Source organism: Tursiops truncatus, chromosome 9 (assembly GCF_011762595.2).
Source record: "Tursiops truncatus isolate mTurTru1 chromosome 9, mTurTru1.mat.Y, whole genome shotgun sequence".
Taxonomy (NCBI): Eukaryota; Metazoa; Chordata; class Mammalia; order Artiodactyla; family Delphinidae; genus Tursiops; species Tursiops truncatus.
In genome coordinates, this window is record NC_047042.1 from 65684236 (window position 1) to 66260951 (window position 576716).

Consider the following 576716-nt stretch of genomic DNA (forward strand, 5'->3'; position numbering starts at 1 on the left):
CACTAAGATTGTTATGCAATGGAGCCTAATGAAAAATATAGCGTATTTGTATTAAGAAAAACTGTAATCTGTAGCAAAAAAAATAAGAACTTTAAAAAAAACTTGACTAGAATTTAGTAATCTTTGTGGATTCGTATTCACATTAATTTCAGCCTCTTTATAGTTTGTAAATTTTCTACAGATTTCATCTTTGAGCTAAACATACGGTTTATGAAATGGACAAAGAAAAGAAATAACAATTATCAGTGAAGGGAAATACTTCACATTTCATCTTAAATGATAGCATGTATATTCTCAAGTATTTTGGGGTGATTATCAATTTTTTTTAAGATAGCTGGGTGGGAAGTGTATATTTTTGAGGCTGCAACATCAGTGGAAAATATTCAATAGATCCGCCAAAGTAGTTGCATGATAAGGTTTAGCATTTAAACAGAGCCTAAACTTCTTTGAAAAGGTAAATATTTAATCTGTTTTTCTGGTCTTGCTTGTAGTTCAGGCAAACCTTCTAATTCTTGTCAAGTCTGATTAAATGTTCTTTTCCTTCAAGAAACATTCCTGATCTCATTGGACCTGAAGCGGATGACTTTTCTTTCGTGTGCATCAGAATCCCCTGGAAAAGTTCTGCCAACAGATTGTAGGCTTCTTCCCCCAGAGTTCCTGGTTTGGTAAGTCTGGGAAGGGGCCTGAGAATATGTACTTCTAACAAGTGCCAGGTAGTGCTGATGTTGTGGGTCTGGGACCACACTTTGAGAACCATTGTTTTAGCATGTATTCACTCAGTTTATGCTATCACATACTATTGCAGCAAAGTAAAGAATGTTACCTATTTGTTTGTTATGCTGGAATTTGGTTTGGCTCAGTATTGTTTGATACCAGGTGGCTGTTGACTGTGGCTCAGTAAGTTTTCTCAGCCCTGCAGTTGGATATATTTATTAGGGTTTGACATGAATATTGCCCCACATCTTTGGGTATATTGGTTTCTCACGACATTTTGTGTTTGTATGTTGTGTCTTTCTGGGCACACTTGAAGTGGGCTGGGCCTTTTGTCCTGTGCTTGCCCTTAGAGCCCCCTAGAGCTACAGGGTTTGTTCTATACCATGTGTGTACCCAAACCTTCATGACTGAAGACAAGTTAAAATATCAGTACATATGCTATTTAATGAGTAATTCTTGCCAGAAATGCTAGTACTGATATAAAATGAGAATTAGGGAAGTGTTTGGTCTGAATCATTCAGCCTATATATCTATAGTCATCAGTTAAATGGAAATTGTTAATTGTCTATATTTCTTTACCTTTTGCCTCAGTGAAAGAAAAAATGAGCCTAACATTGTGTTGGGTATCAGCAGACTTCTATTGTTTTGGTCTCCGGTTTAGTGGGTAGATTGTAGCAACGTGATCTTTAGCCTTCCAGAGTAAGACGAAAATAGCCACACTTACCTAAATAGATCCATTGAAAATGCAACCAGCAGCAGCAACAACAAAATCCTTTGTAAATATAAAGTGCCATAAATATATTTAGTAAAGAGAATCAATTCCATATTGTGGGTTTTACTGCTCAGATCTATTTCTTTACAGACCACACTTGTAGAAATAGAAGAATTATAAGCAGAAATGCATGGATCCACTGAGGACAATATAATACAATGGCAACAATTTAAATATACTGAAGATTAAAGCTGGCTATTTACCAGCATGGCGTAATGGGTATAGGACTTCATAAGGCACATGTTCTAGTTGCTTAACAAATCAATGCAGGCAATGCGATTAATCTGCTAGGCCCCATACACTCTGCCACTGATTCCTTGATCCACAGTAAGCAACACATCCTTCGGAGGTTCTAGAAGTATGTGTAATCCCTGCAAAACAAGCTGTGGGATTCCAATTTCGAAATCATCACTGTCTTCTCTCTAGCCTAGGTGAAAGTACAAGATACCCTGAAGGGTCGTAGGAAGATACTGGATTCTTCTCTAATATTCCAACCCTAGCTTCAGGGCACTGAATAAAAAGGATTCTTCTGTGAGGGCCACTGTAAGAGTGTTTATGAAATGTTTTGAGACCTCCGATGAAGGCATGATATTCCCCATGTTGGTACGCTCTTGTCAAAGCAAGATTTTCGATAATTTTTTTTTTTAATGAGGAGAAATGAGAGTTCTATTTGACCTGCAGAATGTGTTCTTGAATGATCCACGCTTACCAAGATGCCTATTTCTAGTCATCCCTGTCTGATGGTGGTTTGTAATTACAAGTGATTAAAGAGGGACAGGTCACAGCTGCTGGATGAGGCTGAGCACAGGCTTCCAAAGCAGCGTCACACACCTACCTGCTGGTCCTGGCTGTGGGGCTCAACCTCTTAAACATTTGTCCGCTGACTCCTTTTGCCCCTCTCTTGATGTTTGGCTGATTCATTTCGGTTTCCCTGCTCATGTTTGCCATTTCCTCACTTCAGCCAGTGCTCCCGAGGGCTTCTGGCAAAAGCATGGGCCGTGAAGTTATATTGCCTGGATTTGTTTCCGATTCCACCACTGGCTTTCTGAGTCTCAGTTTCCCTCTCCCTAACAGGGAGATAGAAACTATCAAAACCTGCTGTCAAGATTTGCTGAGATAAACACAATTCCTGGCAAATATTTGTGCTCAACATATGGCAGTTGTAGTTATGACTAATTAGGTGTTAGCGCTTTTAGCTCGACCCTGTGTTACTTTGGCCACATGACCTGTGCTGCTTTCTCCTGCCCAATTCTGTGGCACTGATGTCCTGTCCCAGCTTTTCTTGAGCTGGATGTATCCTCTGCTTCTCTTATAGTCCCCTTGCTTCCTCTCTTGGGGTTAGGGCTCCTGGGGTTAGGAGAGCTTCTGCTTTTCTGTTAGCACCAATATCATTATGCTTCAACCTCAGACAACAGCAAGCACTCTTCAGATTTTACCACATAAGGGGCCAGATAGGCAGTGGAACTGACCCATTGGTTTTGTCATCTGAGTAAACAGATGATCAACTCCTGAAAGATTTGATTTTAGAAATCAGTATTCATTATCAATGTGGTTAAAGTGACTGAATGAGTTGGCTATTGTCCCACTGATTACTCATTGATTAATTGGTTGTATGACCTCAGCATTCCTATTTTGTGAACAATTATTCCAACCCCAGCAAAGAAGACATTAAACTTCTTTTGTCTCCAGCCAAGTTTTAGGTGTAACCATTATGTGTTTTAATTTTATGCCTTCTTTTAGAGAAACCTCATTCAGTTGATTAGCTTGAAATATTTTCTGTACCCTAAAGCCAACTCATTTTGCTATTCTGTAGGTTAGAGAGGTCAGGCTTCTGGCGTCTGGAAGAGGCAGGCAACAAAGCTCAGAGAATTTATTTTCTGCTCATACAGAACTAGTGGATGGAGGATTTCCTCCTTGTGAAGATTTGTAGGACACATTTTGGCACTCTAGAGAATTGGCACGGAAAAAAGTAGGGTTAAATAATGAAGAACATTGCACACTGTGAGAAAAAAAGCTTAAAGAAAGATTTTTACCTAAGGAATAAGGTATAGCAATGTGGCTCTGTTTTCAGATGAATCGATTTTAGCTTGTCCTTTAACAATAAGTAAATGAGGAACTTCAATCTCCATTAATTTGAATACCTGTACTACATCACTGTAACCAATGGTTTGTTCTTTTGTCCCACGAATGAGCTGAACACAGGGCCTTACTTTAATATAAAGTGTACTGATTTTGTTGGATTCTATTGCATTCTCATGCTGCTAAAAAGTCTCTTTCATGCTCAAATTCCACTGTGTTTTCAATGTCAGATTTTCTTCTTTCAAAAGGAAAAGGGTCCCCTGTGGAAGTTTATGAAAGCTGACACATTTTCTTGTAAAATATCCTTCTGAGACCATATGGTTTATTGGTAAGCACATATTTTTGGACCTTTTAAAGTGAGTATTATGAAATTAATGTGAGATGTTTTTAGAAAAGTGAATGCTGTTGACTCAGTAGGGCAGAATGCCTGTCTCCTTTGTGGTTTTTATTCTTTATAATTCCCTGCAAAGGCATTTTCAGGTAATTAAAAAAGGTATTTGGAGCAAAAATACTTATCAAAAGAGGTTATATAACACATGCACAGCAGCCACTTGTCAAAGTTAAATATACCCGTTTCTTTCCCCCAAAGCCATTAGATCTATTACCACCTAATTGCTTGGAAAATTCATTTTCTTTTTCTCAAATCACAGCCTTAATTGAGGTCTGAAAGCTCACCAAGTGCCTCTTAAATCAGTAAACCTAACTTTTTTTTTTTTTTTTTTTTTTTTAGTTCTTCTATAATTTATCTTTGTGGCTGAGGGCATATTGTTTTCTTTGAGACAGTTATGGCAGTCAGTACTGGGAATAAAACCTCTTACTTTGAGAAATAAGAAAACTGAGGAGCATGTCTCATGTTTCTGATAATGTACACTGAGGCCAAGAATTCACAACAAAGTGAATAAATGTTGATGCAAGCATATTATTTAGTCACACTGAAACCAAAAGATTTTTAACCAGTTTATGTATTTTATCCTTAATGTCAAGATGTGAAACTCATATCTGTTCTTCATTCTGACTATGGAAATCTGCCCTTTATGTAACCATCATCAAGAGTATCATATGTGTAATATATACAACCTTATTCCTTGTTATATAAACCCTGAAGAATGTACATAACAAGAAATGACTTTTTTTTTTGTAGATTTTTTTAAAATTTATTTTTTATTGAAGTATAATTGAATTACAATGTTGTGTTAATTACTGCTGTACAGCAGAGTGACTCAGTTATGCATGTATATACACACTTTGCCATTTTCTTTTCCATTATGGTTTATCACAGGTATTGAACATAGTTCCCTGTGCTATAAGTAGCACCTTGTTGTTTATCCATTCTATGTATACCAGTTTGCATCTGCTAAATAAACCAAAGCTGAAAATTATTTCTTGGGATTAGCAGATACAAGCAATAATTTTCAGCTTTGGTTTATTACATATCAAGCATCAATGGTGATTCGAATATCTAAATTGGTATCCGAAACTAGAATTAATTTTAATTATATAAAACAGATGAGAATAAATGTGATTTTTTTTTTAATGAATATAGAAGCAGTCATTCAGTTTAGGGTTGCTATTTTAAGGAATTACCTTGGGAAGCTATAAACAAATTTGAAAAAATATTTTTCAAAATGTTTTTAAAACCCCTCTATCAGAATTGCTTCAAGGTTAGTTTATGACCTTATGACCTGTTTTGCCTTATTACTTTATTTATTTTTCAAAATTTTAAGAGTTTATTTGAGCAAAAAAGTCAATTGGAATTGGGCAGTGCCAAACCGAAAGCGGTTAGGAGCTCAGGGAGATACTTTTCTAGGGAAGAGGGAGAAATGGCCTCCGTATTGAATTAATTTAACAATTCCCCCATTTTGGTCATCCTCTGATACATGAGATATTGACCAAAAATTTAGTATTAGCGCTACTCTCAGTCACCATCAGAGTTAAGTTGTTCTTGTCTCATTGTGAAACTCATAGATTACGATGTCAGATCTGTGGAAGAGATTGTTTCTGCTGTTCATCTTGTTTCTGTTTCTCCAAGCATTGTGAGACCATCTAGTGTACTACTGGTGGCTGTGGACATGCATTTAAGACTTTTGAGAGAGCATAGTGCACCAGGGAGACTACAATGATAGCTACTAGGAAGATAATACCAAGAGAATGATGTATACTCCTTAGCCAGGGCCCCTGTGAACCAAACCAGTTGGTATCAAATAAATCAAAGAATATACCTGAAGGGGCAACAGTCTGTTTTAGCCAAGCGGTTTATTTGTTTATTTCCTCTCTTTGCTACAATACCACAGGTGTTGATCCAGGTAGAGCAGAAAGTATTTGCTATGGCACAGACTCCTCTTTGTTCAGCCAAGAAGTAATCTAAAGCAATCCTATTATCTAAAACCACCTTAGCAAGAAAATATAGGCACTTTCGTTCAGCTATGGGCTTAGCAGTAAATTAAGCAACATTTGCCAAAGCTAAGGAGCTCTGTCTTCCCGTGCACTAACAGAGAGAAAAACCAAGTAGTGAAAAAGCAAAGGAATAAAGTTTTATATTGGAGATGAAGATCTTGATCTCTGAGTTTGGGAGAGCTGTCTACCTGAGAATGCCATCTGCTTCTGGGGAGGAACCTCCCTAGATGATTTTAATTTTAGATCTCCAGCTAGTGTGCAGTTCCAGGAGTCTAGAGGAGCCCATTTTAATTGGGGGATGTGGACCCAAGGTTCAAGTCCCTGAAGTTTGGCTGCCTTCTGGACAGTGAGGGGTACCTGGTATGGTCCCTGCCAGGGAGGTTAAAGGGCAGTCTTTGTTCTTAGTGATTCCAATTCAAAAAGGGTGGGAGAAAATTGGAAATGTTAGTCTGGAGAGTTGTAGCCAGATAATTGAGGATACTAGAAGAATTCAGGATCTAGTTTGGTTTATAGATATATAACAAAACCTCAAAGACAATAAATGGAACTAGAATCTGATATCCACAAGGCTGTGTTATAATTTTCTACTGAAACATAATTTTTTTTTTTTTACGAACACCCTCATTTCTATCAAAGATAATCACAGCAAGACTAATTTGTCTGCAAAATAAGTCTAGTCTCATTAAATTTGGCCTGCTTATTTATGTAAATGTAGCAAGGATAGTGATTGACCATATATACTCATTTTAAATCTGCTTTGCTGGAATTTTTCGTAAGTTCTATTGGCTCCTTAAAGTCAACCTTAGTTCCTTAAAACTGTTTGGTCATATCTGATTTTATGGAATTCTCAAATATGATATTCCAGTCAAAGCCTTGGTAATATAACCAATGTTTCCAATCATGTCTTGTTACAAGGAGACCAGATCCTTATTGAAGTTATGCAAACAACTATATTGCTATGAAAAGAAAAATACTCAATAAATTTCTGTATTCTGGAGGGATTAGGTAGGGAGAAAAATTAAATATTTCAGTTCTGTTTACAGAGGTGTACTTTATAAAATTACTGTAAGTCATAGATATCTTAAGAGAAAAAAGAAAAAGTTTTCCTTAAATCTGGAAAAACAAAACATTAAGGAACCAGTAATGTTTCAAAGCAAAAGTTGTAAAAAATTCATAATCATCCTCATCAGTTTATTCAGTCCCATATTATTAATATTATTCTGCTTGAAGCCAGTTTTTCCTAATGGAAATTCTTACCCAGTTCAGTTTTACCCAATTCTTACCCAGTTCTAGAATATTTGTCAAAGTCCGTTCTATGAATCTCTCTGAAGATTAGGTACCACAAAATACATCAGAGTAAAACAGTAACTATATGTAAATGAAAAAAGGCTAAAAAATGGCCATGGTTGAAGATCTGATGAGAGTTCATTTGACAAGGAAATTTAGTTATTTTTGTGGCATATAATAATTTTAGATAATAATTGGACAATGACAGTATTGACAAATTTCTAAAGACTTTAGACAATTTCTGAAATAACTATGTCAACAACATATATCCCTATACAGATAACATAAGGAGGATTATCATCACTTCTTACTTGACAGTGCTCCCATGTAATTTAACATACAAAATCAATCTCATTAGCTTAACATCTCTCTTTTACAAGGTGAGAGACAAATTCTTTGAGGTTTTTCAGAGGTCTTCTGGAAAATCTCAAAGTTGCTCTGAGGTAAAAAAGACTCCATTTAGAATTTGATATTGGGAAGTTGTCAAATGTCAAAAGGTTTGGACATTTGACTATGTTGGATGTAAGATTATAAAATAATACTAAATTATTTATTTAACCAAAGTGGTAATAAAAGACTTTGAAGGCAAATACAGAAGGTTACATATTTGTGAACAAAACTTAATTCTTTTAATATTCAGAAGACTGGGCTGATAAAGACAACATGAAGCACAATAAATTATTTTGGTAAGACACAAAACCTTTGCTTTCCAAGTAGATTACGTGGAAAAAAAAACAACTTTCACAATCTCTTATCAAGATCAGACCAATAGTCCAATAAAACTTTGTCCTTTTGACAGAGAAAACCAAATTCAAATTTTACACCAGTGTACTTTTGCTATTAAAACTTATTCTTTAAAAACTTAAATAAATCCATTCCAATTTTAGTTCGTTTGATCACTCATAAAATTCCTTTTCCAATACTCCTTTTCCATACTCCTACAATAAATTGTTTTAAATACATTTATTTATTTTATTTATTTATTTTTGGCTGCGTTGAGTCTTCGTTGCTGCGTGTGGGCTCTCTCTAGTTTGTGGTGAGTTGAGGCTACTCTTTGTTGTGGTGTGCGGCCTTCTCACTGTGATATCCATTCAGGTTTTGTCCTATGGTTCTTCTCTTTGTCATTTTGGAACAACCAGTCATGTTACTTTCCTTACCTACTTTTCATACATAGTTGTTTCCTTTCACCATTATTATTTCTAAGTAGTTTTAATTAAACACATTGATTAGATTTCTTAAATCTTAGAATCCTTTATTTCTAGTGGAAACTAAGAAGTAAGTAATATTAACTGTTTGTTACACTAGCATTCTGTAGATTGGCAAGTTTATAAATATATTTTACAACTTCTAGAAGTATATTCTTCCTCATAGTAAATTTTTCAATGTGGCGCAAAACATGTTTACTAATAGACCAATATATCTTTACTTCATCTGTAAAAGGAAGCCAAAAGTAGATAAACCTATGTTCAGCAATTAACATTTCAGTATTTTATCTTACTTGGAAATAATCTAGATAGTCAATGAATATATATCATTCAACTTATCTCAGTATAACTTTAAGGTTTCAAATTACCAAAAAGATTTTGGAAATTATTTTTAAGTAGACATAAAGCATAATTATTGTTGAAAAGTTTATTTATAAACTTACTTACATCTATTTAATTTACTTGTTCTTAATAATAATGTTTAGACCATTCATGAAAATTTCATGAGACATTAGACAGCTAACCATCATCTAAGTCATCTTTCTTGGGTGCAAATTCTGTAACAGAAAAAACGTGAGCTTATCTGACTTTTAGTACACCTAGGTAGAATAAAAGAATTATATTTAATGCTTATAACTCTAAAGACAAGCCCGTTGTAATTAAACCAATAAACTTTAGCTTTTATCCTAGATCATGTGAACTTGAAAAACATTTGGGTTAGTTTCTATATTTCTGAGAGTATACTTGATTTATGTAAGTTTTTGTTTGTCTTTAAGTAAATTAAATAGAGCTCTTGACAAATTAATTTTGGCAATATCATCCAGAGGTAGAAAAATTTCACACAACTATAACATACATACAAAGATATACAGATGCATTGATTTTATAGTTTTTGTTTTAAAATCTTACCCATGAGACAGGTGCAACAATGCAAAACTCTCTAGTTTATAAAAGAATGGTTGGTTGTATTTCTGGCAGATAGAATAAGTTAAGGTTACCTGCTCAGATGGCTAAAGTTTTTACTACCAATATTTGTGAAAAAAACTTGAGACTTTTTATTCACTTCATTTCCAAATAGCTTAATTTTTTTTCTCTGATAAGAATTATCTCTCCTATTGCATTTCAAGAGCTGGCTCTGGGTTCCTAAGGACCAGGAAGAACATTTACATCTCAAAGGCACAGGGAAAGGCTGTAAGTTTCTCCAAAAAAGGGCTTTTGTTTCCTAAATTCAGATCTTTTACAACATCTGCAAGCCTTTTGAGATAAATAGGAAAGTTTGGGTGTTTGGTAAAAAGATAGGTAGGTTTTGAATTGTTGCTACAACTGCATTTCTGTTCTTGTAAAGACTCAGTTGTAAGACAAGTACAATTTTTTAAAATTCCTGAAAGAATTGGGTTGCAACCTAAATAATTTCAAGATGCTGACCCCGCCGTCCAGCCACATTACCCTCAATTTCCTCTTTTATATTGGGGAGAAGATTTTCCAACTAAGATGGAAATCAAAAGATTCCTATGTTCTAGATTTAGAGCTGTGATTCTTTGGAATGTTTTAGTAATCCTTCCACAGTGGCTTCAGAATGTTTTTCTTTCCCTCTGGGTACATAGTTTCATTTTAGATTAGGCGAGAAGGTCTACAAAACAGTTCCTATCAGGCTCTGAATGTCAGCTTCCAATTAGATCAACTTCTGACCATAGAGCTACTTAAAAAAAAAACAAAAAAACAAAAAAACAAAACACCTCTTGAATAGCAGTAAATATTCCGAAGTATTGAACAACCCCATGGACACAAGAGGGGTCCCCAACGAGGGTGCAAAAGATACTACCCTTCCAAGATCTACAGCCACTCCCAGAGATAACCAAAAGAATGAAAGACAATTCCCCTGAGAGCTGGGAACGTCGGTAGGACCCTAGCTGCAAATGGAGTGCAACTCACATTTCTGTCTGTCCATATTTTGGGGTCCTGCAACCTGATGGTTGCCAAGCCAACCTCTCAGGACACAAAATGAGACAGGAAGACAATAGCTGCCCCTGGGAGAGAAAGGATCAATAATCAATGATTTCCCCTGCCAATCTAAATTTGGAAAAGAAGGAACTACGTAAAATTTTAGCTTCCTCTTTTGACCAGGCACCACAGAGAGATCTGGGGGAGCTGACTTTGGTGAGGATTCTCACCCTTTGCCAGCTTCTGCAATTTTCCCAGGATCCCATCTGCAGGTCGCATCCTGGTCACCAGAAACTGTAAAGTAGGAAAAATAATTTCCCCTCTATTCTTTTTAGCAAGTGCCTGAGCGAAACTCCTTTGTCTCGAGGGCATCTGTGTAAATGGAAAAGCCTACCTAAGATGGTTAAACGTTCTCTACTGTAGACACTGTAATTCAAGATTATCTTTGGTAAAGTTAACCTACTTGTTTAGCCTCAAAATAATTTTATTCACCTGAGGCCGCACACTGCACCCAGTCCAGGTTTAAGCTGGATCCAGTCCAGATCATGTCCAGTTTCTAAGTTGAACTTAGTCCAACCCCAGACCCAGTCTAACTCTGGCCAGGTTCTGGACCCAGTCCAGAAAAAGAAATGCTCAAACAAAGTCTGAGCATAATGCAAAAGCTGTGGAGCTCAGATCCAGGATCCTGGAGGGACTTACCTATCATCTCCAGAGACAGTGAGATCAAGGGGCTCATGAGGTCCTACACCTGGCTGCTCATTGCTCTTGGGGGCCATTGGGGGTCTCCTTTGGTTCCCTCTTTGGACACCAGGGTGTTAAAAGGTAAACCGAGGCATATTAAAAAATGTAAGAGATTGTGCAAAAATTGATTCCAGTTGAGTAGCACCAAACCGGAAGTGGTTAGGGGTACTCCATATTACTGTAGTTACATTTTTATTACTTAAAGAGCAGGACCCTGTAGGGGCTCCTGGGCATGGGGAGCCTTTCTGTTCAGCCTCCATGACCTTTCCTGAGTTCCAAAGGGCAGATTCAAACAGTTGCTAATTCTGGAAGGGAAGGGATACAGAATCAAGGGAAGAACAGCCAAGAAACAATAGTACAGCCTTGGGGCAGCATCCTGGTTCCACCTCAAGGGACACACAGAACAATATCTTTAAGCCGTTTTATAGAACTAAAACCCAACAAATGGAAGATTCAGCATTCTCCATGCCAGAGAAGACCACCTGAGGCCAGATAAAGGAACCAGAGAAGTTCATCAAGAATATTGCCTGAGAGACTTCCCTGATGGTGCAATGATTAAGAGTCTGCCTGCCAATGCAGGGGACATGGGTTCGATCCCTGGTCCGGGAAGATCCCACATGCCACAGAGCAACTAAGCCCATGAGCCATAACTACTGAAGCTCGCACTCCTAGAGCTCGTTCTCCGCAACAAGAGAAGCCACCGCAATGAGAAGCCCATGCACCGCAACGAAGACTAGCCCCTGATCGTCGCAACTAGAGAAAGCCCGCGTGCAGTCAACGACCCAATGCGACCAAAAATATATATATAAATTAAAAAAAAAAAAGATTACCTGAGGCCAGATTAAAGGAGGACAGGCCCTACACACACCCTAATCTCATCAGCAACCCCACTCTTGAATTATTGCTATAAAACTTTTCATCAGATCATCCTGGGTTGGGATGTAGTTTTCTAAGGCCGGAGCCCTCTGTGTCCCCCTTTGCCTGGCAAAGCAATAAAGCTATTCTTTTCTACTTCACCCAAAACTCTGTCTCCTGTCTCTGAGATTCAATTCAGCACCAGTGTACAGAGAGGCTGAGCTTTTGGCATCACTACTGATGGTGTTGCCCTGCTTGGCTCACTCACTTTATTCATCAAACTTGACTCAGAGTGAATTTTTGTTAGTTGAGAAATTTACAGAGATGTGGCGTAAGCAATTCCAAAGTATTCTGTGTAGCAGCATCCTCTGTGGGATGGCTGTGTGCCTCCACTTCCACCCCAGGATAACTTAGATTTAGAAACGGGAAGAAGCAAGCTCAGTTTTTAACATAAATCACTTTTATTTAATCTTCACCAAAGTCCTATGAAGCATGTAATATCCCTGTCATCCAGATGAGGAAGCAGAATCAAAATGTTTAAGTGATTTAAATCCCGGGCTTCCCTGGTGGCGCAGTGGTTGGGAGTCCGTCTGCCGATGCAGGGGACGCGGGTTCGTGCCCCGGTCTGGAAGGGTCCGGGAGGATCTCACATGCCGCGGAGCGGCTGGGCACGTGAGCCATGGTCGCTGAGACTGCGCGTCCGGAGCCTGTGCTCCGCAACGGGAGAGGCCAGAACAGTGAGAGGCCCGCGTACCGCAAAAAAAAAAAAAAAAAATCCCTTCGAACTAGTGTAGAATTGGGATTTATCTGGCACTACAGTTCTACTCTTTCTTATACTCCCTATTATCTCCTTCAATGGTGACAACCTCACTGTGGAATGATAAGTTCTGTTGTATTTGTGAAAGTTCACATTACTTTTTAATTGTGTCACACGTGCGTTATCTATATAAGCTTGGGCCAGTGCATAAGAGATATTTTTAATATTCTGTTTGTGATTATGTAGCTTTGAGCGATGAGGAAAGGGGAAGAAATGCTTTATGTTTATGCACAGCAAGCACTGTGAGGGGAAGCCAAATAATGTTGGGCACTCTTGACAGCAGTGATGTTTTATCTCCTAGTGTTACAAAAATTTGCCTCATTAAACAAGATGAAACAATGCGCCAATAAGAAGGGAGCCCCATTTGGAACAAGCAGGCTTTAAGAGAAAGTAAACTGATGAGAAGTGAGTTTGTGATGGTAATGTGAAAACCCTGGGGAAGATGATACAGACATGATTCAGGCCTCTATTTCAAATGATAGTTTGAAGACAAAAGAATCCATAGTAAGTCCTGGTTCCAGGCTGAGCAGTTTCAGTGGTATGCATCCTGCTTGCTTAAATGACTTGACTTTTGAAAAGACAGAAATGGGAGATATGTAACAATCCAGTTATAAGTCCAAATGAACCAGTGTCACCAACTATATCAACCAAAAAAATCTAACATGTTTACACTACTTACTGTGTGCCAGGTAGGGTAACCAAATCATCCTGGTTTGCCTGGGACTTTCTCAGTTTTAGCATTGAAAATTCTGCATGCTAGGACCCGCTCAATCTCAGAAAAACCAGGATGACTGGTCATTGATGCCGGGTTCTGTTCTAAACATTTTATATTTAGTAACACATTTAATCTTCACAACAGCTCTCTGAGGGAGGTACTATTATTATCCCTAATTAATTAATTAAAAATTATTTATTTGGCTGCTCCAGGTCTTTAGTTGTGGCATGCAGGATCTAGTTTCCTGACCAGGGATCAAACCCGGGCTCCCTGCTTTGGGAGTTTGGAGTCTTAACTGCTAGACCAACAGGGAAGTCCCTATTCCATTTTACAGGTGAGGAAATGCTTGCATAGAGAGGCTAAGAAATTTGCCTAGGGTTCTACAGCCAATAAGTGACAGAATCAGGATTTGAAATCAGGCAGTCTGGTTCAGTGTCAGTCTGCCTCTAAGTGGACTGCCTCTAAGAGTGTCCTGCTTTGTAATATATGGAGAAAGAGAGATGTTTGGGGAGAGAATAATGGAGAAAAGCCTAGTCCCACTCTCCTGCTGCATATGTGGGATATATAGGCAAGCAAACAGGCTGTCACAGGTCTGGAAAAGAAGAGAAACCCTTTTCAGAAAGTAGGTAGAGTGAGCCCTTTGAGTATGTTGGAAAATTAATTAACCCAAACTTCTTGGTCAGGGAAGGCATGAGATACTATGTGAAGGGTCTAGCTTTCTGCTTGACGTATGCTGGTTGGTTAATGAGCAGAAGTTTGTCATTAGCCTTCAATAATGGCAACTGTAGGAGAATTGACAACAACGACAATGGCTGCAGAAAACTGGAAACTGTGGCTAAGAAGGGATATGAACCACTCAGGGCTTCCAGGACAGCAGAGGTCAGGATAGGGAGGTTAGGGTAGAATCAATCACTTTGTGATTGTCCCCAAGGTTGTGGTAGCATTTGTCTGTAGGTCTAGGTGGTCCATGGAAGCCTGGGTTAAATGAGTACATACAATTGAAGGTTTCTTGGCATGGAGATTCATAGGTTTATCCATGATGGGATGCCAATATGTTAATACAACCACAACCCAAAAAACAAAAATTAAAAACAAATTTGGAATCATTTTTCTAAAAGGTAGGAACTGTTCTGTGTTGTGCTATGTTACCCAGGGATTAGCAGGTTTCAGAGTTTTTCCCTGATTTGGAAAATAGTAAGCTTTGTCATTTATTATAAGCCTGATCAATAAGAGGGTAATGTAACTGCTACTAGTAGGTTTGTCCACGACTCTCTTTAATTTAGCATTGAAAGTCCCACATCCCAGAAAACCACTTAGTCCTGAGCAAACTGGACAGTTGGCTACTCTACAAGTAGGCTGGCTCTGGAGCCACTCAATTCTAACTCAACAGCTCATTCCAAGCTCTGTGACCTTGGGAAAATTACTTCACTGCTTTTAGCCTCAGTTTACTTACTTGTAAGATGGTAATGGTAAGAGTACCTATCTGTATGGTTACTATTAATATTCATACACAATGTACCTGTCTTATCCTTATTGCAGCCTCTTACACATAAGTGCTCAATAACTTTTAGCTATTATAAAGAAATAGAAAAATTCCGCAAAGGACAGAGGTTTGTCTAAACCTCCCTAGTGCATTAAGCCAACTCTAGCAATGTGCTGTAGTTAGTTTTGTTGCTCACCAAATATTTCTAGTTTTTTGTTTAGGCATGTGGTAGGATTGATGTCAGGTGTGGGTGGCCATATGACTTGCTTTGGTCAAAGAAATAGGAGAAGTGATCTGTGTAACATCCCAGTGGAAGCTTTAAAACTGTCACATGGAACACGATGCTCTCTCTCCCAGGAAGGTTCCAAACAGTGGCTACTCTGTCACTCAGGGTCCTGAACTAAGGACCAAGAAGAGCAAAGCTCCCATTGACCTGTGACAGACATGAAGCAGGAGTAAGAAATAAACTTCATTGCTTTAAGCCGCTGAGGAGTTTTGGGTGTGTTAGCACAGCGCTAACTAGCCTGTACACTAATGAAGGGACTGATAATTCCTGAACTCTGTCAATCGTGGAGAACTGCAGTCAGGCCCAAACTGACTGACTTAATACAGTTACAGTTATATTGTAAACTTAAGTTCATTTTTGGCTTCAGTTAGGTTTTCAGTTTTGCTAAACAAAGAATGAGTTGACTTAGCATGCTTTTTCATGGTTTGACTTGCATTGGCAATGTTATATGTAGCACGCTGTGCTTTTACTCTATTTTGCCTGTATTTCTTTGCTGTTTGTGTGTAATGCTTCAGTTGGACAAGCATTCATAACCCTGGCTGCACGGCAGATTCTTCTGGGAGCTCTAAAAAATATCCATATCCAGACCCTAGCTAGACTCTGGTTGTTTTTCAAAAATTCCCCAGGTGATTCAAATGTGAAGCCAGCGGTTTGGCCCTGAACCAGATCTTTAACTTCTTAATGAGAGACTATGACCTGAAATTGCTGAATACCCTCTTTGTTGTAAGTAGGAGCCCAGAACACAGAGGGCCATGCAGCACCATGACCAAGAATGGCTGACATGGCTTAGAGGAGACTATTGTGCCATACTTCTTTTAAAAAAAAAATTATTTTATTTATTTATTTTTATACAGCAGGTTCTTATTAGTTATCTATTTTATACATATTAGTGTATATATGTCAATCCCAATCTCCCAGTTCATCCCACCACCACCACCCCACCCCGTGCCATACTTCTAAGTGGTATTAACCAACCTAGAACAAGCACTCAGTGGGGTCTGACATCATCTTTCTGGAAGGGAATTCAGGGCTGTAGGTGCCAGTTGAATGTCTGCAGAATTAAGCTTGTTACAAGTGTCCACGTCGTCAAGAGGTTGTAGTCTCTTTAAGAAAGGAAGGGATCATCTCATAGTAGGTGTACTAAAGGAAGTTCACCACTTTTGCAAAAGGGTGATACCAGTCTACAAGCACTTCGGGAAGTGACATCTTGTCTCCTACTGTTACTTTGGCTTCACTTGTAACAGATCTCAGCTCTCTTACTATTGGATCAATTATTCATTATCTGTTTGATACTGCCTACCTCCAGCTGAAATGTATACACTTGTACAGGCTCTAGGATTTTATTTTTGCTTCTGTCCTCATTCGTGCTAATGAATGACCTCTATGGTATCATTAGCACCATATCCCGGTGGTCGCGTGGAACCAGCGCTTGCTGAGCCATGGAGGTCTGGCCAGGCTCTTCTCTTTGTTGCTTTGCCCACCTGGAATGTTTCTATTTTTCAGCTCAATTTACCAGCTCGTGCCCACCTAGGCTCAACATAGGTGGAGTGAAGGCAAAATCCCCTGCTTTCTGCAGCTTTTGTTGGCCTCCTTGTCCTTTGATACCTGTAAGTTGATTGAGAGCTGCCTTATTCCAAGAGGAGCCCTTTGCCTTCCTCTGACTTCCTACCTCTCTCACCTTATCTGAAGATTTAAATAGATCATAGGCAGAAGTTAATTGGAGATAAAAGTTTACAGTTAAGCAGGCAGGTCGTAACACAGTATCTGTATAATCTAAAGTAACTGGGGCTCCCTCAGGGTCATTGAAATGAACAAAGGTATTCTTCCAATGCATTTTTAAAACCTAGACAAATTGTGTTATAAAACCTAGACAAAATGCATTATAAAAGGTTCCAATTGAGTCATTGGATTAAATGAACATTTCAACACCTTTCAGAGGAAAAGAGATTGTATTTGGTGTGATAAAATAGTCAATGCTTGGCTTCACACTTAGGTGATGCAATGGTCATCAGGGAACACTTTACTTAAAACAAAAAAATAAAAAGAAATAAATCAATCAACCCCTGACTTTGTATCAGATATAAAATATTATTATTTTTAAATCATAGCTTCCAGGATATTCTCAGAAAGAAAAATGATACTTAAAGCTTCTTCTGTCTTCTGACCCACTATTAAAAAGGTATCTAATCCTCCCCACACCCAATATCAACTACAACCTATTAAGTAATTGATCACTCATATGCTAAAAGCTGTCTGATTTCTCTCATTCCTTCAGTAGCAAGTGTTACATAAATTCTGCTAAGGTCATAATTAACAGGAAGCCAGAAGCCAGTCTCTGACAGTGAACTAATACAGAAGAATGAGAACAGATGTGATTAATATGTTAGAAAGGGTTTCCTCATTCTTTAGTTTTCTTTATTCTGAACCTATTTTTTAGAAAACTATTTAAGAGATTCAGTTTGGAATCCATTTATATAGTCTCATATTTGGAGAAGAGTTTAAGGTCACTCTAAGAGATGCTTCATTTCATTTGAAAAACATTGTACTATCACCTTTATGGAGAATATCTAATGAGAGACAGTTGGAAGGTAGAGATGTTGAATAATATCCTCCGAACTGAGAAGGAACTTTAAGGCTGAAAAACAATGAAGCAGGCAACTCCATGAAGTGCAATTATGAAGTTTATTGTGGGTGACTTACATACAGGCAGGATTGGGCCAAGGGTGATCCAGAGACATACACTAAAAGGGGTACAGAGGGATTTAAAGGGGCCAAAGCTAAAAATAGAATCTGACAACTGAGGGAGAAGCACATCTGCACAAAAGGAATCAGGGGTTTTTCCTCCCACTGTGGGTCTCATGACCATTAACCTTCCAGTTTTCATATCAGATGAAGGCAAGGGTAAAAGTTGACAGGGAACTTAATTGGATTGGGTGTATTCCTTATGAGTACGCTAAAGCTCAGCCACGCAGAAAGGGGAGGGGCAGCAGGACTAAGATGGAGCCAACAAAATGGAGTCAGTGTGGTTCAGCTACACAGAGACATTCCCGAATCCTACATTGCCTAAATTCCAAAGTCCACTTCTCTCATGCCTTGGCTTCCCTCCTCTCACTTTCAGACTCTTTCTGTGTCTTGACCTTCCCACTGATTAGTCTGTGGCATCCTCAGTTTTCTTTTCAATTTAAAGGTAATATTTTGTTCAGTGTTTCTTGTTCCTTATTTGTATATCTATACCATGATTATTTTTCTTAAAATTTAAAGTATCTATGGGTAGGAGCCTTGCTCCTGCTAAAGTGATGCTCTCAGATGGTGATGATGATAAACTAAAATAAGAAATCAAATTTCTATATGCTAAAATGGTTATAAGAAACATTGAAATCTTTGGATAAAACTTACATTATGATGTTGAGCAGAGTGTCTTGAAAACATTTAAAGATGCTGATAAAGTCAACATTTATAAACATTGTTTTTTCTTCTTGGAACCTTCTATTCAAATTTTTATTGAGCAGCTACTTTATACTTCATACTGACCTAGCAACCCCAAGCAGTCTTTTTATTCCAATCCTACTTGGATGGAATCCCAGATTTTCTTGCAGGACCCAGAGGGGACTGGGGAGAAGAGTAAATTAGCTGAGATTCTGGCATGCCAAGGGTGCTGTGGCAGAGTGGAGGTGACCTTGCAGCTGAGTGTCATAAGATAAACCACTGGGCCAGGACCAGATGTTCAAGGAGAGATAAGAGGGGCTTAAAGAGGATGAGGCTTTAAGGAAAGCAAAAGAGGTTAGGCCATAAATCCCACTGGCTGCCAAATTTAACAGCAGATGCCAGCAGAACATCCCAGGACAGGCTCAGTGGTACTTCTATGATTGCTAGTCCAGAGAAAAAGCATAAGGACAGAGAATATAAATGCCAGACCTCTTCCTCCTACTGTCAGGAGGACACAGGAAACGCCTCATATAACCAGATGTTTCCGTGGAGAAGAGAAGGGAGAGAAAGCGTATCTGAAAGACTAGACATTTATCCCCAAAATACTGAGTTATCTAGAAAGAATTAGATTAATTTATAAGAGAGGAATAAACTCAGTTTTATCACCACTCAGCAGGTGGGTGCTAATGAGGAAGATTAGATTGGTTACAGATGAAATAAAGAAGTTAAATTTTCTCTACACATTTGTGTGAATTGAGGGGAATTTTGGAACCCTCTGCTGTGTGTGTGTGTGTGTGTGTGTGTGTATTAGTCAGGGAAGGTCCCATCTCAAAACCCAGAGAGGAAGTACTGATATAGCAGGAAAAATTTAGAACTGGTTCTTGGGTGGTTCTGGCAAGGAGTGACCGGCATGCCCCACCGTTATACATGACCATTCCCAAAAGAAAATAGAATAAGGGCTAACAGAAATAAAAGCAAAGAGAGCATTACTAATATTATTAGTCTTTAGTAGTATTAGTAATTTAGTATTTAGTATTATTAGTAATACTAATACTCAGCCAAAGAGAGTATTATCGACACAACTTGGGGAATCATGAATGACTTTATTGAAGAAGTGTATCCTGAAAGATGAGTAGAATTTCAGAAGGAACCTAAAGACTGTCATACAGAGTGAAGTAAGTCGGAAAGAGAAAAAGAAATATCGTATATTAACGCATATATGTGGAATCTAGAAAAATGGTACAGATGAACCAGCTTGCAAGGCAGAAATAGACACAGATGTAAAGAACAAACGTATGGACACCAAGGGGGGAAAACGGGGGGCAGGGTGGTGATGGTGGTGGGATGAATTGGGAGATTGGGATTGACATACATACACTAATATGTATAAAATAGATAACTAATAAGAACCTCTTGTATAATAAAAATAAATAAAATTAAATTGAAAAAAAAAAAAGACTTTCAGAAGGAGACTGTTCAAGAGCTCCAAAGCAAGGGGGTATGAAGCATGCTTAGTGAAAAATGAAATGTCCAGTTTGTCCAGGGTGTAGAGAACATGGGCAGAAGGAGTTGACAAGGTGGCTGAAAAGGTAGGGGTGGGGCCAGGCTGTGAGGGTGGGGCGTTGGGATCTGCAGATGGATTTTGTTCACCTCACTCTCCTGCTGAAACTCCTTCTTAGACAACAACTTCATATCCTAGAATGGGTTTAATAACATGTCCTGCCAGGTGTTCTATGGAAAAAGAGTTTCCAGGTCAAATAAGTTTGGAAAATGTCTTAGATCAAATTCTCCTCTTGGAGAGTCATAATACACATTTGCATATTAAAAGCTCTGAGAAATCCTAAGGTAAAGAAATCTGTTGGTTATTGTTTACTCTTTTAACCCAGCATTTCCTGGACCTGTTTGATTCTGGAATGCTTTTTTTTTTAAACATCACTCCTCCCCCCTTTTTTTTTAACATCCTCTAAGAGTAGTGTTTTTTCTCTTTGACTTATTCTCTAATTCCTCATATGAAAACTGCAAACTTTTCATGATCTGGTCCTCTTTGTGCAATGAACTTCTTTTCCTTCAGCACTTTTTGAGATACTATATTTCTCAAGACTCACCTATTTCCTCTTTAGAAACTTCTTTGTTTGCTGACCAGGGAAGAATTGATTGTTTTTTTTGAGGGGGCTCCACTGCACCTTTTATGGTATATATTTACCATTATTTGTTTTCTCTACTGTTCTTTGAGTCCCTTGAGAATGGAATACATACCTTATTAATTTCTATCATCTAGGATAGTGTCTGGCACATAGCAAAGACTCAGTTTATGTTAAATAAATGAATAATTCCACCTGGTCTCTACAAATTGTTCTGGCAGAGGTGTGGGAGATGAATCTGAAGAGAAAAGAACATGGAGACAAAGAGCCTTGTGGGAACCCACTGCAGTTGTGAGAGAGAACTTAGGCCTGAACTAGAGTCATAGCAGGGGGATGAAAGAGTGGGGCTAAGATTTACTGAGCGTCTGTTATATTCCAGTCACTAGACAAGCTGTTTGCACATCTTATCTGAGCCTCACCAACACCTGTTCTGTGCAGGTCATTCAAAAGAGCGCTCAATTACACTACTCTCTCCTGAGAAACCTCCGAGGGCAAGCCTGTCAACAGTTCTCTCTGCATATGTACCCATGCTTTGTCCATGTGACACATGTTAGCCACACTCGAGTGTATCAAGATGAGCATCAGTCTCCAAGGCAGCCACCCACAGGCTGAACAGAAGTCTATAAGGGATAGGCATCAAATTCTGTGCCAAAGCAGAGTTTTATTCCGATTAGTAAGTTGATCAGACCTTGTCTCTTAGGCAGCTTAAAAATGAAACGCACAAAAAAGGATGCAGTGAGTCGTGGAAGCAGCAGAAGAGAAATACACAAAGAAATGGCCTTAAAAAGAAGGCAATAGTAGAAGTAGGAAGTTAATGGGAGTGGTAACATGGGGAGTAGAGAGAAATTCGTTAGTAGTAGAATAGAAGGAAGCAGGTGGGGAAAAGAAGGAGAGAGAAAGAGAGAGAGAGAGATAGTTACCATTTTGGCAGAGGTTGCTAGTGTTAGGAGAAATGAACTCTCATCTTCAGGTGAATTTGAGTCTTGATGGGCCGTCAGAGCAGCACCTGCCCTGTTCTGAGTAACGATGAACAACGTGCTGATGATCAGGATGGTGACTGAGGCAGTTTCCTTTTTGTCTTTATAATATCTTGAGGTAACTGGAACATATCTCTTTTCCTTAAACCTGAGAAAGCCCAGCACAGCATTATTATTCTGATTTTTACAGTAAGGAAACTGAGGCAAAAAGAGACTAGGTATTTTGCTCAAGTTCATAAAACTAGGAAGCACTGGTGTCAGAAGCAGAAGCCAGATTTGTCTGACTCAGAGCAGATATTATATCTAATTCAATACAAAGCTTCTGCCAGCTGGGAAGCAGAGAATGGATTCAAAAAACACTGCAGAATTAGCATCCGTGGTGCTTGGCGACCTAGTAACTGTTTCATTTGCATATCATTAAACAAAAGGTCTTAGAATGTTTCCTTTCCTCTTCGCCCACATTTTTTCTTAACCTCCATTTGTGCTGTGGGAAGGTGACACAGAATCACAGAATCAAAGGGCTGTGATGCTGTGGAGTCCGGTTCTTTTTATAAAGTTTCTGAAACACTTGTGAATTTGCTTCAGCTTAACAGCAGAGACTTCTTAAATATAATAACTCTTGATTTTTGGTAGTGATGAAAAGAGAAAGCTTTCCTGCTGCTCACCAGTCTAAATGGAAGATGGAAGCACAGCACTCACCCACACAGAATTCACAAAAACATTCCTTGCCCTCCACCACTGCAATAAGCATTTTTGTTGACAAATCCTGGTCTAACCCTTGTTCTGCTTTCAGGAAGGACCCCACTAAACTTCATCTGAGGGGACTTCCAAGCAAATTTTATAAATTCTGTCTCCACAAATTTAAAGACAAGTGAATAAGACACAAAGCAGTCTGAAGTTTATCCTGTATACATACATAAAAATAATTTTCTTGGGAAATCATATGAAGAAGATTGGGGTAAACAGTATGCCTTCTGTAAGTAGTGTTGTGGGGGGGAAAATGTGGACCTATTCAGTGTCTGTTCTTAAGTTCTGAGTTTAATACATCATAAGTTCCACAAAGTCAGGGACCAAGTCTTTTTTGTCCATCACTGTATTTCCATCTCTGGTATAATGTCTGCTACCTTTTATGGAATGAATTATGTCCTCCCGAAATTCATATGTTGGAACCTAACCCTCAATGTGACAATATTTGGAGATAGGGCCTTTACAGAAGTAATTAAGATAAAATGAGGTCATAAGGGTAGAGCCATAATCTTACAGGACTGTGGCCTTACGGAAGAGGAAGAGAGACCAGAGGTCTGTCTCTCTCTAGCACAGAGGAAAGGCCATGTGAAGACACAATGAGAAAGCAGTCATCTGCAAGCCAGGAAAAGAGGTCTCACTAGAAACCCACCCTTGAAGGCACCTTAATCTTGGACTTATTCGAACCTCCAGAACTGTGAGAAAATGCAGTTCTGTGGTTTCAGCCATCCCGTCTGTGGTTCTTGTTATGGCAGCCTGAGTGGACAAATTCACTGCCCAAAAAGTATTTTTGGAAAGGAGAGGAAGGAAAAAAGGCAGGTAGCAGAAGAAATCTGACTTTTCTGTTGACTAGATTGTATGGTCTTTGGTGAATCATTGCAAATGTCTCTATTTGAGCTTCTATTTCCTAATAGATAAACTATAGATGAAAACAAGGTCCATATTTTAGGGTTGTGTGGAGGAGTAAGTAAGAGAGTATATGTAAACTACATGATATTATTCAAGTACTAGTTGCTCTTGTTTAAGAAAATATTTTACCCCAAATATTAGTCACTTCGGCAAAAGGACTAACTCAATGATTTTTTTTTTTTTTTAAATATTTACTTATTTGGTTGTGCCAGGTCTTAGTTGCAACGGGCGGGCTCCTTAGTTGCGGCTCGCCACCTCCTTAGTCGTGCCATGCGAACTCCTAGTTGCAGCATGCATGTGGGGTCTCTTTCCCTGACCAGGGATCGAACCTGGGTCCCCCGCATTGGGAGCATGGAGTCTTATCCATTGCGCCACTAGAGAAGTCCCTCAATGACTTTTTTTTTTTTTTTACAAAAGTTTTTTATTTTGATGATGTCCAATTTAGTGTCTGGGCTTACATTTAGGTCTTGAATCGATTTTGAGTTTATTTTTGTGTATGGTGTTAGGGAGTGTTCTAATTTCGTTCTTTTACATGTAGCTGTCCAGTTTTCCCAGCACCACTTATTGAAGAGACTGTCTTTTCTCCATTGTATATCCTTGCCTCCTTTGTCATAGATTAGTTGACCATAGGTGCCTGGGTTTATCTCTGGGCTTTCTATCTTATTCCATTGATCTATGTTTCTGTTTTTGTGCCAGTACCATATTGTCTTGATTACTGTAGCTTTATAGTATAGTCTGAAGTCAGGGAGTCTGATTCCTCCAACTCCGTTTTTTCCCCTCAAGACTGCTTCGGCTTTTCAGGGGTCTTTTGTGTCTCCGTACAAATTTTAAGATTTTTTGTTCTAGCTCCGTAAAAAATGCCATTGGTAATTTGATAGGGATTGCTTGAATCTGTAGATTGCTTTGGGTAGTATAGTCATTTTCACAATATTGTTTCTTCCAATCCAAGAACATGGTATATCTCTCCATCTGTTGGTATCATCTTTAATTTCTTTCTTCAGTGTCTTAGAGTTTTCTGCATACAGGTCTTTTGTCTCCGTAGGTAGGTTTATTCCTAGGTATTTTGTTCTTTTTGTTGCAATGGTAAATGGGAGTGTTTCCTTAATTTCTCTTTCAGATTTTTCATCAATAGTGTATAGGAATGCAAGAGATTTCTGTGCACTAATTTTATATCCTGCAACTTTACCAAATTCATTGATTAGCTCTAGTAGTTTTCTGGTGGCATCTCTAGGATTCTCCGTGTATAGTATTATGTCATCTGCAAACAGTGACAGTTTTACTTCTTCTTTTCCAGTTTGTATTCCTTTTATTTCTTTTTATTCTCTGATTGCCGTGGCTAGGACTTCCAAAACTATGTTGAATAATAGTGGCAAGAGTGGACATCCTTGTCTTGCTCCTGATCTTAGAGGAAATGCTTTCAGTTTTTCACCATTGAGAATGATGTTTGCTGTGGGTTTGTCATATATGGCCTTTATTATGTTGAGGTAGGTTCCCTCTGTGCCCACTTTCTGGAGAGTTTTTATCATAAATGGATGTTGAAATTTGTCAAAAGCTTTTTCTACATCTATTGAGGTGATCATATGCTTTTTATTCTTCAATTTGTTAATATGCTGTATCACATTGATTGATTTGCATATATTGAAGAATCCTTGCATCCCTGGGATAAATCCCACTTGGTCATGGTGTATGATTCTCTTAATGTGTTGTTGGATTCTGTTTGCTAGTATTTTGTTGAGGATTTTTGCGTCTATATTCATGAGTGATGTTGGTCTGTAATTTTCTTTTTTTTGGAGTACTTTGTCTGGTTTTTGTAGCAGGGTGATGGTGCCCTCATAGAATGAGTTGGGGAGTGTTCCTTCCTCTGCAATGTTTTAGAACAGTTTGAGAAGGATGGGTTTTAGCTCTTCTATAAATGTTGGATAGAACTCACCTGTGAAACCATCTGGTCCTGGACTTTTGTTTGTTGGAAGATTTTAAATCACAGTTTCAATTTCATTGCTTGTGATTGGTCTGTTTATATTTTCTATTTCTTCCTGGTTCAGTCTTGGAAGGTTATATCTTTCTAAGAATTTGTTCATTTCTTCCAGGTTGTCCATTTTATTGGCATAGAGTTGCTTGTAGTAGCCTCTTAGGATGCTTTGTATTTCTGCGGTGTCTGTTGTAACTTCTCCTTTTTCATTTCTAATTTTATTGCTTTGAGTCCTCTCCCTCTTTTTCTTGATGAGTCTGGCTAATGGTTTATCAATTTCGTTTATCTTCTCAAAGAACCACCTTTCAGTTTTATTGATCTTTGCTATTTTTTTTTTTTTTGTTTCTATTTCATTTATTTCTGCTCTGATCTTTATGAGTTCTTTCCTTCTGCTAACTTTGGGTTTTGTTTGCTCTTCTTTCTCTAGTTCCTTTAGGTGTAAGGTTAGATTGTTTACTTGAGATTTTTCTTGTTTCTTGAGGTAGGCTTGTATAGCTATAAACTTCCCTCTTAGAACTGCTTTTGCTGCATCCCAGAGGTTTTGGATTGTGGTATTTTCATTCTCATTTTCTCTAGGTATTTTTGGATTTCCTCTTTGGTTTCTTCAGTGATCTCTTGGTTATTTAGTAATGTATTGTTTAGCCTCCATGTGTTTGTGTTTTTTTACGTTTTTTTCCCTGTAATTAATTTCTAATCTCATAGCAGTGTGGTCAGAAAAGGTACTTGATATGAATTCAATTTTCTTAACTTTACTGAGGCTTGATTTGTGACCCAAGATGTGATCTATCTTGGAGAATGTTCTGTGTGCACTTGAGAAGAAAGTATAATCTGCTGTTTTTGGATGGAATGTCCCATAAATATCAATTAAATCTATCTGGTCTATTGTGTCATTTAAAGCTTCTGTTTCCTTATTCATTTTCATTTTGGATGATCTGTCCATTGGTGTAAGTGAGGTGTTAAAGTCCCCCACTGTTATTGTGTTACTGTCAATTTCCTCTTTTAGAGCTGTTAGCAGTTGCCTTATGTATTGAGGTGCTCCTATGTTGGGTGCATATATATTTATAATTGTTATATCTTCTTCTTGGATTGATCCCTTGATCATTATGTAGTGTCCTTCCTTGTCTCTTGTAACATTCTTTATTTTAAAGTCTATTTTTTCTGATATGAGTATTGCTACTCCAGCTTTCTTTTGATTTCCATTTGCATGGAATATCTTTTTCCATCCCATCACTTTCAGTCTGAATGTGTCCCTAGGTCTGAAGTGGGTCTCTTGTAGACAGCATATATTTGGCTCTTGTTTTTGTATCCATTCAGTAAGTCTGTGTCTTTTGTTTGGAGCATTCAATCCATTCACATTTAGGGTAATTATTGATACATATGTCCCTATGTCCCTATGACCCTTTTCTTAATTGTTTTGGGTTTGTTTTTGTAGGTCCTTTTTTCTCTTGTGTTTCCCACTTAGAGAAGTTTCTTTAGCATTTGTTGTAGAGCTGATTTGGTGGTGCTGAATTCTCTTAGCTTTTGGTTGTCTGTAAAGCTTTTGATTTCTCCATCGAATCTGAATGAGATCCTTGCCGGGTAGAGTAATCTTGGTTGTAGGTTCTTTCCTTTCATCACTTTAAGTATATCGTGCCACTTCTTTCTGGCTTGTAGAGTTTCTGATGAGAAATCAGCTCTTAACCTTATGGGAGTTCCTTTGTATTTTATTTGTCGTTTTTCCCTTGCTGCTTTCAATAATTTTTCTTTGTCTTTAATTTTTCCAATTTGATTACTATGTGCCTCAGTGTGTTTCTCCTTGTGTTTATCCTGTATGGGACTCTCTGTGCTTCCTGGATTTGGGTGGCTATTTCCTTTCCCATGTTAGGGAAGTTTTCGACTATAACCTCTTCAAATATTTTCTCTTGTCGTTTCTCTCTCTCTTCTCCTTCTGGGACCCCTATAATGCGAATGTTTTTGTGTTTAATGTTGTTCCAGAGGTCTCTTAGGCTGTCTTCATTTCTTTTCATTCTTTTTTCTTTATTCTGTTCCACAGCAGTGAATTCCACCATTCTGTCTTGCAGGTCACTTATTCATTCTTCTGCCTCAGTTATTCTGCTATGGATTCCTTCTAGTGTAGTTTTCATTTCAGTTATTGTATCGTTCAGCTCTGTTTGTTTGTTCTTTAAATATTCTACGTCTTTGTTAAACCTTTCTTGCATCTTTTTGATCTTTGCCTCCATTCTTTTTCTGAGGTCCTGTATCATCTTCACTATCATTATTCTGAATTGTTTTTCTGGAAGGTTGCCTATCTCCACTTCATTTAGTTGTTTCTCTGGGGTTTTATCTTGTTCCTTCATCTGGTACATAGCCCTCTGCCTTTTCATCTTGTCTGTCTTTCTGTGAATGTGGTTTTTGTTTTACAGGCTGCAGGATTGTAGTTCTTCTTGATTCTGCTGTCTGCCCTCTCCCATTATTATATTTTCAACAATTTCTTTCCAACTCTGAATTCAGAGATGTCACATTGGTAGCTTGAAATTGGCTATGTAGGCGTACTTATACTATGGACATTGGCAAATGCTAGGAACCTCAGCTTTCCCACCCCCTCCCCTGAAGACCCGGTGGTTAAATGGCAGACAATTGGGGACAGACAACAAGCAGAAGTGACTGCAAGTGACCCTCAGGCTCACTCAGGGTGGCCTGGAAAATGAACCAGCTGGGATCTGGAGAAGCGCTTCTCTCAAGGGGAATGGGGAGTGAGGAGTGTACCAGACTCAACTTCCATGGGACCTTGGGCTTCCTCTCTCCAGCAGGTGGAAGACAACAAGTCATATGCACCAAAGTCTCTAGAGCTGGGCAGCTTGGTGTTTGCAGATATATACTATACAGGTCTGATATCCCAAAATAGACAGCGTGGGGCCAGCAGCCTGTGTGCTCCCCCACGGCTTTCTCTTATTGGTCCTATGGAAATGGCAGAATAACACAGTCCAAGGCCCTGCACTGAAACACAACTGCACAACTCCCCACCCAGCAGAGCCCTGGCCTCAGTATGTATTCCTGCGAAATAATGGGAGCCATGCCATGTAACACTGTGCAATTTGTCCTGAATTCTGGTGCTTGTAAGATGGGACACAAGGTCAGCAACAAAAAGAAAGGAAAATAAGACATTAACCCAACAATTTTGAAAGTTATGGTAATGGGACCTAGCCATACACATAGCACCCACTTCATTTTTGGATCAGGTTCTAAAAGTTGCTTGCTGACTAAATTTTTAAAATTTGTTTTTACTACGTATTGTTACAAGAAGATGGTTTACAAAGATCTATATCTATATAGATATATACAAATATATATATCATGTTAGAATAAATTAAAAATAAATGAAAGTATTTAGACAAAGGGAATATGAGTAATATTGGGGGAGGAATAATAACAATAAAAGGGGAGGAAACTGTGAGTATACCAATGCTAGTCATAGTATCCTATATCCTTTCTAGAGGCAGGTAGTCCACGTTTTCTCTAGCAGCCAACATGAAGACAAAAATGCAGACATTTTATTTGAAGGATTCTTAAAGCACACACAAACAGGTTGTTTAGGAAAAGTATTAACTATTCCTGGTACTGTGACAATAGGACACTATTTGATGTAGTGAGTGATGTCCTCAACAACACCCTGCAGTTAATAAAGTATTCAGTTTCACTGTGCTCTTTCATATCATGGCTCAATGTAAGCTGATATTAATTTCCATTGTTTCATCATTAATCAATTGTCAAACCCTTTAGTTAGACTTGGTTATAGGTGTTACCTCTGTCAAGTTTTTCTTTCATCATCTTGATTCTGCTTAATCCTCTCTTTGTATTCAGTTATTTGTGTCCTACTTTGGTATTTGTTGTAACAATCATTTTCTTATATTAAGACCTTTATTATTAACTGCAAAAAACTCTGTCTCTGGATCTGCAATTTTGTTAAAGTTTAGCCTCAGTATAATAAAGTTTATATAAATTGTTTTAATAAAAAGTTTGATGTGGCCAATATGCTTTGCAAAAGTTTTAACCCTAACAAATTATTACCTGGGAATGCTTTTTCCTCCAGGGGACTGATCCTGCAACCTGCCATCTCTTGCTCTTATTTCTGTGTGTCTTAGGCTCCCTGAGTAGTTAGAGAAAAATTTATACTTTTTGGCGTAAAGAATAGTTTCTAGGGCTTCCCTGGTGGCGCAGTGGTTGAGAGTCTGCCTGCCGATGCAGGGGACACGGGTTCGTGCCCCGGTCCGGGAAGATCCCACATGCCGCGGAGCGGCTGGGCCCGTGAGCCATGGCCACTGAGCCTGCGCGTCCGGAGCCTGTGCTCTGCAACGGGAGAGGCCACAGCAGTGAGAGGTCCGCGTGCCGCAAAAAAAAAAAAAAAAAAAAAAAAAAAAAAAGAATAGCTTCTAAATCAGGTCCAACCTTATAGGATTACTTTGGGTGGAGTATGGAAATTATGAAATCACACTATGTTCCAGGCACTGTCCTACATGCTTTTCATGTATTATTTCATTTAACTCTCATAACACCAAAGCTGCATATGTATTATCTTCATTTTACAGAAAAAGAAGCTGAAGCTCAGAGAGGTTAAATGTCACCCAGTCGGGGCAGTGTCAGGATTTTAACTCAGGTCTTTTTGACTCCATGGGTTATTTTTAACTCCTTCTGGTTCCATGCATTACATTTCCCCCCTCCCTCCCTCCCACCCTCCTTCCTTTCTTTCTTTCTCTCTTTCTTTCTTTTTTTCTCCCTTTCTTTCTCTTTCTTTCTTCTTTCTTTCTTTTCTTCCTTCCTTCCTTTTTTTCTTTCTTTGTTTCTTTCTTCCTTCCTTCTTTCCTTCCTTCTTTCCTTTCTTCCTTTCTCTCTCTCTCTTTCTTTCTTTCTTTCTTGACTATTTTTTTGAGCAGTTTTATGTTCATAGCAAAACTGAATGGAAAGTGTAGGCACTTGCCATATATCCCCTGCCCCCACAAGCGCATCTTCCCTGCCATTGACATCCTGCATTAGAGTGGTACATTTGTTGCAATCAATGAATCTATATTGACACTTCATTACCACCCAAAGTACAAAGTTTGCATTAGGGTTCACTCTTGGTGTTGTTCACTTTATGGGTTTTGACACATATATAATGACATGCTTCATTACTTTTTGGTTTTGCTTTTGAACCATTTCACACATTTGCTCAGGCAGGGTTCTTTCGCAAACTGATGAAGTCCCTGTGGGTCTAGCATTCAGCTTCAAGAAATGATACTATCAGTTCACTGAGGAATGATGAGCTTCTGTGGGGACTGACTTCAGGCTATCAGGTCTCATGGATTTATTTATAAACAAGTGCTAACTTATTAACATTCAGTGGGGATGTACCTTCCTTGTCACTAGAAAACCCTTATCTAAAATAGCCCTTTTTATTATCAGACTTCCCTGGAATGCAAGTTGCTAATCAAGAAATTGTGAGGCAGATATATGTATGAGATAATGGTAAAATAAACTGAGTAATCTTGAAGGATATGTCTTTTGGATTGTGGCAAAAACTAGAGAAATCACTCCTGCTTTACTGCTGACTACATATTTCTAATGACTTGTATTCCACGTCTCTCTGAATAAACCCCAACAGATTATTATTTGTCAACTCTCTGTTTTCTAAACATCATGCAGAGTGCCACATCATTTTGTTTGCATTTATTACGTGCATGTGGTTATCCAGGTTATCTAAAGTCAAAGCTCAGGCTACAGTAAGTAATATTTGGACTGGGGACCTTAAGGGGATTTAGAGGCACAACTCATTGCAAAGTGCCTCTCAAAGGTCACTCCTGCAGAAGGCTAATCATATCCATTCCATATTAATTAATATAAACTTCAATTGCAGAGGATGACTTTTCTGATTTTATTCCTATTTTTTGTGAGTGACTTTCACTTAGGCCTTGGAGTTTATTATGCACTGATTATTAAAAAATGCAAGGGGACCAAAAATACCATCTTGTCTTCCGTTTAGCAGGGTTCATCTGAGACTGGGAATATAGTGATAATCTGGCATGTATGTATGATGATTAGTATGTCTTTAAGGTTTTTAAATTTTTACCTAGAATCTGAAATGAAGGCGTCAGTGTATTAAAGTAATACAAAAAGTCATTTGGTGAATTGAAAGTCTAAGAAAAATTAAAATTGAAAAAAATAAAAGCATCCATCCCATAATTTCCCTCAAAATTCTCCTTGCAGCAACTCTACCCTGGCTCCCAGCTTAGGCTGCTAACACTTTTAAGAAATGAATTCTACCCCGATTCAACCACAGTTGTGTATCTTATGGTACCAGGAAATTTTACTCTCTTGGATTCCTAAAACCAGGATCTGTCAAATTAATTGTCACTTTCTATTGAGTATGGTATGTGAACCGCTACCTTCAAAGGAACACTGTTAGAAGAACTCATTTTCCCAGGCTTCTGGGTGATAAGGCTTTTGTTTGTCAGTTTTAAATTTGCACATGCATGGTCTGAAAATAAAGAAAAGAATGTAAGTCTGTCACCAATGACTGTGGATTTGAGACCAAACATTAATGTTTTTTTTTCTTTGTCTATTCTTTGATTATGATAAGTAGCAATTGAAACTTTTTTGAAAGAGACATCAAAACTCACCTTCACCTCCTGATTAAACTCCTTCAGTTTGATACTATAAAATTTGTGCTTGATTCATGTTAAGACTAAATCATCTTGAGAGCACTTAATTTTTTAAAAATACATTGCTATTTTAATGGGGCAAAAAATTCCAAGTTGGAAGTCTATTTCCTAATGAAAATGATTTTGATTTTGAGCAGTGAAACAGTCATGTCAGTTGGAAGATCAATCTACCATATATTCCAAGCAGAAAAGTACAGTTTTTCTTAAATATATCCCTTTTGGAATCAGTGGCAAAATTGATGTCTCCCTTTCTTGATCGCTAAGCCAGACTGGTATAGGCAAAAGGGCTCCTGCACTGTATGCCTCTTCTCTTTTCCTTTAAATGCTGGTTCAAATTAAAACTTAAAAATTATAGTCAAGAAAATAATTACACGCTGCTTATTGTTCTTGCCAGAGGGGGGATTGTAAGCAAACAAAGGAGAGCCCAGTGCTTTGAAGCTATAATAGGATTTCCCTTGTGTGTTTTTTCCTCTTTGTATAGTCATTAGTTGAGGTAAATCCCATTTCACTTAATAACTGCCTGGATTAAGGAAGTTTTTGAAGAGACTAATTTACATAAAGTAAGCTGATTTGAATAACTGGTGCTAGTTTTGATACTGAAAACAAAACACAGACCTGCAATTTTATAAAAGATTTTGGCTTGATTGGCATTGCCTCAGGTGTTTCTTCTTGTAACAATGAGGTTAAAGTTTCCTTACTATGTTTATGCATCAGTGGAGAAGGCTGAAGAAAAATTTCCATACAAATAAATTCTTTGGCAACTAATTGCTAGGCACTTTGCCTAAAAGTCGGTACTGCCTAAAATTACAGAAATATGAAACCAAAGGACAAATTAATTCTTCTGAAACTGAGGATTTAATGTTTACCTTTTTTAAATCCTAAAGAAGTGCTAACAATATTTAATGATAAAAATGGATACAAATTAAGAATTTCTTTATGTTCAAAAGTTACTTTTTGTGATAATCAAATAAAATTCTACCGAAAGTGTTTCACTCAATTTTGTGAAAACACCAAGATGTAATAATAATGTATAGTTTATGTCTAGAGTTTCATATCATTTAAGCAGAGGTTTCTGAACTTCTCCTGTAAACAGCGCTTTTAGTGTCTGGTAACTTTTTCACTGCATCTTTAGGCCAGAAGACTAACTTAATAGACCTATTTTTGAGTATTTAGGCTCAAATAACTTAAGTATTTATATTGTAGCATTATAGAAGACAGTTGGAAAAATAATACACATAGAATGGAAAGAAAAATAATATTTTCATTCTTAAACACCCATAGTTATATACTATTATGTGTATGATTATGCCACTGCACAAATTCTCAAACCATGGAGTAAAATGGACCTACTGCTCTCATTTCTTGTTCTGCATTGATTTTTGTTTAGTTCTCGATTTTTATCACAACAACTGATGAAAATGTTTCACAAAGATATGACATCATTGCAATATATACATATACCAAATCATTATGTTGTACACCTAAAAATAATACAGTTATATGTTAATTATATCTCAATAAAACTGGGGAAAAAATGACATCAAAAGGAATGTACATGTTGAAACTGAACTATCTCAGAGCTGTTTTTTGTGTGGTGTCTGACAGATGTTGCTGTGCTTCCTTTGAAAATTAAAATATCCCGTGGCACCCTTGTGAATTTGCTGCAGCTCCCTGGGTGGTTCTGTGAGTTTGAGAAGTACAGCATTTAGAACAGTATAGTTTAGAAAATTTTATAATACATCTTAATAATTTAACTACCTAAAGCTAAATTTCTTGTTAGTGTTCTCAGTTCTGGAACTGACCATTAGTCATTAACTGCTAAAGAAGGTATTGGCTGTATTCATATACTCAATAAGTATCGATCTGTAATAATGACTTCTATCTATTTCAGGAATGACACAACGTTTTGCATGATAAGTATCTGTTGGAAATATTGACGTATTTTAACTTTCCAGAAAAGCAGTATATAAGCAGCCTTCCGTGGATCAGAGACCAGGATGAACCCAGTTGTAGAATGGAATAAATGACCGGATGAAAGAGGGATACCAGCACTCCCCATTTCCTAGACTATTTACCTGACTCAGTTGCCATAGCATTTCTGTCTTCTGCTTTGTTTGGAATTCCCATCCTTGTAATTGCTCCTTCACGAACACAAGAAACACAGGGCATGGGTTCAAGAGATTAGTGCTAAAATAAACATATCATCTTGCGGAATAGTGGAGAAGCATACAGTGGTTTTGGTGTTCTCCCTGTATCGTTACCTGCACTCGAGTATCAGATTAACTGTCTATTACCTAGAGAAGAAGAGAGTTGTGAGGACTGAATGGAGGACAGGTAAAATTTAGAGTGCAGATTTAGAGTCAGAGTGGATCAAACATGAAACAGACGTAAGGCAACATGAGGGCAAGAACAGGATCTAGGTTAGGGGAGGATGGAAGAGACTAGGATCTGCAGATCAAGTATGCCCATTCGAGTGGGGGAAACTGGACTAGTAGGGGATTCCATTGGATAGTCCTTAGATTCTTGACTCTTAGAACTAATAGTGTGCTAGATAGTCTCATACATAAATCTTTGTGCACATTTGTGATAGTTTCCTTAGGGCAAATTTATAGAAATGCTAGACCATAGAATATAAGTATGTTGAGACTTTTGGTACACTCTGTCAGAGTATTCCTCAGAAAGGTAATAACAATGAAAAGTCCACCATCAGTGTATGAGACTAGATACCAGAAATGGAAAGTTCCATTTCTTTTGGCAAGCTCCACATAGGACAGTTATACCTGTTATACTTCTACATAGTCATGAAGGGATTCTGCTTAAAAGGCCAGAAGTTGATTCACTGAGAAATACTAGATTTACAGTAAAAATGTAAAAATAAGCAAGGTAGACTAAGAATGTTGATTAATGAATATTGCCAAGCATCTGTGAACACTCTACAGTGAGATTCTGCCTATAAATTCTCCTTCCTCCTCAAGAATGGGAATACCAAGCCAGAGTGGTACTAAAGGAGTGGTGTCTCTTTGTTTTGGTCTGGATACTTTTACTTTGCTTAACATAACCTTTAAAAATGACCTCATTATTTTTACTCAAAAATCTCCCCTTCTTTCTGAATTTTCCTGTGTTTCCTAGAACTACCATCCCCACATTTCACCAAGCCAGACCTGGGAATAATATAAAAAATACCATTTTAAACCCCACCCAGATCCAGCAGGCAATTGGTTACCAATTGCTATCATTCTATTCTCTGAATATCTTCCAAACATACCCCTCTTCTAGTGCCCTCATTTACACCTTTGTCATTTCTTGTTTCCTAATGTTCTTGCTACCTTCAGCCTTATATTTCTCCAGTCTATCACACTGACACTAGAGTGGAACTTTTAAACTACATGTCAGATCATGTCAGGTTCCTGCTCAGGATTTTAGATAGATTCCTATTGCCTACAGAATAGAAACTAAAACTTCTGTTCAGTCTTACAGGGTCCTATTCACCATAAAGCCCATTGTTATGTCACATAGCTGGTGTCACCCATGTACTAGTCATGGTTTTCATCCTGAACCTCTTGCCTTCATCCATTTGAGGTGCCATATCCTGACTTGGGCCTTATCCTTCACGCTTTTGGTGTATGACTTATCTTCCTAGGCACAGATTCTCATTCACCTCCCCACCTCGTGCTCAGCACTGTCTCTCTGGTTTTGACCTCTTGTATCCTGCCCTGCCTGTTATTGAGAATCTCCCTTTCTCCTGGTTGCTACTGTGGAAAAAATATATCCAGAGTTCTATTAGGATCAGTGCATCAGTTCAGAGCAAAACTCTGTCCAGAGGTGGCCCACAGCCTGGGGAGGGGCAAAACTTGCCAGAAGGGGTTCATCTGCTTGAGTTTCAGGATTGAGGATCTCTAGCACCAAAACTAAGGCCTGCCTTGGTTCTTAGAGGCAAAATTCCATCTCAAAGTTCTGTCTTATTTGTGGTTTTTCCAAGAAAGCTATCATAGGAGTGCTGTAGACAGAATGAAGCTTTTAACAGAATTCCTTCTACAGGTATAGAAAGAATGGTTTCTATTTGCTAAACTATTTGCAAATGAGAAATGGTTTACGATTTGAAAAAGCAGAAAAGCACTTTATCCTGGCTGAATCTTCGTATACCAATAAATAATAAGGTGACAGCTGAATTGAGCTGGTTATCCTAATTTTAATGTTTTCCCTGCTGAAATGTAATCCATTAATGAAAGGAAAGAAAACCTTGCTCATATAAATAACATAGACACATATTTATCTTATTAAAATACTTCTTATTGTTTTTGGTTAAAGAAAATACACAGAATAAATTTATTTTAAGAAAATAAAAATTGAGGGCTTCCCTGGTGGCGCAGTGGTTGAGAGTCCGCCTGCCGATGCAGAGGACACGGGTTCGTGCCCTGGTCCGGGAAAATCCCACATGCCGCGGAGCGGCTAGGCCCGTGAGCCATGGCCGCTGAGCCTGCACGTCCGGAGCCTGTGCTCCGCAACGGGAGAGGCCACAACAGTGAGAGGCCCGCGTAAAAAAAAAAAGAAAAGAAAAGTTGACATTACTGTTATTTACCTAAATAATATGACTAAAATATTTATAATTTACCTATTGAGTCTAAAGTGCTTTGCTGACAATTACTTTATTTTTGATTACCTTTTGCATGGAAATAATGACTATTAAATTTTATGTGCATGGAAGATGAATATATATATTAAAATAAAGCAGTGCTGTAAAATCTATAAATAAGCCTTACAAGAATCAAACTTGTATTTATATCTTTGTTACAGTGTTTTAGAATTATGGTATGTAACGTTTTTAGGTTGGAAAGGCTTTTATTGGCCTTCAGTCATACAGTGTATGAATAGATGAGGATGAATTAATTGGGAAAGTGTCTGAACCCCAGACAGAATCATAGTGCCCATTTTGTCAGGGAGACATGGAGATCAGAAGGGGGTCTCAGAATGGAAAGAGAAGGCAATAGTCATGCAGATCCAAATCTTAGACAGGCCATAAAGAGATGTTCTCAAATATTTGTTTTAAATGTATGATTTACATTTTCATTGAGTATTGAATAAATATTCACCAGATTAACAGTTAATAAAACATCAAAGAGTAAGAGATTCCATTTTTTCATGGAAAAAGAGAGAAAATATTTTAGGCAAATTGCCAAATGTTTAGGCAAATGTTGATTATGAAATACGTTGTAAACTTTTTCCATATCGAAATAATTGCCTCTCACTAAGAAAAGCTTTCACTGACACACCATCTTGAGACGTAACAAACATATTGTAAAACCCATCCAACTGATTAATAGTTTTTGGCTTTTAGGAGCGTTTTCAATAAGATAAAGGTTGGAGTTAAGTGGAAGGGAGGCCGTCTGTTTCAGTGTTGAATTTTAATTTTCCGTTATTAATATAAGAATTAGCAATTGATAATTAATCCAGATAAAAGCTGTGTTCGTAAATATTTAAAACAAGACAAGTGGTTGGGTTGGTTGGATAACTTGGAGGGGATTTGGATCAATGAAACCAGAATTTAGTGGTTATATGGTTTGTGTTTCTTGTTAAATTCTGGAATGGTACTGGCATATGGAGCGGCATTAGATTAATTTCTTTTTTCACTCTCGTTTTCATGCAATTTCCCACATTATACCCTTTGCTATAAAACGTGCCATGTTCAATTAAGGTATGCTAGTATGTTGAAGTATTTTTCAACAACTCTGTTGAAATCTCATGAATGAGGTCAGTTCACAGGGTCAAACTAATACATGCTAAATGCTTGTATGTAATTTTTTAGCTTGAGACAGGCTCAGAGGCATTTATTTGACGAACTCCTGAGAATAATTGGTTCTCCAACAACCTAGACAGAATAGGCTTTTTGAGAATAAAATAGGTCCTCATTCATTCCTTTCCTGTAGCTCATTTAAAGTAGCATCTTATAACAATCCTAATTTTAAAGTTACTTCTATTCACCCAATGAAAGTAACTTGTTTCTTTTGATCCTTTTGGTTCCTGGGTCTTTAAATTGCTTAGCGCTATTCTCTCAAACTGTCACTGTTAATCACGCACATTTGTTTTGCCTTATGCTATTAGTAGGATCGAATTTACTAACTTCTTTGCATGATCCTGTTATACTGATACACTTAACATCTGCCATAAATGATTTATTAAGATTTGGTGAAAATTATATTTCAACATATTTAAGGAGCAAACTTCACTGAAAACACAAATGGTATACTCACATGTCAGTACTCTTCAAGTCTTTCTAATTATAATTAAGATATAATTTTATTTCCTTATTTTTGGAGACCCAAGCTCTCACAATTTATCTTTTCTTTTATGCAGCATTTCCCCCCTAAACACATTCAGAAAACTTTCATTTTGTCCAGATAAGCACAGGCTTTCGGTTGCAATTTCTTTTTCAGATCAAATACATGTTTCAGAGTATGGAAGATTTTATGATTTTCAAACTAATACAAAGGCCAAGGTTAGGAATTTAACCCAATAGATGGAGCACACACACACACACACACACACGGCATTTGATGCTCGTTTGTTTTTTTGTTTGTTTGTTTTTATATTGCTCACACCAAAATTTATTTTATTCAAATGCGTAAAATCACTTGGGTCACTGAAGCTGATGTGTAAGTCCAGGCTTTTATGTTAAAGCATTAGCCTAATAGATTAATATGTCTCCTCTGAATAAACAGCCCTCTTGAGACTGTTTCAGCCTGTGAGTTCAATAAATTTACCAACCCCACAAAAGCATTAGGCTTAAATAGAGTTCTCCTCTCTTGGGACATCAGCCTCACCAACACAAAATTAAACTTTGTAAGGGTCACCCATCGCATTTCCTTTCCCATGCTTCCCTTCCTTCCTTGTCCACGCTCTTACTTGTTTTGGGAGACTTTGTGACTAAGGAGACAAGTGTAACCTCATTCTGAGTGACCTCATTCTTACAATAAGGGTAGACTTTATATATTTTTGTGGGTAAAATGGTTAAAAGGAACATCTTCAGAACCACTATGGGGAGGTGGGTAATGGGGAAATGCCTTTTCAGCTGAAATTGGGTCAGTTGACCTGAATCCATTAAGTACTCAGTAAATATTAACTAATAATATTATTATTATTAAAATAAATTTGCAACAATTTTCCATTGCTAGGATATGGAGAGCACAAAACTGCCATAGCAAGGCAGAACACAGACAACACAAGACAGAGGCAGATAAGTAGAAAGCAACCCTATTTCAGTGTTAATAAATGAAATATCACAGGTTTAGTCTGAATATTTCTTTTTAAAGAGCACACTAAATCAATCATTCATTAAAAAATCCTTCAAGGAACTTCCCTGGTGGCGCCAGTGGTAGAGAGTCCGCCTGCCGATGCAGAGGACACGGGTTCGTGCCCCGGTCCGGGAAGATCCCACATGCCGCGCAGCAGCTGGGCCCATGAGCCATGGCCGCTGAGCCTGTGCGTCCGGAGCCTGTGCTCCGCAACGGGAGAGGCCACAACAGTGAGAGGCCCGCGTACCGAAAAAAAAAAAAAAAAAAAAAAAAAAAATCCTTCAATAAATGTTTGCTGCCCAAAGCATACTTTGAAAAATCATTAAAGAGAGACTGAGAATAATCTAGAATAGTTTTTTTTTTCTTTTGTTTTTTTTTAAGCAGTGTTTCAGTCTGGAGGTCCATGAGTGAAATTTTCCCCTCAATTTATTTTGCTTGACTGTCAGGATGGTTTTAAAAATGAGTTTGAAATGAAAATGAACTTATCAAAACATGTGGGATGCTGTGAAAGCAATGCTTAGAGCAAAATTTATAGCAGTGAATACTTATATTAGAAAAGAAGAAAAATTTAAAATCATTAATCTAAGTTTTCACCTCAGGAAACTGGAAAAGAAGACCAAATTAAACCTGAAATAAGCAGAAAAAAAAAAAAAGAGTTAAAGCATAAATAAATTTGAAAATGAGAAATCAATAGAGAAAATCAAACCAAAAGCTGGTTCTTAGAAAAGATGAATAAAATTGATAAGCCTCTAGCCAGTCTGTGAAAAAAAAGGACATGCATTACTAATACCAGAAATGAAAGAGGGGACATGACTACAGATCCCATGGAAATTAAAATGATAATAAAAAAGATAATAAAAATTACTATGAACAACTCTTCGCTCACAAATTTGATAATCTAGATTAAATGGACCAATTCCTTCCTTAAAAGACACAATCTGCTAAAACTTACACAAGAAGAAATAGATGATCTAAATAGGCCTACATCTATTAAAGAAATAAATCAATAATTAATAACCTTCCAAAACAGAAAGCACCAGGCCCAGATGGGTTAACTGGCAAATTCTACCAGACATTTAAGGAAGAAATTATACCAATTCTCTATAATCTCTTTCAGAAGACAGAAGCAGAGGGACTACTTCCTAGCTCATTATATGAAAGCAGAATAAGCAAACAAACAAACTGCAGAGCAGTATGTCTCGTGAACATAGATGCAATAATCCTTAACAAAATATTAGCAACTGAATCTAACAATGTACGCAAATAATTATACATGATGACAAATTGGGATTTATCCCATGTATGCAAGCCTGGTTCAATATTCAAAAATCAATGTAATCCATCACCTCAACAGACTAAAAACAAAAAATCACATGATCATATTAATAGATGCAAGAAAAGCATTTGACAAAATCCAACACCCATTCATGACAAAAAACACTCAGTAAACTACGAGTAAGGAGGAACTTTCTCCACTTGGTAAAGACTATCTACAAAAACCTTCAGCCAACATCATATTTAGTGGTGAGAAACTCATAGTTTTCCCACTAAGGTCAGGTACAAGGTAAGGAGGTCCCCTCTCACCACTCCTTTTCAACAGCATACTGGAAGTCCTGGCTACAACAATAAAGCAAGAAAGGTATACAGACTGGGAAGGAAGACGTTGTTCACAAATGGTATGACTGTCTAAGTAAAAAATCCAAAATAATTTGATATAAACCTAAAACTGATCTAAAAGAAAAAGTTTTCAAAAAGTAAGTACCTCCGTAATAGAAATATAATCTATCTTCCATGATAAAAAAATGAATTTGAACTACTTTACTCCAGTTTCTTACACACTCCACTACTCCCCAGTGTTTAGAAATTGGCAAGGTTTCTATCTTTATATACCTGTATGGGATTTGTAGCTGATTGAGTTATGCTCTCTGAGAATCAAGGGTACTTTAAGGGTACTTGTATCCTGTCATAGAGATGTATGAGAAAAGAATGATGCTAAGTACTAACAGAATGCTCTGCTAAATCAGGAAGAACTTTCCAGACCAAACCAAAGAGAGACCACTCCTTTAGCTATGGCTCAGTATTTCTGTTTTTGAGGAGGAACTAGAACTTGCTGCTCATTTTTCTCTGTGAAGCATACACAGATGCTTAGAAGTATTCATAAATTAACATTATTAGTAAACTTACTTAATTCTTACTTTTTCGTGTGAATCTAGTAGTTCTCAGTGAATCAATTTCTGGCCTTAAATAGGTGGCAGAATCCCACTTGTCATTACTATGAACGCATGTAACTGTCCTGAGTGGATCTTGCCTGAGGATTCCAGTGCCATTTCTGGTGTCCATTCTCACACTGATGGTAGACTTTCAATTATTCAGTTATTACCTTTCTGAGGAATCCTTTGGAAAGTGTATCAAAAATCTTAATACACTTATATTCTAGAATCTAGCAATTGTCCTTCTAGGAATTTGTCATGTGGAAATTATATATCTTGTACATTAAAACATTTTTTTCAGGGTGTCTAGTACCCTATTAGTGAAGACTGAAAAATCAGAAACAATCTAAGTGTCCCCAAATGAGTATTTGTTAAGTAAATTCTAGTTTGGTAATTTGGAATTCATTGCAGCCATTCAAAATCACTATTAGACTAGTTAGTAATATGGAGACAATATTTACAACTAAGTATTCTGTGAAAAAAGTACATCATAAAATAATGTGTATGTTATGGTCCCATTAGAGTCTTTATAAAAGGAAAAATAAAGCCACAGAATAAGTTTAGAAAAATGTCCCAAAATGTTAGCAGTCGTTCTCTGGAGGGTAGGAGTATGGTTGATTTTTGTTTCTTCTATGTTTTCTAAATTTTATTGTTTTGTAATGAGAGCAATGCTAAAAATATCTATTTGAAGAGGTATTCTAGTGCTCTGATGGTTAATTCTAGGCAGGTAGCACCCTTTGAAGACTACTCAACTAGTCTAGTTTCTGGCTATGCTCCCTGCCTGAGCCAGAGGTCTTGGGCATCAGATCTCTGGAGGGCCCTTTCAGTAACATGGCCTAATTCTCTGATTTTAAGACAATCATGATTTGTAGATCTCTTGTCATCTCAAGCAACTTTTCAATTGGAGAGGAATTGGGAGCTTTTCACTGTCAGAGCTAATGGTCCATACCGGTACTGCCACCCTGTAGAATAATTATGCTTTTAAGAGGAACATTCTCTGTTACCCTGTGATGGTTAAGCATGGGATTGTTCTCTTCATTTCAAGAGGAGTGGCTCTAATTTAATTCTTCTGAATGCAATTGCAGGGAATGGATATTTGTTCTCAGAAGGATCTTTTTAATAGAATCATTGCCTTGAAGAAGTGTTCCCTTGGAAACTGCTTGATGTCTGTCTGTGTAGCAGGAGTATTAGATTTTTAGAAGTTGGGTACATGTGTGTGTATGTGAATTCATATTGAAATGGCTAAAGATAAAATGAATAAAAGAAATGCATTAATATCCTAAAAATTCAAATTAAATTAAAACATATAACCATATTTTTCAGAATAGAGAGATAATGAAAAGAGGGAACATCCAATTATTGGATGTATTATTTCAAATGTTTACATGGTGGGAAAAATTCATATCTAAAATACACAACTCCCAAACTCACACTAGTTTTTAAATTCTTTCTTAGCCTCTATGCTCCGGGTTATATGAAGAAATTAATATATGTCACTACAAAGTTGCTTTCTTGGCCCATAATTCCTTGCATATATGGTGTTTTGGGGGTGTGGGAAGGTAAATTAATATAAAAACTATTAACATCTAGCCCTTTTATGGGTATTGTGAAAGAAGAAAAAGAAAGCTTACATTCATTAGATGGCATAGACAGATTGCATCAGACACACAAAACATCATTTCAATTAATGTGTTCAGACCACAATCTATAGGCGATGAATATTTGAGGGGATGTTGGGGAACATATTTGAGGGGATGTTGGGGAACATCTGCCTCATGGTCTTGAATGATCAGTGTGCACGCATGTCAAGGGATGGGCAACGTGGCTTGAGAAGATAAGAAATCAATTCTAGAGTATTTTCAGGCTGCCCAAATCCTACTCTACTCTAAAGCGTTGTATCAAAATTGAATGGAAGAGTAGGGGGTCCATTGGTTATGTGAATTTTGAAAAATTGCCAGATTCCTGCTTAAAAACCATGCTGCTTAGCTTTCTAAATTTATGAGTGAAAATGTCACAGAAGTTAAGTGGCATTACAAAAAATTGCCAAACTAGTTTTTTTTTTTAATGCTTTTTTTTTTTTTTTTTTTTTTTTTTTTTTGCGGGACACGGGCCTCTCACTGTTGTGGCCTCTCCCGTTGCGGAGCACAGGCTCCGGACGCACAGGCTCCTCGGCCATGGCTCACGTGCCCAGCCGCTACGCGGCATGTGGGATCTTCCCGGACCGGGGCACGAACCCGTGTCCCCTGCATCGGCAGGCAGACTCTCAACCACTGCGCCACCAGGGAAGCCCCCAAACTAGTTTTTGAGAAAACTGAGATTGATTACTCATCCAGTGGATGAAGTATCTTGACTTTTTAAATAAAAATTAAAAGGGAAGGGTTTTATTTTTAAAAAATAAAAGCCTCAATAGATTGAACAAATAGCTTTTCAAATTGCTTTACATTCTCTGCCCCATAACAACCCAATTCTTTACTTGTCACTTACCGATGGATTCAGTCCTCATGACTGCTGCTGACCCAACTCTGCATCGTATCTGCCCCTTTGGTAAAGAAATGAGCGACACTTGAGAAAATGATCTCTATAATATCAAGATGTAAACCTAATTGCAGGGGTTACAGCATGTGGGAATGAACAAAAGGAGACAAATACAGATAGGCTGTTGCTTCAAGAAGTTATAACTAAAGATGAAAGAGTGATAGTGTTAGTTGGATACTAAAGAAAGGATAAAACCCTTTATGAGATATGGCAAAATAAATCATGGATAAAGGGTTGTAGAAATCTTTCTACATGATATTGGTGCTGTATATGAAATTACCTTCAGGTTTTTGCCACAATAATTCTGCATAACAAAACCCCAAAATCTAGTGGCTTTCAACAACAAGCATATATTTCTTTCTAATGGGCTTGTAGGTCAGATTTGACTTGTGGGCTCTGCTGGGCTTGGCTGAGCTTGGGTACTATAGTGGAGCTGGCTCTAGATGAAGGCATGGAAAATTCACCTATGGTAACAGAAAGGAAGGTGGAATAAGTGTAGCTGCATGGGTGAAGGTGGTGGCAGTAGTTTCTAGAGCTGTTCTTCTCTCAGAGATATAGGAAGCAAAGCTGAGAGTGAAGGTGAGGAGGTGCTAGAGTTTTGAGGTGAAAGTAGAGGTAACTGAGTGGAGTAGAGATATGTAGTCCATTCACTGGAGTCCATTCACTGGACGGCACTAACGGTCTCTTTGAGATCAGTGATCATGACTTAAGGATACAGCAGATTGTTTTTCTCCAGCCACATTCAGCTTCATGGGTGCCAGGACAGAGCAGGTGGTGAGTTGGCTTTAAGTATGATTAGAGTTTTGCCATGCGAGACCTATGAGGTAAGAAGACGACAAGAGAGTTGAGGTTTTATGCAAGAGAGAAATAATGAACTGTGGATTCTAAACTATCAGTACATAAGGAGAATATTAAATATATGAATAGGATGTGGGGAAAAAGTGATAGGTCCTTGTTGGGAATGGGATATTAGAGGAAAGATCTGGAAGGACAAGAGATGGTTGTGGGAGAGTGGGATGCTTGATGTTGAACTTATGGGGGAATTGCTGTTACTGGTAATGAGAAGGTGACTGGGTTAGGTGGGAGACAAGATCATTGAAGATGAGCTCAAATGGATTAGAAGGATCATCAGGGGAATATTGAAATCACCAAGAATAATGACAAGTAGAGTGCTGGAATTGACAGTGAGTTAGAAGCTTAATTCTTCAAGGAGTGGGGAAGGACCCAGGTCTGTCTATAATTGCAACAAGGAGGGGTAGTGGGTTGATATTCTGAGGAGTTGAAGAGTAGCCATAGCTTGGGGGGAGAGCCAGGTCAAGTTCAGGATATTAGTCATACAAGGGATTTTGCTGGTGATTGATTTTTGGATACAAGGGATTTTGCTGGTGATTGATTTTGGGTTCCAGGGGGATTTGGGGATGGGTTGGAGATAAGTTCATAAAAGGGTAAGTACACAGCTATCTAATAAGAAGAGCCCAGGGATGAAGGCATTTCTAGGTAAGGAGAAGGGCTAGGCTTTATGAGGTGATCAACAAATCAGGAATAAAGGGATGTCTGAGTCACAAGGCAGATAGATGATGAGAGTTGGTGTAATGAAGGATGAGAGTTGATTTTTACTCATAGCACATTAATTTGCAGATCTTCCTCTTCATGTCAAGGATAGTATAGAATTGGAGGAAGAGTGGTTTTATCTGATGCTTGTAGGGCTCCAGGGCATGGAATTAGGGTGAAGTGGTGTGTGTGGCTGAGGTAGTATCTAATGTTAGAATCACCTGGCATAATCAGTTGACTAGGGCTTGGTTTTCAGGGTCTTTAGGTTTAGAACATGGGACTCTTTTTCTCTCATCATAATGAATTTTTTCCTGATTATGTCATAAAACCCATGGCTCAGTAGCCAGGTGTTTGATAGCTGAGTTTTTTTAAAAAAAACAACAAAAAGCAGGTATTGAGAACATGCATACAAGACAGAGTTATAGGACTAGTTTATCTAATTTAACTATCAGTCTATCCATTTCTTTATTTACTGTGTGGGAAGATGGTTGGGTGTGACACTGTTTGAACTCAAATTTCATAGAGGATAGAAAATGTGCCCAAACTATTTAATATGAAAAGAACAAATTCAGGCCATCTATCCCCTTCCTTCTGTTTCTGTAATCTGGTGAGTTGTCCAACTTTATTTTTAAGATTCTCTTCATAGGGTTTTTCATAAGATCCTGCAGAATAATAGGCTTGAAGAAGATTAATTTTACATACCTCATGGTGCAAAATCCTCTTTCCCCCAGTGGAAAGCTAGAAAAGATTGATGAGGTCATTTTGGCTGTTTCACAATAAAAATTCCCTTTATTTTTTTTAGCAATCGGGGCATAAATATACCTTATTTTTATAAGGTATGCTTTTACAGCTACTTTACTTTCACTGGGTAATTTTATGATAGAATTTAAACTTTTCACCAACTTTTATTTATGGTGTTAAAGTTTTACATTTTAGTACTTTGCTTAATTGGCTTCCAGAGAATGACGGACGGGCATGGCTTATATTAATCAGCTCTGAATCTCTGTGGCATATTTTCTTTTACCTTCTTTATTAATTTTATGCTTAGGGGCTGTCGGGAAATAGTATAAATCTTTTCAGGAATCCCACATTTTAGACAAACAAAGTGTGGAAAGATAATAAACCATAGCTCCTTGGCACTTGTGCCCCTCTACGTTGAGATTCTCGAATAATTATACCTCCACATGTTGAGAGCACCACTCTACTGTATTTAAAAATGAAATACATTTCAGTTCATCAACAGCATCCTTTAGTTTGGAGTCTTGGGGTAGAGGTTGTAAATACCTCATTCATTTGTTCCTTTGCTTTTCCTGAGGGAAACCACATCACATTTTGATTTCTTCTGGATATCAAATGGAGACAAAATGACCACTAGCAAGAGAATAGAACATAATTGTCTTAGTCCCTTTACGCTGCTATAACAAAATCCTGCAGACTGGGTAGATTATAAACAACAAAAATTTATTGCTTACAGTTCTGGAAACTGGAAGTTCAGTGTTAAGGTGCCAGTATCATCAGGCAAGCGCCCTCTTTTCAGTTGCAGACTTCTCATTGTACCTTCATGTGGTGGAAGGGGAGAGGTACCCCCTTCAAGGGTATACAGTTGACCCTTGAACAACATAGAGGTTGGTGGCACTGACCCTCTGCCCAGTTGAAACTCCAAGTATAACTTATAGTTGGTCCTTCTGTATCCATGATTCTTCATCCATGGATTCAATCAACTTTGGATCGTGTAGTACTGTGGTATTTACTATTGAGAAAAAATCCTTGTATAAGTGCACCCTAGCAGTTCAAACCTGTGATGTTCAAGGGTCAATTGTATATCCAAAGGAAACAAAATCATTTTCTTGAAGAGATATCTATACTCCCATGTTCACTGTAGCATTATTCACAATGGCCAAGGTGCAGAAACAACGTGTCTGTCGATGAAAGAATGAATAAAGGATATGTAGTATAAATATAGAATGGAGTATTATTCAGCCTTAAAAGAAGGAAATCTTGCCAGTTGCAACAACATGGATGAATCTGGAGGGAATTATGGTAAATGAAATAGCCAGATAGAGGAAGACATTATTTATATGTGGAATTTTTTAAAAAAAGAAAGTTGAACTCAGAGAAACAAAGAGTAGAATGGCAGCTGTCAGGAGACAGAGGTGAGGGAAAGAGAAAGAGGTTAGTAAAAGGGTATAAACTTTCAGTTAGAAGAGAAATAAGATCTGAGGATCTAATATATAATGGCGACTATAGTTGACAATACTGTATTGTATGATTGAAATTTGATAAGAGTGGAACTTAAGTGTTCTCACGAGAAAAAAAAGATAAATATGTGAGGTGATAGATTTAACTCATTGGTGGGGATCATTTTACAAGGTATATGTATCAAAGCATCATCTTTAAATGTATTACAGTTTTGTCAATTATACCTCAATAAAGTAGAAAAAAAAGTGAGAAATGTATTGATAGTGGTGATGATTGTACCACTATCATTCAACTCTGAATATACTAAAAGCCTCATTGTGCACTTTAAAAGGGTGAATTTTATGGCATGCAAAGTATATTTCAAGTAAAAAATTTACATACAAAAATGAAAAAAATGTTGATGTTTCCTTTATACGAGGCGTTGTTGGTGCTGGTGATTCATTAGTGAATGGAGAAATAGAGGGTGGTACTTAATTCTAATGTGAACAATTCTGGTGGACTTCATAGTTCAAAGAAGGATCACCAGGGGGTGGGGGTGGGGCTGGGGGAGATGAAAGAGACCTGAGCATGGAGCTGAGAAGAATGGTAAAAGGGTTTCTCTTGGGAGGAAATGATACTTTCTCTTCTGATACAGGAAAGAAAGGAAAGAAAAAAAGAAAGAGAGAGAGAGAGAGAGAGAGAGAAAGGAAGGAAAGAAGGAAGGAAGGAAGAAAGAGGAAGGAAGGAAGGAAGGAAGAAAGGAAGGAAGGAAGAAAGAGAAAGAAGAAAGAGAAAGAAGGAAAGAAAGGGAAAGAAAGGAAGGAAGAAAGAAAGAAAGGAAGAAAAGAAAGAAAGGGAAAAGAGAGAGGGAAGGAGGGAGGAAGGAAAGAAGGGAAAGGAAGGAAGGAAGAAAGAGAGAAAGGAAGGAAGGTTAGAAAAAGTAGGCTTAGATACTGCAAAATTTTGAGAAAGAACTCTGTGGTGTTTCTGTGTGGTGGTGTTATATCTGTAAAGAGAGATGAAATTTAATTCTTATATTGACTTTTTGTGCATATAGGAGAAAATATCAGTTTTATAGTCACAGTACTTCAGCACACTTCACCCAGGACAATAGTTTTCTAGAATCTAGGCATTTGGCAGTCCTGGTCGCAGGTGGGAATTTCTACCTCAGTAGCTGTCCTAGGACAAGTCTATCAGAGCAACTGACACACAATTTCCAGCCAGCTCTTTGGTCTTATTTTTAGGTTGTAAATTTTTCCAGAAACAAGCTCTGCATTTTCAAGTGCCCTGTGTCCATGCTTTTGATAATAGCTTAATAAATATTTGATTCATGATGTTTGTTAACAGCTACTTCATTTCCAGAAGAAGAATGAATGTGAGTTGCCAGGGTATGTATTCTACTTAGTACTTCAGTTAGTAGGGGGATATGGCAGAGTATCCTATCTTTTATTTATGCTTATAGGTATACAATGCAACTTAGTGATTAAGTGAGGGTTGCAAGTTGGAAGGGACTCTGCTGGGTGGAAATATCTTAAAAATCCACAAGAGGGAGATATATTGCTATTGAAGTAGAATGGTGCTAATGAAATACCAATTCCTAACTTTTCAGAGCAGAATATTTTACTGCATTTCCCCAGCTGAAAATAAGAAAAGGATAGGCTTTCTCAAGTTTGACTTTTCAGTTTTCTTTTGGGATGGGAGATTAGATTTAGGAATGCTCAGTTATTTGCAGAGTCTTGGAATGTGCATGATATGTCAAGGTTTATGATGCATCAACAGCTTCAATGAGCACATCTAAAGGCTTTAAGGATTTTTGTTTTTGATCTGATTGTGACTCTTTCAAGGACGGATTGCAAAGCTGTCTTTTCTCTGCTTCCTCTTTTCATTTCTTTGGCAGTGGGGAGTCCGTGCTGGCCAGATTGGGTCTTGTATTCTTACTGGGAAGTGCCCTCGCTAATCTCACTGTCTCCTTTGGGCAAGATGTCTCAGCAGGACGAATCATCTTGGTTTTCAGTGGCCTTTACCTACGAAGAGGCAGAGCTGAACTCTAAGCAACTATAGAAAAGGAACCTTTATTTTTTATTTTATTTTATTTTATTTTTGCGGTACGCGGGCCTCTCACTGTTGTGGCCTCTCCCGTTGCGGAGCACAGGCTCCGGACGCGCAGGCTCAGCGGCCATGGCTCACGGGCCCAGCCGCTCGGCGGCATGTGGGATCCTCCCGGACGGGGTACAAAGCCGTGTCCCCTGCATCGGCAGGCGGACTCTCAACCACTGCGCCACCAGGGAAGCCCCAGGAACCTTTATTTTAAATAGCATATATTTGTACTTTGAAATTCATACTCCTTGCCTGACCTCCTCATGTTTATGTGGTCAGCAGGGCAGAAACCCTTTATAATTTCAGAAGAAATGTTTGCAACATTATTACTAGATTACTTACAAGCTTTATTTGCTTTCTTTTCAGAAAAAAATATTTTTTTCTCTTCCGATACGAAGAAATGATATGTACTAATGATACCTTTAGTGTTTGCCTTTCCTGAAGGCTTCCTAATTCGTTTTTTTAGCAGCCATGGCTCAAGGGCCCAGCCGCTCCGCAGCATGTGGGATCCTCCCAGACCGGGGCATGAACCTGTGTCCCCTGCATCGGCAGGTGGACTCTCAACCACTGGGACACCAGGGAGGCCCAAGACTTCCTAATTCTTAAAACTATTTCTTCCTTGGTCTTCCCATTCCCTTTTATAGTGTCCTATTCTCAGTATTCTTTGAGTGATCAGTTCCTTCTTCCCACATCATTGCAGTCCAGGGTGACCTCTGTGGTCAGCCTCTCTTAGGAAGGCTGTGTTGTGTAAAGGCTAAGAGCACAGGCTGGAGACAGTCTGTTTTGGGTTCATATCCCAGCTCCAGCACTGACTAGCTGTGTGTGACTTTGTGCAAGTTGCTTCAGTTATCTAAGCCTTAGTCTTACAAACCACAAAATGGGGATAATGATTGGATTTATGTGAGGATGAGATCAGTTAATATATGTAAAGGGCTTAGAACAGGGTCCGGCAAATAGGAAGCACACTTTAAAGGTTGGCCATTACTATTGTTTTCATTATTAATCTCTTCCACCAGAGACTCTCCTTGCAGGAGCTCAGCTACACCATAAGTCTCATGTATTCCCTTTATATCTTTTCTGAGCTCTAGACACATTTCCTAGAGCTTTCTAGACATTTTCACATGGGCTGCCAACAGGGTACCTCAGACTCAACATATTTAGAACTGAACACATTATCTGTCAGTCTCCACTCCTGGTAACCTGCTTCTTTTTCTATTCCCTCTTTTAGCCAATGGCATCATTTCTTGTCTAGGAGCTGAAGCCAGGAAACAAAGAGTTATCCTTGCCTTCAATCCTTTACCTCAAACTCATTTGATTACCAAATTATGTCAATGCACCTATTCAAACTTCATTCACACTCAAGCCCTTTATTACTACAGGGACCTTGAACCCTCTTCTTGCCCTTACTTGTACCTCGTTCTTTCCACTTTGTCCAGAACAATATTTTACAAATGAAAATCTGATCCCATACCTCCTCAGATTAAAAAGTTCTGTATTTTTCATAGCTTTCAATTTTATATATAGTATGACACACAAGATCCTTCATGACCTGGCCCTTGCTTGCCTCACTGTGCTGACCTATTGCTTCTCTTTGCCACATAGAAAATGTTGTTCTCTTTCCCATTTATTTGCTGCTATAATCTTTCAGTGATACGAGCAGTTATACACATGGGATAAAATGATGTTGGGCCACTGTGAATTGAGCTGAAGTAACCATTTCATCTCTTCTCCATGGTCTAGACATTGCTTCCGTGTCTAAATGTCCTGTGTAAGCAGGATTTAATCGAGGCACTTAGAGTGAATTTCTACGTGGACTTATTAAAGCACTGATTTAAGAATTTCAGTATTTTTTAAGTAGCACTAAGGCTCATACCTCTGCCTCAGTCATCTTACGTGGGGCGAATGATTTCATGTGTGACCAGATGGCGTACTCTTTACATGATGCTCTTCGTGTGGTGAAGAGTTTTGGAGTCAAAATCTGTGATTCCGGGTGGAGGCACTGTAGAAGCAGCCCTTTCCATATACCTTGAAAACTACGCAACCAGCGTGGGCTCCTGGGAACAGCTTGCTATTGTGGAATTTACAAGATCTCTTCCTGTTATTCCTAATACTCTGGCAGTTAATGCTGCCCAAGACTCCACAGATCTGGTTGCAAAATTAAGAACTTTTCATCATGAGGCTCAGGTTAACCCAGAACACAAAAATCTAAAAAGGATTGGTCTTGACCTGGTCAATGGTAAACCCCGAGACAACAAACAGGCAGGGATGTTTGAACCAACCATAGTTAAAGTTAAGAGTTTGAAATTTGCAACTGAAGCTGCAATTACCTTTCTTCGAATTGATGATCTTATTAAATTACACTCAGAATGCAAAGACGATAAGCATGGAGGTTATGAAGATGCTGTTCACTCTGGAGCCCTTGATGACCTGATTTCTTTTATTTACAACAATCTTAGATGCAATTTTCTTGTACCTCGAGTATTACACATTAAAGTGCAAATTAAGCGGTCAAAAAACAAAAAGAAAAGAAAATGTTCTTATTTTGAGTTGGGGACACAAAGGAGGAAACCTCATTATACGTGCAGCAGAGAGGGATTAGTATCTAAATACCTGTTTTAGTAGAGATCCTAGCATATAGTAGGTACTAAATACATGTTAATATTTGTATGAATAAAATCTGGGCTCTATATGAATGGGAGTGCTTTGTTGCTCACGGACTGTAAAACTGTCCTCAATGTGTTGATTGGAATCAGTATGTTCCACAGTATAATTAAAATGTGAGAAATGTTTCTTGCACATCAGTAATATAAACACTTTCAAATAATGTCTGAGGAAATGCAAGCTCAAATTTACAAATAGCCTTTTACATAAACAACACTCAGAGGTGCACTTTCCCCTTAATTCATGTATATAACTTCCATTAATGTTCCTTGCCTCGGTATTTAGCTTTTATTTTTATGTCTGTAGTATAAATCTGAGTCTTGACACTTTAATGGAAAGATCTTGGTTTGTGATGACATCATATCAAATGTAAAATAGAGATGGTTGCATTGTTTGGAAAACTTTCATCTGAGAATGTTTGTCTGTAATCCTGAAGAAAAATTATTTTAAGCCAGTGACACTCTGATTCTCAAGAGAGCCTCTTCCAGTTCATAGGTTTTACATGCTACCTTCACCCCTCCAAACTATATTTCCGCATGATTTATTGTGGGCAGCTATAGAGAAAATGGCTTGATATGGCCCAGTCCCAGTTAAAAGGCAAAGGGCTCAGGCTGGAGAGAAATGCAATAACTCATTATGGCTTCTATAGGAAGGGGCTGATATGTTGCTGGGATGGGGATGAGAAGGAACGGGTCGTGGGAAGGGACCAGATGTAGCTCATTCTGTTGTTGTTATTATTATTACTATTATTATTATTAGTGTAGTGTTTGGCATATAGTCAGTATTCGAGAAACCACTCTGGTGAGACTTTGTTCCACATCCTATAATGTAAACTTTTTTTTTTTTTTTTCGGTACGCGGGCCTCTCACTGCTGTGGCCTCTCCCGTTGCGGAGCACAGGCTCTGGACGCGCAGGCTCAGCGCCATGGCTCACGGGCCCACCGGCTCCTAGGCATGTGGGATCTTCCCGGACTGGGGCACGAACCCGTGTCCCCTGCATCGGCAGGCGGACTCTCAACCACTGCGCCACCAGGGAAGCCCTAATGTAAACTTTTTCATACCAACGTCGGGGCAAGTTAGAGGTTTGAATGTACCAGAGTTTCCTGGGTTTTCTTATGTTGTTCTGAGATCCTGAAAAATTGGAGGTAGGCATAAATCTTTGATTCTCCTCACAATTCTCTTTTAGGCATTCCTGACAGAAGGCGTGGCCATTGGGTCCTGCTTGTTATAAATGGAAGTCTGAAACCCAGTGGTCTCCCTGAGTTATCTTCACTCACTTCCCACCCCACCCACCCATAGTAGAGCAACTGCCCCGATGAATGATGTGAGGCTTTGACCTTCATGCTGAATTGTGACCATGACTTTTTTTTTTTTTTTTTTTTTGCTGTACGCGGGCCTCTCACTGTTGTGGCCTCTCCCGTTGCGGAGCACAGGCTCTGGACACGCAGGCTCAGTGGCCATGGCTCACGGGCCTAGCCGCTCCGCGGCATGTGGGATCTTCCCAGACCGGGGTACGAACCCGTGTACCCTGCATCGGCAGGCGGACTCTCAACCACTGCGCCACCAGGGAAGCCCGATGACCATGACTTTTTAATCTAGGACTTTGTTCACTGCATCAGACATAGGCTGAGAGTTTTTATCCCAGGGCAATACCACTTCTCCAAACGTGAATCTCAATGGCTACTTCAAGGATCATAGAATACTGAGCTGGAATCTAGGTCATTGTCCTTTTATTAGGGAGGAAGAAACAGGCTCACAGACATGAAGTTCCTTGCTCAAGATGGGTTTAGTGACAGAGCAAAGCTGAGAGCTCAGTTACCTGATTTCCAGCACAGACATTTCCTCCCTCACTCCATTCCCTGTTTTTCTCATTCTCTCTCTTTCTTGCATTCCTTCTTCCCTTCTCCCTTCTATTTTATTTCTGTTATATGAGAACACTTTCACAGCAGAGAAGACATAATTTGATATGTTACACAATTATTTGGTATAATTTTATATCATAAAAGTCCTAACAAACAATTCTTAAATGACCACAAGGTATTATTCAAAGGCATAAAAAGATGGAGTTTACTTTTTGGGGGTTTTATTCACTGTTAACTTTCTCTAAATCAGAGAATTGAGTCCTGTTTTGCTATCAGACTGCTCAGCCACTGATGTTGTTTTGTCCTCCTTTGTGGCTCATTTTTTATAGCTGATGCTCTTGTAAGGGCAACTCATTGTCTTGTTCTTAGTTCAGCCCGCTCTCTCGTGTCATTTAATATCACCGTGACACTTCTCTCGGTTGAAAATTATACATTAGCTGCATAATTATTTTTTCTTTTTATTTTAAAAATATTTCAAGCATACAAGAGTTAATAACAGAAACCCGTATTTTCCACTATCCAGATTTAGTACATATTAACATTTTGCCATAACTTTTTCAGATAGTTTTAATGAAATATAACATTGCAGATCCATTGGAAACCCCCTTAACCCCCAAATCTCCCCAGGGATAAGCATTGTTAATGTGTGCCCCCTTCTTTATATTATGTCTCCAAAAACAATGTGTTTTAAATAATTTACATAAATGGAATCATTGTGTATGTTCTTTTTTGCAACTTTCCTTATTTACTCAAAACTACTTTCTTTAGATATATTCATACTGATACAGTAATTCATTTTCATTGATCCTAGTATGTATGATATTATTTTATGAAAAACATCATAATTTATCTATCTCTTCCACTATTGATAGACATTACAGTTGCATTTAATTTTTTCTGTTATAAACAGTGCTGCAGTGAACATCTTTGTCTATATTTTTTAGTGGATTTATGTGAGAGATGCTGTAGGGTCCCCACCTAAGAGTGAAATTTGAGGTTTGTAACTTATATTTAATTTTGCTAAATGTGCTAATTATTCCCCAGAGTGGCTTTCCAGCTGACCCTCTTCCCAGCAGTGCATGAGAGTTCACATTTCCCTATGTCCTCTGTTGCAGCAACTTGAGTACTGTTCACCAGTGACTTCCAGCTCTCTGCCTTCTAGGCATGTGGAGGCCTTGCACTCTCCCATTCCCTTTGAAGTTAGGCATAGCCATGAGATCATTTTAGACAATGAAATGTGAGCAGAGTCTTAAGGGCGAGTGAGGCATTCATCACATTGTCTGGACTTTGCCTCAGTGAACTTTCATGATCCCTATGGTGAATTCTTCATTGTATTGGGTTACAGTGAGGATAACATGGAGTATAAAGCCTCCAGCTGACTGGACAGTAAACATTAACTATGAGTTATAAATAAATCATTGATGTTTTATATTAGAGCTTGGAAAACTATCCTGTTGGCCAAATCTGACCCACTGCCTGTTTCCATAAAGCTTTATTGGAACACAGCCATGCCAGTTTTTGTATGTCTTGTCTAGGCAGAGTTGAGTAGTTGAGACAGAAACCAGGTGGTGTACAAAGTTGAAGATATTTATTATTTGGCCATTTGTAGAAAGAGTTTGCTGACCCCCGTTTTAAGCCACTGATCTTTTGGGATTGTTTGTTACTGTCGTAGATCATAGCACATTTTGACTGATATGCTCACCACCATGTGGTATTATCTGACTGTAAGCTTCTTACCAATCTAATGGGTGTCTTGAAATATTTTTTATCAGGTAAGTAAATAATTCCTTTTTTAAAAAAAATAAATTTATTTTATTTATTTATTTTTGGCTGCATTGGGTCTTCTTGCTGCACACGGGCTTTCTCTAGTTGTGGCGAGCGGGGGTTACTCTTTGTTGCGGTGTGCGGGCTTCTCCTTGCAGTGGCTTCTCTTGTTGCAGAGCACGGGCTCTAGGCGCGCGGGCTTCAGTAGTTGTGGCATGAGGGCTCAGTAGTTGTGGCTTGTGGGCTCTAGAACGCAGGCTCAGTAGTTGTGGTGAGCTTAGTTGTTCCGCAGCATGTGGGATCTTCCCAGACCAGGGCTCGAACCCGTGTCCCCTGTGTTGGCAGGAGGACTCCCAACCACTGAACCACCAGAGAAGTCCCAATAATTCCTTTTTGAAAGCCACAGACATATCTTGATGACCCTAATGGCTCTTTATTTTTAAAGTTTTTAAAAATCAACTTTATTGAGGTATAATTACATACAATGAAATTCACCCATAAAATTCCATAATTTTTATTAAATATACAGAGTGTGCAATCATCACTATAACCCAGTTTTAGAGCAATTTCGTTATCCCAAAAAGTTCCCTTGGGCCCTTTCGCAGTCAATCCTCACTCCCATCCCTAGCCCCAGACAACCACTAATCTGCCTCCTGTCTGTATGAATTTTTCATTTCTGGACATTTCATACTTTTGGAATCATGTAAGTCTAAATGGAATCATGTAATCTTTTGCATTTGTCTTCCTTCCCTTAGCATAATATTTTTGAGATTCATCCTTGTTTTAGCACAGATCAATAGTTTGTTCCTCTTTATTGCTGAATAGTATTCTACAGTACACGGAAATCCCATTTTATTTATCCATCCACAAACTGATGGAAATTTGTTTTGTTTCTACTTTGGCTATTATCAATGCTGCTATAAACACTTGCATACAAGTCTTTATATAGACATATGTTTTAAATGGGTAAATTTCTGGGAGTGGTCCTGTTGCATAAGATGGTTAGGTTTATGTTTCACTCTTAAAAGAAACTGCCAAACTGTTTTCCATTTTACCATTTTACCTTTCCACCAGCAATGTAGGAGAGAGTTCCAGTTTTTCCACACCCTCACCAACATTTGATGTTGTGTCTTTTTGATTATTGCCATCTCGCGGGTACACAGTAGTATTTCATTGTGATTTTAATTTTCATTTCACTAGATACTAATGATGTTGAGCAGTTTTTCATGTGATTATTAAACATTCACGTATCTTGTTTTTTGTTTTTTGTTTTTTTTTTTGCGGTACGCGGGCCTCTCACTGTCGCGGCCTCTCCCGCCGCGGAGCACAGGCTCCGGACGCGCAGGCTCAGCGGCCATGGCCCACGGGCCCAGCCGCTCCGCGGCACGTGGGATCCTCCCGGACTGGGGCACGAACCCACGTCCCCTGCATCGGCAGGCAGACTCTCAACCACTGCGCCACCAGGGAAGCCCTCACGTATCTTGTTTATGAATTTATTCAAATATTTTGGCCATTTTAAAATTGGGTTGTGTTTTCTTATTATTATTTAATTGAAAGAGTTCTTTATATGTATTCTGGATATAAGTCATTTGTTAGATATATGATTTCAAATAATTTCTCCCAGCCTGTGGTATGTCTCTTCATTTTCTTAACAATGTCTTTTGAAATGCGAAAGACTAATTTTGATTAAGTCCAGTTTATCATTTTTCTCTTTTATAGATTATGTTTTTGGCGTTGCTTCTCAGAACTCTTGGTCAACTGAAGATCATGACAAATATCGTCTATGTTTTCTTTTAGAAATTGTAAAGTTTTAGCTTTTCCATTTAGATCTATGATCCATTTTGAGTTGATTTCTGTGTATGGTAACCCTAGTGGCTCTTACTTCATACCTTTTGGGGTGACTCGTGGAGGGGAAGGGAGTATCAGGGCTGAAAAACTGGTGCCTTAGAGTTTGGTTAAAAAAAAAAAAAGGGAGACACAGTCAGAAGCCAGAGAACCTATTTTCCAACTTTCCAAATATGAAAATATGAAACTTTTAAAGTATAAAAATATGTTACTTCTGTGAAAAATACATTTGAAAATGTTATCAATGTTTATATTGCAAGCAAGTAATGAGAGCTTACTCCGCTTATGTGCATAAAGTTGTGGATGTTTGAAAAGAAACTAACTGAAGCTTATGCAAGCTTATCTATATTTTCCTTCCGGTTTTATAGACTTCAAGAGAGTTGGGCAAGTCCAGAGAGACTTAAGTTTTCTTCAAAAGTTTCAAGACATAACTCAACTCAGCAAGGAACACTTTCATAATTCTTTCATAAAATGAGGGGAACACAGACGTCTTTGAGTAGGACCAACACGGCTCTCTGTAGAGATTTAGTTGTACACGTGGAGGGAGATAAGCTTGTTTTTCTTTCTAGCTGCTGCAACTTGGGAGCAGAGTGGGAAGTTACACTGTGCTTACTTAGCTGCAGAATTATGCAGCTATGAATCAGTATTTCCCCCGAGGTCCCCCAACCTAAAGGGGCAGTCATCAGAGTAACAGTAACAGTAGCAACATCAAAAAAGATCCTCCTAATCTCCACCCACCAGGAAAATGCTCTATCCCCCGCTCCCCCCATGTTGCTTCCCTTTTGGGCAGAGTCCCAGGTGCTGGCCCCATCCTCCATGTTATGGCTCTTGACTGTGTTCGATGTTCCTCTGCTAGCCAGGGCTAGTGGATTTCATGGTCAAGTACTGTCTTGCAGGCTCTTACACCCTCTCTCCACAGACCTCTCTCCCAATCACCATATACCCACAGGCCTTGGAGTCAAACAGACTTGGTTTGAATCCTGGCTTTGCTAATGGCTCCATGACCATGGACAAATCATTTGCCCTCTTTGAGTTTCAGTTTCCTTTTCTGTAAATATGAGACAGTAACACCCAACTTTCAGGATTTCTATGTGGATTAGAGACAATAGGAAGCACCTAGCACGGTGCCTAGCTTGGTATAACACTTCTCAGCATCACTCATCTTATTGAGTGTATACCATAAATGGTAGCTCCCAAAAATCCAAAAGAAAACAAAAAGACTAGTGGCAGTAGTACAAGTAGGTTTTCTCTTTCTTCCCCTTTTCCCTCTCCTCTTCTTTCTTCCTCCCCCTCCCCCTTACCTGTGACAGATGAGATCAATGTTGCAGACGTTTTGATGAGCTATGTGCTCTGAGCCTGAGCCAGAGCCACAGTCATTGTCACAAAAAACCTCTCCTTGCTGGCTAGTCATTATTGTCACCATTTCTACCATCTCCCTGTGACCCTAGACAGGGGCTTTACCCATTGGAACTAGCAATGCCTTTCATTTTAGGGTAGCATGGGCTGAAATGTTGCTAGCGTTGTAAGGGATAAGCCTTTCAGAGCATAATTTGGGAGCATCTGATGCATCAGCCTCTCAGCGCCTCATTCAAAATATACTCTGACTCCCTTAACATAGCCTCTTTGCTACTGCTGCAAACCCCAATTCAAGCCACCATCATGTCTCTCCTGGACAGGAGTCTCCTTATTGCTGTTTCTGCTACCGCTTTTGAACTCTATAATGTATACTACATTTTGCAGCCAGAGAGATCTTTTGTTAAAATTTATTTTATTTTTTATTTTTGGCTGCATTGAGTCTTCATTGCTGCACACCGGATTTCTCTAGTTGTGGCAAACAGGGGCTACTCTTCGTTGTGGTGTGTGGTCTTCTCATTGCGGTGGCTTGTCTTGTTGCAGAGTACAGGCTCTAGGCATGCAAGCTTCAGTAGTTGTGGCATGTGGGCTCAGTAGTTGTGGCTCGTGGGCTCTAGAGAGCAGGCTCAGTAGTTGTGGTGCATGGGCTTAGTTGCTCCGCGGCACATGGGATCTTCCCGGGCCGGGGCTCGAACCTGTGTCCCCTGCATTGGCAGGCGGATTCCCAACCACTGTGCCACCAGGGAAGCCCAGCCAGAGAGATCTTAAAACATAAATCACTCCATGCATTATACTACATAAAACCCTCTAATTGCTTCCCATTGCTCTTAGCATAAAATCCAAATACTGCATCATGCTTTTACAAAGTCCTATATATATGGGCCCCACTAATGTTTCTGCCATCATCCACTACTTACATTTGCTGTGCTGTAGCCACACTGAATGTCTTTTTGTTCTTTAACCTAACCAAGTTAATACATTCCTCAGGATCTTTACACGTGCCATTTCCTTTGCCTAGAATCCTCTTACTCCATATCCTCTCATGACGATCTTTTCTTCCTTCATTTAGATTAAGCTCAAATGCCATGTCTACAGGGAGGCCTTTCCTGAATACCTGACCTAAAGTGGTGTCTCCACTCCCCTAGTCTTTTGCTATTGCACTATCAGTGTTTTAGTTATGCATTTATGTGTGTATTTATTTTTTATTTGTTTGGTGTCTGTCTCCCCCAACTAGTATGCTAGTTCCAAGAGAAAGAGACATTCCCTGTCTTGTTCACCCCTTTATCCTCAGTATATAGAGCACTGCCTAGCACACAGAAGACTCAATAAATATCTGTTTGTTAAGCCGAATAAACAGATATCCATCCAGAAACTACTTCTCCCCTTCAGAAAGCACTTCTGGCCACTTCCACCTGCTCAGATGTTTTGCTCCATAATTTCTCACACTTGCCTCTGAGGAACATCCCATCACCATCCCCTGGAGAGGAGTTCCTGGTGGCAAGTGTGTCTGGCCTCTTGTTCTTTCAGGATTTGAGGTAGGATTTGAGCCTGGGTGCCTCCTGTCCATAGTCTGAGCTCTTGTAAATGGTGACAGTCTGGTGTTTGAAGAGTGTTGGTGTCAAAGACAGGTTTGAAGAGCTGTGGAAATCAGTTGGGTTAGTCAAGAACACATATCTAAAACATGGAGCAAAACTGGGCGTTGGGATTTTGGCTGGTGGGAAGCAAAGCTCAAGAAACCAATAGAGTGGGGTGGCCCAGGGAGAGTGGTCTAGATGAATTCTAGATTTGGAGTATGGATTCCTGAGACCATTTCCTATGGAGGCAGAGCCTGTATTTAATGTGGCTGATCTAGGTTTGTTTAAGGAATTGTAATGCTGTTTATAGAGTTCAAGACTCCCTTGGGACCTGCCTCAGCCATGTTTTTCATGCTCCCTCTGCATCTTCCTCTCTGAGGAAGACTGCTATACTCCTTTCCATAGTTATACCTTTACATTTCTTTAAAGTATTCTCCAAATTTTCTGTCCCTACATTTCTCTAAAGTATTCTCCAAATTTTCTGTCCCTGGAACAATGGAGAAATGTGACATTTTGTAATCAGATTTTCAAGAGTGAGCCTTGGACTCAGTTTTCAGGCACACAGTCTTTTGGACTAAACATTGCTTGCTTGTGAGATATCTTTGCCTGCCATCTATAGGACATAATTGTTTGTGGCAATACACAGAGATGTCCCTTAAGGAAATCCAGTACATATAAAGCTGAACTCTAGAGGTGATTATGTTACAGAACAATAAATAGTGGATACCATTAATGATTCAAAATAATATTTAACTTAAAGCAATAGATCATCATACAAATTTATGGCATAAAATAAAGAACATGTATACAAAAAAGCCATCACCCCTCCTGAAGTAGGGTATTCATAGGCTTTTTTCAACCTCGCCATATATAGAGAGTGTAAATTTTGGTTGGAGTCATTGTTTGGCAAAGCCGTTGTTTGCTCAAGGCAGCAGTAGAGACATAAGTTTCCCTCAATTCTCACATAGAAAAGTATCACCCAGAAGTCACAACTCTCAAAAACTACCTTCTGTGCACCAGGCATTATCATTTGTGCTCGCAATAACCACAGTAGGTGCTATTCTTGCCTGTGTTTTACTGATGGGGAAATGGACAGAACAGCTGACTTCTTACAAATGTGGCTGAAGCTTCATAAATCAAGTCTTGCTTTTTGAATAATGGTCACACCTCTTATTTCAAATCAACAGCCCAGCAGGTTTTTAACTTCACCAACTTTCTCGATGAGAAGGAAGCTGAACAATAAATTGTCTGTAAAAGTATGAGCAAGAAATGTTACCCTAGAGTTGTGCAGAAGTGGAAAGATGCAAGAACATTGATTTTTTTGTTGTTTTGTTTTTGACATGTTGGGAAAGGCTATAGACAATTTTGGGTGTGAAAGAAGTTGACTAAGATGTATAAATTTGCTCTGATGTTCTGGCCTCAGAAACATGTTGTACTTCATTTTAACGTCTCTCTCTCTCTCTCCTATTTTATAATGACTTTGTTTTCTTGACTATAACATGGCTGGAATTCTCCAGGCATGACTATATTAGAATTGGATTAGTAAAAAAAAAAAAAAAAAAAAAAAAAAAACCCACGAAGAAAAAAGTCTAAAACAGAATATCATTAGTTATTGTTAATATTCTAATAGTTATTTATATCCATTCAGATGAAAATTCATATAGGATTTGAAAATAACTATGGATGAGAAAGATGGCTTTATAATGAAGGAAATATCCACTTAAACCTCCCAAACTTCCTAAATAATTGATAGAAATTTAACCATCTACTTTCCCTGAAGTAATAGCTTGAGAAAGTGTTTCAATAGATACATCTGATTTTGTCTTACACAATTCTTTAAAAAATGTTGAAGAATTCTGGAAACCTTCTGGAACCACTAGTGTTTATTATACTGATATGTAGTTAAAAATTTAGAGAAAAAATTGATCTCTTCTTTGGGGAATCCATATATTCTGAGGAGATAGAAATAGCAGGTGTTGGAAAAAGAGGGGGTAGTTTTAAGATTACTTATTTTTTATCTACTGCCCATTAGAATTACCTGGGAAGTTAAAAAATCTCCATGTCAAGCCCACACCTCAGACCAGTTAAATCAGAACCTAAATTGATGGAAACCAAGGTCATTCCAATGTGCAGCCAAAGCTGAGAACCACTGCTTAGAGAGTCTCTGTTAAACAGCCCACTGGAATTCTCCCTTCCTTGAATTCCTTCTGCATTTAACCTATTTTCACATGCCTTTGTACATTTTGTTTTTCTAATCTGAAAAATATACTGCCTGTAGTCATTAGGTGTGTCTTAAATGAATTTTATGTATAATTAGTTAAACCACCTCTGATATACATAAATACTTTGGATAATTACTGGGCTTGTAGTCTATCATACTTAATAATGAGCCACACTTCTTCTAGATTGCTTAAACATATTTCAAAGTTGTTAGGATACAATCCACATTCCTTATAATTTGGTAACCCTAATCTGTCATCTTTGGCACAGAGTGTATGGGAGAATGTGAATCTGTGTGTGTGTGTGTGTGTGTGTGTGTGTGTGTGTGTGTGTGTGTAAACAAATATACAATAAATAGAATTCTGCTGAAATTCCAAAGCAGCATATTAAATAGTAGAGGGAAAGTTGGTTTAATTATCTTGTATTACTGACAGCCACTTTTCACGATCTTATTTTTTTCCCACTCAGTACAATCAGAAGCTTATGTTTTTATTAAAATTTATTAATATGCATCATCAGTATATCATTTAGTTCCTAGGATAATCTTAGACGAGCTAAGCTGGTGATTTAACTATATGATAATATGCTATTATATCCCACATTTGAAAACGAAGATTATGACATTCATAGTTCATATGTGGACCAAACAAAACTGTAGGCTTTTTTTTTTTTTTTTTTGCGGTACGCGGGCCTCTCGCTGTTGTGGCCCCTCCCGCTGCGGAGCGCAGGCTCCGGACGCGCAAGCTCAGCGGCCATGGCTCACGGGCCCAGCCGCTCCGCGGCATGTGGGATCCTCCCGGATTGGGGCACGAACCTGCGTCTCCTGCATCAGCAGGCGGACTCTCAACCACTACGCCACCAGGAAAGCCCAAAACTGTAGACTTTTAATGAAAATATCTGTCTCTAGATTTCAGCTGAGCTAAAATGAGTTTAAATGGTGATGTGACCTACCTGTGTCTTGATTAGTGTAAAAGGAAAAGTTTGACAAACCTTTTTGGAAGAATTTCCCACTTTCACGTTTTGCTCTGAATACAAAATCAAGCTTTTAAGGTATGACTACAAGGACATTTAAAAATCTTAACAATTAACCAGGGCATTGAGTGAGTACATGCAGCTCAACCTAGTGGGTTTTTCTCCCCCTTTGTTTTATTTTTTAAAAAATAAATTTATTTATTTATTTTTGGCTGCGTTGGGTCTTCGTTGCTGCACGCGGGTTTTCTCTAGTTGCAGCGAGCAGGGGTTACTCTTTGTTGCGGTGGCTTCTCTTGTTGAGGAGCATGGGCTGTACGCGCACGGGCTTCAGTAGTTGTGGCTTGCGGGCTCTAGAGCACAGGCTCAGTAGTTGTGGCGCACAGGCTTAGTTGCTCCGTGGCGTGTGGGATCTTCCCGGACCAGGGCTCGAACCCGTGTCTCCTGCATTGGCAGGCGGATTCTTAACCACTGCGCCACCAGGGAAGCCCTCCCCCCCCCTTTGTTTTCTCTTCTTTTCTTTTTTCCTTCTTTACCATGATTCATGGTGAATCATAGTTGTTTAAAAAACTATAGGATTAACTATTTATGATTTGTATTAATTATACAATATTAATTGTTATTAATTGAGATATCAATCATTTTTCTGAGATGGGAACCCTAACAAAATATCCAATTAAGACTTTTCAAAATTAATTAACTGGAAGATTCTACTGTATTTTCCTTGTAAAGTTTTGTCTGGGAAGCTGGCACTGATTCTCATTCTTCTATCTACTGTGAGCTACTTAGTAGCTGTAAAATAATGTCAGAGCCTGCTTTTAAGGAAAACATCCTTTCAGAATGAAGGGGTTAAAGAAGTTTGAATTGCTCACATGTGACTGTGACAAATCGCTTTAACCTTTAGCTGCTCTGTGTTACTTCTGACTCACTAAAGAATAGCCAAACCCAGGTTGCTTTCAGAAAGGACTCCATTTTATTCCTGAAGGAAGTGATTATGTGTGAAATGCTTTTAAACTTAACAATTATGAATATTATCATCTGATGTCAGGCAGTACCTACTGCATCTGGATTCCCTTTGTGATAAAGTTTGACATTTCGTGCTAGAACTGAATACATACCTTTTCTTAAAATCAAGTCTTCTCGGGAATCACTTCCCTGGCTCATTCCAAGAGGAGGCACCTTGAGGAATAGTGTGTTCTTTCCCATTTGTATACCTCATGCAACAGCACTCTTGTTGATCAGAGGTAATTTGACAAATGGAATTTAAAAGAGGATTATTAAAACAGCTAGCAAAAATGCAGCACCAGAAGTTCTGGAAACCTACAGACATGACTTCTTAAATGCATTATTTAGTAATTTATATTTGATATTTTAGATTCTGAGCAGCTCCTGAGTGAGAAGAGAATTGGAATAGAGATAGTATGTTGCCTAAGGTTTCGCTTAGCTAGATGCATCTAGATAGCCACGTTAGAGTCAATTCTAGGGGTTTCATGGCAATGAGGAACTCTGAGCAGTAGAGACACTGTATGCTAATAGTGATTGCATCATCATCCTTTCCATGTGTTGAGGTCAGTTTGATTTAAAGATATAAGTGGGGTTTTTTTGTTTATTTTTGTTGTTGTTGTTGTTATTTGTCTGGATTATTCTGGTTGCAGTAAAGAAAGACCCTTCTCAAGTGTGCTGAAGAAAGGAGACCCTCCTCTAAGAAGAGGAGTAACAAGCGGTCTGAGTTTCACTGGTGTGGTTGTTCTGGATTCAAGGCTGCCCATGAACCTTAGTGGCAGGAGCTCATGCATTTTTCCTTTGTGCTAAACCATTTCTGGGACTCAGCTGCACTCTGAATGACTGCATCTTTCTGTCCCCTTGTCCAATCAGCTGTGGAGAAGGGGGAATCAATGGCCTACTGTCCACTCAGCAGGGTCAATGGGTAAGAAATGGTTCCTTTATAATATGGATGAGATATTATCCCAAAATACATTGTTACCAAAAATGTTATTGGGAGCAAAGGAGGAAAGAATCCAGAGAAGAAGTGTTGTCGGGAGAAGATGTCAAATTCAGGTTTGCCTGTGTTGAACAAGAGGTGACTGTAGATACCCAAGTGCATATATGTAGAAGTGATTTGGTTGGTTGAATCTGAAGCTCAGGGCAGAGGGCAGAGCTCTAGAACTAGCCTTGGTTGTCATTAGCACATAGGTGAGAGTTTAAATCATTAGCTCAAATGAGGTTACCTGAAAAGAGCATATGGAGAGAAAGGCAGTGTGCAGAAAAAATGAGGAGAGGAAAAAACCCTGTGGAACACTGACATTTAAGGAACAAGCAGAGGAGAAGCAAATATACTCATATGGGAGATAGTAACAGAATAGGGTTAAACCTAGGAGAGAATAATATCATGGAAACCGAGGATATACAATTTTAGAAAGGACTGAGTCTCTACTATTCTCAAATAGGACAGAAAGTACCAAAAAATAAGAATAGAGAATTGACAGATTTGACATGATGGAGATCATTGGTTGCCATTTCCAGAGCAGTTTTTGCAGAGTTGAGGCAAGTGTGTGGTACATAGGAGGTGAAAATCAGCTTTTCATGGTTGAGAGAAAACAGGAATAGGAAGCGAAGATGTAGAGGTCGTTGGAATAGAGTATTCTTCAGAAGCAGCCAAACAGGGAAGAATAAAGCGAGCACATAGTTAGAGGTAAGGCCTGGGCCAAGAAGACATACTTTTTCAGGATAGAAAAAATTTGAACATGTTTATTAGCTAGGAGTAAGAGACTGGAGGTTGCAATAGGAGTAAAAGGTTGAAAAAAAATTATGGTGCTAATGAAGCTAGGGGAAAGTAATATGGAAGAAGATTTCACCATGATAGGTAGTTGCCAGTAATAGACAGGCAGTTCTGTGAGTTAGATACCAGTAAGTAACTATGAAAATATTTGTATATAAGGTATAGTGTCCAGTTAACTCTTAAATTGGTTTATTAAACCGCTGATATCTATGCCAAGACTTTCTGTCTCAGCTCTCTCATTATAGGTGAGAGATCATTTCTTTTTCTTTGCTTTTTTCTTGTTTGTAATGGAGTTTGAACAACATCCTTGCTCTTGGTACAATGATGGCAGGAACAGTTAAAGTCCCCCGATAATTCATTATGAACTATTTTAGAGCTACTTTCAACCATTTGGCTCTGCCTAATATTTTAGTAAAATTCAAAATATAGTGTCATTGACTGACATGTTTTTTCTCCATTTCCTTTTCAACTTACCCCCAGGAAAAAACATTAATTAAAAAAAAAATTCTAACATTTCCCTCAGCAAAAATATTTAATAAAATACTGTCCAACTCTTCCCAACTCCAACCAGATGGTTGAAGTGGCCTATGCAACTGGAAAATTCAAGAAAAAGTTTTTGTGATCAAGAGCTTTCTGCCATTTAAAGCGTTGTAACCATTTCCTCATGGTATTGGTGATTCCAGACTTGCCTTTCTGCTGCCAGTGGAGCTCAGTCACTCATGTCAGCAGGGAAAGAAAACAGAGACAGGGACTCAGACAGACATAGCATGGGACATTTATACAGAATGAATTAAGGAAGTGTAACTATGTGCCATCTGCCACAAAGTAATTTACAGTCTCAACACAAATTCCTGATATTGCACCTTGAATTCCTTGATATGTGAAGTCAGATATAACAGTTAATTATTTTTTGAAGTGTTTGTCATTAACAGCCCCACTCAGCTATTCATGTTGTGATCAAAGCTCTAAGGATTTCTGTAGACTTGTAGCAGCCAACATCCCTTTCTGTTCAAGCAGAGAAAAAGAACTCTGTAGCTCAACCTGACACCCTGGTAAGACCCGGAGTGTTTCTCATCTACTTCATTTGGTGCCAGTGACTTGAAAAATTGATGACAAATAACATATGCATTGCTACCACCGGGAAACTTTATAGAGTTCCTCTTTTTTAATACATGGACTACTGAGAATTAAAATTTTAAACTGGGGAAAGATAAAAACCTAAAGTAATATTTGAGAGGGAGCAAAAACTGCTGAGAGTAGGAGAGGCAAATGATAAAGCCATGAAATTATTCTGCAATGTTCTGAAGAGGGAGAGGGATTAAAAATAGGTTCCTGAATCAAACAAACAGATTGGAATCAGGCAGTGAGGTTTGAATCTCGGTTTGGGCACTTACTAGCCCTATGATGCTGGACAAATTATACGAGTGTATAAGCCCCAGTTTACCCAGCTGTAAATGGGTTGCTGTGAGTTTTAAATGAAATGTGAAGTGATAAGCATGATGCCTGGCACATGGGAGATGCTTAATAAATGTCAGCATCATAATTTTAAAGGGATACCTAAGGGATGTATGAAATGGAAAATGGGTCTGATGAATATACCCAGAGTGGTTTGTTAGAAACAGGTGGAGAACTGTGGATAGACTGAAGGAGCAGCAGGTGCACTCTGAGTGGGGGAAGCTAATCTCTGGCAACATTAGTGAGGAGTGCGCGTTCTCACTTCTCTTTAACCTGTTTAGTTCAAGGACTAAGGACAGTGACTACATGGAAAATTAAAAAATATACATATTCCTAGGTGCCTAACATCCTTCTCCCTCCCCAACTTAAATGTAATTGAATAGGGCTGGGGTAGGATCCTGAAATCTGTACATTCAAAGTGATCCTCAGTGGGTCTGATTACTTAGTCCAGGAAACACTGGGTTAGGAAATGAGGCTTAGAAGGATAAGACAGTTTAGAAAATCTCTATATGGCAATGATTTTTTAAAATATTTGGGAGGCTTTGAAGCCCTCTGAAAATCTGACATAAAGATGCTTTAAAAATGCAGCCCATACCGACTCATAAAATTCTGCATACATTTCAAAGTGTTAACTTACCTCTGAAGCTCAGCCACACCAGGCTAAAGAAAACCCACTGTAAGTAATTAGTTATAGAAACAGAACTCTGTGGCACAGATAACAACTAGTCAAATAAAAGAATCCCTTCCACTGGTTCCTAGCGGGCTGTGATAGAGAGAGCTGGCTTTTCATCAAAAACTTGTGTCCTTCCTATTATAGTGTAAAACTGTTGCTGGGAAACGACTACATCTCTCCCAGCCTCCCTCACATCTAGGTGTGGCCATGCCGGTGGCCTTGCCAATGAAATATGAGCAGAGGTGACGTGTGTCACTTGCAGGAAAAGAGGGTCAAGAATGAGGCACACCCTTTCCATCTCTTCTTTTTCTCACCTGCTGGCTGGAAGAACACCCCTGGGGTAACCTTGGAAACCACATGTTGACAATAGAAGAGCAGTAAATTGGATGGAGGCTGGGTCTTGAAACACTGCTCAGAGGAGAGCTGGCAGCTGATCAGGAACCTCCATTTTTCTCCTACATGCAGAAGAGATACATTTATGTGTTCAACCACTGAGATTTCAGGCTTTCTTGTTTTTAGAGGTGCTAGTGTTATTTTAACTAACCACTGTCAGTTTTTGGAACTGTGTATAGGGTTGAGCCCCAGAGCACTACTTGGGAAATAAGCAGCAAGTGTATAGTCTTCTGGCACTGGTCAAGAGGTTCGATTTCCCCTGAATTTCACAGATGATGTACTTAGGAAGCAAAGCAATGAATGAAGCTGAATTTGCTCTCGAAAGCAATGGTAGAACTAGTCAGTTACTTTTTTCCCCGACTCCTCTCTCCTCTAGTACAAGCCATGTTTTCAGCTCAGTGTGTTTCATCCTGGCAGGATGATTAATACCAACCTCAGGCCTAATGTGTGTGTGTGGGGGGCAGCATACTCTCTGCACTTTAGCTTTCCCATTTAGAAAATGATGATTCTCTTTCTTCCTATTTCCTAGGTATATGTTTTGAGGGTTGAAAGAAAGGTTCAGTGCCACTGTAGCAGAGACTGCGAGATGTTCCCCAAGTCCCTCTTCTCCTTTTCTTTATGAACAAACAGCTGGACTCAATTCCTAGCCTCTTTCGCATTCGGCGTAGCTATGTGACTGTGTTCTAGCTCGAAGTGATATATGCCACATTTTTCTGGCTTTGAAAAATCATCTAAGTGTGATCTTCCTTCCTATTTTCCCTTTTTGGCTGGCTGGGAGGGAGCTGACCATGATGGCCTTGGAAGCTACAATTGAAGATGGCAAAGCTTCTGTCACTTTGTTGCCCTAAATGACTGTGAGGGCAACCCCATTGATCTGATCAGCTGCCCAGCACGAAATAAAGTCCTATTGAATTTGAAGCAAAGTACGTTTTGGCAACTAGTATTACTCTAACCAATATAGCTATTAACTAAACTTTGGACCATACGCTCCTCCTAAACTAAACATCCTTATGAAGTTTATAAATAAGTAAACATAAATATTTATGTATATATATTTGCAGTATATATCATACACATAAGATCTTTACACACATATAATACACACACACATACACATCTATATGTAAAAGGAAATTACTGATGATGTTTTAATTGGAATGATGAATATAATGGTAAGAACAATGGATAAATACTCCAGAGATCTGATTTGAGGTGCAAGATATTTGACACTGGGGAGAGCCCTTACTTAACTTGGATAGGACTCCATTAATTAATGGAAAGTAAAGGGATGGCTTTGAATCAGAAGTGGCTTTCATATTTTCCTTTTCTTTTTTTAGCGGTGACTTGTTTGCTCAAATTAAAATTTGGCGGAAATTAACTTCAGAATTGCTTTTTTTGTAATGAGGGTGGTGGGTGAAGGGCTGAATCCCATCAGATTAAGGAATTCTCTGCAGAAGCTTCCTAGTGGCCCTGGGACCACTCAGAGCAGAATCTGAACATCTTCAATTAGATGAACTTTTAAAGTTTCTTTTGGATATAACGTCCTCTTGGGAAAACACAAGTTTTTCCATTTTTTGTTTCTGTGTTTAGTTGACAAATAACACTAAATTCTGCTTCCACTTTCTGTTTTGGTTAATAGTAACCTAACTAGACTAAACTGATGGGAATCCAATGATATTTTATCTTCTTTTCCAAGAGATCTGCATTTGAAAACATCAAGTTCCCAGGAGTCTGACCAAATTGCAGTCTAGGATCTGTGTCAAACACACTTGTAATTACTTTTGTGGAAGAATCTTTGCTATCTATCTGCTTTTAATGATAGAACTATTGTTACTGTCCCTTAGAGGTTTGAGTTGAATTTTATTCTTAACTCTGCATGTGTGCATTTGTGCTCTGTAAGTACATGTGTATGTGTGTGTGTAAAATGACTAATATCTATAGAAATGGTCAATAACACATTTGATGAGGGTCTTCTTTCAGCTCTATGGTGAAATCTATTTATTTGTTAGCTAATGGTTTTAAGCCTATCTTAAAGTATTATTAAACAAAAATGTTGACTGTTTTTTATCAGTGAGCATCCCAGCAGGAAATAGATGGGTTATTTAAAGGGAGTAATAAATAAAGGCAGGTATGTGGAGCAAGGCATAGCCCAATAACTACCTGAGAGCCAGTAACAGTGGGGTGTCATCACTATCTGTAGGCCTGAGGAACCAAAAGGTGGAAGTAGTTACCAGAGCCTAGAGATAGAAAGGCATCTGGAGAAGGCTGTCTGAAAGGAGCTGTGACCTGTGATTGAGGGATATTGCTAACCCACAGCTACCCCGCAGGAAGGGAATAGGGAGAGAATTAACCCAATTTCTCTCTGCTCCCTCTGTTCCATCTTCAGGGAATTCTGAGTAACCAACCTCAAATGAAAGCCAGAGGGCAAAGGAGTCTATTTACATAATCCATGCCCGTCAGGCTATGGGGTCTAGAATATGAAGAGAAAGGTAGAGACTTGATTTGGAAGGGTAAATACAGTATCCAGCCCACTGACCATGGGTCTTTGTTGTGAAATTCAAGAGTATTTGTAAATATTAGAGTAATTAGTGCTCATGGTTAAAGAACTAATCATTTATTTAGGGTGTTCTATCTTATAGAAGAGTATTCTTATAAAAAATAAAAATATAAAGGCTATAAAAATATAAAGACTCTGGTTCTCTGCCCAATATGATAGCAAGCAGCCCACGTGGCTATTTAAATTAAGTTCAGTTGAAATTAAATAAAGTTATAAATTCGGTTCCTCAGTTACACTAGCTTCATTTCATGTGGCTGGCGGCTACTGTACTGGACAGTACAGACAGAGGGCATTTCCGCCATTGCTGAAAGTTTGGTTGGATAGCACTGCTGTAGTTAATTCATTCCTCATTGCCCAATTTCTTTCCTTTGTTCCAACTAAAAATGAAAGTGAAATGACTTTTGGAATTATTCATTTTTCCTAAACTCCTAGACCCCCATAGTAGTATTACTGTCAGATATTAAAATATCTTATTCTGAGTGAGTTAGAGTTATTTGGGTGCATGCAAAAAAAAAAAAAAAAAAAATCAGCTCTGGCCAGCTCAAGGGAAAAAAGAATATATTGAAAGGATCTAGTGGAGTTCTAGAAGGGGAATAGAAGGTGAAGGGAGACTGAAGAACCAAGAACGCAGAAAATCCAGGAGTTAAGGAAACATGAACTTCTAGACTCTCATTAGATGCTGAATGAAAGCTGAGCCTCTTCTTTTCTTGTTGCTCACAGAGAGGGTCCAATGTATTACCAGATGCCTGTACCTTGACTAGGGGAAAGTATGGTACCTTGATATATGGGTCCATTAAGGCTACACACAGTGAAAAGTGTCATTCTCCAAAGGAAATCTGGTTTTCTAGTACCAAGAAAAGGTGGCATGGATGGAAATACTCTCAACCCCCAAAGTTGTTCAATACAGTCCAACCTTTGGCTACTTAATATCTACATATGTCTTTCCTATACATAATGCATACATTCTCAACAGGGATGATATTCCTCCCAAAGGGGTAAAATTTGTTTTTTGGCGGAAGAAATGTTAGATATTTATGGTAGGCTGAATAACAGTTCCGTAAAGATGTGCACGTCCTGGTCCCCAGAACATGTGACTGTTACCTTACATGGTAAAAGAGACTTTGAGAATATGACTGAGTTAAGGATTTTGAGGTGGGGAGATTATCTTGCGTTATCTGAGTGGGCCCGGTGTAATCACAGAGTCCTTATAAGAGGGAAGCAAGAGGATCAGAGTCAGCAGTAGGAGATGTGATAACAGAAGCAAGAGATTTGAAGATGTGATGCTGCTGGTTTTGAAGATGGAGGAAGGAGGCCATGAGCCAAGGAATGCAGGCAGCCTTTAGAATCTGGAAAAGACAAGGAAATGGCTTCTCCCCTTAGAGTCTTCAGAACAAACGCAGGCCCGCTAACATCTTGACTTTAGTCCAGTGAAACTGATTTCAGTTGACGTCCAGAACTGTAAGAGAAAAAAGTTGTAAAAGCTGTTAAGAAAGAAAAAAGCTGTTAAGTTGTGGTAGTTTATGCATGAGTAGGAAACAAATACAGTACTTCAATAGTTTGTGGTTCTCCATAGCTCAACCCCACGTAACAAAGTCTTATTCCTTACTATTTAATTTTTGTCATTAAGGAGAATTTAAATTTAATTTTTCTCTTTGGGAGAGGTAATAATAAAAGGTTGAGAAACTCTGATAATAGAGTTTCAAGAATCCTCCTTTTACATTATTTGCAGCCTAAACTCTATTCATCCCTTTCCCAAAGGAACATAGCCTATAGTTGTGGTCAGCTCCTGTGTCTCACTCCATGTATGAGACATCTGGATGATGTTTTATTCCTCATGGTTTTCCTATGATCAATCCATGCTGATATTACACACTATGGACAAAATGGCAAGGCTAATCATCATCACTAAACTCCATTTACAATATTGTAAGTGTAGGAAGCCACTAGGAAAGCGAAAGGAAATGATTAAAAGAAAAATGACTCAGCAATTAAAGGGATATGAGTGAGGGTTAAAATTTCTATTTCTTACATTTATTATTTCTTCTGTACTACCCATTCTAGTTCCTTTTGCCATTGGTTGTTTGCCCAGCGATATGCTCCAAACATTCATTCTTTAAATATCTGAAACCCTGGTGATCCTTCATTAATTTTTTTTTGTTTTTTTGGGTTTTTTTTTTGCGGTACGTGGGCCTCTCACTGTTGTGGCCTCTCCCGTTGCGGAGCACAGGCTCCGGATGCGCAGGCTCAGCAGCCATGGCTCACGGGCCCAGCCGCTCCGCAGCATGTGGGATCTTCCCGGACCGGGGCACGAACCCGTGTCCCCTGCATCGGCAGGTGGACTCTCAACCACTGCGCCACCAGGGAAGCCCCTTCATTAATTTTTTAAAACAGCTTTATCAAGGTATAATTGAAATATAAAAAATAACTACACGTTTAATGCATATGAGTTTGGACATATGCACACACCCTTGAAACTATCACCACAATCAAGGTAATAAACATATCCAGCATGACTCCAAAAGTTTCCTTCTGTCTCTATTTTATGTGGGTGGTAAGAGCGTGTAACGTGAGATCTACTCTGAATAAATTTTTAAGTGCACAATACCCTGTTGTCAACCATAGTCATTAGGTTGTACAGTAGATCTCTAGAAACTTATTCATCTCACATAACTGAAACTTTATGCCCATTGAACAACTTCCCATTTCTTCTTTGCCTCATCCCCTGGCAACCACCATTCTATTCTCTGCTGCCACAAGTCTGACTACTTTAAATACCTCTTATAAGTGGAATCATACAGTATTTGGCTTATTTCACTTAACATAATGTTCTCTAAGTTCATCTATACTGTTGCAAATGATAGGATTTCCTTCTTTTGAAAGGTTGAATAATATTCCACTGTATGTATACATTATCTTTTTTTTATCCATTCATTTGTCTATGGACATTTGGTTTGTTTCTGTATTTTGGTTATTGTGAATAATGCTGCATTGAACATGGGGGTGAAGATACCTCTTCAAAATACTAATTTTAATTTACCCAGAAGTGGGATTGCTGGATCATATAGTAGTTCAATCTTTAATTTTTTGAGGAACATCCACATTGTTTTCCATAGTGGCTACACCATGTTACTTTCCCCGCAACAGAGTACAGGTGTCCCGATTTCTCCACATCCCCTGTGACATTTATCTTTTTTTTTTTTTTGATAATTGCCATCCTAACAGGTATGAGGTTTTATTGTGATTTTTGACTTGCATTTCCCTGATCATTAGTGATGTTGAGCACCTTTTCTATACTTTGTGACCATTTAAGTGTCTTCTTCGGAAAAATGTCTGTTCAGGTCCTTTGCCCATCCATTAAATCAAGTTCCTAGTTTTTATCACTAACCATGGTTATAAAAGAACGTGTCCCAGGGAATTACCTGGGTTCCAGGTGTTAGCCTTGAATGCATTTAATAGTAGTAGACACTTCAGGATCTTGGTTAACACTGTAACACCTGCTTTTGCCTATTTTCCCAGTGGCATGAGGATCCCTGCATGGTCAAGTAGCAGTCTTAATTTCCGTTGCAGTGAATTGTTGTTGGATGCCTGTTGTAGAAATTCCTCTCTTGTATAGCAATTTGCTCTTTTATGTGGTGAAAGCCTCTAAACTACTCAGATATGTGGGGCTAGGAACAAAACACATTGTGGGTGGGTCATTATGTGTGATTGGGAGAAAACTTTTCGAAGAGTTTGACTTTTAAAAGGCAATGACATTTTTAGGAACTGGGGTGAGATGATCAGCTTTGCATTTAGAACGTAGGACTGTATTTAATTTGCTATATGAATTATTCTCTGTTTAGTTAGTTGATGATCAGTATACCTCAAAATAAGATTTGCATTTACTCTGCCAGTCCCCTGGAGCTGATACCAATCTGGAACCACCATAAGTTCAATTTTTCTCCTGAGGACTTTTTTCAGATCACTGAGATAGAGTGAACTCAGATTGCAAACGTGGTTTAGGAATGGCTTATGTTTGTGAATTACTAGGGTAAATACATAGTTTTTCCCTTCCGAGAGAGCTTAGTTGGCACAGATGAATTTCTTTTCTGCTCCATTCTGTGCAGTGGGGTTTATGTCTCACTCACCCTTACATGGTGGGTGCAGCAGGGACCACTTATCAAATAACCCACCTTGAGGGGCCCTGGGCTTTATGTTACATCCCCTATTTCCTGATCTGGTGCCAAGTAGAAGCTCAAGGTTTCACAACTTCAATAAAAATCTTCAGGTCAAAAGTCAGCCTTGGCTCTCTTTTATTTCCTAGAGCTCCTGGTTACTGTTGAGGCTTGACATCTTTATACCTTTTTGTTCTCTCAGTGATGCATTTAAAAAATAATTAAAACATTTTATATGATATTTTATCTTATTCAAACAGTTTGTTCAGGGTATCTAGTCTGCCATACTGTCAAATGTAGAAGTCCTTCTACCTTTATTTCAAAGGTAAAGAAACATAGATTCAGAGTTGCCATGACTTTCCTAAGATCATACAGCTCTTTTGAACAACCACATATGCACTGTTAGATACTAATTTTAAAACAAGACCGGGGCTTCCCTGGTGGCGCAGTGGTTGAGAGTCCGCCTGCTGGTGTAGGGGATGCGGGTTCGTGCTCCGGTCCGCGAAGATCCCACATGCCGCGGAGCGGCTGGGCCCGTGAGCCATGGCCGTTGAGCCTGCGCGTTCGGAGCCTGTGCTCCACAACGGTAGAGGCCACAACAGTGAGAGGCCCGCGTACCGGCAGGGGCGGGGGGGGGAAGATAAGACCAAAATCTGACTTTCTGAGAATTCCTGGAACCTTGTTTTTACCTCTGTACTTAAAAGATCAATGTCTTAATCAAAGCTGATTTTTTTTTTTTTTTTTGCGGTATGCGGGCCTCTCACTGTTGTGGCCTCTCCCATTGCGGAGCACAGGCTCTGGACGCGCAGGTTCAGCGGCCATGGCCCACGGGCCCAGCTGCTCCGCGGCACGTGGGATCTTCCCAGACTGGGGCACGAATGCGTGTCCCCTGCATCAGCAGGCAGACTCTCAACCACTGCGCCACCAGGGAAGCCCCTCAAAGCCGATTTGACTGTACAACGTAGAACCTATTAAAAATATGCTAAACCAGGGACTTCCCTGGTGGTGCAGTGGTTAAGACTCTGTGCTCCCAATGTAGGGGGCCCGGGTTTGATCCCTGGGCCGGGAACTTGAGCCCACATGCATGCTGCAAGTAAGAGTTTGCATGCCACAACTAAGGAACTGGTGAGCTGCAACTAAGGAGCCCGTGAGCTGCAACTAAGGAGCTCACCTGCCGCAACTAAGGAGCACATGTGCCACAACTAAGAAGCCGACAAGCCACAACTAAGGAGTACTCCTGCCACAACTAAGACCCGACACAAGCAAATAAATAGATAAATTAATTTTAAAAAATATGCTAAACCAAAAGGAACATTTGGGTGGTCTTAGAGAGCCCAAAGTTAGGATGTACAGTGTGACCTCAGGAGAGGTTGTCATTGGATGTGAAAAATGATCCAAATTCAAGGCAGTCATTCTCTCTGTCTCTCCCACCTACAGGGTCTCCTGTCTCTACAATTCTCTTGCACCCACTTCATTCTCTCATTTTTTCTGTTGACTGACTTTTTGTACTTCATTTAGCATAAGGTGAAAAATAACCATTCTCATCCCTTTTAGGTTATCTCACAACTAAAATATTCATCAGAGACTGACTGGGTTCTCCCAGTTCTAACTTCAAAATGATGATCAGAATGAGATGATGTAACTCATTCAGCTTGGATGTTTTCTTCCAATTAGCTTTGGCCAGAGTGTCATCTTGGGGTATGACAGCAGACTTTATGAGACTGGGGTATGGACATATTATTTAAAGAGAGAGAATAAGGAGGAAATGATTAGAAAGAATATATATCCATCTCTAGTACCACTAGGAAAACAAAGAAACAAATAAATTTTTTACTGTGGAATTTTGGGGCATGCCAATAACTTGGGCGCCTAAAATAATGGGACGGATTGTTTCCCCTTTTGTCAAATAAAAATAAGACAAAAAATCTTTGTCTTCATACTTACGCTTTGTTCATGTAATATGCTTGTTAGAGTGACATTTATTTCCTTTCCAAGGTCAGTCCGAAAGTCATTAAACATGGTTTAATGCATTATTCCAGCCAGTGCGTGCCAAATATAGGATGCAAAAGAATGACCTTTTTGAGCTTGACTCCTTGTAGAGATGGTTGCCAAGAAGTAGTCAGCTTACAGGTAGATTTAATGAATGGAACAATCCATCATGAATAGGACAAGATCTACTTGAAATTGCTACTGATTGTGAGCCTATTTCAGATGCTTTATTTACCTAAGAATTCATAGAATCAGTTCTTTTCTTGGTTTATTTAATTTCTTGCAGTCATTCCCAGATGTGAAATACAGACTCTTTTGAATACTGGGTAGAGAAAAGAAGATAATTGCAAATTGTTCGTGTGTGTGTGTATGTGTTTGTGTAGGACGGAGAATTATTTTAAACAATTAAGGGAAATATCTTCTAAGCATTAGAAAACTAGATCGTCAGGAGATGTTTTGAGAATATACATTAAAAAACTTTTTTAAATTTAATTGTATTAATTTTTTTATACAGCAGGTTCTTATTAGTCATCAGTTTTATACACATCAGTGTATACATGTCAATCCCAATCGCCCAGATCATCACACCACCCCCCGCCACTTACCCGTCTTGGTGTCCATACGTTTGTTCTCTACATTTGTGTCTCAATTTCTGCCTTGCAAACCAGTTCATCTGTACCATTTTTCTAGGTTCCACATATATTCGTAAATATACGATATTTGTTTTTCTCTTTTGGACTTACTTCACTCTGTATGACAGTCTCTAGATCCATCCACCTCACTACAAATAACTCAGTTTCATTCCTTTTTATGGCGGAGAAATATTCCATTGTATATATGTACCACATCTTCTTTATCCATTCATCTATCGATGGGCATTTAGGTTGCTTCCATGACCTGGCTATTGTAAATAGTGCTGCAATGAACATTGCGGTGCATGTGTCTTTTTGAATTATGGTTTTCTCTTGGTATATGCCCAGTAGTGGGATTGCTGGATGATATGGTAATTCTATTTTTAGTTATTTAAGGAACCTCCGTACTGTTCTCCATAGTGGCTGTATCCATTTACATTCCCACCAACAGTGCAAGAGGGCTCCCTTTTCTCCACACCCTCTCCAGCATTTCTTGTTTGTAGATTTTCTGATGATGCCCATTCTAACTGGTGTGAGGTGATGCCTCATTGTAGTTTTGATTTGCATTTCTCTAATAATTAGTGATGTTGAGCATCTTTTCATGTGCTTCTTGGTCATCTGTATGTCTTCTTTGGTGAAATGTCTGTTTAGGTCTTCTGCCCGTTTTTGTATTGGGTTGTTTTTTTTTTTTTTAATATTGACATGCATGACCTGTTTATATATTTTGGAGATTAATCCTTTGTCCGTTGATTCATTTGAAAATATTTTCTCGCATTCTGAGGGTTGCCTTTTCGTCTTGTTTATGGTTTCCTTTGCTGTGCAAAAGCTTTGAAGTTTCATTAGGTCCCAATTGTTTTATTTTAGTTTTTATTTCCATTACTGTAGGAGGAGGTACAAAAAAGATCTTGCTGTGATTTATGTCAAAGAGTGTTCTTCCTATGTTTTCCTCTAAGAGTTTTATAGTGTCCAGTCTTACATTTAGGTCTCGAATCCATTTTGACTTTATTTTTGTGTATGGTGCTAGGGGGTGTTCTAATTTCATTCTTTTACATGTAGCTGTCCAGTTTCCCCAGCACCACTTATTGAAGAGACTGTCTTTTCTCCATTGTATATCCTTGCCTCCTTTGTCATAGAATAGTTGACCATAGGTGCGTGGGTTTATCTCTGGGCTTTCTATCTTATTCCATTGATCTATGTTTCTGTTTTTGTGCCAGTACCATATTGTCTTGATTACTGTAGCTTTATAGTATAGTCTGAAGTCAGGGAGTCTGATTCCTCCAGCTCCGTTTTTTTCCCTCAAGACCGCTTTGGCTATTTGGAGTCTTTTGTGTCTCCATATAAATTTTAAGATTTTTTGTTCTAGTTCTGTAAAAAATGCCATTGGTAATTTGATAGGGATTGCTTGAATCTGTAGATTGCTTTGGGTAGTATTGTCATTTTCACAGTATTGATTCTTCCAATCCAAGAACATGGTATATCTCTCCATCTGTTGGTATCATCTTTAATTTCTTTCATCAGTGTCTTAGAGTTTTCTGCATACAGGTCCTTTGTCTCCCTAGGTAGGTTTATTCCAAGGTATTTTATTCTTTTGGTTTCAATGGTAAATGAGAGTGTTTCTTTAATTTTTCTTTCAGATTTTTTATCATTAGTGTATAGGAATGCAAGAGATTTCTGTGCATTAATTAATTTCCTCCAGCTTTACCAAATTCATTGATTAGCTCTAGTAGTTTTCTGGTGGCATCTTTAGGATTCTCTGTGTATAGTATCATATCATCTGCAAACAATGACACTTTTATTTCTTCTTTTCCAATTTGTATTCGTTTTATGTCTTTTTCTTCTCTGATTGCCGTGGCTAGGACTTCCAAAACTATGTTAAATAATAGTTGTGAGAGTGGACATCCTTGTCTTGCTCCTGATCTTAGAGGAAATGCTTTCAGTTTTTCACCATTGAGAATGATGTTTGCTGTGGGTTTGTCATATATGGCCTTTATTATGTTGAGGTAGGTTCCCTCTGTGCCCACTTTCTGGAGAGTTTTTATCATAAATCAGTGTTGAATTTTGTCAAAAGCTTTTTCTACATCTATTGAGATGATCATATGGTTTTTATTCTTCAATTTGTTAATATGCTGTATCACATTGATTGATTTGTGTATATTGAAGAATCCTTGCATCCCTGGGATAAATCCCACTTGATCATGGTGTATGATCCTTTTAATGTGTTGTTGGATTCTGTTTGCTAGTATTTTGTTGAGGATTTTTGCATCTATATTCATCAGTGATATTGGTCTGTAATTTTCTTTTTTTGTAGTATCTTTGGCAGGTCTTTGTATCAGGGTGATGGTGGCCTCATAGAATGAGTTTGGGAGTGTTCCTTCCTCTGCAATTTTTTGGAAGAGTTTGAGATGGATGGGTGTTAGCTCTTCTCTAAATGTTTGATAGAATTCACCTGTGAAGTCATCTGGTCCTGGACTTTTGTTTTTTGGAAGATTTTTCTCACAGTTTCATTTCATTACTTATTATTGGTCTGTTCATATTTTCTATTTCTTCCTGGTTCAGTCTTGGAAGGTTATACCTTTCTAAGAATTTGTCCATTTCTTCCAGGTTGTCCATTTTATTGGCATAGCGTTGCTTGTAGTAGTCTCTTAGGATGCTTTGTATTTCTGCGGTGTTTGTTGTAACTTCTCCTTTTTCATTTCTAATTTTATTGATTTGAGTCCTAACCCTCTTTTTTTGATGATTCTGGCTAATGGCTTTTCAATTTTGTTTATCTTCTCAAAGAAACAGCTTTTAGTTTTATTCATCTTTGCTATTGTTTTTTGGTTTCTATTTCATTTATTTCTTCTCTAAGCTTTATGATTTCTTTCCTTCTGCTAACTTTGGGTTTTCTTTATTCTTCTTTCTCTAGTTCCTTTAGGTGTAAGGTTAGATTGTTTGGTTGAGATTTTTCTTGTTTCTTGAGGTAGGCTTGTATAGCTATAAACTTCCCTCTTAGAACTGCTTTTGCTGCATCCCATAGGTTTTGGATCGTCATGTTTTCATTGTCATTTGTCTCTAGGTATTTTTTGATTTACTCTTTGATTTCTTCAGTGATCTCTTGGTTATTTAGTAATGCATTGTTTAGCCTCCATGTGTTTGAGTTTTTTATGTTTTTTTCCCTTGTAATTCATTTCTAATCTCCTATCGTTGTGGTCAGAAGAGATGCTTGATATGATTTCAAATTTCTTAACTTTACTGAGGCTTGATTTGTGACCCAAGATCTGCTCTATCCTCAAGAATGTTCCGTACGCACTTGAGAAGAAAGTGTAATCTGCTGTTTTTGGATGGAATGTCCTATAAATATCAATTAAATCCATCTGGTCTATTATGTCATTTAAAGCTTCTGTTTCCTTATTTATTTTCATTTTAGATCATCTGTCCATTGGTGTAACTGAGGTGTTAAAATCCCCCACTATTATTGTGTTACTGTCGATTTCCTCTTTTTATTTATTTATTTATTTATTGCGGTACGGGGGCCTCTCACTGTTGTGGCCTCTCCCGTTGTGGAGCACAGGCTCCGGACGTGCAGGCTCAGCAGCCATGGATCACGGGCCCAGCTGCTCCGTGGCATGTGGGATCTTCCCAGACCAGGCACGAACCCGTTTCCCCTGCATCAGCAGGCGGACTCTCAACCCCTGTGCTACCAGGTTATCCCCGATTTCCTCTTTTATAGCTGTTAGCAGTTGCCTTACGTATTGAGGTGCTCCTATGTTGGGTGCATATACATTTATAATTGTTATATCTTCTTCTTGGATTGATCCCTTGATCATTATGTAGTGTCCTTCCTTGTCATTGTAACATTCTTTATTTTGCAGTCTATTTTATCTGATATGAGTATTGGTACTCCAGCTTTCTTTTGATTTCCATTTGCATGGAATTTCCTTTTCCATCCCCTCACTTTCAGTCTGAATGTGTCTGTAGGTCTGAAGTAGGTCTCTTGTAGACAGCATATATATGGGTCTTGTTTTTGTATCCATTCAGCAAGCCTGTGTGTTTTGGTTGGAGCACTTAATCTATTCATGTTTAAGGTAATTATCAATATGTATGTTCTTATGACCATTTTCTTAATTGTTGTGGGGTTTTTTTTTTGTAGGTCCTTTTCTTCTCTTGTGTTTCCCACTTAGAGAAGTTCCTTTAGCATTTGTTGTAGAGCTGGTTTGGTGGTGCTGAATTCTCTTAGCTTTTGCTTGTCTATAAATCTGTTGATTTCTCCAACGAATCTGAATGAGATCCTTGCTGGGTAGAGTAATGTTGGTTGTAGGTTCTTCCCTTTCATCACTTTAAGTATATCATACCACTCTCTTCTGGCTGGTAGAGTTTCTGATGAGAAATCAGCTCTTAACCTTATGGGAGTTCCCTTGTATGTTATTTGTCATTTTTCTCTTGCTGCTTTCAATAATTTTTCTTTGTCTTTAATTTTTGCCAATTTGATTACTATGTGTCTCAGCGTGTTTCTCCTTGGGTTTATCCTGTATGGGACTCTGTGCGATTCCTGGACTTGGGTAGCTATTTCATTTCCCACGTTAGGGAAATTTTCGAGTATAATCTCTTCAAATATTTTGTCGCGTCCTTTCTCTCTCTCTTCTCCTTCTGGGACCCCTATAATGCAAATGTTGTTGTGTTTAATGTTGTCCTAGACGTCTCTCAGGCTGTCTTCATTTCTTTTCATTCTTTTTTCTTTATTCTGTTCCACAGCAGTGAATTCCACCATTCTGTCTTCCAGGTCACTTATCTGTTCTTCTGCCTCAGTTATTCTGCTATTGATTACTTCTAGTTTATTTTTCATTTCAGTTATTGTATTGTTCATCTGTTTGTTTGTTCTTTAATTCTTCTAGGTCTTTGTTAAACATTTCTTGCATCTTCTCGATCTTTGCCTCCATTCTTTTTCTGAGGTCCTGCATCATCGTCACTATCATTATTCTGAATTCTGTTTCTGGAAGGTTGCCTAACTCCACTTCATTTAGTTGTTTTTCTGGGGTTTTATCTTGTTCCTTCATCTGGCACATAGCCTTCTGTCTTTTCATCTTGTCTATCTTTCTGTGAATGTGCTTTTTGTTCCAAAGGCTACAGGATTGTAGTTCTTGCTTCTGCTGTCTGCCTTCTGGAGAGAATATACATTTTTAATGTAAATGCAATGTAATGTAAAGAACACAAAAATAAGTTGTAAATTTAGAAGCTATTTTGAAAGTCTAAGATCAATAATACATCTAAACAAGGTTGGAGAAGGGAGAAGAAAACCTGGGATGGATCTCTCTCTTTTTGTTTCTGATGGGAATGGTAAGAGCATTGTAGAGAATTGGAAAAGAAATAAATGAAACAGTTTAAATTTGATGCAGTTTTTGTTGCAGAGATACTCTATCTACCCACTAATAGTGTCCAAGCTCCCAGTAGTTTCTGATTTTGTATTTGTCAATCAAATCAATTGATTGATCAATTCTCTAGTCCTTGAACCACATTGTGATGACCATCAAAATATACAATAAACCCATTTTGAATTGCTACAGATGGGGTTTTTCTGTATAACTTTTTTCGGTTGTTTATGTGATGTTATATAATATAACTCTGGTAAAATAAGCTTAGGATAGTTTACATCCTGGGAAATGGTTGTGATTTTCAGGATTTTCCCCCCAGATATCATTTCTGGAGATAATCAACAAGTGTCTTTTTGAGAGCTTACGCACTCTCATAAAGAAAAGTGATAGGAATGTACTACGTTTCTAAGAAGTCAGGGACTGTATTATTCACCAATGTAGGTACCACTCTTAACTAATGTAGTTCCTGGCACAATATATGTGCTTAATTACTATTTGTTGGATGAGTGGACAAGGTACATGTTCTATTGGTTCCAAAGAGAATAAAGGACATGATATACTGTCTTAGACTTTTCATTTTATTTTGCAGGGTCTAATCAGGTGAATAAAATAAAAATAAATGTGATATCAAATTGATTTGTAATTCAGGCTTGGAAATCTAGGAGTTTCTGGGTCATAAAATGATGGTTAAGGTTGAATCTACATAATCTACATTAACTGCTAGTTCGTCCCTGAAAACTTATCCCGCTCATTGACATTAAAGGGAGAAAGAATTATGAACTGCAGCCTTCCTGGACACATAATTTATCTCTTTTCATATGGCATTTGCCTTGAATAGTGATGAGTATATTAAAAATATCATAAATAATGTCACAGAAGCCTGTTTTATTTTGGAATTTTAAAATCGAAAACTTAGGGAAGAAAGGATGCAATAGTGTAATGAATTCGGCTATGTAACAACATTTTTTAGTAAAATGAAAATAAAATTTTAATTATGAGGGAGACCTCTACATATTTTCTCATATAACTAGAACTGGAGAAAATGTCAGTTGATAATTTGGGATATCTTGCTCTTGATAGTCTGCTAGGTTGAATTGCTAAAGTGTAGGAATAATGTCCTATTCTTTTTTGAATTCCTAAGGCCTAACATAAAGTCTGGCCTCTCTCCCTCAAAAAGGGAAGTGGAGCTGATAATAGTAAATGCTACGCTAATCAGATAATCATGTGAACTTGGCTGAGAACCCACCCATTAAGGCCTTTGTGGACAGCTTATGAGTGAAAGCATCAGACTTCTTCAGAAATCACCTCAGACTTCCTCCTTTTCACTAATGAGATGTTACAGTGCATTGTTGCTTTAATAACTATTTGGACCATTTGAATAGCAAGAATGTCACCAAAATTATCATATAAAAATTCTATTTTCTACAGGGGCAAAAGGACAAAGCATTAAAGACTGAGGCTTAAATTTCAGTTTTGAATTGAATGTATCTTGAAACATGAGGCAATATCTCTTTGTCTGACTAAGGTAATATGTAAGCTGAAATACCTTTCATAGAATCTGGCTTGAAAAGTATAAGCCAATGACAGGCAATCAGTTCTTTTTCAACAAGAGATAAGAACATAGTTAAAAGTCTTAATGTTGATGAGAAATGGGCTTGCTGGTGCTTTAGGGGACAAAATGGGCTGTTTGTAGGAAAAGAGCTTTCAGTTTTCAGGGAAATTTTAAGTAAAATAAGATGTCACCGAAACAAAGTATTATGGAACGTTAAATCTCTGGTTAGATCAATAGGCTCAAATATTGTTTCTCCCTGGCTCCTCTTTACTGTCCCTACAGATTAAGTGATACTCAGTTTTATAATTACTCACTTCTCTCTTGTACATGTGCCATTGACCTCTGTATCCAGCATTGACATTTCCAACCACCTTGTGATTCATAGATACACATTCCTGGTGGACATCTTCACTTGGATGTCACACGTAGCCTGAAATTAATATCACAGTCTTCTTCCTTTTCCCCAGTGCTACCCAGCAATGGCACCTCTTCAAGTGTTAATGATATCACCATTCATCCCGTTGCTGAAGACAGAAAACTGGGAGTTACCCTGGACAGGGCTGCTGTTTGAGGTGCTTTTGTGAAAATCAGAAAGTGTTGACATTCCTCTGTGCATATATAGACTCTACTTGATAAGCAAAGCTCAGGTGGGATTCCATTTCCCATTTCCCCCCTCAGTTCAGAACATGGCATGCATAAATATATGAGACAATCTTCATTCTAGATTCTTCTACTTTTTAAATTAAAAATTTTTTTTATTATTTTATTTTTGGCTGCATTGGGCCTTTGTTGCTGCACATGGGCCCTCTCTAGTTTGCCGCGAGCAGGGGCCACTCCTCGTCGTGGTGCGCACGCTTCTCACTGTGGTGGCTTCTCTTGTTGCGGAGCACGAGCTCTAGGCGCGTGGGCCTCAACAGCTGTGGCACGCGGGCTCAGTAGTTGTGGCTCTTGGGCTGTAGAGCACAGGCTCAGTAGTTGTGGCACACAGGCCTATTTGCTCTGCAGCATGTGGGATCTTCCAGGACAAGGGATTGAACCCATGTCCCCTGCACTGGCAGGCAGACCCCCAACCACTGCACCACCAGGGAAGTCCCTCTTTTACCTCTTAATCTACATATCTGATTAATTTTCAACACCTAAATATCCTGTGATCTACAACTCCTTTTTCTTTTCTGCTTCATTGTCTATTAAACTTAATATTTAATACAGAAAACTGTATGTTATGCATGTATGTGTACTATAATAATATAGGTAACACCAGTGAACCTACCACCTTCCCAAGAACCAGAACATTATTGGTATTTTGCCCTGTGCTTTTTGTTTCTTACTTATCACTTAAACTTCTTTTTTTTTTTTTTATTGGAGTATAGTTGCTTACAATGTTGTGTTAGTTTCTGCTTTACAGCAAAGTAAATTAGTTATACATATACATATATCCACTCTTTTTTAGATTTCCTTCCCATTTAGGTCACCACAGATCACTGAGTAGAGTTCCCTGTGCTATATAGTAGGTTCTCATTAGTTATCTATTTTTCAATACATAGTAGTGTATATGTGTCAACCCCAATCTCCCAGTCCATCCCACACCCCCTCTTCCCACCTTGGTAACCATAAGTTTGTTCTCTACATCTGTGGCTCTATTTCTGCTTTGCAAATAAGGTCACCTCTACCAATTTTCTACATTCCACATATAAGCGTTATTATATATTTGTTTTTCTCTTTCTGACTTACTTTACTCTGTATGACAATCTCTAGGTCCATCTATGTCTCTGCAAATGGCATTATTTCGTTCCCTTTTATGGCTGAGTAATATTCCATTGTATATATGCACCACACCTTTTTTATCCATTCCTCTGTTGATGGACATTTAGGTTGTTTCCATGTACTGGCTATTGTAAATAGGGCTGCAAGGAACATCAGGGTGCATGCATCCTTTCAAATTATAGTTTTCTCTGGATATGTGCCTAGAAGTGGGATTGCTGGGTCATATGGTAGCTGTATTTTCAGTTTTGTAAGGAACCTCCATACTGTTCTCCATAGTGGCTGTACCAATTTACATTCCCACCAACAGTGTAGGAGGGTCCCCTTTACTCCACACCCTCTCCAGCATTTATTATTTGTAGATTTTTTGATGATGGTCATTCTGACTGGTATGAGGTGATACCTTATTGTAGTTTTGATTTGCATTTCTCTAATGATTAGTGATGTTGAGCATCTTTTCATGTGTTTGCAAGATCTTTTTCAATCCACCACCCAGATTAATGAAAATAAAAACAAAAATAATCAAATGGGACCTAATTAAACTTAAAACCTTTTGCATAGCAAAGGAAACCATAAACAAAACGAAAAGACAACCCTCAGAATGGAAGAAAATATTTGCAAATGAAGCAACTGACAAGGGATTAATCTGCAAAATATACAAACAGCTCATGTAGCTCAATATCAAAAAAACAAACAACCCAATCAAAAAATGGGCAGAAGACCTAAATAGACATTTCACCAAAGAAGACATACGGATGGCCAACAAACACTTAAACTATTGCTAAAGCCGCCTAGTTAGATTTCAACTCCCCAGTATGCCCAGATCCATCCATGTACCACACCACCACACATTTAACTTTTTCACTCTCCTGCTTAAAACTCTTCTATAGATTTCCATTCCTTAGAGAAGAACCTCTAAGTTGCTCAGCATGGCAGAGAAAGATGTTCAAGTTCTATCCCCTATGGGGCAAAAGCCCCATCTTTTGCCATTTCATAGTTTAGGCAGAACTAAGGTGGTTCCTCAAATAGCTCATTCCACTGTTTGCTCTGCATGAAGCACTGCTTCCTTCTGCTTTGTCCAGTCAGTCCTTTCCAATTTTATTGAAGTTATCTCTCTGAGTCTGTCTCCATTCCTAGACACTTATTTGAAGACAACATATATATCTCATTTATTTTTTATTTCTCATCCAGTTTTTGGGTCATTGCAGGTTTTCAAATATTTGAATCAAAATGATTAAGAAGGAAGTTTATCTTAATATTTTTTGGGGTGACACCAAACCTTTATTCTAAATTTTTGTTTTCAGTTCAACTGGTCATCTAGACATTTGTTATGGATGCCTTTCAATGTACATTTTATAATTCTTTGCCATCGTATAAACATGGCCTCTGAATTACCTTAAGGAAATTTCTTAATGTGAAACGGGGACTCTGACAGTTAAGAGTCAGACAGTAGTGTTGATTTTTCCCTCCACTCCAACATAGTTAAATGAGTGAACCCAGAGGATTTGCTTGGTATCATGTAAACATAGCTTACATGACTGTTGTCCCAGGGCAATCTTGGGTGAGGTTTTAGAAGTTTCCTTAGCACCCATGTATCTTCCCTTTTGTTTCCTTCTTTGATCTCTGGCACGCCCCTCTTCCCCTTCCTGATTCCTACCTGCTGTTCAGGATCAGCTGAGGCTCCCATCAGCTCTGTGCTCCCAGAGCAATTTCATTTGTTGCAGTTTTCTCTCCATATTCTCTGTCTTCAAACCTGCTCTTCTTCCAGGGCCACCATTTATTTATTTATTTATTTTAAATTTTTTCAAATATTTATTTATTTAGGCTGCACCAGGTCTTAGTTGTGGCACGTGGGATCTTCATTACGGCGTGTGGGCTATTTAGCTGCGGCATGCAGGCTTCTTAGTTGCAGCATGTGGGCTTCTTAGTTGCAGCATGCATGCAGGATCTAATTCCACGATCAGGGATCAAACCCGGGCCGCCTGCATTGGGAGGGCAGAGTCTTACCCACTGGACCACCAGGGAAGTCCCAAAACATTAGAGATATTTTTGATAACTGAGTTTTGCCTGCATGATATTTTCCAGTGTTTCATTGGGAAGGGGCTGCTCTCCTCATCATTTTCTCCCCTGTTGGGATAGACCAATCCACAAATACATACCTTTGCATTCGTTGGGCCATGGATATGCCTTTCTAGGGATAATTGCTGTTCATCATCACTGTGTGCTGGGGAAGGTGAGTGAGGGGGAAGGAAGATCTTCCATGTAGGCAGCAGCAAACCACCATCACAAGTAAGGTAAAGGCTGCAAGGAGTCCTATAGGCAGGATTCACTCTGAGGTTTCCCAGTTCACACAGCTAGTCCTAGGGTTATCTATCCTGCATATCCACACAGTTCTCCAAGAATACTTCACGGTGGGTGTCTCTTAGTGAGTTATGGATGTCTCTTCTCTTTCCAGGTGAAAGCCACTACAGAGCAGTGAAAACTTAGGAGTTCCCTTTCGGGCTATCGTAGTCCTAAATGGTACCTGTGATTTGGAGAGGAGTCAGTAGTACTTAGTTTTTAGTGCTTTTTGGTGTGGCTGTGGCTTCTTAGCTTTTAGTACTTTTGATGTGGCTGTGACTTGTCTCCAATCTCCAGGAAGGCTTGCGATGAAATATGCGTATCCACATGGGTGGTCTGGTACAAAGTACAGCAGCGGGAGCAGGGCCACCATTTTTAACTGGCTGTCAGGAGGGAGGCAGTCTCATTAAATTAATTCATTTAGTATATGAATAACTGTTACTTAACTTCATCTGTGGACTTTCTCAAGTATCTTTACCTTAAGGTAAAGAAGCTTGAATGATGCATTGTATTTAGTGGGTAGTGAGTGCATCTTTATAGTTTTCTGATCATACTAAATAATGCACGTGCCTATTCCTTTCCCCACAAATCAGCCTTGCTTGGATGTAAAAATCCTCAAATTGATCCTTTCATAAAAGAAAGCTTTATACATATTATTTAGCGGCAAAGTCAAACAGATGTACAGAGCATTTCAAAATCAACTTGGGTGATTATTATCTGTGGATGTCAGCCATAAGAGCAAAATTTTAGCCTCTTTAGGCATTGTTAAACTTACAAGAAACAGGCTTAGTTTTTGACCTCCCTTTCCATTTCTACAACAATCTCATACTATGAGAAAGCTTGGATAGTAATGTAGTTTCTCTTTTCTTCAGTCCTAATGCATACCATGGTGGTAAGGGATGTTTGAACACTTTAGTACATTTTCCAAAGTGACAAAAATTTGTCAAGAATATACTATTTTCAGGGCAGTGTGCAATGAGTAAGACGTGATTCCTGTTCTCACAGAGCTTATTAGAGGTCCTCATGCCCGGAGAGAAGGCAGGATGTGATAAAAGTTGTACAGGAGGTACAAATAGCCTTCCTAAGTTTACAGGAGAAGATTAATTCTGTTTGGCAAAGATGGAAAATATTTTGCAAGCGGATGGCATCTGGAGAATAGCTGTAATCTCAAAATGTAGAGATACTGGACAAGGGTGTTCCAGATAAAGGGAGGAGTATGAGCCAAAATACAAAGGCAGGAAGTCGGGAGGAGGTGGAAGGGTTTGAGTGGCAGAGAGTTAGAGACCTTGTGTACTACTTTAGGTTTTTTTTTTTTTTTTGGTGGTACGCGGGCCTCTCACTGTTGTGGCCTCTCCCGTTGCAGAGCACAGGCTCCAGACGCGCAGGCTCAGCGGCCATGGCTCACGGACCCAGCCGCTCCGTGGTACGCGGGACCCTCCCGGACCGGGGCACGAACCCACGCCCCCGCATCGGCAGGCGGACTCTCAACCACTGCACCACCAGGGAAGCCCTACTTTAGGTTTTGACTGAGAAGCACTCGGCACAGGGCAACTTCTTTGTTACCCTTGGAAAAATAATTCAAGGTTGCTCTTTTTGCTACAGAACATATTTACAATTCAGTTGTTCATCTTCAACTGGTTTGATTTTAGGGGAAATAAAAACTCCTTTCATATCGACTAATAGGAAAATTTAGGAAATTGTTTCACATTTTGATATTTAAATACTATGTTTTAAAACCTCATGTTGTCCAATGAGTTTTAAATTTTCTATAGTCCTAGATTGTATCAGACCCTGCTAATGAGTTTTAACAAGTAATTATTGAGTATCAACTATATTCCAGATGGCATTTTTGGTGCTGTAAATGAGACAAAGTCTTTGCTTTAATGGAGCTTACATTCTACTCAGGGAGACAGACATTAAACAAGTAAAAAAATAGGACTTCCCTGGTGGTCCAGTTGTTAAGACTCCACAGCTTCCACTGCAGGGGGTGTGGGTTCAGTCCCTGGTCCGGGAAAGTTCCCACATGCTGTGAGGCGGAAAAACAAAACAAAACAAAACAAACCCCCCACCCCCAAAATAAGTTAAAAAAAACAAACAAGAAACCTCATAGAGGGATCCATTCTCAGAGCTTTTGCTGTGACAACAAAGCAAAGAGCAGTAAATTCTCAGTGGCTTAAAAAAAAACATTTATTTCTCAGATCAGGGGTCAACTACAGTGACTCTGTTTCCTGCTGTGAGTGGGTTCTGGTCTGTCCATGTGTCTTTCATCCTAGGACCAAAGTTGAAGGGGCAGTGGCTGCCTCAAACAAGCTCTGCTCATCATGGGAAAAGGGTCTTAGGAGCATAAGCAGGCTGGTGAGACTTACCGTACCTCCTAATGCTCACTGTCACTCCCAACCACATTTCAGTGGCCAAAGCAAGTCTCAGGTCAATGGACTGGGGAAGTACACATCTCTCATGGAGGGTACTGTGGGAAAGAGTGACTATTTGATGAAAATAATCCAATCTACCTCAACAGATAAAGTGAACATGAGTAAGATCTTAGAAAGTAATGTGTATCATAAAGAAAATAAAATCAGGTAATGGGCTATGTTATCTGTGGAACAGCAAGATACTCTTAGATAAAGTGGCCAGAGAAGAGATGACTTTAGATGAAATCTAAATGATGAGCAAGAGCACGTCATGGAAAGAGTTGGAGAAAAGGGAATCCAGGCATAGGCAATAATAGGTGCAAAGGCTCTGGGGTGTAAATGAGCTTGGCTTGCTCAACGGTGAAAAGATGGGCAATATAGCTGAGGCGTGGTGACTAATGGTGAGTAGACAGGAGTTCGGCATGGTAGACAGGAGTCAGATCAGACAGGAACTTGTAGCTCAGTTGAGAGTTTGGGGTTCATGCTTAGTGCAATAGGAGAACATTAGACTTTCAAGGCGGAATAGTGACAATCTAATCTATATTTAAAACAATCTTTCTTGCTGCTGTGTGGATTAAGGATTATGGGAGTGAGGGTGGGCAAGGGTGGAAGCAGGCAAATGAATTAGGGAACTTTTGGAGAAGCCCAGGAGAGAGACAGCGGTAATTGGCAATAGGGCAATGGAAAAGAAACGGGGAGAAATCTAAAACGGAACATATTTTGGAAGTATAATTGAAGTAGGGTTCATTAACCTTTCTGTTAAAAGAGACCGTGTGCTTTGAATAGTCCAAGCAAACACACATTGTGGTGGAGGGGAAAGAGCTTGGGACTTGGGGTCAGGAGATCATTCTTTATCCAGGCTTTGCTTCTTAAGTTGCCCTTGACTGAGGGCAACTTCTTAACTATTCTGAACCTTAATGTCCATAATTCCAATAAACAAATAAACAGATTAATGGCTGAATGATTGAATAACTAAATAGATAGGGAATGACACCAAAGTTGTAATTTTTCAGAAGATTAAATGTGAAAGAAATTCATGTAAAATATAAATAGTTTGCATGGGTAAGGCTTAAATTTCTTAAGTATGGTCATTTGTTGGCATTCTCAAAAAAATGTTCAAAATATAGGCAGCCCCATAAGTTGTGTATTCTGGAAGACGATATAGTGGTGGTGGTACTAATTCACCTGCACTCTTACATAAAATGTTAATGTTGTTTCTCCCAATCTCCAAGTGAGTGTGATCACCGGGAAATGCAGGAACTGCTGATGCTAGAAGTTTTTCTAAGCATGGACTTATGATATACATTCCTGGGAGTCACTCTCTCATGGGCTGACCTATATGCTGCTGCCAGGGGTAAGGGATAGTGCACCATAAGCCTTATCAGTTAATATAGCAGTTTTGCTTGTAATGGAGTGATTAAGCCATTTTTTGGCAAAAACACCTTAACATCAAATTGAGCTGTCAGGGATTTGCTGGTAATGTAGCAATTTTTCAGACAAGGTCCTTGTATTTTCTGACAACATCACTGTGTTATATCTAATTAATACTACTGTTATTTGAGTGGTATTTCTGAGATGTGAACTTCGACTACTTCAGAAGTCCAGGATTGGAGAGAGAGGTGATATTTTCTCAAGTATCTGCGTTTGTTTTTCTCTGTTTTTTCCTCCTTTCCTAAACTGGTTTTCATAGCCCTACTACTGCTGCTCTTTATGATAAAAAGCACAAGCAATACCACAATGTAAACTTAAAATTATTTCCAGTTGGTGCTTTTAATAAAGAATCAGCTAATTATAGTTATCTATACACCTTTGCAGCTTAGAGGGTGTACAGTTAACTGAGTAACCTTAACATAAATATATGTATGTGTTAGTCAAGCTCCAGAACAACAAAAAAAATGTAGGGCAGTTGGTTCACAGGCCCACTCACAGAGGATGAGCAGTTTTAAGGCAATAAATGAGGGATGTTGAAGCACCCAGAAAATAGCGACGAGGGATGCCATTCGAGGCCCTAGGCTTCAAGAGAAATAGTATTATTTGAGCCTAGTGAGAGTTGGAGTTTTGGAGAAGGGATCAATTAATATTAATTGTAGTCCTGGAGGAATGTAACTTGAAGAAATATAGTCCAAAGCATAGAGTATAAGGGGAAAAAAATTGTGACATCTCTCTCCTCCCAACCTCTGGTTTCCTTCTGATGATGCCCACTGGCCAAGCCCTACCTAAGCTCGGCCACAAAGAAGTTCAGGTGCCCTGGACCATTGGACCAGTGACAGAGCAGGGAGAAGAAGAGCTAAGAACAAATTTGTGGGACTAAATGAACAATAACCACATCATTTCTAATTCTCAGCTATACTACTGTATCCTGAAATGTGCTCCAGTTATCGGAGGGGGTTTAAAGATTTTTCTAAACAATGATTAAGGTCATCTTGTAGGTTCACGTCAAAAAGGCTAACAATAGCATTGCAACTCTAAGTCTGGAAATCGCTGGGTCATGAAGAATAGTCCATGCATGCACTTTTGGCTGTGCTGCTGAGCATGATGAAGAGGGGGCTGGGACTTGGGGGTTCTGGCTACACCACCAAATAAGCAACTCTCCGTGACTCTTCCTCATGTAATATTAGGAAGATTCTTTATTGTTCTAACCTGTGAAGATCATTGTAATCACTACTGAATCAAAGATAACTTCTGTAATATATACTTAGGAAAGGCAAATGCACAGCCAAAAATTTATGTAATAATGAAAGGTATGTATATGTGATTTTAGTTTTATCCCTGCTTGCGATTATCCATACTATCACAGCAAGGTTAGTTGGAAGTTGACATAAACACAGATGTCTTTTGTACAAACAGTCTACTATAGCTTTGTAATATGAAATTAAATGCAAATATTTGGAACAAATGAAAATCTGAAGCATGAGAGAGTGCTGGAATTCCAATACTGCAGAGACGGCTGTGTTTTTATGCTTCGCTTATAACACATCCTTGCAAATAAGCTCCACGGAAGGTCAAAGATACCAACGGTAAAGCCATTGACTGTTTTCCATGTGGTCTATACTCTCAAACCAGATTTGAGTCTTGTCTCTTGCTTTTCATGGGGAAAGGATTTATTTTCCTCCTAGATAGCACTTCTCTTTGTTTGTTTCTTTCCATATTCAGCTTTCTTCTTCCTCTTTCAAATTCTATATTTTTGTCTTATTCTCATGCTTTTTTCCTAAAAGCAGCCATAGTTTGGCATATAGTAGAGGTTGAGAGGTTCTTAGGAGCTGTCAAAGTACAGTGGAAGAAAGCAAGGGGAATCAAAGTGTTTGCTGATACCGAAAGTTATGGGAGTTGCCTATTAAGAGAGAAGTTGGCTTTAAGGTATAAAGAGGCATGTCTGGTGTGTCTCTTTGTTCTCAGAATTATAGGGAATAAAGTATATATTTATTAATCACTAAGAGTCAGGCTTAGATGACCTTCCTTCTACTCCCTCCAAACCACTTCTCCTCCTGTAGCATCTCAATAGGTGGCACCCAAATGCATAATATAGAATTGTAGGAGCCATTCTTCCTAAATCATCACACCCAATCGACCATGACATCTGGCAGAATTCTGTTGATTGCATTTCCCAAATATCTCCTGATGTATTGTTCATTCATAGTGTTGTTCATTCACTCGACAAGTATTTAAGCGTCAAGCACTGTGCTAGATTCTGGATCCGAAGATGAATAAGTCATCATGGTCTTGACCTCACAGTGTTGATAATGTAGTACGAAAGAAAGATAAATACATACACAAATGCACATTTATAATTTGCTATATCATAAGGTGTTATGTTAGAGAATAAGGGAGGAAGGATCTAATTTAAAAAGGGTAGTTAGTTGAGACCTCCCTGAGAAGGTGATATTCAAGAGGAGGCATGGAAAGTGAGAAAGATCCAGTCATTCAAGAATTGGTGTATAGGAGGGTGGCTAAGGTGGTGGTAGAGAGCTGTGTGAAGGTTATGAAGAGAGAAAAAACATAATTTGAAGAGTTGACTGGAAATCAGTGGTTAAAGATGAAGTGCTATAGGTTGAATGTTTGTGTTCCACAGAATTCATATGTTGAAATCCTAACCCCCAATGTGCTGGTATTTGGAAGTGAGGTTTGGGGAAGATGATTAGTTCTCATGAATGGAATTAGTGCCCTTATAGAAGAAACCTCAGAGAGCTCCCTTGCTGCTTCTGCCCTGTGAGGACACAGTGAAAAGATGACAATCTGTGAACCAGTAAGTGGGCTCTCACTAGACTGAAGTCTGCCAGCACCTTGACTTTTAAACTTCCCATCCTCCAGAACTGTGAGAAATAAATTTCTGTTGTTTATAAGCCATCCAGTCTAGGAGTTCTGTTATAGCAGCCTGAATGGATTACAACAGAAAGGCTTAGGGAGTAGTAGACCCAGGCAGGATTAGGAGTTAGCATTTTATTTTCATTGCAGTGGGAAGTCATTGAAAATTGGGGAGTGACATGATCAGCTTCACATTTCAAAAAGATACTTCTGGTTATTTGGTAGAGAGTGGATTTGAAGGCATCAAGAGTGAGGGCAGAGAAATCCAGTTCAGAGCTAACACACTGTCAAGGTGATAGTTGACAGTAACATAATAATTTTGGAAGCAGTAAAGAAGGAACTAAGTAGCTTTGAAATGGTAGACTCTGTGCTGTGCCACCTAGATGCCCCCTTCAGGACTGAGACACTCATTCTCCCAGTGCTAGGAGTGTTGGCCACTAACAGCTTAGAGCTTAGTCCATCTCCAGGACTTGTCCTTTGCCTAACAGAAGTGCCTTATTCAAGATCATGCCTCTGGGTTAGCCCACACATCCTGTAACTGGTCAGTGAAGGGGGCGGGGGGAGGCAGAATAAGGTCCTTGCTTTAAATTGGGACAACTCTGAAAGGCCATTCTAGCTTCAGAGTTTTCTGTGGAATTATCTGAGGCCTCTGATGTGGCTGCATTTCAGTTCAACCTCTCCTTTTGCCCATTCTGCTTCCCTATTCTACAAATTTGTCCTGAGTCATCCCCAGTTGACTTCTTGCATACAAATCCTCTCTAAGTCTATTTCCAACCTGAACCAAGAAAATCAGAGATAAATTTTGAAGGCAGAATTAGTGAGATTTATGAACAGAGCAGAGAGGAGTGAATATGGGGGGGCAAAATAAGAAAAAAATAGAAGAATCTGTTATATCTCCAAGGTGTCTGACCTCCATGTCTAGGAGAATGTGCCTCTTATTGAGCTTGGAAAGACCAAAGATCATTAGCAGGGTTTTGAATATGTTTTGCTTTAGAAGATTCCATGACTTGCCTGCTCAGGCAGGAAATGTCAAGTATGTCGTTAATACAGGAGTTGTTTCCTTCCTTAGATCACCACTGCAACCTCCCTTATCCTGGCCATCCTCTCTCATCTGGAGTTCTGTAATAGCTCCTAACTTGGCTTCCCAGTTGTAATCATGTTCCTCTTAAATCCTTTTTACATTCCTTGTTTCAAGAAATATTATAAAACTTAATAATTTAAGTTTCATACTTAAAATGCTTTCATGATTTCCCATTGTCCTGATATAAAGTCAAGATCTCTTAATCCAGTTTGTAAGATCTGCCACCTGGACCTGTTCCAGATTGTTGGCCTCATCTCTTTTCCCTACCTTCTTTCATATGTATCACTATGAATTTTTTTTTTGCCTTAATACACCATGTTTTGTCTTATCTCAGGCCCTTTGCACATGTGCCCAAACAGTGCACACTGGTAGAATGTCCTCTGACTGAGACATTTGTATCACTCCACACTCTCCTTTCAAAGGGCTAACTCCTAATCATTTTTTGGCTTAAATGTTAGCTCCTCAAGGAGGACTCCGTCCTAGAAGACCCCCTGTGACATATTTCAGGGATCACTGTACTGTGCTAATCATAATCCTCATTCTACATTTGTAGAAAGTAATTTATTTCTACATTCAGGGAAAGAAAAGTCTGGCTAAACACATACAATTCTATTTAAATTTTTCCATAGAGCCCTGTCCCTTCTCTTGCTCTCCTTTTATCATGAAATAAAAAAGGACTCAAAACTACTGACAACCCTCTAACCTTGGGGTGTAGGTTTCTATTAAAATTGGCTTCCAGGTCAGATAAAACTTAATGAACTTGTCTCTTTACAACTCACTGATCTCTCCTCCAGTATCCCGCCCTGGCCACAGACATGGTAGAACCAGGAATCCAAATAACAGATTCCCCTTCTTGCCCAACTAAGGCAGCCTAGGAGGAAGGGGAGTTTCCAGCATGTGCTTTCTTTGATCTTCTTTGCTCAACTTTGCATGAATACCTCATCCTGCCTACAAGTTTCTCAAAGCTGTCCCTACTTATGTTTTTAAGGCACACCACCTCTTCTGTATAAGACTCTCTAAGTTATAATGCACTACATCAATTTATTCTTTACCATTAATTAGAAGCTTCTTCATCAGAGGCAACCCTGATCTGACATTTAATCTCTGAAATGCTGAGAGGGTGAGGATGAGGGCAGAGGATCAGTGATTCTGGCTATTGTGGTTTGCACTTGAGCCTAGATTTCAACCTCAGTTCCTTTATGGATTTATTAAAGGTCTCCAGGGCTCTCTCTAGAGGAAACAGATGAGTGACTAAGGGCTTAACATTCACAGTGTTGACTTCAAGCATTGAAAATGCCATGGCTGCATATTGCAGTATTGAAACTTGCTCTTGATATCCACCTCCTGGATGGCTGCATTCATTAGAGACGTAGTGGACAGAGATCATATCTAGACCCTGTTTCCCAAACACTAGGGTCCAATCAGAATGGGTTTTGTAGATGCTAGACAGCAAGATAGCCTTTTATATATTCATTTAATGGTGATTTCTGGCTGGCAGTCACCAAATACTCCACTTCACCGGTGATTTTCTGAAGGCTCTCCTTTTGAGATCTGGAGGACAATATCATCTTGGACTTCTTTGGCTAAGAGGTCGACAGATTAGCCATCCATTCTTGAGTTAAACACACTGATTGCCTGGTCATGAGCAAAGTGGCCAGCCTGGTTAGCCAGATCCACACACAAAGAATTTTTTCATGACCTCAGATCTCATCCACAGTGATGGATTCTTATAGACTGTGGCCTAGTTAGTGCCTCTTCCTCAACGGTGACATTGTCAGGAAGCTTGTAGCAAAAGTCTATAAAACTATCAGAAGTGCTTGTCATTAGTGTGCAAAGCATGGAAGGAAAATGGACAGAGACATTATATGGCCAATCTGTAGAATTCACTGGGTTCTCAGGGAACACTCAGGTCAACGGCAACCTGCCCAGATTATCTTCCCCTGTCCAGCCAATTTTCTGTGGGCAGGGACAACGTCTCAGTTATCACTGCTGTATTAGCAGGGTGTCTGCCTAAAGAAGTCAATAAAAGTTCATGCCACCAATGGATGTCTAATCTGAAGACTTCAACTGGAGGCATTGTCATTAGTGCTTCATTTGGGTCTGCTTTTGAGACTGGGCAATTTGTCTTATCTGTTCTTTCTTGCTCCCTTGAAGTCCTGCCCTTTCTACTCAGCTCTCTGCACCATCAGGGAGACCCTTGGTCTGGATTCCTGTGGCCATGGTGCTTGCTCCCTTTGGGGTCTAGACTGAAGCCTTTGGGAGTGCTGTCCACTCTCTCTCACTACACATTGTTATAGCTGTTGTGTTTGTCAGCTTGGGCTGCCACAACAAAATTCCATAGACTAGGTAGCTTAAACAACAGCATTTTTTCCCCCCTCAGAGTTCTGGAGGCTGGGAAGTCCAAGATCAAGGTTCTGGCAGGATTCAATTTCTGGCAAACCCTCTCTTTCAGGCTTGCATACTTCTTGCTGTATTCTCACACAGCAGAAAGAGAGAGAGAGTGAGAAAGCAAGAGAGAGAGAGAGGTATCCGTCTTCTTTTCCTGAGGTCCCACCCTTATGACCTCATTTAACCTTAATTGCCCCCTGAAGATGTTATGTCCAGATACATTACATTGGGAGTTAGGGCCTCAACATATGAAATTTGAAGGGACACAATTCAGTCCATAGTAGCTATTTTAAATATTCTACCTTCTGCAAAGATTATCAGCCACATGAAGGCAAGGATACTACCTTTGTATTTGGCAGTATCTTGCAGGGTCCTGACAGACAGTGAGAGCAAAGGAAACCTTGAATCCTTGAAAAGACTGGACATTTCTAGTTGACTAGCTGAATTTTCCTTGGGGCAAAACCCTTTACCACTTTAGGCCTAAATTTTTCCATCAGAAAAATGAGAGGTTGAATTCTGATCACTAAGATTTGACCTGAACCTTAGAATCTATAATTTTCCTTGCCTGAGGGAAATCATTTTAGCTTGCTTGGTAGAGCTTTTAATGCCCTTCTAAGGACTTTATCATTAGTCAGCAAGGATCTACTAAATGATGTTTAAGGGGCTGTTTGGGATGCCAAAGAAGAGTTCAGTAAAAGGCATTTAATATCTCACTTCCTACATCTTCCTCGTTTTTGTCTAAGAAGTTCATAGAGAATGCCAGCTCTCTTTGTTTTAGATACTGCTACTAAAGTAATATAATACTATTTCATAGTACTATTTTCATCTATTACTGAGTAATGTGAAATTTCTAACCCAGCTATGCTGATAACCCTATTTGAAAAGTCACTTTTATTCTTCACATATGTAGAATGTCAGATATGTTTCTCTCCAATAGTTTTTTTTTTTTTTTTTTTTTTTTGCGGTACGCGGGCCTCTCACTGTTGTGGCCTCTCCCCCTACGGAGCACAGGCTCCGGACGCGCAGGCTCAGCGGCCATGGCTCACGGGCCCAGCCTCTCCGCGGCATGTGGGATCTTCCCGGACCGGGGCACGAACCCGTGTCCCCTGCATCGGCAGGCGGACTCTCAACCACTGTGCCACCGGGGAAGCCCGCAATAGTTTTTTTTTTTTTTTTTTTTAAATGGATATTTTCAATATAAATTTCCACTGTGTGTCTTATCATGAGTTTCGTGCTTTTAGGCATTCCTGACTGTTGTAGTTACTTTATTTGGGTGATGGTTTTACATGTCGGTATAACTTCTACTCTGAATGGCCTCTGAGTAGGTGAGTCCAAGACACACAGATTCACTATGACCTTCTCTCTCCACCTTTGGATTTAGCGTGATCCTATACCTGACAATCTGAAAGTGAAATCCTCTTCCAAATTTGATTAGCTGGCTATTGTTTTTGGAGAAGTAGAACTTGTTCTGTTTATTTCCCCCCCACCCATTAATGACATGATTTTGATAATGAGGACATAACTTCCAACTTCCCAAAGCTTGTGCAGTAGACTGGAAACATATAGTAAACCCTAGTACTAGTAATAGAATCTCATTACCCTCATCTGCTATCTTATATAGAGAGACACTGGGATGAATAGGATGACTTCTAAAATGACCTGTGAAATCTCTGCTAGTCTATGGCTCAAGATAAAGTAAAAAAGGTATAATACAGATTTATTACACTTTTTCTCTTCAAGGTACTACCCTATATTTATGCATTTATTATGGATCCCTTCATGCATCTCTGTTTTTTTTTTTCAGTGACTGCGCAATACTTGCTTTTGAAATTATTCTCCTTTCCTTTCCCTACTTCAAAAAATCTCCATTTTGTACATGGAAGTTTTTTTTAAAAGGCTATTTCTTTGGTTATCTTAATGATTATATCTATATATAAACTGTCGCAAGATGAACATTCTGGATCATGTCCTAATAGGAACAGGTTCTTTTCTTCTTGCGAATAGGAACTATACAAGTTTATGTACTTTTGGATTTATAAAGCAAATTTTCTGACACACTATTACAGTTCAACAGCAGTTATATAGGTATGGAATATGAGGACTATGCTGGGAAGAAGCCAGATGCTATTTAAGAACAGATAGGAAGGATGTAAATAAAACAATTAGCAGTGGGATGAGTTTTCCGTGTACACCATGAGTGAGCAACAGTGGAACCCAAGAATATTCCTATCACTCAGGTCGTGGTGCTTCTTTGGGTTAAAAAATGCATTCTGTTGTACGGGCTTCATTAGCATCACAGTCTTGAGCTCCTGTCATAACACCTACATGAGGCTGAGTACTGCTGTGGGCCTCAGCATCCGCCGTGCATGCATCACTGATCAGAGCCAAGCTTTCATTGCCTTTGAATTCCTACTCATCAGTTCAGCTTGGTAAGGGAGGCATTGTGCACAGAGGCAAAGAGAGAAAACAGTGTTTGGAAGAAATGCTGGATCAAAAGTCCTGTCATCTTTTGTCTTCACGGAGCGTGAATGACAATGGCAGGCTCACCGTGGGGTTACCTGATTTTCCCCATCCATGAGTAAGCTGGCATGCTCTCCTAGATATAAATTGTGCTTCTTCTGCAGAGCCTGACCTATCACTCTGTGCCGTCGGCGATGACACCAATTAGTGTCAATTTTAATGATGGCTCTTGAGACCCAAAGGGGACCTGTATTTTGGCTACTGAAATATGAGTTTGGTTTTCTATTCAAATGATAAGAGAAATGAACATTCTTCTTGAGTCTGCAGATGTGGGTGGAGAATGAGTGAGTTAGCCATTTGACTACCATAAACAATATTTTTGTCCAAGCATGGTTAATACTTATTCCTTGGGGTAGTGTTACGGGCTTGTAGACTTCTGTGGTCTGTATGTGCATATGAGATAAGAATGACCCCCAAGTGCATTCCCTAGCTTTTTGGTGCGAACGATGGCATACACCTTGAATACGTTTCCAGGAGTGGTACTGGATTGTGCTGAGCAGTTAACTCCTTTTAGACAGATCATTTGCATTTCCAAATTATCTAGACAGAGTCTACATGCAGTCTGTAGCTATTTGAAAGAGGCTTTGCACTTGTGTGCCTCCTTTAAAACGTGATTCTAAATTACATTTAGCTGATGTGTTCTTAATATGGTCTAATCTCTTTGATGAGGAGGTCCTTGCCCTGGACACGTTTCTTTCATGTCTTCCTTCCTTTAATTATCCTTCTGCTTAGGGAAGGAACCGAACTGCCCATGTGGAAAAAAAATGCAGAGCATTATCTCTATCGAGCACAAATTTCATGTCAAGGCTGATAATCCAGGAGCACAGAAATGGTTACAATTATAGCCTAACACAGAAAAACACTTTTTAGAGCAGAGATTCAATACTGGGGATGAGAACTAGTTCAAGCAATGAAGTAAGTTTACCCTTGCAAGTCAAGTTGACATAGAAAACTGACTAGGCATTAAACCCCCCCACCAAAAAAAAACAACCCATGAGTTTTTCTTCTAGCATAAAAAAGAATTTAAGGTTGTTATTTTCTGGGGGAAGGGGAGCTACCACTTTTTTATCTGCCAAATTCAGGGTGATCATTACCACACATTTCTCTCTCTTTATGGTAATATCATATAGTACTGACAGCATGGTCCGCTCTTTCATTGTAGAAACAGAATAGATGGTTGTTTAAAGATTGAGTCCGTTCAGACTTAAAAAGGAGTTGGGTAACATTTTCGTTTTATCATATGATGTATTAGTCTCCCTTTCTGAACATTATGGCAGATTCTAGAAGGGCTTGTTGGGCTGTCTTGGCATGACAGGCTTCCTCTGTTTTACTGCTGTCATTGGTGAGTGTGACATGCTTCTCAGGAATTCTGAGGTCTGCTGAGGAGTGTAATTTGGGTCTTAGGATGGAATTTTAAGTCTCAAACTAAGAAACTTTAAGAAATCTACCCTACCAAAGTTTTCTTTCAATATAAAAATGAAGTTACGTATTTATCAGCAATTTGAAGCAAATACCAAAAGCTATGTTGAGGAACCACATACCATTACAGGGAAAAACGGAAAGAACATAATGAATGCTCATTTTCAAGTTAACTTAAAAATAATCTGAGATGATCTCATATATTTGTTTTATATGTATACTTTTATATTTATATATATAAAACATATAGATATATTATTCACCGTTGTGTTTTAAATAATATCTATATTAACTCTGGTAATAGTACCATTTAGTTCTCATAGGAGTTAGGAGTTAACTCACATAAGAAGATGGAAGAAGATGGAAGAAGTGAACTCGTGCAAGAAGATGGCCGTGGCAGGCAGACTGCTGTTGGGGGCAGCTGAGACCTCCTCTTTGGGTTCTCCCAGGAATGAGCAGAGCAGTCAAACCACTGTGTGGGGTGAAAATCATACCATCCAAACTTTGCACACACAAAGGAAATGTGACCTTGTTTTGCGGTCAGAAGCTGATGATAAGCAAGTCCTTATTTTGTGGTTAGAGGCTGCATTCGGACTAAATGAAATAATGTATGTGAAATGCTTGTTTTGGCTTCACATTCAAGATGGCTAATTGAGCACATATATTCATCTCCTTTTCCTTTCAAGTCTCAAATAAAATGTTAAAGACTAAGAAATGGAGTTAACTTAGTGGTGAAGAGGGGAGCAACAGCTGAGAGGATATTTCACTCCTTCTTCTGGAGGATGAAGTAGATAGGAGCATGCTGGTGCATCCAGCAGAGTTGGGGTAGAGGCCAGAATAAGTCAGGCGGAACCCCTCAAAAGACCCCAGACCTTAGTGGGCTAGTATAGAGGGTGGGAATGGGAAAGTATGCAAATAATAAGCATAAGGGAAGGAAAGGTGTGCCCACTGGAACAAAAATACTTTGGTTTCCCACTTCCCTTTCTTTTGCCCTTTCCTGTTCTCTGGCAGGCAGACTGTGGACGACTCAATATTTAACCCTTGACAAGAAAATCCAGAAGATTCTTTTCCACAGAAATTAAACAAACTGCCTGGGAAGAATTTGGGCTGCTATTCTGGCATTTGGGTTCTCTTCCTATTACAGCCTGGTTCCTTGCCCTTTACCCTAAAGTGAAGTCTATCGGATGACAAGCCCTCTCTACTACAGGGCTCCTGGTCAAATTTCCTATTCAGTAGAGACCTAGTAAGGGAAAAAAGACATATATATATATCAGCAGGAAAACATCAGAGAAGAAAAAGATCTAATTCAGAGGATAAAATATAGCTTAAAACAAATACAAACAATAAATTCCAAACTTCCAATTTGTATATTCAGAAAGAATAATATATAAGGACTGATAAAACCAGGTCAACATCTCATGAAAACAAAACCAAGAACAAGAAAGAACTCTTGAAATTAATGCAAAACTAACAAGAACATAGTAAATAAGTCAGAAATTAAAGTCAGCGTCAAGTAGAAAATTTCCCAGAGTAGAAAGAGACAGATGTAGAATGTATGAGAGAGACAGAGAGAGACTGTAGAAAGGTCAGCATAACATCCACTTAATAAGAATTTCAGATAGAGAAAAGATAAAATGAGGAACCTGTCAAACCATTAATAGGAAAAATAAATGCCCAGTCTTTAAAAAAAAAAACTTACCTTATTTTATTTTTTTAAGTGTTTTTCTCAAAGTTTTTTTTTAATTGAAGTATAGTTGATTTACGTTTCAGATATACAGCAAAGTGATTCCGTTTTATGTATATATATTTCTATACATATACTTTTATTATTACAAGATATTGAATATAGTTCCCTGTGCTATACAGTAGGTCCTTGTTATATACCTATTTATTGTACAGTAGTGTGTATCTGTTAATCCCAAACTCCTAATTTAGCCCTCCCCTGCCTTTTCCCTCTGGTAACCATATATTTGTTTTCTATGTCTGTGAGTCTATTTCTGTTTGTAAACAAGTTCATTTGTATCAAATTTTTTTAGACTCCACATATAATAATACCATATATTTGTCTTTCTCTGTCTGACTTACTTCACTTAGTATGATAATCTCTAGGTCCATCCATGTTGCTGCAAATGGCATTATTTCATTCTTTTTTACAGCTGAGTAATATTCCTTTATATATATATACTACATCTTCTTTATCCATTCATCTGTTGAGGGACATTTAGGTTGCTTCCATGTCTTAGCAATTGTAGACAGTGCTGCTATGAACATTGGAGTGCATGTATCTTTTCAAATTAGAGTCTTCTCCAGATATATGCCCAGGTGTGAAATTGCTGGAACATATGGTAACTCTATTTTTAGTTTTTGAAGGATTCTCCATACTGTTCTGCATAGTGAAATACCCAGTCTTTAGATTGAAAGGACCCACCATGTATAAATATAATGAATGAAAACACACACACACACACACACACACACACACACACACACCCTTATAGTCATTATCATATCATTTTATCAATAGAACACCAAAGATAAAAATATGTATCCTACAAACAGAAAAGGAAAAAAATCACCCTGAAAGGAATGAGAATCAGGCTGACATTAAACTTCTCTTTGATAATCCTTAATACTAGAAAACCATGGAATGATGCCTTTAAAGCTCTGATGGAAATTATTCAACATTTTGAATCTAGTCCATACCCACTCAGTTATCATGGTAAATACCTTTCAACATGCAAAGATGAAGAAAATCAACCCCCCATACATATTTTTTAAAGGAAGTTACTTGAGAATTTTCTCAAGTGCTACAAATTTGAAAACCAATAGAAGGAAAGATGAGATACTCAAAAAGTGTAGAATTAATTCCAAAGTCCACTGGAAACAAATTCAGGAAATCAGCTATACAGCATGCCTAGAAATGAAGTACCATAAGGAATCTGCTGAGAAGAATGGAGTAGAATCCAAGCAGTAGATAAGAATTTCAAGAGTAGAATAAGTAGTAGAGAAAATTACATGAGAAAATAAAGGCAAATTTGAACTCAAGAAAAAACAACAGCAACCACACACATGCACACACGAACCTCTGTAAGAAAGCCATAGTTCAAATATGAAGCAAATGAACAAATTGGCAGGTTCTGAGAAATCAGTGGGGTATAAAAAACCATTTGACTTGGGTACTAGGACAACAAATACTGAATTCTGGCACATTTCTTGGCTTTCAGTAAATGATGCGTAGTCATAATAACGTTAAGTTCTGCTGTGGATTTTCAATTTCAATAATCAATTTATAGACAAAGCAAACAGAATAAAATGTAAATATTATCGACCTTAACAATATAAAGGTAAAGATATAGCTAACAGATGAGAAAAGGTGCCAATATCTTTATCCCATAGAGTCCAGAAATATTAACAACAACTTTGTGAAAAAAAGACACGCACCGACCCTCCGCTGCAGAAACCAGCAGACTGCTGCTTCCTCCCAGGCTGCTAAGCCTGGCAGCCCCTAAGCACCCCTCTCCAGCCGCCAGGCCCACCGAGGAGTCCATGCCCACACCCACCCACCCCCCCCCCCCCCAGTCACCTCCTCCTTTGACCCTCGCGTGCTGGCAGCCGCGTGCTGGGCCAGAAGCAGCGTGCTGAGCCGCATCAGCCTCTAGGACCCCAGAACTCCCAACGTGGGTGGCAAAGCCACGGAGCCGACTGCCGATGCCAACGCCAACCCAAGGGCCTCGAGGGCGACAGCAAGAGCTCAGCCGCCAAGGCCAAGGAGCCCCCATGTGCCTGCAAGTCGGGCCTGGAACAGCCTGAACTCCGGAGGTCCAGTGCGAAAGGGGGCGGGGCCAAGTTCACAGACAGAGGGACCAATTACAATCGGAACTACCCGAGGCCGCTGCGGTCCCCGCCACCGCCACGGGCGACCCACCACCAGAGGGCGCCCCGTCCCAGCCAGGGGTGCACAAGCTCCTCATGCCAACTCTCTTTTCCTGAAACAGGCGCCCAAGACCCGCGCCGGAAGCACGTTTGCTGGAGATACACCGGCCCGCGACGGAGAGCAGGACGCTGGGACCCTGAACGATGCTTTTAAAGGCTTTGACTCCACTGTCTACCCCTTTTGCCAGTAGCGTTAAGCCGGAGTCGAGAGCTCCCTGCACCCCACCCTTCCCAGGGCAATATTTAAGGGAAGCACCCAGAGTTGGAAACTTGGGGGGAGGGGCATTGGGTAGTTTTTCTTTTCTGTTTTCTTATTCTTTTCTTTTCTCTCTCTCTCTCTTTTTGTTTTTTCAAGTAGTACTTTTTTCGAAACATATAAATTGTATATAACCATCTTCACTTCTGTTCTGCTGCGGGGCTCCTAGGCTCCTGCCTGAGAAAACCTACTTGTGCATGTGAACAGCTGTGAGTCCCCTGGCCTCAGCTCCAGCTGGCACTCCGCCTGAACGGGCCTGATTTTCAGAGACTCCCTAAAGCCTGGGGTCGCAGTCTGGTGGCTGGGGGTCTGGTGGGTTTTCTGGGCAAAGCATATGCCCTCCTTCTCCTCCTCGTCTGCTGCATCCTTCCCCAGGAAAAAGGGAACAGCAAGCTTCTAGAAGGCACCGAACGCTGCTCACCCCGTGTTGCATGAGCAAGATGAAATGGAGCCAAGATGGCAGGCAAGACCTGCATGGAAGCAGGTCCAGGCATTTCTGGAACCCTGTCTCCTCTGCAGTGCGTGGGCCATGAGGACCCCGCTTCGGGGGCCAGTGGAAGTGAAAAAATATCAAAGAAAGAAAGAAAAGGAAAAGAGCCTGGGATGGGAGAAATGGAGTCCTTTGCCACTGCTTGTCTTGTCTGCATTCACACATGGGCCTTCCTGCCATCCTCCTTCCAGAGTTCATCCTTAAACCTGCACCCTCCAGCCTGCATCAGAAGACTCCAGGGTGAGAGATGGACCTGGAGGTGGCAGGGCTGGTGTGGGACAGCGTCCCCCCAAGAGCTGCCTCCAGGAAACAGTATTAACCCCTGTCCTGTCCTGGCCTGACCAACCGTACCTTTCTCGCCTCATGCCGGTGTCTATCCTGGTCCTCAGAAGCCAGAGCGCCCTGTGTGCCAGCCCCGGCCCCTCTGGGGGCAACTAAGGATGGGTGGTGTGGCCGCTTCGCCGGGCTCCCGACGGTGGGAACCCTGGGTGTGGTTCTAGGCAGAGTGTTTCTGCTTTATCTGCACCTCTTTGCACCATATCTTTAGGGCCTGTGGTTTTGGTGTGTTTGGTGTTCTGTCAGGCTGACAGGTGCATGGGTTCAAAGGTGTGTACGGTGTTGAATTTGTGGATATTTCTGGAAAAGAGGCCTGAGGAAAGGGTGGGAGACTAGTGGGGGCTGCTGGGCCCTCTCCAGGAGAGGGACTGCTGTTCCTGGTGTGAGTGGTGAGCTTGGAACTGGGAAGGGAGCAGAGATGCCTGCAGTGGACTCCCCCAGGACCTGGCCGAGGTCCAGTGCTGTCCACAGAGCCCCAGAGGAAGCCCACCCCGTGGCTGTGGCCTGGGGAGACAGGCCCAAGGGGAGTGGGCGAGGCCTGTGTGGCCGGGGGTCCCTCCCGCCCGTGTGTCGGTACTTGCCGGTGGTCTCCTGACTTTTCCTCCTCATCCCACCTCCTCAGCCACCTTACTAAGGCCCCTGACTCTTCCTTGCTAATTATGAGGAAACCTGGTGTGCCAGCCACAGGGTTCCCCCTGCCAACTCCTTGGGGTGGCAGGTGAACGAGGCTCCTATACCAAACCCCCTTCCCCCAGAAAAGAAATAGTCATCGAGTTTGCAGCCAGAAGCAAGGGCGGGAGGGGCAGCCCCCCAAGGTCAGTGTGCCATGATCAGGTTGGTTTGGTTTGTCTTTGTGTCTTTTTTTTTTTTAAACAATGATTAGTGAGATTTTTCTTCAGCCACGAGTGTTGGCCTTGAAGCAGAGGGTTGTAGCCCTTGGTGTTTGTAAGATAAGAAAGAATACATGCTGTGGCTATGGTTGGTTTTTTTTCCCCTCCTTTGGGAATTTTGTTTTGTAAAAGCAAAACTCAATACCTTTTAAAAACAGAAATCTGTGGATGAAGCTGGAACCAGCCTCTTGGAATCTTCAGCCTAAGCACCTCACAGGACTATGAATTAACCTGAGATTTTCATTTGCTGTCAGGTTGAGATTTTAAAGAAACATTGTTCTCTAACCCGGATTGTAACAAAAGTGTAAATACTATTTCACAGTTGAAAGTTGATGGTGCAGGTATCTATAGAATGTACTGTATTTTTACAGTGACTGTCACATGACCCTATTCCCCCCCTTTCTGTATTCCATATCTGTCTTCCAGAAGTGTCACCTGTCCTTTCTGCTGTGGTCTCTTAATCCAATAATTGTATTACTGCCATCAAAGGATGCAGTGTTTTTTAAGAAAAAAAGAAATATTATACATACTAATTATTTAAAATTATATAGGTGTCCAGTAGAAATGTATAGTAAAGTTATAGTAAAAATTGATAATAACTATCACAAATTAGGAGAGGCTAGAGAGAAGAAATAGAATTAATAAGCTGTCTTTATATTTCATACCAGAGAGTCAGATTTGACAGATCAAGAGATTTTAATGTAAGCATATTTTTAAATATTAAAGAACTAAACTACTAGAAGAGCTACAACAAAAAAGTCAAAAGTGATCACTTCTTGGGCTTCCCTCGTGGCGCAGTGGTTGAGAGTCCGCCTGCCGATGCAGGGGACATGGGTTCGTGCCCAGGTCCGGGAAGATCCTACATGCCGCGGAGCGGCTAGGCCCGTGGGCCATGGCCGCTGAGCCTGCGCGTCCAGAGCCTGTGCTCCGCAACGGGAGAGGCCACAGCAGTGAGAGGCCTGTGTACCACAAAAAAAAAAAAAAAAAAAAAAAGTGTTCACTTCTTGAAAGCTAGAGTTCAAATTGGAAAAGGTGGGTCGGGGGACATTACTTTTCATTTAAAACACCTATTATAGAATTTTATTTTTTTAACAAGTGCATATATTACTTTATTATATTTTTAGGAAATAAAATATCCAGAATCTAGGATATGCTTAATAACTATTTCTTTCCACATACATATTCTTCATAGAAGTCTCTGAGAAAGCATTTTTTCTAAGTTACTCCTTAGAGTGACTCACCTGACTTCTGAGTTTTAGTTCTGTGACTATTAATGTGAATTTAATCTCCTAAGGGATCCTATTAAAATGCAGATTCTGATTCTGTAGAGCTGAGGTGGTGACTAAGATTTTCGGCATTTCTAACAAGCTCCCAGGTGACACAGACGCTGCTGGTCTGTGACCCACAGTTTGAATAGGAAGAATATCCCTGGATTTCTCCCCACCCCCCATTTATGAGTTATATTTTCCTGCTTCTTTGCATGTATGGTGACTTTTTTTTGGGGGGGTCAGATTTCCTTTAATTTCCAATTAAGTAAATACTGATTGATATCGAGGCTCATAGGTCTGGATGTTTAACTCAAATTCCTTAGGAAATCCCAGTGGATGCTGATTTAGGTCAGGAAATTCCTTAGCCAAGGCTCTAAGTTCTGCTCAGGTCCAGGGTGTGTAAAGTAAGCACCGAGGACGGTTCACCTCTCCCTGTAATAGGTTCTTCTTAAAGGGAGCTATAATACTTCTGATTTCTTTTTATCTGCCTTTGCTGAGGAAGAGGGAGCAGCAGGAGGCAGAAGAGTTGGAAGAGAAAAAGAACGTCTGGGCGTATGGTGACTTCTGATTGGATGCCAGACATGGTGAATGCTACCTTGTTGCATGCTGGATATTTTCATGTTCTTATAAATATTCTTGAACTTTGTTCTGGGATGCAGCTAAGATACTTGGAAATAGTTTGATCCTTTTGAGGTGTTGGTGGATCCAGAGAAGTCTTTAGTCTGGGGATAATTTTACCCCACTACTGAGGCAGTACTCTTCTGAGTTCTCCGTCACTTTTTCACTCTGGCTATTGGGAACACAAATGATTCCTTGCCCTGTGTGAGCTCCGGGGGGTTCTTTTCTCTGCCTTTGGTAGTTTCTTCATACACGTGCACTTATCAGTACTCAGTTGATGACAGGAAGAGAATTCTCTCCACATCTCTGGAGTTCTTTCTCTGTCCAACTCCCTCCTATCTTGTCCTCTGCCTTGCAAATTCTAATTGCCTAGGTTTCTCAACTCTATCTCTTTAACTTAGAGAGACCGATGGGCTCTTCCTGTGTTCTTCTCTTGCAGACTGGAAATTCATGCAGGCACTTTGTTTCCCCTCTCTCAGAGATCACTGTTGCACACTGACTGATGTCCAAATGTCTTAACAGCATTGTTTTCGGATATTTTTCTTAGCTTATAGTTATTTTGGTCTGATGATAAATTTGGCTATCTTGGCCACATGCAGAAGTCCCTGGATGTTAGTTTCTATCCCAATTGGCTTTGCTTATTTAGCTTAGTGTCAAGAACTATGAAGAGTCTGAGATTTTACCCTGCTTGCAAAATAACAAGTTAGTCGGCCACAGTTTTAAAATGCTAGCAGAAGACACGAGACTCCGGGATCAGAGACAAAGGATTTATTATTCAAGGCACAGCAAAAAGCTTGAGCTTCCTGTTCTTATTGGTTCCCCTTGTCCCCTAAATCCTGTGGAGTGATGTGGAAGGATCTAGATAAACAGTGTGCACAGAGTGGGTCTGTGTCATAGCTGAGGAATGCTGAGTCTCAGTATTATAAAGAAGATGCTAGCCAATTTGCCAAAATTTGTTCCAGAGGGAGAGATTTTAAAACTTATTCTCGTCACTAAAGACATGTTCTCTGCCGAGTGGGAGACACTATCTTTTTCTTCCAAGATTGTTTGCTATACAGTCATTCTTAGAAATATAGTCAGATAAAAGTTGTCACAACACATGTTGAAACTGTGGAGAGTAGCTCCTCAACATTGAAATTTGCTAAGTGACCTGGCTGAGTGCTTTTGGTACTGTGTGCTTTTGGTATCTCAGTTATTTTTTATTAGGTATTGAACGATGCAGAATACCTATGACGGATGACTTAAATAGGGCCAGACTAGTTTGGCAATGAATAGCTCTTAGGACACACGCATTGATTATTTAGCACGTACTTAATTTCAACAAATTGGATTCTTTCTAAGCATTAGCACAAAAGTTACTCACTTTTTCAAGGAAAATTACCAAGCAAGGTAGGTTTCGGCATTTTTAGAGTTGATATCTGATCTCAACTTTAAGGTGGGCACATATTCACAATGTACATTCAATGCCAACTTGTTGAACTTCTTCAACAAGGTATAATAATATTGTTGAGCATGTAAAAGGATCATTTCCAATTTAAATTTTATATGTCTCATCATCAAGCTGGTTATTTGCCAAACTGGAAAGGTGAAGCTGTGAGAGATAAGTCTTCTAGGTGCAGTGAGGATCTTTTTCTTTCTTTGGAGAATTTCTTGGTCTTTGATAATACTTTTCATGTGATACTGTCTGAAAGATTCTAATTATGAGAAACAGAGAGTAGATATGGCACAATTAGACTTGATTAAAGAAACAGAGCTGATAATACTGACTTTTTTAAAAAAAATTATCTAATTTATTTATTTATAAAATTTATTAAAAAAATATCTATTTAATTTATTTATTTTTGGCTGCATTGGCTCTTCGTTGCTGCGTGGGCTTTCTCTAGTTGTGGTGAGAGGGGGCTACTCTTCACTGTGGTGTGCAGACTTCTCATTGTGGTGGCTTCTCTTGTTGTGGAGCACGGGCTCTAGGTGCGCGGGCTTCAGTAGTTGTGGCACGTGGGCTCAGTAGTTATGGCTCACGGGCTCTAGAGTGCAGGCTCAGTAGTTGGGGCACATGGGCTTAGTTGCTCCGCGGCATGTGAGATCTTCCCGGACCAGGGATAGAACCAGTGTCACCTGCATTGGCGGGCAGATTCTTAACCACTGCGCCACCAGGGACGTCCCTACATTGACTTTATTATTTGGTAAAATCCCATAGGAAGCTAGAACTATTAGGCAAAACTATCTTGACAATGTCATAAGCAAGTCAATAGAAGCCACTCAAAAGCTTAGTTGGCTTATTTAACAATTTAAACACATTGCATTCTCTAAGGAGGCAGGTCTTATCACATATTCAGGACAAGTGCATGACAGAGGAGACATTGTGCTCATTGTACGGCTTCATGTTAGAGCAGAATGAGAAAGGCTAATATTTATAAACGATTTCAAGGTTAAGTTTGTGTCTGTCTGACTTGTAAATGGATCTAAAGCTTTTTGTAGGTAGCATGAGAGAAGTCTATAACTCCAAATCAGCAGGAGCTCTTACCTTAGTTTATGTGGACACAAGGAGATGCTTCAGGAAGCCTATGAATCTGTGTAAAATTTTATGTGAATGGATGTGTTGCATTTTAGGGGGCGGGGATTCAATAACTTTCATCAGATTCTTGAAGGATCAGTGAAGATTAGGAACAGTCTTTCAATGCCCAGATTAACCAAGGAATAACTCAGAGACATTTAGCTCGGTATTTTTATATTCTCAAAGTTATATGGAATGAAAATTGTACACTCAGATGTTAGGAAGAGTTGGTAGAATGAGTCAAGAGACGAAGGAAAAATGAGGATTAAAAGAGAGAGAAAAAAAAAGAGAGAGGGGTGAGGTAATTTAAAACAACAACAACAACTATGGTTAATCTGAGAACAAAAAATCTTGATTATACATTTTTTTGGTAAAATAATTATCTGACAAGTAGTACAGAAGTCAGGCTGGAGGGTTTTTGTTGTTGCTGTTTTGGTTTTGTTTTTGAGATGGCCAACTAGGGTATCGAAGAAAACAATTTTAGTTGCTGATAAATTCTCTGAATTGAGAGTTCTTGTAAGGTATACACATGACATGTTTCTTTCTTCACATGCCATCCATCAGTGCCTTCACCATAGTTAAGCTAGTTCAGCCTTATTTCCCTCAGAATTTCTCACAACTCCAGTTGAAAATAACCCCAAGAGAAGATCACATGGCAGAAAAACCACACAAAATATTTCCTGAGTGATGAGCCCTGATCTCCAATAGTCAAACTCTTAAATTAGTTCTTTTTATGCTTCTTTCAGGACGCAGTCACTTTATTACTTCAAAATTATGGACAAAGTTTTTGACACACATTTCAAACTCTGTTAGCTTAGAAACAACTGAATTATCATTTCCTCAAACTGTATTTTTTATGAGAAGCATAATTCAAGAGCACATGTTTTATTATTAGTCACTATGCAAAGCAATTTCATATTACTAGGAAAATTGCCAAGGATGATTGAAGTCTATTTAATAATTAATTGACCTATCAGAATCCTTTTTTCTCAGCATTCAGGGGCTATATATTGGCCTAATTATGGCCAGGAAATTGATCTCAGACTATCATTATTTTATTCAGTTTTAAAACATTGCTGTCAAAACCCAATTAGAGAGAGGAGAGATGTAAAACTATATGGGATTCTATTTTTAATTAGTGTTATCCTGGCTTATACCTTAGGACTCCTTTCTAATATCCTGCTTCAGGATTTTAGGACATATTGTTCTGCCCGCTAGAATGTTCTTTCCCTAGATATTCACATTCAGGGGTTTGCTCCAAAATTTTCTCCTTAAAGATGCTTTCTCTAATTACACTGAAAAGTATTAATCTATATTACCTAAAATTTAGTTATCTAAAATGTTACCAACATTTTTCTCTTCTTCATGCTGCTTTATTTTTCTTCAGAGCACTTGCCCATTGTATTCCAGATATATTTTTATTTATATCCTTTACTAGAATGAAAGGAAGCTTAGCGAAGGCAGCTTCACTATTGAATCTCTTGCTTCTAGAATGGTGCCCAGAACACCAAAGTTCCTGTTTGTTGAAAGCATGAACATGTGGACTTTTATCTAAGTATTTTGAAATAGTTTCTTTAGATGGATTGTATAGTTGTCCTTCAGCTATACCAAAAATAATGGTAACTTCTTTGACTATGTTAAATACAGAGTATATTGCCTTGTTCTAGAAGAAATTTCTAAGAAGTTCGATTTTATGCTTAGCAATTATTAGAAAGAACAGCTGAACATCAATAGCATAATCTTAGTTGTCATATTTACCACAAATGTATAAAATATAATCGGTCACTTTTTAACTTATTCAGTAGTTTAAAATTTCATCTTTTGGTGTTTAAATGGTCTTTTTTTTTTTTTTTTTCTATTATCTTGTATGGACATGTGGTATCCTGACCTATCACTAGTATGGAAGATTAAAGATCAAAGATCTAACTTATCCATTTATCATTTTACCCCACATAATTCCAAAATCAAGGTAAGATCCATACAAAGAATAGCTGAAATAATAAAGAAGAAATTAGGATTCGTACAAAATGTGAGGGAAAGGATGGTGTGAGTGGCTAAAAGTCAAAGTTGCTGCAATTGTCCATTATTCATATTCTTTGATTCCAGAAACTCAACAGCTAAATTTAGGATTCAAGAATTTTAATCAACTCAATTCAGGTGCTAAGAAGTAATATTCCACTTGCATCTTTCAGGTAGTCTGTTTCACTTTTATTCTTAAATATTACATTTTACATTCCATGATAATCTTTAAATTACTTCAGAACTTATTTGAAATGCATAGGGCACAGAGTCAATTTAAAAAAAAGCCGTGATCTTCATTTTCAGAAGAGCTGTATATGTAACTCTATCGCATCTTTTAGTATTCATGGTGATAAAGTGTAGACTAATTTATGATCATCTCAATGTAGAAAATGAACCAATATGCATACAATATAGAGTCAAAATCATTTTACAGCTATTTTTAATCTAAAAATCTCAATTTTGAACAGAGATTTTTTTTATCATCAACCTTTATCCTTCTTTTTGATGAAATGGGGTAAAAGCTGAAAAAAGATAATTGAAAAAACAGTTAAAAAAAATGACTTAGTTATACTGATCCAAATAGTCTTCGCCTGCTATCAAGGTTTGCTGCTGAATTTTTTTCCATTACCTGTCATCAAGAAGTGGAGAAGTATGGTCCCTATAAATTATGTTGCAGAGCTATTGCAGTAGAAAAATGGCAGCCATTATTTTATCAAATTACTTTTTATCCACAAGACTGCTCTCCTTGCTGCCATGGTATTGTAAATTAAGTGGCAGTGTTTGAAAAAGAGAGTTGTTACTTAGTTTCTAATCTCTACTGCTATCGGTTTCTAATCTCTACTGCTATCGGTGACAGAATAACTTTGTCTTTTAAGTAAATCCTGTAAGACCCCACTGAGTACTTTGTGGTCTGGGCTACTGTACTTGTTTGGTGCTAATACATTCTCATGATAAAAATAAATTTAAAGGAATATTTTATTTCATTAGTATTACGGGGCTATGAGTTAGCCAAGAGGTATTATGAACTTGAAGAATGGTTAATTTAACATATAGTACTTAAATCTCTTGATATTCCAAGTTCCAACTGCAATTTCTTCATTGAGCTAAAATTGTAACCTCCGGCATAGGCTTCTATATGTTGCAGTGTTTTTCATAAATGTTCTTCAGATATGGATGGGGTTGTGGTTTGGCAGAAAAAAAAAAAAAGCAAACCCTAATACATGTTTAGGGTCTATGACATATTAGGTGTTTTATCTTGACCAATGCTTATGATTCTGTACCTTATGGATATCTGGTAACTATAGGTATTATTACATTTATTTTATTTTTATTTATTTATTTTTAATTAATTTATTTATTTATTTTTGGCTGCGTTGGGTCTTCGTTGCTATGCCCAGGCTTTCTCCAGTTGCGGTGCGTGGGGGCTACTCTTCGTTGCGGTGCATGGGCTTCTCATTGCGGTGGCTTCTATTGTTGCAGAGCACAGGCTCTAGGCATGCGGGCTTCAGTAGTTGTGGCATGTGGACTCAGTAGTTGTGGCTCGTGGGCTCTATAGCACAGGCTCGGTAGTTGTGGTGATGGACTTAGTTGCTCTGCAGCATGTGGGATCTTCCTGGACCAGGGCTTGAACCCGTGTCCCCTGCATGGACAGGTGGATTCTTAACTGCTGCGCCACCAGGGAAGCCCTACATTTATTTTATAGATAAACGTTCACCAAATCATATAACTTCAAGAAAGAAGAGTCAAGACTGGTCAGAATCTAAAGCTATGTTTTTGTACTACGTCATATTATTCGCACACATTTTTTATATTGGGAACTATGAGAAAGGCAAGGATAATTATATCTATTTAGTATGAGGAGAAGAGGATTGAACATGTCTTTAAGAAGATGTAATGTTTAGGAGGCAAGATGATGTGTGGAAATAGTCCTGAAACTGAAGTTTTGGAACTCATCCTTGACTTAGGCACTAAATAACTATATGGGTGAACGAATAATTTAACTAAAAAAAGATCCCATTTCCTTCTATGTAAAATGAAGGAGTTGGTTTCAATATTTTAAGTTCTCTTCTATGCCTTACTTACTTTGATTCTGTGATGTTGAAAGATTACTGCCTTAACTATCTCGATTTTAGGTGAAGAGAGAAGTTGCCTTAGAATGAATTTATGAAAGGTACAAAGGGAATTCTTGTTTACTTAAAGGAAAGTTTATAATCAGAGGCCATGGAAACACCATCTTTAGGATTTTTAAGAATTTGAAGGACCACTTTATTGGAGTGCCTTGAGAATGAAAAAAAATCACTCATCAACAAATACACTTTTGAGTCCTTTCTGTGTGCGAAACACTATGGAAATGTATAAGATATAACTACTACCTTCAAGGAGACTTTGATCTAGTGGGGGAGATAGCTGTGTAAACACTAGCAGAATATAGTATTTGAACACTACTGTACAATAGGATCTAATCTTACTGAAGTAGTCAAAGAAATGATTTAGAAACCCAACAGTAATTCAGAAGAGCTCTCTTTACTTAATATTTGCTTCAACCACATGAAAAGCATTACATAACCTAAAGCAATACTTTAAATACTTCTTTTGTCACTCATCCATTTTCCTCACACAATCCCAACTCTGTGCCTCTTTCTTCTCAAAGTTTTGCCACATTACACCCCCACACATCTTGTGTTTTTCTCTCTTCTTTCTCCTCATTCTCTCTTATGTACTGATTTTGAAAGACAAAATCCAGAGGAACCAATCTGGCAGGAGAAAATCCATCTCTGAAAGCAGAGAAGGAAAAGACCAAGGCAGCAAATGGAGAACATGCCTACAAGGGTCTCTGATAGTCACAGCCTGGCTTTTCTAGCTTGCTTTCCTCCCCTTCCCTTCCCTTTCTCTTTGGTACAGAATTTCTTCCTGTGGAAAACGTGTATTGGGTAGTTTGTGGGGCTAACACCATCACAAACTAGCCACAGAGATAGACGGGCTCCAGAATTGGCCATCAGCCTCCCTCGTTCCCCTGACCAAAATGAATGGTTCAAGGACATACACATGTCCAAAACTGTGTCAGTCAGATGCCCTCCAGGGGATTGGTTGTAGACTCTTTTCTTCCTTTGTGTATCACAAGCTGTAAAGATCATAGTGTGGAATTGCCAGCATTTGTTTCCCCTTCTTCCCTTGGTTGGATTCAATAGGCTGCCCGAAGAATGAAGCCGACTAAGGAGGAGGGCAGAACTGGAAAATGGGAAGAAAAATAAACCACTGGCAGCCTGAGCCTCTAGGTCTAACAGTGTCTGAGGCTGATGCACCCCTGAATTTTCCACTTACATGAACTAATAAGTCCCATCTTTTTTTCTTTTCACTTAATTTAAGTTGATTTTTTCCCTCTTGAAATGAAAAGAGCTCTGTCTAATGTACATCTATAGCAGTATTTGTGGAAATAGTCACATATTAGTAATCGTTGTCCAGTCATACTTCCTGTGGGTTAGTCCTTATAGGGGGTAACAAAATATTAGTCCAGAGCACCTAAATATTTTCATATCTCAAGTTCCCATCCTACTTGCTTAGTTAGTAGGGCTCTGTTTACAGTTCAGTGTCTCCTCTCCCTTTTCCTATGTTGAGATTGTATATAATACCTCTCAGGTTCCTCTGTAGGTGCTATGAAGTAAACCCCACCTTAGTTCATTGCAGTACCTTCTTCAAGACCTTGGGACTAGGGGATGGTTAACTTCTCAAAGAGCAAACTGGCATTCTTGGTATTTAATCCCCTCTCCTCATGACCAGTATTTTAACTCTGGAGATGAAAAAGGAACATGGGAAAGCCCTCTTTGACACAATAAAGCAAGAAACAAAGGCTTCCTTTGGAATATATTCCAATCACACTGGCTCTGCAATCCTCTGGGAGAGGATGATGGGGTAACTATATCCTTCCCACTTATGACCTGCTCTAATTTATTAGAACCAAATTCAGAAGCTGCATCTTAACCAAGGTCCCCAGGCTTACTTTAGAGGGCTCCCTGACCATGATTAGAGGAACCAGCTTATCTCTACCTGCTGAGAGCTCATCTGTTAGGATTCGTCTTCAAGGGAAGGAGATACACCTTCTTTACTTCCAGCTTCCAAGACCACTCAAAGGGTGACTTGGCTGAGCTTCATCGGTCTGGCTATCCAAAAATGAGCTAGCTGTCTCCTCAGTTCTCATTAGATTCAGTATTCAGAGCTAATGAATGTTTTTAGCTTGAGTTTCCGGAAGATTTGTGATGTCATTTGTGTGAAATAGAAAATGTAAGAGATAGTGTAACTTGTTTTGGGGGCTGAGACAGGGATAATTTTATCTTGGGGCAAGTGGAGTGTGAGTTATCAGATAGGTGTGCATGTGGGAATGCCTTCCCAGGGGCTGGGAATGCTGGTCTGAAATTCAGTAGAGAGGCTGTAAGTTGCAGTGAAGAGAGGGAGGGAGACACTGCTGAGGGAGGAAATGATTATAAGAGAAGGAGAGCATCAGATGAGCATCATTGTGACGCCAGCCAGTGATCCTCAGACCAGGGTACAAAGAGACTTTCCACGGGGTATACTGGTGGTTCATTTTACAGGAACCATCTTCCAGAGAATTGCCTTCATGTGTGCTGTTTTCTAAAGCTGATTTACCTGAGCAGTTATCTGAGGTAGATACTCCCTTTGCCACCTGCCCTTCCACAAAACCTTTTTGCCCATGTTGCAAAAGAAAAGCCTACCTTCACCCATTAGGAATCTTATTTTGAGACTTGACCTTGGGACTTCAAAGCCTGCAGAGCAGCAGGCAGAGGGACTGTTCAATGATTCCTCTAATCGAGACATGATAAATTTCTTCTTCTCATTAAGATGTATAGACCCAATAAAGTTTTCCTTTTTGTATTTATTTTACTTTCTCTCTATATACTTTCTATATTTGTATTCACCTTTTAAATTTATATATGTTATTATATAGATTATTTTTGTTAATTTTATATCAGTACTAATTTAGTGAATTATTAATTCAAAGAAAATGTATAGTCTTGTGTTAATAGAATATTAAAAATAAATTCCTATATTTTGTTGCAGAGGGCTATAATAAGGAGATAATGAACAACTTTCAAGTATAAAAATATATATAAAGATCACATGCTGTGGAGACACAGGAAGAGAAATACAGATTTGAGGAGAAAAAGAAACACAGAATTCTCAGGACCTACAAAGAAAAATATTTGTACTACTTGAACGTTATTGATGCAAGCTATTGGTATGTCTTTTTTTTTTTTTTTTTTTTTTTGCGTTACGTAGGCCTCTCACTGCTGTGGCCTCTCCCGTTGCAGAGCACAGGCTCCAGATGCGCAGGCCCAGCAGCCATGGCGCATGGGACCAGCCGCTCCGCGGCATGTGGGATCCTCCCGGACCGGGGCACGAACCCGTGTCCCCTGCATCGGCAGGCGGACTCCCAACCACTGCGCCACCAGGGAAGCCCTATTTGTATGTCTTTGACATTAATGTGAGCAGTGTCCCAGTGACAAATGTCTTACAGGAAGCTAAGTGTTTAGATTCTTAGACTCCAACTGGCTTCTTAGAATCTAATATAGAGCCTTAATTTATAAATTTATTCTTTTGTAGCTCCTTTAGGGCTCCCCTTGGGAAAAACTCAGGGGCCTCAATGGTCATCTTGTTCAATCACTTTAGATCGTGAATAATCTTTTCAGTCATCTGAAAAAGCTATTTCATCTTTCCTTCTGTCTCTTCATCTGTCCTTTCCTTCACCCCCTTCCTTCTTTGCATGAACACAGTTATAAAATGAAAATTTTTATACTAAGGATTTATGATAAGTGATGGGGATATATGACTGGTGAAGAAAATGACAAGTTCCTGACCTCTCTGAGCCAGTGGGAAATACAGCCAATGGAATAAGCATTTTTGTAAAGTTCAAGGGCTGTAACCAAGGAAGCACAGGATATTATGGTGAGAACAGATAAGAAACATGTTACTTTATCAGTGAATGTTTCTAAGAATGTGTCATTTAAGTTCACTCACTATTTTGTCATTTTGTTCTTTCTTGCCCAGTCCTGTTCTATTGAGGATCAAGACAGATAAACTTGCAGGGCTCATAGAACCTACATTCTATTGAAAAGGTAGAGACAGAGAAAACAGACAACAGAGGAAATGAATAGGATATGTTTCAGATAATGATGAATGCTATGTAGAAAAGCAGGGTGATTCATTCATTCGTTATATTAAAATTTAATGAGTGCCTAGTATTTTCTTGGCACTGCTCTAAGTGCTGAGCATACAGTCTCTTCTCATGGAGTTTACATTTATTTTTATTAGGGGAGAGAAATAATACGCAGGCAAAAATGTGTAGTAGGAGGTCAGATAGTGATAAGGATTATAAACTGAAATGATAAAAGAGAAAGAGAAAGAGAAAGTGTGTGGAGAGGTCTGGTTTTTTTTTTAACATCTTTATTGGAGTATAATTGCTTTACAATGGTGTGTTAGTTTCTGCTGTATAACAAAGTGATTCAGCTATACATATACATATCTCCCCATATCTCCCTCCCACCCTCCCTATCCCACCCCTCTAGGTGGTCACAAAGCACCGAGCTGATCTCCCTGTGCTATGGTGGCTGCTTCCCACTAGCTATCTATTTTACATTTGGTAGTGTATATAAGTCCATGCCACTCTCTCACTTCATCCCAGCTTACCCTTCCCCCTCCCCATGTCCTCAAGTCCATTCTCTACATCTGCGTCTTTATTCCTGTCCTGCCCCTAGGTTCTTCAGAACCATTTTTTTTTCAGATTCCGTATATATGTGTTAGCATACAGTATTTATTTTTCTGTTTCTGACTTACTTCACTCTGTATGACAGTCTCTAGGTCCATCCACCTCACTACAAATAACTCAGTTTCGTTTTTTTTTTATGGCTGAGTGAGAGGTCTATTTTTGATAGATGCTGCTGAGGGAAATATCCCAAGGCAGTGAGAATTGAGCAGAATTTTGAATGAAGTGAGGCACCAACTCATGTAAATATCTGGGAAAATTTTGTTCCAGGTAGAGGAAGCTGCAAGTGAAAAGATTGTGAGGCCAAGAACATGCAAAATATGTTCAAGGAACAGCAAGAAATCTGGCATGGCTGGAGCAGAGAGAAGCACTGATAGAGAGCAGCTGAGGATGGAGGGAGCCAGAGGTCAGACCACGAAGCTTTGTAGATCATGGTGAGGAGGATTTTGTTCTAAATGTGATCAGAAGCCACTGGAGGATTTGAGCAGGGAGTGAGGTGGTCTGGTTTATGTTTTAAAAAGATCACTGTGATTTTGTTCCTTTTGTTAGTTTATATGAGCTTGAGGGTGACTTTAGCTTGGTTCATCTGAGAAGGATATTTGAGCTGGATACCAAAGCTGTGATCTGAAGGACAAGAAGAACTTACCCAGACATTGAGGAGAAGTCATCGTGCTGTATGTAAAGACACTAATGAGAGCTGAAGTCTGAAGGTGAGTGAAGCATGTCCTGTTCAAGGATCTGGGAAATGTTCATTTGGGCTGAAGTCCAGAGTACAAAGGCAGGACTGTGAAAGAGGAGATTGAAAATATATAGTGGTGAGGGAGGAGTTTTGATTTTATCCTAAAGATAATGGACTGTTTTGAAGACTTTTAGGTAGGGGAATATCAGAGCAGTTCTGTATTTTGAATGGTTTTCTTTGGCTGTTGGAGAGGAACTGGAGATGGGAGATCAGGTAGGAGGAAGGTGCAGAAGTAGCTCAGGTGAAGGGATGGATTATGGTCAGACTTTGTGTGAACATTTCTTGGAGCCGCTATTAATTTTGGAAAACTGTGATTGTTGAATAGGTCTTGCCTATACAGAGTCAATCCAGCATCTTGGAACATCCACCAATTTATCTTAGATTTTTCTCTTGTCACACAGGACAAATTTAATTCTGTTTCTATATGACAGTCCTTCATATTTTTGAAGGCAGCCATTAGTGTCTCCTTTTTCCATATTTCTTTCCATCATGTGGGAGTTTTTTCTTGTGCGTGAATGTCGCAAATTTCTTCAACTCGTGAGAGTTGAGTGTGCCCCACGTGACACAGCTTTTTGTTCCTTCTCAATATTCTGTTCAGTTTTATCTTCATCGATTCTTGTCGGTTAGTGACCCTCTCAGGGTGTGCTACCCTACTTTTACCAGCATAGTAAAGGGGGCAATTATTTCTTCCCTTTTTATGATCATTATATTTTACAAATAATAACTATTCTCAAAAATAATAAAATAATAAGTTCTCAGAGACTTTTCTAGTGCTTGTACAATATTACTGAGCTTCTCAGTCAACTAAAATCCTCATTTTCTTTTCAATTATGTTACCATTAAACTTGAGTCTGGCTGTGTGATAAATAGATGCAGGGCACCAGGGTAGACATGGTGTCCAAAAGGTGGCTTTTATACAATATAATCAGATGAGAGAAGGTAGAAGCTTTATCTAGGGTATTAACAATAGAAATGGAGAAAAAGTGGTTGAATTCTATATACATTTTGAAGGAAAATCCAGTCCATATTTTGTGTCCCCTGGAAAATGGAAGTAATCAATGGTATGAAGTGTCTGTCTTTGCTGTATTGTCTCAGGTGACTGGCTCATATTCAGTCCCTATCACATGGTTCAAGTCGAAACCTTTAATTTTGTGCATATTTTTCATGTACTATTATACATGACTACAGTTTTCAGAATAATTGACTCCTGTGATAGGCTGCAAGTATGTAACTTTAAAATACCAGGTATATGGTTAGATTTTATTTCATTTCACCTTTGTTTTATTGATCTAAAATATGTCATATTATGAGACTATTACTGTCAACTTCAAATTTCATTAAATCACTCATATTATAATAGAAGACACTGAGGGGCTGGCTGTGCTTTGTGTCTTTTATAGGATTCATAGGAAATGTCATTACGATTATGTCTTTTTGCTAAATGGGATTTGTAAGAACTGCTTCACATTTATAGAGAAGATGACAGCCCCCTCCCATCTGAGACTTAACCTCTCAGCTCCATTCAAAGTGCCTATGAATCCTGGCACTTTTGCTCCACAGATACTCATTTCTTTAATGCACTGTGATCTCAGAATTTGGTGTTCTATCTGCAAGTCCTGGTGAGACAATGTCAGCTTGTCTTGTGCCAATTCATCTACACATTGAATGACAGCTTTGCTGTCTCTGAATGGTAGCAGGATGAGAGGTCATTCTACCTGGCTGTGCTGCCAACTGAAATGCTTAGTGTGTTTTCAAATTTGTGGTTATTAGAGCGAAAGAAACTTTATAAATTACCTTGTCTGTTCTCTTACCTCATAAATGTGGAAAATGAGAGTAGAATAGCTAAGAAGAAAATGCTCTTTCTTTTTCTCTCTTTTCAACCATTATTACAGACAAGGAGATGTACCTTAAAAAAGCCATTATCTGGAGTTGAATACTTTAACAAGAAATCTTGTCAAAATATGATAGCAGTCATTCTGGGGTCAAAGTCATGGTGTCCGAAATATGGCATGTGAAATTATCTTCAGAGCAACAGCCTGAGGAACAGCTAAGGGATGTGTCCCTTGTAGGTGGATATGTCTCCATCTTAACCTGAACAACACTCATATTAAAGAGAGAAGAAAGTAGTTCCTTGTTTCTTCTTGGAGGGCAAATCATTTTAGCTACTCAGAATTATTTTTAAAGGGCTATCCTATTAATAACAGTCAATAAAAGTCTGGGGGATAAAAGCAAGATTAGTAACCAGTTAATGCAAGGGGAAGATAGTGTGTAATAACATCTTTCTCCAGTGGGATACTGACACTTAAACTCATATCATGCCTTAAAGCAGTTCATACATGCCTTCTTTTTAGTCACCAGCTGAGCACTGGTTTTATTTTCTCAGATATTTCTAAGCTGTGAGAAGTTGCTGCCTAAAAGGAAATCTAGGGGCTGTTCTTAGGATGAGGTGAAAATTGATTCTGAGAGGGAAAACAGTGGATATTCTCTATAATAGGGTGAGTGGTTTGGGCAGAGAGATTCTCTGAGGGCTCCTTTATGATTGAACCAAAGCTTATCTACAGACCAAGTTTGCTTTCGAAACCAAGATATTATAGAAAGAGAGGTGGAGCGAAACAACAAACGTTTTTCAGTATCTGGGACTTCAATTCCTGGTTTTTTATATCTTAAAACCCACATTTCTTGGTCAAGGTTTAAATCTCTTTCTAGGGACTTCCCTGGTGGTCCAGTGGTAAAGAAGCTGCCTTCCAATGCAGGGGACGTGGGTTCAATCCCTGTTTGGGGAACTAAGATCTCACATGCCGTTGGGCAACTAAGCCCACATGCCACATCTACCGAGCTCGCGCTCCTCAAGTAGAGAGCCCGCATGCCGCAAACTACAGAGCCCACGCGCCACAATTACAGAGCCCACCCACCCTGGAGGCTGCGCACCACAACTAGAGAGAGAAAACCCACATGCCACAACTAGAGAGAAGCCTGCACACCACAATGAAGAGCCCGCACTACAACGAAAGATCCCGCATGCCGCAACTAAGACCCAACGCAGCCAAAAAAAAAAAAAGAAAGAAAGAAAGAAAATAAATAAATCTCTTTCTGGAATAGTCCTTTTCACATTTCTACCTGCATGCTGTCCCTGCAGTGTGGACCTCTTGCTGCATGCTTCGTGGTGTATGTACAGACTTGCTTCACTTCTAGACAAAGAGAGGCTCAGAGAGAGACACTGAAGCAGACGTCTGAGACAGTTTTCACCATTTGTCCTTGAACCTCGTGGACAGTGTTGTATATTCCCACGGGAGTGTGTGTTTATGGGGAATATTGCCTACAAGATGGTGTATCAGTATACCGTGTACATGGGAGAACATCTTAGAAGAAAATAAAATTCTCTGCTCTTCATGATGATCAGGCTTAAGGGAGAGTGTGAGGGTGTGAGTAGGAGAGAGGTGGAATGAAGAGGGATAATAAGAAACAGGGAGACCAAATAATTAATTGCTTCCCAAAGTGTGATTAAATGGGTCACCAGTATTTGAAGCATCTGCAAAGGATGAAGTAATTTGTTAATAATGAAGATTCTAGGGCTTCCCTGGTGGTGCAGTGGTTAAGAATCTGCTCGCCAACGCAGGGGACACAGGTTCGAGCCCTGGTCCGGGAAGATCCTACATGCCACAGAGCAACTAAGCCCGTTGGCCACAGCTACTAAGCCCGTTGGCCACAGCTGCTGAGCCCGCATGCCACAACTACTGAGCACATGCACCTAGAGCCTGTGCTTCGCAACAAGAGAAGCTACCGCAATGAGAAGCCTGCACAGCACAACTAAGAGTAGCCCCCGTGCAGCAACAAAGACCCAGCACAGCCAAAAATAAATAAATAAAATAAATAAATTTATATAAAAAAAAAGATTCCAGGCAACCAAACAGTATTTCTGAGTAAGGGGCATAAAAATCTGCATTTTTTTTAACATGCACATCAAGTGGTCCTTATATAAAAAAGTTTTAGAATCATTGAGTTTTGAAGTTAATATAATTGTGAAGGTGAGAGTTGAGGCCATAGATCAAGAGAGGATAAAAGAAATATTTGGTTGGTAAAATATACAGAACTTGATAATTGTGTGGCAGCGTGAAGAGAATTGAATCTAGGATGATTCTCACAGGTGTTTGGTTACCTGGTAGATGATTGTATCATTACTCTGATTAACTGGAACCTAGAAAAAAGGACTAGGTTTGAGAAGGTGGATGAGAAACTTTGGGCTTTGATTATGAGTTTAAAGTGTTTATGAGGCAACTTAAATTTTTTTTTGCAGTAGAGATAACCATATAGACTTGTAGTTTGGTGGAGCAATCTGGGTTAGAAAGATAGATTTAGTGGTTACCAGAATACAAGAGGAAGTTGAATCTATTGGCATGACTGAGATTTCCCAAAGAGAAAATGTATCAGGAGAGAAAGCCTGGGGTGGAGTCAAGACCCAGGGACCATTGCTAACAGGATCATGTGATCAGGAAGCTGGCTGTTGAATTCCTTTCTTCAGAGATAGAAGACTTCTGACAGGTTGATAAGGCTCATTACATGATCTTAAAAGAGGAATATCAAAGAGGAGTGAAGGTAAAGGCAACAACAGTTGCCCAGGTCAAGAGATTAAGAGGCTGTCCATTTATATTAGTGTCCCTCTGGATAAAAGCTGGATGTAATTTAAATGATCTAGATGGTAACATCTGCAACGTATGTGCAGTGAATTGAAGTGGCACCACTAGATAGGGGAGAAGTTAGAGTTGTTTGACGGTATGAAAATAAAAGGAGGAATGTTTTCTTTTCACACTTGAGTGGAGTGAATTAATATGGAAGTGCCAGTGGGATGCCAAAAAAATGTGTATGCCATCTCCTTCTCCTGGTGTATGTGGGTCATCAGCATGTGGGCATCTTCCATCCAGAAGAGTTGGAAGAAAAGCCCTATCCTAAGAGAAGACTTCTGTTTTTATTTAAGCACAAGAATGGGAAGAACATCCAGTAAAGCCACTGAGGATGCAGAAGAGTGTGATGGAATTGGGAGCTCCAGTATTGGAAAGAATTGAGAGGGAGGTTAGCTGTGAGGTAATGAGAGATAGAGAAATGGTGAAGGGAAGGGGGTGGGGGCGGTTCTGGGGTATGGACACAGGTGATGAGCATGCAGGAGAGGAAAGATTACCAGAGGGGTGCTAGAAAATATCTCTACCTGTGGAGTTAGAGAGACAACACCTTTGTACACCAAGATATTTACATGTTTTTCAAGACCGTATATGGAATTGTGCCAAAGTATTTTGTGTATAAAATAAGTAGAGTTCAAAGGAGGACCAGAATGTGCTGAGAAGTGGCAGTGGAAAGATCATTGAATGGAGTGGGGCATGAATCAATTAGGTTAATTTATATGAAGCACCCTGAAAACTGCAAAGTGTAATATAAAACTGAGGTGGGGAGACGCAAGAGGGAAGAGATATGGGAACATATGTATATGTATAACTGATTCACTTTGTTATAAAGCAGAAACTAACACACCATTGTAAAGCAATTATACCCCAACAAAGATGTTAAAAAAAAAAACCCAAAAAACTATGAGGTGGTATAGCCAGGGCAATGATCTAGAAGTTTCCAAAGTCTTTTAATAAACTTGCTGCATCAGGATCTTCTGAGGTACTTTTGAAATTTTGGATGCCTGGGCCCTACACTCAGTTTACTAGATCAGGCTCCCTGATACTGAGCCCAGGGGATCTCTTTTGTCTTTTTTTACAGCTCTCATTTCTGATATATACTTTAGTATTATACACCTACTTGAGTATTGATATTATAGTTCAACTTAGATGACAATAAACGTGTATGTGAATGGTAAAAAAATTAAAAGATCACAATGAATGAATAAATCTCATGAATGAAATTAACAAATAGTGAACAGTTGGTTGGAAAATCATAAAAGTTGTTTAATTTCAGAATTTTAATTTGAAGGCAATGAAATACCACTAAATTATTTTGAGCAAGTAGTGATACTGTGAATTTTAAGAGAATTATTGTGGTTTCTGTAAATAACATTTACTAATAAACTTCCAGTGGCTCAGAATTATTCTATTCATGTATTTGAAAATATATTTAGAATAACAAGGGAATTCCCTGGTGGTCCAGTGGTTAGGACTTTGTGCTTCCACTGCAGGGGGCACAGGTTCAATTCCTGGTTGGGGAACTAAGGTCCAGCATGCCTTGTGGCACAGCCAAAAAAAAATAAAAATAAACAGAATAACAAGATTTTAAATGAAGTTTAGCCCAAGTTTTGTTAAAAATGAAACATCTAATCTATAATCCTCTGAGCATTATGTTTGTCTGATATTGAGAAATCAGACATTCTTATTTTAATGTACATGGCTATATTTATATGAATAAGAAATTTAAGTGGAAAATCATTAGGCTTTGCTGTATTATTGATTTCTAGTTTCTCTAGTGAATTAAAAGTTACTGATTTTTTTTTAAACTCAGAAATAAAACCTCATATATCAGTGTTTTTTCTACTAAAAAATGATTATCTTTAGTTTTGCCTTTCAGACTAATGAATTCCTTGTAGTTTGGTAAAAGAATTAAAAATCATAATTTGGTGAATTAAAAATAGTGTATTTTTTCATTTCCCTTGGGCATATAGAGTGACTTATTTTATGATTTGCTAAAGTTGTAGACGTTTTCTGATCTTTTCTAAAGCAAAAATTGTGTGCCACCTTTGCAAACTTTTCCTTATATTTGGATCTGTCTAAAGCTACTTTTAAGAAATATATAATTCTGATCAAGAATTCTGTTTCTCCCTGAAAAACTTCCTTCTATATCTGATTTGGATGACACGATGGTGATTATCTTTGTTCCTACTTAGATATGTTGAAATTGCCTCAAGGCTTTGAAGTTCTGAGATTTAAAGAAAAGATGAAATACAAATATGTATGTGCTATTTTCATATGGAAATAATATTCTGAATGAGAAGTAACTTCTTTGTTGGCATACACTGGGTCTTACAGAATAAATTAAAAAGCACTTGGAGGACAGGCTCCATGCTTTTTCTTATAACTTCACTAAGATACATTATTAAATTAGTAGACACCAAAACTTCTAGGATTTTAAAGAGTAATTGATATTTTCATTAAATTTTAGCACTTAAAAATTTGAGGATTTTGTTTATTTCTGTGTTTGAAGTGTGTCTATTTCATTCTTGAGTTCCACTGTTCTTTTTTATAAGTAGCTTTATATTTTATTATTTTTGATTATTATTTCTGATTATTAAAGTTATACATTTTCATAGTAAAAAAAATCAAGTAATATAGAAAGGTAGAGTGAAAATTACTTATAACCTCCCCACTCAGACTGAACCACTATTTAACCTTTTAGTATATATCCTTTCATACTTTTTCCTGTCTGTATGAATCTCTTTGGGTGTAACTCAATCTGTATATCTCAGACCATTCTGTGGGTGTCTGCTTTTCTCCACTCTGTCTGTAAGGGGTTCCCTACCTGTCTTATTTTAGCTTCTGGCCCCTCATCTTTTCTCTGTCACACACATTCTCATTGTCTTTCACATTCTCTGTATGTGGATTCATAGATATGAAGTGTGTGAGTGAGTCTCTATATATGGGTAAATGTATGTGTATATGTATGTCAAAATAGCACCGTTAGATACATGCTGCCTTGTAATTAAAAAAAAAAACTTTTCTATAACAATAAATATAGATACAAAGCTCCATTTTTGATGACTGAATGGTATCCTAGAGTGTAGTGTGGGCTAGATTTAATTTATTTATCCAATCCTTTCGAACAATTTCTTTTGGACATTTAGGTTGTTTCCAAATTTTTTTGTTACCATATTTAGTCCTTTTAAGTGCACATTTTTACATATTTGTACAATCATTTCTTAGTAACTGAAATGTTACTATTAACTGTTACTAATAACCCAATTGTAAATATCTTTAATTAGATGTTCTAAATTATGTAAACTTAGAAATTCACTATTAGGCTAAGCTCAATACAGTTTTTATTTCTTGGGAAAGGTCAGTTTTCTTTAAATAATAAAATATTACAAGATATTGCTAGCAACTATTGGTGGGATGTGGCTTTATATTGTTAGACATTTCTAACTGTATTTTCTGATGGGTATGTCCTGAGCTCTCTTCTCCATGACTGACAGAAGGAGTGTTTTGAGAAAAGCAGTTAAGGTTATAGCTGTTGTTTGTGATCCAAAGAGCAGAATCAAGCTACACATTCACAGACTAGGAATGAAAATCACCACCCTGCCCTAACCACTTGGATCAATTGTATTCTTTTCTCAACAACAGCAGGCCTCCTTTTGAGTTTTGCCTCCCTTTTCTTTTTTTTTTTTTTTTTTTTTGCGGTACGCGGGCCTCTCACTGTTGTGGCCTCTCCCATTGCAGAGCACAGGCTCCAGACGCGCAGGCTCAGCGGCCATGGCTCACGGGCCCAGTTGCTCCGCGGCATGTGGGATCTTCCCGGACCGGGGCACGAACCCGCATCCCCTGCGTTGGCAGGCGGACTCTCAACCACTGCGCCACCAGGGAAGCCCTTGCCTCCCTTTTCTTTAGTTCCTTGTCTAAATAAGCTCTAAGCTGCTTGAGACATGAGCTTTGTTTTCATTGTGTTGTTTTGTAAAATGCCATATGCACATATGACATTTTGTAGATAATAAAACAGCAACGATTATAGGCTGTTGGTAGTCCTCTGCTGATATCCCAGCTGGTAACAATACACTAAGATATCACTTGACATTCTATTGAGTTAACAGAAACTGTTGTGTTGATTTTTACTGCTGTTAAGAGCAGGGTGAATATTGATTTTAATCAGAAAGAGCAGGGAGAAATTGCTTTGACATGTGTCTTTTACTTGATCTTTGAGAATGTCATGAAAAAATGAAAAGAGTAAATAGTAATCTATGTGAGGTTCTTTCAAAAGAGCTGAAAGGTTGTTTGAAAATAGTGACCCAAGGATAGAGATTTAGTTTCAGAAATGAAATGTTTAATCAGCCATCTCAGAGTAATCTCTTACATGACAAAATGAAGCCTTTCTTTGGAATATTAAATAATTGCAGTTTTAGTCACACTGCGATTGAAATATAAAGAAACATGGCTTAATTTGTTAACCATTTTAATATTTATGGAACTATTCATTCAACAAATATACAGTGATCACCTACATTAAGGCTGTTGTTGTCCTAGGTCCTGGGGTCACACTAGAGAGCAAAGCAAAGTCCTTGCTTTAATGGAGTTTGTTTTCTAGAGGAGGAATAGATAACAATTAAAAATGATGTAGTATGTCAAGTGGCAATAAGTACTGTGCAGAAAAAAACAGAGCAGGTTGGGGAGTGTGGATGGTAGTAGCCATTTTCGTATTGCAGTTGGGGAAGCCAACCTGGAGACCTAAAGAAGGGGTGAATGAGCCATATCCGCATTTGTTGAAAGAATATTTCAGGCAGAAGGAAGAGCAAGGGCAAGTGTCCTGTGGCAGGAGCATGCTCCAGAGACAGCAGGGAGGCCTCTGTGTCCAGGAGATTAGCAGATATGAGCAAGGAAGTGGGAAGATGTAGGTCTTACAGGGCCTTGGGGGCCATTATATGCCTTTGGCTTTTACTCTTGAGTGGGATGGAAGTCAATAGAAAGTCATAAAAACAAAAGTGACCTGATCTTATTTTCTTGTGAAGGGATTAGTCTGGATGCTATAAGAATAACTGTCAAGGTGCCGAAATGGAGAAGCACTGTAGTAATAAGCTAGGTCATATCCAGGCAATGGGCGATGATGGTTTGGATCAGCGTAGTAGCAATAGAGGATGTGGAAAGTGATTCGATTTTTGCCATGTTTTAGAGACAGGGGTGACAGAATATACTGATGTATTGGATGTTGGGTATGAAATAAAGCAAGTAAAGATGTTTTCAAGGTTTTTGGCCTGAGCAACTCAGAAGGGTAAGGCTGCAGAAAAGAGAGTTTGGTAGGGAACTTGGCAGTTTGTTTTGGGATAAATCCAGTTTGGACATTAGAGATTAGTATTTAGTTCCAAGAAAAAAGGTCATAGCTGGACATGTAGATTTGGGAGTTGTCAACATGAAATTGGTATTTAATACCATTACAGACAGGAAGCTGGAAGAGATCATTTAGGGAGTAATTTAGATAGAGAAGTTCTGAGAGCTGAGGCCTTGGGTGTTTCCAGAGTTAGAGGTTGGAGGAATCTGCGGTGAATGCTGAGGAGGAGTGAGATAGTGAGGTACAAGGGAACCTAAAGAGTGGTCTTTCAGGGGCCAAGTGAAGTAACTGCTTCAGGGAGGAGGGAGGGGTGAGTGGAATCAAAAGCCATTGATAGGTCTATTAAATAAGGACAGAAGTTGGCAACTGGGCGTCATTGTTGACCATCTTGTGAGTTGTTCAGAAGAATAGAAAAGGCTTTCTGGAGAGGGTCCAAAAGAGAACAAGAAGATAAAAAACAGAAGCAACAGTATGGGTAACTATTGAGGAATTTGCTCTAAACAGGAGAATGGTAGTGTTGTCCCAGCCATGTTGAACAGATGGCCAGACAGCATACGTGCCAGGCTTGCTGGAGCAATGTTTATTGGGGGAGAACTCCTAGGGGCAGGACCAGTATCAGGACATGAACCCACACTGCCCATTGCATTTAGGGAAGTACACACATATCTAGCAGGGCTGAGTGTCAGACTCCAGGAGAGGAACTTTGACATTAGGCTGTAGGGCTTTAAAGCTGTACCAGCTCCTCTCTTGATGTAAGTAGGGCTGCTGTGATATTTTCATTTCAGCCCAGTTCCTTCAACCCCTGCCTCAACTGCTCACAGGACTGAGGTTCAAGTTTCTGGTTGATCAGGATTGAATATAATAAGTATTAGCTCCCCAGTTTCCATAGGAGGGCTATAGGACACCGAATTCTTTTCTGGGAGCCCAGCCTAAAGGAGATTTAGTCCTGATAAGGTAAGCCTGATCTCTCAGTAACAAGAGAAGTATGAGAGGGGAATGCGAGGGTTTTTCTTTACTGCTCTCTTGTTCCCTTCCCTCGCTTCCCCTCTCCTCCTTCCTTCCCTCATTCCCTTTCTTCCTTCTTTACTTCCTTTTCTTTGATGTGCAATATTATAGATTTTTATTATCTAGTAGAGAGGAAAAACCATTGAGAATGTAAGGGAAATAGTCATTGGAGTGATTGCTGTTGAGAAGATAAGAGGATGATAAGAGTGGAGGGCTTGACCCTGTGAGAGGAATGGATACACATCCATATTAGAGAGAAGCCAGGATTGATAAGCACAGATGTGCTTGTGCTGTGGTCAGAGCTTGTGGGCATTCTTTTAGGATTGTTTCTAATTGCTCAGTGAAAGGTGAATTTGCACTGAGAGCAAGGAGAGAGATGCAAGTGTTGGAGTGATTATAACAGTGTGTGATTAACAACCTTATTTTCCCAATGAAAACAAATTTTATTAGCTATGTGCTCTAAAAAAAGAAACTACTTTCCCTCTCTTACTGAGGATTGAATTTTGTGTATTTTTGGTGGACAGTCTTGGTTAAATCTGTTTAGCTTTTGGTCAAATGTTTACTTCTACGGGCCACCTTTCATACAAAAAAAATCTCATTTTTTATGGTGTTCTGTGATTTGAGTCATGTTAGATGATTTTGTAAACATAACACAGAAATAAGCAAAATGTACTTGGGCTTCTATGGGATGTGTGCAGAAGAATCTGTATTTATTAAGCATACAAATATGTTTAAAATTCACTAACCTTTGTGTGGCTCATTGCAAGCAAAAGCATGACATTTGAAATTGTGTCTTCATCACCTTCTCAGGGCATGGGATGATTGACACATCCTAACCTGCTTAATAACTGTGAGACAGAGCCAGTTATTCACGTGAGTTTCCCCCCCCCACACACACACATTTAAAACTTTAGATAATTGGATTAAATTACAGCAAAATAAGTCAGGCCAGCTATACTTACACTCTCAACTGGCAGGAGACTGACTATTCTGGCAAGATGAATACATTTTATATATGTCTTCTCTGGTTGTTTCCTCTGATACAGCATTTCCTTAGTTCCTTTTGAGATGATCCTGCCATTTTACTTCAAGTTGTTGAGGTAGCTCCAAGTGAATTGGGGGACTTATTTCAAACCTCATATGTTTCTAAATGGTAGGAGTCTGGAGGCAAAATTATCCTTAAACTTGTTAAAAATGCAGATTTCCAGGACTTTGAAACTGGGCTTGGAAATCTGCACTTTAGTAAGCACTCAAGTAGTTCTGAGGTGGGTAGCTAATGAAACACGCTTTGGAACACAGCCCTGGTTAATATGTAGAATTGAAAATATGGTCCTTGAATCTGTAACAAAATGTAACATATATAGTTCTATACATCCATCCTTGAAATCTGTCTTGAATCCAGAAAACTGTCATGTTGGAAATTAAGAACCCCATTGAATTATACTGTTAAATTTCGTTTCTTTCTCCCTCCCTCCTTCCCTTTATTCCTTCCCTCCTTTTTTTTTCTCTCTCTCTCTCTCTCTCTTTCCTTTTTTTTTTTTTTTCCTGGCAGTTTTTTAAAATATCTGAATCTTATGTATGTATTGTATAGTCAGGGGAAAGCCTTGTCCATTATTTTGTCTTTAAAAAATAAATATTTTATCATTTTTAAAAAATTATAAGCTCCACAAAGGTAAAGAATTATGACAAATGCTTATTTTAGAAACCCTTAATATTTTCTACTGTAATTGGTAATATTAGAATTGCAACCAGTATTTTATTTATTTATTTATTTATTTTTGGCTCCGTTGGGTCTTTTGTTGCTGCGCGCAGGCTTCCTCTAGCTGCAGGGGCCACTCTTTGCTGCGGTGTGAGGGCCTCTCACTGCGGTGGCCTCTCCTGTCACAGAGCACAGGCTCCAGGCGTGCGGGCTTCAGCAGCCATGGCACACGGGCTCAGTAGTTGTGGCTCGAAGGCTCTAGAGCGCAGGCTCAGTAGTTGTGGAGCACGGGCCTAGTTGCTCCGCGGCATGTGGGATCTTCCCGGACCAGGGATCGAACCCGTGTCCCCTGCATTGGCAGGCGGGCTCTTAACCACTGCGCCACCAGGGAAGTCCCTGCAACCAGTATTTTAATGAGCTTTCTGCTGTTCCTTTGCTTGAAGTGTATTTCTCATTTTCTTCCTGGGGTGAAATCCTAGTAGTTCTTTGAGATTTAATTAAAACCTTACTTTCTTTGGAAGTGTCCCCTGATCACCATCCTTTAGCCTCCCCATCCCCCAAATTAATTGCTTTTTCATTTGAGTTTTCATAACAGTTTGATCATGCTACTTACCAATTTGTGATCTCCTTAAGCAGGGTGAGTATGTGTCTTAAATTTCTTGGGTCAATTTTCCTGACATAAGTATTGAAAGAGCCCCCTTTCACTCTCTGAAGTGTCCCTGTTTGGGTAATAGATGAGATGTCCATCCTATAGTGAAGAACTTTTCATCTCTAGTACTTCGCCTGTTATCTGGTACATGGAGGTTATTCAATCAGAGTTTGTCAATGAGTTTGAATTGAATTAATCATTTAATGGCTGGAAGGACTGTTAGAGGCTTGGCAGAAGCCTTTGTGTATTTTATAGGTATTATTATTTGTATCTATTATTTATAGGTATTAATGTTCAAAGACAGCCGAAGTAGGATCCCCTGAAGCCATTAGTTACTCGGAAGAAGGTGGAGGTAACCTGGACCAAGCTTTTGAGGAATCGGCTGAACCCTAGTCCAGTGGTTTCTAAATGCTGATCCAGAGGAATGTCCACAGGACAGTAAATACCCTTGAAGATACTTTTATTGTTTCATGGCAAAAAAGAGACAAAATGAGGTCCAGGTAGTGAGTTAAAACTAAATGTATTTATTGGATTGATCTTTCTTTTTAAATTGTTATTGGTGTATAGTTGATTTACAATGTTGTGTTAGTTTCATGTGTACAGCAAAGTGAATCAGTTATACATATATATAAACCACTTTTTAAAGATTCTTTTCCCATAGAGGCCATTACAGTGTATTGAGTAGAGTTCCTTGTGCTATACAGTAGGTCTTTATTAGTTATCTATTTTATATATAGTAGTGTGTATGTGTCAATCCCAATCTCCCAATTTATCTCTCTCCCCCACCCCCCTTACCCCCTGGTAACCATATGTTTGTTTTCTACATCTGTGACTCTGCTTCTGTTTTGTAAGTTCATTTGTACCCTTTTTTTAGATTCCACATGTAAGCAGTATCATATGATATTTGTCTTTCTGTGTCTGACTTACTTCACTCAGTATGACAATCTCCAGGTCCATCCATATTGTTGCAAATGGCATTATTTTGTTCTTTTTTGTGGCTAAGTAATATTCCATTGTATATATGTACCACCTCTTCTTTATCCATTCCTCTGTTGATGAACATTTAGGTTGCTTCCATGTCCTGGTTATTGTAAATAGAGCTGCAGTGAACATTGGGGTGCGTGTATCTTTTCGAATTATGGTTTTCTCCAGGTATATGCCTAGGAGTGGGATTGCTGCGTCATATGATAGTTCCATTATCAGTTTTTTAAGGAACCTCCATACTGTTCTCCATAGTGGCTGTATCAATTTACATTCCCACCAACAGTGTAGGAGGGTTCCCTTTCTTCCACACCCTCTCCAGCATTTATTGATTGATCTTTATTTTAAGATTATATCTAGTGTTAGGCTATTGTTTGTATCTTAGAATTTTCTTTCTTTTCTGAATTGACAGTAATTGAAAAGAACTTTCCTTATCAAAATAAGAAGTTGGCATGCCCCAAGTCTGGCAAACATTGACTAAGAAAACAGGCTGTGAATGGAAGGTGCTATCTGGACTCACAAGGTAAGAATGATCAAAGGGCTCAAACCTATGAGTTGTAGAAAGACCCATCACCTTTCCCTATCCATTCTGGAAAATGAGATGAACAGTGTCTTTTTTGTTCACTACTTTGTCCCTAGGATGTATACAGCCTAGTACACAGTTAGTATTCAATAATTTGTTATTTAAATGAATTCAGAAGTTCCATGAATAAATCATGTGCTGAAAACATGTGAAGTGACCCAACCTGGTGAATGGTTGAGTTAGTTGTGCTCTGCTGATTATCCAGCCCTTTCCATGACTAAGAATCAGTAACTCCATCAGTTATTGCTTCTTGCCCTTTACTTGGCTAAAGTTTTAGCTAAGGATTCAGTGTTTTTTGTGTGTGGATTATTATAATGGTTTCTTTTTTTTCATTGTTAAAATACACATAAGATTTACCATCTTAACCGTTTTTAAGTGTACAGTTCAATGGCATCCAATATATTCACACTGTTGTGCTACCATCACTACCATCCATCCACAGAACACTTTTCATCTTGCAAGACTGAAACTCTGTACCCACTAGACAATAACTTCTCCATTTCCTCCTTTCCCAGCCCTGGTGATCATCATTCTACTTTCTGTCTCTGTGAATTTGACTACTCTATGTACTTGATAAAAGTGGAATCATACAGTATTTGTTCTTTGTGTCTGATGTATTTCACTTAGTATAATATTCTCAAGGTTCATCCATATTGTAGCATGTTTCAGAAGTTCCTTTCTTTTTAAGGCTGAATAATATATATATATATATAAATATATATATCACATTTTGTTTATCCATTCATCTGTTGATAGATACTTTAATTGCTTCCACCTTTTGGTTATCACAAGTAATGCTGTTATGAACATGACTTTACAAATATCTCATTGAGTACCTACTTTCTCTTCTTTTGGGTCTATATCCCAAAGTAGAATTACTGGATTATATGGTAATTTTATTTGTAAAATTTTGAGGAATCACCACACAGTTTTCCATAGGAGCTGCACCATTTTACATTCCTACCAATAGTGCCAAAGGGTTACAATTTCTCCACATACTTGCTAATAATTATTATTTTCTGGATTTTTGGTAGTAGCCATCATATGGGTATGCTATCATGGCCTCTGTCTCCAGGATTTTTCTCTAGTGTTTTTTATTTACCTGTAAATCTGACCATGTCAAATCTATTGATGACTCTCAATTTCTTTTTTTTAAATTCTAAGGTTCTTAACATGCTAACCTCTCAGGTCTAATTTCTATCCACCCTATAATCTAGTCATAATGACATATTTGCTCTTCTCTATACTTACTGTTTGCTTTCAAGTCCCTATGACTTTGTGTTAGTGATTTCTTCAGCATGGAGTGCTTTAATTCCATGGTTCCCAAATTTCATTTCTTCTGTTTGTGCCTTTTCCTTCATTAACTTCCCATCTTTACTATTAGTTTCCTATGATTTTTTTCTTTGCATACATATTAAACAGTTCACTGTTTAAAATATAGCCTCATTCTAAACAACAACAAAAAAATCCATGAAATAATGGGTTTAATAAGTTGATCTTATTAATTCTCCACACATCTTAATAAATACATTACCATTAAATTTTTAAAGGCCTATCTACATATCACCAAAAATTCATCTTGAACACCACCAATGATGTATATGCCACACTTTGTGGAAGACTTTGGTAACCCACCTTCCCAAGTCTATCTGCTCAGCTCCAGCTCATCCTTAGGATAAGTTTATGCATTAGTGTAAGTCATGTAGGGAGTCGTGGTGCTGGCTCTGGAGTTAGATGAGTGGGTCCAGATCCTGACCTGCCACTCACTAATTGCGTGACCTTGGCCATGTTATTTAACCTCTTTTGTAAAAAGGGGATAATAATAGTTCCTACCTGAAAACTTGTGAGGTGTTTTTAGGATAATGCATGCAGGATTCAATGTTTTCTAACTAGTCTAGCTCTCCTTTTGTGCTCCATATCATGAAAAGATGATCAACATTTGCTTCATTCAAAGTTATCCCATTATGAAATTGATGAAAACAAAGGTAAAGTGGAATCCATGCAGGGTATGCTTTCATGATTATTCTAATACAAGTTAAGTAATTACAATCATTTGACCTTAACTTTTCTGGGTCCCTAAATTACAATATTTTAGAGCCAAATGGGATGTCAAATTGACCCTGAGGGTGTTTTTTCTGCCGGTTTCAGTCAACATCTGCGGGATTAGTTAATGTAACTCAAAGTGGAATAGAGGCAGAGGGGTGTGAAGCCAGTTTTTAACAGCTGCCTCTTCCTCTGCAGTCCCAGTGGTGTCAAAGAAAACCACATAAGACCCACCATTTATTTCAGTTTCCAGTATTAGAGAACACAGTAACAGTTGTAGAAATTGGTTCCTTCTCTCAGCTGTGTTCCTTTCTAAGTCTCTTATGTCGTGGTGAGATTTTTCTCTTATATTCTCCAGTTCCTGAAGCAGCCCTATGCACTTGAAACTGGCCATTTCTTTACTCCTTTGTCCTCAAAATGCACGTTTTTCATTTACCCTTTCCATGAAAATACCTAGCGAACAGAAACCCAAGGAAGAGGAGAAAAAAAGAGGAAGGTATAGGAGGAAAAAAGGGGAAAAAAACCTAAAAGATTCTTGAAAGCCTGTACCTCTGAAACTGACATTTAACCAAAGACCTGGCTTTCTTGTTATATGCAAATGGCTCTGTCTGTATTTCTTAAGATAGTAAGTCCCTGGTATTGTACCAAGTACAGTGTGAGCATTCTATAAGGAGTGATACCATATTTTCATCTTCAAATCTAAGGATTCTCTTTGCAATGTAAGAGATACTCAATAAGAATAATGCCAATTTTTTTTTCTACCGGATCTATTTCAGTCACAATCATGGAATAAAAAAAGAGATTTACTAAGTAATTATTATTTCCATATTAATAAAAGAAAGGTGGGCATAGTTTTCTTTTGAGATCATTCTTTTTTTGTCTTAAGTTATTAAAAATATAAAGATTTTCTTTACTAGTTGCTTAACATATTTATGTATCCAAGACCTTTATCTTACAACTTTATGGACTTCTAGCATTTAACCCATGTGAACCTGACATTTAAGATGGAGCAGGTGGTATGGCAGTGATACTTGAAACTTCAGGGATGGTTACTATTTTTCAGATATCTACTTTCAAGTTCTTATGATTCCTTCAGAGATATTAGACCTTTTAACCTTAATAAAATATTTTATATTTAAAAAAATAATTAAGCTGTTTGTCAATAATGCTCATTAAGTGGAAGGTCATATCATTTGGCAGAAAACATGAATAATGGATTATACAAGCATGTTTACTGAAGAATTTAAATTATATTTCTAAAGAAGTTTACAAGTTTAGTTTGGTAAATGAATTCTTAGTGCTCTTAGCTAAAATTAATTAAATCTAGCAGAAAGAAAAAGATTTCTTAAATACAAAAAGAGTCAGATCACAGTCCTTTTTGTACTGACTGATTTCTCCACAATTTCTACCAAAAGTTGTGGTGTGTCAAAAGAAACTTTGTTTTTAAATTGTCATTGCAAAATGTAGTAACAATTTTTATTTAAACAATGAACCTCTCTTGAGCAGCAGCAGAGATTTAATTACATGTTTCCATGAGAACCATAATCCAATTTTATAAAATAAAATTAAATAAAACCAATAAGTTGGGACTTCCCTGGTGGTCCAGTGGTTAGGACTCGGCATTTTTCACTGCCATTGCCCCGGGTTCAATCCCTGGTCAGGGAAGTAACTAAGATCCCGCGAGCCATGCAGTGATGTGGCCAAGAAAAAAAAAAAAGCTAATAAGTTGACTTTTAGAGTAGCTGCAAAAGAACACATCTTCAGCAAAGAATATGTGAATGATGTGATGGGATGTGGGGTACCTTGGGGAATGCAGACTGCCAAAGATTTCTGATTATTGACTTGAATTAAAAAGATTAAAGTATAATATATATAGGGCTTCCCTGGTGGCTCAGTGGTTGAGAGTCCGCCTGCCGATGCAGGGAACACGGGTTTGTGCCCTGGTTCGGGAAGATGCCACGTGCGGCGGAGCAGCTAGGCCTGTGAGCCATGGCTGCTGAGCCTGCACGTCCGGAGCCTGTGCTCTGCAACGGGAGAGGCCACAACAGTGAGAGGCCCGTGTACCGCAAAAAAAAAAGAAAAAATATATATATATAATTTTTATGGGGAGAAAGGAGTTGCTTTAAAATATGATTTTATTCCTTGCTGGCATGTTTCTTCCTCTTTTAAATAATAAATGTACTGATCTGAATCCCTTATTTTAACACTGGCTTACTGTACAGAGAACTGCAAACTTAGGTTGGGAGGAGTTTGGTTATTACGAGACACACTCAGGGTCCAGGTCAGTTTTTAAGCCAACTCTGGATAAGATCAGGATGTGGGCTGCATGGCAGCTCAGGTTGTTCTAATAGCAGATATAGGCTGTAGCTGAAATTTGGCTGTGGCAGAGCTATAAAAACTTTCTGAGTGTGTATCTGTAAGATTGACAGAGGTTATAGATTAGTAGCTACTAACAGTGGCTGAGGAAGAAAGAAATAATCAAACCCGTGGTTAGTGACACAAGGAGTCCTGGGTTAGTGGGCCAGGGAATGGCTCAATTCAGAAGCATTTCATGGTCTTGGATGACCCAGAGTAATTGATTGCGGTCTCCAACTTAATGCAGAACATTGCTGTACTTAGCAGGTATTTCCTCACAAACATGCAAACAAACCTCAATATTCCAGGACTATAGAGTTTATTTCAAGTGGATGTCAAAACCAAGTTATACTCTCTTGGGAGGAAAGGCAGGAGAGCAGCTACAAAAGAAATGTTAAGTAACAGCTCTTCATAGAACAGAGTGCTAAAGAAACCTTGGACAGTTCACTGTTTCAGTCCTGAGAATTGGTTTGGCCCAAACTTTTTAAATATCATAGATCGTTGCAAATATTAATTGTTCAATGTGAAAAATTATTTTCACATTATGCAATGTTTATAAAAGCTAGTGGCTTTAAAATCAGCTATAAATCTAATCTTCCTACCCCTCCAGATACACAGTGGGGAGAAGAAAGTATCAGCTCCATGATATTTTCTGGTGTGATGAGTGATCTGACTGGTGATGATGAGTTATTTTAGATTATCAACTGATTGGTCTTTCCACAAGGAAGCCATAAGGGCCACCAATTATATTTCAGCTTTTTCTTCTAAATCATTTTGTAAGATTAGATTTCTCACAGCTGAAATGACAGAATTAATGAGACTGTATAATAATGTTTTGATATAATAAATGATGCCAAATGGAATTTCTGTCATCCAGTCCAGTAGATCTGAGGCTGAACATTATTCTCTAGTGAAAACTTGGAAAGTACAAATAAAGTCATAATGAAGTACCTTGCTCAGAAGTAATAAAACCTTGGCTAAAATTTACCTTCCACCCCAGAGTCAATAATATATTAACTGAGTTGGACTGTGAAGCAAAACAAAACTGAGTTCTCTCCTGGCTTGGTTACCTGTTTCAGAAGAGCAGCAGGGAGATTAATTGTATTGAATAATATCCATAGAACTACTACTGCATGGAATGTACAACAGCGGACACAAAGAGGAATAAGGCATAGTACCTTTGTCAAATGATTTACCATCTTTTGGGAAAGAAAAAACCTAAATACAAATGACTGTTAATAAGGAGGAACTTGATAGATCAAATATTTTAGAAAAAGACTGGGAGACCTAGAGGTCATTACAATGGTAGAAAGAAGGACATGAAAGAAAATACACTGTTTTCTAAAGATTTAGTGGTTGCTGTTCCTTATACATTATTTACTAAATATATAATGTTGGTGTGGAAACTCTGTAGGTTCCTTGCATCTACCCTTTCTCTTAAATCCACCCCAAAGTATAGGGATGATCATTTAATTGGTTAAGTTTCAGAGATTAATTGGGCAATATTTGCTAGTAGGCAGGGGTGTTACACGTTAATAAAATACATACATAGACCTGTCCTGCATTTTCTCCTTCGTGCCTAATACAATTAAAGTGATGAACTCATCCAGGCTATACTGTCAGAGAAATCCTCACCACATTTCATCAAATATTCCCTTTTTTCCTTCTCTTTTTGCCAAAGAGTTTTGTTCAGATCTGTAGAGGTAACTCTGCATTCCCATTACTTCTCTGCTCTGATTTTCCAGCCAGGTATGGGCTTAAAGATTTGCATAATCTGTCCAGGTGAACTTGGAATTAAGCTTGGGATCAAATTCCTTTTGTTCTGTCTATTCCAGTGTTTTGGAATGTGTGTTGGATATGGCTTTCTGTATACTGCAGTGATAAGATCCTATAGTTGGGTCTGGGGATGGTGGGTAAACAGATAGTGTATCTTTTTTAATAGCTGGTATGGTTTTCTCTGGTTGAGTGGGCATATAGGTATGGAGACTTATGTTTGGAAATAATGTACGTCATAGCAACATAGAGTTTCTGTGTTGGGAGATGGGAGATACATCTCATGTGGGTACCTCAAAATGTAAATAGAGAGCTGTGCTGAGCTAGATGCACTTTGCTAGGCTGTGCAATTTCAAGGGCTGTTTTGAAGTTTTTAAAGTAAAAAAATATTATACAATTGTATGTTATTAAGTTATTAATATTACTTAAGAACTTCAAATGGCTTAACAAAGCAATGTGGTATAGTAAGAAAATCAGGCCTTTAGTTGCAAATAAAATTTACTGATTGAGTAACTCTAACCTCAGTTCCCTAACCATCAGTTCATTCTGTGAAATGGGAGTAATCAAGTTTACTCCATAGAGCTATTGTGAAATTTAAATTCAATACAGCACATTAAGCACCTACTGTAGTCCTTGATACACTGTGGGACATCAGCAGATTGTTGTTATTGGTAGATATTTCTTGGCACTTTGTAGGTTTCTTATAAATATTAGTTCTCTTAAAACTTTTAATCATTTTGTGGATAGTTATATGCCTAGATCTGGTAACAAATATGCTATATCAGCAGTAAAAACATTTCATCTTAATTTTATTATGATACTTATTGGAAATATTAGTGAGGTTTTGATTGTATAAAGGTGATTATATGGCATTATTATGCCATACGTACTCAGGAATAATCAAATTCTGTGCTAAATTAGAGCTGACCCTCCCTGTGGTGCTGAGAAAGATATACACACAAGGAACATAACCATGGAAGCAAAGAAACACTTTATTGCTGGCTGAAATTGTGCCTGAAATTCCAACAGAGTTCTTATGACCTGGACCTTTTCCTTGCCTCCTAGTCCAGACTTGAGGGCTTACTATGCTCCTACAGGGAAAGGTAAAACATGGAAAAAAGAATGTACTAGAATGAAGAAATGACCACATTTATGGGCCACTTCATTTATTCGTTCATTTAAATACCATGACCCTGTTCACTAGTAAATATGGCTAACCTATGTCCTGGAATCAGATTAACATTCTTCTTCTTTAAGGGAGTTTATTACTCTTTGGAATTCAGTTCATTTAGTTGCCTGGAGGCTTTGTTCTCTGATGGCTCACAAAATGTTACAATTTTGTATATTGTCCAGCTTTTTCTTCTGTGGAAACAGAATTCAATGACTGAAATTTTTGGTATTTAGATAAGTAAATAAGTAGAAACATATGGAAACTTTGGGTGTTGAACTCCAAAACCCACTTTCCCTCCGTTATAGCACATTGAGTTATTAAGCTCTTTAAAGACCTGGGATAGTGTTAGTAAGTTATATTTATATAGGGTTTTTCCAGCTAAGAACACTTCAGTTTTTACACTTAGTAGCTAATTGGATCTTTGTAGTCTTGTTATTTACACATTAAGGTCCTTAGTTTATAGGTGAGAAAAATCACAATTTAATAACTTAAACCAGTAAGTAATAAGACTCAAACCTGCTTCTAAGCACACAGAGCTTTCCACAATTCCATATCAGCATGGATATTTAATATGGATATAGCCATATGGATTCTTTATATGTTGAGTTTACTCCCTAAATGCTAAAAAATGAATTAGAAGTTTAGTACCTGAAAAGGGAAACTGATTAGTGACAAATGGCACTTAATCCAAAGTTCATTAACTCTTGAGCCTCTTTCAGCCATTGATATCATTCCTTTCTTTAGGTGAAAGTCAAACGGATGATGAGCTTTGAAACTGTGCTCTTATTTTAGAAAAAAAAGGATAGAAGATTTTGCTGTTCTTGTAATGAGCTAAAACTGCTTCAGAAATAATGTCAACATATCTTTCCCAGTATTTTTCTATCAGTGGGAGACCATTATTACAGTACAAATTAGTATTTTATTAATATTATCATTTACACATGCCATTTTTAATAACCCATGTACAGTTATACTAGAAAACAAAAAAAAAGGCATACAAAATTCAGCCTAAAGACAAGGCAGACATTACTTGTGAAAATATAGATATTTCAGACACTAAGATTTATAGGATTTAAAGTTGTGGCAAGTGGATGGTTCCCTCATATCAAACATATGGAATGGCACAAATGTGAATGAATAGGATGTTCTTCCTAGTATATCTTTTAAGTGAAATACATTCTGTTTCTAAAAATTGGTCCAAAGTCACATGAAAAGAAATGGTAAAGTACTGAATTTATAACATGGGAAAATTCTACCCCAAATACCTTTATATTTTAATAGGTTTCAGGTCCAGATCCTAGAAATAATTAAGAACTAGAAACATGTAGTAAGATTTGAAGAAAATCACAAACCCCACAAACCCTATTTGTCTCAAAATATATTCTAGAGTGCCTAAATTCTTGCCATTGAAATAGGTTTATAGGTTTAGTGTATTTCTTCTAGATGGAACCTGGAAGTTTCACCTTTTATCTGGTGGAGGAAAAGAAAAAGTCAGGTTAGCTAGTACTCAGCTTGCAGAAAGGATTGCAATGAGAGAATGGATTGTGGTCAGATGAGTTTGTGTAGGAGACACATCAGAAAGGGTGTAGAGCTCATGACATTCCTCAGAGAGAGTAATGACAATAAACATGAAGACACTGGGCATATGAGAGAAGAGAATGGTAGTGGAGTAAAGATTTCAACTCTGATAGTTTCACTCAGAGCCTTGATAGAGAATGTACTTGCTCATATGGACAGTGTCTAGTCCTTGTCAACACCAAATCAGAGAGTGCACACTACCAAATGTCCACCATGTATGAGGCACTGCTTTGGGAACAATGGGATATAAAAATAAGAACACTTTCTCCTTTATGGAGTCTCTGATCTATTTGGAGATACAGACATGGAGATACAGAAAAGCAGAGAGGCAATAGAAAAGATAAATATCCACAAAAAGAACTGAGCATGCCCATTGAGTTTTATAGCAAAGTGCGATTTACAATTCCTAGAAAGAGATAATTGGGACCAAATTCCAATGAGGAAGTAGGATTTGAAATGGTTCCTGAAGACTGAGAAAGGTTTGGATGAGTGGAATGCAGGGGCCATCTTTCAAAGGGAGTTAATCAGAAGAAGCACAATACAAGAGAAGGAGATAAATTTGTCTGGAGCAGATGATTCTCAGTGGGGAAAGATGGAAGATTAGTGAGGAGTTTGGGGACACGAATGCATTGTGGGGTCTACTGCTTACGCCCCTCTTACTCTATTCCTTAAATGTTAATGCTGCCTTGGTCTCCAACCAGAAACCCACTTTCACTTTGCATAATCTCCCTAGGGACTCACATCCTGTCCTAAGACTTCAGTTATGAAGAATATGTGTTGAAAATTTTCAAGCTTATATCTCTAGCCATTGTGTTTCTATGTTGCTGGACTCCAAGCTAGTATATCCAATTGCTTATCAGACTTCTCTACTTAAATATCTCCAACTTTTAGAGAGACTAATGGATTCCAACCTGATTTTCCTAATCTCACTCAACCCTCTCTCCAAACTCCTTCTCCTCCTATAATCTTATCTTCTCTACTTTTTACTTGAATGACTTTGCACAGGTTGCTTAAGCTTTTTGTAGCTTGCTAGCTACATGTGAAAAAATAGGGATAAAGTTATTGTTATTTTCAGGAGTTTCTGGGAGGACAAAAGCAGCCAAAATATGTAAAACTGTAAGAACAGTGTCTAGCACATAATAAAGCCCCTACAAACATATACATATATTCAGTTATCTAAGCCAGTATGTTTCACTACTCTTCTCCCAGTATTTAATTGGTCACAAAGTGCCATCAAATATATGCTTCTCCATTTCCTTCTCTCAATCCCCTCTGGCATGGCCTTAGTCCAGATGTGCATTACTTCTCAACCGTATTGTTGAGATAATTGTACTAAACTGATAAATGCTCCTCCTATCTCCAATTTCAATTCTCTCCCCTCTACTTTCCAAAATGCCACTATTGTCACCTTTTGAAACTGCACTGAACAAAGATGCTTCAAGAAAAGTGAATTGAATTCATAATGAGACCCCAATTCCTTTGAATCACACCAGGCTCTACATGATCTGGCCCCTGATTGCCTCTTTGGCTGTCTATTCCACCGTTTTCTGAACAACTCCAGATGCTTCAGACATATCATATATTCCTTGTTCTTTACATTTTTACAGATGAAATTTTTTTTCCGCTTTTAAAGTCCATTCTTTAATCCCTTTTCTTCTCTTATCCAGTCTTCCCTTCTTTTTCATGACCAGGTGATATACTTTGTCTTCCTAAATATGGTTCTTCCCAACCCAGTCTGGGTTGGGTGATGTATCAAGAAAACAAACAGACAGCATATGCAAAGTAGGTAATTTGAGGAGGGTTTAATATAGGGATTATTTACAAAAGTGTAGATATGATTAAGGGAAACCCACAAAAGATAGTGCAGGATCCCAGGACTAGCAACAGCTGGGGGTCATTATAACTGCTAGGCCTGACAGGGCAAGAGGAGGTAGTGGTTTACCCCAGAACGGACCACCTAACAGGAGATGTAGTCTGTTGTACAACCTGCAGCTACCTCTCAAGGAGGAATTGGGAGATAAACACCTGTCCTTAGTATTCTTGTGCCCTCTGTCCTGCTTTCAATGTCTCTTATTACCTGAACCCAACTTGAAGCCAGAAGGTAAGGCTGTTGAAAGAGCCATAAGGTCTGCCTCCTGGCAGCATCACAGAGGAAGGGTGGAAAGGAGATCTGCAAGGACGATTGAAAACCATTAAACAGAGGTGCTCCCTTCTGCAGCACCTAGTCTCCAGAACATACCTTTATTATAAAACTTAACACATTGTATTGAATACATATCCACTTTTGTCATAAATTGAGAAGTTTTTGGTCATACAGACTACCTTTATATTTTCTTAGCATTTAGCCAGGGACCCAGGTACTTTAACATGTGCTTGGATGAATGAATGAATGAGTGAATGTCAATGTCACGGTAAGGTCTGTGCCCTATAAAACGGGAATCATAACTGTTTGAAGCTGTTTATCTACTTCACTTTGTAGAACTCTAGATTTGGGCTGTAATTCAGGCTTTTCTGTTAAGACATGATGCCTATTTTTCTTTTGTGTGGTATGTAAATGAATGCAAGTGTGCACGTGTGCTGTTTACCTCATAATTTTTGAAAATGATGGTGGGTCAGACAAATACCAGACAATTCACAAGCTTGAGCCAAATTTGAGAAAACAATTTCTGTAAGAAAATGATCTCCATTTAGTCATTTATTCACTTGATTTAACCCCATGCTGCTATTAGTTATGCAGGGAAATAGCGTTTTAATGACTCTTCAGAAAAGGTTCACCACAGGAAGAAATACTGTATGACTGGAATAGGCTAAGAGGATATTTATCTCTCTGTGCATTTTGTGGATCTTAATACTATCACACCTATGTGCTCCAAGAAAGATATTATAGTAGAACAGCTGCTAACAAAAGTATTTATAATTCAAATGGAAATTAGGACTTCAGAAAGAGCAAAGTCCTTTTGATCTGCTAAATATAAAATAGAAATTACATGATCTACTCCTTATGTTAATCACCATGACTATGATTGTAATTAAAGATAATTTAGAAAATAGTATAAGGAGTTAATGTAATTCTGTCTCTTGGCCTTTTTAAATGAAGCACTCTCATTGAAAAAGTAGTGTTAGCTTGTTGTGATAATTATGATCACCCCAACTTCTTTTGTAACAAGAAAATCGTTTTTGAGAGTTTGAAGAAGGGGCTTCCCTGGTGGCGCAGTGGTTAAGAATCCGCCTGCCAATGAGGGGACACGGGTTCGAGCCCTGGACCGGGAAAATACCACTATGCCACGGAGCGACGAAGCCCGTGTGCCGCAACTACTGAGCCTGCGCTGTAGAGCCTGTGCTCTAGAGCCCACGCGCCTAGAGCAGAAGTCCGCACACCGCAATGAAGAGTAGCCCCCGCTCGCCCCAACTAGAGAAAGCCCTTGCACAGCAACGAAGACCCGACGCAGCCAAAAATAAATAAACAACAAAAAAAAAGGGTTTGAAGGAGACATAATCTTCCCCTCCCCCCCTTTTTTTAACAGATGAGGAAACTGATCTTCAAAGAGGTTATAACTTATGGAAATCACTTTGTATTTAGATGCAGAGATAGAACCCTTGTTTGTGGATTTCCAAACCTAAATTTCTTATACCACATCATGCTGTCTCCCTAATGCTAGGCACTAATGGAATAAGACATCATCTAAAATTAGGCAGTCAACCCCCCATGGCATTTGATGTGGGGGGGCTGCGATTCCTGGAGAGTCAAGGACCTTATTACAGAGCACAGGGATTCATTTAACATGAGCTTTCATACAGAATATGGAAGCCCAGATCCATTTATAAACTACAGAACTAGAAAATCTCTCTGCTAAGGAGGTTTTGTGGGTGAATGGTTGTAAGGTGCCATCACTAATTATTTTCTTTCATTAATGGCTTATCAAAGGAAAGCCGAAGTGGTGTCTGTGTTGTTCTGGGGAAAATAGTTTTGCTTATTTTCTATTTTCATAAACAAGGAGAGCCATTTTTTTTTTCTAAAGTATTTTTTATAATAGTAACTTTTAATGGGAATTCCACTTCTTCTCTTTTGCTGATCACACCAAATCTTACCTCTCTATGTTTACATGGCTCAGATTTACTGTTAATTTTTTTGCCCTGTTCCTAGCTTCCTCCGTTATCATTTGTATTAGCTTGAAAGCTGAATAAAAGGAAAAATGAACTAAGAAACAACTGTTCACTTGATTAAATGGAACCCATTTATTCTCATATCATGGATGAGAACTTATCACCTAAAATCTCATCACCATTTGTTTCCATCTCCTCTATGTTTCTGGCTGCGAGTGAGAATCTTTAAGGCTTGGAGCTATTTTTTGATGTTAATCCTTAAAAAACCAGTACTAATCTTTGTCATTTATGACAGGTCCTGACATTAGGACTGCTGAGTGCCAATTTGGAGAAAACAGATATAGTGTTATCTGAGCCATTTCCCCCATCTGGCAAGCATCAGGGATCTCTGCTGAAATAAGAAAGGGGTTCACTTCCAGCATAGGAAGTGTTACCTCTAACCCTAAATTTTACCGTAAGTTTCAGAGTAAGATTATCTGACTCCATCCTGAACCTCACTTGGCCCTTCCTCCCCAAACTTGCTCTTCCAGCAGTTTCCCCCACTTCAGTAGCATTGAAAATATGGCCCCAGTTTGGGTGATGGGAGTGACTAAAGATGAAATACAGAGACCTGAACTAAACACCTAGAAGCTCATCTCAAGGTCTCTCAAGAGTACAGTTAGTTATGCAAGATGGGAAAAGAATTTACAAGTCAGCCAGGCCATCCATCTACCTTGAGGTGGTGGCTACACCTAAAATCTCATTGATGTGAGAACTAATCTGCTTAAGGCATTTAGAAAACATATTCTAGAGTAGATATCATGACTTGCTTGTAAACAGACGCATCGAAGGTTGAACATGAATTTGAGATATGTATATATTAAAAGAAAGACAAAACAGTTGAAGCCTATTCCAAGAGTGGGGTAGTGTTAAGTGTCTATTAGAGGGAAGCTTTTGCTCTGTGTGAAGGGAACCTTCAACTGCCTTCAAAACTTTCTTCTCTCTAAGGTATTCTGTGGAATAACTGGGAACAGAGAGGGGCTCAGCTTCAGTAACATTTGAATCAGTGTTTGGAGAGTTTTCAGAGTTAGCCTTAGATGCCTGTAATGGGTGAAAGTAAGCCACTTGTCATAAATCACACCAGTTTATTAGTAGTAGGTGGGATAAATCCTGCAGTAAGTGAAGAGAGACTTAATGAGAGAGTGCTTTATTCCTAAAGCATTTGAGAGAGAGACAGAGCTGTAAATAAAAGGCTTGGTGAGAAATAGAGGAGGGAGGGCACTGGGGAGGTGCCCTGCTCTGAAACAGCAAGTATCTGCCACTAAACACCTTGCTTTGGGGACCTAGATCGCTGGACATTGCAAAAATAGTAGGTTGTGTGTCCGAAGAGATTATAAAAAAATGACTGCCTGAGAAAGGCCAACTATTATGTTTTTAAAAGTATTTATCCTGGGCTCCTAACATCAGCAGGCTGAGCTTGTTCCTCTGAAAATATTGGGAGACTGGCGAGAGACTAAGCAGAAAACCAGGATATAAAGTGAGAGTTCTGTTACCCTTAATAGGGTAAGGGTAACAGAGTCGACCCATATCAACTCTTCTTAGGAGCTAGTGTTATTTCCCAGCTCTCTCATATCTTCAGAATTTTCCTCTTCACGGGCATTAACCAGCTTGTCCATGTCTAAAAATGTCCACATACTGAGAATTATTACAGCTTTCCTGGATCTTGAGTCCCTTTGTTGCTCAATATTGTCCCTATTCTTTGTCCCCAAATTTGAAAGAAAACTCAATACTCACTTCTTCAGTCTTCCTCAACTTGCCGGGGATTCTTATTCCCATCCATCACTCTCCAGAAGCTAGCTTCTCAAAGGTTACTGACAACCTCCTACCTGCCCTATCTAATGGCTTCTTTTCAGCTGTTATCCTCTAGGACTTCTGTGGCATTTACCATGAGAAAGCATCCTTTGGCTTCTGAATCACTACATTTTCCCATTTTCCTCTTGATTTTTTTTTTTTTTTTTACTATTTTTTTTTTTTAATCAGTCTCCTTTTAGATTTCCTTTCCTTTCACGAGCTTGTAAATATTGTTGTTTTTTTTTTACAAGAACAGGATAAGTTCTTGGTTTTTTACTTTTCTCATCCTCTTATTTATTGCCATGGCCTCAACTATGCTGATTTCCACAAACCTATATCTCCAGCCCAGACCTTGTCTGAGCTGCCAATTATTGCCTTCATCTAGTTGGCCCTAATGCCTCTCAAAGGTCACATAACTAACTACTATTCTCTGGTAAACTTTCTCCCCTCTTCTGCACTTTCACCCTCTTAATAGAATTACTTTGAAGTCATCCTCCTGGAAACTTTGCCATCTTTGACTCTTATTTCTCACAGCCCCAGGAGCCAATCAATAAGTCTAGCTTATAGTATGTCAAAACTAACTTTGAGATTTCTTTCTTCTTCCTCCATTTACTCTGCCATTCCCCTCATTTGACTTTCCTCATTTCTCAGCTAGTTTTAGTTAGATAGCCTCCTAATATTACCTTGTCTTCAGCCATCTCAGTACCTCTCCACACTTCTCCCAAATTTTCTCTTTCTCTTATCATGTCTATTTTCTTCTTAAAACAACAAATGACTCCTCATTGCCAAGAACATTAAATTAATTAGCATGGTTTTAAGGCCCTTCCTCATTTTTTGCCATCTGTTTCATGGCAATCCAAGTGTGTTAAGAAGGGTTTGGATGCGCTCCTTGGACCATAAATGGAAGGAATGTTGATTGCGCCTGATTCTGTTTCTCAGATTGTTTTATGCAAACCCCAGGCCACAGTAGAACAAAACAGCTCCTTTGAATGGCATTCCAGAGAGGAGCTGTGTGCATGCATGAGTGAATGTGTATAGTCCAGTGCTAAGGAGATGCCATCCTGAAAAGTTAAGTCCCCATTAAGAGGTAAGTATGAAGTATAGAAAATAAATTTGAAAAGAGGGAATAACGTAGGGGCGTAAGTAGGGTAGTTTGTTTATTATTAAAAAAGTCTTTTTTTGACAAGAAAAGCAAAGGCAGCAAAAGCAAAAATCAACAAATGGGACTATATCAAACCAAAAATTTTTGCACAGTAAGGGAAACCATCAACATAATTAAAAAGCAGCCTACAGAATGAGAGAAAATATTTTCAAATCATGTATCTGATAAGGCATTAATAAAAAAATATATGAAGACAACTCAATAGCAGAAAACAAACAAACAAACAATAGCCTGATGGGCAGTTCACTGATGTTCCACAGAAAATGTAGCCTTACTTGAATAAAACTTAATTCCCTCGCTTTCTCACTCCCTCCACCTATCTTCGCTCCTCCTATATTTTCAAGCTTGATGGATGGCATCGCGACTTAGCCTTCTAAGCCAGAAATGTGGGGATTATCCCAGATTTTTCCATTCCCCTGTATTCTGCATCCAACCGGTTGGCAAGTCTTATTCAGTTTCCTTAGTATTTCTAAACTGATCACATTTTCCTACTCTATTCCCACTACCTTTGTTCAGACCCACATCATTTCTTGTCTTGAAAACTGTAGCAGCCTCAGTCATCAGTCATCCTGGTATCTATTTCCTTGCCTACATATTATGTAGTGGTCCCTCCTTCCCTCCTTTCCTCCCTTGTATACAAAACATATAAGGAATGAAATCATAATTCTCCTTCTGCAAACCTTTCAGTGGTTGAATCAGCTCTGTACTCATTGCTTTGATTTTGCTCTGTGAGGCTGTTTGGACTGTGCTTCAAGGGAAGGTTAGGGCATCCCAACTCTGAATGGAGTCTGGAAGAGAGTAAGGGTTCCAAGAGCTTGTTCTGCCATTTTCCTAAAGCGACAAAACCCATCAGCCCACCCATGGAGAGATTAGACTGCATGTTAGTTTTAAAAACGCTCCCCAAGCTGTGTACTTCCTCTCTCGATCTGCATTTTACTGCTCTGCTTGTACTCCTTAGAGAAGCTAGTTCTAGTAGGACTGATAGCCAACCTGTTTGTGAGCAGGTGAAGCATCAGGAAAACTTTCAGAAGAACTCTTGCCACTGTCAGTTTTATTATTTTCTTGTTTTCCTTCTTAAATTTTCTTGTTGTTAGGTAGGAGGAAGTAAGCTTAATAGTTTTCAACATTCGCAAAATGACTGACTTGCTTGATTGATAAAAATGGCTACTCTGCTAATTTGTGAGATTCTCCGTCCAAGCTGTATAGATCCTGAGTCTGATTAGCCAACTTTGATTAAATTAGGTGGAATTGAGTTTCCCCACAGAATCCAGTGAACTTTGCTTCCCACACAGTTTTCCACGACTTTAGCAGGTCTCATAGAGCCCCTGAGTCATTCTCTACGGGGAGTGATATTTCTAAAATTCCAATGAAATATTACCACTTTCTTTCTTAAAATCCTTCAAAGGTAACTGATTACCTTTAGTGTAAAATTTATGTTGAATGATTTGCTTTTTAGGTAATGTGCCATGATCTCCCCTGCTTATTTTCTACCTTCCATTCCTTCCACCTAAGTTCTGCTCTCTCTCCACCACCCTGCATTTCTTCATCTCTTTCTGCACTATTTAAAAACCTACAGTTACCAGGGGATAAGAAGGGCAGGGATATGGGCTTCCCTGGTGGCGCAGTGGTTGAGAGTCCACCTGCCGATGCAGGGGACACGGGTTCGTGCCCCGGTCCGGGAGGATCCCACATGCCGTGGAGTGGCTGGGCGTGTGAGCCATGGCCGCTGAGCCTGCGCGTCCCGAGCCTGTGCTCTGCAACGGGAGAGGCCACAGCAGTGAGAGGCCCGCGTACCGCAAAAAAAAAAAAAAAGAGGGGCAGGGATAAATTGGGAGATTGGGATTGATATATACACACTACTAAAGTAGATAATAAGGACCTACTGTATAGCACAGGGAACTCTGCTCAGTACTCTGTAATGACCGATATAGGAATAGGATCTAAAAAAGAGTGGATATATGTATATGTATAACTGATTCACTTTGCTGTACACCTGAAACCAACACAACATTGTAAATCAACTATACTCCAATAAAAATTTTAAAAAAGTCGGCGCTAATGCTATCTGGTCAGGGAAGACTTTTCTCATTATTGTTACTTCCTGCCCCCTTCCTGCCCAATCTGGGTTAGGTAACATCTCCCCTTCTCACAGGCCACTCTCATAAAAAGAACCCAGTGCTTACCTTTGCCCTAGCATTGATGTGCTCTCTGATCTCAGGATCCACCAGACTGGAGAAGTCCCAAGGTCAAAAGTTCTGACTTATTTGACTTTGCTCACCTAGGTCTAATACAGTGCCTGGGGCTTAGCAGGTATTTAATGTATCTTTGTTGACTAAAATTAATAACAAAGTACAGCTCAATGGGAATGTTGTTTTTAATGAAATCGCTAACTTTCTCAACCATTCTTCCGCGAATAGCCCAGAACTTTTTAGTTTGTGACACACCCTGTGGAGAAGTCCTTGCGAGTTTAAGTTGGCCTAAATATTTCATGTATTATACTTTTGAGGAGAGAAATTGTGCATTTAAGCCATAGTGTCTAAAAGGCACCTATGAAGAAAGGATCCTTAACCTGACTGTAAGTTCTCAATAAATGTTTTCAGAGACTCTGATCTGGATTAGCTTCTTAGAGAAGAGAGGAACAATTTATAGGGAACTTGGAGCTGAAGCTCCTTGGTTCACTAGGGTAGGGCTGGATCAAGACCAAACTTTTGCCCATCATTTTGTATAAGCAGACATTTTTGTATGTTACCAGAATAGACACTAAACAAGATTTGATTCATTAAATTGTCCTCTTTGAAATGATGGAATTGACTCTAAAACATTTCTGTTCGGGTCCATGTGGAGTATCAACACAGGAATATGAAGGGCAGAGAGCAGTACCCTCCGTCTCTCAAAATGCTGTCTTATTCTCATTTTGTCAACCTTGACTATTAAATGAAAGCTCGTCCTTTTAGTTGCAGTAAACTATCTTTCCATCTTTCATGTTGACCCCGAATGCCAGATTTATTTTCCTATTTTGAGAATGTCTTAAAATGGCAGTGGGCCCAAAGTTCTCTTGGTGAGTACAGAGTAGTGATGAGCTGAATCTGCCACTAGGTGTCATTGCATTTTCAAACAAATGGCTTTAAAGATCTTTTCAGTAAAAGGTAGCTTCAAATCTCAGATTTTTGTTCTTTTACGTGGTATCTGTGGAGTAAGTAATAAAGCTATCATTCATTTTAACACATTTGCCCTGTTTAGATTTTGGAATTTATTTTGCCTTTTCCCAGCCTGTTGCATTGTGAACTGGTGCTTACAGTGTGTGAATGGTACTTTTCATAATGCAATACTGATCTTGTCTTCACTTAAGAAGATGTGAAAACTATTCAGAAGCACAAAACAATATATATTTAATAGCCTTTCCATTACAGAAAGCTAATAAAAATTCCAACATGAATAGATTTTGCTTGGGAAATTGCATTTCCATTTCTCTTGGGGAAAATGGGTACTTTATTTTTTATGTTCCTTCGTAAATGACTACTAAATTGCATAACTTCTGTGCATTCTAGAGTTGTACAGCAGTTTTATCAATTTTTTTGTAAAAGTGCTACCAAATTATTGTTATCGATTATACTTTCCAGTATGAACTCTTGATATTGTGCTAGTCATACTTCACCAAAGAGCTGTACGTGCATCTGTGTAAAAAAACAAACAGCAACAACAAAAAAACAAAAACAAAGTAAGATTGACTATAAGACAAGGTAATTAGTGAAGCATAGCAGTCTCACACTTGCATATTTTATAATCTCTGATCACAGCAGGAAAAGTAGTTATTCCAGTTGGATATCTAAATAATAGGCTTTCAAAATCTCAAGCCAAATTTGGTGCTATTATGAATTGATGTATGTTCTTTGTTTATGTTTTCTGAAAAGATTATTAATAATTGGAACTTATTCTGAAGGACTGATGCCTAGAACTAGAAATCTCATTTTCTATCCAGTGCATATATTCCATCTTTCTGCCCATTTCTCTAGTAGAAACTAGAAAATTTCAGATTTAAATATGGAAAAGATCTTCCTTCCTACCATTGACCTATCAGATCTGTCCCATTTATACGCCATTGTCAGAGTAGAGGATTTTTTTTATTTTATTTTTTCTGGAACAGCCAATTCATCCTGCTGGTGAAACCTCTATAATACATGGACCAAAGCAAGATGAGGATTATTATGTGTGGATATGGCTCAATAATTCTTCACAACCACTAGTGAAGTTGATTAAACTTCCACTGGGTAAACCCTGCCTAAGCCTATCCTGGGAACGCGTTGCCCTCTGAGGCTGCTTCTGTGATGCTGAAATGAGTAGTACTTCCTCCCTACTGTTGCCAGGTCAGGAGAGGCACTGGAGTTGTTCGCTGCTGAGGGAAACATATTTAAGGATGATAAGATAAGATAATAAGAGATGAACGGTTGATGGATAAAGGTTTACAAATGAGCAAAGATGATTAAGATTATACTGACATGGTGATACCATGTCACTGTCATCTTACCATCACTGGTGCTAAGAACAGAGAGGGGGCTGGATTAACATTTACTGAGTTGAATTATAAAAAGGAATTTTAAAAGCACATGGAAGTTTCTTTACTACTGTATGAGGTCTGTGTTCCTGTAGATACAAAATTATGCTGTCTTTTGAATAAAAAATATACAACGATATACATACCCTGATGTATAGTCAGGGTGATATGCTTGGGTGTGTGTCTCCCAGGGTAGTTGAATTTTGGTGATAAGTTTGTTGGTCATACTCTCGTCTTGTCTATCTTGGTCACTTGCATTTATCGCAAAACTGTGATTGGGGGATACATCTACTTTGTGTGACAGAGAAAGGACCTCAGAAAGAGAAAAGGACCTTGCACTTGCAAGGAAGTTCACTCTGATTAAAGAGGCAAGTACTGGCCTAGAAACAGATTAAAGTTGAGTTACCTACCACATAGAAATGAAAACCATAGCTTTTGCTTCTTTAACACATTTCTCTAACCACCATGGCTGTTGGTCACCTCTTGGGTATATAAAGGCTAGAGTTCTGTGAGGTCATTACAAGCATATGACACCTATTGTAGTTACATGTAGTTGCCCTGAACATTTATTGTCATTATGGGGAATCTACTGTCTACTTCTTTATCTCTGCTCTAGATTGGAGACTTCAAAAAATTGATTGTTGTCTCATTCACACATGACTGTATCTTAGATCTGACTCTGGAAAATCAAATACAAAGGGTTCAAATGTATTTAAAAATATTAAGTTATAAAGGGAGACACTTCTGTCTAGTAAATCCAAGGACAGCATCACAGGTACTTTTCCAGATATCCATATATGAGATGTTCTGAAGGTAGGTTTCATTTAGACCAGTAGGCAGCCCTTGGGGAGTGGTCCATCATACCCATTCACTTCTAACCAGAACAGCTCTGATACATTTGTTTTTTTTACATACAAAAGCAAAGAGTGTAACTGGGCTCAGGGGCAGACTTATTCATAGAAACCTGGCTTCTTCCATTACAACTCGGGAGATCTTCACAATTTACTTAACCTCCCTATTACAAACTTTCTTCATCTGGTGCCAACTGGGGGTAATATTACCAATATCTGGGTGCTGCTGTGAGGTTTAAATAAATTAACACATATATTTAAATCAGCACCTGCCACATGGTAATATTCAGTATTAGTTATTGCTGGTTTTACTGTTCTTATATTGGATTTCTGCCTACTAATCCCTTTGAAAAATGGGACAATTTTCTTCCACCAAGAAATTTTGAAACCTACTAATCTAGACTCCTACTATATGAAAATTCTCTTTTTTCCACTCGAAGCATTTTGCCTAGTATATTGAAATGGGCTCCACAGATCAGAGCAATGAAACGCTCAGGTCAGTGCTGGGTAAACCCTGATGAATTGTTCTTTGATGAGTTGTCATTTTCTATTCTTAAAAGGGGCATTAAGAATTTATAACAATGTTCTAGTTGCATTACCATTTGGACAGTATGTTTATGCTAATTTCTACTGCCAATCCTAATTACCAGTGGTTAAATTCATTAAAAAATATTTTTTTTCCAGACCCTTTTCTGATTCACCTTGCTTCTTAGAATATCTCAATTTCCTTTTGGTTCACTTGCCACAAGTATCAAATGATTTATTCACCAAGCAGTGTAAGTCAGAGGTGCTTTTCCTTATTTACCAGTCAGTCACTGAGTGCTTCTGGATGCCTCAGGGGTATCCCAACATTTTCCCATAAAACCTTAGAGGTCATCTAGTCCAACAGGTCACCTATTATAGAGTTATTTTTGTATGCTCAGTGACAGGTGGTTCTCTGTCTGTTGCATGGAGGCTAGATTCTTGCCTGGGAATAGCTTATACTGTAGTTGCTGACACATAACATAGAACTAAGAGTAAAGTTGCAAAGTTTTCACATTTTTCAATCTGGTAAGTCAAGCACACGAATATTACTTACTTTTCCAAGTCACAAACTAAGTAATAGTAGGGTTGAAAACAGAATTCAGATGCCCAGCTCCTAAAATAAAACTTTATCAAGAACACTCAGAGCCATTTCTTCTTGTGAAAAGTACTGTGAATAGTGATTCAATATTTAGTTACGTAATAAAACTAAACTTGGTTTAATGAAAAGATTGCTTGTTTTTGTGGTCAGAAGTCATGGATAAGAGACCAGGTTTTGTCATTGAACAGTTGTGTGAACACAGAAACTTCAATCAGCTTCAATTTTCTTCATGTATAAACTCAGGATTATAATCTTGCCCTGTCCAATTTATAAGCTAGCTAATCAAATGAAATTATTCTTGGGTAACTCTTACTTTGCTCAGACTCTTTTGTAGGAGGCAAGATGTCTAAATTTAGGAATATCTTCTTCCTTAGCTTATCTTCTCCCAACCATGTGGGACTACTTACGTCCTGGAGAAGAATAACATTCTTCACCTCACACATCTTGCAAGACCTCAATATAGGCTGTTGAAAGAGAGAAAATAACCTTATGTGGCAGGTATGAATCTCCATCCACAGATTCAGTCTTTTAATAGATGCCTCTGGTAGAAAGTGCTAATATTTCCAAATATTTCTCCAATATTTATTCTCCTTTTCTCTCAGAGATGGAACCCTGCACATTTTAGTTCATGGATTCTCAGAGTAAAGATCATATTTCCTTGACTACAGAATGTGTCCCTGTGACTACATTCTGGCGAATGGAACATAAACACAAGTGGTGTGCGAAACTTCTGGGAAGGAGTGTCCTGTCCTCTCAATTTCCCCTTTCTCGCTGTCTGTCGTATGGATGTCTATACATTTTAACTTAATCATCCCAACAACACTCGAAACATATAACTATTAGTATCCTCACTCTGCTGGTGAGGAATCTGAGGCACAGAGGGGTCAGGAACCTTATTCAAAGTCATATAATCCTGAGAGCCAGGTTTCCCACTCAAAAAGTGTGGCTCTTGAGGAGATTACGTGTGTAACTGCTGCCTCTCCTCTGAGGGAAACGGAATTAATACTGTTTCAGCTCTTTTCCTGCTGGGCTGGAGGTAAATGTGACTGTAGCCATCTTTGAGTGTCCCCTCCCCAAACTTCATATACACTACCAAAGTTTCAGATAGGACTTGGTGGTCACTCATCATCTTTCTACCATGGATATAACTGAAACGGCCATTATTAAGAGAGTAAATCTTTAAAAATGTTAGCTAGAACACAGGTGGCTCTGCATATTTTCAGCCCAAAAAAGGAGAGAAGCCTCGAATACAGTTGTCAGACCCCAAAGAATTAACATTTAAGGAGTGATGAAACTGTACCTATCTGGCTCCCAGTTGCCCTGACATTGAGCCTTTATCTTATGATAATTTTATAATGAAAAATAAGCCCCCCTCCTTTTTTTTCTCCATTCAAGAAAATAGCAAGAGCTCCTTCTCTTTTGTCTAGAGAAGTTTGTGGGAGGACTTTATGGGTTCTGTTTTCAAAGCTGAAGTCCATTGGGATTTGAGGTGAGAGAAACTTCTTCCAAGTTAAAGGAGATTGTTAGACTGTTGAAGAGTAGAGTTGGATCAGTGAACAAAACTAGAGGTTGGATCCAAAACTAGAGGTTGATCACTGTTGAGTCAGTGAACGAAGCTAGAGGTTTATATTGTTTTACAATTTCATTTTGGGGGGAAGGTCAGGTCTGATAGTTTCATGCTGCAAATAATATATACAATGATGAGGGAAATACTTTTTGAACTATAGAAGGACTAAATTTATCTTTGAAGTCTAAAAGCTGTTGGCCAAAGAACATAGGTGATGTTCAGTGATAATCAACCAAGCAACTGAGAATTCACATGGTCCTGCCTGAACTTCTCATCCACCTGCACTGAAAACCCAGTTGTACTTCCTCACCTGTCAACTTGGCTGGGGACAGTAATAGTCTGTTGTATGGATACTCTTTCTGTCCCTTACTGTTGGCCTGAAGATTTGGACTGCTTGGAGAATGAAAGAAAGTGGAACCAGAGAAGTACCTCTCCTGCCAACATGCCTTACTCTTTCAGTTAGGTGGCTCTGCCTTCCCCATGCCATTCTTGGATTATGGGGCTCTGGTCAATCCAGAAGACCCACGTGGCACCCAGTTTCCTTGACGTTTTGTGTGACCATGGATTATAGTACCACTCCCAGTCCAAAGGCTCATAATTCAGCCTGGGGCCATCTTTTCCTTTTCAAACCTCATTCCTCCCACAGTCCAAAGCTTATGAAAAGAAAGAACAGATTGCCCTGCCGTGAACTTCTCCTGAAGCAACCAAACATGGAGCCTTTAAAAGCAAAGGAAGGGAAAGGGAATGTAAGGCAAACCATAAATTATATCCTGAAATTATCCTGCTCCACACATATCACACATACACATATTTTATCTGAAGACTAAGAATAAACAACTGAGAATCCAGCAAAACAGTCAGTCTTCCAAATGTTCATCTGCCTCATGACCGTTGAAGGCTTGGCTGGTGAGTCTTTCTGTCCTCAGTTGCCCATCAGAAGCCTTTGCCATGGGGGTCACTTCCAGTCTGTCAGCATTCATAGTCTCAGCTTCTCCTTCTTGCCAAGAAATCTGCATTTAGTTTCTTCTGGGATCCCTGAGCTTAGCCCACCTTCATTGTATTCTTTGTTGCCTGAATTCCAGGAGGCCCACTGCTGGCAGATAACTCACCTTTCTCATCTCGGACCACGGGACAGAGGTGTCCTTTCAGTTGTTTTCCTCAGGCATTACTATTTCTCTTTCTTTTCTCTCTATGATGTCTGGCATCACTTGCCAACCTGCATTCCAAAATTCCCTGACATAAAACTCGACTCACAAAGCATTTTATGAAGCATGTAGTGCTCTATAAGTAGGCAATTTTTTTTCCTGTATTAAAACAGTTATATTCACTAAAATTTTATTTTCTTAAATAGTTGTACTCAAGAAAATCAGTTTTAAATGGAGGAAGTTAAAACAAGCAAATGATTTTGGATCTTTTCAAAACCTTTAGAAATTGATGTCCCTTGTTCTTTTTCTATTTTTTATGTTGGAGCTACCGGTAACAAATAGGGTCCAGGGTATGTTGTGTGAATGTATTCTTGGCTCTAGTTCCATCAAAAGACTCAGAAAAATCTTTCCATGAGATATTCCAGAAAACTGCCACAACTGGCCGTCCAACCGACAGTTGCCAACTGGTTGTCCAGCTGGCACCAGCTCATACGAGATTGAGCGTGAAATGCTTAAACACTAATACCTCTGAGCTGCTGAAACAATGGTCTGTACTGTGGGGAGACCTGCTTTTAGCTGTAATTCCAATCACCAATTTATGTTTTCCTCCAAAAAGAATGAGTAGGATCAAATCCTCCCATTATCACAAGGTAACTGGAAAATGCAGAGCAGACTCAAGTGGCCAAGCTGTGTGGCAGAGGTGGATCCTGCAGATGTAAGAATACCCTCATGGGGCAATGAGGATGGCAGGAATCTTAAGAACTGTCACGTACGTGACATTTCCTAACAGAGAGCCTGACATAGTAGATGCTCAAAATATCTTAGCTGAATATGAAAATGAAGGATATCAGAGGGAGTGCATGTACTCTGGTTGACAGTTATAAGACTCAGACCTTGAGGTGAATTCTAAGTAATTATTGATTAGAGACTGAGATTTCCCATTAGTGATAATCTGGATTTTGGTGTCTGATTATCCCTACCCCTTAAAACTCCTTAAGGTAAAATCCAAGTCCTATTGCCCTTAAGGTAAAGTCCAAACTCCTCAGTAAGCCACGTGTCGTGATTTTGGTCCTGTCTTTCTTTTCAGGTTTATTTTGAGATGTACTCTCCATTTCTCAACCATCCCCACATAAATTCTGTACATTAGCCACATCCAACAACTTGCTTCTTGAATAGATACATTATACGACATCCATACGGTGGAATACTACTCAGCAACAAAAAAGAATATTACTGATGCACACAGCTCAAAAATTTTATGTTGCTACCCAGACATAAGAATACATATTGATAATTCCATTAATAAGAAATTCAAGAACAGGTGAAACCAATCCATGGTGATAAAAATTAGAACAGAGATTGACTATGGTTGCGTTCTGCCTGCTGACCTAGTCAGATCATTGCTTTTTACTGGGGTGGGTACCTTGGCTTGTTGGGCTTGCTGCCCACCCTGTGGTTTTGTTTGTGCTGTCTTTCCTGGTCAGATAGATATCTTCACCAAGGGCAATCACAGCATTTCCTATGTCTCCTGGCTATTGAGGCAGGTAAAATATGGAGAGCCTGGGAGTTCTCCATATGTAATTTTGCCTATAATAAAAACATATGTCCATGGCTTTTATAATAAGGTATTGGAATTTTCCTCTTGAGTTGTATCCTGTTTACAGAGTAAACATGTTTGCTTCCTAGATACTAACCTGGAATTGTGCCTCTGTTACTTCTTTTCTGATAAACATTTCCTTGACCACTGAAGGTCATGAAACTTTGATACTGTGCTCAGATATGGTAGTTGACAGCCCTGACCAGCCTCAGGAAAGGAAAAATCTCTTTCCTAGGGACTAATGTCTCATCATGCTTATTGTCATCAGACAAGAATAGTCAAATTTCCAGGGGTATTGTTGGCAAGTTACATCATCACTATCCTTTCTTAAGTCAGTTGGAGGGATGAGTGTGTTGAGGATAGACTTTCCTAGTATCAGCTCAGAATACTTGCTGTAAAGAAGCAAAGATAAAAATAAGAATATTATACCCTACAACTGACAAAAATAGAGGTTTGTCATTTAATTAACACATGTATGTTGTCAGCACTATTGTTAAATCATCAAGATTATGCTAAGTTTTTAAGTCAGAAATAGAATGAAGAGAGGGAACACGTTTTTCTTTCTTTCTTTTTTCTTTTTGGCCACGCCACTCAACTTGTGGGATTTCAGTTCCCTGACCAGGGATCAAACCTGGGCCCTCGGCAGTGAGAGCTCAGAGTCCTAACCGCTGGACCGCCAGGGGATTCTTGTGAACACATTTTTCTTGAGGTTAATAACTGACACTAGTGATCTGGCACAGAGCTTGTTAAAAATAAAGGGAGCAACGATATAGAAAGGAAATTAATGTGCAAAAAGGTTAGAGAATGGAAGTTACAGAGAATTACTGTGTAATGGGTAGGGGAAACAGAAGGCAAGGGGTCACATGATATGTTGACTAGATGAAAGAAAGGCAGCACTTGGGAAGAAGACATAGTATTAGTTCACTAGGAGGAGAGACGCATGAGGAGCAGCCTTGGGGAAGAACAAGGGAAAGAGGCAAGAAGAAGCTGGCTGTCTCCATATACTGGAGATGTACATATACAGGAGTCTGGAAAGGAGGGAGGTGAGGACTATGTGAAGTGACTGAACCCATTCCTTTAAGGTAAGCCTTCAGATGCCTCTGTAATAATTAACAGGACACTTCAGACGAACTGCATACTTGAATTTGCAGCACAGCAAGGAATAGGCCTCCTTAAGGTACCTTTGTGGAAGAAGAGCTTCTTGCCTGGCCTGTCCATCCCCTGATCCAGCATCGCAGCTGCTCCAGACACTTGGATCACGAGGTACAAATATCTACTTAGGTATTCTTATGCTGTTCTATAAAAACAACATTAAATATAACTAGGGGAGGAGCTGAACCCACATAGATGACCTGTATTTAATGAATATAAAACTACTTAATAAACTTAACCATTATATTTTATATGTACATGTGGAAAACTCCACTATGACGCACAGTATTGCTCCAGTATTAATGGCAGCTAAAGAATTGGATGCTAAGGGAATGTTCTCTTCTGGATCTATTCTGGGCCTTCTTTCTTTGAAATCTTTGTGTATGCGATGATTCTTGTCTGTGTTCTACAAGGTTCTTCATAATGTGTTTTCCCTGCTCCAAACAGGATTGCTTGACTGATGGCTGAAAATTCTCAGTGGTTTTATTTGCAGTTTGTAAAACTCACACTTTGAGTGCAGGTTTCGTTACCAGCTCTTCCTGTTCTTAATTTGCTGCTTTACATGTTTAACTGAGGGACCTCTTAACAATAGCAACAATCATTGGAAAGACTAATCTATTCTATACACTTTATATATGTGTGAACAATTTAATCTTCACAAAAACTCCATGAGGTAGGGGCTAGTGCTATCTCTATTGTATTGTTGGGAGATGTGGGCACAGAGATTGGGAGTAATTTGTTCAGGGTCTTCGTACTGGTAATTGGCAGAGGGGTTTGAGCTTGGGCAGCATGAATCCAGAACTGGTGCCCTTAACTACTACCATTTATTGTCTCTCAAAAAGCTTCCTTCTTCTTCCTGTGCAACTTGGCTATTAGCATTATCTGGAATGGTTTCTCTGTCTTCTATCTAGCAATCAGAAGAATTATATAGATCATTCTCTATTTTGATGGAAGGCTTAACCTCCGGTCAGACTGATATATGATAAAGTTAACTCTAGTATGCAGAAGTCTATTTTTTTTCCTTTTTTCATGTTATCAAATGTTTCCATAACGTGGGTTAACTTTGGAATTTAATAAATATATTTTTATTCCCATCTATATATGCTGGCATTTAATCATCAATATTTTTTGCTTTAGTATATTGGTAATCCAGAAGAACAGGCCAAGATATAGCTGAAATTTGGTGTAGAATATTAGGGTGGAGGATGAAAAGTTGCAGTGGGCACATCTCGATGTGCTTCCTGAGCAGCTAGGAGAGCAAAGATGATGGTACCTTGATGTAGATGTTTAAAGTGGGAGAGAGAGTTCATAAATGGGTAGGGAGTAAAGTGAAGCTAAGCCTGGCCCCTATCTCGTGAGGAATAAAGGTATGATAGGAGGGAAGGGCTAGTGAGGTAAATTTTGAGTCTGACCTTGAAAGAACTAATGGATTTGGACTGATAGCACGGTACAGGGTGGGTGAGAGTATGAGCAAAGTTTGGAGGTAAAAATGACCAAGAAGCAGGAAATCTGCATCAGGTCCCTTCATTTTTCGCCAGATGCAGCGCAGCAATCTCTATTATGGTTATTGCTTTTTGGCTTCTCAGATAATTTTAACTTATTTTTAGAAATATTATCACAGCTTTATCTTTATTGTGACCAGATGTGAGCATATTCAAAGCAATTGTAATTGTTTGGAAATAGTAGAGTTTGTGTAAAACAGACACAGCAGTCAGCGGTGGACTGCTTTAGATTATAAGCAAAAGCCAAAACACTTTTTGCACAAATGACAAAAAGAAGAAACAAATAAAAATCCCTATAAGAATAAATGTAATTTATGTATCTGTTAAATACAGCATCATTTAGCTTATTAGATTGCTTCAAATGCCTATTTTCTATAAAATTATGAACTTGTAAGCTAATGCTATTTATTTTTAGTCATTAGTTCACCCTTCTCTATGAGAGGTAAGAGCCTCATAAAGCATTAGAGTTACAAGGACCTAAGAGGTAATTGAATTCAAGCCTTGCATTTGCAAAGGACAAAGCAGAGACTTAAAGAAATAGAATGATCTTCCCAAGGTCATGTAATTAGTTAGCATTGAAGCTGAAGCTAGAATTCTGATCTCCTGACACTTAGGTCATGAAGTGCTTGTTTTCCTAATATTCTCCAAGGTGGCCTTTATAGCAACACTTGGAAGTCAACCCCTTAAGTGTCTGGTACTAATTATATGATACATTACACACAGACAGAATGTTGCATTATAAATCATAAGAAGACCTTATTAAACTAAATAAAATATAAACAGAATTGAATTTTTGTTATATGACACACTAGGGAGATTGACATTAGAGGCAAGGATAAAGAATTATGGGATTATTTTAGGGAGACTTGAGTTTAAATAAAAAAAAAAAGGAACTTGATATCATAGTAAACCATGGTAGATTTTTCACCCGGGAGTAATGTGATCAATGTGGTGTTCTAGGAAGATTATTCTGTCAGTTATATGGATATTGGCAAAAAGTCAGATTGAAACCAAGAGAAGGAGAATGATAGCAGAGGCTTCTGAGGTGATCCAGAACTGACATGAATGTGTACCTTTCAGTGACAGTGGCAGCTCTGACCACTCTTCATTTAGTATCTGCGTCCTTTCAGGCTGCTATAACATGGTACCATAGACTGAGTGGCTTAGACAGTAAACGTTTATTTCTCACAGTTCTGGAGGCTAGGAAGTCCAAGATTAAGGCATTAGCAGATACTGTGTCTGCTGAGAGCCCGCTTCCTGGTTCATAAACAGTCATCTTCTTGCTGTCTTCACATGGCAGAAGGGGAAAGGGAGCTCTCTGGGGTCTCTCTTATAAGGGCACTAATCCCTGTCATGAGGGCTCTGACCTCATAACCTCATCATCTACCATAGGCTCCACCTCCAAATACCATCACATGGGAGGTTAGGTTTCAACATATGAATTTTGAAGGGACACAAACATTGTCTATGGCAATTAGTGACTGAATAACATCAATAATGAGGAAAGACAAAAAATTATTTATCATGGTTGCTAACCAAGACTTTGAAATCGATGGAAATTTAAAAAATGCAACTACCCAAGCCTCAAACTTTGTGATTCTGATTCTGTCCTCAAACTATGGATCCTTGCTCTATAGGTGATAGTGTATATGAGAGGATAAATGAGAGTGTTTTAGGGGGCAATAGACAAAACTGACTCTTTAAAAAGCAGATGTAGAGATTCTTAGATTTATAAAAGCATGTTTATTCTTCTTCCTTGAAAAGTTATTTAATTAGTTAAATAAGTAAAGACCACTACTAATTAATGATGAGGGTATGTATTCCCTATAGATAACTAAGGTTAGACTCAACACCCCCCCGACTTCCTAATATATAAGCATTTAGAAATAAGTAAATGTTACAGATGCAAGGATTATTCACTTTCAAGTGTGCTTGTATTTTTATTTTACCTTTTTTTCTTCTCCTCATTTTTCATTCTCTTTCCCAAGTCCTTTTGTACTGTCTGGTTTCTCTTTTAATACATACGACTCTGTCCTTACTCAGGCTCATCTCTACAGATGGAGTCCTTTGGGAGGAAGGATGGAAAGGGATATTAATGGTGCCAAACCTCCTACCTGAGTGAGAAGACAAAGTAATCATGATTGTTTGTCTTTAGAGAAACAGTGTGGTAGGATTTATTTGAAAGCACAGAATCCTGCCTCTATCTGCCTTGTTCTGCTCTACTTCAGATATTCTGATCTGAAAGTCCTGCTATAAAAAATGAAAAATTGATTTAGATTTTTTAGATTTAAAAAAAATCTTCAATCTTTTAAAGAGTGCCACTCACTGTTTTTCATTCCAATGTTGTATGTATCTTAACCTCGACCCTGTAAACTCCAAAAGCACAGGCTGAAGATTCACAAATTCATGTCTCCATCTTGGACTCCTCTGAACTCTAGATTTGTATAGCCAACTGCCTGCTCAGCATCACCACTTGTATGTGTAGCAGGCATCCCATTTTTAATGTATTCATAACTGAGCTTATTGTTTTTCCCTCCAAACCTGTCTCCCCCACCCAGCCTTTCCCATTTTAATTACTTACAACTCCATTCTTACGGTTTCTTGGGAACAACAACAACAAAAACAAGACCCTTGGAGTCATTCTCAACTGGTTTCTTTCACTCAATTCTCACATCTAATTTTGTCAGCAAATCCCATTCACTGTGTCTTCAAAATATATCTTGGCTTCCAACTATGATGGACTGGATTGGCCCTAACCAATCCTCTCCCTGAGAGCAACTAGAAAATCTGGATGAAATACAGAAAAACATCTGCTCGAAGGCTTTGTATGGTTTCCAAGGCAGCCAGGATTTGAAGAGTCATAATCCTAGAATAAAGAGAATGGCAGAGAAGTGATATTTACCTTCTAAGCCACGTTTTCCCATGAGGCAGTGCTGGCCAGGGATTAGAGAAGCTGAGCAGAGAGCAGTTATCAGAAATCTGGTGGTGCTGGGAGATAAAAACTGGAGTACAAGGTCTGCCAGGTGAATGGGCCCAGACTCTCAGCTGAGAGTTCTAAACGACAACATGCAAGAAATAAGGGGAAACCAGAAATAGATCAGCTTGAGGAAGATTGAAACCTTTATCCCAATCAGCTTAAGCTCTGATTGGGTCAGTGTTTCTGCTCCTATTCAAAACTGCCTTCTAGAAACTTGAGAAAAGCCCTTTGGAGGAAGAATCACCCTTTCAGTCCCTCTACAATTTTTCTGTCCAATGTCCTGATTTATTACTAGACAGGACTTTGGGAAAGAGTAGAGAATAAAAATACTCACAGGTGATTCAGATATTGGAATTTTAAATAACTCTGAAAAATTGATGACAAAATGGGGAGTTTCACTGGAAAGCTGACATCTATAATAAAGAATAAGTGGAAATTCAAGAACTGAAAATCATCCTTTCCTGATGGTGATAATTTTTTAATGTCTTCTTTATTTTTCTTGATAAATCAGAAGTTTTTCAATTTTACTGGTTATCTCAAAGAACAAATTTTAGGTTTTATTCGTTCTTTCTAGAGAAATGGATTTGTTTCCACTGGGCAGCTATAGGTAATCTAGTAAACCACTCTAGGATTCAGTTTTCACATCTTGAAAATGCAGGTTTTAGCTTAAATGAGTATTTATTGAACTTGAATACATCGAACTTCAGTAAAATGTTGATTTTTGAGTTGTGAAGAGAACACTTATGTGGAGTTGTGCCATACACAGGTGGAATTTCAAAGCTGAGCTAAGGAGAGAAGTCCAAGCTAGACGGTGGGTCATCAGCCACGAGGGGGCAGTTGTAGCTAAGAGGGTGCATAGGATCACCAGAAAAGAAAGGGAAGAGACAGAAGAGGGAACACGAAAAGGATAGGAATGCAGATCCCCGAACCTGTGCATTTTGAATCGGCTTTCTTGATCAATTCCAGAGCTTGCTCACCAGCCAAGCTACTAACAAGACAAAACAAACAGCCCCCCTCCCCCTGCAAAACAAAACAACTTATGTTTTACTAAACAATTTTCTCCTTTTAAAATCTTTTCCAACAGAAGGTATATGTAGGAGGTATATGTATGTATGAATGAATGACATACTTCAAAAATGTGGGGTTCTTGAAGGATGTTAAAGAAAAACAGAATGGTTTCTAAAGATACAGTGAAAAGCTAGGATTATGCAGTCTGATTCTCTGGGATCAATTAATATAAAAACAAAGGTACTGGAATGGCCTGAATTGTAGATGACTCTAAGGGGCGTGGTGACACCAGGGCATTGGAAGATTTCCATGGAGCTGTGATTTTAAAGCAGGTATTGGGTTCCTTGGAAAATAAATCAAAACATCTATTAAAGGTATATATTACAACTGTAATATTTTCAGATCTTCTGTTTTAGTCATTCACATCTATGTCTTGCCTAAGATTGAGTGCTTTTAATTTCTTGAGCATATCGACCATAAATACTATGTGAACCTGATGACATGTTAGTCAATGGCCTATAATTTCAAATTGAAAACTGGGCTGATCTGGCATGCTGTGTAAGAAATTTTCATCTCCCTGGTATTATCAAAATCCTGACATGCTTTTAATAAATCGTTAAAATTAACTATGACACTTGCTTTAGTATACACATTGCCTTATAATTTACAATGTATTTGCCATGCTGAAAGATTGATTTTAGATAGGTCTAGCCTGTCTGACTGGGGAAAAAAAAATGTCATTCTGTTTTATGGAATAAAACAAGATTCCTCAAGACACATTCAGTTAAAATGAAGCAAAAACTGCAGTGTCTGAGAATGGTAATGCCTTGTGTTATCTGGATTTATTGATCAAAATAAAATCAGTGTTCCATTTCAAATCTGCCTGCAGCAGCGTGCTCTTTTCAACAGCCCCAGTTTTTTGAAAAGCTTCCCACTCTACTCCCTGTGATCCCTACCTACCTCTTTTGAGCATAAAAAAAATATTGCAGAATTGCATGCTAACTGGAAGACTATTGAGTTGCTTTCTGTAAAGTTAAGACAGAAAGCGAGCCAGTGAATTAAAAACTCATAGGTAGAGGAGCTTTTGAAAGGTGCTTTCTTAGCATCTGAAATTACAAGAATTTTCTATTGAACTCAACTGGTTAGATTTGAATAAAACCTAATCTTACATCAAAAATTATAGCCTGAGAGACTATGGAAAAATACTCTCTCATATAGACTCTTAAAACGTTTTCTTTTGTGAGGAATTATGTACATAGGTTATTGATTTTAAACTCAACTAAATAAGAAAGAGCAATCTATTGCTGCAAACTACCCCAAAACTTAACGGCTAAAACAGAAGCTATTTTATTTCATCTCAAAACTGTATGGGTCTAGAATTCAGGCAGAGTTTGGCGGGTGATTTTTCTGCTGCTCATGATGTTGTTGGAGATAACTTAGTGGTACTCAGCTGGCAGATGAACTGGCCTGCAGGTTCCCAGATGTCTTCTCTTGGCATCCTGGTATGGATGGTTGGAAAACTGGACTCCCTGGGTCTCCATCTTTTAATGGGAGTAGCTGCAAAGAGTTTGCAACAGTCTTTAATACAGCCAGCACTGTGTCAGTTTGGGTCCTTTAAAAAGACAACATGGGATTAGATATGCAAGAGATTTATTGAGAGGAAGCATCTGTGAAGTAAGGTACCTCCATGGCCACCATATTTACCTAGGTTGGCAATGCATAAATAAAACTGGGAAGATGAAGTATGGTTACTAAGGTGAGTAATTAGGCTTATATGAATAAGTAAACACCAATATCTGATTCATTTCATAAAGAGTGAATGATCAGAGAGGAACCATTGTCTACTGGCTTTGAGGATGTCTGAGGAGTCATGCTTGCTCCCTCCCTGAACAAAGAGAGTGCAGCTGTAGTCTGGTTGCAAGCACTCAGGTCTTTGTTCAGGTTCATCTTCTGTGCCGTTTCTGATTTATTGTATAAATAAAAATTAAAAAATATTTTTTTCTTTCAGTGGCTGATTGGTCTGGGCAGGGGCTGGGTGTTGGCTGGGGGCTCTGTTGGGATGCTTAGGGAATAGGGTGGTCAGTCTTCTATGGAAATGTAAGACAAATATTACTGAATGTGAGCCTGAATATCATGCTGTGAGTCATTATGCAAAATCACTATGTCCAGAACAATTCTATTTGACTTACAAATTATTTATACCCAGAAGAAAGATGGAAATAAAGTTTCTGGGAGCTGGAATATTAATTCTCTGCTTTGGCTCTTCAGCTGGAACTGTCCAAATGACTTACAGGATTGAAGTCCCTTTTACATTTCTTCTTGAACTTCAATGAAAGGAGGTTGGCAGTGATTAAAATGGATTATCCTCTGATGTCACAGGTAGTGACAGACCCTTCTGCCTAAGGTCACACTGCAGAGAGATTGAGAATATTTCTTTGGTCCCTGTCCTGGAGTGGAAAGTGGTTTCTGTCAGTTCTTGAGAGCAGGAGTTAGGTTTTGATGTGTGTGATGATCATCTGGGCAGCTTATTGTTAAAACAGATGTCAGAGCTGTAGCCCTGGAGATTCTGGCTCAGTACGTCTGGGATAGGGCCCAAGGCTTCCCTGTGTATTTTTAAGAAGCTTCAGTGGTAAGTTTGGTGCACATTAAAGTTAGAGAACAATTGCTGTTAAACCTAGGTAAGAGAAAGGAAGCAGTTGTCAGGTTAATACCCAATATCTGGTTAATCCACAATTCCATGATTATATACTAACTATGAGCATATATATTTTCAAGTTGTTCCTTTCAATAAATACCTCGTGAACATCTACTTTGTATTGGGATTTATTCTAGGAGATGGGGACACACAAAAAGGATACGACACCATCATTTCCTCAGACAGCTCAGTTTGGTGGACAAAATATACATTACAGTGACAAATGTGTTATAAATAGAAAAATATCTGTACAGTGAAGGTACATAGAAGGAAATGATATATTCTGGGGCCATAAATGAAGGCTTTACTGAGGAAGTGATATAGTGACATCTCAGTGATTTGCTTAGGAAGTGGCTGGTGATTCAGTTCTGGTTTAGAAATATAAGGGTGTCTCCTGGGCCCTGCTGGGAGAGTTCCTTAATGCTTATAAGGCAAGATGTGTGAGAATATGAAGCGTGGAGCAGGTGCAACCATTTTGAAGCCATGTAGTGAGCTAGCCAAGGTGCTATTTGTAACCAAAATTATCCTAAATTTGGGATTTGGAACCTCTCTCCCTCTGTCTTTCTCATCTGTCTAACATCTATCATGGTAAAAAACATTTTTAAGTGTACAGTTTAGCGGTGTTAAGTATATTCACAATGTTGTGAAAAATCTCACAACAGAAATTGCCATCTTGCAAATCTGAGACTTTATACTCATTAAATAATTACTCCCTCTTCCTCCTTCCCCTAGCTCCTGGCATCCACTGTGGATTTTTTTTTAATAAGTTGTAAGAGAGAACACAACCCTACCCAGAGAGGATATAATACTATAGGAATAATGGTATTTTAGAAGGAGGCAGAGAAAGAGAGTTCCACAAAGGAGATGGAGAAAGATCAACAGGTGGTAGAACGCGAGAACTGGTGGCATACACGTCCGTGAGACTCAAGAGGAAAGGGGATTTAGGGGATGGAATAGTTACCAAGCCAAGTGTTGCAGAAAGATGTATTAAAGTAAAGCCTAAAAATGTCAACACTGTTTTGTAATTAGGAAGTCATGGGTAATGTCGGTAAGAGCCATTTGGATAGAGTAAGGAGATTAGAAGCCAGAGCTGAAGAGTGAATAGTAACTGAAGAAATAGAAGAGGTTTCCCAGCAAGGGAGAGAGCCACACAGTGAAATCCCCACTTTCCTCATCTGGTACAGTTCAAACTCACCCCTTTAACACTCAGCTGATATTCGCCCTGATTTCAGCTGGATGGTGTCCAGAGACTGGTGCCATAGAGACTGGTACAAAGCTGGACCTTGAGTCCTGTTTATCCTCCTGCTGCCTAAATGAGTACCTATACTCTAGAGGAACTTTGTCGATTTGCCAGCTTTTGTTTATCTTCGTGGGCCCTGTGGCTATATATTGTTTTATTCTTACATGGGGGTCTGGGAAGAGGTATTGTTTCTTTGAAAGGTTTGAATTTGCCCAGCAGAGGGATCTAATTTAAACACTCTTAGTTTTAGAGCTACATGCCTTAAGAGAAGTATTTGGTCCTCTGTCTAGCAGTGCTTACAGCACAGTCTGGTCTGCTTTAAATTCAAAGCAGCTTCATTATTATTATTTATTTATTTCCCTGTATTAGTTTTGGTGAAAAACATATTGTGCAGTAACCAAGGTCATTTTGCTCTCCACAATTTTCCTTCTGTGTCTACAAAAACAGACATTTCAATGAAAGGTTGCGATGTGTTTAATTTATAACTCCAAGTGGTTGAACTGCCAGGTTAGTGGGCTAATGCCATTCAGCCTCTGAAATGCTATAAATTGAAAGCATTTATAGCAGATTCTTGGTTATCCTCAGGACTAACTTGTAACATGACTAGGTTGCAGATTCCCCAGGCTTGACCAAAATGAATTGTTTTTATCTTCTCTTAAAAAGATTAGTGAGTGAAGATGATCTTAAACCCACAGAATAAGTGTATTCAAATAATAAAAAAATACATATATTTCTAAGAAATTGTGTTGAAAATAAAACTTGGATGTTGATAAACATCTCATTTAGTCATTTAATTCATATTCAGTGACTGAATCAAGCATCTACTATGTGCAAGACACTAAGGTGATGTGTGTTTAAAGGGGCACTGTGTAGCAACTCAAAATGTTTTATGAGGTAAAAAGTCTCATTTTTTGAAAGTCAAGTTTTCATGTGTTGAGGTGTTTTACGTGGGTATGGGAATAATACATATGGTTTAGTGGCTCTACCCTGCTAGAAAATATTTGTCTTCCCTCCTTCTATTTCAAATGATTGCTTCTAACATTGCATATGGATATGAGCGATTCTCCTGATTATCAGTGAAAATTCGGAAGGTGCATCTAGACACTAAAGTGTTAAGATATTAAAATACGCTGCTGTACTCTTCAGGAGTTAGAGTGTGAGTAGAACAATCTTTGAAATATTTCATGAAAAAAATCTTTGGATATACAGATTGGTTCAGAGAATATTTGGTGTTTTCAATGAATAAAATAAGTCTTGCAAGCAACTTGAAGAAGTAAATGTCAATTAAATCCTATAAGGATAGACATACGTTTATATGATAAAGAAAAGTTTTTGGAGAACAAACCATCCTGGGCTTCTGAATATTTAAATTAGAGCATTTCAATGTTCTACCAATATAATGGCGTTAAATAAAAGGACAGTGACTATGTGCAAAGCTTTTTCATTTTTATTTTGCTTCTTTGCAGTCAGGGTATATGCTGGAATCAAATCTAAGATATCTGTTTATCCATTGGCCTGATTCTCAAAATGTCTTAAATGTAAAATTGCTTGTTGGCGTTTAGACCCTGTGGATTCCTACAGATTTGAGGATTTAATTACCTGCTTGTTCACTTTGTGAAGTGGTCAGCCCGTGAAGCCAGCTCTAAGCTGATAATCACCTAGGAGGAGGAACCGCTGGTTTTTACCCTGATGATTTTAATTATTGCTGGTAGCTCAAGAAATAGTAAGTCTCTTTAAGGTTGTTGTTAACAAGAATTTTTGACAGCAGGAAAGACAGGGAATATATTTCAATGTTAGAAATGCCCAGATAGAAGAGAGAAGCTATTCACAAATGAATGAACTAATGGAGAGTAGGACTATAATTGGATTTCTCTCTTGTTCCTCTTCCTTTAAAATCCCAGGATAACCAATTTAGTCTGGAAAGGCCTTCCCTGTACCATAGGCGTTATTCTCCACAATTTTCATGTTGGCAACTTACTAAAAAAAGCCACAAAAGCAAAACAGAACAACACTAAAAGTTTCAAATTATATAGGCCTGCAGCTTGATTTCAATGCACAGGCCACCAATTTCCACCAATTTCTGCTTCAAACTTTCCTCAGTATGTAAACGGAAGTGATCGCTCTCTCTTTTAAAATCATTTAAAAATTATTGTCTGCGCAATTCATTTTGAAATTAATCATGAACTACCTCATGACATCTTTCCTATTATGTCTGAGCTGTTGTTTAATTTTTAATGGCTCTGAAACTTTTCACTTGCCTTGAACCATTAATCAATTAACTTCTTTAGTGCAGAAGACGTGTGTCTTATATTTCTTTGCATTTCCTCTACTGCCAAATACAATGAACCCTCAAGAAATTAGTGTTAGTTTTGTTTTATTTCATAAAGATGCATAATATTCCAAATCTACATTCACCTTTTTTGTAAGAGTACTGAAATGACAGAAAATGAGATATAATCAGTTCATATTCATGGAGTGATATTTATTTCTCCCTGGAAATGGCTGCAGAATTTGTAAAAAGACACAAATACTTGTGAGGAAAATCAGAAAACAACTCACAGATGCCTCAGATGTGCTACCGGGGAAAATGCCTCCCCCTTTCCTTTTTCCTGCGCTGCAGGTTGATCAGATGGAGGAGAACAGATGAGCAGACGAAGAGAAGAAGCACCATATCAGGAACTTTACATACCCATCTCTTTATTTCTCAAAGGTCCATGAATAGGAATTATTATCCCCTTTTACAGATGGGGAACTGAGAGGTACAGAGGTAATGTACAAGATCACACAGCTGCTGTTAGAGCTTGGATTTTAATTCTGGTCTGTTCTTGCACAGGTGGGGCTACGTAGCTCTCTTAAGCCAAGCACCTTCTACCTTGCCTACTAGAAGAAGGCAGGTCTTTATATATATTCAGGAAGAAAGGGCTCCGGGACAAGGTCAGCAGAGTGTCAAAATTGTGAAGTTGTTTTAGTTGATCTTTAGCAGGTCCTTCCTCTCTTCTCTTCATTTCTCTTCCTTGCACCCACTGGCTTCAGTTCCCTCATGCTTCTCTTGGCTTTAAGAATCCACACTCTGCTGTTTTAGACCTCCCCACGCCAGAGCACCTGACCTAGAATCTATCTAAATCTTTACTTGGTTGCATTCTTATTAAGACTAGGGTCAGGACAGGAATAAAGACACAGACGTAGAGAATGGACTTGAGGGCACGGGGAGGGGGAAGGGTAAGCTGGGACGAAGTGAGAGAGTGGCGTGGACTTATATATACTACCAAATGTAGAATAGATAGCTAGTGGGAAGCAGCCGCATAGCACAGGGAGATCAGCTCGGTGCTTTGTGTCCACCTAGAGGGGTGGGATAGGGAGGGCGGGAGGGAGACTCAAGAGGGAGGAGATATGGGGAAAAGATGTTAAAAAAAAAAAGACATCAGTTCTTTGTTTCATTACTGTTTTATAAGTCAATCTGTATTTACACATTAATGGTCATTGATGGATTAATGGCATTCTTCTAGATTACATTTAGAAGCTGACAGGTATTGTTAGGAATTTTGGATATGGTAGGAGGCATAAAGGGGGGGATTCTTGATTAGGAGTTCTTCATTTCCATCTCAAGACCAGTACTGTGATAGACTTATCTGAAGGGTAAAATGCTTTCGTTATTACATGCTCATTTATGTTATTTATTATTTAACAAATGGGGACTACCTGAAACCAAACAAAAAAGTGTTTCAAAATATAGATTTAGTTAGGGAAGTCCTAAAGTAGTCTATTTCAAGTTATGTATTATAACTTCTTTGATCTTTGAAAACATTCTTCTTTGTAACAGGTAGTATGTGATTCCACATTGTCAAACTGAGAAATTCATTTAAATAAGCATATCATCTGCCTACACAATATCAAGCAGTTATTGCACTGAACACATCGTGGGAACATTCTGCTTGCCCCATTCTAAGGGAATTGTCTAAAATAAGCGCTTGGAAAGGTTCTTACAAAGCAGTATTTTTGAAAGTATGGTCCTACATCAGAATCACAGAGGTACTTCCTAAAAATGCTAGTTCCCAGACCCAATGAATCAGAACCTCTAAGATACTATATATTTTTTTAAAAAGAGTCTTACCTTAGATTGGTGAGGAGCTCTTGGGAGATCTTTTGTAATTAAGGCAAATCGCTTTCTGAAAACAATGCAGTGTTTTCAGTTAATTCAGCTGTTCACAAGTGCCAAATGCATTTGAAGACAAAACTATTCACACTAGAGAAAGATATAATACCAAAAAAAGGTCACTGGGTCACTGCATCACCAAAGTCAAAGAGAATCTGCACAATTTTCTGGAGTTTGTTAAATACAAGTGGAGTACACTACACTCTTTATGCTAGTTAAAACGATCATAAATGTGCTTATCTTCTAACATTTCCATAGAATAACAGAGATTCTATACAAAGAATGAAAATGTGCTCCTAGTTGTCAAAATAGTTGTGCAACCACTTTAAAACCTCATTTCAAGGCCGTTTTATATCCTAAAGTTATTATTTTTCTTCTTTTTTATGCTCTTTCTCTCCTTTCCTATTTTTTATTTCTATGGAAGGTAGTCCTTTTAGGAAAAGCAATTGTACATGAATTAACTTTTTGAGCAAACTCCTTTCTAAGAATACCACAATGTTTATGCTTTAGTCTCCTTTCATTGGAGAGTAATTGGTCCATGAGCCAGGAAGAGTTTGGTCCTGGCTTTGTAGGCTAATGAACTGTGTAGTCTTGCTGACGTAGCTACATCTTGCCACGCCCCAATTTTGCCATCTGTATAATGAGGAGGCTGCAGTGGCTGATTTCTGATGCCCCTTCCAGCTGTGCAATGGGAAAGGAGCAGAGGCAGTCTTTGCAGGTGGTTTCCCTGGTAAATGTTAATTTCTAAGGAATCTTTTCTACTTTCACTGTGAAATAATATGCACATTTCTCAGTAAGGGAGAAGGCACAGAAAGAAAACATAAAATGGATCATTTGCATTTAAGTTGCTTAAGTAAGATGGAAATTACTCACTTATTTAGGTGAATCAACATATTCTCTTGGAATCCATTGTGTCATCATGCATTTCTTAAGTTAATCACTTCAGGAAAATGGCTCTGGAGGAGGGTGGGCCAAAGTTAGCAAAACAAGGTACTTTAAAAAAAACAATCCCTGGTGGTGGGATGAACTGGGAGATTGGGATTGACATATATACACTAATATGTATAAAATGGATAACTAATAAGAACCCGCTGTATAAAAAATAAATAAAATAAAATTCAAAAATTAAAAAAAAAATCCCTTTAATGTGTACGTGCTTAAGTTAGTGGTTCCTTATGAAATGAGTTTAGTCAGCATTTCAGAAAAAAATCAATGAGAAATTAAGAATTGACATGCCCTTTATTCTCTACTGATCTCTTCTTGCCCCTTGTTCTGTTTTTTTGAAGACTGGCCTCAATATTTTTGAATATACACATCTATCAGAAAAACTGAGCATGTACTCCCCAGATATATACTTATATATGTATTTATAAGCTATATCTGTACATACACACATACATATATATATATATATAAACCATCTCTAGTTACTATATCAAGAAACGATGTGCAATTAAAAGAAATTCATCATTAGAGAAAATAGATGGAAGCCTTTAGATAATTTAAAATTGGAGGGGGGGCTGACATAGGTCCACATACGATTGAATCATTGTCATTTTTGATTTATAACGTGGCAGAGAATTCATGTTAAGAATAGATGTGTTAACTCTGCCACTGCCACTTTATTTTTTATCTGCTCTAACTTGCATCATTAGTTTTATCTTCAATCTGGGTTTCTTGGCAGAGATTTTTTAAAAAGCCCTTTGACCATGTTGAGAAGATTTAGTTTAGTTGAAAACCTTATACATATAGCCTGTAGATCTATCTAATTAGGCATACACAATCTGTAATTCACTGCAATATGTTGAAATCTAGGGAACCAGTGAAAATGTCAAATTAGGGGGAAGTCCCGCCCTTCCCTCCGTCTCCTGTGTGGAGCATATGTCACATGTGACTCTCTGACATATGGACTGAGGGTGGAAACCCAGGATCATTCAACAGTAAATATTAGTAAAGCTTAATTTCCTGTTCTGTTTCTAGAACAGGATAAGTGGAATTTCAATATTTTCTTCCCACATCCCACTTCAAAAAAGTACTGCTTTGCGGCAGAGTAATGGGGACAAGCTGCATAGCAAATGAGAGGTGACTTTCTGAGTCAAAATTAGTAGCAAGGATATAACTACTGTAGGGTAGATAAAGTATGTTTCCCCTTCCCTCCCTCATGCTCCCAGTACTTAGGCATGCACCTTCTTAGTAATGATGAAGTCGATATTAAATTAGGTGGGAAGAACCAAAAGAAAGCATGTGTTTGTCATGACTAGCTTTCCCTAACCATAAGCTGCTTTATGAGTCTACATTTGTGGCTTCTTCTATGTTTTGTGGTCTTCTTAACCAGGAATTATTTATCCACTGACACAGAAACATTATGATATCTGTCCTTAGCCAGGGCTTTAAAGTTAGCTCAAGTACAAATTGCCCATTTTCCTTTCCACGGGGTTGGGAAAGAAATATAATACCTTTGAAATAGAATATGTTACAGGCTTTTAAATCATGATGAGTATAGTTGCCCAACTGCCTGCTTTGACAGTTGGGAGCCATGCATATTTTCCTTCTGTCTTTTTCAAGTCTCGGTTATTCTCTGGGGCACGTTGTGAGCTATATAAAGCTGATGGTGGTTTTGCCCTGAATAAATACATACAGTCTGCCCACATATTTTCTCTGTAGGTTCTCATGGTGATCTCATGGCTGCTTTTTAGTGCTGTACTTAACTTTCTCTAGTGTGAAACATTCTGTCTTCAAATGCATTTGGCACTTGCTGGTAGCAGAGTTAACTGAAAATAGTGCATTTTTCCAGGCCATGATTTGCTTTGATCATGAAAGAACATTTCCTGGGATTGCTCTGAGATAGCTTGAAAAGAAAAATGATTATTGCAAACACAGTTTTGTTGTCCACCTTTAGATACACACTTTATAAATGACTACTATATACTTAAAACATGTCCAAGGTACATAAACGCAGGAGAGAAGTTTATCTTATTTTTAGAACCTGGAAATCTTAAGCGCTAAATAATAAAAAAAAAAAGTGGAAGGGTCTGACATTTTATAACCATTCCATGTTGAAAATGAATACTTACAACCCACTACCTAGTACTGTCATTTTCAAAAAGAGAGTAGAGGAAAACCTGCCAGGAAAAAACTCTGCCATGTTATCTGTGAGAAAACCAAGAAGTGAAGTTATAAACCCGATGCTTCTAATTAGACTCATTTATTTAAAATTGATTTTAAATTTAAATTATGTAAGCAATGCAGTCTTGTAAAAAAAAAGAAATTACAAAGTAAAGTCTCCTCACTCATCCCACAGACCATCTGCTTCCCCAAATCCTGTCCCTAGACTCTCCAAAAGGAACAGTTATTAACCATTATTACGAATTTCTAATACATACATGTAGGCATTTTTGATTCATATAGAAGTGCATGTGAGGAAACACACACACAAACACACACACACACACACACACACACACACACACACACACACACACACACACACACACACACACTAAGTGCTCTCAGAACCATGCACCGTTTGATAGTGGGGTAGGGTTCCTGGAAAGAATCAACACAAACACAGTGTAGGGCACCTTCCACGTGGAGGCACACTTTATGCACCATGCAGAGGCAATGACTTTTCCATGTTCATTTAATTTCCTAGACTCAGGTCATGCCTTTGGCCAAGGTTTCTTTCAGCTTTCCAATGATTTCATGCGGCTCTTGCCCAGTCGTTTCCAGATTACAGTGATGTTTAACATGTCCTTCATGATGTCAGAGCATTTCCATTAGTTCTCAATTACTGTGTGAAATTTCCCTTGATTTCTTTTACTATTCTCTCAAAAGCCCTATGTGCATCCCCAAAACTTGCATTTTAAGCAGCAGTGAGAACTTTTCCCTTTGCGGCAGGTCTAGTGCTGTCACTAACAAACCTTCAGTGAAGGTGGATTTAATTTATTTGCTAATCCATAGACAAATGGCAGCAAGATAGACCATCACACAGCAAATAGTGGAAGATACAGACGTCACCCAATTTATGCCATAGACCTCACTGACTCCATTTGTACTCTGGGTACTCACTAGTTGGAAGTATATGGTGTAGTTGGCTAAGAAGATACTGTCACTGGCTGAGAGCATACGAAATAGATCATGAGAAAAAAATATAAACACATTATTCTAGTTACCTATTGCCTGTTTTCTGTCTATAGTGTAACAATCAGCACAGATCTTAATGTCATCAAAGAGCCAGTTTCTAATGTTCAAAACCTCTGGGGACAGGAATTTGGACAGAGCAAAGTATTGGTGGCTTATGTTTGCTCCATGAGGTCTAGGACCTCAGCCGAACAGACTGGAAGGCTGGGGCTGATATCAACAAGAGGCATATTAGCTCACACGTTAAGTAGTTGATGCTGGTTGTTGTGTGGGCCTCAGCTGGACTATCAGCCAGAACACCTGTAGATGGACTCTTCATGTGGCCTCGGCTTCCTCAGAGCAGAAGCTGGGTTCAAGAATGAGTATCCCAACACCAGAAAGTAGAAACTGCCAGTTTCTCATAACTTGAGTCTGGAAACTGGGTAGTGTCACTCTCATCCTGTTCTATTGATGAAACAGAGACAGAGCCCAGATTCAAAGATGAGGAAATAGACCTCATTTCTCTATGGGAAGAAGGTCAAAAAATTGTGGGACTGTTTGCTTTTAAACTTCCATGAGTATGAACAGTGTACTGTAATGAATTGTTTACATAGTTTTCCTCAGTTAAACACAAATAATATCTCTAAATAGTATGATACTGAACTACCCTGCCTATAAGTAGTGTAAAGGCAAGCCTCACTTTCTCTCCCCACATCCTTGATGTCACATTGAATTTTGTTGTTTCACAATTTCCCTTTTTTATGCAACAGCTTTCAATATCATTATTTAATTTTAATATAAATTTATCTTTACTTTTCTGTATAGCATTCTATTGTATAGATGTATGGACTTATTGGTTTTTCTTTTATCTTTTTTTTTTTTTTTTTTTTTTTTTTGCGGTACGTGGGCCTCTCACTATTGTGGCCTCTCCCGTTGCGGAGCACAGGCTCCGGACGCGCAGGCTCAGCGGCCATGGCTCACGGGCCCAGCCGCTCCACGGCATGTGCGATCCTCCCGGACCAGGGCACAAACCCGTGTCCCCTGCATCAGCAGGCAGACTCTCAACCACTGCACCACCAGGGAAGCCCTGGACTTATTTAATTAGTTTTCAAGTAGATTTATATTTATTTCATATTTAAATAGCACTTACCATGTGCCAAGCACTGTTCCAAGCACTTTATAAATATCAATTCATTGACTTTCCATAATAACATAGAGACTCTTGTTATCCCTGTTTTACAGATAATGAAACATAAGAATAGAGAGGTTAAGTAACTTACCTAAGGTCAAACAACAATGAGTAGTGGAGCCTTGATTTAACCTGAGTCCCTCTGACTTCAGAATTCACTCTTTTAGCCATCATGCTTTGCTTCCTACTGGTAGACATTAATTTTTTCTTTGTATGCTAGTATAAGCTATGCTGTAGTAAACAACTTTTTATTTGTATCTATACTTCTACAAAATTTAAAGCATGTATAAACATATATGCCTTTAAGTAGTACAACTTTTAATGATAACCTTATACACACATGAGCATTTTTCTTGGCAGAGGTGGATTTCCTGTGAATATAATGAAGCAGAAGCTTCAGGACACCTCACTTGCATGGCTCTTTGAATGCTGAGAGTTGTGGAGGATTTTTGGTGCAAGGGGACATCAGGATGCAAACAGAAAGCATTTCTATATGAGCATTTCTGGTAATTTGCCTAAGGAAGGTTTTTAAAAAAAAGAAGGGACCTGATTTCTAAGACACCTATAATTTGGTTTAATTTCTTTTCTCATTATAGATATTCACTTTTGTAACTAATTTTTAATTCATACTGCTGTGCTTTTTCATAAAGAGGGCTTTCCAAATTGCATAAGCTTCTGGCCTTACAAAGAGGCCAGAATCTGCCTCTTTCTGGGATAAATTCCTTAAGTGAAGTTGCTCAGTCATAGGTCTGCTTATTTTAAATATTGATAATAATAATAATGATGGCTAACACTTGTGTAGAGTTTTTTTGTGTCAGACAGTTCTAATTACTTTGTATATGCTTATGCATATGCTTGTATACATATATTTGTCTAATGCTAAGTATACAATATACTTACATTATAAATAAGTGTTATTATTTCCATTTTTAGTTGAAGAAACTGACAGCATTGTCACAATTTACAGAGACATATATTTCCACATTGCCTTCTTAAAAATTTTCACCAATTCTTCTAACAAGTATAAATGAAAGTGACTGAATATTGTTGAATATTTTAATTTTTAAAGAAATCTGAGAGTTAAAGCATTTTAATTTACGTTTCTTTTTATAAGAGACGTTGGGCCTATGTTTATTGGCTAGCTATACTTTGTGAATTGTAACTGGCCTTATCTTTAACTCTTTCAGAATCTTAGACGCTTGGAGATGTTCGGTACATGTGAGTCCAGATAGACTCCAGTGGTATTAAACAGGCCACTGGATCAGTTCTCCCACAGCTGGTACACAGACTTCAGGGAATGGCAGGCAATGCAGAGATGCCATGTAGAGATACAATGGCAATCTTCAAAGCTGTGGCAAATGAAACCACTGGGTTAGGCATATTGTTCATCATCATCTAGACTCATTCTGAGAGCAAAACCATATAAAAGAAGAGCAGGTTGAAAACACCGAGAAGAGTTCTGGAACAATATGGCAGCTGTTTGCATGTGAATAGCAGTTTTTGTATATTAGGCACTTATAGGCTCCAAATTTCAAAATGTGTCTCTCATTGGGAGAAGTAAGAAGCTAAAGGGACCCTAATGAGACCTGAGGATCATAAGAGACCACAAGGTGGGTACAGAGTGTTTAGTGTGGAAATTTTCTCCAGAGCCAGAGTGGCCATCAAGAAAGGGTGACAGCTGAAATCACGAATGATAAAGCTAGAGTCCTTTGGAGAAGGGTAGAAGTGACTAGTGAAAACAATGATATTCATTTATAAAGTGTGATTGGTGAGGACCCTTAGAGGACATACCTATCAGTCTGAGGGGACTGAGAAGAGGCCTTGACCTTGAAAAGAGTAACGTAAGAGATCAGTGTAGCCTCACCACGTGGGCACCATGAAGTCCCCTGCTCTTAGAGGCAAATCACTCTGCACCAAATATAGCAGATGAAATAATCCTAGAATGTCCCAAGTAGACACAGGCATTTCTAAACCCCTTGTACAATTCAATGCAATCTGTGTAATTATAAAGAAGCAACATGGAAAACAGTGGTAGCAGAGTTGTAGACACAAAAGTAGCAACAGTAGCAATTAAGGCAGATACTTTTATATATTACAAGTTGGAATTAAATGAATTCAAATAAAAAACTACAGCCCTGACAAAGCTGGAGACAGTTGCTTCAAATACCATTAAAAAAAAAAATGAGATAGACTATATAACTAAACATAAATAGACAAACTGCTAAAATCTACACTGTAAGCCAATTGAAATAATGTAATCAGCAAAAGAAGTGTTTTGGAACTCAAAAGTTGATTATGTCAAAGATAACTTACTTTAAGACTGACCCTCTGTTTTACTTGTGGTTAGAAGATAGCAGAAATTTGGCAATAAATGAGACTATACCCTTGTCATTCATAGCCCACTAAGCATCTAGTAAAACGGGTTTCTTTTCCCATATCATTCATTATATTAGTTCTTAATTCATTTATTTCTTTACAAAAATTTCTCTGCAAAAAATCATTCAAGTTAGGAAGTAAGAACATTTTGTGGAACCCTTAAAATTTCTATTTTTTATTTCCTTCCATCGTGTGAGGAGATACAATTGTCTTCTAGGCCTTAAGTCACAAAAGCAGGAGTTATAAACTGACCTTTGAAAGGGTACTGCTTTTCAGATATGAATACTGAGTGTAACCTGAACTTTACATGGGCATTATGAAACATTTCATCTCACCATGTTCACAGCATTCTGGACATCTCCTAATAATGCATCATCTGCTATATGTGTGGCCTGAAAATTCGTGTTAGAATTAAAAATAGTCAGTGTCTTAACTTTCTGGCTACCCTATGCTTGTTGCCAAAGAGGTAAGTAAAATACATAAAATGGAAGAAACTCAATTTTTAAAATAATCATCTTAAAATTATTATCATTACAACTATTTCCCACCGTAATATATTTCAACTCTTCCACAATATTACTGAAGAATATTAATATTCTCTACTTAATATCTTACTAGTGGCCTGTACACTCTTAACCATTTTTGCAAATTATCTTCTACACTGAATATTTCATTCTGTATTCTTTCAAAAGTAGCCGTTTACTTATCCCTAATACAATGGTGGATTTCATATAATTAAAAGATAATTTATTAGAAATCGATTTGGACTTTAAATCGCTTACTATAATTTGACCCATGAAAATGATCTCCACATTTTATTTATTTTTTATTTCTTCATTGAATCTATTCCAATATGGTAAGCAGACAATTCTTTCAGCTGTATTAATATGTATGGCCTTCTCTGGGTAGGTTTAGTTTCTTCAAGCTTATGGCAGTAGCTGGCATTAGGAATGGAATAAACAGGTCTGCTTAGCTCTGCAGAAAATAAAATAAAGTGTAATTTTATCAACTTTCTTTTTTAGTTGTCAGCTCTAAATGCAACTCTCATGTTACAAGGTTAGTGCTAGGCTGACATTAAATCATCATCTAGGGCCACACAGAAATATGTTGAATTATGTATTTAAATGTACTCACACATTATCTCCATATAGAATGAAACAAAGTAATCAGATTTCCATATTATTTCTCTGCCAGAACCTACAGTATTATTTTGCACTCGCTGGAGGGAATTTGGCAATGTGTTATTCTCCTCAGGCCTGTTTTCACACGATAGCAATTCGACTGAAGTGCAGTGTAAAAGTATTTATTAAAAGACTATTCCCCTCTGGCACTTAGAAAAGAAAGACAATAGGAGTATGCTGTTTTGCTCTCTGGGAAAGGTTCACATTTTGTGAGTTGATGAAAAAGTTCTGTGTATCACACCCTTAAATAAATATCTGTGCTTGCCCCTGGAGAGAAAAGTAGCAGGAGTTTTCAAAAGTTCTTAAGACGCTTAAAAATACAATGCCCAGCACCTTAGAACAAGGATGAAGACAGTTTAGTTGTCCAGTCTTGCCCATTCCTTTCATATGCTAACCTCTGTTCTCTCCACCTGAAGGCTTAGTCCATTTCTTTGACCAGTCATCATTTCCCATCACTACTTCCCCACATCTAAGACCATCGTGATTTTTAGATGTGTTTACAGTCTCTGCTCAGTAACCTTTGGAATGCAGAATTAGTCTTGTTGACAGAATCAAATACCAAGGATGCCTGCTGCAAGCCATGGGTACATATATGTCCAGTGAGTTGCAGTTTTTCCCCCATGGAATTGTTCAGGTCACCTGATTGGTCTTTGGCTTCTGTTTCTCTGGCTAGGTCTTCCCTGAGTCCTTGCCATGTCCTTCTGACAGGAAGAATCCACTCAGCTCTCTGTCCCCTGACTACTGAAGGTACTCTTGGAATCTGCTCAACTTCAACCAACATGTGCTCTGAATTTCTGCTGCAATACTCCATTTGTTGGCTTGGACTGCAGTGCCTGCGTGCATCAAGTGTGAGTCTACCTAGCACTGGCATGTTGAACATCAGACCAAGAGTCATCTTCAGTAGCCAGTGCTACACCTGGGTTGGTGGCTTTCAAATCCACTACCTATTCTTTTCTGTCCTGGTTTCTTCCTCCTCACAACCAGCTAGCACCTCTTTGGTCCTCAAATGCCTCTTAGCTGAGCCTACCCTGTGGCTGCCTGAGTTCTTGATAAATGATTCATGCTTGGAGATGCATCCATTTTGCGGTGGTTTAACATCCTTGATGGGTTAGTGTTTCAGTATCTACTGAAACTGAAAAAACTCTCATTTGTCATGTTTTAAAACGAATAATTATTGATCTCTCTTCTGTCAAGAGATTTTGCTTTCTTTCCATTTTTTAAAAAGTGGCAAATTTAAACAGGGAAGGAAGACTTTATTCAAGGCTGTTGCAATAGGGGAGAGAGACCAGAACTCAGTTTTAGCTCAGCTCCACTAAAAGCAAAGGGTGTGAGGGTTTTTAAACACTGAGGTGAGTGGAAGAACACAGGCCATCTGTGTTTGTTAATTGGGCTTTACCCAAAGGAAAAGTAAACTTTCTGTGTCTTTGTGACAGGAGGCAGTTTTAAAACTTGGAGCAAGTTTGGCACACTACGGTTAGTCTCCTACTTTCCCACAGAAACAGGAAGATGGGGCACTGTTTCCCCTGATGTTTACACTTCAAAGAGATGGCTCCCAGGCCCTTGAGAAAGAGATCCCTGCATTTAAAACCATTAAGAGCCTTTTCAAAATATTTACATACATTTCAGTGGGGCAGGGAAAGAATTTACAATGAAAAGTTTTCTAAAGTAAATGCTGTAAGAAAAGGAGGTCAGGAAGAAACCTATCTAAAGTTTAGTTGAGCTGAGGAGACCACTAAGGTAGTCTAGTTGGCTTCCTTCCCTCCCCTCTCCCACCCCCCCCTCCTCTCCTCCCCTCTGCTCCCTTTCCTTCTTTCCTTCCTCTTTCTGTTCTTAGCCCTTGTCTATTACCTCCTTCCCCCCCCCGCCCCCCACCAAGGGGGTATTTATTTAACATTTAATGATAAGTTTATTTTATTTTAACTTTCTCCTATCTTTACCTTGTGACTTTTCAAAGTTGTTTGTGTATTACATTAACAGTGCAAAAGAAGTGTGAAAAATATTTTACACATCCTCAGCTTGCTTGTTCATCACAATAATAATTTTCATGTCATGTTTTAGGAAAATAGTTATTTCTTATCATGGACAAACTTTATAGATGTGGATGTATCACAAAACTATCTTCTCAGAGAAAATCACCCAGACTTGTGGATTTCTTGGACCTTACACTTCTTATACTATCTCACTTTGAGAACCATTTCTGTAGAGCAAAACATATTTTTTGTTAAATATATAGTTATTTAAAACAGCTAAAACATACATGTGTTCAGTTACTTATTTGTCCCTCATTTGTCCGCTCATCGGACAGGAACTGATCATCCACTACTCTTCATTAGGCTTCTTCTATAACTTGACCTTTATCCCACATTCTTTGTTGTTGTTGTTGTTTTCTTTTGAAACATCTCTTGTCCTAAGGGAGCTTTGCATGTCCTGGTTGTTTCACAGCCCTGCAGCTTTACTGCCTTCCTTTGTGTAACTGGAACTCCATTTTCAGGTAGTCCTTTCATTTTTATGCAGGTTTCCTAGATCTAGGAATGCTTTCAAATTATGCCCAATTAAATACTGTATATTAGATTTACTTTGTTAAAGTTGTCTTTTTCATTTTTATTTTGTAGAACATCAGTTCACTTATTGTAATTTTTTGTCTGATTCTGTAAAATTTTTTCATTGCTTATTAGGTAGAAAACTCCCTGCATTTCTCCATGTTTTCAAGCTGTGAACTCTATAATATGAGCTACGAATTGGCAAATTTGCCACATTTTAAAATTTCTAATCTATAACCTGTCAAATTAATTTTTGTCACTAATTCTCAGTTTTCAGAGAAATTGTTTTCTCCATGTTAATATATGTTATGTGAATATACTTGAATATAATATTCCCTATATGAATTTACTATTCATTTTATGACTATGCTATTCCTTAAATACTGATTAATGAGTGCTAGGAAATATGAAAAATGTTGCTAAAGACATACCTAATTAGTGAACCAGTTTTATGAATATCTTTGTGAAGGCATCCAACTTTAAATTGCATGCTTTCAACGCCGGTGTACCAAGCACTGTTTCTGGTAATAGGAATACAGGAGTGAATCAAAGAAGAAAGTTTTTGCCTTGTAGAGCTTACTCTGTGTACCTTTTGGAGTGAAGTAGACAATACACCAATAACAAATTGTGTAGTATCTTTCTCATTCTTTCTGAAAACATTTTGTGTATGACTTACTTTTTTAGATCTTGCCTGAAATCTTAAGTGATGAAAAATATGAAATAATTGAAACCTGTAATGGGAAGGAAACTAGAACTTTATGAAATCCTCATGGAGTGCATCATCTATTGGGGTCATCAAAGAATGACATTTTCTAGAAGTCAGTTGCATTCTTTGACCACTAAGGATGTTTTATTTCTGATGAATGACCGCATGAATAACTAGTTATTAAGTTCATTCACATTAGAACTACTTCATGCATTTAATTGAAAAAGTGAAGCTGGAAGGAATTACTTTTTAAACAAAAGAACATATTATTAGATAATGTTAATTCTGTGTGAGTATAGATACCAGTTGCCTCATACTGTAGCATTTATTACTCTTGTCATACTTATTTCTTTTATTTCCTTCTGGATATTCTGACTTTTCTCCTTGAACCCCTTTCAGCCTTCTGATGTTTCATCTAATTTCTAAGTTCTGTTATATTATTATTTTTTTCCCTTCATATTTGCTTCTGAGGCTTAGTTCCTGTGTTTTCTTTTGATATAAAGAATAATAATAGGCTGTCGGTTGAATATTTTTCAGGCTTATTAATATTTATTATGCCTTTTGTTACCACTTTTTTTAGTTGTTCCTTAGAATTTACTTTTGTAGCTGCCTTCTAGCAGGCATAGAAAGAGATGGCATAGTTACCCAGGCTTTAAAGTGAGGACAAGTGGATGGGAGAAAAACAGCAATAAAAATATTACTAGATAGGATCATTACATTTTTTCATAATTTATTCCTATTACTCTACAATATCAAGACTATTAAAAACCATGTTAAAGTGAAAAAAAGATTTAAAGATAATCCTAAATTATCAGAAATAACATTAAGAGAAACAGATCTTTATAGTGAGGATTGACTCAGAACATGGCATTGTTATTTGAAGGAGATTGTCAAGGAAGAGAGCAACATCCTTTGAGAACAAGGGGAGATTAAAGAGCAAGCTTGGCCCAGAGGAGGGAAATATTAGGGACTAATGTCACTCATCAGTTGATGTAGGACACTACAAGTGTGCTTCAGGTTTCTTGAAAATAGTTACTGTAAAAAATTAGATAATAAATGATAAATGTGAGGAAGGCATACATCCAAGATGACATTACTGAGAAAAATCATTCTGACATCACTCTATAGATATTTGTTTAGATAGAACAAATAATATCGATAGATGGAGCAGATGTTACTGCTTCTGAAGGAAAATTTCCAAGATACTTTAGTTGGACTTAATGCCTGACTTTGTTTTGAGAAACAGTGATGAAAACTTAGGTTTAACTTAATGTATATTTAAACAAAATTGTCTCATGTTTTCAGATAAAGAAGAAATATCTGAGAAATGTTATATATTTTGCATTTTCTCTCAATATTCTTTGATTTAGTCACTCATCCATTCATTCAGTCATTTGTTGTGTCCCTATTATGTGCCAGACACTGAAAGAAATGACTCAAGACTAAGACATTGACAAAACAGTAGTAAGCCTAAAGAACTTACTCTAGAATGAATTGGGATTTTCTAAATGGCAAAGTATTTAGTAATATTCTAGAGCTAAGTTATTTTAAGAAAACCTCGTCTAAATGTTTAGTAAAGGAAATGATATTAGTGTCGACATTTAATCATATGCTGCTTTGATGATTATCTTTATAATCCCTATATGCTCTGTTCAGTTAAGCTGTAGACTCCTTAACAATAAGAATCATGTTATACACTTTGTAAAAAAAATACATGGTACACTTTCTGGGACGCAGTAAAGGTCAACATCTGTTTTAAGTAAACAAGTCCAAGCTCTGGACATATATCTGGTTAGCAAACAAGTTGTCACTTAGTCCTTTTCAACAGGTATAGCAATTGTTGATTTGCCTTTTTCCCAGAAACATCACTGAAATTTTATAGAACGTAAATGTATCCTTAATTCTGTAGAAGCCTTCTGTACTCTAACCCACAAACAGGGTGAAAGCACTGCAATTTAAAAAGAAAACACACTATAAGAATTATCTTAATAGTTAAATCAAAGTCTTGATCTTACGTCTTTAAATCACTGTAGGCAAGAGTATAATAAAGTTAAAGGGGACTAGATTGAAGAGTTTAAAACTATAAACTTTAACCCAAAGACTTATGGAGAATAAAATACTAAAAACAAGTATGTATTTTTAAGTATATTTAAGGATACAAATATTTTCCGTATTATCTCCAGATTTCACAACTCCTCACTGATTTTCTCCTAATGTTAATTTATGGAGACAAAATGTAAATGGCTTTAAAAATAACAAGATTTTAAAGATGATAATAAAATATTCTCATGTTTGCTCCAGTACAGAGATATTTTTGCTGATAAAAGGGGTGATTTACCGTGAGATGATTTTCAGTCTTTGTTAATTTATAGAATAAATGATATGACTTTTACAGTCTTTCAGACTTTCATTTATCCGCCCAAGAAGCTAATGAAAGTTTGCCTAAACTCTCCCATATTAAATGGACAGATTTAAACTTTTCTCATGTTAATATAAATTAGATGACTTTTGTCCTTGCCTGAAGTGACAGTGTCAATGTCTGAAGCTTACATCTTTCCTGACTATCAGCTAATTAGAATGCAGGACAGCTTTAAAGGTCTCATCTCTAGTCTGTCATTCCAGATTACATCCACTGTTAGCACTCCTGTCAGTCACCACAGGGCCCCCAAACCTATGATAAGCATGATTTCCATGAGAATCAACAGTAGGAGGTAAAAAAGCCACCTTTTTATATTTCAGAATTTAAAGTAAATCTGATAATCTTACTCCTGTAAAGTCCTCAATCCATGGCTGCTGAACAGATACTATCTTCCTTAGAACCGAAAGATTGTCAGAGAAGCACTCTTACTGTTTCTTGTTTACGTAAAGTGCAGAACTAGGGATTGTGTGTTTTGGAGAGAAGTAGTTTTTTTATTAGGGATTTCTCCTGAGTCCTGAGAATATATTGACTTTATTTATGGCCCTCCTATCTAGCTCTTGACTCTACCTCTCTCATCCTGACTTTTCCAAGTCCTCATCAGAAGGGCAAGTGACACAAGACAAGGTTTCTTCTCTTTCTCTCCATCTCACCCCTACCTTCCCCCATTGACCTCCCTCCAAATTTTATACACTGCACCCTCAGTTTTCCTGATAACCTTGAGCCTTTTCATTGATTTTGTCTACCATCTTCTTATTTAACTGGAATTTATTAGTAAGTCTCGGTCGTTAGTGAAGCTTATTTGAAAAGCTTCCCTCCAAAACTTTGATTGGGACTGCTCATTCTTTCACTTCCCTGTGTCTCAGAAACTAGGGTCAGTATTTTCCAGAGTTTTACTTCCAAAACGTGAACAGAAGCCTATCTGCCCTTCACATTCCCTGGGTTATATCACCTTTCAGTAGTCTCTAGGTCTTTCCTCTTCAGAGGCATTAAAGAATTAATACTTGGCTGTCAGTGTTCCTCTGGACTCAAACTGTCCTCATTCTATGTGATTTAAATGTCTATAGGGAGGACCCACCAAACTCTCCAAACACTCTTCAAACAACATTTACTGCCACTTGATTTCCACCACTCATGACCAGGACAACTCCCTGGGCCCCGTCATCCTCTAACACTGATCTATTTCAGAAAACCAAAATCCTTGAATTCCCACAGCTTTGTTTCTTGCCACGGTTCTGTGCCTTTTGTATCTGCGTTTTGACATCCTCAAGATCTCTAGGTTCTCTGGCTACTCATAATGAGTTTGGTAGAACAGCAGTGGCATTGGCTTCACTTGGGAGCCCCTCCCCAAATTTACTCCACAATTTAACAAGGTCCCCAGGTGCTTCATATGCACATACCAGTTTAAAAAGACCTGCTCTACCACTTACAGATTTTCCTCAGAACAGTATGGTACTGGCATAAAAACAGGCACATAGATCAGTCGAACAGAATCGAAAGCCTAGATAGAAACCCTCACATACATAGTCAACTAATTTTTGAAAGGGTTCCCAAAACACACAATGGGTACATTACTATGAACTAAACTGTAGTCTTTATTTGGATTTCCCTAGTTTTTACACTACCACCCTTTTTTGTTCCAGGATCCCATCTAGGATATGACATTGCATTTAGTTATATGGTGTTTCCTTAGTTATCCCTGAGATGTGACAGTTTCTCAGTCTTTTTGTTTTGTTTTGGACAGTTTTGAGGGGTACTGCTCAATTATTTTGTGTAGACTATCCCTCAGTTTGGGTTTGTCTGATGTTTTTTCATGATTAGACTAAAGTCTTGGGCTTGAGGGAAGAATACCAATGTTTTATTTATCTTTATATGCTCATTGCTAACCACATACTAGCTAGTTTTCAATACCCATTTACTCAAAGAAAGAAGGCATACAAAGCTGCCAGCACCTTATTTCTTTCCTTGCCAGCTAGGTGCTAGTTATAGGATGCTATTTTCTATTTTATACAAAAATAGACATTTTAACTTCAATTGATTTCCTTTGTTGACTGAAAAGAGAGCGTTGTCCAAGGCTTAGACTATAGAAAAGGGCCTTTGAGTTTCAGAGAATGTTTTAGCAGCTGCTTGTTGAGATGGTCATGTTAACTATACCATCACTAGATAGTTTAGTTCATGACAAGCAGCTATGCAAAGGGAAGGACATATTGTAAGCTCTCCCATGATGGCTCTTTCTGGTGCTCCCACTTCCCTTGCCATGCTATGCTCCAGATTCCTAGTGTTTTCTGTCCTTTACTGACATGCTCCTTAACTACTCTTCTAAACATTTCTCCCTGTGTCCCCACTTTCATCTCCTTCACGAACTCTCTTAACTCCCCAAACTGGAATTTCTTTAACACACTCTATTAGGAGGAAAGTCATTTGCTTTTCTCGCTAATGATTGTATGATACCTTAGAGTTTTAGCAGCAGCACTTTCCTCTACACTCTCATTTGATCCTACTTCAAAGGGCTATTATTATTCCCTTTTTTTTTTTTTATTTTCCGGTACGCTGGCCTCTCACTGTTGCGGCCTCTCCCGTTGCGGAGCACGGGCTCCGGACACACAGGCTCAGCGGCCATGGCTCGCGGGCCCAGCCCCTCCGCGGCATGTGGGATCTTCCCGGACCGGGGCACGAACCCGTGTCCCTTGCATCGGCAGGTGGACTCTCAACCACTGCGCCACCAGGGAAGCCCCTTATTCCCTTTTTTAAATAAGCAAATTGAAATTCACAGAACTTATGATTTCCCTAATATTTCCACGATACAGTAGAGTTGGGCATAGAATGCTGGCTTGATTTAAAATCTTGTATACTTCTCAACTCAGAGAAACCAGATCCTGATGACATCATCTGAATCCTGGAAAAGTAGTATCTAAATTAAAATTAACTAGGAATACCTCAGTTATAATAGCCAATATTTTTTCAGGAGGTACTTTAAGTCACATTTCTGTTTGCTGAGGAGAAAATTGCAACAAAAATATTCTGATCAGATGTAGCCTTTATAGGTTTTGATTTTGTGGTTGGTCAGTATTCACAAGTGTGGTTTATAAAGTGTCTGAATGGATATGTCGGTGTGCTTAGTGTAGAAGAGGAAAAGACAGAAGCATTATCATGTATTTCATTGTCTTTGCAACAGAAAAGAATCAACCATGAAATGAAAGTGTTCTTTTTAAAGTGTTGCTGTGTTCATATTTTTCTTGAGTGCTTTGTTTTGTTTTTAAAACCAGCTTAAGAAGTTGAATATAAATATAATGCTTTAGGCATATTAAAAAATACTTTTTTTTAAAACACATACTGATCACCACCGAAATTAAGGCTTTCAGGAACAAGCAATACAAGCCAGTTCCTGACTTTTTCTCCCTCATTGTAACTGACAATATTCCTAGTGGCCCATTTGTGTCTCCCTGAACAGCTGGAGAGGATATGGGTAAGAGTTCCAGCAAAATGGTAGTAAGATTCATAAGGAAAGCCTTTTGATTCCTAAACAGCTTAGCTCACATACAGAATTTCTCACTCTACTCATTACAGCAGAAAGGCTGAATCAATACAGTGGTAGCCTGGTAGATAACCCTAGGGTTTTGGCTAAAAATTGCCCTCAGCATGAGGTCTATATGGCTTGATTAATCTAAGTAATTCAGAAGTAAACCAGCCTCTCTGAAGTTTATTGAGTTTGTTTTGCTTTATTTGTTTTCAGAGGGAGGGGAATTTGCAGCCTAATCTTCAAAGAGAAATATTTTGTTTGATAGAGGTTTTACTCTATACAACAAGAAGTTAACATGTGTTTTTGGATTTTAAATCAATTCTGATATTTTCATAAGCTTAAATTGACTCTAGGAATGTCCATAGGTAACAGGAGGAGGTCAGATTTTGAGTAGCACTGTTGTCCTCCATGACCTCCCTTGTGTAAGTGATCTTCCTGCTTTGGCTACCCAAGCAGTCTTCTCTAAAAGCCTGGCAAGTCATGGTTTTTTGTTGGAACTGATGTTCTTAATTCTCATTCTTTCAAGTCTCACTGCAAAACAAACCCTATGTTCATTTATTTTGTAGAATAGAATTCACAACCGATACAGCCCTTATACTCAAATTCGAACAGGTTTTAAAATAGTATTTGTAGTGAAATACCATAGATGTGAAAGTTCCAAAGTATCATTTTAAAATGCTGCCCATACACATTGATTTTGTAAGAATAAATTAAAATAGGCAATAAAACAAACTAAAATTTCAGTTTTTAATATTCTTAAATGTCATCAACTAAACAAAAATGATTTAAGCACAAATTTAACAAGCAAACTGAATAAATGCTACTAAAAACATGATGTGGTATAGTAGAAAGCCCAGCAGTTTTGAACTCAAATCGATGTCCTTTCAAATACCAGCATTTTTACTTCCTGGCCCTGTTTCCTTCCAGAAATTAAATTTATGTGAATAAGATTTCCTATATGAAAAAATGAAGATGATGATACATATCAGCGAGGTTGTCATGAGATTCAGAATATGTGTAAAATGTGTGACACATCTAAGGACTGAAAAAATGTGATTGTTATTATTACAGTGATTTTTAATACTTTCATTTCATGGTTTTACCTTGTGACTGAAATTGTGTTAATTAACCCTGTTACATATACCATCAAGTGAATTCCTAACACCCTTGCCCATAAATATATTTATAACAATACAAAGAATAGAAACATATCAATAGAATGAAGATTTTTACACTAAAGAATAAGAGCATATGAGCATACTAACAGCAAAATACTTAGTAGGAGTTAAGAAGCCGACAAAATATAATTACACACATTTTCGTGATCTGTCGCAGTCTTTGTCACAAGTGAATTTTTATAGAGAAACTCAGTCTATTTCCATGATAGGTCCCGTGGCAGGCATGGCCTTCCCTGTAGGATACTCCTTCATTCATGTTAATATAAATAGACATTCAAGACAAATCAGTATTTTTTGGTAGTTTGAGTTGATTGCTTTTAATAACTATTTTTAGCCAAATTTTTTCCACTTTTGAAGATAATTTTTTTTTAATAAGAATTGTTTCTGTTTTTGTTTTTTTTTTCTGGCTGCGTGGTGTGGAATGCAGGATCTTAGTTCCCCAGCCAGAGATTGAACCCGTGCCCCTGCAGTGGAAGTGCAGTCTTTACCACTGGACTGCCAAGGAAGTCCCCTTTAATAAGAATTTTGATTGGCTGTCAGTGCATTCCCTTCCAGATGAGTTCATAGAACACCACACCCACCACACCTGATACAGAGAGCAGTTCTGTATCAGAAGTCAGTGGGATAGCCACCATGAGGGTACCATCATAATGACTACATGAATTTGCCCATAACTATTTATATTTCCTGCAGAGACTTTTGGAATTATTACTCTGGGACACAGAGTGTTAAACTCAGTTAAACTCAGGCAAGGTGATGCCAGCTTTGCTTGGGTTGTAACTTTTGTCTGATGAGTTCTCAGTGGACATGGTGTTAGTAGTGAATCCAAATTTTGGTATGTTTATTTAAAAAGCCCATTCCTATCAAATATTTTTTACCTTTTCTTCAGGTTAATTTTTTTCAGTATTCTTACAATATTTTAAAACTCAATTTCTAAGCCTTTAATTAGCTTTGTGTTTCTCTGAGCCTTTCATGATTTTTGACCCAGAGAACGTCTACTCTGAGGAAATTTAAAAGTCCCTGAACCTAGTCTTTGCTCTCTGCCTATCTGTCTTCTCAAGGCTTGTTTTGGGTTCTTCTGGCCCTTTTGCCTTTCACTTCTAAATCAATTTCCTGTACAGGTTTGTGTTTTTTTTGGTTCTTGGAGAGCATTATGTTTGAGTCAAGGTATTACCAGATAAGGCTAAATTCATAGATAACTCAGGTTTCTTGAACATTCAAGGGGATGCAGCAGGCATGAGGAGAGTGGTGGTTGTTCACCTGTGGGGTTTCTCAGGAAGCACACCTGGTCTGCTGATTTACAGTACTGATCCAGAGCTGGGTACTCCATTCTACAAAGAATTTCACCTTTGCTAAGGGAAAAGGGACCATTTTACTTTTATAAATACAGCTTAAGATAGTACACATAAACTAGTATTTTGTTCTCACAGGGTACTCAAAGGTATGCAGTATTTTTCAGGCTTAATTTGAGAATAGTCAAGGTGGATGATGTATTTAACAGTAAATTCTACACTTTTTCTTATCTACTCTTTTCATTTTACCTCCTCAGAAACCTACAATGTCTTCCTCTTTCTCCATATCATTTTCTGTCTTTCTAATCTCTCTTCCATTACCCCAGAGGCAGCTTCTCAACTCCCTACCTTTGAACATCATTGTTGATTCAAAATTTAAATTTTTTAAAGAAAGTTCTAATACATTTCCATTTGTTTGGGTTACTCCTCTGATGGGCATGCTTAGATTTTTGGAAGGCACAAACCATGTTCTTTTGTACCTTCAAAATATATCCAGAATCCAACCAGCTCTCACTACCTTCATTGCTATCGTCCTAGCCGCCATCATCTCTCTCCTGGATAATTGCAATTACCGTTAATAGGTCCCCTGACTTTTATGATACCTGCCCCATCACTGTCATTCTCTATACAGCAGGCAATATGAACCTTCTAAAAGATAAACCAGATCCCGTTATTCCTCTGCTCACAATCCTCCAATGGTGTTCCATTTCAGTTGAGTAAATGCAAAAGTCCATATAATTGCTTACAATGCCCTTCATCATCTTGCTTCTCTCTGACACCATTTACTACCCCCTCCCATGTTCTCTCCACCTCAGCCACACTGGTCTGTTTATCTTAACCAAGCACATCAGGTGCTGTCCTGCCTTGAAGTCTTTGCATTGCTGTCCCTTCTGCCTAGGTATCTGTAGAACTCATTCCATTACCTCTCCCGGGTTTCTGTACAAATATCAGTGAGGTCTTCCCAGACAACTCTAACTAAAAAGGACAGCACTCACTGCACTTCCTAGCCCCATCCTTGCTTAATTTTTTCCCCACAAAATTTTCACCAAATGACATACTATATGTTTTCCTTTTTTTCCCCCTTTCTCCCATAGAATGTAAGCTCCATGAGAGCAGGGTTATTTGTTTTGTTCACTGCTATAGCAAAGCACCTCACACGTAGAGGCAGTTGATGAATACCTATTAAATAGATGGATCAATTTGTAGATAAATGCCTATCATGTTAATATTCTAACTAAAAGGCATTGGATGAGATAGTGTTGGGCAATGAGGAAGAGTCAGACATTTCTTACAAAATTTTTGATTAGTAATGACAGTGAGAGTCACAATTTTTTAAGAATGGACATGTTATGATCTTCTATGTTTAGATGTTTAAAATGTAATGGGTTACATATTTTGATCTTTAGACAATTTCTAAGGACAAGCTTTTTCATCCAAACAACTAGTTACCAAAATAAATGTAGAATCACAAGAACTCTAAGCTGTTTCTCTATTTGTGGTTATTTAGGTCAATTAAAAAATCGTCTCAAATGTATAGACACCAAGGGGGAAAGTGGCGGGGGTGGTGGTGGTGGGATGAATTGGGAGATTGGGATTGACATATATACACTAATATGTATAAAATAGATAACTGATAAGAACCTGCTGTAAAAAAAATAAATAAAATTCAAAAATTCAAAAAAAAAAAAAAAAGGTCTCAATAGCATGAATGCTTTAAAAATTTCCAGAGAATGGAAATCAGTTTACTGAAGTATAACTTAACTATTTTCCCAGCTCCTAATGAGAATAAAACATGGGCGTTTGGGGGTCTTTCTAGTCCTAAGTCAGAGGGATTACTTGGGGAAGTAATTGTTGGTCCTGTGAGGTCACTGAGTTTTAAGAACATATCGGGATTGGATACAGTGATGATGATGATAATAAAATAACAATATCTAATAGCTAATACTTATTGAAGCTCACCATGTACAGGCACTGTTCTAAGTGATTGCTTGTATGAATGTACTTGATCTTTACAATAACCCTGTAAATCAGGTATTATTATTTCCATATTACGAATGAAAAAACTCAAGTTTGAAGAGGTTAGATAACTAGCCAAAGTCACACAGAAAACATATATGGCAAAGATGGAATCTGAATGCGTGGATTCAGAGTCCTCTCTTTCTTGACCCCCATGCTATATTGTGCCAATCTCCTACCTGGAGCATAAGTAGAACTCCAAAAAAGTGTGTGTGCATGCTCATGTGTGTGTGTGCGTGCAAGGGAGGGCGTATGCACACTTGCTTGTGCATGTGTGCACGTGTGTATATGAGTTGATAATGGTGATAGTACTCTGTTAATGTTGAAAGTGAAGGTGATACAGCTCTGAAGAGAGTGAAGGTGAGAAAATAAGCACCATTGTTAAGCTTTATGCATGTTACATTATCAGCATAGCAACTTGTACAAGGGAACATTTTCACTTCTTTTTTAATAGATGAGCTATCAGAGGATCAGAGAAACAAGAGCCTCACCCTTGGATAAGGCCTTGTCCAGGCAGTGGCAGCGAGACTGGGAGGAAAAATCTCACCCTGCTCCTCAGGGGTAAAGCTGACAGCTCTCCTGGAGGTATACAGGAAGGCATTCTGGCTTCCGTGCGGAGATCCTCTGTACAAGGTATGTGTGTGTTCCCTTTGTGGTTGGGAAGGGACATCAGCCAAGGGAAGACATTGGGTCAGTCTAGGGCTATGTAGTCTAAGGCTAGAGTTGCCAAGTATTGCATGGGAAATACTTATACTGAAAATTATTTGTTGTTTTTTGAAACTCAGATTTAACTGGGTGGGTGTTCTGTTTTTTGCTCAATCTCCCAACTCTACCTGTGGCATCTAAACCCCTGTCAGAAGTGCTGAGCCAAAAAAAAAAAAGTGCTGAGCAGATCACAAGAGCAGAGAGGGGCACTGCCTTAGACTTCGTGAATCCCCATACAGATTCATCAACTGTTCATTTATTCATACATCATTGACAGAACCATGACTACCTACCAGGGTCAGGCAGCATGCTAGGTTCTGAATGAGACTTGTGAATGTTCACTCCCAGGGTTTACAGTGTCTAGTACAGAGGTTCTCAAATTTTAGCATATATTAAGATCACTTGGGAAGCTTGTTTAAAAAATTCCCTAGAGATTATAACTCTAAGAGTAAAACCCTGGAATTTGTGTTCTTAATGAACACTCCAGGTGATCTTGAGGTAGGTGGTTCCAGGAGCAAACTTTGATAAGTACTGGTCTAGTAGATGGAAGGAGACTTCATCCAGAAATTACAAGTATTAATAAGAAATACTCCTCAGTCAGACTTATATACTGGTACATTGTGTGATTTGAGTTTCTCTAAGGTATTAATGCAGATTATAGAGTGTTGTATTCTCCACATTACTTTTTTTAAATGAAAGTGTCTTCTGGTAAGATATAACTAAGTGTGCTAGCAAGTGGGAATTGGCTCTTGAAAAGAGAGATTGTCCCCAGATTTCTGATCAGAGCCTCAAGTCAAGTGAAGTATGACATTCTTATAAAGTAGCTTAGACCTCTTGAGCCACAGTCAGTTCTACACCATGGTTATACGTGAAAGCCTTGTTTCTGGAAGGAAAAGTTTCACTGTTTCATCATGTTAAAGCATGTTAAAGCAAGGACCTGTACCTACACTTTTTCAAACCAGTTTTTTATTTCAACATAGTGTTTGTGGTACTGATAGGGTATGTGCAGGCATTTCTGTATTTGTTGTTGAACACCCTGACTGCCGAATCCTCTATACAAAGTCAAGTCAAAGCAGTGAGCATTCTGGGAGGAATACCAACAACACCAAAGCCTTGTTGTTATAAAAACATGAATCAAAAGCTCAGCATCTTGCTGAGACAGCAATTGTCTTAACCTTGCTATACTCTTGAGATGGTAATACGAGGTCTTATCAGTATGGTTGATATGGCTCTCAAAGGAAGGATGAGGGTCAAAAATGGCTGGAATTTATCATGGAGAATATTGCTTTGTGGGATATCCAGCTATAGAATTGTGACTACCTATTAAATCCTCTATGAAGTAAGAAATATATGGTCCACTGCCTGCAGGATAAGAGAAGGGGAAGGAGGTGGAATCAAAAGTGAAATAAAACTGGTCAAATGAGATGAAAGTCTGCTTTCTTAATTTTCAGCCATAAGCATCAGTGTTTGAGATTACCCCTTAGGCAGCTTCTGATTGAGTGGGGATAGTTCCATGACATGGAAGATTAAAGGTTTTCTGGGTGACTGTATTTTAAATGATGAAATCTTTTCAAAGAGATTTTATTTTTGTAATCAAGTCTAGGCTGTGTTCATGTGAAAGCAAGTTATAAGTGACCCAGATGATTAATAGCATTTAAATAAGTATATAGAATAAAGCTACTGTGATCTATAGTTTCTATTTTTTTTTTCAATTTGGGCTTTTTTTTAATGAAGTTCTTTTTTTTTTTAAGACTTATTATTTATTTATTTATTTGTTTTATTTATTTTTTTGGCTGCGTCGGGTCTCAGTTGCGGCACACGGGATCTTCGTTGAGGCATGCAGGATCTTCTGTTGCGGCACTCAGGCTCTTCATTGTGGTGCATGGGCTTCTCTCTAGTTGTGGCGTGTGGGTTTTCTCTTCTCTAGTTGTGGCACGCGGGCTCCAGAGCGCGTGGGCTCTGTAGTTTGCGGCACGCAGGCTCTCAAGTTGAGGCATGTGAGCTCAGTAGTTGTGGCGCACAGGCTTAGTTGCCCTGCAGCATGTGAGATCTTAGTTCCCTGACCAGAGATCGAACTTGGGTCGTCTGCATTGTAAGGTGGATTCTTTACCACTGGACCACCAGCGAAGTCCCTCAATTTAAGCTTTATATCTAGAAAGAAGTTTCTTAGAAAATTGTTAGAAAGAAATCAAACCAAGACTGATACCAAGAAGACAGCTTTCTTTAGGAATTGTCATTAGTGTTCAGTTCCAACCTCATGTCCTCCAGGAGGAAGGGCAATATGCAGAGTGTGCAAAAGCCTGGGCTTTGAAGTGAGAAAGACCTGGACATGAATCACAACATTGTCACTTCGAAGTTGTGAGACCTTGAGCGAGTTACTTACCTCTCTGTGCCTTGTTTTTTTTTTTGTTTTTTTTTTTTGCGGTACACGGGCCTCTCACTGTTGTGGCCTCTCCCGTTGTGGAGCACAGGCTCCGGACGCTCAGGCTCAGCGGCCATGGCTCACGGGCCCAGCCACTCTGCGGCATGTGGGATCTTCCCGGACTGGGGCAAGAACCCGTGTCCCATGCATTGGCAGGCGGACTCTCAACCACTGCGCCACCAGGGAAGCCCTGTGCCTTGGTTTTATTAGCTATAAAATGCAGCTAAGATCAGTACTTGCTTCATAAAGTCTTTGTGAGGATGAAATGAGATATGTAAAATGCTCTCTACAGTGCCTGGCACATGGTATGTACTCTGTAAATATTAGCAGTGGAGAATTTGAGACTCCCCCCAAAATTGCACCTCTCTTTTCCTACCCAGGTTGTGAATAATTGGGAATTTTAGAAAAAGAAAAGAAATAAGAAAATATCACCTTATTAGTTATAGAGAAAGGTTGGAGAACGCAGTTTAGTTTGAAAGATAAATTGGTCTGCTAAATGTACCCCAGAATTAGTAGACTCACCCTACCTGTTATAGCAGTACCACCTGGGCCAGCCTTCCCAAGGAAAGAGAAAGAAGAGCAGAACATGCTTGTCCCTACAGGAAGCTCTTTTTCAAGAATGGCAGAACTGGATTGAGCATGTCCAGATATTCTTTTCAAAGTAAACAGAGACATCGTTCTATATCACCAGGGCCTGAGTGATTAAAAGGTCAGAAGTGAGGGGATGTGTTAGATAAAAGTTTTCTCCATGAAAGCAAAGACTGAGGAGAAGATGTTCCTGTCTAACATAAAAATGTTATCAACATCATCAATGATTCATTTCCATTATACTTCATTTAATTCAATATTACCTCCTAACTTTATGTTTTCAAATCATACCATAGCTGTATTAGTTTCCAACCACAAACTTAGTAGCTAAGACAATGTAAATTTTTTTTCATACAGTCCGGAGGTCAGAAGTCCATAAACTAAAGTCAGGGTATTGGCATGGCTGATTTTTCTGGAGACTCTGAGGGGAGAATCATTTCTTTGCCTTTTTCAGCTGGTAGAGGACACCTGCTTGTGGTTCTTTCTTTGCATCATTCCAACCTCTTGCTTCCGTCCTCATATCTCTTACTACTCTCTTGCACCTACCCATATAATCCAGGATAATCTCCTATTTCAGAATTATCAATCACATGGGCAAACTCCCTTCTGCCATGTTAAGTAATAAAGTCAAAGGTTTCAGGGATTAGGATGTTAACATTTTGGGAGAGTCGATATTCAGCCTATCACAATGACATTTTTTTTTAACATCGTTATTGGAGTATAATTGCTTTACAATGTTGCGTTAGTTTCTGCTGTATAACAAAGTGAATCAGATATACGTACACATATATCCTCATATCCCTCCCTCTTGCATCTCCCTCGCAACCTCCCTATCCCAACCCTCTAGGTGATCACAAAGCACAGAGCTGATCTCCCTGTGCTATGCAGCTGCTTCCCACTAGCTATCTATTTTATATTTGGTAGTGTATATATGTCAATGCCACTCTCTCACTTCGTCCCAAAAATACGGAACGCGTCACGAATTTGCGTGTCATCCTTGAGCAGGGGCCGTGCTAATCTTCTCTGTATCGTTCCAATTTTAGCATATGTGCTGCTGAAGCGAGCACCACAGTGACATTTTGATTATTTCATTTTGCCTTGTAGCTATTTTTCTTGTTTCTGTGTACAGTATTCTTTTTAATTTCCTGAGTCAGGTTGTAAGTTCCTCAAGGATAGATATCAAATCTTCCATGTTTTTATATGTTTACTACTTCATTATATTGTGTGTTTAAAGTAAAACAATGCTCATAATAGGCACTCAGTAAAGCCTACTGATTTAAATACTCTTGAATCACACAGTCTTTAGAATGGAGACACGGGTCTGGTCTACGTATGTTCCAGGAGAAACAATCTTAGCTTTGACTTTGGATTCTACGAACATTCAGACTCCATAAGAGACAATGTAGACTGAAGCATTAGAATGTAACTTGTTTTCCAGAATTCTCACTGTTGGACTGTAGACAGGCTTTGGGACAGTCAGTTAAGTGTTAAGATTTACCGGAAATCCGTGGGATTGCTTCGGCCACACTCCCCTTCCTTCTGATAAAGATGAGAAACATTGCGATTCTTGTGAGTGGATGTGAAAACTTACCCTGCACAATTTAACTGACTCTCCCCATTAAACTTTGGAGGGAGGAGGATTATTATACAATGGAATTTGTTTCTGATTTTTGCTGCAGTAGTTAATAAGAAGTGTACTGTGACTTGAAATGAATATGGACACAAAATAATTCTCTCAGACATAGGTACATCTCAAATGCATGGTTATTCATCACTTACGGGTTGAATTAGAAAATTATGGAGACCAATATGTAATTTTAAGGTATTCAATTTACGTTAACAGATATCTAAATGAACCACAGAATTATCTCTGAGACATATAGCCCAATTCATACTCATAATTTTAAAAGTTAGCAATGCTACGTAGTAGCCTTGCATATAATATTTTGGTACATAATTAAGACAAAAGATTATCTTTGTGCTTAGCCCTCAAAATTTGCAATTGACCTTTTGTACCTGACCTGTGCTACCTTCATATCTTTCCTCTCCCTCCTTGAGTTTTCCTCTCTAGAATGGTAGAATCTGAATTGCAGAACTGGAAAGAACCCTAGAGGCCATCTTGTCAATTTGGATATTTTACAACTGAGACCATAGTTCTCAAAACATTAATTGACTTGCTTAAGGTCACACAGCTATTGGCAGAGCTTTATTAAAAACTCAGTCCTCCTAATTCTCTGTAAAGATTTTCCCCCCTCTACTTAGGTAAGATAATATAGAAGTATAGAGGAATAAGAGAAATAATCTAGTAGTAAAGCAATGGAGGGTGAGAGGATTCTGGAAATACTGTGGCTTGAAGGAGACACAGTTCTCAGTCAACTACTTTCTAGAGCTTATCATCTGTTAGAGCAAGAGGAAGAAGGATGTGTCTGCCTTGGGGATGAAAATAAGGCCAACGTGAAGGAAATCACAAAAAGAAAAAAGAAAAAGGAAAAAGAAAGCAGGCGTGGCAATAGTAGAAACTATGTTAATAATAGGAAAAGAGGTATGTAAAGTTGAAAGTAGTAATCAATATAGGGGAATCTTGCAATAATAAAGTGATAAATTGAACAAACAGTTTATGAAGAATCTGAAAACCACACAATGAAAACACCCAAAGACCACATAATAGCTAAATATAAAAAGATATATCTATTAGATGTGCAAAGATAAATTACAAAACTACAGTTATAATGGGATACCTTAAAATACCCATTTTTAGAATTATACGAGATTATAAGGGAATTGAATAATGATATCAACACATTTTCTTGTATAGAGAGAGCAAGACAAAAAGAAGAATTCAGAAACATATATCTCTTGAATGGAGAATATAAAATTTTTTTCCATGTCTATGGAAACGTCACAAAAATAGATGTGTAATTGACCACAAAGCAGATCTTGACAAAATTTTAAAAGCAAGATTTTTACAGACTACTCTCTCTGACCATGTTAAAATAAGAGATAATGAAATAGTGATTTTCTTTTTTCCTCCAACCCCCAACCTACTTGGAAATTAAGAATGCACTCCTGGTTAGCCCATGGACCAAAGACCATATGAAAACTGAAATTACAAACTATCTTAAAAACAGTAAAAAAAATGATGAATATCAAAACCTACAGGACAGCAAAAACTCAGAGAGAAAATTTATAGCCTAAATTCCTTTGATAAGTGGTAAAATAAAAGGGAAAGAGGATGGAAGATATTTGAAACTCCAAAGAAAATTATTGATTTCCAAGCAAAGTAAACATACCAAAATTGATAAAGAAGTACAGACCTAGAGTAAAACAATTATGAGTGAAGAAGTGAAAAAGGTGATTAGTTATATCATTAAAAAAAGCATTGTGAACCCTTGCACATTGCTGGTGGAAATACGAAATGATGCAGGCACTAAGGAAAGGAGTGATGGTTCCTCAAATAATTAGACATAAACCAAATGATTCAGCAATCTCACTTCTAGGTATATACCCCCAAGAAATGAAAACAGGAGCTCAGAAAGATAGTTGCATACCAATGTTCATAGCAGCATTATTCATAATAGCCAAAAGGTGAAAACAACCCCAAATCCATCAACAGATCAATGAATAAACTAACTTGGTATATACATACAATGGAATATTATTCAGCCTTGAAAAGGAATGAAGTTCTGATTCATGCTTCAACATGGATGAACCCTGAAAACATTATGCTAAGTTAAATAAGTCAGACATAAAAGATGTATATTGTATGATTCCACTTATATGAAGTACCTAGAATAGGCAAATTCATAGGGACAGAAAGTAAAATAGAGGTTATCAGGGGTTGGAGAAAGGGTAGGATATGGAGTTATTGTTTAATGGGTACAGAGTTTCTGTTTGTGATGATAAGTTTCTGGAAATGGATAGTGGCAATGGTTGACTAACATTGTCGATGTACTTAGCGCCACTGAATTGTACATTTAAAAGCGGTTAAAATGATAAATTTTGTTATGTATATTTTTATCACATTAAGAAAAATGTATCATGACCAGTTATTTTCCTGAGTTCTAACTAATCTCAAAAGAACAGCTAAGGCTTCCCTGGTGGCGCAGTGGTTGAGAGTCCGCCTGCCGATGCAGGGGACACGGGTTCATGCCCCGGTCTGGGAAGATCCCACATGCCGCGGAGCAGCTGGGCCTGTGAGCCATGGCCGCTGAGCCTGCAAGTCCGGAGCCTGTGCTCCGCAACGGGAGAAGGCCACAACAGTGAGAGGCCCGCGTACAGCAAAAAAAAAAAAAAAAAGAACAGCTATTTCTCGTATTACTTAATTTACACAATAAAAAGATGGAAATTTCATCAAATCATTTTTGAAGACAGCACAACTTTAATACCCAAATTTGGCAAAAGTATTTCAAAATCAAAAACTATAAACCAATTACACATATGAATTTAGATACACTAACATTAAAAAATTTCACATAAAATCTGGCTTTGTATTAAAAGAAGATTTATTAAGACCAACTAGAATTTATCCAGAAATGCAAAGGTGGTTCAATATCAGAAAAATCTTATTGTAATTTGTCTAATCAACAAACTAAAAGAGGAAAAAAACCTTATCATTTTAAGAGAAGCTGAAAGCATATTAGATAAAATTTCGAAGGATACCCTAGGGTAAAATATGAATAGAGTGAAATTACTTTTAAAACCTTGAAATCATGTCAATTGAAATCAGGAACTAGATGGAAATGCTCATTATTGCTGTTAATACTCAACAGTTTTGCAGTTGTAACAAATGTTATAACATGGATCATTTGATAAAGTGCTGGAAAGGAAGAGATTAAATCATCTCTTTTTTACTGATGGATATGATTATATATTTAAAAATGCCAAGAATTCTAACACAAGAATGGTATGAAGAAAATAATTGTGTAGATAAACAAGTAGAAGATGAAATAGAGTAAAGGAATAGATTTTCTCTCAGTTAACAAAACCTAAAAGTAAAAATAGGGGAAAATCCATTAAAATAACAGTACAAGCATAAAATGTTTAGAAATACATTTACCAAGAGTAGAATTTTACAAAAACACTTATAAAATCTTTGAGTTATACAAAATAATATTTTAAAAAAATGGAAAAGACACAATATTCTTGGAGGGTGAGATACAATAAAAATCTCAGTTCTGTTAAAATTAAAATAAGAATTCATTGCAGTTTTAATTAGACTCTAGAGAATTTTATTTTGAGAGGGATTTCATAAAATAATCCAATATGAAATAGTAAATGCCTGAGAATATTCATGAAAAATATAAAGAAGAGCTGGGATAAACTACCTACCTTATCATCATTAGAAATACAATAGCCATTGTAATAAAGATCAATGTGACGTTGTGCTAAAACTAGGAAACTAGATAAAAATTGGTTAAATGATTCCAGTGTATATGAGAGTTCAATATATGATAAAGTTAGTAGTATTTCAATTCAGTGAGTAAAGGATGAATAATCAACCTAGGAGATGAAGGAACAAAGAATAGAGATAAATATTTCATAGAAGATAAAATCCAAATGGCCAATGAACATTTGAGAAGATGCTCAAAATTACTGGTAGTGAGAGAAATGCAAATTAAATAAAAATCAGTGTTATTTACACCCATCAGAATGGCAAAAATGTGGAAAGAATGATAACAGTTATTGCTGGTTGTAATATGAGGAAGTGGGTACTTTCATATATTGGTAGACAAATGGAATTTTGCAGTCTTTTGGGAAAGCAATCTGGTACCAACTTATTGAAATGAAAAATACATGCATTCTTGATCCGTAGTCCTACTGCTGGGAATTTATAGTAATACAAATTACTATATAGTTGTATATAGTAATAAAATCACCAGCTTATAAAATTGCATGTACAAGGATTATGTACTACAGAATTTTTCAGTTGGGTAAAAATACAGAAAGTTGGAAATATAATAAATGCCCATTAATAGGGAAAGCTTGAAATAAATATTGGTTTGTCCACATTGTGGAATATAATGCTACTATGCATCCATTAAAAATAATAAAAAATAATAAAAGCTAGAACTATACTAGTTAATTTAGAGCAATGTACTCAAGGCATTTTTTAAAGAGAAAAGTAAGATACATAGGAGTGTGTATAGTATGATACAAATTTTATAATCAATTTCAAACTCCTTATCAATGCAGATATATGTGTACATGCTTGTATGTATGTGTGTGTGTGTGTAATTACATGAGCCTGAAATAAAGCATGGAGGTACAAACACAGGGTTGTTAACATGGGTTACCAGATCGACTGGAAGAAAAGTCAGTAAATCTGGATGAGTTGGAGAGAATTGTTGGGAAGAGGTGAAATTGGAAGGAAGCAGAAAGGGAGGGGTAGATAATTAGCTTTTTCTTTATACATCTTCGTAAGTTTTATTTATTGCAGCAAGCATGTGTTAATCCATAGTTTGAAAAAAAATATATAAAAGGAACCTTTAAAATATTGTTTAGATTAAATTCTCTTTGATATTGTAGTTAGTTGAATGGTGGCCTCCCTAAAGATATGTCTACTCAGACCATGTGAATGTGATCTTATTTGGAAGAACCATCATTGCAGATGTAATTAATTTAAAGCTCTCCAGATGTTCTCATCTGGATTAGGGTGGACCCTAAATTCATGACAAGTGTTTTCATAAAAGAAGAGAAAGATAGAAGATGTGAAGAAGAGAAGGCCATGTGAAAGCTGACGCAGGAATTGGACTGAGAGCCACAAGCCAAGGAATTCCAAGAGCCACCAGACGCTGAAAGAGGCAAGGAACAGAATCTCCCTAAAGCTGCTGGAGGGAGTCCAGCCCTACTGACACTTGATTTTGGCCTTCTGGCCTCTGTAATTGTGAGAAAATACATTTCTGTTGTTTTAAGCTACTAAGTTTGTGGTAATTTGTTATAGCAGCCCAAGGAAATTAATACAGATACTAAACCTTTATTTCAGTGGAATTTTTCTGTGAATTCCAATATGTAAAAGAGTTAGTCAGAACTGTTCTGGCTCTTGGATAGGATGTCCTGCCCCACCTGCCCCATCTCTGTGTCACCACAGAGACACAAGGCCTGCTAGAGCACAGCTGGAGCACCACTGATTTAGCCCAAACCCCTTTCTGTACAGATGAGAAGAGTGAGGCTTGAAGAGTGCCCCCACCTTTTGACAAGCTAAGCAAACTCAGGCAACTTTATACCCCTTTCTTAATTTCTCCCTTGGAAGGCCTGGGATCGTTGTGAGTTCTTTATCACAGTTGGGTATAGTTCAGTCAACTCTTCTCTCAGCAGGACATTGATAATGGCATTTTTTTCACTTTTCACAAATACATTTTGCTACCACACAATCACTTTTGTAAAGTTTTATTAACTTTTTTCCTGTTTCCTTTGGAAAGAATTTTGCATAACCCACGAGTTTCTTGCTGTAGATGCCTAGATATGCATCTTTCGCTGGAAGTATGTATCCCTGATAAATTCTTAATTCTGTGTCTCTGATTCATCATATGACTACACTAAGCTGAGAATTCCCCTCACATCACTGCATGCAAAAAGCCCAGGACGGGAAAATGCTTGAGAAGGCAGGGCATTAGGGGTGCAGAAAGAATGAGTGCACCCTGTGTGAAATCAGGGAAGAGGGAAAAAAGTGCTGAGCAGCTACAATTAAGGTTCCATGTCACACAATATGCCACAGGATTCCTGTAGAATGAGGTATACATTTTTCCCCAACCTGGATGCTTCTTTATTCCTACCAAAAAAGAATTTTCCACCTTCCTCAAAACAGCATCACAAGACAACTGAGGCTGAAAAGGTTCTGAAGAGCTAGATGAGGTGCAGAGGCATGAGAAGGACCATTTTTAGGTAACATCACAGCCATCACCTTGCAAAGCTTATATGGATGTCTTCCAGAGTTTCAGCTCAAGATATGTCTTGTGCATTGGAGAACAGAGTTAGCTGAAGCTGAAGAAATAGTTTACAAAGACCTTCTACTTGACTCTTTAACAATCACACAGATATTGTGAGAATTTTCAACAGTAGGTTTAAAAAACCATGATTGTTACATATTGGCATGGGGAATGTGGAAAGCAAGGTATGAAGAAATGATGCAGAATCAGGATGATCAATACAGAAATAAACAAAAACAAATGTGGTGGAGCTTTTCCTATTTATCACAACTAAGGGGTTTTATATATTTATAATGAAGAAGGGCACAGATGATACCATAACCATGCTGGGTTTATTTGTAGTTTTTGATATATATATAAAAACATTTGGTGTGGCACATATATACAATGGAATATTACTCAGCCATAAAAAGGAACGAAATTGAGTTGTTTGTAATGAGGTAGATGGACCTAGAGTCTGTCATACAGAGTGAAATAAGTCAGAAAGAGAAAAACAAATACTGTATGCTAATGCACATGTATGGAATCTAAAAAAAACGGTACTGATGAACCTAGTGGCAGGGCAAGAATAAAGATGCAGACATAGAGAACAGACTTGAGGACACAGGAGGGGACGGGGAAGCTGGGGTGAAGGGAGAGAGTGGCATTGACATATGTACACTACCAAATGTAAAATGGATGGCTAGTGGGAAGCTGCTGCATAACACAGGGAGATCAACTTGATGCTTTGTGATGATCTAGAAGGGTGGGATAGGGAGGGTGGGAGGGAGGCTCAAGAGGGAGGGGGCATGGGGATATATGTATACATATAGCTGATTCACTTTGTTGTACGGCAGAAACTAACACAACACTGTAAAGCAATTATACTCCAATAAAGATATAAAAGAAAAAAAAAGAATGAAAAGGCAGTTCATAAAATCAAGGGGAAAGTAAAATAAATGACCCTAATTGCACATTGAGTTGATAGCTTAATTATGCAGAGGTGTGTTATTTTAAATGGTTTGAAAATACAGTAATTCACCTATATGTCTCTGGTAGGATATACCTAAGAACTGCAATAACAATAATAATATTTTCACTAATCATATATTTGATATTGATCTTATATGAATATATGGGTGTGTTAAAAATGGGGTAAAGCAAATAAGCAATTATGCTATTGTCATTAAGAACTAAGATTTTTAGCATAAAAGGAAAAGATTCAAAATAAAATCACAGAAGTTTAGCAAAAAAAAAAATTGTATTTGGTAAACTGTTTACAATTTCTATTCCATTTCATAATGTGGGTTCAGTCCTTTTTGTTGGGCTTTTATATAGTATAAATATGTCCCAAATATTGCATAGGACATATTGTACTTCCACTAATTTTTAAAAAATATTTATATGAAATTCAAATTTAACTGGGCGTTTTGTGTTTTTATTTGCTAAATCTGGCAACCCTATTCTAAGAAGTTGTTTGTGTCTTATTTTTAAGACAGAGAACTTTCCTGCTTCTTAGATCTAAATGAAATCACCTCATTGATTCTACTATGTTGAAGTCTCAAGGGATCTTCCAAATTTTTGGCAAATTTACAGGGAACTTATATTCTCAGAGCTCTCCACGTCTTTGGGTTTCTGCATTCTTGCATACTATACCTGTCCTACACCTCCTCAATCTGTCGTGATGCTCAGCCCTTTCTTTAGTTTTCATGGACAGCCCCTGCACACCTTGCCACACACGCATACCAGGACTCTTAAGAATTCGGTGTTTTGATTGTTTATTTGGTGGATGGATCAGCATGAGAGGCAATAATAACACCATAAAGTCCTCCTTTCCTCCCCTTCTTTCATCTTCTGTACTCAAATCCCTTCTTCCTGGCAGCCCTCAGACAGCTAAATTCTTCACTGTAACTTCAGGGTCAGCCCTTTAGGCCCTGATGGTAGAAATTGGGAAGGGAGAGGAGCTCACCTTCTACACTAAAAAATTAAAACATTTTGCCCAAGGGAGGTTGATCTCTCTTGAGGAGAAATTCTACCAACTGTGAAGATAATGCATTTTCTCCATCTTATTACATATTTATTATAAGTATAAAAGCAAGTGTAAAAGCAAGAAAAGCTGGGTTCAGTAATATGTTACATTGGAAAATCAGTGTGAATTCATGTCCTTAAAAGACTTATTTTCCAGCTCTATCATTATTATAAATGGCCCAAGAGCAGGGGCACTACTCTAATTTATTATCAACCCTCATGTACACCCCTAGCACACAAATTTTGATCCCTGGAGGGTAGATGGCTGTATGTCTGGTGCAAAGACAAAATGAGATGGATTCAAAACAACTTGTTATTAAGCAGAAGTCAAAGCTGCTTCTTGAAACATCATGGTAGAGCTTCAATGACAAAAAAGCCGACAAATAAGGACAGAAGTAATAATGCTAATGGTTCAATTGGAACAAGTTAAGCCTGAAAAAAGCCATGAGTTTACAGTAATACTCAAAAGAGGAAACACAAAGTGTGCAAAGAGGTACTTGTAATATAAAAAAAGACTAATTCCAGCAGGATCTTTGCATCTTTAGACAATTTAAACAAGTAGGAAATTGTTGACATGTAACATTTTATTCTCTGTTTAGCATATATTTCCATATGTTTAGCACATATACTCGTTTGTGTAAAAAAGAAAAGGAACAAAGATATATAAATGAACCAATAAGACACAGGATTTCTGCTCAATAAGGTAGACGTTTTTCTTGAGGTAGAAATGACTGGGAAAAGAGGGCATACTAAATACTAAAGGAGAACTAGAATTAATGGTCTTATATAATAATGACTTACAAGGTTATTAACATTGATTACAACTATGGCATACAGGCATACACCATGGCCATTACAAAATGGGGTGTTTCAAAATTATAAATGATCCAAATGTTCTGAGAGGAAAAGCACAAAAATTCAATCCCTCATCTCCTAGGAGACAAAGTATCTACTTATTATGAATAAATCCTTATGAACTTTAATAAAATAGTAATAAGAAATATGTATATTTCAGTACTTGAAACAAACCAGGTCAATGTATCATAATATCAAGGCAATGGCATAGGGACTTCTGGCTATGAGAAACTTAGGGAAAGAAAAGTCTTCAAAAATTAAAATTTATATTAAAGACAGGGATACATGGGTATCAGGATGTAATGAGTGAAAGAAAGTTTGATATAAAAAGGCAATCAGCCTGTTGCAGAGACAGAAGTTTGCTTTATCTTGGACCATACAACTAAGTGTCACACCACAAATGTAAACGAACAGCCAGAAACCTGGATTCTGGTATTCTAAATTAGCATTGTTTTTATTTTAGATCTGGAAAAACTTTTTTAAATCCCTGGAAAGATTGTAAACATTGGTTCTGGTAAAGCTTCAGAAAGCTTAGGAAGGTATAAATTAGAACCCTGAAAAGATGTAAAAATAAGAATTAAAGCACATTTCATTAATGGTATTAGTGCTTTTGCTACTAGTATTATTTTAAGATATTGGGCATTATGAGTATTGTGTTTCTGTATATTTTTCTTGCTGTTTAGGGTGTTTAAAGTATCCAGAAGAATCAGTCACACTAAGTTGCTAATTGCAGTTCAAATTGTTTAAAGGAATTTAATCAATCAACCTTAAAATAATTAAATGTCCACAAAAATGGATTTTCCAAGTTTTGTTTTTTAGATATGTTTTTTAGATATGAATTAAGCATTGAGTGAAAGGAACTGTTACAGTTGAACTAAAATAACTCCTGAGATGTAATTATAAAATAATTTTGTTCTTGTCTTTTGCTGTTTCTTTAAATCTGTTCTATAAGACTAGTTCTTCTCCTGTCTCTGTTGAAAATAAGGGCCAGATCTGTGGTTTCTAGTCATGGTTGCCTTAAGTTCAGACACAGTCTTCAGTTAATAATTAAAATGTCCATTCTCATGTACTAATCAAAATTCTAAACTTAAATTTGAGATTTCTCCCTATTCCTAACTTGAACGAGGTTGGAATCCTACAATTGGGAAAAGATGTGGTTGGTTGCCTCCCTAGCACTTCCATTTTTCACCTTCATCCCCTTCCCTTGATCTGGCTAACTAACTGCACTTCTGACCACTTTGTAGTCAGGGTATTGGAAGGGAAGAGAAGGACGAAGGTAGGAGAGTCTCAACCGACTGGTGCTATCATTAACTGGTCCATGCTGTCTTGGACCATTAGGAGATTAAAGTAGGCTCCTTCTCTTTTAAGAGTACTTTAGAAACCCTCCCCTACCCCAATTATGGGGACATATTACCTGAAGTTCTTTTGACCCTACCAAGTGCATCTCTATTTTGCTTTCTCAGCCCTTTAACATTTCTCGATATCTTCAAATTCTCTCTGTTATTGTCAACTACCATGTGGTTTTCTTGGGTGAGACGTAAGACGACCTCACACTAGGTTTCCTATGTGTGTGCTCCTCACATCTGGTCCATGGAAAAGCATTTATGCATTATTTACTCTGAATCTGAATTTATAAGCCAGCACCAACTCTTTTGCTCCATTGTCAAAACGGCAAGCTACCTTCTCTCTCACGCTTTAGATTTCTTACCTGTGACTCAGAAACTTGTCCATTGTGTCTCCAGAATGCATATGACACATATAAAGCCCTCTAAGTGGTCTTGAAACCACTCATTACATTCTCACATCCCCTTGGGAGTGATGGGTGGGACTTGCGGCACAGTTCTCCCCGAAGAAATCTTCCCCTCCAAATTCTTTTGGAATATGGCACTCCTGATCTATTTAAGTCCTTCTAGTGAGTTTGTGGTTAAAGGACATGTGAATAGTTTCTTGAAACAACGTGTTGAATTCTGTGTATGGTCTAATGCCTCCTTTGGAATACAATACCTATTATATGATTTTGTTTCTGCCAAACTTCCATTTTAATATGTAGTAATATAAAGTACACATTTTAGTGAGTGTTCTGCTCCATGCACAAAACTTTCTCTTCATTAGAGATGCTTACAACAGTAAAGATCTGAGTTAAAGGACTCGGGATATTGTAAACATCTGTCAATAGCTACATAAACTGGGTAGACATCCAAGTGAGAACTACAGTTAATATTAAGGAACATTGAGCAAATTAGCAGCTCTACTTAGCAGTGCTTGAATAAGACTTTTTCCTAATGTTCCATTAGCATGGTCTTTTATGTTTCCTATTAAGTTATTAGTACTGGGAGACCAAGTTAGAGCTACTTAAGAACCTTTCATTGGTGGGAGGGATCACAGGTCTTAGTTGTTAATTAACAGCACAGGCGTACTCCTGTTTCCTTAGGTCTGTAATGGAAATCTTGGCTTGAAGCCTTAGCAGCTTTACTATTAGAAAGGAACCCTGAGGTAGCAGGTGATTTCTTTCCATTTTCAAAAGCATTTATGGGCACCAAGTAGATATTTTTTCCCTTGAAGATGACTTTGTCAGTGTTTAATAATATTTACTTCAGAATCTCCTTAGTTTTTTTTTAAATTAAACATGAAGATTTCTAGTCCCCGCTCCACATAGATATGAATCCGTAAAACTCTAATGGGCCCCAGGGGTCAGCATTTTAAATTAGTACTGAAGCTGATCTAAGGGACACACTTTGACTTAGAATTCTCCTTTCATGAAAAGTCCATGGACCTAAAGGGGCAGACAAGCCACCTCCCATATCCCCTGTCACAACTACGTGAGATTGACTGAAAACTATCCTCCACTTGGTCAATATAACTAGATCCAGAGGGTTATTTGCCACTGAAAATGCCCTTTTCTTTTTTCAATGTTAGAGCCATGAGGCAGAAACTGACCCCAGGAAAGTATCCCTGAAGAAAACACCACTTTAAAGTATCCTCCTTGGGCAATTGGAAAAGGAACCTAAGCTTTGGAAAATCATTTATCTTCTTTTCTGACTTTACTCTCAGATCTCATTGATGTTTCTGTCTTGTTTAATATTAGCTGTGACAGGTAAATTTTGCAGATGTAATTGTTCGTAATGCCAGTGTTGATGTCCATCATTGACTCAGCATCATGGGAAAAAGAACTCTGGATACATCAGCCATTACCCTGTTTGCCTTTTGTTTGATGTGGAATCAATGGTATATGAATCTCACAACGTTTATCTTCTGAAACACAGATGCTAGTAGCTTTGACTTCTTTTTCATTGCTTTGACAATCTGTCATAGACTGTGAGGCAGCTTTTAACTCTATGATGCCAAACAGAAACTGCCTGAGAATTGGGGTGACCTGGAACAATCTGGTATCTTGTCAGTCTAAGAAAGCCATCCTGTTGCCACAAACTGATTCCTGCATTTGGGCATGTTCCCTTATATGTTTTTTACTTCTAACCCAACCTATTACTTTATCCACCACACATAGATACATTATGCTCTTCCTCAGATTTTCTAGGCACAGCCCCTACCTGAAACTTCAGCTGCTCTTTCACCTCAGTCACTTCTGCTTTGGACAGAGATAAAGTCCACTCAGTTCTGTCCCCTAAGACAACAGAGTCAGTCTTTTGGTTAGTCATTTACTCTGGGAGGGCTAGGCCCTTCCACTTGGCCACACTGAGCAACCAGGCTGTTCAGGATGGCCAACCAGCCACATGCCGGGTTTCCGGGCCTCCTGCCCCTTCAGGACTTGGTGAAACAGCACGCTCCAGGGGTAGACTCTGCCATTCTGAGCAGCTGCCTGCCAGATGATAAGTCCAGAGTGCATGGGAGTTAAGTCCCCAAGGGATAGCCATTGGGAAACAAGTCAGGAGGGAGCAGGCAGATAGATTCCTTTACCTCCCTACCTTGTATCGGCTATTTCAAGGCACGGCTTCTCTTTGCATCTGGTCCAAAGAAGACTCATGTTTAAGTAGCCAGACCTACTAATCACAGTGCACCATCTTTCTCTGCAGCTTAGGGAGAAGTGATAGGCCACATCTAAAACCTCATTTCACATTGGTTTATAGCCTTTTTTGCTGTCTTCCCTTTTACCATCATTCCTGCCTTGTTTCACACCTCCCAAGTAAAGCATCAGCACTTTAATTCTTGTCTCAGGCTCCACTTTCTAGAGAACCCTGGCTAAGATCTGTGGAATTTATAATAGCCTGGGTCTTTGGAGTGGGTTGTATACTTTTCACAGCACCTAGGATGTTTTCTGATTTACAGCCCAATTAAGCAAAACAAACCTTTTGAATGTCTACTTTGTCTTTGTTTTGGAAAAACATTCGTAGGGCTAAATATGACACAATGCACACACATACATTAGAATTTATTTCTAATCATGAAACAACTGAAATACTTAATTTCTTGATTGTCATTAGTTGTAAGGAGGGAAACGTATGCTCTAAGTGGTAAATATAATCAGGTCCTTTACTTATGTGTCAAGATTTCATTTTCAGTGAGTGATTTTGGTATATTCTTGTGCTGTCCTTGCTGCTCCTGGCACCATGGAAAACTACAGGTAGTTACCTCAGTGCTCCGTTTTCTTCTCCTGATTGAAATCTCATGTAAAGTGTTCCTCTTTGTAATGAAAATAAGGACAATTGAGCAACCAACAAGTTATAAACCTAATTTTCTCCTTAAATAGAACTTGGGTTTTTTTTTTTAGAATTGCAACTGATGGACCTAACAGAATACAATAACGACTTTCAAAAGAATAATTTTTTTCTGCAGGGACTCTGGAGTGTAACAAATCGAATGATCTTTCACCACAAAGAAAGTAATTTTTTAGGCAAAAGGTTAAAGGCTGGGGAGAGGAGAAATTCTGCATTGTAATTATTTACATCAAATTTGACATGTAGTTATAAGATCGCACTTACAAACAATATCTTTTCTATTTCTCTTTAACTCTTGCAAATATTTGCCGTTTTTAAGTGAATTGCGTTTCATCCCCACTGAGAATCAATGACAACGTGTATTGATCAACTTTAATGGCTGAGCTTGATTGTTCTATTTTACAATCATTCCAATAATAGTATTTTTAGAGAAAGCAGTGAATTAGCTTTCAGTTTCTTTCAGTCTTGAAGCTGAAACAGGCCAATAAAAAGGTAAGTGACAGGATTTGACAATCAGAGCTTCTACATTTCAACTTCAAACTATCACAAACGACAAGAGCAGGACTTCATCTGGCCCCATATGTACTGATGTAGACATACACATACCCACGTACATTTGTTTTTTGTTTTTTAAACATCTTTATTAGAGTATAATTACTTTACAATGGTGTGTTAGTTTCTGCTACATAACAAAGTGAATCAGCTATAGATATACATACATCCCCATATCTCCTCCCTCTTGCGTCTTCCTCCCACCCTCCCTATCCCACCCCTCTAGGTGGACACAAAGCACCGAGCTGATGTCCCTGTGCTGCACGGCTGCTTCCCACTAGCTATCTGTTTTACATTTGGTAGTGTATATATGTCCACGCCACTCTCTCACTTCATCGCAGATTACCCTTCCCCATCCCCGTGTCCTCAAGTCCATTCTCTATGTGTACGTCTGTATTTCTGTTCTGCCCCTAGGTTCTTCAGACCCCTTTTAAATTTTTTTTAGATTCCATATGTGTGTGTTAGCATACGGTATTTGTTTTTCTCTTTCTGACTTACTTCCGTCTGTATGACAGACTCTAGGTCCATCCACCTCACTACAAATAACTCGATTTCATTTCTTTTTATGGCTGAGTAATATTCCATTATATATATGTGCCACATCTTCATTATCCATTCATCTGTCGATGGACACTTAGGTTGCTTCCATGTCCTGGTTATTGTAAATAGAGCTGCAATGAACATTGTGGTACATGACTCTTTTTGAATTATGGTTTTCTCAGGGTATATGCCCAGTAGTAGGATTTCTGGGTCATATGGTAGTTTATTTTTAGTTTTTTAAGGAACCTCCATGCTGTTCTCCATAGTGACTGTATCAATTTACATTCCCACCAACACTGCAAGAGGGTTCCCTTTTCTCCACACCCTCTACAGCATTTATTGTTTCTAGATATTTTCATGATGGCCATTCTGACTGGTGTGAGGTGATAACCTCGTTGCAGTTTTGATTTGCATTTCTCTAATGATTAGTGATGTTGAGCATCCTTTCATGTGTTTGTTGACAATCTGTATATCTTCTTTGGAGAAATGTTTATTTAGGTCTTCTGCCCATTTTTGGATTGGGTTGTTTGTTTTTTTGTTATTGAGCTGCATGAGCTGCTTATAAATTTTGGAGATTAATCCTTTGTCAGTTGCTCCATTTGCAAATATTTCCTCCCATTCTGAGAGTTGTCTTTTCATCTTATTCATGTTTTCCTTTGCTGTGCAAAAGTTTTAAAGCTTCATTAGGTCCCATTTGTTTATTTTTGTTTTTATTTCCATTCCTCTAGGAGGTGGGTCATAAAGGATCTTGCTGTGATTTATATCATAGAGTGTTCTGCCTATGTTTTCCTCTAAGAGTTTTATAGTGTCTGGCCTTACATTTAGGTCTTTAATCCATTTTGAGTTTATTTTTGTGTATGGTGTTAGGGAGTGTTCTAATTTTATTCTTTTACATGTAGCTGTCCAGTTTTCCGAGCACCACTTATTGAAGAGGCTGTCTTTTCTCCATTGTATATTCTTGCCTTCTTTATCAAAAATAAGGTGACCATATGTGAGTGGGTTTATCTCTGGGCTTTCTATCCTGTTCCATTGATGTATATTTCTGTTTTTGTGCCAGTACCATACTGTCTTGATTACTGTAGCTTCACAGTAGAGTCTGAAGTCAGGGAGCCTGATTCCTCCCGCTCCGTTTTTCGTTCTCAAGATTGCTTTGGCTATTCAGGGTCTTTTGTGTTTCCATACAAATTGTGAAATTTTTTGTTCTAGTTCTGTGAAAAATGCCAATGGTAGTTTGATAGGGATTGCATTGAATCTGTAGATTGCTTTGGGTAGTATAGTCATTTTCACAATGTTGATTCTTCCAATCCAAAAACATGGTATATCTCTCCATCTGTTGGTATCATCTTTAATTTCTTTCATCAGTGTCCTATAGTTTTCTGCATACAGGTCTTTTTTCTCCTTAGGTAGATTTATTCCTAGGTATTTTATTCTTTTTGTTGCATTGGTAAATAGGAGTGTTTCCTTAATTTCTCTTTCAGATTTTTCATCATTAGTGTATAGGAATGCAAGAGATTTCTGTGCATGAATTTTGTATCCTGCTACTTTATCAAATTCATTGATTAGCTCTAGTAGGTTTCTGGTAGCATCTTTAGGATTCTCTATGTATAGTGTCATGTCATCTGCAGTGACAGCTTTACTTCTTCTTTTCCAACTTGGATTCCTTTTATTTCTTTTTCTTCTCTGATTGCTGTGGCTAAAACTTCCAAAACTATGTTGAATAATAGTGGTGAAAGTGGACAACCTATCTTGTTCCTGATCTTAGAGGAAATGGTTTCAGTTTTTCACCACTGAGAATGATGTTGGCTGTGGGTTTGTCATATATGGCCTTTATTATGTTGAGGTAAGTTCCCACTGTGCCTACTGTCTGGAGGGTTTTTATCATAAATGGGTGTTGAATTTTGTCAAAAGCTTTTTCTGCATCTATTGAGATAATCATATGTTTTTTCTCCTTCAGTTTGTTAATATGGTTTATCACATTGATTGATTTGTGTATATTGAAGAATCCTTACACTCCTGGGATAAACCCCACTTGATCATGGTGTGTGATCCTTTTAATGTGTTGTTGGTTCTGTTTGCTAGTATTTTGTTGAGGATTTTTGCATCTATGATCATCAGTGATATTGGCCTGTAGTTTTCTTTCTCTGTGACATCTTTGTCTGGTTTTGGTGTCAGGGTGATGGTGGCCTCGTAGAATGAGTTGAGCAGTGTTCCTCTCTCTGGTATATTTTGGAAGAGTTTGAGAGGGATAGGTGTTAACTCTTCTCTAAATGTTTGATAGAATTCACCTGTGAAGCCATCTGGTCCTGGGCTTTTGTTTGTTGGAAGATTTTTAATCACAGTCTTAAGTTTAGTGCTTGCGATTGGTCTGTTTATATTTGCTGTTTCTTCCTGGTTCAGTCTCGGAAGGTTGTGCTTTTCTAAGAATTTGTCCATTTCTTCCAGGTTGTCTATTTTATTGGCATATAGTTGCTGGTCGTAATCTCTCATGATGCTTTGTATTTCTGCAGTGTCAGTTGTTACTTCTCCTTTTTCATTTCTTATTCTATTGATTTGAGTCTTCTTCCTTTTTTTCGTGATGAGTCTGGTTAATGGTTCATCAATTTTATTTATCTTCTCAAAGAACCAGCTTTTAGTTTTATTGATCTTTGCTATCAAAGGTCTTTTAAAATTTTTACACCTTTAAGGGGCAGAGAAAGAATTGATAAGTTTTCTAAAGTAAGTGCTCTTGGAAAAGAGCAGTCAGGGCCCAGAATCTGGAAGAAGTCTGTCTAAAGTTTAGGCAAGCCGAGGGAAATATTAAGCCCTTCTTAAATGAGTAAAGTTGGGAAAAATCAAGGGAGTTCTAATATGACTGGTTTTTCTCCTCTACAAAACAGAAGTCTAAGTCCAGGTTCCTTTGTATATGAAGCCACTACATACTCGGCAGTTTGGATCATCTGCTTTTATCGCATTTCAATATCATTTGATGATGATACTACTATGAAAGATATTTAATGGGAATTCTGTAAATATTTAGCCTATATTTTGATGGAAAAGAAAGTGCTCCGTAACTATATGAGAAAAGATTTCAGTGTTTTACAATTCAACATGACTAGCTCCTCATATAATAACAAACTGTCAAAAGTAAATTTCTTACTCAAGCTGAAAGCAAATAAAAGGAAGACAGCAAGAAACAACAGCTGCAGGATTAAAAGTGATTTATTATTTCCCTAAATGATCACTTCCGGAAGCAATAGTGATTTCTCTGGTATTTGGGTGGTTTTGCCTTGTGGGAAGCCAGTGTGAAAATGGCAAGTCTTTAGGAACTGAAACAATACCCAACGATGCCTATTTTCGTCATTTTTTGTTTATTTCTGTTGACGAAAATGACAGCTAGAAATTTAAACAAAGATCAGATGTGAATATTCTGGAAGGAAGAGTAATTTTTCCAAAATTCATCATTGCTCAGTTTTTACTTTGGAGAAATTTCAGAATACAAGGCCAAAAGAAAACAATTGTTTCACAAAAAAACAAACAAAAAAATGTGGGCACATTCCACATTCCAAGGGGCAAGATGTAAGGTCTCATGTAATCTCAGCTTTTATTTACTTGCATTGGACATGGTAAGCACTGCAGAGGTACTAATAGTGTTTAGTGGAGAGAAGAGATATTTTGGACACTGAATTAAAATGTGGTGCAATTATTAAGACCAGTTTTCCTCCTGAATAATTGGTTCAATTTAGTGAAGCCATATTTGCACTCAGTTCAGAACTATTTTTTTTAATGTAATTGCATTATATGTCCCTAAGAAACATCATATAGTAAACTGATGAAATGTATTTTACCCCAGATGGCAATGCTAAAGTCCTTAAGCAAAATTCAGAAATCAGATTTTACATGACATATAGTTATACTCTGTCTACAAAGGGGGCTTATAATACAAAGTGGAAAGAACATTGTGTGTTTCCCGTCATGGGAAAAAAGTTTAGATTTTTTTATCTCATGTTCTCCCCCATCTAAGTGTAGGATTCCATTCAGATATATGGGCAATAAAGAAAGTAAGTAATAATAGATTACTGAACAATGTCTAATCCTTGGACTGGTGGAACAGAGCCTTTTCTCAAACTTCTGGCTGCTTCACTCTGTGCAAGTGGTTGGACACTTCAATCATCACCAAATAAAAAGGCAACATTTCCTCTGATGATTAATCATTTGGGCCTTAGCGAGCATCAGAGACAGCCTTTGAGACATTTATTCTCTAAGAGCTCCCAACATTAGCTGTAATATTGTATTAATATAATAGTCCCCATGTTCTTACTATTTTTCATGGTTTCCACCTGCTCTTTACATAGTGCGGCTGTTTGAACTCACAGTCTTCCTTCTCATTTGCACTCACGGCCCCACCCTTTTTGCTCATTCCCTTTGGTTTCCACTTGACAGGTTTTCTGTGGCATGTGGTGGGTGGGTCAGCAAGTAGAGCACTTGCCCCAGTTTACTCAGAAATTGCTTCTAAATCTAGGATTGTGAGTTCTTCCCAAAGTTAGCAACTTCAAAATTCAAAAGTGGTCATTCATTATATGATAGCTGCTGAACAATAATTTAGTCTGAGACTTTGTTCTGACAATCTGTGTCCCTGGGACCACCCATTCTTCCCATCCATGATTTCCTAGGTGGCCTTCTTTAGGTCACAACTCAAGGCCCACTTTGGTATTTCTGAGGTTAATACAAACCTCTCACACACATCTATACTACATTTTCTTAATAGCAAGTTGAATAATTGACTTCTTAATTGTATATTCAGTGCTATCTACATGAAAAAGTGATAACTTCATTGAGAAAGTAATATGAGGAGGAATAGAATCTATAAAAATGAGTAAATGGCCAGTAATAATTTAGGAATCATTTTTGTCTCTCTAATTTTTCATGTAATACAACTGCAATGAAACCAGAGAAGGGAAGCAAAAAACTAGATATGTGTATTGTAAACTCTTTGTTTTAAATCCACTTCCTAGGAAGCAATCTTTAGTAGTAGACTTTTTTTTAGAAGACTTTTTTCATTTATTTTTGTTCTGGATGATGACAGTTTAAGGAAGGTAAAATAATATGTGACGTTGCATGTGCTACCTGTAATTTTTTGTTTTTGTTTTTCTTTTTAGTAAAGGAGAAGTAAGTATAAAGAAAGCCCTGATCAAAAGATGAAAACATTTCTTTGATACTTAGCGTCAGATACCCAGCTCTGCTTTGTTTTCAGGGGACTCCAGAAGGTGATCAACTGATCATGCAAGCGACCTACCTAGCTATAACCAAAGCATGACAAAACTTCTCTCCAGGAGAAGAATGTTTTCTCTATTACATTGCTGCACTAAAGGAAGCCCCATGGCAGTCCTAGTTCTTGTCTGGTAGTTTTAAATGGCCTTAGGTCAGACACAAAGGCAAAGAGATTTGACCCAGCAGTGTGAAGACATCAAGTGAGGGAGTATCATGCTGAACAGATATAGAGAAAGAAGTAAGGATGTCTTTACCCTAGAGTACCCAAACTTGAAATCAAACTTTGTGCCTTGTAAGTGTGTGGATTTGGCTCACTGAAGCTGAAATTCAGTTAGCTGTAGGGCAGAGCTTGACAGTGATTGTGTAAATGACCAGGGTCATGCAGTAATCCTTGATTTAGCGGAGAAAAGATGGAGAAGAAGCAACGATTAGAGACGATCTAAGCATTCTGCAAGTGGGAACATTCCACATTCCAAGGGGCAGGATGTAAGGTCTCATGTAATCTCAGCTTTTATTTACTTGCATTTTTCTTTCCATCAACACCCCACACGATTATTTTATTTATTTTTTTTGCGGTACGCGGGCCTCTCACTGCCGTGGTCTCCCCCGTTGCGGAGCACAGGCTCTGGACGCGCAGGCTCAGCGGCCATGGCTCACGGGCCCAGCTGCTCCGCGGCATGCGGGATCTTCCCGGACCGGGGCACGAACCCGTGTCCCCTGCATCGGCAGGCGGACTCTCAACCACTGCGCCACCAGGGAAGCCCCCACACGATTATTAAATGTCTTCTTTGTGTCAGTTGGAATATAAAAGGCACATTTCTCTGAAGATATTATTTTGTGGTTGAAAAGGCAAGGATTATGTTCAATAAATTAATGGGGAAATATTAAAAAAATTAATGGTGTAAGGACTCAGAGAAAGAAAGACGCTGCAGTCTTTGGGGATTTGATGTGTGTGTGTGTGTGTGTGTGTGTGTGTGTGTGTATGTGTGTGTGTGTACCAGATATTGCAGTAAGTACAAGGATATTTAGGGGTTCATGAATCCCTTGAAATTGTATCAATAATTTTGGGTATATATACACATTTTATAGGCACATTTTTTCTGTGAAAGAAGATCCATTACTTTCTAATTCAAATTCTCAAAGTAATCTATGTAAAAAATTTTAAGGACCAACTACTGTTTTAAAGGCATCTGTATTTATGAAAAATTTTAAATAAATTACTGGGAAGGAGAATATTTTAATTTGACAAATAAAGAGGTATATTGTCCCATTTTATTTCAAGCATTATCTTATATTTCAGGAATAAATTATATAAGTATAGAGTATTAAGCATAATTTATAACAGTTATAAGGATAAATTGAGTTGTTCCATAAATATGAGCCATTTCCAACCACCTTTGCCTTCTTTGGACCAATAAGCCTCTAATATTTCTGTATGTTTCTGTCATTTGGGTCTTTGTAGATAGTCAAATCATGCTTGTTTGAATTTGACTAACAGGTTGATCGACTGACTGAAAAAACTGAGTAACTAATTATGTTACTTGGTTTGATGAATCATCTTATGCTTAAATCCCTCCTGAAGCTAGTTTTGCCTCTCTAGTTGGGTTTTTTGGTCATTTAACCTGTTTTTGAGTAGGAGGTGGAGAAAGGTGGAAAAGATAAGTTGATATTGCAATGGTAAGCAGAAGTATTTAGTTTCACTGCCCAGAGCTCTTTTATTGATCCTTTCTCCACCCAAACATTATTCAACAAGTGAATAAGTTTAAAATTAAGTCAAGGCATCTTGAAAACTAAAGCTGAGTCATCTTTATAGTCTGTGGAGTATATTTATGAGAGTTGAAGAATCATACTGCCAACATTAATTGAATCATACTGCCAACATTAGTTAATTCCTCCTTCTGCACCTTCTGCCATACTGGTCAACTCCCCAAGCCAGTGCTCAGCTTATAGTTTCCCCAGTATACTGGTCTGGGGGAAATTATGGCCGTCAAAAAAATTAGGTTGTGCTTTTAACACAGCTGGTTTTACTTCTCTTCAATGTGAGAGGTTTGAGCTACCATGAATGGGTGAAGGAAGCATATAGCAACAGTCAAAAGCCAACTGAATGTTGCCTGAAAACATGGGACAAAGTCTGCTGGAAATTAGACAAAAAGATGTGCTAACCTTATAAGACATACTTCACTTCCCACACTCATAATTTTGCCATCATTTTAAGTATTCCAAACTTCTAGGAAATTATGGTCAAACTTTTGACATGAGAACTAGTCTCAAATTTTATGTCCTTTAGATTAGTGAGAAGCAAAACAACAGCAACAGTGCCCTTTTACCGTTGGAAACTCTATTGAGTTTACCTAATATGGTGAGAAGTAGCTAGATGGTTTTATATGATTTGTGCAATTCTGCATCTTAATCACTAATAAGAACCACTTAACAATGGGGGACCATGAAAATTAGTTTTGCAGTAAGATAGAAAATGTAGGCGTTTGAATTACCAACATTTAATATAGGATAATGGGTAAATGTCAAATCAAGTCTTGGGGAGTATTAAATGAAAAGAATTAGCCACCTAGATGCTAACAGTAATAGACAATTGGGTGAAATGGCTGTGCAGTTGTCTTCAAAGATGGCAGAAGCAGCCACGCTAATTAGTATTAGAAATTAGGCTTGTCACTCTTTATTGTAGAGATAGAGTCAATGCTTATTCACAAGTTTTAGAGTATAAATTAAAAGTTCCTAAAATTTCAGCTAACAGAATGGAATTGTATTACTTCTGGTCATAAAGAGGAAGAACTATGATTTTGTACAGCTGCTATGAAAAATGATTTAGCAGAAAGGAATGCAGTGTGCTGTGAAGTTGAGGATGTGGTGGCCGTGAAAGGCTTTTTGTTTTGTTTTTGTGAGTGACTCATTTAGAGCCTTGTTTCATGTGATGACTGTTGACAAGTAGCTTTATTCCAAAGGAAAAAAAAAAGTCATTTTTAATGGATTTATTGAATATATATATTTCTAAGAGTGGTTTTTATAAATTATGTATTTTTTCATCTAAGGATGAATAAGCCTGTGTATGAATAACATATAGTCCCATGGAGGTATATTTTGGGGAGAGATTAAGCAAATAAAAGAATGGGATTGGAATATAATGAAATCAGAGGGAGGGAAAAAGAAAACGCTTGAACATATTGAATGCTATGGCAAGCACATAGATTTTGGAGCATGTGTTTGAGTTCAAGCTCTGCTATTTACTAATTCCCCTCACTCAACCTTGGTTTCCTCTTTTAAAATGAAGAATATTATTACTTAATCATGGAATTTTTAATATTTAATAACATATAATATATGCAAAGTACATTGTACAGCCTCAAGCACATAAAGATGCTCGATAAGTGCCATTGCTTACCCATATTGCCTTCATACTGTGAAATGACTTGCTTCTCCTAAGTGGATTTTATGGCTCAGTGGTTTAGCTGGTTCATATATTTTCTCTGATTGTTTGGAAAATGCCACCTGGAAGGATCCAGTCATGCAGGGTGGGACAGATGAAGTTGACCACAGTATTTTACCTCCCATGTGGAAACCTATGCCATCACAAGTCATTATTAGGAAAATATAGAAATAGAATTGCTGATATAGGCTCTTTCTAAAATCATTAAAATATATATTTTATTTTTGCAAATTAAAATCTTTATTTTGGTTTGCTCTTTTTGTATTTTTATTTTAGCTTTAAGTAAGTAAAAGAGATAGACATAGTTTAATAGAGCTTTGGATGACGTGGATGATGTCTGTAAAGCTAATGTGCTTGTTTAGACCATCTTTCTTCCTGTTACATCAAGGGAAAGCACTTTTACTGTTTATGAGGTTCAGACTTAATTTATTTTAAAAGCTAGATTTCCCATCTTGTTGAAGACACCTCATTTCTTTCCTGTTGTAGAGAGAGTCAAATAAAGTGACCTCACATTTCAGCACAACTAGAGATCTACTTCACAACTAATAAAAAATAAAATGTCCCTCTTCAAACTGACCAGAAAATAACCTTATTCCGTAGTTTGTTTTAGCATACTCTAGCTTATGTATTTTTAGTAACATGATTATGTGTATTATTACAGAGTGGAAAATTAAATATAATTACAGTGTGGAATTAAAGGTATTTAGGCCTATATATATATATAAATTTTAAGCTGTGAGATGTTTTTAGTTTATTCCATTTTGTTTTCTTTGTATCTTTTATACAAATTTTAATTGTTGTAAAAAAACACTTAAAATTTACCATCTTAGCCATTTTTAAGTGTATAGCATAGTGGTGTCAAGTATCACAATGTTTTCCAAAAGCTTTCCAGAACTTTTTCATCTTGTAAAACTGAAACTTTCTACTCATTAAACAACATCTCCCCTTTTCCCTTTTCTTCGTCCCTCAGCCACTGGTAACCACCATTCTACTTTATGTTTCTGTGAATTTCACAACCTTAGATACATTAGATAAGTGAAATCACATGATATTTGCCTTTTTCTTTTCAAACTGGTAGGCCCCAATTTTTTTTTTTTTTTTTTTTTACTATTTATTTATTTATTTATTTGGCTGTGCCGGGTCTTAGTTGCAGCACACAGGATCTTTAGTTGCAGCATGTGGGATCCAGTTCCCTGACCAGGGATCAAACCTGGGCCCTTTGCCTTGGGAGCGCAGTCTTAACCGCTGGACCACCAGGGAAGTCCCGGTAGGCTCAAATTTTTAAAGTTGAAAGGAAAAATTTCAAAATACTTTGTCTAACAAATCACATATAATTAAGTTTGACAACTATATCAGTGTACAATACTGGGCGATAGCTATTTTCATCCCAATTTAAAGAAAATTATTTAAAAGTATGCTCAAGTTTGTATCAAACTATTTATATTTCTAGATGTCTTAATATGTGATGCTAAGAAAGTGTGAGTTGGTAATACTATAGAGTTTTGTGTAAATAGGTCATTAAGTGTACAGAGCATATATTTATCAAAAATTTTTTTTGTATAATGTTTACACTTAAAAATGCCTCTACACTGAACTTTATTGACACTGATTGAATAGGGCTTTCTTTATAAAATAAAAAATATAAATCTCTTTATAATAGTAGAATAAATAGAGCTATAAAAAATTGGGCTTCACAATTCTTTTTAAGAATAAAAGGTAATATATTTGAAATACATAGAAATAGAGAATCACTATGTTGTGTAATAGGAACTAACATAGTGTTGTTGGTCAATTATACTTCAAAAACAAACAAGCAAACTCATAAAAAAGATCAGATTTAAACTTCCAGTATAAGATAAATAAATACTAGGAATGTAATGTACAACATGGTAAATATAATGAACACTGCTGTATGTTATACCTAAAAGTTGTTAAGAGAGTAAAGCCTAAGAGTTCTCATCACAAGAAAAACTATTTTCTTTTTCTTTTCTTTTGTATCTATACAAGATGATGATAATCACTAAACTTACTGTGGTAACCATTACATGCTATATGTAAGTCTAATCTTTATGCTGTACACCTTAAATTTATACAGAGCTATATGTCAATTATATCTCAATAAAACAATAAAAATAACTAAAAAGAAGAAATGATAAGATTCAAAAATCATTTGATATTTATATTTCTTTATTACACCTAAGAGTCAGAGGACATACTCTGCAAAACAAAACATTAATTTTTAAGACATGCTCTGTAAATAAAATCACTAATTTTTAGTGAAACTTAGCAAAATCATTTGTGAGTAATATTATCTAAACAGACATTTATGAACACATCATTTTGTGAATTTCCAAAAGGGCCGGGACTGTGTCTAATTTGTGGTATAGACCAAAACACCATATCTCTAATTGGACTTCAAATATATTTTCTTTTATAAGGATAACCCCTTGCAGCAAAGGAGATCAACTCCTAGATTACCCAGCTATGTCTGTGCAGAGAATACAGGCTCCTTTTAATAACAAATTGAAGCATTTATTACGTCACTAGTGGACCTGTATCACCTTTATTTTTATTTTTGCATGAAAGTATTCTGTGATGTTGCAGATTTGAAAACATTGTAAAACAGGGAACAGCTGATTTATACTCAATAGCAGACAATATCACCTGGTCAACATTTTCAATAACTTCAAAAATGTGTAGGTAGAGTTTGATTATATGCAGATTTTTTATGGCTCTTACAATATCATTGAAATTTGTTAAAAATGACAAGAAAATTCAGACAGGGTTATAGTTCATTTGAACATGTAAAGGATATCTGATCAGGCATTTACTCATGTAGCCTGAAGAAAGTCTACTGGTGATGACGAATGGCTCAGAGGCCCTTTCCTCACTGAGTAGATGGAGCAGAGACACCACCCAGGGAAGCCCCAACTGACACTGATGAAAATGCTCACAGGCGCCAAGGATAAAACAACTGAAGCAAACATAATGGGAGAGCTCAAAAGGAGAGTGTGCCAGGGGCTAGAAAACTTTGCTGCAGGAACTAGCAGGGTGGACTGAATATACTTAAAAGTCTCTATCTGGTATTCTATTCAGACGGTATATTCATATGCATGAGGAGGAGCAACGGGGTTGATGATGATGTAGTCACACATGTGGAGATCAGGTGGAAGAGAGCAACGGGAAGGTGAAAATCCTTTAGCAGACCCTGATATAGAGAAGTGAATGATGAGCGTGTAGAAATGGTGTGGACAATTGGGACTGGAATTCATTACAGAGGAAGAGGGTTGATATAGAGATCTTCCACTGAAGACTGGTGGTGGGGTAAAAGAAAGGATAATAGTCACTAATTGTTTGCAGAATGAAGGCAGTGATTTTGGTTTGTTTGTTTCTAGATGGGGAGTTAATGGAAATGTTGGTAGATTGAGAGGAAGGATCAGTGGAGAGAATGAGCATTAAGAAGACAAAAGGGAAAATTTCGGAGTGCCACTGAGATTCCTTCTTTCCTAAGCAGAGATTTTTTTGCCACACCACACGGCATGTGGGATCTTAGCTCCCCGACCAGCGACTGAACCCACGCCCCCTGCAGTGGGAGTGCGGAGTCTTAACCACTGGACTGCCAGGGAAGTCCCTCCTGAGCATAGTTTGATAAATTATAGGCTACTATCCGTCTGAAAAGGAGAAAGAAGGATTTGAGATGGTGGCAATGGTGACAAGGAATGTCAGTAGAGGAGATAAATTTTAATTCACAGTTTTGCTTGTAGATTGACTTCTTAAAGGAATTAAGAAGGAGTAAGTGCTGAAAGTATCCGTGGAGCTCCAGCGTTTAATCATATGTGTACTGGGCTAAAGACAGACTCCTCTTCTTACTCATATCTATTGACTGTTTCCTGTATAACAGGTACTCAACATTTTCTCATTTAAATCTCACAACAACCCTTTGCAGGAAACACTAACATTCTCTCAAATTTATGTTGAGGAAAGCAAGGCTCAGGAAGGTTAAGTAAGTTGGAGGTGGTTATACAGCTAGTGAGCGTCACAGTTGGGATCCAAACCAGGTTTGTCTGCCGGGGAACTCTCACCTCTTAAATATACTCTACAGGATTAAGGCAGATACCTTTCTGACTTAATTTGGTGTGTGTGTGTGTGTGTGTGTGTGTGTGTGTGTGTGTGTGTGTGTGTGTGAGAGAGAGAGAGTATGAAAAAGGGATTCTTTGATTTATCATGTGTGAATTTTCTTTTCCACTTAATTAAAAGTTCCTTGTGTATAGGGACCCTGCCTTCATTTGTATTAAGTGGAACATTTTTATTTCATTTTTTATAACAGCTCTTTTTTTGTTGTTCTTTACCAAAGGTATTTCTAGGCATTTGTTTTCACAAAATATTAATCAAGGTGGCATTTTATATTCTAAGTAATAAAGAAACACTCCCTCTACTATGGATTTCAGAGCAAGTTGGAGATAGCCCACACCTGCATATTGACTGTCTCTTTCTATCCTTTTCGTGTTGTCATTGAGTTTAGAGGGCATTTTATGACCTTGGGTGGCACTTACATTAGCTTCTGAGTATAGAAAGAACCGCAGGGGTATCTTTTTTTCCAGTACCCATGTCATTATATAAGTTAAATGCTACCAAGAAAATGAGTCAATTTTGCTTTACTTAGACAGAACCTATTTAGAATTTGTCAAATGCTCCATACACAAATAACCTGGAGAAGTTAGTCACAAAGGACTTTCAGATACTTTAAAAAATTACTCTCCCCCAACACTGCCCTAACTATTTCATATCTCTATTGAAATGTGCTTAGGGATCTTATGTGTCCCAGACCAGCGTCAAAGTCAGAGTCCCATTTTGCAAGGGATATAAATCTCTGAATTTGAAATAGCTCTTGAAAACGTTTGGAGTCTTAATTTCATACTTGCCTAATTTTAATGTGGGTCAAGAAAATGGAATGGCAAATGCAACTGGTAGTTGGAATAATGGGACAACATCTAGCAAAGAGCAAAAAAAAAAAGAAAAGAGAGATAGCATTAATAATGTATTTTGAACCCATATGTGAAGAAGAGAAATAATTTATTGTTTTAACTAATAAAACTACATTATTTTGATGTTAATTGCTATGATATTAATTGAAACTCGTGATTGTTACTAATTACATATCTTCAACCTATCTTTTATTTACCTGCCACTGCTTTACTTTATCAGAATTTTCTGCTCTGACTTTAACAACCTACTCCTTTCTTTCCTCTTCAAGGTTCTTTGTACTTTGGTCTTAACAGTGGAATTGCTGGCAAGGCTTGCCTTAATTTTTACCTCATCCTTTCGTTTTTTAAATTACAGTCTCCTTCCTCTGTCCCATCGAATTCTCTTAAGGACTTTGAAGCTAATTTATAGTGATACTTTCACTGCCTCCACTTATTAAGGAGTGATAGGTGATGATGAGTGTACGCTACAGCAGAGTGAGCCTGTTGAAGTCAGTGCTCTCTTATTTGCTGTTTATTCTCAACTTAATAAAGTTGATTGACTTATAAAACTTGCTTGGTGGGAAAAATGTTTTCCAACCAGGTTAACTGCTCAATTATTTCACTGTACAATTCTTGCTGTGGGTTGCAAGGTGATCTTACTTTTCAGTGAGAGATCGTTGATCGGAGATCATACAAGTTTATGCCTACGAGATAGTACCAACACCCTGTAGAATTACTGTTGCTAACAAATTTAGATTCACTGAGATAATAACTGCCAAGCTGTCCTTATAAGGGGAAAACACAGAAGTTTATTGACTCCATGATAACTCAGAACTGCACGGTACTTCTCTGCCTTCTACTGAGGAGGGGTATTGTTGCTTGTTGGAATTCTCTCTCTACATCGAGGCTGTGGGGACATTCTCCCTTCCACTTCTTGGGTACAGAGGCTGGTTGTGAAGATTAGACCCATTGGAGGGTCCACCATGTGTGTCAATGACAATCAACAGGACTGTCATGCTCCTCACTCTGAAAACCCTTCCCCAGATCACTATTTCAGGAAATTCAACTAAGGGAGAGCTGTGTTGATGATGATTATTCCCACTACACCTACATTAGCATTCTGTGCACACCAGTCTCTTAAGAATGTTAACTAAATATTGAAGAGTGATTCCTTAATCTCATGTTGGTACCCCAAATAACTGCTCCTATTCTAAATCTCTAGACATACAATACCTGTACATCAAAAGAACAGTTTCTCCTAACATGTCAGTCAACTAAGTTTGCAAGTAATTTCAGGTCCTCCTGAGAATTTTGAACTGTGTTGACTTCTCAGGGTTCCTCCTGCACTGATATGAAAGCAATAAAGCCAGGGTGCACGTTTCTCTTTTTTTAGGGAGCTAGCCTACGTCTTCAAAGCACCCAATAAGTGTAATTGTTCAAGGTGACATCTTCTTTCCCACCATTTAACCCTAATTCCTAATATGGGCTCTATTATAAATAATTGGATCCCCTTTCCTTCTGAGCTGGGAGAACTTTTGTCTTTGTTTGTGGCCTTTTGTCATTTTGTAGTACCTATTATAGCTTCCTCCCTTTCCTCCTGGGTTACTGGACCTCTCCATGTTTTCTTGTTGTTCTTAGAGATTTTCTCTACAAAGTATTTGGTGATTGGGTATTAAGGGAACCATATACAATCAACATTTATTGCTGAGTGTAACTTTGTTTCATTAACTAATCAATGTAGTTCCCCAGTGTAAAGTCTCCATGATTTTTCCCTCTGGACCAATGAGTAGGCTTCAACTTTCAGAAAAGATGAATTTCAGAAGACGTAAGAGCAGCAGACTTAGCTTGTTTGACACTTCTGGCTAAAAAGACATAACTATAACTATTCCTATTAATGTGATATTTGAAAATTAACATCAAAAGTAGTTCACTTTACTTAATATATGAAAATAATAATAATGGTTCAAATTCAGAATGATATTCATTAATTGTCTCCCACATCCCTACCGCTTCCTGCCCGACTCAGACAGACACAGATACGTATCCAGCAGCGGTTATGACTACTGGTTATTTTTGTGAGTTTTGAGATGTTCGTATTGTTCGTAACATAGAGCAAGAGCATGATGGATTTAGTTTCAGAAATTAAGTGTGGCACCTACATCTGTTACTTAGCAGTACAACTTCAGGCAAGTCCTTAAATGATCCCCAGCTTTAATTTCCTCATCTAAAATAGTGGTTGTTGGTGTTTTACCTATGTTATAGGACTGCTCTCTGTCTCTTAGATAAGGCTTTGCGTGCTAACATCTCATGAGTTTCATGGCTTATTCTGAAAGATTTGACCACTAAGGTGTTGCAAATTCCAGTGTTCCCAAATTGCCATTGCTTGGGCATGGTGAAAGCGTGTCATCCCTCAATGAGTTTAGAAGTAAGTTGATTTGTCTGGAAGCTATAAAACAAATCCATAACAGCCTGAGGGTTTTACTCTAATTCTACTCATGGATTTCATAGCTTTGCAAAAGTCCAGGTTTTGTAAAAGTCCATAGCATCACTTTGAGGCTTTTAAGTCATGTTTTAAAAACACATCTCCTTCTTTCTAGCACCATTACTTCCATCCTGGATCCCAAAGCCTTTTCCTTTACTTAGTTGAATAAATTATCCTTATTCAACTAACACCATCGAAACTTAATATCCTCTGTTTTTTGCAAAGTGTTGGGGAAGAAAGGATGAAAGACAGTCCCTGATATCAAGGGACTTGTGGTGTGGTGAGTAAATTTGACAGGAAAATCACTAAAATTAAATGTAGTAATTTCTAAGAAGAGAGATATACATAGGATTCAACTAGTGCAAGAAAACAACTAACACAGGTTTGCCACGTAGGTAGCAAATAAAATAGGTTTAATTCAGGACAGAATGTGGTGGGGAAAATAAGCAATATCAGATGTGAGTCCTAAATAACCACGTGTTATGCAGGGCAAGGAGAGAAGAGATGGCACTCCATATTAGAGAAAAGCATCCACAAAGGCACAGAAGCAAGAGAGTGTAGTCTGTTTGGGAAACAACAAATGGAATATGCTAGAACGGAGTATTTGTGCAGGGAAGTTACTAGAAGTGTTACTAGGATGCTCCAGAAACACAGAACCGATAGCCCCCACCCCCTTATCTGCAAGGGATATGTTCCAAAATCCCCATCTGATGCCTGAATTTGTGGATAGTATCAAACCCTATACTTGAAGAACATTTGATCCTGTCCAAAAGGTCATTGATATTTGATCCTATCCAAAGCATTCATAAAACATTTGTTCCACCCTAAAACATCCTTGAAATTTGGTTCTCTCCAAAACACCCATAAGACATTTGGTCCATGCCAAAAGATCCTTGAAATGTGGTCCTGTGCGAAACACCTGTAAGATATTTGGTCCATATGAAAATGTCCTTGAAATTTGGTGCTACCTAAAATGTCCATGAGAATATGTGTTCCATGCTAAATAGTTTTGGAGATATATATATAGTAGTCCCCTCTTATCCATGGTTTTGCTTTCCATGGTTTCAGTTACCTGAGGTCAACTGTGGTCCAAAAATATTAAATGGAAAATTGCAGAGATAAATAATTTATAAGTTTTAAATTGTGTACCCATCTGAGTAGCATGATGAAATCTTGCACCATCTTACTCTGTCGCACCTGGGACATGAATTGTTCTTTTGTCCAGAGTATCCTGCCTATTAGTTACTTAGTAGCCATCTCAGTTATCATACTGACTGTTGCAGTATCACAGTGCTTGTGATCTAGTGACCCTTATTTTGCTTCATAATAGCACCAAAGTGCAAGAGTAGTGATGCTGTCAATTCAAATATGCCGAAGAGAAGTGTAAAGTACTTCCTTTAAGTGAAAATGTAAATGTTCTTGAAAGAAAAGAAAAAAAATTGTACTCTGAGGTTGCTAAGATCTCTGAGGTTGCAGGCTTTATGTTAATTATAAAAGTTCATAAAGTACGAAGGATTACATCAATAGAGGGTGACTCATAGTTAAATGAGGTTTTTCCATCCATAAGGCATTTATCGATAAAAAATGCTGTACTTACAAACGAAGCCAACTAATGCACTAACAACATAATTATAATGATTTTAGGTGTGACAAAAGGTATGCATAAATTTCAACCTAAGCACATAAAAATCTACAAAACATGACATTGTCTCAAAAGAACGGTTGATGGAGTAGCATGGGTAGTTATTGCACTTGCAGGCTTTTTATTTATAAAGTGTTTATAAGAAAATATCCCACTAACATCACACTTGAATATATCCTTACTAAGTGCTGTATTTTATAAATTTTTTTTTCTGTAGAGAAATATCTAATTTTCGTTTGCCCTTCTCCAGAAGGTTTTGGAATTTCTTTGGACTTGGAGTGGAACTGCTGATACAGTAGGTTGTGAAGAGTTGAAAATTTAGAAAAGAGAGGGCGTATGATTGAGTGATATAGATGTAATTTATAAAAGGAGACAAAAGGTAGAGTGGAAATTAAAATTCTTCCAACTTGTATTATATGATTTAAATAGAGTGCAATTTCCATGAGCCAGAGGAAAAAATCAATATAACAAGAGTCTGAAATGTAAGGAAATGCTTACCCAGCACATGCTCCCTCGGTTACCTTGACCCTCTCCTTTCTGAGGTTGAAAAAGTGGTGTGGAGTCATGAAAGAACACTGATTTCTCCCAGGAAAATGCTGTGAGGATAAAGAACTGCTTAACAGTTCAAACGAATACATTGCTGTGTATAAGAATTCAATATCCCCAGGGTTTGTAAATGAAAGGAAGTTTTAATATCAGCCTATGGGATTTTTCAGTCAAATTTAAAATTTTGGAACATGTGGAATTCAATATGCATGGATTCAATAAAAGCACGTCACTGCATTTTGGATATAATGAAGCAAAAAAGGAGTGATGTTTCCATATGCAGAAGTCTTCCAATTTTTATTTCATCAAAATTGTATTACATTTGGCTGTGGTACTACATGCATTTATCTCTAAACATTGTATTGGAAGAAGTATATTTTCTATTCCCTTTCCAAGTATAAGTTTCACTGTAAAGGTTTTATATAGCTAAAAATCAGACTTGTAACATTTTCATTGCTAAGGCAAGTATTCCTTCTTTTTAATCACTCTAACATATGTAATAAAATAATATCTTGAAACTTCTCATTATTACATAAATAATCTTGCTATTAGAAGAGGAAACTTGAATTCTTATGAAATTACACAAGGACTATTTTAAGAACACTTGCAGAGTTTGTTTCCTGGCGTGCCTGACAGTTTTCTTCGGAATGGTTGCTTTGTAGAGAAAGTAGTAATTGTTAAACCTTTCCCCATGAAGCATACAATTTCTCAAATGTGCTCTGCATTGTTATATTTTAAGAAAGGTTTCAATTTGGTTACATAATTTCAGCCCTTGCTAGGCCCACAGTAATGATAACATTGAAAAATAACTTGGTATGCTGCATGTTCTCCTATTGCTAAGATTTTATCACAAACTGCTAGTTTGCTAGAGATTAGCTGCTAAAATGCTCTCCTGATTAATGTGCTAATTAATTAATGCAGCTGCTAAATTGTACTGCTGATTAAAATACACCACACAGGGAACACTGGAAAAACTCCACAAATTAGTCACTCATTGCAGGTGCTTTTTACCCTAAAAAACCCCTCAGATACAGAGCAGAGTAGGCAGATCTATGGCCGGCTTATTGGAGCAACTGGAACATGTCTGATTCAGGTCTCCTGTTCTTTTATCTCAGTTCTGAAATTGACCTCATGTCCCAAACTCAAAGATGAGGCATAGAGAAGAATTAGGACAAACTTTTCTCTTTTTCTCTAGCAGATTATTTTCTCTAGGGTGTCTCAGGGAGTTCACACTTAGCTTGGTTAGCTATGTAGAAGTTTGGAGCAATAAACATTTCTTCCAGATGATTCCAATTGTGGTATTCCTTCTCTAAGACCCTGATTCTCAGTGTTCATAGTCTGCCCAACAAAACAGGAATTATTAAGCATCTGCCATGTACAAGCATTGCACTAGGTAAAAACATCAGGCATTTCTACTCTTTTTAAGCACTTTATTTTATAATTTTGGGAATAAGGCATGCACCTTAAAAGCATTTACCATTACCAGGCAACAAATGGACAGCTAACAAATCAGTGGAAGAGACATTAAGAATTACAGGAACATGGAGGAAGAATAAATAATTTGCATTTGAAGAGATATCTTCTCCAATGAAGAGGACGTTGTTAAAAACCTTGAAGAATGCATTGTTAAAATCCTTGAAGAATGAAAGGATTTAGACTGATGGGTTGGTAGCTGTTAGGCATAGAGAAATCATATGAATAGATGTGTAAAAACACAAGAGGGAGCAGGCCTAAAAGTGAATAAAGTTCAGTGCAGTTGACAAAAATGAGGCCTAATTGATGAGACCCATGAAGGTATCTGAGAGTAAGACTCAAAGCTAACAAGTCAACCAGGACCAGTGTAGAGGAGGCCTTGAGTGACAGGCAAGAACCGGGCCAATGAGTCACTCATCTTTTGGATAAGGAAAATGACTTGTTTTGAGAAGACCAGTCTCTGCACCAAGAAGACTGGTTTGGATGAGGAAGATTCGGGAAAGGAAGAGACAAATTAGTAAAATTTCCCATGATCCAGATATGTTATTTGTAACTTGGAAAACAGCTAATCCAATACATCAAAGTGGATGGAGAGGGTGCCTTGGACAATAGACCAAGAAGAGTCTCTGATAAAATAAAAACACAGGCCCTTTTATTCTTTGCTTTGTGGTCAACAGAGACCCTCAGTAAATTACCTTTTCATTTGTACTCATAGTTCTTACCTAACTTTGGGGCATTGTGAGTACATTTAATTAGCTTTGTTCAGAGAATTCCTGAAGAGATGGTTCACATTCTGTGCACTTAGGTAAGTGACAACTCTTAGGTCCAGTACCATTGCTATGGGTTGAACTGTGTTCCCCCCCTTCAAAGATGTATTGAAATTTTAACTGCTTGTATCTATTAATGTAAACTTACTTGGAAATAGGCTCTTTGCAGAGGTAACCATGTTAAGATGAGGTCATTACTGTGAACTGTAGTCCAATGTGAATGGTGTCCTTATCAGAAGAGGAGAAGAGATACAAAGATAGAGACACACAAGGAGAAGATGGACATGTGACAACAGAGGCAGAGATTGCAGTGAGCATCTACAAACCAGGGAACACCAAGGATTTCTAACAAACACCAGAAGCTAGAAAAGGCAAGGAAGGATTCTCCCTTACAGGTTTCAGACGGAGCAGGGCCCTGCCAATGCCTTAATTTCAGACTTCTAGACTCCAGAACTGTGAGACAATAAATTTCTATTGTTTTAAGCCACCCACTCTGTGTTCCTTTGTTACTGCAGCCCTAGGAATTTAATAGACTCAGTAATGATTCTAATAGTTAATTTTTGGTGAGCTCTTACCATGTGCCAAGGGTTACAGTGAGCTCTTGCATGCATTACTTCACTCACTCCTCACATTAACACTGTCTGGTAAGTATTATTAATACCTTTTTAATATAAATGAGAGAAAGAGAAATTAAAGGCTCATCTAAAGTCACAGTCTATCTGATTTCAGTGCTACCTCATAAAGCAGAGCAGAGCCAAAAGTTTTGTAAGGTGATGAACATTTTTCAACCCAGGCATCCTGGAATCCACTGTGTGAAAAAAATCAAGCCGTGTTACTAGCTTCCATCCTGTTTTTCTCATTGCCAGGCTCAGGAAGAGTACCCCTGTCTCTTCCTTGAAGATCCAGTGGTAGCTAAGATATTGGCTTGGGTATTAGAAAACATCTATGCCGATATTCCTTCTTAACAAGTGAGTGACAAAAGCTGAAGGTTTAAAGTGGAGGGTTAATATGGTCAAGAGCAAGTTCCACTAGGGATGGAAATAGAACCAGGTCCAACAGTCCAGTGGTATTTGTTTTTCTTTCTTACCAATTTCATTTCTTCTGTCTTCCTGGATATATCATGTTAGAATGGATCTTTTTATATTCCTTAGCCATCATTGCTTATAGCAGGGCTAAATCCCCCCAAATAGAGAATAATCTCTGGAAGTGCATACTTTTTACTCCTGGCTAGGGATTCTGTACAAATATAGAGTTCTTTTTTTCCTTTTGGTAGGCATATTTTCCTCCCTGGTTTTTTTGTTTGTTTGTTTGTTTTTAATTAATTTATTTATTTATTTTGACTGCATTGGGTCTCCGCTGCTGCACGTGGGCTTTCTCTAGTTTTGGCGAGCGGGGGCTACTCTTCATTACAGTGCGTGGGCTTCTCATTGCAGTGGCTTCTTTTGTTGCGGAGCATGGGCTCTAGGTGCGCGGGCTTTAGTAGTTGCGGCGCGTGGGCTTAGTAGTTGTGGTGCATGGGCTCAGTAGTTGTGGCACACGGGCTTAGGTGCTCCACGGCATGTGGGATCTTCCTGGACCAGGGATCGAACCTGTGTCCCCTGCATTGGCAGGCAGATTTTAACCACTGCGCCACCAGGGAAGTCCCTCTCTGTTTTTTAAAGGCATGTGGATGGGCAGTTGGAAAACAGTGCTAAGGCAAAACAATTCTTCTCCAAATGATTTCCTCAAGTTTTGTAATATCAAAACCTCAAAAACTGCTTCTAAGAAGGAGGTCACTACTCTAGTAGAAGAAGATGTGGTCTCTCTGGGTCTTTTAGATTCTTCTCCATGGCTAATATGGCTCCATGAATTCCACACCCAGGCATACTGGCTTCATCACTTGTACCCATGTTGTTCTTATCCCATAGTGGAGCTTCAACTTGAGAAGTGTGAAGGGTGGTAATGAGGGTGAAGATGGAGAAAGGGCATGGTGAAAGAAAACGAAATGTGGTCAGTAAATGCGACATAATGTATTAAGTGCTTTAGTAGAGATATGTAGAAGGAGAAAAAGTAGTACATACAAACAACCAAAGAACTCTGTCTGGGGTTGTTGGCAAAGTTTTCATGGAAAACATACTAATTGAGTCTAAGGGTTGTGAGACATTTCTCCAGAGGAGGAAGAGGGAGAAGAGAATTTCTGAGTTAGTATATGCAGACCTAGAGGTAAGGTAGGACAATTAATGGAATGAGAGGATAGCAGTAAGCCAGTGACGGCTGGACCTTGGGAGTGTCTCACACTGGGCACAAGCAGTTGTTTAGAACTTAAGACTATATATATATATATATATATATATATATATATATATGTCTTTTATTTTTTTTTTAGAAAACAGTATTCACCACTGATTTTTTTTTTTTTTTTTTTGGCCATGCCACGCGGCTTGTGGGATCTTAGTTTCCCAACCAAGGATGGAACCTGGGCCCCCTGCAGTGGAAGCATGGCATCCTAACCACTGGACTGCCAGGGAATTCCCTACCATTGACTTTTATTTATTTACTTTTTTTTGGGTCTCTGCCAGCTATACAGTTTTATGACACTGTTTCCTCTAATACACATAGAATAAGATTTATAATACATAGGAAAATTATGTACATTTTCAGATGCTCACTTAAACAATTTATATCAATATGATCCTGGTAAATGGAAAAATGAAAACAAAAAATGTGTTTAAAATTTTGGGCTGTTTTTTTAAACTGCCTTATTGAATAAGACTTTGTGCTAGAAAAGCTTTAAAAATCTACTAAAGTTCAAAAATTCTAGGTTTGTTTTTTTTAATTAGGGTGTAGTTGCTTTACAATGTTGTGTTAGTTTCTGCTGTACAATGAAGTGAATCAGCTATATGTATACCTGTATCCCCTCCCTCTTGGACCTCCGTGCCACCCCTCCCCACATCCTACCCATCTAGGTCACCACAGAGCACCGAGCTGAGCTCCCTGCGCTATACAGCAGGTTCCCATTAGCTGTCTGTTGACTTTTAAAATAATAATGGTGATAATATTAAGCTGAATGACTCAGTAAATTTTATCATGCAATTTAATTTTCTGCAGGAAAAAGTACCCACTTATTGCTTGCACCTAGAGCTCACCATCCTCATCACCCTCCCTTGACAAATTGTTGTAATAGGAGATTATTACAGGAAAGTATAGAGGGCAATATGGGAAGAAGTTTCCATAAGGCTAGTGAAGAAGAGAGCCAACATTTTCCTAAAGGCAGTTGAAGCCATCAGAAGACTTACTTTGTTTCATTTATATATTTCCTGTTTGTTAATTTTCCCTATCATAAATGTGTACATATTTGTTGTCAAAACAATGAAAAATAAAGTAAAATATAAAGAAAAATTTTGGTTATTCATGTTCCATACATGTAGTGAGCCTTTGTTAACATTTTAGTTATTTATTTCTGTCTAGTATCTTTTCATGCACATACACTACATATGTTCATATTTTACATTTATGTTCATGATGTAAATGCAGTTTGGTATCCTGCTTTTCTCTTAGCTGTATATCATGAACATTTCCCCATACAAATAAAAATTATTTAAAGTCATTATTTATTAAGGCTCCTTAATATTCCATTATTTGGATGCATTAAAATTTTTATAATATCATTGCCTTCCATAAGCTTACATTCTAAACTACTCATCCAGAGTACTCAAAAACTAGCTCAGCTAAGTTTGCTGCAGGGAGCCAACCCCCATTTATCTTATTGCCTTATGCTCTAAATTAGAATTGGGACTGGAATCTGACTGGATAGCTAAATGTACTAAAGCTATACTCTTTATTGACCTGGGGTTCTTCCTTATCTATTTCCTCAGCATTGGAGGAAAAAAATATATATATTGCAGAAAGTTAAAGGGCTCATTATAAGAATAAAACTAGAGATGACTTAAAATATTTTCTTTAGTCTTGTACCTTCATCAAACTGGTGACACTACTATATATTTTTCAGTAACAAGGTATCCAAACAAAATGAGAAACTATTATTTTTGCCCTTGTCTAGCACTTACAAGATTGGGCTCCCACTGAAGCCCTATGTGTTTGTTTTAGATCTCCAGATTTACATTTTTTCTTTTTAACTGAAGAACCAGTTGTTCACTCTGCCCGCTGGTCACCTGGTCCAGATCTGACTGCACCAAGGATCTGAGTATAAGTGAAGATATGCATGACTCAGCCTAATTTGTTGAATGGGGTGCTTGATGCTGAAGTAGCTCAGAAGGGATCACTTTGGATTAGAAGGGAATAGTTATGGGGCATTGCCACCTGCAAATTTATTCATGGCTTTGCCTGAGTTTACAGCTGAGCTTTGGGCTGAAAAGCTCTTAAACATGATTTATCAACAGCTTCAGAAGTCTCCATGGGGTCTGCACTAATTCAACCAGGACTTTCTGCTACTGGAAAGAATTTAAGCACCACTTTCCAGGGGCATTCATGACCTTCACAGATCAATTTAATGGGTCATTTCAAAGTTAAAAAACAAAAAAGTATTTTCAAAGCCACTAAAGTATTCTTAATATAACTGTAGTTTCACTCATATTGTACCATGTCATACAAGTTAGAAATTTCTTCCTTCCTATTTTCTGTGATATGATTTCTGTCACAGGTTTATTTTAATAGAAGTCACTTTCTTAGGTTATAAAATCTACCTGTCATATCAGAGCTTCATTTTAGGGCAAGACCAGGATTCCTTGTGAGACAGCAGAAGACTTCAACCAAGATACTGCCAGATAAGACATCAAATAATTTGTTGGATTTTTAACTTTGTGACTTCTATTAGTTTAAAGGAGGAGATGCTGCTGTCTTGGGTAAGGGCAGGATGAAGCTGTTTAGTTAACAAATTTGAATACTAATAGTTTGAATTTATTTTATTAAATGCTCCAGTGTTCCATGAATGAATATATTTTAGAAAATGAAGTATCCTATGGGGGTTAATTTCATCACAAATAGAAGATACATATTTCTGTAGTACCCTGCATTTGTATGAAGCTTTCTTCTACTTCAAAGTACTCGTCTCATATAAGTCTTCTGGCAATTATATGAGATAAATAGGTCAAGGAGAAAGTTTTTATTACCATTGGAAAGGAAAAAAGCTGAGAAATCTTTTGAATGACTTTTTCTGGTAAAAGAACCTAGTTCTTCAATGATTGAATTTACATAATGGCTTGAATTCTAATAACGAGAGTTTTTAGGAAAAGGTCAAAGTCAAAAACACCTTGGGGCTTATTCTGTCTTCTTTACGTTTGAAAATCTTAACAAAAGACTCTTCTGGGTATATGAGAAGTTGACTGTTAGTGACCAGCTCTCTTCTATTAAGGCAATCTTTGGACCAAAGAGGAGCTGTTATTACTATAGTGATACATGAAGACGGAGACACATTAATTATATGCATCAATTTCCTTTGTGCACCTATGTATCAGTCAGGATAGACTGGGTTATACTGAAGTAAAATCAACCCCCAATTTTAGGCCCTAAATGCTATTAAATGCTCTGTGTCCATGTCAAGTCAGCTCTGGCTCTGCTTCCTTTTCTCCTTCACTCTGCCATCCATGTTAATGTAACAGCCTCTATCTAGAATACTGTTTGTCTCAAGCAGAGGGAAACTGGACATGGTAATCTACAGTCTTACTTTTAAAAGTTCTAGTTAAAATTGACTGCATTTCACTGTTGAAAAGAAGTCACATGGCCAGGCTGATGCCAATGAATACAAGGATGTATTATGCTGCAGCTGGAGTGGAAGCTAATAGTTGTCCATATTAAAATCTACCATAATCTTAAAAAGGTCATTATGAAATGGGAAAATGGCTTTGACCAAGTTTTAAGAAACAACATTTTGACTTTTGCTTCCAGATCTGATGGAATGGCTTGTTATAAACCAGTGCTTCTGATGAGAATAACTAGAACAGCTGAATTTAAAAAAAATCTTTTAAAAGATATCAGAGTGTCTCTCAAGCCACTGGGCCTTGACAGTCCAAGATCCTGGAGCAAAGAGAAGCTCATTGACTTGGATCAGCATTCTATGCATTGCTTTCTGCTAGAGGGCATTTGCTGACTCTTAAGAGGCACACAGTAAGAGGCTAAGAAGCCAAGGGTAGGTGAGATGAGGTGGCTGAGAAGCAAGCAGAGTTTAAAACAATCTCATGGGACTAAAGATACAGAAAGTGGAGATCTAGAGTGCCAAAGCATCTAAGACTTGAGAGCCCAAGGTTCTGGTTAGGAGGGAGATGTAAAGAAGAGAGCCCACAATCTGCAACAGTTTTTCCCTTGGGTCATTTGTTGAGTCTTAAACTGCACAGAGCAAGAGGCTTAGAAGCCAAGAAGATAAACACTAAAAAGATAAGCAGAACTGAGTTTTTAATAGAAACAATGGAAGTAAAAAGAAAATTAAACAACATCTTTAAAGGATGGAGAAAAATAGCTGCTTATTTTGATTTCTGAACTAAGTAAAAATACCCTTTAAAAGATAAAGGCATTTCTATACAAGCAAAAACTGAGAATTTGTTGCCAGTGGACCTGAATTAAAATATACATGAAAGAAATCCCTTTAGGCAGAAGAAAAATGATACAAGACCAAAAAATAGGGAAAAATTAGAAGAAAAGTGGAGAAGGTGGATATGTGAGTAAACCTAAGTCAAAATTGACAGTGAAAATAATAATACAAATAATGTACTTAACCATATGTAGAATTAAAATTGATGACAATAATTACACAGAAAGTAGGAGAGAGGAAGATAAAGTGAAAGTGTTCTAAGGACCTACCATTGTCTGAGAAGAGATAAAATTCTAATTTATATTAAATTTTAATAAATTAAGGATGCTTATTGCACTCTCTAATGTTATCCCTACAAGTAAAAGAAGTATAATCTGTTATGCATTTTTGCAAGAAGAAAGATAGAATATGTGGAAAAAATTAGAAATGAAGAGCAAGACGATAGATTCAAATCTAAGTATAGAAATTATTACATTAAATGTAAGCAAAATAAAATTTCCCATTAATAGTTGAAAAACAACACACATCTCTAAGCTATTTGAAAAAAATACACCTTAAATTAAAGGAAATGTTGAAACAGAAATGTTGACATTTCAACAGAAATGTTGAAAATCAAATGTTAGGAAAAATTATAACATGTAAACACAAGCCATAAAAGTGCTTTATAACTAAATTAGTATCAGACTTATGGTGATTTATTAAGAAAGTTTCCATACATTTCAAACTACTAAATCATAGAGATTATTTCCTTTGATCATATTAGAATTAAATCTAGGATTCAGGGCTTCCCTGGTGGTGCAGTGGTTGAGAGTCCGCCTGCTGATGCAGGGAACATGGGTTCGTGTCCCGGTCCGGGAGGATCCCACATGCCATGGAGCAGCTGCGCGTCAGGAGCCTGTGCTCCGCAGCAGGAGAGGCCACAACAGTGAGAGGCCCACGTACCACAAAAAAAAAAAAAAAAAAAAAATAGATATTGATAAATCTAGGATTCAATTACACCGTAACTAGAAAATTCTCAAAAATTTGGGAACAAGCAACAAAATTTTAAAAAAGAACAAATATGTGAGTAAAAAAATAAACTACAAGGGAATGAAAAGATATGTTTTATTAACTTATAAAAACGAAAGACATATACAAACTTTCAGATGCAAGACTATCAAAATAAGAAAGCCTTATATTCATATCTTAGAGAGCTACATACATGCAGTCATTTATTTTGTATAAAGATGACACAGAATGCAGGGAGGAAAGTACAAATTATTCTAGAAATTGATAAACTCAATAAATTGGATATCTATATGAAAAAATAAATATTCTCTACCTCCCATGTAGATACAGTCAAATTTCAGTTAACTGTACAATAAAAACAATAAGACTTCTAGGGGAGAGCCTAAAAGAATATTTTCTAATACGAATAGCATCCGAAAGGCACAAACCAAAAGGAAAGATTGATAATTTGGACTACTTTAGTTTTAATAAAGAAAATCAAAAGACACTTAAGAATAAAAAGGCAAATCACAGAGTTGGAGAATATATTTTCTCTCTATATATAGAATATACAAAGAATTCCTACAAATCAATAAGAAAACAACCACGTGGAAAAATTGGCAAAATGTTCAACAAACATTTCACAAAGAGGATACTCAGGTTGTCATAAACATATGAAAAGATGCTTAATCTCATTAGTAATCAAGAAAATTCAAATTAAAACTAAAATACGATAGGACTACACGCCCAACAGAATGGTTGAAATTTAAAAGATGGACAGTACCACTTTTGATGAAAATGTACAGAAATGGGTACTCTTCCACATTGCTAGTTGGGGTATAAAGTAATACAACTTATTTGAAAAATTGCTTGGCAGATTTTATACACCATTTGACCAGCAATTCTATTCTTACGTCCAACAGAGATATGTATATATAGAAACCAAAAGACTTATTCAAGAAGATTTGGAGCAGGATTATTTGTAATAACCCTAAGTTTAAAACAAACTAAATGTTGGTCAACTGTAGAATGGATAAATAAATTGTGATATAAATCATACAAGGAAATGCCATGGATTGTTGAAAATGAATGATTATGCAACAATAAGGATAAATCTTACCAACCTAATATTAACTAAAACAATTTGGTAGCAGAAAGAACTATCCAATGGTGATGGAAGTTAGGGTAATTTTTATCTTTGGGGAAGAAAGTATACTAATTAGGTGGAGTCAGGAGATAGCTTGGGGTGCTATTATTGTCCTATTTCTTGATCTGTGAGTTGGTTGCACAGTGGTGTTAACTTTGTTAAAATTCATTGAGCAGTATACTTGTTTATGTCATACCTAGATGAAATCTTACCTAAAAAAATCAGTGTTTTGGCTTGGAGCAACATCTTTTTAAGAGCTACTTGGTGACAAATGGAGAGAGGGCCATGTGTAGAATGTAATTCTGATTCCCTTTCTCATTTTATTCCTTTCTTTTGCTCTGGAAGTAGAAGCTTATTTATTTTCCCCCTCCATTACCAGAAGTGTGGCAAGTTCAGAATAGATGGTAGCTTCTTTTCTCTATATTAATTTATCTTTCTGAAAATCACCCAGATTGATGCCTCTGGATGTATTTGGAATGTCCATGGAAAAATTAGATATCAAAATGAAAAAGGCATAAAACAAACGAGCTTCTTTTCACGTTGTGAGTTTTTTTTGTTCGTTTGTTTGTTTGTTTGTTTGTTTTTTGCGGTATGCGGGCCTCTCACTGTTGTGGCCTCTTCTGTTGCGAAGCACAGGCTCCGGACGCGCAGGCTCAGCGGCCATGGCTCACGGGCCCAGCCGCCCCGCGGCATGTGGGATCCTTCCGGACCGGGGCACGAATCCGTGTCCCCTGCATCGGCAGGCAGACTCAAAACCACTGTGCCACCAGGGAAGCCCCACATTGTGAGTTTTAAGAATGTAAATATGAATCAGCAAGTTTTAGAGGTAAAATCTTCTAGGAATAGCAAAGGGGAAAAATAATAAGAGCAGGAATGCCAGTGTTCTAAGACATTCAAGCGTATGTATAGGTAGAGTGAGCGGACATCAAGGGAAAAGAAGTAAAGCATGACAAAGTATTCTGAGATTTGGTTTCGCCAGCGCTGAAACTGCAAACAGATGTAAGGACAAATTTTCATTTTCTCTAGGTGAATCGTGTTCTCTACCGTGGCTCTGTAACAGATCTTGCATCCAATTTCTATTTGAAATAATCACCTAGTGAGGACTTTGCTGGTGTGGTAACTTGTTTAATGCTGTTTTGTGTGTAGCCTGCAGGCTGGCAGAAACATGACAGGGGCAGAAAGCACAGGCAGAAGGGGTCTCTGAGCTAGAATGAGCAGTGGCAGAGAGAGTGGGTAGCAAATGAAGAATTTTTCTGCTATCACCTTATAATAATTTACAGTACTGTCATTCTGCCTTTGTTGTATCTTTGGACCGTTTTTTTCTTATATTCTGAGAAAAATACATTGTATTTTATATATCTACAATGATTACAATATGATAAATGTACCAAGAAGCAGCTATTTAGTTTGGGTCATGGCTAAAGATGCCTGCATCCAGGCTTGCCTGTTAGTAGTTCCATTCACTATCAAAAGTGTCCCAGTTTGTCCAATATATTACATGGTCATCTTAGATCAACCTTATTGACTTTTTTAAAAATAAATAAATTTATTTATTTCTTTTATTTTTGGCTGCGTTGGGTCTTCGTTGCTGCGCGCAGACTTTCTCTAGTTGTGATGAGCAGGAACTACTCTTCCTTGCGGTGCATGGGCTTCTCATTGTGGTGGCTTCTCTTGTTGCAAAGCACAGGCTCTAGGTGCACGCGGGCTTCAGCAGTTGTGGCTCGCGGGCTCTAGAACGCAGGCTCAGTAGTTGCGGCGCTTGGACTTAGTTGCTCCGTGACATGTGAGATCTTCCCTGACCAGGGCTAGAACCTATTTCCCCTGCATTGGCAGGCAGATTCTTAACCACTGTGCCACCAGGGAAGTCCAACCTTACTGACTTTGAACGTGGACTTAGGACTCAACGGGTGATTGCTCCCCTAAATCAAAGAGGATGTAAGCTATATTTTAAAGCTGAAAAAAAAATCCCTTCCTAAGAAGCAACAGCCAACTCATGTTAATATAGAGGTTTTTTTCCTTAAGTAATAGACACATCTAAGTGTGTTCTGTCACATAAACTCTAAGACTATATAAGTCTAGAAATACACAGCCATTGGCCTTCATAGCAAAGGGAGGCCACGTGTATATGAAATCTGTGTAAGTTTTATATGATGGTGGATAGCTTAAGGAGTAAAGATAGAAAAAACAATTTGAGTTACACCCAAATGGGCTGAGCCTTTGAAAAATATTTTATGTTATCAGATGAGATTTGGCTATTATTGCATGACTTTGCTTTATTTACTTCCTGGGTTTTCATCAAAACTGAAAATAGAACACCTGTATAATGGATATTTGTATAGAAACAAAAGTGATTATGGCTATGAGATGCCTCCCCTCCCTGTTTTACTCCCTCCAAATTTTCCACTACTTTTGGGTTTTATTCAGTAGCTATTGATTATCTATTGTGCTCATGTATCATCTATGGAAGTTCATGTGTGCGCCCTTTCCCTGCAGGACTCAGAATAAGAACAGTGTCAGACATTACCTTTTGTTGTGGGGGGCGGAAGGCAAGAGCCCTGATTGTTATCCTTGGTTTGGCTAATTTTTAAACAACTGCCTGTATTTCTGCTTTTCTTCTCCCCGAGCTGACAGTCTATTTGCTAATAAAGGATTTTTATGTTCAAAAAGAGGGGCAAGGTTTTATTAGAGATAGAGTCCTATTTTATGCTCATTCAGAGGAAAGAAATCTCACTGCTGAGCACACACAGATACACTTACACCATGCATTCATGCACATACACAGACCCCAAACACTTGCCTTGTAAAAATGTAGTATGTAAAGAGACTTTTGGTGCTCAAACTTCATTTATGTTCAGGAATTCCTTTGACTTCATATTTAAAAACATGGCTTGTTGCAGTATTATGAAAATGCAAATTACTGCCACAGAGCATAGCTCATTCTGTATGTAAAATAGAAACCAAGTTCAAAAAGAGAAACCATGCTCAAAAATCTGCAGTTGCAGCTAGCTAACCTCTTCCAGTATTTCCTCCTCTAAAGCCCCCTCCTGGGTCCAAGCAGGGATGTCGATTGAAAGCACCATCTCACTGGCCTACTGCATGTATAATACTGTATATTATATTCTGTAAAAGGCAAAACAAGGCGAAACTTTTCAAACAAACTTTTAATAGGAAACAAGGGAAAAAACAAAACAGAAAAGCACTGAAATGGATGAGTCTAAAAAACCTGGTGTTTCTAATCTTAACCAGAGATGACCACGAAGGGGCTAGGCAGGCAGAGCTGAGGCAACTGGCAGTCCTGGTCTCTTTACCAGACTTACCGCATCATCTTGGGAAATCCTGGCTGGAGATGTACCGCCAGCCCTTCCTTCCATCCTTGCCCCTTTCTTTACCTTCTTTATTTTCCTTCTACCGCAGTCACCTAACTTAATGGGGAAAATGAAAACCACAGACATGGATACCTTCCCAGAAAGATGCTTCTTTCTCTTTCAGTGAAGAATTTAGAGCCATCCATTCTTAATTATAAAAGTAATGCATATTTATTGAAGGGAATTTAGAAAATCAGTTGTATAAAGAAAATAACAATTTACATTGAAAACAATCATTGTTAACATTTTAAAAAACTATTTGTAATATGATGATCACGTTCCCAGTCAGTGAACATTATTAAAATACATTATTTAAATGACTTTTCATTCTATTATGCTGAAGTTTTATAATTTAATGTATAATTGTTGGATATTAATATTATTTCTAATTTTTCACTATTAAAGATGGTGACATGATAAATGTCTGTGAATAGAGGTCTTTGCACTTTTGGAGGCATATTACCTAAGTGTATTCCAGACAGGTTATACTAATTCCATTTCTACTAATAAGTATATGATAAGTCGGTACTGCCATGTCTTTAGAAGAACTTGCTACTTTAAAATATATATTTTTCCAATTTGATAGAGTAAAGAACGTGTGTCTTCATTTTGAGGCGAGAACATTAACAAAAAAATCTGTTGACTGTTTGCTCTATGAATTTCCTGTTTTTGTTCTGTGCTCATTTAAAAAAATAGAATCCAGTGTATTTTTTACCTCTTAGTATATTCTTTACTTAGCTTTTTTTATTCGTTCTTTTCTTTTGTCCTTCCTGCCTCTCTCTCTCCTTCTCTAAGATAAACAGATTTCACTGGAAATACTTCTTAAAATAACATTTACAAAATTGTGCTTCCAAGATGAAAGATTTTCTGTTGACTTTGATTTATAATTTGGAGTAGGTTTATAGTGCTTGTCCCTCTTAAGGAACAAACTATTTCCTCTTCAACGTGTAAAAGAAAGAAAAAGAATGAAACTTAACAGTGACTCATTTTTTTCTTTTAAAACACCTGGTTTCCTGTTCCCTGTTATTAGATCTAATAGTTCTTATGATGGAAAGATTTATTTTTTCCCTTTCTTTTCTGCCTGCTTTGCTTTATGCTGAATGAATATAGTACCTGGATTCAATTGTGCCTGCATTAATGAATAGGCTAAAAGCAATGACATTTATACTCCATAGTATAACATAGAAGACACAGAGATACAGTCCAGCCTGTGAATTTCTTCTTTGATGTACCATCCACCATAGGCTACTGTTTTCTAAATTTACCTATTTTGTTAGTAAGGACATTTGGGAAAGTTACTTAATCTTCCTGACCTTAGATTTCTCAGACACAAAATGTGGATCTTTGTTGGGCTTGAAGTTTTGTTTTGTTTTGTTTTTCCCTAACTTTTTAATATAATTGTAGGTTCATATGTAGTTGTAAGAAATAATACAGAGTGATCCTCTATATCCTTTACCACGTTTCTCCCAGTTGCAACACGTTGCATAACTGTAGTGCAGTATCACAGCAAGGAAATTGACCTTGGTCCAATCCACTGACCTCATTCAGAGTTCACCAGGTTGACGTATGTGTGTGTTATCTTCTTCTGTGAAGGCTGGCAGTTTTTTAATTGCCTGATACCTGCCTACCCTGTGGTAGGTTCTCAACAATTGTTTAATAACAATATTTGCCTAGCTAGTTTTTCTTCTCCTTTTCTTCAAATAGGAACCTCTGGGAACTCTTAGGCTTTGATGGCTTATCACAGTGAAAATGATGATTTGTTCAGTGATACAGAACTCACACTTAATTTCTTATGCTACTCCCAGGCATCTCATAGAAGGAGCTCAGGGCTGTTTAGTGGCAGAGCCAGGGCTTGACACCAAATCAAATCGTCTGACTCCTTCTGCTATAGTACTTGTTTCCCAACCTTGTTAGACTATAAACATCACTGAGGTGGTGATTCTCACACTTAAGTGTGTGTACAAATACCTGGGGATCCTGTTAACTTACAGATTTGGATTCAACAGGCCTGGAGTGCAGCCTGATATTCTGCGTTTCTAGCAAGTTTCTAGGCGATGCTGCTGATCCACCACCAACACCTTATGTTGCAAGAATCTCAGCACTTGCTAAAAGTTCTGATTTCTAGTGCCTTCTTCCCAACATTCTGGTTTAAGAAAGCTAGAGTGAAGTCTAGGACTTCGTATTTTTATCTAATATCCTAGCCAATTCTTAGGATAAATTACTTTTGTCAAACACTAAATATCATTTATATCATCTCCATCCAGAGTTTCTGATTCTTCCAGCTCCTTTTAAACATACACATATTGTTTACCTTAATATTGTGGCTCAGAGATTTGGTGCAGTCAGTTTTTTTTTTTCTCTCTTTTTTGGCTTTTTTCATTGTTTTATTTTGCTTAGCTTGGCTTTCATCTCTTGAGGACCAAAAATCCCGAAGTAGAATTGAACTCTCTTGCTGAAAGTTTAGTTCAACTCGTAAGAGCTTTAAGGTATTAAAATAATTTCAGTACCATTCCATTTGACATGCAGGGATTTTATCAGTGCTTTAAAAAGTCTTCCTAAACCTGTATATAACAGCTCTTTTTCTGATCTAAATAAATAACACATTGGACTTGCAACCAGAAATTTTTTATCATCTCTGAATTTACTCTTCTTAGGTCCAGATAAAAAGTTGTCCTTAATCCCCTGAAGATACAGACAGTTACGTGAGCTGGTCATATTGATAAAAGAGAATCATGGCCAGAGACGTATGGCTGGGTTCAACTGTAAAAGCTGAAGCTGTATAAATCATCAAATAACATGGGAGTTGGAAAATATCATTATAAGCAACTTGTGTGAACCCTTGATGTTTTAAATTAGCCATGAAACGTGACTTGCTTTGTAATATTTCAGAGCTTCTGAAAATCCCAGCTCTTAAATCGAAATTTTCCTATTTGGCAGTAACACAGCAGGCCTACAAAATAATTGACAACCATTTGCTTTGTTAGTTATCCCTTTTAAGCAACCCTTGCGGGGAGGAAAACATTATTAAACCCCATTTTATGGATGATAGTATTGACGTATTAAGAGGACTCAAAGCTTTGATTTAGCCAACATTGCATTTTTTAGTCTCAGTCCAAAGCTCTCGTCTTTACTTAGGCCAGGATGCCTGCCCTTATTATTTTGGTTTATCTTGATAAAGAACACAGACTCAATTTTCAAAAGTCAACTTAAACCACTTAGAAAAATTGGGGTAAATATAGCAGTATTGCTTTTTCAGATTGATACACTAAGGTTTTCAGTTTTGCAGCGCTATTTTATTTTGTAATTGTTATGAATGTTAGCATTTGTACATCTTCTCCAAATCATACCATAGGACTACTATTTTAGAGGAGTTTACCTCAGTCATTTTCAACAATCAAGTAAAGGAGAGAAGACATTGCAATTCTAATTGAAGTATGTATCTGTACATTGTGGGCTATGCTACCCAATTCCCTGAACATTTTGTTCTTTAATTAAATATACACTTTGCCTTGGTGTTTTACGTTTGGAGAAGTATTTTTACATACAGATTTAAAAAAAAAAACTCTTTGCTATAAACTTGTGATTCTGTAAAGCAGATCTTAAAAGATGAGGTCATTGATGCTCCCTCAGAAAGCTGAAGAGACTCTTGTTCAGAGGCAAGAATAGAGCCCATTTATTATAGCTTTTGCTTCAGTTCCCTTTCTATGGCAAAGGAAGTATTGATAATTGAAAGTAATACAGTGATCATCATCCCCACTCCTGGACTCAATATATATTTTACTGATTTAGTTTACACAGTTGTTTCTCTAAGTGTGGTACCCAGGCAGTCGACATCAGAATCAAAGACTGACTAAAAGAAAGATAGCTTTAGTGTTCCTGGCAGCTACAGAAAGAGGATTGGGGGGAAATCTTGGAATCTGCTCTTTAACAAGGTCTCCAAGTGATTTTCATGCTTACTAAAATCTGAGATCCATGGCATAAGAGTAAGAGGCTTGATTCACATCTATCATAGAAGCTATTCTGCTCATGGAAGCTGTTTGAGATCTGTGAGTAACTGGATTGCTTTGTTTCGATACAGAGTGCACTTTTTTCCCAGTGTAATCTTCACTTACTGAAATAGCCTACATCTAGCAAAACTGTTTAAACATTGCAAGCAATCCAGGTTAACAAGATGGTTGAATGTTCCTGAAACCTTCTCACATAATGTTTTCACCTAGGTGGGTGGACTCCTACCAAGGAAACCTTGCTGCTCAGGCTAAATACCTGGGCCTATAGTTACATTTATTCCTCCTACTGGACTTTCTGGGAGTGGCTAATGGTGACCTGTGCTTGCTGTAGAGGGTACAGCAAGTTTTTCTTAGCTAGGCAATTTGCTTTAACTACATTTTTATTACCTTCTTATCTCAAGTGCTAAATTTGATATCTCCTTTAAAGTGCGTAAACATTTTACTGAATCTAGAGCTCAGCCATACAATAACCCAGAGCTAAGGGAGGCATAAAATGTAAAGGGCCACTCTGAGTTCTCTATTACTTCCTCATATTCTACTATATGTAGTACTAGTACTTGATCTTCAAAGAGAGCATGTTCTAGTTACCTGGAATAGTACACTAAGTGAAGAAATATTGTAAGGTATAACGTGCTAGATAAATATAATGCAACATTATTCACATCATTATCAAGAGAACTGGCATCAAATAAAGTTCTCTTGTTTATTTAAAGGAGCAAAAGCAAGGCACTTTTCAAAAAATTTTTCTAAAATCCAGATTCCATAGTTTTGACATATTGTACGCTCGTGTAATTTCCCATTTTTAAATTTTCTAAGATCCCTTCATACAGAAAACTCTTTCTATCATCTCTGTTTCCATTACTGCTTACATATTCTTGGGCATTAACTCAAATTTTAGACAATGGACCAGGGTGGATTAGGGTCCAGAAAATGCCCAGGGGTACGCTGAACCTAATGGGTGCTTAAGACCTTGGCATAAAGAAAGGAGGAAAGAAGAGTAAACTTTGGTGTGATTTGGGCCAAGCTTCTCAAGCTTCTTGAATTTTTCTTCTATAAAAGCATATATGTGGGGGATGGCGGAAAGGTAAGATGTGGAGATCACCTTCCTCCCCACAAATACATCCAAAATACATCTACATGTGGAACAACTCCTACAGAACACCTACTGAAAGCTGGCAGAAGACATCAGACTTCCCAAAAGGCAAGAAACTCCCCACGTACCTGGGTAAGGCAAAAGAAAAAAGAAAAAACAGAGACATAAGAACAGGGATGGGACCTGCACCTCTGGGAGGGAGCTGTGAAGGAGGAAAGGTTTCCACACACTAGGACGCCCCTTCGTGGGCAGAGACTGCAGGTGGCAGAGGGGGGAAGCTTCAGAGCCACGGAGGAGAGCACAGCAATGGGGGTGCAGAGGGCAAAGCAGAGAGATTTCCACACAGAGGATCGGTGTCGACTGGCACTCACCAACCCAAGAGGCTTGTCTGCTCACCCGCTGGGGCGGGTTGGGGCAGGGAGCTGAGGCTCAGGCTTCGGAGGTCAGATCCCAGGGAGAGGACTGGGGTTGGCTGCATGAACACAGCCTGAAGGGGGCTAGTGCGCCACAGCTAGCCAGGAGGGAGTCCGGGAAAAAGTCTGTACCTAAGAGGCAAGAGACCATTGTTTCTGGTAACATAACCCCACCCATTAGCAGAGAGGCTGGCTAAAATCATAATAAGGTCACAGACAACCCAAAACACAACACCGGACACGGTCCTGCCCACCAGAAAGAAAAGATCCAGCCTCATCCACCAGAACACAGGCACTAGTCCCCTCCACAAGGAAGCCTACACAATCCACTGAACCAACCTTAGCCACTGGGGGCAGACAACAAAAACAATGGGAACTACGATCCTGCAGCCTGTGAAAAGGAGACCCCAAACACACTAAGTTAAGCAAAATGAGAAGACAGAGAAACACACAGCAGTTGAAGGAGCAAGCTAAAAACCAAACAAACCAAACAAATGAAGAGGAAATAAGCAGTCTACCTGAAAAAGAATTCAGAGTACTAATAGTAAAGATGATCCAAATTCTTGGAAATAGAATGGAGAAAATACAAGAAACATTTAACAAGGACCTAGAAGAACTAAAGAGCAAACAAACAATGATGAACAACACAGTAAATGTAATTAAAAATTCTCTAGAAGAAATCAATAGCAGAGTAACTGAGGCAGAAGAATGGATAAGTGACCTGGAAGATAAAATAGTGGAAATAACTACCACAGGGCAGAATAAAGAAAAAAGAATGAAAAGAATTGAGAACAGTCTCAGAAACATCTGGGACAACATTAAACACACTAACATTCGAATTATAGGGGTCCCAAAAAATGAAGAGAAAAAGAAAGGGACTGAGAAGATATTTGAAGAGCTTATAGTTGAAAACTTCCCTAATATGAGAAAGGAAATAGTTAATCAAGTCCAGGAAGTGCAGAGAGTCCCATACAGGATAAATCCAAGGAGAAACGTACCAAGACACATATTAATCAAACTATCAAAAATTAAATACAAAGAAAAAATATTATAAGCAGCAAGGGAAAAACAACAAATAACATACAAGGGAATCCCCATAAGGTTAACAGCTGATCTTTCAGCAGAAACTCTGCAAGCCAGAAGGGAGTGGCAGGACGTATTTAAAGTGATGAAAGGGAAAAACCTACAATCAAGATTACTTTACCCAGCAAGGATCTCATTCAGATTTGACAGAGAAATTAAAACCTTAACAGACAAGGAAAAGCTAAGAGAATTCAGCACCACAAAACCAGCTTTACAACACATGCTGAAGGAAGTTCTCAAGGTAGGAAACACAAGAGAAGGAGAAGACCTACAGTAACAAACCAAAAACAATTAAGAAAATGGTAATAGGAACATACATATCGATAATTACCTTAAATGTAAATGGATTAAATGCTCCAACCAAAAGACATAGACTGGCTGAATGGATACAAAAACAAGACCCATATATATGCTATCTACAACAGACCCACTTCAGACCTAGGGACACATACAGACTGAAAGTGAGGGGATGGAAAAAGATATTCCATGCAAATGGCAATCAAAAGAAAGCTGGAGTAGCAATTCTCATATCAGAGAATTTAGACTTTAAAATAAAGACTGTTACAAGAGACAAGTACGCTACATAATGATCAAGGGATCCACCTAAGAAGAAGATATAACAATTGTAAATATTTATGCACCCAACAGCAGCACCTCAATATATAAGGCAAATGCTAACAGCCATAAAAGGGGAAATCGACAGTAACACAATCATGGTAGGGAACCTTAACACCCCACTTTCACCAATGGACAGATCATCCAAAATGAAAATAAGGAAACAAGTTTTAAATGATACATTAAACAAGATGGACTTAATTGATATTTATAGGATATTCCATCCAAAAATGACAGAATACACTTTCTTCTTAAGTGCTCATGGAACATTCTCCAGGATAGATCACATCTTGGGTCACAAATCAAGCCTTGGTAAATTTAAGAAAATTGAAATCATATCAAGTATCTTTTCTGACCACAGCGCTATGAGACTAGATGTCAATTACAGGAAAAAAATCTGTAAAAAAACAGATACATGGAGGCTAAACAATACTAAATAAACAACAAATCACTGAAGAAATCAAAAAGGAAATCAAAAAATACCTAGAAACAAATGACAAACAAATGACCCAAAACCTGTGGGCTGCAGCAAAAGCAGTTCTAAGAGGGAAGTTTATAGGAATACAGTCCTGCCTCAAGAAACAAGAAATATCTCAAATAAACAACCTTAACCTTACACCTAAAGCAATTAGAGAAAAAAGAACAAAAAAAAACTCAGAGTTAGCAGAAGGAAAGAAATCATAAAGGTCAGATCAGAAATAAAAGAAAAAGAAATGAAGGAAACAATAGCAAAGATCAATAAAACTAAAAGCTGGTTCTTTGAGAAGATAAACAAAATTGATAAACCATTAGCCAGACTCATCAAGAAAAAAGGGAGAAGACTCAAATCAATAGAAGTAGAAATGAAAAAGGAGAAGTAACAACTGACACTGCAGAAATACAAAGGATCATGAGAGATTACTACAAGCAACTATGCCAATAAAACGGACAACCCTGAAGAAATGGACAAATTCTCAGGAAAGCACAACCTTCTGAGACTGAACCAGAAAGAAATATAAAACATGAACAGACCAAACACAAGAACTGAAATTGAAACTGTGATTAAAAATCTTCCAACAAACAAAAAGCCAGGGCCAGATGGCTTCACAGGCATATTCTATCAAACATGTAGAGAAGAGCTAACACCTATCCTTCTCAAACTCTTCCAAAATATAGCAGAGGGAGGAACACTTCTCAACTCATTCTATGAGGCCACCATCACCCTGATACCAAAACCAGACAAAGATGTCACAAAGAAAGAAAACTACAGGCCAATATCACTGATGAACATAGTTGCAAAAATCCTCAATAGCGTACTAGCAAACAGAATCCAATAGCACATTAAAAGGATCATACACCATGATCAAGTGGGGTTTATCCCAGGAAAGCAAGGACTCTCAATATACGCGAATCAGTCAATATGATACAACATATTAACAAACTGAAGGAGAAAAACCATATGATCATCTCAATAGATGCAGAAAAAGCTTTTGACAAAATTCAACACCCATTTATGATAAAAACCCTCCAGAAAGTAGGCACAGAGGGAACTTTCCTCAACATAATAAAAGCCATATATATGAGAAACCCACAGCCGATATCGTTCTCAGTGGTGAACAACTGAAACCAATTCCACTAAGATCAGCAACAAGAGAAGGTTGTCCACTCTCACCACTATTATTCAACATATTTTTGGAAGTTTTAACCACAGAAATCAGAAAAGAAAAAGAAAAGGAATCCAAATTGGAAAAGAAGAAGTAAAGCTGTCACTGTTTGCAGATGACATGATACTATACATAGAGAATCCTAAAGATGCTACCAGAAACCTACTAGAGCTAATCAATGAATTTGGTAAAGTAGCAGGATACAAATTAATGCACAGAAATCTCTGGCATTCCTATACACTAATGATGAAAAATCTGAAAGAGAAATTAAGGAAACACTCCTATTTACCATTGCAACAAAAAGAATAAAATACCTAGGAATAAACCTACCTAAGGAGACAAAAGACCTGTATGCAGAAAACTATAAGTCACTGATGAAAGAAAGTAAAGGTGATACAAACAGGTGGAGAGATATACCATGTTCTTGGATTGGAAGAATCAACATTGTGAAAACGACTGTACTACCCAAAGCAGTCTACAGATTCAATGCAATCCCTATCAAACTACCAATGGCATTTTTCACAGACCTAGAACAAAAAATTTCACAATTTGTAATGGAAACATAGAAGACCCCAAATAGCCAAAGCAATCTTGAGAAAGAAAAATGGAGCTGGAGGAATCAGGCTCCCTGACTTCAGACTCTACTGTGAAGCTACAGTAATCAAGACAGTATGGTACTGGCACAAAAACAGAAATATAGATCAATGGAACAGGATAGAAAGCCCACTCTTTTACAGCTACATGTAAAAGAATGAAATTAGAACACTTCTTAACACCATATACAAAAATAAACTCAAAATGGATTAAAGTCCTAAATGTAAAGCCAGACACTATAAAACTATTAGAGGAAAACATAGGCAGAACACTCTATGACATACATCACAGCAAGATCCTTTTTGACCCCCCTCCTAGAGACATGGAAATAAAAACAAAAATAAACAAATGGGACCTAATGAAACTTAAAAGCTTTTGCACAGCAAAGGAAACCATAAACAAGACAAAAAGACAACCCTCAGAATGGGAGCAAATATTTGCAAATGAAGCAACTAGCAAAGGACTGATCTCCAAACTTACAAGCAGCTCATGCAGTTCAATATCAACAAAACAAACAACCCAATCCAAAAATGGGCAGAAGACCTAAATAGACTTTTCTCCAAAGAAGATATACAGATTGCCAACAAACACATGAAAGAATGCTCAACATCACTAAGCATTAGAGAAATGCAAATGAAAACTACAATGAGATATCACCTCGCACCTGTCAGAATGGCCATCATCAAAAAATCTAGAAACAATAAATGCTGGAGAGGGTGTGGAGAAAAGGGAACCCTCTTGCACTGTTGGTGGGAATGTAAATTGATATAGCCACTATGGAGAACAGTATGGAGGTTGCTTAAAAAACTAAAAACAGAACTACCATACGACCCAGCAATCCCACTACTGGGCATATACCTTAAGAAAATCATAATTTGAAAAGGGTCTTGTACCACAATGTTCATTGCAGCTCTATTTACAATAGGCAGGACTTGGAGGCAACCTAAGTGTCCATTGACAGATGAATGGATAAGGAAGATGTGGCACATATATACAGTGGAATATTACTCAGCCATAAAAAGAAATGAAATTGAGTTATTTGTAATGAGGTGTATGGACCTAGAGACTTTCATACAGACTGAAGTAAGTCAGAATGAGAAAAATAAGTACTGTATGTTAACACATATATATGGAATCTAAAGAAAAAAAATGGTTATGCAGAATCTAGTGGCTGGACAGGAATAAAGACGCAGATGTAGAGAATGGACTTGAGGACACGGGGACTGGGAAGGGTAATCTGGGTCGAAGTGAGAGAGTGGCATGGACTTATATATACTACCAAAATAGATAGCTAGTGCGAAGCAGCCACTTAGCACAGGGAGATCAACTCAGTGCTTTGTGACCACCTAGAGGGGTGGGATGGGGAAGGTGGGAGGGAGATACAAGAGGGAGGAGATATGGGGATATATGTATATGTGTAGCTGATTCACTTTGTTATATAGCAGAAACTAACACACCGTTGTAAAGCAATTATACTCTAATAAACATGTTAAAAGTTTTTTCAGAAAAAAAACATATATATGGAATCTAGAAAAATGGTACAGATGAACCTATTTGCAAAGCAGAAATAGAGACACAGATGTAGAGAACAATCGTATGGACACAGAGGTGGGAAAGGGGGAGTGGGATGAATTGGGAGATTGGGATTGACATATATACACTACTATGTATAAAATAGATAACTAATGAGAACGTACTGTATAGCACCAGGGAATTCTACTCAATGCTCTGTGGGAAGGAAATCCAAAAAGGAGTGGATATATGTATATGTATAGCTGATTCACTTTTCTGTGCAGCAGAAACTAACACAACATTTTGAAGCCACTCTACTCCAATAAAAAAAAAAAAAAAAAGCAAAGGCTTCTATTAGATTATCTTTAATGTGGTTACCAGCTCTAACACTGTGAGTCTCAATGAAATCTAGTAGAAGGGGGAAAGGAGAGAAAGAGATAAATATATATATATATAAAGAGAATAGATAGGAAGAGGAAGTAACAAAAGGAGGAGAAGAGGAGAGAGGGAATAGGGAAGTGGTTGAGAGAGCGTCCCACCAATTACCTTGGCTGTGATTCCTTGATCCTGAGCAAGGGTGGACCTTATCTGGTATTCAGAGGAATTCAATAAACAAGTGAGTAACTAAATAAATCACAAAAATCATAACATAATCATATATCATATCATATATGATAATCATATATATGATAATCATATCATAATCATAATTTTCTCAGACAAGGTTGATTTAATAGCCACTTGGCCCTTAGTTAGTTTCATGAATTATTCTTTTTTTTTTTTTAACATCTTTATTGGGGTATAATTGCTTTACAATGGTGTGTTAGTTTCTGCTTTATAACAAAGTGAATCAGTTATACATATACATATGTTCCCATATCTCTTCCCTCTTGCGTCTCCCTCCCTCCCACCCTCCCTATCCCACCCCTCCAGGCTGTCACAAAGCACCGAGCCAATATCCCTGTGCCATGAATTATTCTTGTATCCCTTTGGATACTACCTGTAGTTGATCGAGTTATATGGCATCACTGATTTGGACACTATTACGCTTGGCTTGTAGAAGCCAGTAAATAGAAGACAGTTTATGAGAGGAATGCTAAAGGTGGCTGTGATAGATCTAAAATGTTATTTCCATTCATTTAAAAAGCCTCTGAAATATAAATAACCCCAGTGTGAATGGTAGGGCACTTAGCCTATCCAATTCCTTTGTTCACTAATGACCGCAAAAGTTCACTCTCACCTGCAGAGTCATAAAAGTTTCCAGATAATAACAATACATGAACAGCCTCTCTGCCAAAATTCCTTGACCATGTCTTATTTTATTGATTCTACCCTCTAAATGTTCTACTAGAGGAAGAATGAATACGGATATTTAACAAGATTTTAGGAGAAATCAATATTAATGTATTTAGCAGCTGAGTTTAATTTTTAAAAGGGAAAAAGTCTGCATTAAAAAGGCTAAAGCTTAGATTTATTTGTATGCACTGAGGAACAGTTGGAAAGGAAGGGTGTTTTGAAGTTCACTCAGCCGGACAGATCACTGGAGGGAGCTCTAACTTCACCACAAAACCAGAACTGAGCTCTTTCTTTGTTCTTAAATTTCACATACAGCCAATGCCCACCCGCCCCTCCCCCCAATAAAATCAATAATAAATACGAAAAGTGTCTGGAAAGGAAAAATGTGTTTTGGGGGGCATCACATGCCACATTTGCTTACAAATAAAGACAGAACCACTATTCAGAATTGGCAATAAACAAGTCAAAAATACAATATATATATAGTTAGAGCCACAGTATACACTTTGTATGAAAAATACTTTGAAAAATATACTTTAAAACTCTCCACACTATCGCACCTCACCCCCATTATAATAGTGTAAATCCAAAATGACACCACTCTCAAGGCCAGCCAGGCAGAATCTGGCTTTGGTGTTCACAGAATTCACACAAGCTCTTGAGTACTTTGTACGGGAGGAGACTTTGTAAAGGCGTGGGTGATATCTTGGGCCCGTTCTTAGCAACATCACAACTGTTTCTGTGTTGGACCAGCTTTATGAAGGGCATTTACTTTTTCAGAGGCTGAGTGGTGTGCTTAATAGCACCCTGGATTGGGAACCAGAACACCTAGATTTTCAGCACTGCTGAAATCCTAACTATATGTGAGCCTGTGGGCTTTATCATCTTCACATTCCTGATGAAACAGAAATATGAAAAGGTTGAACTAAGTGATTTCTAAAGTCCCTTCTAATTTTTAAGTATGATCATCAAGTTAAAATTGTTTATTTGCTTTTTCAGTACGAACTGACTCTGATTATCATATATGTTCATAGAGAGTGATATTTAGAATTCATTTCTGTCATTTAGAACCCCCACCCACCCCCGAATGCTGTGTCTATCTTAAATACATTTTCCAAGAGTTTTCCTACACCTTCCTTCTTATATACCCTTCCTCCTCCTTCCATTGCTTACCTGGTCCTTTTACAGTTGGCTCCAGCTAAGAAGCAAATCTGTACTAATATTCTGAAAAAATGACTCTCAGTATCTTCAGGATCAGGCCTAACCTGGTAGGAATTCTGGGGACTTAAGCAGGCTATAGAGCAGGGTCTTCTGGTAGGGATTTGTTTAATTAAGGTGTTACCTCGAGCCAAGTACATAGTTTGCAGGACCCAGTGCAGAATGAAAATGCAGGGTCCCTGCTCAAAAAATTATTAAGAATTTTCAGATGGTGACAGCAGACCATTAAACCAAGCCAAGGGAACTTACGAACGTGAGGCCATTATGTCATAGTATGTGACTACACAGGTCACATACCCAGGCAGCCATTCGTGCCTGGAGTGGTGGGAACCCTGGGTTCAGTTTCACTGGTGCATAGGACTGAGTTTGACTCCAAAAATATTATCCATTGAAAAAAAAAAAATCCAATACAAATAAGGTAACATAAAAGCAAGCCACTCCTGCCAACTTATTTTTTTAAAGGTGACAAATGGTTCCAACAAAGAAGCTCTGATTATGTTTGGGCCAAATCCTTAGAAGGATGATCAGTTAAATAGTTTCGGAAAAAGCACTGTGGAAAGGGAAGGTGTTGAAATCATATGATCATTATGTTTATACCGATTAAAATTTTCATTCTGAGAAGGTGTAATGGTTTCTTCCAAGTAGTTTCAAGAAATTGGAAAGCCAGATGGAGATGCAAACAGTGGCACAAAGACTGACAAGAAGTTTCCTGGAGGGACTGGCGAAGTGTAGGGAAAAGATGCTTTCAAAAGGCTAGAGGCATTAGTTTACCTCTACTTCCCAAAGCTTTAAAATAAAGTTTGTAATAGATCAACTGTATAATTTCTTCGTGTTTTTTTCTAACATTTTATTTTTGTCTGATTCTGTTATTCTAGTGGGGAGACTACCTTGGCAATGCATACACTGTATTGTAACCTTTGATGGAATATTTGTGGTTTCAAAACAAGTTCAAAGCTATTTTTTCCTTTCAACAATAGGCATTAGTCAGCATTGATTGACTTTATGACAGTGTTCCTTGGCATTCATTTTTATTTGAGCTCAGAGGTCCAAGTAAATTGTGTTAATATTTTAGGTAGCATCTTGTGATTTGCATTGGCTGAGATCTGGAACAAGACAATTCACATCTGTGAATTTGTTTTTTCCTCTCTACACAGCACAACTTGGTGGCATCCTGACTGCCTCAGAGAAGCACCATCATCACCTTTGAGATGGAGTCTTAGAAGGCTTCTTCCAGCCAGTTGTAAGCAGGTAAGTTTGCATTAGGGCTTCTGCTGCCTTCTTTCCCTCTTCCCCAGGTTCTGAGTCTCCTACTCCTACCCTCATCTGTGAACAGAAGCTTATACTTTTAGACTTTCAAGTTTTCCTTCTCCTACAGTAGTCCTCTTTCTCTCTTGAGTTAAAAACTAGCCAATCTGCTGAACTAAGTGTTATTAGTTTGTCTACTGGTGGATGACTATACACATAGGTGCACTTCTAAGTACTATGTTTGCTTTTCCTTCGAGCCTGCCGCTATGAGATAATTTAAGCCAAGTGAGAGTCAGAAACGTAGAACTATGTCATGAGGAAGGCCAGAAGGAGAGTTGACTTGGGTAAGGAGTGATAGATATATTGTGACCTTAAAATAACAAAGTTGCTTACTTTCTACCATAAAGGCAATCCTAATTCTTAGATAGTATATCTCATCCTTTTAAGGGTGTGTTGGACAACCAAAGATAATTTAGAGAAGCTAAAATTTAGGAATCTGAAAACAGTCCTTAATTATGGCCTTTGCATTCAATTCATAATGAAAGCAGATTGAATTTAAACTTCCCAATAACATAGCCCTCGGGGCTAATGCTCTTGGAATAAATTTAAAATGAAACTGTTTCATACTGAAATCCATTAGTCATTTCTTTAGCAAACCCTCTTAGGTAGGGCTCCTTTAGCCTACATTTCCTGATTCTGCTGTACTTTATGATGTTATGACTAGGTCCCAAAGAACACTGTGGAATGCAATCTGCAAAAGCACTTTTTACTTAAAATTTTAAAATCAAAAATGACTGGAGAAAAAACATGGTAATTATAGCTTAACATAACAATGCAGAGGATACAGCCTGCAATGTAGTAGTTTCAATCACCATTATTATTAGCACAGTTTTTAGTAGTCATTAGTTGCTGAATTTTTAAATGTTTTGTTTATTAAGATAAAAAATATATTTTTATTTATGCAAAAGATGCCATCGAATCAGTTTTCCAAAGGTGGTGAGGAGTTAGTTTTCTCAGTATCACAAGATCTTTCCTCAGGCATGCTGCAGAGAGATATTTCACTTACAGCTAAAATCCACCCAATTGCATAAGGAAACAAAGGACATTTCTGCCCAAGGATTTGGTTTACACTGTTAATTTGGAATCATTTTAGACTTATAGAAAATTTGCAAAAATAATATAGAGAATTCCTATATACCCTTCACCCAGCTTCCCCTAATGTTAACATATTACATAAACATAGTACAATGATCAAAACCAAGAAATTAATATTGGCAAAATGCTATTAACTAAACTATAGATGGTATTTGAATCCCAACAATTTTCCCATTCATGTCCTTTTTTTTGGTCACAGAATCCAATCGAGAATCCCACATAGCATTCCGTCTTCAAATCTACTTAGTCTCTCCCGATGTGTAAAAATTTCCTCAGTCTTTCCTTGTCTTTCTTGATCAGAGTCATATTTCAAACAGGATTTATTCCTTTGAGTTGAATAATAATGAAAGAACAGAAAAATCCCCAACATTTGGGAACTTTAAGAGAAAAATTATATGTTTTCTTAGAAATCTTTCAAATTATTAGAGTGTGCTTTGCTAATTTTAAATGTATATATTTAAAATTATGAATTAAACTCTAGATGATTTAAATATTTTAAAAATATTTTTGAAAGAAAAAAATTTTTTCTGCACATTGCTGTTTTGTTTTTTGTTTGCAATGACCTGTCTTGAGCAGTTTAAATCTAAAATAAGACTCCTTTGGGAGTGGTTTTTAGATTTATAATTTAGAAGAATTTTTACAGAAATGGAATTAGGATAATTGCTCTATGGCCTCTTTGGCTTAAATTAGAAGGAAATTCTATTAATTGTGTGGTATAAATTTACTCCTTTAAATAGCTTAAAGTAAATTTCAGAGTAGTAGTAGTCAAATTTCAATGTAGTCAAATTCTGCATGTAAATACTTGTATATATTCTATGTTCCTAACTTAAGTTTCTGAAAACATTATTTATATATATAATTTATATATATAATTGTATATATAGTCTGTATATATATGTAGACTGTATATTATATATATATATATAATTTGTATATACATGCTTGTGTGTGTAATTCTCTGCAGCATTGTTGAATGCTTTACTGAGAACACATGAAAAAAATACATATTTTTCAATAAGAGCTATTTCATGTAGCATAAATGCACTTCATCAGCTTGGAGAACAAACAAAGGTCACAATAATTCTTTTTAAAATAAAAATTAATGTGACTGTCCTCCCACTTTACCACTCAAAGTATGTCCTCTCTCTGCCCCAGGGACAGAGAGATGTCCTCATAGAGTCTGTCCTCATAGAGCATTCCAAATCCTGAGGAGGCTCACCCATAGTTCAGCCCCAATCTGACCTCACTTTCATTGGTGTCTAAAGCCCAGGTGTGGCTCCTTGAATCTGAAGCATGCCCAGGTATAATCTTAAGCCAATGCTTTGGATTGGATCACCTCCCTGTCAAGCTGGGGACTCTCTCCACATCCTCTTATACCACTCCTGAAAGCTGCAGCGTTCACAGCCAAGGGAGCAGTTTCTCTGTTCCTGAGGCATCATCTAAAGTACCACATCTGGTTCCTAGGACCTTGCAGAAGGAGAACTAGAGGACTCAAACCAGTGCCACATAGTGCCACCTTTACGTCAGGTGGTTTCGTAATGTCTGCTGATGTCCTTGTCTACTTAGTGTTCACTGATAGTACCATCTTTTCTTGAGGTCAGTGTTTGCATGTGTGGAGGGGGTTGCTGAGCTAGAGAGAAGGAAGTCTTTCCTCACCATGTTATGTTCACTGTGCTCACCCTACCAACCTTCAGTTGAGTTTCTGGTACCATTACCTTTGCTGTTCTCATACCAGAAGAGTGGCATAACAAGGCTAGACCCATTAAAGGAGTTTCAGAATCAAGGATAGGGCCCATGTATTACAAAAATGTGGTCTATTCAGTAGAAAAGCTATCCAGGCTTGTCAGACATGTTCATCTTTTTAAAAAAATATTTATTTTTATTGAAGTACAGTTGATTTATAATGTGTTAGTTTCAGGTATACAGCAAAGCGTGTCTGTGTGTGTGTGTGTGTGTGTGTGTGTATGTATATATATATATATATATATATATATACTTTTTCAGATTCTTCTCCACTATAGTTATTATAAGATATTGAATATAGTTCCCTGTAATATATAGCAGGTCCTCGTTGTTTGTCTATTTTATATATAGTTGTGTGTATCTGTTATTCCCAAACTCCTAATTTATCCTTCCCCCACTTTCCCCTTTGGTACCCATAAGTTTGTTTTCTATGTCTGTGAGTCTATTTCTGTTTTGTAAATAAGTTCATTTGTATCATTTTTTTAGATATATACATTCCACATGTAAGTGATATCATATGATATTTGTCTTTCTCTGTCAGAATTACCTCATTTAGTACGATAATCTCCAGGTCCATCCATGTTGTTGCAAATGGCATTATTTCATTCCTTTTTATGGCTGAGTAATATTCCATTGTATATATATACATACATCTTCTTTATCAATTCATCTGTCAATGGACATTTAGTTGCTTTCACGTCTTGGCTATTGTAAATAGTACTGCTATGAACATTGGGATGCATGTATCTTTTTGAATTGGAGTTTTCAGACGTGTTCATCTTTTTAATGATGAATTTTAACCTCTTTGGGTTAAAATATCTATATCTATCTATATAGATAGATAGATATAGATATTTATACACACACAAACACATACAAGTACAGAGAGCTGGAGGGATACTATAAAAAAATGTAGGATACTCACTTGTGAGTGGGTTGTGCTGACAACCCAGTATGCGAGAGTTCATTTAAAATAAAGGTGTCCTGCAACCCATTAGAGGGAAGGATCAAATCTTGAAACAGGGACAAGTTCTTCAGGTCATCATTGTTCAGTCAGTGTTCCAGATTTTCTACATAGGAAGAACCAAAGAAAACAGTCTTACTGGAATGGAGGGAGGGGTTGGAGGAGAGATATCTTGAAGCTGCATTTACAGAGCATCCTCCTCCACCTCCTTCTTTGATTCTCTTTATTTGGAGGTGGTTTGGGAATAGATACTGAAGGATTAGATTATATGGAGGCAGAAAGACCTTGCCCCTCAAGGAACTTCTTGGTAATCCCAAACCACAATGCAATCTCTGTGCTTACCTTACACACAGAAGTTATTGTTGAATTTCTCTGCAGCTCAAAGGCTTTTTGCAATTAAGTATGAAATTTTTTTGGAGTAGAAACAAAACTAGGATGTTAGCTCCAAGAGGGCAAAAATTTTGTGTTTGTTCTTTGCTCTGTTTCGAATTCCTAGAACAGTGCATGATCCATAGTAAGAACTGAATAATAAGAACTGAATATTGGGGGGATTGGTTCAAGATGGTGGAGTAGAAGGATGTGAGCTCACTCCCTCTTGTGAGAGCACTGGAATCACAACTAACTGCTGAACAATCATTGACAGGAAGACACTGGAAGTCGCCAAAAAATACCCCACATTCAAAGAAAAAGGAGAAGCCACAATGAGACGGTAGGAGGGGTGCAATCACAATAAAATCAAATCCCATAACTGCTGGGTGGGTGACTCACAAACTGGAGAACACTTATACCACAGAAGTCCACCCACTGGAGTGAAGGTTCTGAACCCCACATCAGGCTTCCCAACCTGGGGGTCCAGCAATGGGAAGAGGAATTCCCAGAGAATCCGACTTTGAAGGCTAGCGAGATTTGATTGCAGGACTTTGACAAGACTGGGGGAAACAGAGACTCCACTCTTGGAGAGCACACACAAAGTAGTGTGCACATCAGGACCCAAGGGAAGGAGCAGTGACCCCTTAGGAGACTGAACCAGACCTAGTTGGAGGGTCTCCTGCAGAGGCAGGGGGTGGCTGTGAGTCACTGTGTGGACAAGGACACTGGCAGCAGAAGTTCTGGGAAGCACTTATTTGTGTGCGCCCTCCTGGAGTCCACCACTGGCCCCACCAAAGGGCCTGTAGGCTCCAGTGCTAGATTGCCTCAGGCCAAACAACCAACAGGGAGGGAAATCAGCCCCACCCATCAGCAGACAAATGGATTACAGTTTTACAGATCTCTGCCCACCAGAGCAACACCCAGTTCTACCCTCCACCAGTCCCTCCCATCAGAAAGCTTGCACAAGCCTCTTAGATAGCCTCATCCACCAGAGGCCAGACAGCAGAAGCAGGAAGAACTACAGTCCTGCAGCCCATTGAACAAAAACCACATTCACAGAAAGACAGACAAGATGAAAAGGCAGACACCTATGTATCAGATGAAGGAACAAGATAAAACCCCAGAAAAACAATTAAATGAAGTGGAGTAGGCAACCTTCCAGAAAAAGAATTCAGAATAATGATAGTGAAGATGATCTGAGACCTTGGAAAAAGAATGGAGGCAAAGATTGAGAAGATACAAGAAAGGTTTAACAAAGATGTAGAAGAATTAAAGAAAAAACACCTAGAGGAATTAAAGAACAAACCAACAGAGATGAAGAATACAATAACCAAAATGAAAAATACACTAGAAGGAATCAATAGCAGAATAACTGAGGCAGAAGAATGGGTAAGTAACCTGGAAGACAGAATGGTGGAATTCACTGCCGCACAACAGAATAAAGAAAAAAGAATGAAAAGAAATGAGGACTGCCTAAGAGACCTCTGGGACAACATTAAACACACCAACATGTGCATTTCAGGGATCCAAGAAGGAGAAGAGAGAGAGAAAGGACCTGAGAAAATATTTGAAGAGATTATAGTTGAAAATTTCCCTAACATGGGAAAGGAAAGACCACCAAAGTGCAGGAGTCACAGAGAGTCCCAAGCAGGATAAACCCAAGGAGAAACATGCAGAGACACATAGTAATCAAACTGACAAAAATTAAAGACAAAGAAAAATTATTAAAAGCAACAAGGGAAAAATGACAAATAACATACAAGGGAACTCTCATAAGGTTAGCAACCAATTTCTCAGCAGAAACTCTGCAAGCCAGAATGGAGTGGCACAATATATTTAAAGTGATGAAAGGGAAGAACCTACAACCAAGATTACTCTACCTGGCAAGGATCTTATTTGGATTCAACAGAGAAATAAAAAGCTTTACAGACAAGCAACAGCTAAGAGAATTCAGCACCACCAAACCAGCTCTACAACAAGTGCTAAAGGAACTTCTCTAAGTGGGAAACACAAGAGGAGAAAAGGACCTACAAAAACAAACCCAAAACAATTAGGAAAATGGTAATAGAAACATACATATTGATAATCACCTTAAATGTGAATGGATTAAATACTCCAACCAAAAGACACAGGCTTACTGAATGGATACAAAAACAACACCCATCCATACGCTCTCTACAAGAGACCCACTTCAGACCTAGGGACACATACAGACTGCTAGTGAGAGTATGGAAAAAGCCATTCCATGCAAATGGAAATCAAAAGAAATCTGGGTAGTAATACTCATATCAGATAAAATAGACTTTAAAATAAAGAATGTTACAAGAGACAAGGAAGTACACTACATAATGATCAAGGGATCAATCCAAGAAGAAGATATAACAATTATAAATATATATGCACCCAATATAGGAGCACCTCAATACATAAGGCAACTGCTAACAGCTGTAAAAGAGGAAATCGACAGTAGCACAATCATAGTGGGGGACTTTAACACCTCACTTACACCAATGGACAGATCATCCAGACAGAAAATTCATAAGGATACACAAGTTTTAAATGACACAATAGACCAGATAGATTTAATTGATATTTATAAGACATTCCATCTGAAAACAGCAGATTACACTTTCTTCTCAAGTGCACACAGAACATTCTTCAGGATAGATCACAGCTTGAGTCACAAAGCAAGCCTTGGTAAATTTAAGAAAATTGAAACTGTATCAAGAATATTTTCTGACCACAATGCTATGAGATTAGAAACAAATTACAGGGGAAAAAAACCGTAAAAAACACAAACACTTAGAGGCGAAACAATACGTTGCTAAATAATGCGGAGACCACTGAAGAAATCAAAGAGGAAATCAAAAAATATCTACAGAAAAATGACAATGAAAACGCAACGATACAAAATCTATGGCATGCAGCAAAAGCAGTTCTAAGAGGGAAGTTTATAGCAATACAATCCTAACTCAAGAAAAAAGAAAAATCTCAAATAAACAATCTAACCTTACACCTAAAGGAACTAGAGAAACAAGAACAAACAAAACCCAAAGCTAATAGAGGGAAAGAAATAATAACGATCAGAGCAGAAATAAATGAAATAGAAACAAAGAAAACAATAGCAAAGCTCAATAAAATTAAAAGCTCTTTCTTTCAGAAGATAAACAAAATTGATAAACCTTTAGCCAGACTCATCAAGAAAAAGAGGGAGAGGACTCAGATCAATAAATTTAGAAATGAAAAAGGAGAAGTTACAGTGGACACCACAGAAATACAAAGTATCATAAGAGACTACTACAAGCAACTGTATGCCAATAAAATGACAACCTGGAAGGAATGGACAAATTCTTAGAAAAGCACAACCTTCCAAGACTGAACCAGGAAGAAATAGAAAATATGAACAGACCAATCACAAGTAATGAAATTGAAACTGTGATTAAAAATCTTCCAACAAACAAAAGTCCAGGACCAGATGGCTTCACATGTGAATTCTAGCAAACATTTAGAGAAGAGCTAAGACTCATCTTTTTCAAGCTCTTCCAAAAAATGGCAGTGGAAGAAACACTCCCAAACTTATTCTACGAGGCCACCATCACCCTGATACCAAAACCAGACAAAGATACTGCAAAAAAAGAAAAGTACAGACCAATACCACTGATGAATATAGATGCAAAAGTCCTCAAAAAATACTTGCAGCCAGAATCCAACAGCACATTAAAAGGATCATACACCATGATCAGGTGAGATTTATCCCAGGGATGCAAGGATTCTTCAATATACGCAAATCAATCAATGTGATACACCTTATTAACAAATTAAAGAATAAAAACCATATGATCATCTCAATAGATGCAGAAAAAGCTTTTGACAAAATTCAACACCAATTTACAATAGAAACTCTCCAGAAAGTGGGCATAGAGGCAACCTACCTCAACATGATAAAGGTCATATATGACAAATCCACAGCAAACATCATTCTCAATGGTGAAAAACTGAAAGCATTTCCTCTAAGATCAGGAACAAGACAAGGATATCCACTCTCGCCACTATCATTCAACATAGTTTTGGAAGTCCTAGCCTCGGCAATCAGAGAAGAAAAAGAAATAAAAGGAATACAAATTGGAAAAGAGAAGTAAAACTGTCACTACCTGCAGATGACATGATACTATACATAGAGAATCCTAAAGATGCCACCAGAAAGCTACTAGAGCTAATCAATGAATTTGGTAAAGTCCCAGGATACAAAATTAATGCACAGAAATCTCTTGCATTCCTATACACTAATGATGAAAAATCTGAAAGAGAAATTAAGGAAACACTCCCACTTACCATTGCAACAAAAAGAATAAAATACCTAGGAATAAACCTACCTAAGGAGGCAAAAGACCTGTTTTCAGAAAACTATAAGACACTGATGAAGGAAATTAAAGATGATACAAACAGATGGAGAGATATACCATGTTCTTGGATTGGAAGAATCAATATTGTGAAAATGACTATACTACCCAAAGCAATCTACAGATTCAATGCAATCCCTATCAAATTACCAATGCCATTTTTTACAGAAGTAGAAGAAAAAAATCTTAAAATTTATATGGGGAATAAAAGACCCCGAAGAGCCAATGCAATCTTGAGGGAACAAAATGGAGCTGGAGAAATCAGACTCCCTTACTTCAGACTATACTAAAAGCTACAGTAATCAAGACAATATGGTACTGGCACAAAAACAGAAATATAGATCAATGGAACAGGATAGAAAGATCAGAGATAAACCCACACACCTATGGTCAACTAATCTATGACAAAGGAGGCAAGGATATACAATGAAGAAAAGACAGTCTCTTCAATAAGTAGTGCTGGGAAAACCGGACAGCTACATGTAAAACAGTGAACTTAGAACACTCCCTAACACCATACACAAAAATAAACTCAAAATGGATTAAAGACTTAAATGTAAGATCAGACGCTGTAAAACTCTTAGAAGAAAACATAGGAAGAACACTCTGACATAAATCACAGCAAGATCTGTTTTTGCCCCACCTCCTAGAGTAATGGAACTAAAAACAAAAATAAACAGGTGGAACCTAATGAAACTTAAAATCTTTTGCAGAGCAAAGGAAACTATAAACAAGACGAAAGGACAACCCTCAGAATGGGAGAAAATATTTGCAAACGAATCAATGGACAACAGATTAATCTCCCAAATATGTAAACAGCTCATGCAGCTCAATATTAAAAAAACAAACAACCCAATCCAAAAATGGGCAGAAGATCTAAATAGACATTTCTCCAAAGAAGACATATGGCCAAGAAGTACATGAAAAGCTGCTCAACATCACTAATTATTAGAGAAATGCAAATCAAAACTACAGTGAGGTACCACCTCACACCAGTAAGAATGGGCATCATCAAAAAATCTACAAACTGGCTTCCCTGGAGGCGCAGTGGTTGAGAGTCCGCCTGCTAATGCAGGGGACACAGGTTCATGCTCCAGTCCAGTAAGATCCCACATGCTGCAGAGCGGCTGGGCCCATTAGCCATGGTCGCTGAACCAGCATGTCCGGAGCCTGTGCTCTGCAACGGGAGAGGCCACAACAGTGAGAGGCCCACGTACTGCAAAAAAAAAAAAAAAAAAAAAATCTGCAAACTACAAATGCTGGAGAGGGTGTGGAGAAAAGGGAACCCTCTTGCATTGTTGGTGGGAATGTTAATTGATACAGCTACTAAGGAGAACAGTATGGAGGTGCCTTAAAAAACTAAAAATAGAATTACCATATGACCCAGCAGTCCCACTACTGGGCATATACCCAGAGAAAACCATAATTAAACGAGACACATGCAACCCAATGTTCATTGCAGCACTATTTACAATAGCCATGTCCTGGAAGCAACCTAAATGCCTGTCGACAGACGAATGGATAAAGAAAATGTGGTACATATATACAGTGGAATATTACTCAGCCATAAAAAGGAATGAAGTCGGGTCATTTGTAGAGATGTGGATGGACCTAGAGACTGTCATACAGAGTGGAGTAGGTCAGAAAGAGAAAAACAAATATCGTATATTTTTGCATATATATAGAACCTAGAAAAATGGTGCAGATGAACCGGTTTGCAAGGCAGAAATAGGTACACAGATGTAGAGAACTAATGTATGGACACCAAGGGGGGAAAGCAGGAGAGGGGGGTGATGGTGGTGTGATGAATTTGGAGATTTGGATTGACATATATACACTAATATGTATAAAATAGATAACTAATAATAACCTGTTGTATAAAAATAATAAATAAAATTTTAAAAAAAAGAACCAAAAATAAAAAAGAACTGGATATTTGTTCTTGAATGAACTTGTGTATTTAGCCGCAAATTAGTTAAATTAGTCAAATGCATTATCTGGGCTTCCCTGGTGGCACAGTGGTTGAGAGTCCACCTGCCGATGCAGGGGACACGGCTTCGTGCCCCGGTCCGGGAAGATCCCACATGCCGCGGAGCGGCTGGGCCCGTGAGCCATGGCCACTGAGCCTGCGCATCTGGAGCCTGTGCTCCGCAACGGGAGAGGCCACAACAGTGAGAGGCTTGCATACTGAAAAAAAAAAAAAAAAATGCAGTATCTAATTCATCATGGCAGTTCTTGCAATAAAGCATTTTACAGTCATTAGGATGGTTTATACCAGTATGTATTGTCATAGAAAAATGTTTATGATTTAGGAAAGATAAGTAAATGTCTTATTTGCATAAATTATATTTATTTGTAAATTACTTTTGAAAAATATATATCATTTGAAAATTATGTAGGTGCATATATAGATGCAAAGTCATAGACTTGGATGTAAATAAAATAATTCTTAGGTGATTGTATTCAGATTAGTTGAATGTAACTAGTGGAATTCAAATGAAATCAATAGAGGTGACTTAAAAAATTAATAGTTGGAAAAAAATAACAGTGGTTGAATGTCAGCATTCAATATTATTTGTATTAATATTAGCTAAAATTATTAAAATCGAGCCACACCAGTGGTAGAAGTTATTGGAAATTATGGCATTAAAAAATAAAAAAGCAAGCACACTCACTTCTATAGTTGAACAAGTTACAAAAACTATACAAATGGACAAATGATATTGAAAAAATTACCGATTTTTTTCCCCAAGCCAAGAAATTACTGGCTTTTTGGTAAAGATATAAAATTATCTTATAGATAGGGTTAGCATCAGTCACCCTACTTGACTAATGTGTAAGATGGATAACAGAGGGGATTTTCAAGGTGCCCCGTGCATAAGACAAATATCTCATACTTTTTGGGTTTATATATATTTGTGTTCAACCCTATCTCCCCTCTAGATCAAGGAACATGATACCAGCACAGGATAGGCAGTTAATAAATGCTCATTGAATGAACTCATGATTGTTTGGGTTTAGTGGGAAACAGTGGTACAGATACTGAAAAGTAGGGGCAATGGGAATGATAGTAGCAGTATCATGGACCCAAACTTTGTGTGGTGGTGTAGACAAATTCAAAAGATCCTCACCTTTCGCTGGCTTTTGAAAATTGGATCTTGTATAACTTTTATCTGTACCCAAACTTAAATTGTTTTGTCTTCCATTCTTTTTGGCAATAAAAGTTTTTTCCTGCAAACTCTGGCTCAGTAGAGGAAGTAAAACCCTAATTCTACCTCACCCTCCAGCACCATCAGACGCTAATAGAGTTTTACGTACGGGATATATCTCCTCATCATTGTATTGAATTTTTAGAATTGCTTCCTCAGTGCAGTTGTAAGGCTTTGAAAAGTTCTGTTTGCAGAGTTGGTGATTGGGTAACATATTTCGAGTGAAGTTGTAAAGAGTCCATGAATAAAAAAGAGCAGAAGAGAAGAAAAAGATATAGATTGAATCTAAGGATGTTAAAATGCAATTTTAGCTTTTTCTCTGATAACAGGCTCTGCCTTTGGTTTCTTTCTACATTTGAATGAGGTACATGGAAAACTGAGCTACTTTTAAGAGAAGGCTACACTGTGATTGTTTCTTTTTTTCTTTTTCTTCATTTCTTCTTTCCTTTTTTAAAAAAAAATAATATAGGCAATCTTTTCCAAAAGTTGATGTCTTGAAGTAAATACTATACTTCTCTTCTTACGGTGGTTTGACTCAATGCTTCAGATTGGCAAAGAAGAAATTTGTACTCCATCTTCTTGTGTTTTTACAGCTTCGTTTGCATAAATGTGCAATTTATGTAGGGGTTGATGTACTGTATTAAGAAATTCAGAGACAGCTGCCAGGGCCATCTTGCAGGGAAACTGTGCTGAACCTGAAATTTAATTTAAATATTTCATTTCATTATCATAGATTGCAGTGTTGGTAGTAAACTCTCCCTTCTTTAGAATCAGCACTAATCCAATCCATGAAAATTCAGTTGCCCTGTCCACAAATTTTGTGACTGAAAGCAGGGAACTGCAGACTTTGCAATGTAGATTGCCTGAAAGAATACTTTTGACTTCTTTCTTAGAAGGAAGAATCTTCGTCTTAGGAATTCAGGTAATAGAATTCAATTAAATTAACTAAAAAATTGTGCTTATTAATGTTCTCCTGCTACATCACCAGACATAAATGCAAGTCAGCTGACATCTTTCACTTTCCACTAAGCTTTTTGAAATTAACCATTTTTGTTAAGTTTAGCTGCTGCAATTAACTGCTGATTTCACCTCTGCATGGGCCTTGCTTCAGATGGTGTTAGGGATATCAACACCATTGAAGTCAATGGCACATGCTGGTGATTAATAACTACTTCGTTACTCAGAAAAAGGCTTCTCTTCGTTAATAATGATTATGGAAAATTTCCTATAAAAATATTATTTCTACGACTTCCCTGGTGGTCCAGTGGTTAAGGTGCCATGCTTCCAGTGCAGGGGGCATGGTCGGGGAACTAAGATCCTGCATGCCGTGCACTGTGGCCAAAAAAAAAAAAAAAATTTTATATATATATATATGTATATATATATATATACACACACACGTATACATATATATGTGTATAGTATTTCTACAAATACATGCATAGTTATTAGCTAAGATTGTAGGCATTATTAGAATCATGAGAATGTCAAGACTGCAAAAATACATTATGGTTTCCTTGATGTAGTAAAAACCATTGTTGCAATTATTGTTTGATTAATGTATTAGGAGAGTGTGGCTTTCTCAATGCTCACCCTCATTTTGGTTTAGCTATGAATATTAGCAAATGCTTTTTGAAAATAATACTTTAACCCCTAAGAGTAATTCTGGTCCAAAGAGAATGATTTGAAGCTGTGTTTTTCACACAGCTCATGCTAACTTATTCAATCTTTATGTCTAGTTGCTTATAGCTCAAAGACTACATTAATGGCACATCAAATCGTCCATCAATGAAATAAATGCATGCACATACATAAAATTATGCTCACATCCCTGCTCAATCTTACATACAAATACAGTGGATATGATATATGTTTTGGAAAAAAAAATTTTTTTTCTCTCCTCTAAGCTAACAAAGGGCTAAATTGGCGCTTTTATTTTTAGAATTGAATGGGTTGTGCGATCACCTTCATCTTGGACCTTGAAATTTCCATAATCCTCTTCTCTTCTGGGTTTGAGTAGAGAACATATTGATGGATTCAATATTCAATCCTGAAAAGACCCCAGGGGAACAAATGTAGTCAGAATAGACATGTAGCTTATCAGTGCTTAGCTCTCCTCCTAAGATGAATCAGTGCCTGTTTGGTCACATGGAGGTTTTTAGCCATGGAAAGCAAATTCCTTCACTGTCTTTATTGGGGATGGACTCTGTCTGCATATTCATGACATTGAAATTCTAATGTAAGATGCATCTCATCCCTTCTGAGTTTGGGCCTCCTTTCTGCTGACAGTGTTCATATTAAGTTTGGAAAGGATTTGCCATTGTTTTTACTTCTGTTTTTTAATTATTTTTATTGCCACATAATTTTGAAATTTATGGGCAACATTTAAATCAGTTGTAAATGGCTAGAATTATGAAGTAATAAAAATAAGTAAAAACTGCTTCATATTTTAAATTTGTTCTTAGAGATAAAAGAAAATAAGGAGGTACCGAAAGGGTCACAGCTTGGAAGGAGGTAACAGTTTCTGCCTTACAGTGCTATTTTCCCACAGGTGAAAAGTAGAATGGATCATATGGGGGTCACCAGTCATGGACTACGTTTGATTAATATTGTCTTCATTGAGAGGACTCACTGTACACAACATCCACGCTCATGAACAATATTCTATTGAGAGTGGGTGAGACTAGATGAAGGCCACAGGCATGAAAGTGTGTGTGTAATATCAAAAGTTGATATTAAGCTTCTTATTCTTAAGAAACTCATACTTTATCGTGCAAAACAATATACATACAAAAAATAAAGACCCAGATCAATATTAGTGGTACTGTATTTACAAGTGCTAATGGTTTGATTAAAAAAAAAAGTACTAAAGGGATTCAGAAACTGGAGAGATAGGTGTGGTCTGGGGTTATTCAGAATATGCTTTTGGAGAAAGGTATGGTTTGCTCTGCATCTGAAAATATTCGTTAAGGGAAAGGAGAATAGGAGGACATTTCAGCTGGAGAATAAACTTGTAGAGATGAAGACTTTGCTGTATCAAAGTATAATATGGAGGGGTTTTTTGTTTTTGTTTTTTTTTGTTTGTTTTGCGGTACGCGGGCCTCTCATTGTTGTGGCCTCTCCCGCTGCGGAGCACAGGCTCCGGACGCGCAGGCTCAGCGGCCATGGCTCACGGGCCTAGCTGCTCCGCGGCATGTGGGATATTCCCGGACCGGGGCACGAACCCGTGTCCCCTGCATCGGCAGGCGGACTCTCAACCACTGCGCCACCAGGGAAGCCCAGAGGGTTTTTTTTTTTAATGCAAGTGAAATGAACTTAATGCATAGCAAATTAATGCTAATAAAAATAATACTGACAAACAACCAATATTTACTGAATGGTTTCTATGGCCCAAAGCATTGAGCTAAGTGCATTACACGGATTATCTCTTGTAACCCATTTTTTAAGATTGACAGCAACATATTGGAAGACTTCACTTTTGTACTTGAGTCCCTTGGCAATAGGAACTAATGTAAATCTTAAAATATTCAGTGATTTGATTTGGATGAGTGAATGTGAGATGGAAAAAAGGCAAGAAGAAGAGCTGAGAGATTACTCTGAAAATCTGAGTGTTAATGAATTGTACCATTCTGCATGAAAATAGTGGATTTATCAGTGGTGTTCTGGTAAATATTTAACAGTTGACTCTCCAGGGGGGAAAAGCCCTGATTTGATAACTTGCCACTTTCTGTGACGTAAATACTTTCACAATGACTGAATTCAAGCTGCCAATTCGAGGTCAACTGGCTCACCAAACTCCTGACAGCAACAGCTGGCTTTTGTCAGTCAGTATGAGCTGGCTCTGCACACCATCAAATTAATCTCAGACATAGAGAAAGTGAAGAATGAATGAGAGTTGGATGGTTTGGCTATGTGGAATAGAAGAGACTGTATCAAAAGTGGCATCCAGTTTTATAGCTTCAAGGAATGACAACCTGGGTGTCACTGCCTTCTAGGAGGGCAAGTCTAGCTGTGCCTCAACTGGGCAAGAGTCACGTAGAGACAGCTCTAGTAGCTCCTTCAGGCAAGTATCTGAGGGTTTTACTTGCTTGGAGGAGAAAGTTTTCTGCCTGGGTGACTAGGGGAGGCACGTGATACTGGGGCAACTAGAGGATGGTGTGGCAAATGTGCCTTGGTCCAGTTCAAGGATTAAGTCTGAGCCATCAAAGTAGAGAGGCTAGAGACTGATTTGGGAAGATTTCTTTTTCACTGAAGGGCCCCATGAAATGTTATCTATTTCTCCTGGAGGAAGGATATGGTGTAGAGTAGGGAAAAGAATCATTCTTTCAAGCTGTGCACATTCCTGTGGCACTGTGAGAGCCTCAGAGACATGGGACACTTTCTGGAGAGTCCTAGAAGTGTTTAGGGGAGTCGGAGAAACTCTCAATCAAAGTGAAGTCCTATCTTTGCAGATACAAAATGAAATTTGGATGTTAACAAATATGCAAGTTTGTACCCAAAGGCTTCTGAAGCCTGGGAAATTTGGACAGGGGAAAAAAGGCAAAAGGTGTGCATGAACCTAATTACGTTACATATGAGATGATAAGCAAGAAAATTTGTCTTGTAATGCAGCTGAAGCTCTAGTGAAAAGACCAGAAGTAAGGAAGGGAGATGGGAGTCATCACCCAAAAGATGACACTTCTTGGCTGGAATCCAAATCAGGGAGAGTGTAGAAAGGAGATCAGATTGTCTCTGGTGAAGCCCACAAGAACATATCACAACATTCTAAGTGAAATCAATATATTTCACCAGTCCACAATCCTGAGTGTGTATAATAGATAAATTCATTTTTCCTGGGCATGCCTTAGAAACAAACATTTCTGTGCCATGCTCATTCAATTGCTAGTTACAGATCTTCGTAGGTTTCTAAATTCCTCCTGACTTAACGACATTTTTGGTAAGCAGGGTCAGGCAGCAGGCATGCCATGCCTGTACTAAATAGTCCATGTGCTGAGATAGAATGCTTCTGTCTTTCTACTGTCTGAAGACTTCACAATGCATTGTGTCCTCACTGATGTTTTGGTGGCAGATGGCTTTTATTGTGTTTGAGCAGCAGGGATGATTTAATTTCCTTATTCCTTTGAAGGAATTTCTTATTCTTTAGCATTTTTCTCTTTCTCCTTGTCCTGAGTGAGCTCAGAGCCAAGAATTTACATCTTTCTTCTTTTCCTTCCCCCTTTCAGCAATTATTATCAGTACAGAGCTTTTCCTAAATGTTCCAATCCCAAACCATACTGTAAACCGTCTTTTCTTCTTGCTGGCCAACTTCTCAATGTTTGATTAATACATTTGGCTTAAAATTTGTATTTCCCGCTCAGTCTTCTGCTAAAAGTATGGCATAAGATGACACACACACACACACACACACAGTTCCAGCTGAAATGGCTGGACTTACTGGTGTTATTTCAATATATAAAGTCCATGGAGAAAAATAGTGGTTCCATGCCCCCTGCCCATTCACCAAAGGAAGGACTTAGACTACATTTATCTCTGTTGATCTTATCTCTGAAACCCATGGCCTGAGGCCACTGAATTTAAGTTTTAAAGTTAAAAGTATTAAGGAGAATAAATAAAATTTCAACATGCACAAATCTGATACATAGATTCATTGCATTTTCACCTTCACACTTCATTTCTTTACTTTTACATTTCATTTCTTTAGGTTTTAAGATTTTTGTTTGCATTTATGTTACACTTTATAGGTCTTCTTCAAAGGAAATATGCTTCCTTTGTGTTTATTGATATCTCCTAAAGATTTAAAATTTTGCTCAATCTCCTACTATCATTCCAAACCATGAGAATGATCTCAACTTTTGCTTTATGGATTTGAGGTTTGCTTCTTCCTTCTCTCACATCCTTAAGTTTAAATTCATGATTTTTTCCCATATTTATTTATTTAAATTATATAGTTCATGCTCTTATTTCTAAATCTTACCTTCTATTTCTAACCTTTTTTTTTTTTTTTAAGATGTTGGGGGTAGGAGTTTAATTATTTATTTATTTATTTTTGCTGTGTTGGGTCTTCGTTTCTGTGTGAGGGCTTTCTCTAGTTGTGGCAAGCGGGGGCCACTTTTCATCGTGGTGCGTGGGCCTCTCACTATCGTGGCCTCTTTTGTTGCGGAGCACAGGCTCCAGACGCGCAGGCTCAGTAGTTGTGGCTCACGGGCCTAGTTGCCCCACAGCATGTGGGATCCTCCCAGACCAGGGCTAGAACCCGAGTCCCCTGCATTAGCAGGCAGGTTCTCAACCACTGCGCCACCAGGGAAGCCCCCTCTAACCTTCTTTAGATTGGCTTCAACCTCCTTATTTTCACTGCTTCCATCTCTCGCACTCAACTGGATTCTTTTTTAGTATATAAACATTCTCAGTTCTCTCCCACCTGCAGAAATATCCTTTCTCTTGATGCTGTCAACACTTTGCACACTCATCCACTTTTCTTTCTTTAAGCCAAACACCGTATAAGTAGTCTGGCTTCACTGTTACCATTTTCCTACTTTTCTCTAATTCCTCAAGTTTTTACAGTCTTGTTTTGTGCTCCCATCACATTACCTAAGTATGTAAAAAAATAAGGAAACAAACAAATATGTAAACAAATGCTCTTTTGGAGATTATAATGAGCTCCTTATAACCAATCAATATCATTTCTTAGTCCTTGTTTCCTTTTTCTCTAAAACGGTAGGATTTGACACTACTAATAATCCTAATTCTGAAATTCTCTCCCCACTGGATTCTACAGGTCAGTTCTATCTTGGCTCCCTTTCTACTTCTCTGATCATGACTCTTAGACTTTGTTCTCCAGTCTCATATACATTTTCAATGGGATCAGTTCTCTGGCTCTTTTTTTCCTCTCTCTTTCATTTAGTTAAACAATGTTTCATTTAGTTAAATGAATGCTTATTAATCACATATTATCTGTAACTCCTTTGAGTCTAAGGATGCCTTGGGGTACCACTGTGGTCCTGTTTGAGGACAATGGAAAACCATCTTGTTCCAAGAAATCTTGAGAGACTTCTAGGACCTTTCATTATGTGTGAAATTTCCATCCTTCTTTACTGCTTTTGGCTGAGGAATTTATGATCCTTGTTGAAATGCAAAAAATATTCTCCAATAGGCCTCATACATTGTCAGCCAGGTCTTTGGTCAAAATAGAAAAAACCAGATGGTCAAATTATCTAACAGAACACAGATCCAGAGGCATGAAATACAGGACAGTTATAGTCTAATGAGGTAAGGGAGAAAGGTGAGAGAATATTGGGTAATGGGAGGCGCTCCCTAGAAAGGTAAACAAGTGGTTTGCCCCCTGGCTGGCCTTGGAAATGCCTAATTAAAAAGATACAAAACAAATATTGTAAACAAATTCTCTCAACTGGATAAGCTTAGCATTTTGAAAACAAGAGTTTCTTTGCAGAGTATGTATTCCCACTGCTGTTTGTTTTTTGTTTGTTTGTTTGTTTTTCCTGAATTCTCTCATAGTTCTTGGTAAATGAATCTGAGTCACAAGAGATCAGCTCCCTGGAGGTGCTTAGTCTAATTAAGAACAATAATAAAAATCTCCATTAAAGCCTTTACTCTGAGAAAGCCATTAGGAAACTACCAGAGTGACAGCAGTTTTTCTTCCAAGTTCAAGTGTTTCCTTTTACTCTAGTGCATGATTATAAATAAATATTCTTTGATATCCTACTAAATATCTCTGGATGGACCATAAACTACTTTGTAATATAAATGATTTACTAGGCTAACACAAAAGGTGATTTTTGCTTATCAATGAAAAATGATATAAATTTAGCCCGTCATTTCTAATAAAACATTACTATTTTCATAATATGATCTGGAATTTGGTAGTCTTCGAAGATGTTGTACAAAACACTTATGGATTTAAAAAAAATTAAAGAGCCGTAGTAACAGAAACTCTTTATTTTATAGTATTAACTGAAAACTACCAGCTTCATAGTGTTTTCTTCATTTTAAACTTGCCTTCTGTTCATACTACTTCACCATAGATTCACCAGTGGGATTTTACTGAGTTAGAAATTCTTTGTTATGTGGGGTTCTTACTCTGATATTTATGTGGGGATTTTGAGACTACATATCCTAGCATCTGCCTCCTTGACTATGTGCATATTAAATTTAATAGAACCTAGTCAATCCTTACCAAAACAACAATCTTATTTTCTGCTTTCTATATTTTAAGGAGAATAATGCATTTGCAGAACATCAGTAAGTAAAGAGCCTTCCTGAACAAGCACAAGAGTGTTGATTATTTAAGGATTATTCATATAAAGAACAAACGTTTTAGCATTGCCAGAAAAACCAGCAGGGGTTAGTTTGCAGATGATGCTATTTACGGCATTTATAGTTCTCTGATGCCTACAACTTTTGTTTGCATACCTCTGCCATCACAGCACCTTCATCCTGCCAACCACTCAGATGCCCAGAGCTTCCTGGTATAAACGGGGTGGCCTCCGTGCTCCTGATTTTCTCACTTTCCTTCTATCCCAGATTTGCTTTTTTTGTGTGAGTCTTTCTCTCTGTGGGAGATGGGTATTAATTTGTGGTGCTTATACAACAACTAATATAAGGACATCACAATTCCCGCCTAACATTTACGGCTTTGGCTTCAACTACTGAAAGGAGTTTCAGGTATCATCATAGGTTAGTAGGAGAGATGTTTTGGGCTTGGGATCTTTCTTATCACTTTTTTTTTTTTTTTTTTTTGCGTTGCGGGCATCTCACTGTTGTGGCCTCTCCCGTTGCGGAGCACAGGCTCCAGACGCGCAGGCTCAGCGGCCATGGCTCACGGGCCCAGCCGCTCCGCGGCATGTGGGATCTTCCCGAACCAGGGCACGAACCCGTGTCCCCTGCATCGGCAGGCGAACTCTCAACCACTCTTATCATTTTTGATTTCAAATTTCCGGATATTTAAAGGCACTTAGAGTAACTAATTTGAAGATATAAAATAATTTAATGTTTTTTGAAAACCTTTTATGTAAGTCATAACAGACTTTAAAGATATATAAAAAGTATAAGTTTTTATGTATTAAACTTTACTGAGTTGTAATTGACATTCAATAAAAGGCATATATTTAAAATGTACAATTTGATAAGTTCTGACATATCTATATACCCATGAAACAATCACCACCATCAAGATAGTGAACATATCCACTACCTACTAATGTTTCCTCATGCCCTTTTGTAATAAAACTCTCTTACACTACCCTATCATCTGCTCCATCCCCCACCTACAACCAAACATTCACTGGTTTGAAAAGCTAAGACTTTTTCATACCAGACTATGCTTTGTGGTCAACACACTTAATAAAATCATGAGAATTCCCAACCACAAGTGTACCATTTAGGGTTCAATTATTTGTCCTTGACAAATTGGGTTAATCTGGGTCTGCCACGCAACAGGAGGGCTATTCTAGAGCACCACTGTGAATGGTCAGATCTGTATTGTGAATGGTGACTTCAACAGTTTAGTGGTGAAAAGAAATGAGAACAAGAATTATATGCAAGCAGAGACCTGAAGCAACAGCTTCTGAACCTTCTTAAGACCCTAAAGCTTGCATCATGGTTTCAACTGGTGTTTGCAACTCTAGCTGCACATTAAAATCGCCAAGGGAGCTTTAATTAGTTAAATCAGAATCTCTGGTAGGGACTGAGTCTTGGGATTCATAAATAGTATTTAAAACTTCCCAGGTGACTCTGATATGCAGTGAGAGCTGAGAATCATTGCTGGTGTTTTACTAATAATTAAGTGTTCTTTTTCTAGAACCGGTTTCAGGTTTAATTTTCTTAAGGAGTTCACCCAGAATTGATCATTCTGTATTACCGTTTTCTCTTAGGAGGTTGTCTTACTCTGGTCAAGAAGCGTTTCCTCAAGGAACAGTAAATGTGACACAGAAAAAAAAGAAAGATATTAAAAGTATTTATTAAAAAAAAAAGTAAATGGTTGTTGTTTAGCCACGATTTTGATTTATCTTCCTGCCTTATAATAATCTACAAATTCTAATCCAATTCTGCTGTGTTCTGTGATCAATTTTACCTTTCCTTTACCGTTTTCTGTTTCAATATGCATGAGAGGCCACAGGAAAATGTGGCATGTTTAGGTGCCGCGCTCCCTCATGCCTCTGATCTCTCTCTTCAGTGTCTCCACTGGGAGTCACTACCGTGTCTCACTATTGTGTCTTCAAAGTGGCTCCTAGCCCTCTATTCTGCCCCATCCCTGGGTCTTCCCTCTCTGCTCTCTGACTTATCCTGACTCCTTTGCTCCAGGAAAATACCCCTATCCTCTCTCCTATTTTTAATGTCCACTGGTTGCTAGATATCTTTTCAAATACATGTATTTATGTCAATGGCTGCCAGTATTTGAACATGGTATCTCAGGCAAGCTACTATTATGTTAATCTCAGCCTTTCGCGGATGATGCCATGACCTAAAGAACTAACTTTATTTTTTTAATAATACGTTTTATTTACTTTTCATTGAAGTATAGTTGATTTACAATGTTGTGTTAGTTTCTTGTGTACAGCCAAGTGGCTCAGTTATAAGTATATATATATCTTTTTCAGGTTCTTTTCCATTACAGTTTATTACAAGATATTGAATATAGTACCCTATGCTATACAGTAGGACCTTTTTATTTATCCATTTTATATATAGTAGTTTGTATCTGCTAATCCCAAACTCCTAATTTATCCCCCCCTCCCACTTTCCCCTTTGGAAACCATAAATTTGTTTTCCAGAACTAACTTTATAGTGGGAAATTCCTGTTTCTGTTTCAAGCTGGTGGGAGAAAAATTTGAGAACAGGTATGCCAGCCTGTGGCCTCCATATCATACCATGGACTAGAGTTCCCTTGTACCTCTGTAAACAAAAAAACCCTGCTCTGTCAGTAGTGTCACCTTTACAGTGTGTTAAGGGACATTAGTGTGCCTACCTCTGAGAAAAATGAAGCAGCTGAGTGATAGTGAAACACTGATGCTTCACTGTGAATTAATGGTCCAATGTCATTTTTCAAAGTACTTTTATGACTGTGGTGCAACAGGAAAACATTTCTGCTCAATGACCCTTGAATGCAAACTTCCATTTGTGAGGCTACTGAGTGTTTTAGCAGATTGGGCTCTAAATTAAAGATGTAGGAATTGATTTTTCTCAAAAGGATTTTATAGTTTTGTGTTTTTTCCCTCCCATCTCTATTTAGCTTCAGATACTTGTTAAATGCAGGAGTTTGTAGAAGAAAACACATCTCACTATTGTATATCATTCATGATAGATATGAGAATGATTTTTTATTGTCCGTATTATAGACTCACTTCTAGAAATTAAAATTGCATTTAAAGTGATATAGTGAAAGGTAACTGCAATATTATATGTTTATGAATCACAAGTTTGTTTTATATTTGCTTTGTTTCTTTTAGGAGAATTTTATTAGCACATGTAAAAGTAGCTAAGAGGTAAAACACTTTCCTTTTGTTTACATGTAACTTGGGAAACATTTTTACTGCTGACCATAAATTGAAAAACTGTGATAGCCATGATTAAGTCAGTCTAACATAGAAATGTGTTTTGGGCACCTGCTACATACACAGCACTGTGATAGAGATGTGGGGATATAATACATTATATCTAATTGGTATGATTAAAGAATTTAAAATGTATTAGAGAAAAATGTGGGCACAACTATGATTGGAATAAACTTCTGCTATGATAGTAGGGCTAATAAATTTTCATGTATTTGGCATCAGTAAAATTCCTACAGATTCAAATGTTTAAGGAAGCTTTCAAAATGCCTAATTTGTCAATAGGAGTAAAAGGAATAAAAGCAGAATAAAGATGACCTAAAAGTTAAGACACCTAGGTGAACTGATAACTACCTAGTTCACTTAGGTAATTGATGAGCAATGGCTTTAACTTTTAAGTTTCCTGAGACCTAAAACCCTCACAGTTTTTATTTTCTGACAAAGAAAAGACACAGTTTATCTACAAAGATATTTTTATGACAGGGCACTCAAATAGGAATATATCTCAAAGGCCTCAGTAGAGTGAATATCATACTGGCTAATAAAATCAACTACAGTCTTACAAACAGCAGGAAAAGTAAGTCCACAGAAATGATTCTAGGTTATAACTATCTATCTGTGAGACTAAGAACACTGCTTGAACTAAAGAAAGATTTATATCAGGAGTTGAGATCATATAATACAGAGACATTTTTCAATTAAAAAATGATATCATAAAATATTACATGTATTTGAAATAAATTTAAATAATAAATAACATGAAATTAAAGTGAAATTCTCCCTTCTCTTTTTTTCCCAACCCTCAGTTGTATATCACATAAGTAATGTATTTAACCCTTTTGGTTTCCACGAATGGCAGTTAGCCTCAAAATACTAAATGCTATTCTCATAGAGCTATTTATTCACTCAATAATTTTGATAAAGTCTAATATCTTCTCACTATGACAGAGGAGATATACTATCCCCTCTTTTAATCTTCTCCCAATGTTTGTTAATTACCAGTTTTTATTTCAGCTGCATAATTAGAAAAACTAACCCTCTAAAAATTGTGAATCAGTATATTGTACACCTGTAACATTGTACAGCAACTATAGTTCAATTAAAAAAAAGACTAACCCCTGATTCTTTAATATCAATACATATTGGAGTGTCTCTTGAATCTCAACATCACAAAGTGAGGAATTTGGAATTTCTACTCATCTGTCAAACTCTGCTCTAAACTCCATTTCTGTTGTTACGGCATTACTTGTACATTGCCAACAAAATATTTTCCTACGCACTAAACCAGTGCTGCTGGAAGAGATTATTCCAAGTGTCATGATAAAATTCACCCTCTTTCCTTACATCCTACCAATTGCCAAAATTATGCCATATTTTACATTCGTTCATTGTTGAACCATGAGTTGAATGCACAACTTTTTGTTTTCCTTTGAATTTCTAGTTGTCTTTCTTTTGCCTTTGTCACATACAGTACATCCCTTCATCTTACCATTAAGATCCTACATACAGTTTATGTAATTCCAATCATATCCACTTTCTTCTTGAAGACAATCTTTGATCTCTCGCCTTTCTGTTCTAACAAAGAAAAATTGCCTCTAAAACACTTGCTCCACTGTCACACTGAGACTTCTTTTTAATGTATTCTGGTAGTTATTTTGATTCCCAATACTTCCTTTTTCTTAGATCCCCTTTTCAGTTTGTTGGCATTCTCCTCCTTCTTTTTTGGAAATGAGCCTGGGCAATAACGTTTTGTCTCTTGCTTATCTACAAAGTCTTAGTTTGCCTTCAAATTTGTTTCAGCTATGTGTGAAAATCTAGGTTTCAGTAATTTTGGCTCAAAATGTTGAAAGCATTCCTTCATTGTCTCGATTGTCATCTAGTGTTCAGTGGGCTCTGCCAATCAATGATTGAATTCCCCAGTGCTAACTTTTGCTTTAGATTTCCTTAAGTTGTACCGTCTAGTGTGTTACATATTGGTGAGAGGGAACACATCTGTAGAACTTTAAGAATCAGATTTACATTCTCTCTTAAAGAAAAGGCTAAATAATAATTCACCTTTTCTGTTTTCAGAAAGGAGCTTAAGTTAGAATCAGGCAATTTCCAAAAGCCTTTCTTGAGATCTCACAGTCGTGTGGCACAACATGGAAAATTCTCAGTGTCTTTAAGAAATACAGTTATATACGCAAAGCAATCCAAATAATTTAAAGCATTTCCTTTTTTTGGACTTGATACTTTATCATGAGATGTTTTCTGTGGAACCACTCTGAGTTTGTTAATGTTAGCTAACTCTGAAGCTGATTCTGATAATGGCAAGAAACATTCCATAAGAATAAAATTGCCCTAATCAAAAAGTGTATATGCCTGAGCTAGTAAGTACCAAAGAAGTCAATTAATGTATTTTACCCTTAAAATGTTCTATGTTCTTTTACAATAGTGTTCTTTTACAACAGTGTTTTCTTGCCGTTTTGTTTCACTGTTTGAGAACTTCCCTAGCTAAAAACTGTTTCTTGACTCTGACTCTTTGTCAGCTTCCGTTACTCAGTTGGCCAAGTCCTGCCTTAGAAGTGACAATTCTTAAAGCCACATCTAAGCTTAGTACTGATTACTTCCAACTCATCATAGAACTGGAAGGAAACATGAAGCATTTCTAATGGCTTCTAAGCCTTTAGAGGGGACCATCTAGTATGATAAAAATCATAGGATTTGGAGGCTAGCAGGAGCTTTCAATATTCTCTAACCCAGGGGTCCCCAACCCCCGGGCCGCGGACCAGTACCAGTCCGTGGCCTGTTAGAAACCAGGCTGCACAGCAGGAGGTGAGCAGCGAGCAGAGTGAAGCTTCATCTGCCGCTCCCCCCATCGCTCACATTACCGCCTGAACACGCCACCAGTCCGTAGAAAACTTATCTTCCTCGATACGAGTCCCTGGAGCCAAAAATATTGGGGACCGCTGCTCTAGCCCCTTTACTGAAGAAATTGAATCACAGCAAAGTTAGCAGTGTCTTAAAGTTACATGCTAATTAGGCAGGACTACTGAATGTAGTTTTGCAGGTGTGCACAGCAAATTCTAGGAGGGGCCTCTCACCTCTGTAGGCTACAAAAATAGCACCCACGGCCTTGTTCAGTGCTGTATGGATCTTCTCAGCAGTCAGGAGTCAATGGCAGAAGCCACGTGTCCCCACCCTTAGCTCAATGCTCTTTTCATTTCATTGTGACACTGATACACAATGAGATATATGTACACATGCTTGAATGTGGGTTTGTGATCTTTTGGGCTTTCAGAGCTTAACTTTAGTAATTATAAAAACCCTTTATGAAATTTTAAATGTATAAAGGATTAAAGATCATAAGCTAGCTCTCTCAACATATTGATGTACCAAAAGGTTCCAGAATGAGCTGAAGGGCTTATTGGAATATAAAACCAATTTATTATTTGTGACAAAATTTGAAGGTAAAAAGAGTTAAGGCTGGGATGACAATAAAAAATATTATGTAAGCACTTTGTTGTAGTTTCTTTTTCCTTATTGAAATATGGAAGGGACTAGGATGTGAGGAAAATCTGTCAGGCCAACATGACGGCCACTCAGTACATGCCAAGTTGACAATATTGGATTTTAAAGATGATATTGATATCACATATTTACTCTACCTTTAGAAATAAAATAGACATAGAGAATAGTTCAGATAAAACATATATTTCAGATCAAACATATTGAATAATGTTTTTCTTTGGTCCTATGGTGCTGGCACAGCATAAGCTCTGCATCTTGTTTGGGCCCAGTAGCTGTCAGTATTAGGCTGTTGTCAAAAAGTCTGGTGTGGACATAGAGTTAGATCGAGAGTAGTTAGCAAGCAGAGGAGTTGTTCTCTGACCTTAACTATTTTTTTCAGGTAAACTTGTTTGCCTCCTCTATCCTTTATAGCATCTCACATTTTATCTTTTTCAACTTCTCTGCTAATGCAAAAGGAAAAGAAAAAAAAAAACAACTTTTCTCCGATCTGTGAGTGTTCTTTTTCTTTCTCTCATCCTTGGGAATTTCACAAAGCCTCCTCTGATTAGGTGGAAAAGAGGTGTGAAGTTTTTTCTTCAAACACACTGGTGCTATAAAAACTAAAAATATACTCATCAAAATATATGTTTGGAATTCATTTGAATGTATGCTGTTGGTGGCAGAAGTGTCTGTCTTCCATTTTTCATATCTCAACCATATGCCAAGCCATTTAAAATCATTATGGCTTGGAGTTCATAATTGTAGGGGAGTAAGAATTTTATAGTTGATCCAATGAATTCACACTGAGAACAGAGTCCTAGAGTGACATTCGGCCATTCATATAAAGAAGCTGGCAGTCTGGTTTTTACAAAGATTAAGTAGACTCTGTCTACTCTGTTTTAAAGCAGCATTGTAAAATTTTGGCAACAGATATACTTAGATCTTCTTTTGGTTCATTCTTGATAAATGAATGCATTTCCTACCCTGTCAGAAAGTCATACATATTGAAAAGTTTTTCATTTGCTTTTGTTTTTCCTAGAAAGAGGTAGTTTTGGTTTGCTCAAAACTATCTTCTGTTGGTTCATTTTATCCACAAGTGCCCAGTTTTTTACATGCTCAAGGACCGTAACTGATGTTAGAAGTGCAAACAGTGAATAATTTTTTTTTTTTTTTTTTTTTTTTTGCGGTACGCGGGCCTCTCACTGTTGTGGCCTCTCCCGTTGCAGAGCACAGGCTCCGGATGTGCAGGCTCAGCGGCCATGGCTCACGGGCCTAGCAGCTCCGCGGCATGTGGGATCTTCCCGGACCGGGGCACGAACCCGTGTCCCCTGCATCGGCAGGCGGACTCTCAGCCACTGCGCCACCAGGGAAGCCCAATAATTTTTTTAAAATTTCTTTTCTCTCCAGAAAGTTAAAAGGTCAACATGGTAGTAGAAAAACAGTATACTTGTATGTTTATAATTGACCCTCATTGTTAAGATCCCTTTGGTGACACTACGCTCTAAGCAGAGCGTCTTAAAAAGAGAAATGTTAAAGAACTTGTGAACTTTCAGGGCAAGATAATTTTCATTCTGAAACTTACCAGCACATGCTCAAGAATTTCTGTCTGCTAGCCTAGGGCTATAGAACGTTCTCTCTTTTCAACTGAGGACAACCACTGTTAGCCTCCTTTTATGTTCTATAGGTTTAAAGCTCTTTTATTTCAAAAGGCCTTGGCCATGGTACACTGATTTTGTTTGATTTTTATTACTGATTTTAATTGCTTCTGCAGTTGTGTATATTTTTGGTACTCCAGCTATATTGTTCCTTGTAAAATACCTGAAATATTTTCTAAGAGGGAGAATATCTTATGAATTGTTTTTTGTGTGTAATTAAATAATACATAATCTTCATGTTACTGACTCCAACTTCCTAAAAATTTTAGAGTAAATGCAAGGTGTACCTTATAGATTTGAGGAAAAATATTTAAATAACACATTCTTTTCTCAAATATTCTCTTCCACAGATTTGATGTAAATGAAATAAAATAGAAAATTCATGTTTTAGAAACTGCATTAATTATTTCTAGTTGCCTTTTGGGGACATCTTGATTTTTCACTTTAAGAATGGTTTAGCTTTCTTTTTATGACAAGTCAGATGTTACCAACTACCTTTTGTGTATAACATATAAATGAAAAATTAAAATTCCCTGTTGAAATGTAAAATTCAGCAAAGAACTTCTAAGTGCATCCAGTCAAAAAATATATATAAAAAATATATCTATATATGTATATATATATAGCAACTACTTATTTACAATGGGATGTTATAAACTTAGTTTGCAGTTGTTATAAATCTCATTAAAATAGATTTACCAGACAGATATCTTTTCAAATATGAAAATAGCTCTATTGCCTTAAGTATTTTGATGGAATCAACAGTAGCCAAAAATGATGTAATCATAAGAGTTTTGTATCAGATTGATTACACTTCTTTAAAATTACTTTATAAATATTGTGGGCAGGTATCTCCCCTGCTCCCGGACTAGGTAAACAGTCTGTGGTGAATCAAGTTGACTGACTCTCCTAAGTCCTCCCTAGTTCTCTTGTATTTTATTAGAGAGTTTTTATAAAAACTCAACTATATTCAAGTTTTTGAATGTAAATGACCTCCTGTGATCACAAGCTCAGTGCTGCATAATTTTCATAACGATATAAAATTATAATTTCTGTTGCTGTGTGGACATCTTTCTACACTCTTTGGGATGGAGGCTAAGGGGGGAAAGGGAAAAAGAAAAAGAAGAGAAGAAAAGCTGACTTGCTTGTTTGAGTGAATTTGGGGCTTAGGGAAGAGTTTCTGTGATAGGGGTCCCTGAGCTTTGTCTTCAATTAGATGTTATTCGTAAATTTAATTTTATTTTATGTGCACTGAGTAGTTTATGTTGAGAAGCACAGTATAATATTGGGTCAAGATTGGATAACAGATCATTTTACCAGCATTAATATCCATGTATTCTGCCAGTATTACTGGAAATATTGTTTAAAAATTACATAGATTATTTACATAAATGAATTCCATTTCACAGGTTAGAAGTGCACAAAATTAAGATTATTTATGCCTCAATAAAAAACTACATGGAGAAGCCAATTCTTGTCCTTAGAGCCTTAGGTATTATGATTAAGAATTAATTTTTCTATATCACCATTAGGAACAAATTGTAAACCTTTTCCAAATTTGCAGAGCACATTTATGGAACATTACTCAGGGTATTCACTTAACACTAAAATGTAATGAAGTGAATTTGCATATTTTTCATTAGCTAAAGTTCTTGTATTTCTCCAAGGCTGTCTTAATAAAATGTATATAGTCTGCCCAGTCTCCCATTTTCAAAAATGTTGAATTAATGAATTTTGAGAAATCTTCCTATCGTCCACTTATTGGTGTGATTATTTGGATAATCATAACACTTGTAACTCTGAACAAAATCTTTAAACTTTAAATTCAAAAGTAATCTCCTAGAAAACATTTTTAAAGCTTCTGCAATATTCAGTTCCTTACATGATGTATTCTTTGGGAAATTCTCCCCACTTCTGCCTTTTATGAGGCTTCACCTCACTGCTTCTTCTACTCCTCTGGCTATCCTTTTTTTCCTTTTTCTACTTCCTTCTGAAACCCCAAGGCTTATCTCTTAGTCCTCTGTTTCTTGCCCAGCATGCTCAGGTCAGAGTTCTCCTCAACTCACAGATGCAGTGGCCATCACTTCACTCTCAGCTGTAGTCACCTCCTGAACTCAAGTCTGACCTCTCTAAGAGATGTTGAGATCCAACACAGTTACCTGCTCATTCTTCCCTAGTACCCCAGTGGAATTTTCCCTCTAGTTTCCTTTCTCTGTCAGTGTTATTTTTCCTTATTTAGCTCCCAGGGATGAAATTCCAGATAATCCTTACTCTTCCTTCATCCTCAGCCCACACATTCAGTACCCAAGTTTAGTCCTATGTTATGCTTTCCTAATCAAATTATTTCCTCTAATTTCTTCATTTCTACCTTAGTCCAAAATCTAAGTATTGCCTAAATTACCTCTAAGATTCCATTCCATCTCCTTTCTTTTTTATTTTACACCTTGCAAAACAAAACAAACCCAACTTTGTGCGTGTACTCACAAAAATCTTAATTGATACTTGAAGTTTATTTGGAGATTTAACTTTTTGCCCCGCCCCTACCCCCCAAATCCTTACCCACACACATCAACACTAGAAAACTGTTTGGAATATAAAGTCAGGGAAAGCCGGAATTTGATCCAAAAACTTGCCAAGGGTACCATTAGATACCAGAAAAAATTAAAGGAATTGTTGCTATTTAGTTCAATTGACCAAAAGGACCAGATATGACCTTCTATATTGAAGAAATAAAAAACAGTAGGATGTCTGTGCAGGAGACCTTTGCACAGTCCAGGGATTCCTTCTCATTTTAGGGCTTAGGGTTGGGGCAAGGACAAGATGCAGAGCAACTGAAGACCCTACCACTTGGTATTTTGTTTACTGTGGTTAATTAGCAATAAAAAGCAGCTATACTGGGAGTTGCAGGGCTCATGAGGTAGCTACACTGAGCAGAGAACGAGTAGTGCAATTGAGTTTTCATGATTCGGCACTAGCAAAGAGGCATTTCTTCCTTCACTATTTGAAATGACTGCAATGACTCAGTTTAAAGTAAAATATAGTAGAATTCTGAATAAAAATGATGGTAATAAATAGAAAGTGCACAGAACAATTTTTTTATCTATTTGGGGACTTTGGTGCCTGCCTTAATCCATACATATCTGTATTATTCCATGAGGTAACACACCTGTATATTTTCAAAGAGCTCTTCCTGAAATTCTAAAAAGGAGCTTCCAGATATGGGTCAAACTAAGACCTATTGTAGAGTAGGAAGTAGTTGGACTTGGGATTCAGAGAGAAGGATTCAAATGCTACCTCTGCCACTTAACTTCTCTGAGGCTTCTAATCTGAATTTTTAAAATGGGAACAAGAATCCTTACCTTGAGAAGCACTGTGAGGTTCATTGAGATAATTATGAAAGAGCTTGCCCTTAGTAGATTCTTTCTACCATCTTCACCTCCCATTTTCCAGAGGAATTTCTTACAACATTTTAGTGATAATTGTTTCCATGTTGCAAGTGTGCCTGTCTTTCCTAATCAATAATTCACTTTACAAAACAATTTAAAGTGTACACTTACGTTATAATCTCCCTTGGGGCCTTGAATAGTTTGTTATTCAACAAAGAAGCAGGAAGCAGAAAAGTCCAAACTTCAGTTGCACCATTGCCAATAGCAAACCAATGAGGAATGATGGTAAAGTGTATCTGCAATGATAATTCAGGTCCGTGAAAACTTATGCTATAACTTATAATCAACTGACATGTGATTTTTAGGAACATATGTTGACTGAAGGGAGGTGACCCTGTGGCAAGAATTTAAGCATGGTTAACTTTCATGAGTCCTCTGAAAACTTTATTAGGATTTGCTAGTTGGCAATTGTTTAAATTATAACACTCCTCATCAACTAATAATCAGTGAACATTCTTACACATTCTGTTGTCTTTTAGGCTCCAGAGCATCTGGCTCTGAGATATGCCATTATAAAATGCCTGAACACTATAAAACTCTTAGAGGAAAACATAGGAAGAACACTCTTTGACATAAGTCACAGCAAGTTGTTTTTTGACCCACTTCCTACAGTAAAAATAAACAAATGGGACCTAATGAAACTTAAAAGCTTTTGCACAGCAAAGGAAACTATAAACAAGACGAAAAAACAACCCTCAGAATGGGAGAAAATATTTGCAAACGCATCAACTGACAAAGGATTAATCTCCAAAATATATAAACAGCTCATGCAGCTCCATATTTAAAAAAACAAACAACCCAATCCAAAAATGGGCAGAAGACCTAAATAGACATTTCTCCAAAGAAGACATACAGATGGCCAAGAGGCACATGAAAAGCTGCTCAACATCACTAATTATTATAGAAATGCAAATCAAAACTACAATGAGGTATCACCTCACACCAGTTAGAATGGGCATCATTAGAAAATCTACAAACAGCAAATGCTGGAGAAAGTGTGGAGAAAAGGGAACCCGCTTGCACTACTGGTGGGAATGTCAATTAATACAGCCACTATGGAGAACAGTATGGAGGTTCCTTAAAAAACTAAAAATAGAATTACCATATGACCCAGCAATCCCACTACTGGGTATATACCCAGAGAAAACCATAATTCAAAAAGACACATGCACCCCAATGTTCATTGCAGCACTGTTTACAATAGCCATGTCCTGGAAGCAACCTAAATGCCCATCGACAGACGAATGGATAAATAAGATGTGGTACATATACACAATAGAATATTACTCAGCCATAAAAAGGAACGAAATTGGGTCATTTGTAGAGATGTGGATGGACCTAGAGACTGTCATACAGAGTGAAGTAAGTCAGAAAGAGAAAAACAAATATTGTATATTATCACATATATGTAGAATCTAGAAAAATGGTACAGGTGCACCAGTTTGCAAGGCAGAAATAGAGACACAGATGTAGAGAACTAACATATGGACACCAAGGGGGGAAAGCGGGGAGGTGGGGTGTTGGTGGTGGGATGAATTGGGAGATTGTGATTGACATATATACACTATATATGTCAGTATGTATACTGACATATATACAGTATACATATATGTATACAGTATACATATGTATACAGTGTACAGTATACATATACATATATGTATACAGTATACAGTATACATACTGTATACATATACAGTATGTATAAAATAGATTACTAATAAGAACCTGCTGTATAAAAAAAATAAATAAAATTCAAAAAATTAAAATAAAATGCCTGAAAAAAGTTTACAAGCCTTAGTTATAAATTGTAAAAATTTTTGGTAAAAAGAAGTAGATTCCAATTTGAATAGCCTTATAAAAGGGGAAATGCTGGAAATTATCATTCTTTTTTAATGGTTGAATAAATAAATGGAATTAATTATATGAAAGATGAAATAAAAAATATTCCTAGCAATAAAATATATGGTTCTGAGCAACTTGTTCTTCATGTACTACTGGTTTAAAACTAAAACAAAAAGTTCTGAAATGTCTTATGTTTTTTGCAGTTTTTGCCTGCACTGATGGAACAATTCAGTCAAAATTAGAAGATTCTGTGTCCTCATTTTCTCTTTCTTTCTTCTCTCTCTAAATACTGTGGAATAGGGAAACAAAGGTTATAATTTTAGATGGAGACAAAAGTGTAAGGCTGAGAACTCATGACAAATAATTTAAACATCAGATATTAGGCTATGCAGGCTGCGTTCTATAACAAATTTATAAGAATTGAAAAAATGTCAATGCCAAGAAAAAAATAACAAGGCATTTTAGAGGGTAGAAGAAAAACAGGAAACTGGCAAATAAAACAGAGTCCAAACCTTATCCTTTGTTAAATGAGGAACTGAATTTCTAAGAAATCAATCTCTGGCCTTGATGTTTGGGAAGCAAATGAAATGTTTATTCATATATCAATTTATTCATTTAAGAAAACCTTTGATATTGAAGATGATATTATAAAATAAAACTCTCTTGGACTTCTTTAAAGAGTTACAGTTCTTCCCAGAGTCAGAAAGATTGGTCCTTAGTAAAAGGAGCCCTAAATACTTAAAATTGCTAAAAGATTAGACTGTACTCTTAAATTAAAAATATTTTTTCTAACCAAGGCAGTCATCTAAGAAAATCACTAGGTTTATATATTCATGAATTCAAAAATGAAACTGAAAGGGTCCCTCATGTTAATGTATTAGACTAAACTGGTATGGGAAACCTTCCCCCATCAAATACATTTTGGATGAAATATAAACATATACAAAAAAGTTAAATACAAAACTGGGCTTGAAATCGAAGAAGAAAGAGAAAGAAGAAGGAGGAGGAGGAAGAGAAGAAGAAGGAGAAGAATGAGAAGAAGAGTATCCTCAGTGTCAGAACTGAAGAGAGAGCTCAAAATCAGAAGAGTTCAAAAGTGGTTCTTTTCATGGATTTAGTCAGTGAATTCCTTTCATGTGTGTGTGTGTGTTTAGGGGCTATTTTGTTGATACAGGAAGGAAAGTCTCAGCTTTAGGCACTGTGCACATGGGGAACCTGGGACAGAACTTCCTTTTTAAAAGTCATAAGTGATCAGGTTATATATGAAATTAAGGCAAGAAAAGCTTGACCTCCATTCAGGCCAGGAAATCAGCAAGGAAGCTTGTCAACTGCAGAAGTGAAGGGTGGAAAGAAGAGCTACTTCTAAGAGATAAGAAGCTGCAGGGGCCCTGAGCAGAGTTGTCTGGATTTGTGGTAATTCCTGGGAATGAGGATACCCACTGGAACCCTTTATACTGGGGTCCTAAAGCAGAGGCAATCCTCAAACTATGCTGCAGGGATCCTCCCACACTCCAGGGCATGTAGGACTCCCACAGGAGTAACCCTTGATGAAGATAAGTTTACAGTAAAATAACAAACCTCATGAGAAAACAAGCCACCAAGAGAAGAGTCAACAGATAACAACACATGGGTGAACTTATACCTCATGGACTGGAGATTGCAGAGCACACTCAAGAGACTTTAATGTAAATTAAAAAGACAAAATAGAAAAGAGAAGGATAGACTAAATTATTTTGAGAAAAAAGGGGATGCAAAAGAACCACATGGAAGTTAAAGAAATTAGAAATGTAAGCCTTGACATAAAACCTCAATGGAGGGGTTATATAAAACTAGATTCAGCTGAAGAAAGAGTTAATGAATTAAAACTCAGATCCAAGGAAATCACTCAGAATGTAGTACAGAGTTAAAGATAGGAAACATGAAACTGAAGTTTGAGTTGTGGACAATGAAAAGAGAAGATCCAACATAATTATAATACAAATTTCAGGAGGAGAGGATAGAGACAGTGGGAAGGGCACTTTATATGAAGATAAAAAAAGGGAAATAATTATCAAAATTTTAAAAAACTGTTAATTCCAGAATAGGATAGGTAAAAACAGATTTGCTCCTAGAAACATCATAGTGAAATTGCAGTAAAGACCAATTCAGATTTTAAAGCTTTCAACTGGGAGGGGGTATATAACCTACAAAGGAACAGCAATCAGATTTTTCGCAGACTTTTATCTCAGTCTACTTTTATTAGAAGACAATGGAATGACACTTCCAATAAGCTGAAAACAAAACAAAACCTGTGCACCATTTTTGCATTCAGACAAGTAATTATAAAGAGTAAGGAAGGGAATAAAGACTTTTACAGATAGAAAAATATTGAGTTTACAACTCACCTATTTTCCAAGAAAAAAAAACTATTTAAAGATATAATACAGCAAAATAAAACTGAACTCAGAAAGATGAGTGGGATGCAAAAAACAATGCTGACAAATAAATTGATAAGTGTATTGTATTGTTAGGATTAAATACATATTAGCATTATTAAAAAGCTAATTTGAGGGACGTTATAGAGGAATCAGGAAATCAAACTGAAATAGTTTAAGAAGTGACATAGGAGAGATTGAAGCAAAAGCATCTTAAATTCCTGTAATTGCTTTTGAGGTGAAATAAATTTGTTTAATCTCTGTTTGTAATACTTAAAAAGTAGAATTAGCCCTTCACTAAGAAATAGGTTAAAAAACATTGTATATTTATATAATTAATAATATACAGCCATTAAAATGAATGAAATAGATGAATACTGATGTAGTTTAATCCCAAAACCTAATGATGAATGAAAACAGCCAGTTGAAAATAGATACTTCATATATGGTAGCCCTATATAAACTTTTAAAACAACACCAAGCCATCCTATGTATTATATATTCTATTTATTTTAAATGGATATATGTACAGTGACAAAAGAAATTGGCCTTGGGATACTTACTGATATTTTTCTGTTGTCCTTGTGGTTTGTTTGTTTGGAAGAAAAACATATGTAGGCAGCTTATCTAGTTTGGATAACTTGCTTCCAGAATTAGTGCTCTGAAGAAATAGCAGCCCAGTGGGAAAAGGCAGAATATTCTTGATAAAGTTGATACCTTAGAGAGTTAAAGTTCTGCAATTAAAGGGGCCTTGATAAGATTTGATATTACACAGTGATATCTCAGTGTGTGCAAAGATTTCCAAATTTATACCTTCAGATTAAAAGATACAAAATGATATGCAACTTGGGAAACTAAAATATTTCAAGATCCATGATTGCTTCAAACAAGTGGTATATTTTATTCTATTTTCTCCTCAGGGGAAAATAGAATCTACCTAAAAGCAAATTAATTTTGTTTTTCTTGAAATTCTAGACAAACTATATCTCTAGAATTTATTGACACCATAAACTAAGTTTTTTATCAAACCAACTTTCAGCCCTTAAAGATTTATATATGTGCTTAATGAGTTGAAGGATAATTTATTTATAACATGTAGTACCAGGATATTAGATTTTTTTTTTTTGTATTTCATAAAAAGTGTGTGTTTAACAAACATAAAATAAGTGAGACTTTCAGTGTATCTTCTATATAAAATATGCATTTGGTCCAACACCTACCAGAAAGAATAATGACATGTGTCAGACTATCTCAGAGGAATCTTGAAGGATTCACATTGCTTCAATGTGCTTTTTGGAAAAACAGTGTTTACATTATGAATTTTCATCAAAATGACATTCAGTGGGTCATCATCAGTGTGGCTCTGTGTAGCCATACCTTTAGTTAGATACCCTTAGTTTAAAACTGATTAGAGGGCTTCCCTGGTGGCGCAGTGGTTGAGAGTCCGCCTGCCGATGCAGGGGACACGGGTTTGTGCTCCGGTCCCGGAAGATCCCACATGACGCGGAGCGGCTGGGCCCGTGAGCCATGGCCGCTGAGCCTGCGCGTCCGGAGCCTGTGCTCCGCAACGGGAGAGGCCACACCAGTGAGAGGCCCGCGTACCACAAAAACAAACAAAAAAACTGATTAGAACCTGAATATAAAGTTTCCATAATAAAGGCAGTTTTAGTCAATTCCTGTATTCAAAAATCCATCAAAGCAGTATAAAACTGATAAATAAACAATAGCAGAGCAAAATGAAGAAAAGGGAGATTATATGTTCAATGAAATAAGCAAACACACAACTCTGGATCAAAATCTATTAACCTGACATCCAAATTATGAAAATTGGGGGCCAAAATGAACGAATCCGAATCTGAGAGCTGACGTAAACATCTTCAAACCTTAAGCCCAAAGCAGCTGTCCCTAAAAGCTGGTGGTCCAAACCAAAAGGTGTACCTGAAACACCGACTTCCCCCCATTCAAGCCTTTGTGCGACCTGTTCATCATGTCTGGAAGGCCGCTTTCCACAGACCCTTCTCTTAATTTTTTCACTTAGACGTTATCTCCCTTAAGTTACTGCCACGTGCCATACAGTAGCACAGCATCCCACCTTCATCATTCTCTAGCCCCCAATCCTATTTTGTTTTCTTCTTGGCATTTATCATTTCTAAAAGTACCTTCTTAATTTATTTGTTCCCGTGGTTTTGGTCCTTGCTTTCTGCCAGAAGTTAAGTCTGAAGCAGTTAGGAACTTGAGTGTCCTCCAAACTTAGATAATTGCCTGACAATTAAATGATTCTGAATAAATAAATGAAATAATGATTAAAAAACACCTAAACAGCAGAAACTAAGACACCATTGTTAAGCAATTATGCTCCAGTAAAGATGTTAAAAATAAATAAATAAAATTAAAAACAACAACAACAACACCTAAATTAGGATTAAAAGTAAGTAGTGGGATAAATGAAAAATATTCCTGTAGTAACCAATTTGGATATCACAGTGTGTTAAGGATATAGAGGTAAAGAGAAACCACACTGACATGCCATCATAATTTTCTGTAGTCTGGTTTTCTTTCTAATCTAAGAAATTTGGAGAAGGAGGTCTGAAGGCTGGATGGGAGGGTGAGAAGCAGCGATCACCAGAGTGCAACACAAATGACCTGGGATCGAAGGGCTTTATCCCACTGATTCCTGCCATGTGAAAACTGAGGCGGGGAGCTGGTTCAAGGAGGAAAGCATTGGGGAGAAAATTCTTGTAGCAAAAATTGCAACAAGGCTGCCAAATGTTCTAGTTCTTCCCACTGTTCCTCTCTTACATATGCTTCATAAATTAGTTTAGTTCACTCTAAAATGAATAATAATAAACAAGGAACCAGCACCTGTCTAACACACTAATATAATAAATAAACAGGCAAGCAAAGGAAAAGAAAGCAAAGCACATTAACTATCTGTGGAATGTACATCAGAGTATTCAAAAAATCGAGACATAATTCAGTTAAATGCCTCCCTGTATTATCAACAAAATTATAGTCAATCTGTGAATTTATAGAAAAGATTCAAAGTTTAAAAAAGAGATAAGAGGATGCCAGAAAGAGATGAAAATCAAAGAAATTAGGAACAGTTAAAAATTTTAATAAAATAAAAGTCAAAATAGAAACAGCAAACATTACAAAAGAATAAACATGATGAAAACATGGTGGGAACATGGCGGGCAAGCTTGAGGAAAGCAGTTAAAACCACAAATGGAAAAATAAGAAAGATATAAAATAGATTTAGAGAAAAAGGGGAGAAAGTCAAAGTATATTTAATATAGACTTAATTGTACTTCCCTAAGGAAAGAACAAAACAAGTAGAACAGGAAGCAAAATTAAAATCTCTTAATATAAGAACATATTTCTTTAAATGAAAGACCACATTCTTAAACATGAAAAAACTTTGCTTGAAATAAAACAAAACAAAAAAATCTAAACTAACTGACAGTACAATACAGCTCTACAAATGACAAATCAGAATAAAGTACGCAGGACTGGAAAAGCAATATTGTTGGGACTGATGATGAAATTTAAAAGTTGACAATAAGATAACTGTCAATGATTTCAGAACCATGAGAAATGGGAGATGGAGGAGACAAACGTAGAAGTTTTCTAATTTTTAAAATCAGGGAGTCAATAGACACTGTAATTAAAAACAAACTATGTTGACTCCAAACTCTTAATGGTTTTCATAATCATGTTTCTTTAGAAAATGTTTTGAGAATTTATTACCTCCTATGGTAAAAAAAATTTATCTGAAGTTCAGCAATTAAATTAAATTCTATTTTTATATTTTTTATCTTTAAATTCAATAAAATTATATTTAACATTTTTTCTTTAAAATAGCATGTGTGACATAAACCATTTTTTCTACATTTTAAACCTTTGTATCATTTAGCCTATATATATATGCATGGACCCAAGAGATTTAAAGAATTATGTTAACAACAATGACTTCTGCTTGGCAAATAATATTTTTGTTTTACTTTGTACTTTGATATCTTTGGTATATCTGTTTTATAAAACAAATGAGTACTTTTACAGAAAGTTCTAATTAATAAAGGTTCACATCTAAATAGTATTCTTTGCAGTCATTTTCATGTAAGCAATAACATCAGTAATACCAGTATAGCTTGGAATATTCCTTATAAATTTTCATAGAGTTACCTCTAACATAAAGGCATGTCATGGCTGCATGATAAATGCACTTATGGTGTTACTTATATGTAGTAGTGCTGTTGAGCTATGTCCTACCTGGTTCTCTTGATAAATTTGCATGCTCTCTTATCTACAAAAATATTCTAGAGAGGACAAAAATAATTTATAATAAATATGTTTAAAAAATCTCATGAAGAAATTAAGAATTAAGGCAATTATCTAAAACATCTACTTGTGATAATGGACAGCCAGGTGGGGCAGAAGCCAGGTGATTTTGTACTTTTTTCCCTCATATTCTGAGATTGATGCTCCCTGACATGTGAAAAAATAAATTAGAAAGACACAGTCTTTATCAAGAAAAATTTATGAGGATGTTTTAAATAATTATCCAAACATGCTGTTAAACTATCAAGGTGCTTTAATATCTTTGGTGATATTTTTTTTCAGTGCTGAAAGTTAATTTTATTAATTAATTTATTTTGGTAACAGATCTGGGTTCATTACAAAATGTGTTCTCCTTCTGAACTCTTTCTCTCTTTATTAAATTGTGGTAAGAACACTTCACATGGACCTCCCTCTTAAATCTGTAAGTGAACAGCACAATATTGTTAACTACAGATACATTGTTGTACAGTAGATCTCTAGTGATAGTTTTATTATTCAGAATATATTCATCACTCACTGAAAATCTTCAAAAACATTCATTTTCTGAAATGAAATTGATACATGTTAGAGGATTAACGTCCAAATTAGGGCACTCCATAAACCGATTACAACTTTTCTTTCCAACTTTATCTTCCATTCATTTTTCCACTGCATGAAGCCTCAGCTCCAAGCAGGTCAGCTCATGGGTAGAACAGACACTCACTGAGTACCTACTCTGTGTCAGGCCGTGGGGTAGGTTTTGGGAAAGTAAAGAGATGAGTAAGATTCAGTCCCTGACCTTGAGGATGTCACAGTCTAGTAGGGAAGGCAAACATTCAGCTAGTTATAATGACAATGTCCTAAATGATAAAATAAAAATGTGAATAAGGTGCTGTGGGAGATGTGATAGCAATTAATACTGCCTAGAGGTGGTGAGAAGAGGACATGGCTTGAAATGAAATTGAAAACTCTGTAAATTTTGTGTAATAGGGATAATATATTTAGACCTTCTGTTCTAACAAAGACATTTTACCTACCTTCACTATGTCTGACTGGTAAGTGGGCAATATGAACATCAGCTAGGGAAGAAGTGAAAGAAAGTAAAAAGCCTGCTCCTACCCACTTCTAAGGGAAACAGGAAGGCAAGGAGATCAGACACCAGATCTAATCCACTCCAAGTTCTGAGTTGATCTACAGGGTTGGAGGGCTAAAACCACGCAGACTGGTATGGAATCTGCTGAAAACATCAGGTTCATGTCCTACTTTGAAGACATAGCCTTCAGCCTCTGGTGCTGGGAGAAGTCTGGTCTTTGGCATGGGGCTGCTTCCAACATCATATCAGAGCAGTAGAGAAATTTTGGCAGTAGGTGGCGGCAAGATAGATAACCCTTAGGGAGATGTCTAGGCTCCTCATATTCTGTACATAGTGCAGAGAAGACCAAAATTTCCTAGTGTCCCGGTGACAGAGAATGGAGGGTCTGAGAATACCTGTGGATGAACGGACACCTAGAGCTAGAACACAGAGCACGGAGCTCTGGCTGTTCATCAGGCTGGGGGTGTGTGGGAAAGATCTGATCACTTATATAAGATAAAGCAGCTGAGGTCTTCCTTGAGTTGTAGTGTCTAAATGAATGTACCATATAACTATGGGGCCAGGTGAAAAAAAAAGGTAGGCTATTTTAAGTTTCTTTTTTAAAATTAATTAATTAATTTTTTGGCTGCATTGGGTCTTTGTTGCTGCATGCGGTCTTTCTCTAGTTGCGGTGAGTGGGGGGTTACTCTTTGTTGCAGCGCCCGGGCTTCAGTAGTTGCGACATGCAGGCTCAGTAGTTGTGGCTCACAGGCTTTGTTGCTCCGTGGCATGTGGGATCTTCCCGGACCAGGGATTGAACCTGTGTTCCCTGCCTTAACCAGCAGATTCTTAACCACTGTGCCAGCAGGGAAGTCCTATGTCAGGGTTCTTGAACTTTCTCCAATTAAAAATGAAACGTTTGGAAAGATTTTAACTGAAGACCTGGCAAGTTTTGTTTCTAGACTATCCATCTATTGGGAGAATAGGGATGAATATTAAAGGCAAAGCAGCTAGGGGAAAGACTAAACTCAGTGAAACATGATAGAAACCTGTAGAAACAATAAAATAAGGCCCTTAGATAAGGCAGTTAGATAATGGAAAGAAAGTGATAGAATTTTTGACTAATGAGATATCCCAAGGAAGTACATTTGTGGGAAGTGTTCATGAGAAAGGAGAAAAGTCCTAAAAATGGTTTGAGTCTTTTATTATGAGCACCTAGATATATAGGGTTATAACTAATTTATATTGCAAATGAAAGAGGACAGGTGGGGTTTGATAGGAAGAAAATGTATTCTGTGTGAGGCATGTTTAAGGCACCCATGAGGTATTTAATTAGAAACAGTCAAGAAGCAATATAGGTGAGGAGCCATTAAGTAATGAATTGTTAATTCATTAAAGTAATATTTTGAGAACACACTTTATCAGATACTTGTTCAGCATTACCCATATACTGGCGAGTATAACAAACAAGATTCATCTATGTACAAATTTGTGAGCACAAATCATTGGAATTTAAGTTCCAATAGTGAAGATAGATATTAACTAATGACAGAAAAAAGCCTAAACCACAAACTGTGATAAGGGTCTTGAGGCAAAAATACATGAGGGATTAAGAAAAAACACCGGGAAGAAATGGTCTAGTCCAAGAGGTAAGGAAAAGCTTCATCACAGTATAAAAAATCATTACCTAAGGTCTAAAGAATACATGGGTTTAAACTCCAGTGTGCGTGTGTGTGTGTGTGTGTGTGTGTGTGTGTGTCGGTATGGAGAGCAAACATTCCAAGGGGTTGGAGTAATTGCAAGGGCTCTGAGGCAGGAAGGAGAAAACAGCATACTTGAAAAACTAAACGCAGGCTGTTTTGGCTGTTTTGGTTGAGTGCCTAAGAAAGTGAAGAGATACTTACAAGTTTAGGTGAAGAGATCCCCTTCAGATAATGGTAGAAGAGCTTCTACCAATCTTTCCCTGTAGATAACTACTATAAATTCTGGAGAGACCCCACACAACAACTTGAAGCCTTTATAAAGCAACCCAAAAGAAGAAAAAACTTGAAAGAAGGGAACTAAACTGGGTAAAATTTTCAGTTGAGAGCCCTCCCCAGGATGCTTGGTGCTAAGGCAGTTATAATTGAAGCAAAGATCACAATGTTACTAGAGTCATAGGACAAAGAGGAAGAAAGCAAGAGCAACTGCAAAGTGAGGATAGAAAGGAGTATAAAATAGGGACAATGAATATTTAAAAAACAAATGTCCGCAAATTTGCCAAATTTAATAAAATGATACACCCATAGAGCAAAGTAACTAAGTAGATGTTAAGCAGAAAAAATATAAAGAAAACTACACCCAGGCACATCATAAACAAACTTCAGAACACCAAGAAGACAGAAAAAATTCTCAAAAGCAGCCAGAAGAAGCAATATAGTACATGCAGAGGAACAGTAATAGAACTGATGAATGGTCTCTCTTTAGAAAAAATGAGCCAGAAGACATCAGAATGACAATTTCAAAAGGATGGAAGAAAATTAGGACTTCCCTGGTGGCACAGTGATTTCAAATCCACCTGCCAATGCAGGGGACATGGGTTTGATCCTTGGTCTGGGAAGGTCCCACATGCTGCGGAGAAACTAAGCCTGTGCACCACAACTACTGAGCCTGAGTACCACAACTATTGAAGCCCGGGCGCTAGGGCTTGTGCTCTGAAACAAGAGAAGCCACCTCAATGAAGCCCCCACTCACCTCAACTAGAGAAAGCCCGCACGCAGCAACAAAGACCCAATGCAGCCAGAAATTAATTAGTTAATTAATTAATTAATATAAAAAGAAAGTTAAAAACCTGTAAAGTCAGAATTCCATACCCAGCAAAAATGTCCTCTGAAACTGAAGGAGAAAGACAAACATTAGCAGAAAAATAAACCAGACTTTTTTTTTGTTTGTTTGTTTGTTTTTGCGGTACACGGGCCTCTCACTGCTGTGGCCTCTCCCGTTGCAGAGAGCAAAGGCTCCGGACGCACAGGCTCAGCGGCCATGGCTCACTGGCCCAGCCGCTCCGCGGCATGTGGGATCTTCCTGGACCGGGGCACGAGCCTGTGTCCCATGCACTGGCAGGCAGACTCTCAACCACTGCGCCACCAGGGAAGCCCTAAAGCAGACATTTTGCTGCCAGCAGACTGCATTATAAGAAATGTCAGAGAAAGTTGTTCAGGTTGAAGTAAAATGACTCCAGATGGAAACTTGGATTCTACAGAAAGAAACAAAAAGAATTGGAAACGCTGAAATATGTAAGCAATATAAAAATTCATGTATATATATTTTTCCTATCCTAATTTTTCCAAAAGACATATGGCTGTTTAAAACAAAAATTCTAACTGTATTATGGAGTTTATAATGTATGTGGACTATATATATACATGACTATAATAGCACAAAGGATGGTGGGCTGCTAAATGGACATATATTGTTGCAATATGAAATGATACAATATAATATAATAATTTTACGTGGACTGTGAAATGTTAAGGATGCATATTATAATTCCCAAATACCCTCAATAATCTGGATTCAATGCAACACAATTTTCAACAGACTTTTCTTAGTATTTATAAATTGACAATATAATTCTAAAATCTACACTGAAAAATAAAAGGACTACAAGGCCAAAAAGATCTTGAAAAAGAAAAACAAAGCTGGAAGATTTACACTGATTTTAAAAATTACGACAGCTGTGATATTAAAGACAGTATGGTGTTGGCATAAAGACAGAAAATAGAATAAGAGAGCCAGACATAACATTTAGAAACAGATCCACACCAACATGAACATTGATTTTGGTAAAGGTAGCAAAGTAAATTTGATAAAGATGGAAAGGAAAGCATTTCCAGTAAATGATATGAGAACAACTGAATATCTATATGAATATAAAAAAATTAATTCACGGTAGATTACAGACCTAAGTGTAAAATCCTGAACTATACATCTTCTAAAATAAAACATAGGAAAATATATTTTCTCCCTATGGGTAAGCAAAGATTTCTTAGGATACAGAAATAAATAAACATAAAGTATGATGAATTATATACTTCATCAAATTAAAAACTTCTGCTCATTGAAAAACAGCATTAAGAAAATAAATATCCAAGAGATCATAAGAGACAACTATGAACAATTAGTTGTCAACAAAGTTGACAACCTAAAAGAAATGAATAAATGCCTAGAAATGTAAAACCTACCAAAACTGAATCATGAAGAAATAGAAAATCTGAACAGACCAATAACTAGTAGGAGATTGAATCAGTAATCAAGGGCAAAAAGCTCTGGACCAGATGGTTTCACTGGTGAATTCCACCAAATATGTAAAAAGAATTAACCCCAATTCTTCTCAAACTTTTCTAAATTCATTCAATATTACCCTAATACCAAAGCCAGATAAGGACACCAGAAGAAACAAAGAAAACAATCTACAAGCCGATATCCCCAATGAATATGTATACAAAAGTTCTCAACAAAATACTAGCAAACTAAATTCAACAACACGTTAAAAGGGTCATACACTATGATCAAGTGGGATTCATCCCTGGAATGTTCCTATTCCAATCCAAGCATTATTCAAAATAGCCAAGACATGGAAACAACCTAAGTGTTCATCAGTGGATATATGGATAAAGAAGATGTTATATGTATAACAAACATACATACAAAATGGAATATTATTCAGCCACAAGAAAGAAGGAAATCTTTCCACTTGCCACAACACGTATGAAACTTGAGGATGTTGAAATAAGTCAAAGAGAAAAAGACAAGATCTCACTTATATGTGGAATATTAAAAAAAAAAAAGAAGAGCCAGAAATAGAGAGTAGCTTGCTTTATCAGGAGGAGCTCAAAGGACTCAGGGGCAGCGCTACTTTATAGTTCAATGGTACCTTCACTATGTCCTTTAGCATTGGTATGCCCCCTTTAGGAACCAGGACATCTAACTCTGCAAAACTCAAAGTTATTGCAGAGACAGGAAGCCAGATTCCCCTGGTGGTAACCATTTGGTTCCCAGACCCATGTATTCTTCCTACTGAAGATATAGTGTATATAAATGTCTTTGACTCAATGTGCATACTGTGTCCAGAAAAACCATACTCTATTCTCACGGAGTATTACCTCCAAGACAGTCCTTCAATAGTGTGTATAGAGGCTGTTTCAATGCTCTCTCATGCCAGCTGCTTCTGGGTGGTACAGTATGTAATACAACCTGTGTACGCCCTGGGCATAGGCCCACTCCTGTACCTCCTTTATGTAGAGTGGGTCCCCTGGTCTGATGTGAAGTCCTGTGACATCCCATGCTGACAGATAAGTCATCCTGTGAGCCCTCAGATAGTGGTATTGCATGGTTGGTAAGACTGGAAAATTAGAAACATCTAAATGACTATTAATAGGAGGAAAAATAGTCTGGTTTATTGATATAAAGTATCACTTTCAAAGAACAAGATAAAGTTACATGTATTGCCATAAAAGTGTTGCTAAGACATACTATTAAGTAAAAAACAGCAAGTTTCAGAATAGCATATACATTATGATACCCTTGGTGTTACACATTTGTGCGTGCACACGTGTGTATCAATACACAAAAAGTTCTAGGATATATACCACCAAACTATTAACAGTGGTATTTAATGAGGATAGAAATGAGATTGGGAATGGAGTTTATCAGGCAGAAGGGGGAGAGACAGTGTGGGATTTTAACTTTGTATTCTGCAGATTGGTGCATCATGAAAATATATTCAAGTATTTCTTCTGTAAAAAATATAGACTTTAGGGGCTTCCTTGGTGGTGCAGTGGTTGAGAGTCCGCCTGCTGATGCAGGCAACACGGGTTCGTGCCCCGGTCCGGGAAGGTCCCACATGCCACGGAGCAGCTGGGCCCCTGAGCCATGGCCGCTGAGCCTGTGCGTCCGGAGCCTGTGCTCTGCAATGGGAGGGGCCACAACAGTGAGAGGCCACAACAGTGAGAGGCCCGCGTACCGCAAAAAAAAAAAAAAAAAAAAAAAAAAATATATATATATATATATATATATATATATGTATATATTTTAAAAGTTGAAGATGTATTAATGTATCAGAGAATGCTAATTAAGGGATTAAAGGCCTAGAGGGGCCTGGGGTTTCCAGCACTTACTTAACGACCTCTCTCCAAAGATGTATTTTTAGCACAAATTATCTCTCCATGTTTCTTACCATCTAATCCTATGCTTCTTTAAATTGTTATTTTGCTTTTAATTTTTTTGTGTGTGTCCTGATTCCCATATTATTACAAGCTCTTTGAGGTAAGGAACATGATGCTTTTCATACAATTTATCCAACACCTTCCCTCATACACTCTAACCCTTTTTCAGGGCTCACAAAAGCCATGCATGTGGGAGACATTCTAAATATTCATTAAATGAAAACTTATGTTCAAAAAATTCCATGTAGAGCAGTTTAATCCTTTCCATTAGTGTATAATTTTATACTTTAAAATCCATTTGGTATACATTACCTCATTTGACCTCACATTAACATAAAGTTCTAGACAGTGCAGGTGGTATTTTGCTGTTTTGTCAGTTTTCAGGAGAAGGAAGTGAAGTTAAAGGTCACTTGACCAACTAAGTCAGAGCTTAGAATGAAGCTGAGTCTTATGACTCCTCATCTAACGATTTTGTCACTGTAGTGCACGGCCCAAGATATTTCCACAGATCAGTCTACTTGAAACTCAAAATACAAGTAATTGAAGTAAACTGCCTGATTTTCTGGAAAAGAAAACATCATATTCAGAAATTCAATTGCATTTTAACAATAGCTAAGACTAAACAAATGGCATTGTGGAATTTACATAGAAAAATTATTTGCCCAATTTATGAACAGAGGAAGATGTTGTATAATCTCTCAGTGTTGCAAAGCAGAGTGATACTGTCCATTAAATAGAAACACACACATGGAATGAAAAGACTGTGCTGCACTGTTCTTTATTCATGCATGAGCCACCAGAACTGATCTGGGGTGACTTACCTGCCGTGTTCCTCCTAATTCACTCTTTGTCAGGCAGGGTAGATGCAGCATTTGAGGCTGCTGCTGGAGTTGTCTCCTCTCCCCTGGGACTCCTTCTGATCTCCTCAGCCACCTCAAGGGTTTAACCTCTTCTCTAGACTTGCAGTTTTAGTCTTATTGTGACATATAACTTTCTTCTAATTGATGTAGAGAGCGTTTGGCTTTGTTGTGAGTAGAGAGAGGGGAATGCACATCACTGGACAGTCATCAAGATCAAACATATACAAAAATCCAGCACACTTATGTGGACAAGTATTATCACCTCCAAGTCAATCTCCAGCGTGTTACTATGCTATCAGTATCCCTCTTTTTTTTTTTTTTTTTTTCTGCTTTAAGTTGCTTCAAAGTGAAACTTTTTATGTCATGCCCCAGGGAAGGGATGGAGTGGAAAAGGCATTCTTCCACAGTTGTCTCCTATATTCGCTTTGATTATTTCCCCTAATCTTATAGTTGACACTAAAGAAATGCATAGTACAATATTATAAATGTATTCTTATTTATAGAATCAAAAGTGTTTGGTAATATTTGGGTTTAGAATAGAACTATTTAGGGGAGGGGAGGGACTCAAATATGAATGTGTTCTGTTGATTTTACACACAAATTTAATTTTTTTTTTACAAATGATATTTTGTCTTCTAATATATAACAGAACAGATAAGGAGCTGGCCTAAAATAAATTATTAAAATTATTTTTGTGGGTTTAAACTTAAATCACACATGAATTCCTCACACCTCTGGGTTTGGACCAGGACAACATAGCACTTGTATAGGACTTTTTTTGCCAGTGGGTACCTGGTACTCTAGTTAGTGAGGAAGATGGGAATTATTAGATCCGTATATACTAGAGTTGTTACCAGGACCCCTAAGGAGTATGTTGTTTGAGTGAGTTCATTTCATTAAAATGAAATCTACTGAGTAAGCTCTGGCCATTAGAATGTCAGTAGAAGTGATCTGTTTCCAGGCCCATAAAATTCTCCCACCATGCAGCATCTCTCCAGGATCTTTTTTATTCTGGCTGTTGGGGTAGAGATGAACTGAAGAATAACCATGGATAAAGATCACAGGGCCTGGATAGTTCTGACTTCCTGAATAACTGTGGAGGAAGGCTGTCTAGCAAACTCTTCACCCCCCTGCGGTGTTACAAAAAGCAAAAAATGAAATTTTATTCTGTTAAAGTTATATGTCTATATGTTGCATTGGTGAGCTTACCCTAATTCAGAGAGCAAAGAAGGACTTTCTAAGGAGGTGACAGTAAGCAGAGATTTGAAGAATGATTAAGAATTGTCTTAATTGGTGGGGGGAGAGGGAAGGAGGGAGAAGGGATGGAGAGAGAGAGAGAGAGAGATTGATTGAGAGAGATTGAGAGCAAAACTTTCCAGAATTGACCTTTGGACTTTTTTGGACTTAACTCCAATTATTCCCATACATGAACTGCATGATCCAGTCAAACTCGCCTATTTGTCAAATCATTGAACATATCTCTGCTCGTGCTTGCTACATAACTCTCTTTCCCTAATATCAAATTGCCATGTGCCTTTCCAAGTATAGTTCAAGTGCTATCTTTTCTGTGAAGCAATTATCCCAGCTGAAATTGACCTCTTTTTTTCTCACCTCAGTTTTGGCAATTTGAATCTTTTATTAGAAAACAGAACTCAAGAGATCAAACTTGAAAGAAAAAAAGAAGTTAACTTAGAATAATATGTATATATAGTGATATATGGTAAAAATGAGATCAATTGTCTTAAATATATAAGCTAGTGTCAAAATTCTCAGCTTTAATTTCTTGGGAGAATAAATGAAATTTTAAAAGATTTTCAACTATCTGGTGAATGAATTAGTGCAGAAATACCATAAGCCACAGAACATAACAGCCATCTCTCATGTATCCTTTCCTGAACACATTTCCTTTCTTCTAGGGGGAAAGTCATCTGTCATTTTCAATAATCATTTTCTTGCTTTTTTATAGTTAACCATCTATGTTTGCATCCCTAAACATAATAATTTGGTTTTGTCTATTTTTAAACATCACCTAAATGAAGTCATACTGTCTACATACTTCTGTGACTTGTTTCATTCATTCAACATATTGTGTTCACTGTGTTTAGCAGTAGTTTATTCATTTTCAGTGTTGCATAGCATTCCATTTAATGTCATTATTTATTTTCCCATTCTAATTTTCATGGATATTTGGGTTATTTCTTGTATGGAACTATTACAAGCAATGAGAAATAAAAACTCTTTTATGTGTCTTTTGGTGCACAAGTGTATGAGTTTCTTTGTGATTATACCTAGGATGAGAACTACAGGATCATAGGCTATACACATTTTCAATTTTACTGGATAATGTCGTAGGATTTTCCACAGGGATTGTACCAAATGGCACTCATAGTTGCAGCTCATATGAGTTGGAATTGTTAGGCTTCTGTATTTATTCAATCAGATGAGTGTGAAATTGGTTGATTTTCATTTTTTCTAGTAACTTGTGAGATAAAACATCTTTTTATAAATTTCCTCTTTTTGAAGTATCTATTAAGATATTTTTCCCATTTTCTACTGGGTCTCTAGACAGTATCTCTTTTGATTCTAGACATTATGTATATCTTGGATACCAGTCCATTGTCAGTGTTGGGGAGGAAGAATTTTTCCTCTACTCTTTTAGGTTCTTCTTGCTGGGCTAAGCATTAAATTGACATGGGACAGATTAACAGGAGAAAATTAAACAAAAGTTTTGTAACATGTATACATGGGAGAGACTCAGGAAAACTGAATAACTCACCAAAATGGCTGAATTCCTCACCTTAAATAACATCCTCAGCTATAGACAAAAGAGGATGTTGAGGGTAGTGGTTTGGGACCTCAAAGGGGAAGAAGGCAATTGACATGGAGATGGAAAAACACCTAGAGGGGTGGGATAGGGAGGGTGGGAGGGAGGGAGATGCAAGAGGGAAGAGATATGGGGACATATGTATATGTATAACTGATTCACTTTGTTATAAAGCAGAAACTGCCACACCATTGTAAAGCAATTATACTCTAATAAAGATGTTTAAAAAAAAACCCCAAAAAACAAATGTTTAGTAAACAAATATTTGCTGGGCCATGCAGAGACAATAGGACACAGAGGAGAATTTTACACGTAGACTTGCTAGGTTCTTCCCTGTCTGCACACCTAGTTCATTCTATAGTTACTTGCGGTGACAGCTTCCTTCCTGGAACAGGTCCTCTGTCTACATTCTTTAGGTAGTTAGGGAGAAGATCAGGGTTTCTTCAGAGTTTTTTGGGCCTCGATTGTTTTCAGCCTGAAATAATCTACATGCCGAAGAGATATTTTGGGGTGACAAATTTTTCTTCCTTACATCAGTTAAATATCATGCAAATATATTCTCCTGTTTTGCAATTTCTCTTATTTCTCTAGATGATGTATTTTGATGAACAGAAATTCCTTTTAAAGTGGTAAATTTAGCTTTCTTTGGTCTTAAGAGTTCCTTCCCTGCCACAAAGTAATGAAACTATTCACTTGTATTATCTTCTAAAAGCTTTATAGTTTTGTCATTTGCATTTAGTTCTATAATTTATCTAAAATTAATTTTTTGTGGATGGAGTAAGGTAGAAATCGAATTAATTTTTTCCATATGTATACAAAAATAACCTAGTAGCATTTCCTGAAAAAAAAAAAATCTGTTCTTTCCTTGCTAATCTGCAATACTACATTTAACAAATATTTACATATGCATGGATTTATTTCTGGACTCTCTATTTTGTTGCATTGATTTATTTTCCTATTGCTGTGCCAGTAGCCACACTGTCTTAATAGTGTGACTAATAGAGCAAGTATTCCTTATTTTTTTTTATTTTTTAAAGTGTATTTTTGCTATTTTGATTTTTTTTTTAATAAGTTTATGTATTTTTATTTTTAGCTGTGTTGGGTCTTCGTTTCTGTGCGAGGGCTTTCTCTAGTTGCGGCAAGCGGGGGCCACTCTTCATCGCAGTACGCCGACCTCTCACTGTCGCGGCCTCTCTTGTTGCGGAGCACAGGCTCCAGACGTACAGGCTCAATAGTTGTGGCTCACGGGCCTAGTTGCTCCGCGGCACGTGGGATCTTCCCAGACCAGGGCTCGAACCCGTGTCCCCTGCATTGGCAGGCAGATTCTCAACCACTGTGCCACCATGGAAGTCCTGATGGGTTTTTTTGGGTACAATTTTCAGAGTTGAGAAAAATCCTTACTCCATTGAATCTATAGATCAATTTGGGAATATTTGGCATCTTTATCACACTGAATTTTGCAATTTTCGGGGAGCAAAATTTGCCACCCCAAAATGTCTCTTTGACACATAGATTATTTCAAGCTGAAAACAATCAAAGCCCAAAAGATTCAGGAAAAAACTGACTTTCTCCCTGTCTAAAGAATGTAGACAGAGGACTTGTTTCAGGAAGTGAGCTATCACCATAAATAACTATAGTATGGACTAGGTGTGCAGACAGGGAGGAACCTAGCAAGCCTACTTGTAAACTTCTCCTCTGTGTCCTATTGTTTCTGCATGGCCCAGCAAATATTTGTTTACCAAACATTTGTTTTTCCATCTTCACGTCAATTGCCTTCTTCCCCTTTGAGGTCCCAAACCACTACCCTCAACATCCTCTTTTGTCTATAGCTGAGGGTGTTATTTAAGGTGAGGGATTCAGCCATTTTGGTGAGTTACTCAGTTTTCCTGAGTCTCTCCCATGTATACATGTTACAAAACTTTTGTTTAATTTTCTCCTGTTAATCTGTCCCATGTCAATTTAATTCTTAGATCAGCCAGAAGAACCTAAAAGGGCAGAGGAAATTTTCTTCTTCTGCCACACTGTCCATTTGTTTTATGTCACCTTTAAGCACTTTTTCTTTGTTGTAAGAAATTAAGTCTCCATTTACTAAGTACTCATCAGAGAATGTGTGCTAGGAAGTGTGTGTATATGTGTGTGTGTGGTGAAATCTTTCTAGTGAGTCTTTCCATCTGGCCTCAGAGAATAGAAAAACATCAACTGTCTTGCTGTTGACCTCTGTCTTCACCACATAATAGTTCTTCATTTTAGTAGAGGCGCTAATTATTATTAGGTTGTGTTTCACTAGTGGAGATGGTTCTGTCTTAAAGGCCAATGCTCATGTGAATCATGCTCTCCTGACCACATCCTTCTAGTTTCTGATGAATCCAGTTGCCATTATATTTCTGAATTCAGCCCCATTTCTATGCAGTTTATTGGGTAAACAGATTCTGGATCTACTCCTCTGCTGGCCCATAAGAACAAGAAGACTCAACTGAGTCTGGGCTTAAGTCACATTCTCCAAATCAGCCTTTGCCAAGCAACCTTGTATTTGTAGGGTTATAGCAACCTTGCTCAGCCAGTGTTGCTTCCAGTACTCTCCTCTCCAATTGGCTATTAGTCATATGAATATGGAAGTCCAGGGCGTAAAGGTAGAATTCAAGAACTAAACTGTTCTTCAACATCAATGCTAAAATTTTCATAGAACAAGTTGTACCTGTATATAATTACAATTAATAACATTATTATTTTTAAAAATGATTTTGTTTTATTAAAATAAAAATATGGCCTTTTCTTTTTACTGAATATTAATATTATCTGATTCTTTTAAGCCTGAAGGTGAAGGTCATAGCTAAATATTATAAAATAAACATGCATGTGAGGGTATATGCCTTTTCAAAACTGTACCATATTGAGTCTATTTGGCAAATACAATGAGCATGAATCAATGCAAAAGAAGTAATCATCATAATAATTATTATATGTATTTCTTAGCACTTTATAGTTTTCAAGTCACTTGAGTACTCATCATCTCATTTGTTCATTACAAGCTATTTGCATAGGTAAGGAAACTATTTTTTATACCCATTTTGTACTTGAGGAAACTGATCAAAGAACCTAGATTAGTTTCTGAGTTACTAAGATGAAGAGCAGTGTCTGCTGTGATAAATGAGATAGATAAAGACTCCAATTCTAGGGTTGATAAATTATAAAATTATATTTAAAATATATTTCTATTTAACCCAAGTAACAGTGCAGAGTAGTAGAAAGGATACAGATTGGGAGTTAGACACAAGTCAGCCATCTACTAGCTGTGTGACCAAGAACAATATAACTTAACTTCCCCCAGCCTACTTTCTTTATCTGTGCAATGTGTAGTACCTAACCCTTAGATTTTTTGCAAGATTATATGAAAGCCTCTAACATGGAAGAGTTTTAATAACTTGTATCAATTATTTTAATAATTAAACTTTTAAACGTAAAATGGAGATAAAAATCAAGCAAGGCTATATATTCCAATATGTAATATTAAAAAAAATTCCAGACTTGAATTTGAAATATCTACTCTTCCTATTTGAGCAGCTATTCATTTCTTTCTGCATTGAGGAACTACTTTGTGATGTGTTTGTTCGAAAGGATCAATGTATGCTTCATGACTTGGAGAGAAAAATAATAACCAGGAATGGATGCTGTGATATGCTGTCCAGATTCCTGTTCAGTACTGAAGAGCTCGTTACCCTAATTGCTGGGAACCCTCAGTTGTCATCCTTCTCTGGAAGTTGACCTTGGTTGGAGGAGCTGCTTCTCCCAAAGTCACATCTCTTTCTCGAGGTAGTCTACATCCTGTGACTGGTTGATTCAGAGTATAAAGACTTGACTTTCTCACAACAATGTGGAACAAATCTGAAGGACCATTCCACCTTCAGAGCTGTTTATGGCATTTAGTTTTGACCATTGTTGAGACTGCATTTCATCCCATCTTTCCCATCTGCCCAATATTGCTTTCTTTCCTCCCCTTCCACACAGATTTTCGTGTAAGACTACCCTTAATAGATATTAATTGACAAAGTTGGAGAACACAAACTGGATTTAAATATCTTCAGATACCATGTTTCACATAGGTGAGCACAGGCCCTGTATTTGGTTTCTCAAATGGTTGTTTCTTTCACCCCTTAGCGATCAAGTTTCAAGATAATAGATTTATGCCATTTAAGGAGCAAAAATGAATGGCAGGGTGGAGGAGTTTTTTCACTCCTCCAGGAGTGAATGGAGATACAGATATATAAAATTAGGGGTTGCAGAGAGAGCTGGAGTACTTTTATTAAACAATAGCGTTTCCCTGTTGTCACATGAAGTCTAAAATTTTTTTTTTCCCAGAAGTTAAGACTTGCGAATATATTCTGTTCCTCTTTCCTGTAAACTCTCATCTACAGCAGTGGGGAATGCTACGGCAAGCTACCCTGAAGAAAGCAAATCCTATTTTGCTATAGTTTTAAAGTGTTTTTATGGCATAACTATATCCAGGTAGTCAACTGTGGATAGAAATGTACAATATACACAGAAATTCACTGTCCTCAAGTTAGGAGATAGAAGATGTGCCTTTTAGTTAAATACAACTTGACTGCCTCAGGGCTACCTCCTCCATGTCCTGGAGCATTTCTTTTCTATAGTGCTCTTCAAATTGGAGAATGTGGACATACTGGTGAGTAAAGATGTGTACAGCTGCAGGAAAATCATCTTTCTGTGCTGTGAGTTTTTCTCAGTGATTTGGAAAATATCACATTTTTATCCTCTTAATTTTTTTGGTCACATTGTACCTTCACAAGCAAATTATAAGAATATCACTTTTCCCTTTTGGTGAACTTCCATTTTGTCTCAAAAGTCTGGAGTGTTAGAGACTTAATGTGTAGGCAGTGACTGGAAAAGTATGGTAGTTTTGTGTTCTGGAAAGACCTAGTGCTCTTAGGACCAGAGCAATGTAAATAATGCATGCAAAACAAAATATACTAAAGTCACCAGTCTTTAGATTGATGTACCAGAAGGAAATACAGGGAAGAACAAAGTATATGAAGCCCAGGAAGAAAGCTCATGGAAAGAATGAAGTATATGAAAATGCATACAACTTGTTTGTTGAAAAAATTAGTTTCCTCAAGTCAGTTAAATAGTTTGCTTTTTAAATATGTCTATGAAGACATGTTAATTTCACCATGCTAAATGATAAAAAACCCAAAAAACTTGTGAACACATTTTATAAACAAATGTGTGATTTTTATAAAGCATCATACCATCTAGGAAAAAAATATATCTAGAGACATATGTGCACAGGTGAAGTCAAATCATGACAGACAAAACATTGTACCCTGCACATGTACCTGCAGCCACTTCATTATCCATGACAAATTACTAAGGAAATCATAAGGCAATCTTTTTGTAGCAGTTTGCTTATTTTGGGGGCAAATGGTGAATTGCACTAAAATGACTTTTTAATAAAATAGTAACTTTCTCAATCCTTCTACAGATAAATGTACTGAATGGAGCTGTTTATCAGTTTTTAAATTCATGTCTTATCTATTTTCCTTCACTGAGGGAAAGGCACTATAATAAAGGGTAAGAATCTGTCTACATGAATTAATTCATTGTTAAATTTATTGAAAAGAGTGTATCACAATGTTTGCTTATATAGCAATTTTTTTAAGGCTAAATACTTACAATCAATAACTGCAAGGCAAAAATCTAATGATTTAACTGCCTACAACAAAATGGCTGCCATGAAAATGAGGCTTGAGATTTAGATGAGAAGTTAATTGTTGAGAAAATGAGTCATTTTAGATTCTTAGTCCATTTGCACGGAATGAATATGAGAACATCAGCCAGCAAAGAACACCAACAACAATCTTTCTTTACTGAAAAAGACCTTTCTGCAAATTTTTCCTTGAGATATTAATAGAATCTGATTGGTTGATTGGAGACATTTTCAGCCCAGCACCTGATGATCATTATCTTGACATTTCAATAAGAAGATGCAGTTAATGAGATTTCCATTGACAACACTCCCAAAACTTTGCACTTTCTCACTTCTTCAGTGGCTTTCTGGAAGTCTTCTGTCATGATAATTAACAAAGTCCATAAAAAAGAGAAAAAAAGGTACCAATTGCATTCTCTTAATAGGTAAGAATGAAGTCTTACAACATGTGACCCTGAGACTAATGGGAAATTGTATAAAAGATGTCAGCTCTGTTTCAGTTCAAGCTAATTTGCCAAAGTTGACAGATTCAGTGCAATTGAATTGTTCATAATCAATAAGACATGAAAAATGTTTTGAGGTCTATTGCTTAGCCAATTGGAAAATAATTAAAATAATTTTGCATTCATTCCACAGATATTTACTGGTTGCTTAGCAAGGTGCTAGGCTTTCTGATAACCATTCAAGATCTAGCTGGAAACAAATGGTCTTTGCCTTCATGGTCATGAAAACAAACAGAAATATAAAATGAACTACACTGCTAAATTTGCATGAGTTTTAAAAAAGAAATTGTTTTTAAAGAAATTTTAAGCATTGCTTTAGGCTATATCTCCAGATTCATAAATTGCCCATCTTCACTTTGCTCTGTGTTAAGCACACTAAGTTAATACCCCATGAACTCAAACACAGTGAAACACTGCTTCTCTATTAGTTGTCACTAGTATTCTCTATGGTCCCATACCATTCACATAGAGTAGAAGCCCAGATCTCTTGAGTTTCTGAAGAAATAGAAGTCCCCACTAGTTGTTCAGTTCCTATCCCTGACTCTTTTTTTTTAATCTTTTTTTCCTCATTATCTTGTACTTTTGACGTCTAGTGTTAGTAACATGTATAACATCTACAGTGTTTTGTATCATATAAGAAAATACTGATGTAAGTACTGACAGATAATTCATCCTGTAAACAGACAATGCAAACTCTCAGTATCAATAATTACAGTACCGTACTTAAAATGTATTTTCTCTTCCTTATGATTTTTCTTAATAACATTTTCTTTTCTCTAACTTACTTTGTTGTAAGAATATGTATATAGCACAAACAACATACACAATAAGTGTTAATTGACTTTTTTTAACATCTTTATTAGAGTATAATTGCTTTACAATGGTGTGTCAGTTTCTGCTTTATAACAAAGTGTATCAGTTATACATATACATATGTCCCCATATCTCTTCCCTCTTGCATCTCCCTCCCTCCCACTCTCCCTATTCCACCCCTCCAGGCGGTCACAAAGCACTGAGCTGATCTCCCTGTGCTATGCGGCTGCTTCCCACTAGCTATCTATTTTACGTTTGGTAGTGTTTATATGTCCATGACACTCTATCACTTTGTCCCAGCTTACCCTTCCCCCTCCCCATATCCTCAAGTCCATTCTCTAGTAGGTCTGTGTCTTTATTCCCATCTTGCCTCTAGGTTCTTCATGACCACTGTTGTTTTTTTTTTTAGATTCCATATATATGTGTTAGCATACGGTATTTGTTTTTCTCTTTCTGACTTACTTCACTCTGTATGACAGTCTCTAGATCCATCCACCTCACTACAAATAACTCAGTTTCATTCCTTTTTATGGCTGAGTAATATTCCACTGTATATATGTGCCACATCTTCTTTATCCATTCATCTGTCGATGGACACTTAGGTTGCTTCCATGTCCTGGCTATTGTACATAGAGCTGCAATGAACATTTTGGTACATTGAATTATGGTTTTCTCAGGGTATATGCCCAGTAGTGGGATTGCTGGGTCGTATGGTAGTTCTCTTTTTAGTTTTTAAGGAACCTCCATACTGTTCTCCATAGTGGCTGTATCAATTTACATTCCCACCAACAGTGCAAGAGGGTTCCCTTTTCTCCACACCCTCTCCAGCAATTATTGTTTGTAGATTTTTTGATGATGGCCATTCTGACCGGTGTGAGATGATACCTCATTGTAGTTTTGATTTGCATTTCTGTAATGATTAATCATATTGAGCATTCTTTCATGTATTTGTTGGCTATCTGTATGTCTTCTTTGGAGAAATGTCTATTTAGGTCTTCTGCCCGTTTTTGGATTGGGTTGTTTGTTTTGTTTGCTTTTTTTTTGCGGTACGCGGGCCTCTCACTGTTGTGGTCTCTCCCGTTGCGGAGCACAGGCTCCGGACATGCAGGCTCGTCGGCCATGGCTCAGGGGCCTAGCCGCTCCGCGGCATGTGGGATCTTCCCAGACCGGGGCATGAACCAGCGTCCCCTGCATCGGCAGGTGGACTCTCAACCACTGCGCCACCAGGGAAGCCTGGGTTGTTTGTGTTTTTGATATTGAGCTGCATGAGTTGCTTGTATGTTTTGGAGATTAATCCTTTGTCAGTTGCTTCATTTGCAAATACTTTCTCCCATCCTGAGGGTTGTCTTTTGGTCTTGTTTATGGTTTCCTTTGCTGTGCAAAAGCTTTGAAGTTTCATTAGGTCCTATTTGTTTATTTTTGTTTTTATTTCCATTCCTCTAGGAGGTGGGTCAAAAAGGATCTTGCTGTGATTTATGTCATAGAGTGTTCTGCCTATGTTTTCCTCTAAGAGTTTGGTGGTGTCTGGCCTTACATTTAGGTCTTTAACCATTTTGAGTTTATTTTTGTGTATGGTGTTAGGGAGTGTTCTAATTTCATTCTTTTACATGTAGCTGTCCAATTTTCGCAGCACCACTAATTGAAGAGGCTGTCTTTTCTCCATTGTATATTCTTGCCTCCTTTATCAAAGATAAGGTGACCATATGTGCGTGGGTTTATCTCTGGGCTTTCTATCCTGTTCCATTGATCTATCTTTCTGTTTTTGTTCCAGTACCATACTCTCTTGATTACTGTAGCTTTATAGTATAGTTTGAAGTCAGGGAGCCTGATTCCTCCAGCTCCGTTTTTCTTTCTCAAGATTGCTTTGGCTATTTGGGGTCGTTTGTGTTTCCATACAAATTATGAAATTTTTTGTTCTAGTTCTGTGAAAAATGCCAGTGGTAGTTTGATAGGGATTGCATTGAATCTGTAGATTGCTTTGCCTATCCCTGACTCTTGGGCAAGGGGAACATCTATCATTTTTTCTGAGACAGTAATTAAAATCTCTACATTAGTGTCAACTTTTAGAAGATCCATCTTCAATGTCTTGCTTTTCTATTGGCCTAACTGCTCTCTGTCTTTCACATTTAGTCTGCAGTATTACTTGCCTTGACCAAGTATTGAGTTAAGAATTAGTATCAATGAATCTAATCACTCATTCACAAAAGTTATTCATCAAATTTTGTTGAGCATATACTACTTGTGAGTCAACAAAATATACTCTTTGACCTCATGGGATTTAAAATTTTGAGAAGGGATATAAAGAGTCATTCAATTACTTGAAGAGTCATTTAGCATATATGTTTAGGTAGTATCATGCCGTAGGGTTTTTTTTTAAGAGCTTATATTTTTTCTAATCATCAGAAGTTGGGAACTTTGAGACTGTGTTCATTTCCTCTTACTCCTATTAGGTATAACAGTTTCTTCCCAGTTTCCTTAAACAAAATGGGAGACAAACCAACCTAATATTTTCCTTAATCTTTCATTTCTCCTGACTTCAGTTTTTAGCCTGTGTCTCTAGTTTCTGAAATCTTACTTCAATAAAGCACCTGTCTACATTCCATACCAGATAATAAGTCATTGACTGTATCTTTTATTTCTGATTTTCCAGTACCAATACCAGGCAACTGTCAGTTGTATTAATAGGTACATATAAATGTATGTATATTTACTAAAAAATAAAGCATGTCATTTCAAATGGGTCTTATATAGCTTGCTTTTCCAATTAGTTTAGGAACTCCTAGAAGGAGAGACCCGTGCCTTAGGAATCCTTCAATGTGTAGTGTATTTTGAGGCATTTTCATTGAGGAATTATAGCTCAATTTGTAAAAAAGTTTATACACTCAACTTCTTCTTGGAGGAAAAAATTTTTCCCCCAAATTATAGAGTAAATTATAGGTTAGACTCTGAAGTAAGCACTATTGTCAGTGTAGACAGATGAGATTAAAAACAAGATGAGGAAGGAAAGCTATTTTGTGGGAGGACATGAATCTTCAGCAGAGAAAATGTCAGTGCATCATATGAAAATGCCCTCGATGGTGTGTAACAGGAGTTAACAGAGTGACTGGGGTCATGGCAGCGTCACTGAAATGAGGGCATTGTTTCTGCAGAGACTCTAAAATATTTGGATGTAAAAGATCTGTTAGGTTAAAAAATATCCCATCACTCTCATTGCTTTTGTTAGCACAATTCAGCTGTAGCACAGTGTTCCATTAGGTGTCTAAAATGAATAAGTGCTGAAGAGGAATTACAAAAAGGAAAGGTCAGTGTGTGGGATAATCAGATGAGGTTTCTTGGGAGAGGTGATGCTTGTCTGCAGACCCAGTAAAGTTGGAGTTCAGATATAGACTGGGATACTCCTCAGAAGAAGGTTCAAATTTCTTCCTTGCCTAACAGAAACAGTAAACTAGGTTATGCTGAAGTAGTATGAATGCTGCTTATACATCAGCCCATTTCAAGAGATTTGCATACTGTCACAATTACTCAGTACACCTATATTATGTTGACTGAATTCAATAACTTATGATATACTAGTGCATTCACATTTCTACAATCTCAAAAATGCAGCACAGTACAAGGTGGCATTATGAATTTATATTTAACTGACTCTTCAAGAACTGAACTTCAAAATGTGCCTATTAAAATTTTTAATTATACTATTACCAGGAGAGAAATTCACTTGATAAATAAACCATTCTTTTTAATGGAAAACTTTTCATGTTGATTACTACTTAAAGTTAACCTGAAGTAGAGAGCAGTGAAGGAAACACTTCTTTTGCCTTCCAAATTGGATTTGTTCAAGTCTATCTATGTGAACACTCTCACTTATGTTAATCATTATAATTTAAAAACAAGTGTTAAGTAGTGATTGTCAAGGGATGAGGAGAGAGGGAAATTGGGACTGAGTACAAATAGGTACACGATTTCTTTTGGGGTGATGAAAATGTTCTAGAATTAGGTAGTGGTGATGACGTACGACATAGTGAATATAATAAAAATCATATGAATCATATAAGGTTGGTAAAATTCTTTAAATCTACCAGGGCCTCATCCTTTTGTAATTAATAGAATTTTGCTGCTTCCTCAATTTTTTAATGGTTATAGTTTAATTCTGGCCTTCTATTTGCTCAAGTCAATTTGCTAATAATTTTGAAAATTGTTCTTTCAATATAATTTTCAATTTTATTTGCATAATTTTTCCATATATTTTCTTTTGATGCTTTTAAATCTCTGCTGTTTATACGTATGTCTCCTTCAACTTTCCAAAACCTAAAAAAATTGTTAATACTGTTGATCAATCTTGCCTCTTTTATTTTTTATTATTTTTAAAACTTATTTATTTTTTTGATCTTCTCTAGCCTTCCCATTAAAAAATAGTTTCTACTCTTACTATTATAATCTCTTCATTCTCAGGGTTTTCTCTCTTGTTCTGTCTCTAGCTTCTTGATTTGGCCACTTAGTTCATTAATTTTTAGTCTTTATTATATGTGTATCAAAGTTAAACATTTTTTTCTTTGTACTGCTTTAGAGACATTTACACATTTTAATCTCTATTGCTTTCATTTTTATGTAGATCCAATTCATAAGTTTCATTCTAATTTAGCCTTTGGGCAGTGGATTATTCAGAAGTGTATTTTCAGTATTTTATGTGTGTGTGTGTGTGTCTGTGTCCTATTTTGACTGTTTATAACATTGTGGTGAGAGAAAATAGTTTATATAAGATATTCTTTCGTACATAGGCATACTCTGTGACTAAAAGGATTTATTTTCTCTTTTTTTTTCCATGAAGGTGGTCTACATGTTTATAAGGTACAGCTTAATAATTTCACCTTTTATATTTTCAACAATCTCATTATTGTTTTGTCTGTTTGATGTTCAGTTTCTGAGGATTATATCTGTAAAATCCCTAACTGTATCTACAGATTTGTCAATTTCTTTTTTGCTTATGTTAATTTTTGCCTAAAATCCATTTTAGAAAATGGAGAGCCTTATATTTTAAACCACATTCTAGTCTTAAAGATACCTAAAGCTAGTTAACGTCTCTATGCTCTTGCATAATAATGCAAGGGACTAAAAATATGGAAACACTAATCTCTTTCTATTATTTTCATGCTATTGTTATGTTACCAGGTCTGTTAGCTCTATCCTCTCCTATTAATCCTCATTATTAATTTGTTTTTAGAGTCTATAATTAAATAGATTCACCAACATGTTTACCAATGTCTAGATTCACTACTTTTTCTTGTATTTTACTTTTGTGGTTACCTTCCTTCTTTTTTCTTTCTTCTTTTCTTCAAAAATATTAACTTAAGGCAGTATATAAATACATATATATATTATACTGTGGTCTGGGTGACAGACAATAAACATGAACATAATAGCTAAATTATAGTAAGTTAGTAAATTATAAATATTCTGGAAAAGTGAGAGCAGAAGGACAGAGATTTGGGCAGGTTACATTTTTAGACATGGTAATCAGCCATCAGCCATGATTCACTAAGAACATGTTTAAGCAAAAACTTTAAAGAAATGAGAGAGTGAGCTATGCAAATATTAGAAAGAAAAACATTCCAGGCAGAGGGATTATAGCTAATGGAAATAACCAAGATGCAAACATGACTGCAGTATTTGAAAAAACAATACAAAACAAAACATGGTGGGTAGTGTGGCTGGAGCAGATAGAGGGAAGGAGAGAGAAGGAGATGAGGTCAGAGAAGACACAGGTCAAATCACGTAGGCTTTGTAAGCCATTATATGGACTGTGGGCTTTTGCTGTGAGTGAGATGGGAAGTCATTGTGGGATTCAGCAGATCTCATATACCTTTTAAATGTTGACTCTGGCTGTTGTGTGGAGAATTGGCTTGTAGGAAGGCAAGAATAAAAACAGGGAAAGTAGTTAGAAGACTGCTATGGTCTGACTGTTTGTGTCCCCGAAGTTCAAATGTTGAAATCCTAACCACCAAAATGATAGTGTTAGGAGCGGGGGGCTTTGGGTGGTGTTTAAGTCATGAGGGTGGAGTCTTCATGAATAGCATTAGTGCCTTATAATTGAAACACCCCAGAAATCCCTAGCCTTTCCACCATGTGAGGACACAGTGAGAAGTAACCAGCTATGAACCAGGAAGAGCACCCTCACCAGAATGCAGCCATGTTACCCCTCAGTCTTGGACTTCCAGCCTCCAGAACTGTGAGAAATAAACTTCTGTTGTTTATAAGCTACCCCATCTGTTTTATTTTGTTATAGCAGCCTGAATGGACTAAGACAAGGATAATTACCACGATCTAAATAAGAGATGTTGGCTGGACCAGATCTGTAGCTGTGGGGTTGGTGAGAGTTTCTGGATAACTTTTGAAAACACACACACACACACACACGCACACACACACGCACACACACACACATGCGTGCGCACGCATGCACACACACACACACAAACACACACGTGCACACACACACAGAGCAGGTTTGTTTCTTCATTTAATAAGGAAATCACTATGGCTATAAGAAGAGATCCTGGTGATAACCAGCATGTGGTAGTTAATTACAGTAATGCAAGTTTTTAGAGAATAATTATGCTACCAAATCTCTACTATAAATATACTTCATATATAAACAATTTTATTGAAACTCCTTAAATAAACTCAAAGAGCTGGAACTTTGTAGCTTACAATTTTGACTGATTCCAGGAATGACAGATTTGTTTTCTTTGTTGCTGTTACTAATTAGAAATTACCCTATAATATTATGTAGTAACTAAAAATAATAATAAAGGTCAAGAAATAAGAATATAAAAATTAGGGTAGGATAAAGCAAATAATATGAATTCTTTAAAAAATTACTTTAAAATTAACTTTGGGGCTCCTTTATGTTTTGTATTGTTTGACCCCACAGGAGATAGAGTTTGTTAAATTAAGAGAGTTTGCAATAATATGCATAACATGAAGAAATGAGGTTTTAAAATTTAATTGTCATATAGATCACACGAAGAGCCATGAGTATGGCTAATACTGTGTAGCAGTGTTAAAAATATAGTCACAGTGTCTAGACATTAAATAAAGGTAATTGCTTTTTGTGACAAACAATTTGAGATAGAGAAACTAGGCATCCATCTTTTTCAAAGATCACCAGGACCCATAATTACTATGGGTATATAAACCTGCTTTTCATTAACAGTGCATATGAGTGAATATAACTTCTGAAGAAACATTATGTACAAAGTCCAGGTCAGATTGAGGAGGATAAAACATTATATAAGAAAATTAGTTCAGCAGCTTTGATCTTCATGATAAAGATGTACAACCAGTGCATAGCAGATAGGGAACAAGAGATCAGAAAGACTAGTGTTGTGCTGGTGAATGTTTAATAATTAGCACACTGGAAAAAAAAAACAACAACACTGGTTTGTAATGCTTGCAGACTTCCATGATGTAAATACTCCTATTGTGGCCAATTTCAAGCTACCATCCTGATGTCACTGAAAGTGGTGTTAGGAAGACTTCTCACAGTTAAGCCTTGCAAGCCCATGCGAGTCAGTTTCAGCATGTCACTTCCTAGACTTATCATTATCAAATAGCTGTGACAGTTTAAATAACCCTGAGTTTCCTCACTTACAAAATCCAGAGGTTGGACTAGTTATTTTCTTATTCCCTTTCCAGATTTATCATTCTTTTTAAAGGAAAGTGGTGAGATGATTTTTGTCTCCATAAATAAAATAAAATGTATATAGAATATCCCCATTTAAAAATCTTACATACAACTACAGGTGGAAGTAATGGTACAAACACACTTTTTCCATTAATTGCTGTTTTAATACCCTTATCTTTAAATGGAGTGACCGATTTGGGAACATCATATAGATGAACTGGCATTAAAAAAATAAAGTTCCAATTCGATGAAATTCTCTAATTCCAATTGTTATACCAATGATAACAATGCAAAGAGATACCTTCTTGGCAGTAGAAAATATGTTTTCTATTATATTCTTCATACAACCTAATTCTGTGCAAAGCTGTGGTAAACCTGTAAGATTCCAGCTCGTGATATTCATATATTTATACAATTTCCTTTCTTTGAGTGTGGGCTGGATCTTGTGACTCATATCTAGTGGATGGAATTCGGCAATATTGTTGAATATTACTTCCCTGATTAGGTTACGAAAAGACTATGATTTCTGTCTTGCATGCCCTTCCTTGCTCTCTTGCTGGCTGGCTCAGAGAGGCAGTCAGATGACTGCAGCCTCAGCCATTTTAACTGAAACTTCAAAAGTGACCTGAGACCATCATGTGGCTTGGCCTCTCCCAGATTCTCAACACTCTGAAACTAAGATAATAAATCTATTTATTTTAAGTTGCAGATTGTTGTTTAGATGGGATCATTTCTATTGATCTATTTTCAACACTGTCTTCTCTGTTATCTTCATTCTGTTATTGACGTTCCCAGTGAATTTTCTGTCTTGTGTATTGTATATTTCAGTTACAAAACTTCCGTTTGTTTTTTCTTTATGTCTTCTATTTCTTTGCTGAAAATTTATATTTTTTCATCATTTCTGGAGTGTCCCTGATTGCTGGAGCATTTATCTACTAACTACTTTAAAGTCTTTTCAGATATTTTCAACAGCTGTGTCATTTTGTTGTTGGAAACTGTTGATTGTCTTTTCTCCTGCAAGTTGAAATTTTCCTAGTTTTCCACATGGAAAACCATTTTGGCCTGTATCTTGCAAATTTTGAATGTTATGCTATAACCTTCCTGATTCACTTTAAATCCCAAGGAAAACATTGACATTTTTGTTCTAGCAAGCAGTCAACCTGGTTAGGTTTATGCTGAGAGTTCCAACATACTTTTTGTGGGCTGTGGTTCCAATTTCAGTTTAGTTTTCAAAGCCTTTGTAGTGCTATTTGAATCTGTCCCTTGTGTGTACCACCCAGTAGTAGTTTGGGACCTAGTTGGTAGTTTATGTGTTAGCTCCGTTCTCAATAGCTTTGATACACTGATCAGGGGTGGATCTACGTGTGCACAACTTGGTGATGAGCCCGGGAACTCATAACCAACTTTATAGGGTTTCTTTTCCAAACCCTGCCCTCCGTCTGATCTCCCTGGTACTTTTAGGTTCCCTGGGACTTCCTTTTTCAGTCTTTGCCCAGAAAGTTGAGGCTTTAATTACTCCTCTCTGCCACTCACTTTTACAACTGTGCAGCATTCAGGGCCAAATGGTGAGAGTCCAAAGGGGAAAAAAATGGTCACCTCAGCACAGATCTGGTGGTTACTCAAATGCTCATCTTCTTACCTATTGTACCTGCTACCATATACTTTTCAGTGTCTTTGAATAGTTGCTTCATACATTCTGTCCATTTTTATAGTTGCAGTTAGTGTGAGAGATAGAGTGGCGTGTGCTTTGCCATCTTATGCAGAACAAGAATTCCTGTTCATTTATTTTTAGCATAATTATTGATATGGATTTGTTTAAATTTATCAAGTACAGGGATATGAGTTAAGGGGTACATACATGTTCCTCCTGGGTGTTAGTTATCTGGAATAATTCTTTTTCTATTGTATATTAACACTCTACATTAAATTTTTCTTTGAGAATTAGCACATGTTGATTGCAGAAAATTTGGAAATATAGAAAGGTATAAGTTTGATTAGAAACTATTCCAACCAGTCAGTGATAATAATAGATTGTTTAATTTTTCCTTTTACCTTTACAATACATGTATGTGTGCATCTGCTTATAGAAAATAAAATAGTACCGTATTCATAAGTTCTTTTCATTTTATAATACATTATAATAAGTTTTGTATTGTAAAAGTTTAATAGCTGCACAATATTCCACTATGTGGAAGTATATTAACTTTATAATACACCCACAGTTTCTAAATTTTCTTCCACAAAGTTTATACTTTCTAGAACCTGCAGTTCCTTACAGAGTATTCTTCACACAGGTGTATATGTCAGGTTGTTAAAAATGAATAGATAAATATTATACGAACAGTCTAATAAGAGATGTCAAAACAGTTTTCTTTTGGACACTAGTATGTTATCATTAACTTGTCTTAATTACTTTGAAACTTTCTTTTTAGTCTAAAACCTTTTGATTTTATGATTCCTTTATCTTTTTTCTTTCCAAGTGTTTAGGGAACAGTGGGCTAAGGACAAGGTAAGTTTTTTTCTGTGCACGTTTTGATGGCACTAGGAGAATAAAATTTATTACTTTGTCCATTTAAAAAAAAATCACCTACCTGGTATATCACAGTTTGATTTTACACACGATACATACACACACACTAACACACACTTAAAGAAAATAAAGGTTTCTTTAGTACGCATGTGGGAGAGATTATACACTATGATTTGTATTTATGTGCAAAAGGAAATGGAGCAAAAGAAAAATCTCTCTGAGTCAAATATATTTATTTATACTTGTAGTTTCTATTAGATGATTATCAGAACTATAAGGATATATAGCAAGTGTAGATAATCTTAAGTATGTCTAGCAAAATTGTAACTAAGAAATAACAAACCACTTATTAATTTGATAGATTCCTCAATAACATTATTCATAGCCCATTTTCATAATCATAGCTTTATTTGACTTTTTTTAGGAGAGCTATTTCAAAGACATTCTATTATAGCAACACTGTAAGTTTAACAAAGATATTGTTGCTTACGAAATGATTTAACTCTTTGAACTATAGTACCATATTCCATTTTGGACCTTACATAACTTTGCCCTAACTAACATAGCATATTATTATTTTAAAGAATTGTTATCGATTTTACTAAATAATTTTATTTCAATTTTCCATGGTTTTTGAAAAAGGTAACCACATTTAACAGGGAGTATTATTCATCATATTGAAAGGAGTTATATCTTTTCATGATATTTAGGTCACAATATAAAGGCCTTTATATATAAAATAAATAATAGAAAGAAATAAAATGTAACATATATCCCTGTAAAATAGTTAATAGTTAAAATAAAATTTTATACTGTTCAAAACAACCACACAAGATTAACAAAATTTATATCACAATTCAGGTAAATTAGATTTCTTATTCATTTTTAGACTGTCCAACAAGCCCTGTGGTGAGAAATTTTAAGTTGTCAGCTTCAGAGTAAAGATTACAATTTATATTTGGTGACTTTTGTCAAGTTCTGCTAAGGCCCTTTACACCTCCCTAATGTAAAGTGGTATTTTTGCATTTTTATACACCCTGATTCACTTATAACTGACAAGTGGCATATCTTAGATTGACAAAGATATGCATGAAGCAGATGTCAGAAGATGGAAATGATTACAGTATGGAGCACTTCTTTTGTAAAATATATGAGTTAATCCGCCAGGCATGACAGCGAAGGACTGAGAAAAGCTTTCTTTGTGTGTAGTGTTGGCAGGTGTCATGAAACCTCCACCAAGCAAGATTATTAATTCATGACCTATTTTCCTTATTGCCATTACAGTAGCACCTTTTTCAGAAAGGACAGCCAATTCCAACAGGCAGACCTTCAAATTATGCATGGGGTATGAAGTAAATGCAAATCTGCATCACAAATTTAAAAGCAAAGAGCGCTCTTGACAATCCAGTGCTTATCTTCCCAGGTTAAAACTTTCCAAGTTCTGATGGATGGTTTCCGCAACCCTGCATTTACCTTAAAACCCATGTTTCTCCAAGACTTGGTTGGCAACTCATGGAAGAGAAACATACTTTTCTTGAGAATGAATTGTATCTTTTACAGAGATAGGGTTAAAAGAAATTGTAAGGGCAATGTCCACAAGCTGATATATGAAACTATTCCAAAGGTCCTGTATTTTGTCTACCAAGAGGGGGTCTGGAGGAAGTCTTACAGCAGATGTCTGCCTTTAAATATGTAGCTGTCCTGTTTCAAAGTCTCTCATGACTTTTAACCTCATATTCTTGTGTTGAGTCAGGCAATCAATGTAAAACATATCTGGGCAGAATCATCCCTCAAAGACATTACTCCACTGTGCTTTAGAATCTGTCATTGACCTATGTTAGGGGAATTTCTGGAAAATTGTTCTGTCAAATTTTCTGCTATGTTGTTGAGGATGTTATTTGTTTATCATATTATTCACTGACTTCTTTTTGAGGTCTTTGGTCTTAGCATCAGTTGTGATTTTCCTGAGCGTTTGGTTTACTTGTGTCATATAATACTAAATCTTTCATCTGATTTTCCCTATTCGTGTGGGAAAACAATCTTGTCTATCGCTTTTAACAAATGTATAACTTGTTATAGCATGCTTCTTAAAAACTTAACTTCTTTCCTAGGTACACTGCACTAATTTAAATCTTAATTTTTATTTTGACTCATTTTTTTCCTGAAGTGTAAATTAGGTTATTTTTCTTGGTTTTGCTGCATCTTTGTAAACTACCTCAAATCATTTCAGACCAAGGTAGGATGCAACTTAATAATACTAAAATTTATAGCTCAAGATGAAATTCAAGTCACTTTGCAATCTAAATCCAATTTACTTTTCAAATGTTACCTCTAGGAACATTTTTATATACCACTAGTTGTAATCAGCTTTGTCACCTCCATGTCCCTGTATAAACCAGGTTCATTTTCATTAGGCCCACATTGAAAATGCCTTCTTCTTTAACCTCTATTCATCCAAATATTATCTTTCAAGATCCATTCTTTATTATACCTGATCATGACATTTTCCTAACGGTGAATTCATGGCATTTATTTACTTAACTGTTCATCTAGATCTTGACTTTGTTCTCTCTACTGGTGATTCTCGTATTGCTTGATATGTCATGTACCTTCTTAATATATTTAGTACCAAGATCTTGGCTTTCAGGTAAACAATGAGTTCCTAAAAGTGAGGAGATGAGTCTTGTCTAGAACTCATAATATTTGCATTCTGGTGCATTTATTGAAGGCATAAACGTTTATAAAATAATAAATCAATTTATATGATGAAATAAAAGTATTAACTAAGACTGAGAGGCCAAAGGAGATTTTAACACAACATCATAAGTTCACTGGAAATTCTAAAGTATTGCGTTGGCCAAAAAGGTCATTTGGGTTTTTCCGTGACATCTTATGGAAAAACCCAAACGAACTTTTTGGCCAACCCAATATTTACAATTGTCGCAATACTTAAGATTTCTATGTACCAAGCACTAACTTGGGTCTTGAACAGAAGTCGCCAGTTTTTCCTTATATTTTGTTATTCCATTCCATCTCTTTGTAAAATTTGGGATGGCTATGTGACTCTGAGTTTTTTCTGGAGTGAAGAAACTTAGGCAAGAATCCTATCTGAATTCAGTAGTGACATTAGGGTTTACATTGAGCAAAGGGTCAATCTATTGATCTGTGACAATTTACTAGGGCCACAGATTGTCATGGCTTGGTGACACTGAGAGATGAGTCATTATGATTTTTCTGGATGATGACCTGTGGTGAAATCAACAAGGCTCAGACTAGGCAACCCAAATGAAACAGTTGTTTTCCAGTGTATTCTTATACCTTACACACAGGTAGAATATAGTATAGGGTGTATTTGGAAGCTCAGAAAGGCACAAAGATAATTTCTCTGCCATTCTGAATGACTGCCATCTTCTTGAATGCTGTGACAATTTTCTATTCTAAACACTTAGTTCACTAAACATTCATACTACATTCCTTAACGGGTTTTGTTTTTGAGGGCTTTCTTTTTTTCTTTTCTTTATTTTTCTTCAGAGTAGATAGTAGCATGCTGTTGATAAAACACTTGAACTCCTGCTGTTAAAATTGTTGAGTTCTGTTCAGAGGAGTGAAAAAATGTTCTGCCATTTGTTCCCAGGTACTGAGACTGCTGCGGAAATGTACAAATAAGTGCTGTAATGTGTGTAGAGAATAGTTCTTTGTAGGGTTTAAGGCAGTGCAGAAGCGGGGTGTCTCACCTCTTTCCTTGTGGGAGGTTGAACTGCTTGTTTCCCCTGCTGGGACTCCCATCCCTCAAAAATTCTTATATACTAACACATGGATCACTAGAGGTTTTTTTTTTTTAATTTGCTTTATTTATTTTTCCCCCAAAACAACTCAAAGTTTGCATTGTCAATGACAAGGTAACTCCCAAGTTTGCTAGATCAAACTTCTGAGAAGAGTTTAAAGTGCTTTAATCTGTCATTTAATTAATATGGATATTCTGAATGATCAGTGTTCAAAGTGTTTCATTTTTATTTCAGAGAAGTAAACCTCTTTCTTGACTTTTTACTTCGTTACATTTTGAAAGCAAGTTCTTCTCTGTACCAAAATAAACTTAACTAATGTCATAATTTTTTATCAATTCATGTTACCTAGATGATTTGATACTCTGAGTTTATTGGAGCCAGGGATGGATGATCTGTTCTAAGCGGAGTGTACACATTCACACATGCCCACTCACTGGAACACATTCACTGTTTACTGCACAATCTTTTAAGATAGTTATTTTCCATCTGGTTCATGCTCCCCCACTACCAACTACCATTACTAAATTTTTTTAACGAAATAATCCTCTTGTGGGTAACGTCTCATTTTGCACATCCAAAGATATTCCCCGTAACTTTACAATAACGTTTTTTTTCTCTCAGTCATCATATGTCTATTAGGCACCTAGTACTTGCCAACAGTTCTGATAAGCCTTAATGTTACAAATTCAAAACAAACAAAATCTGTGCTTCCAATAAGTTAAAAATGTGGAGTATAAAGTCACAAATGCCAATAGACCACTACTGTGTGCTGCATGCTGTGATGACTGTATTCTATGTGTTCTACAAGGGGTCGATGATTATGTTCTCATTTGCATAGTTTATAGGGCTAGGCCCTATACAAATTTCATATCTCTGGGTACATTTTAAAGAAAATAAGATATATAATACCACTGTAATATATTATAAATATTACATAGAATGAAATTTTGGTGCTATATTGCTGATGAGTTTCTGCTCTAATTGATTGGATTGAATTGAAATCAGACGTTCAAAGACCAAGGTTACAGAGCTACTTTACTCCACTTATATCAGTCACAAGTACCTACTGTCTCAACAGACAGATACACAAATCAGAAATGAGTTTCCAGGTGTTGGTAGAAAATGTGACCTCTTTTTATATCTTCGGAGGCCTAAGAGTTGGGTAGAGGACTTGATTCTAAATGTCAGTTCCAAGAAGAGATTATATACAGTCTTTTTAAAGTGCTTATGTTGGTGCAAATCCCCATGAATATGACCTATTCATGAGTGAAAGAAATCCTCTTTGAGCATTTCTTACAATGATGCTTTTCCATTTAAGGATTACCCATCCGTTTTTATCTTTGCTGCTTATTGCATATCGAGATTGCCCTTCTCTGTGATTTACTTTTTTCCAAATGCTCTTATTTTAAAGACCTAAGGATGAGACTGCAGATGAGAATTGAATTGATATTGAAACTACAAAAAAAAAAAAAAACACCCCAGGTTTTATTGTAACTCTAAAAGCGCATTTTAAACCCTGGAACACATTAAGAATAAAAGTTCAAACTCACACTTGTCAAGGCATTTATAGTTAAGTATCATCTATTGTTAATGTTTCCTAATTTGCCATTACTTTCTAACAGTTATGTGTTAATAAGAGAGGCCTAAATCTTTTATCATGTGTCTCCTTACTGGGTTTTATGACCTACCTCCAAAGATGAGGCTGCTGGAACTCCTGCTCAGACAGACAGAAAGGCAGCACATAGCTCAGGGAATTGGTGCTTATCTGGACATCAAAAATCCCCTCTCCTCATTTTGGCCTTTTTCTCTTTAAAGACATAGGCTGGGTCAATCGTAGAGATAGAGAATAATAACAAGAAAAAATTTAAGAGGACGTTTTAAACTTTTCTTCCCCCAAAAGCTACTTTGAAGAAAAAGTTTCTTTCCCATTCCTATTCCAGAATAATATTTCTTCAATTGCCTTTTAAACACAGGTTCTTCATGTCTCAAAAACACACTCTAGCATAATGGTTTAGATGAACGACTTGGTAGATGGTGTTTGTGGTCACTGTGCATAGGATGAAATTTTGGTGCTGTATTGCTGATCAGTTTCTGCTCTAATTGATTGGATTGAATTGAAATCAGAAGTTCAAAGACGACGGTTACGGGTTCAAAGAACCACCAGACAGCATTACTAAAACAATGGTCAGAATGAGTCACTGCAAATTGTATCCACTGAATCTTCTGGTCAGTACAGTTCTCCACAATCATACCGGTCCATTTCAGAAGCAAATTTTCTACTCTTGTCAAAAAGAATTTGCCTCCTGAAGTCCAGCCCACTTTGGGGTGTGGAGCCATAGTCCCACATAGTAAGACTGCGGCCTTGCGTGCTTTGCTTACTTTATCCATACATCTCTCATCCAGGAGCTTCTCAAAACGAGTGGCTGGATCATGGTAAGATGTTAGTATTCCTGGATACATTCTAGTATCTTATCCACATAATAAGGTTTCTCATCAAAACCTCAGTGTGTCTGTCTCTGGAAAACTGTATATAATTACGTTAGGGCTGAAGACGTATAAATAAAGCCATAATAATCAGGCTTTGTTTGCATTGTGTCTTTTCATTTACAAAACATTTCACCACACGTTTTAAAATTGGTCCTCCCAGTCATTTCATTAGCTAACTAGGGATGTATTATTTATATCCATTTTCCAGATGACACTAGAGGTGTGACAAGTATAAGGTCATGAAACTTGTAAGCAGAAGAGCCAACACCGGCACCTAGTAAAGAGGTTACTTTACAATACAGACTGAATCTAACAAATAGCCCCATGAAGACGGGTGGGCAGTTCGTATCAAATTCCTTTTTAGTCTCCCCTAAAATCTGCATCAGTAGCCATTGTAAATGAGTGTTGATGAAATGAAGAAGCTGTGCTTCATCTCATTTTCCTGAGTCTGGGAGAAGCTTCTTTTTATGGTGGGACTGTGAAACATGCAGCCCCTGAACAAATACTTGAATGCTATTGATTTAGAGATAAAGGAAACAAGAAAAGGACCTTGTAGAGGATGAGAGAGGAAGATGCTTGTATAACATTTTACACAAAATACAAAGTAAGCCAAAAAAACCCCAAATAACCCAAAAAACCTTAGAGGAGAAAGAAAGGAAAAAAAGAAGAGTAATACTAGGCACACGTTTATCCCATCAGAATTGTAGTGTGATTAGTGCACAAATATAGTCCCATCTTCACTCTGGGCTTGTTTCCACAGAGTGTAGGGTCATCAGGATGATCAGGACGAATAAACATCACATTCTGCATCGCACAGCCCAGTAAGCCTCTGTGGCATCAGGTGGCAGGAACTAAGTGAGGTTCTATCAACCTCTGGGGAAGAATATGTGCGGGGAGGGAGGAATAACAAGAAAATAACAAGAAAATTACTTGGTAGTCTCTTATCTAGATGAAATCTTGCTACACAGAGGATGCAGTGTCTTGAGGGAGCTTTGAGCCTCTGTTAACACTTAGACTTGTCTGCCCATGATTCTTGCTGGCTTGGTCAGCACTGGATTCCTAGGATAGAGCATCCCTTAGATTTGAGTCAGCATCCTGGATGGAGAAAGGATACTAATAGATGTTGCTGCTTCCTACACTTTGGCTCTAAAGAGAACAAAAAGTAGTGCTTTAGAAGAATAATTTAAAAAGTAATCTTTTTTTCTGATGGTTTTTGTTATTCTCCTCTAAACAGGCAGATTATAAAAATATATTCAGAAAAATTTCAGCTAAGTTTGTATGTTAGCTGCAAAATGACTGATAAGGAAAACGAGGCATGTTTGAAATTTTTTTTTTGAAATTGACTTAATTAAGAGCAGCTATCGCAGCACCTCCCCAAAGCTCCTAGATGCCAAGGGTGGCAATGCTGAATTGAGCTGGATGGCATCTTTGATTGATAAAAGGAGAATGGGTAGAAAGCTAAGAAGACAAAAGGAAAAAAAGGGAAGAAAATATATATTCACTGAGCATAATATGCAGTGGGTTCCAGTGTTGTGCTGTAGCCAGCTAGTACTGGCTCACCTGAAAGAGCTCATTGTTAAATTTTCAAGAATTTTTCAAAGCAGTTGTCAGAAACATCCATTATTAAAAATTAAATTGTGTAAACCTTCACTTAACTAAAAATTAAAAGCAAAATTAAAACACTCAAAGCTCAATCACTTCCAAATTATTTTTCATTTTACTATTATTTATGTTCTCGAGGTTATCCATACCTATTGTATCTGTGGTGGAAATCCTGTATAACAGTGCACTATTACACATATCTTTTCAGCCCTGTATTCAGTGACATCATATTGGCGGCTCAAATTACCCATGGCTGGCAAATGCTACAAATCAGGTATTGATTTATTGTTTTGTTGATTGTCTAATGTTGAGAAATGTTAATGATGAAAATTAAAATGGAAAGTGTGTCATGCAGTTACATTATGAAGAATATAAAATTAAGGAAATATTCATTTATCATTTGAAAACTATTATCTGATTCAGCAAAGATGTGATGCACATCATTCATGAGCAAATAAGATTCTGACACACATCTTAGTTGTTTCACTTTCCTCCTAACTTGTTATAGTAAACAAAAATATCAACCAGCTTTGATGTCGCATATCAGATTTAATGATGAGGCATTTATTGGGAAAAGAGATGGCAAATTGGGATCTGACTCTTTTTGCCAAATCCTGGTTGAATTGAAGCCATAATTTGTCTATCACTACAAGAGTTTGGAAAATATCAGTGGAAGCATTGGTAGAACCAATTGGTTATGTAGAATTTACAATAATAAGTACTGTGTATTTTACCATTAATTGCTAATTGTGTGCTACACATTCATGTCAATAACATTTATAATAAACTTATATACATACTTTTTTCTTCAGAGAGCCTGTTGTTTATTTGTCAGCATACTACTGATAATTATTAAAATTTTCTCTTATTCCCTTATTTAATTCTGTAACAATTTCTCAAAGTAGGTATTATCCATATTTGTAGCTATGGAAAATGAGGCCCAGAAGAGTTTGGAAATAGTACTAATGTCACATAGCTGTCAGAGAATATAGTTGGGTTGGGGTCTCAGGTATATTCTGGCCAGGGCCTGGGCTTTTGTACTGACACCACTCTGACACTGACATTTACTAGTTAAAGACCTCAGTTAAGTCACTTGTGCTACATTCTGACCTCAGCATCCTCTTCCATGAAAGGAGAATGACACTATCTATTCATTCCTCCTCAGAATTGTTGTGAGGATCAAATGTGAAAATAATTTGTAAACCTAAGGTGCTAAAATATTACCTAATTATTTACTTAAGAGCTAGACATTTAAGATAGCATTTTGCTTGCAGAGCTTTACTATTTCGAGTCTGACTCAGGCTCCTTGAAAATTAACTTTTCCATGTACTACCTGAAAAACAGAATATGCACTTCATTTTCTTTTGGAAATACTTTGTTATAAATTTCTAGATATTTTCCTGTTCTGGGCTTCTTTGCAAGTCTCCAACATCTTTTCTGTAAATTTAAGCACTGTTCATTTTTTACAGTAATAGATTGATGGTTTCTTAAAGTGTTTGGCAGCTCTGTATGCCCACGTTTTTATCAGCCTAGAGCATCCCTGAGGGTAGTGTGTGACCAGAGGATCTGGAGAAGCAGCCAAAAGCTAAAACCAATGCATAAGTGAAAAGAAAGAAAAACAAATTATTTCTTTGAAAAGCAATCAAGTTGTTTGCATTAGAGCATTGTTACTTATAACCTTGGCTGATTTAAAGTTATTGGAGAATGTAAGTACATTTTAATACCCTCTGATACCTCAGTATTAGATTGAGGTATGGATAATAGATAATTTTGCCCTGTATCTGTCTCCCAATGCCAAAGCACTTCCAGGTGATGTCATTTTCTATTGCAATTCTGAGTGTTTACAGGCCTTGATTCTGCTAGGTAATTATAAAATCTACCATGGCAGTAAGGCTCACTGCATGAGCTAATGCCATGATATAGAATTAATCAAACCTAAATGAAAAGGTCATTAGAGAGTTAAATTATTTCAGTGATACCAGAGTAACACCACATAAACAGAATTATCCTCCATTTTGATATAATAGATTCTGAAATTTAGTCATTAGTTTCACCTCACTAAGCCTATTTAATTACTGATGTGGTTAATTACTTAAGCCCATTGACCACTATTTAGTATTCTGTTACTTATATTTTTGGCTCTTTGAAAAAAATGGTATGTCACATTCTTAACTTATCGTTATGCTTCACCTTAATTACTTCCTATGAGCTAACAGAGATGAGCTAATAAAACACTAACAGTACAGGGCATGACTATTTCTTAAAAAAAAAAAAACCACTAACAGTTATTTATTAAACTTTTACTATATAGGGGATTGTGCATAGGTATAAAGGGAAATTGTTCTTTTCATGGCAAAATAAGTGAATTTCCTAACACATTAGAATGGTATTTAGTTTCTTAGGGGAGCTTTAATGGCCTCCTTTGCCATTGTCCCTGACCAGAACAGAGCAGATTAAGAATCTGTGTAGAAATGTGCTTTAAGGAATTCTGGATGATTCGAGGCAGAGAAATGGTGCAGTGTCACTTAACAGCTGAATGTCCATTTTCTCTGGCAGGTTAATGTAGTTTGCTGATGTAAATGTGTAGTAGTCAGGGTAGGCTAGATGATGTTGCACTAACATACATTCCCAGTATCTCACTGACAACAAAGATTTATTTCTTGCTTATGCCACATGTCCCCTGTGAGTTAGCTGTCTTACATCCTCTCTGTTAGGGGCTAAGGCTGACAGAGGCGTCATCTTAATTCCATAACCATCAGGGTAGGGGGAAGAGAACGTAGTGAATTACACACATATTTTCCCCAGAATTACAATCTTACCACGTGCCCCAAAGAAACAGGACCAGAATATTCATGTCCAGCAATAATGACTATCACACACCACCACTAAGGACTTCAATGGAGGGAGCAAGAAATGGAGCAAGTCTCAAGAAACTCTGTTGTAGTTCTTCTTGCTCTGTATGGTCACGTCACTCCAGCTAAAATTCTATAACCTTTGAGCAATACTAGATGAATTCAACTGAGCATTTTGGGTTACGTGTGTGCTCTTCTTTTTTCTGTGTAATCTGTAATCTTTCAGGGATGCTTCAGTCCTCCTTTTACAATCTCACTGCATCCTGATGTTCTCATATAGAATTGATCAAAAGCAAAGATTTAATTATTTGAATAATTATTTTCCTATGTACAATGAGGGAAGAAACTGTAATAACTGCTTTTCCAAAGCATCTCACTCAGTGCCAAGGTCAGAGTGTTGCAAAATAAATGTAGGTTGTGTGAACAAATGAATGAATGAGAAGATAGAAATTCCAGCCAATTTGAAGGCGGTTGTCAGCTGGAAATATTTAATATCTATTTCTGTTTCAGTTCTTATCTTTATTTCTTCATTCTACATCCTTTGTGCTTAATTTATTCATTTTCATGTTTTTTCATTTTCTTAAATGAAAGCTTAGTTCTATTTACACCTTTCTTTTTTAATATAAGCATATAAGCATTTAAAGTTATATGTTTCCCTTTAATCAGTACTCTTTCTGTGCTCCACAAATTTAGATATGTTGTATTTTAATTATTATTGAGTTCAAAATATTTTCTAGTTTCTGCTGTAATACATTTTTTGATCCACATGTTATTTAGAAGTGATTATTTAATATGCAAATATTTGAGGTTTTTTTGGGTATATCATTGCAAATGAAGATAATTTAATATCATTTCATAATTAATGAAGACTTACCTTCTGGTTGAGCATATGGTATCTTTGTGAATATTCCTTGTGCACTTGAAATAGATGTGTATTTTTTGCTATTGTGTTCTGTAATTTGCAATTAGTCAAGTTGATTGACAGTGTTGTTCATATCTTTTATCTCTTTACTGACTTTTTTCTACTTGTTTTATCAATTTATGAGATATAGGTGTTGAAGTCTCCAAATATGACTGTTTCTTTCCTAGTTCTGATTTTAATATTTGTTCATAAAATTTTAAAAATTATTTATTACATTGTTAATTGCAAAATGGTGAATTTGTCCATTTCTTTTATTCTGTAAGGAAGTTCTCTCTCTCACACATAGCCTCTTTCTTAAAAAGTATCTTTCTGGTTGTATTGATTCATTTTTTTGGTCAATGTATTATAAGCCATTATGATTATTATTTTTAATTTGTCCTAAATATCACCAGGAAAGTCCTTTCAGGTAATCTCTGTACCCTTTTAATGTATCCCTTTTAGTATATGAACACATCTTTGATTTCCGATGCAACAAAATATTTCAGGCTCACCTTTTACTTTCCCAGTCCCAAACCTCATATCTTTTAGTTGGAAGTGACATTTAAAAACCAACATCTGGGGGCTTCCCTGGTGGCACAGTAGTTAAGAACCTGCCTGCCAATGCAGGGGACCAGGGTTTGAGCCCTGGTCCGGGAAGATCCCACATGCCGCGGAGCAACTAAGCCCATGTGCCACAACTCCTGAGCCTGTGCTCTAGAGCCCGCGAGCCACAACTACTGAGCCTGTGTGCCACAACTACTGAAGCCCGTGCATCTAGAGCCCGTGCTCCGCAACAAGAGAAGCCACCACAGTAAGAAGCCTGTGCACCGCAACGAAGAGTAGCTCCCACTTGCCGCAACTAGAGAAAGCTCACGTGCAGCAAGGAAGACCCAACGCAGCCAAAAATAAATAAATAAATAAAATAAAAAATGATATTAGTGATATCAAACTTAGCAATGCCATTATAAGAAAGGAAATTTAGAGAGCAATATACCTTATAAACAAAGACACAACATTTGTTAACTAAGAATATCAAATCAATCTAGCAATATATAACAAAAGATAACGAATTTATACTCTGACAAATTCAGTTTTATCTCAAGAAATTAAGGTTAATTTATTATGCAAAACTAAGTCAATCTAATGGGATACTAAATAATTAAAAAAGAACAAACTATTGCTATGTACAGCAGCATGGATGAATCACAAATTCATTGTGCTAAATTAAGGAACCCAATATTAAAACGTTATATACCACATAATTTCATTCATTTGGCATTTTGGAAAAGGCGATAATATAGGAGGACAGAACAGATGAGTGGTTTCCAGGAGTTTGATCGGGAATATGTTGTGAATACAAATGAAATGAATGAGATAATTCTTTGGGATATAGGAATATTTCTGTATCCTACTCTGGTTGTAGTTATGAGAATACATACACATGTAAAAACTTACTGAACTTTACACCAAAAAATGTGACCTTTGCTCTATGTAAATTAAAACAAATCCAAAAACAATTTTATTTTTATATTAATAGAAAAAAGCAGATAAACTGTCATCTTAATAAAATTCAGACAATGCTTTTGGCAAAAGTCAATATCCCTTTATGATAAAATGTCCTAGCAAATTAGGAGTAGAAAAAAATTTTCTTACTGTGACAAAGGGTATTTGCAACAAACCTAGAGTTAACATTATACTGACTCATGAAATAATGAATACTTTCGCCCTAAGATTGAGAATAAATACACCCACTCTCACTATGTCTGTTCAATGCTGTATTGGGCAACAAGGCTAAAAAACCCCTCCCAATTCCAGAATATGTTTTCATATTTCAGTATCTACAGAGGAGAAAGGCCCACTAGAAGGATATTGGAATGGAGACCTAGTACCCAACAGAGGTAGGTACCATTATTATTTACATTTTGCAAATACCGAGTCTTAGAAATGCTATTTAGTTTGTTGTTAAGGCTGAAAATTGAACATTAAATTTTATGTTTCTAACCACTAAGCTGTACTTAATAAGTTACACTCAATTTCTCTTTGCATCTTGTTACTTCACCTCAACATTTTGTATAATCTTTGGTCCAAGGTCTATGATCCAGAGAATAATGACATCGGAAGTCTTGTTTGGAATATTTGAGAAAACTTTCACCATCTGAGGCTTACTTTTTTTTTTAATCCAGACATTTTTAGCTACTCATTTTTAATTAAATGGAACATAATTATATGATTAGACTCAGATGAGCTACAGGGAAATTTACCAATGTATTTGAAACTAAAAGATAATTGGAAAGTCTATCTGTGATGCCCCAAATTTTAAGAAATACATACTTTAGTTTTATCAGTGGCTTTGCACTGAAAATTATTCTGGGCCTGCAAAGGCAAAGCTCATTCTGGAGAACCGTATTGCAGAATTTCATGACACATTCTGAGTTCATGTGGCAAATTAATAAAGGACATCATTCTGGGTCCCTTAATGTTATGTTTTGCGTTTTACTTTACAAGTTACTTAGAAATTCATTCTTCTATCTTGGCATGAGATTAGTTCAGCCTCCTAAAGGCTATCAGCATTGTCTTTGAGTGACAGGCTCTATACTGGAAGTTAAGACTTCTTAGTTTTAATTTGTATTTCAGAGTACTAGTTTGTAGGTGGGAGAAGCCAAAGTCCCTTCCAGAACCCATTCTACTTTGTTGGAGATAGTTTCTGGACACTGCAGTGCTTGAATGCTGCTTGTGTTCACTGCCAGCTTTTATGCAGGATCTTTATTTCCTTCTGACCCATTTAAGCCTGTTAGGTGATGAGAGGAAAATGAAGGAAGCTCTTCCTTCATTATGTACTGCTATTATGTACATTATGTACTTCTATTATGTACTGCTTCCTCACTGTCACCTTTACTGGGTCCCAGAAGGGAGAGTATAAAATCCCAAAGGAGAGTGTTAAATCACAGGTAGAGATTAGTATATTCACAGAATGAGTTTCCTGCTGGTATCCTGTTTTGCTTTACATTTTGGTTTTTAGAACAGAGTTCCACTTAATTTTTTAAGAGAATTATTTTTTCTATGATAAGATTTGGAATTACCCTCAGGCAATTACTTAATTCAGGAACTATCTGCTGAATACCTAAACCAGTGATGGGAAAGGAATTTTGTTGAGAAGGAAAATAGTGCAAGTAAAATATTTATGGCTAGTAAAGTATTAATAATTAAGTTTATGGAATATAAAAAATGAGAAATAATATTCAGTACATTTTATTAAGTGGCCTTGTAAAAGAGAAGTGAAGATGAAAGGACATGAGTAATTGTTTATTAATTTGAAAAATAAGTAGGAAGGTGTGGACTTGTGTGGACATTCTGTTTCTTCTATTAAGTTTATTTCTGTCAATAGGCATAGTTGTTTTCATTTTTTAAATATCGTATTAGCAGAAATCAGTGTATAGAGAGAGCAGATAGCAGTGAGCCAGAAAGTTACCAAAAAAATATAGGAAGTATAATGATTAAAAAAAAATACCGGATGGAATGGATCACCAATGATATGTTGTCAGATGCCAATATAGCCAAATGTCTTCAGAAGATAACTGACCAGGTAGGCTTCATCTCCTATCTCCTAGAATACTAATACCCTCATGGTCCCACCAAATGCAACAGGAGGCCAAACAGTCAAGAAAGCAAATCATAAACTATGGAAGCTTAATAAATTAGTAAAATAGATGTTAAAGGATGTATATGTGATAAGAACTAGGGTCATGTGAGGAATTAGAAATGTGGAAGGTTAGAGAGAAAAAAGGAAAATCTGTCTATATATCTTATTAATTTACTGATTTTTGTATAAGCCAAACTTTTCCCTGTGTTTTTGAGTTAAAGTAGGCTATAGTTAATTAAACTGAAACTTGTGTAGGGTTTAAGATTGACTTACAAAACATTTTATCTCTCATTAAAAACTCCAATCAATTAGTAATGGCTACTTCAATTGCTCTATGGGGTTGTGTCGTGAAGCCGTATTCAAGTTCTGTGAGAGTGTCATAATCAATTACTTATGTCTACAGTGATCATGAGAATGTCTCCAGTGATTATGACTTCTTACCCTGAATGAGACCTTTCAAAACGGATGGCTCTTATGTAAAGCAGGGCTCAAATCAGACTAGGATTGAAAATTTGTCAGACTTCTAATGTCAAGCAGATATGGAGTTTGATGAGGAATAGATGGCCAGTGACTGTATGTTCTAGAGACCGACTAGAGCCTAAATATAAAAGACAGTTTAAACCCAGACATGAAGAAGAAAGTGGACTCACATTACATCACATGATTCTTGGCTTGGAATCAAAGATTTGAGGAGAAAGATTCAGCCAATAGACTTCAGAATGTTCTTGGTTAAGGAAGGCTGAGATTGGCTGATATGAGGTTTTGTTTTCTTGAGTGATCCCTGGTTTATGGATAGTGCTTTTACATCTTTCTTGGACTTTGGAATATAATCCATAAGGATTCCATATGCTTAGGGTATATCATTGAATATGTTCACTTGGGTTCTGATAATATAGTACATCCCAGCCTTAAGAGAACTGGTTGGCAGTTCTTGGGGAGATAACAATTCCTGTAATGGTTTGTTTGCTTTTTTAAAGATAGGCTTGTAGGAAAAACAGGCACAGTAATAGAATGCTTAAGAATATTGGACAAAGTTGGATGCATTTTGAGTGTATGTAGACCAAATTCAGTGATTCAATAGGAACTTCTGTCTCTGAGGCTATAATGGGTTTAGAAAACCAAAAGACACATCAGTGAGAAGAATGATTAACACAACATTACTCTTAGCAATGTCAGTCAGAATCCAAGATCCTAGCTATCTGCTGGAACAGGTAACTGACAAATTCTAACATACAGACATTGACTTTGCTATTAAAAAGCTAGGAAACCAAGCAGGGTAATTGTGAATGAGGTAGGGACCCAGTTATCAGTGAACTCTAATCAGTGGATTGGTGGCATTGGACTGATAAAGCAATATCATGAGATTCCTTCTACTTCTCTACCAGGGCCTAGTTATAAGGCTAGTTAAAACCTATGAAAGGAAGCTACGACCAGGCTTAGAATCAAGGGCTACAATTCTGGATATGAAGAAAAGAATTTGTCAGGTACTTCAAGTTTTATTCAATTTTTGAAGTTCTCTGTGGATGTAATTTTACAGTCTCTTTGTAGGTATATTCTATTGATTAAAGGAGTGAAAAATAATTTTATAGTTATATATAATAATTGACTGCTCTCCTGGAGATAAAATTCTTCCTACTCTATAGCTGTGAGTGTGGAAAACGGTGTCCTTTTGAGACAATAAAACCAAACCAGGGAATTCCTTGCAGTCCAGTGGTTAGTACTTGGCCCTTTCACTGATGTGGCCCGGGTTCAATCCCTGGTTGGGGAACTAAGATCCCGCAAGCTGTGAGGAGTGGCCAAAAAATAAAAAATAAAAAATAAATCAAACCAAACCAAACCAAATGTACAATTAATTGAAAGCAAGAACTTTCCCTGAGGTCCATGGATCCTTAGGGTTTACGAGTGGAGTTTGAAAAACCACTAAACTGTTGAAGCTCTATCATATATATATATGTATATATTTGTGTGTGTGTGTGTGTGGTACGCGGGCCTCTCACTGTTGTGGCCTCTCCCGTTGCGGAACACAGGCTCCGGATGCGCAGGCTCAGCGGCCATGGCTCACGGGCCCAGCCGCTCCACGGCATGTGGGATCTTCCCAGACCGGGGTACGAACCCGTGTCCCCTGCATCGGCAGGCGGACTCTCAACCACTGCGCCACCAGGGAAGCCCCTATCATATATTTTTAAAAAAATTTTCATTGTAGTATAAAATATTTTATAACATATCATATAGGTGTACAACTTGATGAATTTTCTCAAAGTAAACACATGTCTGAAATCAGTGCCTGGAACAAGAAACATTGTCAGCATCCTTGAAGGCCAGTATCCCTTCCATTCACTAATCCTGTAACAAAGGTAATTGCTGTCCTGACTTCTAACCCCATAGGTTTATTCTAGTATTGATCGAAGTGGAATTCTATAGAAAGTGCTTTATTCGTCTGTCTTCTTTCTCTTGACATTTTACTTGTGAAGTTTATTCATGTTATTATGACTAGGTGTAGATTGTTCATTCTCATTACTAAATAATGTCCCACTGTGTGACGCTGCCATGATTTACTTATCTATTTACTGCTGATGGGTATTTAGATAGCTTCTAGTTTGGAGCTATTGTAAATAGTATGTCTATGAATGTTTCAGTACATGTCTTTTGGTAAATATATTTTGGCATTTCTGTTGTATAAATCTAGTAGTGAAATTTCTGGGTCATAACTGTAGACCCTCTACTTTCATCAGTCTGATTATCTCTCTAATTTCAATGTCCACTCTTCCATCTTTACAAAATGGCATAGTAAAGTTTATGGTTTGAATCTCTCCACTTTTTTTTGCAACAAAAACATGGAGTAATAGATTAAGCATTGAAAGTTAAATTTAAAAAGATATAACAGTGCTCTAAAGAAAGATATTTCCATAAACTAGAAATGAAAACACACATTCATTGTGCATTGTGATAGATAATAATAAAACCACACCAAAATATTATCCTCGAACTAGAAAATATCAAGGATAAAAATGAAATTTTAAGTGCAAGTAGGTTGGAAAAAACAAGTTATTTACACAGCAACTATAATCATAGTCGACTTATCAGCAATGCTAAATACTAGAAGATGAGGAAATGCTATTTAAAAATGCTGTTTAAAAAAGATGAGGAAATGCTGTTTAACACTGAAAACTATCATTCAAAGAAGAGAGGTAAATTAAGGTATTGCCAGGGATACAAAAAGCAAGGAGTCTTTCCTCCTGCAAATACTTCTCAGAAAGAATTATTAAAAACATAGTTCAAAAGGAAGCACATTCATAAAACCTTGACCACACTTTAGATCAGGTGTCATCAAACTTTTTCTGTGAAGGGTTGGATAGAAAATATTTTAGGCTTTACGAGCTGCATCATCTCTGTGGCAACTACTCAGTGAGGCTGTTGCATTGTGAAAGCAGCCATGGACGGGATGTAAAGGATGGTGTGGCTGAGTTCCAATAAAACTTTTTTTTTTCTTTTTACAAAAACAGATGGCAGAGCATCTATGGCTCACAGACTGTAGTTTGCTGACCACTACTCTAGATCACAAAGAGAGACTCAAAAAAATTAAAAAATGTAATTATCTCTCTCTGTGCCACATCTGGTCTGGTTCTATTCGGTATCAGAATTAGTATAGAAATGGCATAAAGTTCTTAATCCCTGTATTTGCAACATTTCTTTCTTTAGATTTTATATTACAAGATAATATAATTACAATTCTGTTTTAGAATCCAACAACAACATATCTTGGATCATTTTTATTTCTAATAGTTATCACCAATGCACACGAACCTTGGCTTTTCAGAAGAAGGGCTCTCTTGTGGAGAGAGCCCCATCATGCCCTGAAATGCTGGGGTCAGATGGGTCTCCACAGATTTTTGTGCCGTTGGACAGAACAAAAGTGTCTTCTGGGCTGAGTGCCACTTGGAAGACTTTGTACGATTATTCAGATGCTTTTTCCTTCATTGCTGTTTCCATGTCTCATTTCAGAAGAACCTCACTACAGAGGCACAACCTTCTCTCAGGGCTGGATTTAGCAGAATGTGTTTGATCATTTAATTTCTTCACGCCCTCAGTGCAGAAGGGTTACATTCATATTACTGGTTATTGGCAGAGTTGGCAATTTTTTAAGTCAGTTGATTTCCTGGCACTAAAGATTACACATTTAAAAGCAGTTTTGTCAGAAGAAATATGAAGCAAATGCTTAAGTTAAGTCTCTAAATCACTCTCAGGCTTCAATGTAGCTTGGTTATTCATACAATTTGAGTTAGAAACTGGGGACCAGACAAGCAGTGCATGCCTGCTAACGTTGACAAAAAGGATACAATATAGAAAGTTTTTATTCAGTCTATTCCTAAAAATGTAATTTTTTCCTGTCTCTGTATTCTTCTGCATACTCCTGACTGAGAAATGCATGTTTCTTTTAATTCTTTTGCTGACTTTATTTTTTTTCTGATAATATTAACGATGTACTTTTTTTAAGTAATAGATTTAAGGATTTCAGAGGTAGAAGAGACTCAAGATATCCAATGTGTTACCTGATATCAAAACCCTTCTACAGTATTCTTGCTAAATAGTCACTTAGCTTTTGCTTGATTACTTCCTATAATGGATAATTCACTATATCCCATGATTGCCCAGGCCATTCTCAGTCATGTCGTATTGATTAGAAAATTTGTTTCTTATTATAAGTGTAATGTTAAATATTGAATTTCTATAGTAGAGATTTTACATAGAGGGTTGAAAGATAAAATTTGTACAATACGAGTTATATCCAGTGTGATTTTGAATAGTTATGACTATGAAACTTTGATCGTTTAGTATAATAAAGGTTTATTTATGACCTCCATTATTCCAAAAATGATTCAAGAAGCCTCAGACAAAAAGCATGACAAGCAAGATAAAGATTAAAGTAGGTGAAGAAAACAGGCCCAAAAGAAATTAAGAAAGGGAAATGACATCAGCTAAAATTATGGTTTATCATAAAATTTGTGATATTAAATACTTCATACTTACTAGTCTAAGCAGCCAAAGCAAAGAGAGATACAAGATAATTTATGGTTAAGGCAGAGCTATTGTTTTCCTTGGTAGGCAAACCGTGGGTCTTCATAACGGATATATACAGGGATGTACTGAACAAAGTCCTCAACCATATCTTCCCAATATATATTTCAGAGGAAGCTTGCTGATAACATGCTACACAGCAATCCAAGTGTGGTTTTGTAAAAGTAGTTCTGTTACCCTATCAGAGACCTATGGCCTAGTAGTCTGGTTTGACTCAAGGATAATTTGGAATATAAATGGGAAGAGATAATTTGAACATCTACAAAAATTCCATAATTGAACTTTTTATATGAATAGCATAACAGAAAATAAAATGTTATATTCTTTGGCATGATTTAGAAGTACAGAATTTTTAAGTGGTTTCTTAAAGACATGTTCAAATACTTTGACAATGAACTGAGTAACAGAGAGTTGATGTCATTTTAAAATAAAAGTAACCTAATGAAGACAAGCAGCTATGTAGATAATTCTCCTTGAATGAGTTTACATTTATGCACGGCAGGTGGGCGTGTAATTCCCGAGTTCACTATGCAATCCTGAAATGCCATCTGGAAACTAACCAGTAAACTCTAGACTAGTGGTTCTCAAACTTTAGTATATTGAAGAATCACTTGGGAACCTTGTCAGACATGCAGATCTCCCCACAGCCAAATATTCTGTGTGGAATATAGGAATCTGCATTTTGCATGTGATGTGGACACATTTTGCAAAACATTGCTTTAGACCTGGTAAATCTCTACTCTGGGGCTGAGATTACTATAGAGTTAGCCAAAATTATCAGTAGGTCATTATTCACAAATTTTGTTTCATTTAATTTTCCCCCTTTGGAGTTGGAAGATTATGTCTCTTCTTTCACAAGATTTCTATAAGATTGCCTTCATTCATTTAAAGTTCCAGGGACTTTCCTGGGGGCACAGTGGTTAAGAATCCGCCTGGCAGTTCAGGGGACATGGATTTGAGCCCTGGTCCGGGAAGATCCCACATGCCGCAGAGCAACTAAGCCTGTGCGCCACAACTACTGAAGCCCACATGCCTTGAGCCAGTGCTCCGCAATGGGACAAGCCACCAAATTGAGAAGCCTGCACACCGCAACAAGGAGTAGCCCTGACTCACTGCAACTAGAGAAAGCCTGTGTGCAGCAACGAAGACCCAATGCAGCCAAAAAAAAAAAAAAAAGTTCCAGGTTCAGAGAAAGATAAAGGAGATTTCCAGAGCTAATATAAAAATCTCTTCTGGTTAAGACTTTTCAGTGAACCTCTACACTGTACCACCAAGTTGCCAGGTAACAACTTTGTTTTTATACTGTATTAATATAGTTCATCGAATTTTAGTATTATTATTCTTGGAAACTTCTTTTTCTTGTTCACAGGATGCCTGAGGGAGACCATGTTATTTATAGTTGTGTGGTTATAAACACATTGAGAGACACAATCTGTGTCACTAAGTATACGGGGCATAGCAGGATGGAAGAGGCAGTTTTGCTTCTGGTAACCCACTTATCTTCCTGTATGTGATGGTGAAAAATGAATTATCTGGCTACCTGCTTGAGTAGCTCAGGTGAAAAATTTGCATATTTCAGCTCTTGTACAATCTGGTTATTTGCCTTCTTAAAAACAGAGCTGCTGAAAACAATGTCATGCTTAAATTCACACTAAGAGCAATGACAGAGAATGAAGTTCTCTTTGTCTTAAACTCGGGCTTCATTTACCTAATCACTTTCAGCATTTTCAGAGTCAAACACTGAAGAATGTAAAGCTCTTTGACTAAAGCAACAAAGCTGACATGTGTTCTTTCTACTATTTGTCAGGCACTGTGTTAGGTTATGGGAAAAAGGGAACGAATAGGACAGATGATATCCCCAAAGAGTTCACATTGAATCCCCTCACCCCCTTTTTGGGCTTTTCACTGCTGTACCTCACCCTTGATCCACCAGGGGAATTTCTCACTGTGAGACAGGTCACTAGGTGAAGAAATCACTTCACCAGGTTATTTTCTATTATCAGGGATTTAAAAATATTATATTTTGACAATAAAGTGTTATTGTGTTTCTAAGCTTAGAGAGTAGAAGTAACAAATGAAATCAGTTTTTTGCTTTTTTGTTTTTGTTTGTTTGTTTTTAAGTATCAGGAGGGAAAAAAGGAGAAACATAGAGTAGGTAATGAAGTGGCTGTGATTTCTGATTTTCTTTTCATCTAGGGAAAACATAATCACAGGGGTTTTGTGCTGCTTATATTGATGTGCTATGCTTTCTTTCAACGTGAGTGAGATGCTAGCAGTTATATACAGATGATAAGAAATTCTGAGAATATTGAATGAAAGGATTTCTTTCCTTAGTGAATGGGCAATCTTCCTTGCTTGAAAGAATGCCCTCAAATAAAAGCCCCTGAAATGGCTTTAGATGCAAACTTGGTTACAGCTTCTGTAGAAAAGCCAAGTTTAAGAAACACTGAGCAATCAAGAAGATATTTGATGAGTTAAAAGGGGTTTTCTATTCTAGTTGAGTGGCAGGAAGTTAAGTTAGGCCAAGTAGTAACTAATAAATGATTTCAACAGGTAGTATTAGTGAGAAAATTAGATGTGTATCCTCAGAGTATTTAAATCTTTTTTTTTCTAATTTGTGTATCATGTACTTTAGTATTTTCAGTGACTTTTTGGTATAATTTTTTTTTTTCTGTTTTTGATGTTTTCTGTTCTTTTGATGAAATTCTTTCATCAAAAGCCAACCAAACTGGGGCTTCCCTGGTGGTGCAGTGGTTGAGAGTCAGCCTGCCGATGCAGGGGACAGGAGTTCGTGCCCCAGTCCGGGAAGATCCCACATGCCACGGAGCGGCTGGGCTGGTGAGCCATGGCCGCTGAGCCTTCACGTCCGGAGCCTGTGCTCCGCAACGGGAGAGGCCACAATAGTGAGAGGGCCGCATACCGAAAAAAAAAAAAAAAAAAAAAAAAAAAAAAAAAGCCAACCAAACAAACAGAACCCTGAGTTTTGAAACATGCCATATATATATATATATATATATATATATATATATATATACCTGTATTAATTCCATCTATGGATCTATGGGATGTTTGGTTATTTATTTATTAATTTTTAATGGCAGTTTTCATTTAAATGATATTATAAACAACATTCCATTTGGCTAATTTATAAGATAACAGCATAATTATTCTAGCATAATTTCTAAAGAACAAATTAGTTCAAATCACTAACAGATTTGCTGAAATTGGTTATGTAATGTAGTATTTTAGCAGAATAAATGATTTAAACTAACATAACTTGTGGAGGTTAATAGTAACAAACTTGAGAATAATTCATAGAAAAGGTTAGAAATATACTAATATTAATGTTAATGACATTAACGTGATTCTTCTATATTTTACTGATGTAACTAGTCCAGAAAACACATAGTAAGCAACAACAAGAAAAAATTAGAACCTCCAATAGCGACCAATGCTGTTGAATATAATTATAAGAAATTATAAATTGGCAGGTAAAACTCTAATCCTAAATATTATATCCATGTGATATCCCTGTAGTTTGTTTTTTTTTATTTTTTACATCTTTATTGGAGTATAATTGCTTTATAATGGTGTGTTAGTTTCTGCTTTATAACAAAGTGAATCAGTTATACATATACATATGATCCCATATCTCTTCCCTCTTGCGTCTCCCTCCCTCCCACCCTCCCTATACCACCCCTCTAGGTGGTCACAAAGCACGGAGCTGATCTCCCTGTGCTATGCGGCTGCTTCCCACTAGCTATCTACCTTACTACGTTTGTTAGTGTGTATATGCCCATGACTCTCTCTCGCCCTGTCACAGCGCACCCTTCCCCCTCCCCATAACCTCAAGTCCGTTCTCTAGGAGGTCTGTGTCTTTATTCCTGCTTTACCCCTAGGTTCTTCATGACATTTTTTTTCTTAAATTCCATATATATGTGTTAGCATACGGTATTTGTCTTTTTCTTTCTGACTTACTTCACTCCGTATGACAGACTCTAGGTCCATCCACCTCATTACAAATAGCTCAATTTCGTTTCTTTTTATGGCTGAGTAATATTCCATTGTATATATGTGCCACATCTTCTTTATCCATTCATCCGATGATGGGCACTTAGGTTGTTTCCATCTCCGGGCTATTGTAAATGAACATTTTGGTACATGACTCTTTTTGAATTATGGTTTTCTCAGGGTATAGGCCCAGTAGTGGGATTGCTGGGTCATATGGTAGTTCTATTTGTACTTTCTTAAGGAACCTCCATACTGTTCTCCATAATGACTATACCAATTCACATTTCGACCAACAGTGCAAGAGTGTTCCCTTTTCTCCACACCCTCTCCAGCATTTATTGTTTCTAGATTTTTTGATGATGGCCATTCTGACTGGTGTGAGATGATATCTCATTGTAGTTTTGATTTGCATTTCTCTAATGATTAATGATGTTGAGCATTCTTTCATGTGTTTGTTGGCAGTCTGTATATCTTCTTTGGAGAAATGTCTATTTAGGTCTTCTGCCCATTTTTGGACTGGGTTTGTTTTTTTATTATTGAGCTGCATGACCTGCTTGTAAATTTTGGAGATTAGTCCTTTGTCAGTTGCTTCATTTGAAAATATTTTCTCCCATTCTGAGGGTTGTCTGTTGGTCTTGTTTATGGTTTCCTTTGCTGTGTAAAAACTTTGAAGTTTCATTAGGTCCTATTTGTTTATTTTTGTTTTTATTGCCATTTCTCTAGGAGATGGGTCAAAAAGGATCTTGCTGTGATGTATGTCATAGAGTGTTCTCCCTATATTTCCTCTAAGAGTTTGATAGTTTCTGGCCTTACATTTAAGTCTTTAATCCATTTTGAGCTTATTTAGTGTATGGTGTTAGGGATTGATCTAATCTCATAGTTTTATATGTACCTGTCCAGTTTTCCCAGCACCACTTATTGAAGAGGCTGTCCTTTCTCCACTGTACATTCCTGCCTCCTTTATCAAAGATAAGGTGACCATATGTGCGTGGGTTTATCTCTGGGCTTTCTATCCTGTTCCATTGATCTATATTTCTGTTTTTGTGCCAGTACCATACTGTCTTGATTACTGTAGCTTTATAGTATAGTTGGAAGTCAGGGAGCCTGATTCCTCCAGCTCCATTTTTAGTTTTCAAGATTGCTTTGGCTTTTCGGGGTCTTTTGTGTTTCCATACAAATTGTGAATTTTTTTGTTCTAGTTCTGTGAAAAATGCCAGTGGTAGTTTGTTAGGGATTGCATTGAATCTGTAGATTGCTTTGGGTAGTAGAGTCATTTTCACATTGTTGATTCTTCCCATGCAAGAACATGGTATATGTCTCCATCTATTTGTATCATCTTTAATTTCTTTCATCAGTGTCTTATAATTTTCTGCATACAGGTCTTTTGTCTCCTTAGGTAGGTTTATTCCTAGATATTTTATTCTTTTTGTTGCAATGGTAAATGGAGTGTTTTCTTGATTTCACTTTCAGATTTTTCATCATTAGTGTATAGGAATGCCAGAGATTTCTGTGCATTAATTTTGTGTCCTGCTATTTTACCAAATTCATTGATTAGCTCTAGTAGTTTTATGGTAGCATCTTTAGGATTCTCTTTGTATAGTATCATGTCATCTGCAAACAGTGACAGCTTTACTTCTTTTCCGATTTGGATTCCTTTTATTTTCTTTTCTTCTCTGATTGCTGTGGCTAAAAGTTCCAAAACTATGTTGAATAAGAGTGGTGAGAGTGGGCAACCTTGTCTTGTTCCTGATCTTAGTGAAAATGCTTTCAGTTTTTCTCCATTGAGGATGATGTTGGCTGTGCGTTTGTCATATATGGTCTTTATTATGTTGAGGAAAGTTCCCTCTATGCCTACTTTCTGCAGGGTTTTTATCATAAATCGGTGTTGAATTTTGTTGAAAGCTTTCTCTGCATCTACTGAGATGACCATATGGTTTTTCTCCTTCAATTTGTTAATATGGTGTATCACATTGATTGATTTGCACGTATTGAAGAATCCTTGCATTTGTGGGATAAACCCCACTTGATCATGATGTATGATCCTTTTAACATGCTGTTGGATTCTGTTTGCTAGTATTTTGTTGAGGATTTTTGCATCTATGTTCAACAGTGATACTGACCTGTAGTTTTCTTTCTTTGTGACATCCTTGTCTGGTTTTGGTATCAGGGTGATGGTGGCCTTGTAGAATGAGTTTGGGAGGGTTCCTCCTTCTGCTATATTTTGGAAGAGTTTGAGAGGGATAGATGTTAGCTCTTCTCTAAATGATAGAATTCGCCTGTGAAGCCACTTGGTCCTGGGCTTTTATTTGTTGGAAGATTTTTAATCACAGTTTCAATGTCAGTGCTTGAGATTGGTCTGTTCATATTTTCTATTTCTTCCTGATTCAGTCTTGGCAGGTTGTGCATTTCTCAGAATTTGTCCATTTCTTCCAGATTGTCCATTTTATTGGCACAGAGTTGCTTTTAGTAATTTCTCATGGTCTTTTGTATTTCTGCAGTTCAGTTGTTACTTCTCCTTTTTCGTTTCTAAATCTATTGATTTGAGTCTTCTCCCTTTTTTTCTTGATGAGTCTGGCTAATGGTTTATCAACTGTGTTTATCTTCTCAAAGAACCAGCTTTTAATTTTATTGATCTTTGCTATCGTTTCCTTCATTTCTTCTTCATTTATTTCTGATCTCATCTTTATGATTTCTTTCCTTCTGCTAACTTTGGGGTTTTCTGTTCTTCTTTCTCTAATTGCTTTAGGTGCAAGGTTAGGTTGTTTATTTGAGGTGTTTCCTGTTTCTTAAGGTAGGATTGTATTGCTATAAACTTCCCATTTAGAACTGCTTTTGCTGCATCCCATAGGTTTTGGGTCATCGTGTCTCCATTGTCATTTGTTTCTAGGTATTTTTTGATTTCCTCTTTGATTTCTTTAGTGATCACTTCGTTATTAAGTAGCGTATTGTTTAGCCTCCATGTGTTTGTATTTTTTACAGATCTTTTCTTGTAATTTATATCTAGTCTCATAGTGTTGTGGTCCGAAAAGATACTTGATACAATTTAAATTCTCTAAATTTACCAAGGCTTGATTTGTGTCCCAAGATATGATCTATCCTTGACAATGTTCCATGAGCACTTGGGAAAAATGTGTATTCTGTTGTTTTTGGATGGAATGTCCTATAAATATCAATTAAGTCCATCTTGTTTAATGTATTATTTAAAGCTTGTATTTATTTATTTTCATTTTGGATGGTCTGTCCATTGGTGAAAGTGGGGTCTTAAAGTCCCCTACTATGAATGTGTTACTGTCGATTTCCCCTTTTTATGGCTGTTAGTATTTGCCTTATGTATTGAGGTGCTCCTATGTTAGGTGCATAAATATTTACAATTGTTATATCTTCTTCTTGGATTGATACCTTGATCATGATGTAGTGTCCTTCTTTGTTTCTTCTAATAGTCTTTATTTTAACATCTATTTTGTCTGATATGTGAATTGCTACTCCAGCTTTCTTTTGGTTTCCATTTGCATGGAATACCTTTTTCCATCCCCTCACTTTGTCTGTATGTGTCTCTAGGTCTGAAGTGGGTCTCCTGTAGACAGCATATATATGGATCTTGTTTTTGTATCCATTCAGCCAGTCTGTGTCTTTTGGTGGTAGCATTTAATCCACTTACATTTAAGGTAATTATCGATATGTATGTTCCTATTCCCATTTAGGTATTTTCCTTCTCATGTGTTTCTTGCCTAGAGAAGATCCTTTAGCATTTGTTGTAAAGCTGGTTTGGTGGTGCTGAACTCTCTCAGCTTTTGCTTCTCTGTAAAGGTTTTAATTTCTCCATCAAATCTGAATGAGATCCTTGCTGGGTAGAGTAATCTTGGTTGCAGGTTTTTCTCCTTCATCACTTTAAATATGTCCTGCCAGTCCCTTCTGGCTTGTAGAGTTTCTGCTGAAAGATCAGCTGTTAACCTTATGGGGATTCCCTTGTGTGTTATTTGTTGTTTTTCCCTTGCTGCTTTCAATATGTTTTCTTTGTATTTAATTTTTGACTGTGTGATTAATATGTGTCTTGGCATATTTCTCCTTGGATTTATCCTGTATGGGACTCTCTGTGCTTCCTGGACTTGATTAACTATTTCCTTTCCCATATTAGGGAAGTTTTTAACTATAATCTCTTCAAAGATTTTCTCAGTCCCTTTCTTTTTCTCTTCTTCTTCTGGAACCCCTATAATTCGAATGTTGGTGCATTTAATGTTGCCCCAGAGGTCTGTGAGACTGTCCTCAGTTCTTTTCATTCTTTTTTCTTTATTCTGCTCTGCAGTAGTTATTTCCACTATTTTATCTTCCAGGTCACTTATCCGTTCTTCTTCCTCAGTTATTTTGCTATTGATCCCTTCTAGAGTATTTTTAATTCCATTTATTGTGTTGTTCATCATTGCTTGTTTCACCTTTAGTTCTTCTAGGTCCTTGTTAATTGTTTCTTGCATTTTCTCTATTCTATTTCCAAGATTTTGATCATCTTTACTATCATTATTCTGAATTCCTTTTCAGGTAGAGTGCCTATTTTCTCTTCATTTGTTAGGTCTGGTGGGTTTTTATCTTGCTCCTTCATCTGCTGTGTGTTTTTCTGTCTTTTCATTTTGTTTATCTTACTGTGTTTGGGGTCTCCTTTTTGCAGGCTTCAGATTCGTAGTTCCCTTTGTTTTTGGTGTCTGTCCCCAGTGGTTAAAGTTGGTTCAGTGGGTTGTGTAGGCTACCTGGTGGAGGGTACTAGTGCCTGTGTTCTGGTGGATGAGGCTGGATCTTGTCTTTCTGGTGGGCAGGTCCACGTCTGGTGTTGTATTTTCGGGTGTCTGTGGACTTATTATGATTTTAGGCAGCCTCTCTGCTAATGGGTGGGGTTGTGTTCCTGTCTTGCTAGTTGTTTGGCATAGGGTGTCCAGCACTGTAGCTTGCTGGTCGTTGAGTGAAGCTGGGTGTTGGTGTTGAGATGGAGATCTCTGGGAGATTTTCACCATTTGATATTATGTGGAGCTGGGAAGTCTCTTGTGGACCAGTGTCCTAAAGTTGGCTCTCCCTCCTCAGAGGCACAGCACTGACTCCTGGCTGCAGTACCAAGAGCCTTTCATCCACACGGCTCAGAATATAGGGGAGAAAAAGTATAAAGAAAGACAGAAAGAGAATAAAAGAAAATAAAGTAAGGTAAAATAAAATTATTAAAATAAAAAATAATTATTAAGAACAAAAAAAATTTTTTTAAGTAAAAACAAAAACGGACGGAAAGAACCCTAGGAGAAATGGTGAAAGCAAAGCTATACAGGCAAAATCTCACACAGAATCATACACATATACACTCACAGAAAGAGGAAAAGGGGAAAAAATAATGAATCTTTCTCTGAAAGTCCACCTCCTCAATTTGGGATGATTCGTTTTCTATTCAGGTATTCCACAGATGCAGGGTACATCATGTTGATTGTGGAGATTTAATCCGGTGCTCCTGAGGCTGCTGGGAGAGATTTCCCTTTCTCTTCTTTGTTCACACAGCTCCCGGGGTTCAGGTTTGGATTTGGCCCCGCCTCTGCGTGTAGGTCGCCGGAGGGCGTCTGTTCATCGCTCAGACAGGACGGGGTTAAAGGAGCCGCTGATTCGGGGGCTCCGCCTCACTCAGGCCAGAGGGAGGGAGGGGCACAGAGTGCGGGGCGAGCCTGCGGCGTCAGAGGCTGGCATGACGTTGCACCAGCCTGGGACGCGCCGTGCGTTCTCTCGGGGAAGTTGTCCCTGGATCCTGGGACCCTGGCAGTGGCGGGCTGCACAGGTTCCCCGGAAGGGAGGTGTGGTGAGTGCCCTGTGCTCGCACCCAGGCTTCTTGGTGGCGGTAGCAGCAGCCTTAGCGTCTCATTCCCGTCTCTGGGGTCTGCGCTGTTAGCTGCGGCTGGCGCTCTGGAGCTCCTTTTAAGCAGCACTCTTAATCCGTTCTCATAGCGCACCAGGAAACAAAGAGGGAAGAAAAAGTCTTTTGCTTCTTCGGCAGGTCCAGACTTTTTCCCGGACTCCCTCCCGGCCAGCCGTGGCGCACTAGTCCCCTGCAGGCTGCGTTCTCGCCGCCAGTCCTCTCCCTGCGCTCCGACCGAAGCCCGAGCCTCAGCTCCCAGCCCCGCCCACCCCGGCGGGTGAGCAGACAAGCCTCTCAGATTGGTGAGTGCTGGTTGGCACCGACCCTGTGTGCGGAAATCTCTCCGCTTTTTCCTCTGCACCCCTGTTGCTGTGCTCTCCTCCGCGGCCCCGAAGCTTTCCCCCTCTGCCACCCACAGTCTCCGCCCGCGAAGGGGCTTCCTAGTGTGTGGAAACGTTTCCTCCTTCACAGCTCCCTCCCTGGTGTAGGTCGCGTCCCTATCCTTTTGTCTCTGTTTATTCTTTTTTCTTTTGCCCTACCCAGGTACGTGGGGAGTTTCTTTTTTTTTTCCCTTTTGCGGTACGCGGGCCTCTCACTGCTGCGGCCTCTCCCGCTGCGGAGCAACAGGCTCCGGACGCGCAGGCTCAGTGGCTATGGCTCACGGGCCCAGCCGCTCCGCGGCACCTGGGATCCTCCCGGACCGGGGCACGAACCCGTGTCCCCTGCATCGGCAGGCGGACTCTCAACCACTGCGCCACCAGGCAAGCCCCGTGGGGAGTTTCTTGCCTTTTGGGAGGTCTGAGGTCTTCTGCCAGCGTTCAGTAGGTGTTCTGTAGGAGTTGTTACACGTGTAGATGTATTTCTGATGTATCTGTGGGGAGGAAGGTTGTCTCCGCGTCTTACTCTTCCGCATCTTCTCCTAGATTCGGGATGTTTGTTTTTTAGAACAAAGGAGTATAGAAGGAGACCACTGATTTAACTAGGTAAATGATGGAGGGTAATGGCTTTAAGCAGATTGGTTGTAAAATTAAATTAAAGAAATTTATGCCAAAGACGGCATATTCAGCCGACACTTCATGTAGGCATGCAAATCGTGACCTTCCCATACTACTCCGATTTCTCTGTTCGTTCTCACTTGCTTTTTTGGAGACGACATTTCTTCACACAGGTTTTGCCTCTACTCAGTATTCACTTTGAATCCTCCGTCAAAGCCTCTGTCCTCCTGGGAGACTTCAGAGTGGCTTCTCCTGACTCTGATCATCTCTTTCCTTTAACCCTTCTGCCACTAACATATCCCATGTACCATAACCCGTGGCTTTTTCTGTCTCTGGGATTGCACAGAAAACGCACCCAAAGGACAGGACAAGTGTAGCCTCTCCCTTTGCAGTCTGACAGCTCTTCTCAGAGGGGAAAGGTCATTGAGAAAGGATCTAACTAGAGACCAGGATGCTCACTTCTAGTCCACATTCCACCCTCAGTTAGCCACGGAACTTGGGCTCATCAGGCATCTCTCTAGTCTGTAAGAGGTGTTAAAAGATAACCTGAAACATATTAAACATGTGAAGAATTTATTTGAGCAAAAATAGATTTGAAACGGGCAGCGCCAATCAGGAAGTGGCTAGGTGGCCAGGGGAAGGACGGGAGCCAGGGTTAAGCAAGTTCAGAGAAAGTGGAGGAGTTTGCCTGGCTATAGCTTAAAGCCTAGTTTGCTCTTTGTGATTGATTGTTTCTTAGCGCTTCAATTTCATAACTTTGGCGCGTTTACAGGCTTAGATTTTGGTTTATGTTTGCTGCCGGCATTAAAGCTGCCTCAGTCTAATGGTTTCCTTGTTTAATTAATTGAACAGCAGATATCAGCTGCTCACCTGCAGACGGAACTGATGTGACAGGTGAGGTAAATGAGATGTGCTTTGTAAACTGTAAAGTGCTTTGTGAACGTGGCGACTCTGCATCCTGTTTAGTCTCTCTGGTCGGCCGTGACCATTTCCTGGGCATCTGACCTGTGCCACTGCGCAGGGCCTTGCTCTGGGAAAGCCTGGCGCCTGGTTAAATGTCCTGCTGTCGCCCGCTGAAATTCTTAACCGCTTTGTCTTTTCACTTGTGGTTTATAAGTCAAGGCTGAGGGAAAATGGAGCACAGGAAGAGATGCTTGGAAATAAGCATAATATGCACCTCCTCTGCTCCTTGCTGCCTTATTTGAATATGACGCAGAATTCCAAGATATTTGGGGGTTAAGTATTGCTCAAATCCACTAGGAGGTAAGATGTTAAGACTATGACTGAGTAAGGGGTGGGAGGCATTTACTGACTGCTCCTAGAGACCACACATTCCCGGTTGAACCAAGACTTGTCTCTAATGCAGAAAGAAGGCCATGATGGCATTCTGAAAAATAAAAACAGCCACAGAGCTCTACCAGGCCCTTTCTTACTTGTGTTACTTCCTTGCATTAGCCAACCACTTACACTGAAAGTAAGGACATGAAAAGGAAAAATAGGGCTTCCAGTTCCTTCTCCTTTTAGTTCTTCCTTACACATCAGTCAGCCAGTGTAGAGTGTCAGTAGAATGTATGCTTATCAAGAAAGGAAATAAAGATGGTGGTGATGATTGTACAATATAGATGTACCTAATACCACTGAACTATCCACTTAAAAATGGTTAAGGTGGTAAATTTTATGTTATGCTTATTTTACCACAATTAAAAATATTAAAAATTAATTTTAAAAAGAAGTAAAATAAAACCAGTTGAATTAATTTTATGGAATGTTTCTGCTATTCTGGTGAGAATGAAATATACATGTACTAACCAAGACATATGAATTACATAATTTTGTGATACTGCAACTGAGTTAAATTCTCTCATATTTTCATTTAAAATGACATTGCATAATATAAAGTGAATGATAAAATTTCTTCCATTTAAAATTTTAATTTAAAAAAGTTTGAATTATGTTAAATAGCAAATATTAAACAATATGACAAGTTGAGAGAAAGACTACAAAAGAAAGGAAAAAAATTATATTTTAGTACTATTAGAGGCATTGTTTTTTCTTGCTTTTTAAACGAGGGGCCCCAGATTTTCATTTTGTATTAGACCCTGAAAATTATGTATCTTGCCCTGTTCATCTGTACTGTATTTATATTGGTGAGGAATGTATTTGGAAAATGTAAAGAATGCATGTAATCCCACATATATAGCTTTGTGAGCACAAAGTTCCCAGTGGGATGCTAAAATAGAGATGTACACTTTTTAAAAAAAATTTATTGGAGTATAGCTGATTTACAATGTTGTGTTAGTTTCAGGTTTACAGCAAAGTGAATTGGTTATATATATATACATGTATCCACTCTTTTTTATTTTTTTTTAGATTCTTTTCCCATATAGGCCATTACAGAATATTGAGTAGAGTTCCCTGTACTATATAGCAGGTCTTATTAGTTATCTATTTTGTATATAGTAGTGTGTATATGTCAATCCCAGTCTCCCAATTCATCCCTGCCCTGCCCCCATACCCTGGTAACCGAGACATACACTTTTAACCTGAGCCTTTTACCCATGTCATGTTGTTAATAAGCCTATTCTGTGGGTTCTCTTGCTTTACTTTTGTCTTCAATTCATTTCTTGATATATATGCTATTTGAGAGACTATTCAATGTCTCAGCCTGGCATTCATCAGTGACAACATTTAACAATGAAAAGTTAATGAAGCAGAAAGGATTTTAATTGTTCATAACCATCTTTTCACTTTTACTAATTGCTTTTTGGGTTTCCCATACATCTTCTTTAGGTTAAAAGAATTCTCAAAAATAAAGGAAGAAAGAAAGAAAGAAAGACTTTTAAATTCTCACTTGCATTTTCAAGTCCTTCTTACCAATTCCATAGTAATAAAAAGAAAAAAGGAATGTTCCCTGCAGCTCTGAAGACCCCTGAGTGCTAAGTTAGACATTGAAAGTTGGTCTGCCTCGCTTTTAATCACTCTTTACATCTGTTGTTCCTTTTTATAACTTTTCTTATTTGCCTTGTGCTAATATTTTCATATTATTGATTACTGACAAGAAGAAGAAAAGAGCACTTAATAAGTTCCTTTCTTCACTATATTTCACTGATTCCATTTTATCCCCTCCTCTTCTCCCTTTCTGTACCTATATCATCACTGACTCAAATGCCTGTCATCTTCAAAGCATGCTTGAGGCCTGTGTCTCGGCTGCAGGGAACCAGGCAGGTATTAAACCTTAGCATCTTGCTGTTCTTTTAAAAGTGAAAGGGTCAAGAAAATCCACCCTGTTGCCCACTTGGTAGATCATTCTAAACTGAAGCTGTTACTTTTGTTTTTAAGGGATATAAAATATGCTGCCTTTCATATTAAGAAAGACCCTATTGTCCTCCTTTCCATAGAGCCTGCACTTTGAATTGTATTTCCAGTTGGAGCAATGATCCATCCACGTCCCGTTTCAGGATCGGCTCTGCGACCAACAGCCTACCGTGAGAGGTACATTTACTGGGGTGATTGGTGCAGTCCAGTTTGTAGCTGAGAAACAGATTATCTGCAAGCCAGGTTTATTAGAACCTGTTTTCTGTTTCACTAATATGCTCTACTTTGATATCACCAAACTTAATGGACCCTTTCCTGTGCTTTGGTTAGCTCTACTTTGTAGCATTTGAACACTGACACCTACTTTTTCCTCTTTTGGTTTCTAGGTCATCCTTTTCTCTTTTTTATTCTTTTTCCTTATAGTCATATATCTTTTTCCAGCAGCTTCTTTCCTCTAGCAGTTGTTCTTAAGTGCCAGTGTTCTCCAACGCTTGTTCTCAGCCCTGTTTTCCTTTTACTGTATAATATTCTCACTTGGTGATCTCATTCAAACCGTGGCTTCAACTGCTATGTCTACCCTGTTGACTTCTTTCCTGCCTAGATCTTTCTTGAGTTTCTATATATTTATAGTATCAATTAGGAAAGTATCAGTTATTACACAAAATCTGACAAACAGCTGAAAAAAATAGTGCATATTTTTTCCCACTTACTGAATAATAAATCCAGAGATAGTCCATCTATGGCTTTTGCAGAAGACCTTCTAGTCAGTAATGATCCAAATTCCACCTGCCTTTTTGCTCCAGCGTTGTTAGCATATTGGCTTTTGTCTTCATGCTTATTGCTTCCTAGTCATGCAATGGATGCTACATCTCCTGGCATCACATCCAGAAAGGGAACATGGAGGAAGGAATAAACAGCTGAGTCTATTTTTTTAAATTGGAAAGCAAAGTATTCACTAGAAAGCCCACCCAACATATGTTCAGATGCATCTCTGATAAAGTTTCACTTGGCTGTCCATAATTTTAAGGTGGACTATAAAGTTGATTATTAAACTTTCTTCTTCAATAATGGATAAAGGCAAGGGAGAATTTAGTTATGAAAAATTCCTCCATAGTTTGAGGTACCCAATCCAGCTTTGGCCCATCTATTTTCAAACTTGACATCTCCAACTGAATATTCCACAGATATTTTAAACTCAGTGTACAGATTTTTTGGAGTGGGGCAAAAATTAGAAAAAAAGGAATGGCAAATGGTGAGTTCCCTGTTTTTGTGGTTTTAGCCTGGGGATGAAAATCATGTCTTGATATAAGGCAGCTGAAACATCCATAGAAAACCTACTAGCTTCATGACCAGAGGAATCAGAGGACAGAACTTATGGCAGCTATAGCTGAAGGAAAGTGAGGGGACCATCCCAGAAAGGAGAGAGCCTGAAAATGGAAACCCCAGGTATGTGTAAACTCATACTTATAAAATTATAAAAGATAATGGTACATATGATTTTGTACATTGGTTGATATGAAACGTTTCCAGAAAGGTTCAGAGAAATTCATGGAAGCCTGAGGGTGATTATAAGAGAGTCAGGTAGACTTTCCTAGAAATTGTACCACTTTAACTAGATCCTGAAGGATCCACTTTGTTCTTCCAAGGAAGGATGACAAAGATGCATGACCAATGAGCCATCAGAATCAATAAAATTCTTGGCCCCTATAGTTTAAATCTTAGGGAAAGGAATATGGGTAATCCTATAGATATTCCTGCAGGGAAAATTTGAGTCCCAAGTGATTTAGGGAAGCTCTTTAGAACTAAAATATATATGAAGCCTATACCTGGACTTCTAGATGGAGAATGATAGAAGCATCTGATTAACTCTCTCTTCCTTAATTAGTGATAAAGTAAGTGCATGTAACATTAACAGGTTGCTGCAAGCTGGAAGAATGTCAAGATAAGGCCAAAGGAGAGAGAGAAATTCAGAGCATTTCATTTCTTTGTCAAAAAGCCTGGGTACCCATAGTAATGTGTAAACTCTGCCCAATGTCTAGCTGGCTTAGATCACACCTGTAAGGATAGATTCAGTGATGCTAAAAATGAAAGAACTTAATTGAGATTTGAATTGCCATCCACTGCAGTTGAAACAGTTGTTAAAGTTTGTTTCTAACCAAGTTAATTGCCTATATTTTCTGCTAAAACAAAAACAACATTCTTCAGAACAATGTAACAAAATCTAGAGACTCCACAACATAAATTTTGTGATGTTCAGGATAAAATCTACTTTTACTTGAAATATGAAGAGACAGGAAAATGTGACCATTTTCAGGGGGAAAAACAATCAGCTGAAGTGAACCCTTGGATGATCCATATTTTTATTTTTCGGAAAAGAACTTTAAAGTAGCTTTTATAAGTATGTTCAAGTAAGTAATGAAGGGAAAGATTGTCTCAGAAGATGAATGGAAAATATAAAAAGATCAAAACAAAAATTCTACAACTGAAAAGTATAATATCTGAAATTTAAAAATATTGCACTAGTTAGTAGCATAATAAATTTGACAGAGAGAATCATTGGATTTGGGGAAAAATCTAAAAATGAGACAGAAACTATATCAAAAATAGAAAAATCTTAGAGACTTGTGGAGAATTTTCAACAAATTTAAAATATAGTCAATCAGAATGTGGAAAGAAAGAAGAGAACAGATCAGGAAAAAAAATACTTAAAGAAATATTGGCTCAAACTTCCCAAAGTTCTTGAATGAACATGGCATCCCTAGGGACAAAATAGGTAGGCAACTAAATACTCTCGTACAATACTGGTACATAATTCAAAACGTAGCAAGGATAGGTGAGCTGAGGATGATTTCCCCAACAAAAAGCCATGAACTTTTTCCCAGGTGCCTGAGACATGTTTTAGACCCAGAGACCACTGACTAATGAGGTGACAGTGTCCACAGGAGGAAGGATTCTATATAACCATGGCAAAAATATATCAATGTTTTAATGATGCCTTCAGTCCTTCCCCGAAAGAACCTATATCCATTTACTTGGGTAAATGTCCCCTGGGGAAAGAGGAATACTCAGACATTTTGAGGATTATTAGAAGTCTTAAGTTGACATTAATAACAGAAGACTGGGAAAGACATCATTGAGCCATGTTAGAGTAGGAAGCTATGGAGACCAGGTAATAAATGGAGTCTTGGGCCAAATTTGGCTTACAGTTGGCTGGGTCCATATACTTGGCCAATGGTCATTTCTTTATTCTATGAATGTATAAATGGGGCTGGCATAATTGACAGAATAACTCCTACTTTCAGTCCTTGACCTATAGGGAAATAACAGTCATAGTGGGGAAGGCCGCCCTACCTACATGTGCTAAGGGAGAAATAAAACACAATATCTCATCCTGCTATATGTGTATGGAAGAGGGGATGGCAGAAACTGGTGCCATCTTTAAGGATCTCAAAAATGTAGGGGTGGTATTACCTATTGTGTTTTCGTTTAATTCATCAGTCTGCCTCCTGCAGAAACCAGAAGGATCTTGGAGAATGAACATAGACTTAACTAGCCGCTTAATCAAGTGGTAGCCCTGATCACACCTACTATGTTAGACATGTTATCTATTTTTAGAGCAAATTAATATGGCTAAGGGATTATGGTATGCATTCTTTTCTATCCCAACCAGTTAAGAAGAGGATAAACAGTTTACATGCACATGGAATAGACAAAAATATACATTTAGGATTTTCTCCCAGGGTTGTGTTAATTCTTTTATGTCTAAGCTTTCTTGAATAGGGCACAAAAACATGAACCATAGAGAAAAAAAATAAGATAAATTGGATGTTATCAAAACTAAAAGTGTTCATTCTTTGAAAGACACCATTAAGAAAATGAAATTCAAAATGTAGAATGGGAGAAAATATTCACAATAGTATATTTAACGGAGGACTTAGGTCCAGAATATATGCAGAACTCCTATAACTCAATAATATGACCAACAACTCCTTCCCCCAACAACAAAAAATTGGCTAAAATATTTGAACAAATACTTCACCAAAGAAGATATATAAATGGACAGAAAAACACATGAAGAGATGTTCAACATCATTAGTCATCAGAGAAATGCTGATTAAAACTACAATGAGATGCTACTATAAGCCTGTTAGAAAATTGGTAATACCAATCGTTGGAGATGATGTAGAGCAACTGGAATTCTCATACATGTTTGGTGCAAATATAAAATCATATGGCCACTTTGGAAAACTTGAAGTTTCTTAAAATGTTAAATATATGCCTACCATATGAGCCAGATATTCCACTCCTAGGTATTTTTATAACAGCTTTATTCATGTGAGCCTCAAACTGGGAACAACCTCTTATTCCACACCTGCAAATCCGACTCATCTGTAGAGACGAGTAGCTTAATGGTTGCCTGGGGCTGGGTTGGGAGGGAGGGATAAGTTACAAAGGGATTTGAGGAAATTTGGGTGGGTAGTAGAAATGTTCTGACCTTAATTATGGTTGTATTTATACATCTTTAAATGTCTGTCCAAACTCATTGAATTATATGCTTCAGATGAGTGTACTTTCTTGTACATAAATTATACCTCAAAATTAATTTTAAAAAATCTACAGTGATTTTCAGTATACCCAGGATAAAGAACAGATTTGCTGGTTAGCCTGAAAATTCTTTCTTTATTCCGCCCCATAGGTAATTGCTCTTGCCTTAACTGCTGGCACTCCTCCATCTAAACCATAATCACTTATACTTTCTGAGTGCATCACACTCCTGCAATCTAGGGTCCCTGTCCCTCTTTCTCTACAGGGATAACTTTTACTGATTCTTTAACAGTCAGCTTATGCATACTCTTCTCCAGGAAGTCTTCACTGGTTCCCTGGTGTGAGTTGATGACGCTCTTCTGTGTTCCCATGGGACCCTGCACTCACCTCTCATGTAAGAGGCTGTGTTTCACTCTCACCTTTTTTCTTAGTCTCCTCACTAGGTTTAAAATTCTGTAAGGAGAGAGACCACACTTGTGGTCACCTTTCTATCTTCAGTATCAAGCCTAGAGTAGATATTCAGGTGCTTATTACATTTTTGCTAAGTTATTATATGTAAAAATCAACGTTTTGACATTTTACATTGCTATTATTTGCAAGTTTGAGGAAATGGGACCATATAAGAAACTTCTGGAGGAGAGGCTCATGTGTGAATATTACGGAAAGTAAGAGGATAACTTTCATGAACTCGGCTTTATTCTCCCATACACTTTCTTCTTGTGCTTCAGAACTACTCTGTTGGTAAAAATGGAAGATAGAACTTACCTGTGGTCTCCTTCTTAGAGGTTCTGTTCTTTCTCACGGCGAATGCTCACTCTCAGTGGTCTCTGGTTCTCAGAGTAACCTTTCACCATATCGAAAGGTGCCTGCCTTCTGTCTCTCCTCTCCCCAGGCGTTACTCTTTTTTCTCCTGGTTCTTGTCTATCACATTATGCACAGTCATTTCCACTCTTATTTGAAACCTCATGCTCTTTTTAAAAATCATGGTAGCTTAATAAAACATAATGGTAGGATTTCAGGCTTGATACATAGGAAGAGTGATGCCTGATTAGGCTGAGAATTGCTGTGTTTTGGAAGGTATTGTTGATATCATTTTTAGGAACTTAAGAGTTGCATGAAACTAGTAGCATGTGATCTTTGGCTTAGCCAAGGTCTCTCTGTTATTGGACATGACAAACTCTAGGCTTCCAGGCTTTATCCTAGAGGAGAAAATTGTTGTAGAAGGAAAAAGTGCTAGGATTATATCTTTCTTGTGCCTTTTTCCCATAAGCTGAAAATGGTATTTCTCCTTTTTCTTGACACACATATGATTTGTCTCTTTCTCTACCTGTATCCAAATTTTTAATAGTATTTAATAATATTTTTTTCTCTCTTTTCACACCTCTCTGTCTTTGCCTCTTTCTTTCCTACTCCTTCTCTCACCCTCTCCGACATGGCATCCTCATGAAGTGCTCTGAAGGGTTTTGATGTATTCCACTTTCTCTTGTGTGGCTCATTTTTAATAGTGTTTTCTGAAGGGTGAAAAGAAACCAGCATTATTACAGTTGTTAGAGTAATACCAATAGTAGTGATTGTTAACAATCAAAACAATAATAATGTTGGCATTATTTACATTCTTGAGGGGATGATGTGAATACTAGAGTCCGTTATGTTTTAAAATGCTCCTTCGAGGGAATGCTCCACATAAAATATAGTAATTGTTCCTAGCATTTTGATTAGTATTTGGGTAAAACACTCTTTGGAACGAACAGTGTGACTGTTCGTTCCAAACTGACTGATGTGTGACTGTTTCTGTCTTTTTTTTTTTTTTTTTGGTATTGAGAATATAATCTCTGTGAATTGATTGTAGAATATTACTGTGTTAAAATCATATCAACGTATCAATGACTCAACTTTCCCCTTTAAAAAAATAGTTTCAGATGGAAAGTTCAAAGCCTTTACTTTCTAGGGTTGTTTCTTAAACAACTCAATTCACTGTATTGTAAATATGCACAAAAGGATCCGGTATTGTTTTGGGCAATATTTAGTGCAGGACCACTTTGTCAATCCATCACTCCCACTTGTGACAGAAGATGGAAAGGTCGCTGGAGTGGACATTTTTATGGCCAACTCAAATGATGCTCTTGCATTAATTAAATTTAGAATCTCCCCAGCCACTAAAAACATAAACTCCTGGGCTTCCCTGGTGGCGCAGTGGTTGGGAGTCCGCCTGCCGATGCAGGGGACGCGGGTTCGTGCCCGGTCCGGGAGGATCCCGCGTGCCGCAGAGCGGCTGAGCCTGCGCGTCCGGAGCCTGTGCTCCGCAGCGGGAGAGGCTGCAGCAGTGAGAGGCCCGCGTACCGCAAAAAAACAAAACATAAACTCCTTTTGCAGAAAGGATAAAATATGCAACAGAAATAGCTTCACTTACGCTACACATTTTCAGGATGCTTAGAGTTGTGTACATATGCTCTATGGAAGATTTCTGTTTTCTTGAAAATACAATTTGACTCCATGACAGAATTATAAAAGGTGACCATATAACCTGCTCATGTTCATAAATATGCCAGGTTTGTTTGCAGGAGTGAAATTGTTTCTAGATTAAGCCAAAGATGAAAATGTAGCACTAAAATGAAAGTACTTTCCTTGTCAACTTTAACACAGAAGCTGAAAAATCCTCATACATAGGAAAAAAATGAAAACGAAATAAGCTTTACCTGAACCATTGATTACTCAGCTAACCTGAAGATTAAACTGAGGGTGCCTTTAAAGGAGGAGAAGGCTGTCATTGATGAGCTCAGATGAGAGGGTTTTAGGAGCCCAGTGAGATTACGTGGGTTAGGTCACAGGCAAATAGATGGGATGGCCTGGTTCGGGCCTAACAGTAGGAGCTTATTCAGGACAGAGAGGAAGAAACGTAGCCAGAAATTCAGTCGGCTTATCGGGAAACAAGGGAAATAAATTTATTAAAGGCAAGAAAATACAGCACGAATGACACTTTAATACTAAAGGTTACTGACACACTTGTTAAGCTTCCTTCAAGTGTGCATATTTGAAGGTGGGTTATTCCTAGTTGGAGGTGAAATTTTATGATCCATTAATGCATATTATAAGTAGTTTGTATTTAATTGGAGTAACATGTACATATTCATTTATATCACAGGTTTTTTTTAATGTTAAAAGGAATCACTTGTTATTTCCAGGGATTCTTCCTTTTACATCAATGAGTGATAATTGAAAGTATCTTAGGATTGATACATTCACCATGTTTTATTTTATTTATTTACATAATTATCCCACTATCTTGGATTTTCACTGACATTTTCTGTTTCAACGTGTAGGGGACAAATAATAACGGTAGCTTCTGAATCTTGGAAGAGTATCAGCAGCCTCTATAGCTTTCCAGGAGAAATTAACTTTCTCCTCCTGTCCTTGTTTTAAATTCAGCCCCTTGTTCTTGTCTTGGGACTTCGGTGGCTGAGAACTGAGAAACGGTGTTGCTTCTGCTCCTAGAACTTTACTTAGCAATATACACTGAGCACCTGCGCTGCACCAGGAGCTGTTCTGGGCTCTAGGGAGAGAATAGACCAGGGAGATTCTGTTCTAAAGAGGAGAAGCCAAAAATAAACACTAAGTGAATTTTAAACATTGCTCTCTACTATGGAGACAGGAAAGCAGGGTGATGTGAAAGAGTGACTGACACTGGGGGATACAAAGACTCTAGACTGAGAAACAAACTTTTCTCTGAAGAAATGACATTTGAGCCAAGTTTTCCAGGTACCCCAAACAGCAAGTGAAATGGCCCAAAGGTTGAATAAGCTGGGTATGATCAAGGACAGAAGGAAGGCTGATAGAGTTGAACAAAAGGGTTAGTAAAGCTTTAGTGATGCCAGGAAGATAGGCAGGAGCCAGATCATGGAAGTGCTCATAGGCCATCAGGACTTGAATTTTAAGTGCAGAGAGAGGCCATGCTTTGTTACTATTGTGGAGGTGGTGCTTAGCTTAATCAAGGGTGTGACATATTCTGAATTTTTTTCTTTAAAGATGGATTGAAGAAGGGCAAGACTAGATGCAGGGAGATAGGTCGGATGTGCCTGAAGGATTCAAGGGCAATATGATAACAGAGAAGGTAGCATGAGATAAAACTGAACCAGGTGGAGTAACCTTGAGTTGGCCTCTGCCACCTGTAGGCCAAGCAGGTGTAAACCTCCAGGATTTGGTTTCAATGCTCACAGTTATGTTCAATGAGTATTTTCCTCTTCCCCTTGTAGACTGCAAGTAATCAAACAAAATCTATCATTAGTCATTTATTGCTTGGACTAAATTCTCCCTTTCCAAATGCAAGTACTTTTCTGAAAGATGCTATATTCAGACATTAAAAGCAAATTCAGGGCTTCCCTGGTGGCGCAGTGGTTGAGAGTCCGCCTGCCGATGCAGGGGACATGGGTTCGTGCCCCGGTCCGGGAAGATCCCACATGCCGCAGAGCGGCTGGGCCCATGAGCCATGGCCGCTGAGCCTGCGCGTCCGGAGCCTGTGCTCCACAACAGGAGAGGCCACAACAGTGAGAGGCCCACGTACCGCAAAAAAAAAAAAAAAAAAAAAAAGCAAAATCAATAATCATAATGTTACCCAGCCAAACTTGGGTCTGCTTGCCTGCCTGCAGTAAAACTGATCTGACACTGGGCTGTGGTGAAGGAAAGTGCAGCATTTATTGCAGGGAGCCAAGCAAGGATTCTGGGGCAGGTTGTACTTAAAAGACCCGAACTCCCTGAAGGCTTTCAGGGAAAGGTTTTTAAAGACAGGGTGAGGGAGGAGGGTTGTGGGGTGTGTGACCAGCTCAGGAGAATGCCAACCAGACATTCTCCTGATTGTTTGGTGGTAAGGTAATTGGGAGTCAACATCATCAACCTTCTGGTTCCAATCAGTCTGAGGTTTACGTGCTTGTGGGCATCATACAGTTAACTTGTACCTGGTGGGGGTTTCAGTATCTGCAAAACAGCTCAAGGGACAAGGCTCAGAATATTGTCTACAGCCCTTAAGGAGGAACTAAAGGTCCTTAACATTGTTTAATGGTTAAACTATTATTTTTTTGTCTTGCTTGACTGATTTCCCTTTTTTCTCCATTTCCTCACTTCTCTGATTAAATTTATTCTTGGACTAAAGTTTTTCTACAGACAAAAGGCAGGCAGAGGACATGGGCAAGGGTGGGGTTGGGGGGGGCGGAAACATCTGCTCCTGAAAGGCCACACAAGGTCTTGCTTGGTTAAAATAGCATTTCTTATGTACCATGGAAGATTCTCTTCACCAGAAAAAAACCGCTTGGTTAGAAGGGCAAGACAGACACAGAGGAAAACGTAAAAAAATATAGCATTGCACGTTCTTGATCCGTTGATTTGCAGGGACTACTGTATTGGATTTTTCTGTATCCTCTCTATTACAGCACTACATTTTAGCTACTGAGAAAATGTTTGTTGACAAATATTGTTGCACTCTCCAGCATTCGCATCTTAGTTTAATAGTCTAATTCTCCCATGTGATAAACACATGTGGCTTTTTCAAGAAGCCTACTTTTGGATATTCAGCTTCACACATGATGAAGCACTAGATTCTTTTTTCTGAAGGGTAATCAAAGATGATGTTTTTTGGGGGGAGAAGAGTTTAAATTGAATTCCTTTGAGTTTCATCATATAATATTTGGCCATCCTGCCATGTTTTGAGCAAGATAGCATATGTTTTATGAGGCACAGCTTGAAAGAAGAACAAATTCAACGATGAGAGACAAACACCAGTCAAAAGCAGGGATTCAGTCAGTGCATCAAATAATATTTTTAAGAATTCGTCATGGGCAAACATATTAGGTACCTTGTGGGACATAAGGCCTTACGGAAACTACATATATACTTATAAAAGATAGAGGTACATATAATTTTGTAAATTGGCTGTTACAAAGCATTGCTATAAGGGGTCAGAGTAATTCAGAGGAGTCTGAGGGTGATAGTAAGAGAGTTTGGCAGACTTTTTAAGAAGTCGTAGCAATTTAAGTGGATTCTGAAGGATCCACATTGTTCTTCCAGGAAAGAATGACAAAGATGCATGACCAACGAGCCATCAGAATAATAAAACTCTTGGCCCCTACAGCTTAAATTTTAGGGAAAGGAATATGCGTAATCCTATAGTAGACATTTATGGATGGAAAGATTGAGTCCCAAGTGTTTTGGGGAAGCTCTTTAGAACTAAAATATATATAAAGCCTATACCTGGATTTCTAGACAGAGAATGATGGAAGCATCTGATTAACCCTTTCATTCTTAATTCATGACAAAGTAAATGCATGTAACATCAACAAGTTGCTGCAAGCTGGACGTCTAGAGAAGAGAGAAACATTGAGTGTTGTGTTTCTTTGTCAAAATATATGGGTACTGACAGTAATGGCTTATCTTTGTTTTTCTTTTCTTGTTACTCATTTGGATTCTGTAAGTTCTTTTCAAAGAAATAGACAGTCTATGTAGTTACACTATTAAAAGAAGTTAAAAAAAGGTTTTAGCTTGGGGCACAATTATTCAAGTATAGTTGCAAAACACAAAAAGAGTACATATTTAAAATTGTGCTCTGGTGAGTATGTTTGGTAGCACACTTTTAATCTGGCCTAAATTACTTTTTTTTCATAGTGGCTTCTTGTTGTAGTCTATAGTAGGGAATGGGGTGACAAGTAGGTCAGTTTTTTCCATATCTGGATGAATACTTCTCATTCTGTAAGCCTTTCACAGATTTTTTATTTTATTTTATTTTTTTAGTGGAGCTACTCAGCTGGCGGGACCTTAGTTCCCTGACCAGGAATTGAACCTGGGCCCACTGCAGTGGAAACGCAGAGTCCTAACCACTGGACTGGCAGGGAATTCCCATCATAGATTTTATTTTTGTTTTCTTATTTGAAAGGAACACATATAATCAGGCACTTACTCTATTCTCTTTAAAAAAAAAATGAAAAACTGTATATTGGTACAATTTAAACAAAAGAATTATATTCTGATGAAAAGAAAACATATAATAATGTTATGTTAATATTTTGGAAATAGAAGTATTAATTGCTATTTTAGAAAACATTTCAAAATTTCCTCTATTCTAAGGCAAAAGTAAATGTTTATTGATTTTACCATGTACGCGTCAACTGGGAAAACTGTTCTGGTTAACAAAAAACAGCTCATTATGATTCTTGACTTTATAAAAGCATACATTACTGAAGAGAATGTTAAGCCCATAGAGTAATAGTGACAAGGAACAAGTGGATATAATACAGATAGTTAATATATTTTTTTATATTATCAAGTATTATATATATATTTTTTTGATTTTGCCCAAACCAAAGTGAAATAAAACTCTCCTTTAGGAGCAGCAAGTATTCTTATTAAAGAAAACATAAAAAGGAAAAATAAATTTACAGAGATTGTCTAGTTCCAAGGGATAAAAAAAATATACATTTTTTTGTTGTTTATTTAGATTCATACTTCAGTGGTGAGAGTTATAGAATTCAGTGTATTTTATCTTTATTTTTTTGTAGAAAGAACCTGAGTTCTATTTTTAAAATTACGGCATGCGATAATTTAGGCTTTCTTGAAAAACAAGAATGTATTGTGTTGAACATTGAATTAAATATGGTCCCTACTGAATGAATGAATCTTGAAAAAATTGCTAAGTGGAGTGAGTCATGAAGGAAAAGAAACCTATTTTAGAGCAACCATGTTTATCATTTAATATATGTTTACTGTCCCTATTATTTCAACAAAGAAAATACATATTCCAGTAAAAACCAAAATTTGCCTGAAGTTAGCCAATATAATCTTTCCCTTTTGCTTTTTTAGCTGCTATAATCATATATGTAATATATAATTATAGTATAGGTATAATATATATATCATATTATATATATATATTGAGCAATATTTTTCTCTTCTTCCTATAAGCTCTCCTCTCTCTAACTGTTTTCATTTTATACCTGGTATAAAATAGCTGATGACACTGAAACAGATGTGGAGCAACAACATACTAGGAAAACTGTACCAACGGGATCCTCTAAAGAGAATTGGATCTCCTAAACGTAAGTGACCATCCATGGTTCTACATGAGCTGGTGGGATCTCCCTAATGAAATGGCCACATGTGAGCTGAATGGCATGGGCTCACGTAGGAGCTGAGAGTTGGAGTAAATAATAGTAGTAGTAGTAGCTAACATTTACTGGGTATTTAATATGTATTAAATATACTACTGACTGTTATAAGATATATATATATATGCATATTTATATATTCTTATTTAACGTAAACAATTCTTACAGTGTAGGTATCATTACTAACTCTACAGGTGAGAAATCCAACTTTAGTAACATTAAGTAACTTGCCCAATTCACACAAGTGTCAATACTAAATAGCAGAAAATAGCAGACTGAATTCAAATTCAGGCCATCTGGCTGCAGAGCCCATACTGCTAGCAATGATGCCATTCTACCACCACAGGTGAGCTCCTAGGCTCCTTTTATCTCTGAGATTATAAAATTATGATTTATGTCTTCTCCTTCAAGAACTCAGTAAGGAGATATCACTCAACAACATATTCCTTGGGAATATAGCTTTATGTATGAAGGCCTGGAAATATATCTAGCTAATGATTATGGTTTGAATAGTAGAAAAGAGATGACATTACAACTTATTTTTAGTGAATTACTTTAGTTAGATGTGTTCTTGTTTTTTTTTTGTGTGTGGTACGCGGGCCCCTCACTGTTGTGGCCTCTCCCATTGCGGAGCACAGGCTCCGGACGCACAGGCTCAGCAGCCATGGCTCACGGGCCTAGCCGCTCCACGGCATGTAGGATCTTCCCGGACCGGGGCCTGAACCTGTGTCCCCTACATCGGCAGGTGGACTCTCAACCACTGCGCCACCAGGGAAGCCCAGATGTGTTGGTTTTTAGTAACCGAAAATAATGATTCATTATCACAGGCCAGGACAACCTTTGCTAAGAGAGTATTTATATGTTTGTTAGTATTTGATGTGAATTGAAACAACCATAAAATGAAAGAAATACTTTAGGGTAAATGCCTCTAAATTTAAAACTAAAAACTCACTTTACAACTGTGAGCATTGCCAAATTATAATGTCATATAATGACATTAGAGATTAAAAAAGTATTTGCGAGCTATGGCTACAATAACATTTTCATTTATTGGTGCTTACATAACACATTCTCAGAGGCTTTAAAAAACAATTTGCAGACATCTTGAAAATGTTCTAGCATTTCAGTAAGGTAAAAAGCAAATATATACTAATTTGGAAGATAGAAAAAACATAACCAAAAATAGATTAAGTAGTATGTTCAGTGTCACTGAATAAATTGGAATTAGCATGCTGTATAACTCTTCTCATGCAAATGATTTTCATATCACTCCTCTTGAACCGCAGTAAAAGCCTATCTCAGAACTCTGCTCAAGTTAGCTCCTCTGTTTATCTTGTTAGCTAGGATGACACAGATTTGCATTAAAAAATCAGTAGCTTGAGAACATCCTCATTTAAATGACAGGCAGAGAAAAATATGCCACAAGCAATAATGCTGGAAAGTAACTAAAGAGAGAGAGGAGGAAGACTATGAGAGTATATGTTATGAAATTGGTTTTCGTAGCATTGAAAGAGTCATGAAAAGAAGCAAGAAGTCAATGGTATAAATAGCTTCCAAGCCATCGAATGAGATGAAGACTGAATAGTGCTCACTAATTTGTGAAAACAGGAGCTATTTGTCAATCATGCTGAGTTTGAGATTCAGTTGAGTAGAAGAGATGGAATCTAGATTGTGATAGTTTGAGAAGTGAGGAGACAGAGTGTAGATAACCTAGATTTTAATTAGTTTGACTGCAAAAGGGTAGAGATAAGTAATAGCCAGAGGAAGTTTTGAACTAAGAAGATAACTTATAGAATTTGGAAATAGTGTTAATTTCTGACAGTGAAACCAAAAATATAAAATTAACTATTTGTAGAGGAACCTAACCCATGCACTGGTTTGTATAGATGAAAACCTAGGAAATATACATGATCAATCAAGGCAACTAATGCATTTCTTTATAACGGGAATGCTACTAAGAAGCTGTAATATGCCCTGCCTTATTTTATAACCTAATCTAACTTATGTGCTAATGGAAAGAAAAAAAAAGAATACCTCACAGCAGTGTGCTATGGAAATTTGCTCAACAAAGAAGTGCAGTGCTTATGGGAAAGATGGATTTAGAGCACAATATGTAATGTCATATATCAGCGACATAAGGAACGATAGAAACCTAGTAAAAATAATAGTACAGTTTTACACATGTTAAATGGATATGAAAAAATAATACAATAAATAAGACACTTTAATTTGAAAAATACCCATGTTTGCTTCTGGAAATGGGCTTCAGAAGGGTTTCAGCTTATGAGTTATTGTGAAGTGATAGAAGATGGGTGTATTAGTTTTGTAGGGCTGCTGTAACAAATTACCACAAACTGGGTGGCTTAAAGCAAGGGAAGTTTATTCTCTCACAGTTCTGGAGGCTAGAAGTTTGAAATCAAGGTGTAGGCAGGTCTGTGCTTTCTCTGATGGTTCTAGGGAAGAATTCTCCCTTGCCTCTTCTAGCTTCTGTTGGTTGATGGCAGAATCCTTAGGATTACATAGGTACATCACTTCAGTCTCTGCCACTGTCTTCACATAGCCTTCTCCCCTGTGTATCTGTTTCTTTGTGTCCAAATCTCCCTCTTATAAGGACATCGGTCTTACTGGAGTTAGGGTTCACCCAAACTAGTTCACCTCAGTTTGACTTGCTTACATCTACAAAGACCCTATTTACAAGTAAGGTCACATTTATAGGTTCCAAATGGACATGGATTTTTGAAGGTCATTATTTAATCCAGTACAATGGATCATATGAAATTAGAAAGCTATAACACTAGATGTGGATGGGACTGGCTTATAACACATGTGGTGAACTGAGACAGCTGGTAGGTGTTTGAAGTATGTTCATTTTTTGCATTATTTGGCTCAGTTAAATTGGGTGCTGTTTTCGATGTTCAGCTAGTGTTTTTCATGCATAAGCTAACACGAAGTTCCTTTCCTATTATTCCCTAATACATCAGTCATGTTGGAACAAATTCATGCTATCAAAACTAGTGTTATAGATCTGATTATACAATGAAATACATAATTCTTAATCACATTGTTTGTTCAGCTTTGAAAAATGCATAAACTGTGTAATCTATGCCTTTCTCAAGATGTCAGACATTTTCATCACTCCAGAATGTTCCCTTTGTGCTTCATACCAGTTATTCTTCCCAACCAACCATTGCTCTGATTTCCGTCATCATGTTTGTTTTGCCTATTCTAGAACTTCATGTAAATGGGATTATACAATAGGTACTCTTATGTATCAGGCTTCCTTTATACAGTATCGTGTTAGGTTCATCCATGCTGTTGTATACATCACTACTTCACTCCATTATTTTAAATTGAGGTAAAATTTATGTAAAATAAATTTCACCATTTTAACCATTTAAAATTATACAGTTCAGCGGGGTTTTTTTACATACACAATGTTGTACAATCATCACCATTGTCTCATTTCAGAATATTTTTGTCCCCCAAAAGATATCTCCTGCCCATTAACAGTTACTCCCTATTCCCTTCCCCCTTTCTCCTAGCCCCTGAAAACCACTAATCTACTTTCTACCTATATGAGTTTGCTCATTCTATATGTTTCATGTAAAAGGAATCACACAATATGTGACCTTTGTGTCCGGCTTCTTTCGGTTAGTAAAATGTTTTCTATATTCATCCAAGTTGTAGCTGTTTAATACTTCATTTCTTTTTATAACTGAATAACATTCCATTGTAAGAATATACCACATTTTGTTTATCCATTTACCAGTTGACAGACATTGGATTGTTTTCACTTTTTGGCTATTAAGAATAATGCTCTTATGAATATTTGTGTTTAATATTTTTACTTGAACATGTCTTTAATTTCCTTGGGTGAATACTTAAGAGTAAAATTGCTTGGTCATATGGTAATTCTATATTTAGCTTTTTGAAGAAATGCCAGACTGTTTTCTAAAGTAGCTGTACCATTTTAAATTCCTACCAGCAATGTATGAGGACTCGTTTCTCTGCATCATCATCATCATTTTTTTAAAATTATGGCCATACTAGTGGGTCTGAAATTGCCTCATGGGTTTTGATTTGGAATAAATGGCTAATGACATTGAGCATCTCATTGCTCATGGTCATGTGTCTATCCTCTTTGAAGAAATGTCTATTCAAATCCTTTGCCCGTTTTAAAATTGCATTGTTTGTCTTTTAGCTGTTGAGTTTTCAGTTCTTTTTATATTCTGGATACTAGACCCTTATTAGATTTAAGATTTGTAAATATTTTCTCCCGTTTTGTGGATTTTCTTTTCACTCTGTTGCTAGTGTCCTTTGAAGTACAAAAAAATTTAATTTTGATTTGATGAAGTTCAATTTTTTTTTCTCTTTTTGCTTGTGTTTTGGTGTCATGTATAAGTATCCATGGTCATGAAGATTTATTCTTATATTCTCTTTTATGATTTGTACAATTTTAACTCTTAGATATAGATGTTTTTATCCATTTTGAGTTATCTTTTGTGTTATGATATGAGGTAAGTGTCCAACGTCCTACATTTTCATGTGGATATCCTGTATTCCCAGCATTTGTTAAATGCTTTCCCTCATTGAATGGTCTTGGCATCTTGAGAAGATCAATTGACCATATATTATGTATTTATTTTGGGGTTCTCAATTTTATTCCATTAATCTGTATGTCTATCATGCTAGTATGGCATTGTTTTGATTATAGTAGCTGTATAATAAGTTTTGAAATCAAGAAGTGTAAGTCCTTCAACTTTGTTCTTCCTTTTCAATATTGTTTTTCATATTCAGGGTCTTTTGCAATTCCATATGGTCTTTAGGATTAGCCTTTACATTTCTGCAAAATGGCAGATGGAAATTTAATAAGGAATGCATTAAATTTCTTGAACATTTTGAGTATTACTGCCACCTTAAAATTAAGGCTTCTGATTCATTAAGACAGATTGTCTTTCCATTTATTTAGGTCCTCTTTAATTTCTTTCAATAATGTTTTATAGTTTTCAAAATATTAATGTAGTACAGTATGCAAGTCTTGAACCTCTTTTGTCAATTTATTTCTAAGTATTTTCTTCTTTTTTATAGTCTTGTAAATGAATTTTTTCCTTAATTTCCTCTTGGATTGTAATTTTCAGTACGTAGAAATACACATGATCGTTAGAACTCAAATTAATAGACATTTTCCAGTACTCTGGCATATGGATGATAACATACTTTTAAGATCATGGGAGCATTTTATCAAACACGGTTAGAACTTGTCACCTTAACTGGGATGTTTTGAGGAGTGGAATGGGGAATACATCTAGTTTACATCTAAAATCATCTTTTATAGCCAAATTGTACAAATGATGTTGACTTGACATATTTCATGGGTACTATGTCAAACGCTTCAAAAGAGTGTAGACATATGTTTGCATGCATCTACCAAAACCAATGAAGGGTGAAAAATTCAGACAATCAAATGGAGTTTACATCAGATAGGTTTTTTTTTCTTCACTAAATTACTTAAATTTTTCAGTTTTCAAGAAAGTCATTGGTAATTTTCACAAAAGTAACACTTCAAAATATATTTCAATTTGATATTTGAGTGATAGGAAGGAGTATAACAAGTTCTCAAATGTGGAAAACATTGAAATCACATTTCTAAAGAAATGTTTTGGAACTTTCTCTAAAAGAAACACTTTTCCATTTATTGTATGTAATTCAGGCATATATAACACTCTCAGAGAAAATGAGAGCAATCAGGGAAAAATCCCTTGAAAATGCTATAATTTTAGTTTATCTCAAATTACTTTGAAAGGCACACTTTTTGCAACAAAAAATTTTCACCATCGCTGAATTTAAAATAGCCTATGAAATGTATGTCTTCTCCCATGACAGTTTTGTAGAACACCACTCTTATTACTTATTGCTCAAGTGAGTTTAAAAAACAAAACAAGAACAACAAATCATTCCTATGAAATGTCTTATTATTGCAGAACTCTTATACTAAAAAAATAATTTAAAATTATATCATATGGCAGTTTTAGATTTCAGTGTAGAATATTATGCTTTGTAGTAAGTATATTCTGTCTTTTAAATTTCACATACTTTTTGGTAATCATATTTCTGTAAAGTAACCACATTGCAGTCAAATAGAATTTATCTTTGTCTTGATTATTCAGTATAAAACAGTACCCACACAACCAAGATGTATGCTTACGGTTATTTAATAATTGTTAAAGAGACAATTTTGATGCGTAAATCTGGAATGCCATCTACCAACCTAATGAAAAGAAATACTATTATCTTGAGTTTTCCTTTTCTGTTATTGACTTGTGACGCCCCAAGACCATTTTTAAATTGATCAGTGTAGTCTTTATCTGTCATGAAAGCAAATTCATTCTTTGGGTGGCTGAGCAAGATGAGGGAATAAATTTCTCAGAAATGTATCCCCTGAAGGTTGCTGTCCATTATTGTTACAAGTTTGCAATGGAAATGACTTCATTGCTATACAGAGAATATGATAAAATTTAAAGCTTGTGCAAAATGATTAGAAAACAAATATAATACATACATATTACTATATATCACCACAATGTGATACATTTATTTATTAGACAATGTTTTGAGTATATCAAAGCAAACATAGAACAACTCAAATCTGAATGTTAATCCAAAGAATAATAAAAATGAAAAATTAATGCCTGCAGGGAATAGGGGATTGAAATCTTCTCCCTTTTTCAACATAGAGGACTTAACATTTTCTGCTTGGATGGCATGTGTGCGCTCTGTAAATCAGATTTCATCATATCCGTGTTTCACTTAACTTTACCCCTTCCACATTGCTCCTAGTCTGATTTAGCATGGTTTCATGAGTCTTTCTAAGAGATCATCTCAACAGAAAAATAGAGCAAAACTTAATGAAGCTAATTCTATCACTTGAGTTTAAACTTAGCTCTGTGTCATCTGTGCCCACTTTTATATAAACCACATCACATGAGTTACAATATATTATTTTTATTTTACTATATTTAAGTATAATCCTTATCTACACATCTGTACACAGGTAAACACATACATTTATTTAAAATATTAATATATATTTTGACCTGTGTGTGGTATATCAGCAAGGATATTAAAGTTTCCATATATTTATAAAAACAAATAACTGGAAAAACTTTAATGTTCCACTAAGTGTACTAATATCATTCTCTCTGGATACTGATCTTGCATAATTTTAATTTAAGTTGCTTTTACATATAGTTTTGAAAAAAGATTTTCCCAAATGGCTTTGTTTTCCTTGTGTGATTACAATTAGCAAAGCTAGATAATTGCATCCATTATACATATTACCTACTTTTTTGGTAACATCTTGTCTTTTGGCATGATTCTTGGAGGTATGCAGATAGAAAGAAAGACATTTTCATTAGAATAAACAAAGATTTAAGAAAATAATATATAATAGTGTTAGAAGATTTACTGTCATATCAACAAATGCAGTTCTTTATATCAGCACAAGTTTCTAAATTCACACGTAAATCTGTATTTGATACCTTGTTGCCAAAGTTGCTAACACTTGGATTTTCTTTTAGAATTATCTAATGGATCTAGTTTAAGAATTCCCCATTAAAGATCATTGCAGTAAAAAAAATGACTATTATTATTGTGACTATCATAAGTCTCTTTATCATTTTAATGTCTGGTTTCAGTGATCCAGCATTGAGAAACCAATACCTTTAAATTGTTATTTAACACACTGTATTGTACAGTCTAAAATTCTAAGTGCTATCTTGATATCTTGGGCCTCACAGGACCCCAAAAAGCCTAACCGTGAGCTCCTCTGCTCTTGCCAAATATGCATTCCTCCTCCAATCTCCCCAGCAGGAAAGGTTCTCCACCTGGCTAGCCTGCTATGAGCCAGATGAACTATACTCCAACTGGTCATCAACCTAACTTTTCCAGCCTGTGGAATTAAACAAATCAATCACATCCTCCCGCGGGACACCTCATCCTCTTGTTACTATAGAATCTGCTTGCACAGTCCTGTTCATGCTGTCCTCAAGTGCAAACCCTGTGTGGCCTTGAATAGCATGCAGTGTCCTTCTCCCCTAGACTGTGAGTATATGTGACTAACAGTCTGCTATCAAGTTCATTTGACCAATGTTGGGTATTATGTGTTTGGCTATCTAGTACTGTTTAGTGTAGGGCACTCCTTCATCAGTGGGGTGAATAGGAGGTGATCAGAATATATATGTGATGAAAATGAATAATACATTAAATGGTTTTTCATATCTTTGTGAAATTTAAATATCTTCCACATAAATGAAAACTTTGCTGTTCTTTATCTTTTGTTGTTTTGAGCCATTCAAAGAGAGTAACATAATTTTACTTATATCATAAAAATGTTATTTCCAGAAGAATATGAAGTGCATTTTAGCAAAGTGTGATGACCCTTTTTCTTATTTTTGGAAATAATAATTTATCAACTTTATTTAATTCAGGAATAAATAACTCGTAGACATGATGAATGTCATGTCAATGATGAATGAATGACATTTTTGCTTCATACATTAATTGTAAATTTATCTAACATGGCAGCAAAAATATTTGAGAATTAAATTGTATTCATGTTGATAGATCCCTGTGTGATTATTACTATTGACTAGATTCCATATACTTTGTAGGGATTAGCAAAGCAGCCTCACCTTCTCTAATTTGATTATAGTTCCTCAAACTTTAACAAGTTTTTTGCATATTCATGAATTTTTAAAAAATAATAGTTTCCTTACCTGATGGTAAATTCCACCATTAGCATTAGCCAATTAAATGGCTAACAGGGAAGTCTAAACCACATATATGCACACACACACACACACACATACACCCAAACACGTATACACATATTTGCTTAAAGAGGGTTGCAAAATACAAGCTTCCTAGGGGTAATATTTTGGGTTTCTCCATGACCATCAAGTTATTGACTCTACTTCTCTGTTTACTTTTATAATGTGAATCTTAACATGAAACTTGGAAAAACCTACATGATTTTTCTAAACCTACACCAACCCACACCTACAATAATAAATCATAATTTAATTACTAATTAATTACCGTACTTTAGAAATTAGAACATTTTTATCTAACTTGCGTTACTCCAAAAAAAGATTTGAAACGTTGCATTAAAGTCCATTCTCCACAAGGAATCTTCAGTCGTCTAGTTAAGAGTCTGTTGATTTGTAACTGCTGCTCAATTATAACCAGCTCAGAGCAATGGCATATTAAATGGCATCACGTGATGTCATGGCATAATTGCCTAAAAGTCTGTTTTTTTAACTGTCTTCATAACCCTTATATTTTTAGCTCCTGGGTTTTCTCATGTGTGAAATAAAATAATCTCAAAGTCCTCTTCAAAACTAGAATATTGTTATTCAACATGTGTGGAAGCTATGATAGAGAAAAAGCAAGGATTGATTTTATTTTTATGGAGGTTTTCTTTGGGAAAAAGATTCTGAGCATCTACTGAGTCAAAAGGTAAAAGGGAGATCTTGGATTCTTCTGGGTCTTAGTAAAGTCAACTGGTATTGGAATTTCTCCCTTCTTAGCTAAGTGAGCATCTTGTGAGCATCTGGGGTGAGGACCAGAAAGCAGTAGATCTTTGTCCTCAAAAATAATCTGAGGAATGGCTGATAGTAATGCTGCATTATTGCATCTGGCATTCCTGATTCCTAAGAAGCCATGAAAGAAATTTGTGTGTGAATGGAGTCTTCCAATTTCGTAAGGTGGGGAGAGGACAGAGGGACCAGAAAGTGGGGCAACTTCTTTTAGATGCCTCTGCAGGGAGGTGGGAGTCTTTAATTTTATCAAAATCCTTAAGGGAAAAAAACACCTTGCCTTCCACCACTTGTGGGCCTGCCACCTCTGAATATACTCCAGCAGTAAGACTTGAACCTCAAAGAGCCGACAAAGAAGAGTATAACCCAAATAACTTGAACCCATCAGCCAGAGAGAAGAAGATGAGTTGGCACAGACAGAGATACCCAGAAATATAGACATACACAGAGGTACAGAGTTTCTGAAAAAGAAACACTGGAACTAGACAACAATTAAAATAACTTGATATAGATACAATGGCACCTACAAAACAAAAAAAAAGAAATTAAGCAACAAAATCTCATGCTATATCAACTAAACAATGTATTAGATGAATTAAAGGATGTTGAGACTAAAATATTTTGCAGTAGGGGATCAAGAATAATACATATCAAACTACAAAGTAGAAAGACAAGAAAATAGAAATCATAATGGAAAAGTTAAGAGTCTTGAAGGATAACTCTGGGAGCACTAATGTACAAAACAATAGGCCTTCAAAAAAGAGAAAGTGACACTTGGAGGAGAAGAAGTACAACAACAAACAATAGAAAAATTTTTCTTAAGGTGAGAGCAAGTTTACAGCTTAATTGCTTGTACTGAATTCTAGTATGGAACGATAAGCAAAAAAAAAAAAAGATCGAGAAACATTCTGGTAAAATTGCTGAGAAAGAGAAAATCTTATAGTTTCATAAATTTCCAGGGAGAAAAAACAAGTTACCTACAACTGGCTCAGAAAGAGGTTACAGTGATATTGGACTTATCTAAGATTTGAAGCCAGAAGACAATAAAAAATCATCTACAGACTACTGGGAGAAAAGAACTAGAACTCAGGATTACCATGCTCAACCTAGATGTCATTCAGCCATCACAGTAAATGAATGAGGAGGAGATGCAAGAACTCAGAGTATTTAACATTTGCTCCCTTCTGAGGAAAATACCCATAAAACATATCAAGTAAGAAATAATCCATAGTAGATCTCTCTCTCTACACTCACACACCTCTTACACACAATTTTCTACACATAATTAAATGTGAGCTAATAAGGAAGAGTCAGGGTAAATCTTTTGCCAGTGTAAATATAGTGCTTCTCTAGGATTCTTGGAGAAAAAGGATAGTTTAAGGAAAATATATAGAGTGTACAACTAAAAGTTTAACCATATCAGCAAAATCACCAGCGTTCAGAATGGTGAGGGACGAGGGAGAAGTAAAAAAGTAAAAACATTCAAAGTGTGTGTCTTACTAATGATAGAAATGGAGAATAAATAAGAGGAAAAGGGGATAATGTGAAAATGTTTTAAAGATCCCATCTTTTTGGAGTGAAGCAGTTTCAGATGAGGTCTAGGAGTTCTTGACATAGAAAAGAGTGAATCTTGGTAGGAGAAGTATTTGGTATATTATTTTTAAATACTTATAGAGAAATATGTGCTTGCCTATACCAGCAATAAAAGAAAGGTAATTACTCATGTTATCAAAACGTGGGGCAAAACTTCCCAGTTAATAAATAATTAGTAATAACTCTGCCAAATCAACAAAAATTTGGAAAATGAAAATGAAGAAAGAATAACACAAAATATGTGATAGGTATAAATAAGTTGGGCATAAAGAAATTATATATGTCAGTCATTATGTTACATGCAAATGAACTGATAACAGATTTAATTAAAAACAGGTATATTTCTGCAAAAAGCACACGTTTTATTAGAGTTGAAAATAAGGCATGTATAGAGAAATACTAGAAAAATTCAAACAACAGGAAAATAGGTACTGCAATATTATGTTAAAGAGGAGTCAAAGCACTAAACATAATACAGAGGGAAATTGCATAATGAAAAAAAGATAAAAAAGGTACAATATATGATAAGGATGAAACAGAGTAGTGCCCACACATGCATACACACACACACACACACAAACCAACAACAAATCAGAAACCAGCAACTAAATACATGCAAAAAATCTCTTTGAAGAGCAAAGAGAAGGTGACTAAAAATAAATCACAAGTATAATAATAGATTTCATGTTGCTGTCAGAACTAGACTGTTCTAGTAGGGAAAAAGACTTGGATGAATAGAATTGTACATGAACACATATTAAGTATGGCTAGTGTAGTGTATCATTATTACAAGATTTTTAGAGCTGTATATAAAGAGAGAGCGAGAACTTTGTCTTCATCAAATAAAGGATATATGTTTGTTTTGAATATTGTAGTTTGAAATCCATTGACTGAGTTATTTTCAATATTTGCTGATTGTTAGAATTTTGTAGATAAAGACTTAGTTGTTTTCCTTCAAGAAACAAAAGTAGGCAACTGAATTTTCTCTCCACATATGAAGCATTGGGAATAGGCTGTAAAAGTTACCTAGAGAAATGCTTAGTTTTTTTCTTAGAAATTAGGAGAGCCCAAAGGCAATTTAATAAAGACTTTCAAACAACTCTTCTCAGTAGAAAGTCCTAGCAGGAATTGGTATAGATAAAGGAAAAGAGACTAAATTATAGAAAATATTAAATTTAAAAGTGGTGAAAACTGTGAATTATTTGGCATATCTATTTTTGACACAAATGGTTATCTAAATTATTTTTATCAATTACAGTAAAAGTGCTTTCTTTAGTCTTCTTAGGTCTCCCTTAAGAACATTAAACTAAGGTTTCTGGTGGCACAGTGGTAAAGAATCCCTCTGCCAATGCAGGAGACACGGGTTCAAGCCCTGGTCTGGGAAGATCCCACCTGCCGCAGAGCAACTAAGCCCGTGTGCCACAACTACCGAGCCCTCATGCCACAACTACTGAAGCCCACGCACCTAGAGCCTATGCTCCGCAACAAGAGAAGCCACCACAATGAGAAGGCCGTGCACTGAAGCGAAGAGTAGCCCCTGCTCACCGCAACTAGAGAAAGCCTGCGTGCAGCAATGAAGACCCAACGCAGCCAAAATAAATAAATAAATAAATAAAATAAATTTATAAGAAAAAAACCCAAACATTAAACTATGAGTTATAAAAAAAAAAAAAGAAAAAGAACATTAAACGATGAGCTAGAAGAGTAGTGCTCAAGGTCTGTCTCTAACAGTAACATTGTGACTCTGAGCAATTCACTCAAACTCTTTTAGCTTTAGTTTTATTCTCTTTTAGCTTTAATTTAATTTTCTATTATTATGATAAATTATCTCATAATTTATAATTTATTATGAGATCAAATAATTATTTGCATGAAAGTGCATTTTAAATCTAAGGACTATGTCAATATCACTATCAGTTTAGAACTATACCCTACAATTCTAATGAGCAAATATCAAGTTGAGCATTATGGGACAAAGGAGTGGGCAAAAGATAAGATGGACCAATCATGTTATGGAAGTGGGAGAATGATGTTACCACATTCAGGATCATACATTTGGTGAAGAAATATTCCTCTCCTCAACATGGAACTTTGGTTGAACCTCAGCTTGTTTGGTCCATAAAAGACCTTAAAGAAAAAGAGTCTTTCACAAAGAAATACTTATTCTTGAATGTTCTTTCTCTTTGAGGCATTGGAGCCAAAGAATGCCTCTTCCAGACAAGTCAATTATCCCTTTGATTTTCCCATATTTGCTTCTGGGCTTCACTACTTCATAGTTTTGTATGAATTTGAATAGGTTAATTCACTCTGTAAGCTTCTGTTTCTCTGCTATGGAGTGCTACCGACTGCTACCTTTAAGTTGAAAGAGCAGAACTCAATAGGGTACAATCATTAAACATTATTTTTCTCCCACTTCCATTGAGATCACCTTGGTGAATTAGTTGTTGGTCTCTCCTAGCATGAAATCTCAGAGAATTCCCATGACTTCTCCAGTCACTCTTGGATTAAAAAAAATAGTCTTGTAAGCACTTCTAGTCATTTTCATTTTATTAAAATGTTCTTGCAGTTGAACAGTCAGAATTCCAACCTTCACGTGAGCTTAAGACACTTTCTCTCCTCCCATGCCTTGAGTATACTGCAGTGTGGAAACCAACAAAGGGAAGGCAAGTATGGGCAGCTTTTCGATTTCTCTTTCTTCTGCTAAACCTTCTCTTCTTTCTCTTCCCCCACATTCCATCTCCTCATGCATTAGTTTGCTTCTGGCTCCTCCAGTATTGGGGTGGGTCAAGGCAGAGAGGAGAGATGTGAGAAAATACCTACTTATGAAAAGGTATTTGCATTTTCTAGGCTTGGTGGACTTTGAAAGTTGACTCTCACCTTGGGCATTTTTGGCTTCTCAGTGATTCCCTCCCTGTGAACCTCTGACTGTACTCAGGATAATGCAGCCAAAGCATCTTTTCTAACTGCTCACTTCAGATCTCTCCTTGAGTCCTTGTTTATTCTCTTCTACTGGACTTTTCTCCAACCCCGCCCCCCCCCCCCCCCCCGCCCTTCATGGCTTTTTATCCAAAGCACTTTTCACAATTTGACATATTTGTTTATTATCTGTCTTTCCTCAATAGAATATAAGGTTTTAAAAGGCAAAGATTACCTATTTTATTCATTACTGTATCTCCTGTGCCGAGAATAATGCCTGGCTTGCAGTAAGTGTTCAGTAAATATTGTTGAAAAGATGAATGAATAAATGGAGGAGTGAATCTTGGAGGAAGAGCCCCTATATTGGAGTCCCATTGTTTCTCTACACAGCCCTATTTGGTGTGATCCAAAACAAGTCCTCGATGGCTTCTATCAAAATATACAAAATTAATTCCTTTAAACACTAACGTTTGACAACTGAAAGTGCTGCTACTTCTCAACTCAGCCCTCTATACTCTTGGGGCAACTAGATAACCACAAACTCACATATTTGGACCTGTTACGATATCAGTCTGGCACCAGTTCCTATATCACATAAGGTACAAATTCAAGTTCTCTGAGTCTTGAAGTGCCTTCTCACTGGCTTAAAATGTGGAGGGTTTATCTCCCTTCTCATGGCTCTTCACCACCCTTCTTCAAAGAAATTCTCTCTGAAACTCCTCTCTTTTCTCTCTTCACCTCTCCCCTCCTCTCTCCTTACTCCCTTTAATCACTTACATATTAGATGTTGAAGTAAGATTTGGAAAACAGAATGGCAGATGCCTCCTTTGCTGGTCCTGTGTAGGTGTGCTCAAGCAATTTGCAATTTGCTTCAGACCTATTGCTTTGCTTTGTGCCATCAGAGCCTCAGTCAAATTTGAGACAAGGGGAGTTCAGTTTTAGAATCCTGTTACATCTACCTTGAAAAGCTGTTGTAAATGTGTAATGAGATAAAGTGAATCAATCATTTAACAAAATGCTTACCGTAAAGCAAATGTTTATTTTTTCTTGATATTCTTCCCTAAACTCACTTCTTGCTGTTCCTACTAAAATGATAGGTTGAATCCTAGCCCGTAATTACCTTTCCTTGGAAATTTTTGAGCAAAGAAAAAGAGTAAAAGGACCAATAAATTCCTTTGAAAATCTGAAGAAGGAAAAAAAAAGACAAACAAGAAAAAACCCCACCATCATCATAAATATTTCATGTGTAATTTAGAATTGCAGTATTTTTTCCTCACAGGAGTATATCTCCTATTGCTAATTTTTGAATTTCACTTTAGAGGCACAAGCTAGGCAATTTAAAATTGTCAGAGTCATATAAATTACTGACTGACTTTAGAAGCAAGGGCTATTTTCTGGTATTCAGTGATTAGACCTGAAATATATTTTATAGCAAAGTATGAAATTAGTTTCACCTCTAAATGTGGTATGCATATGCTTCTTGTATCCCCCTTGAAAATTAACTATTCATGTTTAGCAGAGAGGGAAATTCATCAGGGACAAAACCCTGCAGGTGAGCTCATTCCCTTGTTACCTTGGTGCATGGAATTATTCCCCCAGGTCCAAACCTAATCAAATGTGACCACAACTCATCTCATACTTTCTTCCAGATTTGTGCAGCCTTAGTGATATTACCAACTAATGAATTCTTCTACAGAGACACTGATAGTAAAATCCTTCTGTAACCAAGTAATTCTTCAGAGAATTATATTTTATTTTGAGGCTAGGAGTAGCTTTATTTGAGTTATCAGTACTTTGGGAATTTAGCAGATTACCAGTATGTAATGAAAGATGAATTAGAACATTTCCCCCAAATGCTATGAACATTTACAAAAAGTTGAAATAAATAGTTTGGATTAGAACAAAAATACAGTATGACTTAAGTTATTTGGATATACTATTTGGGAAATCTCTTCCTTGTTTGAGAACAGTCTTGCTAGTAAGAATTAGCCACCTGTATAAATCCTATATCTGAAATGTCCTTATGACAAAGGCACTCTTAGAGGTATTCCTATTCCATGTGTTTTGAGCATGTGCTTGAAGACCTGACACAAACAGACTTTTCATGAGTCCTAATGATTCTTCTAGATCACTGAATTACAATAGTCTACAATTGTAATCCACAATGTCCCACAGTGCACATTCCTTAAAACCCCTTTGGAGTCTTTGTGAAGGTTTAGGTAAATTGAATTTCAAACTCTATGCGCAACCAGCCATGACCTGGGGGCATTTGCTAACCTCAGTCTGGTAATCATTAATGTGGAAGATACCCAGTTACTAAAGGGGCTGCGTTGGTAGGGTTGACATAGTGAGTCTCTTGATGTCCTGGAATACCTTGAATTGGTCAAGGAAAGACCCTGAGTTTCAGATCGGGGCATCTGAACTCCATGTGTGTCACATGGAGTAAGACCATTGATCATAATTTTAAGAAAAGCATAACTGTGAGGGCAGTTCTAACACTAACCTTGTTATATTGCTTTATAGCTCCCAAGGTCTAGAACAGTGATAAAGAACAGGTGATCAATATTTTTTTAATTAAATATGGATATCAAATATCTGCTTCCCCTAATAGACTGATCTTATTGACATAATATGAGCCAGGGCACAGAATTCAGCCTTGACACCAGTTTTCAAAAGGAATCCAAATTTACCAGGAAACTTGTGATTTTTTACAGTCTTTAGAAAAGACAAAAGTATTATAAGGTCATGGTAAAAGAAGATATTGCATGGGTCATGCAGCAATTTCCTAATTTCTCTTTCCCTGGTCCTTCTTCCCTAGTACTTTAATTTTACAATTATTTCTTTTTATGGTGATAAAATACACATAATATACAATTTACCATTAGTGGCATTTAGTACAATGTTGTACAACCATCACCACTGCCTAATTCCAGAACATTTTCATCACCCCCCCAAAGAAACCCATTAAACAATCGCTCCCCACTTCCCATTCTTAACTTCTGGCAACCAATAATTTTTTTCTCTCTGTAAAATTGCCTGCTCTGGGTTTTTCACAATGGAACCATACAATATACAGCCTTTTGTTTCTGGCTTCTTTCACGTAGCTTATTGTTTTCAAGATTTATCCATGCTGTAGCATGTATAAATACTTTGTTCTTTTATGTCTGAATAATATTCCATTGTTTATATATACTACATTTTATTTGTTAATTGATGAACATTTAGGTTGTTTTCATCTTCTGGAAATTATAAATACTGCTATGAACATTTGTGTGCAGGTTTGTTTGAACACCTGATTTAAAATCTTCTGGATACATACCCAGAAGAGGAATTTCTGGATCATATGGTAATTCTATGTTTAACTTATTGAGGAACTGCCAACTGTTTTCCACAGCATCTGTACCATTTTACATTCCCATCAGCAATGTACAAGGGTTCCAATTTCTCCATTTCCTTACGAACACTTGCTATTTTCTGTTTTGGTTTTTGTTTTTTAGTTAAAGCCATCCTACTGTGAGGCTGTATTTCATTTTGGCTTTGATTTGCATTTTCCAAATGGTGAATTATGTTGAGCTTATTATCCATTTGTATATAGTCCTTGGAAAGATGTGTATTCAGTTCTTTGCACATTTTTCAATTGGGTTGTTTGGTTTTATGTTGTTGAAGTATAAGTGCTTTTTATGTATTATACTAGATCCTTATTGGATATATAGTTTGTGAATATTTTCCGCCATTCTGTGTGTTGTCTTTTCCCAATCTTGATAGTTTCCTTTGATCCTTTCCTTGTTACTTTGCCTCCAATATCTTCTTCCCCTACTGTCTCTCAGGAGTAAATATGTCCCTTTCTCATGTGCAGATGAGGAGTTCTTCCTTAGATTCTCTCTAACTCAGGCACCAATCTCAGTACAATCAGGCCCTGGGGCCTCAGGCTTCATTAGAGATAGTCTATTCTCTTAACAAAGACAGGTCTCCACAAAGAGACATTGCATACCAGCAGCTAAGAAAATAAAGTGTACTCCATATATTTTTCAGGAATAAGTTTTATATGCAGAAAAATGATTATTTTCTTTTAAAACATTACACAGAATGATAAGTTCTGCTATTGTAAAATAGTTATTTCTAGCAAAATGGGGTGCAATAGTTGTTTGAGGGTTTTAAATAATAGGTAACTTGTCCTGAGAGCATTAAGAACCTGATACAGGTGTGCCAGATATAATCCTCACAAGGTCTATACTATAGATAAGTCCTCTCTGTGGGAGAGTAGTTCTATTACACAATAATTGTCTAGAAGTCTTCAGTCACATGGTAGAATTAGGCCAAGTGTGAAATATTGGATACCTAGATTACTGAAAACAGGAGTGAATTGAAAATGTATACTACTTGTGCATTTACTTTCAACCAGGATAAATAATAAAAACAAACAAACAAAAAAACATGTTGACTTTATGATTCAAGGCAGCAGCATCGGTAGACTTTTTTTTTTTTTTTTTTTTTTTTTTACCATCAAGACATTCCCTCTAGTTTCAGAATATATTTAGGTCCATCCTTATCCCTGTGATATTAAAAAAAAAAAAGTTCTTTTTGACATGTTCTGACTTTACTTTAACATTGTCTATCTCTCAAAACTGGTTTGACGACAGTACCTAAAGAACAAATATCTGATAGCTTTTATAGACAGTGACAGAGCAGTGAATGCAAATATAAACTCACTACTCCATTAAGGATCAGCTGTTCCCAGTAGGTTTTATATCTGCATTCAGTTTGACAGCCACTCCCCAACAATTTTGGTGGAAGACTTCTTAACTCTTATTAAACTTATTTTATTGATAGACTATTTTCATCAGATTTAAAATGTTATATCATAGGGCTTCCCTGGTGGCGCAGTGGTTGAGAGTCCGCCTGCCGATGCAGGGGTCATGGGTTCGTGCCCTGGTCTGGGAAGATCCCACATGCCGCAGAGTGGCTGGGCCCGTAAGCCATGACCGCTGAGCCTGTGCGTCCGGAGCCTGGCTCTGCAACGGGAGAGGCCACAACAGTGAGAGGCCTGCGTACCGCAGGAAAAAAAAAAAAAGGTATATCATATATGTACTGAATTTTAGCACCATTAATAAGATAAATTTTGCTTCACACTTTTCAATCCTATGAAATTGTAATTAGATTTATGTAGCTATAGACTTTTATAGACTTATGTATTATGTATTATGTAGTCATATATATATATGTATATACACACACACACACACACACACATACACACATAGAGATACAGAGTACACACATACACTTAAGGACCTGGAGATGAGATCATCCTGGATTGCCTGAGTGGGCCTGAAATCCAAGCATAGGTGTCATTACAAGAGTGAGTCAGAAGTAGATTATACAGACAGAAGAGGAGAAGATACAGAGAAGATGATATAAAGAAAGAGGCAGAGATTGCAGTAATGCATCTACTAGCCAAGGAAGGCCAAGGATTGCCAGTAGCCACCAGAAGCTGGAAGAAACTAGAAAGTATTGGTCCCTAGAGACTTTGGAGAGACTGTGGCACTGTTAGTACCTTGATTTAAGACTTCTTGCCTCCAGACAAGATGAAATAAAGGATGGTCGTTGGGCTTCTGGGATTCTACACGAGGGAAATGAGCTGATAGAGCTCATTGACTTAAAAAATATGCAGCCCTTCAAGAAAAAGGAGAATGGCTCCAAGCGCAGAGCTGCAAATGCAGAAGCACAAGCCAGAGAGGTGGGGGCAGAGTAAGATGGAGACACTGATATTGCCAGAGCCTCTGTGAGAGAACACATTTCTGTTGTTTTAGGCTTCCACGTTTGTAGTAATTTGTATGGCAGCCTAGGAAACAAATACATTCACATTTTCTGAAATTTGCTGGTATCATTTGCATTCTATTTTAGGTAATAAACCATCTTCCCCAACAGATGTGTCTGGATTTTTTTTTTTTTTTTTACTCTCTCTTTTAAACCTTTTTTTATGTACACGTAAAAGCTAGACAAAAGCAAAGTAGATGAGAAGACAGAATGGAGTAATGGAAATCATATTAGGATTTGAGTCAAACTAAGTTTAAGGTCTACTCCTCCACTAACTATGTGACATTGAGCAAATGAATTAACGTCTCTGAATCTACTTTCTTTAACTATAAGATGGAGATAATAACAATAAAGTTAACAAGCGAATTAAAGTAGAAAATATATTTAATTTGGCAGGCACAGTGTATGCTAGTTTTCTCCCTTCCCTGTATCCCAGTAGGAATATTATGAATAAGCAATAGGAGGAGGTTACCCTGTAGTCATGAATTTAATGCTTGCAAATTTTGAACATCTAGAATGATTTTAATCCATGTGGCAATTTAGAAAGACTGATCAGAAAGTTAGATCTTTTGCAGTCGTTGTAAAACCTGCTTTTACATAGATGTATATCTTTATGGCCCCAGGGAATTCATTTAAGAATATTTTTTGCATGACTACTTGTTAAACTTATGTGTACAAAAAAATGTTACACAGTCAGAGGAAAAGAAATAACTCAATCAGTGGTAAAAGAAAGGCTGTAGTCTGAGTTTTCTGTTACGTTATTCTATCTGCTATATCTGATCCTCATTATGAAAACATACTGACAAGCTCATAGATTCCCCAAGTGATCTTAATGGTGGATAAATATCTGTATTTATACTCTCTGCTCACATTTGAGGTTTCATTTTTGAAGACACTTGCAGAAGACACATGCAGAAGTTTTCATCTCTCCTGAGTTAAGTCCTCATTAGCCTGACAGGAAGCATGATAAGAATGCTTTGAAAAGTTGTATCTATTTGTATCGATTGCTTCTCCAACTTTTATGTTCTTATCTTGAGCATGTACCAAAATTCTGAAATTGAAAAATTGATTCCTCAAAGTTACATTTATAATAAAACCTCAAATAAATTTAAAGTAATTGTGCAGTAAAATTTCCTGAAGGGGAAGGAAGAGGCCTCTCCCACTTTATACAATGTCTTTTAAATATTTCTGTTCTCACTTAGAGCTCTTCCTAAAAAGTTGACTCTATATTTTTCCTCATCCTCAAGGACCTCAACTCTAGATGTACATTAGAATTGGAATGTCTGGAGTTGGAACATTGTTGTTTAAAAAAATATGTGAGTGTGTGGAAATTTTCTAGCATGTTCAAGAGTAAAGAGAATAGTATGATGTGTTCCCACATGTCTTTCACCAGCCTCAACAGTGAACTTATTATCAGCCTTGTTTCATCTATTCCTTGTTTTACCTGTACTCTCACCCAGCCTTGGATCACGCTGAACCAAATCTAAACCATCATTACAGTAAATTTCATCTGTAAATATCTTCATAAGTATTTCTGTTGGAAACTATATTTAAACATAACTGTAACATCCTTATCATATACTAAATAACACTCCTTAATATCATCAAATATAAATGCTCACATTTCCCCCATTGTTTTGTAATATAATTGCATACAATTTCTTTTAATAAAATTCCAAATAACATGTATATATTATAATTGGAAGATATATATATATATTTAAAACTAATAATACATTTTATTTTTGAAGTAAAGTAAAACACAATAGAGCAATTTTTCATAGCATCTAGTATGTATCTATCTATACATCTAGATATGTTAATACATATGAATGTTTATTTAAAAATCATAACAAAATTATGAGGTTGATTGATATGATACACAATTGTCTCAATTTTACAGAAGAAACAAATATAAGCCCAGAATTTTCTCAGTTCGCATATTGATGAGACAGATCTAGGACTGAACATAGATTGTTCACTCTGATAGCTGAAATATGAAGCATGATAATGTAGACTACCTTTGGCTGTACTGGCAGCAGGAGGTATAAAAGAAATGACATGTTTCAAAATAAGAGAGGCTCACGTAATGTGTTTAATGCAGGAGGGTAAGGTATAGAAATTTATAAAATATTTCATTATCTAATGTATATTTTGAGGTCCTAGGAAGGTCGTGTCACTCTGTTAGATATAAGAAGTATAACTCTACAACTGAGACAATTAATCATTAATCAAATTAGACTGCCTTACCATCCATACCTGAAAAGTAATCATCAATCATCAATTCTTCACAGCAACATTTAATATTTGCCAACTGCATGGTGTTTTATTGTTTTTTAACATCTTTGTGGGAGTAAAATTGCTTTACAATGGTGTGTTAGTTCCTGCTTTATAACAAAGTGAATCAGCTATACATATATATGTATATCCCCATATCTCCTCCCTCTTGCGTCTCCCTCCCACCATCCCTATCCCACCCTTCCAGGTGGGCACAAAGCACCGAACTGATCTCCCTGTGCTCTGCAGCTGCTTCCCACTAGCTATCAATTTTACATTTGGTAGTGCATATATATCAATGCCACTCTCTCACTTCATCCCAGCTTACCCTTCCCCCTCCCCATATCCTCAAGTCCATTCTCTGAGTCTGTTCTTTATACCTGTCCTGCCCCTAGGTTCTTCAGAACCATTCTTTTTTTTTTTTAGATTCCATATATATGTGTTAGCATACGGTATTTGTTTTTCTCTTTCTGACTGAGTTCACTCTGTATGACAGTCTCTAGGTCCATCCACCTCACTACAAATAACTCAATTTCATTTCTTTTTATGGCTGAGTAATATTCCATTGTATATATGTGCCACATCTTCGTTATCCATTCATCTGTTGATGGACACTTAGGTTGCTTCCATGTCCTGGCTATTGTAAATAGAGCTGCAGTGAACACTGCAATACATGACTCTTTTTGAATTATGGTTTTCTCAGGGTATATGCCCAGTAGTGGGATTTCTGGGTCGTATGGTAGTTCTAATTTTAGATTTTTTTTTTTTTTTTTTTTTGGCAGTACATGGGCCTCCCACTGCTGTGGCCTCTCCTGTCACAGAGCACAGGCTCCGGACGTGCAGGCTAAGCGGCCATGGCTCACGGGCCCAGCCACTCCGCGGCATGTGGGATCCTCCTGTACCGGGGCACAAACCCGCGTCCCCCGCATCAGCAGGCAGACTCCCAACCACTGCACCACCAGGGAAGCCCCTAATTTTAGATTTTTAAGGAACCTCCATACTGTTCTCCATAGTGGCTATATCAATTTACATTCCCACCAGCAGTGCAAAGGGTTCCCTTTTCACCACACCCTCTTCAGCATTTATTGTTTGTAGATTTTTTGATGATGGCCATTCTCACGGGAGTGAGGTGATACCTCATTGCAGTTTTGATTTGCATTGCTCTATTGATTAGTGATGTTGAGCATCCTTTCATGTGTTTGTTGGCAATCTGTATATCTTCTTTGGAGAAATGTCTGTTTAGGTCTTCTGCCCATTTTTGGATTGGGTTGTTTGTATTTTTGAGATTGATCTGCATAGCTGCTTCTAAAGTTTGGAGATTAATCCTTTGTCAGTTACTTTGTTTGCAAATATTTTCTCCCACTCTGAGGGTTGTCTTTTCATCTTGCTTATGGTTTCCTTTGCTGTGCAAAAGCTTTGAAGTTTCATTAGGTCCCATTTCTTTATTTTTTTTTATTTCTATTTCTCTAGGAGGTGGGTAATAAAGGATTGTCCTGTGATTTATATCATAGAGTATTCTGCCTATGTTTTCCTATAAGAGTTTTATAGTGTCTGGCCTTCCATTTAGGTCTTTAATCCATTTTGAGTTTATTTTTGTGTATGGTGTTAGGGAGTGTTCTAATTTCATTCTTTTACATGGAGCTCTCCAGTTTTCCCAGCACCACTTATTGAAGAGGCTATCTTTTCTCCATTGTATATTCTTGCCTCCTTTATCAAAAATAAGGTGACCATAGGTGCATGGGTTTATCTCTGGGCTTTCTATCCTGTTCCATTGATCTATATTTCTGTTTTTGTGCCAGTACCATACTATCTTAATTACTGTAGCTTTGTAGTATAGTCCGAAGTCCAGGAGCCTGATTCCTCCAGCTCCATTTTTCTTTCTCAAGATTTCTTTGGCTATTTGGGGTCTTTTGTATGTCCATACAAATTATGAAATTTTTTGTTCTAGTTCTGTGAAAAATGACATTGGTAGTTTTATAGGGATTGCATTGAATCTGTAGATTGCTTTGGGTAGTAGAGTCATTTTCACAATGTTGATTCTTCCAATCCAAGAACATGATATATCTCTCCATCTGTTTGTATCATCTTTAATTTCTTTCATCAGTGTCTTTTAGTTTTCTGCATACAGGCCTTTTGCCTCCTTAGGTAGCTTTATTCCTAGATATTTTATTCTTTTTGTTGCAGTGGTAAATCGGACTGTTCCCTTAATTTCTCTTTCAGATTTTTTATCATTATTGTATAGAAATGCAAGAGATTTCTGTGTATTAATTTTGCATCCTACTACTTTACCAAATTCATTGATTAGCTCTAGTAGTTTTCTGGTAGCGTCTTTAGGATTCTCGGTATAGTATCATGTCATCTGCAAACAATGACAGTTTTACTTCTTCTTTTCCAATTTGGATTCCTTTTATTTCTTGTTCTTCTCTGATTGCTATGGCTAAAACTTCCAAAACTATGTTGAATAACAGTGGTGAGAGTGGACAACCTTGTCTGGTTCCTGATCTTAGTGGAAATGGTTTCAGATTTTCAACATTGAGAATGATGTTGGCTGTGGGTTTGCCATATCTGACCTTTATTATGTTGAGGTAAGTTCCCTCTATACCTACTTTCTGGAGAATTTTTATCATAAATGGGTGTTGAATTTTGTCGAAAGCTTTCTCTGCGTCTATTGAGCTGATCATATGCTTTTTCTCTTTCAGTTTGTTAATTTGGTTTATCACATTGATTGATATATGTATACTGAAGAATCCTTGCATTCCTGGGATAAACCCCACTTGATCATGGTGTACAATCCTTTTAATGTGCTGTTGGATTCTGTTTCCTAGTATTTCGTTGAGGACTTTTGCATCTATATTTATCATTGATATTGGCCTGTTTCTTTTTTTTGTGACATCTTTGTCTGGTTTTGGTATCAGAGTGATGGTGGCCTTGTAGACTGAGTTTGGGAGTGTTCCTCCCTCTGCTATATTTTGGAAGAGTTTGAGAAGGATAGGTGTTAGCTCTTCACTAAATGTTTGATAGAATTCGCCTGTGAAGCCATCTGGTCCTGCGCTTTTGTTTGTTGGAAGATTTTTAATCACAGTTTCAATTTCAGTGCCTGTGATTGGTCTATTCATATTTTCTATTTCTTCCTGGTTCAGTTTTGGAAGGTTGTGCATTTCTAAGAATTTGTCCATTTCTTCCAGGTTGTCCATTTTATTGGTACATAGTTGCTTGTAGTAATCTCTCATGATCCTTTGTATTTCTGCAGTGTCAGTTGTTACTTCTCTTTTTTCATTTTTAATTCTATTGACTTGAGTCTTCTCCCATTTTTTCTTGATGAGTCTGGCTAATGGTTTATCAATTTTGTTTATCTTCTCAAAGAACCAGCTTTTAGTTTTATTGATATTTGCTATCATTTCCTTCATTTATTCTTCAATTATTTCTGATCTGATCTTTATGATTTGTTTTCGTCTGTTAACTTTGGTGTTTTTTTGTTGTTGTTCTTCTTCTTTCTCTAATTGCTTTAGGTGTAAGATTAGGTTGTTAGTTTGAGATGTTTCTTGTTTCTTGACATAGGATTGTGTTGCTATAAACTTCCCTCTTAGAACTGCTTTTGCTGCATCCCATAGGTTTTGGGTCATTGTGTATTCTTTGTCATTTGTTTCAAGGTATTTCTTGATTTCCTCTTTGATTTTTTCCTTGATCTGTTGGTTTAGTAGTGTATTGTTTAGCTTCCTTGTGTTTGTATTTTCTACAGATTTTTCCCTGTAATTGGTATCTCATCTCATAGCATTGTGGTCAGAAAAGAAACTTGATATGATTTCAGTTTTCTTAAATTTACCAAGGCTTGATTTGTGACCCAAGATATGATCTATCTTGGAGAATGTTCTATGAGCTCTGGAGAAGAAAATGTATTCTGTTGTTTTTGGATGGAATGTCCTATAAATATCAATTAAGTCTATCTTGTTTAATGTATCATTTAAAGCTTGTGTTCTTTATTTATTTTCATTTTGGATGGTCTGTCCATTGGTGAAAGTGGGGTGTTAAAAGTCCCCTACTATGAATGTGTTACTGTCGATTTCCCGTTTTATGGCTGTTGGCATTTGCCTTATGTACTGAGGTGCTCCTATGTTGGGTCATAAATATTTACAATTGTTATATCTTCTTCTCGAATTGATCCCTTGATCATTATGTAGTGCCCTTCTTTGTTTCTTGTAATAGTCTTTATTTTAAAGTCTATTTTGTCTGATACGAGAATTGCTACTCTAGCTTTCTTTCATTTCCATTTGTATAGAATATCTTTTTCCATCCCCTCGTTTTCAGTCTGTATGTGTCCCTAGGTCTGAAGTGGGTCTGTTGTAGACAGCATATAGATGGGTCTTGTTTTTGTATCCATTCAGCCAGTCTTTGTCTTTTGGTGGGAGCATTTAATCCATTTACATTTAAGGTGATTATCATTATGTATGTTCCTATTCCCATTTTCTTAATTGTTTTGGGTTTGTTATTGTAGGTCTTTTCCTTCTCTTGTGTTTCCTGCCTAGAGAAGTTCCTTTAGCAGTTGTTGTAGAGCTGCTTTGGTGGTGCTCAATTCTCTTAGCTTTTGCTTGTCTGTAAAGTTTTTAATTTTCCTGTTGAATCTGAATTAGATCCTTGCTGGGTAGAGTAATCTTGGTTGTAGGTTTTTCCCTTTCATCACTTTAAATATGTCCTGCCACTCCCTTCTGGCTTGCAGAGTTACTGCTGAAAGATCAGCTGTTAACCTTATGGGGATTCCCTTATATATTATTTGTTGCTTTTCCCTTGCTGCTTTTAATAGTTATTCTTTGTATTTAATTTTTGATAGTTTGATTAATATGTGTCTTGGTGTGTTTCTCATTGGTTTTATCTTATATGGGACTCTCTGTTCTTCCTGGAGTTGACTAATAATTTGCTTTCACATATTAGGGAAGTTTTCAACTGTAATCTCTTCAGAGATTTTCTCAGTGTTTTTTTTTTTTTTTTTCTCTTCTTCTGGACCGCTATATTTCAAATGTTGGTTCGTTTAATGTTGCCCCAGAGGTCTCTGAGACTGTCCTCGATTCTTTTCCTTGTTTTTTCTTTATTCTGCTCTGTGGTAGTTATTTCCACTATTTTATCTTCGAGGCCACTTATCCATTCTTCTGCCTCAGTATTTTGCTATTGATTCCTTCTGGAGAATTTTTAATTTCATTTTTTGTGTTGTTTATCACTGTTTGTTTGCTCTTTAGTTCTTCTAGGTCCTTGTTAAACATTTCTTGTATTTTCTCCATTCTCTTTCCAAGGTTTTGGATCATCTTTACTATCATTACTTTGAATTCTTTTCCAGGTAGACTGCATATTTCTTCTTCATTTGTTTGGTCTGGTTGGTTTTTGCCTTGCTCCTTCATCTGCTGTGTGTTTCTCTGTCTAGTAATTTTGCTTATCTTACTGTGTTTGGGGCCTTCTTTTCACAGGCTGCAGATTCATAGTTCCCGTTGTTTTTGGTGTCTGCCCCCAGTGGCTAAGGTTGGTCCAGTGGTTGTGTAGGCTTCCTGGTGGAGGGGACTTGTGCCTGTGTTCTGTTGGATGCGGCTGGATCTTGTCTTTCTGATGGGCAGGTCTACATCCAGTGGTGTGTTTTGGGGTGTCTGTGACCTTATTATGATTCTAGACAGCCTCTCTGCTAATGGGTGGGGTTGTGTTCCTGTTTTGTTAGTTGTTTGGCATAGGGTGTCCAGCACTGTAGCTTGCTGGTCGTTGAGTGGGTCTTGGCATTGAGATGGAGATTTCTTGGAGAGCTTTCATAATTTGATATTAAGTGGAGCTGGGAGGTCTCTGGTGGACCAATGTCATGAACTCGGCTCTCCAACCTCAGAGCCTGAGGCCTGACACCTGGCTGGAGCACCAAGAACCTGTCAGCCACGGGGCTCAGAAGAAAAGGGAGAAAAAATAAAAAGAAAGAAAGAAAAGAATAAAGTAAAGTTATTAAAATAAAACAAAGAAAATTATTAAGAATAAAAAAATAAAAAAGTAATTAAAAAAAGAAAGAAGAGAGCAACCAAACCTAAAAAAAAAATGCAGCAATGATAAGAAGCACTAAAAACTATACAAGAAAAAGAAAACAAAATGGACACACAGAACCCTAGGACAAATGGTAAAACCATTGCTATACAGACAAAATCCCAGAAAGAAGCATACGCATATACACTCACAAAAATAAAAAAGTAAAAAATATATATATATATAAAAAAAGAAGAGAGCAACCAAATCAATAAACAAATCTACCAATGATAATAAGCTCTAAATACTAAAGTAAGATAAACATAAAACCAGAAACAAATTAGAAGCAGAAAGCAACCCCCAAGTCTACAGTTGCTTCCAAAGTCCACCTCCTCAATTTTGGGATGATTTGTTGTCTATTCAGGTATTCCACAGATGCAGGGTACATCATGTTGATTGTGGAGATTTAATCCACTGCTCCTGAGGCTGCTAGGAGAGATTTCCCTTTCTCTTCTTTGTTCACACAGCTCCTGGGGTTCAGCTTTGGATTTGGCCCTGCCTCTGTGTGTACGTCGCCGGAAGGCATCTGTTCCCCTCCCAGAGAGGACGGGGTTAAAGTAGCAGCTGATTTAGGGGCTGTGGCTCTCTCAGGCTGAGGGGAGGGAGTGGTACAGGATTCAGGGCGAACCTGCGGGGGCAGAGGCCAGCGTGATGTTGCAACAGCCTGAGGTACGCTTTGTGTTCTCCTGGGGAAGTTGTCCCTGGATCACGGGACACTGACAGTGGTGGGCCGCACAGGCTCCCGGGAGGGGAGGTGACCTGTGCGGCCCACAGGTTTCTTGGTGGCTGTAGCAGCAGTGTTAATGTCTCATGTCCGTCTCTGGGGTCCGTGCTGATAGCCATGGCTTGCACCCATCTCTGGCACTCGTTTAGGTGGTGCTCTGAACCCCCTCTCCTCCTGCACCCCAAAACAACGGTCTCTTGCCTCTTAGGCAGTTCCAGGCTTTTTCCCGGACTCCCAGCTAGCTGTGGCACACCAGCGCCCTTCAGGCTGTGTTCACGCAGCCAACCCCACTCCTCTCCCTGGCATCTGACCTCCAAAGCTCGAGCCTCAACTCCCAGTCTCCACCAGCCCCGGCGGGTGAGCAGACAAGCCACTCTCGGGCTCGTGAGTGCTGGTCGGCACCGATCCCCTGTGCAGGAATCTCTCAGCTCTGCCCTCTGCACCCCTGTTGCTGTGTTCTCCTCCATGGCTCCGGAGCTTCCCCTCCTCCCACCCCCATCTCTGCCAGTGAAGCGGCTTCCCAGTGTGTGGAAATTTTTCCTCCTTCACAGTTCCCTCCTGGAGGTGCAGGTCCTATCCCTCTTCTTTTATCTCTGTTTCTTCTTTTGCCCTACCCAAATACGTGGGGGATTTCTTGCCTTTTGGGAAGTCTGACGTCTTCTGCCAGCATTCCGTAGGTGTTCTTTAGGAGTTGTTCCACATGTAGATGTATTTCTGATGTATTTGTGGTGAGGAAGGTGATCTCCACATCTTACTCCTCTGCCATCTTGAAGGTCCCTGTATTGGAAGATATATTTTTGAGTCTTTTTTGTAAGGTGTCCTTTTCTCTCTTGTTTTCTTTGTTATTTATTGAAGAAATGTCTTAATATATGACTTGATATGGTAGCCCCTAGACACATGTAGTTATTTATATTTTAGTTAATTAAAATTAAAGAAAAATTTAGCATAGATAAATAAAATTTAAAATATTACATTAAACATATTTCAAATGTTCGTTAGGCCTATGTAGGTATGTATTGAATAATGCAGATACAGAACAGTTCCACTGTTGTTGAAAGTTCTATCAGAATGTTCTTTTGTAGGGTTTCCCACAGAAAGGTTTTTTGGGTTTTTTTTCTGATTATACCCTTATATGTCATTTTAAATGGTCTGGCCTCTGTATTTCTTGTAAATTGATAAATATATCTAGAGCCTTGATGTATTTATGTTTAATGTTTTGCCAAAACTGCTATATAATTTTATTGTGCTCTTACATCAGGAGGTATATAAAATCTGATGGTCTCTTTTCATGATGTTAGTAGCCACTGATTATCATTGCCTAATTTTAATAAAATAGTGCATTTGAATTACTCCATAATTTTCATAATTTCTTTTCTGCCCCATGCCATTCTTGCCTGTATAATTGTAGTATATTTATTACAAGTGATGTTGATTATAACTAGATTTTTATCTTAGCCTCTATTACCCCAGACTCTTGGCATCCTTCAGGGAAAATTGTAATCAGCCGAAGATCTTCCATTGTCATAGATCTTAGTCCACATTTTGTATTATTCTGATCACAATAACAGAGAACCTACCTTTCTGGGTTGAAAACTACTTTGTTAATTTTTATTCTTTTATAAAATAAAATTTCTCTTGGAGGTTTTATGCTTTAAGAGGACGGATTAAATACATGTATCTAATATTGATCCTTTCAAACTTCACTAAAGCTATAATAAAGGGATAATTTTTTTAAAGACATAGAACCATAAAGACAGGAGAGAAAAACAATTGGAATAGCATTTTGGAAGTCAGGAAGCAGATGGGCAAGGACTACCCACTTAGCAAATGCTAACCTGGAAATAGAAAAAACTGAGAAAGAACCAAAATTAAACTGTAAAATTTTCAAAAAACTTAGGAACTGGCAGTACTTATGGAACTTGCAGTGAAGCAGTTTGCTGTTAAAGATGATATAAAAAGCAAATTCCTAGATAACCTCTCCCATTTCATTTGCCTTCCCCTCCATTACCTAAGTAGTGCTCTGGAGATTTGTATGCTAATGAAGGTTAAACTGTTCCTGGGCTAGACTGTTGAGAATAAATGTATAGTACCATAAAGAGAAGAATGAATAGAATATATATATATATATATATGCGCCTATATGTATATAAAAGCGTGTGTATATATATATATATATATATATATACATATAAAAGCGTGTGTATATATATACATATAGAAGCGTGTGTGTATATATATATATATATATATATATACATATAAAAGCATATATATATATATATATACACACATACAAAAGCATATATGTATATATAAAAGTGCCAAGGTTTTTGTCGCATACTTAAATTAGCTCTCAGGGCATGGGCAACCAAACTTCTGTTGCCTGATAGACGACTAAAAGATCTGCCTTTGGGAAATTGATCTTCCCATAAAATAAGAAAGCAAAGATATTGACATGCAAGTTTTCCTAATACCTGTCCAGATCTCCCTCCAGTGAAGTTCCAGTTTGCCAGTCCTCACTTGGATGTTCAGAGTGTTCAGTCTGGTTTTGAGCCCACCTCCTGCTAGTCTTCATCATGAGCAGGCAAATAGATGATCAGATATTTGGGGAAGACTTTAACAAGGAAGGTAGAAAAAAATAAGCAAATAGAAAAAGAAAAGTAACTTGGAGAGGACAAGTATTATGCAGAAAGAAAACAATTAACATTAATATCCTAACAGTGATCATAGAGACTATTGTATTCATAAAAGAAAGACTGGACAGTATGAAGAGAAACATTCAGAGAATACCATAAAATTAGAAAAATGATCACAGGAAAAGAATACTTATGAAAGTGTTGTGATATAAAGTTGTAGAAATCTCTCAGAGATTAAAACAAAAAGAGCAAAAAAAAAAAAAAAAAACAAAACTAGAGGACCATTTTCTTTCAAGAGCGACATTGGAAGCAAGAAACAATGTACAATGCCTTCAAATATCTGAAGAAAAATGGTTTCCAACTGACCATTCTATACCTGGCCTGCTATCAGGTTTTATCTTAGACATGTAAGAAAAGGGAAATTTAATTTCCCATTCCCCTTTCTTTAGAAGGTACTGAAAAATGTGTTCCATAAAAATGGAAACATTAACCAGTAAAGATGAATACAAAGGTGGGATGGGGGTAGGAGACAGGAGATCCAATACAAGAAAAAGAAAAAGAACCTTTAGGATGTTGATGAAAAGGAAATCCCAGGTTGATTGCTGTGCTCTAGGTTTAGATGACAATCTGTGAACGTGGCTGTCGTTTGGAAAGTTGGTGGCCAAGTACAATGTAGAGCTTCATATTCAGAGCAGTTCATCCCACAGAGTGAACTGATAGGCAAGGTGGATGTCAACAAAGCTATCTCTTTTATTAATATGATTCACAATGTTGATATATGACTGAGACTGGAGGAGAAGGAAACTAAGAAGTCACAAATGGTTATATTGAAGCCTGGTGTCTTTTTCCACTAACATTATGATAAGACCCTCATCCCCTCATGCATTAAAATGCAGAAAAAACACAAATATAGCCCAACTTGAACTCTCTTAAAAAGAAAAACCTGTTGTACATGCATAAAATTCTCCCCAAATTCACACCCACCTGGAATCTCAGAATATGACCTTTTTTGGGAACAGGGTCTTTGCAGATGTAATTAGTTAAGATGAGGTCATACTGGATTAGGATGGACCCCAAATTCATATACGAAGAAGAGAGGAGAGGACACAAAGAAATAGAGAAGAAGGTCATGTGAAGACAGAGCCAGATCAGAGTTCTGCAGGAACAAGCCCAAAACACCAAGGATTGCTGTCAACTGCCAGAGACTAGGAAGAGGTGAGGCAAGATTCTTCCCTAGAGCCTTCAGAGAGAGCAAGGCGACACCATGATTTCAGAATTTCAGCCTCCAGAACTGTAAGAGAATAAACTTCTGTTGTTTGAAGCCACCCAGTTTGTGGTAATTTACTTTCAATTAATAGGTTTATTTTCTAGAGGTTCAGAATTTCAAGTTCAAAAAATATGATCATTTCCATAAAAGTTGGGCACTGGGCTTTTGGTTCATAAGCATGATTTATTCCCATTGTTTTTTTAGGGGAAAATCAAATCAAGTGGTCTCATTGCAACTCATGGTTCTAGTCCCCCAAATGTAATCCTTACTAAGTGTGAGGACTGCTTGTAGAAAGGTGCCATCTGTCCTTTTGATCAGACTGGCAACGCTGATGGTGAAGGGATGTAGTCTCAGTGAGAACAATTTGGAAAAGATTAATTCTGACTCACTCCTGTCATTGCTCTCAAGGTCCCTCATACCTGCCCCCTACATCCATATTACCTCCTTCATTACCTTTCTGACTATTCATATGATGCAGCTGAGAAGGTTGCTTTACCTCTAACACTTCCCTTGAGAGTTCACATTCCTTGTTTCTACTGTTCTGAAGATGATTTCACATTAAACACAGTCTCTATTCTAAGCTCTTAAAATACTTCTATCTTTTAAAAAATAGGGAAAATAATCCATATACTAAATTGGTCAGAATATTCACAGAGAATGAAAGAAATATTTATATTATTTTAGAATAGAGGATGCTTATGGATTGAATGATTATGATATGAAAATATTTTTGCTTTCCAAGAATATTTATTAAGAAGTAAAAATTTTAGGCACATCAAACTTGATGTAAAAGATAGCTCCTGGGGCTTCCCTGGTGGCGCAGCTGCTGAAAGTCCGCCTGCTGATGCAGGGGACATGGGTTCGTGCCCCGGTCCGGGAGGATCCCACATACCGCGGAGCGGCTAGGCCCGTGAGCCACGGCCACCGAGCCTGCATGTCCGGAGCCTGTGCTCTGCAACGGGAGAGGCCACAACAGTGAGAGGTACGCGTACCGCAAAAAAAAAAAAAGATAGCTCCTGGGTTTAAGCCAATTTGCTGAATAGCACCCTCATGGGGAATTGAGGAATTCATTCTGAGTCTCTCGTTAGCACTTTTCCTATCCTTAACTCTAAGTACTCCTTAGTGTTCTTTTCAGAATAAGAATATAATATTTTTTTCCCTGCCTTGAGGACCATTAGGGAGTTTTGAAATATGATTCTCTATAAATTCAAAGTGGCATGAGGGGTTTCTGGCAAGCAGAAGCATGTGTTTTGCCAGTTTGGAATTCCACCAAATGCTATAATTGGTGTCTAAAGATGTGCAAGGATGGATTTTCTTTGTTTGTCTACAGTAGGATATGGATATGACTCAGTTTAGTCATGGAACCAATTTGATATGTATAATCCAGGTATAGGTGACAATAAAAGAACAAAAGTAAATATTCTGTGGGAGTGTGAAACCTCAGAGATTGGCATTCCCTTGACTGTCTCCCTGTGTTTGTGGCAGACATCATTACCACTCAGATGGAGTTGCTTCCTTTCTCAGACAAATGGATTTCCTGATAGCACTTTGCCAGGAAGTCAGTTGACCTCATCAACTACAGTTTTCTTTTGTTTTTTCTGAGAAAGATAAGGACACCTGTTCTGTAGAAAAGAGATAAAAGAAGATGTTATCAGTGGAGTCAGTGGATCAATTGGCCATGTGGTCGACCTGTGTAACCTGATAAATCTCTTTAGGAGCATATGGTCCCAGCAGATGCTATGTTAGGTGAAGTGTGCAGAATGGAAGGAGGAATGTAAATGAATAGAGGCACATAGGGGCTCCATAGAGAAATTGCAGCACACAGAAGGAACTGAAAAGGACTGTCCAGAGGCATAGGAAGTTAATCAAAGGAGAAAAGTGTCATGGAAACAGAAGGAAGAGAGGAATTCAAGAGAAAGTGATTAGTTATTTGTTCCAGAGATCTTAAATATGATAGCCTGAAGTCTGTCTGTGGAACTTGGTAATAAGGGTGATTTTTGGCACAACGTAAGATAATAACTAGTGTTGTTAATAAGAGGACTTTTGGTACAATGAGACAGCATAGGTAGACTGCATTGGGTAAAGAGTGAATGGGTTATGGGAAGGTACAGAGCAACTGTCAACTTCTCTTTCAATAAGTTTTTGTGAAGGGAAGAATAGAGGCAAGATAGTAAATAAATAAAAAGTTGTGAGCAATGACCTCTAGTGACTTACAGTGTATAAGAGGGAGAAACATAGTTAGATATTGTGAACGCAGTGTAATAAGTGTATCCATAGAGTCTTTTAAGAACACAGAGGAAGAGCACTTAATCATCCTGAAGGAGAAGCCTTATTGGTCGAGTAAAGCCTTCAGATAGGCACCGGCTTCAGAAAGGGCCACCTCGTGGGTGCAGCTTCAGTTTCTTCTGCATAATACTGTTCTAGGCAATTTGCTTAACTTCTTTGTGGCAAGGTAGTTTAACAGATTAATTTGAACATTTCTCTCAAACTTTTCTTTCTCATATAATTTTCCTTTCCCAATCCCACCCACCACAACCCACATTGAAGTAGAAGCAAAGATTAAAGGAAATTACCAGATTAGGTATGAGGTGATGATTCTCTTCTTAGACACTTTCTTGCAGAGTTGGTATTTGGATGCTACACAGGAGTGGCCTGAGGTAAGCGGAGAGAGAATGCTGAGTAGCAACAAAATTTAAATTGGAGAGGGAATATAGTAGAAGGGGAAGAGAGAATTTTTACTGATTAATTATTATCAGCAGTATTTTTTTTTTTCATTGCAGAAGACCAGGTTGGAAAATTGGAAGAGATTCAGGGTGAACTGATCTTAAGTATGAATGTCCCTTATCACAACTCATGTGCATCCTGCCTTTTAGCATTTCTGGATACTTATATGTCCCCCTGTACATTGTGGGGCAAGAGGAACATGGATGGATTGTTACTTCAATAAGAGGGAACTAGACTTAACCAGTGAGAATATTTCTATAAGTAGGAGCAGTAGTGGCTCAGCTACTGTTAATCAAACCTCAATGCTTTTACCTATAAAATGGAAGTAATAATATTACCTACTACGTAGTGTCATTGGGAACATTAAATAACATAATATCTAATACATCTGCCTAGAGAAAAAAATGAGTGAATTTTTATTAATTAAAAATTATTTTAATGAATTACATTAGATTATTATAATTTAATTAATATTATTAATAATATTAACTGGATAATCTTTAATTATTTTTACTATTTCCAGTATTTATTTAAAACAACAACAACCCTCCCAAGAAAACCTCAAGTATACAAGGGATTTGATTATATAGAAGCCAAGAGAAAAAATAGAAAATAAAAACAAAGCCATAATTGACCTAGATTCTGGAATTACCTATCCAGAACTTTGGAAGAAGTATAATTTATATGTTCAAAAAGGAAGGAAGGAAGTGTTAAGAAGTTGGATTAATAGATAAAGAATTTCAACAGAAATTTTGAATTTATTAAAATATCAAATAAAAATTATATGCATGAAAAATGCATTATTTGATATTAAGAATTTAGCAGAATAAAAGATCAAGGAACTAGAAGGCAGGCTAATAGAAAATATCCACAATGAAACCCTGAAAGGGTAAAAAAGATACAAAGTAAAGAATAGAGAAAAGTAATGTGAAAAGTAGCGAAAAGGGATTGTAGTTGACAGAAGAGTGGCAGCAGTGCCATTCCTAAGTATATGCTCAAAAGAAATGCATAGGTACATATATGACCATCAAAAGGCATGCATGATAAAGTTCATATAAGGAATATTTGTTATAGTCCCAAACTGAAAACAACCCAAATTCTCATCAGTAGCACAATAAATAATACTAAAATGCTTTGAGAATAAACAAACTAAAACTACATACAAAATAATGAATAATTTTCACAAACATTATTTAAACTGCATGCTGAATGACTGCATTTCTATGAAGCTCAAAAATACTCAAATCTTGTCTATGCTGTCTTAAGCCCAGATAGTGATTACTCATGGCGAGAAGAAGCAGTGTGGACTAGACAGGTGTGCAAAGGGAGGTTTCCAGGGGTGCTGGTGAAATTTTGTTTCTTGGAGTTTTGGTTAAAACGATATACTTACTTTGTGAATTTATAGGGCTTTATATTTATGGATTGTATACTTTTCTTTTCATGTTAAACTTTATAAGAATTACTAAAAATGTTTAATTATACATTAAATACCTTTGTAGTCTAAATGTCAGTATTACCATTATGGTTAATGCTTATGATTATATGTCCTATAAGGAATGGAATTATCAAAAGTTTCTTTTCTTCTTGTTTTAGTAGCAACTTTATTTTTTTTCAATTTCTTGTACTGATACCAAACAAACAAAAACAAAACACCTTAAGCATTAAAATGATGGTGTTGCACCAATTTTACACTTAATTTCAACATTAATATTAACACTGAACAGTAATAACTCAAACAATGTGAAAGCCTGATATATCAAGAGTTTCAAAACAAAAGGAAACACAGTCTCTTGAATAAAAGAATCATAAGCATAGATGCTAAGAAACAATAATATGTACATGTTACCAAGATGAATGTGCAGTTTTGTAAGAAGAGCAGTCATGTTCATCATTTAACATCCTTCAGCTGTTGGAGTTGTATTGTAAATTCAGTTAGAGCATGTCATTTCACTTTATCATGAATATAGTATACATGTTTCTGTCCCTTTATTGGAACATATACCTGTAGCAACTCTCCCAGCTTCAAGCTACCAGGAGTATTGGATACAATTTTACATTAAATGCAGGCTAAGTTTAAATAACATAAAGAAAAATCTCTTGACTCCAGATGTAAAGAATGACCTGTAGTAGATAAGCTATATCTAAAGCATGGCTCCCTCAATATGTTTGTTATCTTCTTGACCTAGAGACTGAAATCTTAACAGCCCCTAAGTAAGGGTGGGCATGGAATAGATGGTGAAGGGGCAGTTAAGACTCTGTATCTTCTCAATATGGAGAATTGTGTTCCCAGAGCTCTGCTCTACACTTTTAAGTAAAATAGGAGTAGAAGAAATCTACCAACCTATCAAAGGAAAGGAAGCTAGAAAGTGATTTAATTCAGCCTGCATTCTGGGAATTTAATTTTTTAAAAAAGGTTTCCCCTCAGAATATCTAATCAGAGGCCTTCCCCACTGCAAGTTTTCATAGGGGACAAGAGATGGAGACCTCCTATTCTGCCATCTTCCTGACTCTTACTGCAAGTTTAAAGTTCAAATTTATATTACCCATATGGTCTGAAAAATTACAGCCTGAGATATTAATGTAAGCATTCCTAAGTAATACTCCAACCTGTTAGCAAAATATGTGCATTTTTCTTCAAAATGCATCTAGTATCAAATAATTCTCATGGTTTCTCCTTACCATACTATCTTAGCAACCACCATTATCTTACCTGTGCATTGTTGTGATAACTGCATAACAAGTTTCTTTGCTTCTATACTTGACATCTCTATTTATTTACAAAGTCAGATCTTGCCACTCATCTGCTCAAAACTCTCAGTGATTTCCTATATCACATGGAATAAACTACAAGTCCTTACCATGCTTTACCAGGCATCTTGTGCCAGGCTCCTCCTGATCTGGTCCCTTACTGATTTTCTGATCCTATCTTCTTCCACCACCACCACCCCCCTTCATTCTGCATCACACACACTGGATGCTCTTCTTGGGAAATGCCAGGCAAGCTCCCATCTCATACCTTTGACTACTCCCTCTGCCTGGAACACTCTTGCCCAAGAAAGTCTTGTGTTTATCTTTCCCTCCTTATTCAGAGCTCTTCTCAATTAGCATCTGTTATTGGTTGAATTGTTCTCCCACCGCCCCACCACCTCCCCCTACCAAATTCATATGTTGAAGTCCTAACACCCAGTATCTCAGAATGTGATCTTACTTGGAAATTGGGTTGTTGCAGAAGTAATTAGTTGTATTAAGATGAGGTCATTAAGGTGGGCCTTAATCCAATATGACTGGTATCCTTATAAAAAAGTACATTTTGGACACAGACATACATACAGGAAGATTACCTTATGAACTTATAGATACATAGACGGTCCTCTGTGTACCAAGGAGAGAGGCCAAGAACAGATCCTTCCCTCTCAGAAGGAACCAACCTGCTGATACCTTGATTTCAGACAGCTAGCCTCTAGAACTGTACATTTCTGTTGTTTCAAAGCCATCCAGTTTGTGGTACTTTGTTACAATAGCCACAGGAAACTAACAACAGCATTTAGTCAAAGAGGACTTCTCTCTGCAGTTAATATAAAATAACATTATGATTTCATTTCCCTTTATCTCATACCTAGTGTTATTTATTCTTGGGGTCTGAATTCTTTGTCTCCTTGTCACAAAAATGCAAAGTTGGGAGAATTTGTGCGTATTGTCTTGTACTATCAAAAACAATGCAAGAAACAGAATCCAACAGCACATTAAAAGGATGATACACCATGATCAAGTGGGGTTTATCCCAGGAATGCAAGGTCTCTTCAATATACACAAATCAATCAATGTGATAAACCATATTAACAAATTGAAGGGGAAAAACCGTATGATCATCTCAATAGATGCAGAAAAAACTTTCAAAAAAATTCAACACCGATTTATGATAAATACCCTCCAGAGAGTAGGCATAGAGGGAACTTACCTCAACATAATAAAGGCCATATATGATAAACGCACAGCCAACATCGTTCTCAATGGTGAAAAACTGAAACCATTTCCACTAAGATCAGGAAAAAGACAAGTTTGTCCACTCTCACAACTATTATTCAACATAGTTTTGGAAATTTTAGCCACAGCAATCAGAGAAGAAAAAGAAATAAAAGGAATCCAAATCGGAAAAGAAGAAGTAAAGCTGTCACTCTTTGCAGATGACATGATACTATACATAGAGAATCCTAAAAATGCAACCAGAAAACTACTAGAGCTAATCAATGAATTTGGTAAAGTAGCAGGATACAAAATTAATGCACAGAAACCTCTTGCATTCCTATAAACTAATGATAAAATCTGAAAGAGAATTTAAGGAAACACTCTCATTTACCATTGCAAAAAAAGAATAAAATACCTAGGAATAAACCTACCTAAGGAAATAAAAGACCTGCATGCAGAAAACTATAAGACACTGGTGAAAGAAAATAAAGATGATACTAACAGATGGAGATATATACCATGTTCTTGGAATGGAAGAATCAGCAGTGTGAAAATGACTATACTATCCAAAGCAATCTACAGATTCAGTGCAATCCCTATCAAACTACCAATGTCATTTTTCACAGAACTATAACAAAAATTTTCACAATTTGTATGGAAACACAAAAGACCCCGAACAGCCAAAGCAATCTTGAGAATGAAAAACAGAGCTGGAGGAATCAGGCTCCCTGACTTCAGACTATACTACAAAGCTACAGCAATCAAGACAGCATGATACTGGCACAAAAACAGAAATATAGATCAATGGAACAGGATGAAAAGCCCAGAGATAAACCCACGCACCTATGGTCACCTTATTTTTGATAAAGGAGGCAAGAATATACAATGGAGAAAAGATAGCCTCTTCAATAAGTGGTGCTGGGAAAACTGGAGAGCTCCATGTAAAAGAATGAAATTAGAACACTCCCTAACAGCATACACAAAAATAAACTCAAAATGGATTAAAGACCTAAATGTAAGACCAGACACTATGAAACTCTTAGGACAACATAGGCAGAACACTCTATGACATAAATCACAGCAAGATCCTTTTTGACCCACCTCCTAGAGAAATGGAAATAAAAAAAATAAACAAATGGGATCTAATGAAACTTAAAAGCTTGGCCACAGCACAGGAAAACATAAACAAGACGAAAAGACAACCCTCAGAATGGGAGAAGATATTTGCAACTGACAAAGGAATAATCTCCAAAATTTGCAAGCGGCTCATGCAGCTCAGTATTAAAAAAGCAAACAATGCAATCCAAAAATGGGCAGAAGACCGAAATAGACATTTCTCCAAAGAAGATATACAGATTGCCAAGAACACATGAAAGGATGCTCAACATCACTAATCATTAGAGAAATGCAAATCAAAACTGTAATGAGGTATCACCTTACACCAGTCAGAATGGCCATCATCAAAAAATCTGCAACCAATAAATGCTGGAGAGGGTGTGGAGAAAAGGGAACCCTCTTGCACTGTTGGTGGGAATGTAAATTGATACAGCCACTATGGAGAACAGTATGGAGGTTGATTAAAAAACTAAAAATAGAACTATAATATGACCCAGCAATCCCACTACTGGGCATATACCCTGAGAAAACCATAATTCAAAAAGAGTCATGTACCACAATGTTCGTTGCAGCTCTATTTACAATAGCCAGGACATGGAAGCAACCTAAGTGTCCATCAACAGATGAATGGATAACAAAGATGTGGCATATATCTCCAATGGAATATTACTCAGCCATAAAAAGAAACAAAATTGAGTTATTTGTAGTGAGTTGGATAGACCTAGAGACTGTCATACAGAGTGAAGTAAGTCAGAAAGTAAAGAACAAATACCATATGCTAACACATATATATGGAATCTAAGGAAAAAAAAAGGTCATGAAGTACCTAGGGGTAAGATGGGAATAAAGACACAGACCTACTAGAGCATGGAATTGAGGATATGGGGAGGGGAAGGGTAAGCTGGGACAAAGTGAGAGAGTGGCATGGACATATGTACACTGCCAAATGTAAAATAGATAGCTAGTGGGAAGCAGCCGCATAGCACAGGGAGATCAGCTAGGTGGTTTGTGACCAGCTAGAGGGTTGGGATAGGGAGGGTGGGAGGGAGGGAGACGCAAGAGGGAAGAGATATGGGAACATATGTCTATGTATAACTGATTCACTTTGTTATAAAGCAGAAAATAACACACCATTATAAAGCAATTATACTCCAATAAAGATGTTAAAAAAAAAAGAAAAAAACAAAACTAAGTAAATTTGGAGTAACTGGGAAAAGGTCTCCTAAAATCTCGGCAAATATCAGTCTTATTTTGTGAAAGGTAGAAGTGTTTTCTTTTAAATCAGGAAAATGACAAGAATGCCTGCTGTGGCCATTTTTATCCAACATTGTGCTTGAGGCCCTAAGTAGGGCTGGAACACAAAAATATAATAAAAGTTGTATGATTTTGAAAGTAAGAAAAAATTGTCAGTATCCCCACACAATATATTTGTATTTGTACCTTGAAAATTTGAGAGAAATATTTGGGATTAATGTGAGTTTAGCAGGGTAGCCATATATAAGATCATAAATGCATTATGTTCTTATACACAGCAGCAACAAATAAGATAACACTATAAAAACAATAAAAACTGTAAAGCACTATGTAATAAATATAAAGAAAGTGTGTAAAATGTTTACGGGAAAATTATAACATTTTCTTGAAAAGCATTAAAGAATTGAACATAGAGGTATTCATATCTATGCCTGAAAAGTCTTAATAATACATATAGGGTAATTCAGTCCTAATTGATACATGAATTTAATGCATTAGCAATTATGATCCCTTCATGGTTTTTATGGAATGGACAAGTTGATTATATCACTTACAAAGTGATTGAGAGGGCCAAAAATTATTAAGAGAAGATTTGAAAAAGAATAAGCTGAGGGTATTTGCCACATAGATCTCAAAAATAATGTGGTAGTATTTGTGTTAAGAGTTAGATAAATGGAATAATGGCACAAAACAGAGAAAACAATACATTTTAAACCCTGCTTTAGGACATATGTGGCACCACAGACCAGTGAGGGAAAGAATTAACTCCTACATTTATAATGATGGTGGAAATAGTTATTCATATGAAACAAATAAAATATATGCTTACCTCCTATCATGCCCAGAAACTAGTTATAGGAGAAATGAAAATCAGGAAAAGTGAAATGTTAAAATGAGCAACATCTATTTTCTAAAAGACAGCATTAAGTGACATGATGATCCTATGGTCCATGGTCCAGGAGAGGGTAACTGCAAGATACATAAATGCCTAACATTAATAACTGAAATACATAAATTAAAAAAAACTTTCAAACAAGATTTGCATGTAAAGATGGGCAAAAGATATAGAATGGCAATGATCAGAAGAAAAAAATACTAAATATAGCTATAGACATAGATATGGATATAGATCTATGCAGACGTACAAACACTTTCCACATTACAGTGGTTACTCTGGAGGAGATGGAGAGGAATGAGATCAAAAGGAGGAACACAGACTATTATATAGATAAGTAATATTTTATTTTTAAGTGATTGCTGGGTGCACGGCATTTATTATATTATTTGCAGATATATTTCATTTAACTGAAATATTTTGTTATAAACTAAAAAATATGGACAAAGGATATTGCATGTTAAAAATGTTGAGTGATTCCCTTGACCACAGGGAGGGGTAACCTTTATATCTCCAGACTCTGGTATGAAAAGTCACTCAGATAATTTGTTCATCTGAGACTGTGAAAGGATGTGATTGAAGCTCTGTTGAACCCTCCAGTTCAGCTCAGCCACTCCCTAAATACTTTATTCAAAAAAATAAAGACAAATTTGTCTTAAAGAGAAAAAAAAAAGGTGAAGATGAAGCAGAAACCCATATCTAAAGACAATGTAAACATTTAAAAAGAAAAGTTGGGGTTTAGGAGACCTGAATCCAAACCCGAGCTACTCTACTAACTCTGAGTGATCTTGGGCATGCTGCTTGTGATGGATTAAAAATTATCACACATTTTGGGACAGTCTTCCTACTCAGAAGTGGGATCCTTTTATCCACCCTTGCTTCTGGGCTGGCTTGTGACCGATTTGGAAGATAGCAGAATTGACACTCAGCGAGTTACTACCCTAGCCTTTAAGAGGACTAATGGCTTCACCTTGGTCTCTGGGATCCCTGGACTGCAGTATCGGAAGCCCCGCTACCTAGAGAGCAAGAACACATGGCATGTCCCTGAGAGTAAAGGGAGAGGGTGAAGGGCTACTATGAGCCCAGCTAACTGTCACTGTAAAGGGGTAGGGATGTGATTGAAGCTCTGTTGAACCCTCCAGTTCAGCTCAGCCACTCCCTAAATACCACTGAACAATCTCAGTGAATGACACATGAAGCAGAATTGCCTAGCCAGCTAGGCAACTTGGACTATTGCTTACACATAGCTCTTTTCATAGTGAACGTTTTTTATGCTGTCTGAACATTATTCTTTAAACAGGCTGGAATTGCTAGTCAAACTAGCAATTTATTTAATAGAAATCTTTTTCAGAGTTCCACTTCTGCTCAGACTGGCTTTTGCTGACTCACAAAATCATGAGATATAAAAAATAAAGTTTTTGTTTGAAGCCATTAAGCACCCGATAGTTTATGATGCAGCAATAGATAACTGGAACTGAATTTGTTACCTGGAAGTGGGATGCTACCATAACTAAAACCTGAAACATGTGGCATTGGCTTTGGGCCAGCAGTGGATAGACAGGGGACCTCAAGGAGACTGATAGTAAAAGCTTGAAAGTAGATGAGGGCTTGAAGGACAGTAAGGAAGTTGTATTTGATGGCTGGATTAAAAGTGGTCCTTTTTATGTAGTGGTGGAAAATTCAGCAACACTGTCACCAACAGTAATAGGGAATATCAGAAATATACACAATGGTTTAAACTAAGGAGCTTTCCAGGCATAATTTGCAAACGGCCAACTGGGTTCTAGTGGCCTCGCATAGATTTACTAAAGAAGAAACTTTTCATTCTATCTTATGGGTAAATATGGAGGGAAGCATATAATTTATTTCTTTAATTCACAAATCTTTTGATTAAAAGGAATTTTACCCAGGGCATGTTATTCACACCTGGACTTAATTTAGATACTAAGATATTAAACGTGAAGTCGGTGTTGAAATAGGATAAGACTTTCGGGGAATCTTGGGAAGAGCCGAGTGTATTTTGCATGTGGGAGAAATGGAAATAATTAGTGGCCATAGGCAGAACTATGGCATATTTAAAACGGCAAAAATTCTTTGGCACTCATTACAGTGAGTGATGAGGTCTGCTTCCCTACCACTTGAATCTAGGCTGGTGTATGACTACCTTGACAAGTGGAGTAAAGCATCGTCTTTAAAAGAACAGTCAGCTCCTGTCTGGATCTCTGGAATAATATATATTATAAGCCTCCATATATTAAATCTGGCTACCCTACTAGAGAAAATCCAGGAAGAGTCCTTCAGACAACATAAAGAGGAGAAGTACAGCTGTCTCCTGCCTTACCCTCTTCTGCTCTGTTATCAGGCATATGCTTGGAGCCCTCTTAGGTTCTTCAGAACAGCTCAGGGACCAACTTGATACCACAAAGTGATCCAGTCAGCTCCATGTATAATAGAAGAAATGCACAAAGGAGCCCTACTGATTTCCTGACCCACAAATCAATGCAATACAAAAAGCTTGTTAAACTCCTAAACTTTGGAGTAGGTTTTTACAGAGCAATAGATGGTAGACAGGCAGATACATAGCAGGTAGATGAAATAGATAGATGATAGATAGATAGATAAAATACTAAGTTAGAGTTCTATTTATCTGTGAAATAAAAAGGGTTTGAACTACATTATCTTTATCCTAACCATCTAATTCTTAAGGCTAAAGATTTATTCCAGATTATTCTTTCCACTTTTGAAGCATCTTTCCTAAATCTGCAAAATGTCCATGTCAAAGTAATACAGTACAGAATAGATAACTAAATCCTTGCTAGGCATTAACTAGGGTAAATACATTTGGAGAACTGCCTCTCAGTTTAAACCTGTGGAACAGTGACTATACCATGGTTTTAGAGAGACTGTTTCTTCATGTCATGGCCTGTCTTATAAGACTATGGTTTCAGTTCCCTGACACTTTAAAAATAATCACAGTCAAACAGAAACTAAGCTGCTGGGGTATGTGTTAATTGCTCCACACTAGTGAGTAGAGATAACAGGAGCTGAGGTTCCCTTGAGATCCAGAAGAATTGTGAAGGGTCAGTTTCAAAATGAGTACTATTAGATTGGTTAAAAATAGGTCTTTTCTTGGACAGTATATTTAACATTGTTTGAACATTATTAAATAGGCTGAAGGTGCTAATCATAACAGTAAATTATTCAATAGAAATGCTTTTGAGTATGTATCTTTCTGTCCCCCCGACCCCGGCTGCTGGGAACTTTTATTATATACAGGGGCTTTTATACATAGATTTCTCCATGAAATAGAGGGCACACGTTCAACATTCCGGTCCTGTGATGATCTGTATGAGATGAACTGATGATTCTCAATGGCTTACTTGATGTTTGGTGCAGTGCTTGTCTGTGGCTACAATGGTCCCTAAAATTCCAGGCCAGTGTTTTAAGATAAGAATTTAACTCAAGCTTTATATTTTTATTAATTATAATTTTTTGCTGTTTTCATAAATAAGGATCAAATGCACAGTTTCTTTTACTTGAAAACTCTCAACAGTCTACGCATAAATAGTACCAAAATAGATATAAAAAATGAGAGGTGTCAGAGTTGAACTTATGAATTTCTGATCTATGAGATCAACTATATTCACTGGATCAACATTATAAATGCAAGACTGTAAATGACTCACTTCATTTTCTGATAACTGAAGCGACAGATTACTAACTTGGACAGACGAATGCTGTTAGTTCACATTTTGGCATTTGCATTTGAATAAAATTTTTCCTTTCATTCAGAATGAACTAAAATAAAACTGCTTTACACTTTCTTAGAAGAGCATTTTTCATTAATATCAACTATTTGTCTTTCACATTTAAAGGAAACTAAAAAAATGTGTCTACAAAATGTTAAAATCTGGGAGATGTTTGAAGAGAATACATTCTTTATAAGCCACAGAGAGACATTTATTTATTATTTATTTCTGGGTAACATTATTGATAAATTTTCAACTATAATTTATACTTGCAGGAAGAAATGTGTTATATTTTCAAAAGTACTAATTTGATTATATAGAACATTTTAACATTTTAAATTCTAATTGCTTTTCAATTAGTATAAATAATTATATTGTGTGAATATATGCATAAGTTGAATTATCACTGATTAATATTTTTTGAGTAGATACCACTTCAAATAGCAAATAAAAATAGTGAAAAATAAGTGATGTGAAAGAAAAGATTCCATCACCCAGAACTTTAAATAAATAATTGTTTTTAAAATTTATATGTATATTTTTCTAGTGCTTATGAATTCTACAAGCGTTATGTCCTCAGTATATGGTTTTAAAGGATAGGTTTTTGAGTTTTTAAATTATCTTCTTTCTTTAACAAAACAGGAACCTGGAGAGAGGAGGAAAAGATGGAAGAAAAAATTACAGAAATGCACTCATAATATTTTTCATATTAAGTGGACACCTTATAATAAATATTCAAGTAACTGATAATCTGATAGGCATATGGTATAATTTATAAAAGGGACACACATACACACACTCACACATACACTTTTCTCTTTTCTAATCTATAATAGAATTTGAATTTAATATAAACAGAAACAAATGTTCAATATGATAATTAAAATACATTTTAATTTAATATAAAATTTGTTTAATGTAAACAAATAAATGTTCAAAATGGCATTAAATTCTCAGACTTTATAAGAAATATTAGCTTGTAAGAAAAGATGGTTATATCTAATAGCTTGGATTGTAGGAAGAAGTTCCTGAAGACAATTAGACCAATCACACACATGAAAAAACATTGAAATATGCTTTACTGAGTCAGTGCCACTGTACCAAAGCATTGTAAGGCCACAAAAACTAATTACCAGAAATAGCTTTCATAATAAGGAGCAATCCAATAGAGTAGATAAATGTAAATAAAATATAATAATACACATTGAATTTGAAAAGTTTTAAGTTAGAGGCAAGTAAAGTCTCAGAGGAGCTCCTGGAAGGAAAATATTATTTCCTCTGTGGAAGATCATACAAACATTAAATCTGTATGAGGGTCTTCTCTGGTGGCTCAGTGGTTGAGAGTCCGCCTGCCGATGCAGGGGACACGGGTTCGTGCCCCGGTCCGGGAAGATCCCACATGCTGTGGAGTAGCTGGGCCCGTGAGCCATGGCCCCTGAGCCTGCACGTCCGGACCCTATACTCCGCAATGGGAGAGGCCACAACGGTGAGAGGCCCACATACCGCAAAAAAAAAAAAAAAAAAAAAAAAAAATCTGTATGAGATTTGGGTTTTGTTTTTATTTTTATGTCTTTATTGGAGTATAATTGCTTTACAATGTTGTGTTTCTGCTTTATAACAAAGTGAATGAGTTATACATATACATATGTTCCCATATCTCTTCCCTCTTGCATCTCCCTCCCTCCAACACTCCCTATCCCACCCCTCCAGGCTGTCACAAAGCACCGAGCCAATATCCCTGTGCCATGCGGCTGCTTCCCACCAGACATCCACCTTACTACGTTTGTTAGTGTGTATATGTCCATGCCTCTCTCTCGCTTTGTCACAGCTTACGCTTCCCCCTACCCATATCCTCAAGTCCATTCTCTAGTAGGTCTGTGTCTTTATTCCTCTCTTACCCCTAGGTTCTTCATGACTTTTTTTTTTTTCTTAAATTCCATATATATGTGTTAGCATACGGTATTTGTCTTTCTCTTTCTGACTTACTTCACTCTGTATGACAGACTCTAGGTCTATCCACCTCATTACAAATAGCTCAATTTCGTTTCTTTTTCCAGGTTGTTTCCATCTCCGGGCTATTGTAAATAGAGCTGAAATGAACATTTTGGTACATGTCTCTTTTTGAATTCTGGTTTTCTCAGGGTATATGCCCAGTAGTGGGATTGCTGGGTCATATGGTAGTTTGATTTGTAGTTTTGTTTTGTTTTGTTGTGGTACGCGGGCCTCACACTGTTGTGGCCTCTCCCGTTGCGGAGCAACAGGCTCTGGATGCGCAGGCTCAGCGGCTATGACTCACAGGCGCAACCGCTCCGCAGCATGTGGGATCTTCCCGAACTGGGGCACGAACCCGTGTCCCCTGCATCGGCAGGCGGACTCTAAAACACTGCACCACCAGGGAAGCCCTATTTGTAGTTTTTTAAGGAACCTCCATACTGTTCTTCACAGTGGCTGTATCAATTTACATTCCCACCAACAGTGCAAGAGAGTTCCCTTTTCTCCACACCCTCTCCAGCATTTATTGTTTCTAGATTTTTTGATGATGGCCATTCTGACTGGTGTGAGATGATATCTCATAGTAGTTTTGATTTGCATTTCTCTAATGATTAATGAAGTTGAGCATTCTTTCATGTGTTTGTTGGCAGTCTGTATATCTTCTTTGGAGAAATGTCTATTTAGGTCTTCTGCCCATTTTTGGATTGGGTTGTTTGTTTTTTTGTTATTGAGCTGCATGAGCTGCTTATAAATTTTGGAGATTAATCCTTTGTCAGTTGCTTCATTTGCAAATATTTTCTCCCATTCTGAGGGTTGTCTTTTGGTCTTGTTTATGGTTTCCTTTGCTGTGCAAAAGACTTGAACTTTCATTAGGTCCCATTTGTTTATTTTTGTTTTTATTTCCATTTCTCTAAGAGGTGGGTCAAAAAGGATCTTGCTGTGATTATGTCATAGAGTGTTATGCCTATGTTTTCCTCTAAGAGTTTGATAGGTTCTGGCCTTACATTTAGGTCTTTAATCCATTTTGACCTTACTTTTGTGTATGGTGTTAGGGAGTGATCTAATCTCATACTTTTACATGTACCTGTCCAGTTTTCTCAGCGCCACTTATTGAAGAGGCTGTCCTTTCTCCACTGTACATTCCTGCCTCCTTTATCAAAGATAAGGTGACCATATGTGCGTGGGTTTATCTCTGGGCTTTTTATCCTGTTCCATTGATCTAGCTTTCTGTTTTTGTGCCAGTACCATACTGTCTTGATTACTGTAGCTTTGTAGTATAGTCTGAAGTCAGGAAGCCTGATTCCTCCAGCTCCATTTTTCGTTCTCAAGATTGATTTGGCTATTCGGGGTCTTTTGTGTTTCCATAGAAACTGTGAAATTTTTTGTTATGGTTTTGTGAAAAATGCCACTGGTAGTTTGATAGGGATTGCATTCAATAAGTAGATTGCTTTGGGTAGTAGAGTCATTTTCACAATGTTGATTATTCCAATCCAAGAACATGGTATATCTCTCCATCTATTTGTATCATCTTTAATTTCCTTCATCAGTGTCTTATACTTTTCTGCATACAGGTCTTTTGTGTCCTTAGGTAGGTTTCTTCCTAGATATTTTATTCTTTTTGTTGCAATGGTAAATGGGAGTGTTTTCTTGATTTCACTTTCAGATTTTTCATCATTAGTGTATAGGAATGCAAGAGATTTCTGTGCATTAATTTTGTATCCTGCTACTTTTCCAAATTCATTGATTAGCTCTAGTCGTTTTCTGGAAGCATCTTTAGGATTCTCTATGTATAGTATCATGTCATCTGCAAACAGTGACAGCTTTACTTCTTCTTTCCCAATTTGGATTCCTTTTATTTCCTTTTCTTCTCTGACTGCTGTGGCTAAAACTTCCAAAACTATGTTGAATAAGAGTGGTGAGAGTGGGCAACCTTGTCTTGTTCCTGATCTTAGTGGAAATGCTTTCAGTTTTTCACCATTGAGGACGATGTTGGCTGTGGGTTTGTCATATATGGCCTTTATTATGTTGAGGAAAGTTCCCTCTATGCCTACTTTCTGCAGGGTTTTTATCATAAATGGGTGTTGAATTTTGTTGAACGCTTTCTCTGCATCTATTGAGATGATCTTATGGTTTTTCTCCTTCAATTTGTTAATATGGTTTATCACGTTGATTGTTTTGTGTATATTGAAGAATCCTTGCATTCCTGGAATAAACCCCACTTGATCATGGTATATGATCCTTTTAATGTGTTGTTGGATTCTGTTTGCTAGTATTTTGTTGAGGTTTTTTGCATCTATGTTCATCAGTGATATTGGCCTGTAGTTTTCTTTCTCTGTGACATCCTTGTCTGGTTTTGGTATCAAGGTGATGGTGGCCTCGTAGAATGATTGTGGGAGTGTTCCTCCCTCTGCTATATTTTGGAAGACTTTGAGAAGGATAGGTGTTAGCTCTTCTCTAAATGTTTGATAGAATTTGCCTGTGAAGCCATCTGGTCCTGGGCTTTTGTTTGTTGGAAGATTTTTAATCACAGTTTCAATTTCAGTGCTTGTGATTGGTCTGTTCAAATTTTCTATTTCTTCCTGATTCAGTCTTGGCATGTTGTGCATTTCTAAGAATTTGTCCATTTCTTCCAGGTTGTCTATTTTATTGGCATAGAGTTGCTTGTAGTAATCTCTCATGATCTTCTGTATTTCTGCAGTGTCAGTTGTTATTTCTCCTTTTTCATTTTTAATTCTATTGATTTGAGTCTTCTCCCTTTTTTTCTTGATGAGTCTGGCTAATGGTTTATCAGTTTTGTTTATCTTCTCAAAAAACAAGCTTTTAGTTTTATTGATCTTTGCTATCATTTCCTTCGTTTCCTTTTCATTTATTTCTGATCTGATTTTTATGATTTCTTTCTTTCTGCTAACTTTGGGGTTTTTTTGTTCTTCTTTCTGTAATTGCTTTGGGTGCAAGGTTAGGTTCTTTATTCGAGATGTTTCCTGTTTCTTAAGATAGGATTGTATCGCTATAAACTTCCCTCTTAGAACTGCTTTTGCTCCATCCCATAGATTTTGGGTCGTTGTGTCTCCATTGTCATTTGTTTCTAGGTATTTTTTAAATTTCCTCTTTGATTTCTTCAGTGATCACTTTGTTATTAGTGTATTGTTTAGCCTCCATGTGTTTGTATTTGTTACAGATCTTTTCCTGTAATTGATATCTAGTCTCATAGCGTTGTGGTCAGAAAAGATACTTGAAACAATTTCAATTTTCTTAAATTTACCAAGGCTTGACTTGTGACCCAAGATATGATCTATCCTGGAAAATGTTCCATGAGCACTTGAGAAAAATGTATATTCTGTTGTTTTTGGATGGAATGTCCTATAAATATCAATTAAGTCCATCTTGTTTAATGTATCATTTAAAGCTTGTGTCTCCTTATTTATTTTCATTTTGGATGGTCTGTCCATTGGTGAAAGTGGGGTGTTAAAGTCCCGTACTATGAATGTGTTACTGTCAATTTCCCCTTTTATGGCTGCTAGTATTTGCCTTATGTATTGAGGTGCTCCTATGTTGGGTGCATAAATATTTACAGTTGTTATATCTTCTTCTTGGATCGATCCCTTGATCATTCTGTAGTGTCCTTCTTTGTCTCTTCTAATAGTTTTTATTTTAAAGTCTATTTTGTCTGATACGAGAATTGCTACTCTAGCTTTCTTTTGATTTCCATTTGCATGAAATATCTTTTTCCATCCCCTTACTTTCAGTGTATATGTGTCTCTAGCTCTGAAGTGGGTCTCTTGTAGACAGCAAATATATGGGTCTTATTTTTTTATCCATTCAGCTAATCTGTGTCTTTTGGTGGGATCATTTAGTCCATTTACATTTAAAGTAATCATCGATATGTATGTTCCTATTCCCATTTTCTTAATTATTTTGGGTTCGTTATTGTAGGTCTTTTCCGTCTCTTGTGTTTCTTGCCTAGAGAAGTTCGTTTAGCAGTTGTTGTAAAGCTGGTTTGGTGGTGCTGAACTCTCTCAGCTTTTGCTTGTGTGTAAAGGTTTTAATTTCTCCATCAAATCTGAATGAGATCCTTTCTGGGTAGAGTAATCTTTGTTGCAGGTTCCTCTCTTTCATCACTTTAAATGTGTCCTGCCAGTCCCTTCTGGCTTGCAGAGTTTCTGCTGAAAGATCAGCTGTTAACCTTATGGGGATTCCCTTGTGTGTTATTTGTTGTTTTTCCCTTGCTGCTTTTAATATGTTTTCTTTGTATTTAATTTTTGACAGTTTGATTAATATGTGTCTTGGCGTATTTCTCCTTGGATTTATCCTGTATGGGACTCTCTGTGCTTCCTGGACTTGATTAACTATTTCCTTTCCCATATTAGGGAAGTTTTTAACTATAATCTCTTCAAAGATTTTCTCAGTCCCTTTCTTTTTCTCTTCTTCTTCTGGAACCCCTATAATTCGAATGTTGGTGCGTTTAGTGTTGTCCCAGAGGTCTCTGAGACTGTCGTCAGTTCTTTTCATTCTTTTTTCTTTATTCTGCTCTGCAGTAGTTATTTCCACTATCTTATCTGTTGTAGTTTATCTTATGACAGGGTCGAAAGTAAGCTCATCACAGGAGATGAATTGTGCCGAAACACAGCAGTAGAGGGCTGCCGCTAGCTCAGGCAAAACAGCGCCGTCTGTCCTGCTGTGGTAGCTTTTATTAAAGCATTATCTATGTTTACATTTTAAGACTTATTTTCTTAACATTCCAGAAATGCCAAAGCAGCAACATATGCTTCTATTGATTATACAAGCAATAATGGGCTTTCTTGAACACATGCCATGCTTCGTCCTTGAGCGCAAAAGCAGCACAAAGTTCCCACCATTATTTTGATTATACTGAAGTAGCACAAGGACATTTCCTTGCGTTCCCACCATTCTGATTATTCTGAGGACATCTCATGGATCAGTGCCCAAAGCACTCAATGCTTATTCGCAGGCCCCCAGTTTGCCAGGGGGGGAGGGGGGGGCTCAATGCATTCAGGACTGTTTACAGTTCTGGCTTATTCGCATGCCCCCAGTTTGCCCGGGGGGCTCAAAGCAATCAGGACTGTTTGCAGTTCTGGCTTATTCGCCAGCCCCCAGTTTGCTGGGGGGTGGGGCTCATGGGTCACGTCTCCTTTCCATGTCCTCAGTTATTCCACTACATTTCCCCCTTTTTTTTGCAGCTTGTGCAGCATCAAGAACACGGCAGCTTGTTGCAATGTTGCATGGCGGGTAGCTTTCACTCGTTGTCGGACTACAATTAAACATATGATTATTATTATAATGAGCATTAGCAATCCTGCAGTAGAACCAAATAAAGCATGTAATTTAGACATGGGATTTAGATTATTAAGTCCTTGAATAATTCCAGTCCATACTTCTTGTGAATTAAGTCGTTGTAATTTCTTCTGAAAAGTTTGTTGAATTTTCCCTTGTAAATTCACAATTTCTTCTGTCAAATTTTTGTGATGTAATAGATGCTTTTTTATTTTTGCCCAGGGGAATGCAGACTGATTATATGGAACCGAAGTGACACAAAAGGCACTTTGATTCCAGTCACAACGTAGCTTCTTCTGTCTTTGTAAATTTACAAGTTGGTCCCCCAACATAAACACAGCTTGTAAGTCTGCTATTTCCGAATGTATTTCCGAATCAATTTGTCGTTGAGAGGACCAAAGCATTTCAGAATTTTTATGCCAATCAGTTATATAATCAATGGTCTGAATAGATTGTTCTAAAGCAACTCCAGCTACTGCAGCAGTAGCTGTTATGGCTATAATACCCATGACACCTGCAATCAACATTCCTACAAATCTTTTACTTCTTTTTAATGCATCAGCTAAATATTGCAAAACAGCCATAGGAAGAGATTCTTGCCATTCCCTTCCAAGATTGACAGGAAGCCAAAGACCTGTCCGAGCTCATAAGATATACAAACTTTCAGTAGATATGTTAAAAGATATAGTAGGGTTAATGCAGGTATACAGAGAGCAATTTTTACACATTATAATACCTTGAGTCTCATTCCATACAGCTGGTCCCTTTAACAATATATAAGGTAATTTCACACAATTACGAGTATACCGAAAAACATTTCTATGAAAAGTCAAACTGTGATTTCCAGATTTGTTAACTATATGTCCTACCCAAGCATTAATCTTTTTCAAAGTTGCCATAAGCTTCCACAAGTCCTTTTGGATAGGATATCCATTTAAATGAGGACCTGGAGGAGAAAACCCTCCAGCATGCCATACTATGGTATCGTTAATAGTATTGCTATAAATAGTGTTATCCTCTCTATGCCAGTGTAAATTCTTCAGACCCCTTTTTCCTCGGGCGGAGCCAAAAGGGCTCCAATCAATGATGCTTCCCCAAGAAGTATTAACAAGAACCCGAGCCATTTCTCCTCGGCATCGAGTCCAATGGACCCAATCCGATAATCGATCCACGAGAGGCACCTGGCATGGAGGCAAGTAAGGTGCGGAAACATTCTCATTAAGAGTGGAATTAGAACTTTTAAAACTATAAGCACTCAAAGGATATAACCCATGATATCTGCTGTCGTTTTTGACAACACTTAACCATGCCTGATAATTCATTTTAAGGCAATGATCTCCCTTTCCCATACAAATAGGAGGTCCATTAACACCCACCGTGTAATTCTCTATTATCCTTCCTTCTTCCAGCTTCAAAGGGCCTCTATCATCAAAAGGACCAGGCAATGATCCAGACTCATTTACATATACAAGAATTGGGGCATCCCACCAGGTAACCCCCATATTAAGAGGAGGGTTAGGAATGTAAGTCCAATAAGTATGGTTAGTACAATTTACCTCATTGGCTGATATGCTTATTACCTGTGCAGACAACACTGCCAACATGGCTACAAAAAGATTGGTGCTAGTGAGGGGTTTACCCTGTGAAATGACAAAATTTTTAGCAGTGCCTTTAAACTTTTTCATTTGCCCCCAGGTCAGTGGAGGCGCCTTCTTCTTTTCCACCAAGTCTTAAACTGCATATATTGTCCAGGTTCAAGAACAGTCTTCGCAAGCGCCTCCCAATCCTGAGGAATTAATATGTTTTTGGAAGCATACCTAGACAAAAGACCTTGAACATAATTAGAATGCATCCCATATGCATTAATGGCTTCTTTTAGCATTTAAAACATTTTTACATCATGAGGGTTATACTCAACTTTTACATATCCATTCGGAAATTGATCATTAGCAGGCATAGCTTGTCTAACAATAGGGAAAGCAAAAAATGATTCAGAATATTGCTTTTCTTCCTTATTCATCTCTTCTTCCAACAATGGTCTATTAGATTCAGGTTTTAGAGGAAAGCGAAACTGACGAGAGGCTCCAACAGGATAAGCTGCTAATTCTAAAGGAGGAGCCAAAGGAATAGTAGGACATGGCTCCTGATACAAAGGAGTGGTACCGTTGTTTTTATTTTCTTCCAATTTAACCATCAAATTTTTTAACTTCGAAAGTATATCAGAAATCTCATTCTGTTGAGAAAGTGGCATCTCATTTTGTTTGCTAGTCTGCTCCTAACCTTTATCATCATCAGAAAAAGCCCCTTAATCACTGGAACCTGAAAAATCCTCTCCTGTCTCAGACACAAGGGGAGGAGGAGGCGGAGGAAGGTCCTCTATAGGAGACTCACGAAACAGAGTACGAAAAGCAGCAGAATGATCGGGAGCAGAATTCGGACGCTGAGGGCACGCCCCATTTTCACTTTCCGTTTCAGATTGTAATGGTTCCAGGGCAAGGGAAATTAATTTACAAAGAGACCAAACTCGGACAGATATAGGGTCTCCATGCTGATGAGCTCTTCTTAAGGCTTGCATAACCTGCTTCCAAACCTTTAAATTCAACTGGTTATGACCAGTAGGTTGAAACCAGTAACAATGTTTACGAACCAGCGCAAACAATTCATCAAAAGATTCTGGTTTCACTTTCACTCCTGAACTCCATAATAACTGTTTCAGGAATCTAACGTATTGAAATTCTACTGAATGGGAATTCCCCATTACAGTTACTCTACTGCTCCCGAAGGTTTCGCTTACTCTTGAGCAGACCAATTTCCCCTTCGGCCCCGCGATCACGTGATTACTTACCTTCAGGTCCCTGTTCCGGCGCCAAATGCTGTAGTTTATCTTATGACAGGGCCGAAAGTAAGCTCATCACACGAGATGAATTGCGCCAGAACACAGCAGTAGAGGGCTGCCGCTAGCTCAGGCAAAACAGCGCCGTCTGTCCTGCTGTGGTAGCTTTTATTAAAGCATTATCTATGTTTACATTTTAAGACTTATTTTCTTAACATTCCAGAAATGCCAAAGCAGCAACATATGCTTCTATTGATTATACAAGCAATAATGGGCTTTTTTGAAAACATGCTGTGCTTCGTCCTTGAGCGCAAAAGCAGCACAAAGTTCCCACCATTATTTTGATTATACTGAAGTAGCACAAGGACATTTCCTTGCGTTCCCACCATTCTGATTATACTGAGGACATCTCATGGATCAGTGCCCAAAGCACTCAATGCTTATTCGCAGGCCCCCGGTTTGCCGCGGGGGGGGGGGGGGGGGCTCAAAGCAATCAGGACTGTTTGCAGTTCTGGCTTATTCGCCAGCCCCCAGTTTGCTGGGCAGAGGGGGGCTCATGGGTCACGTCTCCTTTCCATGTCCTCAGTTATTCCATTACATTATCTTCCAGGTCACTTATCCGTTCTTCTGCCTCAGTTATTCTGCTGTTGATCCCATCTAGAGTATTTTTCATTTCATTTATTGTGTTGTTCATCGTTGTTTGTTTCATCTTTAGTTCTTCTAGGTCCTTGTTAAATGTTTCTTGCATTTTGTCCATTCTATTTCCAAGATTTTGGATCATCTTTACTATCATTATTCTGAATTCTTTTTCAGGTGGACTGCCTATTTACTCTTCATTTGTTAGGTCTGGTGGGTTTTTATCTTACTCCTTCATCTGCAGTGTGTTTTTCTGTCTTCTCATTTTGCTTATCTTACTGTGTTTGGGGTCTCCTTTTTGCAGGCTGCAGGTTCATAGTTCCCGTTGTTTTTGGTGTCTGTCCCCAGTGGCTAAGGTTGGTTCAGTGGGTTGTGTAGGCTTCCTGGTGGAGGGGACTAGTGCCTGTGTTCTGGTGGATGAGGCTGGATCTTGTCTTTCTGGTGGGCTGGTCCACGTCTGGTGGTGTGTTTTGGGGTGTCTGTGGACTTATTATGATTTTAGGCAGCCTCTCTGCTAACGGGTGGGGTTGTGTTCCTGTCTTGCTAGTTGTTTGGCATAGGCTGTCCAGCACTGTAGCTTGCTGGTCGTTGAGTGAAGCTGTATGCTGGTTTTGAGATGGAGATCTCTGGGAGGTTTTCGCCGTTTGATATTATATGGAGCTGGGTGGTCTCTTTTGGACCAGTGTCCTGAAGTTGGCTCTCCCACCTCAGAGGCACAGCAGTGACTCCTGGCTGCAGCCCCAAGAGCCTTTCATCTACACAGCTCAGAATAAAAGGGAGAAAAAGTAGAAAGAAAGAATTAGTAGAAGTAGAAAGAAAGAAAAAAAGAAGGGAGGGAGGGAGGGAGGAAGGAAGGAGGGAAGGAAGGAATAAAAGAAAGAAAGAAAGAAGATAAAGTAAAATAAAATAAAGTAAGATAAAATATAATAAAGTTATTAAAATAAAAAAAAATTATTAAGAAAAAAATTTTTAAAAAAAAGGATAGAACCCTAGGACAAATGGTGGAAGCAAAGCTATACAGACAAAATCTCACACAGAAGCGCACACACACTCACAAAAAGAGGAAAAGGGGAAAAAAATCATAAATCTTGCTCTCAAAGTCCACCTCCTCAATTTGGGATGATTCGTTTTCTATTCAGGTATTCCACAGATGCAGGGTACATCAAGTTGATTGTGGAGATTTAATCCGCTGCACCTGAGGCTGCTGGAAGAGATTTCCCTTTCGCTTCTTTGTTTGCACAGCTGCCGGGGTTCAGCTTTGGATTTGGCCCCGCCTCTGCGTGTACGTCGCCGGAGGGCGTCTCTTCATCGCTCAGACAGGACGGGGTTAAAGGAGCCGCTGATGCGGGGGCTCTGGCTCACTCAGGCCGTGGGGAGGGAGGGGCATGGAGTGCTGGGCGAGCCTGCGCGGCAGAGGCCGGCGTGACGTTGCACCAGCGTAAGGCGCGCCGTGCGTGCTCCCGGGGGAGTTGTTTTTGGATCCCGGGACCCTGGCAGTGGCGGGCTGTACAGGCTCCCCGGAAAGGGGGTGTGGATAGTGACCTGTGCTCGCAAACAGGCTTCTTGGTGGCGGCAGCAACAGCTTTAGCGTCTCATGCCCGTCTCTGGGGTCTGCGCTTTTAGGCGCGGCTCGCGCCCGTCTCTGGAGCTTCTTCAAGCAGCGCTCTTAATCCCCTCTCGTCGCGCACCAGGAAACAAAGAGGGAAGAAAAAGTCTCTTGCCTGTTTGGCAGGTCCAGACTTTTCCCCGGACTCCCTCCCGGCTAGCCGTGTTGCACCAACCCCCTGCAGGCTGTGTTCACGCCGCCAACCCCAGTCCTTTCCCTGCGCTCCAACCGAAGCCCGAGCCTCAGCTCCCAGCCCCGCCCGCCCCGGCGGGTGAGCAGACAAGCTTCTCAGACTGGTGAGTGCCGGTCGGCCCTGACCCTCTGTGTGGGAATCTCTCCGCTTTGCCCTCCGCACGCCTGTTGCTGTGCTCTCCTCTGGGGCTCTGAAGCTTTCCCCCTCCGCCACCGGCAGTCTCCGCCCGCGAAGGGGCTTTTAGTGTGTGGAAATGTTTCCTCCTTCACAGCTCCCTCCCACTGGTGCGGGTCCTGTCCCTATCCTTTTGTCTCTGTTTATTCTTCTTTCTTTTGCCCTACCCAGGTATGGGGGGGGGGGGGGTTCTTGCCTTTTGGGAGGTCTGAGGTCTTCTACCAGCGTTCAGTAGGTGTTCTGTAGGAGTTGTTCCACGTGTAGATGTATTTCAGGTGTATCTGTGGGGAGGAAGGTGACCTCAGCGTCTTTCTCTTCCGCCATCTTCCCGGAAGGCTAATCTGTCTTTTGATCTGGGTTTTGTTTTTGTTGTTTTTTGTTTTGGTTTTGGTGATGGGGTGTGAGTGGGGTGCAAAGGCTGCCAGAGATTTTGAAGATATTTGGGTGAAGGCCACACATGCACGCTGTGGAGGAAACTACAGCAGGGGGCCTGCATTATAAAGTCCAGCAGTGAAGGCCATGCAAGGATGCTTCTCTTCTCCGTGTTGCCAGTACTCTTGCTCTCCTTGTGTTTCAGAAGGTAGCTGTCTGGAATTCAGGTCCCTAAGTTCAGATAAGGAGAGTTTGTGTAGTGTGAGTTTGGATAGGTAGCGGTACTTGCATAGCATTTTTCAAAATTCTCCACTATATGAGATATAATTTAGACACAATATAATTCAAAAATTGGCGAAAGCCTAAGAACATTTGCATCACCCAGTTCCATGTCCCCATTTACAGTTCATCCTCTCCTCCATCCACGGAACAGTCAACCACTGACCTTTCCATCTTTATAGTTTTGCCTTGTCTAGAATTTTACATAAATTGGAGTCATACAGTATCTGCTTTTTGGTGATTCTGACTTTTCATTTAGTATAATGCTTTTAAGATTCATCTATGCAAAAAATCATGTATTTATGTGACAGACCTATTATATTGGTCTGTCACCCATTGTTTACCCACTCACCAGTTCATAAGGATTGGGTTTTTTTTCAGTTTTATCCTATTATGAATAAAGCTGCTAAGACCATTCAAATATAACTTTTTTGTGTAGAGAGATGTTTCTCTTTCTCCTGGGAGTGCAATAGCTGAGTTGTATGTTGAGTGCATGTTTATCTTTATAAGACACTGCCAAACTGCTTTCCAACATGGCTATACCAGTTTGCATTCCTGCCAGCAATGTATAAGAGTTCCACTTGGTGTACATTCTTTCCAAAACTTCGTCTTTTTATTCTTTTAACTATTTTAAATTGTAATGGTATCTCATTGTGATTTTAATTTTCATTTCTCTAATGATAAATGATGTGGAGCACGATTTCATGTGCTTATTTGCCACATGTAAGTATATGCTTTTACTTTGCTGAAGTGTCTATTCACATATTTTGCCCAATTTTTGAAATAGTTTTAGTTCTTATATTTGTCTATGATCCAATTTGAGTTAATCTTTGCATATGTTGTGAGTTAAGAGGCTAGATTTGTCTTTTCATATGTAGTTATACACTGGTGTGAGTATCATTTGTTGAAAAGACTATCCTTTATTCATTGGGTTCTTGGGCATCTTTGTTAAAACTGAATTTACCATGAATGTAAGAATTAATTTCTGGATTCTCAGTTCTGTTCCATTGATCTATGTGTTTCTTCTCTTGCTAGAACCACAATTCTTGATTGTAATAGCTTTATAATAATTTTGAAACTGGGCAGTATAAGTGCTACAGTTTATTTCAATATTATTTTGGCTATTCTGGGTTACTCATCTTTTCATGTATATTTTAGAATCAGCTTGCCAGTTTCTGCACAGAAGCCTGCTGTAATTTTGAAAGGGTTTGCAATAAATTTGTATATCAATTTGGGGAGAATTGCCATTTTAATTTATTCTCCTGATTAGGGGATATACTGTATCTCTATGTTGGTCTTTTAAAATTTCTTTCAACAATGTTCTATAGTTTTCAGTGTACAGTCCTTCCCCGTATTTTGTTAAAGTTATCTCTAAGTAGTATATAATTTTGATGTAATTAGTAAAATAGTATTTTTGTTTTCAATTCCCAATTTTGTTGTTAGTATTTAGAAATAAATTTTCATACTGACCTTGAATATTTGATGTCCCTAAACTTATTACTTTATAGCTTTTTTTGCACATCCCTTATAATTTATTTCATGTAAGATCATATTTATCTCTGAATTAAGACAGTTTCATTTTTTCCTTTCTGATATTTATGATTTTTCTTCCCCTTCCCTTTTTTCCCTTATTGCAGGGTCTAGGACCTCTATTATTAAGATGAATACAAGTGGTGAGAGCAGATATCCCTGCCTTGTTCATGAAGTTATAGGTAAGCTTTCAGTGTTTCAACATTAAATATAATGTTAGCATTGGGTTTTCATAGATATTCTTGCTTGGTTTGGGAAAGTTCTCTTCTGTTATTAGATTGGTGAGAGATTTTATCATCAGGAATGGATGTTGGGTTTTGGTAAATGCTCTTTCTACGGTTATTGAAATCATTGTGTTTTTTTCCTTTTTAGTCTGAAAATACAGTGGATTATATTCATTGCTATTTGAATGCTATACTAACCTGTATTCTGAGATAAATCTGATATGGTCATGTTGCATAATATTTTTAATATATTGTTAAATTGAATTTGCCAACATTTGGTCATGAAATTTTCTACCTATGTTCATGAGGGATATCTATCTATAGCTTTCTTTTTATGTAATGTCTTTTGCTGGCTTTGATGTAAGCGTAATGCTGGCTTCAAAAAATGAGTGGGATATCTTCCCTCCTTTGTTATTTTCTGAAAGAGTTCTGGTACTATTTGTTTTGTTTTGCTTTGTAACATCTTTCATTTTCTCTTGCTTTGTAACATTCTTTTCTGCCTTTTCTTCAGTTCTCTTTCAGTGGGAGCTGCCCATACTAGATATTCAATTTGGTCTTCCTCTCTTAGGTAAGTGAGTGCCTTTTAATGAGGTGCATTTTTCATTTGTTGTCATAATTTTGTGATTCTTTAGAAGTCACTAAGATCAGATTGCTGACATATCTCCTATAGCAGCCAACCAGCATATGGTGGAAAGCAAAGCAGCTTCTTTTTTGGACTAACAGCCAGTGAGTAGGAAATCCAGTTCCTCTTCTGTCTATTCAGCTCACCAGAGTAGCTTGAAATCCACAGCAGGCAGGCAGATGCAGACTCCTAGTTCCTCAAAGACTCCATAGGGGGGCTTGTTTGTTTGTTTGCTTATCCAGGCAACAAGGAGTAGCAAGCACTTTTCTCTGTAGCTGGTCATTTATTCAGTCATTCACAAATATTTAGTGAGTGTCAACTATGTGTCAGACAGTATTCCTAACACATAGGATACAGGAAGAAACAAACAGAAAGGGATATCTGCATTCACAGAGTTTATCAGGGTGATAAAAATAGAAATAGAATAAATTATAAAACCATATAATATTTTAAAATGTGGAAAATGCAACTTTAAGAAGAAAAATTAGAGAGTATAAGGGAGACCTCAAATGCTAGGAGGAGAGGGACAGTTTGCTGTATTGAATTTGCAGTTAGATTTCTTCTTATAAAGAAGAGATTTGAGAAAAGACTTGAAGGAGATGAGAGATTGAGGCAAGAGACTCTCTAGGGAAGAGCGTTCCAGGAGAGGGAACAGCAGGAGCTAAGGCTCCAAGGACAAGGCAAGAGCCCTTCTCCGTTCCCTGGCACAAGGGATGAGGTCCAGACCCCGCTCCCCGGGAGATCCAGGTTGTGACAGCATTCCTGGCCTGGTTTTATTACATCCCAGGGGGAGCTGGGAAGAAGAGGGAGTCACAGATATACAAATATAAGCCTTGGCTTATCAGAACTTTTCTACAAAATATGCATGAGAGGTACTACCAGAGAACCCGTACTAGGATATCTAGCTCAGCGTACCACTTTAAATATTCTGAAATGAGACACAGAGAAAACCAATTAATCTGTCACTGACAGAGATTATTTTATGATAGGGCAGTCCTGATGACAAATAGCAAAATACAAGCAAAATGATGATTAGTGTTTGATTTGTTGCAAAAACACCTAAACAGAATAGCTGCTGCTGCTTCTTTTTTTAAAAAACGTTAAAATAGCCAAACAGAATATCTTATCTAAATGCAAAAATGCATTATTTATGATTGGCTTTCATCTATTTAAAGATTTCAAAATTCAGTTTTCTGCCATCAAGAACATTAGGAAGTAAGATAAACCTGAAGGCAGTATCATTTATAGAAGAAATATAACACTGAGACTTTGAATATTAAACAATTTATATACCAGACATTTTCGTCATTGAAAATTTCTTCTTAGTAGCTGATTAATATAATCCAGTACTAGTAGGTTGAATTTTTTTCCCCTCTTTTGGTAACAAGCTGGAATTATTTGTAAATCTTTCTACTTCAGAATATGGAATAAAAATTAGATTACATCATGAAAAATGCAGTGGTTGATTTGACAGTTATTTTAAAGGTAAACCTGTATTTTTCAATAAATTTCCATGCCTTTGTATATTAAGTATAATTTTTATTTTTTGAGTTTTAAATATACAGATGTGTGTATAAACATGTACACAAATGAATTGAACGTTTGTATATATTCATGGTAAAGTAACTGACAACACTTCATACCTAAGCTTACTTTGGTTCTCAATAATGATAAGTATTTAAATGTACAAATATGTATCTCCAGGACTATAGTTTTCACATTTGGAAGAGGAATTGTGTTCGGCTTTTTATATAACATGATAGAAAAGTTAATTATTTTCTATGGACCTGGGCATATTTATTGTTCACCAAAGATTTAGAGGTGTGTGTGTTTGTGTGTTACCAAGTTCTTCTTGAGCCAGTTAAAAAGGATTTAAGATTCTGACTCAACAGGCCACTTGGATTTAGTAAAGATTTATTTACACAAAGATTCAAGAATCATCACAGGTTCATTTTTAGAAACCAAATTCAAGTAAAATTGCTTTGAAAAAACAGCTGAATGAATCAAACTAAATGAACATTAAAACATGGCACAAAGGTCAATAAAAGTGAGAAACATAACATTTTTTTTAAAACTACAGTTGAGTAAGAAGACAGTAACCCCCAAATTTTAAAAAATACTTTCTAATTCTTTTAGTCCTAGCACTCTTGTATTAGTTTGCTAGTGCTACCACTAAAAAAGTAGTACACATTGAGTGGCTTAAACAAGAGACATTTATTGTCTCACAGTTCTAACGGCTAGAAGTCTGGAATCAAGATGTCAGCAGGCTTGGTTCCTCCTGCAGGCTGTTTGTTCTGAGGAAAGTATTGATTGCGGGCCCCTCTTCTTGGCTTGTAGATGGCTATCTTCCCTCTATGCCTGTCTGTATCCATGTCCAAGTTTCCCTCACCAGCCATATTGTATTAGGGACCACCCTAATGACCTCATTTTAACTTGATTACCTCTGTAAAGACTCTATCTCCAAATAAGGTCACATTCTGAGGTACTGGGGTTTAGGACTGCAGCATACCTTTTTTTGAGGGGACACAGTTCAACCCATAACAACTGTCTTGGGAAATGAAAATAAAACATTAAAGTATTAATATTGTCTGCTGTTACAAAGTACAAAAATCTTGAAGTTAGCTATTAGCTTGAAGTAGCATTGTCACTAATTTTGATAGCAGTAGATGGTTCTCTCACATAAAGCTATAACTACCTTTGTCTAGTTTGTTTATTTGCTTCTTTGTGACAGACTCACTATCCAAATCATTTCTGCTCATTTAGAGCTGAGACAGAACACACATGATTAGATGGAGAAAATCCACTCCAATAATTAGAAAAGATTATGTCAAATAACTGTTTCTGCCTCAGGGACACAGGGAAAAACTTGTCTCCTTATTAGAACAGAGTGCCAGGCTTTGCATATTTCTGAAGCTTGCTTCAGTCTGAAGTCTTTCAAGATGAATTAGCAGCTATAAAATTCATAAATTGAAAATCAGGAGATCATTTGTTTTTCCTGTTGGCATTCATCTTTCTCATTACTATAAAAAGGAATGTGTTTTTATTTACCTTATGCTGTTTTACTACTGCAGCTAAACACAAAATTGGCAGTTACATTATTTATATTCATAAGGTCTTATTCCAGGCATCTTATTTTGCTTTTAGCCTCTAGTTCTTGAGTGTTTTGACTAAGATGGCCTTATTCTTCCTCTCATGACCTCTGACTATAGGTTCATGACCTCCCTTTTCTTAGAGCCTTTACTTTAGAAAACTTGCAGTTGTAAGTTCTTTCTCTGCTCTTTTGAGGTGTAAGTCTTCTGCAACCCAGAAATGTGTTTCTCAAGGACCTGGGAGCCATCTTTTTGCAGTGCAGTCATCAAGAAAGATAGGGCCTCTGTTTCCTAGTTTCTGTGCAAGGGTAGGAGCCTAACAAGTAGCAAACACAAATGGCCCAATCACTGTGGGCAAACTCCTCACCCCCTTCTCAGAGTCCTCCAGTACTTTTTCATTCACTCATCCCAGCAAATCCTTCTCTCTTTTGTTTCAGGGAAGTTGAGTTCAGTCTCTCTCCCCTATTGCAATAGTCTTGAATAGTCTTCCTTGTCAATTTTAACAAGTGTCTGGTGCAATTTTCTCCCTAACAGTTCCGTCTGGTCCTTCATTTGGGGGTACTTCTATGAATAATAGAAACTACATGACTGTGTACTTCAATTGTACATATTCTGTACTTAAATTAACTGCAATCTTACTATTCATTTTTATGTTAAAGTTTTGAATAAACCTGAAATTATTTAGTGCCACAAATATAATATCTATGACCTACTCAGAAATTCTTTTTTTTTTAACATCTTTATTGGAGTATAATTGCTTTATAATGGTGTGTTAGTTTCTGCTTTATAACAAAGTGAATCAGTTATACATATACATATGTTCCCATATCTCTTCCCTCTTGCATCTCCCTCCCTCCCACCCTCCCTATCCCACCCCTCTAGGTGGTCACAAAGCACCAAGCTGATCTCCCTGTGCTATGTGGCTGCTTCCCACTAGGTATCTATTTTATGTTTAGTAGTGTATATATGTCCATGCCACTCTCTTACTTTGTCCCAGCTTACCCTTCCCCCTCCCCACATCCTCAAGTCCATTCTGTAGTAGGTCTGCATACCGTATGCTAACACATATATATGGAAACTAAAAAAATAAATTTGAAAAAATGGTCATGAAGAACCAAGGGGCAAGATGGGAATAAAGGTGCAGACCTACTCAGAAATTCTGCTTTAGTTTATTCCATGCAATATTTGGATTGTTTTTGTTTCATTAGAAAGGCAGGGAGATGTTTGATGTCAACTTCAAATATAAAGATTTTTGCTTGTAGAAATCTGGGATTTCTATCCATTTACCATCTAAATATTTCTTGCATTCTCTCTGTCCAATTTCTACAACTACTCATGTACTCAAGGCCTGCATCATCTTCATTTGGGCTAAGTATATTTTACTTGAATCTGTCCTATCTGTCTAAACATACTCAAATCTGTTTTCCACACTGCAAAAAGGTGATCTTCCTAAAATGGAAATCAGCATATATAACTGTTCAGACAATCACTGCCCTACAAGGTACACTTATGTGAATTAGATAAAGGTCCTCTTCTTCAAGTAAAATAGACTTTAGGTTAGTAGACCACAATCTACACAACTATACTTGGGCTGATCTGGGGAAATGGGAGCTTGGGCAGTTCTCCCTTGCAGGACATGGCCTCCTGGTAAAGGATAGGGAGGGAATAGATAGCTTGTTGGTTGCCATGGGACACCTGGACAGTGCTGGCTGTTCCCATCTTAATGCACTGGCCAACTATAGCATCACTAATAGCAGAACTGCTGGCTTTAGATGCTTTCTGACATCATGCACGTGAGGTACACAGTTTCATCCATGTAGTAGTCTTGCTGAAATGATTATAATTAAGACTTACTTTTAGGTCTAACTTTCAGTTTACAGAAAGGACAGACAGTGGAGAAAAAACTAAACAGCCTCACCAGAGCACAAATATAAAACATCAGACATTCTTTTTTTTTTTTACAAAGACCTTATTTTTATTTATTCATTTTTCTCTTTTTGTAATTTATTTTTATTTTTTTAACATCTTTATTGGAGTATAATTACTTTACATTGTTCTGTTAGTTTCTGCTGTATAACAAAGTGAATCAGCTATATGTACATGCATCCCCATATCCCTCCCTCTTGGATCTCCCTCCCATCCTCCCTATCCCACCCCTCTAGGTGGTCACAGAGCAACAAGCTGATCTCCCTGTGCTATGCAGCTGCTTCCCACTAGCTATCTATTTTACATTTGGTAGTGTATATTTGTCAATGCTACTCTCTCAGTTGGTCCCAGCTTACTTTTCCCCTCCCTGTGTCCTCAAGTCCATTCTCTACATCTGCATCTTTATTCCTGTCCTACCCCTAGGTTCTTCAGAACCATTTTTAAAAAAAAATATTCCATATGTATGTGTTAGCATACAGAATCTGTTTTTCTCTTTCTGACTTACTTCACTCTGTATGACAGTCTCTGGGTCCATCCAACTCACTACAAATAACTCAATTTCATTTCTTTTTATGGCTGAGTAATATTCCATTGTGTATATGTGCCATATCTTCTTTATCCATTCATCTGTTGATGGACACTTAGGTTGCTTCCATGTCCTGGCTATTGTAAATAGTGCTGCAGTGAACATTGTGGTACATGACTCTTTTTGAATTATGGTTTTCTCAGGGTATATGCCCAGTAGTCGGATTGGTGGGTTATATGGTAGTACGATTTTTAGTTTTTTAAGGAACCTCCAAACTGTTCTCCATAGTGGCTGTATCAATTTACATTCCCACCAACAGTGCAAGAGGGTTCCCTTTTCTTCACAGCCTTTCCAACATTTATTGGTCGTAGATTTTTTTGATGATGGGCATTCGGACTGGTGTCAGGTGATACTTCACTGTGGTTTTGATTTGCATTTCTCTAATGATTAGTGATGTTGAGCATCCTTTCATGTGTTTGTTGGCAATCTGTATATCTTCTTTGGAGAAATGTCTATTTAGGTCTTCTGCCCTTTTTTGGATTAGGTTGTTCATTTTTTTGATATTGAGCTGCATGAGCTGCTTATATGTCTTGGAGATTAATCCTTTGTTAGTTGCTTTATTTTCAAATATTTTCTCCCATTCTGAGGGTTGTCTTTTCATCTTGTTTATGGTTACCTTTGCTGTGCTAAAGCTTTAAAGTTTCTTTAGGTCCCGTTTGTTTATTTTATTTTATTATTATTATTTTTAACAACCATGTGCTTATTTTTGTTTTTAATTTCCATTTCTCTAGGAGGTGGGTCAAAAAGGATCTTGCTGTGATTTATGTCATAGAGTGTTCTGCCTATGTTTTCCTCTAAGTTTTATAGTGTCTGGCCTTACATTTACGTCTTTAATCCATTTTGAGTTTATTTTCGTGTATGGCATTAGGAAGTGTTCTAGAATCCAACACCACATTAAAAGAATCATACACCATGATCAAGTGGGGTTTATCCCAGGAATGCAAAGATTCTTCAGTATATGCAAATCAATCATTTTCATACACAGTATTAAGAAATTGAAGGAGAAAAAACATTTGATCATCTCAATAGATGCAGAAAAAGCTTTCAACAAAATTCAACACCAATTTATGATAAAAACCCTAAAGAAAGTAGGCATAGAAAGAACTTACCTCAACATAATAAAGGTCTTTTATGACAAACCCACAGCCAACATCGTTCTCAATGGTGAAAAACTGAAACCATTTCCTTTAAGATCAGGAACAAGACAAGGCTGCCCACTCTCACCACTATTACTCAACATAGTTTTGGAAGTTTTAGCCACAGCAATCAGAGAAGAAAAAGAAATATAAGAAATCCAAGTTGGAAAAGAAAAAGTAAAACTGTCACTGTTTGCAGATAACATGATACTATACATAGAGAATCCGAAAGATGCTACCAGAAAACTACTAGAGCTAATCAATGAAGTTGGTAAAGTAACAGGATGCAAAATTAATGCACAGAAATCTCTTGCATTCCTATACACTAATGATGAAAAATCTGAAAGAGAAATTAAGGAAACACTCCCATTTACCATTGCAACAAAAAGGATAAAATACCTAGGAATAAACCTACCTAAGGAGACCAAAGACCTATATGCAGAAAATGATAAGACACTGATGAAAGAAATTAAAGATGATACAAACAGATGGAAAGATATTCCATGTTCCTGGATTGGAAGAATCAACATTGTGAAAATGACTGTACTGCCCAAAGCAATCTACAGATCCAGTACAATCCCTATCAAACTACCACTGGCATTTTTCGCAGAACTAGAACAAAAAATTTCACAATTTGTATGGAAACACAGAAGACCCTGAATAGCCAAAGCAATCCTGAGAGAGAAAAACAGAGCTGGAGGAATCAGGCTCCCTGACTTCAGACTATACTACAAAGCCACAGTAATCAAGACAGTATGGTACTGGCACAAAAACAGAAATATAGATCAATGGAACAGGGTAGAATGCCCAGAGATAAAAACACGCACCTGTGGTCGCCTTATCTTTGATAAAGGAGGCAAGAATATACGTTGGAGAAACGACAGCCTCTCTTCAGTAAGTGGTGCTGGGAAAACTGGACAGCTGCGTATAAAAGAATGAAATTAGAACATCAGACATTCTAAAGGATAACTGGTCTTTTATGTTCAACAATGGATGCTATGAAAAAAAAAAGATAGTCTGTTCTAAACTAAAATGCATTTAAAAGCTAAAACAGCCAAACAGAAGTTATAGTTCATGATTGACTACTGGTTTAAACTAATAAGCTATACTGATTGGGGCTCTTGGGAATATCTGAATATGGGCTGGTAATTAGATGTTATTTTGGGATTATTGTCAGTTTTGTTAAGTAAGATAGTAGTGTTTCCAGTATGTAAGAAAATATACTTATTTGGGGTAAAATATCATAATATAGTTTCAGTTTATTAAAAAAAACACAAAATGTGTGAAAAAATAACTGAAACCAATATGACAGTGTGTAAGTAGTTGTTAAATTTAAGTGCTCTCTATAGGCATGTAATTGTATTATATTGTTCTTTTGACTTTTCTTTAGTTTTGGATTTTTATAGCAAAAAGTTAAATACGACAATATTAAAAAATAGAAAGAATGGACATCTAGTTTTAGCTCTGACATGTAAAGAACTTGAAGCTGTCACTTCCATCCTTATAACAAGAAATAGTTGGAAATACTGAAAATCAATGACTTTTGTTGGAGTCATCAGAGAACTAAGTTTGAAAGGCAAATAGCCTGTCAAGTCTAGACAGACAGGTAATAGTCAGAGAGATACAGATGAAATTTGGTTATTGCATCTAAAGCCAGTGAAGCCATAAACTGGTAGCCATAAAATGTTAGTTTTGGCAAACTTCTGAAGGTTGATTGTGGACTAGCATGACAGTGAGAAACTCCTAGGTTTGCAATCATGGAGTCAGGGCACACTTTCTGGACTTTACCTCCAGGATCCCTACCAGCTTTTCATAAGGAAGACCTGAAAATATTGCTTTATGACACTGGCAAGGAGAATGGAGGAGTAATCATTGAGGAATGATTCTCCTTAACAAAGAACCTTCTCCTTCACAAAGTCTACACCAGGGGAAAGGATTTTGCCAGAGCCTTATCCCAGTAGAAGGGAATCATCCCACTCCAGGCCCTCCAGCTTCCCTGTCTAATATAAGGGAAGGAAAATGGTTAATATAAAGGTTAATATAAGGCCCTCCAGCTTCCCTGTCTAATATAAGGGAAGGGTTAGAGAATATATAATATAATATATATATAATATTATAATATAATATATATATATAATATTATAATATAATATATTGGGAATGTTGCAGCTAGGGAATGGAATAGGAAGCAAAGAGGAAAAAGCTATATCATTGAAGAAAGCTACAGGTCCACTAAATACTGAGATTTAACCAGAAAATTACAGAATTCTCCCCATGTCCATGTCTCACCAGCACATCAACAAGACTATAGTATAATAACTGAATTACAGCTAGAAGAGTTGTAAGGACCAGACTCTATTTAAGGAGGAGTTCTTGGGAAACCCAAGGCACAAAGGCATTAGAGGAATTTGAAGCCTCTGGAACAAACATTAAACACAGCCCAACTCTCAGCCAGATTAACATAAAACCTCACACTAAAGTCCTGTCAATCTTAGTTCCTGTTACCTAATCTATCATGCCTGGGTTTCATCAAAACATTACAAGGCAAAACAAAAGGCAAAATACCCCTCATTCTGAAGAGGAGAAACAATCATCAGATCCAGACTCAGATATGACAAAGATATTATAATTATCAGACAGGGAATTTAAAATAAGTATGATTAATATCCTATAAGAAACGTGTAAGAGCAGATGGGTAATTTGAGCAGAGAGATGTATAGTCAAAAAACAATCAAAAGGAAATGCTAGAAATAATAATTAAAAAGAAAACGGTAACAGAAATAAAGAATGCTTTGATGGATGTTTCGGTAGATAAATCACACATGACTGCATAAACCACATGACTGAAGAAAGAATCACTCTTAATGTACCTGGTTAATACTCATTCATTTCTCACATGTAGATCAATCATCATTTCCTCAAACATACATCTTTTTCTTAATGTTTTCATGCCATATTGACTCCCTCTCTACATGGACATCATACATTATCTTTTAGACAGCAGTTTTCTCTAGTAGTCTCTAGCCATGGTGCATGCAATATGGATCACTTTGTTGTTATCAGTTTCAATGAGTCAAGACTAACTTAGCTTAATGTCAAACAAATGCTGAAGAATTAAGTCAGTGAGTTGGATATTTTATTTTCCAAAAACCTTAGTAGTCTATATTATAAAGACCAAACATCTGAGATATATAACTTATATTTAATCATTGTTTGGCATCCAGAGATCAATAATTGGAAGGTTTTGTAAAACCATGCTAAGTTGTAATAAGTTGAGATGTGGTGTAAATAATATGAAATTTAATTAGGAAGATGTAAATATTGAATGCGCATCTAATTATTTTCCCCAAAGAAATCACCTCTTTGGAGGAGTTACTTTATATGCAAAAACAGCTTAAAATTGTGGACTCAATTCCTTGCCCTGGCTTTGACCTCAGTGTACGTTGGGTGACAGTTCTCCATAGGTCTCTCATGTTTCTGCCTATCTTGTGAGCAGAGACATTGACTATCATTGTCCTGGTCTATATTTTCAGGGACATTTGTATAGTGAAGAACCTTGGAAGACAGAGATAGCATCTTCCTCCAGAGCAAAAAACACATGTAGTTACTTCCCACTATAAAAGATTCAGTATCCGTAAGCTCAGAGTTCCTCCCTATAATATAATCCACTGTGCGTGCAAGTGCCACTTGACCTTCTTTGCATTGTCAAAGGGGAATTGGGGCTCAGGAACTCAGAGAAATGCTGAGAGTCTGGATATTGCTACTGCTCCAAGTAGTAAACTGTCCTTTGTCTCTGACTTGTCTTCTGATAGCATTTACGTTTACGATCCTATAGCAGGCTGACTTGTTAGCTTGCAAGGAGGATAAAATATCAGGTCCTTTACAATTCTTCACATACAGTGCCTTCAGGTGGAGAGTGTAGGCTGCTTTTTAAGCAACAGTTATTTAATTGGGGCAAGAATAAGTTCTTCTGGAACTATGCGTCATGGCTCACCTCAAGAAAGAAGTGATCCCACAGTAACTTAGAACGGTCCTGGTTAGGAATATCAAGCACAGTCTATATGACTTCAGTCAGATGGATAAGAATGGCCTCTCTCTTCCTGTAACTCAGAGCCTGGGGTTGGGGGGTGCGGGGTAGGAAAACAGTACACTGGGATGTATTTCTAGGATATCTTACTACTATTTTAGTCAATAAGCTAAACATAGATAAATACATTAAATAATTTAAAGTCATTCTGTTGCTCTTTCTACTATAATAAGAGAAAAATTATACCCTAGTCTTCAAATTAACTCACATCGGGGGGACAAAGGTGAATAACTCTGTATTTGTTTTCTATTGCTGCATAACAAATTTATCATACTTTCCCAACTTCCAAACTTACCACAAACTTAATAGCTTGAAACCACACCTACTTTCCTGTGTCTTTAGGTCTGAGGTCCCCATTTTCATGTCTGTTGTGAGCTGGGGACTGGCCCTGCTCCTAGAAGTCGTCAGCATTCCTTCTTGTGTGGTCCCTCCATCTTCAAACCAGCAATGACAGATTGAGTCCTTCTCACATTGTGAATCTCTCTTACGTTTTCTTCTACCAGCAAGAGGAAATGCCATGCTTTTAAATGGCTTACATGGTTGGGTCAGACCCAACCTCCGTATCTGAAAGTCAACCTACTTGGGATTTTAGTTACATCTATAAACTCCTTTCACAGAACTACATAGATTAATGTTTAATTGAATAACCAGGGGAAGGGAATCTTATGGGTAGGGAATCTCTAGAATGTTCCCCACTATAGTCTCTTTGTAATAACCGAATATTTGAAATGGGTGGTACAATTGTTTTAAGCAACTGGGATTTATAGCTTTATGCTTTCATCCAATGTCCTTTTAAATCTGCTCTTGTGGGTCTCAGAGTTTTTGCCAGGTCCGTTAACCATTCTAAAAGCTTTCACTGAGTAATTAAATACTCAGTGCAGTTTAATGTAATAGCATAATTCTTAACATCCCAGAATTAATCTTGCTCTTTTCTCCCTCAATAAGGTATATTTTGATATGGAAGCCTGACGTTAGAGGTGGCAGTAGGGAAAATCTGGTTTCTTTTGCATCCCATAATCACTTCCCTTCAACTTCCTGGCTGCTGTTTGTGACTCCTACGGCGTCAGGCTAAGGAATAGAAAGAATTAGGGCAGAATGGACAGATCTAGCATGATATGACCATAGTGCTTTCCAGGTTTAACAGATATTTGAAATCGTTTCCTCTTGCGGAGTTTTTATGAGAGACTTAAAGATTCCTCTGGTTAATTCCACTCTCCTTCTATTTGGTTTCTGTACCCACAGAGAAAAACACGAAGACCATCCTGAGTGTGCTCAGTCTGCATTCCTAACGATTGTTCTTATGTGGGCCTTGAGTGCTGCCCAGTCATCATCCAATATGTCCTTAGTCTTTCTGCCCTCCCAGATGAGGTTTTCATGCGTTAGCCTCACTCTTCAACCTCCAACACCTTTGGGGAAAAAAAAGCCATCAGAACGGACACCCCCAGTTCTACATCAGTCTCCTTCTGTGCCCATATGTGCAACCCCTCTCCTGTCACCATGGAGGAGTTTTCCATGCTTCTCTAAGGACACCTTAGTGTGTTCTATATCCCAGTGCTCTCACTTCCTCAAAGAGTTCCCTACCCCTCTCTCTCTTTCCTGCATTATCAGTATTTCACTCTTTACTGTATTTTTTACCGGCCTACAAACATGTTTTTCCCCCCATCTTAAAAAAGAAAATCCTTCCCTCTCAGCTACTGCTTACATGACTGGCCCATTTTACGGGAAACACTCGTCAAGATAATTGTGTATAATCACTTTCTGCAAATGAGCTTTTTTTTTTTTTTTTTTACAACATCTGTTGAGTCTCTTTGTAAATCATGTTTTCTCTACCTTCACAGTTTGTCCAACATCAAGCCACTTTTCCCCGCTTCCACCACCATCAGTGCCTCGTCATCTCTATCTTTGATTACTGAATGACCTTCTTCCTATTAGGACAATCGGCCTGATACAGTTTATTCTAGACACAATTTGTTCTAAATGTAGTTCATTATCATGTCATTTCACTTAAAAGCCTCCAGTCATTCTGCATTTTACTCACAAAGTTCAGGATGGCCCATAAGACCGTACAAGTTCTAGGCTCCTTGTTCCCTTGATCGCACTTTAAACTTCTCTTCGCCTTGTTTCACCTCTCTTGACAACGGTCCCTTTTATGGTCTGGAACAGCTGAAGTCACTCCTGCCTTAGAGCTTTTGCTGTTTACCCTTCTGGAAAGATCTTTCCTGTATTTCCACAACCCCCTTCCTTACTCCTTTAGGTCTTCTTGGTGAGACCTTGCTTGACACTGTATTTAAAGCTTAAAGGACAACAATGTTCTACAGATTCTGTCTTTCCCCTCTTTTGTTGGTTTGTGTGTTTATTTTTGAGTTATTATTTTTCCAGCTTTATTGACATATAATTGACATATAACATTGTGTAAGTTTAAGGGGTAAATGTTGATTTGATACATTTACATGTGGCAAAATGATTACCACCATAGCTCTAGCTAACATCTTCATTTTGCTACATAACTACCATTTCCTTTTTTGTGGTGAAAATATTTAAGATCTAGTCTCTTAGCAACTTTCAAGTATATAATACAATATTGTTAACTATAATTACCATGTTTTACACTAGATTCCCACAACTGATTCATCTTATAATTGGAAGTTTGTACCCTTTGCCCAGCATGTCCCCATTTCCCCCAGCCCACAGCCCCTGGTAACCACCATTCTACCCTGTTTCTTTTAGTTCAACTTTTTAAAAGTCCACATATGAGTGATAGCATACAATATTTGTCTTTCTCTGTCTGACTTATTTCACTTAGCATAATGCTCTCAAGGTCCATCCATATTGTCACAAATGGAAGGATTTCCTTTTCTCTCATGGCTGAATAATATTCATATTGAATAATATATATATTGCATCTTCTTTATTCATTGTTTTTGATTGTAGCATTTATCACTTTCTAATTTATGATCATATACATTTTAATTTTTTTTTGGTCTATATTCCCCAAAAAGCTCTAGAAGGACAGGTAATTTTGTGGGGTTTTTGTTTATTATTATATTCCCAAAAGGGCCTGAAAAAGCATTGGTAGTCATCTTTCTCTCTCTCTACCTATCTAAATTTGGATAAATTTTCTTTTAAGCACCAGTTAAGTTGCATTTTCTAAATTTTGATGCAGTGTGTTATATTGTCATTTAGTTCAAAATATTTAAATTTTTTCTTTGTGAGTTTTCTTTGATCCATGAATTATTTAGAATTTATTTTTCTTTTTCTAATTATTTGAGGTTTTCTTAGCAATCTCATTGTTTTTAATTACTATATGTATTCTGTTTCAGTCAGACAATATATTCTATATTATTTAATACTTTAAATTTATCAAGACTTTTATGGTTTGGAATGTGGTTTATCTTGGACAATGTTCTATGTACAGTCAAAAAGAATGTATATTCTATACTGAATGTGATTTTCTATAAATGTCTTTTAGGCCATGGTGGATGATAATATTATTTTCTTATTGATGTATCATTAACAATTTTTAGTCAACTTAACAATTAATAAGAAAGAAATGGATAATTGCTTTTATTTTTTTACTTACTTTTTGTTTTTAACATCTTTACTGGAGTATAATTGCTTTACAATGGTCTATTTGTTTCTGCTTTATAACAAAGTGAATCAGCTGTACATATACATATATCCCCATATCTCCGCCCACTTGCGTCTCCCTCCCACCCTCTCTATCCCACCCCTCTAGGTGGTCACGGAGCACTGAGCTGATCTCCCTGTGCTATGTGGCTGCTTCCCACTAGCTATCTATTTTACATTTGGTAGTATATATAAGTCCATGTCACTCTCTCACTTTGTCCCAGCTGACCCTTGCCCCTCCCCATGTCCTCAAGTCCATTCTCAATGTCTGCGTCTTTATTCCTGTCCTGCCACTAGGTTCTTCATCACCATTTTTTTTTTTTTAGACTCCATATATATGTGTTAGCATACGGTATTTGTTTTTCTCTTTCTGACTTACTTCACTCTGTATGACAGACTCTAGGTCCATCCACCTCACTACAAATAACTCAATTTCACTTCTTTTTATGGCTAAGTAATATTCCATTGGATATATGTGCCACATCTTCATTAACCATTCATCTGCTGATGGACACTTAGCACTATAAAACACTTAGAGGAAAACATAGGCAGAACACTCTATGACATACATCACAGCAAGATCCTTTTGACCCACCTCCTAGAGAAATGGAAATAAAAACAAAAATAAACAAATGGGACCTAATGATACTTATTTTTTTAATAGATCTTTATTGGAGTATAATTGCTTCACAATAACCGTGCTAGTTTCTGTTGCACAACAGAGCGAATCAGCCATATACATACACATGTCCCCATATTCCCTCCCTCTTGTGTCTCCCTCCCATCCTCCCTATCCCACCCCTCTAGGTCATCGCAAAGCACCTAGCCGATCTCCCTGTGCTATGCTGCTGCTTCCCACCAGCCAACTATCTTACATTTGGTAGTGAAAAAAAAAAAGTGTTAATTTCTCCAACCATGTTGGCAGGTTTGTCCATTTCTTCCATTAGTTGTATCAATTTTTGCTTCACATTCTCTGAACTTTTTTTATTAAGTACATACACATTTAAAATGGTTAGAACTTTTTGTGAATTCATCCTTTTGTAATTATGAAATATCAATCATTTTTCTGATAATACTCTCCGAATTGAAGTTTTTATTCTCTATTTTATATGTATTTTAGACACACTAGCTTTCTCATGGTAAGTATTTACTTTGTACACATTGTTTCCATTCTTTAACTGGCAAACAATCTGTGTCTTTATTTACTTTAGTGTGTACTCTCTTAACTACCTGTAATTAGATCTTGTTTCTTTTTATTATTTTTTTAACATCTTTATTGGAGTGTAATTGCTTTATAATGTTGTGTTAGTTTCTGCTGCACAGCAGTGAATCAGCTGTATGTATACATATATCTCCATATCCCCTCCCTCTTCCATCTCCCTCCCACCCTCCCTTTGTTTCTTTTTAATTCATTGTGATAATATCTGATTTTTAATTAGATTTTTCTCAGTCCACTTAGTTATTGATATGGTTGGGCTATTGTTAAGGCTTTATCATCCTGTTTATTTTATTTCTTTCTTCTGTTCTTTTTTCCTTGGTACTCCTTACTTTTCTTATTTTAATCAAATATGTTTTAATATTCAGTTCTAACTTTTCTCTTGTTAGAGAACTTTTCTGTATCTAATCATCTTTGTGAGTGTGTGTGTGTGTGTGTGTGTGTGTGTGTGTGTATTTAGAGGAGTTTCTAGAGAATATAACATGTATCTTTAACTCAGCATTTTATTATATATTAATCATATGCCATTTGATGTATTGTATTGTAACTTACCAATGGTATACTTTCATTTAAACTCTTCCCATCCTATGTGGTATGTTTTTCTTTTATTTTATGAATACATATGCTATATATCCCTCAATACAATGTGACTTTGCTCTAAAATTCAAAGGTCTTTTAAAGAAACTAGGGAAAATAATGAAAGGCCTTTATGTTTAAAATATTTATCATTTTAGTTGCTCTTCAATTCTTGTACATACATGTTTATAAGTGGTTTCATTCTCTTCAAACTGAAGAGCTGGTAGCACATTCTCTCAGCCTTTGTTAATATGACATTTTCTTTTTTAAATTTTCACTTTTGGAGAATATTTTTGCTGGATAGATTATGTTAAATTGACAGTTTTCCTTCTCCTTTACAGATATATTTCATTGCCTTCTGGCTTCTGTTGTTTCTGGTGAAAAGTTAGCATTTATTCTTATGTTTATTCTTCTGGATTTGGTGTCTTTTTTCCTCTGACTGGTATTAGAATTTTCTTATATCTTACATTTGTATCTTTGGTATTTGGTAGTTGTACATGCCTAAGTATGATTTTGTCTTTTTATCTTGTTTAGGATGTATTGAACCTCTTGGATTTCTGCATTTATATTATTTATCAAGCATAGAAAATGGTTCACACAATAATGAGAAATATGATTGATACTCATACTCGATTTACGAGAAAAAAATCTACTGGAAAGTAGATTTATAATGCTTTTTGCAGTGAAACTTGACATAAGAGAAAGAGATAAGAGCCAATTTAAGCTATGCTTAAGCATTTCAAATTTATGATAAAAAGGTCACAATATAAGAGGAACATATAGATGCTATTGCAATAAAATATTAAGTAAAAACTTGAATAATTCAGAATACATTAATAGAAAAATGGATGTGAAAGATATGTAATTATAAAATTTTACATGCATAATCATAAATATCCTGTCAGCATAAAACCTCAAGTAATAAACTGTAAAAAAGTTCCTAAAAACTGAAAGGCTTATGAATTTTAAAGTATATGATATTATCAAATTAATTAACTGTTGACATAAATGACTTAGACCACATCACCTCCACAGATTTCCAAAGCATGATAGGAATGCATGGGCCGAAGAAAGACTGGATTTTCAGTCTTGGGTGTTCTAACTACACCACTCTTACTGCTATTTTTAAAAGAGCATAGTTTAGGCCTTGAGTAGGAGTTCATAAAGAAGGCACTAGAATTAAATAGGAATCAGATTATCAGTCTATGTAAAGATTTTGCTATTGGTAAAATAATATTCTCTGATTTTTTAATAATTGGAATCAAGATGAAAATAGGAATTACATGCTGTACTTAAACTTTGTTTTAAGTTTTTAAAGCAAAGTGCTTGTTGAAATAAATTGTTTAGAAAGACATGATAGGCAGGTTTAAAAATTCTTTATTTAGATAGTATCTTAAAATTAGTTTGAGCTTATTATATGAAGAAAATCTCTGGCTTCTTCATGAGGTGTTTAAGAAAGAAGAGACATTAAAGCACCAGCTATCCAAGAGTGGAATGCTGTTACTACTGATATTTTAAAACATGTCATATGCTTCAGGCAAATAAATTTAATTAAAGAAACTGAGTGCCTTCATAACTATAGGTGCATTATTCATGCATTCACAATGATTCTTCGAATCTAGGAATATAAATGAAAAGTGACAGCATAACAACCAAGGGATAAAAGAACACAGATTTAATGTTATGATGCCAAAATAACTTACCTAAACAAATGGACAGTTAAGTGAAATGGCCAGTAAATTCACTAAATAAAACCAGTTGTTTTATTCTACTGGTATTTTTGATTATTAAAAATTATGAATTTGGTAATTTCAGGTAGGGGAAGAAAAATCCCTCATTGTTAATTTGAAAAAAAAAAAGAACTTATTTTTTAAAAATAGCTAAAGATTCTTCTAGTCCCTCATTCAAAAGTTTCCAAAAATAGTCTCTTTGGCCCTTTACCTTAAGAATACTTTTTAAAAAAATCAGTTTATTCCTATAAAGTGGAAAAAAAAAAAAACAAGTGGTGGGGTCTAAAATCTTTCTTGATTTTAGTCTAGTATCCTCTCTATTATTTTTTGAATTCTACTCCATGCAGAGCACACCTGTTAATAATTTGCCCTCAATAAAATGAAAATTCAATGTTCAAGTGGCTATAATATAGATGCATAGAAGCTTTAGCCAAGATAGTTGTTAAATGAAAATAAATATATTTTAGAACTAGCAGAAAAATTAGATTCAGTAATCCAAAGATAGTTTTACATGAGGAGAACAAGGACGTGATTTTCCTGACTTCTGAACAGGGGATCATCCTACCACATTAGAATGCATCAATATTTGGCCATGTTTTATGGAACGTATAATATTTCTGATGAAATAATAATATTCTCTATTAATTAGCAAACTTTCCATAAGGCTCCATTAATTCCTCCAGTTAGAGCATCCGTGGGTAAGAGTGAGTTATTTTTATTTATTTATTTATTTTGGTGGTACGCGGGCCTCTCACTGTTGTGGCCTCTCCCGTTGCGGAGCACAGGCTCCGGACGTGCAGGCTCAGCGGCCATGGCTCACGGGCCTAGCCGCTCCGTGGCATGTGGGATCTTCCCGGACCGGGGCACGAGCCCGTGTCCCGTGCATCGGCAGGTGGACTCTCAACCACTGCGCCACCTGGGAAGCCCAAGAGTGAGTTATTTTTACATTTACCTAGTTGACCAACTTTTTCTGTAAAGGGCTAGATAATAAATATTTTAGGCCTTGTGGACCATATGGCCCGTCACAACTACTCAACTGTGGAAAAGCAGCCATAGATGATACATAAATGAATGTGCATGGCTGTGTTCCAATAAAACTTTATTTACAAAAACAGGCAATGCAAAATAGATCTGGCTCACAGTCTGTAGTTTGATGACCCCAGGTTTAGAACAATGATAACTTCTTACGTATTTCATGAATCTGTACTTTGTGTATATTTTTATCGTATCATTTTCTAAGCTGTACAGTAAATGCTTGCCCTCTCCCCCATCCACACACAGAGGATAAAGTCTTAAGGGTAGGAGCCCTGCTTCATTTATTTTTATGTGGTCAAGAATATTGGCAGAATGAATTTTATCTATCAGATATGACAGTTCTCACAAGCAAATGGAAACAGCACAGTGAATAAGAGCATTTCCAAAAGCATGTTCAGCCAGTTCCTGACTTCAAGAAATGCTTACAGGGACTTTACTGGTGGCACAGTGGTTAAGAATCTGCCTGCCAATGCAGGGCACATGGGTCCGATCCCTGGTCCAGGAAGATCCCACATGCCACGGAGCAACTAAGCCCGTGCGCCACAACTACTGACCCCGCATGCCGTAACTACTGAAGCCCACGTGCCTAGAGCCCGTGCTCCGCAACAAGAGAAGCCACCACAATAAGAAGCCCATGCACCGCAACGAAGAGTAGCCCCCGCTGGCCGCAACTAGAGAAAGCCTGTGCACAGCAACGAAGATCCAACACAGCCAAAAATAAACAAATTAATTATTTTTTTAAAAAAAGAAATGCTTACAAAAAATGAGTTTATTATCAAGTAAGTTTGTAGAACATGGTGTGATATAAACCTCATGGATAGTTATAAGATGCATTAACATAGTAAAAGCCATGATAAGTACTTGCTATTGAAGAAGTCAATTGTTTCCCAAACTCACCTGAAAAAAAATTAATTCACTGTTATCATCTTGAATAGCGCATTTCTTCTTTCTCCACTTTATATCTCCATTCACCATTATTTATAACTGCGAGTGCTAGGCACTATGCTACCCACTGGACATACCAGCTTAAAGCTTACTAAAAATGTCCTTTATTCAATAAACACTTTCAAAAGAATATAAAATGTCTTTTTAAAATAGAATTTATTTTTAGAGCATTTTTTGGTTCACAGCAAGAAATGGAGCAGAAGGTACAGGGAGTTCCCATACATCCTCTGGCCCCAAACATGCACAACCTCTTCTACTATCAACAGCCCTCATCAGAGTAGTACGTTTATTATAATCAATGAACATATACAGACGTATCATTATCACCCAAAGTCCATAGTTTACAGCAGGGTTCACTGTTGGGGTTTACATTCTATGTCTTGACAAATGTATGACAGATATTCACCATTATAGTATCATACAGAGTGGTTTCACTGCCCTAAGAATTCTTTGTGCTCTGGTTATTCATCCCATACTTCCCCCTTAAGCCCTGGAAACCACTGGTCTTCTTTACTGTCTCCATAGTTTTGCCCTTCTCAGAATGTCATATATTTGGAATCATATAGTTTCAGATTGGCTTCTTTTACTTAGTAATACACATTTAAGGTTCCTCCATGTCTTTTCATGGCTCAATAGCTCATTTCTTTTTAGCACTGAATAATATTCCATTGTCTGTGTGTATCACTGTTTGTTTACCCATTCACCTGCTGGAGGGCAGCTTAGTTGCTTCCAAGTTTTGGCAATTGTGAACAAAGCATCTGTAAACAACCCTGTGCAGGTTTTTGTGCCGACCTAACTTTTCAGCTATTTTGGGTAAATATCAAGGAGTACATGTGCCGAATTATATAATAAGAGTAGGTTTAGTTTTGTGAGAAACTGCCACACTGTCTTTCGAAGTGGCTGTACCATTTTCGCTTCCACCAGCTATGAATGAGGGGAGGGTTCCTGTTGCTCCACATGCTAGTCAGCGTTTGGTGTTATCTTGTAATGTCTTTTAGAGTCTTATTTCTTGAAAGAGCTAAAAAAGTCAGAAAATCTACTTTCTTATTTTTAATTGTAGTCTGTTTGAGTAGCATAACCATAGATGGTTGCAAAAGATTGTTTCTAGGTATTAAAACAAAATCTTTGAATGGGTTTGCATTTCATGATCCATCACTTCCTTTAATTGAAGATATCCACAGTCTAAGATGCTGGAATTTGGGGCTGACACCTTGCTCATTATACAGATTTTTTGTCCACTAGACAGCAAGGATTTTCTGATAAGTATGCACACATTTCCCAAACATATTTGGCCAAGTACAAAAATAAGCAGACAGGACTCTTACAGTGCCAAAGTAAAAAGAAAAGTAAATTAGTTTTTTTTAACTATTCAGTTTGGCTATATATAAATTTAGCCTTTGTGGCTGAAGATGAACTGGATTTGACTGAGTCAAGATACTGTTATTGGTGTATCAGTGCTTAGACTAGTAACCAAATTCTCTATTCAGAACATTTTATCTACATATTACAAGACGATTCCTTAATTTCATCCTCAGTCTTGTAATCATAGATATAAGGAAAAATAATTACTACGTATATAGAACCCACTCTCAATATTTCATTGAAAAGCTAGCAACATGTGAAATGAATATAGCAATCACTTAATATTCCTGGTTTTAAGTATGTCAGACATCTTCTTTCTCCCCTTTGCCAAACATGACACAGAGCAGGCATTAGAAACCCTTTGCAACTTGCTACACCAGTCCTAAAAGAGTTAGGAAAATTCCACATACTTTTTTCTGAACTGTGTCCAGAAGATTTTATCATTTACTAATGATTTTTGTTTATTTTCCTAGACGTTTCATCTTGGTAAACTAGGGTTGGAGGAAGAGAGTAGAGAAGCCTTAAGAGCCAGCATTAAGAAGTGCATATCACCTCTTAATAAACAAAGCACTCTGCAAGAGCCTGGGGTACCTTTTAGGTTCCCACCCTCGGTTTCCCCAGCAATTTCCATCCTGCTTTGGTTATCAGAGACTAAGTTTTAATAATGGTTTCTGCATTCAGATTGAAGGGAGATTTAGAGCTGGTGAATGTGGGAGAATGTTTAGTATATGCAGCTCTTGGTCTAAAAGGTGAAAAGAAGAACACACTTTCATTGTATTAACCTTTTTTCATCTAACCGCTTAGGCATTGTGATTACTGCTGATTTTTAGATCAGGACCTTTGAAGCCTAAGTAGCGTTTCCTAGAAATTGCTCCAAAGAGAAAAGATGGAATGAAAGAATTAGGATGTAGGACTAAGAAGCCATATGAAATATAATGAGACATAGGGTGTTAAATCAATCCATGCAGAGAAGCTTTTACAGATGGGGGATGTCGGGAAATGATGGTAGAAGTAAAGTATGAATTATGAAAGATATTGAGAATTGTAAAAAGTTTGAATTTGATGAGAGAGAAATATCATGATGATAAGCATATAAGCATGATTTCTTCATATTATAACATGAAGAAAATGTTAAGTAAATGTCAGAGAAGATATGTAGCTTTTCGTGTTGATCATTATTTCAACTTACAAAGTGGTCCTGGAAATTTATTTTGACAAATAATTATTTAATTTTTATTGTTTCTTTTCAATTTAATGGTTAATTTTCTCATTTGAATGACTTGTGTTTCTCATTAGGTGGTGTGGAAAAATGGTAATGTAATGAAAACCTCTCAGAGATAAGAATGACTAGATAGAAAATACCTTTAAAATTAGATGTTGAGAATTTTTAATTAAGAAGAATACATTACACAGTTCAAAGTGGAAAGAAAACCATTTGAGAGAGGAAAATTAAAGATGACAGTTTGAAAGGACAACTGCATTTTTGCATCTCTCATACTAAGAAGTTGCTAAATGTCTTAGAAATAAGTGAACAAACACTAACGTCACACTTTTAAGGTGTCGTGAGGCAAGTAAGAATTAGGAGGTATCAGCAGTACTGGTGCTGATCAGCATGTGAGAAGAAAAGTAATAAATTATTCATTATTGGCCTAGTTAGGAGCTGTGTTGCAGGACTGTGTTCAAGAGAGTATCCAACATGTAGTTGTCCTGATAGTAAGGAAAATGGAAAAGTTTGTGAGCTCACTTGAGAAAGTAGCTTATTCCATATTTTCTACAACCTCACAAAGGTTCTTCTGACATTTTTATTGATCAATTTTTTTTTACATCTTTATTGGAGTATAATTGCTTTACAATGGTGTGTTAGTTTCTGCTTTATAAGTGAATCAGTTATACATATACATATGTCCCCATATCTCTTCCCTCTTGCGTCTCCGTCCCTCCCACCCTCCCTATCCCACCCCTCCAGGTGGTCACAAAGCACCGAGCTGATCTCCCTGTGTATTGATCAATTTTTGATTAAATCTGGAATCCACTGATAGGTTGGCAAGGGAAAAAAATGACATTTATTTTGGTAACACTTATTTGCCCAGATAAATCCTTCAGAAGGATTAAAATTCAGCATCACTAGCTGACTTAAGGCCTCCTAGTGAGTCTGAGTTTCCAACCAACCTCATTGGATTCCCGGGCTTATGTATTTCTTACTTCTGAAGGAGGATATACAAAAAACTAAAAAATCTATTTTACCCACATGAGGTTATTGGGGAAATTGGACCAGTTATCTCTTTACCTAAAATACCTATATGGATTACACAAAACACTAGGTTTCTTGACGTTTTCACCTGTGAAGTCTGCATAGTCTCATTTGGATCATGGACTTTTTTTGATAATCCGAAGAAAGCTATTATTCTCTCTCTAGGAATATGCATATATATAACGATACGAAAAATCAATCATACAATTTCCTGAGATATGACAGACTCACCTGAATCATGCACGGAACCCAATTTAATAAATAGTCTATACAGAGTGGGTCAGTGAGTTTCTTGAGCCCTCTAGAGGCTGCCACACAGGGTGACTGTAGTGATTGCTGTTGGTGCTTTTTACCAGATCCTTTATCTCTAATTTATCTCTCTGTGCCCTTCCATATCCAAGACTGCCACTCACAATTGCTTTATCTTGGGGGACTGTCCTCAACCGCTGGAGGCACCTCCCCTAATCCTACACAGAGCTGGAAGCGCCTAGGAACGCCCTTTGCCGATGACTAGGGTACAGGATAATGAAAACCCAGCTCCCTCTCCTCAGGATGGGATTAACTCTGAGGTGTAATTTACGCTCCAAACGTCTGTTGAGGGGTCAAGCTAAAGCCTCCTTCAGTAGGACTTTGCATGAACGCATATTCTCCTTGGCTTCTTCCCCTTTCCTGTTCTGCTTTTCTCATCCCCTTACCCGTTTCCTCTGGGAGCCTTTCCTTAATGAATCACTTAGCATACAAATCATTCTCTCAGGGTTTGCTTTTCACCCAAAACTAACCATATAATTTAGTTATCCAGACCAGGAAACATACTGAAGAGCAAATGGGAATGCTTTTATTAGTTATGCTGAGAAAAGGGTATAAATGGAAATGGTCCAGGACAAATCAGGACACATGTTCATCGTAGGGACACATGGCACTTTCAGAGACAGCTCTGGAGACGCCCTCTTATTCAAAGCCCTTTTAAGGTATGTGTTGCACTGATTGAACCCTGCCTAACATTTTGCTGTTTCTAATATGTCAGTTTTGCTGTTTCTAATAGTGTAAGTCTCTATTAGCTCCTGGTTGACATTCTTTTCAAGGCTACCTTATTCCTACCCTCAACTCCAAGACACCTTTCTTTGCTTCTCATTCTACCCTTACCTGTCACACTGCATTATAGCTTCAAGTCTTCCTTTCCTTTGGAAACATCCTAACTTCAGTATGTTCTGGGACTTAGCATAACCCCAAATTGCTTCTCATATATTTTCCTAGAGACCTCAAAAGCACAGACACAAATCATTCTAACAGTAGCCCAGAATGTCCCATGTTTCCCAAAGGAATCTAGGAAAATTAACCTTTGTAAGTTGGCATTAGTTACATGTGATTTTATTGTTCTGCCTTAGTTTTGGGTAAACTTTTAATTTGCAGACTAAATTTAAGGGACATATAATTATGACATTCAATCCAGATTCTGATGTTTGGGAACTTAAAAAATTATTTGCAGAATTTATTTTGAGCTATTAAAACCCTATCCTAGTAGACAATGTACATTCTCTTTGTTTTCTGTTAAATTCTAAAGGGTAATTTATGAGTTTTCTATATGAATGATGTAACAAAAACCCTTTGAAAATAATACTATTAGAATCCTACTTTTTTAGATTAAAAATTCTTGTCTCAAAATGTTTACCTTTTGCAAATTCTGTTATGGTGTACTTGACACATATTACAAATATAAGTGGTATAAACAATTGTATTTTAGCTATAGGTCTGAATGGACCTAATTCAGTTTAGAATCATCCAGTTGATTCCAATATGACAAAATGTAACTGAATTGGTTGTAAGTATGATGATATCTAAGCTCAGTCAATATAAGTCATTTCTAGAGGTTAAAATTGATTGAAATTTAAACTGCCGTCACTACAGGGTAAATAATACCCCCACAGCAGATAGAACTTAGCTTTCATCAAATCAACATCATAATACAGTTTTAAAGTAGACATAACACAGTTTCAAAACTTTAAAGTCTTAGTTTGTTTGCTTTAAATCATATTAAGTTTTTTGATGATATGTTGATGAAGAATGCTGTTGGATTTCAAAGAAGCACTGAAATGAAATGTTGTAGTACATATTAGAATCTCATAATCAGGCACAGAGATTTATTATGTCCTTTTCTCAGCCTAAAGTAAGTATCATTTTTGATTTTACACATTACAGAAAAATGTTTAAACTTAATTTTTTCAATGGATTGGGTGTCTTTTCAAAACAAAGACATAAATTCAGGAAGTAGAGAAAATAAAATAATGTGTGCAAAATCATGAACTTTTTGTCTGAGTCAGTTAAGCATGGAATATTGGCAGTTCTTGGGACTTCAGTGTAATGTTATAGTTTGGCATAATAAACCAATTAAGTGGAATATAAAAATAAATATTATTATAAAAATTTATATTTTGCTACCAGAGAACTTTAAGCACATTAATTGTCCTTTAAAAAATTATCTTAAGACTTCACAGTACTTACACAAATTTAGCTCTTTACAGTCTTGTTCCTAAAGTGGTTAAAAGGCAAATAAGTATTTTATTTTATTTGATGCTTACATCAGAGCAAAGGCCTCCTAGAAAATAGGACACTTAATTCTTTAAGAAATTATTAGTATATTGAATTAGCAAGGAACTAATATGTTATAACCATTATTATTGTCATTATCCCAAGTGTGGGTGACAATTTTCGGAGTTGTTTGCATAAAGCGACAAACATTTTCCATAATTAGATGTGGCCAGCATATGTATGCATGACTAAAAAATTCTACACCGATTGAAAGAGATGCATCTCTTTAAGAATGCTGATTTCATCTAGAGGAGTGGGATAGGGAGGGTGGGAGGGAGGGAGACGCAAGAGGGAAGAGATATGGGGACATATGTATATGTATAACTGATTCACTTTGTTATAAAGCAGAAACTAACACACCATTGTAAAGCAGTTATACTCCAATAAAGATGTTAAAAAAAAAAAGAATACTGATTTCATGTTACAGGATCAGCAATAGAAAAGGAAGGTAAGCAGAAGTAAACATACTGTCACGTGTTTTTCCTATTTTTCCAAATCATTAGTCAATAAATAAGAAAAAACAGGATCATCTGTTTGCAGCCAATTAACTTTTTTTTCATATTTAAGGGAGATGTGTGAAGAGTTTTGGCAGAATTATTGAGGTGATGTATATAGCAAATCATATAGTTTGCTGGCTTTTAGAAGTTTGAAAGTTAATCATTGTCTTATAGATGTGGGATTGGTTCTTCTTTTAGACCAGACTTGTCAGTCATTTTGTTAAAATTTGGGGTCTGATCATATCACAAAGCCTCATTCTGCAAACTCTCTCCTGCCTTATTCTTTCTTTCTGTTATGCATCAGCCATGAATGGTGACAATTTCTTAAGAACGAAACCTTAAAAGCAGAAAAGATAACAGATGAAGAGAAGTCATTCTTTTTAGTCATTGAATTAATACCTTTTTTTTTTTTTTTTTTTTTGCGGTATGTGGGCCTCTCACTGTTGTGGCCTCTTCCGTTGCGGAGCACAGGCTCCCGGACGCACAGGCTCCCGGACGCACAGGCTCAGCGGCCATGGCTCACGGGCCCAGCCGCTCCGCGGCATGTGGGATCTTCCCGGACCGGGGCACGAACCCGTGTTGCCTGCATCAGCAGGCTGATTCTCAACCACTGCGCCACCAGGGAAGCCCTGAATTAATACCTTTTTGACACTCACTTAGCTGGCCCCATCCCATGTCCTTCTCTCACTTCTATTGTACTTACTAGGTTGTGGGAAGTAATTCATCTCCTAACGTTCTGAGTTATCCAAGTTATTTTTCTATAGTTTTCTATATTTCAAAATTTAACAATTTAATACATTACTTGGAAATTGAGATCTCAACTGCATCATTGATAAATGCCTGTCTAATTTATATAACGAATTTGAACTTTAACAGTTGGCGTTACACACTGAGCAAAGTGGTCCTCAAGAATATTAGATGAGACCTACAATGGTAAAAAAATCTTGATTTTCTTATTTACATTTGAATGCTCAGCTCTTTCTCTATTTCATGACTCTTTAATTGTTTTGATTCAATAAGGTGGAATTAACATGGAAACTCCACGGATGTATTTTGAATTTATTGGAAAAGAATAACAATAAAACTGTCACCTTCCCTTAGATTACATTTGCCCTTTTGTGGACACAGCACCCATTGATGAATTCAGTCATTTTCTTTATTAAACATAATTTTAAAATGGAAAGCAAAGTTCTCTATTAATGGTGATAGAACAGTATGAAGTTTTTGTGTAGTTGTGTTTTTTTGTGTTCAGGGGTTTTGCTCTTATCAAATGTTAATTATAGTAACTGAGCATATTAATTGATATCATAAAACCTATCTGCTCTATTTTAATGCTTAACATGATAAATTTGAAACAATTTATAGTAGATTGGGGTAACCATACATTGGGGGGACAATCATTTCTTTCAGAAATTGTCAGTTGCCTTAATGAAATAGATGGGTTCAATGGGACATTGCTTTAAACAACATGGACATAATAGTGGAAGGAAGATTAGCTAAAACAGGAAATCTAGTGTCAGTCTGCAATATGCTTCTCCTTGCTTTGCCTAGAGGACAAGATCTAGTGCTCTGAGGGATGTTGTTCTCATTCAGAGAGCAATTGTGTCATAAAATTTTACCATTAAATAAACACTTAGAGTTCATTTTCTAAGGCAAATTCCCATTCTTTAAAATGGATTGTAATGTTTACTTTCTGTAAACTTTTCTGCAATTTCCAGTCATATCATATAAGCTTCATCATTATTCCATCATGTGCTTATTTTTATGCATCTTATTTGTATTTATATCACCAGTTTTAAATATAGGAAATGACATAAAGTAATTGCATAACAAATTTCTGATGAATGGAAAAATGAATTAGTGAAGAAATCTTGAGATGATTTGCTAGTGAGAAATTCAGCTTCTGTATTTTCTTGAGTGATCTTTGAGATTTTATATTTTTTAGATGTAGTCACCAAAAGATACTTTACACAAATCAGTCTAATTAATTACTGAATATATTGTAGTCCCTTGGACCAAAATATGTATATCTCAATCTGGATTTAATAGGAAATTTGTCTATATAGTTCCTCATGAATAAATCTATGAGAAGAATAATTTTAAATTGCATATTTTAATAAAGCTTGTAATTATACTATGCTGTTAGAATCAAAATGATGAATTATAATTTATTCTTTTAAAATATAATAAAAATTTAGCCTGAATTATTTTTTGTTTTCTATAATATGTTATGTTAAATTTATCTGGTGTTCATTAAGTAAAAATCGGTACACAGCAAACTTAACAATATATAGTATTTGTTTTTTGTTGTTTTTAAATAAATTTTATTTATTTATTTATTTATTTATTTATTTTTGGCTGCATTGGGTCTTTGTTGATACACACGGGTCTTCTCTAGTTGCGGAGAGTGGGGGCTACTCTTGCTTGTGGTGCATGGGCTTCTCATTGCGGTGGCTTCTCTTGTTGCGGAGCACGGGCTCTAGGTGCGCAGGCTTCAGTAGTTGTGGCACACGAGTTCAGTAGTTGTGGCTTGCGGGCTCTAGAGCACAGGCTCAGTAGTTGTGGCGCACCGGCTTAGTTGCTCCACAGCATGTGGATCTTCCTGGACCAGGGCTCAAACCTGTGTCCCCTGCATTGGCTGGCGGATTTTAACCACTGTGCCACCAGGAAAGCCCTAGTGTTTGTTTTAAACTTGATATTGACTCCAGGAATAGGAGTGAGCTAAAGGAATGTAGGAAAAAGAAGGAACACATGTAGGAATGAAAAATAGTTTTAAGGAAGGGAGAGGAACTGGTATTTTTAATCTAGAGGAGTAGGATTAAAGTTGTCTTTTTTGTTTGTTTTTTATGAAGGATACGATTATCAGAGTTTGTTTAGGAGAAAAACCTTCCTGACATAAATAAATATATGATAGACTTTATAATATAATTATCTTCAAATTTTAACGAATGAACTGATACTCTTTTGGGGATGGTCCGGAAAGCTACAAGATTAACTCAGGTTATTCCCAGCCTTTGAATTAACAAATGCTCATTGAGTGCTTACTGTATGTCATGAATTGTATTAATAATGAGGAAATGCCAGTGAGGGTATCTTGAAGGCGTCTGACCTCAAAAGAGTATTCATTTTAGTACGGAAGATAGATGTGTAAATACACAATTGCACTGTAACATAGAAAGTACAATGCTAGGGACATGAATAAAAGTCTGTGGCAGAAAAAGAAGTAAAATGTTTCTGCTTGGAAAGGGGAAAGGCTTTTGTAAGTAGATGACATTTAAGGTGGGTGTAAGGAATATGAATAGGGATAAAGAAAGTGGGAGATATGGAAGAGGGAAGAATATTTGTCACACAGGAAATAACGCGGAGCCACGAAGAAGCTTGGTTATGTTTGGTGAACAGAATGTAGTTCAGCTTGTCTGAATATAGGATCTGAAGATGGGATGCATGTGGAGGTAAGACAGGTGGTGGAAAAGTTCTATTTTAAAGATGTTTGCACTTCATTCTGTGATCAGTGAGCAGTCACTGAAAGTGTGTAATTAGATAATCCAGGTTGGAGATGACTAAAACCTGCACTAAGGGAGTGGTTGTGGGGATAGTCAAGAGAGCATGGATTTGAGTTATTTGGAAGGTATAATGCATAGGGCTTTTAGATCAATTTGGATGTTGAGAGCAAGGGAGAAATCTAGATTTCTGGCTTGCTGATAATGAAGAAAGAGAAGAGAAGAGGAAGTGGAGGGTGGCACAGAAGATAAAATAATGATTTAGATACTGAAAATGATGTGTCTAGGTGCTGAGAAACCATGTAGTTAAAGAGAGATTCTGAAGGCATTAATGTGGAGAAGGATAAAACTTTAGAGAGAGATTATTTGAAAGTTTGGTAGAGTGATCCAAACATGCCTCAAAAAGGAAGTGAAATTTTAAATTCTTCTTGAAAATACACTAGTATAGATTTTAATTGGTTGAAATACTAAGAAAAATGGAAAATATTTTAGGTCATGTGTATTTTATGAACAAACATGGACGGACTGGAAATTACAAAGGCATATTTGGGTAATAGTACATATTAAGAAAGACTACAAAATTTTCTAGGGAATCAGTGGGAGGAAAGCCTTGAAAGGTAGATTGACATACATGGCGTTAGGTTTTGAACTTTCTAAGCATTTTAGAAGTTTTAAAAAATGTACTGTGTAGATTTTGAAAGTTTAGGGAGTGACATGATCAAAACTACTTTAGGTCACTAATGGCACTGATATGAGTATAGGTAGAAAAGGAGGGAAAAAACAGTCAAGAAGCTTGGGGTAATGATGACTTCAAATAAAATGGTGATAGTGTAATTGCAGATGAAAAGATGGGCATGAAGCATATTGCAAAGATGAAATCAGTGTGGCTTAGCAAAAGATTTGTATATGGGAAATAATGACTACATAAAGAGATGAAAATACCTCTAAAGGTCTGAGATGATGTGAGAGTCATTGATGGACATGGGGAAGTCATTGATTGGGAAGTAAAGATTAGGATTCATTTGTTCTGTTGACATTTATTGCATGCATACTATATGCCTGTCATTGTGCTAAGTTCAGTGCATAGAGATTTTAAAAATGATAGAAAGAAAAATGTTTAAAAAGAAAGGATGCTGCCCTTAAGGGGTTTATATTCTAGCTGAGGCAACAGAAATATAAACAATATCAAGAATAAAGTGTGATAAGGGTTACAACAGTGGTATGAAGACTGTACTTGTGGACCTTCTTTAGAGAGATGAGTGCTAGCGATTCCAGTGGGACATCTAGGTAGAAAGGTACAGTTTATAATTGGAAATGAGGAAATATGCCCAGAAAAGAGGATAGGAATGGACTTAAGGTCTTATTTTACTTGAGCATACTGATACTTTGGCACTGATAATTAAACCCTCTTTCAGATCTTTAGTTGAAATTATGTCTTATTTTATGTTCCTGTCTAAGCTCTTATCATGACCCAATAAATCTTCCATTCTTTCCTTTTTTTGGTCTCAGGAATCCCACACACATCATGGGTTAACTTATTACTTATACGTTCATGATTCCAAATTTATATCTCTGGCCCAGAATGATCTTTTGAGATCTATGTATAAAGCAGCTGCTTCTGGACATCATTACTTGTAAGTCTTATGTGCATTACAGACTCAACATACCTCAAAATTTACTGTCTTTCTCCAGCCCCTCTTACAGTATTTAGGTACATGCAACTGGTACTAATCATCAGCCCAGTTGTCCAAGGTAGGAATCTAAGAATCATTTATCATTTTGTCATCTTTATCATTTTGTCTCATCTCTCATTCCTAACAGTCCTACAGAGTCAAACTCCTAAGTAGCTCTTAAACCAATTTTCTCTTCTCCATTTACGTGGCGATTGTTATGGTCATTCAGTACCAAGATTATGCAGTGAACTTCCATGTGGTCTCATTACTTCCAGTTTGACTTCCCTTCAGTCTGTGAGCCATGCTCTGGTGGTTGTGAACTACTACTGTGTGCCAGGAACTGTTCTAAGTGCTTTACATGTATTTAGTCCTGAGAGATACAGATTCAAATCTGAGAGAGAAACATATTCCTCTTTCTACTGTGCAGCATGTGGAAATTAGGGTAGAAAAGTTGGTCAAGGTCATGCAGTCAGAAAATGGGGGAGCTGGTTCTAGACCAGATACTCTGAATGGGGGTACCATGCCCTTGTGTACTATAGGTTATGTACTGTAACCTTCTACTGCTTTTATACTGTATGCTGCTTTGACCCTTGAACTGTGGGTTGCTGACCTCTAAAAAGAATAAATTTAAAGCCAGTGATTTAGAGCCATTTATTTTAACATTTGTTCACTGCAATCTTTTTGATAAAATTTTAATATTTTATTTAATTGATAAATAGAAATGAATTTTATGGCAATCTTATTTTAAAACTTTATTTAAAACTCACCATTTCTTTACTTTTCTCTCCATTTTTGGCTGATCCCAGTTAAACATTCATTTGTGCTTTTTCCGCCAAAAGATATGCCTTGAAATTCTTGTGAACGTGATGTTAATAAGAAATTAATTTGTGTTCCAAGGGAATAAGTGTGGCATCATTTTTAAAAGTGTTCTGCCAAAAAGAGCTGAAGAATTGGCATGTAACTGAAGTCTTGTTTCTTATGTCTTAAAGTGATATTCAAGTCACCCATTGGGTTAATGCACCAGATGTAATAAAACCCTCTTACCTAGTGAGTCTACTTGGACATGCTTCACCACGTGATGGTATATGGTAAAAGCCTGATCTGCTACAGTTTCTTTATTTAGCTGGAATACTAACCTGGCTCCATGTTCCTTTCCAAAAGGAAGACCCAAGCAAGAATGTCTTCATATTCTCACTGATATTGGTTAGACATAGTTTTAATTCCCATGTGAATCTTTACAGGTAACAGAAAGAAAGAGATGAAAATAACACTAAGAAATATTAAACATGCCCCAAGTTCTGTTTAACTGCCATGTTGTCAAAATTATCTTTTAATACCTAAATTTAAAATAAGTTAATGTTAACTTCTCTTTCTGATATATTGCTGTTAAAGAGACACTACAGGTACACGAAGAAAAGTAACTAATAGGATGATAAAGCTTTTTCCATTATGCATTTATTCCTTTCATCCTTCCGTTTTTCCAGCTTTCCTTCAGCAAATATTTACTGATCACCAACTATGTTCCAGGAACTGTATTATATACTTGGTATTTATCACTGAATAAAACAAAGATCCCTGCTCTCATGGAACTCACATTCATATTATTCTCAGAATAAAATCTGTTGGACATAGGTAGAGGTGGCCTGGGCATCAGAGTAGAATGAAGATAGATATATAGATTTCAAAAAAGGAAAAGAAGTGTGCCAGGAATGGGAAATGGACATAAATATTACATGTTTAGCAATTTTTATTAGTGAGGATCCCGATCTTTGCATCAACATCATAGTGTTTTTTTTTGTTTGCGGTACGTGGGCCTCTCACTGTTGTGGCCTCTCCCGTTGCGAAGCACAGGCTCTGGACGCACAGGCTCAGCGGCCATGGCTTATGGGCCCAGCTGCTCCGCGGCATGTGGGATTCTCCAGGACCGGGGCACGAACCCGTGTCCCCTGCATCGGCAGGCGGACTCCCAACCACTGCACCACCAGAGAAGCTCCATCACAGTGTTTTGTCATAAATAACATGTAAAAGTTGAATCCAGTCTGAAATTCTGAAAGCTGAGTCCATAGAAAATGTCCCAGATTCAAGAGAACTCATCTGCTGTTTGCAAGCCTTCCCAAAAGACGGACTGACCATTTGTAACACTAATGGACACATGATGTGCTCTAAAATTACATTTCCACCTATCTTGAGATCAGTTAATGCCTCTCTTGCAGTTGTAAATTTATCTGATATTCTGATTTTCTCTATATTGAAACACTGTTTTGGTTCCCACTTGGATATCTTTGGTTTTAAATTAAGAATGAGAAGTAAAACATTCTTAAGGTAGGCTCCTGACCAGTGTCTGAAATATCTGAAAGATGTGGAGTTGATCTCAGATTCTCTATTCTTTCAGTTATTTGAGCCTCCACATCTATTGCTTGGGTGGTTTGATTCTAATTGCTAAAAGCGAAAACCATTTTATCACTATCTCAACATGAGCTTCCTAAGTAGCAGGTTAGTAGAATTTTGTCATGTGGAGGAAGCAGAGACTGATGACACAGTGTCATCATCAACTGTTTGCTATCATTTAACTGAGCCACCATTTAATTATTAGTATAATGTAATAACTTGAGCTTGCTTTGATGTCCTGGAAATTAAAATGAAGCACATTAGTAAATTCCACTAAACATTATGTTTTCATTTCCAGGTGTAATGCAGTTAGCACAACACTATTTAATAAGGTACTAGCCCACAGCTATTTATGGCCAAGCCCAAGTTTGCTGCACAACCAGCCCATCTCAAGTGTCTGTTTAATATTAGAAAGCAGGAAATACAAGGCAATAAATGCTTCAGAATTTTTTGTTAGGGTTTGATTAAAATTCATTATTAGCTAACACCTAACAATATTTTTATGGGAAAGGATTCTCAATTTTATGAGAATAGTAAAATATTCTGGGTAAACTGTAATATTTCCCTGGCAGCATGAATTTCTGTCTGGTTTATTAAATGCCCATGTTCGTTACTTTTCTTCGAGATACATTCATAAATGTTTCCTGAAAAATAGATAATTTTTAAGCAGTTCTACTTAGGACAAAATTAAATGTATAGATGGCTCTTTCCAATTTCATTGTGATTTTTCTTCATGCTAAGAGAAATACAATGAAATAACTCAGATCTTCAGGAAAATATGCTTTGAAAATTTAAAAGGTTTTGTGTCATGAAACCCTCAGGGCATATAAGCTGGTTAATAGCTGTGCTAACCTCATTTGAAGTTAATACCAGTGTATCAATTTGCAATACAGTTTTTCCCTGGTATGGAACTTAATATTTAATTCAACATTTGTTGATCCCCTACTATGTGCAGAGCATTGTGCCAGGGCATTTGGGGGATACAAAGTCAAAAGAGAATAAACAAGGAACCTACTTCCAAATGATCTTAATATTTGGCTGCTGATAACGAGAGGTGAGAAAATTTGACATTCAAGGCAAAATGCAGTAAATATTTCACTAGAAGTGTAAGTGGAAGACAGTGAGAGGAAAGAGTGATTAAAACATCCATAGGTATTTTTCTCTGGGCCTTAAAAGAAAAACAAGATTTTTAGGGGTGAGTAATTAGGAAAGTACATTGTATATTGTAGACTGAAGGAATAAGATAGGAAAAGGAGTGGACTTCTTGGAAAAAGAACAGTCTGAAGGAATTGGAGTATAAAGAATAGCATGTCATGTGTTTGGAGGGAGATATAATGGAAGTAAGAATGTGGAGATCCTTGAACGCCATGCATTTTACCCATACTCTAGAAAACAGAGCCTGCACAGAGCTTACATGTTCATATTTTATTGGGTATTTTGGTCCCAGAAGGTTAAGAGCATTGGAAAGAACAAGTTAAGGAGATAGGATGAGAATTAAATATAAGATGTCTTATTACTGAGTTTTTATAAGTTGTTGCAAGAAATCACAGCTGGTTGTTCTGTCAAGCTGGACATGTCTAGAGAGACCATATGGAACCACTGCATATCATGACAGTCCGTCACAGTGTGGAAGGTGAGCAATTTATTTCCTGGCTGCTTCTTAGTCTATTTTTCATAGCTCAAAATTCAAACCATGGCTGATGAGAATGTTGTAAAATTAGGTAGAGGTGATAGTTGTGCAACTCTGTGAATATACTAAAAGCCACTGAATTGTACACATTAAATGGGTGAATTTTATGGCATGTGCACTATATCTCAATTAAGTTATTATTAAAAAATTCAACCCATGAGAAGCTAGAACCTTCTGGGGTCCAGTCAGGTTGGGATTAGAAGTTAGAGTTTCTGGGGATTCTGCCATGAAAGGTGGCAACCCATATTAAGTTCAAACCCAGTTCTCACCTTTCAGGACAACTGAGACAACTGAAGTGTGAGAAGATGAAGTGAATGTTCCTGTCACAGTGGCCAGAGGTTTGTAACCTAAGAAATGGTCTGATCTTCCACAGGGACCATTCTGATCAGGAAACAAGTAGTTTGGCAAGGACTAGAAGAATAGGTCAGACTAAAATATCTGGGAAGAAGCAGAAACTAACTCCTAAAAAAGGCTTAAAGAGGATTAGCACATCAACCCACAATTTCTATTGTTGTAACTGATCTTGAGAGCTGAGATTGAAGACAGCCACAGACTCTTTGTTCCTTCACTCTTTGAGAGGTGGAGTCCGATTGCCCTCTTGTTGAATATGGTCTTGTCTTAGTGATTCTTTTGACTAATATAATGCAGAAGAATTGACTTCCTGGGACTTTTGAGTCTAGGTCAGAAAAAGACTTGCAGCTTCCATCTTTATCTCTTGGAACACTCCCTCTTGAAACTGCATGTGGTGAGGAAGCCCAAGAAGCCCAGTGGAGAGGCCCCTGTGGAGCAAAACTGAAGCACACAGCTGAAAAGCCTTTCTGAGTGCCCAGGAAACAGCCAGCTCCAACTTCCTCCCAGCCAACAACGAGCAATAAGTTGCCAGCACTGTGAGTGGTCTATCCTGTACACAGATCCTCCATCCCCGTCAGGCTTCTTTAGTTGCTGCTGTGGGGAGCAGAGACGAGCTGCCCAAGCAAGCCCTTCCCAATTCCTGACCCACAAAATGATATGGCTTAGTAACATTGATGCTTCTAAGCTACAAAGTTTTGGAAATTGTTGTGCTATAACAGAAAACTATGATTGATATTTATAATCACTTAATCACCCATTCTAGATTTCTCTCACCACCATTTGCCTGGTCTGAGTGATTTTACTGATAGTATCGCTCAGACTTTCTTCTCCAAGATACCTGAGCTCTTAATTTCCGTGTCTTTTTGAAGCCATGTTTACTTTAAATGTCCACTCACCATTATCACTTGGCATGGAAGCATTGGAGATACCCAGTGAATAACCTGGGTTCAAGAAATACTCCTCCTTTCCCCCATGGTTTAGTAGCAAACCTGGATCCTCATGATTGTTTCATCTTTACAGCATTTTTTTTTCTTTGCCCACTGGTACACTGGCATGAAGGCACAGGTAGCCACATGTCTGCTGCAGCTTTTATTTTGGTGGAAACTTTGCTGTGTTCCCTGACAGAAGTGTTTACCCCTAGGAACTAGGGTCTCTAGGTTGAGAGGTTTAAGGTTTTAGGAATACAAAGGAAAAATTCATCAAGTAGATCACTTGGTGGTGACAGTGAAAGGAGCCAATCTTATTTCCATCTATACTTGCTAGACCCATAGACTGTAGTTATTGGGACACAACCCTATATACTGGCCATTGGTTCAGTCTGTACATGCACTGTACCCAGCAGGAAGCATTCAAATCCTCAGAGTGTTGTCCTTGAGCTGGCACCCTGGATGACCTTTCAACAGGCCATTTAACTATATTATCAGGCTGCCTGTTTCTGGGTGAATGGGGTATGTTGTCAGAATGGTGAATCCTGCGTCATCTTTTGCATCTCCGTTGCCATAAAATATGTCTCCTAGTGCAAGGAAATATTATATAATCTATATCAATGAATTAATAGTCTCTAAGCCTTTGGATACTGATGCAGTCAAAGTCATTGCGAGCATGGAAAGCAGTATTTGCAGTATGAAATGATTCTAGAAAGGACAAATCAATGCCCACTGCTAGGTGGAATATATTGCAAAAACTTAAACATTGTAGCAGTTCCCTGAATTCTAGAAGGTTTATACTACAACATCTGTCATGCATATATTTTATTAGAGTATCTAGAGTGCTTATGAAGCTCTGCATGGTTTCTTTAGCATAATGATGCAATACTGTAGACCAGGGTGATTTTTCACTGGAATGTCAAGATGACCAAAATTCTTGAGGACTATATTCTGACAAAGATTGTAAGAGTTAGTATAGTTTTGAGGCAAGACAGGGATTTTTGATTCTCTCTACTTTTTAAGATTGAGAAAAAAATGGCTTTCAAAATATAACTGTATACAATGTGACAGAGTCTATGTTGATAAGCTCCTATAAAGATACAACATACGGCATGGCAACCCAGTTTGGACTATGACCTGATTAATTTTACTGAAGTCAACCTTTATCATTGATGATTTACCTGGTTTTGCCGAGGCAACACAGATGAACTGAATGGAGATAGGATGGAACTTAACTATACCTGTAACACTTAAGTCTTTGGTGGTGGCATTGATCACCATCATTCCTCTCAGGATACGTCTTCTAATTTACTGTCTTGGCCAGTGGTGAGGGGTTACAGTATAGCCTTTTCCGTAAAATGGCCCTTATACTGCAGATCACGGAACCAAATGTGAGCCTTTTTGTTAGCAGCTAAGTATATCATCCCAGTTATAAAGGTGGAGCCTGAATAGATAACCACAGAGTAGGTCTATAAATTAATTACCTGTTCTCCATGTGTCCCCATTATGAACTGATATCCATGATGATAAATTTTTATGGTGACATCAATTCCTTAAAACATCTTCGGTATTTATCTTTCTAGTTACCCTGGAAAATGGCATCAGTGCCATTTGGAATTAATCTCTCTCAGTCATTACACACCATTTTCCTTTGCAGTAGTGCATCCCTTATAATCACATAAATTTTTGGCAGTGTGCCCTGTGGCTGCAAAAAAAAACTTCTTCAAAGCTACTATTAAAACAGTCTGGTTACATAGCATGACATATGTTGGCAGATAGCTACCTTGAGCCCATCATTTTCTTTTTTGCAAGACTTCCCATGCTATTCAATGAAGCCACCAAATGCCAAATTCCATATAATTATCACTACATCATACTAATCGAACAGCATCACTTGATCATCCAATTCCTTGCATTCTATCTACACGTTATCATAATTGCAGGTGAAGGCTTTCATTGTGATCAAAAGTGAGGAGAAAGAAAGTAAAACAGGAATGGAGGAAAATCAAACAAATAATGTATTATGGAACCACAACTTCAAAAGAATGCATAGCTGGTGGCTAGGTCATACCTGATATATCTGGGGAGGCTATTTGTAATCCCTGCATTTTGTAATAGTCCATTTGAGGAAGTAAGTCTTAAAATACTTCATCAAGGGCAGGGAGGGAGAGCAATCTATCTTCCAGCTTTTTCTGCCTCTCCCTGGTTAAAGGTCTCTTAGGGTGCTCATGTTTCATGTTTGGATTGTGTTACATACATCCTCAGGGGTGCTAGGAAATTTGGGGGCTTAAGAAGGTAATTGAGTCACACTTGGGTCTTAGAACTGCTGTGGTTCCCACTGTGGTAGGTATGATGTATGTCATGCAAAATTATAAAAGTCTGAGACAATTTAGAAGTGATAGGAGATGAGGTAATAGTGGTAGCACTTGGGGCTTGAAGACTATGCATCCAGAAAAATACATACTATCACTAGAATATTTTCATATTCCATAGGGGAAGAAAATTATAAAAAATATATTTGGAGATGTTCAATGGAGTCAGAACATAGTTCTTGTCTATGTCCAACCTTTACCTTTTTCAAGGATTATGTTGGCTATAGATAAGGCATGAACTGGATATATCTTCTGATAGTAAGAAAAGTTTGTCCAACAGTGTTTGATTAATATTGTGGACAATTTGTTCCTTTTATCATGGGTTGTCTCATTAAGTATTTCAGCAAGTGTCCATTTGAGGTTATCTTATGCCACTATTCAGCCATCCTAGCTTTGCTATAGCTTGTCTTACAACACAGTCATTCTCAGTATTTCATTACAGAACTTGCAGCCAAATTCTGTGTATTAATGTATGGAATTTTTTAACTTCTCCATGGATTTTTCTTTTCACTTTACAAGACGTCTTTGCACAGGGCTTTAGTCAGCATAACTGGCTTAGCATAATGGCCTGCATAACCATTTCCTCTAGATGTACTTTTTATGTCATTTATGGTAGGTCTCTACCTTTATAACCATAATTTCATCGGGTAGCATAAAGTACCAAGCAATTCATATATTTGTTGTCCAGTTTTTAATAGGAGTACCTGAGGAGGTTAAGACTCTTCTCTGTTTCCATAGTTGATTTCAAAGTTATGAACTATAAAAACCTATCAGCTTTCTGTGACTATATTTAACCTTTTATATTAATCACATTGACATACCCCAGAAAGGGCCATAAGTTTAGCTATCTGAGTTAATTTCTTTAGATAAGAAGCAGGCGTCTACAAGGGAATCTGAGGTAGTTATTCAATAACCACTTTATATTTTCTCTTTTCATTTGCGAGATAAGACACATCAGCACACAATATTAAGTAAGTTTTTGTATGAGAATGTCTAAATGATATGTTTTGAAAATGGATAACTCTTAAACATAGTTATTAGATTCTCCATCACATAAGGATGTTTTCCAGAATAGCTGTATCAATTCACATCTTCATCAGCAGTGCACAAGGGTTCCTTTTTCTCCACATCCTGGCCAATTCTTGATATTTTTTTGTCTTTTTGATAATGGCCATTCTAACAGGTATGAAGTGATATCTCATTGTGGTTTTGATTTGAGAAATACCCTGAGGAAAGGGCAATTTATTTAGATGGTCTGGGGAAAGAGCAGAAGGAATAGAAGTGGTATAATTTATGGGTAAATATAAGTATGGCTAGAGAGAAAAAGAGATACAAGGAGGGAAGACTTCAGAAGTTTGGAAGGACATTTTTTTTCCCTTTGGTTTTGCTAACGAATTTTTGAGAGTGTCTATCTTGGAATCAGTGTTTTGTTTTTAGGCCTTAGTATATCCATAAAAGAAAGTCAACCATAGATTATTTGGTATTTTGTTTCATTTTTTTCCTAGAGTTCCACTTCAATGTATTATTCTTTACATGTTAGAAGTTCCCCATAATGACCATTGTAATTCCAAATCACTCTTAAGAAAATCTTCCCATTTATCAAGATAAACAAAATTATTTGGGTTATGGTAAGACAAAATATAGGAAGCATAAATTTTTCCAGATGGAAGTCACAGCTTTAATGCAGAGATAAGCCCATGATAAATAAGTAAGAGTCTACCAGGGTGAGTCAACGGTGTGCACTTGTGAATGGCTCTTGGCTTCCCCAATCAAGCAGAGAGTGTGATCAAAGCCTCAATAATTATTGACCTCAGAATATGGACTGATCAAAGTAACTCTCTCTTTTTTTTTTTTTTTTTCTTTTTGCGGTACACAGGCCACTCACTGTTGTGGCCTCTGCCGCTGTGGAGCACAGGCTCTGGATGTGCAGGCTCAGTGGTCATGGCTCACGGGCCCAGCCGCTCCGTGGCATGTGGGGTCTTCCCGGACCGGGGCACGAACCCACGTCCCCTGCATCGGCAGGCAGACTCTCAACCACTGCGCTTCCAGGGAAGCCCATAACTCTCCTTCTTAATCTACCATCATGAAGGTTTTGTAGGGAGCCTGAAGCAAAATTTAACCAAGTACCTTTTCCTTTTTATGAATAGATCACTGGTTTAACAGACTTACAAATTTTTTTTTTTTTCTGGCCACACCACGTGGCATGAGGGATCTTAGTACCCCCACCAGGGATCAAACCTGTGCCCCCTGCAGTGGAAGCGCAGAGTCTTAACCACTGGACTGCCAGGGCAGTCCCCAGACTTACAGTCTTCTGACATGTAAAATTTTATTCCATATGGTGTTGATTTTTATGTATGGTGTATGGTCACTAACAGAATATTTAAAATTTTATAATGAAGTTATATATATGCATTTTAATTTCCACTTATTCTGTACTTTTTGCTATTTTTGGTGTAAGGAAATAATACTGTTTGTGTATGTGTGTGCTCACATTGATCATTTTTTTGTCAACTCTCCTTAACTCTCTTATGAATCGTTATTTATTATAAAACAAGTTCCTCTTTGGTTTAAAATATATGAGTATTTCTAAGACCTTCATCTGTACCTCTGAATCCTAGACACTTGACTTTTTTGAAAGCTGTTAACTATAGAATCTGTTGAACCTCACCCAAGAGGCTGGTATCCTTATTCTTTATTAAAGTAAATGATGCATTTTCTTGCTTGAGAAAGGAGACCATTTTTATTACATTATATTTATTGGATCCTATTATTGGATTGCCTCTTAGGTCATTTTCATGGGAAAATCAGAGAAGAACAGTAAATTATTTTAAATTTTATTTGTGAATTTCTAAAACAGATATTATTGGCAGCATGCATTTAGAATTACAAAATCTTGATTCTGCTAGGACACTGTCTTACCTAAGTTTCCTTCTTAACTAAATCTTTTTCCAAACGAGAAAAATCTCAACATGCTTGCAAATCTTCAAAGGTTCATCTCTATTAAGGCAAAGAATTTCACAGCATTGCAGTTCTTCATATTTCAGTGGGTATTTTCTAGTGAAATCTCATCAAGCGGTATTTCATGACTGTTCCATTGTCCCTCCTGATCAATAGGGATTCTCTTTACTTTTATAACAACAAGAAGTCTAGACTATAAGGGTCTTTGGCTCACCAATAGTATTTTGTATTAAGGAAACAAGAAGTTCACTATTTTTTTTGAATTTTATTTTATTTTTTTATACAGCAGGTTCTTATTAGTTATCCATTTTATACATATGAGTGTATATATGTCAATCCGAATCTCCCAATTCATCACACCACCACCCACCCCCCCACCGCTTTCCCCCCTTGGTGTCCGTACATTTATTCTCTACATCTGTGTCTCTATTTCTGCCCTGCAAACCGGTTCATCTATACCATTTTTCTACGTTCCACATATATGCGTTAATATACGACATTTGTTTTTCTCTTTCTGACTGACTTCACTCTGTATGACAGTCTCTAGATTCATCCACCTCTCTACAAATGACCCAATTTTGTTTCTTTTTATGGCTGATTAATATTCCATTGTATATATGGACCACGTCTTCTTTATCCATTCATCTGTCGATGGGCATTTAGGTTGCTTCCATGTCCTGGCTATTGTAAATAATTCTACAATGAACATTGTGGTACATGACTCTTTTTGAATTATGGTTTTCTAAGGGTATATGCCCAGTAGTGGTATTGTTGGGTCATAGGGTAATTCTATTTTTAGTTTTTTAAGGAACCTCCATACTGTTCTCTATAGTGGCTGTATCAATTTACATTCCCACCAGCAGTGCAAGAGGGTTCCCTTTTCTCCACACCCTCTCCAGCGTTTGTTGTTTGTAGATTTTCTGATGATGCCCATTCTAACTGGTGTGAGGTGATACCTCATTGTAGTTTTGATTTGCTTTTCTCTAATAATTAGGGAAGCTAAGCAGCTTTTCATGTGCTTGTTGACCATCTGTATGTCTTCTTTGGAGAAATATCTATTTAGGTCTTCTGCCCATTTTTGGATTGGGTTATTTGTTTTATTAATATTGAGCTGCATGAGCTGTTTATATATTTTGGAGATTAATCCTTTGTCAGTTGATTCATTTGCAAATATTTTCTCCCATTCTGAGGGATGTCTTTTTCTCTTGCTTGTAGTTTCCTTTGCTTTGCAAAAGCTTTTAAGTTTCAGTAGGTCCCATTTGTTTGTTTATTTTTTTATTTCCATTACTCTAGGAGGTGGGTCAAAAAAGCTCTTGCTGTGATATACGTGAAAGAGTGTTCTTCATATGTTTTCCTCTAAGAGTTTTATAGTGTCCGGTCTTATGTTTAGGTCTCTAATCCATTTTGAGTTTATTTTTGTGTATGGTGTTAGGGAGTGTTCTAATTTCATTCTTTTACATGTACCTGTCCAGTTTTCCCAGCACCACTTATTGAAGAGACTGTCTTTTCTCCATTGTATATCCTTGCCTCCTTTGTCATAGATTAGTTGACCATAAGTGCGTGGGTTTACCTCTGAGTTTTCAATCCTGTTCCATTGATCTATATCTCTGTTTTTGTGCCAGTACCATATTGTCTTGATTACTGTAGCTTTGTAGTATAGTCTGAAGTCAGGGAGTCTGATTCCTCCAACTCCGTTTTTTCCCCTCAAGACTGCTTTGGCTATTTGGGGTCTTTTCTGTCTCCATACAAATTTTAAGACTTTTTGTTCTAGTTCTGTAAAAAAATGCCATTGGTAATTTGAAAGGGATTGCATTGAATCTGTAGATTGCTTTGGGTAGTAGAGTCATTTTCACAATATTGATTCTTCCAATCCAAAAACATGGTGTATCTTTCCATCTGTTGGTATCATCTTTAACTTTTTTCATCAGTGTCTTATAGCTTTCTGCATACAGGTCTTTTGTCTCCCTACGTAGGTTTATTCCCAGGTATTTTATTCTTTTTGTTGCGATGGTAAGTTAAAGTGTTTCCTTAACTTCTCTTTCAGTTTTGTCATCATTAGTGTATAGGAATGCAAGAGATTTCTGTGCATTAATTTTGTATCCTGCAACTTTACTAAATTCATTGATTAGCTCTAGTATTTTTTTGGTGGCATCTTCAGGATTCTCTATGTATAGTATCATGTTATCTGCAAACAGTGACAGTTTTACTTCTTTTCCAATTTGTATTCCTTTTATTTCTTTTCTTCTCTGATTGCTGTGGCTAAAACTTCCAAAGTTATGTTGAATAATAGTGGTGAGAGTGGGCAACCTTGTCTTTTTCCTGATCTTAGAGGAAATGCTTGCAGTTTTTCACCATTGAGAAAGATGTGGGTTTGTCATATATGGCCTTTATAATGTTGAGGTAGGTTCCCTCTATGCCCACTTCCTGGAGAATTTTTATCATAAATCGGTGTTGAATTTTTTTGAAAGTTTTTTCTGCATCTATTGAGATGATCATATGGTTTTTATTCTTCAGTTTGTTAATATGCTGTATCACATTGATTGATTTGCATATATTGAAACATCCTTGCATCCCTGGTATAAATCCCACTTGATCATGGCGTATGATCCTTTAAATGTGTTGTTGGATTCTGTGTGCTAGTATTTTGTTGAGGATTTTTGCATCTATATTCATCAGTGATATTGGTCTGTAATTTTCTTTTTTTGTAGTATCTTTGTCTGGATTTGATATCAGGGTGATGGTGGCCTCATAGAATGAATTTGGGAGTGTTCCTTCCTCTATAATTTTTTGGAAGAGCTTGAGAAGGATGGGAGTTAACTCTTCTCTAAATGTTTGATAGAGTTCATCTGTGAAGCCATCTAGTCCTGGACTTTTGTTTGTTGGAAGATTTTTAATCATAGTTTCAATTTCATTACTTGTGATTGGTCTGTTCATATTTTCTATTTCTTCCTGGTTTAGTCTTGGAAGTTTATACCTTTCTAAGAATTTGTCCATTTCTTGCAAGTTGTCCATTTTATTGGCATAGAGTTCCTTGTAGTAGTCTCTTAAGATGCTCTGTATTTCTGCGGTGTCTCTTGTAACTTCTCCTTTATCATTTCTAATTTTATTGATTTGAGTCCTCTCCCTCTTTTTCTTGATGAGTCTGGCTAATGGTTTATCAATTTTGTTTATCTTCTCAAAGAACCAGCTTATGGTTTTATTGATCTTTGCTATTGTTTTCTTTGTTTCTATTTCATTTATTTCTGCTCTGAGCTTTATTATTTTTTTCCTTCTACTAACTTTGGGCTTTGTTTGTTCTTCTTTCTCTAGTTCCTTTAGGTGTGAAATTAGATTGTTTATTTGAGATTTTTCTTGTTTCTTGAGGTAGACTGGTATTGCTATAAACTTCCCTCCTACAACTGCTTTTGCTGCATCCCATAGATTTTGGATTGTCGTGTTTTCGTTGTCATTTGTTTCTAGGTATTTTTTGATTTCCTCTTTGATTTCTTCAGTGATCTCTTGGTTATTTAGTAGTGTATTGTTTAGCCTCCATGTGTTTGTGTTTTTTACGATTTTTTCCCTGTAATTGATTTCTAATCTCATAGTGTTGTGGTCAGAAAAGATGCTTCATAGAGTTCAATTTTCTTAAATTTTCTAAGGCTTGATTTGTGACTCAAGATGTGATCTATCCTGGAGACTCTTCCATGCTCACTTGAGAAGAAAGTGTAATCTGCTGTTTAGGATGGAATGTCCTATAAATATCAATTAAATCTATCTGGTCTATTGTGTCATTTAAAGCTTGTGTTTCCTTATTAATTTTCTGGTTGGATGCTCTGTCCATTGGTGTAAGTGTGGTGTTAAAGTCCCCCTCTATTGTGTTACTGTCGATTTCCTCTTTTATATCTGTTAGCAGTTACCTTATGTATTGAGGTGCTCTTATGTTGGGAGCATATCGATTTATAATTGTTATATTTTCTTCTTGGATTGAACCTTGATCATTATGTAGTGTCTTTCCTTGTCTCTTGTAACATTCTTTATTTTAAAGTCTATTTTATCTGATATGAGTATTCCTACTCCCGCTTTCTTTGATTTCCATTTGATAGAATATCTTTTTTCATCCCCTGACTTTCAGTCTGCCTGTGTCCCTAGGTCTGAAGTGGGTCCCTTGTAGACAGCATATATATGGATCTTGTTTTCGTATCCATTCAGTAAGTCTGTGTCTTTTGGTTGGAGCATTTAATCCATTCACGTTTAAGGTAATTATTGATATGTATGTTCCTATTACCATTTTCTTAATTGTCTTGGGTTTGTTTTTGTAAGTACTTTTCTTCTCTTGTGTTTCCCACTTAGAGGAGTTCCTTTAGCATTTGTTGTAGAGCTGGTGTGGTGGTGCTGAATTCTCTTAGCTTTTGCTTGTCTGTAAAGCTTTTGATTTCTCCTTTGAATGTGAATGAGATCCTTGCTGGGTAGAGTAATCTTGGTTGTAGTTCTTCACTTTCATCACTTTAAGTATATCATGCCACTCCCTTCTGGCTTGTAGAGTTTCTGCTGAGAAATCAGCTGTTAACCTTATCGGAGTTCCCTTGTATGTTATTTGTCATTTTTCCCTTGCTGCTTTCAATAATTTGTCTTCAATTTTTGCCAATTTGATTAATATGTGTCTCGGCATGTTTCTCCTTGGGACTGTATGGGACTCTCTGTGCTTCCTAGACTAGCGTGGCTATTTCCTTTCCCATGTCAGGGAAGTTTTCGACTATAATCTCTTCAAATATTTTCTCTCATCCTTTCTCTCTCTCCTCTCCTTCTGGAACCCCTGTAATGTGAATGTTGTTGTGCTTAATGTTGTCCCAGAGGTCTCTTAGGCTGTCTTCATTTCTTTTCTTTCTTTTTTCTTTATTCTCTTCTGCAGCAGTGAATTCCACCATTCTGTCTTCCAGGTCACTTATCCATTTTTCTGCCTCAGTTATTCTGCTATTGATTCCTTCTAGTGTAGTTTTCATTTCATTTATTTTATTGTTCATCTCTGTTTGTTTGTTCTTTAATTCTTCTAGGTCTTTGTTAAACATTTCTTCCATCTTCTGGATCTTTGCCTCCATTCTTTTTCTGAGGCCCTGGATCATCCTCACTATCATTATTCTGAATGCTTTTTCTGGAAGGTTGCCTATCTCCACTTCATTTTGTTTTTTTTCTGGGGTTTTATCTTGTTCCTTCAACTGGTACATAGGTGTCTGCCTTTTCTTCTTGTCTATATTTCTGTGAATGTGGTTTTTGTTCCACAGGCTGCAGAATTGTAGTTCTTCCTGCTTCTGCTGTCTGGCCTCTGGTGGATGAGGCTATCTAAGAGGCTTGAGCAAACTTTCTGATGGGAGGGACTGGTGGTGGGTAGAGTTGGCTGTTGCTCTGGTGGGCAGAGCTCAGTAAAACTTTAATCCACTTGTCTGCTGATGGGTGGGGCTGGGTTCCCTCCCTGTTGGTTGTTTGGCCTGAGGCGACCCAACACTGGAGCCTACCCAGGCTCTCCGGTGGGGCTAATGGTGGACCCTGGGAGGGCTCACGCCAAGGAGTACTTCCCAGAATTTCTGCTTCCAGTGTCCTTGTCCTCACAGTGAGACACAGCTACCCACTGCCTCTGCAGGAGACCCTCCAACACCAGCAGGTAGGTCTGGTTCAGTCTCCTATGGGGTCACTGCTCCTTCCCCTGGGTCCTGATGTGCACACTACTTTGTGTGTGTCCTCCAAGAGTGGAGTCTCTTTTTCCCCCGGTCCTGTCGAAGTCCTGCAATCAAATCCCACTAGCCTTCAAAGTCTGATTCTCTAGGAATTCCTCCTCCTGTTGCCAGACCCCCAGGTGCGGAAGCCTGACATGGGGCTCAGAACCTTCACTCCAGTGGGTGGACTTCTGTGGTATAAGTGTTCTCCAGTTTGTGCGTCACCCACCCAGCAGTTATGGAATTTGATTTTATTGTGATTGCGCCCCTCCTACTGTCTCATTGTGGTTTCTCCTTTGTCTTGTGGATGTGGGGTATCTATTTTGGTGAGTTCCAGTGTCTACCTGTTGATGATTGTTCAGCAGTTAGTTGTGATTCCAGTGCTCTCACAAGAGGGAGTGAGAGCACATCCTTCTACTCCGCCATCTTGAACCAATCCAGAAGTTCACTATTTTTTGTGGCCCATTTTTTGACTGGTGTCTCTCATGTGTGATTTATGTCTGCTTAATACATTTGAATGGAGACACTTCAAAGATAGTTTACCTCTCCTTAAGAAAAAAAGAAAAAATTTAAAGTGTCCTAGAATTTCTTTCTGAGGGCAAAATCAGCAAAGTGTAAAACAATGAAATATCCTGATGTCAGAATCCATAGATAGACATAGCAACACTGACTTTCAGTACCAAGGAAATGTAGGATCAGATTATTCACTGGTATTTTCTGAAAAAAACAAAAAGAAAAACAAAACAACAACAATAAAAAAACAACGTTAAGGACCCCTGAATTATGGAGTAAAATTTGATTAAGTCAAAGGACTGGATTTAATGCCATTTAAATAGATAGTGACCTACGACAGCTGAAAGCTGCAGAACATCACATGAGAAAAATCTTAAAATTTTTTTTAATTTCAAGATTGAATTGGATCTGCAGCTGATGTTTGACATATATTTGATCTAAGTATGTTGTAAAATGGTAATTGTCCAAATAAAAATTACTAATTTTTTGAAAACATGTACTTGTAAAATACTGTCTATTTTTTGTACTAATCAAGGCCTAGAGATACAAATATGAATTTTAAAGAGTCTGGTTTTTCTCTTTTTCCTTAACAAAATGTGATTTCACGTAACTTTTCCAGTACCCGTTTCATCTGATTTCTCCTCTCTTATCACTCATACTCAAACTACCCACAACATGGCCTCTTCCTTTGTCCTCTTTTGGAAATCTTTTTGCCAGGATCTCCAAAAACCTCTTAATTGCCCAATTTAGAGAATTCAGTTCATTTGATACCTTCTTCTAAGATTTGTCCACTGTATTTCATATTTTTGACATTATGCTCCCTGTTGCAATTGTTCTGCTTTCTGGTACACTGTACTTGGCTTGTAATCTTGACACCACTGTGAGATTTTACGCTTGGCTCTCTTATTACTTATATCCTCTTCCTGAGTCATTTTATCCACTCTTTGTCCTCAAATTCTCTGTAGAAGCAAAATCCCACTAAGTCTTTATTTCCATCCCAGATATATTATGTGAATTCTGGACTTTTATTATCAACTCCAGTCCTGAGCATCGTATACTTCATATGCTGAACTCGAAGGCTTTGCTCCATAAGCATTTCTCCATGTAGTCTGACCTATTTCAATTAAAAGAACCATTATTCATTTACATTCTAAAGTCTGAAAACTGCATATTTCAGATATATATTTCACCATCAAGTTCTGTTTTTCTGGACTTCATCTCATCTTTTTACCCCTTATTTCTCATTTGGCATGTCTCATTTAGTCTGCTTATTAGTCTCCCAACTTGTGGTTTTCTATAGCTTTGCCCAGTCCCTTCTCCACAGTCTCCCTAATAGAATGTTTCAAATATCAAAAGAGTAATTCATCTTAAATTGAATTTGGTGTATGAAATAAAATACCAATTGATTTTCTTAAAATTGCAAGTTAGTTGTTTCAGATCTATTTACCAAATATTCCTCATTTGATTTGTGATGTCTATATTACTGTATAATAAATTCTTACATGTAATTGAATCTCTTTCTGGGCAATCTTTTCCAGTCTGTATTGTTCGTATAGTTGCTTATCTGGGAACAGTATTACTCTATATTACCTGTTATGTCTTCATAATGTACTGAGATTTTTTTTATAAGTAGATTCTTCACATTAGTCTTTTCTTTCTGAATTATATTTGATATAGTCACTATTGATTTTTTTTTCAAATCACTTTTTTCAGTGACTCCCAAAGAAACCCATTTGAATTGCATTAAATTATGGCATAAAATGAGGGAGAATTGATGTTTCTATATGTACAGTTGCGTTTGAATAATATGATATATCAGCTCATTTATTCTCTCAAAGTGTTATATCCTTAAATAAAGATTTGTAGTTTCTTTATAGCTTTCACACAGAGAACTAGAAGGAAGATTAAAAGGCTCTCTTTTGCCATTTTCTTTTTCAAGGGAATAGTGTAGTGAAAATATTCTCTCCTATGAATTCTATATAATTTAGGATTGTCCCTAGAAAGTTATTCATTTTCACCTCTCCTCTCTATAGCACAGTTATTTGTGAACCTTTTAGAACACTCTTCCTGTACGTCTAAAGAGAGTGATTAAGTCCCAGTTTGGGCAAAGATAGCTGAAAGTCCATTACAATTAGGTATTTAATAGAAATGTGACCTTATTTTGCAGTGACAACTGGTGGGATTGGAATAGTGTAATTGCAATTTAATTTATTTAAAGATGAAGCATAAATCATTATTTTTTTCCATATTCTCCTTATAATTTTGTGTTCCAAGATATGATCAGTCTCTCTGATGGAGTCAAACTAACCAAATTCATGAAAGAGTAATCTGTAAACCAAACTAACTAAATTATTATTTTAAAATCGCATATACCAACTTGTAGCGATTAGAGTCACCAAACAAGAACAGTAATACTAGTAATAATAGCTCTTACTTATTAAATACTCTGTTCCATACACAGAGGGAATAGAGCCTTACTTTTCAGAATTTAGGCACTGTCAAAGTGCTTAAATTCAACCTTGGCTCTTTAAATTAATCACTGTTGCCTGGTACAAACAACTTAATGTCTACATGCCTGAGTTTTATCATCTGTATAATGCTTTATAGAGCTATTGTGATGAAAAAATGAGGTAATATCTGTAAAGAACTTAGCATAGTGCCTGATAGCTACTAAGTGATAAACAGTAGATATCACTTAGATAACAAGGATGGTATTTTGAAAGCAGTGAACCAAGTTAATTTAATTCCCATGCTCATTTAAATTTTATTTCCCTATGACCTTTCTATCATTACGGTCAAAATATGAGACATCACCCAAGTCAGTTTTCAACATGGAATGTTTTGACCACCTTTGGCTTTCAAAACTCGCCCTTGAAACAATAGAACCAGGCTTTATTGAGAGAAAGAAGGGGATTTATACATTTTCAAACAAGTTGAGACAGGTCAGGATTGCTCAGATCACCAAACTTTTACTGTAAGTTAAAGGCAGAGAGACCTCAGAATATACATGAGAGAAAGGAGGGAGGGTTCTCATGGTGGAGAGGATAAAGGAAGGGATGGGGAAGAGGTCCCATTTAAGGGCTGGAGGTGGTAGAAATCCCAAATAGTTTATGTGGGAAGCGAAAAGCTGAGGGTCTTAGACCTAGATTTCTGCCTAGAACTGTGAGAAGTGACCACTAGGCAGGTGTCTTTGAACCAGAAGAGAAATGGAAGCATAGCGTGCTTACAGGGTCATAAACAGAGTACCTGAGTTTCCGTTGGCTCTTAGGTTTTGAAAACATGGATGTTCTACTATGATCTCAGAATTGGAACTGGGAGCTGAGAGTTGGTGGAGCTGTTCTGGGGCTATCAAGGTTAAAGGTTTGAAGGGGCTCCCCAGCAGAGACCATCAGGTAGATTGCTAAATCTTTAATCTTGATGGAAGTTGTGACTAAGACCCAGTATCTGCAGAGTTCATGAGAGCTGTGATGGGACCTTGTCAGTAAAGTGGGGCTGTGCCTGGAGAATGGACTGAAAGCTGAACATGCTGTTGACTTAGATTGGTGTGGACATTTGCCACCAGAGTATCCAGTGACCAAGAATTACTGAAAAGAGCACTATGAATTTAGAGGGCAGTACAGCAACCTGTATACATATCAGCTGCTCCTTTAACTCTTTCCATGGAGACACACCTGTGCCATATGGGGGAGAAAAGATAAATAACTTGGAAAGGCTATTTACTGAAAAGATTCCAGTTCATCCAAAAGAAACAATTAATTTTAATTGCCTAGTTCAATTTTCTGCCCCCGTAATCCCTTCCACCATCCACATAAATTGGGACTTCAGAAGAATTTGAATATAATTACAGAAAGTAAAGAATTCTACTCTTTTTATTTTTCCCCATCCAAGTCATGATGTATATGTGTCATTTCTTAACACATTAGCATTATCTTATTAATACCCACAACGACTCTGTGAGAAAACTACTGTTTTTCCCATCTATTTTGAAGATTTAACCCTGCCCCAACAACAACAACAAAAAAAAAACAAAAAACCCCCAAAACTAACCAAAAGTCACCAATCTAGCACATGGTAGAACCAAAACCCAATCAAGGGAGTTATTGCTAAAATCTGAGTGCTTAAGTGCTATTGTGCTGTACAGTGCCGCCTGTAGACAGCGCATCCAGATTGTTCTTATACATTTCCCAGTATGGATTTCTTCGTTAGTCTCCCACACTACCATTACATACTATTTTTCTTCCTTAGAGCCATTTCCCATATTCCTCTCTCTGAAAACTCTTCCCTTCTCTTCCCTGGAACTCTTATAGTTAACAACTACCCGCCAGCCTCTACTCTTTCACTGACCATTCCCTCCACTTTCAAGTTTGCGTAAGGACTGGCTGTTTCCTGAGCTTCTCTTTGAAACTTCTCTTCTCCTAACATCGTAGCATCTGCGGGCAGGTGAGGGATCAGGAGCGTGCTTCTCTTCCTATCACTGATACTTTCACATTACAACTCCTCTATCTTCCTGTTAAAATCCCTGTTGCTTCAAAGTTCCTGACTTTCAGTCTAAAACTTCAGCATGCATCAGAATCACTTTTAAAACAGACCACGGGCTGGGGACTGAGAATTTGAATTTCTAAGAAGTTATTGTGTGATGATACTACTAGCACAGCTACATACATATAAATCATTTTTAGATCTGAATGTTAAAAATAAAATCTATAGAGATTTTAGAGATGATGTTTAATCTTGAGTAGAATAGAATTATCTCACAATATTCTTTGTTGTTGAAATCTGAAATAATCCTTTTATATTTAGCAGGAATTTCCACTTCTTAATTTCACCAAATATTAGTTTGACAATGATACTCTTGTGTAAAACTTTGCAGTTATTTCATATATTAGAAAAAGCACATGTAGCAATTCGAAAATGCTTTTTGTGAGTAAATTAGGTAATTCATGATTGAAGTAGTAATACATGGACATAAAATTACCGTTTCAGAAGTATTCTGCAGTACATTCTCTCAGATATCATTTTGAATTTCAGTCTTTACAAAACCTTATGAAAGAACCCAATATCCCTTTTCCCCTGAAGTATTGTTTATGATAATATTTTATGAATAGTAGTATTTTATCTTTTTCATTAATATTTATATGCCCATTATCAGCCTTTTGCAACTCTCAGTATATGTAATCTCAGTAATTACACTATGAATGAAACATCCAACCGACATCTATTATTTGGGACGCTTTGCAATTTTCTTTTCAATATATTGTTCAGCTACACAAATAAATTACTGCTAACAGCCTGAATTGAGGATAGCATGTATTCATGTGACAATTCTAATTAAAAATGTGGGTTGATTTTCAGTTATTTTAAATGGCAGGTAAGATACCATTCTAGATAAATATAACACATATCTAAAAGATCTTTTTTCAGCAATGTTAAAGTTATTGTTGGTAAACAAAAGAGAGAACAAGATTATCTATACATTATTTGGGGAAATACTGACAGAACAAGGTTAAAAACGATTAAACAAACAGGAAAAAAGGGAAATTTCCTTATCCTCTCCTATTTTAGTCCACTGAAAATGAGTTATCTCCATTCCTATGTGGAAAGCTATGTTCCCTTATTTCACATATACTATGGGTCTAGATAAATTTTGTATCAACTCCTATGTGAGATATAAATTTTAACATAGCATTGAAATAAACATAACCAGGATGAAAATCTAATTTTCTTATCCAGGGGTGCTTTGTTGCATAGAATAGAAAGCGGTGAGAATTAACTTGTCTAAAATCAGTTATATTTTAATGTTAGCAACCTCATGGAAGCCCAGGAGGGTTTCCTGGGAACTTGAAATTCTTTACCAAACTATTCACTCAGCCTTTCTGGGACACATGCTTTCTTATCTCTTCTTTCTGCACGTCAGCTTGATTCTCCTGCTTCTCTCTGTGGCCCGGCTCTCCCTGCTTACGTATCATTGCATTCTTGACTCATCGTGGCTATTCCATGGCACCTTCAGCTCCCAGACTGTCAGAGCTTTCAGTTCAGCTCCATGATTGAGCGATTCATTCTGTTTCCCAAATGGAAATTGCCAGGAGAGAGAAACTGAACAGCTGATTTTGGATCAGATACCTACCTCTTGTTAAATCTGGGATGCCTAGAAGACTTGAGTTGCATATATTTTAGGCCCACAAAGTGGGGGCAATATTCTAAATCTTTATTTCTCTTCCTGTAAAAAAAAGAAAATATGCCCTTATCTTTTAAGATGTAAAATATTCTTCCAAACCACTCTCCCCCATTGTTATTAATTATTAGTTATTACCATATTGTTATCATTATATAAAGCTGTATTAATCCCAAATGGGGTTTCAAAAGTGCCATGCAGCCTACCTCAGTACATTTATTTTCTTTATACCTCCAACTTTGCCTCCATTATAACTCTAAGTTAATGACTATTTCTTGTACATTGTAGAAAAATTAGCAAGCAGGAATTTCTCTGCCTTTACAACACTCTATAAAGACACCTGCATCTGCATCCATTCTTCCATTCTTCTCACTTGTTACAAGGGACTAATAAACTCTCCTTTTCCAGCTCCGGTACACTTGCATATACTCTGGTCTTCAGCCCCTTCAGCTTTCCCAGGGTCCTCACTCCCCAGCCACCTCTCCGATGAATACTCCTCATCAGCATTAATGTATGCTGTTGTCATCTGGATTTAAAATGATCCCCTCCAACCACATAATCCCTCCAGAAGTTGCCTTGCATATATACTCATCTTTTACAGCCAAACTCGTTGCATGTTTCCCTACACTTGTAAAAGTTCCATTCATTCTTTCCCTTCACTCTCAACCCACTTTAACCTGGTTTGTCCGCCTACTCCACCAAAACAGCTCTGGCTAAACAAATGTATATCCGTGTTGCTTAATATAATAAACACTTTGCAGTATTAACTCTATGTGACATTTAACAAGTACTTGACATCACTGACAATTTCCATTTATCTGAACACAGTTTTATATTGGCTTCCATGGTTCTGTATTTTTCTCATTTTCTTCCTCCTTTTCTGGCCCCTCTTGGTTAGTCTTTATTTGTGTCTATTTTCTTCTTTCATATATTTTATTTCTGACAATATAGTCTTGGATTTTCATCTTTTATCTGTCTGTATTATATAAAAGTGATATTAACCATTTGCACATCTTTGAATAATATTTAATTACTAAAAATCCCACACATACCTCCAGTTAAGAATTCTCTTCTGAGTTTCTCATATATATGAATGTCTATGTGAAATCTCCCCTCCACAGTTTCACAGAAATCTTGCAAGTGTGGCATACCCAAGAAAAAAATCATTTACCTCAAATCCTGTAGTTAGAGCATAACCCCCGTCTTGGTAAAAACCTTTTCTCATACAGTCCTTCATGCACAAAACTGGGAGTCACTTTTGACATCTTACAATGCCTAACTTCTCACATTTAATCTAGATATTCCCTCCTCTCCACCATCATCACTATCATGCCACTTCATGCTACCATCACTTCATGCCACACCTCTATAATAGCCTCTTATCCTTACACCCATTTTCCATAGAGCAGCCATGGTAATCTTTTCATTTAGATTTTAAACAATTTTTATGAAAGCCATACATGTATTTAGTTGAAAGGCTCAAATTATTCTACAAAGTTTATAAGAGAGCAAAACAAAACACACACAAAGCAGAACTGAGGGAATTTCCCACCCCCAGTTTCAGTCTCCTTTCCACAGAGGCAACCACTTTTCAAACTTATCAATTATCCTATAGTTTTGAGTTATCTCTCTTTACCTAATAATTATGATGCTGGGACTACTTTTTGCATTTCCAGTTTTATCTTTTGCATTTTCCTTGTTGCTTTTTCAGAAATTATCTTTTGGCCTTAAACTACAGAACATGAAGATTTATTTAGCTCACCTTTACTTACAATTTCTTCAAGGCAATCTAGGCTTTCCTCAGTATTCTCAATATTCTTTCATCCTCTACCTTTCATGTTAGTCCTGAATAAAATCTGTGTTACTATTTTAACAGTGTCATGAGTAGACTTTTTCTTCAGCAACACTATCTCCTGTTATTTAATCAAACACTAATTTAGCTATAAAAGAATTTTGCAGCTGTAATTAAGGTCACAAAGCAGTTGACTTTAAAACAGGGAGATTATTTGGTGGTCTTGACCCAATCAAATGAGCCCTTTAAAAGCAGTTTTCTTTGGATGGTCACAGAAGAGGAAGACAAATATTTTAAGCATGAGAAAGTTTCAGTGCACTGTTGTTGCTTTTAAACTAGAGGAAGCCATGTAGTAAGGAATGAGAGTGGCCCCTAGGAGTTGAGAGCAGTCTCTGGATGACAACTAGCGAGGAAAAAAGGACTTTAGTCCCACCACCAAAAGTAACTGAATTCTTCCACCAACAACAATGGGCCTGGAAGCAGATTTTCTCTGCTACCTTTAAATGAAAACTGAGCTCAGCTGGCACCTTGATTTTAACCTAAGCGGAGAGCCCAGTCGTGCCTGGTAGACTTCTGACCTGTAGAACTGTGAAGTAATAAGCAAGTGGTGTTTTAAAATCCTTAGTCTTGGTAATTGGTTATGCAGCAATAGAAAATGAATACACCAGTTTTCTCTATTCATAGATTTCTGAGAAATCTGAAACCGTTCTAATCCAAGTATTATGATACCTAAGTTTATCCTCCTCAGGGAGATTATTAGGCTCTTCTTTTTGACTTACCGTTTTGAAATTTCTGAATTATATATTTTAACAAGAATCTATTTCATCCTTTTTTCTGGATACACGGTGAGCTCTTTTAATGTGGAAAATTTTTTGACCCGGGAAAACTTTCTTGAATCACTTATTGTTTTTTCCCTATTTTTCCTGTAATATCTTCATAGAGCTACCATTATTCATATGTTGAAAATACTTGATTAATGAACCAATTTTTTAATATTTTTTCCAATTTTTCATTTCCTTTTCTTAATGCTCTTTTCTTTCTTGATTTAATCAATTTCATTTGCTAATACTTCTATTGAGTTTCTCGTTTATGCTATCATATTATTCATTTCCATGGGCTGTTTTTTTCCTTCTGATTTTCAATTTGTATAACATTCAGTTACTACTTTGTGGATATTTTTCTCTTAACTCTCAGAGGATATTGATAAAATGTGTGTGTGTGTGTGTGTGTGTGTGTGTGTGTGTGTGTGTGTGTGGTTTTCAACTTTCTTCACAAGCTTGTCTTTCCTCCTCCTTATTTCAGTTTGTGGTGTTAGTCCCTGTCTTTCATGTTAGACAATTTCTTATGATGTCTAGTGCTTTTTGGCTTTCTGTCATACATGAAAGTACAGCACTACATACTTACAGGAAGGTATTGCATGTGAAGAAATTGTCATCTGAAGGTTTCATTATAGGGTGATCCAGCAGGGCTATTTCATTGGAAAAACTTCCAGTATCATAATCTATAAATCTTTTCTCTGAATCCACAGAGTAGAATCTTTCAGTCACTTGCATTAGAAGACCTTACAACTGTGGCAAACAAATTACCTGGCCAGTGCTCAAGGAATAAAATGAAGAAAATGTAGTCTTGATACTCCACACTTAAACTTTCATTAGTCTCCGTGTTTTCTGTATTAGTATGTTGGCCTGTTTTCTCCTAGTTCAGAGACTGTTTGAATTTCTCCAAAGAATATACTTCCTATTTCTGCCAAGCATGAGGCATGAGGTGGGCCAGTGGCCTGGTTGTGAAAAGTAGGGGAGGGATACTGTAGCAAGGGCCTAGGGTGAGGTGGGAGTGGGCAGTTTTTTCCCCAGCATGTTTTCCTGTTTCTGGTACCATTCTCATACTTCTTTCAGAAGTATCAGAGTATTAGGGGAGTTCTGAAGTGTAAATCAAATTACTTGGCACTTTTCACCTCTTATGACTTAGAATTAGCTTTCTCATTGTTCAAAATCAGTCATCACTTATCCTTCCAGATTCCAAATTTTGCTGACATCGTCTTTTCTCCTGTTCTTTGTCCTTATAGGTTTGTGGACTTAAAAATGTGTTTTATTTTTGTTTTAGTAGAGGTTGGAGAAAGTATCTGCCATATTTTTTAGAGTAATCACTTTAAAAACTTAGGTTATATCGTGTCACACCTCTGCTCAAAACTTATCAATGGCTTCCTGTCCTGTTGGAATGGAATGCACAATTCTATCTGTATGGCCCCTGCTGCCTGCCTCTTTGCTGTATTTTGTACCACTCTGTCTTGATCAGTGTGCTTTAGATATTAACCTCTTCTCTATTCCCCAATTATGTTAGATTTGTCCTACTCCAGGGTTTTTATATATTTCATTTCCTACACTTGGACTGTTTCTTTTCCCCTTCTTAATGCTATCTTCACATTACCCCCCTCCTGCCAGGTTAACTCTCATTTATTCTACACTTTAAACATCATCTTCTATAGGAGGTCTTTTCTACGCTCCCAAACTTAAGACGGTTGTCTTGTTATATTACTTGAGAACACCCTATAAAATTTTTTGTCCTTTCTGTTGCATGACACAGTTAGCAATTTTATCTTAGTGTGATTACTTCTTTTATGTCTGTCTACTGTGCTTGTCTTTAACTTCCTGAGGAGAGGAATGCACATCTTATTGACCAGTGTATCAGAGGCTCTTGCAGTTATAGATGTGTAATTAGTACTGAATAAATTTTGTTTACTATATAGAAAAGTTGATGAATGTGTAGAGATGCCCCTTGCAGCCTCTAGGTTACCTAAGGGAAAGTGGAGAATATGAGGGAATAATGCTGTGGAGAAGTGTGTGACTGAACTTGCTCTTTGGTGCAGGAGAGAGAACTCTCAGATAGTTTCTGAAAAATGTTACTGAATTGAAGGCTTCTGCCCTACTCCTTTCTTTGCATCCAGTAGTTTTCTTTAGAGAATTTAACTTGTTCTTTGTTAGCTGTGTAGTTTTGAGCATGATGCAGACATTCTTCAGTCCTTAATTATCTCATTTATAAAATGGGCATAATAGTGACAATTTTAAGCACATTGGCTTTTTCAAGGATTGTTTAATATACACATGTAAAGCAAAGCCATTAGTGCTCTGCCTTGAATATTGAATGTAGTTATTAAAGAATAGTTTCTTTCCCTCCTCATTTCCTCTGTATTCTACATTGATTAAGCATAAGGAAGACATCTTTTCTAGGTAGTGAAAGCCTTAAAACAGAATAACTTATCATGGGACACTGTGAAATTTGCTTTTCTAGCTGCCGTAACCATTAGGGTAGACTTACCCGTCAGATCTTGATTGACTAAGCCAGGGTGTGGATTAAATGAACTCTCAAGGTCTTTTTTAACGTTGCAGATTCTAAAGTAAGAAAACCGTGTAACTGGCACTAGGGATATCACTCATGATATAGAACAGCCTTACTTACCAACAATGGTAAGACGGTGATGGCTCTAAAAACTGGATCACCCTACAAGGCTTAAGATACATTAGGAAAAAATACCAGTGTAGCTAAGAGGCAAAATTATATTTATCATGTCCTTGAAGGTAGGAGATTCTATCTTATGTATTCTAGATTCATTAATATATGATGTGTGCCCTGACATGCAATATTGGCTAAATTAACTATTTTAGCTAGTTAGAAATTAACTAATTGGCTGAAAGGAGAATTGCAGTTATATTTTCTTGTTATAGCAGGCAAGAAATGTCTAAACAATCAACATCTTGACATTACTTTTAGATAGCAGTCTTTCACAGGTCAATTTTATTTATTCACTCAACACACATTAGTTGAGAACCTGTTACATGTAGAGAACTATTACCTTTATTTATTTGGTTATTTATTTATTTAGTATAATACTGTAAAGAAATATCATTCTAAGCGCACTTCTTTTTTTCCTTTCTTTAAAGCTTGACTTAATAAGTGGTAACTTGTGATGAAAAGTTAAAATCATCAGAAATGACCAGAAAGGAAGAAGCCATATTCATCTGGAAAAATCAGTTAATGCTTCCTAAAGAAGGTGGCATTAGTGCTGCATATTGAAAGGTGCTCATAAATTTGGTAGTTTGAGGTAAAGTCTGGCCTGTATCATGAGTAGAGGCAGAAAGTATATTCAAGCAATATTAAAAAAAACTAACTTGACTGGGTTATTGATTTCATATAGGGTAGCTGTTGGAGTTCAGGTTAGAAAAGTAATTTCTGGGCAGCATCTTTATGTCCCAATTTTCTCTGCCCCAACCTGGCAAAACTCTTACTCATTCTATCAATAGCAGTTTACTTCTCTTCTCTGGGGGAAATTAGACTTTGGCTCCTTATACTACCTTAAGTCCTCTTGTAGCTTTTGCTTACCGGCTTCCTTTTAAAATGCTCAAAACCTGCCTAGCTACTGAAGTTGCAGGGGAGATCTGGGCCCAGTAGCTATAACAATTGGTATAGTGTATTGGGTTTGGATTGTAATTCATGGTCTACTGAAAAGCCTGTCTTGATCATACGATCGAAGGTGATCTTTTCCTGGTCACAGCCTGGTCAATTGATAGAACTTGTAATACTGCCATAGGGTTGGGTCAGTTTCTGAGTCATTTTATTGAAAATGAGTTGTACAAAGAATGGCTTACAGATTTTTCCAGTGTTGATTGAGAATTTAGTTCAAATGTTCAGGGTCCAAATAGGCATTGGCATATCAGCTTGTCTAGGGGATTTTCCAGGCATGCAGTTAAATTGTCCTTTGTCTATGGTGGTGGGTGGGAAGAAGAGTAGTTCGGGGAATATTTCTAAGCTCAGTTGGATTAGTAGTTCCTGGTGATAAAGCCATGGAAGCCATTATCCAGACTGGGCACTTTTGGCATTTAGCGACTAGAAAGGCTTATAAACTTGAGTAAAAGGAAAACAAGTTTCTTTTTAATTAAGTCATCTAGTCTGTAAGCAAATAAAGTGAATCAGGGGCATTCTGGAAGTCTCTCTATTTGATGGAGAAGAGTGGGAGCTCCAGCTTTCCTGGAAGTCTGTTATCCTGAGCCGAGGCTCACTAGGTCAGCTTTGCAAAATGTCTGAAATGGGAATGAAGTTGTGACCATTTAGGAGAGAAAATAATGGCTTTCAGAGAAGGCTGTCCTCAAAGTCATATATTGACCTTTTTCTTCTTCAAGTTTTTTTGAATTGTGTTCATAAACGTGCGTTGAACTTACTTGTTTAACCTTTTAATAAGTTGGTGAGGAAATCTTGAACGATTTTATTCCTTGGGTAGAAGTTGAACTGAAATCGTTATGGTTTAGGTTTCTCAGATGCCGTATTTGCTTACATAGTCCTATCTTTAGAGAATTTTGATGTGTATATAATCCAGGTGGAAGATAGGATGGAATGTATGTTTTGAAAATGGGTCAATTCTGTGCTTTCTGTTCAGCTGTAAGAAATGTCCTGATTCTCAAGGTTATGATGGTTTTATATTTTAAACCAAATCTGTATTTCAATTTGTCGTGTTTTCCTGGTAACGCAAGCACACAAACAGACTCCATAGTTTTCAATATAGAGGGACTTTATGACTTGTTTCAAATAAATAGGTTAATTATATTAAATGTTCCCACTGGCAAAGTTTTGTTTCTAGTATAGAAAGTGTCTCTTACACTTTACATATTTAGGTAAAGTGACTAAGACATTCTCTTGCACGGTATTGAAAAACTCAGAGTTTGTGGCCTGCTGATTTTAGGGGAATAGGGAAGTGAAAGCTGACACTGACTGACAGCCATTTTTTTTTTACAAAGAAATGTGTCTTGGAAGTTTGTTACTTTCCGAAAAAAATTTCTGTCCCATAGTAAAAAAATAGCATAGAAATGGAAATAGATTATTTCTGGGGGCTTACTTCATTAAGAAACTTTGTATTGTTTTTTATCTTAGAAAAAACTTCACTTGGAGACTTTTTTTCCTCTAAGATGCTAAGTGGATGAAGCAGCTATTGAAGTAAGTGGGAAAAATGTTCCCTACAAATTTTGAAGCAACTGTTTGAGTTAACATTTCTTTTTCAGATACACACACACACACGAAAACTCCATGGTGAAGATAAATTTTAAAATAGAATTTTAGGATTTAATGCTGCTAGTATCAGGAATTTTTCTACCTGCTGATCCTAATTAGAATTTGTTGCGAGTAGAAGCCATGGTTGGTACAAGTGAGAGCAATGCATGCTCCATTTCATGTTCTGTGAAACTACGTTGGCCCCTAGCACTGTGGACCTCCAGTTGTGCAACCTCAGCCGGTGGTGTACTTCTCAGGGATATTTTCATAATGTTGAAAGGTTCTCTATAGCAGTTTGTTGAGATCAGATTAAAGGATTATTTTTGAGTTAAAAAAAAAAAAAGTCATGGGGCTTCCCTGGTGGCGCAGTGGTTGAGAGTCCGCCTGCTGATGCAGGGGACACGGGTTCGTGCCCCGGTTCGGGAAGATCCCACATGCCGCGGAGCGGCTGGGCCCGTGAGCCATGGCCGCTGAGCCTCTGCATCCGGAGCCTGTGCTCCACAATGGGAGAGGCCACAACAGTGAGAGGCCCGCGTACCGCAAAAAAAAAAAAAAAAAAAAAGTCATGGAAAAAAATATGGTCACTTCTATCCATTCAAGAAAGAAAGGAAGGAGAGATGCTCTTCTTGCTCACCTGCATTTTCCCTAAAACTGTAAACAATGCACAGGACGGTGATTTCTTTCTTTTCTAAAATGGATATTATCATAACTCAATCGTATTCACCTACTGTCCTGCAAATGTATGTATTTCTTGAGCATAAAAGTAGAATTGTTTTCTAAAACATTGAATTTTACCTATTTTTGATGAGTTTTATATAAGTGTTCTATCTGATTGTTAAGCAAGATGATATTTTTAGTTTTATATCACGTTTCTTTTTGCACTCCTGTGCATGGTTGAACTGGCTGATGTGTAGGAGTTCTCAGGAATTTTAGCATTAGTCTAATAAAAATTTAATTAGAAATATGATACATCAGTTGCAGAATAAATCATGTGATAAATTCCTGAGCTCATTGTGAAGGACTTTGAGTTATGGCTAATTTGAATAATCCAGCCCAATAGGGAATTTCCTCTCACCGTCATTTGTAAGAAAAGAAAAGCAGCCCTGCAGCTGCTGATATGTTTTTACTGACACTGGAAGTAATTTGTAAATAAAAGGAAAGAAAGAGTTGCCGAGAGCTTAGAATGAAAGGTTTTCAGAAATGTTTTTCTCTTTGAGATTTCTTTCTTTATTCTTATTATATCCCCTCTAAGAGTAAAAATAATGTCCTCCAGCCCAGTCAGCATTAACAATTATATGTTTGTGAGTAGACAGAAATTTAGGATGCCATAGACTCTATTCCTATAGATATAGTAAGGATAGGGACTGCAGAGAGGGGTAAATGGGAGGTGGGTGGGATGGAAGTCTGCCAAATAAGCTTATGGGCATTATATAGATCGAGATTCACAGGCTTAAATGCCCCTAGGACTGTGTGAGCATCTTAGTGAGTTGAAGAACACATGCCTCATTTAAGTAGTCTCACCTTTAGGAATCTTTATATTGTTGCAATGAATGAATCCTGCCTCAGTGTTGCCAGAGTGTGGGACCACCAATAAGTGAATCATCTCCTAGATGAGAGCTGAATACTCTTCCACAAGAGACAGCAAAATAGAGACACTCAAGAACATAATATTCACTAATGTCTTGCAACCAAGAAAAAATTACTAGACAAGCAAATAAGCAGGAAAATATAACTCATAATCAGGATGAAATTTAGTTAATAGAAACAGATTCAGAAATGAAACATGATGGGATCAGAAGGCAAAGACTTTAAAACAGCTTTCATAAATATGTCTAAAGTAAAAATAAAGTACCATTATAAATAGGGAGTTGGCCAAGGGAAACTAATCAGAAACAACACCATCAGTAGTGAAGCTGAGTGACTTGTTGCTTAATGATATCTCCCAAAATAAAATGTGTATGGTTTGATAGGGGTGTGTGTGTGTGTGTGTGTGTGTGTAATTTGAAATATAGATACATACTGCCTAAGAAACAAAAGTTTATTTTGGATCTTCTGGCTCAGCCATGAAACATACGTGTACAAATTCTCTGATAGAGCCGCTGTGTTTTGAAAGTAGCATAGGGTTTCTTTAATGCTTCAGCACTGATTGTATGACTTAAACACACACATACATACCTGTACAAACAGAGATTTACCTCTTGCTAGAGATACTGAATTAGGGGATATATGGAATATACTTGTTTGAGTATTTAAATATAGCCTCCCTGTAGAATGATCTAAGTGAAACAGTTGACCATTAAAAATATAGAGAAACAAAAATACTATTTTCGTGTTCATCACTTTGTTTTTCTATTAAGAGCTATTTAAAGGTTAAAACTTTTTTTTTTTTTTTTTTTCTGAAGAGGCGAGAGGAAAGCCTTGTTGTGTTAAATCCTATAGGCAAGTCCTTAACTCTTACAGAGACTCAGCTCTGGAGTTGAATAGATAGCATCTCCAACTTCACCTGCTAACATTAAGAGACCCGTGCTCTGCAGATACTGACCAGAGAACTTTAACACTTCCCTTCAGTATTGAACGATATCTGGGATAGTTTATAAATCATTATTTCTCATTTTAATGGTCTTGATCCAAAGGATTTTCAAGTTCACTTCAGATTAACCAGACTAAGTAGGTTACATCATACTTGTGAGTGCAATTTAGTATAACTATTGACATATTACCAAATAATTCTGTTTTAAATATTTCCCTGAGGGGAAGTCTCATGTTTTACTCTATTTTCTAGGGTTATGCAAAATTTCCTGGCACTCAACCTTAGCTTTCTGATTCCTTACTTCTGTGGAAGAGCTTGATTTATAAATTTGTTGTTTTGTTCTGTCTGTTTTTGGTTTGTTAACAGTATTGTATCTTTCCCTACCTTCATCAATATTTTTCAGTAATTTTCATTCTAAAATGTCTTACAGTGTAAACAAGTATTTTTTTTTGTCATGAGAATACTTTCTTACTAAATGTTACATACAAAACCTGTTGGTAAAAGAGGGGAAATTTTAGCTGTTTTGAAAAGCCTCCTTATCCCAAGTCACTGAGGCAACTCCATGGATTCTTAGATTTTTTGAACTTTAGTTTTACCGATAAAATAAGAATAACACGTATTAGTAAAATAGGAATAATACCTATTCACTTATATAGTAGATTTGTTGAAAGGATGTTTATCATATGGTAAAATGTCTCCTGCCCTTTGATGATATTTAATGAGGTTGTCATTGTTATTCCCACAATATGCATTACAAATAAGAAATGAAGAATATCAAATCTCTAGGCTTAGCTTTTCTAGATGAATCAGTTTATAAAGGACACAAGGGTTCTTGAAATGACCAGAAAGACAGACCAGTTCAGTTTTTCATTGACCAGAGGCAAAATACCTTTCATGTGTGTGCATTCATGGACAAACATCTGATTTTTTTTAGAACTGTTTCAGATTTAAAGAATTACTATTAAGATAATACAAAGAATGCCTGTATACCCACATTATTTTCCCTATTGTTAATATCTGATGTTAGTTTGGAATATTTATAAAATGAGTGAAACAATATGGATACATTATTATTAACTAAAGTATATAACTTGTTAAGATTTCTTTAGTTTTTCCCTAATTCCTCTTGATTGTGACTGTTTCTTAGACTTTTCTTACTTTGAGGACCTTGACACTGTTGAGGAATATTAGTCAGGTAATTTGTAGAATGTACCTCAGTTGGAATTTTCCTGCTGTTTTTCTCATGATTATATCAGGATAATGTATTTGGGGGGGGATTTTCATCACATCATATCAAAGGCACTTAATATCAAATGACTTATTATCGTTGATGTTAATTTGGTCACCTGACTTGAGGTCGTGTTTGTCATATTTCTCCTTTCTCTGCTATACTTTTAGGAAGAAAGCCACAATGTGCAGCCCACATTTAAGGAGTCAAGAGTTATATACTATCTCCTTAAGGACAAAATACCTACATTAACTATTTGAGATTCTTACAATGTGATACGTTTGTTTATTCCACCCCCCCCCCCCTTATTTATAAACCATTTATTTTTCTCAGTATAGGCTATTTGTTTTATACTGTGGTTTATAAATCCAATACTATTTAATTCAATTTTTTGCTCACGTTTTTTTCCAGCTTTGGCCATTGGGAGTCCTTTTAGTTGGCTCTTAAAATTTTCCAGACTCATCTTCTATATTTCTTGTCCCAGTCCTAGTATCAGCCATTTCTCAAGGAGCTCTGACTCCTTGTATTGCAGAATGATATTAGAAGCCAACATCTTGTGCTAGATGTGCTCATTATTGCTGGTGTGTCATTGTTTCTAAGTCCTCTCAAGCTAACAGTACTGAAGATATATATGTCTGTACTAATATGTGTATTTTCACATATCTATACATATTTCTACATGTAGCCATCTGTATATTAAGCTAAATATGAGTTTGTATTGATGTCTCTAACTCTAACCCATTATCACATGGATCATTTTAGCCATCTCTCCTATTTATCTGTAACTTTGTATTCCAACAAAGTTGGAATTAAGTTGGAATAAAGTTACAGCAAAAAACCTAGATCCCACAAAAACCTAGATCCCATCAGCCACCACTGTATTAGTATCCTATTGCTGCTATAACAAACTACCACAAACACAGTGGCTTAAAGAACACTAATTATATTTCTTTAGGTCAGGAATATGTCATAATTTTACTGGCTAAAATCAAGGTGTCAGCAGGGCTGCTGCATTTTTTTATGGAGGCTCTACAGGAGATCTATTTTCTTACCTTTTTCCAGCCACTACAGCTACATTTGAATGTTTATAACAGCTTTACCATAATCACCAAAAACTAAAGCCTCCTATAAACGTGTAAGTTTTGTGTGAACATTATTTTTTAAATTGGTTGAATAAATACCTAGGAGCACAGTTCCTGGATTGCATGTTAAGATTATGTTTAGTCTTTGAAGAAACTGACAATCTGTCTTTCTAAGTGGCTGTACCATTTTGCAATTTCACCAGCAGTGAGTGAGATATCCTGTTACTCCACCTCTTTACCGGACATTGATATTGTTGGGTTTTTTTTTTTTTTTTCATTTTAGCTATTCTAATAGGTGTGAAGGACTATCTCGTTATTGTGTTAATTTGTGATTCACTAATGACAAACACTGTTGGCATGTTTTCATATGCTTATTTGCCATCTGTGTATTTTCTTTGAAGATGTGTCTGTTCAGATCTCTTGCCCATTTTCAAATTGTGTTTTGTTTTCTTTTGAGTTGTAAGAGTTCTTAGTACATTTTGGATTCAAGTTGTTTATCAGTTATATGTTTTACAACTGTATTTTGCCAGCCTTTGGCGTATCTTTCTATTCACTTAACAGTGATTTTGACAGAGCAGAATTTTTTTTTTATTTTAATGAAGCCCAGTTTACCTTTCTTCATGGATTGGGCTATTGGTATTTTGTTAAAAACTCACCACCAAACCTGGGTTGTAGACTTTCTTCTATGTCTTTATCAATAAGTTTTATGTTTTGCATTTTAGATGTAAGATCCATTTTGAGTTAGTTTTTTATGTAAGGTGTAATTTTGTCTTGTTTTGTTTTGTTTTATTTTTGCTTTAATTTTTGCAAATGAGCATCCAGTTCTCCAACTTTTTTCTTTTTTTTTTAACATCTTTATTGGGGTATAATTGCTTTACAATGGTGTGTTAGTTTCTGCTTTATAACAAAGTGAATCAGTTATACATATACATATGTTCCCATATCTCTTCCCTCTTGCGTCTCCCTCCCTCCCACCCTCCCTATCCCACCCCTCCAGGCTGTCACAAAGCACCGAGCCAATATCCCTGTGCCATGCGGCTGCTTCCCACTAGCTATCTACCTTACTACATTTGTTAGTGTGTATATGTCCATGACTCTCTCTCCCCTGTCACAGCTCACCCTTCCCCCTCCCCATAACCTCAAGTCCGTTCTCTAGTAGGTCTGCGTCTTTATTCCTGCCTTACCCCTAGGTTCTTCATGTCATTTTTTTTTTCTTAAATTCCATATATATGTGTTAGCATACGGTATTTGTCTTTCTGACTTACTTCACTCTGTATGACAGACTCTAGGTCTATCCACCTCATTACAATCCAACTTTTTTCTTGATTATTGTGTTGACTCTTCGAGGACATTTTCTTTTCCATATAAAATTTAGAATCAGTATCTGCAGAATAGCTTGTTGGGATTTTGTTTTGGATTTCACTGACTGTATAGATCAAGTTAGGAATAATTGACATCTTAATAATATTGTCTTCCATCCATGAGCATAGAACATCTCTCCATTTATTGAGATCTTTTTTGGATTTTTTTTCACCAGTGTTTCATACTTCTGCTTATGGGTCCTATACATATTTCATTAGATTTATGCATATTTCATTGTTTGAGTGCTATTATAAATGTTATTGTTTTGTATACTTTTCAAAGTCTAGTTGTTCATTGCTGGTATATAGAAAAGCAATTGACTTTTATATATTAATCTTGTGTCCTGAGCCTCATTTATGCTCACTTACTAGTTGTAGTGCTTTTTTTGACAGTTCTTTAAGATTTGCTACATAGACAATCATGCTATCTATGAATAGAGATGATTTTATTTCTTCCTTCCCAGTTTGTGTAAATTTTACTTCTTTTTCTTGTTTTATTGCACTAGCCAGAACTTCCTGTATGACACTGAGTAGGAGTGGTAAGAGGGGACATCCTTGTCTTGTTCACAAGCAGAAGGTGTCTAGCTTCTCACTATTAGGTAGGATATTAGCAGTAGATTGTAGATGTTCTTTATCAAACTAAGGAAATTTATTTTTATTCCTAGTTACAGAGAATTTTTATCATGATTGGGTATATGATTTTGTCAAATGATTTTCCTGTGACAGTTAATGGGATTATATGATTTTCCTTCTTTAGTGATGTGATATCTTACATTGATTGACTTTCGAATGTTGAACCAGCTTTGTGTACTTGGTCATTGTGTATAATTCTTTTCATATACTGTTGTATTTGACTTTCTGGTTTTGGTGTTTGGGTAATGCTGGTTTCATAGAATGGTTTAGGAAGTATTTTCTTTGCTTCTATTTTCTGGAAGAGATTTTTGTGAATTGATATCCCTTTTCCCCTTTATTTGTTTGGTAGAATTCACTGGTGAAACCATCTGGATCTGGTGATTTATTTTTTACAAGGATATTAATTATTGATTCAATTTTTAATAGATATAAGGATATTCAGATTGTGTACTTTACCATGTCTGAGTTTTGGTAGTTTGTATATTTCAAAGAATTGTTTTATTTCATCTACATTATCAAATTTGTGAGCACAGAGTTGTTTGTTATATTTTTATGGTAGTTTTTAAAAAATTTTTAATAGAAGAGCATAAAGAGCTGAATGATGTGTTTTTAGTTAATTCACTTAAGAAACCTTATTACTACCACATGTCAATCAAGCACTGTGCCTAGAGATACTGATGATATAAAGTAATTTTTGTATAAGCCAATATATTATGTGTCCTTTTCAGCTCTTTATAAGCAAAGGTTTAACACATTTCCTGGAAGTAGCAGATATTCAATAAATATGTTAAGATTTAACAAATTATATAATGAGTTATTTATTTGGCAATTCTTGCTCTCAAGACCTTAGAGTTTAATGTTAAAATCCTAGCAAAATTCTAGACTGGTTAACAACATATTTTTCTTCAAAAATGCATCATTCTGGAAAATTTTCCCTATGTAAACAGACCCATTAATACATGAAAAACACAAAACTTGGTCAAAAGGAGGTACATTGTTTGTTAGAACAAATACAAAAGAAATTTTGAAAAATTTGGTATAGTAGTCAAAGAGTACTATAATCTTTGAAATAAGTATGCAAGAAACTTTGTGACTTAGAAAATCAAACTGAATAACTGAGTCGGTAGACAAAAATTTCTAATTTTTACTAATAAATTCCTTATCCATATTTTTCTGACGTCTTAATACACTTTTCACATAGAGAAAAAGAGTGTGGTATTTTTCCTCCACAATGAGCAAGATTGTGTTGTCCTTCTGTTCCTTCAATACTTCCCAAATTCTAGATACTTTGAATAAAGGGGGAAAAGCATATAACAAAGGGAAGGAAAGAAACCAAAGTTAAGTCATTGAGTTTAAATTGAAACATAATAAGGGAAAGTGGAGAAAAATAACTAAGATAATAAGGTACTTCAAACATTTGAGGACTAGGAATGCTGAATGTTGAACGATCCAGAGATTCAAGTTTTGCCTTTAAGAGGAACTTTCTAGAAGAAGATATAACTTCTTAGGGAATAGTATCAGTAAGGATTTTCTAGTAAAATATGTAATAAATTGAAAGAAACAGAGTTTACAAACCAAACTACACATGAACAATTGATAAGTTAGATACAAATCTTAGTATCAATATTCACTGAATAGAGCTACTCTTGTAGGACTCTTTAGCATCAACTAGGTATTTTAGTTATGCTCTGCATAGCAGAACCATAGTTTTTGTTTGTTTTCACATGGAAGTGACTGTAGAAGTAATCCCAAATGACTGTTTCTTTTTAACAACTGATGACATATAAGTCCATTCAGTGGAAAAATTACTTATTTTCAGCTACACGATGCCAGAGTTAAGACTAGAAGTGAAGTCTTCAGGCTCCCAGCTAAAGATGTTTTTCTCTACTGTTCACCACCTCATGGGAGCACACTGTCATATCTAAAACCATTTAAATCATATGGAACTGGCCTGTTCCCCTGTGACTTAGTAGACCTAAATAACTTGCAGATAATTTAAAAAGTGGAGAATATTTTTCTAAGCTCCTTAATTAAGTCTATACTTTCTCAAGAATATGGTTCTCAAGTTAGACATAAAAACAATATAACCCAGGTGTCACAGAGTGGACAACTCCCAGTTCAGTGGTTCAGACAGCTAGGAAATAAATCTTTAATTTGAAAATTGATTCAAGTATTGCAATTCAAGTATTGCAGTTATAGAGTACCCTTATCAATTATGCTTTCAACAAGATTCAGGAAGAGAGGAATTAAAGGAAATCACCTGTGTATCCACGCCCCTGCCAGTCTTTATTTTTGTAATTGTAAACTCAAAATAGCTTGTGACAATTATAACTTGAGCTGAAAAATAGCTTGGAAGGTGTAAGAAAGCAAACTCTTAATATTTTGGATTATAATTTGGCACATTAATTAGAAATAAATAAATATTTATTTAGGTCTGCTAAATATATAGGTGATAGAAGAGTAAACTCAGCCAGGAGTCCCAAAGTAACTTTCAATTTAGTCACTGGTATTGTTCTTCTGAATTGCACTACTGAAAATTCCAGACTGATTCGGGGATGCTTAATTTAGTTACCCCTGAAGCTACTCCTTTTGTGAATTTTCTACATTTCGACACCCTTTAAAAAATACACCTTGCCATCTTATACTTATTTTTTCTTAAGATTGCTAAAGGGTATATTGGTAACATCAAGTTATTCCTTATAATCTTCCCATGAAGTAAGTAGGTTATGGTTATAATTACACACATTATCTTGTTCAAAAATGAGGACCAACAAGTTAAAAAATTAGCCCTGAAATCTGACAGTCATTTAAATTTCAGTAAGGTATTTCATTGCTTCTATAGCACATTCCGCTATTCAAAATGCAACAAACCACAGAACAACAGTTATAAGAAATCAAAATGTTTACGTTCCCACCATAGCAATTAATAATAAGAAATGAGACTAGGGTCTTAACATGTCTTTTACTTTTCTTATTTTCACTGGCATGTAAGAAGTATGAGAAATTTTCTTCTTAATTTGAAGTTCTTGCTCACCAGCTCATTCTGTTCACAGTTTCAGCTGGCATATATTTAAGTGAGCATGTTCAAAGTATTGTGCTGCTATTGACGTTTTTAAGGATGAGTTGATTGGGAAAAGTCATAATTCAGCTTCCTCTGAAAATCATCTATCAGTATGCAAAAATCTAAAGCTTTCCCTTAGGGAACTCATCTAAATTCCATCTTTTGCCTGTGATTTTTTTCTCAGCTCCTGGCATTGAAATGTATAGTAGCTACTGATCATTCTGCCATATTTTTAGGGTGTTTTGCAACCGATAATCTGTGAAGTTACTTTTCCAATTTGGAATATTTTGAAAGGAGTATTCATTCAGCTTTGGTAGCTATGCATAGAACTTAAGCTGGAAGGCAGAATCAGTTTTCTAATAGGTGGAAAGTGGATGGATTAGGGAGGCACACACTTGGCATGGCTAGAGGAGTTCAAAGTCTCTCCTATCCCAAACAATACTGCATTTTGCTAATGCTTAAAATTTAATTCCTAGAGCTCCAAATGTGTGGGCTTTATAGATAAGACTTATAGAGCAGCAATCTTGGGAGAAATAACAGAATACCTAATAGTCACCTATCCTTTATAGAAATGTAAAAATTCATTTCCAGAGAACAAAATTTCGAAGTAAAAAATGATGACAACAAAAAACTCAGAGACAAGAGGATAGGATGGCAAAATGGTGTCACAAAGGATATGGAGTAGGGACGGTTTTAGAGTATTGAAATATTACCAACTTTTCCTACTTTACAGATTTTCTTTACACTAACCTCAGAAGAAGGTCATTCCCCCAGAAGTGGGATATGTTCTTCCGAAAAGCTACATGTCTTATATTTTTTGAAATGGAAAAGATGTCTGTTTTGAGAGTCATTTTCAGATACTATACTCTGGTTTCATTAGCCAGTTGGAAGGGTGGCTGCCCTTAGTGCTTAAACTTTTAGGCTGAATGTTTTCTTAAGAAGAGCACAAATGCTTAATGATAGAGTCAAGGCTAGGTTTCATTCAGCCAATGTTAAGGAAACAAACCAAAAATGGTGACTTTGAATTATACTGTATTTTATATTAGTGGTGTACATCCCAAGAAAAGTTCTGCAGGACAGTGTTATCTTTATCTGGCTCATTGTTTAGGATGCTAATTCTGATCCTGATGTTACTGAATGGAGCTGGGGTTGCTCTGCTCCTTGACTACTCAATTCAGCTGAACTTTAACCAACCATATCATGACACCATGCTGTCAATCACAAGGTAGAATACTGAAAGAATGGACTCAAAATTATAAACTAATAACTAAAATGGTGTACTACACACCTGAATTTTACTGATAAATATACTGCTAATTGGATGACCTTGAAAAAGTCTCATAACCATTCTAGGTCTCATTTGTCCTCTCAAGTAAAAGGTTAGGGTTGCCCTCAATGATCTCTATAACTAGAGTCACATATATAATCTAAGGGAGAACTCTTTTGAGAGCAAAAGTGGGCAGTATTAGTAATTATACCTAAAACACAGACTCAAACGAGCTATGTCTCAGGAAACCTAGGATGTATGAAACCCTGTCTACAATAATCAGACACCTATTGGAAGTTCTTCCTAGTGCTACATCCTACAGACTCCCAGCTTCCTCCTCGTAACAGTGATGAGGCTTCTGCAATCATTTTGTAAAATACAGTATTACTCTTCTGTCCTAGCCTTCACTGGGTGCTGGAGGGGTAAGCACTTGAACCAAGTTGGGCCTGTCAGAGTTCTTTACCCAGGAATTTAGAATTGGAGCTAAAACTTTAGAGTTTAGTCTGCCTGTTAACTTTACAGGAGAAGATTTAACTGAACATTGTAAGTAAATATTCAGAAACCAAAAAAAAATCATTTTGCAGAACAAGAGTAGAATGAGGCAGACAGATCGTTCATCTCTGTCACATTTAGTCAGCATGGTGGCCATCATAAAATAGCACTCAGGAAAAATCTTTTAAATGAATCATCTGTTTCTTAGCTGATAATAAATAGTGTTTGACAGATTTCAAACCTTATTTTCATTCTTTGATGATTATAGGTTATCCAAAATGGGTACCCTATTTCCAAGAAGGATTCCAGGTGGCTAGAATTATTAACATGTGTATTAATTAAAAGCAAAATAGGGCTTCCCTGGTGGCGCAGTGGTTGAGAGTCCGCCTGCCGATGCAGGGGACGTGGGTTCGTGCCCCGGTCCGGGAAGATCCCACATGCCGCAGTGCGGCTGAGCCCGTGAGCCATGGCTGTTGGGCCTGCGCGTCCGGAGCCTGTGCTCCGCGACGGGAGAGACCACAGCAGTGAGAGGCCCACGTACCGCAGGGAAAAAAAAAAAAAAGAGCAAAATAAAAATGGAAAAGTGTTAGGGGAACTCTAGGTGGTAGGAGAGATGAATGGATCAGGAATTTCATACCAATGACTTGTGGCTTTTGAGCATTAAATATTCTTTTTTGGGGGTAAAGAAAGGGATGAGAGAGGCATTTCATGCAACAGAAAACAACTCTGGGGGGGGTTATTGAAATGTTTTGAGATAGCCTCATAGTACTGAAGAAGAGGCAGCAAGCCTTGGTAAAGAAGCCTTTATTGAGCTTTCGGACCTCAATAAAGGAGTTTTTCATTCTTTTTTCTAGGACACGACCTTTAACATGCCTCAGCCAGTCCAGTCTCTGGGTCCTTTATTCAAGTTTTAATTTTCTGGAAGAAATAAGATTGATCCAACTGGGGTCAGAAGCTTCTATTACTAGGCCAGCCAGTCATGGTGGGGAGAGAAGAATCATAATAGCACAGATAGGACCTTTGAAGGATTTAATGAGAACCAAGTAGCCATCCAAATATAGGTGAAACATACAATGTTACATCCCTATTTCAGTGATGTAGAAATGTGGGGAAAATCAAGCATCTTAAAGATAACTATCTTAGTTTCCCCAGGGACAAACCCTGAGAAGAGCATTTGAGTACAAGAAACTTATTTGGAAGACAGTCCCTGGAAATGCCAGTAGAGAAGTAAGAAAGTGTGACAGCAAAATATAGGAAGCCAATAAAGAGTATTTTATCGAGTAAGTTGCCTCTATGAGCAAATAGAGCTTAATATCAATGAAAGCCTCTGAGAAATGATGTAGAACGTACACCAACGCATGTGAGTTTTCAGTGGAGCTATATTTATGGGGAGCATTCCTTCTATTGCACTTCTGTCCTGATCATACAAGCAATGAGCAGGTATCAGCAGTCAGTGGGAACTATTTAGGCATAGAGATATGATGCTGAGAGCAAGGAAATGGTAAATGAATGAGAAAGGGGATATTGGTGCAATAAGAACAGCATCTGTCATATCAAGGAAGAGCAGCACTTTTGTAATCCGAAGAGGAATGGAGAATTAATGGCATTAGACAAACTCTTTGAAACGTTAAATTTTTTAAAAAACAAAATTTACACATTTTTTCAAAGGTTGAGCACTGGGCTAATTAGTGATTTTGATATTTTGATAAATGAAGTCTTCTTTGGGGCCTTAGAAAATCACTAAGAAATCAGCATTAAAGAATTATCTACGGAGGAGAGGGGGAAGATGGCGGAAGAGTAAGAATTATCTAGTGGCAAAATATATAAATAGAAGAAAACTTTGAAAGGTGGATTTCATTCTGTAAAACTTGGTTTCCAGTAAGCAAATTATGTCTATTCTAAGAAGTCTATTAAACAAATAAAACCCCCAACTTTTAATGTCATATATATATATATATATATATATATATATATATATATATATGTATATATAGTCTCATCTTCCAAGAGTGCTTTTTTTCATTATTGAGAGCTAATTTCCAAAATACTATTAGAGGACACATGCAACAGTTTGGATATGCTCATAGTTACTGACAACATTCACTGCTGGATGGTCTAATCTATCGGCCAAGAGTGGCAGAATATTTACTGACTTTTTAATCTAGGTCATCTGAGGAGCAAAGCGGGGCTCAATAAGAAGTCATGCAGATGCATAAAATATTATCCTTTGCCTGATTTTGGAATTACATTGGATATGGATAAATTCAAGCATACAAAGAAAATATTTGGAAGCAAAGCATACTGAGAAAATGGTAGCTGGTCAATGAGCTTGTGGTGATTCTGGGCTCTACAAAGGAGTAAAAATTCAATTAAGTGAGAATTGAATAGAAACAAAATTTTGTTATGATATTTGGTTGAAACATTTATCAAATTAGAAGGGCATAAATCTGTGCCTAGGTCATGCACATTATCAATTTCCTTTAAAGAATTTACAATAGAGTATTTGAAATCTCTTGTTCATTCCTATGCAAACAGGCAATACAATTAAAAATCTTTTTCCAGATTAACTATTGGTACTTAAGAAAATCCCGTACCAACTTTTGCAAGTGAGTTTATTCAAATAGGGGAAATACATTAAATCACTAAATGGAAAGACATATTTTTAAAATAAAGTCTTCCCAAATTCTTTTGCATGGAAGACACATTTTTCTCCCTAAAAACCTCCAAAGTGCAGAGAGAAAGTACAGCAGAGCTTTGGGTATTTCAGATAGACCTATGACAAACCTTTTTTTTTTTTTTTTTCCCCTAGCCTATATACAGAATTTCTGCAGGAAGTAGGTCTAAATCACAAAGATGTAATGGCTTCTACATTCCTCCCATGTATAAAAGTGGTGATATTTATATTTCTTTGACATAATTTTCAAGCAAAGCTTGACTTAAAGCTGAAAATACTAAAGCTAGAAAAAATTGACTTAAGGAATAATTTCTGAGGTTTTATTTATTATTAAATGTGCAATATATAATTTGTCATTTTTAAAGCAATCTATTTTTTAAGGTATTAGGGGTCCAACTCTGCTGAAGTATACATGTTTATTGTAAAGTTATGGTGGTAATGCAAAATAAGGATACATATAAATATACTTTTGCATGGTTTTAAAAGTCACTGTCAATAATGAAAGTGAAAGCTTATGAGAACATATAGCATTGAAAAATGCATTTTAACATGAATTGTGCAGTCATGCTCTCTGTATATCCTTTAAAAAAATGTTTTAATTAAGTGCCAAAACTTGAAATTATTTCTTGGTGTATCAGATCATCTATATTTTTAAAGCAGAACTCTAATTCAGTTGTAATTACTGGCATTCCTCACCTAAAAGGCAGACAAGGAAATATCAACCATCCAAGAAGGTAACAAGGAAGAGCAAGGAACTCCAAAGAATAAGAGAGCAAACATAGGGCACCAAAAATGAGAACAATCTGTGCCAAGTATGTATGTGTTGCTTTGAAACATTTAATGATTAGTAATGAAATATTAAATATGTTCATTTATATATATTCTATTTTGAAGAAAATAAATGGTTTTATTCATCTCACACGTGACACAATTTGTATAATAATCAATTTGTTGGTAAATCAACTTACAGTTTTCTTCCAACTAAAGACTAGTGTCCAAAGGAAGAAGAGATTTCTCAAATGCTATCTTTCTGATTGACTCTGGTACATACACTCTTATAAACACTTTTTTCCCTAAGTTAAAATTTATTTTTATTGTTTATTTATTTTTTTGAGCTGGCCCACTCACTCCCTGTGAAGGCAGTAAGTATGAAGCTGATAGATAACCTTAAATTAGAGAGGGGCTACGTGTTCTAAGGTTGTGTGTTTCTAAGATGCATATTCTCTTTTGAGGAGTAAGATAAAAACAGTTAACCCATCTGGGATAGTTATTTTTAAGAAACTACCAAGGCATGCTGGGTGTTTCTTGTTGTTGTCGTTTTGTTTGCAGGGCTCTTCCCAGTGTGCAGACCAATCCTATTTCTGGTCTTTTAGAGCCTTGGTTATCATTGTTGGAAATGATCATTTGACCCTAGTCTTTAATGTTCATTTGTCAAAGCCTGTTGGGTGCTAGCCTTTCCATTGTGTGTCTGCCAGACTTCTGGGTAGGCTTTGGGGAAGTCCTGAAATTGTTGTGAGGTGATCTCTGGATATCAGCACAATCCTTTGCTGGAGTGATTATTTTAAAATAACTTCCATTGTGGAATCTGAATGAAGTCATGCCCAATTCAAATGTGATGTGACTAGATAGTTAAGTAGAGGTGGATAGATAGATACATAGATAGATAGATAACATAGAAAGAAAGAAAAAGATAACTGTATAGATAGAAAGATACATGAATAGTTTGGGAAATATGAAATTCTACCTACCATCACTGGATATATATGGAATAGCCTTACATGTTCACCTTCATGTTTTGGAAAAATTCTTACTTTCTAGTTAGAAGTGAAGGTGGTAAAATATGGGTACATTTACACAGCATCTGATAAATTAACAGCTAGTGGAAGAAAGAAATTACTTTTCAGCTGTCTTTGTAATACTCTGTCAAATAGGTATTTCCTCTGATTTTCTCACTACTCATTTTCTGTTTTCTTTGTTGACTGCAGATCTCTAATTCCTGCATGCTTCTGACTTGACCATTACCATCCCAAGAACACTTTAGAGTCAACAAATAATATCTTCTTCACTCTCTTTGTATTTTAATGTCATTTTTTAAGAGACAATTATGTACATACACACCTAAATACAAATTTTTTCAATATACATAATCACAGAAGGTAATTTGCAGGTGATCTGGTTCTATTTCCATACTATCTGGGTGAGGAAATAAGTCTGTGGTAGTTGAGGTTTTCTGAGTATGTAAACAGCTTTGAGTGGAAAAGGAAAGACTCACGACATCAGACACCATGCCATTTTTAGGATTAACACGTTTCTCCTGGGACTTATTGAAATTTATTTGTAACTTGGGGAGATTGACTTCAGTGACAGGAAGTTTTTTTGTTTCTTCTTCTTTTCACTTTTCTCTTTATTTTGTTAGAAAGGAGATTTGGAAAGAATGGAAATTTTGGAATGAGGTGCACTTTGCAAGAAGGTTGAATCTGATGAGCTTGTTAATGGAAAGCCTTTGAGGATGAGCAAGGGAAAGGAGTCTGAAGGACTGGCATAAACTAAGCTATGACCCTGAGTGGGAAAATGTGTGGCATAATTACTGTTGGATTTAGGATGTCAGGTTTTGTTTCTATGATGGAAATGTTCTGTCAATTTTGGCACATTTCATTCCTTTTTTTTTTTTTGTGGTACGTGGGCCTCTCACTGCTGTGGCCTCTCCCGTTGCGGAGCACAGGCTCCAGATGCGCAGCCTCAGCAGCCATGGCTCACGGGCCCAGCCGCTCCGCGGCATGTGGGATCTTCCCTGACCGGGGCACGAACCCATGTCCCCTGCATCGGCAGGCGGACTCTCAACCACTGCGCCACCAGGGAAGCCCGCACATTTCATTCTTTTATTCCCAGGTTTGTTTAGTGTCTACCATTTCTGTTTAGTATTTCCTTTCCCATCCATGCCTCCTTTCCTCCCCTCCCTCACCACTCACCTCCTTCTCCATCTCTCTGTCTCTCTCTCTCTCACACACACACACACACACACACACACACACACACACACACACACACGAAAAAAATGAGGGAGAAGTAAAGCAAATAGCTATTTTTTTAAATACATACTTTATTTCCTAGTAGGAGATGAGTAAGGCAAGTATTTATGTATTTAAATTATCTTTACTTGATTTGTAAATTTGATTTGTTTACTTAATCCCACCTTCTGTTTCTTCACTCTCATAGATAACTTTTACTACGTAGATGCTGATGGCCTCCTATACACATACAATTGCAATAAGTATGATCTTATTCCTTTGTTCCTTAATTTTTCTTCCTTCACTTTCTTCTTTTCTTCCCTCCTGCCATTGATATACCATCCAATATTCAACACACTACTCATGTATCGATAACTTGACAGTATGCATTGTCTCACCTAGGTAATTATTTATCATTCGGTTGTTCTACAAATCACTTTGATTTAGGGATTATCCTTTGACCTATGTGAAATATGTTCAAATAATCACATTTCTTCTAGATAGGGGAACATATAGCCATTCAAGAACTTGGGACTGCAGTTAGTAGAATCAGCCAGGAAACTAATGGGTGAAAATGACTTAGAGCATGAGCCAACTGGTTTATACTAGTCTACAGGACTGGGTTAGTGCTACAGTTTTATTTGTTTGTTTTTTTAAAAATCACATTGCATATAATACCTAATGGCTTATGAATGTTTAATATGTTCAAAGTTAGCCTTAGTCCTTCAAGTTTCTAAGGAATATGGAAGCATTGTTGCTTTTATCTGTGATTGTTTTTTTGCCTGTCAAAAAGGAACTTCATAGTTATAAATTATGACTATATAAATTGAAGAATTTCATAGATAACAAATTTGCTGTTGAGCTTTTTATCCTTATAAAATTTATGACTATGTTAATATTGTAATGAAAATTGCTTAGGAGTCAAATTCATAATTATAAATGACTTAATTTAATAAAAATGTTGGTTCAAGTAATTACTTAAAGCTTCAGTTTGCTGGAAATCTTCTAGCAAATTTTTTATTAATATCATATAATAAAGTAATTGTTATGCTTTTAATTAAATTCTCAGAGGTGACATTATACTAATATGATTTTTTTCTTCTATGCCTTTGAAAAAATTGGCTTATCTAATTCTGTTATTCAAGATGTCAGAGAATCAGCATTTAGAAATATGAGAGGTTCATCCACCAAGGTTGGAGTTGGGAAAACTTGGTTCATGCTTTCAAGCTGCTGGAGCAATTTGGGGAAGAGAAATTAATGAAATACATTTTCAGTACTAAATTGCTTGTGGAGGAAACAGTTTTCAAAGCATAAAGTTTACCTCTTGATTGAGAATTCTCTGGTGAGAAACAGGATGGTTCGTCACTTGAATATATTAGATTGAAAATAGGAAAGCAATAGAAAATATCTTTAAAACTCTAAACATTCATGTAGTCTTAATGGATGTTTTTGATAATTTACACATTCGCCATTTAAAGAGTGTTTCTGAATATCCTTTTCCTTTGACATGAGATTCCTATGCAGCCTGCTAATGAAGAATGGAATGAATGAATTACAACATCTGCAGACTTAGGAACTCATAACACAGCATGGTGAAAAACTAAATACCTTTGGAACAACTTCCTAAATTTTCTCAAAACCACTGTCATGGAGTAAAGTTATAATATGCCCTGTTAAAAATGGCAGTTTTAAAAGTCTTTAAGTCTAAGAAATCTTTGCTAAAGCAAAAGTGCATAAACAAAGTAAACATGAAACCAGGATAAGGTTGAACTGCCGTGGTTCGATTTGGTCCTCTGGCTCTGAGTTCCACTCACTCACACACATATAGGAAACTCTAAGGGAACCTTTTGGAACAAGGTTTATGAGACACTGGTCTACAGGACTGTTTATAGATTGGCTTGACACTTTGCCATTTTAAAGCACATGAATAGTTTTTCCCTTAGAAAAGAATTCATGAAGAACAACCGTCACATATCCCCCCTCCCCTTTTCCCTCACTGTTCACTTATGTTATTTATAGTAGCATGAGGTTAAGTAAAGTAAATGATAACTTCGATAAGTTATTATTTCTCAATTTATAGTTTATGTTTAAAATGCCTCAAAAATTCTCTCTTACAACCTAAATGATATAATTCATACCTCTCAAGAATATTGCCAACATTACATAAAACCATTTTTGAGTGAATGCTTTGTAATATTTTTACTAGGAGAGTGTATTTTTTATAATTACAATTGCCTAGTTGAGCTTAGAACCCACACCCTTTCCTCTAAAGCATGCTGCTGAGTTTCAAAACTTATTTAACAGTATCCATAGAACATGTGCCAAGACCAAGTCCAACTCTGAGAGCAAAAACAGCAATCTCTGGAAGTCATTAAGCGGTCACCATCTTGAGTGCTGGAAATAAATAGCAGCTTTCTTGCCTATTATGTTCTTATATATTTCATATTTCCCAGAAAGGCTTATAACACAAGGATTCAGATATGGTTTTATTTTTGCTAGCTATATTGTAATGACATGCCAGGGTTTTACATTTAAATTCTGGAGCCAAAGACCAATTTTGAAAAAGTTATTTTAAAAACACCATTTGGGCTTCTCCAGCACTTAGAGACAACTTGTCAGCAGTTACTATTTTACTCACCTTTCCTTGTTTACCATGTTCCTTTCAGGGAACTGTATTACTATACTAGGTTGATGCTTCTTACTCATTTTCAGGAACCATTAGTCACATACATCATAAAAGCTGCAGGAAAAGTTTTTATACTTGTAGAAAACTGCATTAAACTTAAATATAGTTCCTAAATATAAATCATGATAGTTGGAGAATTCAAGGTATAGCCATGTGATATAATACTATTCATAAATTAAAAATGATTTTACAGACTAAACTTTATCAACATGAAAAGGTAATCATGTAGAATGACCAATTGAAGAACAGATTATTTTCTTTATGATTTATCTTTCTATTTAATCTTTCTCCGTTTCAAATAACAAAAGACCAATACCCTTGCTGGTAGGATAATTTTTTCCCCCGTTTCTCTCTTCTTCCTCCCTCCATCTTTCTTCTTTTTTGATGACCTACACCTTTAGTTTTCTGCAATGAATTGATGTCCCACTTACAGTAAAATAGTATAAAAGAAACATTTTTAGAAATGATATTTTAAATGTGTTCATAGAGCAACATGAGAGAAATTTGGATTAGGACCAAGCTGCCCTTATATTTTTGGGAATGTTTGCTGGTCTCAATGGCCTGTACATTTCCTCTTCATTTATGAAAGGGATGGTGCTTCAGAGATTAATCAGTATTAATAGCTGTGTGACAGGTTATTTACTTGCTTGACACTTCTACTAATTCTTAGGCCTGATAATTGCTTTTCTTCCTCATGACATAGAACAATTTTAAAATGATTGACACTAAATGTTATTATAGTGTTACTGGACTCAGAATTAATTTCAATCAAATGTTGAAGCAAGGGCTTTAATAATGAATCAAGAGCATTGCGTAAATATTGAACCATATTTTTTTGTAGTATAACAAATGAATAATTTAAATTTCAGTGTGTATAGTCATTATTGTGTTCAGGTATATATTCCTCACAATAAGAAATACATTGTTTATTGCATTTCAAAAAGCATTTCATAGGAATGTTAAGTATAAATATTTAAGAACATCAAGTAACTCCAGATATAATACTAATAGAAAATGTAAGAACCTTTCTAATCCTACTGTGCTTATTCTTCTTCTCCTTCTCTTTTGTTTTACAAAAATCACCAGTATAGGGATTGTCTACAGTTAAGAAATATATTTCTACAATTTTGAGTATATTTTCATTTCTGACATGTATTAAAACCCATGCAAATGTCTCTCATTTTTATTGTCATTAATGTACATTTTTCTTAGAAATTAGTTTTTTAAATGGTACTATAATAGTTCTTTGTCTTATTATTTCATTTTCTTTAGATCTTACAAAACATATGTATGTTTTGCTTTTATTATTTTATGTAGAAATCAGTTTTCTCTGTCTTCTATATAAAATAATTACACTAAAATAAATGGAACTAATAAAACAGACTAGAGTAACCTAATTTCACATTGCATAAATAAAAATAAGTAATGCACTTGTAAAGAGAAACTACTGTAGGAAGCCCTGGAGTCTCTTAGAATCCTAAAAACATTAAAATGAAATAATAGAGGTTTTTATTTACTTTAATTTAGCACTGGATTTTTATCTCAAGCTCTTTATTTCTTATGTTTAGCTTATAATACCCCATCATAAGTTTAAACAGATTTTAAGTATTGAAAAGTAAGTACACATGTCAAATATCAATTTATTATATTTTAAAATAATTTCTATGTGGAAACCAAGTGAATCATGGATTCTATATTGAAGTATTGATATTCTGTATTAATCTTTAGCTTTTTGATCAGCAGGAACATGACATGCAGCATGTAAAATATTTTCAAACTTAGCAAAAGCAGATTTGCTTAAGAGAGATCTTAAAGACTCTTTACTTTGCATAATCATATTTTAAACAGAAAAATCCCAACCAAAACTTAATGTCCTTTGAAGTCCATACAACACAATGGATTTTTAGTTATAATTTTTCCCTTAAAATGATCTTTTAGGGGCTTCCCTGGTGGCGCAGTGGTTGAGAGTCCGCCTGCCGATGCAGGGGACACGGGTTCGTGCCCCGGTCCAGGAAGATCCCACATGCCGCGGAGCGGCTGGGCCCCTGAACCATGGCCGCTGAGCCTGCGCATCCGGAGCCTGTGCTCCGCAACGGGAGAGGCCACAACAGTGAGAGGCCCGCGTACCGCAAAAAAAAAGAGCTTTTAATTAGCTTAAAGTAAGCCTATTTTCTGTAGATATTTTCGTTAGTACTTCAATTTGGGGTTATTTTTATGTTATCTCAGCTGAACTAGACCAGATTAAACATTTGGATTATTTGCTTGGAGTTCAATTCTGTACAAGTAAAACAAACCATTTTGGGGATGTTAAGATTTTGTCAATAAAATAGTCAAAAGGATTGTTTGAGCCCTGCAAGTGAGTTAGAAGGTAAACAGAAGTCAGGGTGTATCATAAGCCTAACCTGTCAAAGTTAAGGTGTGTTTGGATTCTTATTTCAGTGTATTCAGCCACCCATTCAGAATGGCAAAACCAATAGGAAAAACCCATGCCTAGTGTTTGGAGGCTAAAACATTATTTATTTTTATTACTATTTTTTAAATTTCTGTGGCTCTCAAAATCTGTCATCAGTTGGTGACAGTTTCTTCTTCCCCTTCTGGTTGGGAAATATTCTACAACTTGACAATTAAATATTGATTAAAATTAAATATTTTGAGTACTTTTAATGAGTTCATTTATATGGCATTAAAAATAATAAGGAGTAAATAAAACAGAGACAGACTCAAGCTTTGCCTCAGTTATCAGCACATAGTAAGAAAAGTGCATGAAAATTGAAATATATGAAATACAAATTGAATAACTCAATACTATAAATTTCCCAACTCGTTTCCATTGTACTTTGAATCACTTTTAAATCATTTATCATACTTCAATATTTACAGTGAAAGATATATATTATCTTCTTTCCCTTGTTTGTAGCTGAGTTGCACCATATTATTTCCATGTTATTCTCCAGTGCCTAGCATACTTGCACAAAGTGGGAATATTTCAATAGAGGCTTATTTAATTAGGGCGATTAACGACATCTTCAGTCAGGAGCTTTTTTAAAATGAATTTTGAGTGGTATGGCTTCAGTAAAGTACTGGCTGAATTTTAACGGAATGTGTTTGTTGATTGCAGTGAGAGAGAGAGAGAATGAGAATGAGGGAAGCAGAAAAAAAGACCAGAAGGCAAGGGCAAGGGAGTAAAAGAGGAGAGACCAGGAATGAGAAGAGGAGAAACTAAGATGGATTTCTCACACCCAGAGAGAATGTGCCTGAGCTTTCCTTTCTCTTTTCCCTATAGATTTTAAGACTTCTCCAGGCATATTAAAATAGCTCTGATCATAAAATTGTAAAAAAATACTGAATTTATTTCATTATTTTGTATTTAATGCATTACTGACTGTTCCATAGCAATTGTTGAGAAATACTGCGCTTTGACCCATAGAACTGAAAAAATCATGGGTTCCAGTTTGTATACATTTTCTACACATTGAAACAATACCAAGTGGTACCTGATAATACTCTTAAGCTCTGCCCCGAGAGTGATCTGCAACCCATGAACTTGTCTCAGCTTCATCCTCTCTAAGGTACTTTTGAGTTTTAAAATTCTATTCCATGAGACCATTTTAATGACAGTGTTAAAGCTGACACGCCTTTCAGAAAATAACTTTTCTTCTTTTGAGGACAGGTGTCAAATATTTCATCTATGGCTGACTAATTTACCACTTCACTGATCCTATCAGCTAATTAAATTACATTTCTTAAGCATGTCATCTTCATAGTACTGGTAATCGTTAGACATAATTTTTAAAGGTATACCTGAAGCTAAGGCATAAATGAAATAAAAGGCATAACATACACATGCACACAGACATAGGCATAATTTTCCAAATACGAATGATTAAATTAATTGAGACAAACTTAAATATTTTTTTAAAAATATTGAATTATACTTACCAATCTCTTAAGTATTAAGGTAAATAAGCTAAATGGGTAGTCTAGGGTATGTCAATAGATAAAATCAGGGAACATAATGAGAGAAAAGATATCAAGAAATTATGATCTAGAAAATTAGAGCTTGAGTGCATGGTTTGGGAGAGGAAAGAAGAGAATGCTGAACTGTTTTAGGTAAGATAGTATCAGGAGTTGGGGGGTGGGAGGGTCAGTAAAGTGCAAGAGAGGAAAAGGGAACGGGGTTGAGCAAACAAGAGCAGGCCTCCATCTTTTAACAGGGACAAAGGAAATACTGCAGAAAGGTTATTTAACCTCTCTGAATCTCACTTTAATCTTCTAGAAATGGAATTAATAATATCTAATCTCCAAAAACTGTTTGAATATTAAAAGAGATGTTCATAAAGCATCTAGGATAGTACTTGACACACAATAACCCTTATAATATATTAGTTCCCCAAAGTGCTTATTAATAATAATAAAGCAAACCTTGTGTTTATAACATTGGTAATCAAAAAACCCCATATTGATAACAAAATCTTATCCTTTTTTTTCAACTTTATTTCATAAACATATAGAATCTTAGAAGCTTCTACTTCAGCCTACCCAAAACTCAGTGAATGCCTACATTTCTTTTATGTTATTAAGAATAAACAATTCCCACATAAAGACATTTCAAAACCAGAGATATGTACAGAGGGAATTTATATATTAAGTAGTTTTCCAGGCCATGATGCCAATCCTCTATATTGTCTTGAATACTTTATACAAATCTGACATATATAGTTTTGGGTCAGTATTATTTTGGATGTTGAAAGATTCAACATGAGGTGACATGACAGAGAAATAGTACAGCAAGTTTGAAATGGCAAGATGATCTAAGGACAAGCCTCTTTTCTAAAAATAGAGGTAGTAAAAGTTAAAATTGAAAGAATAAATTAACTTAAAAAAATACATTACTCTTACTTGTTATGTAACTAGTTACTTCTCTTCTTGGCCCTACCCTCTTCCATTATCAATAATGCTCAGAAAATTAACCTGGATCTTGATGCAAATGGATCATGAATCTGTATCTCGAGCCTTCACCCTTTGTAGTCCTTCTCAGGCACATCTCAGTCCTCTTCTTTTTATAGTCCTCTGCAGCCTGGATATTACTGCCAAAGTCAATAATAAGGAACAGCAAAATAAATACCTGAATTTTGCAAAATTAGATTCCTATATCCCTAATTCACTCCCCATTCTCTTATCGTCTTTATAGTTGAATGCCTTTTTCTCTCCTGTCCCATCCTACTCCCTTCTGCTCAGACAAAACACCTAGGTCTCATCTTCCCTTTCTGTTTATTCTCTCACTTAATTCAATCTCAACTATAGAGTTGCTATTTTCTGATTTCTAATTCCAGCATGATTTCATGATTAATAATCAGATCTTTCTCCCATATGACAAGAATGAAAATTATTTCACTAAGACTACTGTTGCGTTTTTTTTAACATCTTTATTGGAGTATAATTGCTTTACAATAGTGTGTTAGTTGCTGTATAACACAGTGAAGCAGCTATTCATAAACATATATCCCCATATCTCCTCCCTCTTGCATCTCCCTCCCACCCTCCCTATCCCACCCCTCTAGGTGGTCACAAAGCACCGAGCTTATCTCCCTGTGCTATGTGGCTGCTTCCCACTAGCTATCTGTTTTACATTTGGTAGTGTATATATGTCAATGCCACTCTGTCACTTCGTCCCAGCTTACCCTTCCCCCTCCCTGTGTCCTCAAGTCCATTCTTTACATCTGTGTCTCTATTCCTGTCCTACCCCTAGGTTCATCAGAAACATTTTTTTTTTTAAGATTCCAAATGTATGTGTTAGCATATGGTATTTGTTTTTCTCTTTCTGACTTACTTCACTCTGTATGACAGTCTCTAGGTCCATCTACCTCTCTACAAATAACCCAATTTCGTTTCTTTTTATGGCTGAGTAATATTCCATTGTATATATGTGCCACATCTTCTTTATTCATTCATCTGTTGTTGGGCACTTAGGTTGCTTCCATGTCCTGGCTATTGTACATAGAGCTGCAATGAACATTTTGGTACATAACTCTTTTTGAATTATGGTTTTCTCAGGGTATATGCCCAGTAGTGGGATTGCTGGGTGGTTTGGTAGTGCTATTTTTAGTTTTTTAAGGAACCTCCATACTGTTCTCCATAGTGGCTGTATCAATTTACATTCCCACCAACACTGCAAGAGGGTTCCCTTTTCTCCACACCCTCTCCAGCATTTATTGTTTGTAGATTTTTTGATGATGGCCATTCTGACTGGTTTGAAGTGATACCTCATTGCAGTTTTGATTTACATTTCTCTAATGATTAATGATGTTGAATGTCCTTTCATGTGTTTGTTGGCAATCTGTATATCTTTTTTGGAGAAATATCTATTTAGGTCTTCTGCCCATTTTCGGATTGGGTTGTTTGTTTTTTTGATATTGAGCGAATGAGCTGCCTGTATATTTTGGAGATGAATCCTCTGTGAGTTGCTTTGTTTGCAAATGTTTTCTCCCATTCTGAGGGTTGTCTTTTCGTCTTGTTTATGGTTTCCTTTGCTGTGCAAAAGCTTTGAAGTTTCATTAGGTTCCATTTGTTTATTTTTGTTTTTATTTCCATTTTTCTAGGAGGTGGGTCAAAAAGGATCTTGCTGTGATGTATGTCATAGAGTGTTCTGCCTATGTTTTCCTCTAATAGTTTTATAGTGTCTGGCCTTACATTTAGGCCTTTAATCCATTGTGAGTTTATTTTTGTATATGGTGTTAAGGAGTGTTCTAATTTCATTCTTTTACATGTAGCTGTAAAAGAATGGGCTTTCTATCCTGTTCCATTGATCTATGTTTCTGTTTTTGTGCCAGTACCATACTGTCTTGATTATTGTAGCTTTGTAGTATAATCTGAAGTCAGGGAGCCTGATTCCTCCAGCTCCGTTTTTCTTTCTCAAGATTGCTTTGGCTATTCGGGGTCTTCTATGTTTCCATACAAATTGTGAAGTTTTTTGTTGTAGTTCTGTGAAAAATGCCACTGGTAATTGCATTGAATCTGTAGATTGCTTTGAGTAGTATAGTCATTTTCACAGTATTGATTCTTCCTATCCAGGAACATAGTATATCTCTCCATCTGTTTGCATTATCTTTAATTTTTTCATCAGTGTCTTATAGTTTTCTGCATACAGGGGTTTCACCTCCTTAGGTAGGTTTATTCCTAGGTATTTTATTCTTTTTATTGCAGTGGTAACTGGGAGTGTTTCCTTGATTTCTCTTTCAGATTTTTCAACATTAGTGTATAGGAATGCAAGAGATTTCTGTGCTTAATTTTGTATCCTGCTGCTTTACCAAATTCATTGACTAGCTCTAGTAGTTTTCTGGTAGCATCTTCAGGATTCTCCGTGTATAGTATCATGTCATCTGCAAACAGTGACAGTTTTACTTCTTTTCTGATTTGGATTCCTTTTATTTCATTTTCTTCTCTGAATGCTCTGGCTAAAACTTCCAAAATTATGTTGAATAGTAGTGGAGAGAGTGGGCAACCTTGTCTTGAACATTTAGATTTCTATGCCGAATTTAATGTGAGTACCCTGAACCCTCACCCCATGGGAAGGCAAAATTTTGCTTGAAGAGAGAGGTTCTTTTTGGAAACCAGAATCAAAATCATAGATGGGCAAGAGAGAAGAAAAGTTCTATCTTGAATAACCCTGAAGGAGTTGTCATAATACGGAGAGTTAATGAAGAATTTATATGTATAAATATCACTTATATATATAAATATCATATATATAAATATCATTTATATAACTACTTGTTGGTTTCCAAATAAACCTGGGAAAGAATCAGTTATATTCTTATCGCTATTCTCTGAACCTCTGAAAATAAGAGAATGGCAGAGACAATGAGAATTAATGTATCCTGGATTAGGGATATTAGAAGAGTTATTTGAAAAGCAAAGTAGTCTCATATTTAACCAGATTTCCTTTCTTTGGCTCACTGTGAATATAGTTTTATTCCCATTATTGGAAAATGCATGTGGAATGATCAAAAGTGAATTTTAACTAGAAATTTTTTAAGAGTTCAGAATTATCTGGCTCATGGGCAATTGATATAAGGACTCCATAACTGGAGAAGTCTAGAAATTCTATAATACTTTTTAATCTTTTATTATGAATAAAATATTAATTTCCTTATATATTTAGGCTATCATGTGCTGTTTTGTATTTTTCTTTCCCCTTCATTTTTTGCTTTTTTATACCACATTAAAAAAGAACCGTTTATTTAATGGAATGATAACTTTTGTAAGGCATCTATGTGATAACTGTCAGCTTTGAGATAACCATGTCTTTGGATCTTACTTCATGTTAGAAGATACGTGCATTCAAAATTATTGATTTTTAGTTTTGACCTTAGCAAAAAGAATGAGCAAATCACCTCATTTAAACCAGTCCATAATATCACACACTTTTTTTTATGGCTTGATTTATAATTTCAGTTCAGCATGAACTTGCCTTCTATGTAAACTTAACTCACTTTCAAGGAGAGATGTTAGTACAGTTGGTTTTGAATGACCTTAATTTATTAGAAGTTCTGAATCATAAGAACCTATTTGTGAGTGGGATTGTTTGCAGATATGGGCTGTAGCTTCACTGAAATAGAAAATAGAAGGCATAGTTTTTGCCTACGCCTCCAGAGAGTTTGTTTACCTTCATCAGTAGGTGATTATTGTCATGAAGCAACAGTAGGGAAAAAGATCTCCAGTCACTTTCCCTGTTGAAGTTGGTTTCAAGAGAAAATGTTCATTTTTGCCTAGAAAGTACTGAATACATGTTTGGGTAAAATATTTTTAAATAGTTGTATAAAATGCTATCTCTTGAGCTTCCCTGGTGGCTCAGTGGTTGAGAGTCCGCCTGCCGATGCAGGGGACACGGGTTCGTGCCCCGGTCCGGGAAGATCCCACATGCCGCGGAGCGGCTAGGCCTGTGAGCCATGGCCACTTAGCCTGCGTGTCCGGAGCCTGTGCTCCGCAACGGGAGAGGCCACAACAGTGAGAGGCCCGCATACCGCTAAAAAAAAAAAAAAAAAAAAAAATGCTATCTCTTTAAATTTTTACTAACAGGCTTATATTCAATGTAAAGCAGTTAGTAATAGAGATATGTAATTCAGGTCAGAAATTCAGACGTTTACAATTTTGGTCAAAGGCCATTACAAAGTTACTTATATAAAACAGAGTGCATTCTCACAGGGGAAAAAGTCATGTGGTACCAAAAAAAGAGCTTAATGAGATGAGTTTTTGAGTATGAGTATATAACTTGGTTGCATTTGCATAAGGGTGGATCAGTTTACATTTAGGGCACTTGTTTTAAATTCAAAGGTCATTATTGTCATTATTATTTTTCGGAGGGGAGAGGCTTTTGCTTTCAGTCAAAAAAGTAAATAAGTGGCTGTGTGTTAACTTTATGTCAAAGACTAGGATGAAGGACTTCCAAAGCCTAGAAGTTGTTGAAATTGGGAAAAATAACAATTAAGCAGTATATTTAGGAGTGTATTTAGCACTAAAAGGAAGAGGAGTCATTCAAGTTAATACAAATTTAGCTTAAATATTTAGGTTTTGCAGGGATTATTTTGTAAGTATCTACCTATCTGGTTGTGATATATTTTTAAATTATTTATTTATTTATTAGTATTTTATTTTATTTTTGGCTGCATTGGGTCTTCATTGCTGCACGTGGGCTTTCTCTAGTTGTGGCGAGCGGGGGCTACTCTTCGTTGCGGTGCACGGGCTTCTCATTGCGGTGGCTTCTCTTGTTGCAGAGCACGTGATCTAGGCACTCGGGCTTCAGTAGTTGTGGCTTGTGGGCCCTATAGTGCAGGCTCCGTAGCTGTGGCTCATGGGTTTAGTTGCTCCGCGGCATGTGGGATCTTCTTGGACCAGGGCTCGAATCCGTGTCCCCTGCATTGGCAGCCGGATTCTTAACCACTGTGCCACCAGGGAAGTCCTGGTTGTGATATTTATTCTGCATTCTATCTGTCTGTCTCTCTATCCACTTGTTATATTTATTCTGCAGCTAAATGTGTTAGTTATCCTAAAGATAAACATTAGAGTCATTATATGAGTGGAGGAGAATGGTGTTGGTTAGATTAACTGGATGGTTAGATTCAAATGCCTTGGTAAATAGTATATAAAAATCATGCTGAATCTGCTTATGAAATTAATGATTATGTGGCTATAATTAGGTATCTGTAACTAAAAAAGGACATACTTTCTTAGAGTAAATATGTCTCTAGAACTTTACATTTCTACTTCAATATTGAGACTTTTTCTATAGTTCTTTTCTAAAACACAAGATTTTCTTCCTGGTATAAAACCTGAAAAAAGTGTACATATATATATATATATACTTGGGGGTAGGGTAAAATCTCATGCTCAGTGGGAAGCATCCCCACACTGAAAGAAAGTTCCCTTCAACCAGTCTTTGACCAAAAGAATGACTGCTATTGCTCCATCTTTAAATTTCAGTGTCATAGTCGTTTATAAAACATATAAATATTCTTGACCTATTGTCATTTCCTGTTACAGAAAAAATTAAGCTTTATATATTTTCTCAATTTTAAGTCATATATCTGTTGTGCTTATTATTCAGAAAAGAAATATTTAAGATTTCTCATTTTACCAAAGAGAAAAGTAGACATTAAATGCCATGTGATGGAAATACAATTTATTATAGCAGTTCTGAGCTGTTCCTAAGAATAAATAGCTCCTGCTATTTGGGATCTATGCATTAAGGCTCATCTTTGAATTTCATTGTGGAAGGATTTTCAGATGCCAAGATAAGAAGCAACAGTACAGATGATGGCTGTATTCAGAAGGGCACTGGGCTGTTTTACAGAAAAATCATATTAAAAATTTGTATCTTTTTTTATGTCACTTATCATCCATATATCACACCAGAAAATTGCCTGTTTCTTGCTTTTAATCCATAGATTGTAACTCTAACACATTTGTATGTATTGTATTTCAAGTTGAAATCCACTCACAAGGCCTTAAATATATAACATATTTATGTCCTGTGCTTATTTTTTCAACAAATGTTAATTCTATTAACATTTAATACATGTTAGTACTATTCTCATAAGCAAAATCTAGTATATTATTGGAATAAGATTTATAATCTCATAAATAAGATTGTAAATATTTATAAACATGATTTATAAATATTATCTTAAAATAATTTACATAAGATATATAATGTCAATTTAGTGCTAGTGAAAATCTCTTATTAACTTTTTTAAACTTATTTTATTTTTTTAACATCTTTATTAGAGTGTAATTGCTTTACAATGGTGTGTCAGTTTCTGCTTTATAACAAAGTGAATCAGTTATACATATACATATGTCCCCATATCTCTTCCCTCTTGCATCTCCCTCCCTCCCACCCTCCCTATCTTGTTAACTTTTTATTGAATATTTACTAAATTAATAATAGAAGTTATTTATTAAAGAATAGTAAATACTTTTGAGAACATTATTATAATTAAAACTCACAACTAACTACTGTTTTAATTCCTTTCTTTCAGATGAAGGAACTGAGAATTAGAATTAGTTACATAACCTTTCTAATGTTGTATGTCTAGTAAGGGGCAAAAATTGGATTTAAACCCAAGTTTTCTTGACTATAAAATCTATAACTTTAATTACTGTACTATAGGGCACAGTTCTGTGTTGTATATAGGGTACAAAGAAATATAACAATTGCTGTATTCTTTTAAGGAACATCCGGTATAGTTGAGAATTTAATTATTGAAAAAAAATTTTTAATTATTGGCATTTTTAAAGTGGCCAACTATTTCGATTACCATTCAGCCATCTTGCTTATTTGTATAGCATCTTGGTTTTAATTTCAGTGTATTAGATAAAGAAATTCCACTAGATTATATTTATGGTCAATTACAGTTCTAAAAGTTTATGATTATTGCAAATTGAAAGCAAATTAAATAATTTGTTTAAAATAACTGCATGTTATTAGGGTCTCTTCAGGTCTCTGCTCAGATGTAGCCTTCTCAAAGAGGTTCCTTTCATCCCCGCTATCCTAAAGTGGCCACATGCCAGGCAGGACATTGTTTAGAAAAGTCTGAGAAAGAAAGACATGAATAAGTCAAAAAGTCACTATCATGATTTATGTTTGTATGCCAATAAAAGTATACTCAAATAAGGATAAAAAAGAACCAGATTACCTACTGTGAGGGGTATATATAATTGCGTATATTTTTATGCAATTGTAACTTATTGTTTTCACTTAATGAGTTACATTTAGAACGGCTAGGATTTTATTTTCAATAATGTTGCCCCTGAAAATCTGTAAAATAGACCAAATATGGATAATTTTTAGTTAATTCAGATTTTGAGCAATCTTAATTTTTGGATTTATATGAAAATCAACACAATAATTTTTGCATAGATGTGTTGTCATGTAACTGGGTACTTTTAAAGCATTTTATCTTTAGGTTTTGCTATAAAAAGATCATAAACTCTATGATTTAAATTAATATTAAAGCAGTTCTGTTTATGATGTTGAATAGAGCAAGTGTCTGTATTATAAAAATGAATAAAACGTTTCCCCAATTTTTACAGAGTAATGTCTGTTTACTCTGAGAAAACAAGTTGTTTAGGCTTCATATTATCACATTTATGTTCTTTGGTTTCTTTTATTGTGCACATGTTCTATAAAACCTACCTTATCTATAGACCTTAGATGATAACAAAGAACCAGAGAGTTTCACCTAAAGAAAGTTAGTACAGTAGTTGAAAACAAAAGATTAATTATAATGATTTCAAATATATTATATACATCATGATATTTCATGTTATAAACAGTTCATAAATCTGAAAGGAAATTTTAAAAATTTTTAGAAAAAGTAGAGGACCTGTCGCTCATTATTTCATCACTAATGTAAGGGTGTCGTTAACATGTTAATACTAAACAGACATTACTCTGACATTTCCCCTTTCAGTTGTTTTATCTATACATAGTTTTGTGTTGTGTAATTGTAAATTTTTTACATAGTAATACTTATAACCTTTAAGTAATACTTAAAACCCTTTCAATTTTCTAAGAAAACATTAAATTAAAACTATTTTGAAGTAAATAAGAAACAACAACTATTTCTTGCTATGTGTGCAACCATGATTTTTATTACCATGATGCTATCCTATTGGTTTTGGATATATCATAGTTTACTTATTATTTATCTATTGAAATTCTTCAACAACTATTAATTAAGCACCTGTATGTGCCAGGCATTTTTCGGGGCCCTAGGAATTCAGCAGTAAAGGCCATAAATGCTTTCACCGTACAGAGCTTGCTTTCTATAAAGCAAGCCAGTCAATAAACTAATAATGATATAATATATATCAGGTGATTATAAGCGCATAAAGAAAACAATAAAATAGGATATAGGTTGGAGGGGGAGAATACACAATTCACCCACTTATGACATTGAGAAGGTTTCCATATTTCTGTTCTGCTTTTATGCTATTATAAACAAAGAATTGAGAAATAGAACCAGAGACATAAATGAAGGGCCAAACACATAATAGATATTCAAATATTTGATGTGTAAATTAAAAATAGATCAATTTAGTCATTCTAAAGACTATAGACTTTATTCTGAAGGAAACTAAAAGCAAATTTAGTATATTTTCCTTGTTGAATACTGTCAATAATAAACAGAGAGAGAATGAGGCTGGAAAGAAATAAGTATTAAAGTAAAATTTTTTCAGGGAAGAAATAAGTACAGCTAGCACTATGACATTAGGGGCTGGCAGTAAGATACACAACCAAGAACTGTAAAGGAGGCAGAATGTAGTTGTTAATTTGAAATAGAGAGTCAGAATTGTATTTAGGGAATAGTCTTCTTTTCCTGCTTTTTAGAAGAATGTCTTATAAGAAATCTCTAATTCCTTTGTGGCTTTTATTGATGTGTTAATGTAAAATATGAATAATTTTTTTTAAAAATTGAGCTGGACTTTCATTCTTGGCATACATTAAAAGATGCAATTATAGATTATTTCAGAAATACTAACAAGATTCCCTTGTTAATATTTTCAACTGTGTTAAATGATTTTTAATTCCTGTATTTCATGTCACTGTATTTGATTTCTCATTCTAATTATCATTATTTCTACTTTTTGGTAGACTTCTCAAGGGTCTATCTAATTATTTTTTTCTTTCCTTGAGTGTAAGTATCGATTACAATATCTTTCGATAATCTAGTCTAAATGTTTCTGCTTTTACCCTTTTTTGTTTTTCTTTGAATAGTATTTTTTCTCCTTTTACATTCTGAAAATGAATAAATAACTCATCCCTTTTCTTTCTGTTATATAAGAAAACCGTATTAGAGTATAAATTTATGACTTCAGCCTGACTTAAACTCATGCATTTCTCCTATAATTATTTTATCATTATTTGCTGAGTAATCAAATTGTCTATTTGTATTTCCCTCTTAACTGACGGTTACTCAGGACATAGAAACAATCCAGTGTGGTTCTCTTTTATTTTTTCCCTTCTTACTATAGAAAAGGCCAATGATATACAAAGTAAAGAAAATAATATAATATCCCCATGTCCTCAACTTCAAATATTATCCCCTCATGGCCAATCTTAGTTTATTGATGACCCAACCCTCTACTTCTCCAAAATTACTTTGAAGCAAATTTTGGAAATTATGTAATTTCATTTGCAAATTGAGAATGATTGATATGTTTCTTAACTCTCTTTTGGAAAATGTTCTTCCTCTGTACCTATTTTTCTTTCACATTTGTTTGTAATTGAAGAAGCCAGGTGACATGTCCTTAGAAATTTTAAATCCGGATTTTGTTGATTACATTCCCACATATCTATTAACATGTTTCTCTCTGTTACCTACCGTTTTTTTCTGTATAAACTGTGAGGTAGACTTACAAGTTTGATCAGAAAGCAGTTCAAGGTTTTGGCAAAACCACTACAGAGATAATGTCTCATACTTTTTTCCAGAGGTAAAAAAAAATCTCTCTCTCTCTCTCTTCTCTCTTTCTCCACATCCCACCCCATCTCTCTGTTATTAGCCATTGATAATCATTGCCAACATCTTTCACTTCATTAGGGATTATGAAAAGATGACATCTAATTTAACAATCCTAATTATTAGCTGTGATGCTTTCACAAAGAGAAACTTTCCTCATTAACAATTTAGTTATCATGAATAACAGTTTTTATATAAAGATAACATACTAGATTATTTACTCTTATTTAACAATTTTTCAAAATATTTAGTTGGTTTTACTTATATCCTCCAAAGGTGACAGGACTTTTGTTATGGTTGTTTTTAATGATTAAAAACTCATAGGTTTAAATATTTTTAACTTGTTAAAATGGTTGCAATTATTGTCATTTAATTTAAATTTTTATTGCAGAGTTCTTGTTTAATTTTATTATGATCAGATCAGGTGACTTTATTGTGTGTTTTTTATTTTATTTAAGAATAGTCCACTGTATTATAGAGAGGAAGAGAAATGAGCAATAGAGGATAGTAAAATGAAGTATAGATGACAAACAAGAAGTGCCTGAAACATGTTAGCCATAGATGAGGTAAGTAGTTCATTTGTGTGCTGACATAGATAGGAAGAGATACAATGAGCAAGTATTAGCTATTCAAGGAGCACCACATTTTTATGACAGTTATATCACCCTTAAATCGGGCACTCATTGGTGCTCCCTATCTGGCCCCATGTAGCCTCTGACTGAGACATGTAGAAACAAGCCACAGGTGCATAGCAGGTTATAGGAGCTACAGCTACTGGCTAGGAGACTTGCCCCTGCATCTTTTCCATAAAATAAGCATGTGTGTTGGTTCCAGTCACCTTCCTTCCGCTGAGCCACCTTGACTGAATTCAACTCTGGTCCTTATTACCATACTATAGCAGGGAAGGCTGATGCAAGAGAAAAGTGGTGGATAAGGGAGAGGAGGAAGGGAGAGAGGGAAAGAGGAGAGGGAGAGGGAGAGACTGAGGTATTACGGTCCTTCTATCCCACCTGCAAGCTACCATAACGTATTAATCTATGTTGCTTTGCCATATGTTTTTTTTTTAATTAATTAGTTTTGGCTGCGTTAGGTCTTCGTTGCTGCATCCAGGCTTTCTCCAGTTGTGGCGAGCGGACAGTGCACGGGCTTCTTATTGCAGTGGCTTCTCTTGTTGTGGAGCATGGGCTCTAGGCACACGGGCTTCAGTAGCTGTGGCACGTGGGCTTCAAGAGTTGTGGCTCGCAGGCTCTAGAGCGCAGGCTCAGTAGTTGTGGCACACGGGCTTATTGGACCTGCTGCATGAGGGATCTTCCCAGACCAGAGCTCGAACCTTTGTCCTCTGCATTGGCAGGCAGATTCTTAACTACTGCGCCACCAGGGAAGTCCCCGTATGTTTTAAATTGATTCAATAAACCTTGTGATTTGAACATCTTAACTTGATCTGGAGACTTTTTCTCCTGTGACTTCTAGGATGGAATGCCTGATTGTGTACTTGACAGGTAACAGCTTCAGGGTGCTTTTCCTCTCCAAGAGGAGCCCATACCCGGGGCTGAATTATGACTTTCCATGGGCCCCTTCTTCCACAAAAAATTTTAAATTTATATTTTATAACTGCATTGGTATAAAAATGAATATATTAACATTCTATACTAAACTATTTTATTTTACCTAAAAGTTCATTTTTTCCTCTAATTTAGAAAGAAGTTAAAATATTTTCATGGATGCCTAAAAGTATTGTGGGTGGTAGGCACTGTGCCTACTGTACCTAATGAAGAAGTTGGTCCTACTGTACCTTTCCTTTTTGCTATGAAGTCTTTTTTATACTTTTGTTTTTTTTTAATTAAAAAAGCAAATTTTAAAACATTATAGAAATATGAAAATAGGAAGTAAAATCCCTTTTATTTCTACAGATAGCTATTGCTGACAATGTGATACATATACTTACAGGTTATGTTTTACTCTTCTTATACTAGCCTGTACACATACACAGGCACACACTGTACTCTATGGGATCATCCTGTGAGCCCTGTTGTTTTATGTTGATCCTTCCATTAATAATCTATTATGGACATATACATTGTGAATGATACCTTAGATATTGGTTACAGTGGCTATAATATATGTTTGCTGGATTGTTAAAGAATATTCAAATCTGCTGTAAAGAATGTGATCAACAAAATAATAATGAAGATAAATGAAATAATATAAATAGTAAATAAGCAATTAGCCTGATGTATGTTGTTATAAAGTTCAAATGAAAGGATATCTGTTAAACTACTTACTAGACACGGAATGCAATTTATATTCATTCTATTTCTAATGATAATTTAATTTCAACAAGATGAATTTTAGGGGAGTCCTATAGAAAGGTCTATAACTAGTACCAAAATCCTAGTTGGTAGAGAAGAATAAAACAGAGGACACAGTGCTTCATAAGGTGTGATAACTTTCTAGAGGTTATAATTGATAGTAGGTTAAAAATATCACCATTGTAGCAGAAATAGAGGCACAGACGTAGAGAACAAACGTATGGATACCAAGGGGGGAGTGGGGGTGGGTGGGATGGATTGGGAGATTGGGTTTGACATATATGCACTACTATGTATAATATAGATAACTAATGAGAACCAACTGTATAGCACAGGGAACTCTACTCAATGCTCTGTGGTGACCTAAATGGGAAAGAAATCCAAGGAAGAGGGGATATATGTATACGTGTGGCTGATTCACTTTGCTGTACAGCAGAAACTAACACAACACTGTAAAGTAACTATACTCCAATAAAAACAAAAATCACCATTGTAATGTTACCTCCATAATTAAACACAAACAAGCAAGCAAACAAACAAATAGGTTGTTTTAATGGACCCCTGTGTTCACAATGGGAACCTTACTTAGACCATACCTGTGGCAATGGTCTGAGTCTGGACACTGCTCTATTTTTCCTATGTTATAATTATAATAGCTTCCTATTTGATTCCACTTCGTGGCAGACATTGATCATCTAAGGTGGTTTAAAAAGAGCAATCAGGAGCATGAGGACAATCCGATCCATATCATGTCATCAGTGTCTACAAGAATTTGAAATATTTTTATAAAGGAGAGAAGCTTTTGGAAAGATTTGATGTAGCATATCACAGAAGTCTAAGAATAAGATAAATTATCTCAAGAATTAATGAATTCTCATCACTGAGCTGATCAAAATCAGTGGTTTCAATCCTGGCTGCATATTAGAGTAATATAGAAAGATTGGGAAAAAAATACCAAAGCTCAATTCCATCTCAGGAAAATTAAATCAGATCTCTGTTTGAGAGATAGTGTTTTTTAAAAAAAGATCCCAACCATTGTATTGTGTATCCAGGGTTAAAATTTCCTATTTGAGTACATGAGTTTGATTACTGGGCAAATGAATCATAAAGAGTATTTTAAAACTGTTCACATAGTCTTTGAAGTCACCTTTGTATCTGAGATCTTATCATGCAGTAGTAAGGCTGACTCTTAAAAGAAATTATAACTTACCCACTCATTATTAGCAGCGGTTGACACAATTCATGAAACACTTTCTTCACCTGTGTGTTTCAATTCATCTTCTCTTGATTCTCCTTTGTCGTTATTGGTTGTTCCTCCTTCCTCTCCTTCACTTGTTCCCTCTTAAATATTCAACCTCTAAAAACTGAACTACCTCAGGACTCAGCTCCTCCTCTATTTAACTTTAAAAGAAACTGCCAAATGCTTATCCAAAGTGTTTACCATCTTGCACTCTCAGCAACAATATATAAAATTCCAGGTGCTCCACAAACTTCGGTGTTGTCATTTTTTTAATAACATTAGCAATTTCTAGTGGGTGCTAAATTATAACTGATCATGGTTTTCATTTTCATTTCTCTGGTAACTAATGATTTTGAGTCCTTTATCATGTGGTCATTGGCATATATTTTTTGAGAATTGTCTGTTAAAGTCTTTTGCCCATTTTTTGTTATTTATCTTTTCATTTATTTGTAGTCTTTAACAATCTATGAGTCCTTTCTTACTATATATGCTGCAAATCTAGTCTGTGGTTTGCTTTTTATTTCCTTAATGATTTTTTTTTAATGAGCATAGATTTCTTTGATAAGGTTTAATTTATCTTTTTTTGTTTTCATTTGTGCTTTTTCTGTATTAAGTTGAAGACGTTTTCACAAGGTTGCTTTCTTTCAGAAGCTGCATGATTCTGGATATTCTGTTTGGGTCTATGGTATCCATCTCAAATGGTTTTGTGTGTGTGTGGGGGGGAGGGGTATGAAGAAATGAGTTTCTTTTTTTTCTCCTAGTATATATCCCATGTTTCCAGCACCATTTGTTTAAAATGACTTTTATTATCCAGTTGAGTTGACTTGATGCCTTGATCAAAATATCATGTGACAGTATATGTTCCATTTATGAATTCTCTATTATGTGTTATTGTTTTGTTTTGGTTTGGTTTTTTTGGTCCTTCCTTTTGTCAGTACTTCAGTGTTTGATTTCTGACTTTGGAGTAAGACCTGAAATCAGGACATGTAAATCATCCACATTTTTCCTTCATTTTCAAGATGATTTTGGCTGTTCTGGGTCTTTGCCATCAGAAAAGTTTATAGTTGCTGACTGATCAGGCTACAAAAATAAGTCTTATAGAAATGTAGTCAGGAACTGTGTATGTATTCAAGAATGGGAAAAATAAGCTCTACAGTTTATTTTTTAAGTCTAAATCGAAGTAGCTGTTGTTCTACTTACTCCTTTCTCATTATTGCTCTCCAGGATTTCCATATAATCCTTAAGAACTGTACAATTCCTCTTTTGTAGCACTTAGAAAAAAGTTTTTTTTGGGCTGAACTTCAAACCTAAGTCATTTTTACCTCAGAAGGAAAGATAACTGCTTTGAAGATAACACTAATCACATTAGGTCTTCAACAGTCTCTTTTCCATTCCACAGTTATATTTATCTTCAAAAGGTCTAATCCAGTTCAAGGAAGAGATGTATGAAATCAGCTTGATTCCCTAAGGCAAACCCAGAGAGAATCTTATATTTATTTCTTTTAGTAAACTTATCACTGCTGTCTAAGCCAAAATTAAAAGCATAAATGACAAATACAGATAGACCAAGAAGCTAGATAGGTTGACTTCACAACTAGATTTACATGTTGAATCATCAAAACTTTTCCTGCCCCAATCCTTAATTTATGAATGCTATCTTTAATTTGAGCTTTGACATCCTTTCCTGTTGTTGCCCAGCCTTCTATGTGATGGTACCTTGGCTTTCCCCTGAAGTATAAATCCTTTTCTGACAATAATGTAATAAATAGAAAGGCACAGTTTATTAAATGTATTCTGCTAAAAATCTTCTCTGGTGTGCACCCTTCCAACCTCCTAGGTACATTTTAGGAAAATCCTCCCTAGCACTTCTATGGGAGTAAATGAAGAGTTATGTATTTAGTCTCACACACATTCATAACAATATTTAAAAGTGTGTTTCTGAAATTGACATAACCAGCGGAAAATGACACAATAGATATATAATAAAACATTTTAAATGAAAAATTTCAATGTGTCAACATTTGAAATTTGCGTTATTTTTTATGTCTGTATTGGCTCTTTTGTTGGCCAATAATTTTTATATATAGTGAAAATCAATCACAGAATAACTAATGTATAGACTAAGATCTATAACCTAATCTTTTTTTTTTTTTTTTTTGCTTTCAGTGTGAACTTTCTTTTGTTACATTGTTACACTACTCTCTTCCTTGTTCCTCCTATGAACATCACTAGTTGATTTTTTAAAATTTCCCCATGGTATTATTGCTGTAAATTTCCTTTTAATAGTCTCTTGACCTACATAAATCATAGCAATCTCTTCTCTGAAGCTGTTATAGAATTTGCACTCAATTTAAAAGTACCCTTTCTCCAATGCATCATTTATTATAGTATGTATCACTGAATTCAGATTTCATTGCATACTATCATGTTCTACTCATATGTGACACCAACTTTATTACTTTTGGTTTCGTTGGTTTTCCATTTGTTTTTCTGTTCTCTGTTTTGTTTATCTACACTCTAAACTTTATTATTTCCTTCTGCTAGCTTTGAATTTATTTTATTCTTTTTCTATCAAGTTGTAAGTTAGGTTATTGATTTGAGATCTTTCCATTTTTTAACATAAGCATTTAGAGCTATAAATTTCCCTCTATGCAGTCATTTTGCTTCATCCTGTAAATTTTGGTGTGTTGGGTATATGTTTTTTCTTTAATTCATGTTAAAGTATTTTCTCATTTCCCTTCTGATTTCTTCTTTGATCCCTTGGTTGTTTAAAAGTGTGTTGTCTAATTTCCACATATTTGTAACTTTCCATCTTTTCTTTTGTCATTAATTTCTAATTTCATTCCATTGTAGTTTGAGAAGATACGTTGGATAATTTCAATTTCATTCTTTTAAAATATATTTAGACTTGTTTTGTGATTTAACATATGACCTATGCTGGAGAATGTCCCATGTGCACTTGAGAAAAAGGTATTCTACTTTTCTGGAGCAGAATATTCTGAATATGTCTATTAGGTCTAGGTGGTTTGTAGTGTTGTTCAAGTCCTCTATTTTGTTATTGGTATTCTGTCTAGTTGTTAACTCCATTTCTGAAAGCGGGATATTGAAGCCTCCAGCTGTTGTAGAATTATTCATTACCCCATTTAATTCTTTCAGTTTTTTGTTTGTTTTGTATATTTTGGAGCTCCATTGTTAGTTCATTTTTTATACCCATCTCCCTGGCTTGTGTATCAGTGGTGTTGATGTTATTGACACAGGGATAGGCCAAGTGCTAACTTATATGGAACTAGAAATATTCTGGGATTCTGATATTTAATTTTGATTGCAATTTTTATGATATCTAGTTGTACTTCCTGTCTTTGATTCCATGTGATGCCTCTCTATCATGACAGTAAATTTAGCTTTTATCCTTAAATTGCCTTGAGTAAACTTATAAGCTGAAAATCAACTTATAAAAAACAATAGGCCAGTATGATCAGAAGTGAAATGTTATATGTTTGGTTAAAAACAAAAGCTCTTTAGTGGAAAAAAATCATTCTATTTGGAAGTTAAACTGAGAAATTATACAAAGAAAGGAAACTTATTGTATCATTGTATCACAATAAAGGGTAAAGTTACATACAATCACATTTTATCTATCTAATATCTATCTATTGTCTCTATATCTGTAATGTTTAAAAATCACTTTACATGTATCAAGCTTTTACATTGCATTAGAGACAATAAAAAGCGTTTTAAACTGATTTGATAATCATAGACATGTACTCTAATTATGTATATAGTTATATATATAACTATATATATTTATACACAATAATATGAATGATTCAGTGTAGAAATATGTGATATGTACCTGTGCTTCTCATAAGGTTCACAAAGACTCTAATAATCTTACTAATGTCTAGTTTTCAACACTTGCTTTCCTTCAAGTTTATCTAAGACAATTACTATTCTTTTCATTCTATTTTTTTTTCTTTTGATAAGACCTGCTGCTCCTCTACCATGATGATATTGACACCCTCTGCTGCTCCTCTACCATGATGATATTGACACCCTATGTCAAAGTCCTAGTTGTTTCATATATCAGAATAGAAAGATACACTCTCTAAATAAGTGCCTGTGGTGACAAAGAAATACCAAAATTGGAATATACTTCTGGGTAGACACAAATAAATTTTCCAAGTGAGTTTTTTTAATATCACATATTTATGGTCTCTCTTGCTCTCTCTTCCTTTCTCCGTTTCTGTGTCTGTCTCTCCTCTCTTTCTTTCCATCCCTTGTTCCCTCCTACCTCCCTATTAGGTATTAGAATATTTGAATTCTAGTCTCTGCTAAATTGACTTAGAGAAGTATAACCTTGGGCAAATCACAAAATGTAATTGGGATTCTAAATTTTGGTCCTTTAAAATGATAACATAAAACTAGATGATATCTAATGTTACTTTTCGACTTAAAATTCTGTGATTCAAAGACATAATGAAACACCACCTGGGGTTGTATAACATGGCAATGATAAATTTCAAATGAACGCTGTTGAAAGTCCTACATTTGCTTGAAAAGGTGAATTTTACTTTGAGCTGAAATGTCACATTAAACATGTGTCTTCCCTAGATATTTTTTTGTTTCAGGGAAGAAAGGACTAATGAAGCTAGGTTTAGCCCAGTGTTATTTATTGTGAGAATATAAATGGAACATAACAGAAATCCACAAAGAAGAGACTATATGAAGCCCACTCTCATGAAGCTTAGCTTGCATATTAATGCTGGACTCAGCTATGCTAAGGACTCAATCATAGCAGTCTCAACTTGGGTACCCTACCATGGACATAACTTGGGACATGACTCATACTCTACATGAACTCTTCTTTGTGATATATTTTCTTTCTTTTTTTAATAGATCTTTATTGGAGTGTAATTGCTTCACAATACTGTGTTAGTTTCTGTTGTACAAAAAAGTGAATCAGCCATATGCATACATAATCCCCATATATCCCCATGGTATATTTCTCCATCTGTTTATGTCACCTTTGTTTTCATTCATCAGTGTTTTATAGTTTTCTAAGTACAAGTCTTTCAATTCCTTAGGTAGGTTTATTCCTAGGTATTTTATTATTTTTGTTGTGATGGTAAATGGAATTGTTTCCTTAATTTCTCTTTCTGATTTTTCGTTGTTAGTGTATAGGAATGCAAGAGATTTCTGTGCATTAATTTTGTATCCTGCTACTTTTCCAAATTCATTGATTAGCTCTAGTAGTTTTCTGGTGACATCTTTAGGATTCTCTATGTATAGTATCATGTCATCTGCAAACAGTGACAGTTTTACTACTTCTTTTCCAATTTGTATTCCTTTCATTTCTTTTTCTTCTCTGATTGCCATGTCTAGGACTTCCAAAACTATGTTGAATAATAGTGGTGAGAGTGGACTTCCTTGTCTTGTTCCTGATCTTAATGGAAATGGTTTCAGTCTTTCACCATTGAGAACAATGTTTGCTGTGGGTTTGTCATATATGGCCTATATTATGTTGAGGTAGGTTCCCTCTATGCCCATCTTCTGGAGAGTTTTTATCATAAATGGGTGTTGAATTTTGTCAAAAGCTTTTCCTGCATCTATTGAGATGATTATATGATTTTTATTCCTTAATTTGTTAATATGGTGTATCACATTGATTGATTTGAATATATTGAAGAATCCTTGCATCCCTGGGTTAAATCCCACTTGATCATGGTGTATGATCATTTTAATATGTTGTTGGATTCTGGTTGCTAGTATTTTGTTGAGAATTTTTGCATCCATGTTCATCAATGATATTGGTCTATAATTTTCTTTTTTTGTGATATCTTTTTCTGGTTTTGGTATCAGGGTGATAGTGGCTTCGTAGAATGAATTTGGGATTCATTATTTGAATGAATCTCAAATCTGGGATTCATTCAAAAATCTGCAATTTTTTGGAAGAGTTTGAGAACGGTCAGTGTTAGCTCTTCTCTAAATGTTTGACAGAATTTGCTTGTGAAGCCATCTGGTCCTGGACTTCTGTTTGTTGGAAGATTTTAAATTACACTTTCAGTTTCATTACTTGTGATAGGTCTGTTTATATTTTCTAATTCTTCCTGGTTCAGTCTGGGAAAATTGTACCTTCCAAGAATGTGTCCATTTCTTCATGATTGTCCATTTTATTGGCATATAGTTGTTTGTAGTAGTCTCTTATAATCCTTTGTATTTCTCTGGTGTCAGTTGTGATTTTTCCTTTCTAATTTCTGATTTATTGATTTGCATCCTCTCCCTTTTTTTCTTGATCTATCTGGCTAAGGGTTTATCTATTTTGTTTATCTTCTCAAAGAACCAGCTTTTAGTTTTACTGATCTTTGCTATTGTTTTCTTCATTTCTATTTCATTTATTTCTGCTCTGATCTCTATGATTTCTTTCCTCCTACTGACATTGGGTTTTCTTTGTTCTTCTTTCTCTAGTTGCTTTACATGTTGGGTTAGATTGTTTATTTGAGCTTTTTCTTGTTTCTTGAGGTGAGATTGAATTGCTATAAACTTCCCTCTTAGAACTGCTTTTGATGCATCCCATAGGTTTTGGGTCATTGTGTTTTCATTGTCATTTTTTTCTATGTATTTTTTTTATTTCTTCTTTGATTTCTTCAGTGATCTCTGGGTTATTTAATAGTGCACTGTTTAGCCTCCATGTATTTGTGGTTTTTACAATTTTTTTCCTGTAATTGATTTCCCATCTCATAGTGTTGTGGTCAGAAAAGATGCTTGATGGGATTTCAATTTTCTTAAATTTTCTGAGGCTTGATTTTTGACCCAAGATGTGATCTATCCTAGAGAATGTTCTGTGTGCACTTGAGAAGAAAGTGTATTCTGCCACTTTCAGGTGGAATGTTCTATAAATATCATTTAAATCTATCTGGTCTATTGTGTCATTTAAAGCATGTGTTTCCTTATTTATTTTCTGTTTGGATGATCTGTCCATTGGTGTAAGTGGGGTGTTAAAGTCCCCTACAATTATTGTGTTACGGTCAATTTCCCCTTTCATGGTTGTTAGTATTTGCCTTATGTATTGAGGTGCTCCTGTGTTGGGTGCATAAACATTTATAATTGTTATATCATCTTCTTGGAGTGGGCCCTTGATTATTATGTAGTGTCCTTCCTTATCTGTTGTAACAGTCTTTAAAGTCTATTTTGTTGGTACTCCAGCTTTCTTTTGATTTCCATTTGCATAGAATATCTTTTTCCATCCCTTCACTTTCAGTCTATATGTGTCCCTAGGTCTGAAGTGGGTCTCTTGTAGACAACATATATACGGGTCTTGTTTTTGTATCCATTCAGCTAGTCTGTGTCTTTTGGTTTGGGCATTTAGTCCACTTATATTTAAGGTAGTTATCAATATGTATGTTCCTATTACAGTTTTCTTAATTGTTTTGGGTTTGTTTTTGTGGGTCTTTTTCTTCTCTTGTGTTTCCTGCTTAGAGAAATTTCTTTAGCATTTGTTGGAAAGCTGGTTTGGTGGTGCTGAATTCTCTTAGTTTTTGCTTGTCTGAAGAGCTTTTGATTTCTCCATCAAATCTGAATGAGATCCTTGCTTGATAGAGTAATCTTGGTTGTGTTTTTCTCTCTCAGCACTTTAAGCATATCTTGCCACTCCCTTCTGGCCTGCAGGGTTTCTGTTGAAAAATCAGCTAATAACCTCATGGGGATTCCTTTGTATGTTATTTTTTTTTTCTTGCTGGTTTTAATATTTTTTCTTTGAATTTAATTTTTGTTAGTTTGACTAATATGTGTGTTGGTGTGTTTCTCCTAGGGTTTATCCTATATGGCACTTTCTGTGTTTCCTAGGGTTTATCCTATATGGCACTTTCTGTGTTTCCTGGACTTGGGTGACTATTTCCTTTCCCATGTTAGAGAAGTTTTCCACTGTAATCTCTTCAACTATTTTCTTCTTTTAGATTCCTTCTATTGTATTTTTCATTTCAGTTATTGTGTTGTTCATCTCTGTTTGTTCTCTAGTTCTTCTAGATCTTTGTTAAACATTTCTTGTATTTTCTCAATCTGTGCCTCCATTCTTTTTATGAGATTCTGCATCATATTTACTATCATTATTCTGAATTCTTTTTCAGGTAGATTGCCTGTTTCCTCTTCATTTATTGGGTCTTGTAGGTTTTTACCTTGCCTCTTTATCTGTGAAATATTTTTTTGTCATCTCATTTTTTTTTCCTTTTTTTTCTGAGTGGGATTGTGTTCCTGTCTTACTGGTCATTTGGCCTGAGGTTTCCAACACTGGAGTTTGTAGACTGTTTAGTAGAGCTGGGTCTTTGTGCTGAGATGAGCACCTCCAGGAGACCTCACTGTGATGAATATTCCCTGGGTTCTGAGGTTCTCTGTGAGTCCGGTGGTTTGGACTCAGAGCTCCCACCACAGGAGCTTCAGCCCAACCCCCAGCTTGTGAACCAAGATCCCACAAGCTACGCAGGGCAGCAAAAAAAAAAAAGAACAATAACAAAGTAAAAAATAAAATTAGACTAGGAAACTAACAGATATGTTAGAAAAAATATAAAAATAAAAATATAGATGAAACAGCAACCAGAAGGTAAAAGAGAACCACAATAGTAAAAAAGAGGAGGAGGAAAAAAAAAAGGTGGAAAAGGCCTTGGCTGTGGAGGGCAGGGCCTAAGCAGGGTCAAGGTTTGGGTGGTGGGTGGGGCCTATGCTTAGGACCCAGAGGGCTGGAAAAGGCCCTAGGGTGTGTGGATGGGTAAGCTCAACAGAAAAGAAGGGGCCCAGGCCCCTGGTCTCAGAGGGCAGGGGACCCCACCTTGGAGCCCAGCAGGCTTCCTGGGTTCAAGTGGTTGGGGCAAACACCCTCCACTCCTCTCCTGCTCCTCCTGTCCTGGAGGGCTCCTCCCACCTGCCTCTCCTGGCCTCCCTCCTACGTCCCCAGGACCAGCCCAGCCTGGATGGGACCTCTGAGGGAGTAGGACCTGGCCTGAGAGCCAGGCAGACTTCCCTGGCCGATTGGGTAGGGGAAACGCTGGGCCTGCTACCCCCGATCTGAGCCCCTGAGGGTCCCTTCAGGCATGGGAACCCCGCCCCTTCTCAGCTACCCCTCAGGGGCACCAGTCCTGTCTGGCCTCCACTTCTTCTCCCTCCTCAGTCCCCCCATGTCCTACTAGTTCGCTTGGGGATTCTTCCCATCTCCTTGGGTGTCAGAGTCCCCCACCAGCATCCGGCAGACACCCTAGCTGTGGGGAGACGTGAACTCTGCCTCTTCCTACACTGCAATCTTGACTCCGCCCTCTCTGATTTATTTTCTATCTCTGCTTACTTATTGTTTCTCTTCTCTCATGCCTTCAGTGTACACATGGCTTCAGCTTACCATGACCCTTAATCTACTTTCAAGAAATTACTCTTTCATCTTTGACACCCATCGCTAATCAGATATTTTGTTACCTCTTAGTTCAGATTAATGAGAGAGAATCTCATAAGTCTAGCTCATTTTTTTCAAACCAAGCTTTTTGGAAGGGACCAAATCTTGTCCCAGTTAGCTGTGGTAGGGCTAGTACATAGGTCCATGCAACAAAAAATACGACCATCAAGGCTACACCCTTCAGCAAGGTACATGGGTTTCATTCTTCCCCTTCAAGCAGGTATGGCCATGTAGGTGACATGAAACATGTTTAGCACACAATGGTCTGGGCATAAGATAACAAATAGCAACAAGAACTACTGTTGGCCATAGTTACCATTGTATAAAGCATTCACATCGCTGAGCAAGGAACGTTTGAGGCGATTTAATATATGTCTCCAATCCTAAGGAAAGTGGACACTGACTTCCATTAATTAAAGCAGCAACTATAAAGGAAATAGATGTAAGAAATTAAAGTTCCTACATCTCTCTGCCAATTGTAATAGCATAAAACCTCAAAGACTTACATGAAAGCAAAGGCTAATTGTAATATTTAGATTAAAAAGTTTTGTTTTTAAAAATTATTTATCGGGCTTCCCTGGTGGTGCAGTGGTTGAGAGTCTGCCTGCCGATTCAGGGGACGCGGGTTCGTGCCCCGGTCCGGGAAGATCCCACATGCCGCGGAGCAGCTGGGCCCATGAGCCATGGCCGCTGAGCCTGCGCGTCCGGAGCCTGTGCTCCACAACAGGAGAGGCCACAACAGTGAGAGGCCCGCGTACCGCAAATAAATAAATAAATAAATAAAATATTATTTATCTACTTACTGATTACCTCCTTTTGTCATTTTTTCCTCCATAGCAAAAGTACAAGTTCAAAAATTGAAAATGACCTATGAGTTTGACAGAGGAGAAATACATATCTGATGAGAAATGGGAGTTTGGAGTACTTGGGTTTATACCCTAGTAGTGATAACTGTGTCAGAATTCTCTTATGTGAATAATACAATGAATATGTAAGGCATTCTAAAATGGCTACTAACAATAATTATTTTATGTTAATTTTTTTTTATAAATGGGGCCTTTAAACTAGTATGAGACAATAACCAATTTTTATATCCTGTAAAGTGTATACTGTGTCACCAAATGATGAAATTGAGCTGAAATTTATAACTCATTTATTTGAGGAATATTTTTTAGTACATACAGCTATAAAGACATGTATTATTCATCTAAACTGTTAGCTCATTTGCATTTTCATTAAACTGTAAAGACTATATCACTGCTATGCAAGTAGAATTTTAACTTTTTTCTGCTTTGAACATGCAAAACCCAATTTTTTTTTGTTTAAAACTCAAAGTGTTTACTAATAGGCATCAATACATATATGCTTGCATGAACATTTAAGATACATATGTATATGTATGTCTGTAATTGAGGAAGCAAGCAAATAAAACGTTTAATACCCAATTTATTTGTTCTTATTTGAAATAAGATATTTCTCATATAAGTGAAACTTCCAAGCAAATGAAGCATTCCTTAAGCACTGAAACTTTAAAAACATTGTTATTGTTTGAAGTATGTTACAATTTTTCTTCTGTTAAAACAAATGACACTGAATATATTATTCTATTATTGATGATTCAAAGATATAATTTTCATAAGCTATTAAAACTGTTAAGATTCTCTTCCTAAAAATAAATGACCACTAAGGCATGCTTTTTAAGTTTCATATATTTGTATATAATATTTTTATAAATATTTATAAAATATTTAAAACATCTTTATGGGCTCTGACTTACAAGATGTGAAAAAGAAAGTAGAGGAAATGCCTCCCTTTTAATAGTGTTTGTCATCTTTTAGTTTGTTTCTTCAAACTTACTTAGTACATCAGTAAATAAATACTTATTGTTGTTCATGGATAGGCACTTGAAGTACATTGAAGGAGAAATTGGCAGAGTTTTGTTGAGGAAGGAGACATATAATAAACTGGTGAACATTAAAACACATAAAGATAATTTCTTGTATTACTACAGATTTTATTATGCTGTTAGAATAATAGCAATGCTTAATAATTATCAAGCACTTTTATTGTAATAGATACCCTTCATTGCATGGTTTAATTAATTTGTTTCCTTATAGAAACTTAAGAGGTTTTATTACTCCTGGTTTTTCATATGAAGAAAATGATGCAGAAATGTTAAGTAACTTGCTGCTTCACAACTAGTAAGTGTTGAGAAAATAATTAAAAACAAAATTTCCTGCTAACCCAGACAACTTCTCCATTTTCTCCAAAAGTAGAAGAGAAAGAAAACAGTTTAATTATTGAAAGAGTATTAAACCAGAATGTGATGCACATCACAGGCATTCTGCTAAGAGACTGCAAAGACAAAAAGAAATCTCACCGTATCTGTAGTCAAGCAGATACAACCCATTACAGATATGTCTTCAAGATAAACAGTAACTAGCCCTTGAGCAAGGGGACTTGAAGGTACCTTTTGTCACACATAGTTCACCCTAAATTCACTGGGTAGTTGGGGTGACCTTCTGTGTCAACTAATTAGCCTTATCCAAAGGAAGAATAAACTTCTTATATCTTTATGACAGGAGGTAGTTTTGCAACTTGGAGTGTGACACCTGCCAAAGTTAGCCTCCTAAGTTTTCAAAGAAACTGGGAAATAGGGATGCTATCTTCTGTGATAATTACGTATCAAAGAGATGGTTCCCAGGTCCTTGAGAAAGGCATACCTAGGTTATAAATCTGACAAAATTCTTACTTAGCTTTTCAAAAATTTTACATACATTTTAGAGAGACAGAGAAAGAACTTACAGTTGCAAGTTTTCTAAAGTTAATGCTCAAAGAAAAGGGAGGGAGAGGTTGCTTATACTGAATCTTCCTTATATTCAACAGGAAGAATTAAGCCTCTTATTTTGAATTTGCATGTGCCTTTACACAAGTAAATAATAGAATTAAGATTTGAGTCCAGGAGATGTTGGCAGAGCCCTTAAATACTTCCATATATATCATTCTGCTAAGTGTATGCTTGGCATGGAGACGACTTCATTTGATTTGATACTTATATGATGAGAAGGATCCAGCCATTTAAGCTCCAGGGAAAGAACATTCGAAGTAGATGAAGCAATACGTCAAAAGACCTTGAGATCAGAAGACATTTGATGTGTTAAAAGGACACAAATAAAAACCATGTGGCTGGATACAGTGGATGGAAGAACATAAGCTTGGACATTTAAGTTAGGGTTAAATCTTGTAGTCGTTCAAGGCCATGGTAAGAAGTTTGAATTTTATTCTAGTGGCAGTGGAAAACCATTTGAAGGCTCTTTTAAGCAGAGAATTATAATGACATCATTTTTGATTTAGAGGAATTATTTTTCTTATTGTGTGAAGAAGTTTTGTTGTATTTGGTTGGGGAGTTAACAATGGGGGAAAAGTAGCCAAAAGTAGCCAAAGTAGCCTGCAGTATTCCAGGTCTCTGATTATAGCAATAGAGATTTCAGTTAAATTCTGCTGTTTTTTTGGGAATTCCCTGGCAGTCCAGTGGTTAGGACTTCACACTTTCACTGCCAAGGGCCCGAGTTCAATCCCTCGTTGGAGAGCTAAGATCCTGCAAGCCGTGCAGCAGGAAAAAATAGATAAATTCTGCTATTTTTGGAGGTAAAACTAAGGAGCTCTGCTGATGTGTTAGATGTGAGGTGTGAGGAAACAGAGGAGTCAAGGGTGATTCTAAGAATTGTGTCCTAAGTAAAAACTGGTAGTATTATTTACTGGTATAAGAAAGGCTTCAAGTCTAGAGCAGATTTAAGGAAGGAGTAGGGAATGAGTAACAGTTGTAGTTATTTAACGTTGTAATGTAACTTAGATATATCTTGGATACATCCAAATGGTGATGTCAAGTTAGCAGTTGGATTAAGGAGTCTGTGGCTCAGGGGGAATAGTCTGAGCTACAGAGGCAAATTGAGTGGTCATCAGCACATGAAAAATATTCATATAACTATGGGATCAAGACTATATAAAATTACCTATCCTGTGTAGGGAAAGAAGAGTGCTGAGAACAGGAAGCTTCTTGGATATATATGTAAACCAAAGTAATGACCTCTGAAAGAGTGTTTGGCTTAAGGATTATTTATTGGCAAATTGAAGGAAAAAAATCTGTGTAGTAATATAAAAAGAGATAAGATGAAAGCCGAGAAACAGTATTATTATAGAAATGAATAAAGGAGATAAATCCTACAGAAAAACAAAGTTTGGTAAGGATGAATGATCTCCCGTGGGATTAAGAGCTAAAATAATATTGAGTATCTACTATGTTTCAGGAACTTGCCTAAGTGCTTTACACATATATTAACTAACTTAATAGTCACAATTGCTATCTTCTCCCAGAGATAGGGATGAATACTACAGACATTTTACAGAGAAGGGTAGAAATCAATTAACTTGTTCAAGGGCACCTGATTTGTAAGTGATGTAGTTGGATTCAAATTTAGGAAGGGAGACTTAGGAGCCTCTGCTCCTAATAACTATGCCCACTGGTGAATTTTTTAAAGTAATTATGCAAGTGTAGCAAAGAAATTTACTGTTCTCTCTCCTAGGAAACTCTTTCCTCAATTCTACATATGCCACTCTCTGTCTTCTTTTTTTTTTTTTTTGCGGTACGCGGGCCTCTCACTGTTGTGGCGTCTCCCGTTGCGGAGCACAAGCTCCGGACGCGCAGGCTCAGCGGCCATGGCTCACAGGCCCAGCCGCTCTGCAGCATGTGGGATCCTCCCGGACCGGGGCATGAACCCGTGTTCCCTGCATCAGCAGGCGGACTCTTAACCATTGCGCCACCAGGGAAGCCCCCTCTCCGTCTTCTTAGATCTCTGTACAATGTCACCTTATCAGAGATATTTTCACTAACTAATATTCAATCCAATCACTCTGTCTCCTTGCCCCACTTAATTTTTCTTCTTGGAACTTGCTGATTTCTGAAATAATTTTATATTTGTCTGATTATCTATCTAAATATAGATCTGTCTAACTGTATATCTGACAGCAAGGACTTAAATTTATTTATTTTTATTATTATTATTATTATTTTGCGGTACGCGGGCCTCTCACTGTTGTGGCCTCTCCCGTTACGGAGCACAGGCTCCGGACATGCAGGCTCAGCGGCCATGGCTCACGGGCCCAGCCGCTCTGCAGCATGTGGGATCTTCCCAGACCGAGGCATGAACCCATGTCCCCTGCATCGGCAGGCGGACTCTCAACCACTGTGCCACCAGGGAAGCCCAGGGACTTAAATTTATTTACTGTAGTATGACCAGTGCCTAGTCTATGGTTGTGGCTCAGTAAAGATTTATGGACTAAAAGACTGAATGATGAGTTAATGAATAAAGGAATGAATGAATGAGCATACTTTGGCTGCAGTTTTGAGAGTCTAACTGATACTGGAGACTATAGATCTTTAGCTTCACTTATCTTTAGGGTCATGTCCTTTTCTCCAGCAGAACTTGGTCAGCAAGAGGGAAGATGATTGTGGGAGTGACCCAGGGTTAGAGTAGCAAGAAAAGAAAGAGAATCAGGGGATCTTAAATAGAGGGAAAAGAACAGTGGAAGTAGAGGGAAGAGAGTGACTTGGTATAAAGAGTACTTGAGGGGACAACTAAGTCATGAAGAGGAAATTTGATTGGGAGGGAAAAGTCAGAAGCCAAACATGGAAATAATCGAGAGGTTCAAGAAACAATTTGAATAGAGTAAGAAATGCCAAGAATTGAAACAATGGAAAGTTGTAGTCAGATTGTGCGAAGGAGAAAAGGTGTAAACAGTAAATGTCTAAAACCCATAAAAAGTGTCTTCTCTGAATTTCCCACCAAAGTTGACATCAAGAAAGTTTTAATTTTATTAAAACCTTATCTCCTTAGAAGCACAATAATAGCTCTATTTTTAAAATAACAGCCTCTCAATTTAATGAAAACATGCATATGCATATGCAAACTTTGACATTTCACAACTTAGATGTTTAGATATTAAAATCTTAGTAATTATTTTAAAAAATTAATTAGTGCTATCTCTGTGTAATTACAGGCCACTAGATATTGGAATACCTGTTTTGAATTATTTTTTCCATAACTTATTTTAGAAAAATCTCTCTTCAGTCTAACCACTTTAATCAACAGAATTATTCTGTTAGCTATTTAACTGGAGCTATAGCTAAAATCTATGCCATTGATCCCTGCTTTTCTCTGCCTAAGCCTAAGTAGACCTTCATGAAAGGCAGCAACCAACTGGCAAAAAACAGAACAAAACAACAAATGTCTGTGCTTCAATATCAATGTGAACAACTGTCCAATACATCCTTACAAACTAGCTCTAAATTCCAAAACCCTTAGTATAATTGCATTTGATGAATGATTTGGGGACAATATGATTTTTTTAAAGAGCCCACTTGTTCTGGATATGTTCAATTTTTGTATTTGAAAAAAATATATTTTTTCAATTACATTTTTCTGTAACAGAAAAGGGAGCAAAAGTTATCTTCAATTCCTCAAATTGAGAGGAACATTTCAGGCAATTTTACAACATTAATAAATAGGAAAACCCATTAACATCTGATTTACTGGGGTGGTCAGGACATGTAGCATGGTTTATTGCAGTTCACTTAGCACATTAGGCATGCATATTGTTTTCAATTTCCTTATACTCCCAGCTGAGTGGTAAAACTATTCTACACAGGATATTAGTAACAATAATACAGTAAAAGCTGGAGGGTTTTCTGGAATATCTTAAGAAATTTATTTCGACTTCTGCTGTAACAACCACTCAAGGCATAAAGTTCTTAATGTGACACTTATAGACTTCAAGGATCATTTCAAATAAAATCTAAAACATTAGCATTGTTTTAAAGCAGGAAATCACATTAAAAATCTAATTCTTGTGTATTTAGACATTTGTATGTATCACTCTCCTTTGCCACAACCATCCATCCCCTTCTTGTCTCAAATGGTGATATCTTTATTGAAAACAGAGGGAATTCACAGTTAAAATAGTAATTGTGATTTTTATATTTCAATTATAGTTTCAAGGTTTTAATTCAATAATGTTCAACTTTAAATTGGGTTGTTACAAGAGCAGTGATCTGAGAGCTTTATTCCATATTGAAAGAGGCTTCACTCACTAGTTATCCTGTCAGCCTGGCTTTGGGGTCTGTCTCCACAGCTTCACATAGATCTAGGGAAGCAGCTTAACTTAACAGATAGGGCCCTAGGTCATGAGAAGAAAGATTATATATTTCTTTACTGTCATAGAATAATGTGGAATATGGATAATTTACTTAGGTCATCCCTGATATAGATTCTTAAATAATTCATTCAGGGCAAAAAAATTGAAATATTATGGTTAAAGCACCTCTGAAAGTCAAGATGGATGAGTGATTACAGATCTTATTTATCCGCTTAACTAATTTTTTTTGGTATCTCTCTGAGCCAAAAATTGTGCTGGGCTCAAAGCACTCACTGCTGTATAAAACAAACTTCGTTGCTATATTCCTAGTATTTACATTCTAGTATGGAGAATGGACAAACACAGGAGTAGAAACAAGTACAAACCCATCAAGCTGACTGCTCTAAAGGAAGCTGAGAGGGACTGGGGTAGCAACTTCTGGGCATGCTACATTAGTTGCTACAGAAGTCAGCAAAGTCCTCCTTCAAGAGGAGACGTTATACTTGAAATGAAATATGAGAAGGATTTAGCCATGACAATAGCAGGGAAAAGTGTAGTAAGAAAAAAACAAAAACAAAACAAGCAAACAAACAAAAAGGAAACAAACCCCAAAAGTTCTGAGGCCAGAAATATTTTAATTATGGAGTTACAGAGAGAAAGTCAGTTTCACTGCAGTATAATTTCTTTCTCTATTTTCATTTATAATTTCTGTAATTATTTTACTAATATATTAAGTTATATATTTGTAATATATAAGTGAAATAATATATCATTCTATATACGTGTTAAATGCATTGTTTTTATTATTATTAAACACCACTTCAATTTATATATAATGAATTACCATCCCATACGATACATGTTATTGCCACTATGTAAAAATTTTTGAGTAACTCAGGGGTTGTAATGGTTAAATAAACTGAAATAAAAAAAGGTCACCACGGAGGGCAGACAGAAGAAGCAAGAACTACATTCCAGCAGCCTATGGAACAAAAACCACATTCACAGAAAGATAGACAAGATGAAAAGGCAGAGGGTTATGTACCAGATGAAGGAATAAGAAAAAACCCCAGAAAAACAACTAAATGAAATGGAGATAGGAAATCCTCCACAAAAAGAATTCAGAATAATGATAGCGAAGGTGATCCAGGACCTCGGAAAAAGAATGGAGCAAAGATCGAGAAGATGCAAGAAATGTTCAACAAAGATCTAGAAGAATTAAAGAACAAACAGAGATGAACAATACAATAACTGAAATGAAAACTACACTAGAAGAAATCAGTAGCAGAATAACTGGGGCAGAAGAACGGATAAGTGACCTGGAAGACAGAATGATGGAATTCATTGCTGCTGAACAAAATAAACTAAAAAGAATGAAAAGAAATGAAGGCAACCTAAGAGACCTCTGGGACAACATTAAATGCAACAACATTCGCATTATAGGGGTCCCAAAAAGAGAAGAGAAAGAGAAAGGATCTGAGAAAATATATGAAGAGATTATAGTCGAAAACTTCTCTAACATGGAAAAGCAAATAGCCACCCAAGTCCAGGAAGTGTAGAGAGTCCCATACAAGATAAACCCAAGGAGAAACATGCCGAGACACATATTAATCAAATTGGCAAAAATTGAAGACAAATTATTGAAAGCAGCAAGGGAAAAATGACAAATAACACACAAGGGAACTCCCATAAGGTTAACAGCTGATTCTCAGCAGAAACTCTACAAGCTAGAAGGGGGAGGCATGATATACTTAAAGTGATGAAAGGGAAGAACTACAACCAAGATTACTCTACCCAGCAAGGATCTCATTCAGATTCAACGGAGAAATCAAAAACTTTACAGACAAGCAAAAGCTACGAGAAATCAGCACCATCAAACCAGCTTTACAACAAATGCTAAAGGAACTTCTCTAAGTGGGAAGCAAAAGAGAAGAAAAGGACCTACAAGAACAAACCCAAAGCAATTAAGAAAATGGTCATAGGAACATACATATTGATAATTACCTTAAACGTGAATGGATTAAATGCTCCAACCAAAAGACAGGCTCGCTGAAAGGATACAAAAACAAGACCCATATATATGCTGTCTAAAAGGTACCCACTTCAGGCCTAGGGACACATACATACTGAAAGTGAGGGGATGGAAAAATATATTCCATGCAAATGGAAATCAGAAGAAAGCTGGAGTAGCAATACTCATATCAGATAAAATAGACTTTAAAATGAAGAATGTTACAAGAGACAATGAAGGACACTACATAATGATCAAGGGATAAATCCAAGAAGAAGATATAGCAATTATAAATCTATTTGCACTCAACATAGGAGCACCTCAATACGTAAGGCAACTGCTAACTGCTCTAAAAGAGGAAATTGACAGTAATACAATAATAGTGGGGAACTTTAACACCTCACTTACACCAGTGGACAGATCATCCAAACAGAAAACTAATAAGGAAACAGAAGCTTTAAATGACATAATAGACCAGATAGATTTAATTGATATTTAAAGGACATTCCATCCAAAAACAGCAGATTACACTTTCTCCTCAAGTGTACATGGAACATTCTCCAGGATAGATCACATCTTGGGTCACAAATCAAGCCTCAGTAAATTTAGGAAAATTGAACTCAAATGAAGCATCTTTTCTGACCACAACGCTATGAGATTAGAAATCAGTTACAGGGGAAAAAACGTAAAAAACACAAACACATGGAGGCTAAACAATATGTTACTAAATAGCCAAGAGATCACTGAAGAAATCAAAGAGGAAATCAAAAAATACCTAGAGAAAAATGACAATGAAAACACGACGGTCCAAAACCTATGGGATGCAGCAAAAACAGTTCTAAGAGGGAAGTTTATAGCTATACAAGCCTACCTCAAGAAACAAGAAAAATCTCAAATACACAATCTAACCTTACACCTAAAGGAACTAGAGAAAGAAGAACCAACAAAACCCAAAGTTAGCAGAAGGAAAGAAATCATAAAGATCAGAGAAGAAATAAATGAAATAGAAACAAAGGAAACAATAGCAAAGATCAATAAAACTAAAAGCTGGTTCTTTGAGAAGATAAACAAAATGAATAGACCATTAGCCAGACTCATCAAGAAAAAGAGAGAGAGGATTCAAATTAATAAAATTAGAAATGAAAAAGGAAACGTTATGGCACCACAGAAATACAAAGCATCATAAGAGACTACTACAGGCAACTCTATGCCAACAAAATGGACAACCATGAAGAAATGGACAAATTCTTAGAAAGGTATAACCTTCCAAGACTGAACCAGGAAGAAATAGAAAATATGAACAGACTAATCACAATTAATGAAATTGAAACTGTGATTAAGACTCTTCCAACAAACAAAAGTCCAAGACAGATGGCTTCACAGGTGAATTCTGTCAAACATTTAGAGAAGAGCTAGCACCCATCCTTCTCAAGCTCTTCTAGAAAATTTCAGAGGAAGGAACACTCCCAAACTCATTCTATGAGGCCACCATCACCCTGATACCAAAACCAGACAAAGATACTACAGAAAAAGAAAATTACAGACCAATATCACTGATGAATATAGATGCAAAAATCCTCAACAAAATACTAGCAAACAGAATCCAACAACACATTAAAAGGATCATACACCATGATCAAGTGGGATTTATCCCAGGGATGCAAGGATTCTTCAATATACACAAATCAATCAATGTGATACCATATTAACAAATTGAAGAAGAAAAAGCATATGATCATCTCAGTAGATGCAGAAAAAGCTTTTGACAAAATTCAACACCAATTTTTGATAAAAACTTTCCAGAAAGTGGGAATAGAGGGAACCTACTTCAACATAATAAAGGCCATATATGACAAACGCACAGCAAGCATCATTCTTAATGGTGAAAAACTGAAAGCATTTCCTGTAAGATCAGGAACAAGACAAGGATGTCCACTCTCACCACTATTATTCAACAGAGTTTTGGAAGTCCTAGCCACGGCATTCAGAGAACAAAAAAGAAATGAATACAAATTAGAAAAGAAGAAGTAAAACTGTCACTGTTTGCAGATGACATGATACTATACATAGAGAATCCTAAAGATGCGACCAAAAAACTACTAGAGCTAATCAATGAATTTGGTAAAGTTGCAGGATACAAAATTAATGCACAGAAATCTCTTGCATTGCTATTTACTAATGATGAAAAATGTGAAAGAGAAATTAAAGGAAACACTCACATTTACCACTGCAACACAAAGAATGAAATATCTAGGAATAAATCTACGTGGGGAAACAAAAGACCTGTATGCAGAAAACTATAAGACACTGATGAAAAAAATTAAAGATGATACCAACAGATGGAGAGATATACCGTGTTCTTAATTGGAAGAATCAATATTGTGAAAATGACTGTACTGCCCAAAGCAATCTACAGATTCAATGCAATCCCTATCAAGTTACCAATGGCATTTTTTACAGAACTAGGACAAAAAGTCTTGACATTTGTATGGAGACACAAAAGACCCTGAATAGCCAAAGCAGTCTTGAGGGAAAAAAACGGAGCTGGAGGAATCAGACTCCCTGACTTCAGACTATACTACAAAGCTACGGTAATCAAGACAATATGGTACTGGCACAAAAACAGAGATATAGATCAATGGAACAGGATAGAAAGCCCAGAGATACACCCACATATGTATGGTCACCTTATCTTTGATAAAGGAGGCAAGAATATACAATGGAGAAAAGACAGCCTCTTCAGTAAGTTGTGCTGGGAAAACTGGACAGCTACATGTAAAAGAATGAAATTAGAACACTCCGTACTATCATACACAAAAATAAACTCAAAATGGATTAGAGACCTAAACATAAGACTGGGCACTACAAAACTCTTAGAGGAGAACATAGGAAGAACACTCTTTGACATAAATCACAGCAAGATCTTTTTTGATCCACCTCCTATAGTAATGGAAATAAAAACAAAAATAAACAAATGGGATCTAATGAAACTTAAAAGCTTTTGCACAGCAAAGGAAACCATAAACAAGACAAAATGACAACCCTTAGAATGGGAGAAAATATTTGCAAATGAATCATCGGACAAAGGCTTAATCTGAGAAATATATAAACAGTTTATGCAGCTCAATATTAAAGAAACAAACAACCCAATCCAAAAATGGGCAGAAGCCCTAAATAGACATTTCTCCAAAGAAGACATACAGATGGCGAAGAAGCATATGAAAAGCTGCTCAACATCCCTAATTATTAGAGAAATACAAATCAAAACTACAATGAGGTATCACCTCACACCAGTTAGAATGGGCATCATCAGAAAATCTACAAACAACAAATGCTGGAGAGGGTGTGGAGAAAAGGGAACCCTCTTGCACTGTTGGTGGGAACGTAAATTGATACAGCCACTATGGAGAACAGTATGGAGGGTCCTTAAAAAACTAAAAATAGAATTACCGTATGACCCAGCAGTCCCACTACTGGGCATATACCCTTAGAAAACCATAATTTGAAAAGACACTTGCACCCCAGGGTTCATTGCAGTAGTATTTACAATAGCCAGGCCATGGAAGCAACCTAAATTCCCATCAACAGACGAATGGATAAAGAAGATGTGGTCCATATATACAATGGAATATTTCTCAGCCATAAAAAGAAACAAAATTGGGTCATTTGTAGAGACGTGGATGAATCTAGAGACTGTCATACAGAGTGAAGTAAGTCAGAAAGAGAAAAACAAATATCGTATATTAACGCATATACGTGGAACCTAGAAAAATGGTACAGATGAACCGGTTTGCAGGGCAGAAATAGAGACACAGGTGTAGAGAACAAAGGTAGGGACACCAAGGGGAGAAAGCGGTGTGTGGTGGGGTGGTGGTGGGATGATTTGGGAGATTGGGATTGACATGTATACACTGATGTGTATAAAATAGATGACTATTAAGAAAAAAAATAAAAAAAACATAAAAAAAAGAAAATAGGACTATTCAAGATTTAATTTCTTTTTGTTTTAGTTTTGGAAAGTTATACTGTTAGAAATTTCCATTACTTCAACATATTCTAATTGGAAAAAAGTTGTCATTATTACCCTATTGTAAACTTTTCCAGGTCTACGTAATCTATGTCCATTTCCCCTTTTTCTTGCTGATAATGATTTCTCATGCCTTTTGCTTTTTTTCTCATTAGTATCAATATGAGGTTTTAAAAATTTTACTAATGTCCTAAATGAAACAATATCTGAATTTCACTGATCTTCTAAAAAAAGAATAAAAGATCACCATGATAAATATTAGATATAGTTAGATTTCTAGTTTCATCTTGTCTCCCTGTTTTATCACTATTCCTCATTTTCCTCTGCACTTGATAGCATACAAAATCTAAAACAGCAGAGGTGATTTCAGTTCCTCAGTATATACACAGCTCTTACTTTCCCTCTTATTTGGAATGTGCTTCTTTTCTTTATCTATTTAAAACCTAATGATCAAGGGCACTAATGCTGCCTCTTCTTCCATAAGCTGCTTGGCGATGCGTCAAGTTAACTCTGGATTACCTGTTATGCGGCATTATTTCTGAGCCTTACATAGTATCTTTTAGTTAGAATTTAATTTTGTAATGATTTTCTCCATGTTATATTTGTATCTTTATCTACCTTATAAGCTTCTTGAAGGCATGACTTTATCTTATACTACTTTGGGATATTTCTTAGTGTCATATTCTTGCTCACAGAGATTTGATCAGTGGCTACATTATAATTGAAATACTCTAATTTTATTGAGATATTCTGCTTTACTAAGACCTTCTTTTCTCACCAAAATGACCTCATTTGATTACTTCACTATTTGGAACATAATGAACTCATAGTCCTCTTTTCATCTTCTTTTATTACCATATAGTCCACATCACCCACACAAAGACATACACATGTATATGTATATGTGTTTATGTGCATATGTAAAGTTTTCCGTTTGAATATTGGTTAATATATTTTGTACTAGAGAATATAGTCACCAGCTTGAAGCCTACCACCTAAACGATATAACAATGATACTTAACCCTGGTTATAGACTAGAATATCTAAGGAATTAAGTATGAATTCTCATAAACCCTAGAAAGTGTTACAGTCCTTATCCTTGAAGCCTTGCTGGGGTCTTCTGCATCAATTCTGGCTTCTAGCTCCAGTTCCACTTCCTTCTCCACCACACACACACACACACACACACACACACACACACACCCACACCCACACACCCCACACACCCCACACCTCCCACACCTCCCACACCTGACTGACACCTACTATAGTTACTTAGATTTTGACTTCCTTCCATGCAGAGAGAGTTCAGGCACACATGCAGGTTCAATCTGTTGGGTTTAACCAAAATCTGTTTTTGTTTTTGTTTTTTTCCCTAATGGTTTTGGTAACAAGAGACAGAATGAGGGAGAGAAGAAAGAACAGAATACACATTGCATAGTAACTGACAATGCCATGGTCGTTAAAGGATATGTGTGAGAGTCGTTCTCAGAGGTACAGATATAACTGGGAAGTATTTTGCAAAAGGATTTAGACCTGGCCATTCCGAGACTGGCTTAGCTCATTGCTACTTGGGAAATAAAAATTAAGTAGAATGAAATATTAAAGCACTCAAGTTCTAGATTCATGTGATTAGCTCAAATTCCAAATGTGATATTTCCCAGGTGAGTAAAGTTGGGCAAGATTCATAGTCACTTGCACTTTGGCTTACTTAGCTATGAAATAGAGACTAGAATATTCCCCAATTCATAGGAACCTTGTAAAAGTTAAACAAAATGAGTATGAAAATACTTGGAAGAATGCTTGGGCTAAAGAAAGGATGTAATATTTCCTAGTGATTATCATTATTATTATTAACGTGTTTTATGTTTTTACTGAATGGTGATGACAATATAAATAGCACATAAGGACAATTCACTAAGGTAACTTTATTCACTTTAATCAAATTAATCAAATTTGTGTGATTACTTTAATGCTCAAAATATATAGGGAAGGGCTTCCCTGGTGGTGCAGTGGTTGAGAGTCCGCCTGCTGATGCAGGGGACGCGGGTTCGTGCCCCGGTCCGGGAAGATCCCACGTGCCGCGGAGCGGCTGGGCCCGTGAGCCATGGCCACTGAGCCTGCGCATCCAGAGCCTGCGCTCCGCAGCGGGAGAGGCCACAGCAGTGAGAGGCCCGCGAACCCCCAAAAAAAAAAAAAAATATATATATATATATATATATATATATATATATATACACATATATATATGTGTATATATATATGTATATATACATATATATATAGGGAATAAGGTAAATTTCAACATTCCTTTTGATTATATGTGAAAAAAGTTAAACACACACTTTTAAACGAGACATAAAGATGTGATTAAAATATCTACTTCAAAATAAAAATCTGTATCATACTCAACAGTGAAAAATTACTCAGTTGAAGTCAGGAGCAAAACAAATATGCTCTTAATTATCACATCTATTAAACAATGCTCTGAAGTTTTAATTATTTCAGTACCTAGGAGAAAAAAATAAAACATAAGAATTGGCAAAAAGAACATATACAGCAAAAGAAAACCAGTTGGCACTTGCAACTGAGTGGAAATCTTAGCCAAATGTACCAGTTTATTTAATATATTTTCTATTTTCCATGTTATCCCAAGCAACAGTTTTCTAAATTCCTTTCTTATATAGTAGAGGTAATCTTTCTTCCAGCTTCTAAGAAAAAATTCCATACTGTCCTTGCAGCTTCCATTAATAATCCTCTTGATGCCCTTCAGGCCTCCATTAACCATCCAATCCTAAAACTGAAGTCATATAGTTAAAGTTTTGTGGGTTTTTTTCAGTTATATGACCCCACTCTAGGTACCAATTTTTCTTCCAGTTATTTCTGCTCCATAACAAATCATCTGAAACCTTACTAGCTAAAAATAACATTAAACAAAACATTATCTGTCATGATTGTGTAGCGTGACAGGGTTCAGTTGAGCACTGGGTTCTCTTAGTTGCCATTAGATAACAGTTGGGGACATTAAAGGCTTAATTCAGATGAATGTCCAAGATGTACCACTCACATTACTGGCAGCTAATATTTGTTGTTGGCTTTGATCTCAGCCTGTGCTATCGGCTAAAGTGACTAGGTGGACTTTAAACTATGTGACCTCTCTACGTGGTCTGGGCTTTTTGCACGGAATTGTTGCTGGTATCTGTGAGGCTGCATCACAACAGCAAGTGTTCCAAGAGGCCCAAGTCTCCTTATGAACTAGCTTCATTCTGATCTATTGGTGAAAAGCAAACACAGGGCCAGCTCAGATTATGGTAGAGAATACCACACAAGGATGTTAACACCAGGAGGTATGGTCTATGGGAAGACTGTATTGGGAGACGAGCTACCACATGAAAATTATTAGGATCTTAAATGTTAATTATTACAAATATGCTTCACTGAGTGCCTTAAAATTCTCCAGATATAGATGCATAAATATTATTGAGTGGTTTTAAATTTTTCAGAAATAAAAACAAATTTTTTTTTAATTTTCACGTGAATATCTGATATTTTCTTTAATTGGAAATTCGTGTCAACTTTGCCTTTTTATTTTCAACTGTAACCTTAAAAATGGTAAGTGTTATTGGTATCAGAGTCTCTTTAAAATAATATTTATAGTTACATCTTGTTTAATTTTAAAAATATGAAAATCAAATAACATCTATGAAAACATGTGACATGGCTAGGGCCATAGTAAGAATAATTTTTAGCTTGAGTAAATGATCTTCTTTTCACTTTCTAAATGTTTTAAACCCATTTCCTATTTTTCTTCAACATTCACTATTACCTCATAAGTATGTTGTAAAGATTAATAACTTAATGAATAGGCATATGGAGGGCATTTTTAAATTGTCAAAAAAAGTGATCAAATGATAATGATAATTGTATAATGATTATTTTAAAAAAGA

General features: G+C 37.1%; 1 long non-coding RNA gene and 2 other non-coding genes across 3 annotated transcripts; 2 read left to right on the top strand and 1 right to left on the bottom strand.

The window, feature by feature from the left end:
- Positions 1-551: 551 nt before the first annotated feature.
- On the top strand, positions 552-369787 carry LOC109549305 (uncharacterized). The gene is made up of 12 exons (XR_012333737.1): positions 552-665; positions 121428-121605; positions 123400-123563; positions 123679-123839; positions 138626-138736; positions 161713-161836; positions 166764-166910; positions 203362-203540; positions 270388-270481; positions 347345-347410; positions 352725-352787; positions 369630-369787. It is a non-coding gene; the product is annotated as an uncharacterized lncRNA (long non-coding RNA).
- LOC117313656 (small nucleolar RNA SNORA20) lies at positions 51606-51735 on the top strand. The gene has a single exon (XR_004528244.1). It is a non-coding gene; the product is annotated as a small nucleolar RNA SNORA20 (small nucleolar RNA).
- LOC117313681 (U6 spliceosomal RNA) lies at positions 207583-207689 on the bottom strand. The gene has a single exon (XR_004528265.1). It is a non-coding gene; the product is annotated as a U6 spliceosomal RNA (small nuclear RNA).
- Positions 369788-576716: the final 206929 nt, after the last annotated feature.